Source organism: Hyperoodon ampullatus, assembly GCF_949752795.1.
Source record: "Hyperoodon ampullatus genome assembly, chromosome: 2".
NCBI lineage: Eukaryota > Metazoa > Chordata > Mammalia > Artiodactyla > Ziphiidae > Hyperoodon > Hyperoodon ampullatus.
Genome location: NC_136915.1, coordinates 49,246,890 through 49,823,605, shown reverse-complemented (window position 1 = coordinate 49,823,605; position 576,716 = coordinate 49,246,890). Strand labels below are relative to the sequence as shown.

Genomic DNA, 576,716 nt, shown 5'->3' with positions numbered 1-576,716 from the left:
ACCTAACATACAGTTTTACTTCTTTGTTTATGTCAGAATAGAAACCTCATGAGAGCAAGGATTCTGTCCTTTGTTTCCCCAATGTCTAGATTGATCAGAGTTGGGCCCATAAAAGAACTCAATAATGACTTGTTAGATTAAAGAATGACTCACAGTCTGCAGCCTGGGGCAGGAGTATAAACATAAGGCTTCTGGGGGTTGGACAATCTTGGACTCATAGCTCAGCCACAGCGCTCTATCCTTGTGCTAGTTTCTTAGCCTTTGCAGCTTTGCTTCTTCATTTCTATGACAGACATAGCAACACATCACAGCATTATCATTTTAATTGAACCATTCTTAGGCTATGACTGTATCTGGCTCCATATGCATTGTCTACATCATGTGACACCATTTCCCAACATCCAGTTTCATCTCTTTTCAACTTATTGTCTTTGAACACAGTGTATCTTCTCTGAGTCTCAATTTTCCAGGCTGTAGAATGGGGTTGAATAGCACCACTCAACCTAATCATAGCCAGGGCAATGTATGTGAAAGTATTTTGGAAACTAACTAGATGTAGGAATCTTACTTTCAATTTCAAGGTGCTATTAATACAATTCAACATTTATGTTGTCTCTTCATCAGGTTCAGAGAACTCCATTTTCATCATTTATGTCAGTGATTCCTTTTTACAGGGTGTTTGACTGAAGCCCAGAGAGGTTAAGAAATTTGCATAAAATCACAGAGCCACTTGAAAGGCTCCTTGTGCCCCCTTCACCCTGTCCCCTGTTCTCTTCCAGCCTTGTGATCGTATGGGGAGACCCAGTAATGAGGCCAGCAGCTTCCTTCATTTGTGTAAATATAGGAAGGGGATGTCTGACAGCCTCTCATTAGTCTGTTTACCTCTTCCTCCTCCTCTTTCTTCCCTGTAAGCTATCTTTTTATGGGTGAGGAGGTAGAGAGTGAACCAAAAGCAGCCAGAAAACAAGAATGGCAGGCCCTGCCTACCAGTCCTCCGTCTAGGGCTGCACGATTAGGTTTCCAGGTGCTGTACGTTCGGCCCTGATCCCTGTCACCTGTGGGTTCATCCGAGCCCAGTCCCTGAGCCAGGCCGACCCAGGGAACAGGACCCAATAGGAAGACCCCACCAGCAGCCGGGATCTAGCATCTGTTTCGTTACCCTGAGCCTGGGGCTCTAGTCTAGATATCTGCCTGGACTATCTACCCCTGCCTATCTTGATTACCCAGGACACAAGCCTGGAGAGGAACAAAGGATCCTGAAAAATCTCATGGCCTTTGAAATCAAATGAACCTGCATTTGAATCTTCCTCAGTTTGAAGCTGTGTGATCCAAGAATGATGCTTAACCTCTTTGAAGTGACTTTCCTCATTTATAACATGGAGATTCAACAAGTATAAGGATTAAATGATAATGTATGCAAAGATAATGTATGAATAGCACTTAGTTTGTGGCACCAAGTAGGAATTCACCAAACGCCTGCTACCTAGCTTTCCAGCCTCCACCTGAAACAGGGCCTGCCCTAAATCACATCCCGTGGAGCAGCAGCCCTGACAGGTGCCCAGTCATGATCCCCTCCTCTGTGCCTCCTACAAATCCTCCAACCACGCCCTCTCCATCCCCTGCCCCAGGCACTGGCTGGGGTCCTGGGGAAAGGAAAGGGTTGTTCCTACCTGATTGCAAGCATGGCTCTTTCCCTGAGGACCTCTGCTTCTGGGTCCACCTCACCCTGCGTATCAGAATCCACCAGAGTCAGACCCAAGTTTGGAAAAATCCTTATGACATTGCAGTAGGGACTTCTGACATCTCCAGTCCCTGTCTTTCCAGAATCACTCCTCTCTTTCTTTCTGGCCATCATTGAACAGCCGGGGTGCCTCACATCCCAGCCAAGTATTGTGAGATCTCCTCCTCCCCATCCAAATAGTCAAGGAGAACTGTTAATCCTCATTCAGTCATTGCACTAAGGCTTCCTCATTTATTCAACAAACCTTTGTAGAGCAAACTGTGCCAGGATCTGTGCTAGGTGCTGGGGAGGCCAAATGACTTGAGGCCATGGCTGAGCTCCCTGTGGCAGGAGAGGAGTGATTGTGAGGGGCCAGGCAGGTGCGGGGTGGTGGGTGGCGGTGGAAGGATGCACTGAGCCCATCCAGGTGAGGCCCTGGCTCCTTCCTGCAGCATCCCGCCCTCGCCCTCTCACCTTGGCTGCTCTGACACAGGGAAACTCGGCAGCCCAAGGAATTGTCGTTGGGCTCCTTCATCGTGACAAGGGTTTAAACCACAATGAATATTTATAGGACATGGTTAAGAGATTATCCTAATGTGTGTTTCAAGTCCATTGATGTCCAAACTCAGAGACAGATTCTGTTTGTTCAGGAGCAATTATATGCCCTCGGAGTATTAGAGAGTAAACTGTGGGCCCTGGTGGTGGGGTGGGGGGAGGGTGTGGGCCGTTTTAGGTTTTATTCAGGTCTGAAAATATTTGAGGATTCAAATATATATTCACTCAAATGCTCAGTGTGCATTCACTAATAGAAATTAATTATAATAAATCTGATTATGTACAAGCTCCCATTTATTGAGGGATTCCTGTATGCCAGGCACAAAGCATTTACACAGACTGACTCCTTTGGTCCTCACAGTAATCTTTTCAGGGAGGTGACACTCTTACCCCTGGTATAGGTGGGGAAAATGAGACCAGAGAACCTCAGAGGGTATGGCTAGGTAAGTAGCAGAGCGAGGATTTGAACCCTGGCATTCTGGCTCTGGAGCCCACACTCTTAAACTGAGTACATGGTTGCACTGGGCACCTCACAAAGATTGATTTATTCAATCCTTAGTGCAACTATATGAGGGAAGTATGATTGTTCCCATTTTGCAGATGGAAAGACAAAGGCCTAGTGGTTAATGACTCACTCAAAACCCCAAAGCAAGTAAGTGATGGGCAGTTGGTGTGGGGATCTAAATGCAGGAGGCCTTTCTAGAGTCACGTGCTTGGTTGCCATGTGATAGACCTTCATAGATGTGGCTTTGGCCCCAACCTCACCCATAGCTGAAGGCTTTTGATTTCCACCTTGGCTTTCTACAGCCAATTCCAGGGCCTCACAGGACCTCTGAGTCCTAAAAATAAGTCCATTTATTTCCTCACTTCTTACTGCTAATGTCACCCCCAGCTGACACTCTTCTCACCTCTAGGATTTCCCACGGGCTTTACATTCTTGAAACATAAGAACATTCCTTTAGCACTTAAAACTATATTTTCCAAAGCACTTTCCATTTGATAATTCACTTGATTCTCCAAATGATCCTATGAGGATACAAAGCGCAGCAATTGGCAGCTTCCAGAAGAGGAAGCCGAGAGTTTGAGGGGTGAGGTTCTTCCCCAAGGTCACATTGCTTACTAAGCAGAGCTGGAGCTAGAACCCAAGTCACTGATTTCCTTTAGCCATGGTGAGTTTCCTGTTTGCTTCCCCTTTGTATGTTGGAAAAATGATCTAACCTCAGTGTTGTCCTCCAATTTTGATTAGTACTTAGAATCAGAATATTTCCCATCACTTAATGCCTTTATCACCTTGAAAATTAGGAACAGACATTTGTTTGTCATCTTCTAGCCCAAACATACTTCTCCAGCTGGAAGGAGGACCGTAAACTCAACTGCTGAAATTTCTTGGAAAGACTTTAATGTACCTCCCTCAAATTCCCAGCATAAACACAGTTAAGACAACTGGTCTATGCCATTTCTGTGTATTCTTAACTCATTTCTCAGATGCTGGGCTGCAAGACTGTGCTGTGTGCAGCTTAGGTACAATGAGTAGAAGAATGTGTACACAGACCTCGGTTTTGCCACCTGTAAAATGGTTGGTGATCATGACACCAAGGCAGGGCTAGCAGTCAGGGTCTGGATTACATCATTAAGATACTTCTCCTCCTGCCGTTCAGTTACTGTAAAACATCATGCTTCTTACTTAGAGCATGTCTTGTTCTACACGTCATCCCTTCTCAATTTGTCCTGGACTCCTCACCCCCCAACCCCCAATAAACGTGTGGGACCTGTAACCAGGATGTCATAGCTCAAAATACATAGTTAAGTAGCCAGTAGACAAACCAAATGGCTTAACTGGGAGTGGAAATGAGGACAAGGCTCATTTCTAAGTAGAATGTAAAAGAATGAAAGAGAATATTCTTAGCTGAGAAAATGGATTTCATACTCTACTTGCCAACATTTGCAAATCCTTTTGAAAAGACCTTGTTTCTCATAAAGAATCAGCATGGGTGTACAGGAAACAGCACTGCATTTGGACCCAGAAACCCTACATTCAAGTTGCAAATCCCACCTTTACTAGCACTGTGACCCTGGAAAAACCATGCCCTAAATTCCAATGCTCTTGTCAGTGAGAATCTCTTAAGAGAAAGAAACATGTCTCTTCCTGTCTCTGAGCCCGGAGTGCATACAGCACCTGACCCCGCCTCAGAGAGAAATGCCCATTGCTGACCAGTGATCAGCAACTTATGAAACAAATGACCTCTGTCAATTCTGAAGACTTATTCAGAGGTGATTACTGACCGGTTTATTTAATTTCCATAAGCACAATGCTGTATTTGTTCTTGAAAGAAAAGAAAGAAAGGAAAGAAAGAAAGGAAGAAAAAAGAAAAGAAAGAAAAGAAAGAGTAAGGGAGAAAGAAAAAGAGAGGAAGGAAGGAAGGAGGGAGGGAGGGAGGAGATAGAGAGAAAGAAGCAAAAGGAAAAAGAAGAAAGATGCCCACGATTGAAGGCTCCAACTGGAGCGTTTTATGTAAATGTAATCTGGATCTAGCCCAACCCACCCATAATGTTGTGACTCCATTAAATGAGGTGAAACCAGCCCAGCAAAATGCTCCGCTCTGATTAATAACCTCATTGGTGAGTTTCCACATTCTAATATGTTCCATTTTGAAAAACCTTTCTAGAAGCTTTTCAGAATCAGTTTTAAAATAAGTGCAAGAGGAACACTGTCAAAATTCTTGTAGGGTAGTGCTTCATGAAAAAAACCTAAACTTTTAAGACTGAAAGAGCTAGAAAGTCTACAGAAAAAAAAAAAAAATGACAAGGAACTACCTCAGGACTATTTTATATATATTTTAATGTATAATATAATATATGTATATTATATGTATGTAATAATGTACATCACATACATATAATACATGAATATAATATATGCCTATGTATTAACATATAATATTTTACATGTCAGATTATATAAATATATATTATATAATCTATTCTATAGGATACAGTCCTTATTTAATAAAACAATTTTGTTCCAAAAGAGTTTAAGACAGTTCTTTGGATTTCAAAACATTTTTATGTTAGCAAATGCAATGATGGTTAGGTGTGCTGTTAGGAAACCACAAAAGCATATTACATCCATAATCGAACTGTATAATGATAAAATCAATGATAAAAACAATACAAACACGTCAATTTATTGAGTACTTACTATGCTCCGGGACTGTGCTAAATGCTTTCCATACCTGATCTGACGCACTGATAACCTGCCAGGGAGGTACCATGAGCCTAGTCACAGGTAAGGAAAACAAAGCTGGGGAAGCTGTAACTTTCCTAGCTCACACGCCTACTCAGGGACTGAGGGAGGAGGGGGCATGTTTGTCTGACATACGTTTTAAACACTTCTCTGAGATTATTGGATTCTGCAGGATTCTCCCCTCCTTTCCTCCAGCTCAGAAGAAGAGGTATTTTCCCTGTTGGGGGCCTTCCTTCCCCTGACTCTCAATCCCGTCTCCTCTCGCCTACTTAGGAGTTCACTCCCTCAAATATCTCCTCTCTCAGTTTTTCTTTAACTCTTTCCTTCTCTACTTGCTACTTCCTCTCAGCCTGTACATCCGCTTAGGTCTCTTTCATCCTAAACAAACAACAAATGAAACTTCCCTTGGGACATTTGCCTCTGTTAGTGGCTGCTCAGCCGAGATTCTTCTTTTTTTTTTTTTTTGCGGTACGCGGGCCTCTCACTGCTGTGGCCTCTCCCGTTGCGGAGCACAGGCTCCGGACACGCAGGCTCAGCGGCCATGGCTCACGGGCCCAGCCGCTCCGCGGCATGTGGGATCTTCCTGGACCGGGGCACAAACCCGTGTCCCCTGCATCAGCAGGCGGACTCTCAGCCACTGCGCCACCAGGGAAGCCCTCCGCCGAGATTCTTGACACCTCCCCTCCTAGGACCCTCCCATCAGCGCCTCCCAGCCTTGTCATCCTCCTTCCATTGTGTGGATCCCCTAGCCAGCTCTGGTCCCTAATGACAGCGCTGCTGCCAGCCCCAGTGAGCACCGCCCCCCGTCCTCACCTTGCCCCTGCTGCATTTGACCCCAAGTCCTCCCTACTTCTCGAACCCCCTAACCCCATAGCTTCTGTGGACAGCACTGTCTTGTCCGTGGTCTTCCTAGCAGGCCTACTTCTTTGTGGCTGCCTCTTCCTTTATTTTTACTGAATGGGCTCCTGCTCTGACTGCTCTTATCACTGTTTGCATTCCCTCAGATTAACCCCATTCACACATTCTTTCAACTCCCTTTTTTCCCCCCTCCCACTAAAAACTCCAGAGTCTGTGTTCCTAGTCCTAACAATCTGCTGGACATCTCCAGATTAATGACCCGCAGAGGTTTCAGAGAACCAGAACTCAACTCCTTACTCCCCACCCTCATGACTGTCCTGTGTCCTCCCCAGCCCTTCCCCCTTCATCTCTGTTTCAACGGACACCAGCATCAGCCACCTACGTATCCAAGCTGGAATCAGAACTACTGGAGTTTATAGTCTCTTGGGAGAGGTCAACATTAATCAATTATATCAGAAATTAAAATGGAACACTTTATGTCTCAGGTTTGGCTCAGGTCTCAAAAAGCTAAAACAAGCAATAGATGGCAAGTGCCCCATTTTCCAAACTGCAAGGAGATACCTAATAATAGTCTGGTGACCTCCCTCTATCCTAACACCCACCTTAAAACTATAGGTAAATGTAGTGAGGTGGATGGGCCTAGAGTCTGTCATAAAAAAAAAAAAAAAGAAAGAAAAATCATCCCAGACTCCTCCCTCTCCCTTTCCCTACTGGCCTCATACAATCAGCCCCACTAATCATCCTGAATTTGTCACCTTCTCTCCATCTCTAATGTAATGACTTCATCATCTATTTCCTAGATTATCGTCCCAGAGCAATCTTCCTACCTCCTTTTCACCAGGTCCAATTCTTCCTCTAAGAACGAAACATAAATCTGAATGCTTAACTTCCCTATGTAAAATCCTTTAGAGCTCTAAATTGCCCGCTCCTTAGCCAAGAAGGACCAGCTGTGACTTGTCACCTCTCTAAGTCTGCAGTCTCATCAGTCCTGACCATGATCCTTCAGAGTGACTCTCTCCTAACACTGACCTGATGGAAATGTTCTGCACCCCAAACTCTGGTTCCCAAGGCCATGCCTTTACTCACAGTTTCCTCTATCTGGAATGTTATCCCCTGCCATCTGAAACTCACTCATTCTCCAGTACATTTCTCAGCAAGCCTATCTTCCAGGAACTATAACCAAACTTCCCCAAAGGGGGCTAGAAGCCCTTCCTTCATACTCTATAGCGTCAGCATTCCCACTACCTCCACACCCAGTGTGCTGTTTTGTCATTATTTCTCTTCCTGCCTGTCCTCCTGGACAGCGGGTTCATTGAAAGCAGCAATCCCACCTTGTTCATTTCTGTATCTCCAGTGTTGAGCAAGGTGCATACCACTGAGTGAATTTTTGTGGAGCTCAATTGGATTTGTTAAGTTAACCCTAAACTGGGGTTTTTAGAATGAACACTGATCCATGGCAGGTACTTCAGTAGGGTCAGAAGAAGCTAAGCTAATTTGGAGATATTCCAATGGTGAGAAAGACCTCTCTTGACCCCACTGGCTATGGCCATGTCCACTGTGAAGCCAGAATACAGCAGCACTGCCTTGGTGACTCAGATCCACGGGGCGGGGCGGGGCGGGGGGCGCAGGGATGGGAGGGGAGTGCCCAGGAGAAGCTCTCCTCCTTGGAGAGGGAAGTGAGTCTTCTCAACTGCTCTGTGTCTCTCCTGTGTACTCTTTGTTTGAAGGTGTTAGCATACTTTCTCTGCTAGAGGAAGTCATTCATTGCTAGTCCAAACTCTGCCTTGGAACATGACCTCAGCCTTTGGCCCCCTGGTTAATAATCAGAAGTGCCTGTTTCAAATCTTGGGGAAAGAAGTTCCTGCAATCACTTCTCTGCCACATTTTGCCTATAAATTAATCCATCAAGAAGGTGGTGTTTCCTCCTGGCTCTTAGGGGATTCACACCACTTATGCAAATTCCTGGCGGCTTGAGTCTGAGTTTGGATGCCCTAATGAGTTCAGGAGCAGAACTCTTTAAATGACAGGCTCGTATTTGCATATAGAATGATAGCGCAGGCAGCAGTGGGATCTTAGGTCTGCCTTCCCCTCAAGTGGCCCCCGTGTCCTCACGCTAAGGGAGGGAAGCTCAAGTGGTCTGTCAAGTTGCCTGAACTCTGTTTGCTAATTCTCCATTTTCATTTCTTAGAAGACTCCAGTGAATCTGAGTACGTTAGACCCCATTCAGCCTCCTTGTAATGCATTTAATCATTCATTCATTTATTCATCCATCATCATTACCATCATGCACCTGCTCTGTGCCACAGAACCAGCAGTCACCAAAGGGCAGGACTACCAAGGGAGGGGCTGGCATTCTGGCTGTGCTTCTTTCCAGGCTGTGCTTATGGACACCTTCATGAGGTGAGGATGAGATGGTAGGGAAAGCAATTCGTATCTACTGAGCGGTGGAGATCAGGGATGACAAATGGATGGCACACCTTCTGGACTCATTCCCACAGTGCTCATGGAAAGTAATGAATGTGAGTGGCATGCAAGTTAAGACACATTTGCTATTCCTAGTGCAGATGGAAGGAGTGTGAGTTGGTGGAAATGCTTGGTCTTAGGGTAATCACATGTAACCCTACCACTGTATGTGACTTTGGAAAAGACATTTAAACCCTCTGAGCTTCAGATTCCTCAACTGTAAAGTGAGAATAATGGAATCTTTCAGGGTTGTTCCCAATGATTCTGTGAACTAATGTATGTAAAGAACCTTGTACATTGCTTGGTACCAAGTAAGTGCTTTATAAATGTTACTCACTTTCTCCTCTACACCACAGTTTTAACCCCTTTGAGGCATACAAAGATGACTAAGACAAGACACTAAGTTTTGTTCTTTCAAACAGATTACTAGGTACTTAACTTAAAAATAAAGGACAATCTATGTTAAACACCAAGAAAGTAGTGCCCTCAGGGAGTTCAGAAGGCGAGATGTGAGCAGAAGTAAAGATAAAGCTGTGGAGAGGACCTAGAATAAATAAAAGATAGATGAGATAGATGGTTGGACCGATGGATGGATGGATGGTTGGGCAGACAGATAAATTGATAGATGATAGATTGATGTAGGCAGATAGACAGATGGACAGACGTGTTAGAAGGACTCCTGTTATTATTAGGTAGATGAGAGGGATGGGTGGTTAAATGGTTTGTCAAAAGGCCTAAAGGCATGGATACTCAATGGAGAGTAGTAAGTCTGTATAGAAGGTTTGCAGATATGGTAAGAGAGATATAGTTGGAATAGTAATTTAGCAGCAAATGGTATAGAGTCAAAGCATCCTGTGCCTGAGCTATCAAATAACCAAATTCCTGGTCCATGTAGGAGTCCTGTTAACAGCATCCCAGCATGAGTGTTCTGGCCTCTGTGGGAGCTAGGAGTTTACCACTTCCTATCCACCACTCTGTGGATGGCCTGCAATACCATTTATTGACAGTCTGCTCAGTACCATGCTTTTTCTGTACATTAACTCAAATCCTCTCAAGTGCCCTTGAGGAAGATATTATTATCCTTATTTTATAGAAGAACAAACTGAGGTGCACAAATCTTGCAGCTATTTGAAGAACCCAGAATCTGCACCAGGTCTTTAGGGCTCCAAACCCTGCTGAATCTGCTTAGCATCTAGCATATACCTGTTCATAGAGGGGACAGCTCCTTAGATGTCAGCCTTGGTCAGCCTGAGAACACTCCCCTCCAAAGCCTTTCCTAGCAAGAAAGAACGGTCCTGCCCCCTTCCTAATGCCTGCAGAACTCACATTACTTTTTTTTTTTTTTTTTTTTTTGGCGTCTGGTACTTAGAACTACCCACTGTAAATCTCATTTCTGTTTAAATTCTGTTTCATAAATTCTTTCTTTGTTCTGTCTTTAAATTAGGAAGAATTATCAAAAGTTAATAGAAATTTTAAAGCCTTGCTCTTGCTCTCATTCATGCTGACCTGAAAAAAGGTCTATTATCTGTTTCATTGCACAATCCAATGTCTCCCCTCCAAAAGATATATTAGTGTCTTTAGCTATTCAAGGGATTCAACTGACTGAGCATGGTTGACTCATTATAACTTGATTTATCCGACTCTTAAAGATTGTCCTTGATGGACTCAGGGCCTGCCTGAAGACCAGCTAGGGAACCTCTCCAGGAGTCATGCCACCTAACCTTCAGGACTGGGAAGGCAGTAGATGATGTCATCACATTTGCCAAGCAAAGCCCCAGAGAGCAAAATGCCTTTGACTTAGAGAGATCCGAGAATACAACACATTCTTTATAACTTCCTTTGCAGACCTCTGTGCTCAAGCCCTTAGTTAGCCAACAAATCCAGCAAATTTTTATTGCAAACCTACTACATCTCAGACATTATGGAAGATGCAAAGCTAAGACCCATTTCTTGCACTGAAGAAATTCACAGTTGCAGCAAAAAAATACTTGTCAGGCTGTTTAACAGCTATATCTTATAGGCGGTGACCACTGCTATTGTAATGATCTGAACAAAGTGACGTAGGAACACAGCCAATGCAAGGATATTCTCTACAATATCCGCAATATTAAGAATTTTAACCTCTATTTAAATACCTTCAGTCACAGGGTTCTCAGTACTTCACAAAAGAGTCTGTATCTTTGAATGTCAATATAAGATACTGGTTAAGGATGTAGGCTCTGGAACCACATCACTTGGGCATGTTATTTAAGCTCTTTGTGTCTCAGTTTCCTCACTAGTAAGATGGGAAAGTAAAAGTACCTATCTCATTGGGCCATTATGAGGATAAATAAATTAATGCCCATAAGGTACTTAAGATAGAGGCTAGCACATAGTAAATATGCATGTTAATATTAGCTACTATTGCTGAGAAGATGAAATGCTAGAAAACCTTCATATATTAAGTCTAAAGCTGCCTCAGTCTAATATACATCCAATAGACCCAGTGACATACGCCCTTGGGCAAAGCCTGAACCAGGCTCAAGCACTGCATGGAAACATTCCAAGCTGGTTGGCTAAGTTGCAAAGGAAGGAAGGTTCTTTACTAGTCTTTTGAGAAGAAAATTCTACTGAGTCCTCATCACACAGTGTAGTGATTTGTGTGGACTGTCCTCGCGAAAGACTAGAAAACCCAAACATGGGGTTTGCTTATAACTTTACTTGGATGGTGTTAGATTTCACAGCTGAAAAACTAGGTCGTTGTTGCACAAATTCCATATGTAAAAAGCTCTGCTCTTGGTACAAAAGAAGTTGGAAAGATCAGTAAAAATAATGGCTCCTTAGTGCGCGGTTTAGAACTTGAACTCTGCTATGTGATTTAAATTTAAATCTCAGCTCTGCCACCTTCTAGATGTGTGACCTTGAGAAAATAACTTCAATTCACTGAGTTTAAAATTTCTCATCTATAAAATGAGATGATAATAATAATACCTGTCACAGAGTGTGGTTATGGGAAATAAGTGAGATGATATTTTTTAAGTTATTTGCCACAGAACCTAGAATATAATAAATACCAAGCTAACACTGAGTACTTATTAATATCCTATAACCTTACAGTCTGATGGGGGAAGAGAGAGGGAGACAGATGGATGTGTAAGTAACAATGATTATAACTATGTAGTACACATATAGTGTGCAACAGATAAACTCAGATAGAAGACAATGGGAGAAGAAAAACACAGAAGGAAATTATGCCTGAGGAGATAACGTTGCATTACACGGCTGCAGACAGATGGACCAAAAGTTTTTTCTATCATTTATTTATTCATTCATTTAACAGAGTTTTTTGTGTGCTGGCCACTATATTAAAGGATTGGGATTGATCTGCTTACTGGGGAGATGGAATTCCCAAAGAGACAAAAACAAAGACACAAGGGTGCAAACAAAATGTCCAAAAAGGGTAAGGTCGCTATCATGGGAGGGAAGTAAGGTGAATGGAGAAAGCCGAAGACTGGAATAGCAGGAAGGCTTGGAACGCCAGACTAAGGGATTAGACCTCATTCTCTAGGCCAGTGGTTCTCAGCCAGGGTGACTTTGCTCCAACAAGGGGACATACGGTAATGTCTCAAGACTTTTTTAGAGGCTACTGGCATCAAGTGGGCAGAGGCCAGGGATGCTGCTAAACATCCTGCCATGCACAGGATGGCCCCCACAGCAAAGAATGACCTGATCCAAAATTTTAATTGTGCTGAGTTTGAGAAACCCTGCTCTGTGCATCGGGGAGATGAAGCAGGTTGTAGAGCTGGGAGTGAGAAGATCAGCTGTGAATCTGATTCCTCTGGAGGATGCATGGCTGTGGGAGATGCTAGAGTCAGGGAGACCAGATGAGAGGGATTTGACATGGTTTGGGAAGAGGTACTGATGAGGCATTAGAGGAGATGGCCCATGTGAGAGACATTGCAGGGACTAGCTACCAGACAACGTCACAGGATCAGCTGAAACAATGTAAGGAAACACTGAGCACGTAATAGGAACTCAACCATTATTACTACACTTAGTCATTAGCCACTTCCAGACGTGTCTAAAGAAACTTTCAATTTTAGATAATTTCAGATTTAGAGAAACGTAAAGATAGTACAGAGAATTCCCATATACTCTTCACCAGGTTCCCCCTGATGTTAATATCTTACACAACCATGTACATTTGTTCAAAACTCAACTGTAGACTTTATTTTAGATTTCACAGGTTTTTCCACTCATGTCCTTTTTCTGTTCCAGGATCCATTCCGGGACACCACCTTGCATTTAGCTTCCATATATTTTTATGTGCCTATTTGTTTGTTGAAAAACAAATGCATTCCCAGTGGTGAAAGTCACCTCCTCTCCAGAGTTCTTCTGAGCAGACCCAGGTGAAGTGAGACCGTTGTGCTTTGGTAACATCAGCTGTGGGCTTTACTCAGAGTTCTCGGTAGCTACTATCTCAGTAGCTACTAAATCAACTCTGCAACTGACACTTTATTCTGTAAATGGAATTACTGCATTAAGCCACGCTCTTTCCTTAAGAGGTTTTCTTTTAGAAGAATTAAGTATCTCAATTTAGTAGTATGAGATTCAAATTAAAAGAAGCTTCAAATTTCGGGTGCTCTTTTAAAAAATTAATTCATTAAAAATTAACCCAGATTATAAAAACAGATTGTTGAGCAGTTCAAACAATCCTCAGTACCCAATATATGTGCCTAAAACTTCTGAAATGATGCAGCAGTTCGACAACTTTTGCCTATTCTGTCCTTGCTTTTGTCGTCTGCCCTCCCAGAGCAAGCGCAGAGAAGCCAGGTGTGGGTAACTGGCCACCTCCAGTCTTGACCTTGACTGCTTTCCCTCCCCCTTGCCTTCTCGTGTCCTTTATCTCTTGGTCTCTGTTCGGGTTCCTCAGTTTCCTGGCTTCGTACTCCAAATCCTGATACCCACCTCAGTTCATTTTACTTGTTCTGTTTATTTTCATTTTTATCCAAAACTATACTATTCATTTCCATTTATTGGAGAAAATTAGAACCTACAGATAAGCATAAAGGAAAAAATTGAAATTAGCCATAATCCTATCAATACTGATATCCTTATATTCTGTTTTCTAAAATACACATATTATTCTCTCTAAATAGGCTCCTTATAGTAATAACAGCATAGCAATATGTAGCATCTGTGCCCCTATCAAGTCAGTTAATCCTCAAAGTGTCCCATGAAGGGATACTATTTTTTAAAATTAATTAATTAATTTTTTTGGCTGCGTTGGATCTTTGTTGCTGCGCATGGGCTTTCTCTAGTTGCTGTGAGGGGGGGGCTACTCTTCATTGCAGTACGCGGGCTTCTCATTGTGGTGGCTTCTTTTGTTGCGGAGCACAGGCTCTAGGGTGCGCGGGCTTCAGTAGGTGTGGCATGCGGACTCAGTAGTTGTGGCTCGCGGGCTCTAAAGCGCAGGCTGAATAGTTGTGGCACACAGGTTTAGTTGCTCCGTGGCTTGTGGGATATTCCCGGACCAGGGCTCGAACCCATGTCCCCTGCATTGGCAGGCAGATTCTTAACCACTGCACCACCAGGGAAGTCCCAGGGATACTATTATTATCTGCATTTTACAGATGATGAACCAAAGGCTCAGATAAGTACCTTGCCTAAGATCACAGGGCTGGGAAGTGGAGGAGCTGGGATTGGAACAGCCAGATTCCAGAACTGTGATGCTAACCACGGTGATAGATACCACACCACATATCATTTTATTGTCTAAAATACATAATGCATATCTTTCCATGTCAACACATATATTCTCCTCTTAGATATTTTTCATGTGTCCAATCTTACAAATGCTTCAGTAAGCATCCTTCACCATAGTCATAGGACCCATCTTAAATTGTTTACTCAATCTTTTCTTGTTTCCATGACTCCTTTGGTCATCTCTGCTCTGCTTCTGTTCCTCAGGCTTATCATCTTCTTCCCCTCTCCCCATATCTGCCACCTACTTCTCCAAATGCACACAACACAGGCACACACACAGACGTGCACATGCACACACACACACACACACACACACACTCTCCTCCACTCAGCTCCCAGCCTGGTCCACTCCTTTGCTGTGGAAGCAACCCTTGCTGCGCTCTGAGCTACACATCTCCTCTGATGGTTCCATTCATGGAGAATGATGACTTTGACATAGAAGCTTCTCTGTGGAGTCTTCATCTAGGTTTATACAAATATTCATTTTGACAAATATTTCTTGGACATACACTGTTTATACAGTATTCTAGGGACACAAAAGTATAGCTCCTCTCCCCCAGAAGTGTACAGTCCTAGTAAATGTCTGAGAGGCAAGTAGAACCAACTAGAATGTAAACTATGAGTAAAATGAAGGTATTTATAACATGAGGTGGGAATCAAGAGGAAGCAGCTATGGGTTTTGACTGGAAGGCGTGAAGAAGTTTCCAAAGGAGGAGACCAAGTGACTAATTAGTATGTACTTATTCTGTCTTTGGCAGGTACCATAGATGATGGTCAGAGAGGCTGGGTCACCCAGAGCCTTTTTCTTTGGCTGCATGGGTCTTCGTTGCTGCACACAGGCTTTCTCTAGTTGCGGCGAGCAGGGGCTACTCTTCACAGCGGTGCGTGGGCTGCTTATTGCCATGGCTTCTCTTGTGGAGAACGGGCTCTAGGCGCGCGTGCTTCAGTAGTTGCGGCACGTGGGCTCAGTTGTTGTGGCACGCAGGCTCAGTAGTTGTGGTGCACGGGCTCAGTAGTTGCGGCGCACGGTCTTAGTTGCTCTGCGGCATGTGGGATCCTCCCGGACCAGGGCTCGAACCCGTGTCCCCTGCACTGGCAGGTGGATTCTTAGCCACTGCGCCACCAGGGAAGCCCTCACCCAGGGCTTTGAGCCCAACAGTTGAAGGGGAACATCAGTAGAGTGACCAACCATTCTGGTTTGCCCAGGACTGAAGGGAGTTCTCAGGACGTGAGACTTTCAGTGCTAAAACCAGCAAAGCCCCAGGAAAACTGGGACAAGTCAGTCACCCTCCGTAGCCGTGAACAATACAGATAAAACTTATTGCACTTAGGGAGCTCACATCCTAGTGAAGAGAGACAGATTGTAAACTAGTAAAGGAATAAAAGGATGCGATGTCAAGTGGATATGTGCAATGGAGAAAATAAGGCAGAGTAAGAGGATAGAAGGGACTGGAAGGCTAAGGCTTGGGGAGTGGTCTACATTAGACTGAGTCACTGGGGAAAGCCAGTCAGAGACAGGAGCGTAAGGAGAGAGTCAACTGCCTAGAAACATTCCAGGCAAATGCAGCTCAAGCATAATGTGTGAGGGAGACAAAGAGCCAGGGGTGGGATCAGAGAGTGGCCAGGAACCAGATCCCCCAGGGCCACGTCCCCTGGATGTCATTCCAAGAGAGACAGAATGTTGGAAGATTTGAGGAGAGAAGTGGCATTGCTGGATATATATTTTACAAGGACCACTCTGGCTGTTATGTGGGAAGAGAGTGGGGGGAGGGATGAGTGGAAGCAGGAAGGCTAATAGGGAGGCTCTTGCAATCATCTGAGAAAAGGACAAAATATGAATCAGAAAGTACAGGGGCCTCTGACAAACCTGGGCTTAGCATCCACCCGTCGTCACTAGTGCAAATTACTTAACTTCATTAGCCTTTAATCATCTTATCTGAGGCGTGGGGATTAACAAATTATGCAAGTTAAATGAAATGATGTGTAGGACAATGATGAGCAAAGTACCCACTGCTCTATTGTGAAAATGCTAGAATGCCATAGGCATTAAAATGTTAAATTGCTAATCTGATTCCTTTTTTAATTTAATTTTTAAATTTTATATTGGAGTATAGTTGATTTACAATGTTGTGTTAATTTCAGGGGTCCAGCAAAGTAATTCAGTTATACATATACATATATCCATTCTTTTTCAGATTCTTTTCCCATATAGGTTATTACAGAGTATTGAGTAGAGTTCCCTGTGCTATACAGTAGGTTCTTGTTGATCATTTTATATACAGTAATGTGTATATGTTTACCCCAAACTCCTAATTTATCCCTCCTCCACCCCACGTTTCCCCTTTGGTAACCATAAGTTTGTTTTCGAAGTCTGTGAGTCTGTTTCTGTTTTGTAAATAAGTTCATTTGTATCATTTTCCTTTTTAGATTCCACATATAAGTGATATCGTATGATATTTGTCTTTCTCTGTCTGACCTTCTTCACTCAGTATGATAATCTCTAGGTCCATCCATGTTGCTGCAAATGGCTGATTCTTAAAGCCAATGACTAGCCATATAAAAATCTGAGTGATTAGTCACACAGAAATGCATGTTCCCTTGCATTGGTTGTATTCTTCTACTTTTGTCAGTGTAGGTTTAGTCTCTTTTGATTGTAGTCGAAAGTGTTAACAATTTCCAAAATATACTTAGTGGTTTTGCACTCCTACATCTTTCCTCCTGTGGTTCCCTCTACTCAGGGATGCCATTCCTTCCACCCCGATCCTGTTCCACTTGGCCCAGATACAAAGTCATCTTCTCCGGGGAACCTTCTCTACATCTTTTACCCCAAATGAGTCAATTGCTGCTTTCTCATGACTGTAATACAATTTTGTGTTTTGTTCTATTATACATGACAGTCTTTTATCATAGTTTCTTATAAGAGAAATAGAGGGCAGGGGCAGGGGCAGGGTTTAATTCATCTTGGACCTTACAAGGATGTGCTGTCCACTATACAGCTCAGTCCCTGACACACAGCAGGAGCTTAAGAAATTCTTTACTACTAAGCCATAAAAAAGAATGAAATAATGTCATTTGCAGCAACATGGATGGACCTAGAGATTATCACACTAAGTGAAGTAAGTCAGAAAGAGAAAGACAAATACCATATGATATCACTTATAGTGTGGAATCTAAAATATTACACAAATAGCTTATCTACAAAACAGAAACAGACTCACAGACTTGTGGTTGCCAAGGAAGGGGGGTGATGAGGGAGGGATGGATTGGGAGTTTAGGATTAGCAAATGCAAACTCTCACTGAGTCACTTTGCTATACACCAGAAACTAACACAACATTGTAAGTCAACTATATTTCAAGATAATAATTTTATTTATTTTTTTTTTTTTTTGCGGTACGCGGGCCTCTCACTGTTGTGGCCTCTCCCATTGTGGAGCACAGGCTCCGGATGTGCAAGCCCAGTGGCCATGGCTCACGGGCCCAGCCGCTCCGTGGCATGTGGGATCTTCCCGGACCGGGGCACGAACCCGTGTCCCCTGCATCGGCAGGCAGACTCTCAACCACTGCACCACCAGGGAAGCCCAAGATAATAAATTTTAAAAGAAAGAAATTCCTAATGAAGTGGTATTGAAATAATTGTGTTTAGAACTTGATCCTGATATACCACTAAGGAAAATAGAAATAGCATGCTGTAGCAGAAAGAGTGGATTTGAAGTCAGACACCTGAGAACGGCAATTACTAAGCTGTGTGGTGTCGCCTACATCAGTTCATCGGTCTGAATCTGTTTCCTCATCTTTAAGGAGTGGATCCGTTATCTGTTGCTGCATAGCAAATTACCCTGCAACTTAGCATTCAACAACAGTTATGTATTGTTTCACACAGTTCCTGAGAGTCAGGAATCCGGGAACAGCTTAGCTGGATGACTCTGACTTCAGGTCTCTCTGGTTGCGGGAAAGGTGTCAGTCGGGCCCATCTTCACTTGAAAGCTTGGTAGGCTGGGGGATCTGCCTCCAGGCTCATGCCCAGGGTTGTTGGCAGGAGGTTTTAGTTCCTTTCCATGTGGGGTCCCCATAGGGCTTCTCTGGACGTGGTAGGTGGCTTCCTTCAAAGCAAGTAATCTGAAAGACAGAGGCAGTGACAGAAGCTGTAGGGTTTATTATAACCTAATCTCGAAGTGACATACCATCCCTTATGCTATACCCTATTGTCACACAGGCCAACCCTGATAGCTGTGGGAGAGGATTACACGGGGGTGTGAATACAAGAGGCAGACATCACCGGGACTGGGGACCATCTTGGAGGCTGGCTACCACAAACAGGAATAAAATTCACCCCAGGACTATTTAGAATGAAAATCTAGGTGTTCTTAGCTTATCCTGCTTAAGGGACTCTGATGGTTTCAGGTCAACCCTAGATAGACCCAGGGTCTCTGCAGGGGACACAAAACTCTCCAGACCTGACTCCTGTCTACTTTCCTAGCCACATCCCTCTCCTCCCTTCTTAGTACTTTAAGCTCCAACCCTGTTGAACTCTTTGGTCTCCTGGCTTTTGTCCGTGCTGTTCCCCCTGCTTGGAAAGCTCTTCTTTTCACTGTATGGCCTGCTTAGTAAGCTGTTCATGCTTCCAACCATCCTTACATCTTTTCTTCTGCTGAAGGTTTCTTTCCTCATCTTCAGGTAGTATCCAGGGGGCGTGCCCTCTGCACACAGACTCAGAATACACCACCCCCTTCCACACCATGCAGCACAAGAAGGATTTCCTTTGGGGTCTGACTTGGGTTTAAGACCTGGCTCCAGTCTCTACTGAGTGACTTCAAGAGAAAGGAAAAGGACTAACATTTATTAAACTCCCAGAGAGCCAGCTGCTGCCTCAGGCACTTTCTCAGGCATTGTCCTATTTCGTCACGTACATTTTTCCATTTGGGCAACTTATTGGGCCTCCTTGGATCTTACTTAACTCATTAGTAATATGAGACTATTTTCCAAATATGCCCTGGACACTTCCACTCATCTGTGCCTTGCATACAACCTCTCCTGCCTGGGATGCTCTCTGCCCCATTTCCATGTGTTTATTCTTACACAGCCCCTTGGGTTCTAATCCCAGCTTTATGCCTTCAGAGTTCAGCAGCCTTTGGAAAGTTACTTAAGTTCTCTAAGGCCAGAAAATAGCAGTGCCTAACAACCACTGCTGGTGCTGTGGAAATACTTAATGAGATTATGGTTGTCAGGGGTCCCTGGAATAATGTCTGACATCTGTAGGGCTCCCTAAATGGCGATTTCCTTTCTTTCCTTCTATCAGGCTCAAAGCAAACATCAACCCATAAACTACGCCCTCCCCCCTCCATCTAGAACCCATTCTATTATATCTTCCTGTCCCGCGTCAAGGTGCCCATTTTCAAAAATGTAACCACATGTCTGAGAAATGAAAGTATTGCTGAGGGGAAGAAGGTGTGCATCAGGCCCTCCAAACCTGGAGGCAGGTCTCAGGAAGTCACCCTTGTGACAATGGTGCTACAAAGATGGGCTTGTCCAAATGTCTCCAAGCCTAGGTTTCTCTATCCACAAAATAGGAAAAAGAAAGTCTGCCTGACAGGATTAGATGATAATACCAGGATTTAAAAAAACAGTCCCTGGGGGCTTCCCTGGTGGCGCAGTGGTTGAGAGTCCTCCTGCCGATGCAGGGGACATGGGTTCATGCCCCGGTCCAGGAAGATCCCACATGCCGCGGAGCAGCTGGGCCGGTGAGCCATGGCCACTGAGCCTGCGCGTCCGGAGCCTGTGCTCCGCAACGGGAGAGGCCACAACAGTGAGAGGCCTGCGTACCGAAAAAAAAAAAAAAAAAAAAAAAAAACAGTCCCTGGGCCAGGACTTGGCATACAGTAGATGTTCAACATATGTTTTAAGCCATTTAGAAGACACACATGTTGCACTTGTATTTGTCAATAGTTCGGGCCTCCCAGTTTTGTGCGGCCACACCACAACCACCTAAATGTGTCACCCGCTTATTAGGGTACAGCCTCACTAATTAGGCTCCACGCTGGAAAACTAATTAGGCCTGGGTCTCATCTGTATGAATTTATGTCACCTGTCCCTGGAAGTGCCTGGCTTCCCCATCAATGTGCCCAAGTTCACACTGAAGAGACTTTCTTCTCATGACTCACCTCACGTAGCTTCATTATTTATGTACAAGTCGGAGATGATCTTTGGCCTTTTTAAATTACATTTATTTTTATTGTCTTCTGTAATCCTATCATATTTTCAATTACCCACTCATTCATCTGGAAGCAGATTTCCCCCCTTTGGCAGAAAAAAAACAGGTAATTTTACGAAGTAGCTCAAAGGTTTCTGTTCCAATCAGAATCATTTGGTTCAGCATCTGTCCTCTGGTTTCTCAGAGAATTTAGAGAAGAAAGGTAATTTCTTAGTTAACAAAAGATACCCACTTTCCCCCCTTCTTTGTCAGTTACACACACAGTGACTCAAAATAATTTGAAACCATATATTATTATTTTTGCCACAGCTTTGAATAGTAGCAGGAAATAGTCTTTATAACATAAATGCTTGAATCAGCTACTTTATTCTTTCAGGATTACAATTAAATCCCCTACTTCAAATCTAGAAAACCAGCCCCCTCCTCTTTTAGACTCTGTTATTTTAAAGCTTTTCAGTGATTTTTATTCATTTGTTTGTTTTTCCAATTCATCTACTCATCCAAGGCAACAATGGGGTGGTGAAATGTTCATTCTAAAATATTTTTCAAAGAGAATCAGCATTCTGGTCATTAATTAGACAGTCTCTATAAGCTGAGCTGGTGTTGAGTTTCCAATGACTGCTTCCCAAGAAAACAGATACAGTCCTTGAATGTTTGAGAACAGCTTGGCTGAGGTCTGAGAAACCAACATGGGAGGAGGGACGTTTGGGAAGTTCTCAAAGAAAGGAAGGTACTGGGCTTCCCTAGTGGTGCAGTGGTTGAGAGTCCGCCTGCCGATGCAGGGGACACGGGTTCGTGCCCCGGTCCGGGAGGATCCCACATGCCATGGAGCAGCTGGGCCCGTGAGCCATAGCTGTTGAGCCTGCGCGTCCGGAGCCTGTGCTCCGCAACAGGAGAGGCCACAACGGGGAGAGGCCCACGTACCGCAAAAAAAAAAAAAAAAAAAAAAAAGGAAAGTATCACAATTGAAAGAGCAAAAGGCATTTCCCCCTTGTTCTTTTCTATATCCTGAGCTTGTTGCCTGAGCATGATAGATGTTTCTTGGGTTTTTGTTAAAGATGGAGAGTTGGAGGGACAGTGGTTCCAAACGAATCCCATTGCCATAGTGAACATAGAACTTTCCTTTGCCGATCTGCCGTACTCAATTATAGACGAATAACATAGGACAAAGAGGGGATGCTACACTCCCAAGGCAGTCAGTGGCAGCGCTAGACCTAACACACAGATCTTCTGCCCATGGCCCAGTGCTCTGGGTGCTGGACAGGCTGCTGTCTGTCCTAGTGTGCTGAGTCATGGGACTTGGGCTCAAGTCAGAGGAGGTGACTGAAGATAACATCTTCCTCCGCTCTTTCTTTTTCTTCCACCGTTAGAATAAAAGGGGGTGGTGAGGATAGCAGAGTCATGGGGGAACAGAGTCAGCGAGGCCCACTCCTCACCGCTGAACAAACCTACAGGGAGGCAGGAAGCTGGGGATGCCAGCTGCTCAGAAAAGGGACATGGGGCCAAAGAATAAGCAGTATCAAAGCCAGAAGTAGAAACCGGAGCAGCCAGGACAGAAGAGCCATCCCCAAAGTGTCAAATCATAAAGGATTCATTCAGCCACTCCGGAGGCCTCTACTATAGGCAAAAGAGATATGGTGACAAACAAGATGCCTTCGGGGAGCTCACAGTCTACTGAAGGAATCAGAGAAGTGCATGGAAAACTACGGTGTATGTAGTAAGCGCTGGGGTAGAGCAGTGGTTTCCATCCTTGGCTACACTTGAGAATCACCTGAGAGCTTTTTTAAAAAAACAAAATACTTGGGTTCTCCCCAGGCCAGTTGAACCTAAATCTTGATGTTGGGGAGTTAACTTTTTATTTTTCAAATCTACCTGTGTGATTCTGATATGTATTGAGGGTTGACCATCTTTGCAATAGAGGGAAGCCCAGGGTAATATGGGGACCATTGTCTCAAACTGGGATGATCATAGCCATTGAATAACCTGGAGAGCATCAGGAAAATAGATTTTAGGACCCCATGAAGACCTACTAAATCAGGATTGCCAGAGACTGGAGACCTGGAATCTCTCTTTTGGAAAAGCTTCTAAGATGGTTCAGATGACCAGGTGGGTCTAGGAATCACTCCGTTGAATTCGCTCCATCCAATAGAAATAGAATGCGAGCCATATGTGTAATTCTACATTCTCTAGTAGCCACATTAAAAAAGGTAAAAAGAAGTAAGTCAAATCGATTTTAATGTTTTATTTAACACAGTGTATTTAAAATGTTATTAGTTCATCGTGTGTATGGTCAGGCCACCCAAGATGGCAGTTCTCTTGCTCTCTGAACATCCCCTGCTTGACCAGTTCCTGCCTCGCCTACACCCTACTCCCATGACTGACCTTCCCTCTTCATCATAGAGCCTAATCAGTAAATGCCTACATACTTGCCCCTGGCCCCAGCTAGTGATTGTTCTGATCTTCAGATCAGAACATCTCCACTATGATGGCTTATCAAAGGGATGATGAGGGGTTTCCCTGGTAACCGACAAGCCAACCTGATGTCAGTTCCCCTATAACTGGTAATCTCCCTCAGTAGCAAAGACTGCTGCCACATCCTGCCTGCCATCTGCCATCCACAGTGACGTGTCGCTCCAGGACCCTTTTGCTTCAGATGTGTAAGATCCCCTATCTATTAAATCGTTGATGTTTCTGTCACTGACTCTGCGCTCTTTCCTAGGTCTTGAGGCTAGGCAATTAATTACAGGGTTTTCAGGCCTGCGGGGTGCAGCCCAACACCATGGGGTTAAGCAAAAAAAAAGCAAAAAATTGCTTATTCCTTTACCTTTTTTTTCATACTCGGTTTTTGAAGTCTGGTGTGTTTTTGACACTTAGAGCTCCAGATTACACTGCCCACTTGCCAAAGGCAGGACTGTATGTGGTTCATCTCTGCATCTCTAATACCTAGTGCCAGGCCTGATCTGGCAGAGGCATTGCTTTGGGACCTGGTCCGGGGTCTCTGTATTCCAAACAACGGAACCTATGTGAACAGAGGTATAGAGGCATAGAACAATATGATGGGGGGCAGGGGGGAGATGGTGTAGAAAAGGAGAAGCAAGTTGCACAGGAAATGAGGCTGGGGAGGGAGGCAGGGCCCAGCCCCAGAAAGGGAAGGCCTTGAGGACATCTTTAGGAACTTTGGGTCTCCTCAGCTGTGGTCGATGCCTCTTCTCTTGCCCTGGGTAGTTTTTCTGTCTCATGAGCCTACCACCAGGCTTTTTTTGTTTTCTCCAATATCATTACAATTTATTTTTTTATTTTTTTTTTTTTTTTTGCGGTATGTGGGCCTCTCACTGTTGTGGCCTCTCCCGTTGCGGAGCACAGGCTCCGGACGCGCAGGCTCAGCGGCCATGGCTCACGGGCCCAGCCGCTCCGCGGCATGTGGGATCTTCCCGGACCACGGCATGAACCCGTGTCCCCTGCATTGGCAGGCGGACTCTCAACCACTGCGCCACCAGGGAAGCCCACAATTTATTATTTTTAAAGTCATGAGATAGTCAATGGACTTTCAACGTGATAAATGCAAACTTCCAGTCTTTGGGGTTATTTTGAAATTTTAGGTCTTGATACATTGTCAATTCAAAACCATGGTTTGAATAGAAACAGATGACTAGACAAAGCTTATTTTTTCCGACGTTGTTCATTCAGTTGATCAATGTGTGCAAACCTACACCCCTCCATTTCCTTAAAGGTGTCTGTGCCCTAATCCCCAGGATCTGTGAACATGTTATGTGACGTGGCAAAGGGGAAATAAGGTTGCAGATGGAATTAAGGTTGCTAGTGAGCTGACTCTGAGATGGGGAGATGATCCTGGATTAGCAGGTGGGCCTACTATAATCACAAGGGTCCTCAAAAGTTTAAGAGGGCGGCAGAAGAGGGAGAACAAGAAAGATGGCAGCATGCATAGGACTTGGCCTGATATAGCTGGCTGCGAAATGGACCACCAGGCATTAAAAGTCAATGTAAAGGACTTCCAATTCACTCAATTATCTTTTTTTTTTTCCTGGGAGATCAGAGCTCAGGGCCTCCAGGACATAGTATGAGATTTACTGGTTTATTGAGACATGCCTCTGGGCAGGGTGACTAAGTAGGCTTCTTTTTGTTTGGAATCAGAGCAGTAATTAGGGGAGACTTTGCTGACTCTGAGAATCTGGTGAGCATATGCTTTTGCAGTTTAATTTCAATTTCAGATTGTGTCAGGGTCCTTAGAAGCCTCACTGTGGGCGCATTAGATACATTTTAAGACAATAATAAAACTGATTTGAATTATCCCATCTGTTAGAATCCTCTTACAGAAATCTGTCCTGCTTTCTTGGCACTAGCAGACTGATCAAGTTTGTTATGGGATTTGTCACTGGCTCCCATCAAGTTCCGAGACCAACTGTTCACATCCAGGGTCTTGGTGATGTAGTTTGTGGTGTAGTGGCACGTGGAACAATTAATTTCAGGGGTGAAGCACAGTAGGAGAGACTGATGTAAAAATCACAGTCTAGAGTGGTACTGATGCTTGGTGATCAAAGGTGGATTGGCCCAGCCATTTGCCAAGGGAAGTCTGGTCTAGAAGGCAAAGCACAGAGCTGATGAAGCAACTACTGAACTGCAGGTTGCCAAGCCATGCTGCAAAGGACCCCAGATTTTTCAGCAGTATCTGAGGGGAGTCAGGGGAAGCTTGAGTCTTCTCACTCCTAAGTCAAGTAGATGCGTTTTTATCAGTTTTATCTTTCAGATTTCATCACAAGATTGCATTTAAAATTAATAAAAGGGCTCTATTACATCCCCAAAAAGCTTTAAAAAACACTATGTAGGGCTTCCCTGGTGGCACAGTGGTTGACAGTCCACCTGCTGATTCAGGGCACACGGGTTTGTGCCCTGGTCCAGGAAGATCCCACGTGCCGCGGAGCGGCTGGGCCTGTGAGCCATGGCCGCTGAGCCTGCGCATCCGGAGCCTGTGCTCCGTAACGGGAGAGGCCACAACAGTGAGAAGCCCGCATACCGCAAAACAACAACAACAAAAAAAACCACTATGTACACAACAGATAGCATGATGGCAAAACGTTTTCGTCAAGAATATCCAACATTGTATAATAGTAGAATCCCCTTAAGACAATAGATTCTGCAATGGTAACTTCAGGCAACTAAGTAGGTAGCACCAGGGACCTAGAACATTCATTAGCTCATGATTCATTCATTCATTCATTCATTCCACAAATACTTATTTTTTACCTCTTATGACCTGGATACAATGCAGTGGGAGTACAGCTGTGACTAAAGTAGTTGTGTTCCCTGCCCTTGTGTTATTTATATTATTGCAGGGGAGACAGACAATAAACATGAAGATAAATAAAGAAACACAATGATTATGGCTTGAGGTTGGAAAATTAATGTGGTGACAGAAATTATGAGGGAGGAATGCTACTTTAGAAAGAATTGTTGGAAAGTCTTCACTTAGGAAGTGCCCTTCAGCTGAACCCTAAAGGATGTAAGAAGCCAGCTCTGCCAAGAGCCTGGGGAACAGCATTCCAGGCAGAGAGCACCATGGGTGTGAGCACCTGTTGGAGAAGTGGAGAGGACTGGGTAAGATCTGAACAGACTATTTGTATAAGATGAGATGGAGCACAGAGAGAAGCCAGGTCATACAAGACCTCACTGGCCAAGGCTTTCTGTAAACACAATGAGAAGCCATTGAGAAGTTTGGAGAAGGGAGTTGTGTTATCTCATTTACATTTTTTTTTTTTTTTTTTTTTTTTTTTTTTTTTTTTTGCGGTACACAGGCCTCTCACTGTTGTGGCCTCTCCCGTTGTGGAGCACAGGCTCCAGACGCGCAGGCTCAGTGGCCATGGCTCACGGACCCAGCCGCTGCGTGGCATGTGGGATCTTCCGGACCGGGGCATGAACCCGTGTCCCCTGCATCGGCAAGCGGACTCTCAACCACTGCGCCACCAGGGAAACCCTCTCATTTACATTTTTTAAAAGCTGTTTCCTTCAGCCCATGGCATTGGGTGAGAACAAGAGCAAGCAGAGATTTTCCTAGAGACTAGTGTAGGCAGGTTACCAAGCCAGAGACTCTGGAAATGAGGAACACAACAGGATTCCCATTCAAAGAACCAGGACCCCAGGCGAAGCACAAGGAAAAGTCTGCACTAGGGTGAGCTCTCCATCACAAGGCAGAGGGGCTTGATGCCCAGGGTCAGATATGGCTGGACCCCCATCAGGCCCCTACCTCAGGGCAGAATTGCTCCCATAGCCTGGAGCAGGGTTGAGCTGAGGTCAACTTGTTTGAAGCCCTGAGGTCAACTTGTCTGAAGCCCTGCAGAGCGAGCTGGCAGCCAGCCCAGCATTTGGAGCCAAGTGATGCAACATGCTTTAGTCCACCCGGAGAGTGACTCCATGCTGGCAGCCAACAGACTCACATCAAATCCACTTTCCCCAGAAATTGCATCCACATTTTTGCAATTTGCTGTGTATTGATTTTCTCTGAGGGTCCTCTTGTTGAGTTATTTAACTGCCACCATTGCAAAGGGCAAGAAGTAATTTTCAGAGCAGACCCATTTCTTCTGAGAAACTCCAAACCAGGCCAGTCCTATAATTTCATTTCAGAGCACTCCTGGGTGATTATATTATCCAAATCTGCAGAATGAATGGTTCAACCATGAGGACAGAGAGAAGATTCCATCTTCTTCTCCATCTCAAAATAATATATCGAGTGGCAGTAAAGTAACCATGGAGAGGCCCCAGGAGAAAAGGAAATAAAGACTGAGGATTTCTTTATGTTTCCACTTTGAGGCAAAGATGGGCTGTCTGGTCTCCTCAGTATTTACAATAGAGTTGGCTCTTCTGATTTTATGTTGGAATTCCTCAAATCCCTTGACATTGCTCAAAGGGGTCATGTGAAGCCTTAGAATCATTTCTTGAAGCTACATTTGATCTGGTGCTCTTTTGAAGAAAATGACCACTTCTTAACTCCTTGTTTCATACCATATATAAAATCCCACCCACCAGAGGATCTACTGAAATTCCTATTCTCTCCCCTTTTAAACTGGTAATGAGTTTTTGTTGTCGTTGCTGTTATTGTACATGCATTCTTTTTCACTTTGGCTGCCAGGAAGCTGAAAGATAGATAGATAGATAGATAGACAGATAGACAGACAGATAGATGATAGATATTATTTGAAGCTCAGTCATAACAATCATATGACCCTTATGGTTTGTGTATATATAAGTATATATAATTTTAAAATATATTCTGAATATTCTATTTCTGTTTTCTATTTTTACTCACATATTCCTGGCCCCAATTACTTACCCTCATTCTGTTTAATTTATTTAACTGTAAATGTTTTAAGTCATCCAAAAAAAATTTTTTTGGAAAACAATAGGATGAAAAAAATAATTAAACCTTCCTGCCTTCATTTAGGAAATATTATGCCAGGTGTCATAGGGGCATATATTCTATATAAGAAGCTACAGATCCTGAATGAGAAGCATAATGAATGCTGAGTTTCAACACAAGGAGGGAAATCTGACTTCTGAACTATGATTTAGAGAATAGGACTATAATGTAGATTGGGCAGAGAATGGGAGTACCACGTTGACAAGATATAAACATGTTAGGAGGGGGAGAGAGTGTGGTGATATGTGTCATTATATTCTAGACCTTTGGAAATTTCACTAAGCTCTGGGGCAAAAGCGTTTTGATATCATGAAAGAGATCTCTGGAGCCAGGCAGCCTGAGTTAGAACGTCGTCTTCCTCCCTTATAAACTGTGTATAAATGTTTGGGAAGTTATTGGACATCTTAGGGTCTCAGTTTCCTTATCTGTCAAATGGGGATAATGGTAGATACTGCCCAATGCTGTTATTATGAGGATGAAATGAGTTAATACACATAAAGTGATAATGACAGTGAGTGGTACCTAGTAAACACTCAGTAAATGTTTACAGCTCTTACTGTTGTTATTATTCTCTTGATTGGCAGTATACACGTTGTCTTATTTTCCCCCCCAACTATATGAAGAGGACATTTTTATTCCCTCATTAAAAATGAGGCTCAGAGAAGTTAAGCAAGTTGCCCAAATGCCAGAGTCAGGTCCTTGGCATCCAGCACTGGACTGTTTGACTCGAAAGGCCATACTGCTCCCCTTCTGATATACCTAACAAAATCCAATAAGATGGAGTCAACAGAATACCTCTTACAGAGGTAGGTTGAAAACTGGATAGAAGCCAATTACAGTAGTGATTCTTTCATTCAAAAATTACCTATGAGTACTTTACTTTGGACCAGTTATACTGCAAGCAAAGATAAGGCTCCTTGTAGGCTCTGCCCTCAGATGACTTCTAGACTAACAGAAAAAAAGAATAAACCAAAATAGAGTACAATATGGAAAATGCCAGATCAAGGTACATACAATGACACAGAGAAGAAAGTGATGGGGCATCTAATCCAACCTACTGGGGTCGGAATCTGGAAGGATGACTGTTAGTCTAGAATACTTTCCACTACCCTACCCTACCAGCCCTTCTTTCTTTCTTTATTTTTAAATTTTTATTTATTTTATTTATTTATTTTTGGCTGCATTGGGTCCTTGTTGCTATGCGCGGGCTTTCTCTAGTTGTGGTTAGCGGGCGCTACTCTTCATTGTGGTGTGTAGGCTTATCATTGTGGTGACTTCTCTTGTTGCAGAGCACGGGCTCTAGGAGCACGGGCTTCAGTAGTTGTGGTACGCGGGTTCAGTAGTTGTGACTTGTGGGCTCTAGAGCGCAGGCTCAGTAGTTGTGGTGCACGGGCTTAGTTGCTCTGCGGCATGTGGGATCTTCCCGGACCAGGGCTCGAACCCTTGTCCCCTGCATTGGCAGGCGGATTCTTAACCACTGCGCCACCAGGGAAGCCCCCCAGCCCTTCTTCAGAGAAGCTGTGTTTTGCAAAAAGACCACAGAACAATAATTCTTCCCTAAGAATCTCCACCCCCAACCCACTAGCCCTCCTCCCCCCCTACCCCATCCGTAGCCCAGAGAAGCAAACCTACCTGCTGAAGGGCAATGTTACCTGGACCCCCACTGATATTCAGGTTAAACCTAGATGGCTCAACACATAAATTACTAGGAATTTGCAAGCCTGTTGTTAAACAGCCATTATTAAAAACTAAATTAGGGGGCTTCCCTGGTGGCGCAGTGGTTGAGAGTCTGCCTGCCGATGCAGGGGACACGGGTTCGTGCCCCGGTCCGGGAGGATCCCACATGCCGCGGAGCGCTGGGCCCCGTGAGCCGTGGCCGCTGAGCCTGTGTGTCCGGAGCCTGTGCTCCGCAACGGGAGAGGCCACAACAGTGAGAGGCCCACGCACCCCCCAGAAAAAAAAAACACTAAATGAGATGAAACTACACTTAAATAAATTATATTGGAAACAAAGGTAATTAACACTCAAAACACATCACTTCTTTGTTATTTTACTACATTTTATGACCATCTATGTACTTGAGGTTATTTACGTCAATTGTATGCATCTGGTGGGAAAGTTGTAACATGGGCGCTTCTGCAGACCCCTTCCCAGCTCCACATTTAGTGACATCATGTAGGTAGCATGGAACCAGTCATGGTGGGATTATGTGCACCGCAGGAATAAGCAAATGCTATAGATCAGGGCTTTATTTTTCCACCTAGAGCTGGTTAAGCATTTACCCCTGCCTCGCTGGCTGTCAGCCCACCTTTTCCTCCCTACCCCCCACTCCCTTTAACAGCCACTTCATTTCTTTCCCCTTTAATTTGTTCACTCCAGCTCCCTGTTTGATCTATACTTCCATATTTCAACCTTCTTGTTTCCCTGATCACATCACTCCTCCTTCCCTCCTTCCACACATAGAACTTCTTTGGGCCGAGAACATTCTCTGCCTTGTCCTGGAAGTTGATTTGCCAATGTATGAACTTCCTTTGATGTAAGGGAGTCTCCCATCACCTAGCTTACTAGGTTTGGAGGGAGGGATTGCTTGGCAGTATTGCTGACTGCTGTTGTGGTGTGGGCATCTAGTGATAGAAGTCAATGAAAGATCACCTGGTCATCAAGAAACAGTGGGAGCCTAGGCTTGAGCCTGGACCCCAGGTCCCTGCCTTTGCTGTTTCCTGTTACCAAGACACTTTCTATGGCACTCTTTAGTGCTTTTTAATGCCTTCCTTGAATTATTTAATTGGATTGCAGCACACTAAACATTTGAAAAGAATTCAAGCACAAGCTGCCAGGCTCTCTCTTAATGAACATTCTGTATGTCATTGTTTGCCAAGGAAGTCATTCAATGGATAGAAATCAGGAGGTTGAATGAAGAAATCAGAATACCTATTTTTCTCATGCTCTTCACAATACAACTGCTTTTTTTCCACAAGTAATATTTCTGTCTCTCTCCATCAAGTCATGGTGAACTCTTTTCCCAAGCATAGAAGAAGTTAGCTGAATGGCTCTCCACGTATACTATATTTAATTTCTTGCCATTGCATTCTGTCATGTATTAAAGAGTGCAAGATCCCACTGAGTTCCATTATAAGCTAAATATCCACAAATCCTTTCCCCTAAATGTGCTGATGGCATATGTTCTGTCCATAAAATCCATGTTGGTTCATGTGCCTAACATGACGATAGGCAGCATGGATCCTGGAGGGAACTGGTCCCCTATATGTCACAATTTACATATGGCAACATAGAGAGGGTAGAAAAAATAGGAACAAAGACCCCAAATCTCTTCCTTTAGCACAAAAGAAAGCTGATACCCAGAGAGGCTGGTATACCAAATGTTTCACAGTGAGTTTTTTTGAAAGTAAATTTTAGTAGTCATACCTTTAGCCTTGTAGCATTCAATATTGTGTTGCTTTCCTAGCAATCTGTGCCAAAATATTTGTACATACCCCACTATTGTATACGTCTCAGATTTATTTTAGATTTTCTACCAGTATATGAATGCTTTAATGATATGAGGGGCTGTGTTAATTACTCATCGCTTCCCTAGCAACTGACAAAGTTCATGGCATAAAATAGATGCTCTATACAGTCATACGTCTAATAAGCACTTAATAAGTGTGTATTGTATGAGTAGATAGTTGTGTATGTTTCCCAGAAAAAGACATGGGAAATGGAACTAGAGATGCCCAAACATTGATTTATAGAAATGTTTTTCTTTCTCTGTGAATGAACAACAAGGAAGAGTGAGAGTACAATCACAAATGCAGCTTATAATTCTTTATTTGGTGGTTGGATTTTACAGGGGAGCAGGATAAACTCCAGAGTCAGTCTGTCTGGGTTTGCTATTAAGCACATGCATTTTTAAGATTGTTTTATCTTTCTGATAAATTGAACTTTTCAATTATTTCTATGAGATGCCTCTCTGTCTCTGGTAATATTGTTTGTCTTGAAGTCTACTGTATCAGATGTTAGTACAGTCACACCAAGTTCCTTATGCATTGTATATCTTTTTTCCATTCTTCCACTTTCCACTTTCCACTTGTCTGAATCATTATATATAAAGTGCATTTTTTTTTTAGTGACAAATAGTTGGGTCTTGCCTCATTATCTAGTCAGACAATCTTTGTTTTTTACATGGTATTTAATCTAGTTGTATTTAATGTAAATAAGGTAGAGTTGGATTTAAATTTATCATCTTGGTATTTGTTTTCTATTGTTCTATCTATTCTTTGTTCTGTTTCTCCTAGGCTGACTTCCTTTTGGTTAACCAAGTACTCTTTTTTTTAAATTTATTTATGGCTGTGTTGGGTCTTCATTTCTGTGTGAGGGCTTTCTCTAGTTGCAGCACGTGGGGGCCACCCTTCATCGTGGTGCGCGGGCCTCTCACTATCGCAGCCTCTCTTGTTGCGGAGCACAGGCTCCAGACGCGCAGGCTCAGTAATTGTGGCTCACGGACCTAGTTGCTCCGCGGCATGTGGGATCTTCCCAGACTAGGGCTCGAGCCCGTGTCCCCTGCATTGGCAGGCAGATTCTCAACCACTGCGCCACCAGGGAAGCCCCCAAGTACTCGTTTAATGTTTCATTTTATCTCTTCTATTAACTTTGTCTGTACTTTTTGTGTTAATTTTTAGAGCTTGCTGTAGAAATTACCTATGCACCTTGACTTATCTCATGCTACTTTCAAATATTATACTACTTATATGATACTGTTTTGTCAATAATGTAACAACTTACAACTGAATAATTCTATTCACCTACCTTGTCCTTTGTGCTCTTCATCATATATTTTACTTCTGCATACGTTATAGAACCTACAATATGCTCTCATTATTTTTCATTTATGATGTCAGTAGTTCTTTAAAGAAGTATGTGTGTGTATATTTTTAATATGTCACCTATCTAACCTGCAGAACTTTCTTTAGCACTACTTGTAGTGTGATTCTACTGGCTACAAGTTGTCTCTGTTTATATTTATCTTAAAATGTATTTATTTTGATTCATTTTTGAAAAATATTTTTACTGGATATAGAATTTTAGGTTGACAGTATTTTTTTGTCTTTAAGCACTTTAAAGTTTTCCATTGCCTTCTGATCTCTCCTGGTTCCCTCGTGAGGTCTGCTGTTAATCTTATTATGCTCCCCTTGCATATAATGTGGTGTTTTGTTTTTGTTCCCACCTGTTGCTTTTAAGATTTTTCTCTTTATCTGGTCTTCAAGACTAGAAAGACTTGAAGTCTTTTTAGAAAAAAGACTACACCTAAGACTGCCTAGATGTAGTTTTCTTTGTATTTATTTTACTTGTGATTCACCGAGCTTCTTGGACCAATGGTTTCTCTTTTTAAAAAACCAAATTTAGAAAATGTTTCAGCTAATAATTCTTCATTTTTTTTTCCTGTCTCATTCTCTCCCACAGAAATTATAAATTGAGCTTTGTGAGGCAGGAACTTTATCTTTGTTATTTACCACCGTTTCTACAATAGTAGATGATTAGCAAATATTTTCTGATTAGTCAACAAATCACTTGAGTTATAGATTTCTGGCCCATTTGGTTTTCCCTCAGAGTTAAGATGCTTTAGAAGTTTTCCCAGGTTCTCCTGGTACAAGCCTGATGATTAATTTGGCACAAAAGTTAAATAAAAATAAATTTGAAGAACCATAGACTTTATTGGATAAATTCTGAAGAGCTCAAAACCTAATTTTCTGCTGGAAAGTCCAATCTGACAGCATCCTTTAGTGCAGCCCTCTCAAATACTCCAGGCTTTGATTTTGTACATTTTCCAAAATCTTACAAAATCAACAAATTTCCTAGGAGGATTTCCAAGATTTTCAGATATAAATAGTCCCTAACACACTAGGTAAGATCAAAGTGATTGTTTTTCTCTTTCTAAAAATGTTATTGGAAACATTTTAATCAGTATATTTCCATGTTTATGGTTTAAAACAATTAGCTGTATGAAATAGCTTTCAATGAAATACAGTAGTCCCTTCTCCCATCTGCCCCCCATCCCCATGTTTTACTCCTCCAATGCAACAAATTACTTTTTTTTTCTAGTATATATTTTCATGTGCCTTAGTATTACGCTCATACTATTTATTTTTGGTTGGACATTTTTTTAATTGTCTACTTACATTTGTTTTTGTTGTTGAAGATTTAGTTTTCGTCCATCACCATTTCCACTCCATCTCTTCTATCCTCTCAATAAATGTATTTCACGATTTTGAGTTATACCAATAGTTAGCTTTACATTATTATAACTGTGTTGCAACTATCATCTACCTCAGAGCCGATTTGTGTATCATGACTGTATTCCCTTTCTCTTACAAATTCTCCTTTTTTCTACAGTTAATATTTGCCTCCTTTTTCCGTTTGTTTACCTTTCTGTGTCTATCTCTTTTTTTTCCCAAATATTTCAACAGATCTCTCAAGTACTTAATAATTTTTCCAAATAATTGCATGCAGTTCCAAATTATCCTTCAGCTCTTCTGGTCTCCTGTTGACCTCACTCCTGCAACCCTCCATTCTCCTGCTCCAGTATGGACCAGTTGATTACTAGTCGGTGCATGGCTGTTGTTCTGGAATTTCCCATTACCACTCTTCTCTGCAGAATTTTCTGTTTCCTTGATTCTATATATTCCTGTTTCTTGGTATACTGCTCTCATTTGGCAGATGCACATATTTCTGTATCTTTTTAGGTTCGTGTGCACAGCAAGTGAAGTTTTTGAGTCCTTGAATGTTTGGACATTTCTTAATTTAAAAAAAAATTTTTTGGCTGCGTTGGGTCTTTGTTGCTGCATGTGGGCTTTCTGTAGTTGGGGCGAGCAGGGACCACTCTTCGTTGCAGGCTTCTCCTTGTGGTGGCTTTTCTTGTTGCAGAGCATGGGCTGTAGGTGCGTGGGCTCAGTAGTTGTGGCTCATGGGCTCTAGAGTGAAGGCTCAGTAGTTGTGGTACATGGGCTTAGTTGCTCTGTGGCATGTGAGATCTTCCCAGACCAGGGATCAAACCCGTGTCCCCTGCATTGGCATGCGGATCCTCAACCACTGCACCACCAGGGAAGTATTTAGACATTTCTTTATTCTACCTTTATTGATGATTTGGCTGGGTATAGACTTTGGGTTGAAAATCATTTCCTCTAAGTATTGCTTCATCGACTCCTAGTATTTAGTGTTGCTTTCCACGTCCAAGGCCATTTTCATTCCATCTGCTTTACAGTGAGCAACTTTTATCTGATTAGTTGGTTAGTTTTTGTTTGTTTTGTTTTGTTGTTTATCTCTGTTAAGATTTTAAGTTCTACCCTTATTACTATTATTCTGAAATTTAACAGTAATATGCTTTGGTGTAAGTCTTTTTTTTCCCCTCAAGTCATTGTATTGGATACTCACTGGGTACTTTTAATTTAGAAACTCATGTCTTTAATTCTGGGAAATTTCCTACATAATTGTGTGGATCACTCTCCCTCTATGTTTTCTCTCTCTCCTCTCATGTCCCTCCACCAAGAAATCCTTTTAGTCAGATCTTTTTTTACCTCCTGAATTTGTCATCTGATTTTTCATCTTCTCTCTCCTATTGCCATTCCTTTCCTCTTTGGTTTTTCTTCCTGTGATGGTTCCTAAACTTCACCTTTAAACTTTTTTAGCGATACTTTTTTTAAATTTCAGAGATCATACTTTTTCATGTCATTCCTGTTCTATAGTTCTGCCTTTTCTATAGATATTGTATCTTCTCATCCAAGTATATAATGAGTCCTTTTAAAATTATTATTTTCTTATGTTCCCTGCAATATCTTTGCTTTTTATGAGTGTATTTTCTGTTTATAGTGAACTCAGAATTTCCCATTGGAGGTGTTCTTCAATGTCTGGTGCTCATTGGATGTTTGTTCATATATAATTGCTAGGCAATAAAAAGCTGATTGGAAGCCATGTGAGTTGGATTGCGATGGGAGAGAAAAGAAGCTTGTCAAATAGACTTTACTATCTCAAGCCAGCTTTTTCAATGGAAGTTATACACTTCTCTCTGTCTTCCCAAGTACTGATATCTATTGGTGTTTTCTCTGGAACCAATCTGTTTTTCCCTAGAAAATTCTCGAATCTCTTGCCTGAAAAGAGCCAGGGATCCAGTTAGTGGTATTCTCAAAACAGGCAGGGAATGGGAATTAGGAGTGGAGTCTAGCACTTTAGGACCCAAATTTTACTTAGTCCCCTGTTTCCAGTAGGGCTTCTCCCTCTGCTTTTCACTATTTCTGCATCCCTGAGTTTAGAGCTCCTAGGGTGCAACTGCTTTGCCAGACAGACCTTTAAGTCCTACAAGTGTGAGAGCATAATAGTCACACAGGGCAGGGAAGGAGCTCCGGTTGTCTAGCTGTTCTGTATACAGTCTTAGCCATGCCCCTTTTCAGCATGGAGCTTCATTCTTGCCTCTCTCAGGACCCAGGGCCTCCAAATCCCAGCCCTTTCTAGAATGCTCTGGGGTTAATGGGTCATCTTCACTTTGATATCCCTTCTGCAGACTCTCAGGATTCAGCTTCTGTCCTGTTAGCTCATTTCTAATCCATCTTCCAAAAATATGATGATATTACCTGTACCTGCTATTTCCTCCTCTGCCTTTCTCTTTCTCTGCATGTGTTTGTTTCTCTATGTACACTATGGTTGTCATTTTGGGCTAGTGTTTTGGGAGGGAATGGAGATAAATGCACCCATATTTGGTCCATTAGGTTTACCTGAAAACGTCTACCAGAGTACTTTTCTAAAATGAAGGTTTGACTCTCGTGTCATTCATGTGCTCCAAATCCTTCAGAGCCTGCTCATGAAGTTCAGTATGAGATGAACATGGTTTAGCTTACCAAACAAAAAACTTCATGATAAGATGCCTTGCCTGCTTCTCAAGATTTATCACCAATTTCCTTCATAGACGACGCCAGTGGGGATTATCTGTCTGCCGCCTTCTTTTGTGAATTTGCTCTTCTGTGCAATACTCCCATCAGCATAGTTGCAAGCAGGTCTGTATTTTTCCTAAAATTGACCTTGTTTACTCCTTCACTGCTGACTGACACAGCCTGGGCCAAGTTAATCCATTCCCTGTACATTTTGAAAACATGCAAAACTCAGGGACCATTGTAGCTATACTGTATATTTTCTGGATCTGTGAAGCAGAGAAAACTTGTCTGGAGAGACAGAGGGAAAGACGTTCCCAATGAGAGTCTTGATTCTCTGGTCTAGTTCACTTCTGCTTCCTATCTCTGCTTCTGCCCTTAGGTTCTTGGGTCTCTGACTGTCCCTGTGGTAAACTCCATGCGAATGGGGAGCCCATAGTTAGTATTCAATATGTGTTAGCTGCTATTATTCATTCTAGCCTCACTGAATGATTGTGATTTCTTCCAATTTCTGGAAAACAGCAATACATTTCATGCCCATATGTATTCCCAATGTCTTTTCTGCCTGGATGGCCACTCCCCTTTTTTTTCCACTAGATGATTCTTATGCATATGTCAAGCTCAGCTCAAGGGCTTATTCTAGAAAGCTTCCCTTGAATTTCCAGCCTGCTTAGACATTTTTTTTCTGAGTATCTTTCTATTGTAACATTCGTTACCAAAATTTGCCAAAATTATGAATTTACTCTTCTCTCTTGATTGGGAGCTCCTTAATAAGAGGAGCTACAGTTACTTTGACCCTGTTTCCTCAGTATATGCAGAAAGAGAAAAACTAAGTTCATCCAGGGAAGCTCCTGTCTGCTTTTAATTGATAGCAGCATAACAATGTCTAATACTCTTTGCAAATAATATCCTTATTCTGATTATTCTTTCCCATGTGAGAGTTAACTCTAAAAACTGAATTTGGTGTAATTTTCACTTACTTTTCCTAATATGGTAATAAAACTTAAGAATAATAAATTTCTAAAAACACCCTCAGATTTTTCTAGAATAAAGTACTGTTATGAACTTATAGAAGGAGCATCTTAACTCTCAGGTCAAGGAAATTTATTCTTTACCAGTTCAGGAACCACATCAGAATAGAAGCTGGTTGATTAGTGGTGAACATGTACAGAAGAAGAAAGAGGAAGTAGCCACTGTCTTTACTCTTTTAAAAAAAAGTGTGGGACTCAGAGTTAGGAAGGAAGGAAATAAAAAATAAAATAAACCCTTATTGGGACCCTACTATGCTCTAGTCAGCATGCAAAGTGTTTCCATATATAGTTGTTTTTGAACTCACAAATCATCTTAACAGGTGGTTTAATTTAGGTGTTTCCTGCAAAGAAACTGAGACTCAAGATATAAAATAACTTCTTAAAATCACACAAGTAGTTAGAAGCAACATCAGAATTTAACATGAAGTCATGGCACACTTTTAAGAATTTATCTTTCCAAGCATTGCATCTTTCAAAAAAACCCTTCTCTCTAATAGTTACAACCGGATGATAGGAATATGAGTTATTTAAAGTCTTCTCATGGTTTTCTACAGTGAACATATACAGGTTTTACAATTAAAAATTACATATTTTTTTTTAAAAAGCAATTCCCTTAGATCAATAGAAGTGCCAGGGGATTATATTCCTTTGAACAGCTAAGTGTTAATTAGAAGAATCTTTATTTTTGATTAATGTGCAGTAGGATATAGAACTCAGGCAATTTCCCCAAATCTTTACTATTAGCTATCAAACAAGCCTCCGATATAACCAGCACAGATGTCTGTTCTCCTGTGCTTCTAATTTCATTCCCTCAAAGCCCTCTGCGGGCTTTGATGTGGAGTGGCAGGGTGATCTACAACCAACCTGCCATGTCTAGGGAAGTCTTCCGACCCTCTGAGCCACAGTTTCCTCATCTGCAAATGGAGATTAGGATACTCACCTTGAAGCCTGTGGGAGAATTGGAGGAGATGATTATGGGTCCAGCACATGATAGAGGAGCTATAGCAGAGCAGCAGTGGCAGCAGTGGGAGATGGTCCAGCAAGATGCTTGGGAGAATGTCTGTGGCCCCATCATCTGCATGATAATTCCAGCTCTGCTATTCGTCATGTGACCTTGAGCAAATTACTTAACTTCCCTGTACCTCAGCTTCCTCACCTCTAAAATGGAGATAAATATTTATAGAGTTGATATAAGGAATAAAGGAAGTAATTCACATAAAGCACTAAGAACAGTGTCTGGCACCTAGTTTGCTAGTAGTAACTAGTAGAAGTAAGAGTATAGGAGCCATTACTTGGGACCGTTATAATGAAAACTAGTGTAAGAATTTCAGAATCATTTCTTCTGCAGGTTATGGGTCGCCTACCAGGGGATATATGATTTGATTATATCATGAGTGCACCACACCTACCATCTCGTGTGGTTTCTTCTTTGTCTTTGGATGTAGAATATCTTTTTTGGTAGGTTCAAGTCTTCTGTATCATTGGCTGTTCAGAAGTAAGTTGTGATTTTCATGTTCTCATGAGAGGAGGTGAGCTACAGGTCCTTCTACTCTGCCATCTTGTCCTGTGGTCAAGAAATAATTTTCTAATAATCACATCTTTCAAATTTTCCACTCAGTCTGGGATGAACCGGAGTTGCTCCAGAGAGATGTCTCCAGAATCATTTCTTCATTCATTTTGTATTTACTGAGCCTTGACTTCAGGCAGGCATCTCTCTGTGCCCCACAGAGATGGTAGAAAATCAGAGCTTCCATTTCAGTGAGAGAGAAAGAAGGAATGTGAGATGAACAAATCAATAAAACAAACATTGTAGCCCCTCTTCGGAAACAGTTGGTTCCGATGTTGAAACTGATGATGCCACACATACACCAACAAGGTATGAAATGATTTATTAATATTACTCATGTACTAACACTCTCTGGGGAGATTAGGGCAGGCCTCCCAAGCTGGTCTGAAATGGTTTGAGAAAGTCAGGAAATGAGATTGGTTTGGAGTTTTCACAGTGGGTAGGGAGTAGGCATGGGGTGAGGGTCTCTGTGCACAGGTAGAGGTTTGTATGGTTTGAACCTCTCACCAACGCCAAAGGAGGGCATACCCAGGCTTTCTCGCCAGCTTGCCTAGAAGTGGGGCAGAAGAGGGAGGAATGAAGCTTAAAAGTTGTCAGCCAACATGAAAAAATGGAGTCAAACTCATTATTACACCAGACAATTTCAGAGGGTTGTGAGTTCTAGTTTTAAAATATAGGTTAACACAGTGAAAATGGCCTGGAGTATGTAGGGAAAGGCGGCATGAGGATAGTTCGATTTCAGCTAAGAAGGTCAGACACAGCTTCTCTGAAGAGGGGACATTTGAGTTGAGTCCTGAGTGATAAGATCAAAAGCTAGTCATTCAGAAGGGAGTGGCATGCAAAAGTCACAGAGGGGGACATGGGCTTACCAGAGTCACGTGAAGAGAGATGAAAATGTAAGAGAATGGAGTGCGATAGTTGAGACTCAGTATGGGTGATGATGATGGTGATGATCAGGATGACTACCATTATGTTTATGGTATATCCGATTGCTGTGTTCAAATGTCTGAAGCGCTGTTTTATGGAAGAGAGGAATCTGTATGGCTCTGGCAGGACTGATGCTACAAAGAAGTGAATTTCTTGTGTTCAATATAAGAACGTCTTTGTGGACTGTGAGAGCACATTTTTAAGAGGTAACGAGCTCCCTGTTGCTGGTGGTGCATCAAGAGAGCCTGGATGCCACTGGCAGAGAAGATGCTATCTGAGAGCTGGGAGAGCTGGACCAAGTGGCCTGAAAGGCCATTACATTGGTATCAGCTCTCAGAGTCTGATTTTCAAGGAAAGAGGCCCTGGAAGAGGTGGATAGAACACCTCAGAGAAGAATGTGGAGAAAGTGTGCCTTTCTATCATTGTTACCTACGCTGGCTAATGCTGGTTTCTTTCTAAGCACAGATATCTCAATAGCTATGGGGATTTCTGTTTAAACACTGCTGATTGAAGCCCTGCTCTAGTTAGTGGCTTATTTGCATGTCAAATTAAGGTTCAAAGAAATGCAAATATGAAAGCTTATTTGCTCAGATAAATTTGCTTTAGTAACCTGGAGGAAGTCCTAGGGTTTCAAATACTCAAACTGAAATTAATGGATGACTTTGGCCTCTCAGCTCTCCTTTACCTCACCTTTGGCCTTTTCTTTCCCTGTTTCAATTCACTTATATTCCACAAACATTTAGGATACCTTTTGTGTGGAAGGCACGGTGAGCAGAAGTATCCAGAAGCAGTTAAGTCAAGACCTTTGCCCCTGCTAGAGGAACCGGGCACAAAGAAAAGAATGGTGTAATAATACAGATACAAATAAAAAATGAATAATTAAACAAACAAGAAAATAAGTAAATAAATAAATGTTTAGTGTGATAATAGAGATATAAATGTACAACAAAATAATTAAGCGAACAAGCAAATAAGTAAATGTAAAAAGTAAACAAGCAAATAAGTAAATGACACTTACTTATGTCTGCCCCTTGTGCCAGGGACTTTGGAAGCAAAGAAGATTTATTTTGATGACCTGGAGAAATCAGAGAAATAATTAATCAAACTTGTATTTGCTTCCTCCCCTCCTCCATCTTTGACTAAGGCCACAAACTCCTTGAGCAAGAAATCATTTCTCATTCATCTTGCTATTACCAAGGACTGACACTTAGTAGGGTTCTCAATAAATAATTCTCGGATAGATGGATGAATACATAAGTTAGTAGCATTTGAGATGGACTCCAACTCTGGGTAGCATTTCCATAGGGCAAGGTGTTGGGAAAAGCGTTCTGATAAAAACTACTCATTAAGCAAAGGATTAGATGTGTGGAAAAAGAAGTTGGCGTTTACAGCAGTCCAAACGGTCCAACGTGGTGCTTTATTAGCTGAATGAAAGGATCAGTGGGAGAAAGAGCTAAAAGAAAGCTGGAGCCTTCTTGAGGGACTTAGAGAATTATGGCGAAGAGTTTGAACTCCATTCTGTAGGAGATTGGCAGCCGTTAGAAGTTTTTGAGCAATCAGATGACAAGATCAGAGGAGTATGGCTTTATTCTTCTCTACTTGTCATTGTAGAAGCCGTAGCTGTCATTAGTGATTAAAGGACTATCTAGTGAGAGATCAAGTTTTAGAGAAAGTTGAAACAGCAGTTACCTTGCAGGGGTGTGAATATGCCTTTATGTATTTATGAATTAGCAGGTTCAAGAAAGTCTTATGTCTCATGAATATCGCTGATACAACCTCTTTTCCTCTCCCTTCCTGACTGTCATGCCCTATGTAGTTTTTCTTTAGACTCTTTGGTATTAACATGTACATCATAAATTGTCGTCTGGGGGAAGTCTAGCCTCACACCATGTCTGATGAGAAGTCTTCCTCATTGGTCCCAATATCCAGTCTCCAGTGTTTGCCTGAAGCCCCCTTTCTCTTAAAACATAGTCCTCTTCCATGTGCCCCACCTCAAAGCCCCACACCTGTGGGAACCGTAACACTTTAAAGCATTGATCTACTTGTGTGAATTCTCCCCATCTTACATTGTTTGTGGAGCAAGACAGACTCCATATCCATGAAATAACTTACACAGTCAACTGTAATCCCTTGCACCTTGCAGCAGGACCTGGCATGTTGTGTTCAGCAAGTCTTCAATGGATAGAGGGATGATTAGATGAAAGGTAGATACAGAAGGAGAGAGAGAGAGAGAATTATACTTCCCTCTAGAAAACTGAGTACAGAAAACTCCAGCCCATCATTTCAGTCAGCATGAGAGCCTGTTAGACTGTAAATCCTCTTGAAGACAGGGACCATGTCCTTCTTATCATCTCAGTGACCCCAGTAGCTAGCTCAGGGCCAGGCAACATAAAGGTGATCCATGAATGTTTGTCGAAGGAAAGAGCAAAGGAGTGAATAGGTGGTAACAGATGATCCTATTCAGGTGCCTGAATTCGGGCACAGTAGCCCATAGGCTGGACGCTTCCCAAGAGCAATCTAGTTAATTATCCAGCTCTCTCTGCCTTCAAGAAGGAGAGGACTATTGACCTTCAGGGTCCAGCGGGTACCAGTACTTTGCTTCATATATTATATGTTGCTTTGAGCTTTGAACACCAGCCATGTCCTTGGTTCTGAGGAAATGAAGAGGATAGTCATGATGGTCATAAGCTAACAAAGCTCACTCTCCCTAAATAAGTCAAATTACTCCAGTATCATTGCCTTGTAATTTCTTACCCTTTTACTATTTCAGGGAAAGTCTAAGTTACCTCTTGAAATCAATGCCTAAGTGTCTGAACATACTGCTACAGGGCTTGATTTATAACCGAGGGCTGATAGGAAATCGAGTTTTTGGTTGTTTTCTGCATTATTTTGTTTTGTGTTTTTCTTTTCCTTCTCACAATAATCTCAGCATGGTTGGGTGATTTTCTTGGTGCCTGAAGAGAGATGAACCTAGGTTTACATCCTTTCATGAGAAAAATTTACAGCATGATGGTTCAAAGGAACTGATAGTTAAATAGATAATGATAATAAAAGCAAGTTACAATGTGCCAGGCACTATCTTAGATACCTTATACATAATAATTCGATCAATCTTTATTTTTTTTTACATCTTTATTGGAGTATAATTGCTCTACAATGGTGTGTTAATTTCTGCTTTATAACAAAGTGAATCAGCCATACATATACATATATCCCCATATCCCCTCCTTCTGTGTCTCCCTCCCACCCTCCCTATTCCACCCCTCTAGGTGGTCACAAAACACTGAGCTGATCTCCTGTGCTACTATGCAGCTGCTTCCTACTAGCTATCTATTTTACATTTTGGTAGTTTATATATGTCCATGCCACTCTCTCACTTCATCCCAGCTTACCCTTCCCCCTCCCCGTGTCCTCAAGTCCATTCTCTACATCACATCTTTATTCCTGTCCTGCCCCTAGGTTCTGCAGAACCTTTTTTTTTTTTTTAGATTCCATATATATGTGTTAGCATATGGTATTTGTTTTTCCCTTTCTGACTTACTTCACTCTGTATGACACACTCTAGGTCCATCCACCTCACTACAAATAACTCAATTTCATTTCTTTGTATGGCTGAGTAATATTCCATTGTATATACATGCCACATCTTCTTTATCCATTCATCTGTCAATGGACACTTAGGTTGCTTCCATGTCCTGGCTTTTGTAAATAGAGCTGCAATGAACATTGTGGTACATGACTCTTTAAATTATGGTTTTCTCAGGATATATGTCCAGTAGTGGGATCTCTGGGTCGTATGGTAGTTCTATTTTTAGTTTTTTAAGGAACCTCCATACTGTTCTCCATAGTGGCTGTTATCCATACACATTCCCACCGACAGTGCAAGAGGGTTCCCTTTTCTCCACACCCTGTCCAGCATTTATTGTTTGTAGATTTTTTGATGATGGCCATTCTGACTGATGTGAGGTGATACCTCATTGTAGTTTTGATTTGCATTTCTCAAATGATTAGTGATGTTGAGCATCCTTTCATATGTTTGTTGACGATCTCTATATTTTCTTTGGAAAAATATCTATTTAGGTCTTCTGTCCATTTTTGGATTGGGTTGTTTGTTTTTCTGAGACTGAGCTGCATGAGCTGCTTGTAAATCTTGGAGATTAATCCTTTGTCAGTTGCTTCATTTGCAAATATTTTCTCCCATTCTGAGGGTCGTCTTTTCGTCTTGTTTATGGTTTCCTTTGCTATGCAAAGGCTTTTAAGTTTCATTAGGTGCCATTTATTTATTTTTGTTTTTATTTCCATTTCTGTAGGAGGTGGGTCAAAAAGAATCTTACAGTGATTCATGTAATAGAGCACTCTGTCTATGTTTTCCTCTAAGAGTTTTATAGTATCTGGGCTTACATTTAGGTCTTTAATCCATTTTTAGTTTATTTTTGTGTATGGTGTTAGGGAGTGTTCTAATTTTATTCTTTTACATGTAGCTGTCCAGTTTTTCCAGCACCACTTATTGAAGAGGCTGTCTTTTCTCCACTGTATATTCTTGCCTCTTTTATCAAAAATAAGGTGACCATATGTACGGGGGTTTATCTCTGGGCTTTCTATCCTGTTCCATTGATCTATATTTCTGTTTTTGTGCCAGTACCATACTATCTTGATTACTGTAGCTTTGTAGTATAGTCAGAAGTCCAGGAGCCTGATTACTCCAGCTCCGTTTTTCTTTCTCAAGATTGCTTTGGCTGTTTGGGGTCTTTTGTGTTTCCATACAAATTGTGAATTTTTTTGTTCTAGTTCTGTGAAAAATGCCATTGGTAATTTGATAGGGATTGCATTGAATCTGTAGATTGCTTTGGGTAATAGTGTCATTTTTCCAATGTTGATTCTTCCAATCCAAGAACATGGTATATCTGTCCATCTGTTTGTATCATCTTTAATTTCTTTCATCAGTGTCTTATAGTTTTCTGCATACAGGTCTTTTGTCTCCTAAGGTAGGTTTATTCCTAGGTATTTTATTCTTTTTGTTGCAGTGGTATATGGGAGTGCTTCCTTAATTTCTCTTTCAGATTTTTCAACATTAGTGTAAAGGAATGCAAGAGTTTTCTGTGCATTAATTTTGTATTCTGCTACTTTACCAAATTCATTGATTAGCTCTAGTAGTTTTCTGGTAGCATCTTTAGGATTCTCTATGTATAGTATCATGTCATCTGCAAACAGTGACATCTTTACTTCTTCTTTTCTGATATGGATTCCTTTTATTTCTTTTTCTTCTCTGATTGCTCTGGCTAAAATTTCCAAATCTAAGTTGAATAATAGCAGTGAAAGTGGGCAACCTTGTCTTGTTCCTGATCTTAGAGGAAATGGTTTCAGTTTTTCACCATTGAGAACGATGTTGGCTGTGGGTTTGTCATATGTAGCCTTTATTATGTTGAGGTAAGTTCCCTCTATGCCTACTTTCTGGAGGGTTTTTTTCATAAATGGGTGTTGAATTTTGTTGAAAGCTTTTCCTGCATCTATTGAAATGATCATATGGTTTTTCTCCTTCAATTTGTTAATATGGTTTATCACATTGATTTGTATGTATTGAAGAATCCTTGCATTCCTGGGATAAACCCCACTTGGTCATGGTGTATGATCCTTTTAATCTGCTGTTGGATTCTGTTTGCTAGTATTTTGTTGAGGATTTTTGCATCTATGTTCATCAGTGATATTGGCCTATAGTTTTCTTTCTTTGTGACATCTTTGTCTGGTTTTGGTATCAGGCTGATGGTGGCCTTATAGAATGAGTTTTGGAATGTTCCTCCCTCTGCTATATTCTGGAAGAGTTTGAGAAGGATAGGTGTTAGCTCTTCTCTAAATGTTTGATAGAATTTGCCTGTGAATCCATCCGGTTCTGGGCTTTTGTTTGTTGGAAGATTTTTAATCACAGTTTCAATTTCAGTGCTTGTGATTGGCCAGTTGATATTTTCTATTTCTTCCTGGTTCAGTCTCAGAAAGCTGTACTTTTCTAAGAATTTGTCCGTTTCTTCCAGGTTGTCCATTTTATTGGCATATAGTTGCTTGTAGTAATCTCTCATGATCCTTTGTATTTCTGCAGTGTCAGTTGCTACTTCTCCTGTTTCATTTCTAACTCTATAGATTTGAGTCTTCTCCCTTTTTTTCTTGATGTATCTGGCTAATGGTTTATCAATTTTGTTTATCTTCTCAAAGAACCCGCTTTTAGTTTTATTCATCTTTGCTCTCATTTCCTTCATTTCTTTTTCATTTATTTCTGATCTGATCTTTATGATTTCTTTCTTTCTGCTAACTTTGGGGTTTTTTTGGTTCTTCTTTCTCTAATTGCTTTAGGTGTAAGGTTAGGTTGTTTATTTGAGATGTTTCTTGTTTCTTGAGGTGGATTGTATTGCTATAAACTTCCCTCTTAGAACTGCTTTTGCTGTGTCCCATAGATTTTGGGTTGTCGTGTTTTCATTGTCATTTGTTTCTAGGTATTTTTTGATTTCCTCTTTGATTTCTTCAGTGATCTCTTGGTTATTAAGTAGTGTACTGTTTAGCCTCCATGTGTTTGTATTTTTTACAGAATTTTTCCTGTACTTGATATCTAGTCTCATAGCATTGTGGTCAGAAAAGTTAATTGATACAATTTCAGTTTTCTTAAATTTACCAAGGCTTGATTTGTGACCCAAGATATGATCTATCCTGGAGAATGTTCCATGAGCACTTGAGAAGAAAGTGTATTCTGCTGTTTTTGGATGGAATGTCCTATAAATATCAATTAAGTCCATCTTGTTTAATGTATCATTTAAAGCTTGTGTTTCCTTATTTATTTTCATTTTGGATGATCTGTCCATTGGTGAAAGTGGGGTGTTAAAGTCCCCTACTATGATTGTGTTACTGTCGATTTCCCCTTTTATGGCTGTTAGTATTTGCCTTATGTATTGAGGTGCTCCTATGTTGGGTGCATAAATATTTACAATTGTTATATCTGCTTGCTGGATTGCTTCCTTGATCATTAGGTAGTGTCCTTCTTTGTCTCTTGTAATAGTCTTTATTTTAAAGTCTATTTTGTCTGATATAAGAATTTCTACTCCAGCTTTCTTTTGATTTCCATTTGCATGCAATATCTTTTTCCATCCCCTCTCTTTCAATCTGTATGTGTCCCTAGGTCTGAAGTGCATCTCTTGCAGACAGCATATATACGGGTTTTATTTTTGTATCCATTCAGCCAATCTATGGCTTTTGGTTGGAGCATTTATTCCATTTACATTTAAGGTAGTTATAGATATGTATGTTCCTATTACCATTTTCTTAATTGTTTTGGGTTTGTTATTGTAGGTGTTTTCCTTCTCTTGTGTTTCCTGCCTAGAGAAGTTCCTTTAGCATTTGTTGTAGATCTGGTTTGGCGGTGCTGAATTCTCTTAGCTTTTGCTTATTTGTAAAGGTTTAAATTTCCCTGTTGAATCTGAATGAGATCCTTGCTGGGAAGAGTAATCTTAGTTGTAGGTTTTTCCCTTTCATCACTTTAAATATGCCCTTCCACTCCCTTCTGGCTTGCAGAGTTTCTGCTGAAAGATCAGCTGTTAACCTTATGGGGAATCCCTTGTATGTTATTTGTTGTTTTTCCCTTTTTGCTTTTAATATTTTTTCTTTGTATTTAATTTCTGATAGTTTGATTAATATGTGTCTTGGCATGTTTCTCCTTGGTTTAATCCTGTATGGGACTCTCTGTGCTTACTGGACTTGATTGACATTTCCTTTCCTATATTAGAGAAGTTTTCAACTATAATCTCTTCAAATATTTTCTCAGTCCCTTTCTTTTTCTCTTCTTCTTCTGGGACCCCTATAATTCGAATGTTGGTGCGTTTAATGTTGTCCCAGACGTCTCTGAGACTGTCCTCAATTCTTTTCATTCTTTTTTCTTTATTCTGCTCTGAAGTAGTTATTTCCACGATTTTATCTTCAGGTCACTTATCTGTTCTTCTGCCTCGGTTATTCTGCTATTTATTCCTTCTAAAGAATTTTTAATTTTATTTATTGTGTTGTTCATCATTGTTTGTTTGCTCTTTAGTTATTCTAGGTCCTTGTTAAACATTTCTTATATTTTCTCCATTCTATTTCCAAGATTTTGGATCATCCTTACTATCATTACTCTAAATTCTTTTTCAGGTAGACAGCCTATTTCCTCTTCATTTGTTTGGTCGTGGGTTTTTGCCTTGCTCCTTCATCTGCTGTGTGTTTCTCTGTCTTCTCATTTTGCATAACTTACTGTGTTTGGGGTCTCCTTTTCCCAGACTGCAGGTTCGTAGTTCCCATTGATTTTCGTGTCTGTCCCCAGTGGCTAAGGTTGGTTCAGTGGGTTGTGTAGGCTTCCTGGTGGAAGGGACTTGTGCCTGTGTTCTGGTGGATAAGGCTGGATCTTGTCTTTCTGGTGGGCAGGACCGCATCTGGTGGTGTGTTTTCAGCTGTCTGTGACCTTTTTGTGGTTTTAGGCAGCCTCTCTGCTAATGGGTGGGGTTGTGTTCCTGTCTTGCTAGTTGTTTGGCATGGGGCGTCCAGCACTGTAACTTGCTGGTCATCGAGTGGAGCTGGGTCTTAACGTTGAGAAGGAGATCTCTGGGAAAGCTTTGGCTGTTTGATATTACGTGGAGCTGGGAGGTCTCTGGTGGACCAATGTCCTGAACTCGGCTCTCCCACCTCAGAGGCATAGACCTGACACCTGGCCAGAGCACCAAGACCCTGTCAGCCACACAGCTCAGAAGAAAAGGGAAAAAGAAAGGAAGGAAGGAAGGAAGGAAGGAAGGAAGGAAGGAAGGAAGAAAGCAAGAAAAAGAAAGAAAGAAAGAAGAAATAAAATAAATTTATTAAAATTAAAAATTAAAAAGTAATAAAAAAAGAAAGAAGAGAGCAACCAAACCAAAAAACAAATCCACCAATGGTAACAAGTGCTAAGAACTATACTAAAAAACCAACCAAACAAACAAAAAAACGGACAGACAGAACCCTAGGACAGATGGTAAAAGCAATGCTATACAAACAAAATCACCCAAAGAAGCATACACATACACACTCACAGAAAGAGAAAAAGGAAATATATATATATATATATATATATATATATATATATATATATATATATATATATATATATATATATATATATATATATATATATATAAAATAAGGAAGAGAGCAACAAAATCAATAAACAAATCCACCAATGATAATAAACTCTAAATACTGAACTAAGATAAACATCAAGCCAGAAAAAAACTAGATGCAGAAAGCAAACCCCAAGTCTACAGTTGCTCCCCACTTCCACTGCCTCAATTTTGGGATGATTGGTTGTCTATTCAGCTATTCCACAGATGCAGGGCACATCAAGATGATTGTGGAGATTTAACCCGCTGCTCCTGAGGCTGCTGGGAGAAATTTCCCTTTCTCTTCTTTGTTCGCACAGCTCCTGGGGTTCAGCTTTGGATTTGGCCCTGCCTTTGTGTGTAGGTCACCTGAGGGCGTCTGTTCTTCACTCAGAGAGGATGGGGCTAAAGGAGCAGCTGATTCGCGGGCTCTGGCTCACTCAGGCTGCGGGGAGGGAGGGGTACGGATGCGGGGCGAGCCTGCGGCGGCAGAGGCCGGCGTGAAGTTGCACTAGCCTGAGGCACGCTGTGCATTCTCCCGGGGAAGTTGTCCCTGGATCCCAGGACCCTGGCAGTGGCGGGCTGCACAGGCTCCCGGGAGGGGAGGTGTGGAGAGTGACCTGTGCTTGCCCACAGGCTTCTTGGTGGCCGCAGCAGCAGCCTTAGCGTCTCATGCCCATCTCTGGGGTCCGCACTGATAATCGCAGCTCGCACCCGTCTCTGGAGCTCCTTTAAGCGGCGCTCTTAATCCCCTCTCCTCGCACACCCCGTAACAATGGTCTCTTGCTTCTTAGGTAGTTCCAGACTTTTTCCCGGCTTCCCTCCCAGCTAGCCGTGGCGCACTAGCCCCTTCAGGCTGTGTTCACGCAGCCAACCCCAGTCCTCTCCCTGCGATCCGACCTCCGAAGCCAGAGCCTCAGCTCCCAGCCCCCGCCCGCTCCGGCGGGTGAGCAGAAAAGCCTCTCGGGCTGGTGAGTGCTGGTAGGCACCGATCCTCTGTGCAGGAATCTCTCCACTTTGCCCTCCGCACCCCTGTTGCTGCGCTCTCCTCCGTGGCTCCGAAGTTTCCCCCCCGCCACCCCGCCGTCTCCACCCACGAAGGGGCTTCCTAGTGTGTGGAAACCTTTCCTCCTTCACAGCTCCCTCCCATGGTGCAGGTCCCGTCCCTGTTCTTTTGTCTCTGTTTTTTCTTTTTTCTTTTGCCCTACCCAGGTGCTCGGGGAGTTTCTTGCCTTTTGGAAAGTCTGAGGTCTTCTGCCAGCGTTCAGTAGGTGTTCTGTAGGAGGTGGTCCACATGTAGATGTATTTCTGATGTATTTGTGGGGAGGAAGGTGATCTCCATGTCTTACTCCTCCGCCATCTTGAACATCTCCTAGCTCGATCTTTAAAACTGCCCTATGTAAGAAATACTTTTATCATACATAATTTACAAATGAGGAAACTGAGGCACAGAGAGGTCTGGTTCCTCATCCAAGATGACAAATTAATAGGAATGGGGCTAGCATTCAAGCCCAGACAATCTGGATCGAGCATACCATTCTCTGTACTATTCAGTATTGCCAGCTCTTTGATCCAACTTTTATTGTCTCAGTAACTTCCCCCCAGAAGCATGAACTTCATACTGATGTACTTGGTCTGCTGATGTCCAAATTGTTTGGAAGTTCAAATTATTCTTTTAGTCAGTGCACGTTTATTGAACACCAGCTATGTGCCAGACACTATTTTAGGCTCTAGACATACATCAGTTTTACTGATTCCATGGAGTTTACATTCTAGTTTTGGGGAAATGACAGTAAGCAGAAACAACAAGGAAAATAAATGTAGATCTTTATTAGGTCAGAAGGTAATACGTTTGATGGAGAAAAGCCAAGAAAGGAAGAAGATAGGGAGTGACCGTCGTGGCTGTTGGGAAAGGCGTCACTGAGAGAGTGACGTTGTATTAGGACTTGAAGGTGGGAATGGAGTGGGACGTGCATAATCTGAGGGGAGAGACAGTCAGGCATAAATAAGAACAAGTATGAAAGTTCCAGGGCAGGACTGTGGGAGGGCTGAGGAACAGCAAGTATGCCAATATGGCAGGAGTGAAGTGAGAGCCTCACTGTTAACGAGATGGAACAATAAGCATAGAGTTTATAGTCAGACAAACCAGTGCTTACACCTGAGCTCAGCCACTGGTTGTGTCACCTTTGCAAGTCATGAATGCTTTGAGCTTTAGTTTTCTCATCTGCAAAATGGGAATACCATGTTGCTGTCAGGAACAAATGAGAAAGTATAGCAAACCTGGCACAGAAATGGGAGACGCAGCCCTGGTCTGTCTTGTCTTTGTGGGTGTTCCCACGTAGTTCCCACAGACAGCCCCCGTTTTGCCATCTACAAAGATGGGTCAGACCCCAGGAGGCAGAAGCCCACAGGCTCCATTGTCTCATGACACCATCCAATCACCATGCCCCAGGCACAAACCGGGCCTCTCATTTACCTCCTCATTTCCTTCCAACAGTCCACAGCGAAAGCTGGGGTCCAGGCGGTGCTTGCAGCAAGATTGTGCCACTGGCTGCCAAGCAAAGAATGCCTTGAGCTGTTACAAACAAACAAAGAAAAGCAGTTTCCAAGATGTAGGCCTTTTGTTTGTGTGAACAGGGACATGAGCAAACACCGGCATGTTTCAATTTGAAATAGCTTCTGGAGTAATTGCTGGCAGTGTGTTGCCTAATTACATAATGTCTGTCTTCTTTGGCAGTGACCTTGGTATTGTCTTTGGTGTGAAAAGCATCCAGTCTGGGACTCCACACACTTAGCCCACTTAGCTATTTTGTGTACCTCCTTCTTGGAGCCATCCAGCTGAATTTCTTTCTTTTGCTCTTTTCCTTCCTGGCTGTTAATATGTATTATTAGGTTCAGAAAGTGTTCGATAAACTTGTGGACAACAGATTTATTTGTTCTACAAATATTTCTTAAACACCAGTTCTGTTCCTAGTGGGGTTCTAGATCCTGCGGATATTCAGAGCTGCTCTCAGAAAGGTTGGGAGAGACAGCTATAGCTGTAGCTCAGTGCTGAAGAAAATGACCTTTGGAATTAGACAGACTTGGGTTTGAATCTCTGGTTCTGCCTTAGTTTGTGACCTTGGACAAGTTGCTTAAATTCTCTGGGGCTCAGTTTTATCATCTGTATAATGGAGGGCATATTTCCTATCTCCTAGTGAGGTTGTATATTTTGAGTTAGACAATATTTTTAAAACACTTGGCACTGCATGTGGAGTGATGCTCAATAAACAGGAGTGATTGTTATTATTACTAATGCTGTGATAGAGGTGGGGACAAAAAGCATGATGGCACAGAAGGAGGAGTGGCCACCTCCCAGAGGAATAGAAACACAGAGGAGGTGCTTTTTAGGGAATCTGGATGACAAAAGTAGCTTTGCCAAGCAGACAAAGAAAGGAGAGGTATCCCAAATGGCTGGGTGGAGGTCTGGAGATGAGAACGTGTCATCAGTTCATTTAACAAATATTTATTGAGCTGCGACCACATGCTAGGCATTGTACTAAGTGTTAGGACTCTACAATGATTATGGCAAAGTCTTGCCCTCATGGAACTTACACTTGTCAATGAAAGACAGGCCACAAACTAGAAAAAAAATGAGGTAATTAATAAACAATGAATAACTTGTTGTGATAATGTCTATGAAGGAAATAAACAGAGGAATATCAAATAGGACACTTGCACGTTATGGTATTACTTTAGTGAAGGTGGTAATGGGAGGGGTCTCTGAGAAAGGGATGATTAAGCTGAGCCCTAAAGGATAGAATGAGGCAGCCATGGAAAGAGTTGATGAAGGGCATTTCAGGCAGAGGAAACAGCAAATACAACGACCCAGAGGTAGGAAGGGGCTTGCTGGGTTTAATCAACTGCAAGAAGATCCTTGTGGATGAAACATCATGGGCTGGAAGAATGGCATTTGTTGGGGCCTGGGAGGTAGGCAGAAGCTTGTTTTTATTTTGTTTTTGCTTTTGTTTTTGTTTTTACCAATGGTAAGCAATGGGAAGGGTTTCCAGCATGGAAGGGACACAGTCAGATTTATATTTATTTGGTGGGCTTTCTGGTTGCCATGTGGAACATAGGTTTTGGGGGAGCAGAGTTACGTAGAAAACCAGTTAGGGAGGATTGCAGTCATCCATGGTTTTTGTCTTGCTTTTAAGAGGGGAGACAGGAGAGCCTGTTTGCTAGGCAATGGTGATGAACTAGTAGAATGGGAGGTTAATGATGCCAGAGGAAAACTTTAGGTCTGAAGTTTGTTACAAACACTTGAACTAGGTTGGCTCGTGGAGTTGAAGTGGAGATAGATTTGGGAAGTTCAACCAATAGCGTTTGATTAGATTTGGGCAGAGAGAGTGTGAAAAAAGGGAGAAATCAAGGTGTGACTCCAAGGGGTTTTGCTTAAGCAAAAAGGTGCCATTTACTGAGATGAGGAAGACTGGAGAAGGACTGGCTTGGGTGGCTATGAGGAGCTTCACTGAAGACATATTATATTTGAGACATCTAGTAGAAAACTCAGTGATATCTAGAGCTCAGGATATTATTCTGTGCTGGAAATAGAAACTTGGGGATCACTAGCATTTAGATGGTACTTACAGCCATGGTGAGCTCACTCAGGGAGAATGTGTGGATAGAGAAGACACAAGAGCCCCAGGACTCGGGAGAGGAAGAGGAGGAACCAGCCAAGTAGATGAAGAAGGAGAGGCCAGTGAAGTTAGATGGAAACCACCAGGGGTGCTGAAACTGTGTAAGCCAAGAGAGGAGAGCAATTCAAGGAGGAAGTGGTCAGGTCTGGAATCCCACCCACAGGTAAAATGAGTATAGAGAGGTGTCCATTGGACTTGGCAACATGGAGGGTACTGCTGGCCTTGGCAGTGGTGAAGGAGGCCAACTTGGAATGGGCTAGAAATATGAATGGGAAAGGGAACTTCACTTGCATCTTTAGGGCTTTTGTTGTTTTTGCTTTTAAATGGGAGATATGAGAGCATGTTTGGTGGATGACTAATGATGCAAAGGAGAGAGATTATGTGTAATAGACAAAAGTCCTTGGCAAGGGAGAAGGGAGGGGCCTCAGAGGTGGGTGGTGGGGTCTGGCTCTGATACGTGTAGGGTCACTGCACCCATGGGAGCAGGAGGAAAGGCACAGAGCACAGGGGCAGAGAGTTGAGGGGGGGGGTTGTAGCACTGAGGTTGGAATGTGACAGAATGCTATGGCAGCATCTATTTGCAGTGAAGTATGAGGTGAGGTCATCAGCTAAGAGGGTGAGGGTGTGAGCAGGGACCCTGGGAGGCGTGAGGAGAATGAAAAGGTATGGAATGGCTGTCTCCAAGAATGGGAAAGTCAATGTGCTGGGGAAGGAGTGAGTAGAGTTGGGACTAGGTCACACATCTCTGACTCCTGATCTAGAATGGGTGCTACTCTCCCAGCACTCTTCTCGTTCACCTCAGAATTTCACTGAGTTCCACGTGTGGTCCTTTGACATCGTAGGCCCACAATAAATGTTTGCTGACTGCACTGTAGAGGGGATGGCAATGATGTTTTAAGGAAAAAGAGGAAGGAAAGTAAGACTCATTGAGCATGCGTTATAGGTTAAGCACTATGACAGGCACTTCATCTCTACTATCCTAGAATATGAGGTCTTAGCAATGAGAAAACTGAGGATCAAAGAAGTTAAATAATACATTCACAAGCACTCGATATGTGTGTGTGTTTTGTATGTGTATCTACATATGTAAATGTATATATATGTATGTGAACATACAAGCACACAGACACACATGCACAATGCACATGTACACACACACACACACACACACACACATTTATTTCCTAATAAGATTCTGTCTCTGCCTCAAGGAATTTATAATCTAGGAATCTAACCAAAGAGAGAAATTTTATACATAAATTAATAGAGCAGGGGTCAGCAAAGTACAGTCTATGGGTCAAATCCAGCCCACCATCTGCCTGGTTTTTATAAATAAAGTTTTATTGCAACACAACCATGATCATTTGTTTCCATATTGTTTTGGGCTGCTTCTGCACTACACCTGCAGAACTGAATGGTTTCAAGAGTGTCTGTATGTCCCCCAAAGCCTAAAATGTTTATCTGGCCCTTTATAGAAAAGAGTTTGCCAACCCATAAGATCAAGTACAAGGAAAAAGGTGCTAAGATTGAGAACATGCAACCATTTCTTTTGGAAATGATCAAGAACTGCTTCAAGAAAGCAATGGCACTTGATTTCCCTCTTAACAGATTCGCTCCTTCCTTCCACAAAGATTTTTTTTTTTTTTCGGTATGTGGGCCTCTCACTGTTGTGGCCTCTCCCGTTGCGGAGCACAGGCTCCGGACGCACAGGCTCAACGGCCATGGCTCACGGGACCAGCCGCTCCACGGCATGTGGGATCTTCCCAGACCGGGGCACAAACCCATGTCCCCTGCATCAGCAGGCGGACTCTCAACCACTGTGCCACCAGGGAAGCCCCACAAAGATTTTTTAGCATCTCCTATGTGCCAGGCACTATTCTAGGTGCTGAGGATACAACACTGAACAACACGAATAAATGTCCCTGCCCTCATGAGCCATGCATTCCTGTGGGTGGGTAGGATTTTGAGGGATAGGGTTAGAAGGAAAGTCACTGCTGTTGAAGCAGAACTGGAGCAAAGGGCACAATGGTTGGAATGTTCAGAGAAATTTTCAGAAATAAAAAGTGATCCAGATTGAAAGTGTCAGTGGGCAGGAATGAAGGGCCAGAATGTAAAACAGTGATTTTCAAAGTGTGGTTCTCAGACCATCAGTAGAATCAGCCAGAGAGCTTGTTAAAAATACGTGTTCTTGTGTCACAGTCCGGACCTAGTGAATCCTAACCTCTAGGGGTAAGACACAGGGATCTACATATTTAACAAGTTCTTCAGAGGATTCTTAGGTTCACTATATTTTTGAATCATTGTGGTAGAAGTTCATTGAAATCAGGCTCAGGAGTGTGTGTGTGTGTGTGTGTGTGTGTGTGTGTGTGTGTGTGTTTTGGAGTGGGTTATCAACAGAGGGAAGGAGGTAGGAAAGGGATGAAGGCCCCTCCCATTTAAGACAACTTAGAATCTTCCACTGGAATTCAGATATCTCTGTGCACATCTTGGAAACCAGTGGATAAGGTCACTTGTAGATGCGGAAGCCTGTTACAAAAGAGACTATGAAGCTTCCTGGAGGAGAGCTGAACCTCAAGGACAGAAGGAAAGAGAAGGACTTAGTTGCTGCAGACCCCCACTTGCCAGAGGGAAAGAACGATGCTGAGTACCTTGTGAGGACAGCTGCCAGATTTATCTCATAACTCAGGCCCTCATGCCTTTCTTTTCAAGACAGGCTGATAGAGCCAGCTCACTGAAAGTGTCCACCGCATCCGCCATTACTGTCCTTGAGAGGTTCTTAGTTGAGGTGGAAACATGGAGCATGCACTAAAATGGTAAACATAAAAGGCAGAATTAGCAGGACAGGTAATTAGGTGGGACTGGGTGGCCAGAAGTAACCTTGTGGGTTAGGTGGGCTTACCTTTAACAGCAAACAGAGAGGAATGAATAAGCCTATCCAAAAAAGCAAAATTCACTTGAGCAGAGAGGCTCATAAAAAGAGACAACACAGGCATGCAGTAATAAGTGGATCAATTTGGCTGGAATACAAAATTCATATAGGGCAGTAATAGGAGATAAGTCTGGAAAGGTTGTTTAGGGCCAAATGGGGAAGGGCCTTGAATGCCAAGATAAGGATTTTGGCATTTATCCTGGAAGCAGTGGGGAGCCATTTAACTGTTTTAGCAGTGGGGATACAGGCTTAGAGCTGTGCTTTAGGGAAATTAAACCAGTGGGAGGATGGAAGATAGGTTATGGATGGGAAATCCTGGAGGTGAGGAGACTAATTAGGAGATCATTGAAAAGATCCAGGTGAGAAATAATGAGGACCTTGGATTAACTAGAGAGGAGGAGAAGGAGGAGTTTGCGATTGAACAGAGAAAGGGAGTGTGCCCAGGGGAAGAGGCCCCTCTAAACTTCCCACCTGGATAACGGTGGTGACATGGGTGTGATGTATAGAAACTGGGAGAACAGGAATAGACAAGTGGGAAAATTGTGGAGCCTGTAGGTTTGAAATGAAAGAGGGCCAGCAGAGCAGGTAGTTAAAAAGGTAGGAATTCCAGGGGGAGGCCAATGGGGGTGGGATGGGCATGGGCGGGTGTTCCCTGCCCTAGTGGTTGAATATAAGACCATTGATTGGACTCAACTTGGTAAATCAGTTGGATGTTGTTATTCTTTCTCTCCACACACACACACACACAGGGAGAGAAAGAGTCATACACCAACTCAATAAATATATACTGGGAAGAAAATCTTTGGATGCCTGTATGTATAGAGACTAGTTTTGTTCACTTCATTCCATGAGGTAAAACTCATGCCGGAAGCCCAGAAAACATAAAAGGGGGGAAAAAACACTGATGATAAAACAGTGTGAGTCCACCAGGGAACAATATAATCAAAACTTATTAGAAACTAATTTCTTTTTCCAAGTTTCATTTTTAAAGACTTAAAAGAGACTGATCAATGCTCCAATAGAAAGAGTATAAATGAAGTAGGATAATGATGCAAAATTTTCCCACTTTCTTGCTTTTTTTTTTTTCTTATTTTATTTCTTAACAATGCAATGAAAACAATTTCAGCAGCTCTGCTGTGCTCGGGAGAATTCTGGCACATCAAGAAAGCCTTCCCCTAAGCCAAAGTTACCAAGCCAAAAATGCAGTGAAAGTCTTCTCTAAAGAAAAGTAGAGTGGAAAATGAAATGTTCTTCCAAAACTTATTTCTTAGAGTGGATAAGGAAGTTGCTTAAGAGATTAAGTAGTCATTCCTAAAGTAAAAGCATCGAAATAAGAATGTTAGTTAGTCAAGAAACCTAGACGTACAAGAATTATGGAAAGAAATCAAAAGTATTGAACATCTATGCTATGCTAATCACTAACACTCTCATCCTCATCTTGCATGATGACACCCACTGCCTTCTCTGTCCACTTGCACTCCTCAGGAAGAATCCTTCTTGTCCTAGAGTCTCCATACCATGTCATCAAATGATCTTGAAGTTTGGAGGCAGATACTCCCAGGCTTGAATCCTGGTTCTGAGATTTATTAGCTGTGTGACCTTAGGCAAATCTCTTAGTTTCTTTGAGACTCAATATTCTCATCTGTTGCTGTAAGAATTAAATTAGCTAATGAGTGAAATATATCTTGCAGAGTGTCTGGCATGTAATAGACACTTTAAAAAAATTATTTTAGGGGCCTCCCTGGTGGCGCAGTGGTTGAGAGTCCGCCTGCCGATGCAGGGGATACGGGTTCGTGCCCCGGTCTGGGAGGATCCCATATGCCGCGGAGCGGCTGGGCCCGTGAGCCATGGCTGCTGAGCCTGTGCATCCGGAGCCTGTGCTCCGCAACGGGAGAGGCCACAACAGTGAGAGGCCCGCGTACCACAAAAAAAAAAAAAAAAAAAAAAAAAAAAAAATTATTTTAGGATAGTTTTATATGTATAGAAAGATTGTACAGAGAGTTCCCATATAACCCACACCCAGTTTGTTCTACCATTATCGTCCTATAGTAGTATGGTATATTTGTCACAATCAATGAACCAATTAATACATTATCATTAACAAAGTCCATACTTTACTCAGATATCCCTAGTTTTTACCTCATGTCCTTTTTCTGTTCCAGAATCCTGTCCAGGATACTATGTAACATTTATTCCTCAGGTTTCCTTAGGATCCTCTTGGCTGTGACAGTTTCCTCAGACTTTCCATGGTTTTGATGACTTTATCAGTTTTGAGGAATACTCATCAGGTATTTTGTAGAATGTTTCTCAGTCCCTCAATTAGGTTTTGTCTGATGTTTTTCTCACGGTTAGACTCAAGTTATAGGTTTTGGGGAGGAACCCCACAAAGATGACATACCATTTTCATTACATCCCATCAAAGGTACATATTATCAAGACTTATCCAGATTGATGTCGGCCATGATCACCTAGCCGAGATGGTGTTTGCCTGGCTTCTCCACTTTGAAGTCATTCCTGTTTGCTCCTTTTCCATACTCTACTCTATGGAAGGAAATCACCAGGCCCCTCCCAGACTCAAGGAGTATGGAGTTTTGCTCCACTTCTTTGAGGGCAAAGTATTTACAGAAATAATTTGAAATTCTTCTGCACAAGAGATTTCTCTATTCTCTCTCATTTATTTATATATTGTCATTTATTTATAGCAGTATGGACTCATGGATATTTATTTTATATTTTGTGTTAAAAATCTAATACTCTTTTATTTATTTTGTTGTTCAGATTTTTTTTTTTTTTTTGGACCAGTAGAAGGTCTTTCAGTTGGCTTTCATGTCCTTTCGATACCCCATCATTGCATGTGTTTCGCTTTGTTTTGTTTTGGCACTTCCTTACGTTCTGGTGCTATAAGATGCTTTGGGATCATCTTGTATATTGCTTGCCCCAGACCAAAATCAGCTATTCCTCCAAGGAATCCTGGTTCCTTGTGTTGAAATGGACAATTTTTAAATTGTTTTCTTATTTTAAGGACACGCAGTGGAGACACTAAGAATTCATTATGAAATTGTTAAACAACGTTGACAGTACAGACAATTTGGTGCCTCAAAATCAGCAAATATTTACTTTAGTGCCTCCTATGTGCCAGATGTGGTACAGGTTTTGTATACACTATTCTAAGCACTTTACACATGCTAAGTCGTTTAACCCTTATAATAATCCTACAAAGTGTAGGTCCCAATATCATTCTCACTTCATGGACATCAATGACAGGATTCCTTTGCTATCCTGGGACTCACCTTCTGGTAGATGAAATAGATAAGCAGAGGGTATTAAGAGCAAGAAAGAGGGGTACCCAATTCAGCTGTGGGATTGGGGAGAACCTCCTGGATGAGGTGACCCCTGAGCTGAGTCCTGGTGGCTGGAAGGGAATCATGAGTAGAATTTGTGGTAACCCTGAGTAAACACACCAGGAAGAGAAGTAGGCCCATGTGAGAGGGATGGTAAGCAGTCAGCCAGACATTGCTAGGCAGGGAATGAGTATTGTGGGACTAACAACCAAGACAAAGGACTCAGTCTTAGAGTGTCTTGTATATTCTTCTAGGTTGATTGGACTTCCTTGTAAATGATAGGAAAGAGGAAGTGACATGGTAAGGTCAGAGTTACAGATGGGTCATTTTGACATAGTGCAGATGACAGGTGGGAAGGGCGAGATAAGAAGCAAAATGAGTCATTAGGAGGGAACACCAAATGTCCAGGGGAGAGATTTTAGGGGCCACACCAGGGCAGTGTCAGTTCAGATAAGAGATATGAGTACATATTAAATTGGCAGGACCTGGAGATTGAGAAACAATATGGCTCTTGCATTTCTTTTCTTTCTAGAATGTACAGTCTGAATCCCGGGGCAATAAAAGAGAAGGGATCCAAGGAGAGTGCCCTAAGGAGAAGTTCAGGAATTTGACTAGAGCATCCTATGTTGTCAATCTTGAGAATCTGAGTTTGTCAGAAAAGGAGGAAAGAGAGAAGAATCTTAGCATTCTTGTATCACGGTAGTAGCATTTATCTGCAAGAGTTATCAAATGCAATTATTATTATATTAGAATGAGTATGTGATTTGGAACCAACCAAGAAACTCTACGGAGGTTGCATTCTACCTCTTCTTCCTAGCTGGTCTATCTTGTCTAAGTCTCTATAAGGCTTAGTTCCCTCATCTGTAAAGTGGGAAACATAATAATACCTACATCCTATAGCAACAAGGACAAGAGTTAATGCATGTAAGGCTCTTGACACATAGACAAATGCCACCTATTATTACTAGTTTAAAATTGTCCAGGATTTACTGTTTACTTCCTCATAAATTTCACTTAATCTTTCATCTACCTTTTCAGGGTAAATTTTTGCATTCCCTCTTCTAAATTCCTTCATAGCAAGGAATTTAGACACAAAGAAGTGAGAGGATTTGTCCATAATTAAAGAACTTCTAGAGTAGGTTTTCGGACTCTAAGACCAGTATTTTCTCCACTACATTTTCATCTGACAGAGACTTGCTGAATACGAAGCCAGTTTTTGGTCTATTACATTGTTTATTCATTCAATGAATATTTATTTAAAGTGCTATTCTATGGCTCACATTGTTCTATGATCAGGATATAGCAGGAACCAGATAGATAAAATCCCAGACTTAGCATGCTAGATGGAGAGATGTACAAATAAACAGACAGATAGAAAACCTGACATCAAAGAAAGGCTAAGTGCTATGAAAGAAACCAAACTACAATATGCCTCCTAACCTGAAACATATTCTTTATTGATCCCTCTTTAACTATTTTGCCCAGATTAAATTTTCCACAAGTGACTGCCCTACCCAGCGGGCTTCTTTCACTTCCATGTTTCCCACTGACACTGCAGAGAGAGAAGAGCTGTGAGAGAAGAGCTGTGAGAGAAGGAGGTTCTGCAGGACAGTATAAATGTTGGCAATGATCTTTCCTAAAAACACTAGCAAAGGCTCTGCCTCAATTTGGGACACACTGTTTTAACAAGCATTTATGATTTTTGGCTTGAATAAAGGGAGGAAACTGAAATACAACTAAAAAGAACAGACTAGGAGAAAACACAAGTTCAAAGATATAACTGATTTAATCATTAGTAGCTCTTGAAATGTTTGGTATTTTTTCTCCAGCCATTTTCTCTGTTACTTAATGAGAGCCCATGATATACAAAATTTTTCATACTGCTTTTTACTAAACATTGTAACACAAGCGCATTCCCAGACCATCAAAAACTCTCTGCCAAAATAACTTGTAATATCTGCCTGATATTCCATCCTGTGAGTATAGCATAATTTATTTAACCATTTCAATATTGTTTATTATTTCCATTTTTTTGGTGTATCAAGTATGCCTCACTTTGAGTGTCTCATCCTAAAACTTAAATGCCCTAAAACAACATTTCTTTATTATTTCTCATGTTTCTGTTGGGTGGCTGGGTAGATTCTACTGGTTTGCCTTGGACTCACTCAAGCAGTTGCTATCAGCTAGAGGGTCAGCTGAGTTTGAAGGTCCAAGATGACCATATTCCTATGCCTGGCAGTTGATGCTGGCTGAGCACTGGGGTGCCTCTCTTCTCCTCAATGCCTTTTATCCTCTTGTAAGCTAGACTGGCTTCCCTACATGAAGATGTCAGGGTGGCATGACAAGAGGGCCAACGAATCTCCAAGACCTCTTGAGGTCTAAAAACCAGTGAAACTCTGCTTGCATCACATTCTTTTGGTCAAGACAAGTCAAAAAACCGGTCCAAAATCAAGGGATAGAGAAATAGATTCTACCTCTGGATAGCAGGAGTGTTGAAGTCACCTTGTAAGGGAACACGTATGCCAGGATGTAGGGGATTTATGGCTGTTAGTCTTACAGGAGATCACTACACAGCAAGCGGCAGTGAACAATTATATAAGTTAAGCTTTACATTTTAGAGTCTAAAATATTATTTCCCTTGACTTAACCCCTAGATTTTGATTTATTAAGAGAAAAGATAAGATGAATTTTTAAGGCTCTTCATACAAAGGCTCCTGCTTTCCAGAATGTACTTAGACAACCCTTCACCATCTCTACTTTGTAAGAGAAAAGAAATCCAATTGGTCAACCCCAAATTGAAAAGAAAAATGTTAATTATAATGTTCCATCAGAATTAAAAGCAGGATTCTTTTCTAAAGGAATAAAGCAGCTCAGTGGCAACGAGTTAGATTCTTCTGTGTTTGATTACGGATAACATTCTCCTTGGCAGAAATGAAATCTTGGGTGAGGAGCTAGAGGCAGACCAGATTTCCGATCCATCTACCAAACAAATCCCTTGTGATCTGAATGTATGAATTTGTTGAGATTTCCTGATGGCTAACAATATGCCTTCATGTTAACAATGACAAAAAACTAACAGCTGGGCATGGTATTAAAAAGAGGCCTCTTTTTCATGTAATTGAATTCTTCAATCTTGCACTGCATTCATTGAGAAGAACTCTCGGGATAAATTTCTTTGAAATCTCTGCCACTGATTTATTTTCTGATATGTTGACCTTCTTCATCACGAGACATGTTGCAAGACTGGCAGGCTTCGTCTTCCGTGCATCAGATACAGTGAGAGCTGTGTTAAGGCTCCTGCCATTGAAATTTATTCAGTGTGGATGCTAATGAAGAATTTTAAAGTGATCTAGTCTGGTTGGTTCCCCTTTATCTTCTTTCTCTGGAAGGAGGAGCAATAACATCTCCTTAGCGAAGAGAACTGAAAAAATAATGACCACATCTCTCCTTCAGAACTTAGTCTGGTTTTCAGCTCACTCTGTGTGTTTTATTTTGAGAAGCAAACCATAAATCTGTATCAAGAATAGTGGTGGGGCTTCCCTGGTGGCGCAGTGGTTGAGAGTCCGCCTGCCGATGCAGGGGACACGGGTTCGTGCCCCGGTCCGGGAAGATCCCACATGCCGCGGAGCGGCTGGGCCCGTGAGCCATGGCCGCTGAGCCTGCGCGTCCGGAGCCTGTGCTCCGCAACGGGAGAGGCCACAACAGTGAGAGACCCGCGTACCGCAAAAAAAAAAAAAAAAAAAAAAAAAAAAAAAAAAAGAATAGTGGTGATTATTATTTTATTATTAAAGAATGGATAAATGTTTTATTGGTAATTGCCCTGCCTAAATGTTCTCCACATGCATCAGTTTATACAATGTACTTAGTTATCATTTATCAGGCATCCGAAATGTGAAAAATACCTAGCCAGCCATTGACAATGCAGATATGAATTAGTTACGGCCCCTTCCTTCAAAGCAGTTCACAGTCAAGTATAAAGGGTGGACGTGAACCAAATTGACCCAGGTAAGCCTAAAACCTCACCTAAAAAAAGTGCTCAAAGTAAGAATGCATGAAAGAGAAAATGTCTTCCATCCAACCAGGAAAAAAAATGATAAGTGTGTTCTTTATTCAACATAATGTCTGTAACACGTTTGTCACAATGTTTAACTTCCTTGCCTCTCTGGTTTTGTTGTTGTTGTTTTAACATTTATTGGAGCACAGTTGACTTACAATGTTGTGTTAGCTTCAGGTGTACAGCAAAGTGAATCAGTTATTCATATACATATATCCACTATTTTAGATTCTTTTCCCACATAGGCCATTACAGAGTATTGAGTAGAGTTCCCTGTGCTATACAGTAGATTCTTACTAGTTATCTATTTTATATATAGTAGTGTGTATATGTCAATCCCAGTCTCCCAGTTTATCCCTCCCCCCCCATAAACCTTGGTAACCATAAGCTTGTTTTCTACATCTGTAACTCTACTTCTGTTTTGTAAATAAGTTCATTTGTACCTTTTTATTTTTTAGATTCCACATATAAGCGATATCGTATGGTATTTGTCTTTCTCTGACTTACTTCACTCAGTGTCTCTCTGGCTTTTTATCACCTACATCTAGAACAACCCCAGTCTAGAATAAGCTGAATCAGTCTTTACTTGGCGTTCATGGCTGCCCAGGTGACTGGAGGGTCACTTCAATGGGCAGACTGGCATGACCACCAACTTCAAAAGGATTGCCTCTCTGTTCAACTTATTTTCTCACTCTCTGCAATAAATATTTCCTTCCTGCTCTTTTGCCCTCCTAATTACAACAGAGGAGAGTGGTCTTAATTCCTTTGCCAAGGCCAGCTCATTTACATAGGCTTTGAAACATGTCCTTTGAGATGATGTTCCTTCCCATCATCATTTAAACATGCTCGAGTCTTCAGTTTTGAATCAATAGATAAATCACCTACCAGGGATCCCACCCGTTCTCCCACCAACTATAACCTTTTCTCTTTCTCTCTCTTAACTTCACACCTATTCTTCTTAAAAGTTCTGTCTTTTATTGCCATCTCCATTACAAATCTTGTTACTCTCCCTTTGGCCTCTTCTAATCTGGTTTCTTTTTGCACTGTTCCACTGGCCCTCACTAATCCACAGATGGCCTCGATGTCATCAACCGCAAAGGCCCACCCCAGCACCCTTTCCTCCACCTCCCTGCCATGTGTGCCATTGCTGATCATGCCTTTCTCCACGGATACCTTCCACCCTTAGCCTCAGTGGGACACATTCCTCCTGGTTTCTCGTTCATTTCTGGCCACTTCTCTGTGCCCTTTCATATCCATCTTTTCCCACCTGGCCATTAAATGATGGTGTTTCATAAAGCACCACTGTAGGCCTCTTCTCAGACTGTCCTCTACACTTTACACACCTATAGCCTTGAGGGCCAGATGTATCTCCAGTGCAGAGATATATCTTTCCTGGGCCCCAGACCTATGTTCCTTGCTATTTCATGTCTGCGTTTAGATGTCTCAAAAGCATCTCAAATTCGGCACATCCTAAATAACATTTATGAACTTGTCCTCTTCCAAGATTCTCCATCTCTCCATCACTACCTTTCATCCAATTTCACAAGTAAAAAAAAAAAAAATCTGAGAGTTACCCTTGACACACCTTCTTCCTCAATCTTGGTCCTTGACCAAATCCCATTAAGTGTAACTCTAAGATCTTGATCCATCCATTTCTTTCCACTTTCACAGTCTCCACCCTAGTATGAGCCACTGTCACTTCCCCTCTGGATCTATTGCAGTGACCTCTAACTAGTCATTCTGATTCCTCCCTTACCCTCTTGCCCATCATTCTTCAAACAATCACCAAATGGATCATTGAAAAATGCAGAACTGAACTTACCACCTCTGTGATTAAAATCCTCCAATGGCTTTTCATGGCCCACAGGATAAAGGCCAAAACCTTTATCATGTCCTGAGGAGTCTCCCACAGGCTGAGTTCTACCCACTTCCCCATCCTTCTGATACCTGCCCTCCATCATTACCCCTTCTTGCCAGTAGAACGTATTACTAGTGTTTTCTCTGTTGGAACACCGGTCTTCCACTCTCTTCACCTAGTTTACACCCATTTATCCATCAGATGTGTATGCAGAAATTTACCTCCTTGGGGAAATAATCCCAGAATCTCAAGACTAGTCTGCTTCTCCTGATTACACACTCTTACCATATACTTCTGTAATTATTTAATCAATGTATGTGTCCCTTACTAGACTAGAAACTGCATGAAGGCAGAGGGAATATCTTTTTTGACTCACAATTTCCCCCCACCACCACCCAGGGCCTATCTCAGTGCTTGGAACATAGTAGACAATCCATGAATATTTTCATGGAGCATATACTGTGTACCAGTCGTAGTTTTGGTGGTGACCCAATGATGAACAAAACAAACTCAGTGGCTGCCCTCATGAACCCTACATCATAGTGAAAGAGACATAACATTAAATAAGCAAATAAATACATAACATTAGGAAATAATAAGTGCTATAAAGAAAATAGCAGAGCAAGTGCATTGAGAATGTTAGGTGGTAGTGGATTGGGGCTCTTTTATTTAGGGTCTACAGGCCAATTGGGATAGAGAATTCCTCTATGAAGAGGTGGCATTTGAGCAGAGACTTGAATTAAGTGATAAAGCAGACATGGAAAGGAGCAGGAGAAGAGCTTTCTGGACAGAAAGTAAGTACACAGGGGAATGAGTATGTTTGAGGGATAACTGAAAAGTCAGTGTGGAAGGAGAGAGGAGAGTCATGTCAGTAGAAAATGAGGTAGGAGAGGAGGACAAGGGTAGACCACAGAGCACCAGAGAGTGTTCCCGCTGGAGGATGCAATCCTCAGAGTTGTAAACCATCTTGGCTAAAAAATACTGAAGTAAGCATTTTTTTCAGAGTCCAGATCTGTGAGCTCCAATCCCAGTTCTTCCACCAGCAGGTGAGTAGTGCTGAAAGCAAATCATGGTCTCTCTCTGCTCCTCATTCCCTTATGTGATAAATGAGAGTTTGGGACTAGATCATCTCCAATGTTCTCTCTAGATTGAAAATCCTTTTTTTAAAAAATGAACATCATTTGATAAGAACTGGGTTAGATAAGAATCTGCCACTGTGATTTTTTTCTGAGTCTTAATTTTACTATTTGAAACATAAAAATAGAAGGGCTTCCTCTCAGGATTGGCATGCCAACCAGAAGACATGGTAAGAGCAAATGCTCTTTGTAAATCATGACATGCTTTCTAAACCCGTAGCTAAAACTTCCTGAGAATTTATAATATAGTAGGCACTGTCGTAGGTGTTGTCCATGTGGCATTTCATCCTCATGGCAATCTCGGGGGCAGGTCTCTTTAACTGAGACCAAGTGAGGGTAAAAACCTCAAGTTCCCTCAAGCAGTTAAGTGTCAGAGTGAGTTTTGCGCCCAGAGCTGGTTGGCATCGTCTTGAGGGCTCCTCATGAGAACACAGGTTCTACACACGTGAGTGCGGAGGTGAGGTAGGGAGGTGAGAGGCTGTTTGAAATTCAGACCCAGGGGCATTGTTGATTTAAAAGAAATTTCATTAACAATGACACCACATTTGTATTCCAGTAACTAAAACTGCTTGAGCATCATTTCATCACAATCATGTTTTCCAAATTCTTACGAGAGAAATCTACTGTGTGACCCAGAGTTCATTACGGAATAATAGTCATTCCTTCTTTTATTTGTTCTTTTATCCCTTGAGCACCTACTGTGTGTTATATCACACCCTAATTGCTAATGGGACAGAAATAAAGAAGGCTCCCTTGACCCTCCTAGAGTTTCTAAAGGACCATACAGTTTCTAAAGTGAACATGGGAATAAAAATGACATCACACTGCGGCAGCTGATGTAAGCAGAGCCCTGTGCAAGGTTGAGTGAGAACCGAGGGGAAGCCATATGGAAATCAGGAAGAGCCTCATACAGAAAATGTTGCTCAGAGCTCAGGTTCTTCCCTAAGATACAGAATTCACCAGCATTAAGAAGAGCAGGGTTATCATCTCTCTTGCTTTAGACCCTATCCCATACTGCATAAACCCTAACATACATATTTATTCCACATTTTAATATCTGGGAAATGAGGCCGCATCCTCGAATACCTGACATCTTATCATCACTGCCGGCCAGCAGGAAGTCATCACTACCTCTGTTCAGGCACTTGGTCAGAGCTCATCCCGCCATCACTTCCGCTGAGTTATGCACATTGATGTTACTACATGTGCTGAGTTGGATTGACAGTTAAAGGATATTCAAAAGGTTATACTGGGCTTCCCTGGTGGTGCAGTGGTTGAGAGTCCGCCTGCCGATGCAGGGGACACGGGTTCGTGCCCCGGTCTGAGAAGATCCCACATGCCGCGGAGCGGCTGGGCCCGTGAGCCATGGCCACTGAGCTTGCGTGTCCAGAGCCTGTGCTCCGCAACGGGAGAAGCCACAACAGTGAGAGGCCCACGTACCCCAAAAAAAAAGAAAAAAAGAAAAAGTTATACTATGATTCAGCTTTGAAATGAAACGTTATTTCTACTCCGGAAAGCACGGAAACAGAGCTGCATGATAGAGGATACACTTGCGTCCAAGAGATTTCTCACTCAGTATAAAATTCAAATTCTAAATGACATGAAAGCATCATCATAACTTTTTTTTTTTTTTCAGTACGCGGACCTCTCACTGTTGTGGCCTCTCCCGTTGCAGAGCACAGGCTCCGGACGCGCAGGCTCAGCGGCCATGGCTCACGGGCCCAGCCGCTCCGCGGCATGTGGGATCCTCCCAGACCGGGGCACAAACCCGCATCCCCTGCACCGGCAGGCGGACTCCCAACCACTGCACCACCAGGGAAGCCCGTATCATCATAACTTTTAATTGGCAGCATCATTTTTTCCTAGTGGTACATAAAATAATAGTACACCTTATCACCGATACCTCTTAGATTAGGTGAGATGTTGAATTTCGGTTAAGGCAGGCATATCTTGGTTTTGTTTTGTTTTGTTTTTTGGCCACATGGATGTGGGATCTTAATTCCCAGACCAAGAGATTGAACCCACACTCCCTGCAGTGGAAGACCAGAGTCTTAACCACTGGACCACCAGGGAAGTCCCCATATCTTGTATTTTTAAAAGCCATACTGATTCACATTGAACTTGAGGCCCACTTTATATAATTCAGTCTCTTTTGGGAACTCCTGCCATCCTATCCCTGTGCAGTTAATCCTTTGAACCCACATTCAGGACTTCACATTTTTTCCCTAGTGTGATAGCACTGTGTTAAAACCAGCTTGGTGTTCCAGGCTGTTAAGAAGGCCTCTAATTGTGATTCAGCTATCCCGTATATTAGCCACAGCCTGTGCCATCCTTGTTGACGGTTCCTGGTCACCCAAGGATGATCTTATTATCTAAGCATGTTATGTATAAGGAATTTCACAGCCGAGGCGAGGTACAGAATGACCTACTCTAAAACAAGAGCGATTAACAAGTTTGGAACAGAGCCAAACGTGAGAACAAGGTTGTTATTGGCATGATTTTAATCATGATAGACAATTAGCCAAGTTTAATTATATTGAGACGGAAAACTAGAATGAGTGGCAGTAATGAATTTCTCTGGGAACTCTCCTGTGTCTCCAACTTAAACTGGCTGACCTATAAAGGGTGGAAAATGATAAAAGATGTTTGCCCACATGTACAAGCTGTGTTTACCTCGGGGAGCAGCCTGTGTGGGAAAGAGGTCTGGAGGATCCCCCTTTCTGCGCGGGACTCAACACAGGACACAAATGGAATTCTCGAGTTCCACTGGCATTTTTGCTTCAGGAAGGAGATGCAGAAGAGAGGAAACATATTTTAGCTGAACTTGGGCACATTAAATGTTAATGTGATTATATAGCTGGGGATTCTTTAAATGTCGCCCGTGGCTGGAGTATTACTGTAGTGGTGTGTTAGCACTTTTTGGTGTTATAAAAGCTTAATATCTTCACTGACTGTGTCAAGCCCAAATAGAACACTTGAAACTTCGAGTCAGAAAGTGATTAGAATGTAAAAATTTCTTTAACAATTTGACACGCCTCGCCTCTATGCTTAGAAATGGAATTTAAAATGAAACTCTCCCTAAGTCTCCAGTCTCTTTTTCCATTATGGATTTTAATTGACTTCTTATAATTAAAACACAGAAGAAGAAAAGTTGTGGAGAAGAATTGAAATCTCTATAGTTCATATAGTTCTTTAGAGTTCACAGTGCATACTGATATTTCATCCTCGCACCAAACACACACACATGCACAGATCTGGGAAGATGAGCTTGTCTCATTGCAAAGATGAGGAAGCTGAGCTTCAAGGGTTGTGACTTATCTCAGTCAAATGGCAGAAATATACGCAAGCCTTCTGATTCTGAGACCAAGTTTTAAAAAATAATAAAGAAGGAAAAGAAAGGAAGAAAGGGAAGGGAAAGGAAAGGAAAGGGAAAGGAAAGGAAAGGAAGGAAGCAAGGAAAGAAGGAAGGAAGAGAAAGAAAAAGATAGAAAAAGAAAGAGAAGGAACACCTTTCAGGCGAAGTTTGAGATGGGCTTTTCCAGTGTGATGGACATTCTCAATGGGAAAGCCAAGTCAATCCATGTGTAGGTCTGAGCTGTGAATAAATCAGCCTGTCTCTTTCCCTCCTTCTATTTTTCTTTCTTTCACCCTTCCCTCCTTCTCTTTTTCCTTTCTTTCATCTTTCCCTTTCTTACTTCCTTGTACTCAGTACTTTTACTGGATATCTCCTGTATTTCCAGGAATAGTACTTGGCACAGAAATTCTATTTGCATCCTGTGATGAATAAAACATCTTTTATCATTTTATACCCTTTGTAGGTCAGCCAGTTTGAATTAAGAGACACAGAAAAATATGATACAAAATTTGATCCCATACACCTATGTTCATAGCTGCATTATTCACAATCATAATTTCACCAAAAGGTGGAAGCAACCCAAGTGTCCATTAATGGATGAATGTAGAAACAATATGTGGTAGATACATACAATGGACTACCATCCAGCCTTAAAAAGGAAGGAAATTCTAACATGTGCTACAACATGGATGAACCTTTAGGACATTATGCTAGGTGAGGTGGGGTAGTCCCAAAGAGACAAATACTATGTGTTTCTGCATATATGAAGTACCTAGAATAGTCAAATCCATAGAGACAGAAAGTAAAATGGTGGTTGTCAGGGGCTGGGGGGACTAGGGAATAGGGAGTCATTGTTTAATGGGTACAGAGTTTGAGTTTGGGAAGATGAAAAAGTTGTGGAGATGGATGGTGGTGATAGTTGTAGATAATGTGAATGTACTTAATGCCACTGAACTGGATACTTAAAAACAGTTAAAATAGCAAATTTTATGCTTTGTATAGTTTGCCATAGAAAACATTTGATCCCTAACATTCAGTGGGGCCCACTCTGTACTAACAGCCTCTGGGGGGAGACAGGCTGCAGTGTGACATGTGACATGTGCTGTGGTAGTGGGAATCACAGGGGAGCCTGAGGACATAACCCAGCCTAAGAATCTACACAGAGGCTGGGAACCACTCTGTGAATGATGTGTGGCAGATGCCTGAATTAAGTCTGAAAGAAACTCTAATGTCTCCAAGCAAAGTCAAGGGACCAAGGTGGATGGTCATTCCATGCAGACAGAGCTACACAGAGGCTCACAAGAGCCTGGTGTGGTGTAGAAGATGCAAGAAGTCCTTGGTGGCTAGAGCTCAGAGTTCAATGACATCTAGCTACTTTGACAATATATCTGTTCCTCCTTCCTCCTGGAGAGTTAAAGTGACTGCCCTATTGGGTCAAAACTTATTTGAAACTTGGGTCTTTCTCTTTTAAAAGTTGTTTCTGTTAACACCTTCCTAGACTCTAGAGTTGTGCTGTCCAACATGGTGGCTACTTAATTTAAATCTAATTCATTGAAATTAATGATTAAATTACTGAGTCACACTAGCCACATTTCAAGGATGGCTAGCGACATTTCAAGGCTGTGACATTTCAAGTGTGGCTGTGACATTTCAAGTGTGGCTAGTGACAACCAATATGGCCAGCATAAACATAAAGAATTTCCATCATCACAGAAATTTCTATTGACCAGCCCTGCTGCAGAGTTTACAAAGTAATTCTCTACCTATTAATTTATTTGTGGGTGTGAACATCACAAAAAATCTTGGTTTTCTTATTCCCATTTTGTAGAAAAGGAAACTGCAGCTTAGGGATGCTGAACACGTTACCGATGGTTTCACAGCTATCAAGTAGTGATGCTGGAACATAAAATCACCAGCCCTCTGAGCCCAGCCCCAGAGCACCCTGCATTAATCCATAACCTCCTACTGCCTTCAGCCTCTTCAGTGCTCCTGCTCGAACTTGAGATTATTCTTCCTAAAAGACCACTTTTCATGAGATCATGCATGTGACTTTTCTTTGTCAACTGGAGAAAACACAAATCCCTTAGTTTGACAACCAAGGCCTTCCACAAATTAGAATAAATACACTTTGCAGTTTCTTCTTCTATCCTTTCCTCTTTTTCAATACTTATCTCTGCTCCAGGTACAGAATATATCAGTCACATTCCAGCCTTTAAGGCTTTGCTGTGCAGGTAGTCTTCCTGGACTACTACCCTCTTCCTTTCTGTCTATTGGAATCTCACTTAACTTTCAAGCTCTAGTTCATGACTCACCTATTCTAGAAAACCTTACTTGACCAATCTCAATCTGGGCTGCAAAGAACTCCTGTTCCTCTCTTAACAGGAAGCATCTCATATGTTACTTCATGGGAAACTATTTCTCTGCTTTAACAAGAGGCCATTCTTTCTTCTCCTTCGATGTGGCATTGCCCATGTAGGACCTCACGTATGTGAGGTAGACCACATTCCTCATCGTGATGAACCGTTGGTGCAAGTATGGACCCTTCTTGGTAGTTGTTCTCAACTCTGCTGTCATTACTTACTGGATTCATTTTATCCATGATTTTTGTGACTCTGGCTCCACCTGCTATGTGCCAGCCATTGTACTGAGCACAGTCACATTTTTTCTGTGTTGTCTTCCAACAACCCTATGAGGAATATATCATTATCCCTATTTTACCCAAGAGGTAATTGAGACTCAGTGAGGACAGATGAGTTTCTAATTCACAAAGATGTGAAGTGACAGGGTCAGAATTTAAACCTGGCTCAAAGCCTATGCTTTCTTCTTTGTTGTAGGACAAGCCTTCCCTGCATTTGTTTAGACACTTCCAGTTATTACAGTGAGTATGTAGAAGTTGTGTCCTTCTCAGCTTTGAAAAACTCCTACCTGTAAATTATATTCAGCACACACCAAAAAAGAATCTGTTACAGTTGTTACTCCAAAACTCTGCAAGTTCCTATTATATCAACTTTCCACCTTGGACATGGCATCAGATTTCAGACATTATGGGGGGGCAGGAGGAACATACAATCCACAGCCCTTGCTTTGGTTTGAAGAAACTCCATAACTCATTGTTTAGACACCATCCAAATAGCAATGGCTATGGATTTTGACTTTTTGTTAAATGAATTACATTTTCTATCAGAAACATGGTAGCTTCTCCAGACATTATTAATGGATTCTCTAGTTTGTAGGCCTAAACCAAAACAAATGTTCTGCTATATAACATGATGATTTAAGAGAAGACAATCACAAGGGAAATTTATGGGTTATGATTTTTTTCATAAAAATCCCAGAGAACTAAAATTTCAAGAAACTCAATGATGTGTATATATTAAAAATATCATGGAAAGCTATGGTGCGTGGAATTATAGTCACTAAATTGCTGATTATTGCTGCAATGTGGCAAACAAAGTGAGCACTAAATCAGGAATCAGAAAGTCCAAGTCTTGGTCTCAGCTCTTCTACCAGCTAACTGTGCACCCTTAAAATTGTCACTTAACTTGGACCTTTTCTAGAAGTTTCCTCTTCTAGAACACAGTAACCTTAGTTGAGTGAATGAGTAAATTAATAAATGAAGGTATTGGGAGAGAGACTCTCTAAAATTTCTCCCACATTAATGGTTTATGAGTCATACTTTCAATTTAGCTACATTTCCAAAAGATGTATTCTGAGTATCTTCAATTATAGTATTTAATCAGTGTAACTATATAAGGAAAATAATTGCACAGTTTCATTCCACTCAGTGATAGTTTCTTGGTCCTCTTTCAGGCCAAAGAAAGGCCCTGGGCCAGACATTTCGGGACAACAACAGTCAGTTAAATGTAAGGGCTGATTGTTGAGTTTAGACACACATGTAATTAGACTGCAGAACAGACTGAGGGGTCATGGTCAATGGAGGCTTTTGGGAGCTTGGTGGGGACAGATGGAGCCTGACTGGAGGACTGAGGAATTGTGACTGGCTTTTTTAAAAAGCACCTTAGAGACCAGCCTATTTCCTAATTCCAAGTCTCCCCAGAGATGGTTTAATGCCCCTCTTTGTAAAGAAAGTTTGATAACCTAGTAGATATGGGTACCACAGCTTTGATCTGCCAACAGCTCAGATCAGAGAGAAGAATATGCTTTCTTTAGGGGCTGATTGTGTTTCTCCACCATGTATTTAAGGCACCGGCCTGGGATGTTTGTTTGTTTTATTTTATAATCTTGCCTCTGTCTCAGTGCAAATAATCTGTATAGATCTAAAAGATTGATAGCTTCTTCCTAGTAATCCCTGGAAATAAAATAACCAATTACAGAAGTCGTGGAACTACAGAAGAACCTAGAGGCAGCTTATTCTGACCCCCACTTTCAATAATTGTGGATTTGAAGGCCCTGAAGATTCAAACGATTTGCCCAGGCTGACACCAAGTAATGGGAGAGCTAGGATTAGCATGAGTCTTCCAGCCATATGCCTTTGGTTTTGCTTTTCTGCTAATTGTATATTTAGGATTTGCCCTTTAGTAGCAAGCAAAATAATAAAAGAGTTGAATTTATTAAGTGTCTAGATTGTCCCAGGTGGCATATATTTATTACCTTTATGCTTCAAAAAATGTATTATTTCCATTTTGTGGATGAGGAAATTGAAGTTCAGAAATCTGAATAATTTGTCCCAAATCAACCACTAGTGAGTGGAAAGGGAGTCTAGCTATAAATTATACTCTCTTATAATATCTGGCAGTGCAGCACCTATAAAATTTTATTTACTTATTTATTTAAATTTTTATTGGAGTATAGTTGCTTTACAATATTGTGTTAGTTTCTATTGTACAGCAAAGTGAATCAGCAATACGTACACATATATCCCTTCTTTTTTGGATTTCCTTCCCATTTAGGTCACCACAGAGCACTGAGTAGAGTTCCCTGTGCTATACAATAGGTTCTCATTAGTTATCTATTTTATACATAGTATCAATAGTGTATATATGTCAATCCCAATCTCCCAATTCATCCTACCCCCCTTTTCCCCCTTGGTATCCATATGTTTGTTCTCTACGTCTGTGTCTCTATTTCTGCTTTGTAAATAAGATCGTCTGTACCAACTTTTTCAGATTCCATATACGTGTGTTAATATATGATATTTGTTTTTCTCTTTCTGACTTACTTCACTCTGTATGACACCTATAAAATTTTAAATGTGCGTACCAGCTGAGCCACGATACGTTCTAAGTCAGCTTAATTATACCCATGCACCTATGGACCCATTGGAATAATTAGATATCTTCAATAGAAATAAAAGTTGTAGCTTGTGAGTGCAACTGTATAAGGATGCTTCTTACAGTATTATTTATAACGGTAAAAGAAAGGACATAACCTCAATGTTCTTCAGTATAGTAATGGTTAAATACATTGTGACAGTTTATATTATGGAATATTATTCAGCTGTTAAAAGGATGTGTCGATTCTATATATATATATTGATCTAAAGAAATGTTCAGATGGAGGGTGTAAGGGGGAGTGATTTTTAGTATTATAATAAAGGTATAAGGAGCTAAATGTCAATGACCAGACTATTCATGATGCCACCTTGGCTTCAGCCAGTTCCAGCCTATTTTTATCTCATCCTAACAGCTGCGCCCCTTCTTCAGTTTTCTAGCAGTTGTGTCCTGCCTCTTTCCCTCCTGTCTCAGAAGGAGACTGTTAATAGCAGACCATTACCATTGTTTACACTGGATGGATGGGAGAGAATGTGACCAAGCCTGAGTCCTTGACTGGATAACCAGGGGTTAAGAGCCAGAGACACCAAATACAAAAGCCAGGTACCAGAACTACAGCAGATCTTTATCCTGAGACAGATCAGGAGAGTAACAAAGGAACAAATTACGAAAAAACAATTCTAAAACTATTGTCTTGGTCTTTAGTTTTACAATCCCTTGCTTCTATGAGCGATATTCCCCTCAGGCCCCCTCTTTTGGTCTGCAATTTGCTGCCAGTCCAGGAAGTCCACACTTTCCATAACAGAGAGGCAATTAAGACAGTACAATAGGTATGAACAAACTACTTTGCTTGTCAAAAATCAGCTTGGCAGTCTATCTACCTCTGAGTCCCACCTATGACACCCCTTTGGAGTATTTCCTCCCTGAAAGTAATAAAAATTAAAGTCAGGGTCCCCTGCATTTCGGAATTTAATATTAAATGCTGGAAGAGGCAAAGCCAACTTTGAAGACTAGCAAAGCAACATTTAACATACGTGCACTAAGTAGCCCAAACTAAATCTGGACCTCGGCAATAGTGACGTCCCAGAGCCCCTGAGTGTTAATCAAATGTTTGTAAATTGCATGTGGTTGAACTGTGCTTTGGGAGTGCATGATTTAAAACAATCCTGAGGAATCCTCTAGTGCTATAACTAATTAACCCTAATTCATCTGTTTTGTAAATCTGAATTACTTCCAAGAATAGAGTGTTTGGAGAATAAAAGACTAGACAAAGTACAATTAATTAGGGAAGGCTTCCTGGAGGGGGTGAGCCAGGGCCAAATCTTAGAGGAGTCAGTGATCGCAGATCCCTGTAAAAGACAGAAAGGAGAAATGCAGCCTTTCAGTGAAGGCCAGCCTTATAGCTGGCAGCAATGGACCTTCCTGTGAATAACAATTAAAACATCTCTTGCATTTGTATGATCGTTTACAGTTTACAAGGGCTTTCTTACACATCACAGAGCTAATGACAACAGTGAGGATACCAGTGCTAAGGACTTAATCACATTTTCACAGTTATCCTACCAACAGTCCATTGGGCTTGGTGTTACTCTCTCTTCTTTCCAGAAGAGGAAACTAAGGCTCAGGGTGCTAAAAGTCACACGTGGGTGTCAAAGTCAGCTGGTAAACAGAAGAGCATAGATCTAAATTCAGATCTACCTGACGCTGTGATTTTAATCATATTATCCTCTGGGGCTCACAGCAGGATGGAGAAGGGCAGATAGTGGATCAGAGAGGTGTGGCAACATAAATACAGCCAGACCTTAGAGATATAGCAGGTTCAGTTCCAGACCACCGTGATAAAGTGAATATTACAGTAAAATGAGTTGCACAGATATTTTCGTTTCCCAGTGCATATAAAAATTATGTTTATACCATAGTCTATTAAGTATGTGATAGGATTATGTCTAGAAAAGCAAAAGTACATACCTTAATTTTAACCATTTAACCATAATGTTAACCATCATCTGCGTCTTCAATGAGTCGTAACCTTTTTGCTGGGAGAGGATCTTGCCTTGATGTCTATAGCATTTGACTGGTCAGGGTGGTGGTTGCTGAAGGTTGGATAGTTGTGGCAATTTCTTAAAATAAGACAACAATGAAGTTTGTCACATCAATTGATCCTTCCTTTCATGAACAATGTCTCTGTAGCATGCAATGCTGGTTGGTAGCATTTTACCCACAGTAGAAATTCTTTCAAAATTGGAGTCAATCCTCTCAAACCCTGCCACTGCTTCATCTACTAAGTTTATGTAATATTTTAAATCCTATGACGTCATTTCAGCAATCTTCATAGCATCTTCGCCAGGAGTAGATTTCATCTCAAGAAACCACTTTTAGGGTAATTAACTGGCCTGATTTCAATACTGTTGTGTTTCCAGAAATAGAGAGGCCTAAGGAGAGGGAGAAAGATGGGGAGACGGCCAGTTGGTGGAGCAGTAAGAATGCACACGACATCTATCAGTTAAGTTTGCTGTCTTATATGGTCGCAGTTTGTGATGCCCCAAATCAATTACAATAATAACATCAAAGATCACTGACCACAGCTCACCATACAAGTATAATAATAATGAAAAAGCTTGAAATATTGTAAGAATTAGCAAAATGTGACACAGAGACACAAAGTGAACAAATGCTCTTGGAAAAATGGTGCTGATAGACTTGCTCGATGCAGGGTTGCCACAAACCTTCAATTTGTAAAAAAAAAAAAAAAAAAAATGCAATATCTGTGAAGTGCAACAAAGCAAAGTACAATAAAACGAGATGTACTTGTGCTAATAATGTATTCCCTCCTAGCCAACTACAAGCGCTATGCTAAGCACTTTACATACATTATCTCCTTCTGACGTAGGTGTCAATTCCCATTTTACCATCAGGAAGTTGAGGAGCAGAGAGGGTAAGTAAAGCGTCCAGTGTTACACTGCTAGTAAAGATGGTAGAAATTTCATCCAAAGAGCCAGATCCTCCTCTATTCCATGCACCAGGCCTTGCTTGGGAGCCAGCGTATATAAAATGGTGTCATTGGCCTCGGGGAGCTCACTGCCTGGAAGCTGGAGTCAGATCTGGAAGCAGCACGTTTCAGTCCAACGCACTGTTGGGGGAAGAGTCGCAGGAAGAGGGTAGCACAGAGGAGGGGTGCTCTGCTAAGCCTGTAGGGTTTTTTTTAAATAAATGTATTTTATTTAATTTATTTATTTATTTATTTTTGCTGCATTGGGTTTTTGTTGCTATGTGCAGGCTGTCTCTATTTGCGGCGCGGGGGTCGTGGGGGCTACTCTTTGTTGCGGTGCGCAGGCTTCTCACAGCAGTGGCTTCTCTTGTTGTGGAGCACGGGCTCTAGGCCCGCAGGCTTCAATAGTTGTGGCACACGGGCTCAGTAGTTGTGGCTCGTGGGCTCTAGAGCACAGGCTCACTAGTTGTGGTGCACGGGCTTATCTGCTCCGCAGCATGTGGGATCTTCCCGGACCAGGGCTCGAACCCATGTCCCCTGCATGGGCAGGTGGATTCTTAACCACTGCACCACCAGGGGAGTCCCACCTGTAGGTTTTGCAGTTGGCTTCTGTCATCCTGGTTTTCCAGAAGAGACGGCCAAGCTGCCTACAGTTTTGATGTGTTCAAGTTGAGAGAAATGCTAAGAGGCAGTGTCAGGACTTTATCTCAAGTTCTAGCTCTCTGTCTCAGAGGTCAGTACCCCTTTCTTACCCTCTTCTTGTGATTTTCCAGGAAATGTTAAAACATTTTTGAGATAATTTATTTACCAGCGGCATGGAGGCATTTTGTGTATGTAACACCAACCCCAAGAACCCATTCTTTCTCTTTCTTTCTCTCTTATTCCCCGAGAAAACGTAAACTCCCAGTTTTCTTCTACCTTCTATCATCTCATGGCTATTCATTTGCAGTCTTCACTCTTGGCTGCTGGCTCCTCCTCTTCCAGACCTTTAAATGCTGGAGGACTCCCAGGCTCTGTCCTGAACCCTCTTCTCTGACTACTTACTCCCTGGGTGAGCTTAGCTAGCCACGTGGCTTTAAATGCCATTCATATACTCATGACTCCCAAATATATGTCTGCAGCCCTGACCACTACCCTAAGCTCCAGACTGCCTACACCGTGTCCCCACTGGGAAATCTAGGGTGTCCTAAAGAGAACTTTTCAGTGTTCTCCCAAACCTGCTCCTTCCCTGGGCTTCCCTACCTAGTAAATGGAAGCATCATTTGAACTCAGACCAAAAACAAAAAAAAGCAAAAAAACTTGAGTCAAATTATTTCTCACCACCTCTAGTCCTACTTCACTAATAACCATCATCTTTTCTTACTTGGACTAGACAGTTTGAACAATTCTCACTCTCTGGTCTCCTTCATTTGCTTCCTCCTTACAAGCTCTTTTCTACGTGCAACCAGACAGGTATTTGCAACATGTAAATCAGATCATTCGTGATTCCCCTACCCAAAACACATGCAATAGTACCCCCTTATCCACAGGTTTCACTTTCTGCGGTTTTAGTTACCCATGGTCAACCATGGTCCAAAAATATTAAATGGAAAATTCCACAAGTAAACAATTCATAAATTTTAAACTGCACGCTATGCTGAGTAGCATGATGAAATATGGCGCCACCCCAGTTCATCCCGAGCAGGACCTGAACCATCCCTTTTTCCATGAGTCACTTAGTAGCCATCCTGGTTATCAGGTCGACAGTCCTGGTATCTCAGTACTTATGTTCAAGTAACCCTCGCTTTACTTAATAAGGGTCCCAAAGCACAAGACTAGTGATGCTGGCAATTCAGATATGCCAAAGTGAAACTGTAAAATGCTTCCTTTAATTGAAAAGGTGGAAGTTCTCAACACAGAAAGAAAAAAAAAATTGTATGCCGAGGTCGCTAAGATCAAATCTTCTATTCATGAAATTGTAAAGGAGGAAGAAGAAATTCATGCTAGTTACACCTCAAGCTGCAAAAGATACAGCCACAGTGCATGGTAAGTGATTATTAGTTAAGATGGAAAAGGCCTTAAATATGTACAATATTTTGAGAGAAAGACCACATTCATGTAACTTTTATTACAGTATATTGTTATAACTGTTCTATTTTTTATTAGTTCTTGTTGATCTCTTACTGTGCCTAATGTATAAATTAAACTTTATCATAGGTATATAGGTATAGGAAATAACATAGTATATATAGGGTTTGGTACTATGGTACTACCTGCACTTTCAAGCATCCATCGGGGTCTTCAAGTGTATCCCACCCCCACCCCGGTAAGGGAGGACTCTTGTATTCAAGAAACTCCGAATTTACTCATCACATTTAAATAAAGTCCAGACAATTTACATGGCTCCCAAGGCCCAACGTGATCTGGCCCCTGACTACCTATTTTCTCTGCCCCCTCATCTCTGGCTCTGCTTGGTGACACTGACCTGTAGGCTGTTCTTCCACCACTTGAATCTCATTCCTTCCTCAGGCTTTTGTTCTTGATGTTTCCTGCCCTGACATGCTTCTTTCTGAGACCTTGTATAGTATGTTCTTTAACATCCTTCAGGTTTATGTTCAGTTTTGCCCATCTTGCCCTGACTCCCATCTTGCGCATTTGTTGTCATCTTATTCCTACAGTCACCGTAGCACTATCACCATAGGAAATATTTTTGATTGATGGATGGACTGATTTTCCTCTTTATTGTTCATTTCACCTCCAGCGCGTATGCTGCATAAGGGCAGGGATTGCATCTGTCTTCTCCGCTGCCAAGTTCCAGTGTCTAGAACAATGCCTGGTATATACTCCATAGACAAGTTGACTTAATAAATTATTCTTTTCAATGGTCAACATAATACATGTTTATGGCAGAAAATTGAGAAATGATGGTAATCAAAATTGAACCTTTTGGTATATTTTCTTCCTGTCTTTTTCCTCTGCATATTTTCAAGTTGGGATTATTAGGTACATCCAGTTTATAGCCTACTTGTTATATTTAACACACCAGAAGCAATTCTCCACATTGTGTCCAATAATTCACATAATAAGTGCTCCATAGGCATTAATTTCCTTCTTCCTATCTTGACTTCCTTCCTGAAAAACACTTATACAGGTACCCACGCTGTTCTGTGGTTTCTGTTTAGCTGAGACAGAGCAGTACATTTGAAAGACTTTGAAAGATGTAAGCAAGTTATTAACCTCTCCAGACCTCAATGTCTTTATCTACAAAATGGGAACAATAAAATCTGCCTTGCCTAATTTATAGCATTGTGCAAGGACCTAATAAGATATTGCAGCAAACATCTCATTAGATATTGGGGAGACTGTCTTTTTTTTTTAAGTCATAGCACTGTACAAGGGGAATAAAATTTACAGGAGAAAAGATGACCTCAAGTCATTTGTAAAGCAATTTGAAGTTCGTGAATAGAAAGCTATTGGCAATGGTTCTGTACTGAGCCAGACATGTCCTAATGTTTGTATTTAATATGCCAGACAGTTGCCAATGCCTAATTCTAGGTTCGTACCCTGCAATAGCTTTTTTGTTTTTTTATTTTTTTTTTACAACTTTCAGCTGTAAAACTGGGGTCAACTATTTTTAGCCATTTCTTCAGCCTATCTCATTAGCAAAGTACTTTGAGGTAATGACTTGGGCATATTTGACGATTGTTCGGTTGGAAAGATGTCATTTTCAGACTTTTCTGGAAGTTTCAAATCTGCTTGTGGGAGATCTGTTTTATGCCATAATGTAATTTCAGATTCAAGCCTACATACCGCCTTACACTTGGCCCTTATAAATGTTTCACAGCACCTGCATTTTTTATCATGACCCTTTCATGTGAACTTGGTTTTCTTGGGCCTCACCTCCACTCTCTGTCTGAAGGGGAGAAAGTAATATTTTTAAATGGCCTTTCCCCCCCTTGTCAGAGGAGATAAAATTCCCCAATTATTTACCCTTGTGTATAGATATTTATATTAAAATTTTAAGGAAAGTATTCTTTATAGTGTTATTCATGAACCCGTGTGTTAAATTTAAAACAAATGTGTCCTAAAATGAATACTTAATCTGTGTTTAATACCTGAAACCAGATTCATGTTGACTTTATTTCTTTGGTCATAAAGTAAATTTATGAAATGATTCAATTTTTTTCATCCATTCAACAAATATTTTAAGAAGCTTATTGAATATGTCCTACATTATCTCTTTTAATCCTCATAATAACATGGCAATGTAGGTATTATTATTATCATCATCATTTCCCTATAATATGTATGAGAAAACCAAGCCACAGAACAGTAAAGACACTGATTAGCTAGCTCTCTGCTATAGTTAAGGGTCTGAAGTTTGGGCAGAAGATACTATCTGAGTAAAATCCCTGGGGTAAGCACTTTGGGGGAGAACTAGAGATACCAAGTACAATAGCAAAAATGAGAGAGAAAGAGACAGTGACAGAGACAGGGATAGAGAGGCAAGACTTCCTAGAAACTTGAAATGAAGAGACATTAGATTGGGGAGAATCTAGGTCATAGCTCCCTAACTTTGCTTCACTTTGGGATCATCCGGGAATCTTTAAATATGACTGATGTCTGGCTTCTACCCCCAGATGTTGTGATTTAATTGGTATAGGATGCAACCTGGGAATCAGAATTTTTTAAAGTTTTCCCAGATGATTCTAATGTATAGCAAAGATTTAGAGACACTTATATAGGTGGTGTCTGATGTGCAGTGGAACTGAAATCATCCAAACTCCATTTTGTCCATCACAGTTTCTTGATGTCCCAATGGGTTGTGCTGGTTTATAGGGCTTGGGATGGTCATAATGCTTACATATAAAACACAAGCCTCAAATCCTATCAGAAGAAGAAAGGCAGCAGGTTTTAATGGGAAGAGGGCAAGCTTTAGTCACTCTGCTTCTCTGAGCCTCAGCTTCCAGGTTCGCAGCATGGTGATTATGGTGCCCATCTAGGAGGTTTGCTGTAAGAATTAAATTAATTCCAATGAAATTCCTTTATCTGATATCAGGATCTTTAGCAAGTTATTTGAGAAGAATAATAAGTTAAAGCAGGTGTAGCAAATAGTATTTTCCAAAGGTGGCCAAACTGTCTCTCATACCATGTGGTCTTCTTGTTATGTAACACTGACACTCCTCCATCTGAGGCAGGGTCCATGCTGCTTCCTTTTGAACCTGGGTGCATATTTGTAAATGCTCTGAAGGGTAGCTTACAGTGGAAAGGACACTTATAAGGTTAGATTGTAAAAGGCAATATAGCTTTCACCTGGCTTACTCTTTTTTGTGATTTGTGCTTTGGGAGCCCAAAACTGACTTGTAAGAACTCTGGCTCCCCTGAAGCCACCATGCTGGAGAGCCCCTGTGGAGAAGCCACACAGACAGAGAAAAAGATGCCCAAGGAGCCCCTGTTGTGCCAGCCCAAAGCTGTTAGAGTCTTCCCAGCATCACTTGCCAGATGTGAATGCACTATCCTACACATGACCCCAGCCCCCGACCTTCCAGCTGCCCCAATACAGCAGAGGTGAGCTGTCCCACCCAGCACTGCCCAAAATGCAGATTCATTAACAAAATGACTATTATTGTTACTTTAAGCCACTAACTTTCATATGTTTCACTATGCTGCATTAGGTAATCAGAATATCAGTGAGTAATAAAAACTAATACATATAGACATTAAATAGCTTATTTCAAAATAAATATAAAAATTCTTTTATTTAGCAATCTTCTCATCTAAAGCCAAGGGCTTTTCTTGGAGAATACAGCCCACTGACCAGACCCTTGGCATGAACCATATGTATAAAGCATTTTAAAATAATTTCCAGTGTCAGTTTTTTAAAAATAGAATGAGTGCTTAACAACACTTAAAAATTTTACCACTCCCCTTTATCCTTTATAGTTGTGCTATTCCAACTTAATTCAACATTTTATTAGGCAGTTCATTTATTTTATCAAGTCTTTCCAAAGCATTCAACTTAGATTTCATGAAATGAAGTATTTCTTTTTGTGAATATATTACATCAATGTGCATGTTACTTGGTAGACTACAGGATAAAAATAACAAGTATAATTTGAATAAACAAATATATGGTGAGCATATAGTTCATCCAATGTGAATGGAAGTACAAGGGGATTCTAAAGAAAAATCTACAAGCTACTCATGTTCTTTAAAGTTATAATAGATACTAGTTAATAGATTTATCAAAAGAATGGGAACCCTGTTAATCTAGCAGTTTGTTTAAGTGAAAGTTGTTTACGAGAACTTCTACCATAATATGTATAAAAGCACTTGCATTCAGTAGGCACTCATTAAATGCTAGTTTCTCTAACCATTAAATCCTAATGTGCCAAAAACTTTGCTTGCAAATAGTCTGACATGAAATACCAGCAGATAATTTTAACAAAGTAACCTTTGATAACCACCTAAATTTCATACTATTTCAGAAAATGCATTACATTTCTATTTATGAAAAATCATTTCCCATGGGTTAGAGTTCAGATCAGGTGCATAGTATTTTCAAATCACTTGCTAAAAATAAAATTCATAATGACAAACCTCTCTAATACTTTAACTACCAAATGCTCTTACCCTTGGAAAGCAGATCTACTCATGCAGCCCTGAGGCCCTGGGCTTTCTCTAGCCCCAGCCAAATCTTTGTACAAGCATAAACAGGATAGAGGGTTCAATGTCCTGGGAAAGACACTGAATTTTAGGAGGAGGTGTGTAATTTACTGCCAAGTTTATCATAATAGAATCTAGCAGTCATTCAGAGCTTTCATCAAAGCATAACTCCATGACATCCCTCTAATCCAGGCCCCTGCTGAGCCATCCTGCACACCACTGCCAGAGTGATCACCCAGACCCTTAAAACCGATTGTGTCAGAACTCCACAGTGGTTCCTCAGCATCTGCACATCAAGCACCTGGGTAACCTGGTAAATTATACATACACACACATATATATATATATAGTCTTTATCATATTCCTTTCCATTGTGGTTTATCACAGGGTACTGAATATATCAATAGTTCCCTGTGCTAGACAGTAGGACCTTGTTGTTTATCCATTATGTATATGATAGTTTGCGTGTGCTAATCCTGAACTCCCAATTCTTCCCTCCCCCACCGCTCTTCCCCCTTGGCAAGCACAAGTCTGTTCTCTATGTCTGTGAGTTTCTTTCTGTTTTGTAGATAGGTTCCTTTGTGTCGTATTTTAGATTCCACATGTAAGTGATATCATATGGTATTTGTCTTTCTGACTTACTTCGCTTAGTATGAAAAATCTCTAGGTCCATCCATGTTGCTGTAAATGGCATTATTTCATTCTTTTTTATGGCTAGTAATATTCCATTGTGTGTGTGTGTGTGTGTGTGTTTGTGTGTGTATATATATATATATATATATATATATATATATATATATATATATACATCACATCTTCTTCATCCACTCATCTGTCGATGGACATTTAGGTTGTTTCCATGTCTTGGCTATTGTAAATAGTGCTGCTATGAACCTAGGGGTGCATGTATCTTTTTAAATTATAGTTTTGTCTGGGTATATGCCCAGGAATGGGGTTGCTGGATCATATGGCAACTATACTTTTAGTTTTTTGAGGAACCTACATACTGTTTTCCATGTGTCTGCACCAATTTACATTCCCACCAGCAGTGTAGGAGGGTTCCCTTGTCTATGAGGGTCTTTAGGATAAGGACGCTGACTTGCTTTTCCACTTCATCTCTAATCACTCTTATTCATATCAGGGCCTAGGACCAGGAACAATGTGTAGCATAATCAGGTTTTGTTCCTTTTATTCCCAACACTTCAGCTATGGAAAACCACAGCATTTACTGTGTTCTAAAATAAGTGTTTTCCAAACTGTATGTCTTGATCCACTAAGAGGTCACAAAATTAACTCAATGAACATTAACATTTAAAAAAAATTAGAATAGAATGGAATGGAATGGAATAAATCAGAGTACATTACACACAGTGAGAGTTAAGTATTGTTTTACTAAACTATGGTTTTAGTTATGTGTGTGTACCAAATTGTGATGTCAAGTGTATTTTTTACTGTGGGTTTTAAAATTGATGGACTGAAAACCTCACACATCGCAACCATTTTGCATTCTGTTTGTTCCACCTAGAAGGCCTTCTGCACGTAATACCTTTGTTTCTCCAACAAATTCCAACTCACTGTTCAAGACACAGCTTCTTCTGTGAAGCCTTTGTCAGGCTTTTACTATGTGTCAGGCACGCAGCTAAATTTTAGACGTTATTTCCCATTTTCATCTTCAGAACAAACATCTGAGGTTGGAGCTAATATTATTCCCATTTTACAGTCAGGGAAATGGGAAGTGACCTCGGCATTGAGTAAATTGCCTGAGGTCACACAAGTGCTAAGTGGTCAGGCTGGGATTGGAATCCAGAGCCTGAGCTCTTAGCCATTACATTGAAGAGATTCTCCCTAAAATCCCAGGGCTGAGCCCAGCAGTTTTCTTCTGGGCCCCCCTGGCATATAGTCTTCAAGATGGCACTTTCTACACTATGTTGTAATTATCTGTTTCCATGTCTGTCTCCAACACTAAGTTATAAAATCCGTGAGAAGATGAACTGTGTCCTACTCCATTCTTTTGCTTTAGGACCATGCACATATATGCATGCCACCCAGAAATCACTCAATACATATTAAATGAGTAAGTGCCAATGGGAGGAAGGATCACCATTTCATAGATGAAGAAACTGATATTTATCCAAGAGGAAGCCTGGCCCATTGTTCTCTTTGACCTCTTTCTATTGTAATAAATGTATTAACAAAGTTTAGTAGAAGGAGTAATTGCTTTGGATGAAGGTCAAGGAGATCTTCACAAAGGAATGAGAAATTTTATAGGTAGATAAAGGCACTGTGGGAAATGTCACACATAATATAAAATGTGCATTTTTAAAATTTTCCATTCATGATCACACTGTTTATAGGCATGCCTGAGAACCAGGTTTATCCTAGGTACCATTTAATCTAGTCCATTCACTCATTCATTCATTCAACAAATATTTTTGAGCCAAGCCCTGTGGCTTGTCCTGGGAATATAGGGATAACAAGACATAGTTCCTCCCCTCAAGGACCTCACAGTCTATAATGGAGCTGAGTGAATACATAGGTGACTATAATATGATGTTGGCCAGTATTACCTAGCAGTTAAGGGACAGAACTTAGCAGGGAGTCATGGCTCTGTAGGAAAGTGTTTAGCCAGAAAGAAATATCCTATTTATAAGAGATAAAGGTGTTTGTGTTCATGAAGAAATTCAACAGTTGGGCAGAAGTCCTGGGCTCATAGCTGGGCTCTACCACTGAGGACTGGTAACATCTTGAGTACTTCAATTAGCTTCTCAGAGCCTCAATTTTCTCATCTCATAGGGCTGCTGTCAGATCATGTGCATAAAGCACATAGCACTCTGTACATAGAAATTTCAGTTTGAGGGCCAAAAATAACGCTTTTTAATATGTGTGACCTCCAGCAAGTTATTTGACATTCCTCTCTCTGCCATGATTTTCTTAGCCAAAGATTAAGCCTATGAATCTGAATGCTAATTACTATTCTTTGGCCATTCTCCACAGAAAAAGAGGTAGGTTGTACCTTCTTGTGATGCCAGTTTGCTTCCTAGGTTGGGGGCCCAGGCCAATGTACTCCTTACTTATCTTTCATTTCCCTACTGAGTACAGACCACACAACCTCTGTTCTCCTAGACCCAATACCTCCCCTTTTAGTGCCCCAACATTTCCAGGTTTCAGGCATCTAGCATCATTATAATACATATTTAAGGGTATTTTCATGTCCTGACATTCTCAAATATACCCTAGAGTCTCTGTGTTTTTATCTACCTCAGACACTAGAGTTTCTGAAGAGAATTATTTTGTTGGAATGTGCCCCTCTTTTGATGAAGAGCGCCCTTTTTTTTGCCCAACTGTTGAATTTCATCATGAATACAAACACTTTTATCTCTTATAACAGGATGTGTCTTTCTGGCTAAATACTTTCCTACAGAGCCATGAAACCAGACCTCTTCTCCCTAATACTACTGACCTGCGCTTATAATGCTCTCTGGAACAATGGGAAATGTAAGTTCATACTTCCTAATGCAAGCAAAAAAGTGAACCCATATTCATAAAACTTGTTCATTGTGTTTTGTCTCTTTTTGTATTAAATAAGGTTTGGTCTGTTTAGCAGACATAGATGGTGGGGGCAGTTGAATGAGGGGAGATGGACTTGTTTTCATGGCTGTGAAAACGGAAGCAACTCAGAAGCACCACTAATTTTCATAGCAAAAGTATCCCATGGGTCATGACATCTGAATCATCAAGTGTCAGAATCTTGTTTAATTTTGTTACATATTTACAATAGCCTGCTCTCTGCTTCACAGGGCAATTATAAATTTTATTTTATTTTTATTTTTTTTATTTTTTATTTTTTATTTTTTTTGCGGTACGCGGGCCTCTGACTGTTGTGGCCTCTCCCGTTGCGGAGCACAGGCTCCGGATGCGCAGGCTCAGCGGCCCAGCTGCTCCACGGCATGTGGGATCTTCCTGGACCAGGGCACGAACCCGTGTCCCCTGCATCAGCAGGCGGACTCTCAGCCACTGTGCCACCAAGGAAGCCCTGTAAATTTTAAAAATACAAGTTCAGCTATTTGAATTCCTCAGATCGTACACTCAGTATTATCATTACTCCAGCATTTTAAAGAGGAGAAAAAGCAAGTAAGTACTTTAAATAGATCAATATCCCATTAATGTGGTTACTTATAAAGCTATAATGGTTTAATGGTTTATCCCTAAATACTTCCTGAAATCTAATGATATGCATTGTTCCTTTATTTTATGTTGATAGTAAATCTGAGCACACATTTATACTTCTTAAGAATAGAAACTGTATTTTTTCTCTCTCCACGATAAGCATCTTATCTTTAGGAAAACAATAGACATTTTTATGGCTGTTGTGGTTAAAGGAAAATATATAGAAATGGATAGAGATGGAGGTGTTACTTGGAGATGATAGAGATAGAGGTCAGTACAGACACCTCCATGGATATTCAGTGTACTCAGATTGGAAGCATAGATAGCAAGATGTGATTTCACATAGCTTCACTTTGTATAATTTACTGAGCACCTCAAAGTGCCAGGAATTGTGTTAAAGTTTCCAGATATGCGGCTAATAATATGATAATAGCTACTATTTGGGAATACTTTAGCCATGCTGGGCAATGTCCAAACTGATTTATCATTTAATCTTCACAACTCTGTCTTTAGTTGATTCCCTAGAATCAGAAGCTTAAGAAGAGGATTCTTATGCAAATAATCAATTCAGGATGTGCCCAGCCAACATTCAGGGCAGCTGGGGGTTGGTGCCCAGCTCAGGCACCAAGAGAATCTATCACATACTCTTTGAGGGGGCTATTGCCCCATTGTTTTAAATGAGGAAACTATGGCACAAAGAGTTTAACTTGTCCAGTCACTTTTAGTAAATTGGGATCTGATCCCAGATCTGTCTGAATGCAAGTTCTTGACCACTTTGCCTCCACTATAAGTGCAATCTGGGCGATAACTTCTAACCTAAGTCCTGTACAGAGTCCAGAAATAACACAGAGGAGAGCATGATGAACTTCCCAGAGAGGTCAAGGACTTCAGTGCTATATAGAGAAATAAAGCAAACCCTCCCTGCTCTGTGCATTAGATAGGAGAAGACTGTTCTTAAACCCAAAGTCATAAGGGAAAGGAAGAAGGATCTTCCTGTATTTTTTGCTACAGAATCCAGTTCTTTTGTGCACCATAAATATAAGGGTATGAACATGCTAAGCAAAATATTAAGAGGAGAGTAGTGTTTCTAAGTAAAAATATGTCCCTAATTAAATCAAGCTGGTAACAGTTTTACCTCTCTTCCCAGAATGACCCTCCATGGGTCTTAAAAGTTAAGAGGCAGGGCTTCCCTGGTGGCGCAGTGGTTGAGAGTCCGCCTGCCGATGCAGGGGACGCGAGTTCGTGCCCCGGTTCGGGAGGATCCCGCGTGCCGCGGGGCGGCTGGGCCCGTGAGCCATGGCCGCGGAGCCTGCGCGTCCGGAGCCTGTGCTCCGCAACGGGAGAAGCCACAACAGTGAGAGGCCCGCGTACCGCAAAAAAAAAAAAAAAAAGTTAAGAGGCAAATACCATTTTCCCTATAGCTGAACTGTCCTAAAGCTACATGGGCCAGAACCTGGCTGGGGGCCAACAAAATGTGCAGGGAAGAGAACCGGCCTAGGAGTCCATTTTTAGTTGTCATCCTGGCTCTGCTACTTACCAGGGGACTTCGATGGCTTGCCTCTCTCAGCTTCATTGTCTCACTTGTAGAAAGGAAACAATATGTGCCCTAATCTCCTGCTTCCTCTGGTTTTAACTGCTAGCATCCTTTCTTTCTCTCGGCAATTCCAGATTTTTTCTTTTGCATAACTCTATTTCCCCAGCCTACACTCTAGGCCCTTTCCAGCCATAGTTACATTTCACATGCATCAACCTTGACAAACATCTACATTTACGTTGAGCTCATCTCAAATGGCTTTTAGCTCTGTCCCAAGTGGTGTGTAATACAGATATGTGACGATTTGAGAGACAACCAAATATGTGCATCACAATTCTAATTCCAAACATTAGTCAGTAATTATGAAGTGCATTCTATATTTTGATTTGTGCATTAAGGAAATTTTAACTTCATCTTTGGAGAGAACACTTTTATTTTTTAACTACACAGAAAATAGTCATTTCACAGAATGCCTTCCTCTCCTTGTCCCCATTTGGAAAGGATGGCTTTGCTTTACACATAATTTTCGTCATCACCGTCTCAGGTAGCTTTGAAGTTGGGTGATAGATCATATCACCTGTTAATATGAGACTATCTTGCTGACCTTTCTTTGGAATTTGATGCGTCACCTTCTCCTCAAATATCTAGGGGGGAAAAAAGTAAAAGTATGAGAAAGTCGGAAACTCTCTGCTCCTTTGATTCAGCTCTAGTATGGTGATTAGATGAGTGTTTGCCTTGTCTCAGATCAATTATTTTGAGGACTCAGAATGTCTTGCTGTGTCTTGAATTCTGCTGATGGGTTTTAAGTAGGCCATAAAAATTCCTGTGAATGATTTGTTTAATTATTGTCTTGCTCCTCATTTACATTTTTATCTAAAACTCTGAGAACTGAAATCTGTATTCCATTCCATTTCCTGTGAGCTACAATTTGCCTTGTGGAGAGAAATATCTGGACTGTGCTTTATGGATGGAATAATATCAGCCAAGCAGAGTGAAATGTCTGTGGGGTTGCTCTGGTGGCTATAGACAGAGCTCTTTCTTGCTGGTTTTTCTAGGGTTTAAGATGCTATTTGATGCCTTGACTCTTGTGCATCACTAGAGTCATCATCAAGAGTTTAAATGTGTTCAGGCTTTGCTTTTCTGCATTAGACCCTCTGAGAATGAGGGAATCTGACCCACTACATTACAAGACTCTTTTGGGGGCCCTGCCCTCCATGATACATAAATAACTAAATGAAAAGTAGCACATTCAGCTCATCATAAGACCTTAGGTCTGGAGATACCGTCAGTACCATCACTTTACTACTGCCGAAATTGTAGTGTGCTAGAGTGGAAAGAACATTAAAAATGGTGGAATGCTGCTTTATAAACATTTCTGTGTAGTTCGATACAAGTGCGTTTGAAATTATGGAGTCTTGACTGATAGGAAAACTGTGAAGAAGTAAAACTCTGGGGGTGAAAAGCTGCAGTTGCAAAAGAAACAAAGCAAAACATGCCTGAGATACATCTACCCCAACTGCCAAGATTGCTCATGTTGATGAAAATATTGAATGTGCATTGGAGTCAGATTTGTAGGAGGGAAAAAACAGATCATTTCTCTAGCCTCTCTATGGAGACTGAGTTCTGGTGGGGTGAGATGTCTGCCCAGGGTCTTCCATGAGTTAGTTGCAGATTCAGGACAAGAAGTAGCAAATCTTGATTCCAAATGCAATGTTCTTTTGCCCTCAAACCGCTATAAATGTGACAAATTATCTTATTAGTTTAGCCTGGTTCAGCATTTCCTCAAGTGTGGGATGTTAATAGGTGTTACATGAAATAATAGTTTCATGGTCAAATGAGTATAGAAAATGCTGTTAAATAAAATTAAACACATTTCTTCATTTCAGACTTCTCTGAACCTTTAATATGTTATTATATATTGTGACTCTCAAAGAGGGACATCATATATACAGCATTTCCCAAACTTATTTGACCATAGAAACCTCTTTTCTGCAGAATAACTCATGGAAGACACTTGGAGAAGTTGTGGCCTTGCTGGTAAAATTTAATAACTTTGTAACAGTCAAGATACTGATAGGAATTATAATTCAACCTAGATGGTTCAAATGATGAGACCAAGAAAGGGACTTACAGAGATATGGGCAGTGTTAAAGAAGCTATTAATGGATGGTGAAGCACCCCTGCAGGGGTAAGCAATGCAGGAAGCATTACCACTGCTTTGAAGGAGCAAGGAGAGGAGCCTAGTGCAAGCTCCAGAGTAGAGCTGGGGCTGTTGGTGGGACCTAGCATCTCAGAGGGATGTGTCTTCTGCCAGGGGCACAGAGATGAAGGAGAAGGGAGTAGGAGAGAAATGGGGAAAACATACCCAACTTCTTTCTCCTTTTCCCCTCTGATTCTGTTGGTGCCCCCCTGGCTAAATGTGACTAGAAGCCAGACAGTAATGTAGCCTGTATTCGCAGTTTCTAGGTTCAGCCTGTCAATGTGCCATGCACCCAGAAATGTGCCATGCACTTACCTAGGCACTTCACATATGTTGGTCATTTCCTTAAATTTCCCAACAATCCTATAATGTAGGAATCATGCCCATTTACAAATGAAGAAACCGACATAAACTCAGGTAACTAGTAAGAGATGGATTCAGCACCAGGTTTATCTGTCTGACTTCCACTTAACCCCATTGCTGAGCCAGAAAAGATCAGACTTTGAATGAAAGCTTAAAGAACTTGCAGAAGACGTTTTTCATCTTCAATTTTGAGCAATTTTATCTTATCGCTAACATGATTAATCCTCTAACTGAGCAAATAGCTTTAATTTGGAGGGTTTCTTATTTTATTCATCTCTCTAATCCCAGACCTTAGCACAGTGCCCAGCACTGAGTTAATATTTGTTGAATGAATGCAAGACTGAATACATGAGTGAGTGAACTGTATATCAGCATTCCAAGGATGTTTTCTCAGAGCTGTGTTGGGACAGAGTTGGCCTATCAGTCTATTTTTACATGTTCTGGCTTGTTTGAAATGGGAATGTTTCCATATTGAGCATCTGCTCATGCTTTTTTGCTTGGATGGCTATGATACCTCTCTCCTTACAACCCCCAAATACACACATTAAACACACACATGTATGTGCACACACCTGTACGTTGCCTTTCTGCCTCCATCTCTGCCATATTAATCTTTTTTATTTAGGACCACTTGATCAATGCAATTCCAAACCATATGCCAACCTCCTTAGTTTCCCCCAAGGTCCTATAGTAGCTCCCTGTTGTTCATCAGCTTAACACATATCTGTTGAATTTAATTGGAAAGTACAGTTTTCATCCTAAAATTCCATTTTTTTAATACTCTAGCTCCAATGAACCTTACTCCATCAACTGTTCCAGGATGAACGCTCATATCAGATCAGGTTGGAATTCTCTCTGGAAGATGCTGTGGTCATTCTTCCCTCCACACCTTTATCCATGCATATTCCCCACAGAAATGCCCTTTCTCTTTCTTGTCATCATTCATCTATTCATTCATTCACTCACTCCTTGAGCTCTTACCATATGTCAAGCACTGTTGTGCTGAAACAGATACCAAAAAAAAATGTAGCTTGGTCTCTGTTCAACAGTGCAAGATCTTTCGCAGGAACCTGACATACTCAACAAGGACATACAGTGCAATGTGCTGAATGATACAATAAATGCATGAGACCAAAATATAGAACCAGGGAGCCCCTGGAGTGCAGGAACAGTGTCAACTCCGAGTGTCCAGTACCTTGTGGGAGCTCAACAAATACTTGTTGAATGAATGAATGATGAAGTAACATTTGAACTAGTTTTTTTTTTTTTGTATTCTATTTATTTTTTTTTACATCTTTATTGGAGTATAATTGCTTTACAATGGTGTGTTAGTGTCTGCTTTATAACAAAGTGAATCCGTTATACATATACATATGTTCCCATATCTCTTCCCTCTTGCGTCTCCCTCCCTCCCACCCTCCCTATCCTCCCACCCTAGGTCGTCACAAAGCACCGAGCTATCTCCCTGTGCTATGCAGCTGCTTCCCGCTAGCTATCTATCTTATGTTTGGTAGTGTATATATGTCCATGCCACTCTCTCACTTTGTCACAGCTTACCCTTCCCCCTCCCTATATCCTCAAGTCCACTCTCTAGTAGGTCTGTGTCTTTATTCCCGTCTTACCCCTAAGTTCTTCATGACATTTTTTGTTTTTTTCTTAGATTCCATATATATGTGTTAGCATACGGTATTTGTTTTTCTCTTTCTGACTTACTTCACTCTGTATGACAGACTCTAGGTCCATCCACCTCACTACAAATAACTCAATTTCATTTCATTTTATGGCTGAGTAATATCCTATTGTATATATGTGCCACATCTTCTTTATCCATTCATCCAATGATGGACACTTAGGTTGCTTCCATCTCCTGGCTATTGTAAATAGAGCTGCAATGAACATTTTGGTACATAACTCTTTTTGAATTATGGTTTTCTCAGGGTATATGCCCAGTAGTGGGATTGCTGGGTCATATGGTATGAACTAGTTTTTAAAGAATGTCTAACTCTATCCTTCAAGAACCAGCTCAAGGTCTTCTCCCTGTCTACTCTGAAATAAAATGCTCTTACAGTTCTTGAAACATTCTATCAAACTTGCTGCCTCAAATTGTTCTGTATCTCATGCATCCAATAACAGTGTGAGCATTAGTAAACCATGATTATAACTTACAATTCTTTTTTTTTTCATACACCATCTATCATTTTGCTGGGTATACAATAAAATGTGGGAAAATGGTCTGGGATTTAGTTGAATTGATTCTAATCAAATTGAAATATTTGTATATACACATCCACTTGGAAATAAGCAGTAAGTTCAAATAGCATTTTAGGGTTTATAATATGAGTCCATTTTAGGAGAGCTTCCTAAGGCAGTGTTACAAATGACCTGGAGATCTTTTTACAGTACAGATTCTGAGTCTATGAGGTGATACCTGTGCTTCTTTATTTCTATGATGCTTCTAAGTGATGATGATACTGGCCCATGGACCACACTTTTAGTGGCAAGATAGTAGAGGTAAGAGGAACAGAAAATAACACGTGTTCAGTTCATGTTATATCGCAGGCACTGTACAAGGCTCTTTGAATACATTAACTCAATGGTTTTCACATTACATTTATAGACTGGTTATGTTCAGATTATATGAAGAAATTTTTAAATATACAAATTCCCAGCACCCACTTTTAGACATTCTGATTGAGAGGGCCTATGGTAAAGAAAAATCAGTATTTTTTTTTAAAAAGCTCCAAGGTGATTCTGATACACTGTGGTAGTCAGAATTCTAAGAATGGATTTCAGTGGCCTTGCCCTTGTGTAATTTCCTCCTTTTTGAGTGTGGTTGGAACTTGTGAATACTATGATATGTAATTCTCATGATTATGTCACATTATATGGCAAAAGGGAGATTACCTAGTGAGTCTAATCTAATCACACATGCTATTTAAAAACATCATTTTCTCTGGTTTGTGGCAAAAGAAGAAGTTGGAGAGGTTTCAAAAATCAGAAGTCAATGCACCACATTGCTGACTAGAAGGCGGGGAGGGTTGTGTGAGAAGGAATGCAGGTAGCCTTAGGGGCTGAGAGCAGTGCCCACCAACAGCCAACAAAGAGACAGGGACCTCAGTCCTACAGCCACAGGGAACTGAAGTCCGCCAACAACCTGAATAGGCCTGGAAGCTGATTCCTCCCCAGAGCCTCCAGATAAGAGCCCAGTCTAGCCAACACCCTGGCTTTGGCCTTGTGAGACCCTAAGCAGAGAACTCAGCCAAGCCTGCCCAGACTTCTCACCTACAGAACTCTGAGAGAATAAATGGGTGTTGTTTTAAGCTGGTAAATGTGCGGTAATTTGTTATGCAGAAATTGAAAACTAATGCATAAACATTCAGGCTCAGCAGTGACTACATTACGTATTATGATCCTCCCTGGAGCTCTGATACCTAAGTATTATTATCCCCATGTTATGGATGACCGGGTGGACTCAGAGGGCTTATCTTCTTTTTCCACAGTCTCACGCCTAATGGCAGAACCATAATTTGAATGTGTGTGTGTGTGTGTGTACATATATGTGTGTGTGTGTGTGTGTGTGTGTGTGTATTTTTTTTCTCTCTCCAAAATTCCCTAACTCTCACAAAAAAAGGGGGCAGGGAATCAAGCATATAGGAAATTGAGAGACTGGAAGAAGCTGAAGAAGAAAGACCCCAGTCATTAGACATGGAAAAAATGAATCCTATTTCTTTGATGTACCCACAGAAATGGCAAACTCCATTCGGCTCTCTCTGTAAGATAGTTGAATGGTTTGAACAGATAAGGGAGGATTGGGATATCCTTTCAGGCTTAATGTAGCCACAATTCATGGATTGGAGGTGACTGGACCATCAGATTCTCCTGACACTTGCTCTGAAGGTTGGGAATGCAATCAGTGTGTCAGGGGGCCAGGAACAAATGGCTGGGCTTGGTCCTTGACCAGGGTCTTACATCCTCGTGGCTCACTAGAGATAAAGAGAACATTTAAGTAAGGCCTTGACAGTGTTTCTTCCAAGAACAGAACTTAGAGTGTGGTGATGACAGCTGGGATATAAAACATTGAGACTCAATGAAGCTCTGTCCTCTGGCAATCGAGTCAGGAGAAGACACTTCTGCCAAAGGTATGATGTGTGCTGCCTGCTTGCTTCAACCTGGTCTTTTCATTCAGTTTTTTCTGTGCTCTCTCAGACACTGACTAAGGGAAGCCAAGACAACAGGAAGATCCATCCATTCACTCATTCATCTGTCCTGCCTACACACGTATTAGGCTCCTGCTGGTGTGTCCAGTGGGATGCAGCGGGAACTGGACTTCATCAGGCCACAGTTAAAGCCCAAAATGAAAAGTATCTTCTCTTCAGAAAGAATAAAAAGGAAAATCTATCCCCAATTTTGATCCTATCTTTTGAAAAGAGTTTTTAGCTCTATTAATCTGTTTGCATAGGCAAATTCCAAAAGTACTTAATAGAAATTCTACAGAAATCCATCCAATAATGAATTATGTAGCTCTTCCAAGTAAGGGCTGCACTGGCTTCACTCACTGAATGTTCATTCATGTCATTCATTCAGTTACTCAGAGAATATACACCAGGGGCCTTCGATGTGCTACCCAGGTAGGCAAAGGTAAAAAGGTAAAAGAAAGTTTTGCCCTCAAAATCTAGCACCGGTGGGCTTCCCGGGTGGCGCAGTGGTTGAGAGTCCGCCTGCCGATGCAGGGGACACGGGTTCGTGCCCCGGTCCGGGAGGATCCCGTGTGACGCGGAGCGGCTGGGCCCGTGGGCCATGGCTGCTGGGCCTGCGCATCCGGAGCCTGTGTTCCGCGGTGGGGGAGGCCGCAGCAGTGAGAGGCCCGCGTACCACAAAAAAAAAAAAAAAAAAGAGAGAAAAAAATATCTAGCACAGGTGACCAAAAAATATTAATAATAACAATAACACGTTCAATGTGCAAAATACTCTAATAGAGGGAAACATATGTCCCTACCCACGAACTCTTTTTTGTGAAAATATAACTTGAAAACCAGAGGACTATGCAAGGAGATTTTTCTGCTGGACTGAGTTTTTTTTCTTATTTAATCTGCTTGTAAAACCCTCACTTTCCATTTCTACAGCCACTCCATCAGGAATTTTGATGAACTAGGGGACAGAAAGCCTATCTGTATGTAAAAAAGCTGAGGTATTACAGAGTGCCTTTTGGATTTTTCCTCTGACAAGTGGATGGCATCTGCTAACAACACTTCTTTTCTTGAGCTTTGTAACGTTGCCAGCCTGAGAACTGAGCTCTGAAAAAGGAGAAGGAGCTGTTAACAAATGCCTTTGTTATCTCTGGAATTGATTATTGTACAGTGGTTCACAGAAAAAAAAAAAACTTGACGTGTGTCTTGTCTCAATATTTACCTGCTCCTCCCAGGAAATATTGTGCTAAGAGAAATTCCCTGCAGTATAATAAATGTCAACGTGCCTAAGATAACTGGTGCAATTCACCAATCTACTGTCCTTTTCCCATCTGTGGAAACAGTATGATAAGACCCCAGGAAGAATTTCGTATTAAGTACTTGGAGATCTTTTGAATTTGATGGCTACTTGAAATGTTTCGTATACCTTTTCCCCCCTTCTCTCATTTGAGAAATATTTTTTGAAACCTTCTGTGTGCCAAGCCCTTTGCTGGACTCTTGGAAAATACTAATGAAAGAAACAAACCCAAGGCAGAATGGCCTTCATGGAGATTATGTCTGGTGGAGGAGAGGAAGATTCTACAAGCAATTCTGGTACATAATGGTAAGCCAAGATTGCAGAGTACACGTGCTATGAGAAATAATGGTGTAAGAGATCAAAGACAGCTATTTTGAGAAAGTGATATTCAAAACAAAATTGGAAGCATATGTGGGAGTTAGGAGTTATCTAGCCTTTTGGGGGGTGTGAGTGAGGGAGGATCAGTGAAAAAAAGGGAGATGGCATTTTCCAAACAGAGGGTACAGCACATAAAAAAGGGTTCATAGGTGAAAGAGAGCACGGCAAGTTGCTTAACTTCTCTAAGCCTCAGTTTCCTCATCTTTAAAATGGGGATAATGATAAAACCCATATTTATAGTGTTGTAAGGGTTCATTGGATAGTCCATTAAAATATTTAGTTTTGTGTTTATTAGTAAGTACTCATGAAATGTTAGCTAGTATTTATTCACTTATTGAGGAACCAAGAAAAATTCAAGATCAGGATAACTGGGCTTCTTGGGTTTTCTTTCAAACCTGTATGCCAGGCTTTCTTTACAGCTAGCATGTAGCCTGTGTTCTACATAAAGAGCTCTCCAATGTAGAGATGTAGCAAATATTTGTTGTTTATATGTCTGTATCTGACTCAAAATTATCAGTTCTTTGCAGACAAGTGCTATGTCTTATTTATGTTATATCAACACACCTAATAGAGTGCCTGGCACAAAATAGTTTCTCACTAGATATTTCATGAATGAATGAATAAATAGAAGAGATTAGAAACAATAGAATAGAATAGAATCCAACAGAATCCAATAAAATCCCACTGAATCTTGGTGCTGAGCTAAGTGTTGTGGGAAATTCAAAGAAGGGTAGCTCTTTAATTGTCACTGAGATATTTACTTTGCAGTGCTGTTAGAAAACTCTGCTACTCCAGGCCACCAAAAGTTTGGAACAGCAGGAAAGTAAAAAGCACACTCATCCTAGAGATCTTCCCTCTTGCCTCTTAGAATAAATTTGGAGCATTATATTTCTTTTCTATACCTCCCTTGAGGCAAAAATGTGCAGCTAGAATGTATTATATGATAATAAAAATCTAAAACCTCCAAAATAGAAATCCATATTATATTGCTATTTCAAGAATTATATGTACATAATTTTTATAATAAGGATATTGAAAATAGTTAAAATATGCCCAAGCATAGTAATAACCTTGGTGCCTTTGCACTTTATTATAAACTACACATCCTGTCACATATAATCCACTATCATTAACCCTGTTCTAAAGATGGGAAGACTGAGGCGCATCATAACCAAGGGACCTGTCCAGGGTAGCTCAGTTGGTAAGTGGTACAGCTGGTACTCGGACCCTGACTAGGGCCTGCATATGCAGTGACAAGAGGGAATGGATGCCTTTTAAAGATAGACTATGAAGCCCTTGCTACCTTTGGGTTTGGTAAACATATTCATTTGATATTTTATATTAGATTATATTCCCTTTCTCCTAGATCTAATGTTTCTCCTGCATTTGTCCACTTATCTGGATCCTGCTCTCGTTTGGGGGTTCTGCAAAGTTTTACCACCACCAAGCGCCCTTGTTGAATATGCCAAGCCAGACTGATTACTGCCTTCTCTGGACTCTGCTGTTCAGCCATCAGGTTTGCATCGCTGGCTTAGTGCTCTGCAAGTACCACATTATGTACATGGGTATATTTTTTATTTACATCCTCAGCTCAATATTAAAACCACCAAGTATTAGTCCTGAAAGGCCCCTTACTCTGAGTTCAAATCTTAGCTTCATCACTGTTGAGCTCTGTGTCCATTTGCATTTTATTTGACTTCTCTGTGCTTCAGTTCCTCATTTAAAAAACGGGAACAGTATTTCCCTCTTATAGGGTTATTGTAAGGAGGAAATGACTTCGTGTATGTCAAGCATTTGGGAGTTTTCGGTAGTTGTTAACTGCTTTCTCAGGCCAGCAGTTAAAGACATAGAGCTCATTCTTCAAATTAAGCTGAATCTGAGGAAAGAAAATACTAGAGTTCCATCTGTTTTACCCACCTGCTTTGCGGGCAACCCTCACCCCACCAGAATCCCTTGAGCTCCAAAGATCACCCGACATTCTTTATGGAATAAAAAACAAAAGCCTAGAGAGGTGAACTGACTTGTCTAAGCTCACACAGCCAGTGATAGGCAGGGAGGTCTGGCCTCGGGCCAGTGTTCTCACCTACACCACTCAGTTCCATGTCTCACCATCTTTATGTATTTCTTTCTTCTCTACCCTCATCTCCCCTGAGCAAAAAGCTGTGCATGGTTTTATTCATCCAGTGAGGATGTACATATAGTAAGAGCAACCCCTACATTTCTGGAGCTCACACTCCTGGGGGAGGGGAGAGGGGAGAGATAGAAACATAACAGGTAGTTACAATAGGAGAGAATTGATGTAATGATAGAGGTGTACGCAGGGAGCACAGATGAGGGATAATTAATCCAGCCTTGAGCAAAATGTGAAGGATGAGTAAGAGGTAGCAAGGCACACTGAGCAGTGGGGGGCATTTGTGGCAGAGGACACAGCTTGGGCAAACACCCAGGGGCAGGGAACAGTGTGACATCTGCGAGGAACTGCCAACAGTTTCCTTTTCCTACTAGAGCATGAAGCACGCGACACGAAGTGGGGAGAGACAGGGCTGGAGAGGAAGTCAGGGGTCACATACTGGGGGAGGATGGGGGAGGGGCGTGATATACACCATGTTGAAACATCTGTAGATTGATTTTGGTTTCCAGAACCTACATGTTTTAGTTTGAAGTTGAGTGGGTTATGTTTGTGGGGGAAAAAAAGAAAAACAACCCATGTTTTGGAAGAAGCAGTAAACTAGAGCATTACAAAACGTAGGTGGGTATCTCCTCAAGGGATGGAAAAGGGAAAATTCTCTCCAGCATTAGGCCAGCACAGAAGTGCTGAGAGTCACCAAAAGAAAGACATTGACCAATCGCTCTGTGTGCCGCTGTGGTACAGATCCGCTGAGATAAATGGGGATTCAGCCATGAAGAGAGTGTCCAGATCCTGAACAAAGCGACCTGAGTTAGCAACACTTGTGCTCCATTTCTACCTGAGGACAAATTTTTCAAATCGGATAAGGTGGAAATTCTACAGATCTTGAGAAGAGACAGTTCATTGATGTGCTTAACTCTGGCCAGCCGTGGGAACTGACACATCCTGTGTGGTCTGCAGGACCTTCCCAGTGCCGCCGGGGGCCGGAGAGTGTAAGCAAAGGGCCTTCACGGCTGCAACAAGGAGTCCTGGCAGCTAAAGTCTATTTATTAGTGTCTCTGCGCCTCCCCTGCTGTTATATTAATATAATGAATTGTTCACAGGTGCATCAAATGAGGTTTAGATGATCACTGGGAGCTTTGTTACCCAAACAGGCCAAATTAGGAAGAGCAGATGCATCAGGCAAACTGCAGCCCCTTAGCAGAAGTACAAAGCTTGAATGAATGAAGGTCAGCGCTCGCATTTGGCCTTGATGGCCTTCAGAGCAGTGGGATTTAGCCCCCTGTTAACTCTTGCTGGCCAGGAAGTATTCTCTGCCTTCACTGTTGTGGGGTTAGGATGGATGGGGTGAGTGTCCTAAAGAAATTGTCCTCTCTCCCAAATAATAATGAGAATGAGAATACAAATGATGCCCCACGGATTGGGCCTCACTGTGTGGTTCAACATGAAGGCTCCAGAATAAAGGGATGAATGAGAGCTGACATCATCCTGTGTTATGCTCCCCACACTGTTAGGCTCCGCTTCCCCTGGGGAAGAAACACCTTTTCTAACTGGCACAAAGTTTCTATCTGCTCAAGAAATGGTGCGTTCTAGCTTTTGCACACCTTTTAGGGGACTGATTTTTTCTAACCCTCACGAAGTGCCATATGAGCTAGTACTGGCTCCACAGCATTACCTCTAACCCTTACAACAACCTGTAAAATGGGCATAGTATTAGGATCTCTGTATTACAGATGAGAAAACTGAGGGCCAGAAAAATTAAGCAGCATGGTGAGAGTTACAAGTGGCAAAGCAAGGATTTGATCTGAAGCAAATTCTTGCTTCCTCTGCTGCCTTAAACTAAAATCAACACAGTTTTCTTCCTTCATCTCCAGGAAAAGGATTGAGAAAGGAGAGAGAGGATACAGTGGCACAGTGATGTGAGAGGAGCTCTGTAGTCAAGAGGTCTAAGTTTGATCTTTGCTCTGTCTGAAACTTGCTTTGGGTCCTGGAGCCAGTGACTACTCTCAGTTCCTATTTCTTCCTGTAAAATTAGAATTGCACCATTCTAATTTTGGCAATTGCCAACGCCTCTTCTAGTTTCATGTTCAAGAAGCCCAGTAGGCTTTTCCTTTGGTTCACCTTTTGGAGGATGATCTGGCAACACATACCAAAAACCATAACAATGTTCATGCATTCCCTTATGCACAAAAATTACAGTTCTGGAGCATGTCCCAAAAAATTATAAAAGGAAGAAAAGAGCTCTGAGTACAAAGTCGTGGCATTTGTCATCATGACAAACTGCCAACACCTAAATGCCCCACAATAGGAGACTGTTTTTATAAATCATAGTGTACACATGTGATGGAAAGTTTTACCATCATAGCATACCAAGTGTGATATCTCTCCAAGTAGAAATATGCATGTGTTTATGAAATAAAACTGAGTAGAAAATAGGAAATTTAAAATTGTATATAGCTATATTACAGGTATAAAAACCATTTATAGACAGATTGATTGAAAGAGAACACAACATAAAATAGCATATTTTGGTGATAGGTTTACAAGTAGTTTACAAAAATTAAAAAATTTTAAATCTCACTTCACTTTGCTCAGTTAAAGTTATTTCATCAAAACATTTTGAATTATATATTCCTCCTGTGATTATAAAAAGTGATGCTTCGTATATAAATTCTGGAAGTTCAAAAAAAGTATAAGGAAAGGGAAAAATATTCAAATTCTACTGATCACAGGCAACCTATTTTAAGATTTTGGTCTTCTAGTCTTTTAAACATTGATTTTGGTTTTTCTTTACATAGGCAGATCATCCTCTATACAAATCTAAATTGTTTTCTTTTTTTCTTTTTATCATTTGACTTTGTGTCATATTTTTCCATGTCATTAAAAGGTTTATAAACACATAATATATTATTTAATCTCACTTAATTTTTTTAAAGGTAGAGCAAAAAGTCATGTCTTCACATGACACATGAAGACAACTAACTTTTGTAGAATCTATTATAAGAAAATTATTAGTTGCACATATAAAAGCTAAGATTACATGACTGCATTTGTAATCATTCTTTTTTTAATTTAAAAATTTTTTAATCAAACTATACATTTTTAAACATTATAAATTATTACAAGATATTGAATATAGTTCCCTATGCTATACAATAGGTCCTTATTATTTATCTATTTTATATATAGTAGTGTGTACCTATTAATCCCAAACTCCTAATTTATCTCTTCCCACTCCTTTTCCCTTTGGTAACCATAAGTTTGTTTTCTATGTCTGTGAGTCTATTTCTGTTTTGTAAGTAAATTCATTTGTATCATATTTTAGATTCCCCATATAAGTGATATCATATGGTATTTGTCTTTCTCTGTCCTACTTACTTCACTTAGTAAGATCATCTCTAGGTCCATCCATGTTGCTGCAGATGGCATGATTTCATTCTTTTTTATGGCTGAGTAATATTCTGTTGTATATATATACCACATCTTCTTTATCAAGGATTTTTTAAAATACGGGTACACAAGTGGCATATTATATGAGCCTTTGCACATCTTCCTTTTGCCTTTACTCATTAAGACAGCTTAGCTCAGCATAAATATCTTGAGTTGCAACTTTTTATTCTGAGAAGACTTCGGGCTTTTCCTTGCTGTGTTCTGGTTGAAGTATTGAAGAGAAGTCTTAGGCTAACTTGCAGGTGATCATCTCAAAGGAAACTGAAGTCTTCTGTTTGGTCAGGGAATACCTAGGATTTTTAAATTTATAACTTAAAATTATTATCTATATTGTTTAATCTAACAGTTTAAGTTTGACAAATTTACCTCATAGGATAAAGAGAAATGTGGTTGTTTATGGTAAAGTTTATAATACAATTATATTTATAATCAAGAAAAATTAGAATGACTTAAAAGCATTAAATAGCTCATGATGTGATGGACTACTATAAAAATATTTTAGAATCCTTAAGGGCACTAGAAAATGTTTGTGACACATTGTTAATTGAAAAAAGAAAGCTACAAAAGAATATGCATATTATGTGTACATATGTGCTATATATAAATGTATGTATATTTCATACTTATATCTATATTTCATATATATATTCTTATGTGTTAAATATCTTACTGGAAGGGAATCATACACAGACACACACACATCACACACACATACACACACAAACACCAAAGTATTTACCAAAATTTATTAGTAAAACAGTATAAACTAACATTCTTTCCAGGTTCTACATAGATTTGTCTGTTAACTGATTTTACCTAAAATGCAGCAAGCTTTTGCCATCTGCATGCTCAAATTCGTTGTCATTTTGCTCTTTGTTTTTCTCTCAGGAAAGTTTTCCTCAATTATATCTTAAATTATTACTTCTGTTTCAGTTCTCATTTGCTCCTCAGACAATCCTATAATTCTTACAGTGGATTTTCTTTACTGTCCTCCATTTTTATCATCTTCTAATTATTTTGATGGGTCTTTGCCCTTTTTCTCCCTCTGGAAATTTTTCAAATTTGTCCTCTTCATCACAAATCCCATTGTTCTCAGGGTTCATTTTGTTCTTTACCACTTCCAAAGTAGGCTTTAATTTTAACATTTCTAGTTTACTTCTGCCCTTCTTTCTTATGGCTTTTGGTTCTGGTTTCATGAAGATCATACCTTCCTGCGTACACTGAGGATGCCAAATAGATTTCCAAAATTATTTCTTCTAGAGTTCTTGCAATAGATAATTTTCAGAAGTCTTCTGAATGTGTAATTCCCTTTCTCTTTCTCTGTAGTACTTTTTTTACAGTCCCCATGTTGATATTGTTGTTTTCCATTTACTCAGCCTTTAACAGAAGAGATCTCTATTCAGATCTAGTGTTTGCCAACAAATGTGATATGTGGATTGCCCTTGACCCCAATTTCTGTCCACTGACATGCTGGTCAATTCCTTTAACAGATCTGCAGTGGATGGCAGGTTGATGCACAGAGTCCTTAGTACAATTCTTGTGTTTACCGTGCATCAGTTTAGGGCTACTGAGACAGGTTCTTTCCTCTTTGCCTGCCTCTCCACGATCCCAGGTGAAGTGTATATGAACCACAGTCCCCAGGATTCACTGCTACAGGACTGCATGTTTCCTCCTCCCTCGTCTCTGGCAATTTTACAATTTTACTTTTGAAAATCATACCTCCTTGGATTCATTGCACTACCGTTAACATTTTGTCTTTCTTCCTGATTCCAATTTTGTTTGTCTTTTTAATTCTTGGAATTATGATTTGGAGTGGTTATAAAAAGAATTCTAATATGGAAAGTTAGGAAGGACACTCTGGGCTCTACTTTTCTCTTTCAAAAGTGGAACCCATTAGAAGAAGAATGTTTGCCCAGTTTTCAAGTTGAAACAGATTTTATTTTTTGGAATCAGAGTGGAGATAACTGGGAAGGGCTGAAGAAGCATCCTTTTAAAGATCAGATGGGAATGATATGGTTGGAACATTGATTACATTTTAAACAGTTCAATGCTTGTAGTTAATGAGCAATTCTTGAATAATTTGTCACTATCTTGACACTGGTTATCGGTGTGTTTTTATGAGTTTTTGGATTTTCTGTCTTTATTGGAAGATTGACAGAGGTTTTCTCCAATTACTTTTCTAATACTATTTTAAAACAGAAGCCTCTGATTATTAAGATTCATTTAATAACTTCATTTTGATCTTGAGTATAGGTGCAAATATATTAAGGCATTTTTCTTTTAAATTTACTCTAATTTGAATTCTAATACAGCACCCTACATGATCCTAGTGATCAGATACCTCAAAGCCACCAACATCTGCAATCTTTCTAATTATAACTGATTTGATTTCTGTGTCAATCTTGGACTCTGACTGCCTTACATGAAAACTGTTGAAGAAACTGAGTGTTTAGCTTGGAAAAGAGAAAAAGAAACACACGAGAGCTCTCAAATCTTTCAGTATTTGAAATGCTACCATGCATAAGAGAATAAGCTTACTATGTATAATTCTAGGGAATAAAATTAGTGACAATAAGTAGATATTAGAGGAAAACAACTTTTAGTATTGCATTGTAAGCTCCTGAAGGAGCCTGTTGGGTTTCGTTCATTGTATCTACAGCCTTAACCACAATAGATGCTCAATAAATGTTTACTGAGTAAGTGTTAATCATTCAAAAGACATTTTGTGGAAATGAATTCAGGCACACAATGGATCATCATCTGACAGTGATGTTCTATAAGGATTTCCTGATTGGAGAAGACAGATGTACTGAATCAACCTAAGTTTCTCTCAGCTCTAGGTTCTGTGACTCAGGACCCCACCTGCAGATTAGAATAGAGGGTCTTTTCTCTTAATTCCATATTTAGCAAGATCATGAATGATGCAGGATGGTGACCTGAGTCCAGACCCTGCTTTCTTGTCCAGACTTAGCTGGTTATGTTGCTTTGGGTAAATCACTTTACTGTGCTGCAGTAGTTTAGGTCTTCGTTATACTGCTTTGATGGTTAACATTGGTATCCTAAGTGTTTTTCTGCCTGTGGTCCATTATCCACACTGTGGTTTGGGGATCTACGTAAAACCTACTCTTACCATAACACTCCTCTCTTTGAAACTCTTCCCCATGTCCTAAGGGTAAAGTCCAAACTCTCATGTAATGATGAAGAGACATGCCTCTAGGATTAGACTCCATACATTTGTACTTAGTTGCTGTTAATTCCCAGCTATGTGGCCTTGGATAGCCAGATGTGTCTCAGCTTTCTTATCTGTGTATTTCATATAGTGAAAATTATTACCTCAGGTTTATGAGCATTAAATTATATCATACACACACTAGATAGATAGACAGATAGATAGAGCTGATACACACACACGCACATACACACTCACACACAGTTAAGGTTGTCTGCTCCATGAACTGACGCATCCCTTCCTATTCCATCTTGTCATCGCCGCCCCTTAGAAACTACTTACAGTCCCCTTTACATACGATGGTCCTCTACCTGAAACATGCTTTTCCCTCTACCTGAAATCTCCTTTGTTCTTCTGGATTGTCATCCCTTTTCTTCTTTCAAGACCAAGCTCTTCGTCTCCTCCTCCTCTTTCCCTAATTGTCCCCTTCCTGCTAGATGAAATTGTTCTCTCTTTCCTTTGTATCAATTACTGTTCTTTTCACATATCTTTATTAAAGCACTTGCAGCACAATATTGATATAATTTGATCATATTCGGCCTTCTCTACCAGACTGCTGTCTTTGAAGATGGAGAATTTCTCATTTGTTCATTTTAGAATTCCCAGTGCTCAACTTAATTCTTAGTGCATGACAGGCATACAGTAGAGGTCTATGAAATGAGTGGAAGAACAGAGTATTATATTCTGGCATCTCTAGCCATAAAAGGGACTTTTCCTCCCATCTAAACAGCTCCTCAATTAATTATCATCTTGGTTTATGGAGAGTTACCTCATTCTCCCTTATAACTGTACTTCCAAGACAGTTGGGAATTAGCCCCATGACCATAAAATAGGAGAATAGGAACCACATTCACTATTAGTCACCTGAGGGTCTGAAGAATAGTAGTAAAGACTGGACACAGTAGACCTAACCCAGAATCACCTTATCAGAGGTTTGTAATCATTCAGGTAACTGGTTCTTAGGCACCTCTCTTCTAGGCTTCAAAGGAGATTAGCTATAGAGGGAGACTCTTGCAAGAGTCTCGGAGATGCTGCTTTAGCAGCGATTCAAGAACCAGCAGAGTTAAAAAGATTATCTTCTTCCTAAAGACACCATTTCCTAAACCAACCAGTAGGATTTTGTTTTTCTTCTTTTATGCGTTTGGAGAATAAAGAAGTCATGTCTACCATAAGCAGCTATAACCATTTTTATGAGATAAACTAAAAATACATACAATGCCACATAATGCACTTACATCTTAGCTTGTAATTAATGCAAATTTTGTGAGATTCATATACAATGTGATTAGACTCCTCTAGCACATAATTTATGGTTGAATTCACATAGAAGCTGATTAAGTGAGAAAATTGATTTCTGTCTATACTATTTTTTTGGAGGGTTATGTTTTCAGTAAGAACATGTCTGAGGACTTAGAAATTAGATTACAGAGTTGGAGTTGTGGTTCACGGTATTCATGCCACTCTTTGACCTCCTTCTTACAGATCAGCTAACCTGCAGAACTACATGATACTTACTGATAATATCCTGTGGGATAAGTTTCAGTAAAACAACATGAGGCTCTTGTAGCTCCAAAATACCAACACATGGATAATTCACTGACTCACCAGAGGAGTATTTTTTTCCTGGCTTATTGATTGGCTAGGGGCATTTTCTTGAATCCTATTAAAAAAACATTTCAGCAGATTTTCTCAGATGTGAATACAGAAAGTACAAATGTGGTTAAATCTTTTCCTTGCTTGTAGTTCATGTGGTGGAACTGAATATAAACTTCAGAATAAAAAAATAATTGGAACACTTTCTAATTTATTAAAAGAACACACTCTGTAAACTGATGATAAATATTCACAGACATAACCCTCATGTACTAGACAATAAGATTCTTGATGGCCCATGTCTTCATCTTCTTGGTTTCCCTCCCTTCTCTCTAACTTCTTCCCATGTAATAAACTCCCAAATTCTACCAGTTTACTTTTACTTCTATAATATTTCCTCCCTCCCTCCCTCCCTCCCTCCCTTCCTTCTTCTGTCCCACCCTCCATCCCTCCCTCTCTTCCACATTTATTGAGTACCTACTCTGGGCCAGGCATTGGATACGATGATGCATAGATCAGACAAGGTATGCTCTCTAGTCACAAGATGCTTATTATAGGGTCCCTTACATTTTGTATTTTCTTCGGAAGTGCAATGAAATGTTCACATTGTACCAGGTAGAGCCTGGGGCATAGGCTAGTAAGAGCTTAAGAGCAGAAAGAGGACTGGCTAAAAATGGTGGCTATATCATTTAACCTTTCTGACCTTTTTTTTTTTTTTGTGGTACGCGGGCCTCTCACTGTTGTGGCCTCTCCCATTGCAGAGCACAGGCTCCGGATGCGCAGACTTCAGTGGCCATGGCTCACGGGCCCAGCCGCTCCACGGCATGTGGGATCTTCCCGGACCAGGGCACGAACCCGTGTCCCCTGCATTGGCAGGCGGACTCTCAACCACTGTGCCACCAGGGAAGCTCCTTTCTGACCTTTATAGGAGCTTTACATGTCTGAAAATGGATGTGCTCAAGCTAAGCCAAGAGAGGATGTGCCTGCTGGGAATATGGGGGAGGGTAGTGTTGTCCTGAAAACTTGACTCCGACGTTTACAAGCTATGTGACTCCATGCTTGTTGCTTAACTGTCTTTGGTTTCCTCATCTGTAGAAAAAGGCAGTAGTACCTAGTTTACAGGGTTGTTGAGAGGACTCTGGGGAATTATGAATGTGCTTGGCCCATTCTAGAGGCCCAGGAAATGTTTAGTCCTGACCCTCTTTTCCCCTCCTCTTCCTGCACGTTCACAGCATCTTTGCAAAGCAGGGAAATATGTATTTGGGTCTTTTCTGTTAACAGTAACTGCCTACACTGGTTCTTGAGCTGTCAGCTCAATATTGTGGCTGGGAGTAATTGAATTAAGGGCTTCACGGGAATGGCATTTCAAAAACAAACACTCAGAAAACTCTTTCTTGAAATTTTCCCCCACATTCTGTTTGCTAAACATGGATTATCCTGGCATTTGATAGTCTGGTTCAATTATGGCTTTTAAGTCTTTACATCTAGGAAAGTGACACCTTTGGGAGGTGGGAAGTGGGAGTCAGAAGTTGAGATTGTGGCTACAATGAAGTGATTATGTCCTGGGAGCAATCATGCTATGGAGAAAAAACAGTGGTTTTGGAGTCAGACAGACCAGAGTTTGAATTCTTATTTCTCCTCTCAAGCTGTGTAGTGTTGCAAACATTGTGAAATGACACGTTATTGTCTCGTTATCAATAACGAGTGGGCTGGATGGATGTGAGAGTCCCAGCGAGTAGATACTAGTTTTCTCCTTCTTGTTTGGGACCCTTGGATTCAGAGGCTGAGCTTCCTTGCTTTCCTCCGCAGGGTCTCCGTGTGGTGTAATTTCCATTCACAAAGTCTTTGTCTCATCAAATGTTCCACTACACTGTTATGTGAGTAATTAATGAGTCACTGTTTGCATTTTTAGAAGCTAGACAACCCTCCTAGAAGCCAGAATGAGGCCCCAGTGTCAGAGTTCAGCACTGGTCAATAGATGAGCAAAGGATATTCGGCCAAGCCAAGACCCTGAAACCCCACACCAGAGCAGTCTTCTTTCTCCCACTTGTGAGGATGTGGTTAAGAGCGCAGACTCTGGGGCCAGACTGAGTTTAAATCCTGGCTCTGTTACTTACTCACCGTGCGCCCTTGCACTAGTTAGTTGGTTTCTCTGCGCCATCATTTTATCATTGATAAAATAGGAATAATAACAGTGAGAGCTGCTGTGATGATCAAATATATTAGTGCAGTTAAGATATTTAGAACAGTGGTCAATGAATATTATGATTATTGCTGTCCTTAGGCATTGTGATATAGTAGAAAGAGCACACGACCTGAAGCCCGAAGTGTGGACTAAGTCTGGAACCTCCGCTTACAAGCTGTAGGATCTTTGAGAAATTCTCTGAGTTTCCAGTTCCTCAAATGAAAAATGGGGGTGATAATTCCCACCCCATCTACTAGAAAGAGTTATGTATGTGCTGGCAAACACAGCTGGTTGTAGAGTGCCATCTTAACCTAGAAAGTAAGGTGACTGTCTGAGGGTCCAATTCTAAACCAGCACATATCAGATCAAAGCAGAAATATACAAAGTTGCCTTAAAGGAACAGAATCCCTCTCCCAAACCAGAACAAAGCTGAAGTTATACTTTACTAATTCAGGGTTGGGGATCACTCAAAGACATTAAGGAGAGAGACATGAGGATAAGCATCCATGGTGCCCATCTAAGCACTAACAAGGAGGAAGACAGTGGCCTAGCTCAAGGACCACCACCAGCCCCGCTATTCTTCAGTCCTTGTGCTGGTTCTATCCCTGGGGTGAGATGGAGGGTTCAAGTTGTTTTCTCCGCTTACCAGCTAGATTATTTACAGCAAGTTATTTCATCTCTCTGAGCTTTTTTTTTTTTTTTTAATTTATGGCCGCACTGGGTCTTCATTGCTGCACACGGGCTTTCTCTAGTTGTGGTGCACGGGCTTCTCATTGTGGTGGCTTCTCTTGTTGTGGAGCACGGGCTCTAGGTGCGTGGGCTTCAGTAGTTGTGGCATGCATGCTCAGTAGTTGTGGTTTGCAGGCTCTAGAGCGCAGGCTCTAGGGCACAGGCTCAGTAGTTGTGGAGCACGGGCATAGTTGTTCCACAGCATGTGGGACCTTCCCAGACCAGGGAGTGAACCTGTGTCCCCTGCATTGGCAGGCGGATTCTTAACCACTGCGCCACCAGGGGAGTCCTCTCTGATCTTTAGCTTTCTCATCTTGAAAATCAAACGACCTTCTGATAACTTGGCTGTCCTGGAACAAAGTGCCCTGATTATGCCGATGTAATGATTACCACCCACTGGCAGTTCTATTTCTCATCCTAAAATCTTAAGCTAGAATTTAAGTGTATTCATCAGCCTCTTGTAAGGTTTGTTATTGTGAGTTACTCTTCCCCAGCCTGCTTACTTCTAGGATACAACAAGATTTAGCTTGTGGCTTTAAGTCTCAGGGTCAAATGTTAGTTTAGGATGGAAAGTGTTATCCAAGGTAAATGCTACCTGATAAGGCCTATTGGCAGCCTGCCACTTTCTCTGGATGGTAATGTGGAAGTATGTGCCATCTTTCAGGGTTCTGCAGGTGGATCTGAGGGTCGCATGCAATAATGAATGGAAAGGGCTTTGTAGACTATGAAGCGCTTTTTATACATAAAATGGGGTGTGGTTGTAAAGGAAGGGGTGCTGCTGATAGGAGCCTCAGTTTCAGGTGACAAACAGCCTGGATCTTCCAGTATATGGTAGATGCCAAAGTAAGGTGATATCTTAGGAAGAGTTCCAGTGGACACTTCCACCATTCCCCCAACCCTGAGGGCTTGGCAAAAAAAAAAAAAAAGAGAGAGAGAGAGGGAACCCTCATTTTTAATATCAAATCCTCCCTGCTGATTCTGTGAAGGCCTGGAAACAGCAGGTAACAATGTGTAAGTGACTTTGAATTAAGACTGAACTCTCTGTGTCCTTCTCTTCTCCCTCAAATGTGGAATGATTTTCTAAGAATTTAATTATCTAAGAACACAGCATCAAAGCTGTTAGACCCTTGTTAGTGTTAATTCAAACTTAATGTGCATGAGATTTAGAGATCTTGGATACTAGGGAAATGATTTCAATTTAAATAGCCCTCTTTGTCCTACACATCACAAAACATCTTTTAACATAGGTTTTTTTTTTTTTTTTTAATAGAATACTACAACCCAGGTCTCTCCCACTAAAAAAGATTCTCACTATGGAGCAGTCAGATGTTCTACAAATTAGCACGATGTGGTAGGGAGAACAAATATGGGCTTTGGTGCCTTAGAAACCTAAGTTCAAGTCTTAGAGGTTCACGTTTTTCCACGTGTCTGTGGACAGAAGCTTAACTTCTTTGAACCTTAGTAAATTAACCTCTCAGCAAGCATTGGGAGGTAATAAAAGTGGGGAGAGTTACCCAAGTGGGACTAATGCAGAGGCGTGTCTGCAAGCTGGTGGTCTTGGAGTCTGGGTCGAGAATTAGCTGATCCATCCCAAGGCAAGGAGGAGATGTGTAATGAATGCTGACCTGAAAGACTTTTGTCTATTGGGTTTCATGACCCGCAATTAAATCATGGCTAATATAAAGCAAGAAACATGCCTTCTTAGGAAAACAAAACTCTTTCAAAAGCGTTATGGTATTTTCATTGAAATATATATAACATGTGTTAACTGTAGAATGATTGGATAACAGAAACCAGACAATCCTACTGGAACACATTTATTTCAAAAATGTGAGCTAAGCCCTGTGGCACAATAATTCCTTTGAAAGGCATAAAGGAATCATCTGTTATTGTAATCTGAAATCATGGCTTTAGGTAAATTGAAGTTCATTGTTTTAAAGTTTGAAAGTAGAACTTTGTAATTTTGGACCAACAAAGATTTGTGTGTGTATAATTAATTTTAAATCAGTGTCCCCAGCTTACACTGGTCTCATTCTTGTTTTGAAAATAATTTGAGGTATCCATGTGACAGAACAGTGCTCCTGCCTTATTGACACCTTACATTTCTATGGCCTATGATCAATATTACCTTCCTAATAAATCTGTGATATCACTGGGCAGAATATCTTATCCGTTTTTATAAACAAGTAACTTCAGTCCCAGAGAGAATAAGGGCCTTTTTCAGAGCCACAAAACAAAGTTGTAGAGCCCAAACAGGAACCCAGAACTTCTGATTTCAAACTTGGTATTCTTTTCAGCAAAAAAATATTACAAAGGACCCACCACAAGCTGGATTATTTGCTAGACAGTTTCTCCCCTCATAGCATCAAGTTTCTCTCTGCCATGATTTCCCCAAATTCAGAACCTAATGTACCCTCCTCTTTGGCTCTACCCTATCAAGAGCTTTATACATAAAATAATATCCAATGTTAGTCATTTACACTTCAGTATGAATTTAAGTCAACGTGGTCTCTCTCCCTTAGTCTTTTACATTTCAGTCATTGTCTTCCAGTTAAATAATAACAAGGCTGTTTAGCCTATTAAAATAATTCCAGGAGCATAAGATGCTCCAGCAGTTTTTGTTTAAGGATTTTTATTAGGAGCCCCTAGTAAAAAACAACCTGCAGTATATCCATGACCCTAATATGTAAAGTGTCTTTTAACACAGGATTGTGAGCTCCCTAAAGGAAGGGGTCATTGCTGTCTTGTTGGCTATTCAGTGGTTGGATACAGAGACTGTCATATATTTAACACTCTAAATAATTATAGAATAAATAAAATCAACCTTACAGATATAGCAAGTCATGTCAAATATGTCACATTTTCACAACCTGAGGAAAAACACACTAAATGATATAGTTGAAAAATGTTTCACAGCCATTGGTAAGATTGGAAAAGAGTCTCTAAGGCACCTAAATAATCCACCTTCTGCCTAGGAACCACTTATGGAATCAGGTCCAAAAGAGACTAAAATGGAAAATGGGGGAGTGGGGACTCTAGCCGATATAGTGGCAAAAAGGGATCTCCACAAGATGGCACACCTAGAGTTTCTTGGTTTTTAGTCACTATTTTAGTGCAATGTTTGTTTGTTTTTATACTGCCATAGAGCAAGAAGAATCCTGACTTACGGTTCATGGTCTATCATATTTCTTACATTTACACATTTCTCCTTTCAAATGTGGGGTTGTTATGTTGGGCTGTGGGATGGGGACTTGTTATAACATGGTGAGCGGGTCGGGCAGTTGTCCCTCCCCTACTGAACTTGACAGTGGCCTCTGGCCCGCAGATCAGAGGGCAAAATGTTTATGCAAGACAAGTTGAGCCATTGTTTCTCCGGGAGGAATCAAAATCCTAGTTATGGGCTTCCCTGATGGCGCAGTGGTTGAGAGTCCGCCTGCTGATGCAGGGGACACGGGTTCGTGCCCCGGTCTGGGAAGATCCCACATGCCGCTGGAGCGGCTGGGCCCGTGAGCCATGGCCGCTGAGCCTGCGCGTCCGGAGCCTGTGCTCTGCAGTGGGAGAGGCCACAATGGTGAGAGGCCCGTGTACCGCAAAAAAAAAAAAAAAAAAAAAAAAAAAATCCTAGTTGGAAGTTCAGTGAAAAAAAAAATGGGGAATAAAAGTTCCTATTAAAAAATGAGCCTTAAGGTCAGAAGTGGGAAGGTAAGGACCTACCAACATTTGGAGCATAAAGTAGATGAGGTTTAGTGATTTAGAACTGGGCTCAATAACAGTGTAAGGCCAATTCTTAATCACTGTTTTCAGTGTTGTATGTCTGTGTGTGTGTGTGTGTGTGTCTACCTGTGTGTATGTGTCTGTGTAGGGGTGAGCTTGATAGCATGAAGGATGTATCAAATTGTGTCCTGTATTTGTTCTGATTTCTTGCTACTGAGACCTCAAAATAAATGGAAATACTCTGCTCCTTGAAGGCAAGGGTAATATCTTGGACAACAATTTGGTTTTTTGTGTGTCTAATACATACCCAGCAAATATTTATTGAATGAATTAATCCATCAAAGGAGACAAATTCAGTGATTGTTTGTTCAATATAATAATACAACACTCAAATGTTATTAGTTACAGATTGGGTTATTTTGATTCTAAGTTGCTGGAGGGTTTTTTTCCCTGTAACTAGTTTATTGCCCAGTAGAGAAGAGCAGTTGTATATTTCTTAACTGGTTTGAGTTTTTGTGTTTCACATTTTATTTTTTCAAAAAGGAAAAAAGGAAAATCAACATCTGAATTCAAGGCACACTTCAAAAATGGGTGCAGGACAGTATGACAATAACTAAACACAATAATTCATATATACACCCCCATGCACCTGTGCAAAACTGTTGTGACATACAGAGTGCTATTTACATACTATTGGGTGATTCAGGATTTGTCAAGATTCCCAGTTGTCTGAGAATACTTAATGATTTGTCACTGGCATAACTCAGGGAGGCTGTCTGCAAACCTTCAGACTGACATCTTTACAGAAGCAATAGTAAATATCATGGAGATGCTTTTTTTTGTTTAATGTGGACCATTTTTAATGTTTTTATTGAATTTGTTACAATATTGCTTCTGTTTTATGTTTTGTTTTTTTGACTGCGAGGCATGTGGGATCTTAGCTCCCCAACCAGGGATTGAACCCTCACCCCCTGCATTAAAAGGCAAAGTCTTAACCACTGGACCACCAGGGAAGTCCCTGTGGAGATCCTTTATAGTTCTATTTTCTGTAAAGGGTTATATGAACATTTTTATTATTTATTTTCTTTCTTTGTGTTTTGCTTCCTAGTTTATGGTCTGCCTCATTCTAAAAGGGTATTGAGGAAGCAAATTGAGTTATGTATGGATTTTCAGTTGCTTCATTCAGGGAATGTAGAACAAGCTTCTGTAAATGTAGTCCGGCTCTTATCACTTCTCCACTAAGACCTTCAGTGACTCCTACAACCTAAAGGTTCTGCCTGGTGCTTTCCAACATATTAGGGAATCTTGATAAAATATGCGGCTGCAGAGTGGGCAGGTGCTCACCATGGAGGTCCCGTACGCCAGATTAAAGACACTGGATTTTATCCTGCAGCCACTGGGGAGCCGTTAAATTATTTTAAATAAGGGCTTGGTATAATCACATTTGGGTTTCACATTATGTACCATCATACAGTATTTTTCTCTAGGAATCTGATTCTTTATTGACCTTTCTGAAAATAAAGCCCACAGAAGGGATAAATCTTCCTCTAAAAACTATGAAATATATTGAGGCAATAACAAACCGCGTGCAAATATAAGCACAAATAAAGGTACAACAGTTATGTCTCATCTGGGCAGTGGCCCCGTGGTTGCCCAGAGAGAGATAAATCTTCACAAGGATTTCTCTCTTTGGAACTTCTGTGAGAATTTTAACAGGGTGACCAGTGTCACTGGAAAGGAATTAGTTGGAGAGACCCTTTGAGTAGTAAAGAATCTGGTGGGTGAGTGGCTAAGGGAGTGATGACCTTTGTCCTAACAGATTCACAAAGTCCCCTGATTTTGAAGCCTTGCTGGTCACTCTCCCACCCTGAATACTTCTCTTTGGGGACATGGGGCTGTGTTTCAAGCGTTTAGTAATTATCTGTGTTTTAGTACCTAGGACACTATTTTACAAAACTACCTGTTTACTTACCTTCCTCTCCCATTATTCTGTGAGTTACTTTGGAACAGAACTAGTCTTTCATTTCCTTAGCATCAGTGCCTAGGCCAGTGCATCATTCACGAGGAGTACACTCAGGAAGTTTTTGAATAAATGAACATATGAATGATCATAATATGGGCTTTCTGAATGGAACCAGACATAGTTGTTCAGAGGAACAGATTTCAGGTGAGATTTTGAAGGCTCCAGCCCCAAGGATACTTAGGGATATAATGTATAAACTTACATAGATATGCGTAATTAAGAACTGATCTGCAGCTGGGAACGTAACTAAATGACTTTCTGGATTCCTCCAACTATAACTAGATTCTGCAGATTTAGTTACACATAATAAACCCAAAGGACATAATATGCCAGATTCTAGAAATATCATCATATAGTTCATTTTATAGACAGGTATAGACGGGTATTAATGGTGCATTTACACAAGGATGCATTGACTGGGGACACAACGATGAAAAAGAACTTGAGTTTTGGAATCAGATGATGTAGGTTGGCATCAGTACTTTCTGAATTAATGCCTGAGTGGCTGGATAGGTGGATGGGTGAGTGACACAGAAATAGGTCATGTTAGTTGCCTCAGATCTTAAAATTAGACTGGTGAAATAATTACAGAAATTCTGATTTCCAGAGTTATATCGTGTTCCCATGCAGAGGAAGAAGAAGGAAAGAAGGGTTGATTCAAGATATTCCTTTTGTATTGATAGAAACAGTTGCAGTCTTTTCTGCCATGCACCAGGTAATCTGAGGGAAAGCATTAAATTTATACCATAATCATTAGAGGCCCCTCAAATGGAGTTATCCCTAAGTCAGAAATTAAGTGGGAAAGACCTTGATCTGAAGTGAGTTGGTTTATTCTATACATTTTAATATATTTTGGGGTAAATTCTTAAATGAATAGATAATCCCTGATAAGCTCTTAAATATTTGAATACAAGTAATGAAATCATAATTAAATCAAGTGAAATATAATAGTAAATGTCTATCTAGTGTTGCTATTCCCTCTTGGATTCCTTGGAATTTGAATGGATAAATTTTTTATCTTACAATTCTTGGGATTTAGTTCAATATTTATTTTATTATCAGTATAGACCTACACACACTGACTAGTTTAATAACAATGAATGCTGGCGTCTTTACCTAACAACATAGCAAATGATTTTAATGAGAATGATGTAATTGTACTCAGGGAAGATACTCTGGCAGATGTTGGTATAGGGATTATAATGCAATCTCCTGCAGCCTGAGCCTGCTGTGTGGCCATGGGTAAATCAGATAACCTTTCTCAACTCTACTATTCTCATTTATAAAAGAAGAAATTTGGTTAAGCTTTATCTTTAAGTTTCTTTTGCATATTTAAGCTCTAAGAATGTTATAGACCTATATTTCTACAAAATGAGATCCAACTCGATAAAATTTAATAAATAATTTGAACATCTACTGTGTTCTGTTCACTGTGGTAAGTTCTGGTGTATAGTGATGAATGTGTATGACGTTTGTTCAATGAACCCATTCATTCATCCAACACATAGTTACTGTTCAGGACTAGGAATGTAAACTTACTGTATTAGATTCCCAAGTCTGCTGTAAAAAATTACCACAAGCTTGGTGACTTAAAACAACAGATAGGGCTTCCCTGGTGGCGCAGTGGTTGAGAGTCTGCCTGCCGATGCAGGGGACACGGGTTCATGTCCCGGTCCGGGAAGATCCCACATGCCGCGGAGCGGCTGGGCGTGTGAGCCATGGCCACTGAGCTTGCGCGTCCAGAGCCTGTGCTCTGCAACGGGAGAGGCCACAACAGTGAGAGGCCCGTGTATCGCAAAACAACAAAAAAAAAACAGATATTTATTTTCTTATAGCTCTAGAGGCCAGAAGTCCAAAATCAGCTGTGTGCTCAGGGAAGTATCTGTTCCTTGCCTCTTCCAGTTTCTTGTGGCTGCAGGTGTACCTTGGCTTGTGGCCACATCCCTCCAATCTCTGCCTCTGTGGTCACATTGCCTCCTTCTCTTCTCTGTCTTTCCTCAATGTGTGTCTTATAAGGACACTCGTAATTGGATTTAGGACCCACTTGTATAATCCAGGATTGTCTTCTCATCTCAAGATCCTGACTTGTGTGCCAAGACTGCAAAAATTCTTTCCAAATAAGCTCACATTCACAGATTCCTGGGATTAGGAGGTGACGTATATTTTCGGGAGACACCATTCAACCCACTACAGTGACCAAACAAACACAAAAACAACAAGCAAAAACAAAAGCACTTCTTTGCCCTTATGGAGTTTATAGTCTACTAGGAGAGATAGAGATGAAGTCAAGATATAATTATAAAATACAATTATATATTATAGATAGTTATAAATAATAGTTATAGACTGTGATTAGGTCTATGAAGGGAAATTACAGGGTGCCTTCAAAGATTTTAACAAGGGGACCTCATTAAGGATGGAGGTTGGGTCAGACCTCTGGACAAGTGGCATTTAAGCTGACCATCAGTGACTGTGTGGGAGTGGGGCCTGGGGAGAGGGAGGCTGTTAGAGAGGTCGGGAGAGACTGTTCCAACAAACAGGACATTATGTGCCAAGACTTTGAGATGGGGCTTTGTAGAAGTGAATGAAGGCCATTGTGGTTGGAGTATACTGAGCAGGGGAAGAGTGGAGTGAGTTGAGACTGGGTCAGATCATCGAGGGACTTGAAAGCCTTTGTAAAGACTTCTGGAAACCTAAATACAGTGAGGAACCACTGATGTATTCTAAACAGGAAGATTTGAATTGCGGGTTTTTTTGTTTTGTTTTTTTTCCTTTTATGCGGTGCACGGGCCTCTCACTGTTGTGGCTTCTCCCGTTGCGGGGAGCACAGGCTCTGGACGCACAGGCTCAGCGGCCATGGCTCACGGGGCCAGCCGCTCCGCAGCACGTGGGATCTTCCCGGACCGGGGCACGAACCCATGTCCCCTGCATCGGCAGGCGGACTCTCAACCACTGCACCAGCAGGGAAGCCCTGAATTGCGTTTTTAAAATGTTACTGCAGCTACTATTTGGACCTTGTGTTGTAGGGAAGCAAGAGTAAAAGCAGAAGAAAAGGAAGTTCTAGGCAAGAGGTGGCTATGGCTGGGTCCAGGGTGATAGCAGGAGAGACGATGGAAGTGAATGTACTCTAGTTACATGTTGGAGGTAGAATTGACATGGTTTGGGAAAGGACTGGCTATAGAGAAATGAAGCTTCAAGGATGCTTTCAGTCTGTTGGAGGGACAGGCATTAAAAAAATGACTATAATACAGTGATTCATAAGGTGATTAAAAAATACAGATGAGAGAACAAGTGATAGTACTAGAACAGGGTTGGGATGGGGTGGGTAGAATGCCAAAGTTTGAATTAGGCTTTGAAGAATGTTAGTTAGGCAAAGTGGTAGAGAAGAGTGTTTCATATAGAGGGAGGAGCATGAGGAAAAATATCCAGAGACATGAAGGTGCACAGTGTGTGTGTGTTCAGGGAGCTAGGAGGGTCCCTGGGAGGGAAGCGTGCAAGAGAATGTTTGTGTTCCCCACAGCATCTCTTTTTAATGTTTATCATGGTCCTTTGCACACAGTAGTATGTTGATTCTTCCTATGACCTGGCCTCCCTACTATAAACCCATTCCAACTGAGTGTGTCCATCTCAGGTCATCCCACTCAACCAGCAACTACAGACTCACATGTCCCTAAACTGCATAAACATTATGATTTAGTTAATCCAGATACAGAAGATGCCCAATGACTAAGTGTCCTTTTTTAGAATTTGGCAGGAAATATTAACTTTCTTCTGGAAGTAACATTATGTGCCCATGATAGATACTTGTTGAGTTTTTATTTTTAAGTGAATATGCAAGATTTCAGGCTCTTTCATTCTCAGTGTACGTGAGTAGTGGTGTTTGGGTAGGGGTGTGATGCAGCAAAAAGTAGGAAGGAAATGCCTGATGTCAGGGTGGGTTGGATATATTACTTGACCTTCTTTCTACTATGAGAGTGATGCGTCTACCTCACAAATTGGACCCTTTCCCTCAAATGTTCAAAGCCTTTTGATAGTTTCCATTCACCTGTATCAGTAGTTTCCAAAATAGCTTCCACTGATACACATGTGGCAAATGACATTCACAGGAGTGGCACTCTTCTACTGGGTAAGACCCAGGGTCATTGACACTTCTGGGCATGTCAGCTGTATGTCTTACTCTTTATCTCCTAGGCAGGAAAACATATGGGGATGCAAGAGCCTGAGAGTAACATTTTTATAGGGATAATGATGTGCTATAGTATACCACCCAAGTAAATGTTTGCAAATATGGGGAATTTTATGATCAATGATTATTGATTTTTGGGAAAAGAAGCTCACTCAAAAAAAGAAAAAATCTACCAGTGTCTTAATACTTGTCATGCTTAGCATGATTAAGGGCATTTTTTTTTTTTTTTTTTTTTTTTTTTTGCGTTACACGGGCCTCTCACTGTTGTGGCCTCTCCCGTTGCGGAGCACAGGCTCTGGATGCGCAGGCTCAGCGGCCATGGCTAATGGGCCTAGCCGCTCCGCGGCATGTGGGATCTTCCCGGACCGGGGCATGAACCCGGACTAAGGGCATTTTTTAAGGCAGTTTGAGTACCAGGATTGGCAGTAGTGTTACCAAAGCTTTTCATGGCTATACTCTGGAATATCTGTGCTTATTATCCCAAGGGTAACTTTTCTAGAGACAGTTGAGTGACCAGAAAAGAGATAGCCATGTGCCAATTAGTGATTACTACTGCAACCTCTACTACTGATAGCCACTGGTTTATTAAGTTTCTTAGCATATACCAAGTAGTATGGCAAACGTTTACAAACACTATTTTATTGAATAATTAAAATAGACACTAGAATCATTTATCATTATCCCCATTTTACAGGAGAGGTAAGTGCAGCTGAGAGTTGAAGAACTCACCCAAATTCACACCCTTGTAGTGTCAGAACTAATATTAGAAATGAAGCTGTAGTTTAAAATTATATGATCTTAATCACTATTTATGTTTTATTCTATATTTATAAATGTACAATAAAACTGCTACCTGGGATACATATAGAAGAGACTCTATATTTCTAATCATTCTGGAGATATCCCTTGGAGAATAGGCATGGCTAACAAGAGCTTCATGTTTTTTCTCCCCAAGGCACAGGAAGACAGACAAAAGCCATGGAGAACTTTGCCTTGGCATCCTTTGACAACATTCCACAAACCTACTCCTCCCTCCCTCCCTCCCTCCCTCCCTCCCTTCCTTCTTTCCTTCCTTCCTCTGTCATCCATTCTCCTGTCTTTCTTCAAAACTTCCAGTTAGATTGTGATCTAAACATTCTTAATTACAAGGTGTTTTCATCTCTTCATAAGGTGCTCCTTATATATTTTTGGCTGATGACTGCTCACTGGTGGAATTACAACCACATCAGCTCAGTCACCCTTGACAGTGCAGGGACAGATGTTGCATACATCTCTTTCTCTCTGCTGTTTATAAGGAGCTTAGCATCTTCTTGAAGAGATTACAGTCTCTATGGGGGATCCAGACATGTGAAAATGGCTCCATGGCAGGGATCAGGATTATAAGGAGACCCAACATATAAAAAAAAATGAAAAGAGAGAATGATTGGAGAAGGGAAGGAGATTCATTTAAACTAGATCCTGCAGATTGGGAAGGATTTCAATAAATGGGAAAGGAAAGAGCAATCCTGGAGGAGGAAACAGCACGAGCAGAGTAATGGAGACACAGTCGAAGGTGTGGTCAGGAAAAGACCCATCATCTGTGGTGCTTTGATCAGGGATATATGAGCATGCTACTAGAATATTATAAGATGAATTGTGGGAACATAGAGGAATGAACTGTTTTTTTTTTAATCACGGAGGGAAGCTTTTGCTCTGCATGAAATTTCGGTGCCATATTTGTTGAAAGACTCTCATTTCCTTCTTCACTTCCATCATCATTTTCATTGTTGTCATAATCACCATTATTAAACTTTATGATTGCATAGCTTTTAAAAAATTTATTTATTTATTTATTTATTTTTGGCTACATTGGGTCTTTGCTGATGCACATGGGCTTTCTCTAGTTGCGGTGAGTGGGGGCTACTCTTTGTTGCGGTGCATGGGCTTCTCATTACGCGGTGGCATCTCTAGTTGCGAGCACGGGCTCTAGGCGCACGGGCTTCAGTAGTTGTGGCACACGGGCTCAGTAGTTGTTGCGCACGGGCTTAGTTGCTCCGTGGCATGTGGGATCTTCTCGGACCAGGGCTCAAACCCGTGTACCCTCCATCAACAGGCAGATTCTTAACCACTGTGCCACCAGGGAAGCCCTATGATTGCACAGCTTTTTACAATTTCTCATTCATGACTTCATTACATCTTTAATACCTCTTCATTGTGTTGATGGCTTGGTTTTCGTGGAAAGTAATGAAAACTGCAAATAATGCTGGCTAATACAGTAAAAAGGATATATTGCCTCATGTTATTTTTAAGGTAATGCTGGCTTTAGGCAGTGACTCAGTGATGTAACAGGATGTGATTTCTTTTGCTGTCTCTGCTTTGACCTCATTGGGTCCAACTTTATCATAAGGGCTGTTCCCTTTAGGAGCCCACACTGTTGCCTCCTGGGCTACAGGCTATTTTTGTCTTAGTATTTCCCGCAGAAGTTTGGATGGACAAAGTTAAGTTTTCTGCCAGCCCCTGAATCAACCAGTCTGGTCAAGGGGATGGAGTGTGATGGAGTGTGTTGACTGGCTTAGCTTAGGTCCTGTGCTCCAGTCCAGAGCTGTGGATGAAGTCAGCTTCTGAGAAATCACATACTTTCCCAAATGTGAATTGAGGTTTTTAGGAAGGGAGAAAGGGACTGGGTATGGTTAGGATAAATGCTAAAGAGGGAATTAAAGGGAATCCTTTAGAGAAATATAAGTACTTTTATTGCCATTTTGTAGCTGAGTAGTGGACATTTATAGTCCTGTTACTTACGCAAAGATGAAATAGCTCCCTTTTTTAAAAAAAAGGCTGTATACGTTGAGAGAAAAAGAAATCTGTACTGTATATGTCATTATGGGACTCCTGAAGGTGAAGGAATGTTACTATCCCCTCTGCAGAGACAGGGCAGACAAGTGTCATGGGCTGTGACTCTGAGTAAATTATTAAACTTCTCTTACCTTCAGTTTTTTTGGGGGGAGGGCTGGAAAATAGAGATAATAGTAGCTCCTACTTCACAGGGTTGTTAACAGGATGAAATGAGACATTTACCAATCCAGGTGACCAAATGCTTTTCCATTCATTATGGGTTTAATTTTTACAACTTTCAGGGAAGTAACCGAAAGCATCCTGTCTTAAGAGATGAAATTCCTGAGGCTGATGAATTTCCTCTGGTTATTAGCCGCAGGAAGTACCAAACCCAAGTCTTGGATTCCAAGCCTTACTCACTCTCTTTCCACTACACCGTGCCGCTGCTTAATGAGATCCCCAGCTCTCTGCATCTTTGCCTTGCAGTTAACAGGATCCACACTGAGGGAACTACACATGCAAATTATTATTAGCATGAAAACGGGTAATTATTATTTTTTACATTCGCGTCATCGCAGATAATCTTTGTGTTAGACATTCTTTAGCAATGAATGACTGAACTAGAGGGCTTGCGGTTCATTCAGAGGGTCATTAATTCTAAATAAGAAATTCATTTACTGTCACTCATGTTGCTTAAACAATGCAGAGCAAAGAGTGAGTGCAGAGCGATTTCAGACTGTAAAGGCTGAGACGGAAGCTGGAAATCACCTAGCCCAACCTTATAATTTACATATGAGTGAAATGAGGGCCTGAATAGGGAAGGTCACACAGTTAATTAGTGGCAGAGCTGGGACTAGCATGCATTTTCTTCACTTCTATGCCAAAGTCTTGCCATTAAAGCATGAATGCTGATCATTGGACTCCTGTTTGGTCAGGAATTCCCTGATTACTTAAAACACATTGAGTGCTTAGGATAGAGACACTTAATGTGCTAAAGGTTCCAAAATGAAAATATATAAAGAAATTTTCACAAATTCCCTTGTGCTGTATTAATTTTAATCTTCATTGTTTCTACAAGGCACTGGTGGGAGGGAAAAACAAGTATCTGTATCTATTGAATGGTCTTATTTGAGTCCTGCCAATGTAAAGGTATGAACTAAAAACATTTTACATTAAAGCAGAGCAAATTGCTTATGGTAACCATTGCATAATGAAGGAACACAATGAAGAATTAAATTCAAATTACTTATCAGGTCTCTTCCATTTTCTAAGTTTTTAAAGTAGAAAATTGCACAGTATAATTACTGTAAGTTAATTTGCATTCATATTACAATTCAATGAGCAATTACATTCTTTTTTATTTAAAAAAACATTTTATAAAGTGTGATTTGCATCAGTATGTTTCCAGGCAAAGTGGCGACTTTTCCCTTGTGAGGTTTTCATACAAATTCAACCATGCAGCCTATATCTTCCGGTATAGAGTTATAGCCTCTTATTGGCTTCTTGGGACAGGAGAGGAGAGAACCATGTGAAGTGTGACTATGGTTTCAGAGCTTTTTAATAAGAACTCTTCAAGGCATCATAGAATATCAGGGTTTAGAAGGAGAATGTGAAGGTCTTATTGCTCAAGACTTCTTTCCCCCATTTACTTCCTCCATTTGAAGCTTGAATTTCTCCATTGAATTCCTGCCAAGCCATCATCCAAACTATATTTGATTAACTCCTGTGCCAGGAAATTCTTTGCCTTCTGATGACACCCACATCATCACTGGTCAGTGCTTTCATTTTGTGGAAGATGCTCCATTTTGGCCTAACTATCCTTGCATTAATGTACTTTAATAGAATTTTTTTTTTTTTTTGCGGTACGTGGGCCTCTCACTGTTGTGGCCTCTCCCATTGCGGAGCACAAGCTCCGGACGCGCAGGCTCAGCGGCCATGGCTCACGGGCCCAGCCGCTCCGCGGCATGTGGGATCTTCCCGGACCCAGGCACGAACCCGTGTCCCCTGCATCGGCAGGCGGACTCTCAACCACTGTGCCGCCAGGGAAGCCCGCATTAACGTACTTTAAAAGGATACTTTCTTTTTTTTTTTTTTAACACATTCATTGCTTTGGCAGTGCTATGCACAACATACAGCACTCTTTTTATATTGAGAGTAGAATATTTTATTCAGGACTTGCAATATTAGCACAGATATATGTTGGGCCATCATAGTGAGACAGGAGATAGATGGGCCCCAGTCTGGACAGCTGGAGTTTGTCCCCTGTGGACAGATACTCCAAAATGGCAGGAGGGAGGAGAAGCTAGCCCCATCCAGATAAGAGATAAAAGACCACATATTCTTCATTCTCGAAGTCAAGAAGACCTTCCCGATACACACATGCAGAAGGGCTCCCTGGAGGTCAAAAAGGGAGGGGGCATCACCTCATAGTAGGTGATGTCAACCTACCCATAGGCCTCTTTGCTGGAATCCATCTTGGCTAAGAGATGTGCCACACGCATGGGAGGATCCCGAGATAAACTAAATATGGACTCAGAACCAGGCAAAGCAAGATGATTGGCCAAAGGAAACCCGGAAGAAATGCCCCATAAAAGTGATTCAAACTACCACAGGGGAGTGACTCTCTCTGAGCCCACCTGTGTGTCTATCCACACATACCCTTTTCCCTCCCAATAAACACTTTACATGTTTCACTACTTTCTGTCTCTCTGTGGAAATTCTTTTCTATACAGCTGACAGGCCAGGGTCTTGTCACTGACCACTGGTCCCTGGTGGTCTAGTGGCTAGGATTCAGTGCTCTCACTCCCGCGGCCTGACTTTAATCTCTGGCTGGGAACCAAAACCCTGTTTCAAGCCGCTGCAGGCCAAGGCCACCCGAGATCAGTAGTGTGGTTCCCATAAACATGTGGGGTCTCACTGGCTGCTCCACTTTCTCTGTGCATGTTCTTTTTAAAATTGTTTAAATTAAGATAAAATAGATATATATTGAAATGCATAGATCTTAAGATTAGTTTGATCAGTTTGGATGAACATATTTGCCTATTTAAACCAACCCTACATTAAAGATATCATATATTCCATTATCCCAGAAAGTACCTTGTGCTCCTTTCCAGGCAATCCCCTTCCACAGAGGTAACTATTGTTCTAATATTTCTTATCATAGATTTATTTTTCCTGTTTTTGATCCTCATATAGGTGGAATCATAATACCTTTCCCTGCTTCACCTGGTTACTCAGTTATCTTTCAAGATGGTACCACTTCCTTCACAAAGTCTTAACATCCTACTCTGGGTTAAATGCCCAGATTTGATGCCCCCCTAGCATCCCATACTTAGCACTACCACTATCATAGCATTTACTGCAATGCAATGCAATGCAATGATGAGTTTCCTTCATGGGCCTGTAAGTTGTTTAAGAGCAAATTTTTTTTTTCTTTTTGTTTTCTTCTTCTACCAGTGCCCAACATTGTGCCTAGTATAGAGTAAGCAATCAGTAAATATTTTTTTTTTGAAGATGTTGGGGGTAGGAGTATATTAATTAATTAATTAATTTTTGCTGTGTTGGGTCTTCGTTTCTGTGCGAGGGCTTTCTCTAGTTGCGGCAAGCGGGGGCCACTCTTCATCGCGGTGTGCGGGCCTCTCGCTATCGCGGCCTCTCTTGTTGTGGAGCACAGGCTCCAGACGCGCAGGCTCAGTAGTTGTGGCTCACGGGCCTAGTTGCTCCGTGGCATGTGGGATCCTCCCAGACCAGGGCTCGAACCCGTGTCCCCTGCATTAGCAGGCAGATTCTCAAACACTGCGCCACCAGGGAAGCCCAGTAAATATTTTTTGAATAAACAAATAGAATCTGAGTGTGATCTTGAATGAAAGGGACCATGAGAGGCTTATATACCTTTGGTATTAACCTTTGAAATTTTGTGCATTCTGTATTTTAGTATACTTGGAACACATGATGTTTCTCATAAGCTGGGTAGAAATGTTCCTCCTGAATGTTATTCAAAATTTTATTAATTTGAGAGCTTTATGTGTAGAGAAAAATTAGCATATTCCTGGCATAAGCGAGCACTACAAACTATTTAATAAACAGTGGCTATGTAATAATTTGTTTGAAATCCCCAGAGCTTACAGCGCAAATTCATTTTATTATACTCCATCCAATAAGAGGTATATTTGAAATGATTGTAGGAATAAACGGAATTTTAAGTAATGTACATAAGTAATAATACACAAAATGAGCTACTTTTCATCCGTTCCTTTGGAGGAGTGATTATTGCTAGTTGAATTTATGATTTCTGACATTTGGTTTTGCTTTCAATTGCAGGTCAGTCTCAAACAGTACTTATAGAGGCTGCCCCTCTGGGTGTCTTAAGAATCATGTGCATAGGGATGAATTACGTGAAGTTCAATAAAACTCCTTTCTACCCATCTGCATGCTACTACTCATGCCCATGTTTTTTATTCAGTTGACTCAAAGATCCTTAAAGGCAGGAGCTGTTTCTGATTTACCATCATTATTTCCAATGCTTTGCACAATGCCTGATATATAAAATGGACTCCATATACGCTCGTTGATTTAAAGTGAACTATTTTTGGAATTGTTCTGGAATGAGAACCAATGTTTACTGGGTGACTTATTCAGTGCTAGACATGTTCAATATATTTTTCCATTTAAAGCTTGCACAATCTCATGAAGCAGGTATCACTATTGTAGAACTGAGATTTTGAAGCTCAGAGAGGTAAGTAACTTGTCAAAGATGACTCAGGATCCAGTACACACCAAGAGGAGTACTTCTCTATCTGGGCTGTCATGAAGGTTAAATGAGTTAATGAATGGAAAGCACCCAGAATGGTGCCTGGAATGTAATAAACAATGTAAACATTTTTGTTGTTTCTCAGGGTAGATGATAAAGGAATGTTTATTGATTTTTTCTTTATGCCACACATAATACAAACTATATTATTATTTAAGAGAAGAAAAAAACACCCTAATATTTAAGTAAGTTGTTTCTTGACATGTTTGGCATAAAAACTTAAAATGGTACTTTAAGATTTGATTTGGTTTAACCCTGAAGACTATTAGGTCCTTGGTGGGCAGCTTGTTTGCAGTTAGGATCTGTATAACTTTCTTCCAGCCTGGAGTTGCGAACAGCTGTAGCTTGTTGCCCCTATCAGATTTAATGGGAATTTGCTGAGTTTCCCTGGTGCACCTTCTCCAACACTAAACAGAGAGTTTTACATGAGCATCTTCCATTTTTATCACGGAGCCACTTGGTGTCAGGTATTCCCTTCAAAGTCTGTAATGATAACCTCATCTGAAAACAGAACAAGGTGGAAGGGGGTGAAGTCCACAATTCTCAAAGGCAGGACCTTAACATGTGTATAAATTGTTTCGATGTTTCACAGCTGTCTCAAGCATTGAGAAACTTTTTGGGAGAGTCAATGAAAAGTTAGACCTATGTTCAGTCACATAAGGTTTGACATTTGTCCCAGTTGTTTGAAGTGCATAACAGTTTTCTACACCCCCTTTCTCTATTTCAGTGAGGTCTTCTGTGGTTTGTCCATGTTCCCTGGTTTTCTTTGTATTGAGTTCAGACTCCGGAGGTCTGTCTTTATAGACGAGGAAACTAATAGAGTTGCCTGGAGAGCCTGAACTTTCTACTAATGTATCTTAAGTGTTCTGTAGCAACTCTTGCCACTTTCTAGAACTTTAAAAAAGTTGGAGAGACTTGAGCCACTTTCTCTGGTCCCCACCATTAGGTTCGCTGGTCACACCCCTGAGTAAATAGAAACAGTAGTATCCACCGGTGGTACCTCCCTCTCACCTTGCTGGGAGTTCCCGCCCATCAACTTTTCTCCCAAGATTGCATCCTGCCAATGACCTCACGCATTTTTCCTGTCTCTATGTAAGTTGCTATCTTTTCAGGAGGTGCACAACAGCCTCTGTTTGCTGGGGCCTCCATTTGTACAGAAGCTGTTATTATGGAATAAGTTTAATGGGTCGTGAATTTTGTGGAGACAGGGAGGGTCTCTCGATCACTTTGTATGTACCAGCCATGGGCCTACTGGCTCTACAAGGAGTGCATTAGGCTAAATATTTTTAGCCCATTGACTCTGGAGGTAATAACCCTAAGTGCTTCATTAAATTTTCATGGCTGAGTGATGGAAACTACGAGGAAAAACAAACAAACAAAAAACAAGACCCAAATCAGCCACATTAGCTTCATTTATTACCCAGCTGGAGGACAGGAGTGTGGCCCTTAAAGAGAATAAAAATAAACTTTTTAAGGAACTGTAGCCAGTCTCTTCTTTTCCTTCCCCGTGCCCTGCTTCAACAGCACAGGACTTCACTCGATTTTTTTCCCTCCCACACCTGGCATTCGGGACTCTGGAGATGGGTGTGCCACGACAGTCTGTTGAATCCAGTCTCAGGGCTGAAGAATTTTCAGACTCACACACTCTTTTCTGAGATTTGGCGGATCTTTGTAAGCTAGGACCAGAAGTAGGGAGCAACTGATTGCATCCTGGCTGGAGCCTTCTCCTGCGCGTGTCCTAATCTGGGATTGTTTACTCCCGGCCATTCTGAGAACCAGAGTTGGGAGGGTGGACGGCAGGGGGAAACGTTGGGGGTTAACTGGGGCCTGAACACCCTCAGGGGCCTGAGTCCCTCCCTAGGACTATCACCCTAGGAAAGAGTGATAGATGCACGCCTCCTCCGTCTCCCAACTTTGCCTGGGAAGCCTCGGTGACGACAGGGGCGCACGAGCCAGGGTTGGCCGCTGGGACCTAGCGCCCCCTTCTGCGAAGGGGAGCGGGGGCCACACGTCGGCGCGGGACCTGCCCTCGAGTTTTCCCGCACTAGCGCTTTTTCCATTTGGGCATGCGCATGTTTAGAGGCCTGGAGGATAAGAGAGCAGACCGTAGAGAAAAATGAGGGAGGCCGGGCGGGGGCGGCTGGTGGCGATGGTGAGTGGCAAAAACAGGGAATACTTTGTGAAAAACCCGAGTCTGGTGGCTTTTACCCCATCTCGCCCTCACTCCCTCCCCGCCCACGCAGCCGGGGCGGAGACCCGGCGCTCTGGTCTCGGCTCTCCTCCACCACGCCGGGATGGGGAGTGAGCGGCAAGGCTCCAGAGGCGCGACTGCGAACCGCGGCGCCCCCGCTCGCTTGCTCGCTCGCTAGCTCTTCCTCCTCCTCGTCGCCACCGCGACTCCGCTAAGCTCTCGGAACGCGCTCGGGCGGCGCACACAGCACCCGGGCGGGAGCGAGAGCCGCGAGGCCGGGGCGAGGGGAGCGCGTCGGGCGGCCAGGCGGCGGCGGGCAGGTGAGCGGCGCCGCGGGGCGTCGGACTGGCGAGGGGCTGGCGGGGCGGGGGCGGGGGCGCGGGAGGAGGCGGGTCTGCGCGCGGGGCGGTCTCCTCCCCCTGCTCTGACGCGGGCCCGTGGCGCCCGGGCAGAATGGACCCAGCTCAGCTCTCGCCCGGGCTTCCCCGGGCTGGAGAGCGCGCCTGAGTGCCGCCGCCCGCCGGGCATGGATAACCGCTTCCTGGGCGGCTGCGGCAGCGGAGGAGGATGCTCTCGGCGAGCCTAGGTGAGGCACGGCGGTGGGCTCGCGGCCGCCCCGGAGTTAAGCGCGGGCAGCTGTCGGCGGGTACGCGGCGCCCGGATGCCCCGGTGGCTCCGTCGGGGTTCCCGGGCGCGGAGGAGGGCTCCTGGGGCGTTCCTCTCGGGAGTTTGGCCAGGAGTGCGGCGGGGACGGAGACTGCAGTTTTCCTCCCTGTTCCTCCACTTGCTGGAGGGGGGAAGGCGCCTCTGCTCCTTCCTTATGAGTCTCTCCCTACCACCCCTTATCTCCCTACTTCTGACCACACGCGGTTCTTTTTCCAGACCTGCTCACCTAATACATTCGTCTCTCTCCGGGACCCCCTGCACCTTCCTCCTTCCTGCGGCCCCGTCTCTATCCACCCACGAGCCTTCCTTCTCCCACTCCAAAACCTACCTGGTACTCCCGAGCCCTTCCTCAGACGCGCTGCCGGCGTCCCCAGGTCGGACCCTCTTTCCTGCTCAGCCAAACCCGTTTTTCACTTCCCTACTCCTCGGTAGCGCGGCGGTTCTGCTCCGACCTGCCGAAAAGCGAGATCTATCCCACTGGCCCCTACCCTTTCGCAAACACCGTCAGAGCCGGACCCCGCGTCTCCTCGGAACCCATCTCTTCCCGTGTCCTCCATCGACTCGGTTCTCTGCCGCCGCCCCTTGCATTCCACTCCCCAGCACCACCCCGCGCCGCCCTCCACTCCGAGAGCTCTCCTCCCCACCCGCCCCCTCTTGCTTCTCTCTGATCCAGACTTGACGCTCTGCCTCGGCTGCAGAGCCAGGTTTCCCCACCCCCCTACTGGGGAAACTTTAAAATCCATGTGGTTCGGTTCATAAAGGAGCCCTAAAAGCAGGACTCAACCGCCGAGAGAGCCTGGAGCCAGGGAGTCAAGGATGGCGGAGGTTGTGTCGTGGCGTCGGAAAGGAGCTGTAGGCTGAGTATACCAAGTACATTTCAAAACCCTGGTTGCTGCAGCCGGGACTCTCCTCCCGACGCTGGCTTGTCCCGCGGAGTATTATTGTGACCCCTGGTGGGAGGGCGCGTGTATTCTGTGCACTTTTTAAAAGCACTTTTTTTTTTTTTTTTTTTTTTTGTGGTAGTGCTGGTGGACGGGATGAAGGGGGCACGAGGGGAAGGTTGCTTTAAGAGGTTGACGCCACTTGACTCCTGCGTTGCTCCCTCCCGGACCCGCCAGACTGTGTACGTTTCACTCCCTGTAAACTAACCCCCCACCCCCCCGCCCCCGCCAATTCCAGCCTGCAGCACACAAGTCCTCATTGTTGGGGGTCTGCTGGGCACTTCCGCCTGGGCTGGGAGAATCTGGAGGAATGGGGTGGGGGTGGGGAGGCCGGGGGCGCCGGGCGACCGCGGTGTGGCTCTCGCCCTGTGCTCAGCGGCGGCGGACGGAGTGCAGAGCGCCGCGGCGCGGGCATCGGTGCACTCCGGCGCTTGTCTCCCAGGGTGGGGTGCGCGCCCGCGTGGGTCGGCGTCGGCGTCTGCGTGTGCGTTTGGATGCCGGCGCACGCCTGGGTTTTAGTTCGTTCAGAAAGAGGGGCTAGTTGAGAGGTTGCCGCAGGGAGTGCGTGTTTTGCTGCCCGGAGCTGGGAGGGCGAGTCCTCCGAGAAGGATGCTACACTGCAGCTCCTAACATCCCGGCGGGGACCGGAGCAAGCATCCGCTGCTGTCGCTTCTTACTCCCTCCTGCTCCCTTCCTGCTGGCCCGTTCAACGCACTTTCAAAATGTTGATGGTGGTTTTGAATAAAGGCCTTGTGGGGGGTTCCGCTGACATTACATCGCACTTCACATGTTTTCTAGTAATCATATAAATTAAAGGTGGCTTGCGTTTAGAACCCCCTAATTATCCGGTTCACGTTTGTACATTTATGTGCCAATTATAGGTCTTCGGGAAATCCATAAAATTGTTAACCATCCTCACCCCCTGAATCAGCACCCATTGTTTTTTATTATCTCAATGAGTGATTCTGGATGGAACCCTGAGCTGCACAGGCAAGATAGAGGAGGAGGGGGAAGTGGAGAGGTTGGGCGGAATAGGGACACACCACAGCTTCTCCTCAGCCCACCCCCATTTCTTTCACTCTCCATCCTGACAAGGCTTGGTGACAATTCTGGAATCTGAAAGGGATCACAGATTTTCTTGGTTTCCTATTGAGAAGGGCGACCTAATGAAAACTGTATAAAAGTCAACTTCTAAGCAATCAGAAATTGTCTGCTGATGTCCTTGATTGAAATCCCAGCATTCAAATGGAGTACTGAAAACTCGAAGAAATGGTTTTGAAGCGCTATTGTTCTTTTCCATACAGAGAGGCCTTCTTAAAGGTTTAGGAAGTTCAAAATGCGGCGATTTTAAAGACTGACATTGTAACTATTAGGCAACGGTGAGAGGATCGGATCCGCAGGGATGAGAGAAGAGGGCGAAGTGGGGAGTGCAAACGTGTTGTTACTATCTCGCCCTACCAAGTGGGAATTCAGTTCTCCACATCAAGTTAGCAATTAAATCTCTGACTAAAGCAGATTTAGAAGATGATTTTTAGTTTTTTCTTTTTCTCTCTCCTTTTGGGTGGTGGTTTGCTTAAGGTCTGACTAGGCATATCTGAAACATTTAATCATGTTCATTGTATTCAACAATAAAATCTGAATAAAACTTGCTTACTGTTGATGAAGCTCATCTCACAAGCTGTTTCACAGTATGTTTCATTTGCAAGACAGACCATTGTGTGAGGCTGCAGGGAAGACATGGTATCACTTCTTGTTCATTTTCTCCCAAAGCCAGAGAGGAATCCACTGCTCCCACTCCCCTCTGCCCTCCAAGGAATTTTTTCTTAAATGGGTGGGTGTTTGGCTTGGTCCCTGATAGTACCCATCTTAAAAATGTTCTTTGGTGGATTTCGGGTGCCTGAAGCCACCCTGCAGGCAGAGGAAGAATCTAATTGAGGCAGCATTTGCATTTCGATAATTCACTCAAGTCAAACATTTGGTTTTGCTGGGGTTTAATCCTTCTCTCAAGCTAATAAAGCTAACAAAGCAAGAAAATCACAGTATATGTCTGTTAGATGGCACTTTACAAAGTTGCATAAATTGAAGGCGGTTGTCAGGAACTTTAAGTGTTACTTAGGGCTAACTAACAAAAAATGTTCACTGGTTGAGTTAAGTGATTGAGGATGAATCACTTGACCTCTCAGAACCTCAGTTTCATCATTTGCACAACAGGGACAATATTATCTACTTTGTGGAGCTGTGAGCAATTTTATGGGGGAAAATGTCTCGTTGGGCGCTTTGGCACTTAGCAGGATTTCAGGGGAATGGTAACTTTTAGTAATAGAGAGCATGGAATTCTGCTAAGGAGAGAGGATGGTATTTGGAATTGGAAGGGCAGGATGGAATCCAGGTACTGGATTGGCAAATCACCTCTCTTAGTATAATAAAAATAGGAATAATTAACCTTTGTGGGGCACTTACTAAGACTCAGACTTAAACACTTCACGTGCATTAACTTATTTAATCCTTCAGTAACCCTAGGAAGTGCATACTTGTATTCTTATTCTCATTTGATTGATAAGGAAAGTGGGACACAGAGAGAGATGGTAACTGGCCCAAGGTCATACAGCAACTAATACAATTTAAATCCAAGCTTTCAATCCTAATGACTGTGTTACGTTACCTCTGAGTGGGGAGGTGAGCTCTATCTCCCAGGGTGGTTGTCACATTTAATGGGGAATAATGGAATAGTTAGACTTCCTGTAGGAGAAAACTACAGGTTGTTGCCAATTTCAGTTGCCAAAGATGCCAATTTCAGATGCCATAAGATGGGTACTCCTCTATTACTAACAGGGCATTAGGCTGATGGTGGACATTTTGAACACTTCTGACATCGTGGCAGGTATTGGTTCACATATGTCTACTGTGTTAGTATATTCAGTAACTGGGTAGGCAGAGATTGCATTACTACTCTTACTGGTTACCAGTGGAGGTACGCAGAGATTCTCAAAATTAAGAGGTGGTATAACAGGTCTTTAGAATTCTGGACTTGGATGCTAGGCTGCCTGGGTTCAGACCTCAGTTCCCCCAGTGCTGCCTGCTGTGTGGCTTTGACCAGCTTATCTAACTTCTCTGTGCTTCAATTTTCTTTATAATAAAAAACTACCTGCCACATAAGATTGTTGTGAGAATTATAGGAATTAACACCAAGTGCTTAGAATAGTACCCAGCATGTGATGTTATTTAACTGTTAATGTTATCCTTCAAAGAAGAGAAAAATCCTTTTCCTTGAAAATAAAAAGTTTTGTGGGGCTTCCCTGGTGGCGCAGTGGTTGAGAGTCCACCTGTGGATGCAGGGGACACGGGTTCGTGCCCCGGTCCGGGAAAATCCCCCATGCCGCGGAGCGGCTAGGCCTGTGAGCCATGGCCGCTGAGCCTGCGCGTCCGGAGCCTGTGCTCCACAACGGGAGAGGCCACAACAGTGAGAGGCCCACATACCGCAAAAAAAAAAAAAAAAAAAAAAAAAAAGTTTTCTGTTTGTCACTGATATCCTAAGACTTAAATATCCTAAGACTTAAATATCCTAAGACTTAAATATCCTAAGAGTATCTGGCCTGTTGTTTTTTGTTTTGCTTTTTTGTTAACCAGGAGGTAGAGAGGAGGAGAGATATTTAAGGAGTTCAGGCAAAGATTTTGTTTTGTTTTTTTTTGTTTTTGTGGTATGCGGGCCTCTCACTGTTGTGGCCTCTCCCGTTGCGGAGCACAGGCTCCGGACGCGCAGGCTCAGCGGCCATGGCTCACGGGCCCAGCCGCTCCGCGGCATGTGGGATCTTCCTGGACCGGGGCCCGAACCCATGTTCCCTGCATCGGCAGGTGGACTCTCAACCACTGCGCCACCAGGGAAGCCCAAAGGTTTTGTTTTGTGTTTGGCTTATTGGAAATATTTCCTTGAACATTTCTCCTCTTTGTGAAGGGAATGGTGAAATCTTCATGATGCTAAGATCTCTATGTCATTGCACTTTTCAGCAGTTATTTTCAGGGAAATAAAATGACTATTGGATGGATTACATTCTAGCAGTAGTTAGTCAACTCTTCCCAGTTTATAGATTGGAAAGCAGATCAGTCTTGGTGTGATGCATAACTAACTGTACAACTGAGAGGCACCGTCAGACCCAGAATTCTTTGACCAGTGCTCCTTCTTCTAGACCAGACTGTCTGCTCTACCAGGATAGAGTAGTGGCCTGAAATATAAATAAAATTGGAGCAGGAAGGGATGGTGAGCGGTGGGGTGGGTATTACCAGCTAAGAGCGGAAGCCAGCCAGATGTTCTGTACTGAAAAAAGAGTGTCCAGTAGGAAAAGAAAACCCCTCCTCTGGGGTTATATCCATGAAAAACTAGCACAGAACTCAGTCTATGAAATGTGTATCAGGATATGAACCTGTGTACGAAAAAGAAAAAAGACATTAAATCAGTTAATCACTTTAACACTTCCCTTAGGTTGGAGAGCAAATGATCAGGTTTCTTTTTCTGTGAGATGCTCTTTGTATTTTTCTTCCATTGAGTTCTTAGAAACGGGAAGGTTTTGGTTTGGGAATCATAAAACTTCTCTGGCTTCTATTTCATGAAATATGCTACCATATTCTATTGGAAAGAAATTGCCCGCTTGCTTTTATTATTATTATTTTATTTTAACCTGACATGTAACCAGTCTACGGTGCCAGTGGGGGATTCTCATAAAGAGAAAACAAATAAAATTCTACTGAACAGGAGAACTCACAGCTAAAATGGTAAAAGTTTGTGGTATCAAAGATGTGTTGTTTGGCTTAGGGGATAAAATTAGAGGAGGTAAGGTAACAGACAGATGTGAAGTTCAGAGTGAACCCAAGTCAGCTGTGTTGACCACCTACAGTGAGTCTTGGAAAATTACCAGCCCTGTGTTGATAATTTGAGCATCATACCAACTTCTGACTCTCTTTTGGTCTGTCACTCTGTTTCTCAACTGGATCTGTCCATTCACTCTTTATCAGTTAAGCATCTCTTTCTCTTCCTTTGTCTCTTCTTGACTTTATCCCAGTCTTTGTCTCTTTTTCATTCTTTATGACTGTTTGTTCCTATTCTTGTTAGTGTCATAATCAACAGTAACAGCTGAAACTTATGAATATGCATAAAGAGTATCTGGAAATTGAGGCCACACATGTCCTGATACAGACATCACTCCTGTGTCCATTCAGCGTGTCTTACTAGCACCCCCTTTACCTGGCTCTGGTTCAGTGCTAGGCACTGCAGACAGTTCCAAGATGCAAAGGTACAGTCTCTCCCATCTGGGCACCTGGCCTTATACATAAATAGCTGCTACAGCATGACATGTGGTACAGAGAATATCTGTATAGCAGCACTGGAAGCTTCCAGATGAGGAATTATTTCTACCTGGAGAAAGGAAAGGATGGCTAAGGCTTCACAGAAGAGATTTCGTTTCAGCTGGAAGCTGGAGGTTGACCAGGAGTTTCTGAGGGGTTGAAGGCATTCCAGGTTGAAAGAACTATATGGGCAAAGACAGGCGGGCAAGAAGCTTCATCATTGGTTTGGGGATGGGCATCCTGTTAAGAGTGGCTCTAAGGTAGCATATGTGGCTGAAATGGATTATTTTGTAGAGCCTTTTCCAAACTTTGTTCTGGGGAACACTGGTGTCCCCCAGGATGGTTATGAGTATTTCAAAAGAAAGGGCATTCACAAGGAAAAAAAGTTGCATGCTCAAAACTACTTAGGAAGCCCCGAATTATGTATCCTACTCTTAGTAAGACACAGTATTTACCGACATGTGAAAGCTGCAGAGATTTCCTGCAGTTGAGAGACTCAGATACCTCATTAAGAGTTTTCGAAACTTATTTTCTGCAGAATCTTTGATTTCAAGAAGTCCCTCTCAGTGTCTCATGAGATAGACTGGAGAAAAGGTTTGTAGGTAAGCACTTATGATTTTTAAGCAGAACAGTTAATTTGATTGAGAAGGTAATACATTTGATTTGAAATGTAATATGGTATATTTCTAAGACATATGAAAATGTGTACATAACAATGAGTAGAAAACTCTGTCCCTACCACTCAGCCTAGGAAGGCAAGCCATGTAAATGTAGTCAAAGCCACTTAGTAACCTCTCCCCATCAGATCTCCTTCCCTCCTGCCAGAGAGAACCACTATTCCACATTTGGTATTTATCATTCCATATAATTATTTTGAATATGCTTTTCAGAAGAACAGACTTAAAAAGAATTCCATTGAATTCTCATCCAGTTTCTAGCTAGTCACTACAGAGATGATAAGAAATAGTAGTTTGTCCAATAACTGTCCAGGAGAGGACATTTATAAGCTCTTTAGGGAGAAGGAATGTGGCTTCTACTTTTACCAACAGTGCCTAGAATATAGTAGATGCTCAATAAGTGTCTGCTGGATTGAATTGAATTAAATGTGTGTACTTTTATGTGGTTCATTAAGCTCATGTGGATAGAAAGTTTGGGGTAAATTGTTTTTCATTGACAATATTGAAATTCTTTGTGATCAACGATCTTGTAAACACATTCTTCTTTTTTGGTGGCAGTTCTTTATTTTGTAATCTGGATTTGGAAATGAATAGTAATCAGCTATTGAAAGTCATCTCTGTTTTCTTGACGTCTTTTGGAATCATTAGCAGTAACAACTTATTCAAATCTGTCCTATAACTAATCCACTAGAACTATCCACTTTCATTACAGGAGATGATAACCAGAAATGTTTTTAATCAAAAAGGAAATTTATCAATTAATGCTGATTAATTACTCAGTCCCTGGACACTAGATACTTTGAAGGTTTATGAGGTTCCCTGGGGAGTAACTTATTTTCAGTAACAAAGTTTTATAATTACGCACCGTCATGCCACAAGCATCTCTCTTCATAGAAGTGAAGGACATCCTCTTGAAAAAGCTCACATCATCTAAAACATATGTCATATTTGGGTGACATTTTCCTTTTTTATTCTAGCCTATATTCATATATTACTGTATACATGTATGTCAACATGTAGAGTGAATGTTAGAATGTTGCTGAGGAATGCATAGCAGAAAGAATGGGAGCAGAAAGAAAGTGGGAGAGTTACAGGCTCCCTGGGAGAGGCTTTTCGTGCTAAATCATAGTTATATGGAAGATGGTGGCTTAGCTTTTCTCATAGGATTCAATGTTGATTATAGCTAAGATACACCCCTAGGATTTTCTATCTTTGACTTGGCTGGTGCAGATTTTTCCCAGTAGATTTGGAAGTAGTAGTAAAAATCCCAACAGGTGGCAGGACGAGAGTCAACTTTGGATGTGAATGATCGTAAATGATCCAGACACTGCCCAGAGAGTAAGGCAGAGAAGCCACGCATTGCTGTTCCCTAGTGATTGCCCAGTGATGCCCACCCACTCTGACCATGGCACGTCGTGGTGCTTGTTTTCAATCCCAGGACACGTTATTTTGAGCAGTATTACATGCATGCTCACAAAAGTTCTGAATATAAAACACAACCATTCAAACATACTCAAGTTAGACTAAAAGTGCTGGTAATCCAGTTGAAGTCAAAGATGGGCCAGCCATATGCTGAATCTGAGCTATGGCATGTATTGTTAGAACATACTTCCAATGAATGCAAAAAGGTTAATTTATTCCTTTGGGAAGCTGAATAGATTTATAGGCCACATAGAAGTTGGATTCTTGCCAATCTTCTGCTATCTAACTTCTTAATTTTAATGTAGTTGAATTTATCAATCTTTTCTTATGGTTAGTACTTTTATGCCTTGTTTAAGAAAGCCTTTTTAAAAACCCTGATGTCATAAAGACATTCTCCTTTATTATCCTCTAAAAGCTTTATTGTTTTTTCTTTCACATTTAGGTTCTATAATCCTTTCTTATAGTATATTTTCTGGAATTAATGTTTGGTGGAATATTAACAGCTATTACATGAATAATAGCATTGTTATTTCTAATTGTGGGATCAATATATACGTGTGTGAGTTAGGAATTTATTCTGTTTTTTCTACTTTTCTTCCATATGGGGAAAAGTCATCCTGGCATTTAGGGTTAGCTTATAGGCATATATTTTGTCCACTCTTTTGCGCAAGCCGCACTTCTTTATTATTATAGCTTTATAAAAAGCCTTGGTAATTGCTGGACAAACCCCCTATGATGTCCTTATTCAGAAGTAACTTGGCCTTTCTTGGCCTTTTGTCTTCCATGTACATTTTTTCCATATACATTTTATAATTGTCTTTTTTTTTTTTTTTTTGCGGTACGCGGGCCTCTCACTGCTGTGGCCTCTCCCGTTGCGGAGCACAGGCTCTGGACGAGCAGGCTCAGTGGCCATGGCTCACTGGCCCAGCCGCTCCGTGGCATGTGGGATCTTCCCGGACCGGGGCATGAACCCGCACCCCCTGCACCGGCAGGCGGACTCTCGACCACTGCGCCACCAGGGAAGCCCTATAATTGTCTTTTAAACTTACACTCAAATACTTATTGAGATTTGATTGGAATTATTGTTTGAATTTATAGATTAACTCAGGGAAATGACATTATTATAATGTTGAGCCTTTCTACCCATAAACATAATACCTTCATCCATTTATTTAGTTCTTATTTAATGTCTTTCCATACAGATTATAAATTTCTTCGTAAAGGTATGCGCTCTTTCGTTAGATTTATTTCCAGGTGCTTTATATTTTTGTTGTTGCTATTGTAAATGCCATCTTTAAAATACTATATTTTCTAGGTATGCATTAGTTTTCATCATACTTCACCTGTATTTCTTATTCTGGATGGTGAGGGCTAGAAGGGGAGGAGAAAAACTGGTGGTTATGAGTGCTTACTAAACATTAGGTTCTTTACATACTCTGATTTGAATGCAGAACAGCCTCAAGGGAAGAGCTCTGGGTGGCTTAGCACCTCCCTTGGCTGGGTCACTGTTGTCCTTTGCAGACCAGCAGTGCTGGGCTTTCCTTTGTCCCAGTGGGTCAGGGGGTTGTGGAAGTGAGGATTGCGGCCGATGAGGGGTGATCACCCCGAGTAGCAGCCACTCACCTGGTTCAGGTGGCAGAGGCCTTTAAAAGACGTCTCTGGTTTTCCCCTGGAGTGAGGGGTTGTGCAGGGTCATCTGGCTGCCTGAGGGATGCAGTTTGGCTGGTAGCTACAGTCTGGTTTGACTTTTCAGGTAGATCTCTCAGGTCAGCGAATATCGTTCCCACTTTCAATCAAGGAGCCAGAGGTCTAGGGAACTGAAAAGACGTGTGCAAGCCATCTAGCTGAGCTGGAATGAAGACCCAGGTCTCGCTACACCCATATCAGTGCTCTTTCATTGCACCTTATTGTCTTAAGATCCTCAAATATTTGACGATGATGACATAGTGAAATACTGAAGCGTTTTTCATTTGAGGAAACACCATTATGCATGGAAATTGTAACTTATATCTGCCCAAAGAGGGCTAATTGTAGAGCTTTCTGACTATAGCTCCTGTGGTGATTATTACCTGTCATTTGTTATCCTCTCTCTGTTGCTCTGTCTGTCTGTCTCTCTGGATTTCCTCATGCTATTAATTCTTCCATAAACCTACTCCCACTCATTTCTCCCATTCAAATAATATTTGTATATTAGGACCTAGGGCAGTATATCCATTTCTCTCTGAAAGCTACCCCTAGGACATCAGTGTCCATAAAATTTCAAATTTCTCTCCTCCCCTTGCCAGATGCTGTACCTCTTTCCTCCTTCTCTCACATTCTGTCATCAGCACGTTTCATTATATTTTCTGGAATGAAGATAATGCACACCGCACTAGGTTAGGGTGATGTAAAAGAGGATGTCTCAAAGAAAGCAAGATTAAGGGACCAGAAATCTAACCACTTGGTTCTCCTGATAACACTATAAATTTTCTCTCTGCTATGTATGTGGGGTCACAGGAGTGAGGTGAGATATCATACTGTATACATTTGACTGCTCCAGATGTGTCAGGGGAGGGGGAAGTCTTGACTTGTTTCAATAGCCGTAAGTCAGCGTGGCTGGGAGGAAGGGGGCTGGGTACTGGACTAACATCGCCCTCTAAAAATATAAAGGTCATTGACTCTACACACACAAGGACCGACTGTATAGCATGGGGAATGCTGCTCAATATTCTGTAATAACCTAAATAGGAAAAGAATTTGAAAAATAATAGATACATGTATATGTATAACTGAATCACTTTGCTGTACACCTGAAACTAACACAACATTGTTAATCAACTGTACTCCAATATAAAATAAAAATTTAAAAAAATATAAGGGTTCTACACCATAGGCTCAATCTAAGTTTGATGCTTCCTTCTGTCTGCCTCTCCCAGGAAAGCATATCTCTCTCAGGCTTCCCGAGCCCCAGCTCTGCTAAGCACCACACTTCATCACGTCAGTTGTTCTGCTCCATGTGTGTTGATCTGGAGTCCTTTAAAGTTGAGAGTTTCTCAAGGGCACTGTCTACTGGATTTCATGACGCATATGCTTGGCCTATTGAGGAAGTTCACCGTAAACACTTGCTACCTTTAATTTTTAAAGGCTACCATAGTGCCTTTGCAGTGGAGGGGAAAGTATCCCTTTAGTGAACTATTTTGAGTCTGTGAAAACAAAATAGGGCTTTCTGTTGTAATTTTGAACAGTTTCTTTTGGGACATGTTTTTAGCTCCTTTTATTCCAAAACGTTGCCTTTCCTGTCCTGTTCTTTGCTCTCCTCCCTCCTCTGCTTCCTTTCCCTCCTTCCTTTTTTTTTTTTTTTTTTAAATCAAAGGAGTTGCATGAAATCAACAACAAAAACCTCAACTTATGGGTCTGTAGTGTGATTTTACAGTTACTGCAATGGGCAGTATTCCCTGTCTTTATCACATGCATCATTTCAGTGGAGGAGGAAGAATTTGGGGAGTAGTTGGGAGGTGGACTTTGCAGTTCCTTGTCAAATCCCACAGTAGCATAAGTATTTTATGTGGGTGACTGGTCACCTTGCGGATCATCTGTAGCTGGTTTAAAATTTCAGCCTAAAGATCGAAACTTTGCCAACCAGTATATGTCAGGGCTGAAGAGTGCCTTTCTGTGCTATCCCCAAACACATCCAAAACAATATCAGCTGCACCACCACGACTTTCAAGCAGAATTTAATTATTTTAACAATAGGCACTGTATCAGTGAGAATCTAGTCAGGAGACACATACCAGGTACCTTAATTGGAAGAATTCAATACAGGGAACTAGTAGCAAAGATGTTGGAAGAGCTGAAAGTGTGACAGAGAGACAAGGGATGGACACTAGCGAGAGCAGGAAGCCAGTTTGCTTCTAGATCTTAATCTGCAGGCATCAAGGGAGCGGGTGGTGTTATCAGAGCCCAGGTGTTGAGGCTGTTGGAAATGTAACGGAGGCTGCGTAAGAGTGGTACCACACAGGGAGGGGCTGGAACTGTGGAGGAGACTCTGCCACAGCAGGGGATGCCACCTTGAAGCAGAAAGGGAGGGAGACCCTTGATCCTCTTCCTTCCTTCCTGTCTCCTGCCATCTTTCTCATTCAGTGAGCCTCACTGGAAGTTAGTTGGCCAGAAAACCTGGGGGAATGTAGTTGGGACCAGCTTTCTGCCATACTCAACAGAGTGGAGGGGAAGGGTCAGGAGTGGATCTGAGAGAAACAGGCAAAGGACTAGTTCACACGCCAGGGAAATAAATCTCTTACAGAAGTGTTTATTAATATTGCAGACCTAAAGGAACACAACGGAGTTCCTCCTCTTCTCTCTCCTCCCACCCCAGCCCATCCAGCCTCCCTCACAGAATATTGAGAGTGACTCTGCTGGCAGCTGAATCTCTATCTTGTTAGTGTGAGCTGCGTTAATGTTGGGTGCCATGCTGAGTAGGACAGCAGAGTAGGACTGCAAGTCTCTGAGAACTCGAAGTTTTTTTTTTTTTAATAACTCATTTAGTGGCAAAATGTGACCTGACCTGAAGTGACTTGAAGTTCCTTATAATCTTTAGTGATCCCTTCGTGAATAGGCATACAGCAGTTCTAGAAGCATTAATGAATTTGATTACAGGGCATCACCCCAAACCCAGCTAGGGGTATTACAGATAAAAGGTAAGTGTATGGCATAGTAAAGGCTGCCTTTCTAAAATGCAAAATAAAATCCACATTATGAACACAAAAGACCCAGGGTATTTGGATAAGGTATTGTGACCCTGTATTTCAACGTGGCAGAGGAAGAATGGATGGAAATGTGGCCCAGTAACATGCAGTTCTAGGGCAATGCTGATGGTAAACAGCCCAGCCCCTCCGGAATCATGGAATACCAGGGCTGGATATGCCCCTGTAGCCCAGCAGAACCACCACTTCATTCTGTAGATGAGATGTCTTTTGCTTAGGCTGGAGACCTGGAAAACATGTCACAGGGTCACCAAGGGGTGAATCATGGAGCTGGAATCGTTTATTACCCCTTTACAATGAATGAATTTTAGGCAAATGAATTTAGTGAGTGAATTTTAGGTCTGATTCTTTGGTTACTTCAAACATTTGAACAGTTGACATTCAGATGGAATGAAGGAAGCCAGCAAGTGAAATATATAGGTAAATCTACACACACACACACACACACACACACACACACACACACAATTCAGATGTCTTCTCCTTTGATCTTCAGAACAATCCCATCAAATAGATAGGGAGGGCATTACTGTCCCCATTTTACAGATGGTCAAACCAAGGGGACTTGGCCAATAATTAGCTCTGTGGCCACAGGCAAGACCCTCAACTCTGAGCCTCAGTGGAAAAATGGGTTCCTACAGGGCTGTTTTGTGAATCAAAAGAAGTGATGCCTACAACACAATTAGAATTGTGCCTGGTACCCGTGGTCATGCCATAAGCAGTAGTTCCTTTCTCCTTCCCCCTCCCCCTTCAGACAAATGAAATAGATGGCACAGCCCCACAGCCATTCCCTTTGAAAAGGACATGCTTCATTATAATGAAGAGAGTTCAGTAGTTGAATGGTAACAGGCTTCCTGTCTCTGTGCCTTCTTTTTTTTTCTTTCAGCTTTCAGAGTAGGGGCTTGAAGTCATGCCACCCTCAAATCAGTCACGATTTGCTGTGACCTTGGTGGCCCCTATTGTCTTCAAAGGTCAGGAGACAGTTTGATATTTTGTTTCCTCCAAGTCCAACTGGAGGGGAAACCACCATGGCCACAAACACAATTTTCTGCAGAAAGCAACCTTCTTGTCAGCACACATGGGACTTTGTTTATCATAATTCATGTTAGGTGGGCATAATAAAATATTTTCTTTTTTTGAGTATTTTGCAAGATTAATAAAGCAGCATTCTTGGGGAGAGTTTATTAATCCATAACTTATAGAAAACTCCAGAGGAAGAAGATACGAGATATGTTCTGTAGGTAAAGACGTCAGGCTTGCCACCACTAGAATTGAATTATGCATACATTATTTAGCTAGCTATCGTCTGGGTACATTCTAGGTTGCTGATGTGATGGTGACCTTGTCTTGGACATGATCTAAACAAGCATTTGTTCCCTTTTATTTTTAAATTGGGAGGGTGTGAAAGAGGAGGTGGCAATGTGTAGAATAATCACAGTCCTCGGGATGTGATCCTTTCTGTCCCCTTGGCTGCACTTCAGCTGCATTAGACACAAAGACATGCTTTTGAACCCTGGCTCTCTTGCTGCATGCACTGGGTTTCTGCTGTCTGTCAAATGGAGATTGTGGTGCTGGCAGCAATGATGATGGTGATGATGAGGATGATGATGATAGGGATGAGGAGAATAACGGCTACCTCTGTGTCCATGACAAGGAGTGATGATTTATGGGAAAGGACGTGGGACTCTATCACTTCATCCATTTACTCAGTATTTTTGAGCTCCTGCAGCATACTGGCACAATGGCAAGCTCCTTTTTTTTTTTAAAGCCATAAAAAAGACACAGATTTCTTTCTCAAGATCCAGGATTAGCCCAGGAAGCACAAATAAACAGATAATAATATGGCTAAGTATGGCCCCCAAAAGTATTAGTTACGGTGAAAAATAAGACAGAAGGATGGATTTTGCCAGGGTAGGGAAGGGTCAGCATCTAAGCTAAGAATTCTGAAGGTGGCTTGGAATTTGCCTGTGAGTCTTGGTGCAATAAATGTGTTTTGAGTCCTGTGTTGGGCCTTTAGAGTGAGTGTGACAGGAACTCTAGTTGCCCGTATTCCATATACAGTCCACTGGGGAAAATGCAAAACCAGTAAAGGCAGGAGGAGTCATGTAGACTGGGGGACCATGACAGAGGTAGAGATGGGCACTTCCATGTATGAGGAACCCTACATAAGTTGGTACAAATGGATCACAAAGTGATGGGGTGTCAAGAGCTGGGGAAAGTCAGTCTGGGCCGGTAAACAGGGACAGTTCATGGAACACCTTTTTACCAAATGTTGGCCAGGAGGTTGTGGTTGGGTAGATGGTGGCAAATAGACTTCACTTTATGTCGCCTTCTCTGCAATTCTCTCGCTTCTCCTATTGCCTGGGTTCAAAGAGCAGTCTATGGAGAAATATGGTTGTATTTTTTTAGGTGAAATGAGCACTGTCAGGTGTGGTGTAGTTTAATGGTCTTTTAGGTGTCTCCTGTTATAAGAACTGCAAGCTCAAATGCTTACAAGGGCCATGCAGCTGACATTAGCTTGTGGAATAGTCTGGAGTGGGGGTAGAGGGGGCACTGGGTAAGCCACTGTTCAGCTCCAAATGAGGATTGCAATAAGAGAGTGCTGCACCAATGTAGCCAGGTCTTCAGCTTTTCCAAGAAAAGCTAGAAACTTTTTTTTTTTAATGAGAAATCCCTCTGTTTAAAAATTCGGCGCTAAATCAGTTAAAACAAACACCAAACAAAAAATATGTGTAGGCAGAAGATAACTGGCCTGTGGGCTTTTAGCTCATGAACTACCCATTGGTGAATTTTGGCCTATTCGTTATAATTAGTATGTTATGACTACATAAATCTCCCTCAAGTGGAAGTTCAGTCGATATCACCAGGGGGTAAATTGGGCCATTTTTTGGTAAAGGAAAGTTTCTGCAAGACAGTTGAATGGTGGAAATTGGTTATTTATTTGTGTGTTCCCTCAATCACCTTGTTTGTTGTTCTTGATCAGATGATTCTGATAACCTGGTGAAGCTTTGTAAAACCAGTGTCCATGGCATTTCTGGTGTGTTCTTAGCTGTTTGTTGGGCAGCACTGAGCTTTGTATCTGTCTGAGTCTACAGCTGCCTTAATTAAGCTTGTTATGTGCTGCTACCAAGGCAAATCCCTGTAGTGAGTCAAATGAGTCGTTTTAGGGTTTGAAAATGATAGTGTTCTGTGGCTTTCTCATTTAGGGTTGAGACTTCCAGCCACTAAAATATGCACATTTCAAACCGGAGTGAGAACATGAGCAACTTAGTAGTTACTGTGGAATTGAGCGAATGTCATAAATATTTATTTATCTTTTTCATAGCTGGCATAAAAATGTTAGGATATAAAAAAGTTGTTCACTATAAAAACAACAGAAAATTCATTGGCTACACATCTCCTGAATGCGTGTGTCTCTTTGGGTTTCCATTAGTGTCTAGCAATATACTTTGAGGAATTAGCTTTGAACAGAAGCTTCAGCTGAATATGAAAGCTCTTAGTGTTCGTAATTAACCCGTTTCCAGCGAGGATCCATTGCATACAGCAGTCTTCTTTTAACCGTATAGTGCTATGGTCAAGTTTAATGAATGTTTCTTTCAGAATTTTTTTTTAAAGAAACAGTCTCTGTTTTTTGAATTTGGAAAACACAAAAAAGTATAAAAGAGAAAAAAGTCACTTATAATATTTCTATCCAGAAGCAATCACTGTTAATGTTTTTGAGTTGCAGAGATAAATAGGCTGTGGTTTGAGGTCAGACCAACATGGATTTTAGTCCAGGTTCTTCTGTTTATTTAATCTTGACACTGCTTATTTTTCTCATCTGTGAAATAGAAATAATAACATCTATTTTATTTAACATGTTGATTATTAAACCAGAGAATGCATATTAAGCATTTAGCACATTACTCGGCACATAGAAATCACTTAAAAACTGAGCTATTGTATTTTCTATTCTTTTTGCTATAAACATTGTTTGGTTTTTTTTTTGATAGGTAAGAAGTGGATTTATTTAGAGACAGACACACTCCACAGAGAGAGTGTGGGCCATCTCAGAAGATAAGAAAGGCCCTTTTTGCTATAAACATTTTACCTAGTGGAGTTCATCAAAAATAGTTGTCAAAACACTATTTATTTTGTAAAACTAAAACAACTGATGTTCCCATATCTCTTTAAAAAATACTCTTTAAATGTCCTCCCCCTCTCCAGTGGTACACAGTAGGTTCTATGTTTCTATTTTTTAAATTGAAGTATAGTTAATTTGCAATGCTGTATTAGCTTCAAGTATAAGCAGAGTGATTCAGTTATATATATATATATATATATATATATATATATATATATATATATATTCTTTTTCAGATTCTTTTGCATTATAGGTTATTTCAAGATACTGAATATAGTTCCTTGTGCTATTCAGTAGGTCCTTGTTGTTTATATATTTTATACATAGTAGTGTGTATATGTTAATCTCCTAATTTACCTCCTCCCTGATATCCCCTCTGGTAACCATAAGTTTGTTTTCTAGTCTATTTCTATTTTGTAAATAAGTTCACTTACATCATTTTTTTCTTTTTTGCGGTACACGGGCCTCTCACTGTTGTGGCCTCTCCCGTTGTGGAGCACAGGCTCCGGATGCGCAAGCTCAGTGGCCATGGCTCACGGGCCCAGCCGCTCCGCGGCATGTGGGATCTTCCCGGACCGAGATACGAACCTGTGTCCCCTGCATTGGCAGGCGGACTCTCAACCACTGCGCCACCAGGGAAGCCCCACCTATATCATTTTTTATACTCCTCATGTAAGTGACATCATACGATATTTGTCTTTCTTTGTCTGACTTATTTAACTTAATATGAAAATCACTAAGTCCATCCATGTTGCTGCAAATGGCATTATTTCACTCATTTTTATGGCTGAGTAATATTCCATTATATATATGTACCGCATCTTCTTTATCCATTCATCTGTCAGTGGATACTTAGGTTGCTTCCGTGTCCTGCCTGTTGTAAATAGTGCTGCTGTGAACGTTAGGGTGCATGTATCTTTTCAAATTAGAGTTTTTCTCCAGCTATATGCCCAGAAATGGGATTGCTGGGTCATATGGTAATTCTATTTTTAGTTTTTAAGGAACCTGCATATTGTTCTCCATAGTGGCTGCATCAGTTTATATTCCCACCAACAGTGTAAGAGGGTTCCCTTTTTTCCACACCCTCTCCAGCATTTATCATTTGTAGACTTTTTGATGATGGCCATTCTGACCAGTGTGAGGTGATACCTCATTGTAGTTTTAATTTGCATTTCTCTGAGAGTTACTGATATTGAGCATCTTTTTTTTTATTATTTTATTTTTTTGAGCATCTTTTCATGTGCCTGTTGGCCATCTGTATGTCTTCTTTGTAGAAATGTCTATCTAAATGTTCTTTTTAAGTTATGTAATATTTCATTAACATGCCTGTATCCACATTTAGCTTTTCCCTTTGTATATTTAAGTTGTTGCTCATTCTTTTTTACTATAAATAATTCTGTGATAAATATCTTCATTCATCAGTCTTTTGCGGCAGCTTGATTTTCTTGTTAGTACAGTGACTGCCTCCCGCATCTCTGGAAATGGGCAGAATTACTGCCAGCATTCTCCACTGGAACTTTTGGTGATGATGGAGATGCTCTTTGCACTGTCCAGTATAGTAGCCACAAGGCACATGTAGCTTTGAGCATTTGAAATGTTATCTCGTGTGACTGGGAAACTAAATTAAAATTTTTTTTAACATTATTTAATTTTAGTTTAAATAGTCTTACAGGGCTGGTGGCTGCCATATTGAAACTAAATTAAAAAATTTTTTTTTTTTATTTTTTTTTTGCTTTATAACAAATTTAATCAGTTATACATATACATATGTTCCCATATCCCCTCCCTTTTGCGTCTCCCTCCCACCCTCCCTATCCCACCCCTCCAGGCGGTCACAGAGCACCGAGCTGATCTCCCTGTGCTATGCGGCTGCTTCCCACTAGCTATCTACCTTACGTTTGGTAGTGTATATATGTCCATGCCGCTCTTTCGCTTTGTCACAGCTTACCCTTCCCCCTCCCCATATCCTCAAGTCCATTCTCTAGTAGGTTTGTGTCTTTATTCCTGTCTTACCCCTATGTTCTTCATGACATTTTTTTTCTTAAATTCCATATATATGTGTCAACATACAGTATTTGTCTTTCTCTTTCTGACTTACTTCACTCTGTATGACAGACTCTAGGTCCATCCACCTCATTACAAATAGCTCAATTTCGTTTTTTCTATGGCTGAGTAATATTCCATTGTATATATGTGCCACATCTTCTTTATCCATTCATCTGATGATGGACACTTAGGTTGTTTCCATCTCCGGGCTATTGTAAATAGGGCTGCTATGAACATTTTGGTACATGACTCTTTTTGAATTATGGTTTCCTCAGGGTATATGCCCAGTAGTGGGATTGCTGGGTCATATGGTAGTTCTATTTGTAGTTTTTTAAGGAACCTCCATACCGTTCTCCATAGTGGCTGTACCAATTCACATTCCCACCAGCAGTGCAAGAGTGTTCCCTTTTTTCCACACCCTCTCCAGCATTTATTGTTTCTAGATTTTTTGATGATGGCTATTCTGACTGGTGTGAGATGATATCTCATTGTAGTTTTGATTTGCATTTCTCTAATGAGTAAAGATGTTGAGCATCCTTTCATGTGTTTGTTGGCAGTCTGTATATCTTCTGTGGAGAAATGTCTATTTAGGTCTTCTGCCCATTTTTGGATTGGGTTGTTTTTTTTTTTGTTATTGAGCTGCATGAGCTGCTTATAAATTTTGGAGATTAATCCTTTGTCAGTTGCTTCATTTGCAAATATTTTCTCCCATTCGGAGGGTTGTCTTTTGGTCTTGTTTATGGTTTCCTTTGCTGTGCAAAAGCTTTTAAGTTTCATTAGGTCCCATGTGTTTATTTTTGTCTTTATTTCCATTTCTCTAGGAGGTGGGTCAAAAAGGATCTTGCTGTGATTTATGTCATAGAGTGTTCTGCCTATGTTTTCCTCTAAGAGTTTGATAGTTTCTGGCCTTATATTTAGGTCTTTAATCCATTTTGAGCTTATTTTTGTGTATGGTGTTAGGGAGTGGCCTAATCTCATACTTTTAAATGTCCCTGTCCAGTTTTCCCAGCACCACTTATTGAAGAGACTGTCCTTTCTCCACTGTACATTCCTGCCTCCTTTATCAAAGATAAGGTGACCATATGTCCGTGGGTTTATCTCTGGGCTTTCTATCCTGTTCCATTGATCTATCTTTCTGTTTTTGTGCCAGTACCACACTGTCTTGATTACTGTAGCTTTGTAGTATAGTCTGAAGTCAGGGAGCCTGATTTCTCCAGCTCCATTTTTTGTTCTCAAGATTGCTTTGGCTATTCGGGGTCTTTTGTGTTTCCATACAAATTGTGACATTTTTTGTTCTAGTTCTGTGAAAAATGCCAGTGGTAATTTGATAGGGATTGCATTGAATCTGTAGATTGCTTTGGGTAGTAGAGTCATTTTCACTTTCACTTTCATGTTCTTGATTCTTCCAATCCAAGAACATGGTACATCTCTCCATCTATTTGTATCATCTTTAATTTCTTTCATCAGTGTCTTATAATTTTCTGCATACAGGTCTTTTGTCTCCTTAGGTAGGTTTATTCCTAGATATTTTATTCTTTTTGTTGCAATGGTAAATGGGAGTGTTTCCTTGATTTCACTTTCAGATTTTTCATCATTAGTATATAGGAATGCCAGAGATTTCTGTGCATTAATTCTGTATCCTGCTACTTTACCAAATTCATTGATTAGCTCTAGTAGTTTTCTGGTAGCATCTTTAGTATTCTCTATGTATAGTATCATGTCATCTGCAAACAGTGACAGCTTTACTTCTTTTCCAATTTGGATTCCTTTTACTTCCTTTTTGTCTCTGATTGCTGTGGCTAAAACTTCCAAAACTATGTTGAATAAGAGTGGTGAGAGTGGGCAACCTTGTCTTGTTCCTGATCTTAGTGGAAATGGTTTCAGTTTTTCACCATTGAAACATTATTTAATTTTAGTTTAAATAGTCTTACAGGGCTGGTGGCTGCCATATTGGACAGCGTGGACTTACACTCTTCTGGTTCAAAGAGTAGAGTGGGCTTAGGCTGGGATTTTGTTTTTCATACAGACATCCATAGACTATTTAGCTTTTTCTTCTGGGCTTTTAAGCTCCAGTACAGTCTTAAGATATTGCATTTTCTCTTTCTATATGTTTCTACTTTATTTTGACAGGAGGTTGGTGTAGGGTGCCTCACATACCTGCTGCCATGTTAAGTTAGAAGTCTGAGTTGATACTTAAGTACGGGTTGCTCATAGTGACCTCCTTCCAGACAATACAGTATGAAAAGGGGATAAAAAAGGTAACTTTGTGGTGGCAAAACCTGACAAACAGCGTATCAGCGAGATGATGGAGGTGAACACCAGCAGGGATGGATCATGTTGATAGTACGTGCCTTTGATATGATGTGACAAAGATGGCACTTTACCTCTTCAGTCTTCCTCCCCAAAACACATAACCCCAATCTAATGATGACAGATCCCAATTGAGGGACATTCTGCAAAATACTCAACCAGTACTTCCTAAAGCTGTCAAGGTCATCAAAAATAAGCAAAGTCTGAGAGCTGTCAGAGTCTCGAGTTATAATGGCTAAATGTTATGTGGTACCATGGTTGAGATCCTAAAACAATGAACTAAAAAAAGGACACTGCATAACAACCAAGGAAATATTAATAAAATGCGGACTTTAGTTAATAATAATGTACTGGTTCATCAGTTGGTTCATTAATTATAGTAAAGGTACTACTATACTAGTGTAAGATTAAAAAAAAAAAAAGTCTGAGTTGAAAATGTTGACTCTGTGAGGACTCTTCAGGTTGCCAGTGACAGGAATCTAGCTTAGCGTGACTTCAGTCTAAAAGGGAATTAATCTGCTCACATAACCAGCAGTAGGTGTGGCCTGGCTGCAGGTGTGGTTAGAGCTGAGTGCTTTGTCAGCTCTGGTTCCACACGCTAGCTTGACTTTCTCTGCCTTGGCTTTGTTAGAAGGCTCTTCCTAAGCAGTGGCAAAGACGGCCCCCAGCCATCCAGGTTTACATCCTACTAGCTTAGCAACCCTGGCAGAGGGGAAGAAGGCTTTTTCCCAGTAGCACAGAACAGCCTGGGGCTGGCACTCAGTGGACTTGTTCTGATTCCTAAATTCATCTCTGTGGGTCGGGGCTGGGGAGGTGGAATTCCTGTCCATTGGCCAGTACTGGACCCAAGGCCCACCTACAGAGCCAGAGAGGGTGGGGTCAGCCCCACCAAACTATATGGAATGAAACTGAGATGAGAGGATGATTCCTCAAAGGAAAATCAGGGTGAGAAATGCATGCTTGGCAGGCAGGCACAGGCTACACAGTCACTGCTCGCTGCACTGTGTCTTTGAAGCATTCTTAGCTCCCCTGATTCTCTTCTTAGGAAAAGCCAGTTTGTTGGGGGAGAGGGAGGATTTTCTGTCCTGTGAATTGCTGTCAATTCACATAGCAGGCTTCTATCACTTAATGGGACAATTCCCCTATCCAGAGGAGGGTTCTTAGATGTTTTCCAATTATGAAAGCACTGGGATGTTTGGATTCTGTCTGGTCTTGCTCTGCCTGTGTTTATGACAGTATGCTCACAAGTTAATTCTCCCTCTCTAGGAAGTAGATAACTATGCCCCAGAGAGTTAACAAGGTAATAAGTAAATCGATGTGTCTACTGTGATTATTTTTCTTTATAAATAAGGCAAAAGATACATTGCCTAAGCCCCTTCCGGGAAGTATCTGAATCAAAGCTGATGGGATTTGCATGTCAGACTCCAGATAATCTAGGAATCTGGTAGAGAATGGGCACTTCAGTCCCCAGCTGGTGTATCGCAGCAGTATCTTGGGACTTAGAGGTGTAATTAAACCATGCCTATTAGTAATTACAAAAAGGGGGACTCACTGCCCTTAAATGCGAGTAACAGATCAGGTCTTCATAAAAGCATGAAACTATTTATTTCATCAGCAAAGTCCGTGTAGAAAATATTTTATTAATACTCCAATTTTCTGATTCAGCCCTTTGTGTAATAAAATATGGTGACTCAAACAGTTTCCTTTTTACTGCTTGTGCTCAGCCTCGTATGAGAGGTTGAAATTTTGTAGCACCATTCATGCCAATTTTCCTTTAAACTCTCCAGCATAAAGCATATCAGCAAGTTAATATTCCCCGCCTGTAAGATGAGATTGACCTCATAGGTATACGTTCATTTCTTGTCCTAACATCTACTGTACTGTGAAATTAGCGGTCTTTTCTTTATCTATCTGTATATTTTTGCTTCATTTTCATTGTGGCAGGTGTGGCGGTAGGGACCTCAATCCAGATATTGTGTCACCCTATCATATTATCAATTTTTAACTGGTTAGTCATTATTGTATAAAGATGCAGACAGTGTCAGGAGCACAGCTTGCTTTTTCTTTAGTATTGTTTTATTCCGGGTGGAATCATAGACAAGCTACTCTATACGTAAAAGGGGCTGAAAGTATGGAGCCCAGTCTTAGGGAAACTCTGTGGGCACTTGTGCTGAGTCACCTGTGCTGAGTTGAGTTACCTGTGAAGGTAAAAGAAATGAAGCGCTAACAGGCTGTGTAGCAGGGGAATCCTAGGACACGATAGGACATATGGGTTATGTTATCAGGTGAGTTAGATGATCTGGTGTCCTTGAACTACTTACTTGACTTCTCTGCACCTACATATTCTCAGCTGAGAAAGAAGGCTTTGGATGATCCATCTCTAAGATCCCTGCCCACGGTAACACTCTGATTTTATACACCCTGAATCTTTGTTCATGTGTAATAATACCAATGACTGTGTATTTCAGGGTTACACACACACACACACACTCTTGCTCTCTGCCTCGAAAGCCTTTCCACGTTCCCTTGGCCGAGGCTCTGTCCTTCCCTGTTCTTACTATACTTTTCACACATGAGATTGTACATCAGAATGGGTAGTTTTGGGTATCTTGGCTTCCCCATAAGGCTGTGAGTTCTTTGAGGGAAGATGCCTTTGTTTATATATCCTCCCCTATATGAAAAGTATTTTGCAGTGAGACACTCAATAAATATTTTGCATCCATATCTTAGAGATCTTACAGGGAAAGACAAAAACAAATACATCTGAAAAGGCAAGGGACTCCTGTATAGTTGTGAAATTGCTTAGACGCTTAGGCCATGTAAAGTAGATTCAGTAGTTTCTCAGGGAGATTTCATTTTAATGTATGTGAAATGCCAAATGTTTGCAGCCGAGTGGAGAGGTAAATCATTTCATGCCGGTAATGGAATCCTTTTATACATTTCTGATTACTCAGCGCCTTACGGTGGGGCCGTGCTATGTTCCTTCCCATCACGTCAAAATGCGGCCTTCTGGGTGGTAAGGTCATTCATGTGCTTTTAAGAAAGAAAAGAGAGCTCCCACTATCCTCACCGGGGTTTTGATGTTTCAAGATTGTTCTTGCATGGAGAGCCAGTCTGCAGAGCAAGACAGTGTGAATACATCTCCCCAAATCAATGAGAATTGTGCTGTCCTTTAGAAAATTAGGTTTGAGCCACATCAACGTCAGTGCCTGAGACTGAATAAATCCCATTTCGTGATTGCCCCATGTATGAATTGTGTAATGCACTTAGATGGGCGCGCGCTATGATTGCCTCTCTCTTCTCAGCGTTACTAAATGGTAATGTGGTGGATTCACGTGAGGAGCAGTGTCTCAAATAAACAGTCCAGGCTACATGAGATAATTTAGGGCCCGCACTCAGGGAGTCTCCATGGATCAGTGTAAGAGGTGACTGTTAACCAGAGACAATGGGAAACACACTTGGTGGCTTGTTAAAAGAAACAAAACAACACTGATTGGCATGAAGTACTTCAGTAATCTTGCTTAATACAGAGTCATGGGTAGGTCGACCATGTTTGTGGACAGAACCTCCAGTTTGCTGCTTCCACCTGGAGAGTCCATGGGCAGGTCAGGTGAACCTTCATAACTTTTGTTCATTCAGCCGCTTGAAATAAATGCCTACCGTGTGCCAAGCACCATTTTAGGTACAGGGCATTGGGGGGTTGGAGTGTTTAGAAAGGAACAGCTCCATAGACTGAAAGCCTGCTGTTGTTTTTCATTCTCTCCACCGCAGGTGTTAAAAATTTACCTGAAAAATAAATGCTCTAATACCGATGCCCTGTTCATTTGTTGCACTGACTTGCAGACAGTCAGAGGTGGTGGTTCCGAACTCCAGCCGGTCATACCAGGAGGGGAGCTCTTGCAGGGATGGACCCTTGGAGCTGTCAAACACTAGCTCTATTTTAAGTTTGAAAGAAATTTAGATGGTAATTCCAAAGGCCCGCTTCGCTTCTAATCCAATGGAAGCTACCCATACAGTGAGTGCTGGGCAAAGGCAGCCACGTGGTCAGTGAGCGAGTATCCGAAGCATTGGGGAGGTTGGACAGGCAATTATACTTCGGCACTATCCACTTTAGAGCAATTATCTTTTTCAATTCAGCTCTGGCTCCTGGTGTCTTAGACTTGCTGCTGGGTCTTCATAGCGAGGCAGAAACCTTGGAGTTATTTGAGTCCATTAGGTCTATTATGGCTTGAGCTGATGCATATTATTTTTCTACCTTAAATATGAATGATCAGCTTTCCTGGGGAAGCAACAATAAATTCAGTCCAAGTTATGCAGCTTACTAGCTATGTGACCTTGGGCAAGTCCCTTTACTTTACCAGCCTCACTTTTCTTATCTGTGAAATGAGGGTTTTTTTACCTTTCATATTCTGTGATATATAGATAGGATTCTGGTAGTTCTGTGCTTGCTAGACCAGTGAGCTGATGAGAGGCATTTGGGTCATGGGTACTTTATAGGCTACTGGGATTCTCAGACTTGGCCTACCTTCTAAAGCATATGCATGTTATCCAAGTAAATATGCCTGTCAGTGTCCTGATTTATTTCACAAAATGACATAAGCCTGGAATCTCAGGCTTGAATTAATATGAAAATGTTACTTAATTAGGACAGTCCCATTTGGAGAGCAGGAAACTATGCCGTCCGTCCATTTATCGTGTTATTCTCTTACTTAGTATTTGTTAATCTTAAGCACCTGCTCTATGCTTGGTGCTGTGCACAGTGCTAAGAAAACAAAGAAAGATACAGTCTTTGTCCACAAATCTCTCCTCATCCTCCATGAAGGAAGAAGAACTTGTATTACAAGCCAGTCGCTCTTCATTGCATTGCCTTTTGGGTTCTGTGTGGCTGGAAGGATGTTTATGGTGAGTTAGCAATCCCAATTGAAAAGAAGGGGGGAAAAGGTTTCTCAATTCTGGCTCCTGCAAACATCTTTAATCACCTCAAGCTTAAACTAAGATTGGAATTGGAGGGAAGAACTGTGAAAAAGCCTCTTTATAAACAAAAGCCCCACCAGGAGCTGGACAGCATTTCCCGGGAAGAAGGCCTTCAGTATTGGATGACCATGCTCAAAACTATAACCCACCGTTCAAGTCAGTGTTCAAAGGAAGTAAAAGGCCACACAGAAAATGAGATGTAATTGGGCACCCCGTGGGGAGTGGGACAAAACCCAGGAGGCCTTGAAAAGCCTCAGTGTGGCCGGTCCCCAAGCCTGGAGCCAACATCTCCAACCTTCCCAACAGAAGCCAGAGGCGTACATGCTGTTAAGACATTCAGAGCCGTGAAACAAAGGCTGGAGCATTTGCCTCTGACTTGTAAACATTGGGTGTTTTGGGTTTGCATTTTAAGACAGAAAAAAAATAAATTTTATTATAAACTCCCAAATCAAAAGCTGGAAGTAGAAAGGGCCATTTGTGGTTGAGGAGAAGTTTGTGAGATGCCAGTTAACATACTGACTGGTTTTCAGGAAGACTTCCAGAAAAGAGAAAAGTATTCCAAAACAAACAAACAAAAAATAGATATGTCACTTGCATCATTAAAAACCCATCTCGGGGCTTCCCTGGTGGCGCAGTGGTTGAGAATCTGCCTGCCAATGCAGGGGACACGGGTTCGAGCCCTGGTCTGGGAAGATCCCACATGCCGCGGAGCAACTAGGCCCGTGAGCCACAACTACTGAGCCTGCGCGTCTGGAGCCTGTGCTCCGCAACAGGAGAGGCCGCGATAGTGAGAGGCCCACGCACCGTGATGAAGAGTGGCCCCCGCTTGCCACAAGTAGAGAAAGCCCTCGCACAGAAACAAAGACCCAACACAGCAAAAATAAAAAATAAAAATAAATTAATAAACTCCTACCCCCAACATATTCTTTAAAAAAAACAAACCCATATCCTACCAGTTTCTGTTATCTCCCTTTTCCCCACCACTGCCTACTGAGCTCCTCCTTATGTGTCAAAGCCCCATTTCATTGCCCTCCCCCACCTCAGGCCGTCCTAGGTCCTCTGTGTCAGAATGGATGGCTCTCCTGATCACGCTCCATGGCACCAGCATTAGGCCCCGTGTTCTAGGTATTCATATACATGATGGTCACCTCTGTAAGACTCCAAGTGTCCCGAGTGCAGTGACTGTGTCTCCTTCTCTTTATAATCTCCCCTGCCTTTGGGCCTTGCTCAAAGAGGGCACTCGCTAATGTTGACTGAATGAATGCATGGGAAACCTTCAATATCCATTGTCTCTGATAAACCTGGTAAATGTGGGCATACACCACGTGGAAGTCGTTTTTGGTGTGAGCAGTTTCATCAGGGAGTGGGAGAAAGCGGGCCAAGTGCACCAGCCTGATTGGCAGATAACACAGAGACCAAAGAGCCAACATACCAGGCTTAATACAGGTCTTCAGACCTGAGAAGGGTTGACTGAGTCAAACAAGGTAAGATTTGAAAGAGCTAAATGCAAAGTCTTGGACTTAGGTGTCAGCCGTTAATATTAATAGCAAAAGAGAATGTAGTGACTATCTAGCTGTTCTTAAGGAGATGGAGAGGAGGAATTGATTTAAGTTAATACGTGTCACCGATAGGCTACGCGAGATGCCTGTTGGGGTAGATTAATAGAAGTATTTAGTACCTAAAGGAGAAATTGATTGTGGATTTCTGTCCCTCTTCTCTGGAGGGCCAGTCGGAAGTTCAAGTAAGTGTAAACACATCTGCCTCAAACACCAGGCAGTGACTGTGAATGTGGCATGGTGTTTTCTGTCTCAGCTCTTTTCCCTGGAGCCCCGCACTGGGCATGGAATGTAGCAGGTTAGATAAATGTTAGTGGAACAGGAATTGATCAAACCAGAGTGTGTCTGGAGGTAGAATGTTGAATGAGGAAAAAAAAAAAAAAAAGATTGTCCCTCAAAAATTAGAAAAGTAATAGAAGCAACCAGAGATAGTTGTACTTTGAAACAGGTGTTTGTTGGCGGGGATGGCTATATGGTGGAAGTGTGAAATATAATCACTATCTTCAAATATTTTAAAAACTGCTATGGGGAATGGGTATTTTATCATCAAAGAAGTGAAGGTCAGAAAAAGCAAGTTTGGGCTCAAGGAATTGTCTAAGTGTGAAATGGTTTATACATGATCATGTCCTTGCTCCCTTTCCCAAATTTTGTAGGATGAAAAAATTGATGGAAAAGGGTATGGTAGAAGACTGCCACATTGGATATGGGGATTTAATAAAATGATTTCTGGATCCTTCTAACTAACATTTTATGATTTCTATTGAATAACAGTCCTTTTTGACCCTAGAAAAATGTAGTGTTAATAAAAGATAAACTATGATTATTATAATTTTTTATCCTTCCTAAAGCATGTTTGTTTATATGATCTCAAGTGAACCCTATAATGAAGATATATGAATATAGGGGAAAATTGTTTTTGTCATTCTATAGATTAAAAAACCCACTGACTTGGTATGGACAGATGACTTGTTCAGGGTTATTAGAGGAGCTAGGTCCTTGACTTACTAACACGTGTTTGCAGCCTGGCTCTATATGAGCAGTTAGAACATCCCTAAGAGGCAGATTCCATTTTTGTCCCCATGTTGTAGATGCAGAGACAGAGGCTTAGGTTAAGTACTAGTACACAGTCAATGTCGCATAGCCATTGAGGGGCAGAACCCCTGTTGGATCCAGACAGTGTGATTTCAAAGCTCCTGTTCTTAACCTCTGTGCTGGCTTGCATTTCTAGAGTCAGCATGATATCTCTGATGATGAATTGCTAAAATCGTTAAGTCAAAGAGCAACCAACAATTTACTTTGCTATCAGCCATTCACATGATCCAAATGTGAAATTAACAGCTAAAACTGTTTTTTCCCCAAACATGGAGTCCTAGGATTTGTGTCAAAAGTTAGCAAGAAGGGACTTCCCTGGTGGTCCAGTGGGTAAGGCTTCCTTTAGCTCCCAATGCAGGGGGCCCAGGTTCGATCCCTGGTCGAGGAACTAGATCCCGCATACATGCCACAACTAAGAAGGCTGGATGCCGCAACTAAGAAGTCCGCATGCTGCAACTAAGACCCGGTGCAGCCAAAATAAATAAATAAATAAATATTTAAAAAAAATTAGCAAGAAGAGTTGAAAAAAGATACAACTTCCCAAAGGGTCCCAGAGAATCTGGCACCTTACCCCTGAAAGTGCTTCATGACACAACTGTGCATCACTCACCTGGCTTGTTTGGCAGAGATGCGAGGTTAAATGGATTTCTCTAAAATCTGTGTCTAACGTTTTAAGTGTCCAAACTTTTCTTATGCTTCAGTGACAGCAAATGGAATGAGGGAAGTGTAAGATGGTGTCTCAGAGCCCACTGAAGTGCCCTGGACATATTTTGAGTTACCCCAGACCTTTGGGTGCTTTGATCTTGCTGTGTCTTTGCCTAGCCACCTTATGGCTTATTAAAATGCTTCGGTTGGTTTGGCCCAACAAGGAATATCCCTAACCTGCTTTCTTCCTTTAGCTTGTGTTATATCTTACCCACATTTTCTGCTTTCACTTCTCTACTCTATTTGCCAGTCAGCTTCCCCACACCCATTTGCTCTCTGACCCCTGTCCTTGGGATCTGTTGGCTCCTTGCTTAATGATGAAAAGTAAAACCAGAGGTTGATAGCAGAAAACTCTCTTTCAGAAACTTGGTGTTTCTGAAAATTGAGTCAAAGAGCCTCTGTACTTAAGAAAAGAATGCTACAGATCTATACTCTCCAGTATGGTAGTCAGGGGAACACCTGTGGATATTTAAATGTAAATTAATTAATATAAAATACTCAGTTTCTGAGTCACACTAGCCACATTTCAAGGGCTCAGTCGTGTCACGTGGCTGGTGGCTACCTTAGTAGAGCTAGTGGACAGCACAGATACAGTATCAGTGGACAGCACAGATACAGTATCATTTCCATCATCACAGAGAATTCTCTTGTACAGATACACACTACTACATATAAGCTAGATAACCAACAAGGACCTACTGTACAGCACAGAGAACTATACTCAGTATTTTGTAATAACCTATAAGGGAAAAGAATCTGATAAAGTGTGTGTGTATATATGTATATATATATGTATATATACATATATACACACACATATATATGTGTGTGTGTATAGATATATCTGAATCACTTTGCTGTACATCTGAAACTAACACAACATTGTAAATCAACTATACTTCATAAAAAATAAATAAATTTAAAAAGTGCTTGGGATAATTGGTATGTAGACCTGAGAACAGATTGAACCAGACAGACATGGGTTTAATGCTAGTTATTTTATAGTTGGGAAGGTTACTCTCTGGCCTCCAATTTCCTCATCTGCAAAATGGAAATATTTACGTTGCAGGGTTGTTCTGGAGATTAAATGCAATGTCATATGTCAAACAGTTCTTGGCTTGCAGTAGTGGCTCAAGGGACATTTATTCCTTTTTTAAGTTACCCATGGTCTGTGACATCCAGGTTGATAGCTGAGAGCCAGTTTGCAAGACTGAGGTTTGTGAATCCCACCTCCTTAGAAGTTGTCTCCCATGACTGAGCGGTAATATAGAATTTAACATGTATGTTAGTAATTCTTTGCTCCTTTAACAGGCAGAATGGCAAAAAACAACTAATTTTTAATGAGTAGCTGCTTTCTAAGAGAGTATCTAAAGTAGGTCGCATCTCTCAGGAAACTTTTTCATAATCTAAAGACCATGTTTCCTAACCTACGATCCAAGAAAAATCAGACCCATAAAGGCTTTCTTTGATCAAATAAGTTTGAGAAACTCCTCATGCTCTCTCCCTCTTGGAGATTCATAATGCACAAGTTAAAGAGAACTCAGAGAACTCCTGCTGTATACAGCAGGTCCTTATTAGAAATATGTTTTAAAACTCAATGTTTTGAGCTTTTCTAGACATGGGATCCCTCCCTGTTCTTACAGAACACCTATTAAAATAGTGTCCACAGAAACCATTTCGAACATACTGCTCTGAGGGCATGGTCAACCTCTGTATTCCAGAGGCATCTGCAGAGAAGGTTCATTGCAAAGTATTTGAGGAGTTTTCTGGTGGTGCAGTGGTTAAGAATCCGCCTGCCAGTGCAGGGACATGGGTTCGATCCCTGGTCTGGGAAGATCCCACATGCCGCGGAGCACCTAAGCCCGTGCGCCACATCTGCTGAGCTTGCGCTCTAGATCCCACGAGCCACAACTACTGAGCCCGTGTGCTGCAACTACTGAAGCCTATGTGCCCTAGAGACTGCACGCTGCAACTAGTGAGCCCACGCGCTGCAACTACTGAAGCCCGCGTGCTCTAGGGCCCATGTGCCACAGCTACTGAGCCCGTGTGCTGCAACTACTGGAGCCTGTGCTCTGCAACAAGAGAAGCCACCGCAATGAGAAGCCCGTGCACCACAACGAAGAGTAGTCCCTGCTCACTGCAGCTAGAGAAAACCCGTGCACAGCAACGAAGACCCAGTGCAGCACCCCCCCCCCCCCAAAAAAAGCATTTGCTTCTGCTCTAATCCCTAATTCTAACATAACAAAAGGGATGTGGTGTATCCAGCTCAATCTCTTTTGTAGTTCCTTAAAGAAAGGATAAATTCAAAGTTAGTTCAGGACCTAAAAGTAACCTATTTTGTCGAGGTTTAAGGTTCAGTAAACAGCGATTGAGATCTCTTGTATTTCAGACAACCACAAAGGCTGTTTTTGTACTTCAGGACTAGAGGCTAATGTAGCCATGTGTTTCTATTGGTTTGCAAGGCTCTCTGCCTTCAGCAGTTTGACTTGGCAACGCAAGGCCCACTGGGTCTGACGTTGGTCTGATAGAAAAAGGGGAAAGTAATTCAACCTGTGTTAGTGAAATGATTACTTGAATAAAGCTCTACTTGGGTTGGCTCGAATAATCTGCTAAGATCTGAGGCAGTGTTCTCAATTTTGTTCTCTCTCTGTACCACCTTTGATAAAGGCTGACAGATAAACCCACTCATATAAGCAAATCACAAGAGGGTGGGACATTGAGAACTACTTGTCTAAGAGAGCAGCCAAAGCAGGAAAGGCTCAGTAACAAGTTCTTGAATCAAGATTCTGGATTTTGGATACAGATAATTCTCTCTCATGTACCGTATATATGGATGTCATCTCTCTCTATATATCATTCAGTCATCTGTCTCAGGGGCCAGCAAACTTTTTTGAAAGGAACCAGATAGTAAATATTTTTGGTCCGGCAGGCCATAGGGTCTTTGTTGCAACTACTCAACTCTGCCACTGTAGCTCACAAGTAGCCATAGACAATACATGAATGAATGTGTTCCAATAAAACTTACAAAAACAGGCAGCGAGCCAGGTTTGGCCCCACAGGCGGGAGTTTGCAGAGGAACTATCTCCTTGATAATCAGTGTAAGCACCAGTTAACAGGCAGTTTCTGAAATGCTTGCCTGAATCAGATCCTTACGCTGATGTGGAACTTTGGGAAAACCAAAAGTCCTTTTAGTGAATCTTGGGCAGTAATGGCTTTGCTATAGATGGATCATTACTGCTAGTATTTAGTCATCGGGCATGACTCCAAGTGCTCATTTAGCTGTCAAAACAACCCGATGAGTTAGATACTATTATTTTCATCTGAATTTTGTATCAGAAACTAAGGCTGAGGAGTTAGCCTGTCAGAGGTCACACAGGGAGCCGTGGCTGATCCTGACTGTGCAGCCCCGGGTTGCCGCCCCAGGGCCTTTGCTCTTCCCCCAGCACCAGACTGTCGCCCGGAAAAACAGGCCTCCCTGGTTTACAGGCTAGCACAGTGCTCCTTGGACTTCACAGACATCCCCTTTTCTTCACCTCCGCCTCCCCAGGCCCACATGCAGTTTTCCTTGAACCACATGGGTCTTCTGGCTGCTTCTAGAACATGCCTCTCACACGTCAGGGTTTGGAAGTGCTGTTCCATATAAAGGGAGTACGTTCCCGGCCTTCTTTCCCTTCTTCACCACTTGGACTCGACTTCCAAGACCCAACAAAAATATCTTTTCTGTTTTCTGAAACACCACTGGGCAGAATGAATTCCTCCCTTCTTTTTGTTCCAAGAGCCTGATGCAAACTAAATTCTTCGAAGAGAAGCAATCGTAAGAATTGTGATCAGAGTTACTTTGGGCATGAACACTATATTACTTAAAAAATGCAGTTTTCCAGGAACATAAAGTGACATCCTCTGTGTGTATGTGTATGTATATATTCATCTGCCTGTGTAGAATGCACGGGTCGAGAAATGCTTCAGATGTCTTACAGGAAGTTATTTTTACCTGCTAGCATCAAGATATCTCAGGGGACATTATAGTAACATTGCCCAACATAGTAATGTTCAGTAAAAGATGGTTGTTAAATAAAGAACCACGAAACATTCAGGACCCATGCTCTTAGAGATTCAAGCTTAGCTAAGTACATGAAAGCATTAATTAATTGATATTTTTAGTATGCCTCGCATATGCCAAGCAGGGAGCTAGATCTTGAGGATACAGCAGTGAGCACCATGACTTGATTGTTCCTTTTGATTATCTTACATATGATACATTCTATAATCAACACCTGTGAGTTACTGTATTCATTAGTGCTACATCCTTGCCACAAAGTACATGATGAAGAACCGTCAGATGGCTCTGTTGCATCCTCTTCTTTGTTCATACCTCTCTGACTGTATTTTGTATCCCTCTTGCCTCTGAGAGCATCCCCAGTACCAAGCATAGTACTGGGCTATTAAATACTTGTGAATTACTGGACATTCTTGGAACTAAGAGTGTAGAGTAGTGTGTTATTCTGGAATGAGCTTCGGTTGTGGGCAGGGAGCCTGGGTTCAAATCCCAGCTCTGTCACTGGCTGGCTATGGTAAGGATCAGTGAGTTTCTCCTGCACAGCTGGAGGAAAAGCATGGTTACCAGCAACATGGCTGAAGGACTTAAATCATTTACAGGAAATGATCATATGGATCCTTAGAGGTTAGGAGGATGCCATTGAGATGGTTATGTGAGCCATGGGGCATGAGGATGTAGAAGGAAAAATAGCCACAGCTGGAGAAAGCAAGCTGGGAATTGGGATACCCTGAAAGCAGACTTCCTTAATGGCATTAGCTAGGACTATAGTAAGCATGGTAAAAGTTTGTGAACAGGGAGTTGGGAGAAGAGGGAAAATACAGCAAAAAACTAAAAATTATGCAGGTCATGATAGGTTGAAAAATGAAGTGAAAACGACCAAAGCTGGCTTTTCTTTCTCTTTCTCTTTGATTTTTCCTTATCTCATTCTTGGTGGGGGGGGGGCTGAAATCATCTCTACAGGCCCCTTTGGAGGGAAGATTTGAAAGGAGAAGTAACTTCATACAGGATAAGACTTTGTGGTCCAGAAAAAGTTACATGCCAGGGCTCTGATTATTCGCACCATGGGGATAAAATTCAGGGCAGATGCTTGCAGGACTTCAGTGTCCAGGAATTAAGGAGCTCCAGGTGATGTTATATCAGGAAAATAATCATGGATATTTTGGTGTCCGACGAGAACTGCTAGAATTGAAATGAGTGCCTTTGCAACATTTTTTTTTTTTTTTTTTTTTTTTTTTTTGCGGTATGCAGGCCTCTCACTGCTGTGGCCTCTCCCGTTGCGGAGCGCAGGCTCAGCGGCCATGGCTAATGGGCCCAGTCACTCCACGGCATGTGGGATCTTCCCAGACCGGGGCACAAACCCGTGTCCCCTGCATTGGCAGGCGGACATTCAACCATTGCGCCACCAGGGAAGCCCTGCAACATATTTTTATAGACTTTATCTCATTTATACTTTGGAGCATCCCTGTGAGGGTAGGTGTTAGTATCTCCATTACAGGCGGAAATTGAGGACCAAATTAAATGATTTGCCTTAAGGCCACACAACCACTGAGTAACGTAGATAGAACTTGAATCCCATCAGGCCTTCTGATTCAACCTCTGTATTCTTTTCACTCTGATGAGCTTCTGGAAGAATGTTATGGTCTATTTAAGAGGACTGTGCGGGGGCCCAAACCTTCATTGTCTATAATGAGACTGTTGAAGAAAGTTTGGTATGTGTTAATAGTACTGCTTAAAATAGCAGATCACAGAGGCAGTATTGGTGTACTGCCCGTTAAGAGCATTGGCTTTGGGGTTTGCCCTCTGGTCCTCCACTAAAAGCTGTATGGCTTTGAGCAAACAAGATGTTTGTGCCTCCTCACCATTTATGACCATTTATGAGTTAAATTTATGAGTTAAATCATCTTTTATGAGTAGGTAAAGAACTCAGACGTTTTCTGGAGTATGGTATATCAGCTATTATTTTTATTGTTCTTATGGTCATGCTGGTTTATATGGGGACAGCTGGGTATCCAAATGACTGTGTCAAGGGAAGTATAGGGCTAGTTACCCGCCTTACATTTCATTTGAAGAACAATTTAGTTATAATTGATACAGGGTTAGACATTATCTATTGGTGAATAAATTATCTGAGTATACTGTGCAGTTGCTTGTTCTCTCTCTCCTTGTGTCACTTCTCCCTCCCTCCATCTATCCTTTGTTACTTTTGTTGGCTTGAGGCTAGAAGGATAATGGGATCCAAGAGAAAAGATAATCGGAGTTTATCTATCTATCTACCTAAAATGGGCATTCCCAACACAAGAACATCATATTAGAGGCATGGCAGCATGAACTACTGTAACGTGTTTCCTCTGGTTGTACCCACAGAGTGGTCCCCTATTGCTGTCTCCGGTGAGCTTAGATGGTGGTGAGTAGAGGATGTGAGCTTGCAGTCGGAGGCAGGGACCAGATCCCAAAGTGCCTTGCGTTACATCCTGGAGTGTTTAGACGCTGTGCTGAAAGTCACAGGAAGCTATTGGAGCCTTGTAAATCTGGGGGAGTTAATTGATCACATTTGCTTTCTGGGACCAGTCTCAAGTAGAGGGTGTGAAGGGCAGATGGGAAGTGACAAGAAATCAGTCAGAGATGTGGGTGAAGGGCGTAGGAGAGAAATAATTAGGACCAGAGCCAAGATAGTGACAACGGGAGTGGCGGGGAGAGGGTGTGTGTGTTCGGGGTGCACAAAACGAGGTTCCAACTATGCCTCCTATTTAAAATAAAATGAAGAGTTGAAGCACGAATTGATTATTACCCTTGGGGCGTACAAGAGAACATCTTTGGAAGTCTTTCTAAAAGAATGACATAAAAATGAGGCAAGCACAGCTGGAACAGCTTCAAGGGCCCCGGTGGAAAGAGGGAGCAAAGCAGAGCCAGTGACACATTTTGAAATCATGTTGTTGAGGCTTCAGAGTGGGTAGGAGAAGGAGAACTTCATGAGGGGGCGCGGGATTCGGTGGAGATGCAGGGTTGAGGGTCACAGAGAAGGAAAGTGATACAGTAATGAGGGGTGAACAAGAGTCGTAAGAAGAAGAGCAGAAGGGGAAATGAGCTGTGCGGATGGGGAGCTAGACTCGCTTGCTCACTTCAGAGAGGGCTGTCTCTGAGATGCACAGAAGAGGAAAGAAAGGGGAAGGGGGAGGAGGCTTCAGAGAAGGATGGAGGTGGAGACTAAAGCAGATGGAGATGATAGGCCAACTGTAGGTAGGACCCGAGTTGCAGAAGGTGGAGAGATACTGGAGATACAGAAGAGGGGAGGGGGCCTGGAGCTTGGGCTGGAGCTGGTGGGCAGTCAGAGGCAACCTGAGAAAGAAGAGGGGGGTACAAAGGAGCCTCGAGGAGTTCAAGGAGATCATGTCACTATGGGAACAAAAACCTGCACACGGACCCGGGAGCGCAGATAGCATGAACTACAAAAGGCCCGTGGAGCTCCGGCAGAGGAGAAGCCTGTTATAATGTTAGCACAAGGAACAAGGCTGTCTAGGGTGATGGAAGTGTTCTGGGTGAATCGGGACTGCACAGTTGGTCAGTAGGAGAAGAATCGTCTAAGGACAGGATTGTTGTTTAACAGACGTCAGGTGGATGGGTGGAGGGACATCTTTGTTGAAAGACGTCTGAGCTCAAGGTTTATTTGCTCAGAAGGGGAAATAATCACATTTATGAATGCATGTACCCCACAAGGAGAAACACGTAAGGGAAGATGTATGCACAGATATGAGGTCTTCACTGCGTCAGGGGAAGGGTCCTGGTTGGGAGGGGGCTCCAGCGGGTCATCGATGTACCTGGAAATGGACAGCAAGTAAACCTTTGAAGCTTTTGTTTAGAATCTGTTGTATGACACGAGAAAGAGGATGCGGTGAATATAGCTGATGGATTATGGGTTTAGTTGCAGACACCTCATTTCAAATCTGTTTCTTGCTTTTCTAGTGAGATGACCTGGTGCCAGGCATTTGACCTCTGATCCATAGTTTCCTCATGGGTTTACAGGGTTACTGTCATATTTAGAAGAAGGATGGTGTGTGCATGTGTGTGTGTGTGTGTAGACAAACATACACACCAAGTGTGATTTGGTGATAGTACATTTTATCACTAAATACAAAGGTATGAAGTTCAATAGTCAAAGATGGCCCAGTGAGGATCTCCTCTCTATGTTTTAGATAAGGTATAATTCTGATACTACTGCTGATGCTGATGCTATAACCGCCTCGTCCTCCTTCTGGGTACCATTATTGAGGCGTTGCCCTTTGCCCAGCCCTGTGCTGCTCCTTTAGCATAGCATCCTAGTCAGCCCTCATAATGACTTAGAGAGGTGGGTGGTATTATACCCATTTTCCAGACGAGGTAACTGAGGCTTGGGGAGGTTTAGTGACTTGCCTGAGATCTCACCTAGTAAGTGGAGGAGCCAGCCACAAACCCTCGTCTGACTAAATTCAGAGCTTTACTCTCCACCTGAAAGTGGGGGGAAAGTGGAGAGCTAGATAATGTCTTTAAAAAACAGGGTTAGGCTGATCGTGCTGATGCCACTGCCAAGATCCCTGTGACTTAGCCCCCCTGTGCCTCCCCACCACCTGGCCAGGCCAGTGGGAAATTTTCTATGGCCTTTGGGAAAGATAGAGCCCACGTGATCTGAAGGCAGCCCACAAACGTGCTCCTGAAGGAAGAGAAAGCAGGACTGTTCTGCAGCTTAATGCTGCTGCTGCGTGGGCTTCAGGTTTTAGAAGGTAGAAAGGGATAGAACCAGTGGACAGTTGTTGGTGTCCCTTCTGCATCTGAAGACTGGTATGAAAATCACGTTCCGTCATGATAAAAAATAGAAAAATACATACTTAAAAAGAGAAGATGATGAGGAATGAGGCTGCATCTGTGAAGAAGGGAAAGTGCCCCGTCTCAGGAACAAGCACTGAACTGAATGGAGAGACTGTAGGTGACTTGCATGGTCTCTGGAGCCTCAGTTTGTCCATCTGCACAGTGAAAGAGTTGATCCATTAGGTCTCTAGGGTCCTTTCTAGTTCTAACAGGCTCTATTCTAGAATATAGAACCTCTAGCAGGTTCTGTTCACTCTCTGGTTCTTTTGTCACCAGTTCTCCAGGTCTGGCCTTAAGTTTCCTTAGACTCCATTAAAGCTGATAGGATTTCTGTCCCATCCTTCTTATGGAGATAAACTAGACAGGACCCTTCTTCCAAGGGGCCTAAGTGGTGGAGAGAGAAAACACGTTGACATTCTATCATCCTGTATATTTATGTCTATCTGACCCACTAGCTTGAGGGCTTTTGAGGACTGAGGACTGTGCTTTATTTATCTTTAACCCCTGGTGTCTGGAACAGTGCCTATTAAATGTCTGATGAAAGAATGAATAGATGGATGAATACCATCCATACCATTTATGAAGTGCTTACTGTGTACTAAGCACTTGACACCAGTTGCCTCTTGTAAACCACACAACAATCCGATGAGTTAGGAGCCATCCTTTTTTCCCTTGTTATACTGTATATATAGACACTGGGCAGTTCAGTCACTCACCCAAGGCCTCATAGCCAACGGGTAACAGAGTTCGGATCAAAACCTTGACTGTTGCTGCCTGTAACCCGTGCTCTTAACTCTCTGGAATGTACATCGTTCAAGAGGAGGCTGAGGACACCGATAAATACCTCCCAAAGGGAGCGATCAACGAACCATCCATTTCTTTGGAAGCAAAATAGAATCAGTGATGAATGAAGCACCAGTGGGTCGTCTCCATGGCACCTTGCCGTTTTGAGGACCTCTTTAATGGGAAACACTGCCATGTGGCTAGAGCTCAATTGCACTGTGTTCTAATCCAGTAACTTTTTAGCCCCTTCTCTTTCTCCTTCCCTGCCTTGAAGCCTGAATTCCACCCTTACTGAGCTACTTACTCTTTCCCAGAGTATGTCATGTTGTCTCTGCCTCTGGATTTTGCACACCTTGAAATGTAATCACAGGTTTTTATCTCTGACCCCTCAACTCCACTGAGTCTCCTGGAAGGCAGAGGCTATATCTTATTTACCTGGCTAAGAGCTGTCATATGGTAGTTGCTAAGTGAATGTTTGTTGAATGCATGTGTTACAGATAATCCAAGAAGTGATGTTTCTCACACCCAGAACCTGCACAGAGAAATGAGCTTGTGAAGCTAAATTCAGCCACACATCTTGTTTTACACAGGCTTAGCCAGGTCCCTGCCTGTGAAATCTGAAAGAACTGAAAGGAGCTAACACAAATCCAAGGAAGAATTTTACGTGAAACATTTAAACTCAAGGTTGCCCTAAGTCTCCTGTTTCAAAACATAGTACCATATTTTATTTGTGTTGATTTGCAGTGTTTGAGTAATAGCCACTCCATTTGTACTTCATCTGGCCGGGGGAGTACACAGTCTGCCACAGAAACCTTGAGAAATGGTGTCCTGCGGCTGCTGTGGACCATGGGCAGGCACCCCATTTTGTGTGCTGTTCATCATGGAAGGTCTGGGAGGGGGTGTGTGCTTCCTAATAAAACCTGTCACTTCTCATCAAAGAGCACATCATAGCATGGGGGCAGTGCTTACATTTCTAACGCGCTCTACAAACATCCTACAGGTACCTCCTTACTGATCTTACATTACTGCTTTTTAAATTTAAAAAAATTTATGCTGGTGAAACACACATGCCATAAAATTTGCCACCCCAGCCATTTTTTAAGTGCTGAGGATATTCACAGTGTTGTGCAGCCAATCTCTAGAAGTTCTTCTCTTGCAACATTGAAACTCTGTACTCATTCTAACAACTCCTGATTTCTCCCCTCCCCCACCCCTAGCCACCACCATTCTACTTTCTGTTTCCATAAATTTGAGGACTCTAGGTACCTCACGTAAGTGGAATCATATAGTATTTGTGTTTTTGGGGGGTGGGGACTGGCTTATTTCACTTATTGTAATCTCCTCAGGTTTCTTCCACGTTGTAGAATGTCAGAATTTCCTTCTATTTTATGGCTGAACGATATTCCATTGTATGTGTGTACTACGTGTTGTTTATCCATTCATCCACTGTTGGACACTTGGGTTGCTTCCACCACTTGGCTATTTGTGAATAATGCTGAGATGAACATGAGTGTACAAATAGCTCCCCAAGACTCTGGTTTCAGTTCTTTTGGATATATACCCAGGATCGAAATTACTGGGTAATATGGTGGTTTTATTTCTCATTTTTTGCGGAATACCATACTGTTTTCCATAGGAACTGAACCATTTTATGTACCCATCAGTAATGCACAGGGGTTGCAATTTCTCCACATCCATGCCTGTACTTGTGATGTGTTTTTATGACAGTAGCCATTCTGGTGGATGTGAGGTGATATCCCACTGCAGTTTTTTTTTTTTTTTTTTTTTTTTTTTTTGTGGTATGTGGGCCTCTCACTGTTGCGGCCTTTCCCGTTGCGGAGCACAGGCTCCGGACGCGCAGGCTCAGCGGCCACAGCTCACGGGCCCAGCCGCTCCGCGGCACGTGGGATCCTCCCAGACCGGGGCACGAACCCGCGTCCCCTGCATCGGCAGGCGGACTCTCAACCTCTGCGCCACCAGGGAAGCCCCCCACTGCAGTTTTGATTTGCATCTTTTTAATGATTAGTAATGTTGAACATCTTTTTATATGCTTTGTGACCATTCATATGTATTCTTTGGAAAAAATCTTCAAAGTCCTCTGCCCATTTTAAATTCAGTTATTTGTGGATTTTCTGTTGTTGAGTTATATGAGTTCTTAATATATTCTGGATATTAACCCCTTGTCAGATATATGATTTGCAAATATTTCCTCCCATGCAGTTTTACCCTGTCATTGGTATCCTCTGATATGCAGAAGTTTTACATTTTTATGCGGTCTAATTTATCTGGTTTTTTTTTCTTTTGTTGCCTGTGCTTTTGGTGTCATATCCAAGAAACCATTGCCAAATCCAATGTCATGAAAAATTTCCCCTGTGTTTTCCCCTAAAATTTTTACAGTTTTGCCTTTCGGTCTTTGATCCATTTTGAGATAATTTTTGGATATGGTGTAAGGTAAGGGTCCAAGTTCATTCTTTTGCATGTGGATATCTAATTTTCCCAACACTATTTGTTGAAGAGACTGTCTTTTCCCCCATTGAATGGTCTTGGAACTCTTGTCCAAAATCATTTGACCATGTATGCGAGGGTTTATTTATGGCCTCTCCATTTTTTTGGTCTTTCGGTCTATCTTTATGCTACTACCACACTGTTTTGATTACACTTACTGCTCTTTATTCTCCAAATAGTGTGAGGTTCCAGGGATAAGTGCCAATCAATCTATGAAAACTTTGAGGTCCAGACAGGGAAAATGATATCTCCAGGTCTCCCAGCCAGTAATTTGCAGAGCTGGACCTCTGCACTCTTCACTGTGCTACAAAGCTTGTTGCCTTCTGGGCCAAGATATACCCCACCCTAAGAATCAGAGGGACAAACCTTAACCAGGGTTCTTCATAGGAGAATCATCACCGTTGGAAGGGAAAAAGAAACTAGTATCTGCTAGGCCCTCTAACTACAGTTTTTAAAATTAATGATCTTATAATTTCCCAATAATTGCAGCCCTTTCGTGATCTCAATGTCATGCATTCCACCCTCTAATATATATTCCCACCATCTTTAATCCTACATCTGTCCCCCGACCCTGACACGCCTATTCCTCTTTACCTTCTTTTGCTTATGTCTTTTCCACAGGGCTCAGACCTTCGAACATACTGAATACTTTGCTTCTTTTTTAACGTTTATTGTCTGTCGCCACCCACTAGAATGTTCACCGTCTCAAGCAGGGATTTTCCTTTTGGTCACTGATATATGTGTAGAGTGTGTGTTTGTGGTGCGCAGAATAACGGCCCCCAGAGATTTCCATGCCTCCTTTCTCAGGGCCTGGGAGTAAGTTACCTTATATGGCAAAAGAACTCTGCAGATAGGATTAAGATTAGGACCCTGAGATGGGAAATTATCCTGGCTTATCTAGGTGGGCTCAGTCTAATCACACAAGTCCTTAAAAGCTGAGAATGTTCCTGGCTGCAGAGAACCAGTGAGATGGCAGCATGAGGACTCAGCCTGCCACTGCTGGCTTTGTAGATGTAAGAAGGGGCCACAAGCCAAGGAATCAGCGGCCTCTAGAAGCTAGAAAAAAGCAAGGAAATGAATTCTCCACTAGAGGCTCCAGAAGGGAACGTAGCCCTCCTTACAACTGCTTTTCGCTCAGTGAGACCTTTGTTGGACTTCTACAGCACTGGACATAATTACAGTTGTGTTGTTTGAAGCCATTAAATTTGTGGTAATTTGTTAGGGTAGCAGCAGAAAACTAATACAGCACTCAGTAAATATTTGTTGAAAGAATGAACGAGTGAACCTCCTATCAGCATAGAGAGGTAAGGATTCATCCTCATTAAGAGGGAACAGACTCAGCAAGGTGAAGCCACTTGGCCAGTGGCTCAGAGTAGGTGATTAGCAGAGCCGGATCTCTAATCTGACTCTCAGCCACCCCTCCCCATGTTTCCTTCTTGCTGATGTGTGAGAATGTTGGTTTGTCATTGATCTTCCCAGCCACGCACAGCAAGTCTCCTATTGGTTCATCCTCGGATAAAGTGGGTTGCAGTGTGGGTGTGTCTCTTGGCTGAGACGGGCAAAGGAGAATGAAAGCATTATGACGCCCTGTATACTTTAGAGACATAATTAAAAACCTCAGCCTCAGTGCACGTGCTCCGTTCCTCTGTACAAACAAACAAAAGTGCCATCCACGCAGTGGTTGAGAGTCCGCCTGCCGATGCAGGGGATACGGGTTCGTGCCCCGGCCCGGGAAGATCCCACATGCCGCGGAGCGGCTGGGCCCGCGAGCCGTGGCCGCTGAGCATGCGCGTCCGGAGCCTGTGCTCCGCAACGGGAGAGGCCCGCGTACCGCAAAAAAAAAAAAAAAAAAAAAAAGGCGCCATCCAGCAGCTTCTTTGCTGGGACCTACAAGAAGCAGCCATATCTGCCTTTAGCATCTCGTCTTGGGAAACTCTCTGGGTCAGGGAATCCCAGGGCCAGGGGCTAGTGTTAGATCTGCGTAAGCAGTGAGCTAAAAATTTAATTTCACACTGTCAGGTTTGAGAGAAATCTTGAAAGCAATGCCCAATTGTTAATATAAAGGGGTTGGTAGGGGCCGAGGAGCTGTAAGGTCATATTTTTTGAGACTTGCTTATACAGACACCACAGATTTATTTCAGTGGATTTTGAAGCCTCTGTGCATGGCAGGCAAGCCAAGGCAGATGGTGTGTGTGGGTGAAAATAGTGGGGAGACTGGTTTCCTCATAAAAATTTTCCATTAAAAGCTTTGCTAGGCTGAGGTGGGGATGCTTCTTGGACCTGAAAAAAACAGACACCAAGCGAGAACACAGTGAGCAATCTGCATGAGTGACGTGTACAGCTCCGCGGTACAGGCAGTACTTAATCTACAGACGTTGACACATCATCAGTATTTTAAGAGTAGCATCTTCTATATAAAAATACTCAAGAACCTTATGCTTTATGCTCTGGCCTCCAAAATGATTATACCATCTCCATGCCTAGATGTGAGAAGCCTGGATTGATTACCCAAGGCTTGTTTCCTATTTTCTGTTTCCCTCTCATGTGACAGGTACCAGTACCCATTTGTTCCATTATCTTCCGAGTTTGAATTGGAAAAATAAGCTAAATCAGAGCAGTCTTTCTTGAGTTACAAAACCAACCATGTGAAGATGCTCTGAATACTATTCTGCTTGTGCATAACTAAGAATCAACTCCTCGCGGGAATTTTGCAGGTGATTAGCCTGTTGCATTAGAAGCATCCCTTCGGGAATGACAAAGGAACACAAGTCGTATTTCTTTGCAATAAGCAGATTACTCAAGAGATTTTCTTTCTCTTCACCCTTCTCTCTTTGGAAGTCTCTGGAATGAAAATATTTTAGGAGAGGGGTGAACCAGAAGCTTGGAGGAGGTATAGGAGATTCATAGTCATCAACTCTTTACATTTCAGATGTAATCTGCAGGCTGTTATGCCTGTACTAGGGGTGGGGTTTGGAGGAGGACCTAGACAGCCTCTCTGCTGGGAGTGCCCTTTAATTGTGTATCTGACAAAGTCCTCTTCATCCTGCATGCCGTAAATCAAGGCTACCTCCTCTGTGAAGCTTTACAATGGTGTGTTAGTTTCTGCTGTACAAGAAAGTGAATCAGCTATAGTATACATATATCCCCATATCCCTTCCCTCTTGCGTCTCCCTCCCACCCTCCCTATCCCACCCCTCTAGGTGGTCACAAAGCACCGAGCTGATCTCCCTGTGCTATGCAGCTGCTTCCTACTAGCTATCTGTTTTACATTTGGTAGCGTATATATGGCCCTGCCGCTTCTCATTTCGTCCCAGCTTACCCTTCCCCCTCCCCGTGTCCTCAAGTCCCTTCTCTCCGTCTGCATCTTTATTCCTGTCCTGCCACTAGGTTCTTCAGAACCATATTTTTTTTTAGGTTCCATATATATGTGTTAACATATGGTATTTGTTTTTCTCTTTCTGACTTACTTCACTCTGTATGACAGACTCTAGGTCCATCCACCTCACTACAAATAACTCAGTTTCATTTATTTTTATGGCTGAGTAATATTCCATTGTATATACGTGCCACATCTTCTTTATCCATTCATCTGTCCATGGACACGTAGGTTGTGTGAAGCCTTTCTTGATTATTCTCGCCAGACACACATCTTAGCTCCTGCTGTAAAATGTTCCTTCACGTGCTTGGCACTGGTTTATGTGTCTCCCCACTAGACTTAGCCCTGTATGAGCAGAGAGACCTATGCTATTTCACCTTTGTATCCCTAGTGCTGACATGCAATAATAATAATAATAATAATAGTAAACGCATTGTTATTATTATCACTATTACTGTGTTTCAGGCTTTGTGCCACGAAGTTTATCTGAATTATCTCAAATGCTGATCACTTATTAAAAAATATTCAGTATGTAGGATCACTTTGCTATACAGCAGAAATTAACACAACATTGTAAATCAACTATACTTCAAGTAAAAAAAACTAGACAAATCACTTTATCAGAAGTTAATGTGTCGATTATCATCCTGTGGTAACAACTATTAAAGACTTTTTTTTACATATATAAAGCATGGCAAAAGTCATTTTTAAAAGCTGTAAGAAATTAATTTCCTCACATTTCAGAAACATAACCTGACTGGCCTAAAAATTTTAAGATCAAGAGCTAATTTTTTTAAAGTCCCACAAGGATTTTATGAGGTGCCAAGACCTATAAATAACATAGGTATAGTTTTTGAGTGCTGTAAAAATTGTTCCCCCATTTTACAGTAGCATAAATCTATACCAAATAAAAAAAATCGATATGTAAAGACACAGGTGTTAAAAGTATAGAAGTAGGTATATGATTGACTGATATTTGGGAAACAGCGTACTAAATAGTGTGGTAACATAAATGATTCTGTTAATGATGGTAGCCACTGTTTATTAGGACCTATTCTGGGCTAGGTAACTTATATACATAATACCAGATCAGCTTTACAGCAGCCTCAAGAAAAGATAAAGCTTTGGGTCAGACGATTTTACTCTTTAGTTTGTTGTTACTAATTTCTCTAAGGCTCAATTTTCATATCTGTACAATGGAGATAATAATACCTACTTCACAGCATTGTAGTGGCGTTACATGAAATAGGAATGGTGTCTCGCACCTTGTAGGTGCTGAGTAAATGTTTGTTGAATGGTCTGTTCAAACTTTGCAAAGTGCTTGGCACGTATTAACTTACTGACAACTAAAATAATAAAAGCAATAGCCAGCATTAACGGAGTGCCTCCTACGCGCCAAGCACTTTTCTAAGAACTTCACGTGGCTTCGAACGTGAAGTAATGTCACCGTTTCCGTTTGGCAGTTGGAAAAACTGGGAACAGAATGGTGAGATAACTGACCCCAAATCAGGCGTTCGTGAGTGATGGAGTTCTAAAGCAAGTCCTTGAATTTCAACACGAAGGTTTGATTTCTTGCTTCCATGTCTGTTTCCCTGTCTGCAAAATGGAGAGAGTGGTAAATCATATTTGATGTGTAACTTGGAGATTAAACTTTATCCAGTGAGTGATGCTGAGTCTGTCCTCATTTGTATAATGTGGGAGGTGGTTGTTGCAGCTGGTGAGCATGCAGACAGCATCGTTTGTGTTTCCCTGGGGGCGCCGCTTGGTTGAATGATGGAGGTTGGCTCCCCTGTTTCCAGCCATAGGCGGTTGCTAACAGGCAGTGATCAAACTCTCACTAAAGCAACTAAGACGTTCCTGGGGCAGGAGACGCAGTCTACCTTTGTTCTAAAAAATATTTATTACAAACCCGCCTGTGAGCCATAGTATTAATTTCACTCTGAGTAGAGTAGATTATGAAGAGTATGTAGAGTAGAAGATGATTCTTACTTTGTAGCTTCATTAGGTACGTTGGTCCATGCTTTAGACTGGAAGGGAGATTTGGGCAAATACTGCTGGCTTCACAGCTCCAAATGCAATGAGATGTGATGGAGTTCATAAATCTATCTCATATTACATTTTAAGGGATCTTAAAGATCATCTGCTTTAAAGTGTTTTCTTTTTGCTCATTTGTTTTGTATGTTAGGCAGTGAGAACGTGTTTAAAAGTGAGATTCCACGCATAACTCCACTGTATGAAACTGGTAGACCTGGGAAGGGGTTCTCAGCTAGCAGCCCCTTCGCACCACCTCCTCGTCCTCAACTTCAGGGACCCTCCGGTTAGGCCCTGAGACAACTGCAAAAAATCACCCTAGGGCCACCCACGTCCGTCACAGTTTGGAAACTCCAGATTAGCTTCAACCCTCAAGATGTAGAGCTAAGCTGGTGACAAAGGCAGCATCGCAAAGCAGGGTCTTTTGACATTTTTTTCCAGTGATCATTTCACTCCCCCACCATTCATTTACTTTAAAAGGGAAGCTAATCAAAGGTAGAAAATGCTTCAAGTAGCAGGAATTTTAGTAAGCAGTGACATCCTCTCTCTTCCCCTTTTGGGTTCATGAAAAAGGCTGTTAAACATATGTTCGTAGCCCACCTCCAAGTTGCTGAGGCATGCTGTGCCGCGGTGCCAGATTCAGTACGTCCCAGGGACCCCATCTCCCTAACGCAGTGCTAAAAATACAGACACTCACGCGAAAGCATATGTTGTGGTTCGCCTTTGATTTGGGCGCAGATCATCCAAGTGTGAAAACAGAATCGGTTGCTCCCTCCTCCTCGTGCTTGGATTTTGCACATCTGTACTGTACTTAGGGGGGCAATTATAACTTACATTTTATAGGGCTTGGCAATTTTAGGAAGGCACTCAAGACCCAGTATCTCATGTGATGATTAGGGCAGACATTCCGAGGTAGGCAGAGTTAGGGGGCTTGATTTATACCCATTTCAGAATCAAGAAAGACATTCAGATTTGAGGCTCCAGGGCCCCAGGATTCTCAACAAGGTCTGCAACTCTAAAACTCCTCTCATTTCTTTGCTGCCTGCTTCCCTCTCAATTTTAGGCAGAGGTGGAGTGTTTGCAGTTTTTTGTCGTTGTCACTAAACTAACCTTAGGACTGTGAGTGATAATAGAATGGCTCTTCTTCCAGTTGTTAATTATTTGTAGGCACTTGCCCTCCGGCAGAGGAGTCACCGATACAGAGCGTCAGGATCGAATTCTCTGCAGAGATTTGGGGGTTTGCGCTGGACATCTTCCGTTTGTCCCTCTGGGTCCTGGGAGGCGGACCTCTGTGATTCCATTAACATGCTTGTCCTCTGGTTTCTGCTTTGTTTGCCTGGTGGGAACGCTGGCAGTGGGCTGGCAGAGGGCCCCAAGTAAAGGTGGGAACTTTATTCTCCCATCTCTGTCACTCCAGGATCACTGCAGGCTGGCTGCTTTTCTCCGTCAGAGGTCACAGACCCATAGAATGGCCCTCTCCACCCAGCCTCTCAGTATTACGTTCTAGTAACCTCTCCTCCCCACTGTCCCTTCAGGCAGCTCCCCAGTAATGACTTCCCATGGCTCCCAGCCCTGCAATGCCTCCCCATCCCGTGTGGCTTCCTTGTAACCCTACCTGCACCTCTGTACCTAGTTTCTGTATCAACCTCTGCACAGGTCACCCAGTTTGAGGAGGTCGTCTTAGATCTTGCTGGGCCTGGACCAGTAGAAGTTTCTTAGGTAACATAGCATCAACTATAGTGCCCTACATTTTGAGTCTTTGAGTCACTAAGAGGGAGTTCTCACTGGAAAAAGTCCTTTGCATTACCTTCTGGCTAGTTCCCTTTTCCTAACTTTCAGATACATCCTTGGCAGTAGCTAAAGTTGAAGACTATATATATAGATGCCTATGAGTCTCAAATTTTATGTGGATACAAATCACCTGGGGAGCTTGTCAAAATTGCCAGTTACTGGGCGCCTTTCCCCAAAGACTCTAATTCTATAGACAGGAGTAGGGCTTAGAAATCTTGCTTTTTAACAAGATCTACAGATGAATTTGAGGTAGGTAGACCCTAGACCACCTTTGATAAACACTTCTTTATGCCATAGTCTGCTTATCAGTTTTCGGCCTTTTAACTCTGTCACATTCCATAATCAAGTTCACGTGTTCCAGGTGGACTTAACATAATTCATTAACGTTCTGTGTACCAGGCGTGTGCATGTGGGCATGCATGCATGTGTGTGCTTAAGGGAAGGGAAATTTTGTTGAAAAGAACCATTAAGCGAGGTAGTGCCCTGTCTTTTCCCTTAATAAAACTAGTTGTTGATGGTAATTTCTCAGTAGGCTCTGTGTTTTTGTTTTGTTTTGTTTTGTTTTTTGGCTGTGTTGGGTCTTCGTTGCTGCGTGCGGGCTTTCTCTAGTTGCAGCGGTGCACGGGCTTCTCATTGCGGTGGCTTCCCTTGTTGCAGAGCACGGGCTTTAGGTGCATGGGCTCAGTATTTGTGGCTTGCGGGCTCCAGAGAGCAGGCTCAGGAGCTGTGGCACACTGGCTTAGGTGCTCCACGGCTTGTGGGATCTTCCCAGACCAGGGCTCGAACCTGTGTCCTCTGCATTGGCAGGCGAACTCTCAACCACTGCGCCACCAGGGAAGCCCAGGCTCTGTGTTTTGATGAGTCTCTTTGTCTTGGAACAGTTTTCCATTTCTCCGTCCACCTGTCCATTCATCTACTCATTCATGACACATTTATTAAGCATCTACTATGCGCCTGGCACTTTGCTAGGTACTAGAGATAAAAAGCCATTCCTGTCCCCAAGAAAACAAACGTGCAGACAAATAGGTATTTGTTTATTCATTCAACAGATATTTATTGAACACCCAGTATTTACCAGGGACTGTTCTGGGCTCTGGGGATACAGTGGTGAGTAAAGCAGTCCAATATCCCTACGTTCATGGAGCTTAAATTATTGCAGTTCATAGTAGTCCTCTAGTAGTAGACAATATGGTGAGAAACAAAGGATGGAATTTTTCCTTCTACCTCCGGGGCAGGCTAAGGGACCTTTCCAAGCTAGAGCAGTGCAGGCATTATTCCACCAGGCAGCACCAGCTTCACTGTGACAGATCCCAGCAGTGAGCGAGACCAGACTGCACTGAAGGAGCACGATTCCCTGCCCATTGAGCCCATCACTGTAAATATACAATGACAGATTCGAGAAACCCAGGGCTGGCAGTAGAAGGGGCTCAACCATGGGCTGCATACTTCAAAACTGCAATGCTTTGCCATCAGCTCTGGCATAGCTGTTTGTCTTGGGAAATTTTTAAGAAAAGTAGCAGACTTTCTGGGTTGGGTGCATGTGGAAGACAAGGCAGTGGAGCCATGCAGGGGACGCTGGGCTTTCTGTTACTACCGAATCACTGGTAGCACATCCCAGTGCCTCTTCATACCTCTGTTGGCACACTCATCATGGCCTGTGACAGTTAGCTGTGTCCCTGCCTCCACACTTATAAACTCCCTAAAGACAGAGACCATGATCATTTCATCCTTCTATCCCTGAAAGCTACAGCAGGTGGTACACAAAGTGTCAGTTGAATGAAGGAATAGATACGTGGATTGAACAGCTCCTTATTAAATACCTCCTATATGCTAGGTACTGTTAGAGTCAAAGGAGATGGAAGTTAGTACATTCAGGTGGCTTCAGCCTGTGGTAGAAGCAGCCACATGCACACGTTACTGCTGTGCAGGGTCCTGAGAATGATGACAGCTGCTGTCACCTCAGTGACAACCTAGTGTGGTGGTTGAGAAGGGAATGGGGCTGAGTGGCCAGAGTGTGGACTCTAGAGCCAGACGGCTTGGATTCAATTCTTGCCTCAGACATTTACTAGCTCTGTGACCTTGGCCACATGGCATATCTTGCCCATGCCTCAGTCTCCTTGTCTGACCAACCTTTTGGGGTCTGGTAGGATTAAATGTGTAAATCTGTGTACAGAGCTTAGTGCAGTACCTGGGACAGAGCAAGCACAAAGGGTTTGGAAGCATGGCTGCTATAGATGGGATATTTGTGTCCCCTCAAAATTCATATGTTCACCTAACCCCAATGTGATATTTTGAGGTGGGACTTTGGAGGTGCTTAGGTCATGCGGGTGGAGACCTCACAAGCGAGATTAGTGCCCTTAACAAAGAGGCCCCAGAGAGATGCTTTCCCCCTTCTGCAGGTGAAGACACCATGGAAAGATGGCTGCCTACGAACTAGAAAGTGGACCCCACCAGACACCAAATTTGCTGGCACCTTGAGCTTGCAGCTTCTAGCACTGTGGGAAGTAAATTTCTGTTGTTTAAGCCACCCAGTCTGTGGTGGTGTGCTATAGGAGCTTGAGCAGACCAAGACAATGGCCCCTGTCTGATACCAGAGTTGGATTCATGTCTCACCTTTGCAACTTCCTGGCCCTGTGGCCTGAGGCGAGGACATCACCTCAGTGTCTGTCATTACTTAAGTGGTGCTCACAGTGTTGCCTGACTTCAAGGGCAGTTCTGAGGGGTCAGTGAGGTCCTGTAGGTCAAGCACTTAGCGTGGTACTAAGGACTCCTTAGCTGTGATGGAGGCAATGAGTGGGAGAAGAGAAGGCCACCTGTTTGCAGGGAGGGCTTCTTTTAGGGTAAGCTCGAGACTAAGCCCATGGGAACCCCTTTGCCCCCATCAGCAGCCCCATGTGCCATCCTGTGACACTGCCAGGGTTAGACAGAAGGGTCTATAAGGGTGGTGGAACAAGCCCTAAATGAAGGTACCATCATTTAGGATTAGTGTCTCTGAAACCAGGCAGAACCCTGAGACCTGGGACAGGGTGGCAGGTCATAGCAGGACCAGCCACTAAGAGATGGGATGCTGAGCCCTGTGAGAATTTAGGGAGGGACTTTCAGCCTTCCCACCCTACAGGGTGGGCTGCAGCTACTCTCCTGGGTTGAGACAGAGCCCTCCAAGCACTGGTTGCACATTAAATCTTCTGTAATAAATACCTATGCATGGGCCAGTTCCAAAGCAATTACATCATCATCTTGGGGAGTGCAAGATAGGTATTTTATGAAAGATCCTTCAGTGATTGTAATGTGCCACCAGGGTTGAGAGCTACCGAGGCAGAACCTTCAGGTGGGGCTAAGTTGTCCTATTTGAGAGGAGAGGCCAAAGAGATGATGGGGGCAGGGGCTGAGGAGGGAATCGGCCAGGTCTCTCTGAAAGGTTAAAGCTCTCTGCAACTTAAACACTTCATTTTTTATTTCCAAATAATGCAGCTCTGAATTTATTTAGCATGATTGGAAAGGTGATTTACTCTGGGATAAATTTCTTTTTATGTCAATTATTAGTAGAATGATAATAAATTTGTATGATCATTTACTTCCACCAAAAGTTTTCTTTCCAGGCAAGAAATAATACTTTTCTTAATATAGACATTTAAAAGAAATTAATAAAGGTGTACATGTTCTTGATTTATTAGTGAATCACGCATTGAAATGACAAAACTTTGTTCTGTTAGGTGATCCATATTATAATGGCTTTGATGAAATTCAACAAATGTTTACTGTTAAAACAAAGGTTTTTTTGTTGTTGTTGGTTGGTGTATTTTAATTTGTCGCACTTAGCATGCCTGTATCAACAAATTCACATTCCGGCAAAGGGACGGGTCTCCCTGGGCATGCCATATGAAGGCTTTGCAAGCCAGAATTTTACTTTAGAAAAAAGCGTGTACTGCTTTTTCCCTTTTGGGATATGCTTCCTGGAGGGGCCTGAAATAGGCTGGAAGAGTTATATCCAGTTCTTCTTTAATAATCCTTTAAGTATCTTCTGATGTGCGTCTCAGAATGGTGCCGCAGATATAAAATTTGCAGTGGGAAAAAATGAACTGGAATTTTATAAGAACCTAGCGATTATGTTCTTGAAATATGTTCATGCCTCTGCCAGTGGCAAGGGGAGACACCCTCCCTGATTTATTCCGCTTGGACCAGAGTTTGTGACTACTGATTTCCTTCCACCCACTTTTTTTTTTTTTTGGCGGTACGCCGGCCTCTTACTGTTGTGGCCTCTCCCGTTGCGGAACACAGGCTCCGGATGCGCAGGCTCAGCGGCCATGGCTCACGGGCCCAGCCGCTCTGTGGCATGTGGGATCTTCCCGGACCGGGGCACGAACCTGTGTCCCCTGCATCGGCAGGTGGACTCTCAACTACTGCGCCACCAGGGAAGCCCCCTTCCATCCACTTTTGCTAATAGATTCAGGAAATAATTTTTGGGTGTGGGAACAGTAGCTCATAGATGATAAAAGTAGAGTCTGAGCAATTTGGGAGGTAAGTAAACTTATATAGTTGAGATCTCTTCATACCACTCCACTCTGCTTTGCATTTGTACTCTTCTCTTTTATTTTCCATTAAATCCAGATGCTTTCAGCTGGGCCTGGAGGGGTTGTACCAGGACTGTTTCTGTTAAAACACACACACACATACACGCATACACTCTCTGTCCTTTCTCTCTTTCAGGGAACCTTATATGCTCTTAACTGCTCACTTGGCTAATCAGCCCAGCTATGTGTTGTTAAAATTTTATCTCTGTTGAGCATCATTAAGGGGTCATGGAAGCTGGTCAGAGGAGGCAGAGGGATGGGGCAAACATACCAGCAGCTCACTCTGTCAGTCAGTGGGCATCTTGATTTATTTGTGAGGTAGCCATGGAAGGGGAGAGAGATTGAATTTTGCTTGTAAAGGGGATGAACCAAGAAGTATATTATACGTTCGTCTTAAAGGTCACATGTATGAGTAGAGAGAGTTCTTGAGGACAATATCATATTATTACAAGGTAATCTGCCATACATACTGTGCTTGTCAGCGCTCTGAAAGCAAAATGATATATATATTTTTTGTCTGGGCTCTTCAGCCTTGATAGAAAAAACAGGAACTTAGATGTATTTTCTTGAAGGCAAGGGCTGTAAAAATCCTTTCAGGGAGCTTGTGTGCCAAAGCATGCTGTGTTAAGTCAGCCGGAGGTCATTACCGTTTTTATTAGGTGATTATATTATAAATATGAGTTGGGCCTCAATCATAAGCAGATCCTTTATGTGTGTTTCTGAACATTCTGGCTCCAAAGCGCTAAATTCCAAGTTGGAATATTGATTGTCTGATGCCTGAATTACAGCCTTCTTCAAATCTTGAAGGAGGCCTCAGGGCCCATGTGTCTTTTTGGAGATAAGTTCTTGTAACTGAGAGATGTAAGGTCTTAAACAGTGAGCCCCACAAGGTGGAAAACCAAAGGAAGACTGGAATACTGTTCTCCCTCTGGTGAATCACGAGGTTTTAAACACACCATTTTATGGCATGTATAAGAGAAATTGTCATAATTTGTAAATGTCCCTGCATTTCCTCTCGGGTAAGGCAAGCATTAATGCATCCTGCAAATGTTTATTATTTCCATGGAAATCCAACTGAATAGTTTTTTCGATTCTTTAGGGTTTTTTTAAAACTTAACCACAGGCATCTTTCCTCGATTCTCCAATTCTATAAATGTCCCTGAGTTTTAAAGTTTAACCCTAACATTTTTTTTTTTTTTTTTTTGCGGTACGTGGGCCTCTCACTGTTGTGGCCTCTCCCGTTGCAGAGCACAGGCTCCGGACGCGCAGGCTCAGTGGCCATGGCTCACAGGCCCAGCCGCTCCGCGGCATGTGGGATCTTCCCGGGCTGGGGCACGAACCCGCGTCCCCTGGATTGGCAGGCGGACTCTCAACCACTGCGCCACCAGGGAAGCCCCTAACCCTAATATTTTTAGAATGGCCAAACATAACTTAGTCAGAATTTCTCAATCTCAGTACCATTGACATTTTGTGCCAGGTGATTTTTTTGCTGTACATTATAGGATGGTGTGCAGCATCCCTGGCCTGTACCCAGTAGATGTCAGTAATATCTTGTCCCACCAGTTGTGACAACCAAGAATGTCTTCAGATGTTGCCCTCTGGGGGGTAAAAGAGCCCCCAGTTGAGAATCACTGCCTTAATATGGTGTTCAGTGAAGGCCCTTCGACATTCTAAACACGGAATGCAGTGACATCTCTGAGAGTTTAAAAGGAAAGGCAAACGCAAACCCCAGGGTTACAGACCCTTGTCATATATTGACTTCTCCTCTAGCAAGTGAGTCCCGAGAGCAGGGCTGTGAGTTTTCTGTATCCCCATGGCCTGGGACTGCCCATCAAGTAATGGGCCGCCAGGAAATATTTGTTGGATGAATAAGAAAAACCAATTACCTGTCACTAAATATGTGTTTAGCTTCCATAAACGTATGCTTTTATGCATTTATGTATGTATGTATATGCATATGTATGTATGTATGTATTTCCATAAAAAAGTTAACTGAGAGTTTGTAATATTCTTTTCTATCCCACCATCTGAACAACCCACACATAGCAGATATTCGGTAGATATTGGTTGAATGGCAACCTGGCATGTAAAAAATACATTAAAATGATGAATTAACAGAACATCCATGGTCACATGGCATCAGAGATGCATTTTTGTGGCAATTATGTGACAGTCTGCTGTTGGATATGGGATACTCCCCTAATGGGCACCCAAGAGGCCAGATACTTTGCCTCCTTTGAACTTTACACTCAGTGGCTCTGGGGCCCAGGTCCAGGGAGGCCAGTTGAGTCTTTTTGAATCCATGCAGGCAAGAGGGAGAATTTTTTGGTTCAGTGAGGGATGAATTATTTTATTTTACATTCCCAGATCATCACAGCTGTGTATACAGCTGCTTCTAAGTCCCGGAACTCCCCTGACTGCCCTGCCTGAGCGGCCCATCTCATCTCACCACGATGACTCTATTTCGAAGGTCTGCGTTTAAAGTTATAAAAAAGTCAGAACATCGCAACCCTTCCCAAGATTGATGCTGAAATGGCGCAAAAGTTTAGTGTTATTGGAAGGTGTCTGAAATCACTTTTTAAACTTTAGATTTAAATTCGTTCTGTAGGCTTGACCACTACAATGGTGTGATTTTTAAAAGGACTGTAAAAAACATTGACAAGGTACAGTGGATTTCTAGGTCAGGACTCAAGGCTTGAGGAGGAAAGTGGAATCAAAAGGCACTTTGGTTCGACTTCCCTGGTGGCACAGTGGTTAAGAATCCATCTGCCAATACAGGGGATTCCTGGTCAGGGAAGATCCCACATGCCTCGGAGCAACTAAGCCCGTGCACCAGACCTACTGAGCCTGAGCTTTAGAGCCCGTGAGCCACAACTACTGAAGCCCGCGAGCCACAACTACTGAAGCCCGCACACCTAGAGCCTGTGCTCCGCCATGAGAAGCCACCGCAATAGGAAGCCCACGCACCACAATGAAGAGTAGCCCCTGCTCGCCACAACTAGAGAGAGGCCATGTGTAGCAACGAAGACCCAACGCGGCACCCCCCCCCAAAAAAAAGGCACTTTGATTAAAATCAGAAAAGATGGTAGAAATGACCTGGTCCAAGCTTCGCGATTTACAGATGAGGACACTGGAAATCACTGGGGGATGAGATGACTTGTACAAGGTCACAGATTTTTTTTTTTTTTTGGCTTGTCTTTAAATCTATCTCACTCTTTCTCCACCCCCTCCACTAAAATTAGACCCAGATTCACTTGCACAGATAAACAGTGATTTTCCTAGACTGCTAAAACTTTGGACTTAGATATGATAACTTATAAATAGTCAAGTGCAACTACTTTCTTTTACTTTATGAGTAAACAGAGGTCCAGAGAAGGGGAATTATGCTGTTAAAAATGTTTTTAAAAGCCAGTTATTAGCAAAGCTTCAGCTTGAATCCAGGGGTCCTCTCTGTTGAGTTATCCTTTCACAAAGCAGGCAGCTTTCTTATTATCGTATTTTGTACTCTCCTATGGCAGCCATTTGTTAGCTAATATTTCCTGGGCAACTGCTTTATACTCTGGTCAGCAAGACACAGTGGTCAGCAGGACACGGTCTCTGCCTTTAAGAGCTCACTATTTGCTGGGAAAACTGAGAAACGAGTGGACAATGCCCACTGAACATAATATGCAAGATAAGAAGACTGTTTTGGGGCTGTGGATGGAGGCTGCCAGTGAAGATTCCTGTCAGAGGTGACACCAGGGAATGTGATGGTCACTTCAGGAGGAATGTTCATCACAGGGGCTGAGAGGAGTGCGGAGCCAAAAAGAAAGCCCTGGAAAGAGAGTTAATTAGCGTAGTGCCATGTAAGAACACAGACCTTGATTCAAGACCCAGCTTCGTAACGTCTCAGCTGGATGATCTTGGTTCAGTCATTCATTGATGTCATCCTCATTTGGTATAGTGAGGATGTTCATTAATAATAACCCTTGGGCTTCCCTGGTGGCGCAGTGGTTGAGAGTCTGCCTGCCGATGCAGGGGACACGGGTTCCTGCCCTGGTCCGGGAAGATCCCACATGCCGGGGAGCGGCTGGGCCCGTGAGCCATGGCCGCTGAGCCTGTGCGTCCGGAGCCTGTGCTCCGCAACGGCAGAGGCCACAACAGTGAGAGGCCTGCGTACCAAAAAAAAAAAAAAAAAAAAGAAAAAAAAAAAATAACCCTTACTTTCATTATACTCACATCTATACTTTTGTGACCGCTAGGTCCCTGGCCTTGTAATGTGCTTGGATATTCATCATGACCACGTGAGGTTACCCCCATGTTCCAGAGAAGGAAGTTTCCTAGGTTCAGAGCAGAGCCATGATTTCATCTCAAGCCTAAACCCAGAACCCAAGCTTAGAACTGGCTTGTACTGGCTCTGGGAGTATAAGGCTCTTCTGAGGAGTCAATGGGCTGATACTATCACAGGGAAGTATACACTATACGAATGTTCATTGTTCTATATAATAAGATTTCCTCTGTGTCCACTTGGTAGGCCCTTGTTTGGGGACATGTGTATGCATCACTCGTATTTCTTATCCACAAATTTTCTATTCATGATGGATGAGTAAAATATGGAAAAGGAAAACGTTTATTAAGAGTATCAAGTTCTTGGGCTTCCCTGGAGGCGCAGTGGTTGAGAGTCCATCTGCCGATGCAGGGGACATGGGTTCGTGCCCCGGTCTGGGAGGATCCCACATGCCGCGGAGCGGCTGGGCCCGTGAGCCATGGCCGCTCAGCCTGCGTGTCCGGAGCCTGTGCTCCGCGATGGAAGAGGCCACAACAGTGAGAGGTCTGTGTACCGCAAAAAAAAAAAAAAAGAAAAGTATCAAGTTCTTGGTCCTGGAGAGGAAAAATATTTTTCCTGACTTTTTAATTCCTTCTTATATAATTCCTTGACTTTATCTTGATACTGCCTGGGCACCAACCCCAGAGGGAGGGTTTGATCTCCTTCCTGCCAATCTCTCATCCCATGGTTTTTTGAGTTTTTACTCCCACTGATTAAGCTCTTGTTCCATGCCCGCCATTATGATAAAGCCTCACAGCATTTGTAGCAGGAACAAGGAAATCGAGGCCTGGAGAGGCTGCCTAATTTGTTGCTAGCAAGTGAAGGAGGCAGCATGCCACCCGGGATCTGTCTAGGTCCATCATCTCAGCTTCAGCCATTAAGCAATATTGTCTGTCCTCTTGATGTAATTCACTTGGGCAATTTTTCTGGCCTCACGATGGAGCAAATGTAATGTTCACTTTTCTAGACTCCTAAGCTACTTCCTTTCAATCCCTACTCAGCTGTCCCCCACCTTAATGTGTGACTTTTTTCTTAGTGTGTTTCTAATATCAACCTTTGGCTAGTTTTGGGAGTTGAGAGGTAAAAAAATACCTCTTGGGGAAGTTTGCCCATATGCGATAGGAGGATGAGTGCATGGCATGATACTTACAGTTGAACTTACACAGTTTCTTTGGATAGCTGCAGTTTGGGGAGCGTTTGCTGTCTTGCTGACTTGATTCTCACTGCAGTCTGCTGAGGTAGGTGTGACTGCCTTCATTGTCCGGAGGAGGAGATGGAAACATGCAAATACAAGCTGACACCAGTCCTATAATCTACGAACCACTGGTGCACAACCCCAGGAGGTCTCTGGACACATGTGTTGCTCAGGTCCCCAAACAAGTAAAGCACCTAGCACCGATTGGAAACTGTCTTTCACACTCCAGGGCTCTTGCTTTTTTCCAAGGTACCATTTTATGTGAGCTTTGTATAGTCATTTTACATTCCAGCACTTCATTCTTCCCACCTCTTCTAAGAGATGCTCAGAATAACCCTGGGGGTTAAGAACACGGGCGCCGGAGTCAACGCCCTGGATCCTGGCTCTGCTGCCCCCTGGCTGTGTCGTGTTGGACGAGTTCCATAATCATTTGGAGCCTTAGTTTTTGAGGTGAGGATAATAACAATATCAACCTTTTGCTATCATCATCAAGATGAAATAATTTATGTAGGTATAATGCTTATAACAGTATCTGACATATGATAAACTTTTTCTATATGTATTAGCTACTATAATTAAAAGCTATCATTATTTACCTTTCAAACATTTAATAAGCTACTGCCATGTGCCAAACACTGTGCTAGAGATTGGGGTGGATTCCTGGTGTCCCTTTCAACTCTGATGCTCAGTGATAGGTGTAAACAGCCAGACCCTCCATCGCTGGTGGAAGCACTGTGTGGTTCGCTTCAGGGCCCGTTCTCTCTGCTTACAAATCGTGATGTGTGAAATGAAAAATGCATCTAGCTATTACTTTCTTTTACCCATCTTGTTCACGTAGGTGGATTGTATTTTCCTACCTAATTAGAGTAACGGAAAAAAAAGGAAGGGAGCACATTTGTAGCTGATGTGTGGGTTGAAATTTCCTGAGCTGGGAAACAAACTCATAAACAAGAAAGACAAGAGCACTATTTAAATGAGAAAATCCACAGATAGCAGCAAATGGAGTAATGCCATTTTGCTATTTTGGGGCCGGGAGAAGGAAGGCAGGAGCATATTTGCACATAGGGTCCTTGGGGAAGAGTGGTCCTGCAAACAGCAGGACGCATTTGGTAATGAAAATTATTTTCAGCCCATAATATTAGCATAGTCCTATCTTTCCACACACCTTTCCACTGCTGCACGGATCGGAGATAAAGTCCCGGACCTCACGCAAACCAAATCAAAAGGGGATAAACTGGAGAGGCTTAGTCGTATTTCCTCTCTTTGGGAACTAGTACATAAATACCAGTTTCCCCTTGCTTCTAGTTTACAGGATTTAGCCACACATGGTGGAAAGAGCCTCGACTTTAGGGTCAGATGATGACTCCTGCTCTTTTAATTATAAATTCCTGGGCAACCTTGAACAAGATATGACATCTTTCTGAGGCTCCTTCTTTCTCAGGAGCATGGGGGACAGAATTACATTTGGCCTGCCTACCCAACGCCTGGTGCAGCAGCAGGTGCATGGGCTTTGCAGACAAAAAGACCCCACGTGACTCCTGGTCCCTCCTCTTTACCACACCGCTCAGAACCCCAGTTTCCTCATTTGCTAAATGAACACAGTATTAGCTGTGTCGCCAGGCTGTTGCAGGGTCTAACGGTGTATCATGTGTTTGGTTGGAATGTAGTGGTCTATTTAAATTAAAATGTGGCCCTTTAGACCTGTTTTTTTAATTGCGAAATGCAGAATATGTGCAGGAGTCTACTGACCACATATGTGGACAATTAATGAACAAAAAGCAATTAAAACTAAAATAAAACCCCAGGTACCCACTCCCCAGGCCACGAAAGAGAATGCCATGAGTCTCTGGAAGCTTCCTAAGGTCTCCTCCTTGATAGCATCCCCCTGCCTGCTCTCCAGGTAACTTCTAGCCTGAAATGTCAATCATTTCTTTGATGTCTTTTCATAGGTCTCCCTAAACAATTTATTATTTGATTTCATTTTGCCTGCTTTTGAACTTTACATAAATGTAAACATATTGTAAAATACGCTTGTGACTTTGGTTCTCATATTTTCAAGATTTCTTGATATTCATGCATGTAGATATAGTTCATTAATTTTCACTGCTGTATAGTATTCTGTTCCTAGGGTATCCCTTTATTTATCTCATCTAGTGATGGAGGCATTTGGCTAGTTTCTACATTTTTTTTTACTGTTATGAAATATGTTGCTATAAATATTCTTCTGTCTCTTTGATTCTGAACCTGAAAAAGTCTTTATAGACAGTTTATTCTTGTATCTTGCCTCTGCCTAGTTGTTTTATATATAAGACGGCTGAGAGCAGGGCGATTTGCAGGGTTTCCAGCTAGTTAATGACAGTGTGGGGCCTGTCGTCCAAGTCTCTTGTCCTGGTTTGGCTCACTGCTGTGACAAGGCTCCATGTCTGATGGTTTGCCTTTTTATTTTAAGCAATTTCCCATCCTCTCGATATTACAATTTTGGAATTTTTATTTGGGCTAGCCCTTTAATACTCTCCTAGAAATATGCTGGCATTTGCTGTTGAGATGATTATCTCCCCGTCTCCGAAGTTGGGTCAGTGCTCGCTTCTCATGGGCTCTGTCCCATTAATGCTGGCCCTGGGCACACCCCGTGGCTATGGACCTGTCATAAGCTTCTACCCCTGCAGCGCTGAGAGCCTGTGAGACATGTTTCAATCAGGGAAGGAATCAAAATAGACCCAAGATGGCCAGGGGGAAAAACTGCTGAGGAGAGAGGGATCTGAATCCTTATAAAGCTCTTTCTTAGGAAATGTCCCTTTACTATTAATAGGAATGGATATTCAATTTTAGGCCCCCTTTTAAAAAAACTCTCTAGGACCGCAATTAGACCGGAGGCTGATGGAATGAATATAGGATGGGGTGATTCTGTGGTAAGACACATCTGAAAGTTTGAGCATCTGGTGCGGTGGAACAGCTGAGGCACAAACAAACAGCAGCTGATTTTAGCACTTCTTATTTCGAGATGCTCTGGTTTGTTAAACTCCAGCGTTTGGCTTACCCATAAGCTCTCTTCCCGGAGCCCTCTCAGTGTTTCATCTCACTCTGCTACCCAGGAGCTGTGCAACGTTGGGCAAGTGATCCCTCTTTCTGGGCCTCAGCGTCCTGCATCTTGTTGTGGGAATAGTAGCTCATACTTGTTAAGAGCTTGTAATGTGCCAGGCACTTTGCGTGGATCACCTCATTTAGTTTTTGCAACAACACCATGAGACAAGCACTCTTATCATGTTTATTATATAAGGAGGAAATTGAGCACAGAAAATGGAGGTGCATTTGGCCCACCAATCCCCAGGAAACAGGGGATTTGGCAATTGTTCTGGGAGAGATCTGTTTGGGCCTCTGTCTGTCATACTTGGTGGTGGTTGCTTTTTTTTTCTTTCCTTTTTTTTTTTTTTGGGCTGTGCCACACAGCTTGTGGGATCTTTCCTTGACCAGGGATTGAACCCGGGTCCTCAACAGTTAGAGTGTGGAGTCCTAACCACTGGACTGCCAGGGAATTCCCTGTCCCTCATGCTTTGAATGGGAACTATTGTATGTTCTAGGTGTCCCCCTTCCCACAGACCCCTTTCACACTGGACATCTAGCCATCACACCATCGCTCAGCTATGGAACCACAAAAAAAGAACATGGCTAGGATTCTGAATTCTTGATTTGCACTTTTCTGGAGAGAGGATCGAGGTTTCTGTCCCCCTCACAGGGGTCTGTCACCCCCAAAGTGTAAGAATCACTGACTTCATGTTATAGTCACTAAGACAACAAACCACTGCAACCAACCATTTGAAGACAAGGAAATAGATCCATTCTTCATGTGAATGATTAAACTTTCAAAGGCTTATATTGATTGCTTTTTAATGGTATGCCCAAATATTTTGGAGTTGTGTAGTTACAATGGAAATCTGTTGCAAGGAATTTGCCTAGGAACCCAAAGTAGTAACCTGTTTTGTGAGTTAAACTATACTTAGTCCAAATATTTCACCAGTATGTCTTTTCACTAAACATTTTCAAAGAAGTTGAAAACAACTTTTTATCACCAGAAGTGGTGACACAGGTTCTAACAGTAAAGGATAAAGGATTGTGTGTGTATATATGTATGTGTTTGTGTACATATATATGCCTATATTTTAGGTGGATCATCAGTTTATAGTTAAAAATAAAGCCTAAAATGTGGTGTTTTATAGTTGAGAAGATGTAGGAGCAGTCCCTTCTTGGTAAATTGCAGTAGATATTAGTAATTGAATAGTAATAGTAATTAATACTAACAGTGGTTTGCATCTATTGAGCACATATTGTATTAGGCTCTCTTTTTAGGACTCCACCTGAATTAACAAATATAATTATCAGAACTGCTGTTTGAAGTAGGTGCATAGCTACTTTGTTCATTTTACAGATGAGAAAATTGAGGTGCAAAGAGCTGAAGGACTTGCCCAAGGTAAGTCTGAGAGCCAGGCTAGGATGCGTCCAGTTAACTCTGACTGCAGGTATCAGAGTTACAAGGATATGGAGCAAGGTGATATATTCACTTTGGCATGACCTTCATTATAATTCCTTAACTCTGAGACTTTTGCCTCTTTCTGGGAGGCCTAAGGTGAAGGAATCAAACATGATTAAATGCCTAACATAGGATAAGTGTCTTCACATATGCTATTGGTTCTTCAATACTTTCCCATGCATATATTTATCACGGCATTTTTCTGGTTGTTGTAGCTTTACCTTACTCTTAGGTTATGAGTTATTCACTTATCTCTGTACTGATCTTTTGCTTTAGTAACAAGCCACCCCCAAAATGTCAGTGGTTATTCAGGTCAGCTGCAGCTCAGCTCAGCTCGGTTCTAAGAGTCCTGTCATTCCAGGAACCCAGGCTCTGTGGTTCTCATGGCAAAGGGTGGAAATGCAAGTCTGCACTGAACAACATAAGTGCTTTTAAAGTTTCTGCTCAGGTGGGATGCGCATTATGTCCACTTATATCCCATTGGACAAGCTAGTCATATGGCCAAACCTGCCAATGGGGAAGGGAGTATCCTCCATCTACCTTGAAGTGCTGGCAGTCACACGGCAAAGGGCATAGATGAATAAACCTCTCACCGGGAAGGACACAGATAGTTGGATATCATAATGCAGTATAGTACCATCTGAGTGATCCTAGAACTCTACTTTTATTCAAGAGAAAACTGAAGCCTGGAAGTGTTATGTACATACAGGATTACAGAATTTGAACTAGTTTTTCTGATTCCATGCACATGCTCGTTCCCCATCTGGTTTCCAACTTCATCTCTTTCTGCTGTGAAACGTATACTGTATTCTTGGGACACACTGAGTTTTATGTAATTTACCAAAGCAATGTGTACATTCATAATCTGTGACTTGGTGTATAGTGTTACATCTGTAATTGCATTTTCCTCTTTCAATCCTGGTAAATGCTCATTTTTTTCTGAATACTCAGGGCCTCTGAAAGCATCACTTGTTTCTCCTAGGCCGTGTTGGGGGCCCTCCTTCACTGCTCCATGGTGTCCTCTGTTGCCTCAGTGCTTATGTCTCTGCATTTTAGTTGTGCGTGGACTTCTCTGTTCCCCTAACTAAACTGAGAGTTTCTGGAAGGCAGAGGGAGAGGGGCTGCTTTTCAGCTATGGGTCCCTACGGTGGTACAGAGAAGGGGCTGTAAATGTGCATTGAGATAATGAATAGTTGAAGATTTCCTACATGAGAACGACACGTCATTGTGGGTCAGTAATCTTACATTTCATGTCCATGTCACGTCAGTTGGATTTATATCATCCCAGAACAAAGGGCCTAGGAAATCTGTCCAATCATGACTTACATGTGTTCCAGCTGCAGATTGTTCTTTCTTTTAAAACTCAGCAATTTTTAGACAATGTGTTTCCAGAGTGAATTTTATCCCTCCATTTTCTGGTCTAAAATAAGCTCCAATTATTCTCTTTAATTAAGTGGTTTTATTTTATTAATTGTTTCTGACTTACAGAAGGTCCCTCGAGACCCTGTATATGTTTCCAAATGAAGCCAGAAAGAAAAGCGCATTAATTACACACACAAACTCCTTTTGGCGAATTGAACATGATGCACAGTGAACATGAAATGGCTTGCTCTCCTGAGCTATCAATCTTGTCATTAGTGATGGCTTGTATTAGTAGTATTGACATGGGCTTATCCAAATTGGATTCTGCAAAGAGTCCTTTTAATTTTGCACAAATGTAAGAAGACAAAGTAGTTTGAAATGCCTTTTTTTTTTTTTTTAACCCTCTCTGTTGCCGAGTGACTGGAGCTTCTCTGGTTGTGATACCAACATCATATCTTACACTGTTCTAGGGTTTGTAAAACATCAGATGTTACCTTATCAAGCCACAGAGCAACCCTGGGCTTGCTCTGTGAGTCTCCCAGGTGAAGAAATTGAGGTTCTGCAGTTAAATTAGGTTACACCTCAAAGCCTGCAACCCGAAAGGGGCAGAGCCTTCTGAGTTATTCATATTTTTAAACACTTCTCTGAGCAGAGATAGGAATAGAGTTGTGCCTAAGCCCCTTTCCATTCATTTTCAGTGGGTAGCAAAATGGAATTATTAGCATTGCTTGGTCACCTTTTCTGTTCTAGGATGTACTGATGAGAAAATATAATGTTTTTTGAACATGTACTGTGTGCCAGGTACTGTTCTAAGCGCTTCACAGGATGACTCAGTTAATCCACGCAGTAACCCTGTGAGGTAGGATCACTATCGTTCCCCATGTGTAGTTGAGGCACAGAGAGATTAAGTCACTCTCTTAAGGTCACACAGCTAGAAAGTGGCAGAGTTGGGATACAAACCCAGAAGTTGGGCACTAGATCCCAGGCTCTTAACTCTACATCTTACTGCGCCCCAGCAGTGATATCCTTCTATTAAGGGGCATATATGGTCCCCTGCAGGAGGCAGTCAGAGTTTCAAAGCAATATTATACATGGCTGTGGTGGCTTTATGATGGTGTCATGGAAGGTGATCATCAGTCTCTCCCTCCAGGAAGCATGGATACATGGTTCTAGGACTGTCATTGGCCACTCCTGAGCTTTGGTCCTGAAACTGCATTGTTTGAAAAGCACATTGCATTTCCAAGGCTTCTTTCTTTCCAAAAAGAGCTTGTTGTGATGTTTACAATACTCTAGGTAAATTACTCACCTTTTGACCTGAAGAGAGGACCCCTTGGGTTGATGGTCTCAGAAGTCATTCACTGAGCCCCCACTGTGTGCTGGATGATTAAGACCCCCCCACTGTGTGCTGGATGATTAAGACCCCCCCACTGTGTGCTGGATGATTAAGACCCTCAAGAGCTCAAGAGCTTCCCAGGGAATCACATGATAACAACAAAAACAGAAGACAGTTGTTGAAGTGTATTGAGGACTTACTATAGGCCAGTTACCATTCTGAGTCCTTTACACAACTTTTTATTATAACTACTTTAAAAATAGGTGTTTCACTTGCATTCTGCAGGGCATTGAGTCTGAGCGAGTTTAAGTGATGTGTGCGCTTTAAAGGCAAAGTCTTTTCTCCACATAAAATGTTGAGATGATTGAGTTTTACTATCTCTGAAAAGATCTTTTTTTTTTTTTACATCTTTATTGGAGTATAATTGCTTTACAGTGGTGTGTTAGTTTCTGCTTTATAACAAAGTGAATCAGTTATACATATGTTCCCATATCTCTTCCCTCTTGCATCTCCCTCCCTCCCACCCTCCCTATCCCACCCCTCTAGGTGGTCACAAAGCACCAAGCTGATCTCCCTGTGCTATGCGGCTGCTTCCCACTAGCTATCTACTTTACGTTTGGTAGTGTATATATGTCCATGCCACTCTCTCGCTTTGTCACAGCTTACCCTTCCCCTTCCCCATATCCTCAAGTCCATTCTCTAGTAGGTCTGTGTCTTTATTCCTGTCTTACCCCTAGGTCCTTCATGACATTTTTTTTCTTAGATTCCATATATATGTGTTAGCATACGGTATTTGTCTTTCTCTTTCTGACTTACTTCACTCTGTATGACAGACTCTGGGTCCATCCACCTCATTACAAATAGCTCAATTTCGTTTCTTTTTATGGCTGAGTAATATTCCATTGTATATATGTGCCACATCTTCTTTATCCATTCATCTGATGATGGACACTTAGGTTGCTTCCATGTCCTGGCTATTGTAAATAGAGCTGCAGTGAACATTTTGGTACATGACTCTTTTTGAATTATGGTTTTCTCAGGGTATATGCCCAGTAGTGGGATTGCTGGGTCGTATGGCAGTTCTATTTTTAGTTTTGAAAAGATCATGTTATGCAGCAATATCCATGGAATATCTACTACATGCTAAATAGTATCCTAGGTCCAAAGGATACAGCAGTGGACAAAACCAAAATCCTGCTCTCAAAATGGAGCTTACATTTTAGTGGAGGCAGATAGGCAATAAATAAGTAGATCTGGTACCAGATGGTGATAAGAGTGATGGAGAGAAATAAAGAAGGGAAGGGGGATAAGTAGTGAGTTAGGTTGCAGTTTTAAAGAGCGTGCTCAGAGAGTACCTGTGTGTGTGTGTGTGTGTGTGTGTGTGTGTGTGTGTGTGTGTGTTTACTGAGGTTTAATTAAAAATCTAGTCGCCACCACCACTTCTGCTTAGGGCCTATGATTTCTCTCCATTGCTTTCATAAAATCCTTATGTACAAAGCTTTTACTAACAGGGTCTTGTCTACTTCTCATTTCATAGCACTTCCCCATAAACTGTGCTCCAGCTTCACTGATACAGCTCTGTTTCCTTGAAAACACCACACCCTTCTGTCCTTGTGCCTTTGCGTGTGTCATTTCCTCTGCGGGCAACTCATTCTTGCTTCGTCTAGGAAGCTTTCCTGGACATTGCTTACCCTCTCCCCGCAGTTCCACTGCATTCCAGTTCCACAGATTTCACACTCTATCAGCCTTGTGTTTGTGTGGGTGTCCCTCTCCCAGCAGACAGTGAATTCTTCCATTAGGAAATGATTTTCCTTTGTAAGTGCTTAATACATGTAGAAGGAGGGAACATACCTAGACAAGGAGGCAGGGAAGAAAGTAGGAGGGAAAGACAGGAAGATTAGCCTGAAAGGAAAGGGAGTTAAGAAAGGAGGATGGACGTTAGGAAGAAAGGAAGGAAGGGAGGAAGGGAGGACAGAAGAGGAGGAGGAGGGAAGGAAGAAATCAGAGTTTAAAAAAAAATTTTAGTGAAGTATAGTTGATTTACAATGTTGTATTTAATTTCTGCTATACAGCAAAGTGATTCAGTTACACATATGTATTCTTATTTATTTATTTTATTTGTATTTTAATTTCTGCTATACAGCAAAGTGATTCAGTTACACATATGTATTCTTATTTATTTATTTTATTTTTATTTTTTGCGGTACGCGGGCCTCTCACTGTTGTGGCCTCTCCCGTTGCGGAGCACAGGCTCCGGATGCGCAGGCTCAGCGGCCGTGGCTCACGGGCCCAGCCGCTCTGCGGCATGTGGGATCTTCCCAGACCGGGGCACGAACCCGTGTCCCCTGCATCGGCAGGCAGACTCTCAACCACTGCGCCACCAGGGAAGCCCCACATATGTATTCTTTTTCATATTCTTTTCCATTATGGTTTATCACAAGATACTGAATAGAGTTCCCTGTGCTGTACAGTAGGACCTTGTTGTTTATCTATCCTGTATATAATAGTTTGCTTCTGCTAATCCCAAACTCCCCATCCTTCCCTCCCTCTCCAAAATCAGGGTTTTTTGATCAGACATGACAAGATCAGAATTGTATTTTCAGGACATTAATCTGGAGATTAATTGTGGAGAGGAAGTCATTTAATCCTGACACACATCTGCCGCCACTTTGGCAGCTCTTTTAAAGTTTCATCCTTTGGGTCAATAAGACACTGAATTTTCTGTGGCCACTAGGACTTAACTCTGCTGATAGAAGGAGGGGAGATGGAGCTGATGGGGGAATATACCTTTGCAAACTTTTCTCGTCTCTCCCAAAGCATGATGAATCGTGGAAGTCCTGATTGAAAATTCTAATCACAGCTCTGCCGTCCTCCAGACCCGACCTGTTGGCAGTTGATTCACTCCTTTTCATGCCCGCTGCCTCTCTCTAGTATGGTGGCTCTTATGCAGGAGTCTATCATTAGCAGACAAAGCATGATGGATTGGCCGGGGTTCCCTTCATCTTTAGAACCTGGGACATGCTTCTTTTTTCAGACTCTCAGGGCCTGTGTGGGACATCGTTATGAATGAAAGGAGGAAGTAATACCATATTGGATGTGCCTATTGGCTGCTGCTGTTTAGAAAGAGAACGATGCACTATGGGGAAAGTAAGTAGATAGCGAGCCTCCCAACCCCTCACCCTCAACCCAGTAGCAACTGATGCGGAAAATCATCGATCACCATCAGTGCCCCCGGCAGAGTCTGGTGATTTCATTGGAGATGTCATGCCCTTTTCAAAATCAGAATAGTAAACAATTTCTAAAACTGAATCTCACAAAGAAAAATCAGCCCACATAAAGTCTTGGGACTTCTGAAGTGATCTAAGATCCAAAAGGATTAGGATTGATTGATTTTGATCTTGGAAGTGGGTTCACAGCAGTTCTGAAACCTGTGGTCTCCCTGGATATGATGCTATGAATGTCAGCCAGACACTAGTTTATTTATTTTTTAATTTGATTCTAGGACCCTGAGTCTGTAATGTTTCAGTGAGCAAAACAGTTATGTTTGGCTCCAGCGAAAGATTGATAGAAGCGATTTTCAGCTGTGGAATCAAAACAGAGTGAAAAAATGTCACGTTTAAATAAAATGCAGTACTTGGAGGCGTCACGTGGTCTCATAATAAATGAATTCATGGCACAAAGTTGACATATTTTGAAGGAGAATTTCTTTCAAAAATTTGAGGTGATTCATTTTTATGATTAATTGCAGTAAAAACAATTACTAAAGAATTTTTAAGTTAAAGGAAAAGAAGCTTTGAGGTGCTTATAGATAACATCCCATTGCCTTCATTTTTATACTCCACCTTGTGTAGGCGATGAAGTTGTACATCTGTGAAGTTTGGCTGAAGGCCCTGGAGCTCTGGGGGTGCTTATTCATCCCAGGCCTCATCTGTTATTTGTAGTTTGGAAGGGGGAGGGGCAGGAAGCCTTAGCAGAAGCGGTGAGGAGAAGTCCGCTGGCTTTGGTTTCAGACAGACCTGAGTGTGAATAACTCTGTGTGGTCCCAGTCAGGTAAGCTAACTCTTGGCATCTCCCTTTCTGTTCCTTAAAATTGGGGCAAAACGAGCTAGAAATGAATGCTGGGCATCTAGCATAGGGCCTTGCACATACTCACTAAAGGGTGAAAAACACAATGGCAAGCATCAGTAGTACTTATTTTACCAGCATGGATGGGCATTTACTCTGTGGTCTATCTGAAGCTCTGTACTTGATGTTCTACAGAGACTGGTCCCAGATCTCAAGGATCTTGTAATCCAGAGAGGAGATGGGTGGACTAACAAGGGGTGGGAAACCAGGGGTAGAAGAGGACTGAACAGAGAGTATCTTCTCAACCTTGTAATCAAGCATAGTGTAGGGCCAGTTCATGTGGAGCTCTCAGAAAATATCTGCTGAATAAATTGAGTTGAAAAGGTAAGAAATGGGATTAGAAGGTTAAAAAAAAGAAACTCTATGTATTAGTCAGCATTCTCCAGAGAAGCAGGACCAAGAGGATATGTGTATATATAGAAAGATTTATTTTAAGGAATTGGCTTCATGCAGTTATGGAATCTGGCAGTTCCAGCTGATGAACTCCTATGTATATTTCAAAACCTGATTCCATGTGTATTACCTCCTTAATGCTACAAAGAGATACACTATTATCTGCAGTCTACAAATGAGAAAGCCATGGTTCAGAAAGGTTGAGTCACCTGTTCAAGTTTCAAAAACTACTTAGTAAAGAGCAGATCTGGGCCTCAAACCTATGTTTTCAAGACTCCAAAGTCTTAACTACTAAGTTGCTCTGGTTCCATGCTCAGAATTAATTATATTGCAGCATTGTAAGGACAACAGCAGAGATATATACAAGTCCAAGAGGAGCCAACAAAGAGAGAAGAATTCATTTAGGGGCACAAAGGAAAAGCAAGGTATCCTTCAGAGGGTTGATGTCTAATAGTGCAGATGAAGTCTGAAGGCCATTTGCTGGAGAATTCTCTCTTGTTTGGAGAGGATGGTCTTTTTGTTCTAGCTAGGCCTTCAACTGATAGGATGAGGCCCACCCACCTTATGAAGGACAATCTGCTTATTCAAAATTCACCAATTTAAATGTTATTCTCATCCAAAAACACCCTCCCAGTTGACACATAAAATTAACTATCTCACCCTAGGAGTAATTTCTAAAGAGATGCATCAGGAAAGGCTCTAAGTTACTAGAATGTCTGAGTTTAAATCTTATTCCATTAGTTTCTATCCATGTTATCTTTGAGCAAATAATTTAATTTCTGTGCCTTGATTTCTTCACCTGTAAAACGGAGGTAATGATAGTGCCTACTCAACAGAGTGGTTGTGAAGTTTAAGCAAGTCAGTACAAGGCATTATAGTGAATACTCCATAAACTGGAGCTGCTAATATTGGTAGTATTAGAAATTTACAAGCATTTAAGCATAGACACACCCTATGCAAGCTTAAACTCTCCTTATGTTTTAAAAACATGTTTTAGGAAAAAGTAATTTTTAGATTAACAAATTTTCACATTGCCACATAAGTATTATTTGTCATCCACTGTGCTTAAGTACTTTATGTGCATTTTCTGATGTAATCTTTATCAGAAACATGGAGTAAGGTATATAATTGTGCCTATTTCCAGATGATAAACTGAGGCTTAAGAGGGTTAAATGATGCACTCCAGGTGATACAGTGACTCAGTGGCTGAGTGGGGTCTCCGTTGGAATTCTCTTGACTGTTCACCTGGTTCATTTTCCATCTTTTCATACATATCTGCATGATGTTGGATGGGACAAAGTCACCCAGGCCTGAGTTTTCTGCCTCTTTGCATTTGGAAATTCAGTTATTTTGGGTGTTCAAATTTGAAAGTTTCCTTTTCATGTAAAGGGATTATTTACATGAAATAATGCTCATTTTACATTTAGTTTGATTCTTTTTTTTTTTTAATGTTCCCATATCTCTTCCCTCTTGCGTCTCCCTCCCTCCCACCCTCCCTATCCCATCCCTCTAGGTGGTCACAAAGCACCAAGCTTTGATTCTTTCTCTACATTGCTTCATTCCCTTTTTTGACTGTAACTAGGTCTCCTAGAAAAGGACAGGTGCAAAATACCCCATTTACATGCTAGGTAGGCTAGTAGTTATTTCTGAACAGGGAGAAATGACAAACACGTGTGGGTGCTTTATATAAGCTCAGTGTCACGAGACTGGGCTCTTTGCAGGTGAGTGGCCCCATGAAAGTCAATGATGGCCTTAGCTGAATTCCACTTATTTGCACTCACATTAAGGGACCAGTAAAACTCAAGTTCGTCCCTGCTTGGGGAAATCACATACAAAGACGTGTGTATGTGTAATGTTTGTGCACACGTGTATGTCTGACCCTTTAGCCTGTTCCCTGCCTGTATTTGCAGCCAACTTGTTACCCTTATTATCCCTCTCCCTAGTATCACTTGATACAATTGCTGCACAGGATTCCTTGCAACTCCTTAGTGGGTTGTGATCTTCTCTGCCTCTGGACTCCTGAGTTCTTCCTGCCTTGAATGTTCAGCTCCCTCTTTTATCTGCCTGACGAACTCCTATGTATCCTTCAAAACCTGATTCAGACATCAGTCCTCTGAAGGATATCCCCCCCTTTCCTTTGTGTCCCCAAATAAATTCCGTTCTCCTTGGTGGCTCCTCTTGGACTTATGTATACCTCTGTTTTTGTCCTTACAATGGCACAGTACAATTATTTCTGAGCATGGAGCCGGTGCAACTTAGTAGTTAACAGTCCTTAGAGTCTGAAAAACCTAGGTTTGAGTCCCAGATCTGCTCTTTACTAGTTTTTGAAACTTGAACATGTGACTCAACGCTCTGGATCACAACTTTCTCATTTCCAGACTGCATATAATAGCATAACTCTTTGTAGCGTTAAGGAGGTAATAAACATGAAGCAACTGGCACAGTGCCTGTCCCATGGTGAGCCTTCAAGAAGTGGGGTGCTGGCGTGACTACCTCAATATGTCTTTTCTCTTTGGTTTCATTTGAGCCTCTCTGAGGTCAGGGACCTTGTCCTCTTTATTTCTGTATCTCTAGCCCCTAGCACAGCATGCTCAGTAAATCTCTAGTAAATTCTGTATGAGCCGAATCCATAGAGTCATTTCACAAACCCACAGACTATGGTTTGCAAACTTCACCATGATCTTTCACTAAGGAGATCTTCATTTTATCATAGTGTCTGGGCATATGACTGGAACAGCTATTTTTCTTTGAAGGCAACTGATACCAGATGTTTTGATTTTGTGTGGAGTCACCTGGACTTTGGGATTTACTTCTCTTTCATTCACAAAGTCATTGTCCCTTTTTAGTGCTGTTCGGAAGTATAAGCATGCCTTTGATTGGCTCAGCCAGACAAGGAACTTATAATTATTGCTGTTCTCCCTGAGAAGCATCCTACCAAGTTGATCTGAGTACAGAGAAAGCTCATTCCTTTCAGGCCTTGGGGCCACGTGGGAGCTGCCTTGTCCTTTTCTTGTGTACCTTTCATGAAACATTTAACACCATCAAACAGACATTAGCATGTGGTTTGTTATTACACAGCTTTGAACCTACAGGGGTGGTCAGATCTATTGGTGGATGATAATGGCAAGTAAGGAAGTAGTAGAGAGTGATGAAATCAAACAGATCTGTGTTCAAATTCTGTCTGTGCCACTTATAGGCTGTTGGGACCAAAGACTAGTTCCTTAAGCTCTCTGTGCCTCAGTATCCTCATTAAAAAATAAATTGGTGCAGCCACTATGGAGAACAGTATGGAGGTTTCCTTAAAAAACTAAAAATAGAGTTACCATATGATCCAGCAATCCCGCTCCTGGGCATATATCCAGCAAAGATGAAAACTGTAATTCAAAAAGATATATGCACCCCAACGTTCATAGCAGCACTATTTACCATAGCCAAGACATGGAAAAAACCTAAAAGTCCACCGACAGATGAATGAATGAAGAAGATGTGGTACATATATACAATGGAATATTACTCAGCCATAAAAAAGAATGAAATAATGCCATTTACAGCAACGTGGATGCAACTAGAGATTATCATACTAAATGAAGTAAGTCAGAAGGAGAAAGACAAATATCATATGATATCATTTATGTGTGGACTCTAAAAATATGATACAAATGAACTTATTTACAAAACAGAAATAGACTCACAAACATAGAAAACAGAGTTATGGTTTCCAAAGGGGAAAGCTGAGGAGGGATAAATTTGGGATTAACAGATACACAGTACTATATATAAAACAGATGCACAACAAAGACCTGTTGTATGGCACAGCGAACTATTTTCAGTATCTTGTAATAGCCTGTAATGGAAAAGAATCTGAAAAAACAAAACAACAACAACAAAAAATATATAGTGCTGTACACCAGAAACTAACACAACATTGTAAATCTTGTACCTCAATAAAAAGTTAAAATAACAACAACAAAGAATTAACAAAACAAGAGTAAGGATAAAAATAGTGTCTGCCTCATAAACATGAAAGCCAACTGACTTGATGGATATGTAGCTTATCACAGGGCTCACCACGTGGTAAACTGAATAAAGGGTAGCTGATCAGGATGGCGATTCGGGATGATGCGCCCTTGTGGGCTAGGAGAAAGGGTGCTGGGCTCTTGCCGGTGTGGCCGTTGAAGGAATCAGGTCCATTTCAAAATGTCAGTGCCATTTGCAGCGGTTTTCTTCTGTTGAGATGAAGTATTCTGTGCCTGTCATTTCTTGCCCATGAATGAGTGTGTCTGTCTCAGGATTGCCACATGATGGTGAGATTGTGCAGACATAATTGGTAAGGAAAAGAGGCTACAATCACTGTTTTATTCATATAAAAATATATTCTTTTGTCGTGACTCTTGGACAAACTGCAGATGAATGTGATTCATTTTTTGTCCATAGCTTTCTTTTATGTGTTCTTTTCCCCTTAGGAGGGAAAATTCTCCCCATCACGTGAACGTACCTCACGCGGAATTCCTCTGCAGCCACTGAATTAACGCATGTCACTTTTTCCTTGAAGGTGCCTAAGTGGTAGGACTATATGTTAATCATCAGTCCTGAAAGGTGTCATTTAACAGCAGGGGAAATATGTTACTCTGTGCATTAATGGAAAAAAGATTATTTTCAAACATTTCAAAACCCTGAGGACTCTCTTCAGAGAACTTCCTTTTTTTTTCACTACCCATTTAGAGAAAAGGTACCACAGCTTCCCATGATTTAGAAATAGGGCTTTAAGTCTAGTGAAGGAAGCTTAATGTCAGAAAATTAAAGGCAAAATGTGTGATGCTCAGGCAGTCTGGGTGCTACACAGAGCCCTAACACACACACCAAAAAAACCAAAAAAACCAAAAACAACCTTTTACCCAAAGTGCAGTGGTGATTTCACAAAAGCAAGGTTAGGATTAGAGAAGTACTAAGAAATTCTACCAATGCCTGATGGTTTGGGATGGGAAATATCCCACTTAGAACGTGAAGAAGAGATAAAAGCAAAGAAATATGGAACAAAAAGGAAGGCTGTGTTGAAGGACCCAGTGTCACAGAGGAAGAAGGTTTGACCCTCTTTAGAATGGTGGGGGAGGGTCAGGATCACTTGCCTAGAACTTGAGATACTAAAGATTTTCTGTTCCCAGGTTGGGAAGGAAATGGGTCTGAACTGTATGTTGGCTGTCATGGCCTCCCCTACAGGTGGCTGAACCTACCTCTTAGCTCTGTAGGCGGAACGCTGTTTTGGGGAAGAATGAAGGAGCTAGACCAAGGGCAAGAATGGCTTCTCCCCTGGAGAACTTTGGGGTCTCCTTGGAGTGGGAAAAGAACCTAAGCTACAGATTGAGGGATAAACAGGAGAGGTGTTTCCAGAAGGGGAAAAGCCAGGTGACATGGCTCAGGCTTTTGTGTAGTCAGGCAGGAGACAGTGGGCTGCCGATCAGATACTGAGATAGCATGGTGGAGGTACTTGTCGGGCGGCGGGGGGAGAAAAGCATCCTGGTTGGTTCCTGGAGGGTAGATTGGGTTTCATTCCTGACTCTGGCAAGGGGAATGATGTGGGGGGAGCTATTTCACCTTTCTGTGCCTCAGTTGCTGCACCTGTATAATGGGGTGGTAAGACCTGTGTCACCAGTACTTGAGACCTTAAATGAGGCAACAGTTACAAGCTCTGTATATGTATATATATATACACATATACACACACACATATATATATACACACATATATGTATACATACGTGTGTGTGCGTACACACACATATATGTATGTCGTGCTGAGCCTGACTCATAAATATTGGTTCCGGCTTCTCAGCCACTCCTCAAGTATTTTGCAACCATTTACTTATATTGCAAGACATAGAGCAAGGGTCACCTCCTGTGTGAAGGCACAGCTGCCCCCTCTCCTTGGCTTTTCCTCTGTCCTCTTCTGTTGTAGTCCCTGTGACAGTTTAGCAGACTTGTGTATTTCTCAGTGGTCTGTTTCCTGCAGTGGACGTTGCAGGAAAATTTTCTCTGGGGGCCAGAGAAAATCTACTCATCTTTGTGCAGGCATACCTTGTTTCACGGTGCTTCGCTTTATTGCCTTCGTAGATACTGTGTTTTTTATGAATTGAAGGTGTGTGGCAACCCTGCATCGAGCAAGTCTGTTGGCACATTTTTCCAACAGCATCTCCTCACTTCATGTCTCTCTCACATTTTGGTAATTCTCGCAATATTTCAGACTTTTTCCTGATTGTTATATTTGTCATGGTGACCTGTGATCAGTGATCTTGGATGTTACTGCTACTACAACTCGCTCAAGGCTCAGACAATGGTTAGCATATTTTAACAATCAAATATTTTTAAATTGAGGTATGTATGTTTTTAGACATAATGCTGTTGTACACTTAGTGACTATAGTATAGTGTAAACATAACTTTTATATGCACTGGGAAACCAGAAAAATTCGTGTGACTCAGTTTATTTTGGTGGTCTGGAACCAAACCCCCAGTATCTATCTCTGAGGTATGTCTGTGCTCCCATCTCTCAGCAGCTTGCCTGGCGCAGAGGAAACAGTAAGTTTTGAGTGCTACATCAGTTGGTCTTTTTCAGGCTTGTGTTGATACGTCATTTGAGGTGAATTTATAGTCCTGTGCTTCCCCAGATACCCTCGCTGATTGCACCAGGTCATGTTGATCAAAGGGCCAAATGGTCCATCTAGAAGAGAACCTGGAATGTTGTTGAGATGAGTTCATTTTCCTGAGGTTAGAATGCAGACAAAGAAGTTTTGCTGCAGTGTCAGAGGAGTGATGGAGCCCGGAAGCTCATCCACAGACAGCAGTGTGGTAACACCCTTGTTTTTCCCTGCATCTCTTGCTTACCTGGAATTTGCTCTTTTTAGTGGTAACTTAGCCACAATAGGACTGGGAAGACAGATCTAACACTTAAAAACAAAATCCTAAACTACAGCCTAAAACCAAATTAGAATAGGCCTTTTGGATTAGCTATGCCATTTTTGTCTCTCATTAGTGCTGATAATTAGGAGAATTAAAGATGGACATTTAAATTATGGCTTAGACAACAAAACATCTTTAGGAATGAAATTACTATTCAAGTTCCATTTTCAATGAGATCTTGAAATCACTTAAATAAAATGAGTCTAAACAACGCCTTGATGCTGGGGGCTCTGAACTCCAGAACCAAAGTAGATCATTGGAGTAATGATAAAAAGCATTGTGATGGTCATTATCTCACACATTTGTGCAGCAAATTAGAGTTTATAAGCCTCTTTCATATCAACAGAATCTTAGCAAATTAGAACAAGAAGGGATCGTAGAAATCATGTTGTAATGCAACCCCTTCATCTCATAGATGGGGGAAATGGGATTTTTTTTTTTCCCATTGCTTTAAAATCACTTCAGAATGCCTGGAAAATTAGAACCACTATTACTTCAAAACAGCTTTACTTGGATATTCTTGTTTTTTTTTTTTTTGCAGTACGCGGGGCTCTCACTGCTGTGGCCTCTCCCTTTGCGGAGCACAGGCTCCGGATGCGCAGGCTCAGCGGCCATGGCTCACGGGCCCAGCCGCTGTGCGGCATGTGGGATCTTCCCGGACCGGGGCACGAACCCGTGTCCCCTGCATCGGCAGGTGGACTCTCAACCACTGTGCCACCAGGGAAGCCCTGGTGAGAACTTTTAAGATCAACTCTTTTAGCAACTTTCAAATTTATAATACAGTCTTGTGAACGGTGGTCACATGCTATACCTTACATGCCAGGACTTACTTATCTTATAACTGGAAGTTTGTACCATTTGACCACCTTTACCCATTTTGCCCTCCCTCCCCCCTTCCCTGGAACTGGGATATTTCATTTGATGGTCACGGCAGGCCTATTTTGCAAGGCAGGCAGCACGAGTATTATTGTTGCCACTGTACCAGGTGAGGAAGCCAAGGGTCGAAGATGAGTGTCAGGGCCCTGTTGATACAGTGGGGTGAGACTCTGCTGCTGCTGTCCTGCTGACCCCAGGTCCTCTCCTAGTTTGAATAACCCGCCTTTGTTGACACTTCGCCTGCTCAAAGGGGCCTTCCCTGCCCTGGAACTGAATTAGCCTCTCTCGTTCACTCCGTCACTGTCTCTCCTTTTGCCCTGTTTGATGTCATTGCTCTCATTACCGCCTTACGTTATAGAAGGTATATTTTCTTTTATCTGTTGGTTTTCTCCACCAGAATATAAGCTTCATGGGCTTTATCTCTTTTGTTTACAACTAGAATTCAGGCACCTGAAACAGTTCCTATCCCACTACAGGTACTCAATAAATACTTGTTAAATGATTGAATGGATAATTAAAGATGTAGAAGGCAAATTTGGATAGTCTGAGGTAAAGAGACTTAGAAAAAACCTCACTGTATTTTGAGAACTTGCTATATGGGTCAGAAAAGTAGCCTCTCCATTTGCTCTGCTGTGGCCTCAGCTTTTAAGTAATTCATTCATCAAACAGATATTTCACAGTAAATGCTCTTCCTGTGTTCTGGACATTCTTCCAGGTGTTTGGAAGCCACAGTGACAAAACAGATTAGAAATTTCTATCAAAGGAGAGCTTCCATTTTTTATTTTTGGTCATTGAGATGACAAATTTAAGAAATAGAATTTATAAATAAATGTGTAACTTTGCATCTGTATGTGTAGGATAAGAATTAAAATATGAGGAGACGGGGCTTCCCTGGTGGCGCAGTGGTTGAGGGTCCGCCTGCCGATGCAGGGGACACGGGTTCGTGCCCCGGTCCAGGAGGATCCCACGTGCCGCGGAGTGGCTGGGCCCGTGAGCCATGGCTGCTGAGCCTGCGCGTCTGGAGCCTGTGCTCTGCAACGGGAGAGGCCACAGCAGTGAGAGGCCCGCATACTGCCAAAAATATATATATATATGAGGAGACAAGCAAAGCAGAGATAAGAAGGATTGGGGTTCCATTCTACATGGGATGGCCAAGAAAGGCTCTCTGAGAATTGACTTTTCACTGTTTGATGAATGAACGTGCAGTCGGTAATTGTGTGTTGAAAGAATGAATGTTTTAAAATCCTAATTGTTTGTGCACTAAAATATCTGTGAGGTAGCATTCTTCAAGTAAAATGCATAGTAGGCTTTCAGGATCGTACCTATGAAATCAAGTTGAAGCTCAAATATTACCTGGCACGTGGATTCCTCCTCCACCTTCTCCCTCCTCCTCTGAAGTGGGTGAGAACTGCCACATGGGAACTGACCACAGTGAAGCCATGATGTAGACATTGCTCGGCCCAGTTCAGCCCTTTGGGAGTGAAAGCACGCATTCTTGGCAACCAAACAGCGTCTGGTGCACCTCTTCCACTTTCCACCTGTGTGGCCTTCCCAGTTCCAGGGTTTTCATTCTTCCAGTGACAATGTTAATTTCTACATTAGCCGTATTTCTAACGTGCCTCCCAGTTGCTGCCCTACAACAGTAGCTCAGCAAACATTCATTACTCATCCTCTTTTGTATCTATTATGCATTAAAATTCCCCTGTTATTGAGGGATTAGAGTACCATGCAAGTGTGAAAAAGAAGCAATCCAGAGCTTTTTCTGTGCACAGGCGCTAGCAGTAATTGCAGGGCCCTGATACATGATAACCATCTAATCTCAGCTCATATACGATGGTACATTTTAATCAGATTTTAGATGTTATGAGGCTCTAAGTAATTACAGTTATTTTTGCCTTAAAATTGAACTGCTCTTATTAAAATTCTTTTATTAAGTCTTTTTTTCCCCCTTCTGGTAGTTATGAAAGATTGTAGAATTTCCGAGTCAGATAACCAGGCATGAGACATCACTCAGATAGAAGCTCGATTATTTAGGTACAGGAATAGGTCCAAAAAGATGGTGTTACTGACCATGGACTTGCTGGTAACACTGGAGCCTGGAGAGGGAGCAGGTTTTTCTGTCATCTCTGCTGGTTCCTGCTCACTCCTCCTCACCTTTATCCCGATGTAGTGCTTTTCTTTTCCCCCTTTACAGCCTGCCCTCTGGTCCGTTTTCTCTGAGGCAGTTGTTAATTATTTTTTTATTTTTCAGATGAGAAAATAGAGGGTCAAGTATATTATTATTTGTTCATCCAAAACGATTTACCAGTAATGGGCTGTATTAAGTTAGGTGCTGTGCTGGGGGATCAAACGGTTTTTGCAGGTGCCCCTGGCCAGGAGGGAAGGCAGATCCAGGGTGGGAACTCGGGTCCTCAGGTCCAGCGTCAGTGCTCCTTCCATTGCATTCTGCCAAAGACTTGGGACCCACTCCAGGTCCAAACTGTATTGTTACTAATGGTAATGATAATAATCATCCTGAAGAAGATTGGGCTGTAAGATAGTACAGGTGTGCCTGGACCACAGGTAAACAAGACTGTGTCTCTGCCCTCAAGGTATGCACATCCTATTGGGGTAGCACATGACAGGCATGACAACAGCATCAAGTAACACCAGGCTTCTGACCTGGGAGGCACCATGCTGGGGGTGTTCCATGCATCCTGTAACATCCTAGCAAAGCTTTATGATGACTGTAGTGTTATCCCTGTTTTACAGATGACAAAACAAAGGTTTCCGTGTCTTACATAACTCACCCCGGGATGTGTAGCTCGTGGCCGTCACAGCTGGGAATCTAACCCAGGCGTGTGTGCCCCAGAGTCTGTGATCTCACTGAAGCACTAGCGCTCCTGGGGCATTGGGGGGAACTCCATCATAATGGGATTACAAACTGGGACAGATGTATCAGTACCCAAGTCCCTCACAAGCCACTGACACTTTTTTTTTTTTTTTGCGGTACGCGTACCTCTCACTGTTGTGGCCTCTCCCGTTGCGGAGCACAGGCTCCAGACGCGCAGGCTCAGCGGCCATGGCTCACGGGCCCAGCCGCTCCATGGCATGTGGGGTCTTCCCGGACCGGGGCACAAACCCGTGTCCCCTGCATCGGCAGGCGGACTCTCAACCACTGCGCCACCAGGGAAGCCCCACTGACACTTCTTGATACTTCTTTTTGCTAGAACCTTCTCTAACTTTCCCCTTGTTTCATCAGGGTGACCATGGGGGCCTTTTCATTTGAGAGGCTGCCGGGTATGCCTGAACTCACACTGTCTGAGCTAATTGTGTACAATTTAGCATTCGCAAAGTGCCGACAGTCCTCATTCAAACCAAGTGTGAAAGTTTTTAAATGAGCTTTCACAGTTTGATTCACAAGCAGCAAATGCAAAACGGCACAGTATTCATTTCTCCAACCATCGCCACGATGGTATAGCTGAAGGCTATCTCAGCTCATTTCCTTCAGCAGTTAGAGAAGAGCCTGGGCAGAGGCTGTGTTCCTTAAGAGAAGAATGTTCTAGAAGAGATCTCAGTTACTAAAAGAATCATATCTGCAGATTGCACATTGGCAGCATAGAACCGCACGTGTGAAGAGCAGGAACTTTGAAACTGGATGGTCTTGGGTTTTGCATCTTAGTTCAATTGCATACTGGTTTTCTTGAGCAGCACCTTGCTCTTGCATACTGGTTGCATGAATTGGGGCAGGTCAATTACCATTCTTTAGCCTCAATTTGCCTCATTTTAAAATGGGGATAATATTTGCCAATATCCGAAAGGCTCTGGTGAGGGTAAAATGACACGCTGTATGTCACAGCTTGGCACAGTGGCTGAACTCAGAGCTATTGTTCTTCGTGTCATCTGGAACTTTGTTTTCCTGCGAACAGTGCTCACTGTCTTAGAGAAGGAATTGTTTCCCTTAGGAAACATTTATTGAGCATCTGCTCTGGGCCAAGTGCTGTGCCCAGCACCGGAGGTAAGTTGATAACAAAACACAGTCCTGCCATGCAGGACATGTCTGTGCAAAGACAGGCACATAAAACCAGCCTTATGATAGAGCATGGTGAGTGCAGGGGTGGGTGCAGAGCAGCCTCTGATCACCTTGGAGGGAGTGGCAATAAGAAACCTTAGGGAAACTACAATGAGGTTTCACCTCACTCCGGTCAGAATGGCCATCATCGAAAAGTCTACAAATAATAAATACTGGAGAGGGTGTGAAGAAAAAGGAACTTTCCTACACAGTTGGTGGGAAGGTACATTGGTACAGCCATTATGGAGGACAGTGTGGAGGTCACTTAAAAACTAAAAGTGGAATTACCATATGATCCAGCAATCCCACTCCTGGGCATATATCCAGAGAAAAACATAATTCAAAAAGATACGGGTGCCCCAATGTTTATTGCAGCTCTGTTCACAAAAGCCAAGACATGGAAGCAACCTAAGTGTCCGTTGACAGAGGAATTGATAAAGAAGATGTGGTACATATATACAGTGGAATATTACTCAGCCATAAAAAGAATGAAATTTTAAAAAAAGAATGAAATAATGCCGTTTGTAGCAACATGGATGGACCTAGAGATTATCATACTAAGTGAAGTAAGCCAGACAAAGACAAATATCACATGATATCGCTTATATCTGAAAAAAAGATGCAAATGGACTTATTTATGAAACAGAATTAGACCCACAGACATAGAAAACACACTTACGGTTACCAAAAGGGAAGGCGGGGTGGGGGGAAGGAATAAATCAAGAGTTTGGGATTAACATATACACACTACTATATATAAAATAGATAACCAACAAGGACCTGCTGTATAGCACAGGGAATTTTACTCAATATTTTGTAATAACCTATATGGGAAAAGAATCTGAAAAAGAATTATGTATATATACTGAATCACTGTGCTGTACACCTGAAACTAACACACCATTGTGAATCAACTATACTTCAATAAAAATGAAAAGAAAAGAAAACCTTGGGGAGAAACAAAGTTTCACAAGATATGTAGGAATCAGTGAGGTAAGGGGGCATTGAAAGGGAGTTCCATGCAGAGAAAATAACCCATGACAAAGGCAAGGAAGCGAGAAGGAAGGTTCTTTTGGGGAATTTTTGGGTGCTTCCAAATGGTTAGGGCAAACTGTATATGAGCAAGTAACTTAACCTACCTCCATTTCCTCACCTGTAAAATGGGCATAATGATAGGACCTGCCTCATAGAGCTGTTGTCAGGATAAAATGAAGCAAGTCAAAGGATATTCCTGGAATACTACTTGGCACAAAGTAGTAGAGAATGTTCTCAATTAACGTTAAGTAATGTTGAACAGTGTTTAATAGATGTCATTACCTAAGAGCTTCTGAGGACTTTGATAATGTCAGGGTGCATTCTGTGTCATCAAAAGGGGGTTCTTACATGTGGTATTCCCTAAACCTATTTGACCAATAGCTGGATGGAGAACATTTCTTTTTAGTGAATTCTTGGCAGTAATCTTTTCTCAGGACCTTTGTGCTCTAAGGTTTGGGAAAAGCTATGGTTAGATGCAGCAGACGAGATCTGTGTTCTTGTTCTAAGATGAATGAACCTAGTTGAGAGTCTAATAGCTCAAAAAAAGAGAGAGAAAAAAATTACAAGAATTTTTTCTTTCTTTTTGTTTAGGGACCCCTTGTTTGGTACACATACATACACAGACACACCAATACTTGGCATTTGAATAAAAACCCACATTCAGAGGAGTTAGAACCTGAAGGTTTAGAAGGAATCTCCCTTTGTTTATTTAAATGTGTTCCTGATATTCATGTCAAGCTAATAGTTTTATTGTACAGGTGTCTATGGCATGGTGTGGACAAGTGAAAAATCCACAGGCATAGAAATAAGTCTTATGGCCTATTTGTTTGCTTAGCACTAGAACCAAGGTTTGGTGCCAGGTGAGCTCCCAGCTTCTTCCCAGCCATGTGCCAGAGAATGAACCAGCCAGACTGTATGGATCTGAATATAGGGAGGAACTGGGGTGGAGGGAAAGGGTGGGGGGTTTGGATGTAGGGAGCTTCTCTGATCAGAGATGCAGCGATCAGAGATGCAGCGTGGGAGTTACGAGCACACACTCTGAGATCAGACTAGCTACCTCAGAATCTCTGTCGCTTACCAGCTGTGTAACCTCAGGCAAGTACTGATTTCCACAGGCCTCGATTTCTTCGTCTGTAAAATGGGGGTGAAGAACAGTAGCCACTTTGTGGAGCCGCTGAGTGCTACCATGTGAAGTTCTTAGAATAGCACCTGGGTGTTGGGAGAGCCATGCATGTGCTGCCAGGGGGAAGCCAGTTCTCCTCTTCCCGAGCAAATTAATCCACTTCTCTGAGCTTTTGTTTCCTGTGATTATCATGCCCATCATCTAGGACTGTTGGGAGGATGAAAAGAGGTAAAGCGAGTGGGTGCTCAGGATATGGCTCTTCTTCTAGTGCAGAGTTCAGAGGCTGATATCAGACAGACCTGGTTACTAGCCGCAAAGCCTCTGTGCTTCTGCTTCCTCAGTGCACACACAGAGCAGCCTTGTGAGGAATAAAATGTGCAGTGCATGCGCTTAGCGCAAGGCCAGGCCAGAGGCTGATGCTCAGTAAGTGTTACCTATGGTTATGTACTGAGCCGGGCTGGCCAGACAGAGCCTGCATACTGCAGCCTCCAAAGGGATTGAAGCAGATGTAGATTGTGTCTCCACGTAGCCAGTGAATGGTTACAGTGGCTGCCTTTCCATAGTGGCCGCAGGAATCAATACAGATGGCTGCTCGATCACTTCCAGTACAGTGTATCTATCTGATAGACAGACCTCACGGGCCATGACACACAGATGCAGAGAGTGGATCTGAGGTTTTCCTGAGCCACAGCAGCAGGATGGATTTTCACTGTTTGCTTCTCATTAGACCCAGGGTGCTTATTTTCCAACACAGAACACATGCAAATTGACAACAGGCGCATGCTTTTAGATATAGTCAAGAAGAATGAGCTTGTGTACAAGCATTAATTTGTCGTAGTTCAGTGTCAGGATTTCCAGAGTTTTGTGCTCTGTGTTTTGGTTTGGGGTTTTTTTCTTTCTGGAGAAGGGCTTAAGGCATATAAATATTGTCTTACCTCTTCTTCCCCTTTTCAAATGAATCAACGAGGGTAGGGTTGCAGTAATGTCTACTATGCAAATTCCCTTCTACTTGGGGTAGCTGGAAGGGCACTGGAAGGGATTTTTCTCTGCTCTTTGGCATCTTCCAAATAAGCCTGAGTGACCAGCCTCAGAAATGTCCATCACAGGACAAGTTCGTTGAATGAATCCAAAGTATCCTAGACCTTGCTCCATCTCTACCATCCCCATAAAGCCCCAGAGTGTTGCCTCCCTGGCATTCACTGGGAAGCTAATAAGTGCTACTTCAGAATAACATCTATTGCTTAAACATGAAAACCTTTTGTTGACACTTTCTGGCACTAAATGTCATAACTAGATTATAAGGGATCATATCTTAATTTTTAAATTCAACACATATTTCTAATTATAATCCTTGAAAACTCTTTATCGCATCTAATATGGTAGTGTGCACCTAGGGTAGGTTCAGCAAATACAGGTTGGATTTTGATTAAAAGGTGGCTTTTAAAAAATGAGACCATGAGTACCTTAAACGTATCAGCTCAGTTGATGTGTCAGCCTGAAATCGTGGGTCTGTAATCAGTTCTCATTCTCACTTTCCTTTCTTAAGTGTGCCTTTAGAAATGGCAATTTAGTAATAAGAATATAACAGAGGGCTTTGTTAAAGGCTTTGAAAAACGTTGATTAAAAAAGAAGGGCTATGTTTTCTTAAGTCAGGAAGAAGGAGACAGGCAGAAACATGGTGGTGATGGACAGGTGCTGAGGAGGGATGGTGTGTCAGGCTTTCCTCTGTGCTTCCTCTCATCTCCTCGTCACTCAGCAGTCAACTGTTCATTCACCCTGTTTCACAGATGAGGAACTGAGCCTTAAAAAAGGTAATTAACTTGGCCAAAGTAATATAGCTTTTATGAAAAAATTATCTCTGATATTGGAAATGAGACAAGAAAGTATTTTATACTTCCAGTCACTACTGTGCTGAAGGTTCTAGCTAACGCAGTAAGACAAGGAAAAGAAAAAAAAATTAACAATGGAGAAAAAAATTGAGCTGTGATTATAATCAGAAAAAAAAGATAATATAGCTTCTAAACACTGAGAGTTTATAAACTACATCTCATTCATTCCTTTTAGTAGACTTATGAAGTAGGGATTCTTAGTAGTTTTATGGTTGAGATAACAGAGCCGGAATGACTTGTCCAAGGCCCCTTGAACCTGTCAGGGTTGGGGCTGTGACATGGGACCTTAGACCTAAAGGACTGCACTTGAATAATATCACACTGTGGCACGCTGAGCCATCATTATGTGAAGAGTTACGGGCTTAGGTGGGGTTCCAGATTACTATATAACGGTAAGCAGAAATAGATACCATATATGTGTTTAACCAGGTCCCTTTGCCTTTATGAGGTGATATTAGACGTCAACTTATTTCTAATTTTGGAAAAGAAACTTTGAAAAACTGAGCCTTGTTATCTAGATGCTTGCGTTTAGGCTACCAGCTTGATATTGAGAATGGCCAGTGCAAGGAGAGGGTTGAAATGGCAAAGAAGGACACATACCACGGCCATCATCTAAAATGAGCAAAACGACACATCTAAATATGTCCCTGATTATATTATAGGATTTAGGTTTTTCAGGGAAAACTCTGCTCTTCCGAATTGGGACACAAGGAATGCAAGTAGACGAGGGGGACGGAGAGGGAGGGAAAAGAGAAGAAACAAGAGTGAACAGAAAGACCTTGGTCACTGCAATGTATAAAATAGGTAACCAACCAGGACCTACAGTAGCACAGGGAACTATATTCAATAGCTTGTAATAACCTATAAAGGAAAAGAATCTAAGAAAGATATATATATATATATATATATATATATATATATATATATATATATATATATATATATATATATGTATACACACATATATGAATAACTGAATCACTGTGTTGTACCCCTGAAATATGACATTGTAAATCAATTATACTTCAATTAAAAAAAAAGAAAGGGGGCTTTCCTGGTGGCGCAGTGGTTGAGAGTCCGCCTGCTGATGCAGGGGACACGGGTTCATGCCCCAGTCCGGGAAGATCCCACTTGCCGCGGAGCGGCTGGGCCCGTGAGCCACGGCCGCTGAGCCTGAGCGTCTGGAGCCTGTGCTCCGCAATGGGAGAGGCCACAACAGTGAGAGGCCCACGTACCGCCAAAAAAAAAAAAAAAAAAAAAAAAAGACCTTGGAGTTCTGGAAGTTCTGGGGAGAACTAGTCTGTCGTGGACACTCCTGGAAGTGTGAGGATGCTCTTCCTTCTTTCTTTACTCCCTTCCTCCCCTCCTCCCTCCCTCCCATGGTCATTAGCACCTGCTCCTGAGACAGGCCCTATCTAGGTGCTAAAGATGCAGCAGTCAGTGAAACAGTCTCTGCCATGGAGAGGTTTACATTACAGTTGGGAGATTTGCACAAGAAACGCAACTAATGTGCGAGTTTCTAATATAGAAAGTGTTTGGAGGAAAACATAGCAGAGGAGACATTGTGCACATAGGGGGTAGGGTTTGTAATTTTAAACAGGGACATTGGGGCAGGCTTCCCTAAGAAAGTAACATTTGAGTTGAGACTTGAAGGAGGTTGCGTGGGCCTGCTGCCACAGGTGCCAAGGTGGGAGCGTGCCATGTGTGTGGAAAGGATGGCAAGGCGGCCTGTGTGCCTGGGACAGAGGGGAGGATGGTGGCCAGGGATGTCAGAGGAATAAAGGGGGTCAGGCAGGAAGGTCAGGGAGCGCGTTGTCCTAGTATCAAAGAATCCGATGCTGTTCTGAAAACCCACTGTAGGGGAGTCTGAGCAGAGGCAGAGTACACTGTTAGGAGGATATAGCGATAATCCACAAAGAAGATGATGGCGGTTTGCAGCAGAGTATTAGCTGAGGCCTTGGTGAGAAGTTTGGATTCCAGATGGAGCATTTCCAGTGCTTATTGAGTTTGTGCTTAGGTGCCAGGCGCTGAGGTGCAGGACACTGAAGAGTTGGAGCATCAGCATCCTTCAAGAGTGAGTAAATAACACATGCTCTAAGAATCAATCTCACACCAGAGAGACTGAGACTGGGGAGAGAGGCTGTGCTGTGTGGGAGAGGAGATTGACCTTAAGGGTTCCTGTCCTGCCCTACCACGTGCTGGGAGGGGGTCCAGAGCAGCAACCATTTAACCTCTATTTTCTTATCTGCAAAACGGGAAAGTCCTATTTGTATACTTCCTATGCATATAAATAACAAATACAAATTGCTTAGGGAAATCATCTTAATAAATAGGGTAGGCACAGAGAGGTAACACCCAGAGACTTTTAAGTGGCCGAATAATGTTATATTGATATTTAAGAGCCACTCAGAAGCCAGACCTCCTCCAACCTTTATAACGATGTAATCGCTGGCAAATCACTTCATCCCTCCATGCCTCATTTGTACAATGGAAAAGGTGATACCTGCCTACCAGATTAATATGTAAGCATGTAGAACATGCCTGACATACAGTAATCAAAACTAGTCCCTAGTGTCGCTGTGAGTTCCAGGGAAGTTGTTCAGAATATCCTCAGATCATTAGCATATTTGAGCTGCATTGTACCTGTTTCCAGGGCTTTTTTTTTTTTCATTTCCATGTTTTCTGAATCCAAATTTTACCTAATGGTCAAAGAATTGCAAAGAAATCAAACCCTTCTATTTGGTTCTCTGTTTGCTCATCCCGTGCAATCTGAGTGTCTCTTTAATTTCTTCTTGGATTAGTCATGTTTACCAACAGCTCTAAAAATATATTCCAGCTTTCAGAAAGAAAACGACAATAGCCGTAACAAGATATTAGAGGCTGTATAAACTTGTCTTGCTTGAAGTTAATGTGAAACATGTAGAGAAAAAAATAAAAAGGGGAAATTTGGGAAATTGGGCAGTGATGTTTAACCAAAATGACATGTGCATCTCTGAATGTAAAATGTACAGCTGTGTTAATGCCTTGCCGACTGCCTGCCGTCCCGAGGTTTTATCACATCATAATGCGGTGATGAGGTATTTCTTTGCTTTTTTAGTTTTTCTGCTCACAGATGCCAACAATGATTATTTGTAATTTCAGAAATAAAGATGCTCAAAAGCAACATCTGTGATTCCATATTTTTCTGTGGGATCCAGAATGCATGTCTTATTCCTGTCTGTTACCGGGGAATATTTGCAGTCAAACATAATTCCTGTGTACTTGATTTAGCTCTGGGCCAGATTATTGACTAAAAGGTTTTAAAATGGGGCCTGTGCTCTCAGTATCTACACTGTATGGATTCCCGACCTTTTAATCCCCATTTTCTTTAATACAAATAAAAGAGAGTTTATCAGTTGATTCAGATGAGTGGGAGTGTGCCATGTAAATTTCAAGGAATTATGCTCTAAATTACGGGACCCATTTGGGGGCTTAAATATTATTCTCCACTACACAAAACTGGCGTGGATTTTAACTGAAATGGCACACAGTGGCAGGCAATTATTTTTGTTATTTTATTTCCTATCCTGGCCTCCAGAACCTAAGGACAATGGAAGGGGATGTTCATTTATAATTTGACCTCCTGGATTGTTCTTGAAATGCAATTTAATCCTCATATCAAGCAAAGTCTAATGCTGTATTTGCCAGTAAAATAGTCATTTGCATTTTTTATTGACAATACAAATTGTGTTTAATCAGGCAGTTGGCCTGTTAGCATTTCCAAATGATTGAAGACCTCGTTTGGTTCACACTACATCCCATTTTGGGTCAAATGCATTTTGTTCTTGTTAATTATCAGAGTACATAAAATTGCTTTTTAACATTGTGCTTTTTTCCCCAACTGTCCAGGTCCCACCTAGCTTTGATTGCTTATCTCTGGAAGAAAGCCAGAAAGCTCCTAAATTCTTGTTTCTGCATTTACAGATTTCAGCCCAGCTTCGAAGAATAGGTAGAACATATTTCTACCAACTTACTTGATTGTTGAAAGGACTGTGGTGAAATGGATGTAGCTCTGGACCACAGATTGAAAGGCTATGGTTTGATTATCATTACCAGAAAGAAAGACAGTTTTCCAGTCTGCAGCTATGTGCCACCTCACCTCTCTGAACCTTTGTTTCCTTATTTATAAACAGGAAGGACAACAATGTCCTCTTACTTTCTTTAGGATTTTCCTGAACTTTTATCCTTTGAGAGGGACCATAGCTAAGCTGGGTGAGAAGACCAACTCCACCTTTACTAGCCAGATGACCTCAGGCAGGTTCACCAGTCTCTGCCTCAGTTTCCTCATCTGTATAGTGGGCACATTAATAGTATTTACTCCACAGGGTGTTTGTAAGAGTTAATATGTGGAAAGCTGTAAACAATGCCTGGCCTGTGGGAAGTGCTAATTATGCTGCTATTATATTATCATCATCATTCTTATTGTTAATAACATTTTCGCACAGGGTTATTGTGTGGATTAAATCAGTTCCTATTTGCAAAGTACTTCCAGAAAACCCTAGTGTGTAGTGAGTCCTCTAAGTGTTTGCTACGATTTTTATTTTCAGTTAGCTACCATTTAATAAGTTCTCGCTGGATGTAAGGCATTAGGTTAGGAATCCCTGTAGCAACTTGTGAGGAGGAGGAGGAGTTACTAACTTCCCTTTACAGATGAGGAAAAAGGCTCTGAGAAGTTCAGCCACCCCTGTCCCCCCAGGGGGAGGGGAGCAGGCTGAGTGAACAGCAGTCAGGGCTAGAGGGCAGGGCAGTCTGCCTCCAAGCAAATGCCCTTTCACATCTATGTCTCTTCAGTCCTGTGCTCAGGCCCCAAAGCCCTGAGCTGGGAGTCGACCCCAGACGGATACTGTTTGAGCAGTGTTCCAGGCCCTTCCCTCACACACAGGGCTGTGCATCTTACTTTTGTTTTTGTTTGTTTGTTTGTTTTTTTACGTTTTTATTGGCGTATAATTGCTTTACAATGGTGTGTTAGTTTCTGCTTTATAACAAGGTGAATCAGTTATACATATACATATGTTCCCATATCTCCTCCCTCTTGCGTCTCCCTCCCTCCCCCCCTCCTTATCCCACCCCTCTAGGTGGTCACAAAGCACCGAGCTGATCTCCCTGTGCTATGTGCATCTTACTTTGGCCTCACTATTCACCATGGTGACCTGGGCTGGACCATACTGTCCCACCCATGCTCCCCATGGAAGCTTCCACTTGGCCTGGTTGTCCCTACTGTGAGGGAACAGGAGTCCGAGGCCCGGGGACCTATTTAGATTTTCTTTTCCCCCCCAAATACCTGTGCCAGCTGTATCTCCCCCTCAATACCTCCTCCAACCCCCTCTCTATCTGTTATTCCCAATACAATACATGTTGGCAATAAAAGGTATTAGGACAATGATGATGACCGTGATGGATTTTAGTTTGTTTGGGAGTTAGGCATTCAGTGATAATTGAAAATATCAAATGTGTTTGGATTGGTTCACAAAGACACAGATGATAATAATAACAGACATTTATTGAGAGTTTACTATGTGCCAGACCTGTTCTAAGCACTTAACTGTTCGAAGCAGCAGTTACCTAGTAATTTATCTAATAGTCATGGCAACATAGGTGATAGGTACTGATACCGTCTGCAATCTCCACGGTCTGCAGGGAGTGGGGTAACCTTGTAAGGAGCAGTACTGGCAGATCCTTCAACATTTGATTCTACTCATCTTTTTTCTCGGTGTTAATTGGCTGGTTGAGCACATTGACCTGGCACCGTGTTCTGCAGGTGATGCATGTGAGTGGAGGAAAAGAAGAGGGCAGAGCAAGGGTGTATTGAACATGCAGGTGGCTAGGCACGGGGCTCCATCCTTTACCCATGTTATTGTATGTCGTGTTGACAACAATCCTCTGAGATAGGTATGCTTGTTCTGCTGTTAGAGATGAGGTCGCTGAGAACTGGACCTGTTAAACGAGGGATTTCTTTCCCTCACACTGTTACATGGCAAAACCGGGATTTGAGCCCAGGTCTGTCCACACAAAAGCTCACACTGGGCTTCCCTGGTGGCACAGTAGTTAGGAATCCACCTGCCAATGCAGGGGATACAGGTTCGAGCCCTGGTCCAGGAGGATCCCACATGCTGCGGAGCAACTGAGCCCGTGCGCCACAACTACTGAGCCTGTGTTCTGGAGCCTGTGAGCCACAGCTGCTGAGCCCGTGCTCTAGAGCTCATGCTCTGCAACAAGAGAAGCCACTGCAATGAGAAGCCTGCACACCACAGCAAAGAGTAGCCCCCGCTCTCCTCAACTAGAGAAAGCCCGCACACAGCAACGAAGACCCAATGCAGCCAAAAATAAATAAATTAAGAAAAAAGAAAGGCTCACCCTTTTGTAGGAATTTAAGTTCTTCCCTTTCTCCTCCCTCTAGTTTTAAGACTACAGTGGTAAACAAAACAGACAAGGTGCCTGTCTTAAAGAGTCTTACATTCTAGTGTAAAGAAGATGTGGTATATATATGCAATGGAATATTACTCAGCTGTAAAAAAGAATGAAATAATGCCATTTGCTGCAACGTGGTTGGACCTAGAGATGATCATACTAAGTGAAGTAAGTCAGAAAGAGAAAGACAAATACCGTATTATATCACTTACATGTGGAATCTAAAATATGACACAAATGGATTTATCTGTGAAACAGAAACAGACTCACAGACAGAGAGAACAGACTTGTGGTTGCCAAGGGGGAAGGAAGGTAGGGGAAGGATGGATCAGGAATTCCGCATTAGCAGATACAAACTACTATATATGGAATGGATAAACAACAAGTCCTACTGTACACCACAGGGAGCTATTAATCAATATATTCAATATCCTGGGATAAACCATAATGGAAAAGAACATGAAAAAGAATGTATATGTATGTATAACTGAATCACTTTGCTGTGTAGCAGACATTAAGGCAACACTGTAAATCAGTTATACTTCAAAAAAAAAAAAAAGACATTCTAGACAGGGAATCAAGCAAGACACAAACAGATAAATAAGCAGGTCATTACAGATGTGTAGGAGGTTGAGAGGGTAGAGGTGAGAGAGCCCCTGATCTAAGAAGCAGGCACTTTGCTAGGGTCCTCAGGGAGGTCTTCTCTGAGGTCCAGAGGATGGAAAGAAGACAGCCATGCAAAGAGCAAGGCAAAGAGAGTACCAGGCAGATGGGACAGCAAGGACAGCAGCCCTGAAGCAGAAGAAAGTATGGGATATTTGAGGAAGAGAAGGAAGGACAGCATGCCTGGTTGAAGGCAGACAGAGGTCAGATCAAGGAGGGCCCCGTGCAACAGGGTAAGAAGTTGGGAATTTACGCCAACTTCCATGAAACTTAGAATAAAATTAGCCATGTGGCCTTGAGAAATCCCTTTATAGGTCTGAGTCTGCAGATTTTTTTTTTTTTTTTTTTTTTATGGCTGTGTTGGGTCTTCGTTTCTGTGCGAGGGCTTTCTCTAGTTGTGGCAAGTGGGGGCCACTCCTCATCGCGGTGTGCGGGCCTCTCACTATCGTGGCCTCTCCCGTTGCGGAGCACAGGTTCCAGACGTGCAGGCTCAGTAATTGTGGCTCACGGGGCCAGCTGCTCCGTGGCATGTGGGATCTTCCCAGACTGGGGCTCGAACCCGTGTGTCCTGCATTGGCAGGCGGACTCTCAACCACTGTGCCACCAGGGAAGCCCCTGCAGATTTTTAATATGTTAGATATGGATAGTAATCCCTGCCCTGCCTCCATCTCAGGGATTGTTTGAACATCAAATGACACAAGGAAATTTAGAGGCATTCTTCAAAAGCCACAGAGAATGATGGCTAATTTACCTGATGTGTTTATCTGAGTAAAAGAGAGGAGTCTTTGGAAGACGGATTTATAAAAAAAAGGAAGCTGAGCAGTGGAGTTCCTGGGTGCTCAGTCTCTCATTGACTTGTAGTAGTCACAGTAGTAGAAGTAATAATAATGATGATGATTAAAAGAATAAATATTCAATAGACTCTTACTATATGCGGGAAACTGAGCCCTGATATTTAAATGCATTGTTTTTTTTTTTTTTTTTTTTGCGGTACGCGGGCCTCTCACAGTTGTGGCCTCTCCCGTTGCGGAGCACAGGCTCCGAACGCGCAGGCTCAGTGGCCATGGCTCACGGGCCCAGCCACTCCACGGCATGTGGGATCTTCCCGGACCGGGGCACGAACCCGTGTCCCCTGCATTGGCAGGTGGACTCTCAACCACTGCGCCACCAGGGAAGCCCCTAAATGCATTGTTATTTAATCCTCACATCACTGTATAAGACATAGATACTGTTATTACCTTCATTTGACAGTTGAGGCACTGAGGCACAGTGAGACTAAGCCTCTGTTTCCATGTGTTTGGTTGTGAATAACAGAAAACTCAACAAGTGGCCTGAAGAAGTAAGATGTTTATTTTTATATTATATTATTATATTAAATGAAGAGTGAGAGTAAACTAGTGCTGGGAAATCTGGTCAAGAAAGTCATCAAGAATCCAAGACCCCTTGCCTTTCTGATCCATCATCCTTACCGTGCTGGTTTTGTTCCTCATGAGAGCAAAGCAGCTGCTGTAGCTCCAGTTTTCTTGTCTCGTTGTCAAGTCAGGAGGAAGGAGAAGGGCCAGAGGAGAAGAGCAATTGTGGGAAGGGTCAAAGCCTTCCACTTGTGAGGCTTTGCCCTTCGGGAGAAGGGATACATTTATCTACATCTCATTTTGCCTCCAACTGGGCTACATGACCAACCCCAGCTGAAAGGGAAGCAGGATTCTGGAATTCCACTTCATAGTTGAGCAGGCCAAGGTGACAGAGAAGGGTGTTAGAAAGTGTGTTAGTGAGCCACGCCCCAGTCACACTGCTCGTGAATGGTGAAATGTATTTCAGCCGAGTCATTTAGACTTCAAGAGTCATACCCTTGACCACGGTGCCATGGTGTCCCCCTTTTGGAGAGAGGCTTGGGAATCTTGGACCAGTTATTTAACCTCTCTATGCCAATATTTTTATTTGTAAAAGGGGAGTAATAAGAGTATTTAAACAATTGGGTTATTGGGAGAATAAAACAAAACAATCATAAAACAATGACCACAGTGGCTGGCATATAATAAGCACACACCAAATAAAGGCGTACCTCACTTGATTGCACTTTGCAGATGTCGTGTTTTTTTACAAATTGAAGGTTTGTGGCAACCCTCGTTGAGCAAGTCTGTTGGCACCATTTTTCCAACAGCATTTGCTCACTTGATGTCTCCATGTCACATTTCGGTAATCCTTGCAGTATTTGAAACCTTTTCGTTGTTATTATATTTATTATGGTGATTTGTGATCAGTGATCTTTGATGTTACTATTTTGACTCGCTACAGGCTCACATGATGGTTAACATTTTTTAGCAATAAAGTGTTTTTTAATTAAGGTATGTACATCGTTTTTTAGACATAATGCTATTGCACACTTAATAGATTACAGTATAGTGTAAAACATAACTTTTAAATTAAAGTATAATTGATTTATAATGTATTAGTTCAGGTGTACAACATTGTGATTCAATACTTTTATAGATTATACTCCATTTAAAGTTATTATAAAACATTGGCTGTATTCCCTGTGCTGTACAATATATCCTTGGATCTTATTTATTTTACACGCAGTAGTTTGTACCTCTTAATCCCCTACCCCTATCTTGCCCCTTCTCCTTTCCATTTCTCCACCGGTAACCACTAGTTTGTTCTTTAGATCTGTGAGTCTGTTTCTGTTTTGTTATATTCATTAATTTGTCTTATTTTTTAGATTCCATATATAAGTGATAATGTACAGTATTGGTCTTTCTCTGTCTGACTTATTTCACTAAGCATAATACCCTCCATGTCCATCCATGTTGTTGCAAATGGCAAAATTTCATTCTTTTTATGGCTGAGTAATATTCCATTGTATGTCTGTACACCATATCTTCTTTACCTGTTCAGCTATTGATGGACACTTAGGTTGCTTCCATATTTTATCTGTTGTAAATAATGCTGCTATGAACATTGGGGTATATATATATATCTTTTCGAATTAGTGTTTTTGTTTTCTTCAGCTGTATACCCAAGGAGTGGAATTGCTAGATCATATGGTAGTCTGTTTTTAGTTTTTTGAGGAAAGTTCAAACTGCTTTCCATAATGGCTGCACCAGTTTACATTTCTATCAACAGTGTACAAGTGTTTCCTTTTGTCCACATCTTCCCCTACATTTGTTATTTGTGTGTGTGTGTGTGTGTGTGTGTGTATGTGATTTGTTTTTGCCAGATCTTAGTTCCCTGATCAGGGATTGAACCCGTGCCCCCTGCAGTGGAAGCGTGGAGTCTTAACCATTGGACTGCCAGGGAAGTCCCTGTTATTTGTGGTCTTTTTGATGATAGCCATTCAGACAGGTGTGAGGTGATATCTCATTGTGGTTTAAATTAAATATCCCTGGTGATTAGTGATGTCAAGCATCTTATGTGCCTTTTTGGCCATCTGTATGTCTTCTTTCAAAAAATGTCTATTCAGGTCTTCTGCCCATTTTTTAATCGGGTCGTTTGTTTTTTGATATTGAGTTGCATGAGCTGTTTATATTTTGGATATTAATCCCTTATCATACACATCATTTCCAGATATTTTCTCCCATTCAGTAGGTTGTCTTTTTGTTTTTTTTGTCTGTGGCTTCCTTTGCTGTGCAAAAGCTTTTAAGTTTTATTAGGTCCCATTTGTTTACTTTTGCTTTTGCTTCCTTTGCCTGAGGAGACAGATCCTTAAACACAACTTTTATATGCACTGAGAAACCAAAAAATTCGTGTGACTCTCTTTATTGTGATATTTGCTTTATTGTGGTGGTCTAGAACCAAATCCATATCTCTGAGGTATGTCTGTATATGTTAGCCATTTTTACTGTTACATTGTAAACCGCTTCTGTGCCAGCATTTATGGATACAGAGAGTCAAACAAAATATACAACAAGGTTAAGTTAGTGATGGCGTGAGGGGCAGCATTAGCAGGGATGAGGGAGGGGTTGAGGTTCCTTGGAGGTGAATGGGACTAGATGGGCAAGGGTGAGGAAGTCAGGGATGAAAGGATGGGTGTTTATAGAGATGATGCTCTTTAGGTGGCAAAAAAAGATGAGGCTGGGCTCACCAGGAAGGAAAGAGGGAAGATTATTCCTGACAGAGGAAACAGCGTATGCTGAGCAGGTGCATAGCCACAGAAGGGTCAGACTGCTACGGGCTAAAAAGTAGCGTAGGGGCGAGCAAGATTCCTGAGCGCATCCTTGATGCCAGGCACTGCCCCGAGCCCTAGGGACACAATGAGCAGTGAGCGGCAGTCCCCACTCTCAAGAAGCACATCCCATTGGCAACTCTGTCTTCTCATTTGCTAAAAGGGGAAGAAAAATAGAAGAAACCTACATTTTGTTAACTGTCGGCTCTGTGCCGGATTCAAGGCTGTTTTGTGGACACCGTCTCACTGAACTTCAAGGTTGTTAGTATTCTCTCCCTTTTACAGGTGAGGAAACTGAGACTTGGTAAGATTAAATGAGTTGTCCAGACTCCCCAGCTAGTCAGGGGTACAGCAAGGACTCCAATCCAAGTTTCTCTGACTCCAGAACCTGTGCACTATGCTGTCTGCTCTGCTTCCAGAAACCTGGGGAGTAACCTGCCCCCCTCCCCACCCACCCAGACCTGTGCTAAAATGCAACAATATCCAGGGGCACTTCAGAGCCAAATGCAGTATAAACACCAAGTGCTGGTTTTTTTTTTTTTTTTTTTTTTTGCTGTACGCGGGCCTCTCACTGTTGTGGCCTCTCCCATCGTGGAGCACAGGCTCCGGACGCGCAGGCTCAGTGGCCATAGCTCACGGACCCAGCCGCTCCGCTGCATGTGGGATCTTCCCGGACCGGGGCACGAACCTGCGTCCCCTGCATCGGCAGGTGGACCCTCAGCCACTGAGCCACCAGGGAAGCCCAAGTGCTGGGCTTTTTAAATTTTATTTTATTTTATTTAAGAAGAAGGAAAGCCCTTTACTCCTACAGTAAATTTCCACCAGCTTGTCAGCTATTCCTCAGCCAGGCTGATTAGCCAGAGTGGAGCTGTCCAGGTTGCTTACGTAAAGACGGATGACTTGATTGTAGTTCAATGCCTTAGCTGTCACGCAGCCGCCTGCCTGAATATGATCCTTATTGCCCTGTTAACCCCTCTATAAACAGCACCACAATGAAAGCATAAAACATTAAAACCATCCCCTGGGTGACTGCTATTGCCTTTTGAATTAACACCAGAAATGCTTATTTGAGATATGTGGTTTAACTCAAGCGATATTTCTTGACGGGTTAATGAAGATCATATGTTATACGTTAACCTAATATAACACTATCAATTATTTAGTTATTTTTATTGATTGACCTCTTCCAGATTATTTAATAGCAGATTTTTCACTCTTCGGAAGATTTAATGCCTAGCACTCAGGCACCTGCTTTCTCCATTATGAGTGTCCTCTGAATATAGAGGGGTGTGTGTATATATATATTTTTTTTCTTTTCAAAAGAGACAAATTGCAGACCATCCTGGAATTAATGAATGTGATGCATAAATAAGCTTGCTGAATCTAAATATAACAAAGAATCTAACTGCAGATGACACTGGAGAAAGGTTTCAACGAGGCAGATCATCAAACCCCGACAATTAGAATTGCTATTTAAATATGCAAAAAGCAGAAAGGCAACCCTGGAGAGGGAGAGTGGGTGGCAAAACTAGTGTCAGTATCAACTGGGAGAAGTAGCCCATTAAAGCATCTCTATCACTGACTTTGTAACCGAGAACTAGAAAACGATAGGGAATCATGTCCATTTCGCTTGTGTTGTGGGATGTGTGAGTGTTCCCATGGCTGCTCATGGGCTGCGCAGGGAGGAAGGAGGAGGAGGCTGGAAGTAGGCTGCCTGGCATCCACTTCTCTCGTGACACTGATTAGATTTTTAAAAATGTATCTTATGGAAATATAGTTGATTTGCAATGTTGTGTTAATTTCTGCTGTACAGCAAAGTGATTCAGTTACACATATACATACACATATGTACGTATATATACATATATACATATATATACATATATGTTCTTTTAAAAATACATATTCTTTTCTGTTGTTGTTTTTTAATTACTTAATTTATTTTATTCATTTTTGGCTACATTGGGTCTTCTTTGCTGCACGCAGGCTTTCTCTCGTTGCAGTGAGCAGGGGCTACTCTTTGTTGCAGTGCCCGGGCTTCTCACTGTGGTGGCTTCTCTTGTTGTGAGCACGGGCTCTAGGTGCGTGGGCTTCAGTAGTTGTGGCACACGGGCTTCAGTAGTCGTGGCGCATGGCTTAGCTGCTCCGTGGCATGTGGGATCTTCCCGGACCGGGGCTCAAACCCATGTCTCCTGCATTGGCAGGCGGATTCTTAACCACTGTGCCACCAGGGAAGCCCTCCATTATGTTTTATCACAGGATATTGAATATAGTTTTCTGTGCTCTACAGTAGGACCTTGTTGTTTATCCATCCTATATATAATAGTTTGCATCTGCTAATCTCAAACTCTTAATTCATCCCTCCCCTACCCCCACCCGCCTTGGTAACTACATCTGTTTTCTATGTCTGTGAGTCTGTTTCTGTTTCATAGATAAGTTCATTTGTGTCATATTTTAGATTCCATATATAAGTGATACTGTATGGTATTTGTCTTTCTCTGACTTCACTTAGTAAGACAATCTCTAGGTCCATCCATGTTGCTGCAAATGGCATTATTTCATTCTTTTCATGGCTGAGTAATATTCCATTGTATATATGTGCCACATCTTCTTTATCCATTTATCTGTTGATGGATACTTAGGTTGTTTCCATGTCTTGGCTATTGGAATAGGGCTGCTATGAACACACTGATTAGTTTGGTGACCGTGGGATGCATTGGTCCACTAGCCAAATCTCTTGACCAGAGCCTAGATCTCCTTACACTGGACCCCAGCTGCTTTGTGGGATGTTGTTCTAGGCTGTGGGAGGGTTTTGATACCAGTACAGCATATGAATGATAGATTTATAGAAAGGTGGGGTACTGGGATGACAGAAATTTTCTCATGCAGGCAGATCTGGTTGAAATTTGTTGCTTGAAATGTTGTCAACATGAACATTTTTTCCTAAGGCCCTCGTTCTATGTCAACCTGTTAGCCCTCTCCATATATGAATACTCATACTGATAATTTTATTCTTAATAGCCAGAATTTATCCAGTGATTTATGATTGTCAAAGGAATATTTAGATATATTATTTCATCTCATACCCCGTATGGGCAGACGTTATTTTGAGCAGGTGTCCAACCTCCAAGTACTTTCCCCAATAATTTTAAGTCAGTGAGGGAAACGAGAATCCTACCTTGGCCTTCAGATGTGGAACCCGGTGGGCTGGAGAGAGAACTGGGGGTCAGAAGACCTAGCATTGAATCCTGGCACTTCTGGTTATTAGTTTTGTGACCTTAGTCAAAGTTATAAAAGTCTTGTGGTCTGTATTTTTTAAAAAAATCTTTGAAGTAAACCTGACCAAGAAAATGACACATCCATGTAGTTCAATAAGGTGTATGAAAGTACTCACTACTGAGAAAGATAGTGCAAATGTGTAGGGTTCTTCTAACCTGGGGATGCCATGTACCTGGCATCTAGGAGACCACCGCTCACCTCCCTAGTGGGTATTTCTAATCCTTTGTGGCACTCTATAAGTCCATGTACAGCCTTAAAATTCTTTTCAGTACAGCACTCCAGGCTGCCACTCCCCAGTTGATCAGACCTGGCAAGTGAGACGAAAACTCACCTGCCCTTCTAGCCCTGGCCCAGATGTTAGACCCAAGACCTGCCCCAGCCTCCCTCCTTCTCCTCAGGGATGGTCATGTCTCTTGCCTCTAATTCAAGAGATCTGGCCCCTCAAACTCACAAACCCATCCATCTCAGTAGCTAGGTAGGTGTGCTCTGTGCTCCTAGCTAGGTGGCAGCTGTGAGAAACGTTACCCTGCAGGACACACCGGCGTCATGGTTAGCAAACTACCTGGTACAAGGCCAAGAGATATGCATTTTTAGACCCAAGAGACTCAATAATTCATACTCTGCCATGATTAGATTCCTTCCCCAATGTGACCTGTGAGGCACTTAGAGACACTAATTTTAAAAATTGGGGTTTTCTTTTTTTTTTTTAATATCCTAGAGGTACTCAAGACCTGAATTTCAGATCAGTCAGGTCCCACGTTCATTTTTTAAAACCTTATAATCTCTTTGGCTTTGGGGAAGAATAACTTTGGCAAAGTCAGTGATTCAGCCACTCACATCTCAAGGGGCCACTGTGGAGCCACGCAGCCCATGGGACGATGGAAGTCCTTTTCTTCCTGTTCTAGTTCAGTTCCCTGGCAAGCTCAAAATTATTTGTCTTAGCATTTACATTTCCCCTCTCCTGCCAAGGCCCAGGAGGTGTGTTCTGCCACAGGCTATCATTTTGGTGATCTCTTAACCTTCTTTTTTTCTCTGACATCTTGCATGGCAGAGTGAACCATTTGGGGCATTTGATTGCCAGATTTAGCAGCAGATCTCAAGAGGCCCCATCTGCAACCCTGGAAGACTAGAAGATGGTTCCCTTGTGGGTCATGTAGAGATGCATTCACACACTCAGAAAAACTACTAACAGACTCCTCTGCGCAAGGAACCTGGTGCTGCAGAATGGTGATGTGTGGGTTAACCCTAAAGAAGACTGATGTTTCATTCTCTCTCTTCTCTGACAGCTCATACTCTAAATTATCCAAGCAGGTCTCCAAGTGTGATCCTGGGCATGTAGCCCCACCTAATGTTCTTATAAAGAGGGCTCTGTGTGGAAAAGGGTTGGGGAACGCTGCCAGTTATGGACTGAATAATTGTGTTTCGCAGTAGTTGTATGTTGAAACCCTAACCCCCAAATGTGATGATATTAGCGGGTGGGGCTTTGGGGAGGCAGTTAGGTTAGATGAGGTCATGAGAGTGGTACCCCCATGTTGGGGTTAGTGCTTGTAAGAAGAGACACCAGAGAGCTTGCTCTCTCTCCCCACTATGTGAAGACACAGCAAGAAGGCACTGTCTGCAAACTAGGAAGAGTGCTCTCTCACCAGAAACTAAATCTGCTGGCACCTTGATCTTGACCTTCCCAGCCCACAGAACTGTGAGAAATAGAAATGTATCACTTAAGTCTTCTCAGTCTATGGTCTTCTCTTATGGCAGCCCCAGCTGACTAAGAAGCTGCCTGCTCTGTCCTCTTCTTAGTGAGTGTCAAGCAGAACATCATGCATCAATGCCAGGGAGGACCCCAACTCCATGAAGGGGAGCAAAGATCATCACAATGCCAGCCACCAGGGATAGAAGTCCAAGCACTTCTGTACACTGCATCTTGGCATCAGAGTTGCCAAAGAAACAATGCAGTTAGGCAGTGGATGGAACAACACAACTTATATGGAGAACAGACAGAGCAAGATCAGCCCCATTAGTGGACATTGGTCCCTCAAGGCTGGTAGCCAGAGCAAGGCAGTTGGCCTACACACCCCCACCATGGAGTCTGAAATACTGAAATCTGGTGGTGTACCTGAGGGCCACTGATGCACAGCCTTAAACAGAACAGAGGAGAACACACTGAATCTGAAACAGGGAAAGCTATTTCCATACAAGGTGATAAGCCTGGCATGACTGTTAGCTCTTGGTAAGAGAGGATTCTAGGCTCAGGTCCCATTCTTATGTGGCCGAGCAGAGGTTGAAGGACTCCATGCATGAGACTGCCTTTCCCAGCAGAGAGTCCCAGTGTGCATGGTAACATGAAAGGCTCTGAGAAGGACTGCAGTGGAGAGGGGGATGCTTCCCACATGCACCTGTTCATAGAACACATTTTCAAAACACTTGTGTTTTCTAGTTTTCACCAGAGGTCACTTTCGGAAAAGATAGATTAGGTCATAACTTGCCCTCCTTTGCTTCCAGCTACCTTTAGAGTTTATGTCTGGATCAGGCAGAACATGAGCATTGCCTTTTTGTTTGATCGTGAGAATAGATGTCCCAAAGTTCATGTCTATGTATGATTTGGCCAGTTTGGGAGCTGAGAAGAATAAGGGGGACTGGGTATGACATGACACTTTGAATATAAAGGGAAATTATGGAAAGTACTAGAATGGTCGGTCAGTTTACTGTGCAGTGTTAATTATCTTCAAGCATTTCACTGCTGGACTGTGAGCTCCTTGAGGTCAGGGAGTGTCTCCTCTTCATTAAGCCCATGCCTAGCAAACATGCAGAGCCCAAAGAAATCTCTGGTAAATGCTTGTTGAATAAATGAAATCATTTGTTGGGGATAATAGATTCATAAACCTTTTTTTTTTGTTTTTTGTTTTTCAAAACAATTTATTGCATCATATTTGGTACCTTATGTTTGACAACAAAAAGGAAATTACATCTGTAACTGCAGGAAAAAGAAGCTGGTCTGTTATTGAAAAAAAAAAATCTTGGGCCCTTTAAAAATTACAAAGTCTTGGGCTTGCCTGAAACAACTGAGCAAGAAATATATTCATAAACCTTTAATGCTGGAAAGAAACCAAGCAATTATCTAGTCCAAATTTGTTTCAGAAACAAGGAAGCTAAGAGTCAGAGGGAAAATGTGTTTGGTTATCAGTAGTGGGCTGGTAAAATGGCCCTGATGTTGTAGATTTGAAAAAGAATGATGAGGTCCAGTTCTTGATTTCTTGAAATCATGAATTTCATGTTTTCTAGAGGTAGATTCTAGAGAAGGAATATGTTCTCTGGGTTAGGGTGTTGTGGGGATGGAAAGGTAAGGGAGGCCGGAGATATTTCAACCTTTGAGTTTGCCCTTTATCCCATTTTACCTTTAGTCATTCACTTCAATAACTGTTGTTACCTACTTCTAGCGATTGGCTTGTGTCTTAGTTTGGGCTGCTGTAATAAAGTACCATAGACTAGGTGGCTTATAAACAATAGATATTTATATCTCACAGTTCTAGAGGCTGGAAATCTAAATCAGGGTGCCAGCATGACCAGGTCCTGGTGAAGGCCCTCCTCAGGATTGCAGACTGCTGACTTCTCTCTGTTTTCATATGGCAGAATGGGTGATGGCGTTCTCTGGGGCCTCTTTATAAGGGCACTAATCCCATTTGTGAGGGCTTCACCCTCATGACCTAATCATCTCCCAAAGGTCCCACCTCCTGATACCATCACATTGTGGGGGTTAGGATTTCAACATATGAATTTTAGAGGGACACAAACAGCAGCTTGGCTGCAGAGCTTGAGGGGGAAGAGAGACAAATAAGCTATGATCTCTATCCTTCTGAAGCTCACAGTCTAGTAAAGTATGTAAACATCTGCTTATAATAATAGCATCTCCTCAGGACCAGGTATCATGTTAGGCACTATATATATAGTGTTTCATTTAGTCTTCACACCAAATCTACATGCAGGTGAGGTTTAATCACCTTTTTGCAGGTGGGGAGAACAAAGTTCAGAAAGGTTAAGTGATTCGCTGAAAGCAGCAGGGCTGGGTTCTGACCCTTGCCCTGCTTCCCCCTCGGGTCCGTTGTGTAATGCACGCTTACAGAACAGACCGACCCCCTTTAACTGCAGCAACAACATGGGGGTCTGAGAGCCCGCAGGAGGGGCAGGTGATTTGTTCATGGGGATTCAGCAGGGTGTACATTGAGTGCCAACGGAGGGTGAGCTGTTCTGTCTCCTGCCTCTTGTCTGCCTGCCTTCTGCCCGAGGCTGGCCTGAAAGGAACTTGGAATGGAATCCCAAGGAAGTCTAGTGGCTTTGCTAGCAAGGAGAAGTAAAAGGTGAGGAAGGAGATGACAGAGTGCAGGCTCTAGGATCTATGTGATGTGCCAGCAAGGCTTATGTGGGGACGGGGCAAACATTCCTTGAGCACTGCTCTGCGCAGGGCACCAAAGATACAAAAAGGAGAGAGCCTCAGCCCTGGCTCTTGAGTGGTTCTGAAGGAATCGGTTGAAACCCAAACAGAGCTACACACAGAGTGACTGAAGCGTGGAGGAGGGGAGCCTTTTTGTGCCATGCAGGCGTGGAGGGTGTCGGGAGACGGGAGAGGACCCCGACAGTTTTTCCTGGGTTGCAGAGCGGGGAACAGTGCCTTAAAGAATAATTGGGAGGTTACTGGGAGCAGAGAGGAGATGGCTAAACCAGGGCAGGCCTCGGGCAAAGGCTTAGAAGCTGAGAAGGAGGATGGATGTTGAGGGCGCGGGAGGCAGCGGTGGCTAACTCGTGATGCAGCTTGAAGATACAGGCGGGAGGAAAGGCAGGTGGGGGCCACCCTGGAGGACCTTTAGAGCCCTGACACACGGAGGCATTTAGACCATGAGCAATTCCCATCCTAGAGTCTCGTCTCCAATACACACTGCTAATTGAATGTTCTTTTATAGACTTGAAGACCCACATTAATGCTGTCTACTTTTAATTCCATACAATGGGGGGGGAAATCTCTTGGTTTTATTGACTCCTTCTTTATCTGACTTCACCTAATTGGAAAATAAACAGATAAAATGATACCTTTTCTACTAATGAATAATTCATGTTCTCTTTTGTCATAAACGAGAGCCTAGCAGATCTGTCTTTAAATTAGGATATCTGGTAGGTGAGAGAAAAATGTGAGCGATTAATTCCGAATTGAGTCCGTGTGAATATCTGAGAGTCAGAGTCCTCCTCTGTAATGAAGTTTAGATTGGTTCACGTAACAGTTCACCCGGCTCTGGTGGAGCCCAAGTTCAGAACATATGAGTGCGATTGACCTGTTAATTTGAGATGTTTTAATCTGCATAAAAATGGCTTGTATTAATTGTTTCCCATTAACCAGGGTTGACGATAATGTCCACTTGAATTAGGCTGAGTCTCTCTCTGTCTCAGCCCTTTGCGGTTTCATTTTCCCCAAACACGGGTAATTTTTCTCCCCTCCATGCCAGTCATCTGAATGGGTTGGGCTGTGTTGCTCTCAGATTAGAGAGAAACCCACCCACCGTCTGCAAATATAAATACGCATCATCCTCACACCGACTCCACCCCCTGACACCTCTCTCCGAAGCCTTCCTCTTTTCTAATTAGCCTTGGTAACATTTCTCTACCCCAATCTCACTGGTATACATCATTTTCCTAATCTTGGTAAATACCTTTAACTCTTTACACCAGTCTGTGCTTCAGGAAAAAAAGATTGGAACTGAAAAATCTGATTTAAAAAAATGTAATTCTTAATTATTTTACAGACATACTCTGAGATCCCTAGGGGCTGGACACTCTGCTAGATACTGAGGGTGTGCAACGTAGTTGAACCTGGTTCTGCCCTTGAGGAGGTCATGGTCTGGTTTTGGTGAAACGGCTTCAATGTATGAAAAGTTAAGCAGTGGTTCAAATTGACACTAAGGAAAATCCCAGGCCACATCTGTGGTTAAATGAGTGATGGAATCCGTGGGAACTAAGAAATACTGAAGTTTACTGAATATGCTCTGTGTTTTGTTTTTGTTTTTTTCCTCCCATGATTCTAAGTCTATGCCCGCTCCTTTGCTGGGTCTGGAATACTGTTCTCTGTATAGTTCAGTGAAATCATACCCTTTTCTGGGAAGCCTTCCTTGGCCACCGCCCCCTGCTCGTCTCATTAGGTTCACTCTTCTGGGCTCTCACAGCTCCTGTCATAAACAAACCATCATTGTATTTATCTTACCATTTGTTTGTCTCTTTCAGTCAGCTGAAATGAAGGGTTCGACTTGCAATAAATAGAGAGGCAAGACTGAAGAGGGAATTTGGGAGAATTAGATGGTATATCCCAGGCCCCTGCTCCTCAATGTGTGGTCCATGGACCAGCAGCATTAGCATCTCCTGGCAGTGAAATAAAAATGCAAAATCTCACTCTCCACCTCAGACCTGCAGACTCAGCATCTGAATTTTTTTTGTATTATTGAGTTATAGTTAATATACAATGTTGTATTAGTTTCAAGTATACAGCAAAATGATTCCATTATACATATATATATATACACATATATATTCTTTTTCAGATTCTTCTCCATTATAGGTTATTACAAGGTGTTGAGTATAGTTCCCTGTGCTATACGGTAGGTCCATGTTGTCTACCTATTTTATATATGTTAATCCCAAACTCCTAATTTACCCCCCTGCGGGCACCTCCCCCCACTGCTGTCCTCTTTGGTAATCATAAGTTTGTTTTCTATTTCTCTGAGTCTGTTTCTGTTTTGTAAATAAGTTCATTTGTATCATTTTTTTTGATTCCACATGTAAGTGATCATATGATAATTGTCCTTCTCTGTGTGACTTATCACTTAGTATGATCATGACTAGGTCCATCCATCTTGCTGCAAATGGCATTATTTCATTCTTTTTTATGGCTGAGTAATATTCCATTGTGTATATATACCACATCTTTTTTATTCATCATCAGTCGATGGACATTTAGGTTTCAGCATCTGAATTTTAACAGATCCCAGTGATTCTTATGTACATTAAAGCCTGAGAAGAACTTGGGCTGGTCTAGTTGCTTCTCAAACTTGTCTGTGCCTTGGAATCACCTGAGGGTCTTTGTAAACTACTGATGCTTAGGTCCCATGGGCAGAGCTTCTGATATACTTGGTTGGGGTATGGCCAATTAAAAGCTCTGTAGGTGATGCCAATATGCGGCCACATATGTGAGCCACCCCTGGGCTCATCTTTCCCAACTGCTATCTCTTATCATAGCACTTACTGCGCTTTGTAGTCATTTTCATTTATGGGTCTGTCTTCCCTGCCTCTCAAGGGAGAGGACTCTCTTACACATCCTGAGACTCTAACATGGTATTTCTCACTGAATAATTGTTTCTTAAAGTGGATGGAAATGAACCAGAGTGGAGGCCTTGAGTACCGAATTTGAGGACAACATTGGAGCAAACTTATTTCAAAAAGTACTATCAATAGCTTGGATGAAGAATCGAGGCATAGTTATTAGTATAGATGGCACAAAAATCATTCAGAGTGTTCTCAGTTGGCCAAAGTCAAAGGCTACAGAATATATCAAGTTGTGGTGCCCAGATTTCATGGGAAGAGGATTTGGCGGGGAAGACCCAGCATGTTCTCTTTTAATAGGAGGGGAGTCGACTTCCAGGTTTAGTTCACCTCAAGCCCTGGATGATGCAACAGTGATTATTTATCTGGCTACTAAGAAAATCACAATACAGTTTTCAAATGCATTCTTGGAAGTACAGTATTCACTCATACGAGGTACTGAATGGCTGTATCTCCTCTGGGTACCACGCTTTGAGGAACTAGTGAGCATAGTGGGTAATGTAGAAATTATGTCATGGAAGGAGGGGTGTGTGTGGGAATGAATGCCTGCAGAAGAGAGGGTGTGGTGAGGACCCGATGGCTTTTTTCAGAAGGACTGACTGTTGTGAGAGAACAGAATTGTGCTGTGCTGCTCCACGGGGCGGAGCTAGGGCCAATGGAATTCACAGAGGCAGATTTTGGCTCAACGTAGGAAAGACTCGCTGCCAATGAGAGCCGTCCAATAATAGAACCGGCTGCCTGGGAAGATGGTGCGATGAGCGAGCTCTCTATCTTTGGAAATGTTCTGGCGGAGCCTGGATGGCCATCTGTTGTGGGTATTGTGGAAAGATGCATGCATGCGGTAGATGAAAAAAATTTTGTGGTTGATGATAGTAGTAGTAAATGTGACTGCTATGTACGGAGTGCCCATGACATGTGCCAGGTACTGTGCTTGGCAAGTTTGTATCCATTATCTTCTTTCATCCTTCTGCAGCCCTATTAAAAGGGACAGTTATTACTTCCGTTTTACAGAAGAAATGGGCTCAGAGCTAGGATTTGAACCCTGGGCTTTCTGACCTCCAAACCATAATCTTTTAGTTCTACCAGATGCCTTGTGTGGTCCCTTTGTTCTCTAAGATTCTGTGATTTCAGGTGCAGTTCGACACTGGATTTGAAGTGACCTTTAGGCATCTGTGTAGAAAAGGTCATACGGAGAGCTGGCCATGAATGCTTGGGAATTGAGAGAGTGGTCAGGATGGCAGAAGTGGACCTGAGCGTGCTCTACCAACAGGTGAGGGTTGATGCCATTGCATTGAGAAGATTCCCAAGGTGGTGACTGCAGAGACCAGAGAGGTCAGGGCCGGCTGACTCCCCTTTGCTGGAAATCAAAGCCATGGGAGAAGCCGTGAGTCCTAAGTAGGAAGGAATGGACTGTTACTTCATGTTGGAAACTTGATTTTTAACCTCAGTAACATTGCGAATGCAGCTATAAATGTTCAGATTCTAGACTGAGACTGTGCAAGTCAAGGGCTGAAATTGGAGTCAGTATAACATACTAACTCAAGGTAAAGCTTCCACCTGGTTTGATATCTGAACCCAGCTACTCTCAGCTATGTGTCCTTCCACACATTACCTTCCTGGACCTCGATTTCATCATCTTTAAAATGGGGATGATAACACTCCCTACCCCATGGGTTTATCACAAAGCTTAAGTAGAATAATGCACGTAAAGTGCTTGAACAGTGGCTGACACATGGAAAGCACTTGGTGTTTATATTCAGATTAGTTATTAAATCTAAGTAAACCCTGAAGGTACCACAAACGGAATAGTTTACTTAAGATACCCTGTCTCCTTTATTCAGATCGAGGCACACTATAAAAATTCAACTTACAGTTTAAAAAATTTGGACACACAGCTGATACCCTTAGTTAATCAAACATTTTAGGTTAATATTTCCATCCATTTTGTTGCAGTTTCTAAACTGTGTTAATCTACTTCCTCATTATAGTACAGAGTCTACTATACAGAATTGAGGCAGCACAAAGTAGACGTTAAAAGAAGGACTGTGCAGTCAGACTGCCTGGGTTTAGATTTTAACTTTACTAGTCCTGTGACCTGGGGCAGTTTACTTTGTCTAAGCCTCAGTTCCTTTGAATAAAGTGGAGCTAATGGTAATACCTACCTCATAGGGCTTAGAGATCAAATGGGATTACATATATAGAGCCCTTAGGAAGATGCCTAGTGATCTTGAACATAGTAGGCGTTCAACAAATGATGATGATGATGATGATGATACACAGGATCTTGTAAGACAAAGGAATTTAAAATCCCAGACCACATCTGTGGTTAAATGAGTGATGGAATCCGTGGGAACTAAGAAATACTGAAGTACATCGAGTGCCAACGGAGGGTGAGCTGTTCTGTCTCCTGCCTCTTGTCTGCCTGCCTTCTGCCCGAGGCTGGCCTGAAAGGAACTTGGAATGGAATCCCAAGGAAGTCTAGTGGCTTCGCTAGCAAGGAGAAGTAAAAGGTGAGGAAGGAGATGACAGAGTGCAGGCTCTAGGATCTATGTGATGTGCCAGCAAGGCTTATGTGGGGACGGGGCAAACATTCCTTGAGCACTGCTCTGGGCAGGGCACCAAAGATACAAAAAGGAGAGAGCCTCAGCCCTGGCTCTCGAGTGGTTCTGAAGGAATCGGTTGAAACCCAAACAGAAGCCTTGGGCTTCTTATTGTACGTATCAGTGTTGATTATCATACAAGTGTTGATTATATAATCCTATAGTGTGTGTACATAATCTATAGAAAGGTTTCTCTACGAGCAAGAGATTAGGGGTTGGGGGATGTGCATGGGTGGGCTTGTAGGGGGTCTGTGATGCTCCTGAAATTGTAGGCAAGACTTGGGGGTTTGCATGTTTATATGGGGAAGATCTATGCCTTCATCCATTGCTCTCTGACCTTATAAAGTTTAAGAAGTGTTAGTGTAAGACATTTGAGGTGGAACATGAAACTGTTAGTAAGAGCAAAATGAAACCCTGGCTGACAGTGACCAGGAATAAAGTCATTTTGTTATCTTGTATAACAAAGAGTCAGAGGTGGGTGGTCCGAAGATCAGTGCAGTAGTTCAGAGATGTGATTAGGGGCTCAAGTTCTTTCTGCTCTGTGTCATCCTTAGATTAATTGCTTTATGGTCCCAGGATAGCTGCCATAGAAACAAGTACTGCATCCTCATATAACCTCGCTGAAGACAGAAAGAAGCCAGGACAGCCAGGGTGGTATGATAGAGCTTTCATTATTTGTCTCCTTTCTTTTATCAGAGGTTAAAAAAACCCAAAACAAACAAACAAAACAAAAAATTCCCCAGAAGGAGTGCTCACAAAACAAGATACCTCCATCCCTGCTTATTCTTTATGTGCCAGAATGCATTCATAGTACCACTTCCAGCCAGAAGGGAGGCCAAGAAAGCAAGTATCTGGCTTTTTCAGCATCTCTAAGGGAGGTGGGCAAGGGAAAGAGGCAGTGTTGGTTAAAGAACTTCCTAACAGGAGTGTACCAAAGAAAATGTGAGAGCTGATGTGCCACAGAGAGGTCACACAAAGTACTTGAATGTTGAGGGGAGGGACAGTTGTTTGGTAAGAGATGGGCAACATCTAGAGAAAGGAGCAGGGGAAACAAGGAGAGCTCTCAGTGCCTTCAAGATGCTTTACCCTAAGCAGACGTCATTCATCAGTGAGTAATATAGAGGAAGTGCCTGGATTCCAAATACATGAGTAGAAAAACTACTGAGGAGTCAGCCAGTTGCTCTTGTTTGCAGCTACTCCTACTGACCCAAATTTGCCCTCCGCCAGTCCTCAGCTGCTGATACTAGCTCTTGGGAGCCGGTCTGTGAGCTCTGCCAGGATGCAGATGCCCATCTCCATAGCTCTCCCCCAACTCTCCAAATAAGGTGTTCCTGGGGAAGGAGAACAGCACCTACAGTAGTAACAGGTCTAGTAATTAGCAGTAGCCCCAGGGCCTTGGAACATTTCTAAAAGGACAAGGTGATTCATTAAGATCTGTCACTACCTCTGAGAGTTTCCCAGATGGAGAGACATGTTGGGATCTCCGATGCTAATGACGGGGAGGCCTTTAACCTGCAGTTGTTAGAGGGCAAGGGATGGGAGATGTGGGACAAAAGCAAAACAGGTGGACATGGAGTCTGCATGTCTGTTGTTGATGGAAGAACCTATTTTTATACATGACCTTGACAAATTGTGCTACTCTAAAGGGCAGGCAGAGAATCCATTGAACTGTGATGGTGCAATCATGTCAAAATAAACATGCAAAATGTGAAAACAGTATGCACAGCCCAGGCCTTGCTCCATCTCCTCAATACTTAATCCAGAGGCTCAGGAGTTGGATGAACATTCTTTTTTCTTTGCATATTTATTGGTAGATAAAAGGTTGTGTTTAATAATGCATGTATCATGCTGAATCAAAATGCACTAAATTACTATAATAATTATTTTCTCCAATAGAGTGGATGGATACAGTAAGATCAGTGAAGAGTTTCTACATCCCCCCTGGGAGTGAGGGAGAGCCTCAAAGAGGACATAACTCTTGAACTGATTCAGGGAGGCTGAGTAGCAACCTGCTAGTCTTATGGAGGTAAATGGAGGTAGTGGAGGTATCAGGGCTTTTATGTAGGTATTCCAGGTGGAGAAACAGCACCTAAAGGGCATAAAGTTGTAAAATGCAATGAGCATCTGATATTTTGTTTACTAAGCACTTTTCTCCCCTTCTTCAGAAAAAAAAATCCCCTTTTCTCCTTCTGGAGATGTTTCTTTACCACCTCAATTGTGTGGTTGGATTGGAGCTAGTATTCAGCTCTTGCTCTGTAGATACAATGGACTGGATGCAAATGACGTGTCAGGACCAATCAAAATCTGCCCTGGGATCTTTTTTAAAAAAATCATTTTATTGAAATATAGTTGATTTACAATCCCTGGAATCTTTTAAGCTGCATCTGGGAGAGAGATTTCAGTCAGCTCATCACTAGGGACAAACTGAGAGTAAGGTGTGGGATTTGTTGAGGGCTCTGACCCCAGCCATTTGGAAATACTCCTGACCACAAGAGACAGAAACTCAGTTCAAATGAGCTTAGATCAAAGTGGCATTGATTGTAAAATTTCATAAGCATAGTCCCTCTATGTCTCTCATTTCTGTGTTTACCTTTACAGAAGCAGGCTGGTTTCTTCCAAATGGTGGAAACCAAGATCAAAAATTTTTTCCAGGGCTTCCCTGGTGGCTCAGTGGTTGAGAGTCCACCTGCCAATGCAGGGGACACGGGTTCGTGCCCCAGGCCGGGAGGATCCCACATGCCGCGGAGCGGCTGGGCCTGTGAGCCATGGCCGCTGAGCCTGCGCGTCCGGAGCCTATGCTCCGCAACGGGAGAGGCCACAACAGTGAGAGGCCTGCGTACCGCAAAAAAAAAAAAAAAAAAAAAAAAAGTGATTTCTGTATCTCACTTCTCATTGGGGTTGGGGGAAAGGTGGGAGACAGAAAAAAAAAACAGTAAAATTTCATAAATAAGGCAGTCTTATAGAATGTTAGAACAGTGTTTCTCAAACATTGATGTACCTGTAAATCAACTGGAGATTTTCCTATCATGCAGATTTTGACTTGGTAGGTCTGGAATGGTCCTTAAGATTTGCATTTCTAACATGCTCCCATGTGATATGATGCTGCTGGTTCAAAGACCACATTTTGAGTAGCAAAGTGTCAAAGATAATGTTTAAGAATTGAGGAAGTATGAAAAGCCGATGCATCAAATGGTGGCATGGAAATGCGGGTAGAAGTGAGTTGTAATTTTCAGCAGGGGGATTGGGAGAGGCCCGTGGAGGTGACATTTGAACAGACTTGAAAAAGGTGATTATATTGACATGATTAAAAAAATATATATATATATATTATTTTATGTTTTAAAAACACCTATTAGTTAACTATTGCTGCATAACAAACTGCCCCCAAACTTTGCATCTTAGAGCAACAGGCATTTATGATTCCCCAGTTTTGGTAGGTGGCCTTAGCTGGGTATTCTTGCTCAGGATCTCTTACAAGGCTGCAGTCAAGGTGTTACCAGAGCTGCTGCATCCATCTCAAGGCTGGCCTGGGATGGATCTGTTTCCAAGCTCACTCTAGTGGCTGTTGGCAGGCCTCCGTTCCTCACAGGCTGGTGGCCAGAGGCCTCCTTCAGTTTCTTGCCACGTGGGTCTCCCCATAGGGCCGATGACAAATATGGCAGCTGACTTCCATCAGAGCAAGCAGACGGGAGGGCAAGGGGTGGCCAGCAAGAAGGAAGCCAGAGCCTTTCTGTAACCTGATTTATCAAGTGACATCTCATTACTTTTGCTATATTCTAATTACTAGAAATGGGCTACTAGGTCCAGCTCATACTCAGAGGGGAGGGGGTTACCAAAGGCATGAGTACCATGAGTCAGGGCTTGCTGGGGGCCCTTTTAGAGGCTGCCTAACCCAGTGTGTATTTGCCGATCATCACAAAAACCTGGGTGTCTTTATGCCCTTAAACAGGTCGTTATTGCCAGTTTGTTTAGCAAAGAGGATCATGGGAATTTCTTGGCTCCCAGCAGAAACCAGGATTGGTCCAACTGGTCCTAATCGAGCTAGAGCTGGCTTTGGCCGACCTTTGACTTTGGAGGTGGGTCCAAGCCTGCTTCTTTTTGGAGACATTCGGGCAGAGGCTGGTAGGCTGCCTGTGGGCTTGTGGGCAGCTGAGCTCTGTCTGACCCCCTGGCCATTTTAACATTGCCAGTAAAATTGCCTGAGGAGCCTGCCAAGGAGACAGATGCTGCTGCTGGAGAAATACCTTCTGTAGCCTGGCATTTGTCCGGTAATTGCTCTCCAAGAGAAAATAAACTCTCCACGTGAGGGGGAAGGTGGATGGCGCCTGACTGTCAAGTAGAGAGATGATTTAGAACAACTGCTGCAAATAAAATGCCAAAGATTTTATTAAAAAGTAGAAGACGTTTGTATAGATCTAAAGCTAGGCTTTTTAAAAATCTACTGACTCAGGAAATGCTTCTTGTTTTCCAGGCATAGGCTAATACACAGTGAATTGAATTATGTGCAAAATGCCTCACCTGTTCCCTCACTCCTGTTCCTTTTGCAGTCATATTTCTTTTGCAATAGAGAGCACCACTATTTCCTTCTGGCTTACAGATTCATAATGTGGTAGAAACAGCACTGGCTTAGGACAGGGCGGTAGGCTTGGGTGATGGATTCAACCTGTCGGAGATAACAGGTTTCATCCTCAGTTTCATCATCTTTAAATTGGGATAGTAAACACTTCTCAAAGTTGTTTTAAAGACTAAGTTAAACAAAATAACACCAGGAGAAGTTCCTTGCCACATAATAAATACTTAATAGATGGTGTTTTTATCGATGCTGTATTTTAAATAACAATACTAGGAGGAATTTTAAATGTTAAGTCCTTTATCATAGATGGGGAAGACCCAGAAGGCTAAGGCATTTTCTACAGATCATGTAATAGTTGTGTTCTCCCCACTCACCCATCCACCCATCCAGCCAGGATTTATTGAGGTGTGCTCTCTGACACTGCTGTTCTCATTGAAGTGGCTATAAAGACACGAAGAAGTCAGGAAAACTGCCTGCCCTCAAGGGGTTAGATGGACAATGAGCAAGAACATTACTGATACATTTTAGATGAAATATCAATAACTACTGTAAAACAGAGGTTGAAATAATAGAGAGTAACTGGTCGGAGGGACATTGGGAGGCTGCTGCAGGTTGGGTGACCTGGGAAAGGCCCCTTTAAAGAGTGGCATCTGAGGGGAGACCTGTAAGGTAAGAAGGAACCTAGGAAGGAACAGCAACTGAAAAGAGACCCTGATGTAGAAAGAACAGGAAGACAGCTAGGGTGGTGGGCACTTCCCAGATCAGATGGGATATTTATAGTCATGCCAGGGAAAACACTTCTTAAACACATTGTGAAATTTTTGGTCATAAAGGTAAAGCGGGTTTCCTTAAAAACGATCTTTCAGCAATTTTTAATATACTCATATTCATTATGATTTTTCAAGGGATTGGGGACCATTATATAATGAAGTCTCTTCACAACTGTTTAACCATGGGTTCATTCCTTTCTTCCATTTATCTCTCCTTCCTTCCGTCTGTCCGTTCCTTTTTTTATTTTTATTTTTTGTTGTTAAGGTATAGTTGGTTTACAATGTTGTGTTAGTTTCTGGTGTACAGCAAAGTGATTCATATATGTAGATAGATAGATACAGATATATTCTTTTCGGATCTGCCCATTTCTTATTTTTAAAGAGGAATAGAGAGATCTATGGGAAACCCTGGGGGTCTTCCAGACCCCAGCTTCAGTTTCAGCCCACAGAGCCTGGGACATTGATTTTGTTAAGTGCTCTGATATTTATATATATATACATATATATATACATATAAAATTATTTATACATGTGTTTATGTATATAATATATTAATTAATTCATAGCCAATGAAGATAGTTTGGTAAAGTTTCACTTTGGAGGGAAAATGTTTCCTTTCAAGTTCATTGTCATTTTTCAGGATGTGCCTCTATTGAGTACTGGCCACGGTCCCATAGCTATGGGGATATTCGGAGGAGCTGATAAACGAGTAAATCACACAGGGAGCAAACTCATGCCTCTCTACTTCCAAAAGGCTCATAGTCTTTGAAGAATGGCTGAGTTACATTTTCTCAGTAATAACAATAATGTAATATTAAGAGCCGTTGAGCATCTGCTGGATCCCAGGCATCGTGCTGGATGAATTATAGATTAAACCACTAATGCTCGCAACGTGTTGAGAGGAAGGTGCCATCAGTTCCGTTTTTCAGTTTAGAAAACCATGGTCAATTTAGCCATTAGAGCAATAGCATGGTGCCTCAGGTCCCACCGTATTTTACTTTTTTTCCTTTTTTTTATTATTACTTAATATAATAGTGTTTATTTTTTTTTTACTTATTGACAGTTTGCTTTATTTATTTATTTATGGCTGTGTTGGGTCTTCGTTTCTGTGCGAGGGCTTTCTCTAGTTGTGGCAAGCGGGGGCCACTCTTCATCGCGGTGTGCGGGCCTCTCACTATTGCAGCCTCTCTTGTTGCGGAGCACAGGCTCCAGATGCCCAGACTCAGTAATTGTGGCTCACAGACCCAGTTGCTCTGCGGCATGTGGGATCTTCCCAGACCAGGGCTCGAACCCGTGTCCCCTGCATTGGCAGGCAGATTCTCAACCACTGCGCCACCAGGGAAGCCCCCCACCGTATTTTTAGTAGCCCACGGTAAATGTTTCAATTTCTTTTAAAATCAGAAGAAGGAGATGAACTTTTAGGATTGAAGATTACATTTGTCGTTAGACCAACAGTCAGAGAATGGAATTTTTAACTTTTTTTTTTTTTTTATGGAGAAAGGCCATGGAGGAAGAAGTCCATGGGGCCTCAGAAAGTCACAATGTGGGGACCACGTGAGGTTGCAGGAAAGTTGACACTTGCTCAAAGCCATGCAGGGAGAAGGACACAGATGAACAGTCCCAGCCCTGCATTCTTTCCCTCACATCCTGAGGCCCCATTCTCAGTTGCTTTTACCCCACTCTCTCTAACTTTTAGCCTAAGCGTCCTTTCCACAGAAACAGTAAGTGCTTGAAAACTGGGGCTCTGCATCCTTAATTTTATTTTAATTTATTTTTAAAATAAATTTATTATTTTTGGCTGCGTTGGGTCTTTGTTGCTGTGCGCGGGCTTTCTGTAGTTGCGGCGAGCGGGGGCTACCTTTTCGTTGCAGTGCGCGGGCTTCTCATTGCGGTGGCTTCTCTTGTTGCAGAACGGGCTGTAGGTGTGTGGACTTCAGTAGCTGTGTCTTGAGGGCTCTAGAGCGCAGGCTCAGTAGTTGTGGCATGTGGGCTTAGTTGCTCTGTGGCATGTGGGATCTTCCCAGACCAGGGCTCGAACCTGTGTCCCCTGCATTGGCAGGAGGATTCTTAACCACTGTGCCACCAGGGAAGTCCCTCTGCATCCTTAATTTTAGCACCCTATCTGCTCTGGGAGAATGAGACAGGGAGGCAGAGAACCTTTTTACAGAGGGCTTCATCCCAGGATTCCTGGGCAAAGACACCAGCCCAGCCAGGGTCCTGATGAGAGGGAGGAGGGTTGAGAGTCGGAAACTACCGGCCCTGCCTTGTTCAAGCAGACAATTCAGTCTTGCAGAAGCGCCCCTGTTCAATTAGACCGAGTGTGGAACTGGCTTCCTGGAGCCCTTGGATAAAAAGCAAGTGGAGAAACAGGTGGAAAGCAACAGTGTTGAGGTTTGCACACAGCCCTGCTGCCCACCAGCCACTTTTCTGCCAATTAGAACCTTTGAAAAGTTTGGCCTTCATTTCCCTGAGCAAGAGTCCAGTGTAAAACGGGGGCCAATTTGCATTCGAGGCACAAGGCACTTTCCTCCACTCTCCTATGTAAAATGGAGTTTAAATAAAGCCTTTGGATCATTCTGGATATCACAACAACTACATTTGATTCTGAGTGCATTTGTCCATGCCCTGGTGATGTTCCCTATGGCATTTAGCTTCTGAGGCCATGCTGTCTTCGGCTAAATTTATCATCAAGAAGAGGTCTCTGAATTATTGTAGAAGGTGAGATTGCTTAGGTAAAAGTATATGTCCCCTCTTTGAGCCTCAGTTTTCTAATTGTGAAATGAGAGGCTGAGATGATTTCAGAACTCTTCTTCTAGCTCTGAATTCTATTTTTTGAGCAACTACTAAGTGAAAGACCCCAAATTAAGGGCTAGGGATTTGTTTGGGGGATCAACTGAGATTATGGATGGAAAAAGTGCCATGAAAATCATATTCACCTTTATTTTAATGGAGAATAGCAGCCCTCAGTTACTAGGAAGTACTGTGGACCAGGAATTTTACATACTTTTTGTTCCCCATAATAGTAAAGTTGTGAGATAAATATTAGTATTCATATTTCAGAGATGAGGAATTTAGGCTCCGAGAGGTTAAGAAACAGTAAAGTTCAGAACCAGGAATTAAGTCTAAGATTGACTTCACCTCATGGCTGCTGTTATTTTTATCATCATTATCCTCATGCTATGTGTTGCCTTTGTTTCACAGTCCATTGAGAAGAAAGATGTGTACATATCGACAACACACTGACATAGTCATATCGGGTTAAATTGGCTTGAGTTGGGGTGTCCACTGGTGACCTTTGCCTGGATATAGATTTCTGTTGGGAAAAAAAAGGTGTGGGACATTCCAGGGAGAAAAGCAACCAGAACATGTTCATTTCTCCTGTGAGTTAAACTGGATCTTGGTATATTGGGAGCAAGGTCCAGTGCCATAAACATGTGCTGATCTGCATAACTGATTTTGTTTCCTCTTCTTCAGGTGGGTTGGAGGCAGGAAGTCTTCCCTTCAGAGAGGAATAAACCCCATCATTCTAAGACAGCTACAGAGAATTTGATGTCTGTCTGTCTGTCTCTTTTAAAGCTTAGCTTCCTAAGCCTGGGGGACCTAGTTAGCTGCCTCAGTTTCCCAGTGTGATCAGGCTCTGGAAGCCAGACTTACCAATAGAAGCCAGACAGGTTTAGTCTTCCACCCATGGAATGGGGACATCCCCATGTGGGACTGCCCAGCTCTCAGTGTGGGAGAGAATACTTTGTTCCACCGTCCTGCGTGACACACTGAGTCACTGGGACAGCCACAGCCAACATGAGGCCATATGGCCCTTCCCATGTTGCATGTTGCTTCCAGCCATCATTTTCCTTATGCTACCATAACAAGGGCCTCATAGCTGTGGCCTTCAGCATCACAAAGACCTGTGTTCAGATCCTGGTTCTGACACTACCTGTATTTTCTTGAGCAAGAACTGAACTCTCTGTGTCTTAAGTTTCTTACCTGTGACATGGAGATGAAAATATTAAACCCACGTGGCTGCTCTGCAGAGGAAGAGAGATGACACCTGGGAGGCTAGTGTTTTGAAATCATCTCACTCTAGTGACAGGAGCAGGATTAGTGGGATAGATGAGATGAAGTTATGACTGTTCTCAATTCACGAGGGTTTTCCTTTCTAGTACTGTATGACTAGTGAATGCAGGGGACACAGGTTCAAGCCCTGGTCCAGGAAGATCCCACATGCTGCGGAGCAACTAAGCCCATGTGCTTCCACTACCGAGCCTGCGCTCTAGAGCCGGGGAGCCACAACTACTGAGCCCGTGCTCCACAACTACTGAAGCCCCCGCACCTAGAGCCCATGCTCCGCAACAAGAGAAGCCACCACAGTGAGAAGCACGCACAGCTCAAGGAAGAGTAGCCCCCGCTCGCCACAACTAGAGAAAGCCCGCGAGCAGCAACGAAGACCCAACGCAGCCAAAAATAAATAAATAAAATAAATAACTTAAAAAAAAAAAAAGAATGGTGAAGCCAGAAATACCCAGCCTGGTGGGCTGCGTTGCTTTTTACTAGACTGTCAGCTGCTTAAGGGCAAGGACCCCATCCTCTCTGCCCCGGTGCCTGGCTCTGGCCTCATTGAGGCCTCACTTTTTGCTTCTTTCTCCCTCTCCACTCTGGTCCACACCAGCTGTTGCTGAAATTCGGCCTCTGTATACTGGTGCTGGATTAGATCTCAGAAACAGAATTTGGGGTGAAGCAGACAGAAAGAGCTTTATTGCTTTGCCAGGCAAAGGGGGCCACAGCAGGCTAATGCCCTCAAGACTGTGTGTTCCCCCCCAGCTCCCCTGGAGGGGGTAGTGGGGAGTCTTACAATGTTCAAGGAGCAGGGCGTGGTCAGCTCACGGACATTCTTCTGATTGGTTAGTGGTGAGGTAATGGGGAGTGAGCGTCATTAACCTTCTGGTTCCAGCTGGTCTGGGGTCTACGTGCTTGTGGGCAGCATACAGTTAACTTCTTCCACCTGCTGGGGGTTCAGTGTCTGCGTAACAGTTCAAAGGACATGGCTCAGAATATTATCTATAGTCCTTGAGGAGGAACTAAAGGTCCTCGACTTTGTTTAATGTCTAAAGCATTACTATTTTGTCTTGCTTATCTGTTTTTATGTTTTTCTGCATTTTTTCACTTCTCTGGTTACATTTATTCTTTGACTAAAGTTTTTCCACAGACAAAGGGTAGGCAGAGCACACGGGTGGAGGTTTATTCTGAGAAGGCCTCACAGGGTCCTGCTCGGTTACACAGCCTCTTCACTGCTCTTTCAAGATGCTGGGCATATTTCTGCTGAGGGGTTTGGCGCTTGCCGTCCCCTCTGTCTGAAATGCTCTTCCCCCAAGTCTGCGTGGTTATCACCTTTACCTTCTTAAAAGTTGTGCTCAGTGACATCTCAGTGAGGCCTTCCCCGACTACTCACTGGAAAATGTTCCCCTTTCCAGCACTTCTTATTCCCTCTCCAGCCTTATTTTCCTTCCCAGAACTTGCCAACATCTGACATATTGCATACAGGCATACCTTGTTTAATTGTGCTTCGCTTTATTGTGCTTCTCAGATACTGCTTTTTTTTTTTTTTTTTTTTTAACGGTACGCGGGCCTCTCACTGTTGTGGCCTCTCCCGTTGCGGAGCACAGGCTCCGGACGCGCAGGCTCAGCGGCCATGGCTCACAGGCCCAGCCGCTCCGTGGCATGTGGGATCCTCCCGGGTCGGGGCACGAACCCATGTCCCCTGCATCGGCAGGCGGACTCAACCACTGCGCCACCAGGGAAGCCCTCAGATACTGCTTTTTAACAAACTGAAGGTATGTGACAACCCTGCATTGAGCAAGTCTATCAGTGCCATTTTCCCGGCAATATTTGCTCACTTCATGTCTCTGTGTCACATTTTGGTAATTCTCGGAGTTATTTCAAACCCTCCACCAGCAAAAAGATTATGACTCACTGAAGGCTCAGATGTTGGTTATCATTTTTTAGTAATAAAGGGTTTTTTAATTAAGATATGTATGTTGTTTTTTTAGACCTAACGGTATTGCACACTAAACAGACTGCATTTTAGTGTAAACATAACTTTTATATGCACTGGGAAACCAAAAAATTTATGTGACTTGCTTTATTGCCATATTTGCTTTATTGAGGTGGTCTGGAACCAAACCTACAACATCTCCGAGGTCTGCCTGCACTTGACTTACACATTTTTGTCTGTCTTCCTTCTCTAGGACGTAAGCCACGTTACCACAACTGAACAATGCATGGCAAACAGCCTGCAGTCAGTACATTAAACTCTGTTGACTGAATGAGTACAGAAATATGTTTGGAGTTGGAGGTGGGAGTCGAGCTGTGTTCGAATGCCCCTTGCCCTGATTGGTGTTCATGGCAGAACACTTAGTTTCTTCCCATGTGATCACACCTTGCCAAACCCCTTCTCTGGCAATCCCTGAAACTCCTGATTATGATTCCCAGCTGTGAACTTTGCCCTTCCTTCTTTGCGGGGTGGCTCTGGGCTCCCACAAGGTCCAAGACAGCTGTCTCTTCAGGAGCTGCGCTTCGCAATCTGATCACATGGGTAATGTAACATTTAATATAATTTTTAAAATCTCTGAGTAGAGCTCTTTATTAGAAATTAATTTGCTCAGGTTGTTGGGTGTTATTTGCTTCTAGCATGCTGAGGTTATTTCGCCTGGGTAGGAGATAGTTCCCTGAGCGCTCTCTCTCCTCTGCCTGAAAGGTTCTAGGGAAACAGTTTCTAGAATGTCATCCTGTGAAGCTTGAGTTTTGGTAAATTCTGAGCAGAGGACACCTTCTATAGTGCGGGCAAAAGTCTTACTCTCCTTGAATTCTTTTAAAGGTCTGTTTTATGCTTTTTGAAATGTTTCAAAAACAACTTGTTCCTGGAACAGGAATTTTGTAAAAGTGAATGATGTTAGAAATTGTCTAATAATATGAAATCATGTGGAAGTTCTCTCTGTAGCTGATGTTACGAATGGTATACACATTGGACCCTAGTGGTGTCAGAAATGGACTAGGAGTCAGGTGACCTGGCTAATTGTTCTGTGTAACTTACTAATTGAGTGACTTGGGGCAAACCATTCAACCTCTCTAAGATACAGTTCTTCATTTGAAAAATGAAGACTCTAGGCCATGGTCTTGATGATATCCAAGATCCTTTCTAGCTTTAAAACTCAAGGCTGGAAGCCTAAGGCCTTCACTTTTAACTTGGATACAGCCACTTCTAGTAAGTGGTAAGTCACCTTCCTCCTCAGAGCCCCAGTTTCTCAGTCTTTCAAATGAGGATCAAGATTTCTAGTTTGTGTTTTTCCAAGGGCATTAAGAGAATTTTATTTGGACACACAAAGGTGAACATACTTTTTAGCTGTAGGATCCTGGTTTTATTAGAAGCAACTTCTTATTTTATTGTGATTTCATGGCACTGTGCCAACAAAATGGATCAAAGGAGGTGAAAAGTCATTGTACATCATACTGACAGTTTTTAAGTGGTACTTTTAAAATATATGGGTGTTATGTTTCACTTTTGAATTTTTTTTTTTTTTTTTTAATTCCCATCTTAAGTTCTTGACTTGAGCTTGGGGCAAGGGATTCAGACATAGCTTTCATGAAATTTTTCAAAGGAGTATTTAATGTCTCCATTTTTAACCACTGATATTTTGTGCGTGTTTCCCCCTGAAATTCCTGAGGGAAGAGATCTTTTCATGCTCCCTCTGATCATATATCCCTTCCTCCGTGGACGGATATTAGCTGGTAATACCTAGAGAATCACAAATGTCGAGTGAGTGGCTCTTTGCAGGACTAGCTGGCTGCTTTCTGGAAACTTCCAGTTAATGGGCACCTAATGGAGACTGGCTCACTTTTTAGAGATAAACCTAATTAAAAATCTGGAGTCCTTCATTTACCAATGTGGGTCTTGGAAGCCATTTAATATTCATGTTGTTATCTCTATCTTGATCTTTTTATCCCTAATGAATACTCCTAATTTAGACTGTAAATTTAAATGACTAGAGGCTGAAGTTCCCTCCAGAGAGGGAAAAGGTATCATTTTATTGGGGTCAGTGACCCCACCGGCTTTGGCCCAGATGGCTGTGCAAAGGTACAGAGATTCATCAGACGGGGGAAGAGGTGTGGCCTAGAGTCAGCAAACAAAGAAGGTGTGTCTTACCAGCTGGGGCTGAGAGAGGAGGGATGGGACCAGCTAACCTACTAGCCATACTAGCAAAAGGGTCCTGCCCTCTTACTCTCATCCCACCCTCATCCCCACCCCCATAGTATTAATTTCAACTCTAGATAATCTACAGGAAAGCATAATGTAGATCTAGGAGTCAAGGTATGAAAAAAGATCTTGGAATCCAGAAGACATGGATTCCAGTCCTATTGTCAACACTTCCCGGCTGAGAAACTGCTGGCCCATCTCTTCTTATCCAAACATGGCAAAATAGGGACAGCGAAACTCACCTTACTGAGTTGTCATGAAGATGAAATGAGTGTGCGGACAGGAAAGTGCTTGGCAACTCGTGACAGTCGTTAGAAAGGAAGTGTCAAATGCGCTCAGAGAGAAAGGGGAGACCTGAGGGCACCCTCCTAAGAGAAGCTGGAGATCTTTTCCTCTCCCTGTTGCTGTGTTCTGACAAGGCTTGTTGTCTTCCCATCAAATTAAAATGGGAGCCAAGTGCGGAACAGAGGAAGCGAGCTGTTTGGGCCTCAGGCCCTCAACCTCCACGTGGAGCTCAGGCCAGCTCACCTTTGCTACCCCGCAGAGAAGGCAGAAGGAATTAATGATGAAGTGTCAGAAAGGCACTTGGAGGGTCTTCCCTGGTGGCGCAGTGGTTGAGAATCCGCCTGCCGATGCAGGGGACACGGGTTCGTGCCCCGGTCCGGGAGGATCCCACATGCCGCGGAACGGCTGGGCCCGTGAGCCGTGGCCGCTGAGCCTGCGCGTACGGAGCCTGTGCTCCACAACAGGAGAGACCACAACAGTGAGAGGCCTGAGTACCGCAAAAAAAAAAAAAAAAAAAAAAAGAAGAAAGGGCTTCCCTGGTGGCGCAGTGGTTGAGAGTCCGCTTGCCGATGCAGGGGACACGGGTTCGTGCCCCGGTCCGGGAGGATCCCACATGCCGCGGAGAGGCTGGGCCCCGTGAGCCATGGCCGCTGAGCCTGCGCGTCCGGAGCCTGTGCTCTGCAATGGGAGAGGCCAAAACAGTGAGAGGCCCACGTACCGCAAAAAAAAAGAAAGGCACTTGGAGGTTTTAGAAACACTCATCCAAGTAACATTACACACACATAACGTCAGCTACACAGAACTGCACGGCTGTATTATTAATCATTTTGTGGGGTATTTTATTAGTAATAAAGACTTTAACCAGAGTCCATTTAAAAAACTATTGTTGGATGTACTTGAGGAAACGAGCATAATATTTCTTTTCAAACTTTGTATAAGAGAAGTCTACCCAGAATCCTTGTACTTGGCAGGCAGAAATTCATCTAAACTGCTTTCCAAATTTACCAAGTGCTTGCCTGAATAGACAAGGAGCCTGGGGGTATTTCTTGCAGGAGTGATGAGTTGTGAATCCCAATATGAGATGTGTGTAAAAAAAAAAAAAAGAAAAAGAATCTGTTTAAAGAGGGAAAAGAAGTTTCTGACTGTTTGGCAAAACAGGTTATTTTTAAACTGAAGAAAAATAGGATTGTGGGGATTTCAAAGATTTTTGTGATTTTATTTATTCAGCTCTATGTGGGACTTGCTTGCATCTCATTAGCACAGGGGCAAATGGAGATGCAAGAGGAATAGAAGATCGTCCGTGCCTTCAGGTGGCCTTCATGCTCATCAAGGGACAAGATGTAGGTAGATCAGAAAATGGCAATGTATGCACAGCAGGCTGGATTTATGGAAGCTTTGTGATACTGGGAGACAGATGCACTTGGGTTCTAGATTTGGATCTACCTGGGGCTTGATGTTTCATCAGTTCGGTGCCTCAGTTTCCACTACTACAAATAGAGATAATAATACCTCCCCAGGTTGTAAAGATGAATGAGATGAGGCATGTAGAATGCTTATCACAGAATGTGGCATATAGTAGTGTAATCACAAATGCAATTATATTTTCCTTTCTTTGTTTCTCCCTTCTGTTTCATGCTCTGTCACAAGGCGACATGTAGTCTTTGAAGTTCCTTAGGAATGTTGAGGAGTATGGTCTGTGACAGAATATTTTTCATGGAGGAGGAGCTGCCTGTGGACCTTGAGCTGGCTGTCCTCTGCCTGCCCTTCCTGGGTGCACCGTCCTCCCCTCCATCCTCCTTGCCTCCCTCCGGGAGGAAGGCTAAGCTGGGTGGACTGCCTCCACGGGCTTCCTGGCCCCTTGGCCTCTTCTTGGAATTAGCCATTGCTGAGTTCTAGCAGGAGGCTGAAGGGTGGGCGGGAAGCAGAGTGAAGTCTGTGTGTTTGGATCGGCTTTTAGACTTTCTCCTGGCTGGGTTGCCCTGGGCTTGCTGTATCCTAGACTGAAGGTCACCGCTCCTTTTAAGGCAACTTTTTCTACCGGGTCCCCTCTCAGTTGCAGTCGCCCATCCCTTCTCTCACCCCTTCAAGCCTAGGAGAGGTAACAGTTCTGCTATTGTAGCCCTGGGACCCTGGCCTGTCCTTCAGGGTTTCCGTTCAACACAGCCCACCCTTGGGTACATAATCTCTGTATGAATCTTGGCAATAATACTATTTTGAGTTTGTCATCTGTTTCCAGATGGGACCTCAAAGAGTGGGCTGAGTTTGATTAGGTGAGGAGGTGTGGCATTGGGTCACCAAGGTGTGCTCTGGAGTCTACGACCAGCCTAGTGTGGCCATAGTGTGTATTTCCTGTGAGGAGGGTGGACTGAGCTGTGAGTCTGGGGAGATGTGCTGGACTAGAGCCTGAAAGTCAGGTTAACATATCAGACTTCATATCACAGCAGAAATCGTTCTTAGTAATTGTTTCCTGCTTCATTTTGATGCCTATGTATCAAAAAACTAATATGTATATGGTATAGGAAATAAATATCGGAAATTTCTCCCTTTTCCTTCCTAAGAATGATATGCAGATGAAATAGAGGGAAGGGAAGGCAAACAATATGGAATGAATCTCTCCTGTAGCACCAGGCAATTTGCATATATCATCGTATTTATGCTACTCAGCAACCATTAGGGGCAAGGTACCAACTTCCCAGCTTCACAGAGGTGGGCATGGAGACCCAAAGACTTCAAGGGACTTGCCAAAGCTTACATAACTGGTACTTAGTGGAGCCATGATTTGAAAACCCAAGGCCAGTCTGTGAGACGGTGCTATTCATGATCTTGTGACTTTGCCAGCTGCAAGATGTGAAGAGTGATGTAGTTAAGGGTTCAGATGCGAGGTACATATAAGTACACCAGAGTGAGCCTCAGGCTATTTTTTACAGTCCCCCCCTTCCAAACCCCACCCCAGGAAGAAGGGGTGTGGCATTGTAAGGCCATGCACAGCAGGAATTTCTGCAGGAGGAATTTCTGCAGGAGGACTGTCTCTAGAATCTCAGAATAGCCGTACAGCCTGGTGTCCCAGAGACTGGGGTATGATTTCATAACAGGAAGGATCCTGGATGTCTCTCAGGGACCAGGGCATCTTCTTGTTCACATTGCACAGGACATTGTTCACTCCCTAATTGTATATGCATTTCTCTGCCTGGTGGCTTCTGCCAGCCTTCACTTCACTGAGTCATAACTTCTGCTCAGTCAACCCCTTGCTGCCTCAGAGCTTGTGCATCTTTTCACTTCTGGCCCCGTTACTCCTGGACAGAATCTGTATTAATGAGTTCAGATTCTTGAGAGAGAGAATATGCCTGTCTTCTCATATATCCAGTCTGGATCTAACCCTTCCTACCAGGCCAAGTTGTGGCTCTGGTCAGCCAGTGAATTGTCCTTGGGTAAGGAGTGGACTTCTGGTGCAGTCAGCTGGGACAGATTAGGGAGTGGACATTTTGGGGGCGGGGCATTATTCTGTCTATTCCAGTACACCTCTGGCCCCCAAAGATTCACATCCAGCCCAAATGCAGAATACAGGCAAGGTCTCTCTGTGATGTCATCAGTTCAAAAGTCCAGATTCTCATGATCTAAATTGTCTAAATCATATTCCAATGATTAGGGCATAGGCATCTTGGTGGGGAGGGGGGCATTTTCCTGACTGTCCCCAGCACTTAACACTATGTGATAAGTACCTTAAATAGATTATGTCATTTAATAAACTCGCCACATCTGGTGCCTATTCTCAGAGCCGCGGTATTTTGCAGTGGACGTGTTCAGGCTCGGGAATTCAATAACAGGCCCAGTCGTGGGGGACCAGGGAGTGGGGTCATGCCGGCCCTGAAATCACATGTGAATTCCCTTTACCTTTATACCTGTTTCCTATATATGTTACTGCATATTCGGATCACCTGGGGAGATTTTAAGCATCCCAGTGCCCAGGTGGCAGCTCAGATCAGTTAAATGAGAATCCCAGGGTGAGAGCCAAGAGTCAGTAGTCGTTCCAGATCCTCAGGTGATTCCAATGTGCAGAAAGGCTTGGGAGCCTCTGCCCTGCGTTACTCATCACTAAAGGACGGTGCTCCAGGCGAAGCGTGCACATGGTCAGGGAAGTCTTCCCCATGAAGGGGAGCTTGAACTTAGAGTCGAAGACATTTGCAGGGTGTAACAGTGAGGAGGGCATTTCATGGAGAGGCGACAGCTTTCCATGTTGGCGATTTGCTCAGTATTTGCCGAGTGTGATGGAATTTTTAGGTTTCCGTGAGAAGGTTCAAATCAATACATTCACAAATCAGGAAACGACGGGGAAAGAGGAGCTCCTTTGTCCAAGCATCTATCCCCATTTACAGCTTGAGCAAAACACAGCCCCATGGCTATCACTGTTAGGGATGGATTTTGTGAGGGAGATAATTGTGGAAATTAGGTTGCTTCCCGTCAAGTGCAGATCCTTTTGTGGAGGAAATTTGAGCTATCTGTGTATCCCATTTTACAGTAATTGAGATTGGACTAGCAAATCATTAGCGAAGCAAAGGAAGTTGATGGGCTTTTTATTTTTTTCCAAAGGAAGGTGGAAAAAAATTTGATGTTTGAGAAGAGAGAGAAGAATTAAAATGGGATGTCAGTGATGGGAGAGAGCATGCCTGTCTCCTGGCTCTCTGGGCAGGGAGAGGGTGGCATCTGGGTCAAGACCTCCCTCGAGTGGGACCAACAGGAAGGGCTGTTGCAGGTGCCCACTGTGATCAGGACAGGCACTGGGATGTGGACCTCCTTGGGATGAGGCGCCACCCAGGGCCACCCTGGGAACCAGGCAGCTTGGGGACATCTGTTGCTTACTCGCCCAGCTTGCCACTGACAGATATTGGCCTGTGTGGTTCTCTTTCCCACTGTCACCTTTGAAGATAATGAAATGCAGCGTGTGGAAAGGAGAGTCAATAATGGCGGTATATATTTTAGGTAAATCAGGTGAAGCTGCCAAATGTGATGCTTGTTTATTTAAAGTCCCCTTCACTGGGAGGGCCTCATTAAATACTTGTCTTTTCTTCCTGCGAGACCCCAGGGAATAGCAACAGTTCCAGGTTACTCAGCCACATCATGGAGGGAACTGGGATGATAGCAGAGGGTGTTCAGTCTCCAAGAGCAAACAGACAGCGTGCCCCGCCTTGTCGTGTGGCTAGTGGGGTTAAAACGAGGACAGGCAACGGCTAAAAAGCCAGGTGATGAGGGAGGTGTCATTTTAGGACTAGTGCTGGAGAACAGGTAAGGCCACCTGAGGCCAGCCCCCATCCTTGGGAAAGTGTAGCAGCCACCAGGCCTTGATTCATCTCTCTCTGTACCTCCCCCATGTAGCCCAGTGTCTGCTGTGTACAGAGTAGGTTCTTAGAAATGTATGTAGAATTGATTTTGTTTACAGAATCTGTAATTTAACAGCTGTGTGCTGAAGGAGTTGGGGATATTTGCTTTTTTACTATTTCTTCCTGCAAATTCATTTATCTAGGACATCTTTGGAAAGAAAACTTGAAGAGCATTAGCTTTTAAACTCAGTAGCTCTGCTGTTGCAAGCAGTCTCCCAGTTGGACCCCCAATATCACTGGTTTCCAGCCTGGGGTGACTGCTGGGTTACCATCATCTTTAAAGAACCCGAAATATGTCACCCGCTGCCCTGTTCAATCACTGCGGTGGTCGCCTGTCACCTGCTAGTAGTCACCACCCACTGATGAATCATATTTGAAGTTTTCACCTAGCAGCAACATACGAATTTTTAGATATAAATTTATATACATATTTGTATGGAAACACAAAAGACCTGGAATAGACAAAGCAATCTTGAGAACGAAAAATGGAGCTGGAGGAATCAGGCTTCCTGACTTCAGATTATACTACAAAGCTACAGTGATCAAGACAGTATGGTACTGGCACAAAAACAGAAATATTGATCAATGGAACAGGATAGAAAGCCCAGAGATAAACCCATGCACATATGGTCACCTTATCTTTGATAAAGGAGGCAAGAATTTACAGTGGAGAAAAGACGGCCTCTTCAATAAGTGGTGCTGGGAAAACTGGACAGGTACATGTAAAAGTATGAAATTAGAACAGTCCCTAACACCAAACACAGAAATAAACTCAAAGTGGATTAAAGACCTAAATGTAAGGCCAGAAACTATCAAACCTTAGAGGAAAACATAGGCAGAACACTCTATGACATAAATCACAGCAAGAACCTTTTTGACCCACTTCCTAGAGAAATGGAAATAAAGGCAAAAATAAACAAATGGGACCTAATGAAACTTAAAAGCTTTTGCACAGCAAAGGAAACCATAAACAAGACGAAAAGACAACCCTCAGAATGGGAGAAAATATTTGCAAATGAAGCAACTGACAAAGCATTAATGTCCAAAATTTACAAGCAGCTCATGCAGCTCAATATCAAAAAAACAAACAACCCAATCCAAAAATGGGCAGAAGACCTAAATAGACATTTCTCCAAAGAAGATATACAGATTGCCAACAAACACATGAAAGAATGTTCAACATCATTGATCATTAGAGAAATGCAAATCAAAACTACAATGAAATATCATCTCACACTGGTCAGAATGGCCATCATCAAAAAATCTAGAAACGATAAATGCTGGAGAGGGTGTGGAGAAAAGGGAACCCTCTTGCACTGTTGGTGGGAATGTAAATTGATACAGCCACTGTGGAGAACAATGTGGAGGTGCCTTAAAAAACTACAAATAGAACTACCATACGAACCAGCAATCCCACTACTGGGTATATACCCTGAGAAAACCATAATTCAAAAAGAGTCATGTACCAGAATGTTCATTGCAGCTCTATTTACAATAGCCAGGACATGGAAGCAACCTAAGTGTCCATCATCAGATGAATGGATAAAGAAGATGTGGCACATATATACAATGGGATATTACCCAGCCATAAAAAGAAACGAAATTGAGATATTTGTAGTGAGGTGGATGGACCTAGAGTCTGTCATACAGAGTGAAGTAAGTCTGAAAGAGAAAAACAAATACCATATGCTAACACATATATATGGAACCTAAGAAAGAAAATGTCATGAAGAACCTAGGGGTAAGACAGGAATAAAGACACAGACCTACTAGAGAATGGACTTGAGGATATGGGGAGGGGGAAGGGTAAGCTGTGACAAAGTGAGAGAGTGGCATGGTCATATATACACTACCAAACGTAAAATAGATAGCTAGTGGGAAGTAGCCGCATAGCACAAGGAGATCAGCTTGGTGGTTTGTGACCACCTAGAGGGGTGGGATAGGGAGGGTAGGAGGAAGAGAGATGCAAGAGGGAAGAGATACGGGAACAGATGTATATGTATAACTGATTCACTTTGTTATAAAGCAGAAACTAACACACCATTGTAAAGCAATTATACTCCAATAAAGATGTTAAAAAAAATTTATATACATGTGCTACTGTGCATCTGTATGTTAAAGTAATAAACTATCTCCGATTTTTTTAGTTTTTAAGTAGATATTACAGAGGTTGATGTTTTCACTCCAGTGGATTTTCTTCAGTAGGGACTACAGGATGCCCATTTTATAGATGAAGTTGAGGCTCAGACTGGTTTAGTAGCTCGAGTGCCTAAAGTTACTTAAGCGGTCAGTGGGAGAGTGAGGCATGATTCCAACCCAGCCCCTCAGCTTATTGCTTTAGGTTCTGCCATTTACTGACACATTTTTGTAAAATCAGAGGTGAAGATTTTAGAACGTTGGGTAGAAGTGGAGCCCCAAGTACTGAAAACGTTAATGGAATTATTTTAAGCTTATACACATTTTTTTCTGATACTCTATTAGTTTATGTAATGAATTTTCATGGTGCAATAAATACTCAGTGAAACTGTGATCCATTAGTTAAATGAAATGTTCCTAAGTATGCCATGCTGCTGTCACATAAATTCCTTTAATATTGCTGAAATCTGGTTCTGACTTTTGTGAGCTTTGAGTTTGATTAAAGAAACACATTCTGTTCCTCCTATTATCACCTTGCTGAAGGCTGACAGATACCTGAGTAATAACAGTGCCTGCCTTCTGGAGCGTAGCATTTTATTTTCCCCAGAGTACTTTCACATAACTTTCATTTATTCCTGTTCATTTAATCCCATGAATTATAGCCAGCGTTATCCCATTTTATAGATGAGTAAACTGACGGACCATGTAGGTTGTTTTTTTTTAACATCTTTATTGGAGTATAATTGCTTTACAATGGTGTGTTAGTTTCTGCTTTATAACAAAGTGAATCAGTTATACATATACATGTGTTCCCATATGTCTTCCCTCTTGCATCTCCCTCCCTCACATCCTCCCTATCCCACCTCTAGGTGGTCACAAACCACCTAGCTGATCTCCCTGTGCTATGCGGCTACTTCCCACTAGCTATCTATTTTACATTTGGTAGTGCATATATGTCCACGCCACTCTCTCACTTTGTCACAGCTTACCCTTCCCCCTCCCCATATCCTGAAGTCCATGCTCTAGTAGGTCCCTGTCTTACCCCTAGGTTCTTCATGACCTTTTTTTTTTTTCTCTTAGATTCCATATATATGTGTTAGCATACGGTATTTGTTTTTCTCTTTCAGACTTACTTCACTCTGTATGACAGACTCTAGGTCCATCCACCGCACTACAAATAACTCAATTTTGCTTCTTTTTATGGCTGGGCAATATTCCATTGTATATATGTGCCACATCTTCTTTATCCATTCATCTGATGATGGACACATAGGTTGCTTCCATGTCCTGGCTATTGTAAATAGAGCTGCAATGAACATTTTGGTACATGACTCTTTTTGAATTATGGTTTTCTCAGGGTATATACCCAGTAGTGGGATTGCTGGGTCATATGGTTGTTCTATTTTTAGTTTTTTAAGGAACCGCCATACTGTTCTCCATAGTGGCTGTATCAATTTACATTCCCACCAACAGTGCAAGAGGGTTCCCTTTTCTCCACACCCTCTCCAGCATTTATCGTTTCTAGATTTTTTGATGATGGCCATTCTCACCAATGTGGGATGATATCGCATTGCAGTTTTGATTTGCATTTCTCTAATGATTAATGATGTTGAGCATTCTTTCATGTGTTTGTTGGCAATCTGTATATCTTCTTTGGAGAAATGTCTATTTAGGTCTTCTGCCCATTTTTGGATTGGGTTGTTTGTTTTTTTGATATTGAGCTGCATGAGCTGCTTGTATATTTTGGAGATTAATCATTTGTCAGTTGCTTCATTTGTAAATATTTTCTCCCATTCTGAGGGTTGTCTTTTGGTCTTGTTTATGGTTTCCTTTGCTGTGCAAAAGCTTTTAAGTTTCATTAGGTCCCATTTGTTTATTTTTGTTTTTATTTCCATTTCTCTAGGAGATGGGTCAAAAAGAATCTTGCTGTGATTTATGTCGTAGAGTGTTCTGCCTATGTTTTCCTGTAAGAGTTTGATAGTGTTTGGCCTTACATTTAGGTCTTTAATCCACTTTGAGTTTATTTCTGTGTATGGTGTTAGGGAGTTCTAATTTCATACTTTTACATGTACCTGTCCAGTTTTCCAGCACCACTTATTGAAGAGGCTGTCTTTTCTCCACTGTATATTCTTGCCTCCTTTATCAAAGATAAGGTGACCATATGTGCGTGGGTTTATTTCTGGCCTTTCTATCCTGTTCCATTGATCTCTATTTCTGTTTTTGTGCCAGTACCATACTGTCTTGATTACTGTAGCTTTGTAGTATAGTCTAAAGTCCCATGTAGGTCTTTTAATTCTAGATTTGCCCTAGAGATGCCAGACCACCTGATAGCTGAATAGTAAGATCCCAATTATTTATTTTTAAATTTAGTTAAAAGAAAGCATGCTTTTTTCAAAGAGCATTTAAAATGACTTGAGTCTCATTGTTTTGACCCTATTCAAAAGTATTACTGCTATTATACTTTAGAATTGTATTCTCAGCATAAGTTAAGGGACATTGAAAATTCCCTGTTGGATTTTCTATAGAGACAGTGCTGATGTTAATGTCCATGGGACCACACAGCGTTGGCTTTATGAAAGCCTATAGGCCCTTTTCATTCTCTGTTTCTGGTTTAAGGTTATTCGAGCATGGAATTTGTGGAACCTGTAACTGATCATATTTCCTTCTATGCTTTGGCCTCTAGGAATCTCATATATTTAACTCCTATCTTCTGTAACCGTACAGATTTAATTTGGTGGCCTATCGTTGCTTCTGCCTCTACCTCCATTTCCAATCCTTTGTTCCCCATTCACTTCAGTTTTCCTCATTCATTAATTTTATCCTGTTCTAGAGAATGACTTTCTATAAAATTTTCTGTAAGCTGCTTGAGTTGTTTTTATTTTTTTCATAATGTCAAGTGGACATAACCGACGAGCAACACAATGAATGTGAGCTGTCAGGCCAAGAGATGTCTCCTTCTTCTGTGATTTTTCTTTCCTTTCTTGAAACACACAATTGTGGCAAAACAGTTTTGATTGGGTCTGTAGTGAGGTTGTTAATCTGTCAACTTTGTGGCCTTTAGAGTTTTAAAGCCAGGGATATGTTCTATCAATATAGTATTATTCTGGAAGGGTTTGGCCAGAGCAAGTGATGGCTCTACATTTGCTGTGAGGATGTTGGTATTTTAACAGTAGAGAGAGAGATGTAGTGTCTTCAGATATCATTCTGGTAAAGTTTCTGTAGCGCTTGCACTTCTGATACCCTTGGCAGAATTAAGTAAGTGTTGCCATTGGGCTCTAGCGAAACCTTTCTGTTTCCTTTTTTCTTGTTCCTGAAAAGAACAAATGTACAGAATGAGCAAATTTTAGGCAGTTCTCAAATGGGCTAGATCAGATCAGTTAGCCCATGACATATTAAAAAAAAAAACGGAAAAAAAGGTTGACAGGTCAAAGTCATAGTCCCAGGGATGCAGAGGGAGATGGTCCAACGAAGGCCGACTTTGGCTATGTAATTAAAGGAGTTTGCAGTGATCTTCGGGGCCAGTAGGTGAAAAGTCTTGGGACAGCGTTGGGGGGCAATTCCTGGCATGGAGGCAGAATCTGGAGGGGAAGTCAAGAGTTCAGTAAGAAACAGACCTGCTCGAAAGAAACAACGTTGGTCCAGAGACTTGTGTCAAGTCAAGCATTCTGGGGAGGTACAGGGTAAAGTTGGAATCTATAATAAGAACTGACAGCCATAAACTGATTTTAAACTCAGGTAGCCTTGGGAATTAGAAAGCATGCCATCTAGGGAGCTGCAATGGGTCTGAATTTTTTAAAAGAAAAGTGAGACCAGAATTGGCTTTGTTGCATCCCTGTGTGTGTTAGGGTCTGAGCTAGGCTTTAAAAATTTTTTTTTTGTTAAATTTGGAAATAATTTTATAATTACAGAAAAAAGTAAAAGAATAAGAATATACAAAAAATACTCTATGCCTTTTACTTAGATTCACCTATTGTTACTGTTTTATCACATTTGCTTTATCATTTGTGTGTTCTCTCTCTCTGTGTATATGCATGGATACACACATATATATGCTGCATGTACATATATATGTGTATATGATTTGTTTTTCCTGAATCATTTGAATGTTGCATGTAGCTTAGCCCTTTATACGTAAGTATTTGGTGTGTAGTCCCTAAGAATAGTTATTTTGTCTTACATAGCCATAGGAAAGTTATCAAATAAATTTAACTTTGAAATAATATTTTTACCTAATTTGCCATCCATATTCAAATTTGTCAATTGGTTCACTAATTTCTTTTGTAGCATTTCTTTTCTCGCTAGTAAAGCAGGATCTGGTACAAGCATTGCATTTAGTTGTTGGACCTGTTTTTTTTTTTTTTTTTTTTTTTTTTGCGGTACGCGGGCCTCTCACTGTTGTGACCTCTCCCGTTGTGGAGCACAGGCTCTGGACGCGCAGGCTCAGTGGCCATGGCTCACGGGCCCAGCCGCTCCGCGGCATGTGGGATCTTCCTGGACCAGGGAGCGAACCCGCGTCCCCCGCATCGGCAGGTGGACTCTCAACCACTGCGCCACCGGGGAAGCCCGGCAGGCGGACTCTCAACCACTGCACCACCAGGGAAGCCCTGTTTTGTTTCTTTTAATCTAAAGTATTTCCACAGCCTGTCTTTGTCTTTGATCATGCCATTTTTGAAGAATAGACTTTCTCCGCATTTTTATATGCATGTTCTGATTAGATTCCTGGCCAGGATGCTGCATGATAATGATGTGGTCTTCTTGGGGTATCACTGGATATCCATTTGCTTGTCTTTGTTAATGTTAATTTTGATAACCTAATTGAGGCGTTGTTCAATGTCTCCATCGTATGATCACAGATTTTCCCCTTGTAACTACAAATAGCAAGCGAGAAGACACTTTAAGACCTACAAACGGCTCGCTTCTCATCGAGAAATTTCCCTGAATTTAGCATTTATTGATGATTCTTGTCTGGCTAAGCTTTACTCTGATGGCTGCAAAATGTGATTTTATACTCTAGCACTTCCTCTGTATTTACCAGATAGTATCTGTTGTACTGTCAACAAGACAGCCTTCCCTTCTTCCCCCACTTGTTTATCTGTCTGTTTTCAGTATGGGTTCCCATTTTTTCAGTGGTTTATTCTTTATTTACCTTCCTTAAATTATATTGGTGTTTAAGCTGTTTCAGAATTGGCCAGTGAGAGCTCCTCCAAGATGGCGTCTGTATCCTTGTGACATGCCCCTATCAGTGGTGCTGGTTTTGAGTACTTCATTACTTTCTGGAACAACAAGATACGTCGGGCTCATCTTATACCTGCCATGCCCCAGCTCTGGAATCACCCACTTCTCCAAGAAACCCTGCGTCCTTTTACTGAGGTGTGGTAGTAGAAACCAAAATCTAGGTATTTACGTGTCAGGTTGTCATTGGGTTATCTTTGCTCCTTGACCTGTTCAGTGGACAGGGCTGGGAAGTCATATGCATATAAACACATGTATATACATACTCATATACAGATGTATGTATATTTTATAAACCACGAATTTACCCTGAAATCTCCAGTTTCCAGTCTGTCCCACAATTCTCTTTCCTGTCCTCCCCCTTTGCATATTTTAATGTCTCTTCTTAAATACTGTGAGAATCTTGGCTCCCAAGAACATTAAAGAATTTACTTCCTTGTCTAATCTTATAATACATCTAAAATAGTTTTATAATTGCTTTGCCCATAGCACTACCCAAAAAAGTCTACTAAAAGGAGTTTGAGGTTTGTTTTTAGCTCTCCCTGCCCCAATCCTGTTCAAGACCGAGTGTAAACAGTCAAATTGTGTTCGTAAGCTATTCATATTAGTTCTTTTTCTCCCACCCTTTCAGTGATTGTGCTTATGATGCTCCTCTGAAATACAATTGGATTCATTTGTTTCCATCCACTTGCAGGTTTAACATTTCCCCCACTTCCTATCCCTGTTAACTTAATTTTTCTTTCTTCAGATATGTAGAGCATTAATAGGCTTCCAAATTTGGGAATTAAACAAAAAGCTATACTCTGAGAAGTATCACCCTCTGCCTTGTCCTTTTACCTGGTCCATCCATCATTCTACGACCCAGTATCTCCCCATGTAGAAAAACAGCTTCATTGTTTTCTGGTGTGTTTGTCCTGTTTCTTTTTGTAAAGATAAGCAGTTAAGTCTCCTCCTTTCTTACATGAAACTAGTAAGCTGTAGCTTGAGCAAGGCTTCCTAAGTGCCCAAATTTCATTGATCTTCCAAATCTTACACACTTGGTGGTGGTCTTCCTATTTTACTGACGTGGAAACTAAGACCCCTGGTCTGTACTATTGCAAACTTTTTTGCCTTGTTGATAAATGGCCTGTTTTCAGTGCTTTGTAGTTTGAATGAAGCTGAATAAGATGCCCTAAAGTACGAAACATCAGGTAGTAGCACATACAATTTTTAATCCATAAAATTGCTGCCCCTGAAACCCAAAGTCCTGTTTCTGGGAAGTCTGCCTCTTCATCTGGTTGTTAAGGCTGGATTGTCCCTTTAGCCTGGAATTTCAGTGTCCTTAGCATATCACACAAGGCTTAAATCAGGGTGTGGCACCTGGCTGGGAGAGTTGTTTTTGACTTTTTGTTTTTTCTTTTTAAAATTGAGGTGAAATTCACATAACATAAAATTAACCATTTTAATATGTATAATTCAGTGGCATTTATTATATTCATGATGTTGTTCAACCATCACCACCATCTAGTTGCAAAACATTTTCATCTCCTCCAGAGGAGACCCTGTAACCATTAAAGAGTTGTTCCCCCCTCCCTGGCTTCCCCCAGCACCTGACAACCACTGATCTGCTTTCTATCTCTCTGGATTTATTTATTTTGGGTATTTTGGAGGTAAATGGAATCACACACTAAGTGACCTTTTGTGTTTAATTTCTTTCACTTGGCATGTTGTTTGCCAGGTTCATCCACCTTGTAGCATGTATCAATCCTTCATTCCATTTTATGGTTGAATAATATTCCATTGTATGGTTACACCACATTTTGTTTATCCATTCCCCAGCTAATGGACCTCCAGGGGGATTGTGAGTGAAGCTGGGGAGAAGAGAGGCGTGTACCCTGCCTTGTGCTGTGCTGCCTACTAGCCACGTGACCATGAACGAGCTACAAAACTGGCTTGTGCCTCCCTTTCCTCATTTGTCAAATGAACATAATAATAATATCTAACTCTTCAAGTGACTGAAGGATTGGCTAAGATAATATGTGAAAAATTCATAGTATAGTACCTGGCAAATAATGGGCCTTCATAAACATTAGCTATTTTACCATAGGATCGTCTGAGCGTGGGTGGGGAGGAGAGAGAACACAAATGTGCGTTATAGTAGGTGTTTTACCGTGCATTTGTTCTGTTGTAGCTGCTCAAACCTTTGTGCTTTGTTTCAAAACGAAAAGGCCTATCTGTTTTCTCTGCTTTGTGGTTTGGTGTTTTTGCCCCTCCCCCACTCCCTACCCCCCCCATCACTGAACATGGGATTTTACATTTAGAAGCAGTTCAGTAGACAGAATGTCTGTAGTGGAATGTTACATAATTCACTTTTAGATTTGAAGAGCTCATTATAAAAAACCTGACACACTTCAGGAATATTAAATTACTGCAGATTGTGTGGAGCAAAGAAACATTATTGAAGCATTTCAGAATTCTAGGCGAGCCTGAATTTAACTGATAGGGTTTCACAGCTTTTACTGGGGAAAAATGATTTGAGTTGTCACATGGTTTCTGGCCCTAGAGGACTTTAATCTCCTTAATTACAAAGAAACGAATTTCCTAAATAATTTGGAGCTACTTCACAGCATTTGCTCAACCTCTGGCTTTTGGAAAATTAAAGGAGATGCCAGGGTCCTGGCTGTGGAATGTTCTCTCCGTACTGTAGCTTCCTTATGGAAGTTTTTATTAGAGATGATGCTGGTTTCCTTTCTTTATTGATATGGGGATGTACTTCAGGAATTCACAAGTAATGCTTATAACACTTGAACACAATCACATTTTGTCAAACAAGTGACACTGAAGATGCCCACAGAATAGGGAGAGGTTCTGTATTGTGGCTTACAAAGTCGAAGGAAAGAAAATGGCCCAAATCCAATCCAGTTTTATACATCGACTTTAAGAGTGCTTGAAATGGTGTAAAACCCATATTTCAGTTCATTCCGGTGTTTATGGATTAGGTACCTACTGTGTGCAAGACCAGCATCATGGAAATATCTTAGCTCCTACCATTTCCTACAATTTGTCCTTAGAAAGCAGACTTAACCTGCCTTAGTTGTCCTTCTCTGTGAAAGGAGGATAATAATATGAGGCTGTGTTGTGACCTTGTATTCCTGTGTTTGTAACACAGGAAACTATTAGGGCCTAATATTTATTAAGTGCTTGCCAGGAGATGTGCCCAGACACCCTTCCAAGCATGTTACATGTGTGATCACAATTTCCACAGCCACTCCATGAAGTTGATACTGTTATCCCCATTGTAAAAGTATAGAAACTGAGGCAAAGAGGGGTTGCATAGCTTCCTCAATATCACATTGCTTGTAAATGGCTCAAACCACGAAGTCGGCCAAGAATCAGATCATAACACAAATAAGGAGAGATTCTCTTACCCAGTCCAAACTCATACTGCTCACTGAATGACAGGCCAGTAAATTGAGAGATGAGGTGTTGGGGCAAGGGATAGTGACTTTATTTGGAAAGCCAGCAGAGCAAGAAGATGGTGGACTAATGTCCCAAAGAACCATCTTCCCTGAGTTAGAATTCAGGCTTCTTTTATTCTAAAAGGGGAGGGGGTGTGGCTGGTTGTTACAAACTTCTGGGTGTTTTAATCCTTTGTTCTTGCAGCTGTCCCTGTAACTCAGGTCACCATGTTCCTGTAAACCTCCAATAAAGCAAATGTTATTCTCTGTTGTGCAACTTTTTATCTCTGTATGAATGGAAAAGTGTTATACCTTTAAAGGTCAGAACCTTGAGAATGGCCTATCCTGTGTATTTCAGGCTAAGACAACATTCTTAGCTTGTAGCAAAAGCAATAGAGTACAAAGGTTAAAGTAAGAGAAACAGATCCAATATGGAGTCAGATTTGTTCTTCCCTATTACAGTTCCATTTAGTGGAGGGATCAGAAAATCTTTCTGGCTAAAATACCTCTTTGAACTGAACCTTGAGAATGTCAGCAGAATTGAAAAGAAAAATTCCATAGAAAGGTAACAGCACAAGGGAGAATTGGGAAGATGGGAAAGTGTATCACCTCCCTACTAAATGCATCCTTTTTTTATTTTGGTTGTTAATTTCAAGCCTCCTTGGACATGCTGGTCCTTCTGCCTGAGACAACCATTTATTCATTTATGACACATGCATTTATTGAGTACCCATTGGTCCTTTCCCTTATCATCCATGTGACAGAGGCATCATTCTTCAAAATCAGACAGTGGAGAACTTCTTCTCTGTGAAGCTTTATTGACTCTTTCAAGCAAAGGTAAAAGCTTGCTCCTTTGTAACCCAGTATGCCCATTTTTGGTCTGTTTTCATTCTGGTCATGTGTATTGCAATCCCCTACATGACTGACACCTCTGCTAGACTGAATTTCTTTGAGGATAGGAATCAGGCTTTGACTCTGTACTCTTGGCCTGCATGGTTGTGCAGTACACGTCTATGGACATGAATGAGCCAGCGCTTGCACCTGGCCTATTGTAGGTTCTTAGTAGATATTTGTTGCAATGAAATGACTAGTATTATTAATAAAATTAATTATCTCTTTATATGACCAAGTTTTGTGACTCTGTCATCTCTCATGGAATGTTGTCTTTTGAGGGCAAGAGGTTAGGAAGGGGGTGAGGGCTTAGTGGCATGGTGCAGATAGATGGCACAAAAGTGGCCGGAAAAGTTCTCATTTTCAACATATGGTTTCGTGGACCCCATTCTAAGAAGATAATTTTCCATTTTCTTTAGTTGTAGCCTTAAATCCTCTACTTTAAGTACCTTCGTTCAGGGCCAATGTCCTCCTAAAAAATAGTTAGTTTGTAAAACAGTTTGTTAAAAGCAAACAAAGAAAGCAGGTATCTTTGGATAAGGTGTGAATTTCCCCGTATTTAAGCCTTACTACAATTTATATGGCTTTTATATTAGCTTTTCTAGTTAAGCCATCTTTAATTGGCATGATCAAGAGATTTTGGTCATTATTCTTTTTGAGCTGAAACTGGCGTTCAAGGTCAGCCTTTTCAGATGAAAAGTTCTAGATCTGTGGTATGAGCTAAGAATTGGCGGATCTTCACAGTTTGAAGATCCATTTCCAGTAGCTTTATCTTAATATTCTTTAAAAAATGGATAACTCCTGAAATGTTTATTTTCAACTGAACTCTCACATATAACTATCAGAGATGATCCCTGGGAAAGATTGTTGACTCTACACTGGGAATACATTCATTCAATTTAAATGAAATCAAATGAGATAACGTATGTGAAGCAGGAGCCGAGGGCACAGTATATAGTAAATGTATAGTAAATACTGGCTGTAGTTGAAGTGGTATTATTATCATTATTATCTCTTCCCAGCACAGTGTCTGAACTTAATAGTACCTAGTAGTGTGCAAGGCATATTTATTAAAGAAAGAAGGAATGAAATGTGTGTCTGCCTGCCTCTTTCCTTTTCTTTTCCTCCCCACGTTAAATGCTTGTCTGCTCTTATAGCTGCGGGAAAAGCTGACATAAAAATGGGCTTGCTGGAAAGTTTCTCAGCCCCATTTGTCACCTTACCCTTGGAGCCCAGTTTTATGTCAACTCCACGTTCCCTCTGATGCCTGCCAGTGAGGGACAGACCACAGGTCACTTCCCTATGATCTGCTTTAGCTGCCAAAGCTCTAGTCAAGCTTGGCTGACGTATGGGTGCCTCGTTGTTGGAAATGTCTCCATGGGGCTGCTCAGGAAATATGCCTGTGCTGTATTTTCTGGGTGGCATCTAGTGCTTGACAATAAGAAACATGGAAAATAAAGAACTGAGTTTTGCTTCTCTTGAAAATCCAGAGTTTTAAAGATCTGTTTTGCATTGCCTATTTTGAGTTTTGCGGATAAGGCCTCTAATTCTCTTTGTTGTATGAACCCTGTTGATGGCTTAGTGAAACCATGTGAACAGTTTATACATGGAGACCAAGGTTTTCCTGTTTTTGTATGTTCGACAGTTCCTTTTTGCCCTCCTAATTTGTTTTTTCTTTTTTTTCTTTTTTTTTTTTTTTTGCGGTACGCAGGCCTCTCACTGCTGTGGCCTCTCCCGTTGCAGAGCACAGGCTCCGGATGCGCAGGCTCAGCGGCCATGGCTCACGGGCCCAGCCGCTCTGAGGCATGTGGGATCCTCCCGGACCGGGGCACAAACCCGTGTCCCCTGCATCGGTGGGCGGACTCTCAACCACTGCGCCACCAGGGAAGCCCAGCCCTCCTAATTTCTAACTTCACCAGGGTGGTTATTCTGAATGTTCTCTTCCCTTGATTTGCAGCGCTCAAAAGGAGTGAATGAAATGTGCAGCTCGGGGTGTCATTTCTGAAGGGAGGAGTCGTTTTCTTGGAGAGGAGTCCTCAATGAGCCTGGCCGAGGCCCGGGATCTGTGTGAAGTGGACTAAGGATTTAGTAGGATGTCAACTGAGACAGAACTTCAAGTAGCTGTGAAAACCAGCGCCAAGAAAGACTCCAGAAAGAAAGGTAGGGCTCAATCTGTTCCTTTCCTAATGGCTACCTGTTGTACAGGAATGAGCTTTTTTGGTCTCTGGAACGGTATTTGGTACTATCTTTGTGATTGCATATATTTTTAAATAATCACCAACATTATTTGGTGTTTTTTGTATTCACAGTATCATATTTTAATGGCTCGTCCTTATTCTCTGGGTAAAATCCAAAATTCTTTTCATAATATGCAAACAAAGCCCTTCTTGACCTGATTTCTACCCATCCCTCCGGCAACATCTCTGCCCAAATCTGCGCTGCATCCCCACCCAACCCTGTTTGCCCTCCAGGCATTCTGTGTCTTGTAGTTCACCTTTGCATATACCGGTGATTCTCAAACTCCAGCCACACAAAAATCACCTAGAAGGCTTGTTACAACACAGATTGCTGAGCCTCATCCCCAGAGTTTTTGGTTCACTAGCTCTGGGGTGGGGCCCAAGATGCGTTTATGACAAGTTCTCAGATGATGCTGATGCTGTTGGTCCAGAGACCAGACTTTGAGAACCCCTGGACTGTCACTTCAGCCTGAAATACTTTTGTTGCTCTCCACTTTTTCTTAACACAGACTCCTACTTATTCTTCAGATTTGAGCTTAGTGGGGCCTCCTGGAGGGCCTTTCCTTACTCCCCAAATTGGGTTATTTGCTTTTGTTTGTTTTGTTTCATTAGCACTTTGTTAGTAGCTCACTTTCTTAGAAACACCCTGTTTTTTTTTCCCCTTTGTCAGCTATACTATACAGTCCTTCAGAGCTGGATCCCTTGTTCACCCTTTTAACTCCCAACAATTGGAAAGTGTTTGACACAGAGGAGGCACATAGGTATTTGGTAGAGAAGACTGGCACGCATAGTGTGATAATAAAATAATTCTATCACTGTTCACGATTTTTGGAGAATTTGTTCCTATGGCTTTATGACCACGTCTTTCATTAAGTTTGTCTCCTTGTTGGAATTAGATGTAAGCAACTTGTTGCTGTGTGTGTGTGTGTGTGTGTGTGTGTGTGTGTGTATGTGTATGTATGTGTGGTGTGTGTTTTCTCCCTGTGGTTTCAGTTCTTTCCCTCCCCTGTCTTTATAACTGCGTGGAAGAGGATTAATACAACTCTCTTTCAGGTCTTGAAATCTGTCAATATGGTCCTTCAAACAGGATGCCATTGGTTGCTTTGTATAGGCAGTGATTTGTTTGAGACGTTGCTGTGCCTGCCCAGTCATGTCTTCTGATGGCATTTGTCTGATACTCCATAGGAAGCAAGGGACATAAATGTAATACATATAAAGCTCTTGGACAGCCAGAACCCCAGAAAGGACTATAAATTTTGCTTTAGATGTTGATTTGAAGCACAAGTATTTTGGAAGCAGTCTATTTTATCCCCTGAAACCTAATGTAAACCTTGTTTTTTATACATCATGGACTAAGAATAATAGAAGGAAGGCATGTGTGTGAGAGAACAGGTCTTGGGAGAACTGCTACATGGGAAAAAAAAAAAAAAAAGATTGCAGAGCCCAGTATGTACTAGAATTCAAATGCTTTTTCACTGGAAACTGACAAGTTATATTTTTGCTTCAAATTTAACCTTTCGACTAAACTTGTGCTCTTGAATGCTTAATGCATTAAAAATTGTACTTAGTGCATATCTTTTCATTCTTAATTTTAACATGCAAAACCAGAAGCATTCTAAAGAGAGGATTCAGATTTTTCAGAGCATTGGCTTAGTTGAGAACTTGGAATGGGACTGTGAAGGTGACCTTTTTAGCTCCTCCTCACCTTCATGTCCTTAGTAGCTCTAAAATCAGCACAGCACCTATGCAAGGAGTGTCCTCTAGTGAGTGGCTAATACCATGAAGTCTGGGCAGGCAGACCTGGGTTCAGCTTCTGGCTATATCACTTCCTAACTGAGTGACCTTAGAATGTCACTTCGCCTCTCTGAGCCTTGTTTCCTTTCCCATAAAATGAAGATGTAATATTACAGAGCTCAGAGGCTCACTAGGAAGATTAATTGAAATAAGGCAAATATAACAACAGTATAGAACTGGGCATATGTTTAAAACTCAACAAAGTTTACATGTGTTCCTCTTCCTCTTCCCCCTTCCCCCTCCTTCTCTTCTCCTTACTTCTTCTCATCCCCTTCACTCCCTGTCATCTTTCTCCATCTTTCCCACCTCTCCCTTCTTTGTCCTATTTCTCTTCTCCATTTTTCACTCCATCCTCCTCTTCCTCATCTTCATCAGAATCCTCACATTGTTTTCTCTTACCTAAGGGGATCTTAAAAAGTATACAGCTGATTTGTCCCAGAGCAAGACTTTACAATTGTTTGTAATTATGCAACAGTGACAAATAGTTTTTTTTTTTCCTGATACCCTTGTGTGGACCAAGGCAGCAGGAAATCACACACGTACATTAAGAAGAGAGAATGAGAATGTGCTGGTAACAGGATTAATTCATTTCCTCTTCTTTAGTTTTGGCTATGAGATAGTAAGTATTCCATTAAACAAATGTTGCTAACTGGGTGAAAATAAGTAGAACTTTGAAAGGAAATAAGCAGTTTATATATTGATCTTGAATCTTGAATTTAATAGTCTTACTAAACTCTTTTGCTAATACTTTCTCTAACCCCTCTTTGATTTTCTATTGAGGCAATATATAACCTCATAAGTAAGTTTCTGGCTTCCTCTTCAATCCTTAAGTACTTGTTCTTTTTTTTTAATCTTATTCCATTGGTTGGGTCTGTCAATATAATATCTAGTAGAGAGTAGGTATCCTTAACTTTTACCTAAATTAATGGAAATGCCTTAAGTTACCTGTAAGTGTGATATTTAAGTATTTACTAAATATTCTTTATTAGTTTGTCTTCATTTATCATTTATAGGAATTATTTTTTTTAAATCCTGAATTTTCATGTTGAATTTTATCATATGCTTTTTCTATATTTATTTCAATGATTATACATATATTTTCTCTTTAAGTTTAAAATCAATAATAAGCCATGGATTTCACTGATAGATTGTCTGATCTTCATTTCTGTTTGTGATGTCTTATTTTCTATACCCTGTGGATTTAATTTGATATTTTACTTAGTATTTTTCTATCTATATTCATCAGCTCGATTGGTATATATTTTTCTTTTCTTGAACAATCTTTGTGCCTGATATAGGTCAAAGTTGATAACCTCATATAATGATTTTGGTGGTAAGGAAATAATAATTTTAGACTTCTTTATGAAAAAATATGAATTTTTTAGTAATTTTATTAGACTTTTAAGAAGTTATATATGCTTATTACTGAAAATTAGAAAAGACAAAGTAAGAATGCATAATCCTAAAAATTAAAAATAACTCTTATTGGGCTTCCCTGGTGGCGCAGTGGTTGAGAGTCCGCCTGCCGATGCAGGGGACACGGGTTCATGCCCCGGTCGCGGCTGGGCCTGTGAGCCATGGCCGCTGAGCCTGCACGTCCGGAGCCTGTGCTCCGCAACGGGAGAGGCCACAACAGTGAGAGGCCCGCGTACCGCAAAAAACAAACAAACAAACAAACAAACAAAAAAAAACCAAAAAAAACTTTTATTAGCATTCTAGGTTACTTCCTTCTGGACTGACTTTCCAGGATAATATGAGATTATACTGTTCATACAATTTTACATCCTGCTTTGTCATTTGACATTCTGTCATAAATACATTTCTCATATTACTACCTGATATTACAGTATAGTAAAGTTTTTTCTTCTCTTGGCAAGATTTAGGTGGTTCCTGGGGCAGATATTTTATTTCCTAAAAAAAATACCTGACAGTGTAAAGCATCTATCATGAAAAAGAGTGGCAAAAAGAAAGTTAAGGAGCCCTTTATAATTCCTCAAAAACCTGTCACTCCAGTTCTTTAACCCAGGCTGTTGAAAGCAAGTCAGACAGATTCAAAAACAAGTCACACAGGAGCATATTTCACCACAAAATGAGTTTCTAGACAGGCCAAGTATGAGATGTAACTAGAGTATTCACAATTCAAATAAGGAGGGGATGAACGTAGTGAGAAATAAAGTTGTTTTCTTCATTTCATTTTTATTGGATTGTGTCACTACACATACAGCTTGTCAGACGGTACCTCTTCTAGGAGTAGAATTTGATGGAGGACTGGAGGAAGAGAATGTGTATTTTCAGGTTCGGTACCTGCCATCGAAGGGAGAAGATCAGTTGACACAATCTGTGGTAATCCTGGCATTAGGGCACCCAGTAGAAGACTGTGGTAGAGGAACGGGTCCCACGATGAGCAGACACAGACATTTCTGGGGATAGGAACGGGTCCCACGATGAGCAGACACAGACATTTCTGGGGATAGTGCCTGGAGTTTTTCAGGCAGTGCCATCTGGCAGCTTGGTGTCATGGAAAGAGCACTAACTTTGGAGTCAGACAGACCTGTTTTTTTTTTTTTTTTTTTTTTTTCGGTACGCGGGCTTCTCACTGTTGTGGCCTCTCCCGTTGTGGAGCACAGGCTCCGGACGCGCAGGCTCAGTGACCATGGCTCACGGGCCCAGCCGCTCCGCGGCACATGGGATCCTCCTGGACCGGGGCACGAACGCGTGTCCCCTGCATCGAAAGGCAGACTCTCAACCACTGCACCACCAGGGAAGGCCCAGACCTGGTTTTTAATTTCTAACTCTTGTTCTTATCTGCTGTGTAACCAGAGATGGGTTATTTAGCCTCTTTGACCCTTGTCTTTTAAGGGTGTGTGACTGTGTGTGTGTGTGTGTGTGTGGTGTATTACTACTCTGCTTGTTATCAGAAAGGTGAGCTTATCTTGGGTAAAGGACCAGCTTGGGATCTGCAACATGGCAGTGGTGAGGTTAACGTTAGCTTTTCTGTCCTCTTCCTTCTGAGATCGTGGTTCAGTATTTTCTCCTTATTTTCTAGAAATACCTGGAAATAAACTTATTCACTTTCCTTATATTTATATTAGAACTCAGTGAACAAAAACAAGACACTAACAATCATTCCTCCCAGAAAGACTGGGCTCCAAGAATCAAGGCCCTGATGGAATCCAGGAGAAGTTGGTGGTCACATGGCAGACACCTTAGCTCTGGAGCCACATTGAACTGAGTTTGAACCCTGGCTGTGTGCCTCAGTAGCTGTGCAAACTTTGGGGAGGTTTCTTAGGAAATTCTCGTCAATTGTGATAAGGAATTGTTTCAGGAATCCCATGTTCAGGGTCCTGATCCCTCAACTGGTCAGTGAGCCCTGGGAAGGAACTGTGTTAATAATCACTGGCTTACCACTTAGGAGCTGATAAACTGCTATCGTATTTATTATCCCATTGGGTCCTTAGGACCCTGAGAGATTAATTTTTCAAAAAATCGTTTTACCAGGCCTTCAGTGCAGAGAGAGCTGCCTTTTCATTGCTTCTATCTGCTGCTTTTATCCTGCAGGGGAAGCAGACTTGGGGTCATCAAGACCTTGAATTTGGGTTCATAAGCCAGGTCCCCACCCTCTAGTTGTTCACCTTCAGGCAAGTCACTTCCACACCTTGAGCTTTAGTTTCTTCAGGCACCCAGTGGATGTACAACTTATATTTGCTCGGCCAAATTTGGAATGTAGGATAGGCATTAATAAGTAATTATTTTGTCTACAAATATTTATCCAGCCCCAGCCCGGAGCCCTGCAGGAGCTCCATGTTCTGCTGGGGAGGGAAACACCAGGGAAGGAGATTCTGACTTCAGCCAGTCCATAGAGTCCAAGAATTTCCACCTGAGGGGAGGCCCTTCTGATTTGTGTAGGTCTCATCCTTCCTGAAAAAATTTTTTTTTCCACTTGGCTACTTTTATTCATTTTAGTGAATAAAATTCATGTTAATTTATTCTGGGACTACTCATAAATTTTATGTTTTGTTTTTACTCCAAATTTATATTTATTAATTAAAATCTTGCTTTTTTATCGTAAGAAAAAAAACTCTTATGGAAACTCTTTTCACTGCTTTCCTGACCCAAAGCAAGTGGATTTTCAACTTAATAAATACAAGTAACACGATACTCTGAATGTCTGCATACATTGAAACACGAATAGCTTCTCTAGAAGTACTAAAAGGTTAGAAGGAATTAGTGTTTGGGGGGCTAGAAGAGCCTCTTTTTCAAGCTGAGTTCTTAAGAGAAGAATGACTTGCCCACGGTCGTTCAGTTGGTTAGTGGCAGAGCCAGAGCTGGAACCCAGGAATGACTCCCCGGACGGTGTTGCTTGAGCTTATAGGTTCTCGACAACTTACCTTTTTCGGATTAAGCTCGTGGTGTGTTTGCTCCATCTTCTTTACATTGAAGACTCCTGGAAGAGCTCATGCTTTAGAATCGATAGACTGAAGTTTGTGTCAAGGCTCAGCACATTTTCTACAGGTGTATCTCAGGCTAGCTACTTAATCTTTCCAAGCCTCAGTTCCTTCATCTGTAAAATGGAGGTAATAGGACCTATCTCAAAGTGTTGTAATGAACACTACGTGAGTCAAAAATATAAAACAGCTAACACAGTTCTCTGTACACAGACTCAAGATAAGGAAATTTTCCCTTTCCCCTCTGGCCCCCCAGCCGCCTACCTGAAAGGCAGCACTTTTCTTAGTGTCAGAGGATATAAAGAAGGGTAGAAGGTACCCTTTTCTCCAGAGGTGCATGGGGTAGTCAGGCAGTGACAAAAAAGTACTGGTCCATCTTCAAAAGGATGCTTGTTCCAAGAATAACTGGGAAGATGGACAGGAAATACAAAGGAAAGTGGACCACGTTGTCAAGCTACATTCATTAATAACCATCATTTATTGCATGCTTCCTGCATGCTAGCCATTTTAGATAAATTGTCCCTAATGAGCCCAAATCTTACATCGCCCATGAAACACATAAGAAAATAATGTCCAGAGAGATCAAGAGACTTGCCCCAGGTCACATGGCTTGTCTGCGTGGGCTGGAAAGCACTAAGTTTGTCCGATGTGAAAGCTGGTGCCCTCTTCCCTGAATGCATGCTGTGGGTTTGCCCTGTACCTCGATGGGTGTGTTGGGAAATGCGAAAAGGGGCTATACTCTTTTTAGGGGGGGTGGGCATGGAAACAGATCAGCCGCCTCATGTAAATTTACGGCACTGTTCTGTCTTGTCAAGGTTTTGGATCTTGGTAAGCTAATGGCTCTCTACTGACTCTGTGATTTGCAGGCTTTGGAAATTCAAGATCAAGTACTTAATAGCAAGACAACATAACAAATTTCTCTGGAGTTGGTCCATGAAACACTTGGGCTGAAGGGTTTGAGAGTGAGGGAATACCGTTTTGGTCTAGAAGTCTAGTTTTTATGGAAAGACTGACTGCCGGATCACGTTACACGTGGTGGGGAGAGACTTCTGTATTCTCCATGAGCACGTGGCCTTGAACTTATTACAGAACACCTCACTCCTTGTGGTCGTTCCCTGAAGACAAACTCACTTCTGGTTTCATTGGTGACTTCGTTCTAACTAGTTCCCTTACAAGAAGTCAGGCTCTTTCAAACCCTCCTGCACACCTCCTCTCTTCCTTGAACATATTTCGTAATGCCAGCAGCATGCCGCAGAGGGCAACCCAGCAAGCCAGCCTTCCGAGATCTGGTCCCTGCCGCTCTTTCTGTCCCTTTGCCTCTCTACACCCTGACCCACCCTGAGCTCGGGTCCCAGGACGCATCTCTGCGACTTTGGTGCATGCTGCTCCCTCACTTGGGTCATGTTTCTCACCCTGTTCACTGGGCTGCCTCCTGATCACCCCTCAGAACCCAGCAGCCATTTGACGGAGACTTCATCCTTGATCATCTGAGCTTCCAAGTGCCCTCGATGAATTCATTAATCATATTAGCCCCTGCAACCTCCTAAATAGCTCTCAAAGCACTCATTCTCTCTCTCCCTGCTGCCCCTCTCCTCAAGATAGTTCAGGCTACCTTCATCTGTCATCCAGATCATCCTAGCATCCTCTTTTTTTTTTTTTTTTTGCAGTACGTGGGCCTCTCACTGTTGTGGCCTCTCCCATTGGGGAGCACAGGCTCCGGACGCGCAGGCTCAGCGGCCGTGGCTCACGGACCCAGCCGCTCTGCGGCATGTGGGATCTTCCCGGACCGGGGCACGAACCCGTGTCCCCTGCATCGGCAGGTGGACTCTCAACCACTGCGCTACCAGGGGAGCCCCCTAGCACCCTCTTGAGCAGTCCTCAGGTTTTAAGAATCACCAGTCTCCAAACTGTCCCTGACACTGCTCACGTAAGGGAAGATCTGATCAGGTCCAACCTTTGCTTCAGATTCTTCTGTGAATGGGCCCTACTGCCCTCAGGATAAAGTCCACATGGCTTATGGGGCTTCAAGGAGGCCCTGCCTGGTCTGACCCCTCCTTATCTTTCCAGTTACAACCCTCACCACTCTTCCAGGATGATACTCCACTCCCTGACTCAACTGAATTAATTTCATTCCCCTGATCCTGCCATGTTGTTTTTCACATTTGGAATTTTGCAAATGTTTCTTCTTCTTCCAGGAATAGTACTTAAAAAAAAAAAAGAAATCTTTTCAAAGCCAACTCCAATTTTGCTTTAGTTTCAAGTTAGATATTACTTTCCCCAGAAATGCTCTGGGGACCTATTGCAACCCAACCAACGTGATCCCCAGCTGTGGTCATGACCAGTCTGTGTGCTCTCAAAGCACCTCACTTTGCCCATCTTAATACATTATTTTATTGATAATTATCTTCTTGTTCCTCTTTATCCCTCTAGGCTGGGAGCTCTGTGAGTGCAGGGACTGTGTCTGGCTTTACTTTTACCACTAAGCACAATGTTGGAAGATGTAGGTGTGCAGCCATATTTGTTGAATGAATAAGTGAATGAATGAACTTATGACTGAGAAAGCCTCACGTGACTGGGTTTGTGAGGGCTCCTATAGCACCCTGCACTTATTCAAACATCACACCTGCCACATTTTTCCTATACTTTTTGCTTATTTCTCTGTCTCTGCCAATAACTATGAGTTCCCAGCCCAGCACTCGGAACATGGTAGGTATTCACTAAATGCTTGTTGAATGAATTATCATAAAGTGTGAGGGAGAATGACTTGCACAAGCAGAAAGGAAATTTAAAACCACAAACGTCTCCCCTAAGAGCTGGCTGTAGAGATTCTTATTACATGGCATTGAAAATTCCTCCCATTCAGTGAACTACCTCTCCTTTTGCGATGTGTGTCCAGTCACATCTGGCGCTATAATTCAGCGTGATGTGGGCCATATTGGTAGTAAGAGCTATAAGATTTGCCATATTAGCTCATCCCACTGCTTCATTAAGCTCAGTGTGCTGCCTCTGGCCATGGCTGGGCTTGAATTTTGATGTTTGGAAGAACAAAGCCCTTCATATTAGCCCTCCGAGTCCTGTGAGTCAGGTAAGGGTACACTCCTTCCCAGCGTCCTAGAGTCATCTTTGCAGATAATCAGTAAGTGGCCCAGAGCATGGGGTTTTTATTATCCAAGTGGGTTTGCTGAGCAAAGGTCCCAGGTATTTTGGGATGTCAGCAACCCCCTCCTATTGCAACACAGCTTCTGGGATGGTCAGAATACATGTCACAAGATTGCACATTTCTGCCCCGTCCATCAAGAGAGCACCCATAGGTCAAAGGCAGAGGAGAGGGTGGAGTGGAGATGTCTCATTTAAGCTTGAAAACAACCGCTAGGCGAGCATTCCCATTTTTCGTGAGCAGCAGCTGAGGCTCAGATTGGTGAACAGCTTACCTGAGGCCACACAGCATGTGACAAGTTAGGGACCCATTTGCACCTAGATCTCTCTGACCCCAGAGCCTGTCCCCGTGCTTAACACTGGACTAAGCTGCTCCCTATTGAATGAGTGTCCTCTCATTAATTACCAAGTGATACTTGCACTGAAAGACATCTCTCTACAGATTCCAATAGCTGCACCATTAGGTTGAGGTGGCCTCGGCAGCAGAAAGGAATGATGGCAGACCATGTGGTGGAGGCAGAAAGGGAGTTAGAAAAGCACAGAAGCCCTAACTCTTCACCCCTCCTGACTGTGGTGTGTGGGAGGTTGCCACACACAAGGGCTCCAGAGGCTGAGAAGGAAACAATTCCCTTTCTTAAGGAGGATGCCAGTTAGTCCAGACTTTCCAGATGTTTTCCAGTCTTTACAGAGGTCAAGCTGAGGGGAATTTGAAGGATTTTGACTGTGTATAAATAGAAATGCACGTTTAGATCTGAATTTGGAGCAGGCACTCTGATTTTGCAAATGCCCCAAATCTATGAATAGAATCATCAGCTCAGCTTACCTCCAAGTGGGCATCTCCACATCAGAAATAATGGCGAGGATGCTGGTGATGAAGGTAGCTACTCTCTGTCTGCAGTTACAAAATACCAGGCAATGTATTCAACCCTTTATATGTATTTTCTCACGCAGACCAACCCTTTGAGGTAGATCCTTATTTGAAATCTCATGTTTACAGGTGAAAAAACAGAAATCGGAGAGGCCAGATGGAGTGAATGCTGTAACCTCAGCCTCGATGCTCTGAAGAGCCCTGTGGTTCCGTCTTCCCCATCCAGTCAGCAGATGTTACTGGGTTGGCCAAAAAGTTCATTTGGGTTTTCCATAAGATGTTATGGAAAAACCCGAACGAACATTTTGGCCAGCCAAATACACGTGTCTTATATGCACCTGGCACATTCTGCACACAGTGACCTGCTTGGCCCTCCCTGAGCATGCATGAGTTTGTTTCAGCTCTCCTTTCAACCTGGAAGAAGTCCCCTTCTCTCTTGTCTGCCTGTCAAAGTTCATCTGATCCTCTGAGACCCAGCTAGATGGCACTTCCCTGAAGCTTTTCCTTAGCGTCTCCGTCCTCCCATGGAATTAAACCTTCCTTTCCCTGTGATTCTCAGCATACTATTTAAAAAAATGTTTTTTAATTCAGATGAAGCTCTCCTTTCTTTCTTCCATCTGTTAGGATTGCACTTATAGGCTTCTCTTCCTTCCTGGATTGATGGCGGGGACTGTGTCTTGGGCATCATTTTATCCTCTCAAAGCTGGGAGGAGGAGAATTTATTAAAGAGTTCCCAGTGGGGAAAATGGAAAATGACCTTAATTTCATGACTACTCAATGCAGGCAGAGAATACAATGAGAATACAAGAGATTTATGAGGTCGGTAATACTCCCATTTTGCAGATGAAGAAACATACTAAGGTAAGTTCGCAGTTTCTTCATGGTTACCCATCATGTAAATGGGAGCAGGAATTTTATTTATTTATTTATTTAGGCTGCGTTGGGTCTTTGTTGCGGTGTGTGGGCTTCTCATTGTGGTGGCTTCTCTTGTTGCAGAGCATGGGCTCTAGGTGCGTGGGTTTCAGTAGTTGTAGCATGCGAGTTTCAGTAGTTGTGGCACGCAGCCTCAGTAGTTGTGGCGCACAGGCTTAGTTGCTCTGCAGCATGTGGGATCTTCCTGGACCAGGGCTCGAGCCCGTGTCTCCTGCATTGGCAGGCAGATTCCCAACCACTGTGCTACCAGGGAAGTCCCTGGAAGAGCAGGAATTTCAAACTCAGATCTAAATGATCCAAAGTGCAGGATCTTTTTGCTATATTCTACGTTTTTCCAGTAGTGGCCGTTGAATGAAACCTCAGTGAAAGCTCATTTCCCACAGGTCTGGCTCTTCTTGCATATTAGTGGCAATATATGCCACTTTTACTTTTATAAAGAGTTTCTGTATCAGCATTAGAGATTCACTTCCTTCCAGTTGGGGACTGTGGTCGCTTGAGTCTTGCAACCGTCCCTGGCTGGCGCTACTGCTCTAGGGAAAACGTGCATTCTGATTGTTAAACTAGAGGCAAGAAAAGCCACGCAGGCACTCGCATTGGAAGAAGCCCAGCGAATGATGAATAGCAGACCTAAATCTTATCATGTATTTCAGGATGATGTACGGGACTGTTGGAAACTGCCTTTGACAAATGTGCCCGGGAAGGGGAATTATCTCCAACAATAAAAAATGTTCTTATTATGTGATCCTAAAAAGGATCAGGACCCCTATCATTGGGCAGATGAGCATCCCCACGTCCTTCATTAACAGCTATATGGAAGTGTGTGCTAAAGACGACGGACATGGCACTGATGCTGTGATGGATAGCCATGAGTGCTGGAGTCAGGCTGGACTTAGGAAAGGTAGCTCGATGCTTGATAGCAGATGGGAAATGTGTAACTCTCTCAGGTCGCTTTTAGCCCTTGCTTCCCGAGGCTCTGCACGACGTGTTCCTGCTATCTTAGCCAAGTACCCAGTGGCTTTTGGTCAGGCTGAGGCTGTGATTAAACAGTAGAAGCGATATAAGTTTGTAGGAAATGAAACCGTTTCTGTAGGGAGAAGAAAATGGTGCACCAGGCATGTCACATATTTAACCTCATTTTCTTTTCACATTTCACATGGATGTGTAGAAACCTGGAGTCATAGAGATTCAGTGGCCTGCCCAAGGCTAGAAGCCAGCAGAGTGAGGGCTTGAACCTGAGCAGTCTGATCTCCAATTCCGTGTGCTTTGTAGACCATAGTAGCTTTTAATAAATAACCTACTGGCTGGAGTTCAAAATAGTAGAAGTAGAAACAGCTGAATGCAGTGCGTATGTGAAGGTGCCTACTGCAGCCTTTAGCACAGCGTAGATGTTCAAGAAACGCTAGTCACATCAAGAATTGCCAACACTAATTTGGTCAGGGGGCTGTGCGATGATTGTGGAGTTCTTTGAGTGCCTTCCTTTCTTCCCTCCTTCCCTTCTCTTTCCTACCTTCTTTCCTTCATTCCATTTGTGAACTTTTTCTAAAGCCACGCAGAGTGCTGGCCACAGAAGAAGATTGTAAACAAGTCCTGGGCTTAAAGAACTTAAAATCTAATATGAAAGACAGACAACTGAGAAGCAGTTATAGTTCATTGCAGTAAGTTAAAATCCCGGAGCAGAGATAACCAAGTTTCCAGGGACTTTCCAGGGGTTGTGAGATTTAAAAGACTCTTGGAGTTCAGATTTCTTTTTGTCGTTCAGCGGATGCTTTGCGAAATATCTATTATTATAGACATTGTCTACCTATTAGATTTAAATCCCAGTTGTGAAAAGTAAATCCTACCCTGTCTTCCAGTGAATGGAAGGCCAGCAGATCAGACGTTCTCACTGGGCAGCAACTTGCTGCCCCCTCTTCTTGAGTAAAAGCTCCTTCAAGATATATACACATTTTATTCATTTCCTATTATGCCTAGGACCAGGCACATAGTATGTGCTCATTAAGCATGTGTTGAACAATAGAGCAGGCTGTATTAGAGAGGTAATTCTTTGGCCTTTGGCCTACATTATCCTAGAATCAGTAATTTATATCCCATTAGTTTTCCTTTGATGTTTTAAAATAATGATTACTGTAGCTTCTCCTCCTGCTCTCAAAGTTATAGATTGCAAATAGATTTTGTGTAATTTGCCAATGCCAGTCGATTTTAATGGCTGCCTCGGGCACTGTGTAGAGGATTCTGAAGTCATATCCTGGCTTTGAGTGAGAACAGTTAAAACTCTGGTATATTTCCTTTCAATCTTTTTTTTTTTTCTGCACAAGAGTGTACGCACATAAGCCTGCAAACACATACATTCTAGTTTGGTCCTCCTGCGTATTTAATTCTCACTAAACCTTACAATTTAAGCTGTTCCATGTCATTATAAACTTTTTACAATCATCATTTACAAAAATGCCAAGTGATCTCATTTTCTTTAGCTTTTAGTCACGAAACACCTCCTCCAACTCTTCTGTCATTGTTGCCATTTTTCAATGGTCCATTCCCAGCTTTGCCGAATCTTCCTGAAGCTGGAGCATACAGAATTGCTTTCAGTAGCTGATGACTCATTTCTGTTTTCCTCCTTGAACCGATGCAGTGTTTGTCTTTTGTAGTTTGTGGCGGGGGGAAGATGCTAACTCGTTTCCTGCAGCGAGAGGAAAGCGAGACTTTGGGATGGGCTTCCCTTTGTGGGAGGGCCACCAGGGGGGGCCACCATTCTGGTACAGCCTTGGAATTGAGCTTTGCCAATGGATGCCTCTGAGCTCCGGTGCTTTTTGCCGTTCAAATCTTTTAACCTCAGCTTATCAACTTTAATACGTTGTCCTGGTGCCTTGATTTTTTGGTTCATCTATTTTAATGTGATGAAATGTAAAAACCAAGCTCAGCCTTGTCCCCTCACAATGACTTTAGGGTTTTCCAGCTGATAACCTAGCCTTCGTCTGTTAAGGATTTGAATTTTAAACAGTCAAAAATACATTTTCCTGGTATCTGTCATCAAGTGATATGGGCAACTATTTAGTTCTGGTCGTCTTTCCTATTCTTGGTAGATTTATTTTCTCTTTTTAGAATTCTCCATTGCCCTCTCTGTCTGGGAGACTGGAGATGTCATTTAAACCTTGCTTATTAGGATTCCATTATTTGTCTCTCATATACAGTCAGCTAAATCAAAAAGTCAGACAGTGTTTTTAAATTGCAAATTTAAATGACAATTTATAGACCAGGTCTACTGGAAATTTTCTGTCCTTGGCATGCATCATTGTTTGTGTGTATATAGTTTTATGCTCTCTCTTTTTATCTTCTTGAGAGCACAGCACACATATCCATCAGGAGGATCAGAACTGCTTGCAATCAAACAAAAAATGCAACAAAGACCTTGAAAGGAAATGAAGACAAACACCCTATACCAGACCTTAGTTAAACATTAGTCCTCTTCTTCCTCCTTCCCCTCCCCTGCCTCTAAAAGAGGAAACTTGCATTAGTTACTTTTTTTTTTTTTTTAAGTATTGGAGCTCATGGTTTAGATTCAGAGAAAGTAAACATTTGTCCAGGGCCTGAAATATGCCAGATACTGTTTTCTTAGTTAATCTGCATGATAAACCAATGATCCTGGCACTGTTATTAATAATACTGTGATAGCTAATGTTTATTGAGCACTTACTACATACCGGGCACTATTCTATGTTTTACTTGTCACAGCTCATTCGAGATAATAATAGGTTGCTTTCTTTTTTTTTAAATTTATTTATTTATTTTATTTATTTTTGGCTGTGTCGGGTCTTCGTTGCTGCACACGGGCTTTCTCTATTTGTGGCGAGCGGAGGCTACTCTTCATTCTGGTGCATGGGCTTCTCATTGTGGTGGCTTCTCTTTGTTGTGGAGCACAGGCTCCAGGCACACAGGCTTCAGTAGTTGTGGTGTGTGGGCTCAATAGTTGTGGCTCGTGGGCTTACAGCGCAGGCTCAGTAGTTGTGGCGCACGGGCTTAGTTGCTCCGCGGCGTGTGGGATCTTCCCGGACCAGGGCTCAAACCCGTGTCCCCGGCATTGGCAGGCGGATTCTTAACCACTGTGCCACGAGAGAAGCCCATAGGCTGCTTTCTAAAAGGGGAAAGTGACATTCATGGGAGGCAACTTGCTCAGAGCCCAAAGCTGAGTGAGGGATGTAGCCCCCACTTCCAAATTAGAACTCTGCCCACCACACTAGCTTCTATTTTTATTTTTAGTAAAGAAAATTTATTTCAGTAAGAAAATTGGGGGCCTATTTAGTATCTCTGTTTTATAAGAATGACAGGCTGAAAAGTCGTCTCACTATGCCTTGCTGAGTTTTAATTTTGAGCAGATTGCGTTAGAAGGGGTGGCTTTAAACCTTGATATCATCTTCTTTTATCAGTCCATTTTCTCTGGGATGAGAGTTGATTGGCAAAGCATTATGATCTTCCATTTCAAAGCTGAAGGATTTTCCATCTTGACGGGGGAAATCATCCTAAAATCCTTCTGAAGCCAGCTGCAGAGGTTGGTACACTTCAGAAAATGCCCAGGGTACCCAGTAACTTCAGTGATGAAAATCAATGGAGTAAGAGTTGCATCAGGAGGATACACCTTTAACACATGGTCCCAGCTTATCTGTGTGTCAGGCGTTTCCATTTACAACAGGAGCCTCAAGTTCTTCCTTTCTGCCTCTGCTCACCAGGCTCCAGTTTCAACAGCAGCTGGCGGAGTCAAGAGCTTGTAGGATTCCAATCAGATATAGGAGGTGAGGACATGGGGTGATGAAGAGATTTCTTTGTGCCTGGGAGAAGAAATGGGGAGGGAGCCAGAAAAACCTAGGGGAGCCATCAGACCATAATGCAGGTTTGACCCTGAGTGAAAGCAAGAGGGAAGAAAGGAAGAAAGGAAGGAAGAAAGGATGGGTGGAAGCATCTTAGGCATCCACAAGGTCTTTGTAGAGTCCTTGAAACAGAGTCACTCATCAGAGGAGTCCTGTGTCTCCTGGGAATGGGCCTGCCAGTGTATCCCTGCCCTGCTCTGTCTTGGCTGGGAACAGCTTGTGGGAAGCATAGTCTTGGTGTAAGCTAGATTTCTTTTTTTTTTTTCAATTTTTATTTTATATTGGAGTATAGTTGATTTACAATGTCGTGTTAGTTTCAGGTGTACAGCAAAGTGATTCAATTATGCATATACATATATCCATTCTTTTTCAGGTTCTTTTCAGGTTATTACAGACTATTGAATAGAGTTCCCCATGCTATACAGTAGCTCCTTGTTGATTATTATATATATAGTGGTGTGTATATGTTAATCCCAATCTCCTAATTTATCTTTCCCCCTCCCACTTTTCTCCTTTGGTAACCATAAGTTTGTTTTCAAGTCTGTGAGTCTGTTTCTGTTTGTAAATAAGTTCATTTGTATCATTTTTTAGATTCCGCATATAAGTGATATCATATGATATTTGTCTGACTTCAGTTAGTATGATAATCTCTAGGGCCATGTATGTTGCTGCAAATGGCATTATTTCATTCTTTTTTATGGCTGAGTAATATTCCATTGTATATATGTACCACATCTTCTTTATCCATTCATCTGTCGATGGACATTTAGGTCACTTCCGCGTCTTGGCTATTGTAAATAGTGCTGCTATGAACATTGGAGTGCGTGCATCTTTTCAAATTAGAGTTTTTGTCTTTTCTGGATATATACCTAAGAGTGGGATTGCTGGATCATATGGTAGTTCTATTTTTAGTTTTTTAAGGAACCTCCATACTGCTCGCCTTAGTGGATTTCTGAGTGCAGCTGCTGGGGCACTGGGTCTGTTTCTTTCCCTGCAGTTGGTGGTCTGCGAGATGCATTCCCATGGCCCCCACATTGTACCAAACTGATACAAAAGTTGCTATGAGACGTTCCCTCTAACTTCTTCAACTAGCTGCTGTTTCGTGCAAATTGGCTGTTGAGATTCCTCTCCATGGGTCACCCTGTACCCTCAGACAAAGGTGGGTAAATGTGGGGTAAAAGGTGAAGCTCAATGAGATCAGGGTCCTAGATTCTCTGGCCAGTTAGTCCAACAAGTTCCAGAACATTCTGCCCTTTCACAGCCTGCAAGGACCAAAAAAAGAGGAGATCGACAGCCTGAGAAGGAAGCGCTCTTAGTACCCAGTGTTCTTCCCACACACACAAAAGGAGAATGGCCATCCCGTTAATCCCTGTCCCTGCCATTCCCCGTTGCCAGGAAGGCCGGGAAGTCACATTTCTTTAACATCTTTCCAATGGCCAGCGTGCACAGGGTCTTATTTAAGTCAACTCCATCAACCTTCACAACCAGTGAGGCAAGTGTTCTTTAGAGTATAGGCTAGTGGTTCTGTTAATGTCTTCAGAATTACAAATTGAACTTTCACGGCTCTGCCATTATTAAGTTATGTGACCTTGGGCACCTTCTACAATTCTCTAAGCCCCCATGTCCATATGTGTAAAATGGAAGTGTTAGGACCCATCTCTCAGGGAGATAATTCAGACCAAATGAAATCATATGTATAAATGTCCAAGCGTATATATAGATAGATAGATAGATATGCATGCTTGGACATATATAAATAAAACACACTAGTTTGCTGCTCTTGTGACCATGAGAAAACCAAAACCCATGTATCATACTGAGTCTTGGGACCCTAAGGTTTGTGAGGGGTAGACTGTGCAAGGCCATGTGCACTCATCCATCACTGCCTGGCTCTGTGCTGGAGGTGCTCTTGGTGGTGGAAAGACACCACCTGCCCCTTGCATGCCTTCAAGGAGGTCACAGCTGAGCGCTCCAGTGTCACCTGTCGGTGCCCAAGCACACCATGCTACTTTACGGCTCCCTGCTCAGCCTTCACATTGGCCTCCCTCCAGAATCATTTGTTGCTTGGAATAGAACCTACTCATAAAAGAAGCAATCTGGAAGGCTGGGCATCCTGAGGGCACGTGTGAGCCCCGCCCTGGGAAGCCAGACACTGATGTGTCCCCCTCCTGTCTCTCCAGAGCTATTTTCCTTTGCTTTTCTTCAGCCCTACTTCCTGCTCCCCAACCCCCTGCTGCACCCCCCAATGCAGCAGGCTTGCCTTGGTCACTGTGCTCATGGCCAGCTTTACTGATTGGTTCATTCAAGATCCCAACTAAGACTGAGTCACGGGATCCCAATTCCAGATATTCTGGGGAATGAAAATCTGTAAAGCTTGCCCAGTTCTAATGGTGGTCACCCCTGATCTCTTCAAGAGTTAGAGACATATAATGTGACAGTAGGTGTTATAGCCCTCCCTGTGGGTGATGGGAAGGGATCACTATGCAAAGTAAAGAGGCATGGGCTGAATACATACGGTTACTAAAAAGATTCAGTTTAGATGTCACTTCCTCCAAGAAGCCTTCCTGGACCAGCGGAACAAGGATGGCTAGGCCCTTCCCTGCGCCACTTGGATTTTGGGCTCTGGCCTTTGTTGCATTAGCTCTCAGGTTGTGTTGCACTTTCCTCAACCTGTGTCTGTCTTCCCATCAGATCCTGCCTCTAGCGAGCAGGGATGGGATTTAGCTCCTCTTTGCAAACCCCTCTGGTTGCCCAGTGCCTGCCATGCAGTAGGTACTCTGTAAATGTTTACAGAATTGAGTATCACTGGGGAAACAGACACATAATTGCAACGTGCAATGAGAAATACTTCCTAGTGACAACACGAAATGGTCCCTTGGGCAGAGAAACATCTGTCCCCAGCCCTCTCCTGCCAAGATGCCCTAAACATCCGTGAGGACGGGAGCGGGGCATGGACGGGACTGCCACTTTTCATGGATAGTCTTGTTCTGCGTCTTTGATCCCAAACGCTTTAGGTTTTGAATGTTAAAGGGCCTGCTGCAGCTCACCACTTGATAGCCGTCCAGTGCCCCACCCATTAATGCCAATTAGCCTGGGAAAGATGAAAACTTGGGGGACTTAATGAGCTGAGTTGGCAACTGTTCACTCAGCATCTCTTGAGCTGCTTCAACCAGCTGGAAGGTGTCAGGTTTAACCTTTCTGAGGAAGGGCTTACAAAGGTGTTTTTGCTTTAGCTTTTTCCAAGTTTCATTTTACTTTGGGTGACTGACCTAAAGGTCTTGGAGTGAAAAGTCTTCAAAACCCAGGGCTCACGCCATACCCGCACCCGAATACCCACCCCAGAACCTGCCTGTGAGAGCTGAGGGGCTGAGACTGAGGCAGGGTGTTAGTCGGGGCACAGCACAGGTGTGACCTTCCCACTGGCCTTGCCACTTAGGAGCAGTGTGATAGGGCCAAGCGTGGTGCCTGGCGCTAAGGCGCTCCATGCCTGTTGGTGGAGGACCTGGCCCCCAGCGCACTGCGGTGTCACAGGTGAGAGCGCCCACTTCCTGAGGACTCTGCTGTGTCCGTTGTAGTGCAGCCAGCATCTCCACCAGTGCCTGGCACATAGCAGGTGCCCAGTAAGTATTTGTTGAGTGAACGAACGAACGAAGCAATGATGAAGAGTCATTAAGAGCTCTCGTGGGAGAGAGACGTGGATTTGAATCTTGCTTCTGACACTTCTCAACATGGTAAACACAAGCCCCTTACTCAGCCTCTCTCACATCGCGGTCCTTCATTGTTGATTGAGAAGACCACCATCTCTCATGGTTTGGGGCTTAACTGTGAAGCACTTAGCATGGTGCCTGGTGTGTAGTAAGTACTCAACAACTATAGCTGTTCTTAGTAACTTCTGTTGTTACTGGAGTAACTTTAAATGAAGTGCTTGTTACCATGTCTCAGTCTGTTCATTTATTGGATGAGAATACTTCTGTCTGCTGTACAGGGTGAGGACTAGTATGAGACGGTATGCAGAGCAGTGTGCCTGGGATCAGTGCTTGAGAAACGGTGGGTGTTGCCATCACCTTTAGCAGAAGACCTCGAAGGCTCAGACAGTAACCCCTCACCTCCCGGGGCAGCAGGCAGGTTCACAAACAGGCTTGTCTGGGATGTGATGACAGCTTTCCTGGGCAGACACCCAGCGCTCTGCCCTTTCCTTGGCCTTTCTCCCTGAAAGAACTCAGGCTTTTCACAGGCATCCTAGGCTATATTATCAGACTTTCACCTAGCAAGCTGTTCTTTTCAGCAGCCTGACTGTTATAATTCTCATGACAGGAGCGCCAACCCTTCTTTACCGAAAACCCCTTAATCCTTTGATCTTGTTTCAGTCACAAGAAATGATTGTCTGCTACCTCTTGCCATTCAGGAGTTAGAGAGGATTACCAGGCAGCAGCCTCAGCCCATCCTTAACCTCCTCTCCCCTACCAGCCAGTCACTTCCTCATGTGAAATCTTCCTCCTTTCTCCAGCCCCTAGAAAATATCCTTGGAAAGAGCAGAGCTGAGCAAGGTAGCTGGGGCAGAGCAAAGGGCATCTCAGGGTAAGTGGCTGATGGGAGTATCCCGGAGGAAGGGAGGAGGGGCTGAGTCTGGATATATGGTATTGTTAAGTGAAAGAAAGCCTGCTGTGTGATTCAGAAGCACACGTGGGCCTCACAATCTACAAAGCACCACTGTCTAGGCCATCCTGCCTGGCCCTCAAATAGCTCTGTGAGTGGGCGGGGCCAGGCATAACAAGTCCAGGATGCTCTTCCAAAAGAGGCACAGGGCTTGTGTGGCTTGCTTGTGGTCACGCGGTGAACAATGGCATCATCAAGACTGGATCCCAGCTTATTCTTTTTTGTTTTGTGGTACGTGGGCGTCTCACTGTTGTGGCCTCTCCCTTTGCGGAGCACAGGCTCCGGACGCACAGGCTCAGCGGCCATGGCTTACGGGCCCAGCCGCTCCGTGGCATGTGGGATCTTCCCAGACCGGGGCACGAACCTGTGTCCCCTGCATTGGCAGGCGGACTCTCAACCACTGCGCCACCAGGGAAGCCCCCAGCTTATTTGGATGGCGTAGTGTTCTTCTGTCAGCAGGATCAAGGGCTGAGAAGTAAGACAGGTCTTGGTATCCTGATCACTTGCCGGTTTGCTCTCACATTCATTCTCTACCTGTGCATGGCAGGGTGTTCTGTGTACCCCGGGGAGCTGACCTTGCAAAGTCCATTTCCCTAAACTCTGCAGACATTGGGGCTTTGGCTGGGCTCAGCCAGTAGGAGGCCCTGGGGGGAGATTGGAGGGCAGGGCAAGGGGAGAGGTTGGGGCGCTTCTCCCCTTCCCTCTGCTTCCGCTTTTGGCTGTGGCAGTCCCTGCATCTTCTCTGTGGATCCACGTCCTGCTGGACAGTGGCTCCTCTCCTGATGGCTGCAGCCTTCTAGGGCAACACAGCCATAGTTCCAGCCACCCCTCGCTGATTCCATCTCCTGCGTTCTGGTCACAGCACCTCCTCTTTTTGTTGGTGTAATCCCTGGGCTGGTCGCAGCTTCCTGCTCTCGCTAATCCCCGGATCACTTCCTTTTTCCCTGGCTTTTCAGCTTTTCCAACAGCATTGTAAGGGTTCCCCGCATTAAATTCCCTCTTTGAAAAGCTGGCAAGGGCTCTGCTCATCTGACTGGCCCCTAACTGATCTTTTGTTTGAAACCTGGCTCCACACTATATGAGAAATAGAACTCTGGACAAGCTACGTAACCCACAGAGCCTCTTTACTCACACAGAAAATGGGGATTTTAGAATTAGAGATTCTGTATATGAATAGAACCTAACAGAGGGCTTGGCACATAGTAGGTATTTAAGAAGTGACAATTCTTTAAAAAAAAATTTTTTTTTTTATTGCAAGGCATTTAGGAAGAGAGTAAGAACCTCTCAAGGAAGGAACCTGGTCTTTTTATTTTTCAGTTCCTAGCAGGATGCCTCACATTTAATAAAGTAAGTAAACGTAATAAAGTTTTATGTATACATACAGATATCTCAAGTGAATGGGTTGGATGGATTGACTCTGCTAACATCATTCCAGTTATTCCAGGTTTCTTAAAGGAAGATTCAAAGCGAATTTCTTGGTGAATTTTCTAGTGCAATTATATCACTATTTTCACTTTGGAAGCCCATTTTAAATGTTAATTACCATGAAGTTAATAAATGGAAAATACCACAGGACCCTTTGGAAGATACTTACTCTAGCAACATGGCCAGTTTCCTCTTTTCTTTTTGGCGGGGTAGGGGGCGGTGTTGCGGGGAGGTCACTGTTTCTTCTCCTTCCCTAAACTAGCTGTTCAAAGCTCAATCCCTTAGCAGTTCTCAGCCATCATGGCTGTACCCCGGGCACACACAGACTGTTCCCTGCGTCAGGACTCTTACAAGAGTGGCCAGATGTTCCCTACTTTGGCGTGGGAGATTGTAAGGTTTCATTAGTCACACTCGCTCAAGCTGTACAACCTCGGGTGGGCTTGTCAAACATGGGGAAATCCCTACGTGCAAATACTTATGGATTAGGAATCAAATGTTAAATATTTACTTCAGCTTCTTGGAATTAGAAATGATTTAACAAACCCTTCGGGGAGTTAGAATGGCTTTGGGTTTAGAACCAGCCCATATATTTGTTTCCCCGACCCGCATCTACTTCTTATGATGTAGCAGCATGGCGTGCGGTGGCGGGGATGCCTATGGAAAAAATGGAGAGCTCAGCTTTTTTTTTTTTTAAATAAATATATTTATTTATTTACTTTGGTGGGCTTCTCATTGCAGTGGCTTCTCTTGTTGCGGAGCGCAGGCTCTAGGCGCGAGGGCTTCAGTAGTTATGGCTCGCGGGCTCTAGAGCACAGGCCCAGTAGTTGTGGTGCACGGGCTTAGCCGCTCCACGCATGTGGGATCTTCCTGGACCAGGGATTGAACCCGTGTCCCCTGCATTGGCAGGTGGATTCCTAACCACTGTGCCACCAAGGAAGTCCCAGGGCTCAGCTTTTAAGTTGGGGGTTTGGTTCATTCTTCTGAGTTTGCCTTCTGTGTTACACTATGTGTGTTTTGGAGTGGGCACTCATGCAGGACTGTGAGAGTGAAAACCCCACCTTTCTCAGCCGTACCGTGTACCACAACCATCTGGAGTGTTTATCAAAAAACACAGGTGCTGTGGCCCTGTGGCCTGGGTGTCTGTATGCATCAGAGCTTGCACAGAGAACCTCAGGAGGTGTCTTTCTAGGAAGGCTGCCCCTGAGAGAATCATGACATCACAGAGGGCACAAAGGCTTCAGAGTAAGACAGGCCCGGATCTGAATCTCATCTCTGCTGATGGATGATGGATAGCTGTGTACCTTGGGGAAAACCCTTCCTCTCTCAACTTCAGTTTCCTTGTCTTGATAACAGAGATAAAAGTAACTCTCTGTATTAGTTTCCCAAGGCTGCTGTAAAAAGTTGCCATAAACTTAGTGCCTTAAAAAGATAACAGAAATTTATTCTCTCACAGTTCTGGAGGCTAGAAGTCCAAAATCAAGGTGTCTCTGTGGAAGTTCTAGAGGAGAATCTGTCCCTTGCCTCTTCTGGCTTCTGGCAGCTGCTGGCATCCCTTGGTTTATGGCCGCATTTCTTTCTGCTCTGTCTTCACTTCCCTTCTGTGTGTCTCTTACAAGGACACTTGTCACTGGATTTAGGACTCACCCAAATAATCCAGAACGATCTCTTTATCTCAGAATGCTTCACTTAAATGCATCTGCAAAGACCTTTGTTCCAAGTACAGTTACATACACAGGATCCATGGATTAGGACATGAAAAAGATCATTTGGGGGACTGCCATTTAGCCCATTACAGTTTCTAAAGGGTTGATGTTGTCTGTCACTGGCAGCAGTTCAGATTGGCCAGTACCAATACCATGAATTACTTAAAAACAAGTCTACTTTGTGGAGTTGTTGTGGTTAATTGAAATTGTATGCAGGCACCTATGTGTCTGGGGCATAGTAAACATTTATTAAACAGTAGCTTCTTTTTTTTTTTTTTTCGGTACGTGGGCCTTTCACTATTGTGGCCTCTCCCGTTGCGGAGCACAGGCTCTGGACACGCAGGCTCAGCGGCCGTGGCTCACGGGCCCAGCCGCTCCGCGGCATGTGGGATCTTCCGGGACCGGGGCACGAACCCGTGTCCCCTGCATCGGCAGGCAGACTCTCAACCACTGGGCCACCAGGGAAGCCAACAGTAGCTTCTTTTGTTACAGTTTACAAGGTATTTGCACGTATTACTCATCATTCATTTGATCATTTATCCATTAATTCTTTATGCATTCATTTAAACAGCAGTTGATGGAATACCTGTCTACCACAGGCCAGTCACTAGCCAAGCCCTGAAGAAATAAAATGTGAAACATAATTTCTCTCTTGAGACACAAGCTGGTTGTGAGAATAGACAATGACTATAACTCAGTGTAATACACACCTTCATGAAGGTATTTACCAGGGATTAGAGGAATGATAAATGCACGTGGGGGATTGGGGAAGGCTTCCCAGAAGAGGTGGCATTCAAGCTTGATCCTGAAAGTTGATCAGGAGTTTATTAAACAAAAGGAAGACGTGCATGAGCCACTTGCAATGCTGCATGTATTGAGGCATAAGGAATCACGGCGTTTTGGAGGGATGGTGAGAAGTTCGGGATGCAGGGGCACAGGGTTTATGCAAGGGAGATGAGACAGCCATAGGAAACAAAAGCCAGATTTCGTGTGATGCTCACAAAGGGAAAATAGTACTGATGCCATTTTACTGGGAAAGAAAGAGAAAAGGACTCACCCAGCATCACATACCTGGTTAGCAGGAGGGCTTGTGCCCAGTTGGCTGCCTCTCCTTCTTTCTGATGGCAGTAGACAAGCATCCCTCAGTGCCCTTCCTCCACTGTCTGCTGAGGATTCTAAGCTTGTTTTTTTTATCCCCTCTCTATTGTGGTCCCTTTGATTCTAGAGGCCCTGCCTTGTGGCTAGCAGGTGCCCCTGGCCGGCATTATGCCTGGCACCCAACAGGCACAGAGGAAATCTTTGTTAAATGAGTTTTATTTCAGGAGAAGTTCTGGCACCAAGCAGGAGAGCTGGGTGCAATTCTTGGTGAAGTCCTCCCCGACCTCGAGCTTCTAGATTGAGTTTGCTTACATGGGAAGGTGAGATTTTCTTTTGGGGTTAAAAGACATGGATACCACCTGGGGCCTATTGTTACTTATTTCTCTGGGGGGCAGGGGAGTATTTCCCCACAGAGCTTGCTCCCAGTCTGTCACATGCCTTTTTATTGGTTTACACGTATAGATCTATTTACGTTTGCTGTCCACGAGTGCTCCTTTCTCAGTAATTCATAGAAACGTTGCACAAAATTAATCTACAACAAGAACTTGAACTTGACTGAAGCTGAAACCCTTGCTTGCGACTGTCTTTGTCACTGACAGCATATCCATTGGAGCTCTCTTCAGCATTTCCTAAGTTCCTAATTCTCCTTTAAGAAGAAGCAGATTGAGGAAATCATTAATCTCTGACAGTTGTGTAGATATAATTAAAGATATATGAATTTAAAAATATCTGCTCTCTCAAATTACTTCCTAAAAGAACAGAGAGGAGAAGAGAGAGTTCTATTTAAAATGTCAGATACAGACACATTAGGCTGGGTAGTCAAAGCACTGTGTGCCTGTCACTCATGAAAACTGACAATTAGGTCCATAAATAGATTTTACAGGCTTCCACACAAGAACGCACATCCTGCGCGTCTCATCTGCATAAAGATGTGCGTGGATGGCAGCCGCTGACTCACTGGAAGGGAGCACGGCTTGGGAGGTGCTGAATGAGTTGTTCAGAACAGATCCACTGTGCCTGGGGGCTGGGTGTGGGGCTGGTAGGGGGAGGGGAACCAACAGAGACAGGAGAAGGGCATGGCATCCCATCTCAGCTCTGCCACGCAGCACCCACACAAACCCTGGCCAGTCTCGTCTTCCCTGGTATAGGTTTGTTTTCCCACGTGGAAGATGAAATCAGCAACAACGGTCTCTGCTGTTCCTACTTCTTACTTCTGAGGGTTATCCGAGGCATCAAATGAGGTTAGAGAACTCCCTGCAAACTGAAAAAGACTGTACGTACATAAGCTGACAAGAGTTTGTTACAAAATCGAGTTTGTTACTACCTTGACTATTGTTGATAACAACTAGGAAGAGATAGAGTGGGTGATCAGAAAGATGTTCACATACGGTATTTGTTTTTCTCTTTCTGACTTACTTCTCTCTGTATATATATGGAAATATGGAATCTAAAAAAAAGGTACTGATGAACCTAGCTGCAGGGCAGGAATAAAGAGGAGGTAGACATAGAGAATGGACTTGAGGACATGGGGTGGGAGGGCGAAGATGGGGCAAAGTGAGAGTGGCATGGACATATATACGCTACCGAACGTAAAATAGTTGGCTGGTGGGAAGCAGCAACATAGCACAGGGAGATCAGCTCGGTGCTTTGCAGTGACCTAGAGGGGTGGGATAGGGAGGGTGGGAGGGAGATGCGAGAGGGAGGGGATATGGGGACATGTGTATGCATATGGCTGATTCGCTTTGTTGTGCAACAGAAAATAACACAGTATTGTGAAGCAATTATACTCCAATAGAGATCTATTAAAAAAGAAAGAAAGAAAGAAAGAAAGAAAGATACTAAGGCCAAGACATCTGGGGATCAAAGAGAAATGCCAGAGAGTAAATCTGAACCTTGCCTCACCTTTGAGAACAGGACATTCAGCCACACTCCCATGGTTGAGAGCCTGGGAGGTTAGGGGTCAGGGTCAGGGGAGATCAGGAGACCTGCCCTCAGTGTTTAAGCTGTGTGCTCAGGGGTCCTCACTCTCTAGGGGTTTTACTTGTTCAAGGCACAGGACGGCTCTTACCCTCGGTCTCCCTCTCCACTAAATCGGGCACATGATTCTATGATTACCTTCTCCACTGATGGAACTGATGTGAAATCAGGTAAAATCCCAGATATGCCTTGGAAATTATAATGCCAGTGTAAAGTTTCTGATTGAAAATAGGATCATAATCAAACTGGAAAGGGGTCAGAGGCAGGTCAGGCACCCAGCCTTTATCATTCATTCATTTATTGACCTCATTAAATAATCATATATTTACTTATTTATAATGTTTCTTGTGTATTGATCGAATGTTAAGTTCCACAAAGGCAGGAATGTTTTTGTGTGTATTGTTCATCGAAGTTTCCCAAGTGCCTAGAAGAGTCCCCAGCCCCTAGTAGGTGAACAGTAGATATTTCATGAGTTAAGTCTGTTACATGTTAGACATTATGATGGGGGCAGGTACTGGGGTACAGAAAAGACTGCTATCCTTCAAAGAGTTCATAGTTTGGTTGGCCGGGGGATAGAGAGGAAACATGTGAACAGATGGGTCTAAAGCAAAATGCTAAGAGGAATATGATATATACAGAAGATATATATATACGTAAAATATTGCATATTGTATGTATATGCATATATATGAAGATATAGATAGATACAGAGATACAGAGATATACAGAGAGAAAAAGTAAGAAGTGAATATGGAAGATATATAAATATTTATAGTGAATATATATAAAACAGTTGTGGAGCATAAAAGAAGGAATTCTCTCAGGCCAGAATAGGAGCCTATATTCCTGATGTCTCCAATTTGCCTGTTGTGGTATAGGGCAAAGAGCCTGGGCCCTATACCCAGGGCCTGCCCTGGTGCTCTTGGAGCATGGGACCCATATTTCCAGTATCGGAGAGCACTTCCAAGGGACCTTCTCTCTTAGACTTGGTCTGGGGGCAGAGATGTAAGGATGGTGAGCCCCTGACCCCTGCGCCTGGAGGAAGAGGCCCTGGGATGCTCACTTCACATTATGAGCTCAGTACCTTACAAAGAGGAAAAGCAAGTCCCAGAGGTCTGACTGGATGCAAATGAGTCTCTTAGAGATGCAAATGACTTTCCTACAAAGAGCTCTGGGTATGAGCTGAAAGGCTGAGTGACTAAAACCACTGACTAATGAAGAAAAGGAGGAAAGCTTCCCTGAGAGACTTGCCAGCTCCTTAGCAGTGCCAGCCCTGCTTGGTGGCTGGCCTGTAGACCTGGGCTAACCTGTGGGTCTGGGGTCTGGTGCTCCGTCTTCATCCTTGTTGGCAGCTCTGGGAAGAAGCATCCGACCCTGGGCCCTGAGGTGCCACATCACATGGCACCAGTGTTGTTCACAGTTCTCAGGAGAAACCAAACTTCTCTTGGACTGTTTTACCTAATGATTGTTATCTGATGTGATTGCAGTCCAGCAGGCCTGGTGCAAATGTGGCTTCTGCCACATAAAAGCTGTGTGACCTTGGGTAAGTCACTGAACCTCTCTGAGAGTCGGTTTCCTCATTGGTGCCATGGGAATAGCAATGCTCAGTGACAGGAGTGGTTCTGGGTATTAACAGGTACAAGCTGCCCGGCACATTGAATAGCTTCTCACCTCGCTGGGTGCATCCTTTCCTCCCTTCTCTGCCGTGCACTCCTAGATTCCATCTGGTTTGTTTTTGTTTTTGTTTTTGTTTTTTTTTTTGCGGTACACGGGCCTCTCACTGTTGTGGCTTCTTCTCCCGTTGCGGAGCACAGGCTCTGGAAGCGCAGGCTCAGCGGCCATGGCTCACGGGCCCAGCCCCTCCATGGCATGTGGGATCTTCCCGGACCGGGGCACGAGCCCGTGTCCCCTGCATCGGTAGGCGGACTCTCAACTACTGCGCCACCAGGGAAGCCCGATTCCATCTGTTTTGATGGTCACTTCCTCTGTTGACTGGCTGGAAACCACCCCCTCCCCCAAAGCCTCCTTTCTTTCACCCCAAGCCAGTAAACTCCGTGAGGACAGTGGCTATGCTCAATGCACGTCCTGGATGGATGAATGATGAATGACTATCCACATCCCCGTCATTCCATACATAAGAGCAACAGTGACGTTTCTGTATCGCACTTCATTTTGGAAAAGTAATTTTAGTGTTCGCTTGTTATTTAGTCTGCTCAGTGATCTGTGAGGTGGGGCGTATTATTATCGTTTTACAGGTAAGGTTGTTGAAGCTTACTGAGGTGGCAGTGACTTGCCCAAGGTCACCCTACTGGTACAAGGCATGTCTGACGCTTCATTCACTAGTCAGCAAGTGTGTGTGGAGCACTTCCTGTGTGTCTGTGGAGGTAGGGCTGCCTTTGGAGCTTCCCATGAGAAGCAGGCTTGATTCTTGCTGAGACCACACTTAAATGAACATTTCTAGCTGCTTGGGATACACCAAGATAAACAGGGATCACTGCCTTAGTAGAGCTTGCTTTCAGTTAGTGGGAGCAGGGTGCAGGGATAAACAACACATTTGTTAAATAAGTAAATTATCGAGAACATTAGAAGGTGATACCGAATATAGGAAAAAAATGAGTTAAGGGCTCAGAGACCTCTGAAAGGACTCTTTAGCCTCTAGCATCTCTTGCTATAAAACAAATATTGATTGATATTGATTGTGTCCCTGTCTGCACTTTGAGAAAATATATGCCAGATCCCAAGGAGATTCATTTCAAGGTGTAAAGAATTAAATCCAGGCAGTCCGTGTTTCTTGCTGGTGGTGGGGAGGGGCTTGCAGCAGGCGACCAGAGGACCAGAGTGTGCCAGTGTATACGACCAGATTAGGAGGGTTGGACTAGTAGTCATAAATGTAACTAATAGTTATTGCATGCTTGCCGTAATCCAGGCACTGATCTGAGTCCCTTACACATCGTAACTCATTTAATCCTCACAGCAAGCCTAGTTGATAGCTATTAGCTTGAGCCCCATTTCATGGAAGGGAATCCTGTAGCACAGAGAGGTTAATAACTTGCCCAGGGTCACACAGCAGGGCCTGGTCTGTTTTTAATCATCCAGATCCCACAGCAGGGTCGCAGAAACCCCCAAATCATTGGCAGCAATTGGCCAGGGGAAGAATTTCTCTTAGAACGGGTTCATAATCCTTTTATTACTTCTTGCACACTAGTTGCATTGTGACCCAAGTAAATTACAAGTGACAGTGCCTGCACATGTGTGTCATTTCCTCTGTGTGTTCTGCAGTTTCTCACTGTCGCTCTGCCTTGCCTCTCCTCACCAGGAAAAAGTAGGGCCCCAAACCTCCTGGAACCTTCCCTGCCCTCTCCTCCTTTAGGTCTTTGCATGTGCTGTCTGCTCAGCCTGGAGTGCTTGTCTTTCTCTCTCAAGGCCAACTCCTGCCTGCTGGTTAAGACTTATATCAGCTACTCCTCATTCCGAAATCCGATGCCCTGATGGGCTGGCCCCAGTTTGAATTAGGTAACTTTCTTCTCTACTCTTCTAAAATCTCCTGCCTCCTTCCTACAGGCCTCACTTCACTGTGTTTCAATCACCTCTTTACTGCTCTGCCTGAGTCTCCTGAGGGCAAGGGCTGGGTCTGTGGTCATTAGGTCCCCAGCTGGTGCTTAATATATTTTTGTCGGCTGAATGGTTCATGAACTGGAAGAGGTCAAACGGGGGTGCCTGGATGCAAAGGGCGCCCTGCACAGGGAAGGCAGAGACCAAAGGATACTATGTTGACACAGGGACTTTACAGTTTTCACAACAGCTACTGTGTGACGTCATCCAGATGTCAGTTACCTGCTTCCTGTTGCTCTTCAAGGTGCTTAATCAAAATCATCGTATTAATCCTCACAAAAATCTTTCAAGGAGGCAAGAAAGTAGAATTCATTTTTCTGTAGCATGAGGAAATGAGACGTCAAAGGTGCTGAACCTGTGCATTTGGAGGTTCATACAATTAACTCCCCGGCTCCTGGGGGAGTGGGTCCAGAATTCACTCCCCTCACAGAGCCTGCACCATTTGTCCCTGACATAATCCTGACATGTCTCCCCCACCCCACTTCCCACCTTCCCACGTCCATCTATTTATGACTCGCTGTGTCACATCCAGGTTCGCAGATGATTTTAGAAGGGGAAAGCGAGCAGTTTAACCAGATTCAAAAGGATTTGGATCATTTGCGTAATTGAGCTAGCAGATGGTAAATGTAGTTCAAAGTACAAAAATGTAGAATAATTACAAGGGGAGAAAGTAACGCAGTTTATGGATGAGGAAAGCAATTTGGGAGAAGAGCTCATTGAAATCGTTATCTTGATGTGTTAAAAACGAAGGACAAACAGCACTGCTCTGGGTAACGGAGACAGAGCACGCAGAGTGCCCTGGTGACGCCCTGGCTGCTTGGAATGCAGGAGGGAGGACCTTTCCTGAAGCAAGAAAGGGAATGGGTGGGCTGGAGAAGGGCCTGGGAGATGGGATGATGAGTGGTCAGGCAGAAGAGCATTCATGCTCACTTTATCGGGTGCACACCTCACCTGCTTCCTTCTTACCTGTGACCCTCAGTGAAAATCTGTGTCCCCCTGATTTTCGATTTCCCATACTGTAGCGTGAACAGACTAATGCCTGCTTTCCTGCTGCTTTGAAGAATATATGAGATCACAGATGTGAGAAGTACGTGCAAGTTGTTCTGGAAACTGAGGAGGTTCACTCTTATGAATATTAATATTATATTCACAGTGCCAAAAAAGGAATCCAGTGCTTTTAATGAATGGAAGTTGGAAATGGGTTGTTTACTAATATGACAGGCTGAATAATGACCCCCTAAAAGATCCATGCTCTAATCCTAAGAGCCTGTGAATGTTACCTTATGTGGGACGTTGTAGACATTAAATTAAGGATTTGGTGGTAGGGAGATTGTCCTGGATTATCCAGGTGTGGCTTAAATGCAATCACAAATGTCTGTTCAAGGAGGGAGACTGAGGGAGATTGACATAGAAGAAGGTAATGTGACCACAGAGGCAGAGATAGGAGTGATGCAGCCATAAGCCAAGGAATGCCAGCAACCACCAGAAGCTGGCAGGGACAAAAATAGGATCCTCTCCTAGGGCCTTTGGAGGGTGCACAGCTGTTCCAGTACTTTGATTTCAGCCCAGTGAAACTAATTTTAGACTTCTACCTTCTATAACTCTGAGAGAATCAATATCTGTTTTATTAAGGCACCAAGTTTGGGGTAATTTGTCACAGAGGCCACAGGAAATTAAACTGAATAGAAAGAATCCAGCCAGTACAGAAAAGATCTGGGTCAAGTCCAGACTCTGATTTTCACTTCAGTGGAACCCTGGGTCATCTGTCTTTTTTTTTTTTTTTTTGCGTTACGCGGGTCTCTCACTGTTGTGGCCTCTCCCGTTGCGGAGCACAGGCTCCAGACGCGCAGGCTCAGCGGCCATGGCTCATGGGCCTAGCCGCTCCGCGGCATGTGGGATCTTCCCGGACCGGGACACGAACTCGTGTCTCCTGCATCGGCAGGCGGACTCTCAACCACTGCGCCACCAGAAGCCCCAGGGTCATCTGTCTTGATCTCAGTTTCTTCACCTTTAAAATGGAATAATAGTAAATTCCTTATATGGATTGTTGGGAATATGTAAAAGAGTTAATGCATGCACCTTATCCACCATAGACACATTTAAAAAATGCTAGGCATAGTTTTGAGCTTTAACTCAGGCAGTATTTAGTCAGCACTCAGAATTCCAGACAGGCTGTCAGGGCACAGATTTGGAGGATGGAGGTAAGAGTCAGTAGCATGGAGGTAGCTGGGAGTGTGGATGACACCTGGACAGTTTGTCTGTAAGAGGCAGGACCATGGCACCAAGAAGGGGCTCAAGTCTGGCTCGTGTCCTAGAGAAGGTTGGGGTGGTAGGAAGGGCAATCCAGCAGAACCCAGGAGCTGGCACCATGATCGAGGTGGGGGATATCTCAGGTTAGGAGCAGGGTTTGAGGCAGGGAAGTCGTTCTGGGGACTCTTGATCCCAGGTCTGATTGCCAGTGAAAGAAACTCAGGTAAGACTGCTAGGCCCAAGCTCTGTTTAAAATAGCCAGGACATGGAAGCAACCTAAGTGTTCATTGACAGATGAATGGATAAAGAAGATGTGGCACATATATACAATGGAATATTACTCAGCCATACAAAGAAATGAAATTGAGTTATTGGTAGTGAGGTGGATGGACCTAGTCTGTCTAACAGAGTGAAGTAAGTCAGAAAGAGAAAAACAAATACCGTATGCTAACACATATATATAGAATCTACAAAAAAATGGTTCTGAAGAACCTAGGGGCAGAACAGGAATAAAGACACAGACGTAGAGAATGGGACACAGGGAGGGGGAAGGGTAAGCTGGGATGAAGTGAGAGAGTGACATGGACTTATATATACTACCAAATGTAAAATAGCTAGCTAGTGGGAAGCAGGTGCATAGCACAGGGAGATCAGCTCGGTGCCCTGTGACCACCTAGAGGGGTGGGATAGGGCGGGTGGGAGGGAGACGCAAGAGGGAGGAGATATGGGGATGTATGTATATGTATGGCTGATTCACTTTGTTATAAAGCAGAAACTAACACACCATTGTAAAGCAATTATACTCCAGTAAAGATGTTAAAAAAAAAAAAAAAGACTGCTGGGCCCAGAGCCTAGGTTTCTAAGGACAACTTAATGCCAAGTCCTAAGTTTTTGAAGTCAGGTCAAAGCAAGGTGACAGGAAGTGAGGCATGAGGTCGGGATCTGAAAAGATCAGTGATGTCTAGAAAGTTGAATGCCAGATGGGTACAAGCAAGCAGTTCTAGCTAAGACTGTGGCCCAAGGCAGGGCCGGATGGACCCGTTGCATGCATGGGTGCAGAGTTGGCTGTGACACAGTGAGACTCTGATGGATGAATATGGAACATGAAGACCAGAGGGATTTAGCAACTTGCTTAAGGACATGGCATGTTAGACATGGTGCTGAACCTAGACATTTTGTCCTTGGCCAGATTTTTTTAACTGATCAAATATGACCTATTTTGTAGGCTTCAGAGACTCTTTGCTCTTGAATTTAGAGAGATTAAGTTCCAGTTCCTGACTCTTTTCTAATCAGCACTCACAGTTTAACAACTTTTGTGCTCTCTGATTACACCTCAAGTTTTTGACTATGATTTAAGGAAAGAATGAGCAGGGAGAAAGGGAGGATTCAGGAATAAAAAGTAATTAAACATAATAAGTCTCTTGAGATTAGCCATTAATTTGGATGTGAAATGTAAAATTGCCTTTAAACTAATAAGGATTAATATTGAGCAATTGTACTATCCAGCCTGGGAAGTAACACGCTGATAACATTGCACTGGGGCGGGATAATACATGTGGCGGTTCCCTGAGTTTTGTAGAATTAATGATGTTGGTTTCATTTCACTGCTGATTTTGAGATATACATTTCACAAATGGCACATTAAAGCAAATGTATCAAAATTACACCTAAAGAACTGAATAGTCAGGAAATGGCAGCCCCTTGAACTCAGCAATTTTATGAGATCTTAGGTTTAATGCTTAATCAGTAGATATTTACAACTGTTTATTTTAATGCCTTGAAATCCCAGTTCAGCAGAATTATAGGAACTATTACGAGAGGGGCTTGTGAGTATGCTGGGGTAACATTCTGATTTAGTCAGTAGACTGGAAAAGAGACCAGAATATTCTTAAAGAAAAGACTTGGTTTTTTGTTTTTTGTTTTTTTTTTTTCTTTAACAGCACAGAGGAGCTGGATATTTCTTATCATGCTAGAAGAGATGTGTTGTGTGGGTTTCAGAGAATATATATAAAGTATATAATAAAATGAGTTAGGGCAATTTCATAACCAGGTTCGACACACTTTATGAACTCCAGACATTATTGTGATGGGGGCCTGCTTCTGACATAATGGTTTCTTGGAGAAGCAGTGTGATTGTCCAGCTGAATATTTCACTGTTTTCCAGGGAAGAGCTGTTCATTCAGTCGTTTGTTCATTCATGCTATTTCATTTATACATTCATCAGACATTTGTTTGAGTGCCCACTATTTGCCAGGCACTGTTTTGAGTGTTGAAGAGTCAGTAGTTAAAAAAGAATCAGTAGTCTCTTACATTCTATGTTATGGTCATAAGATAGAGTATCATATGCCATACTTTTCTTTTTTTTTTTTTAATGGTTAAGGACTTGACAAGGTACTTAAAATCTCAGTGCAAAAGCAGAATAAATGTCTACATCTTCCATTTTATCTATGAGTGTGTGTATGTATTTGGGTAGGAGGAGAAGAATCAATCATTAGAGTGAAATGGTCCAAATATTAAATGTGTATACTCTGGTTTTGTAGATTAAGCATGTATTTTGTTTTCATTTTTGTATTTATATTGTTTTCCACAATAAATATTCATGGCTTAGGAAGATGAGAAAAGGAAATAAGTGTCCAAAATGGCTACTGGTTACATAATTGACCAGCATGGGTGAGTGGAGGGTTTTTAGGAGGTTAGCTGTGGTACCTAGAAAACTTTGTGTAAAACAATCATTGATTTGGATCCTTTATTTATTGTGTTTTAAAGCCAAGAAGTCCTCTCTGTTCTTTGGCACATTCTTACCTCTGGCAAGAGCAGTGATTTCCGAGATGATTAAGGGATTTCACACTAGTGAAGGATTATTAAAAACTAGCTGCTTTTGGTAATTGATTGCTTTGTGTGTGTTACCTTAATGATTCTGTCTGAAGGATGAAATATCTTTTCTCCATTTTCCAAAGCAGCCTTCACTAAACCCTGGTGACACTGGGTTTTCCTCACTGGCTCTAATTACTCCATGCAGAAGCTCCTGTTTCAAGTCTGGGTGTGCTTCACCCACAGCGAGGGGACGCAGCTGATGAAATAGCCCATGAGAGCATCCGGAGCTAGTCATGGAATTTGGAAACCATTAGAAAGCCGGGCAATTTCATTATTCATTCACTTGAAATAATCCCGAGACTGCTTTCAGTGACATGGTTCCTTCAGCAAATAAAGATAAGCCAAATCCCTGGGCAGCCAAAGAAGGAGAAGATTCTCTAAATTAATTCCAGGCTCAAATAATTCAGCAGTATTTGTAATATTCTGTGCATAAATTGGCAATTTGCTAGAGAGATCAGGAAATGATAAAGGCTTTCTTTCCCTTCCCCCTCCTCATCTTAACAACTGCTGAGGCAGCTATTGGGATAAAAGAAATGTTTTATCCTTAATAAACGTCCTATCAGGTAACGTGCTGATGAAGGGTGTCCAAACATGGCGCCCCTCCCCCTTCAAAGCAATTATTTTTCATCAGACTGAAATTATGGGGCGTAGAAGATCTTAATATGTTTTTCGACACAAGAAAGTTTTATATGAAAAGTACATTAACAAAATCGAGAGATAGAGAAATAAGAGTGCTGAATCCCAGGGTTTCCTCTTTTCAGTTGAAAGGCGTTTTAGGTGTTTGCTTTGTGGTGATTTGGAAAGATCATTTACTGTTAGTCACTGGTGATCCGGATCCTACATCCAACCTTCAGTACCTCTGGAATCTCTTCTTGTCCTTCTCACCCCCACTGCCATTTGTTTGGTTTGGGTTCTTCTTGGGGAACCTCTGGGAGGGTTGCTTAATCGTGCCCCTCTCCCTCTGCATTGTGAGCCAACTGCAAATGCGACATGGGAACCAGATAGAGAGAAAAATACCCGCATGTTGCTGGCAGAGCTGGGCTGGAGCATGTGGCTTGGATCTAAGGTTGGAATCAGTCCTCCTCCTCCTTGCCCTCCCAAGTCTATATCTGGAGACCTCCTGAGTCAAAATGAGGTCTGCAGAGCTCTCAGCCAGCCAGCTGGTCAGGGGGGTGAAGACAGTGTTCCACTCACATTCTCCCCTTGCTTCCTCTCCCACACATACAGGGACAGGGACAGGGGCAGGACTTGCCCTGGTTGGCCCGACACCAGTGTGCTTACTCTCATTATGCAGATGCCGAAGCAGAACCCTAGATGGGCTGCACTCCACTCCTCACACCTTTCCCAGTCCCAAGGATCAGATCACTCACTCCTCTTATGGGAAGTGTCAGTAGGGAGGGATGAAAGGGCTGATGCTCCCTTCTCAGCATTTGAAAGAGGGCAACGGGCTCCACTGCGTGGGCTCCCTTCAGCCTTGATCCATCCACCCATCCTCCTGGCCTGGCCCTTGGCTGTCTGAACTCATCTGCCCGAAACACAAAACTGGTCCTGCCACTCTCCTGCTTTCTGGTCTTTCAGGTTAGCATGGTTTTAAGCCCCTTCATGATGTGCCTGCCATTTGCTCCCCCAGATTCATAACTACGCACCAGCCATGCCTACCTGTTTGTTGATAGGATCTTAAACAGAGCCCCTGCTCTCTCAGCCCTGAAACTTCGCCTGTAATAAACGCCCCTATTCTCCTGGGTTGGGTGCCGCCCTTCTCAGTGACCCAGGCATCTATATTTATTTTACACCCATTGTATTTCTTATCACAGCATATTTTCATTGTTAGTATATTTCTCCATCTCTCCAACTAGACATGTGAGACGTATTTGGTACAGAGTAGATGTTCATTAACTTTTTGTTGGGTACGTAAATGAATGAACATTTGGGAAAAAAAATAGAACAATTAACCTTACATCGACTCCATCCAAAAGGAGGTTGTCAAACTGCTTTCTTGTTGTGTTTTGCTTTTTTGTTTTCATGGAGATAAATATTTCTTAATGGGAGTCTTCACTGTTTTAGAGATATCCTTAAAATAACCATGAGGTTTGTTATTATTATCAATGGAATCAGATAGAATAAGAGCCCTCACCTCATCTCGGCTCCTGCATGGTAAGCTGAATGAGTTCTTCACCCAGTACTTAAGTTACAGGGACTGGTTTTACTTGGATGACATTTTATCTACCTTGCTGCAGAATTAAATAGGAGAACATGGGCTGTGGGCCAGGTTTGTACTGAAAATTAGTGATGGATGAAAGTTTTTTTTTTCTTTTTTCAAATAAGGGAAGGACAGATGAACATATCTTTATATTGGCTATAATTGGAATTTTCCCCTATTGTTAAATCTACTCTTTTCAGTTATAGAGAGCCCTTCTTTGAAGTCTTTGACTCACTAATATTGGGGTAACGATGGCTGTGATTTACTCTTAAGGACTTAAAGGAAAAAGAAGACAGCCGCAGGTGTGTTTCACTTTCATCCTGTCCCGCGATTCTGTTCTCAGTTTTCATGCCTGCTGTCCAGGTTTCTGTGGAGCATGGCTGCTGGAGGGCTCAAGGTGACACAGGTCATTCCCTATTTATTAGTGCCTCTGCATCAGTGCATGCGGGCCCCTCCCAAACCCTCTGATCGCATAGAAAGGCCAGCATTTTCTGTTTCCAAAATCACTGTCTCCAAAGAAAGAAAGAAAACTTCTCTCAGCAGGTTTTGTTTGGAAGAAAAGGGTTTCAGGGACCAGCAAGAAAAAAATCTTCCTTTCTCTTTCAATAAACAAGTTAAAAGGGGAGTTTTCTGTTTTTTTGTTTTTTGCTTTGCTTTGCTTTCTGTGTTGAAGCTGAGCTGATAAAAGTCCCAAAATGAGAAATCAAGGGGGCAGCAGTTATAAGCACTTGTCTAATGATGTCTTTTTCTGTCTCCTCAAGAGCATGTTTAAGCTTCTTCCTGGCCATTTCAGTGTTCTCGGGGTTATTGGTTGTATCACATGATAAACCTTTAAATACTTTGTTTACAAAACTATTCAGCTCCAGCAGGCTAGACAGTTTTAAAAGGCTGGTCTCTAAAGGAGCCGTCTGGGTAGAAGATGAAGCTGTGTACATGCTCACAAAATATTTCATAAATCTCAGCATTTCAATAGGTTCTAAGGACACTGGTGATTAACAGTGATGTCAAGGCAATTCAATGACTGGGTTTTCAGAAGTGGCCCTGTGAGCTGGCAGCCCCAAAGCCCTGCTTTGCAGCAAGACCTTTCACTTCAAAAAAAATTTCACGTGTATACACACAGTTGACTTTTTAAACTAGAATATTCATGGGACAGTCATTCACATTGGTAAGATGTGGTGGATTTTTTTGGTGACCCAGAGTGACATGTAGACAACTAGACATCTCAAGGCCTTCATTTAAAATAATGTATGATTTTTCTGTAAATTCAGTGATACCACATTTTGTTTTTCCAACCAATTAATGCTACCCCTCATCCATCCCCTACCCCCCAAGGCACCACCACACACACACACAACTTCTGAACTCTGATATGGTAAAAAGAACATAAGCTTTAAATCCAGAAAGACCCAAGTTTAAATCTTGGGTCTGAAAAATGCTGTCTGGATGATCTTTAGTCAAGTTACTTTACCTCTATAGGTATCAGATTTCTCATCTGTAAAATGAGGAATAGAAGCATTTCCCTTAAAGGAATTACATAGAATTATGCATATAAAGTATTTAGTAATTTATTGAGGTTAAAAAAAACCCAACTAAATAAGTGTATTTACTGAAATGAATTAGTGAAAAACTGTTGGCTGGTGAATGAATCTTAGCTGTGGGCCCATTATTCTGCAATGATAAGCAAGTTCAAATTATGAAAGGCTACAGATTTTTGCTCTAATGTAAGGAAATGGAAAATCTTGAAAAGATTTTTGGAGTGAGTCTGTTTTAAATAGACTTTATTGGAACCTAGCTTTCTGTGCTAGGCAATAGGAAAGTCCCCAGAAGAACTTTCTATGTTTGCACTTAGAGGATTTTATAATGAGGTAAAAGGAGGAAGATAAATATTATAGTTTTTAATATGTTTGCTGTTTTCTCCTAGGTTCTTTGTATAGGTGCTACCTTAGTTTTATGTATTTTTATTCCTTAGTAATTGTAACCTTGAATATAAAAGATTGAAAGATTAGTGACGTACATAATGACAGGACCAAACCTAGACAGATGGGTGTACTGTATTCTGCCAATTGAGGTGAGGAACTAACATTTGTCTCCAGGCAAAACTCCTGCAAACCACATGGTCCATGGCAATGAATTTGATTCATCTGGGCAAGGGCATGAATCTAGTTTCAGCTTTGCTACCAACCAGTTCTGTGGTCTTGGGCAGGCACTTCTATTTCAGTGGGGTTTGACTTCCTCCTTTGCAGTTGAGTTGAGGACAGCAAACGTTGGCTGAATTATTGTGGGCCAGCCGATTCCAGGCCCAGGAGACTCAGGCCTTGCTTTCCAGTGCCACCTTTGGAGAAAAGGTAGACTGGTACATCCCTAATTATAATGACAAATGCAAAAAGAAAATTATTGGAAGACTCACTGAGTAGGGCATGTTTTAATCTAAAAAAAAAAAAAGGTTATCAGAGACACATACTAGAGGAGGAAATGTCTGGGCAGAATTTTGAATGGAGATACTAGTTGACAGATGCAGGAAGTTGAATAGATGGAGTACCAATAGATGGAAAGAGCACTAAGCATTCTGGGTAGAGAGAGAACACGTACAAAGTTAGAAAAGGCAGGGCGTGTTCAGATCAAATTATAAATAGAACTATTTTGTTGAGAGCTTCATGGGACATGGGAGTGGGGACATTGTTTTATACACAGCTATAGCTCCAGCTCCTAGGACTCAATAAACTAATAAATGATAGAGCAGATAAACTGGCGTAATGCAAAAGATGGATGTTTTTCTCTATATGTCCAAGGACCACATCAAAATTCAGTCCCTGTGCTTTTTTGATTGTCGCATTTCACGAGTAAATCATACATTCCTCACCAGCAGAAAGCACTTGGAAGGCCTTCAGTAGACCCTTGACCATTGAATAATTGGTTCAGGCCTGAAGCATTGAATGAAACCTTTAGAGAAGGTCTGACTTGGCACTGCCCGTGTCTGGGGACCATGAGCTTAACATACCTCCCTTGTTGAGGGGCAGCAGAAATCAGGTGGGTTAATTGCGAGGATTGTCCTGGGAAGCCTGTTAGTGAAGGCAACACCGCATCTGCAAGAGACTTGACTGGCTTTCGTAAGAAGGAGAAAAAGTGTTAGGGAAATTCATTGGAGATTAAATAACATTCCATACACTATAATGAGGGCCTGAGCAAAGGCAGATACCTGTGGTTAAAGAAAATCCTAGTTCCTACACTCCCAGCAAAATTGTGGGTGTTAGGGACCTTCCTGCTTCATTATTCTGAGGAATAGCATTATCAGGGAATTGCAAAGACTTGAGCTTCAAAATCAATATGTGCTGAGAATTACACGGCAGGAAAGCCAGGAACTATAATACTTTGAACACTGTTTTTATAGTCAATTTTGGGAAAGTCCATGAATTCAAACTCAAGGACACATTTTTAGCACTGACACTCGTTAGCTGATATAGGTGTGGGTTTGTTCTTTTTTTTTTTCCTTTTCTTTTAGAAGCGTAGGATGAGTATATACCATTGGCCAAGCACTGTTCTAGTTCTGTGGTGTGTTCAGTGCTGTGGATCTGGCTCTCAAGGAGGGTGCAGTTGTATTAGTTAGGGGAATTCCAGCCACTCAGCCAAAATGTGTAATCACTCAAGAAAAAGCAGCGTCAACTTCTTGCTCGTGTAGCAGTACTGGGCAGATGAACTGGTTGGCGGGCATCTCTTTTCCATGCAGTCATTCAGGAATATAGACTAAAGGAGGTCCTGCCATTTTCTCCAAATGGGTCCAAGGCCTTCCTGGGGCTGGTCTCCATTCCAGACAAACAAAAGGGACCAAGGGAAGAGAAGAGCATCCAGAGGTGGTCTTTACAAACCAGGCCTGAAAATGTCAGTCATCACTTCTACTTATATTCCACAGGCTAGATCCAGTCAGAAGCCCACACCTACCTGCAAAGGAGGCTGGGAATGTGGCCCAGTTGTGTACCCAGGGGTGGGGCGCACCTTGCAGTCTCTACCATAGCAAAGTACTACAGAAGATAAGTTCGATTCAGAACCCATGGTAATACAAGAGAAAGGAGGACCGTGTACATTTATTGGCTACTGGGTGATAAACCCCTTGCTTTACACTGTCACATGAATTATAGCATGTTGTCCTCCAAGTAACTTCAAGTTATATATTAAAATTATTTTACAAAAGAAGAAGTGAAGACTTGGGGCATTTTAAGTAACTTTTGATGGTGTTTATTTGAAGCCACGGGTAGAAAATGAAAGGAAGGTTTGATGCAGTCCCGGTGTCTGATTTGCAGAGCAATTAATATTATTTTCACTGGTCAAGAGTAACAATGCAACAAATACCTCTGTACCTCTCAGGACAGAGTTTTCAGCTGGAGAGGATCAGCCCTTATTTTGGTCTGCTCTTTATCACTTGATTGGTGATGTGTGACTTCCAGTAGCAGTTTAGCTGGTGATACTACTATAAGGCATGGAACACAGTCTCGATTACTTGTCTGCCTGTCTATCCAACTTTCCTTCATTGGTCCATTTGTTTGTTCATTTGTTTATTCATTTGTTCATTCTTTTCTTTTATCAAACATGTCTAATATTTACTGTGCCCACTGAATGTGCTTAGCACTGTTAGGTATTTGGAATACCAAGAAAAAATGTGGTGCCTTGCCTTTGACAAGTTCACTGTGAAATCAGACAGTCAGACATGGAAAGAGATAATTAAAATGTAAGATTTTGAAAGGGCATGAGGCAGAAAATGAAATTGGGCCGAGAGATGGGAAAGCTGATTCTGCCAAAGAGCAGTCCAAGAGAGGATGCACAAAAAAGGAATAAATAGATTTGGGGAACTGAAGAGCTTTCCCAAGTTAAGAAAACAACGGGCAGAACATCCCAGGTAGAGGAAACAGCACAGATAAAGAAAAGAGGAGGGCATCCCTGGTGGCGCAGTGGTTGAGAGTCCGCCTGCCGATGCAGGGGACACGGGTTCATACCCCAGTCTGGGAGGATCCCACATGCCGCGGAGTGGCTGGGCCGGTGAGCCATGGCTGCTGAGCCTGTGCGTCCGGAGCCTGTGCTCCGCAACGGGAGAGGCCACAACAGTGAGAGGCCCGTGTACCGCAAAAAAAAAAAAAAAGAAAAAGAAAAGAAAAGAGGAATGTGAAGATAGAGTATGGTCAAGATTGGTTTAAAAAACAAAAGCCATGATGTAAGTGGCTGTGGGGAGTAGCAGGAGATGTGCATGGATTTTGTCTGAATGTTTAAGAAGGGTGCACGCTCAGGGCTGATGTCATTTTCATCTGCCTCCATGATGAGCTGAGCTCCTGTGTGGTTGTCAGGGTTGGTCTGTACCCTTGGTGTGGAGGATGCCACCACCACTGCTTATGTGACGTAGTAGGCAGTGCCAGGATCCAGCTGCCCCCAGTGGACCTCTCCAGCGGCCCAAGGGAAGACAGGACCTGACCAAGGAGTAAATTTCCAGTGCATCAAAAACTGCCTGGTCCAGCAGGCAAGCCTGACATACAAAATGGGAGTCCTAGAGGTCAGATGCTGGACAGATGCCAGATCAGAGGAGACAGCAGCGGGGCAGGGACAAAGGGGGGTGGGGAGCCAGGCCATTGGCTTTGAGCATGGTTGACCCTCCCCTCCCCATTCCCCTCATTCTTCCTCCTTCCGCAAAAAGGTGCCTGCACACGTGCACATGCACACACACACATGCACATGGCTTCAGAGTCTACTTATTGGGAGCTTACTGGGTGTTTAGAATTTGGTTAGCTTAGTCATAAGGAAAAAACACGGACTTGGGGGGCAAAAAAGTGTTGGAAAAAGCTACTGTGCATGTGAGGGTGCATGGGAGAGGTGCACCATTAACCACGAACCCTCTATGGATTTTTTCCAAGTACTCTCAGCTGTTATATTCATTCACAGTGATTTCAGGGACCGCCATAATTACACCACGTAAGGTAGCCCTTAAGAATGATTAAAATAAAAATAATAGCAATAAATATGTAAGTATTGATCCATCATGGCTGATCAATCTTGCCACTTTTTTTTTTTTTTTTTTTTGCGGTACGCAGGCCTCTCACTGTTGGGGCCTCTCCCGTTGCGTAGCACAGGCTCCAGACGCGCAGGCTCAGCGGCCATTGCTCACGGGCCCAGCCGTTCCGCGGCATGTGGGATCCTCCCAGACTGGGGCACGAACCCGTGCCCCTGCATCGGCAGGGGGACTCTCAACCACTGCGCCACCAGGGAAGCCCCATGGCTGATCAATCTTATCTTTTCCATTTAGCGGGTGGATAATTAGTACTATTAACAGGTGTGATGGCTCAAACATAAACTAGAGTAATTCTGTCAAAAGAACCTCCTAGCACCCAGTTTAGGACTCTAGCAGCTGGTGACAACCCATTTCAAGTCAATTTAATGAGTATTTATTGAGTGTCTATTAAGCACATGAATTGTGCTGCCAGAATAACAGTGATCAAAGGATACTGATCTGAATGAAATTCTCCTTGAAGTTCTTTCCAGTTGGTTTATGATGTTTAGAATTGTGGCTCTAGGGAATGACAAATGGAGATAGTCTAAAAACACAGTTCTGTGTAAATGTGTTTGGAAATGCTTAGTGAGACTTTTGGCTCTTTTATAAGTGAGAAGCAGGTTAAATTTTGCTTGAATGGCCAGAAGGTCCTGATCTTTAGTATTTGCTGGCAGAAATTAGGAATCTTAATAATATGTGACTCCAAAAGAAAATGTTGAATAGGTTGGGAAAAAACTAAATTACATAGAGGAATATTTAAAAATGATAAAGCAACCAGCAAAAGGGTGTACGTAGACCCAAGGAATTACATGTGTGTTGCTATTGCCATTGTGTATGTCCTTGTATTTTTCTTCCTCCTGTTTTGGCTTTTTCTTTGAGAAGTAAGAATAAGGAAATTGTAAGGGCCAAAAGGTTCTGAGATAGTTTGTGTTGTGAGCACCTCCTTTAGAAATACACTAGGGATGAAAAATCTGAAAGTGAAATTAAGAAAACACTCCCATTTACCACTGCAACAAAAAGAATAAAATATCTAGGAATAAACCTACCTAAGGAGACAAAAGACCTATATGCAGAAAATTATAAGACACTGATGAAAGAAATTAAAGATGATACAAGTAGATGGAGAGATATACCACGTTCTTGGATTGGAAGAATAAACATTGTGAAAATGATTCTACTACCCAAAGCAATCGACAGATTCAATGCAATCCCTATCAAACTACCACTGGCATTTTTCACAGAACTAGAACAAAAAATTTCACAATTTGTATGGAAACAGAAAAGACCCCAAATAGCCAAAGCAATCTTGAGAACGAAAAATGGAGCTGGTGTAATCAGGCTCCCTGACTTCAGACTATACTACAAAGCTACAGTAATCAAGACAGTATGGTACTGGCACAAAAACAGAAATATAGATCAATGGAACAGGATAGAAAGCCCAGAGATAAACCCATGCACATATGGTCACCGTATCTTTGATAAAGGAGGCAAGAATATACAGTGGAGAAAAGACAGCCTCTTCAATAAGTGGTGCTGGGAAAACTGGACAGCTACATGTAAAAGTACGAAATTAGAACACTCCCTAACACCATACACAAAAATATACTCAAAATTGATTAAAGACCTAAATGTAAGGCCAGACACTATCAAACTCTTAGAGGAAAACATAGGCAGAACACTCTATGACATAAATCACAGCAAGATCCTTTTTGACCCACCTCCTAGAGAAATGGAAATAAAAGCAAAAATAAACAAATGGGACCTAATGAAACTTCAGAGCTTTTGCACAGCAAAGGAAACCATAAACAAGACCAAAAGACAACCCTCAGAATGGGAGAAAATATTTGCAAATGAAGCAACTGACAGAGCATTAATGTCCAAAATTTACAAGCAGCTCATGCAGCTCAATAACAGAAAAACAAAGCAACCCAATCCAAAAATGGGCAGAAGACCTAAATAGACATTTCTCCAAAGAAGATATACAGATTGCCAACAAACACATGAAAGAATGTTCAACATCATTAATCATTAGAGAAATGCAAATCAAAACTACAGTGAGACATCATCTCACAACAGTCAGAATGGCCATCATCAAAAAATCTACAAACAATAAATGCTGGAGAAGGTGTGGGGAAAATGGAACACTCTTGCACTGTTGGTGGGAATGTAAATTGATACAGCCACTATGGAGAACAGTATGGAGGTTCCTTAAAATACTACAAATAGAACTACCATATGAACCAGCAATCCCACTACTGGGCATATACCCTGAGAAAACCATAATTCAAAAAGAGTCATGTACCAAAATATTCATTGCAGCTCTATTTACAATAGCCAGGACATGGAAGCAACCTAAGTGTCTATCAACAGATGAATGGATAAAGAAGATATGTCACATATATACAATGGAATATTACTCAGCCATAAAAAGAAACAAAATTGAGTTATTTGTAGTGAGGTGGATGGACCTAGAGTCTATCATACAGAGTGAAGTAAGTCTGAAAGAGAAAAACAAATACCATATGCTAACACATATATATGGAATCTAAGGGAAAAAAAAGTTCATGAAGAACCTAGGGGTAAGACTGGAATAAAGACACAGACCTACTAGAGAATGGACTTGAGGATATGGGGAGGGGGAAGGGTAAGCTGGGACAAAGTGAGAGAGTGCCATGGACATATATACACTACCGAACGTAAGGTAGATAGCTAGTGGGAAGCAGCCACATAGCACAGGGAGATCAACTCGGTGCTTTGTGACCACCTAGAGGGGTGGGATAGGGAGCGTGGGAGGGAGTGAGATGCAAGAGGGAAGAGATACGGGAACATATGTATATGTATAACTGATTCACTTTGTTATAAAGCAGAAACTAACACACCATTGTAAAGCAATTATACTCTAATAAAGATATTTTTTAAAAAATGCAACCACCTCCTGTAGTCCCTGATGTATATCTACCCCACCACCGCACCCCCAGGAAAGGGCCTTGGCCCTTTTTCCACTCCAGAGGAATCCCTTTCTTTCTCTCTGCCTTTGCCCAAGCAAAGTCCTTTATGACACCTTTGCCCATAGTTAGAAGATTAAAGGCAGAAGGGAAGCACCTGAAAATGCTTTTGTCACCAAGATGTTCTGAATCCCCGAAGGGAAAAAACTGTGAAGATGCTTTTAACTCTTAGAAAAAGTTCAGGGTAAGGTGAAGTTTGCTTTTTTTCTAGGGTCTTGGAGTTGGGCTTTAATAATTTCAACCATAAATCTATAACCATTTACTTGTGATATCTTTTTTGTATATAGTACCTAGAAAAGGTATATGAAAAGATATATATATATATATAAAGATCATAAAAGTAAAACTAGCTCCCTCACTCAAACCTCTGGTTGACATAATAGAAGCAGGCTCTTCTATGAGATTTTGTAACTTTAATGTAAGATCGAGAAATAGGAATTCAGGGAACTTACTTGACTGAGACTGAAGGCATTAACAGGCTATAGTCATAGTTCTTGGAAAGGTGGGCTTTCCTTCAGCTGGTATCAGAATGCAAGGGGATTAATATGGTAGCTGGGGCCTCACCGCAGAAGGGATAAGCAATGGGTGTTTGAAGCTCTGCAGGTTAAAGGAAAAACCCCATGGCATTCTTTCCATGGCAGAACCCAGCCAAGAGCTCAAAGTAAGGGGAGTACGGGCCTAATTCCCAGGACAGGATCTGGCAAGGGCTAGCTAGACTCAGAAGAAGCCTCTATATGAATGGTGGCATTCTCATTTTCAATGAAGAACAGTGCAGCTGCAGACCAAGTTGGCAGTACAGTCCTATACTCTAGCCAAGTTCACAGACAGACAGTAACTCAGTTATTACCTGGATGTCCAGACCCTACTCTAAGCCCAGCGGGTATTAGGTCTATGGCCACATGACCAATTCCAGGCCCTACTTGCTAGTGATGATGAGGTTAGTGAGTGATGAGGTTACTTGCTAGTGAGGCTGATGATCTCTTTTCTGCTCTGATTGATAGATGTTAGAATTTAATAATTTAAATGTAATAATTTACAGTTAAATTATTTGATAGGCTGGAACCTGGGTGTTTCATACAAAGGTCATGTGTCTCGGAGAAGGACTGGAGAAGGCAAGGGCAGGCTGACAGAGGTCATGACAGTATAGAACAGTATGTTTCTGAGGGTTTTATTCCTTCTCTTCCTCCTTCCCCCAGTTACATGGAGTATTTGTGTATCCCTTTTGGCTGTTGTGCAACAGAGATTGTGTTGATTGATAGTTGACAAGAAAAAAAAAAGCAGTTAAGTTCATTAATGCAGTGCACTTTTATGGAGCACCTAATCTGGATCAGGTACCTTGCTAAGTGCTGGAGATGCAGTGTTGAATAAGATAATCTCTGCCAGATTTCTGTATCCCACCCTCAGTTTCCTTTCTTAGCATATCCACCCTGCTAGTGGTTGCATATATAGTACAAATACATGTACATGTAACTGTTGTCCATTATTTAATATACCTGGATGTGCACAGCTAGGAAAATCCTACCAGGGGATGCAAGAAGACATGAGGTCTGTGTTTATCTTAAATAGGGCCTTTCCCAGAACAAGGGTCAATCCCAGAGGGAAGGTCGATGTAATTAACCAAACATTGATAGCAATTGGTTCTTGTGGTTTAATCACAGACATTGAATCCGCAATGGTAAGCTCAATGTAATGACTGAAATTTTAATTTCCATAGTAGTGTCGTATCCATCCTTCACTTTCCAAGCCTGTCCTCCTCAGCTCATTCTAGCCTATGTTCATCATTCTTACCTTTCATTAGTTAAACTGTAAAAATAGACAGTGTTGTCTAGTGGAACAGCAGTGGGCATTCAGAAGACCTGAGTTTGGGGCTTGATGCCTCCAATTATTTGTGACTTTGGTCCATTTAACATTTTCTGAGCCTCGGTTTTCCTCATCTATAATGACACTGACATTTTAGGGTTGGTGCGTCCAGTCAGATGATGTGTGAAGATTGCTTAAGAGTTCAGCTGTTTTTTTTGAAACACCTAGCATTGTGTATGGCACATTGTAGATGATGGATAAATACGTGCTGTCAGACCATTGTTCGTTGTATGTGTTGTATGAGGTTCAAATTTGCCTTTTTGAGTGTATTCTTCTTTGATTTTTTACATTTCAGCTTGTTTTTATAAATGTCTTGTTTCCCTAATCAGATTCTCTAGTCCTTGGGGAGGTGCCTTTTCCTTTTGTTTTGTCCCTCTTCCTCCCCCAACCCAGGTCTTATCAAGTGTAGGGATTTAAGAAATGCTCAGCAAATAGTAATATATTGTTTCTCATTTCTTTTCTATCACCAATTAATAAATGTTTGTCATAGGTATATATAAAGACATTACTGCCATGCCTAGTATGGTTGGGAGGTGGGGTTTGCTGTGTGCTGTAGACAAATGAAATTGAAAAATGAATAACAGTTCAATTCAAAATAATCAGGGTCAGGAGACAAGTAAGCTTCTAGAGGATAAAGGCTGTTTCCTTTCTCATCTATGAATTCCTGGTGGAGGGACTAGTTCACAACAGGGGCTCCTTAAAGGTTTGGTAGTTGGATGGATGGATACATTGATTAGTTAACTGACAAACGACCTGACAAACAGCAAAAGTCTTTGAGAATCAGAAGGCAGAGAATTTATTAGCGGGGTGGAATATTTTTTTTTCCTGAAGAGGAACCTAATTAGTTGATCCGGGTTCTTTCAGGATGAAATAATCTTTGGGGTAAATAAAAAGAAAAAAAGAAAAAAAAAAGAGGAGCTATTTCTCCAGGCAGGGAGAACAGAACAGGCAAAGCTTGTCTTTAATTTTCTTATGTTGAAATCTAATCCATTCTTCAAGATCTACATATAATTCATCTTTACATTGGCTCAAAGTGTTTTCCTTACACACGGTAGGTGGCCTTTTAGATCAACCTGGTTTTCAGGTCTAACTCCACCTCTTTGAAGCTTTGAATCTTTGAACAATTTGGAGAATCTCTCTGAGCCTTTACTTCTTCTGTAAAGTGGGAATGATGATTAGAAACTTACAAGGCTATTGTTGGGATCAAACCCACCAGTGCATGGACAAATGTTTCATAAACTGTGAAGTGCTCTTAAACACTAGTTATTCGGGCTATTATTTTTTCTTAGACTATTTCTTATATACTCAGGGCTATTAGAAAAATTATAATTAATGTCTTTGCTTAGCTCATTAGGGTTAGGGTTAGGCAGTAGAAAATGGGAGTGACCTTATGAGAAAGAAAGAAAATCTGCCTATTTCTTTGTGTAGAGACCTAGAGATGCTAAAAAGAAGGAAAGAAATTCTTTTTGATGGATGATAAAGGTAAGCAGGGATAATTTATTTTCCAATCTGACTTACCTCTGGGCTATTAAAAATAAAAGTCTCAGAGGTGGTTTGTGTTTAATTGTAAAGCTTTCCTAAGAGAAGATGAATTGTCTCCCCGTTGGGAAAGGTTGCCTTTCATCTGGACAGCACCTGCTTCAGCTCAACAGGCATTCCTTGCATCAGGGCCCACGCTGGGCAGTTTGGATATACTTCCATAGAAAAGAGACAGTTGCTGCCCTCAAAGAATTCCCTCAAAGAATTCAAGTCCAGTTGTGACAGTTGTGTCAGAAATGACCCCCCCTGCATGGGACAATCTTTCTCATCCCCAAATATTGGGAGGCTAGGGCACTTGAGAGAGTGGAGATGGAAACATCCAAGGAAATTCTAACTCTGTGCTCTCCAGTACAACCGCCACTTGCCACATGGGGCAAGTTTAAATTTTAATTAATTTAAATGTATTTATATGAAAAATTCAATTCTTCAGTTGCACTAGCCACATTTCAAGTGCTCAAAAGCTGCATATGGCCAGTGGCTACCCTATCAGACAGCACAGGATGTTTCCATCAGGGTAGAGAGTCTGGTGGGACAGCTCTGGGAATCCAGCTCCTGTACATTCTCTAGGGGACCAATGGCCTGGCGGGACCCATGACATCAGGCGTCATTGGCTTTCTGCCCCTTCATCTTGACCTACTCTGGGAGTAGAGTGGTATGTTCTCCTCTCAGATGGCAGGATTTCCCATTCTAGAAGAAAATCAGTTCTTAACGTTCTATGCAGTGAGAAGAAAAGATGAAGTCTTTGGCATGACATAAAAAGAGCATTCGTGGGTTACTCTTCCCTGTGCTGTCCCTGTCCCATGCCCTATGTGTGCTATTGCTATACTGAATTCACCATTTTTCAACCACACCTTGTAGTTTCATTCTTCTAGCCCTTTGCCTACTTCTTACCCTTTCCCTCTTTTTTTTTTTTTTTTTTTGTGGTACGCGGGCCTCTCACTGTTGCGGCCTCTCCCGTTGTGGAGCACAGGCTCCGGACACGCAGGCTCAGCGGCCATGGCTCACGGGCCCAGCCGCTCCGTGGCATGTGGGATCTTCCCAGACCGGGGCACGAACCCGTGTCCCCTGCATCGGCAGGTGGACTCTCAACCACTGCGCCACCAGGGAAGCCCCCCCTTCCCTCTTATCTACATTCTTCGTGCACATCCTTCAAGGAGCTGGTTAAATGTCTACTGACAGTTGGTCTCTTCCTTTGCTGTGCTTCTAGAGCTCTCCTGCGGCACTTCTCCTGTCCTGCTGTAATGATCCCTTTACACGTCTCTCTTCCTCCTCGATGGTGAGCTCCTTCCTTGAGAGCAAGACTTCACTTAGTCACCTTTGAACACCCTGCTTCTGATAAAAGACGAAGTTGAAAGTGACAGGTTGAATGAATGGGTTCCCACGTGAATGAATAAATTACTATGCAAATGGATAAACGGAAGAGTGAGAACACACTAGACTCCCCAGGCCAAATGAGCACTAAAGAGCTTTGTTAAAGCCTTTGGATCCCCAGTCCAATTCTGTTCTCTTCTTGGCTGTAGAATTCTGGGTGATCTCTCAGCATCCAGAGCCAAATACCTTTGTACTCAGGGTGTTAAGCCAGATACCAAGGCACAGCCCCCAAGTATGAGTTAATAATCTTAAGGAAAGTGTAGGTCAGGAGGTAATAAGGAGGCACGCTGGCTTCTATTTAGACAGATGTTGCTAACAGGCTCTGTGTATCCTCCTAATGAAGTGGGCTATCAGTTCTGCACTGTGCACACTGCAGCAGGGTGGGATGCTGGCATCGCAATGAGTCTACATTATTCCGTGAGTTTAGCATTAAGGGGATTAAAATGCAGGCCATTAAATTGTGCTTACTGTGGTGGGTGCGACAGACGTGATTCAGCATTGCACAGGGTGATTGTTTTTTTGAAAGTTTTAGATGGAAAGCACAGGGCTGGGGACCAAGACAGATCTAGGTCTGAGCTTTGGGCGACTCTGCTCTCATTTAATGAGGGACACTGAGTAAATAAATTGAAATTTTCTTACCTGGAGAACATAGGTAATAATGGTAATAATACCTCACTACCTGACATGGATTTGTGATACTTACATGAAATGACACACCACCATTTAAAACATAAAATCCAGGAAGAGAGGAACTATTGTATATCAGGTACTTTCTATGAGCCAGGCCCTGTACTAGGCCTGTTAGGTGCATGTTTAATTCCCATCACGATTCTCAATATGTAAATGTGATCATTACCACAAAATGACATCCCCTGTCTTGGACCCTTCTCTCCATTTCTGTTCCTGTGTCAAACATTTGTTTCCCAGGTGGGACTTCAGTAAATCCTCATACCATGTAAACTAGGTGATAACGTCCTCCACTTAACTGTGATGACAGAGAGGCCCAGAGAGGTTCAGTAACTTGTCTAAAGGCAAGCAGATACTAAATGGCAGAGTGGAAGTCTTAACCCAGTATGTACAACCGCAACTCTGAGACTTTTCCCACTTACTTGGTTGGCTGTAGCTCTGTGCTAAGCAAAATTTCTATAATGGCAGAGTGGGAGTCTTAACCCAGTATGTACAACTGCAACTCTGAGACTTTTCCCACTCACTTGGTTGGCTGTAGCTCTGTGCTAAGCAAAATTTCTATAATGGCACCGCACCCCCCACCCAAATATTATGTCCTAATCCCTGAAATCTATGACTATAATGAGATGCCATTCTAGCGATCACATTATGTTATGTGTGCAGTATACGTAAAGATGGGAGATTATTCAAGTGGGCATAATCGAATTGTCCAAGCCCTTAAAAGCAGAGAGATTTCTCAGATGGCAGAAGAGAAATCAGAGAGATTCGAAGCACAAGGGAGATTTGCAGTGCTGATGCTGTTTTAGAGGTGGAGGGGCCCCTTAGAAGGGATCTGGATGACCTCGACCTCAAGAAGATGTAAGTGACACCAGCTCACAGATGCAACTACAGAGAACCAAATTCTGCCAACAACGTGAATGTGCTCGGAAGTGGGTTCTTCCCTAGAGCCCCAGATGAGAACACCTCTGGCCAGCACCTTGATTTTGTCCTGATGAGACCCTGAGCCAGGAGGCCCGTTGAGCCCACCTGGACTTCAGACTACTGAACTGTGAGCTCGTGAACGGGGGTCGGGTTAAGCGTTAAGCTGCCAGATTTCCGGTAACTTTATTTCACGGCAATTGGAAACTAATTCAAATGCTTTATATTAGTGTCTATTAGTTAAAAGCATCTACCTCATGAGGTTATTTTATGGAAGAAATGGAAAAAAAAATCCTGTAAAGCACTTAGCACCATTCTTGACATTTAGAAAACACTTAAAAAATGTTACCTCTGTCTTATTTTTTTTGTCATGCTGATTTTTACAAATTGGGAAACTGAGGCCAAAAGGTTAAATAGCATGCCCAAGGTCATAGAACCGGTGGCAGTCATGGTGAGAATGTGCAGGAAGGGCTGCCTCTTATAAGAGTGTGCACTTCATCCATAGACCAGTGATTTGTAACCAGGAATGCACATTGGAATTACTAGCAGAACTTGCCATACGGATCCTTATATCCTGATCACAATCATTATGATTCAAGGTCTTGGGTGATCTTGGGTAACTCTCTTTTAAAAAGCTTCATGGATGCTTTTAAGGTACACACTTGTAGAGTTACTGCACTAGACTATGAGCTCCTTGAGTTAAAGGCCTTATTTATTTATTTAATTGGAGTATAGTTGAAATGTGTTAGTTTCAAGTGTACAGCAAAGTGATTCAGTTATACATATTTTTTTTCAGATTTTTTTCCATTATAGGTTATTACAAGATATTGAATATAGTTCCCTGTGCTATACAGCAGGTCCTTGTTGTTTATCTGTTTTATATATAGTCGTGTGTGTCTGTTCATCCCAAACTCCTGATTTATCCCTCCCCCTGCCCCTTTTCCCTTGGGTAACCATAAGTTTGTTCTCTATGTCTGTGAGTCTGTCTCTGTTTTGTAAATAAGTTCATCTGTATTATATTTTAGATTCCACATTTAATTGATATCATATAATATTTGTCTTTCTCTGTCTGACTTCATTTAGTATGATAATCTCTGGGTCCATCCATGTTGCTGCAAATGGCATTATTTCATTCTTTTTTATGACTAACATTCCATGGTATAAATATACCACATCTTCTTTATCCATTCATCTGTGGATGGACATTTAGGTTGCTTCCATGTCTTGGCTATTGTACATAGTGCTGCTATGAACATAGGGGTGCATGTATCTTTTCAGATTAGAGTTTTGTCTTTTCTAGATATATGCCTAGGAGTGGGATTGCAGGATCACATGGTAACTCTTTTTAGTTTTTTAAGGAGCCTCAGGCTGTTCTCCATAGTGGCTGTACCAATTTACATTCCCACCAACAGTGTAGGAGGGTTCCCTTTTCTCCACACCCAGTTAGGGGCCTTCTTAATCATCATAATCACAAGAAGCCCTGGACTTATAAAATATATGGTTATATATGTTACATATTATTCTTCCAATGGATTGCTGGGACTTTACTGTTTCAACGAAGGTCCCATGACCTTGGAGTGGATGTCAGTGGAAATGCTTCCCCACCTTTCTCCTAAATTGCTCCATTTTGGTGGCTGGCAGCGTGAGCCTCACGTTTATTATATCTAACAGCTCTCAACCCTTATGAATCAGCTCCCCAGGGCTCTACCTCCCCACTCACATCCATGTCTATAGTTTCTCTTTCTTTTCTTAGTCCGAGGAGGAGGCCTTGCCATTCACCTGACACCAGCAGGTTTAAAATAAGTTTGTTAAGAACAGGAGCAGAAACTTGCAGCTGCATTGCTGCGATGGGCGAATCCTTCCCCAGTGGGCAGAGCTGTTGGAGAGAGGCAGTTAAAAGGCAGTGCAGAACAGGAGCAGGTTGACTCAGAGAAGGATCCCAGCTTTGAGTGTCGGCACTTGGTTTTTCATTGTAGTCTCAGGAGTGGGTGCCAGTGTCTTTTGGTTTTTCCTATTCAGTTTTATTTTTAAAGCAGTTCCCCTTTCTCAAGACAGCCCACACAATTCTACTAGTAACAAATCATGCAATGAACACCTTCAAGGAGACAAAGGAAGGCGACTGAAACTCCTCAGAAGCGTCGGGCCACCTGCTGAATGTTTGGACATGGTCATGATAATGACAGTCCCATTCTAAAAAATTTATGTGGCTCCTGCTGTCTTTCCAAAGAGATCGCACCACACTGTCAGATTAGTTTCCACTGATTCTGGTGGAACTGCTGACAATGGAATTGAGGACTTAAAAAAAAAAAAAAAGAAAAGAAAAAGGAAAAAACCCTGCATTCCCTGAATGCCAAGCCTTTTGAAATGTCCCTGCTTTCATGGCGCCTAATAAATGTCAGCTCACATGTTGCTCATCAGATGGGCGCCATCTGGTGTATTGGAAAGAGATTTCGATTGGGAATGGCAGAGAAACAGGCGTTTACTAGCTGTTTGACTTCTGGGTCTCAGTTTCCTCTAAAACTGGGAGTGTGTGTTTAGATAATCTCTAAGGCACCTTTCATCTGTTAGCGCTCAAGCAATATATTAAGGATGTAAGTAAGCTTCATGAGGGTCGGCCATGTGTCTTGTTCATTTTGTATTCCCGTTGCCTGGCACAGTGACCAGCAGGTAGCAGTTGCAGAGTAAATATTTGTTGAATAAATGACTGAATGGATGTATAAACTAATGTCGATGAAACTAATGAAGAGATCCTCGACACGTGTTACTGTCTTTTATGCTCATTTTGATGGGGTTTGTGCAAAAAAAAAAAAAAAAAGAAAGAAAAAGAAAAAAAGGCAGCTGATACACTGCCTTTGACAAGTGTATCAGCTGTGATGGTGTGGGAGTGATAATGCATTTGTTGCTCTTGGCTCATCAGACCCCTAGACAATTAGTCTCATTATTGCTCTTGTGTTATGTAAAAACCTGAGGTATAGACCAGTCAATGAATTACATGTCCTGATGGGATATGGTTGGCAGTGGCCACCAAGGGTTGGTGAGAGAGCTCAGAATCCAAAGGCTTCCCTTAGACCTCAGGTTTAAGCTGTTAAGAGTTGAAATCTGGGGAGGTCAGCTTAGGCAAAATAGAGAAACTGTACAGGTCAAGGGACATGGTGTACAGACCCAGTGAGTGAGAAACTCAGGAGAAGCATCCAAGGGATAGGGAGCTTGATATCTGATATCAGAGAGGGGGCCTGTGAGTCAGAAACATACTTCACTTCTAGGGTCCCATAGATGAGGGTCTTCATCCTGAAAGTTCCAATTTACCTCCATTTTCCCCAAAGAGAGTTCGTTCTGTAAGGCGGGTGATCTAGATGAATAGAGAGAATAAGAGTTTTGCAATTCGACCAATGTGAATTTGAAAGCTGGTGCCATCATTTACTACTTTCATACCCTGGATTGACTTCTCTCTCTGAGTCTTGATTTCTCCATCTTTAATATGTGGTTAATAACAGTGTTACTATGAGGACTGGATCAGGTGATAGGTATGTAAAGCATATTCATTGAGCACCTTGAGTTTGGTAGGCACTGTGCTTGATATAGGTGGTACAGACCTGAAAGAGATGGTTTCCTCTCCCCTGGAGTTCCTGGCGGAGCAGCAGAGGGAGCAGTGAAGAAGATAAATGACAACACAGTATTTTTTTTTGTTTTTTGCTGTACGTGGGCCTCTCACTGCTGTGGCTTCTCCCGTTGTGGAGCACAGGCTCCGGACGCACAGGCTCAGCGGCCATGGCTCACGGGCCCAGCCGCTCCGCGGCACGTGGGATCTTCCCGGACCGGGGCACGAACCCATGTCCCCTGCATCGGCAGGCGGGCTCTCAACCACTGCGCCACCAGGGAGGCCCTAAGAAGGGTTTTAACGCGAGCAAATACAAAGCTCTAGGGGAGCACACAAGGCTTTTTTTTTTTTCTGCACGCGGGCCTCTCACTGCTGTGGCCTCTCCCGTTGCGGAGCACAGGCTCCGGACACGCAGGCTCAGCGACCATGGCTCACGGGCCCAGCCGCTCCGCGGCCATGTGGGATCTTCCCGGGCCGGGGCACAAACCCGTGTCCCCTGCATCGGCAGGCGGACTCTCAACCACTGCACCACCAGGGAAGCCCCACAGTATGTTTATATGTGAAATATACTAGAAATACAGAACTGGGGGTGTCCAGAAAAAGAAATGCTCAGTTCTGTCTTGGGGAGTCAGGGAAGGCATCCATTTCACTCCAGCTCAGGTATTTTGAAGATGCCTATGTTCACCCAATTTGGGGAAAGAAAATGTTCTCTGATATTTTGTACGTGGCTGTGTGGGCTTTTCTTTTTAAAAGTTTCAGTTCTACATTTGAGTTGTAGGAAACAGGAGCTCTTGATTGAATATCTATTGAAAATAGATAGCAACAAGGTCTCACATGTGTCAATTATGTATGTCAAGTGATGATAATAATAGCTAACATTTATGGCACCTAAAAATACGACTAATGATTATTGATTCATCTTTATAATGTGACAAGCATTTTTCTAAGCCTTTTCATTCATTGTATCAGTTAATTCTTCACAGATTCCCATAATATGCATTTTATTATCCCATAACAGTTTTATTTTCCCCACTTTACAAAGGAGGAGTGTGGAGTTTACAGAAGTTAAGTAATTTCTGCAAGGTCACTAGTTAATAATTTACAGAATTGTGACTTGAACCGGTTTTGTCTGTCTTCAAAGCTCATGCTCTCTAAGAGAACATTATGCCGTCACAAGAAATCTCTTTATTTAAAAAAAAAAGAAATAGCATGGTTGAGTTTGTTAACTGCAAATCCAAATTAGAATATTGGAAATGATGTTTGTTCATTTCTGTATAATCATTTAATTTTAATGATCCTATTTCCTTATCAGGATGACATTATTTTGAAGATCTGATGAGTACATTTGATATCTTTGTTGTCATTTAATTCACTTAACATCTGGAGCAGCTGTTTTGTTTTATTTTTTCTGAAGGGGTGGTAGTTGTAATCTTTAGGGAGAATTTTTGCTTTTTCTTAATCATCTTCAATATTGAAAACAAAACCAGTGGTTAAAGCAATCTCTGAGTCGTAGCTGACACATTTTCAGAGTAGCTGTTAGCTTGCATAAAAAAAAGATAATGTAGATACTGTCAGAATGAGAGTTAAAGAGCTCAATTTTGGGTTGCTAGAGAAATCATCTGTAATCACGAGAGAGATTACTTGGGTGTTCATGGAGTTCAGAACTGAAATATAGAAGGCTGTGGAATAGTCACATGTTTTTCATGTGTTAGGAAGGAGAAATGTATGCTTCAATAAACAAGTCTTGATGACAAAGACCAAATAAGGAAGGTGGGAACGGTGCGTAACTCAAATCTGAGACTCCTGCAAATTTCCCTTCTGATGACTGGGGAGATGGTTTGGGGCATCAAGTCAGGTGCTGTTATTTCCGACAGAGGCCAACTGAAAGACACTTACTCGTCTCAAAGTCACCCCACACAGAAAAAAGGCAAATTCAGCTCTTCTGACAATGAATGTAATACAGCGTGTTTACTTTTGCTTGGAAGCAGAAACAGAATTTTGGGAAGATGCATATGGCCATATAGTTCTACAGATGGCCACCAAAATGTTGAAAAAGTCTCACTTGCAACCCGAAAAAAACATTCTGATGTTTTATTGTTGCTTTTAAAATTATGGAGATTTTAAACATACAGATAAATATAAAGAATAATGTAACAGACCTCAGTATACCTACTACCTGGTTTTGGCAAGGCTTAAAATTTTGCATTATTTGATTTGGATTTTTTTCCTTTAAGAATTAAAATATTATAGATGCGAGTAAAGCCTCTGTGATACTTCTACTTGAAACTATTCCATCTTTCCTTGAGTGAAAATCAGTATTTTGAGTCTGGTGTTTGACGTTTCTTAAAGAGTTTAAAATTTTACTGCATATTATATATCTAAAACAAAATGTGCTTTAGATGCTATGTATTTTAAAACTTTACAGAAATGCATTCATACTGAATATGAACTTACCTCTTTACTTTTGGGGCTCAACATCATTTTTGAGATTTATCCATGTTGATATAAGTAGTTCTAATTCATTCATTTTAACTGCTACTTAGTATTTGGTTAAATGAATATAACAATATTTACCTACTTCATCTTCTGATGATGAGCACTTAGGTAGTTTACAATATATGGCTGTAGGAAAAAATAAAAAGCTTTAATAACTATCCTTTATCTGTCCCTTTGGCCTCGTATGAGATGATGTTGTAAGGTAGAATATCTAGGACCAGATTGTTGGATCTTGCTATATACGCATCTTCAGTTTTAGTGGGTATTGCCAAATTATGTTTTAAAGTGGATTTTCCAATTTATGTATCCACCAGCAGGATATGAGTACCCTGTGCTCCATATAAAAAACAATAATTAAATCATTTATTACTGTTATACTTTTAGTTTTTGCCAGTCTGATGGGCATAGAATGATGGTTCCGCATCTTTGTTTTAATTTGCATTTGCCTGAATACATTTGAGGTTAGGTTATTTTCAGCTGTTTATTGGCTATTCAGGTTTTCTCTTCTAGGTTTCATGTTCATATCCCTTGCCCTATTTTATCTTGAGTGAGTTTCCTTTTTCTTGTTGATATGTAGTTCTTGTGTATTCTATCTACAGATCTTTTCTTGCTACCTTTATAAATATTGTTGTGGTTGTTTTTGCAGATGATACAATAAATTCAGTGCAATCCAGCTCAAAATTCTAACATGTTTGGGTGTGTTTGTGTGTAATTTGACAGCTTCTGAAATGTACATATCAGAATGCAGATGTCTAATAATAGTGAAGACTATTTTGAAGAACAACAAAGTGACAGATATTATACTCCTGGATATTGTCTTATTAAGCATATATTGTGTGCCAGGTATTATTACACTTTAATCTGTTAATAGGATGGAAGGTTACAAGTATTCCCTTTAATGCTTCCGGGACCAGAAGAATTTCTGCAGCTTCTCTTTCAGGTTATGAGGCAGGGAATAACTAATGCTTCTCTCCTCACCCTTCACCATTAGATACAATGTTTCCTCCTACCAATCACCCCTCCATTACTCTGCTTCAGAATAGATGACCTCTTGCTGTTGCTTCAGTGCGTTAAGAGCATCCCTGTCTCTGCTTCTTTTTTTTTTTTTTTTTTTTTTTTTTTTTTTTTTTTTTTTTTTTTTGTGATACGCGGGCCTCTCACTGTTGTGGCCTCTCCCGTTGCGGAGCACAGGCTCCGGATGCGCAGGCTCAGCAGCCATGGCTCACGGGCCCAGCCGCTCCGCGGCATATGGGATCCTCCCAGACCGGGGCACGAACCCGTATCCCCTGCATCGGCAGGCGGACTCTCAACCACTGCGCCACCAGGGAGGCCCTGTCTCTGCTTCTTTGCACTAGTCGTTCTCTGTTTCTGTGTCTTCTTAACCCAGCTTTATCACTCTTTATTGTTTATTACCACTTGGCATTATCTATTTTGTTTTATTGTGCATCTCCCTCATTAGACTATAAGCTCTGTGAGGACAGTCTTCTGTGTTCATTGCTGAACAAACAGGTCTAGAATATTGCCAGACATGTAATAGAGTCCCAAACAGTACTTGTTGAATGAATGAAGGAAGGAAGGAAGGAAGGAATCTGTTCTGTACTTTAAAATCTTGTCTATGTAAAATGATAAATTTCAATTCCACTAAGGCTTAGGATATAAATGTAGTTTGCATTTTAAGGCACACAATGGTTTCTTGGCAGTAGGGGTTTATGAGTCAGAGTATGGACTTTGGATTCACAAGGAGTTGGGTTTAAATCATTCTTGTTCTACTAATTACTGGTGGTGTGACTGTTTACTTAACCTTTCTAAGACTGTTTCCTAAAAAAAAAACTGTTTCCTCCCTTGTAAACATTAGCATAATCTTAGCACTCTTGAGTAACAAGATCTGGCTTGCTTTTTCAAAGGCTTGCTGTGGTGGCTGCATTGAGAATCTCTTGAATTAAGGGAGTACATGTGGAAACAAGGAGACGATGGGGGAGATGGACATGCCCAGCTCAGAGAGGAAGTGGTGGTGGGGTTGAGAAACAATTAAATTCCACCTGGATTTTAAAGATAGAGCCTGCAGAGTTTATTAGGAGTTTGGCTTGGGTGTATGAGAAAAAGAGCAACCAAGAATGTCTCCAAGGCTTCGGGGCTGAGAAAGCTGGGAAGGTTGGAGTTGCCATTTACCGAGCTGGGAAGCACTGAAGGAAGAAAAGTTTGGGGGAATGTTAATATGGACGTTAAGTTTGAGATGTGGACTAGATGCCCATTCATGGTTGTGGAGTAGGCAGCTGGGTAAAGGAATCTAGAGTTCAGGAGATAAGTGTCTGCTGAAGATGGACATGTGAGAGGCTTCATCATATAGGTGCAGGTAGAAACCATTAGAATGGATGAAAGTACTTAAGCAATGAGTTTGGGGAGAGAAGAGAAGGGTTTTGAAGTCTGAGTCATGCTATATCTCAACATTTAGAAGGTGAGGAACTAAGAAGGAACCAGTGAAGGAGACTGAGTAAAAATGGCCAGTGAAGAAGGAAAACTAGGACAGTAAGAGCCAAGAGAAGAAGTGTTTCCAGGAGGCAGGAGGGACCAACTATGTTCAATAGTGCTGGCATGTCAAGTAAGATGTGGACTAAGAATTGATCAATATTAGCTTAAATGTAAACAGTTTTGGACCTTATGTTAAAAATAGATGGTATTGTGGAGCCTGACCCAGGAAACTTGTGAAAATCCCTCTTATAAAAAACAAAAACAGAAAAACATTTCTTCCATAATTGATTTCTTTAAAATGTTAATGAATTGTGCTTTTCAGAGATGGTTGATTTACAACTGGATGCCTAGAATTAGCTATCACTTAGTTGTGCTTTTTATTTTAAAGACTTTTTTTTAGAAGAGTTTTAGGTTTACAACACAATTGAAAAGAAAGTATAGAGATTTCCCATATCCCTACTTCCCCAGAGATTTCCCATATCCCTACTTCCCCCATATAAACATAGCCTCCCCTGTTATCAATATCAGCCACCAAGGTGTTACAGTTTTTATGAAGGGTGAACCTACATTGATACATCATAATCGCCCAAAGTCCATTGGTTTACCTTGGGGTTCACTCTTGGTGGTGTACATTCTATGGGTTTGGACAAAAGTATAATGGCACATATCCATCATTATAATATCATATGGAGTATTTTCACTGCCCTAAAAATCTTCTGTGCTCTGCCTGTTCTCGTCTCCCGTCTTCCCTCCGCACACACCACTGGCAACCGCTGATCTTTTTTTTTTTTTTTTTTAGCATCTGTATTGGAGTATAATTGCTTTACAATGTTGTGTTACTTTCTGCTGTACAACAAAGTGAATCAGCTATACATAAATATATATCCCCATATCCCCTCCCTCTTTTTCTTTTTTTTTAAACATCTTTTTTAGAGTATAATTGCTTTAAAATGGTGTGTTAGTTTCTGCTTTACAACAAAGTGAATCAACCATACATATACATATATCCCCATATCTCCTCCCTCTTACGTCTCCCTCCCACCCTCCCTATCCTACCCCTTTAGGTGCTCACAAAGCACCGAGCTGATCTCCCTGTGCCATGCAGCTGCTTCCCACTAGCTACCTATTTTACATTTGGTACTGTATATATGTCACTGCTACTCTCTCACTTCGTCCCGTCTTATCCTTCCCCCATCCCCATGTCTTCAAGTCCATTCTCTACATCTGTGTCTTCATTCCTGCCCTGCCCCTAGGTTCATCAGAACCTTTTTTTTTTTTTTAGATTCCATATATGTGCATTAGCATACGGTATTTGTTTTTCTTTCTGACTTACTTCACTCTGTATGACAGACTCTAGGTCCATCCACCTCACTACAAATAACTCAATTTTGTTTCTTTTTATGGCTGAGTAATATTCCATTGTATATATGTGCCACATCTTCTTTATCCATGCATCTGTTGATGGACACTTAGGTTGCTTCCATGTCCTGGCTATTGTAAATAGTGCTTCAATGAATAGTGAACCATTGATCTTTTTATTCTCTCTGTAGTCTTACCTTTTTTAGAATATCATATGGTTGGAATCATATAGTATGCGTCCTTTACAGATTGGTTTCTTTCACTTACTAATGTGCATTTAAGTTTCATTTCTTTTTAGTTGATTAATATTCTTCCATTGCTAAATGTACCACGGTTTATTTATCTGTTTACCTACTTAAGGACACCTTGTTTGCTTCCAAGTTGTGGCAGTTATGAATGAAATGATATAAATTATATAAATGATATAAATGATATGTGTGCAGGTTTTTGTCTGGGCATAAGTTTTCAACTCCTCTTGGTAAATACCAAGGAACACGATTGCTGGGATGGTACAATGGTACAAATATAAGAAACCTCCAAACTGTCTTCCGAAGTATCTGTACCATTTTGGATTTCCAGCAGCAATGAATGAGAGCTCCTGTTGCTCCACGTCCTCACCAGCACTTGGTATTATCAGTGTTCCAGATTTTGGCCATTCTAATAGGTATGTAGTGGTATCTCGTTGTTTTAATTTGTGTTTCCTGATGACATGATATAGAGCATCTTTTCATATGCTTATTTGTCATCTGTGTATCTTTTTTGGTAAGGTGTCTGTTAAGCTCCTTGTCCCATTTTTTAATTGATAGCTGTGCTTCTTAGAGATGTATCTCCATAGCCCCATACATTGCACTCTTCTACCCTAACCCTATGACTTTACTTATATTGAAATTACATGTTGTCTTCTCCCACGCTAGGCCATGAGCTCCTTAAGGGCAGGAACTGTGGCTGATTAATCTTTTTATTTTCAGCATGCCTCCCAGCTCCTGGTATGTCTGGGTGTTCAAGAAAGCTTTGTTGGGGCTTCCCTGGTGGCACAGTGGTTGAGAGTCCGCCTGCCGATGCAGGGGACACGGGTTCATGCCCCGGTCCGGGAAGATCCCACATGCTGTGGAGCGGCTGGGCCCGTGAGCCATGGCCGCTGAGCCTGCGCATCCCGGAGCCTGTGCTCCGCGACGAGAGAGGCCACAACAGTGAGAGGCCCGCGCACCGCAAAAAAAAAAAAAAAAAAAGCTTTGTTGGACAGAACTGAACTCAGGCCAGTTGTGAGGTGTACTGTATCCTTGGTGACATGGGTGGGTGGGGAAGGCTGGAATGTGTGATTACATTCCAGCACCAATTCTCTGACGCTGACTAGGTTGATTCAGTTCTAACACTAACCACCCAACTACCCAGAGTTAACACAGTCCCCACAAGTTAAGGACACAGTCCCACAGGATTACACCTTCCCACATCAGACCCCAGCCACAATTTTCAGGTATCTCCAAGAAACCCACACTTCTGCCTGGCTGTCTACAAATTGGGGGATTTGCATGACCTCCTCAGGTTCAGAAATTTGTTAGAATACCTCACAGAACTCAAGAAAAGCAGTACACTTTTGATTACCCTTTCATTATAGAGGATCCAAATGAATGGCCAGATGAAGAGGTACATAGGGCAACAGGATGGCGGAGAGGAGGGTGCAAGAGCATCCATCCCTGTGGAGTCAGGGTGCCCTCCAGTACATCAATATATTCATCAATGAGGAACCTCCCGAACTTCATTGTTCAGCGTTTTTAATTGAGGTTTCACTGCATAAGCATTATTAAGTGAATCACTGGTCACATGATTGAACTCAATCCCCCCAGAGGTCAGGGGACCCAGCTGAAGTTCCACCCCTCTAATCACATGGTTCACCTTTCTGGTGACCAGCCACACCCTGAATCTATCTCAGGGCCCTGCCAGGAGTCACTTTACAAGCATAACAGAGACACTCCTGTCACTTGGGGAATTTTAAGGGATTTTTGAATTCTGTGCCAGGAACTGGGGGTAAAAGACAAATATATATTTCCTGTTAGACCACAGTGATTATGTTAAAGAGGACTAGGGGAAATAATTGAGCTCCAGACCTGCCTCAAAGGGAGATGCTATCCAAAGAAGGGCAGAGGGAGGACTCCAGTGTGACTCAGGTTATCACTGATGATCAAGGCAGCCCTGGCTGTTGCGTGGTGTTGGGTAGGACGTGGCATTCAGCCCAGTTAGTTAGTTGGCAGCATCTTGGCTCAGGATGGTTCATCCTTTTGAAGCAAGCCTTCCACCAGTGCGAGAAGGGGGGTGGAAGCTAGGCTGATCCTGTTCTCCAGACAGAGGGGTTGATAAGACACATTTGGTGGCCTGCAACCAAGGATGGCCATAATCCCGGCAGAACTCAAGTAGTGATCAGGGAAGAGAAGGGGCAAGATTAAGAGAACCAGCATTTATGAAGGGCTCCAATGACGGCCCGCTATGCCAGGTTCTTTATACCTTCCACAGAGTCCCTTGAGGTAGAGATTCAGTATTCATCTACATCTGCTTGTTGAGTCATGCTATGTACCAGGCACTGTAGTAGGAACTGGGGATAAGACTGTGAATAAGCCTGATGTGGTATTTGTTCTTTGAGGAACTTTTAGTTGAGGATAGTTGCAAACTGGCAAGAACAGTAAAATGTGCTAAGCACAGTGTAGGGTACTTGGGAAGCGCATAGAAAGAAGGTAACGTTATAAGAATCAGAGAGTGGTTAACTTACCTAAAGTCATGTAGCTAATAAGGGGTGGAGCCAGGAATTGAACCCAGGTTTTTTTTTTGACTTCACAGCTAGTGTTTTCACAGTATCACACAGTCTAACCTGAAGAGGCACGGTGGTGGGAAGGGGAAGGGCTGTGCATCATGGCTCCCAGCCCCAGGGACTGTGGCACTGGGACTCACTCCAGCCCTGCCCACTGGTGCATACTGATTGGCATGTGGATTGAGCGAAGCTGGGAGTGCCCACTGAGGAGCATATATGCTGACTGCTAAGTAGGGCTGCCTTGGAGGATCCACTGGGGATGGTTCTCCTTGGTTATTGCAGTTCTGCTGCAGAGCCCTAGGTGTTCCTACAGCATCTGCCTGCCTCTGCCCAGAGCCTTTTGAGGCAGCACACCCTGGCGTGGGCTTGGCTTCCATCCACGCTGCTAACTAGGAGGCGGATGCTGTGATGGACCATTTCCTCTTTTCACTTAATGAATGGGTAGCTCTGCTGAGCATACGGACCGGAGACAGGGCTCCAGTCTGGTCATTGGTAGCTTGAAGGGGGGTTGACAGAAAGAGAACTACAGCAACCTGCTCAGTTTCTAAGCCAGCAAGGCAAATTTCCAATTTCTGGGGAAAGACTTCGGCCCCATGGTCCTAGCACATACTATACTTGTGGACAAAAGCCTTGCCGTTACCACACAAAGCATCCTCTCCTGTAACACCTACTGTTTTGAAGTCTTTTTTATCTGTTTTCTTCTCTCTTTTAAAAATGAAATTGATTCCCAATGTGGTCACTGAATATGCTTTTGGAAACCTCCACTGTCCGGGATGGTGTTTATTCTCCTTGGCCTCTTGGTCCCTTCTCCCTTTTGCTTCTCTAACAAAAAACTGCATCGATCGTGCTCTGAAGAGCGCTTGCCTTTGGTTTCTTGCAAGCTGAAATGGTAGAGATGTTTCTGTACAAAGGGGAATGATGTGAGGAGCCCTGCATATGTCAGCTGTGGGAGACCTTCTCCTGCAGGAGCATTCAGAGGAAAGATGGGGAGATTTTAGCCTGCAAGAAGTAACTCTTCAAGGCTCCGCCGGGAAGCCAGGCAGGTACCTTCATGCCCCAGGAGGCATCTGGTGTGGGACAGCTGTGCCCAGACTCAGGCGTGAAATGCATTACAAGTCATTAATAATAAAGTACAAACAGTTGCCAATTATGTACTTGTTAAAAGAACAGTTAGATTGGATATAGGGCTGTTCCTGTCATTAACTCGCATGATACTTAATTCCTTCATTTCTCAGCGAGAGAAAAAAGGGGATGGAGTTACAAGTAGCACGGACATAATTGAGCATCATTATATTTACACCTATGAGAATGGGTCGAATATGTGAATGTCTTGTGTCTCGTGGGTCTATTGAAAACCAAAATGTGTGAGCCTGGGCTGTGGTGGAGTAAGTCCAGATTCCTTAGTGTTGCATAAAAGGTTCTAGCCTGTGTCACCCTGTCCAGCTGTATCTCTGCCGGTTTTTATTCAGATTCTGGGTGCCAGGCATGCTGACCACCAAGCCAAGGAGGCTTGGCCCCATCTGGACTGTGTCACCTGAAGCTCATGCTGCTCCCATCACCGTCCCGCCCCACCCCGCTCTCATAGAGGGCTCGGCTCAGGGGTGCCTTCCCCACAGCTCAGTCCCGCCTTCCCCACAGCTCAGTCCCACTGACCTTATCTGGCTTCCACTGCCCCTGTATTTCCCTCCATCACAACACTTCAGACTTTGATGCTATTCACTACATTGACACTCCTTAGGATAAAACCAGAATTTTGTATCCCTAGTGGCAGAATTTATTTATGTATTTGGAAGGAGGTGAAAGGGAGGGAGGAAGGAAAGAAAGAAAGAAAGACGGAAAGATGATGGACATATAAGCTAAAGAGTCATGTGTACTTGGGTCCCATTCAGAGCTTTTCTGTGCCATCTCAAGCAAATCTCTTCAACTCTTGACCCTTTGTTTCTTCAGCTGGGGAAAAAAAGGTATAACAATAATAATAATACTTTCCTCACTGAATTATTACAAGGATTAATGAGAAAACATTTGTAAAGGGCCTAACCGTGTCTGGCCCTTGGAAAGCAAGAAATAAATGCTAGTTTCCTGCCCAAGTGGTCACTTTGGGCAAAGAAAAATAAAAAGAAATTCATGTGAAAGGAACTGGGAAAAATAATCTATAAAAGCAAAAAAAAAAAAATCAAAATTTAACTACTGCCCATTTTAGGGTAAGACATTTTTATCCTTTAAACATGAGGCAGAGGGTAATGTTGCAGATAGGAGACATTGTCTTGGGACATTGTGTGGCAGAAAAGGAAAAGATGTGTATTTTTTTGTTTATCTTTTTCTGAGAACATTCACCACAAATGATGTTTCAAGGCCAAAGTAGGCAGGGTGTGATTCTACTGAGAGCGCAGATTAAGTATCCTCATGTTTCATCCTCCAGGGTCTTACCTCACACTTACTATCTCAGAAGGGAAGGATGTGGAGATTAGGATTTCTGTAAATTGTGGATTCAAGCCCCATGTGGGCCAGACAGTCTGATTCCAGAGCATCATGGTTTTGTGAAAATATCAGTTGATTTGGGAAGAATAAACATCTCTATTATTACTGATCAGGTGACCTTGGACAGTCTGATTCCAGAGCATCATGGTTTTGTGAAAATATCACTAGATTTGGGAAGAAGAAACGTCTCTGTTATTACTAATCAGATGACCTTGGACATGTAACTTCTCTAAACTTGCATTTCCTTGGTTGTACAATGGATATACTACTAATAATTACCTGATATCAAGAGGTTGCTAAAAGGATCACATATGATGATGGATAAGCAGTCTTTTGTGAAATCTGTGTGTTGTACCAAAGTCAATCATGGTTATGGTTGCTACCATCCAGGTCCACAATTCAGGCCTCACCCCACCTAACCCTCTTAGGAATTTTTGTCTTAGATCTCAGGATGAAACAGTGCAGTTGAATGTCTGATTTACAGCTCAGAGCACACAACCTACCATTGCTATTCCACTAGTGTCCTTGAGAAGATCCTCCTGGTTTTCCGGAAGGATTATAGCAACATGACCACAGCATGACCTGTCAAAGGACTTTTGGACCTGAGGAGAGACCATGTCATAGCTACAACGGCACGCTTTCCGGTGCTTTGGCAACCTGGAAAACAGAGGCGACTATTACCGACAGCCTTAAGCCAGGGCTCGTCTAGATAAACCTGGAGCACTTGTTCCCTAGCATTTATGTGCAGCAACCATTCTAGGCCCTGTGAAATCTTTTCTCAAGAAGCTGGTAGTATGGTGAATTATTTAGCTATTTTTGCATAATGAATCACCACAAACTTAGCGGCTTGAAACAACATACATTTATTATCTCACAGTTTCTAAGAGTCAGAAGTTTGGGCTTAGTCTGGCAAGGTCTTGTTCTCAGGGTCTCACGAGGCTACATGGTGTTGTCTGGGCTGTGTTCCTTCCTGGAGCTTGGATTTCTCTTCCAGGCTCACATGGTTGTTAGCAGAATTTAGCCCCTGTGGTTGTAGGACTGAGGTGCCCGTTTCCTTGCTGACGGCCATCCAGGGGTTGCACTCAGCTCATCAAGTCCATGCAGTTTCCTCCCATGTGGACCCCTCACAACATGGCACTTCCATCTTTAGGGCCAGCAGGAGAATCTCTCTCTCTCTCTCTCCAGTCTGCCAAGATAGCGTCTTATAGAATTTATGTAATCACAGGAGTGTGAGACCACCCCGTCACTGTTGCCATATTTTATTGACAAGAAGCAAGTGACAGGATCTGCCAGCATTCAAAAGGGAGGAAACTATACAGAGGCATGGGTTATTGAGCAGTCACCTTATGGTGGATCGGTCACAGATGGTATTGGGTAGGGACTCTAAATAAAGAAATTTTAAAGCATTGATTTACCTAATCTGAACTGGTCTAATTTGAAGTGAGAAAAATAAGAACAGTTTTGTGCTTTTTTAAAAAAGCCATATTGATTGGATTTAAAGGCTATCTTTTATTTTGAGACAAACCTTCTACATTTTAGTGTTTAAATGCCTTTCTTTTATGAAACAACAGTCATAGTAGATATATTTTCACACATATTCTTGGAGGGTAAAATATAAAGATAGCAACCCTAAAATGGTTCTTGTGTGTTTGCTTATTCATTTATTAGAAATTTCACTAATCTATAAAAGTCCAAAACCCTGGAATTCCTAGTTTAACATATTAGCTCCCAGTTACTGCCACTCTCCGGGCCTAGACTGTCTTATATCAATGTAATAGAAAAAAGAAAGTTTAATATGATTCACTTAGGTTATTTACAGGCTAAGAATGGTTTTGTCAATGTCTTTCCCCAGCAAAGCTTTACCTTTACGCTGGATAATTCCAGGCCAGAGCAGGACACTGATCTAGCCCTGTAAAACCCTCACCCACACCCGTGCTGCCATCATCCTAAGGAAGAGGAATGGGGGCTAAAGCCCCAGCATATTTTGTCTCACCCAGAGCTGCTGTGTCAAAGCAGCTCTTCCTCTTCTGCCATCTACTTTCTTACCCAGCTCTCTTCACAACACTCACTTTGTTTTCCTGTCATTGTGAACACAGACCAGACTGTGCAAGGTGCTAAAATGTGGGTTATGGGAGCAAAAAAGAAGGAAAAGATAATTTCGCCCAGAATAGTAAACAAAGAAGATAACTTATAAGAAATACTGTTTGAGCTGTTTCCTACAAAATGGGTAAGATTTTAAGAGGCAGATGTAGTGAAGATATTGTAGGTAGATAAAGGCTTTTAAACCATAGCGCACAAAACCAGGGAATGCTTTTTCTCTCCTTAGTGCCTTTGCACATGCTGTGTCTTCTGCCTTCAGTGCCTTTCCCCAACCTTGTCCCATTGGTGAATACATAATTGACTTTCACAACACAGCTCAGACAGCTCTTTGAGAAATCCACCTCTGCTTTCCTATAGCATGGTATGGGGCTGTATTAGGGTACTTGTGACTCTTCTGTAATTATGTGTCTCCTCTAGACTGTGAGCTCCTAGAGGCCAAGTATTATTATTCCTGTTACATCCCAAGTGCCTCTCAGTGTGTGACACGTGTACCCATGTTTGGATGAATGAATAATGAATGAATGGTGATTTGGCCAAGGCAACGTTAATGTGAGCTATATAAGGAGGGATAGCTGGATATCAGGGGGGATTAGTAGATGGGATCAGATCTTGGAAGAGTTTGCATGCAAATGCAATCATTTATTCCTCCGATTGAGGGGTCGCTGTCCCTAAACAAGACAGTGACACCATCAGAACAATGACTTAGGATGAATCATCTTATCAGGAAGATAAAAAATGACTACCAGCCTGCTTCTTCCATGGCTGTGATTGCATGAACCTGGAAGTTTGCCACATATCTTCTGCGCTGTTTTTCTGTGATATTGCTCCATGTACCCGGCCTGTTTGTGTCTTCGTGCTCTGCTTCTGTGTTTTCAGATCGTTTTGTCATGTTTTCTTTTTGGATTCCTATAGCTAAGGAATATGGTGACATAAATTGGAGTTAACTCCATGTCGTTTCTGAACCAGTAGGGAAGTGTAACTCAGGGCCTGTGTATCCACTGCCGATGGAGAGCCCGGGTTTGCCTGGTCCATTGTAGCAGGCTGACCTTCCCATAGGCCTCAGGAGGTTGACCAAGCCGTACTAGTTAAAGTCAATTTCCTTAAAGCACTTCAGTGTAGAACGTAAAGCACATAGTTTTAAATTTAAATATTCTTATCTTAGAGGAGGTGTAAGAAGTCCATTAAGATACTAGGTCATTTAAGTATTGTGAAGGAAGTAAGAGGTATTTAGGGAGGAAGTTAAAAGTGATGCACTCCTTTATGAAGTCTAGTTTTTTTCTTAGGCAGTCTTCCAGTGTGAATTATCTGTGTCAGCCTGAGAGGTCCCATTTTATAGTCCATGAAGCAGAGGCAACTCTCCCACTACAAGACCTAAAGGCTCCGCTGGTGGTGGGGTGAGAATTTCACCATAATAGGAGGACATGAAAGCCCGAGAAGGCCCAGGTAATATCTATCTATTGAATGAATGAGTGGATGAAATATACACAGCCTGAATTTCTACTGGAGCCTCTTTAGTGAGGAAATCAGAAGAGAAACCAGCTTTAGAAGAAAGAAAATCTGAATAGAAACCCCAGTCCCTGCCATTTGTCAAGTACTCTGGGTCCAAACCCTTTCTGAATCCCCATTTTCTCATATGTAGAAATGAGGTAATAGAATATTTTGCAAGGTTATCTTGTAAGAAAATATATATAAAAATATCTTGTCAACGATGAAGTGGTATATAAATAAAAGGGATGAGTATAAATATAGTCACTGTATCTTATTATCTTGCACTTTATTATAGGTATTTCTGAGTATGCCTTTTTTTCCCAAGCTAGATTGAAAACTCCTTGAGGCCAGGGACCTTGGTTGCCTGAATACATGTTGACAATTTAATTCAGAGCCGAAATTGGCAATGTGTCATCTAATAAAAACATGTTTTACTTACAGGGAAACTAAAGAGAATATTTGAAAATGACATTATCCTAGGAAATCCAGGCCACATCTGTAACTCTTCATGTTCCGTATAGAGCCTGACACAGTGCCATAACCTTAATGAATGTTGGTGGAATTGGATTTATATATAATTATATAAAGGAGTCACTTTACTTGACTTCCTGGTGTTCTCTAGGCACCATGCTGGAGGCCATACATATATTTAATCCTTGTAGCAATCCCAGAGAGGGAACATTCACTCCACTTTATAGGTGAGGCATCTGAAGGGATCAGGAGGGTAAGTAACCTTCCCAAGGTCACAAAGCTAGTAACCTGAAGAATAAAACCTCAGCCCATGTATTAGATGTTTAAAGGTCATTGTTCATTCCTAGCTTCTCCTTTAAGTGGTCATATCTCCCCATGCAAAAAGCAGTGGGAATGTGTAAAATGCTAAGAGTAGGTCAAGGACATCTATTTCTGAAATTTATTCTGGTTGGTTCCTTTTCATCTACCAGCTGTGGTCTGACTTACGGCTCTCCAATTAGTTTGGCCTTGCACTGCAGATCCTAGAGGGGTCTCCCGTGGAGCCCTTTGTGGACATGCTGATCACAAACAGGTGTTTCCCTGCCACTCACCCTTTTCACACACAGTTACTAGTCTGGACTTGGCCTGGGCTGGTCCAAAAAGGGACTTTCTGAAACCCCTGGACATTCCCCAGCACCAGTCTGAATTTGTGCAGAAGGAAGAAAGTAGGTGTGGGTCTGCCTAGGTTTAGCTGGGGAGGAATAAGCTTGATGGAAGGAGGCAAGTTTTTTTGTTTTTCTAAAGAAGATGTTGGGGGTAGGAGTTTATTAATTAATTTATTTATTTTTGCTGTGTTGGGTCTTCGTTTCTGTGCGAGGGCTTTCTCTAGTTGCGGCAAGCGGGGGCCACTCTTCATTGTGGTACGCGGGCCTCTCACTATCGCGGCCTCTGTTGTTGCGGAGCACAGGCTCCAGACGCGCAGGCTCAGTAGCTGTGGCTCACGGGCCCAGTTGCTCCACGGTATGTGGGATCCTCCCAGACCAGGGCTCGAACCCGTGTCCCCTGCATTAGCAGGCAGATTCTCAACCACTGCGCCACCAGGGAAGCCCCCAGGAGGCAAGTTTTTACTTTCAGTAATCACTGTGTTTCCATTAGGAGCAGGATGACCTTCTCAGAAAGGTTATAGGATCATTATTAGAGATCGTCAGAGCTGAGTAGACACTGGATTAATGGGGATTTGGTAGGTTTCTATAAAAGGTGCTTGAACACAAAATTCATGGGCCAACACAAAGACATCTTTTCAAACCTCAAAGACTATGTGCTCAGAAAGTTTCTGGCTTCAGGAAGCTAATATCAGACCTAATTCATGGTGCAGAGTTTTCAGGTGCAGCTATCCAGGGCAGGGCTGGCATTCCAGGGTGGTGCATTTATTTCCTCTTCTTCCACAGTCCCAGTACAGTTGGTTTGTTCTAGCAAGTCCTCCTGGGAACAAATGTTTTCTGTTTTTATTACGTTTCCACTTGCAGATTCTTCCGGAATGCTTGTAGTCTCCATCTGATTTGGAAAACTGCTTTTTCCCTTATATGTTTCACATCAAGCTAATAGCATGCATCCATCATGGCATGGGAAGCTGTGAGATCACAGCTCAGGATCAAACCCCAACTATAATAGTCTCCGGGGGATAATTGGACCTTCACAGGCTCAACTGGAGTATGAGAGAGATTGTTACTGGGTCCTGAGAGGTCAGCACTACACAAGTGGTTGTTTAGTTTATTGTCCCCCAGTCTGGAATCCTGCATGGCCCTTGAGGCTCAGATCTCACAAATCCTCAAATAACTTTCACTCTGTGTTTTGTTTTTCTAATCTGAAACAGAAACTGTGCCCTCTTCCTCTAAAGCTGGGTAGGCCAACAGAAATGTCAAGTTTCTTTGCTTTGTATTGGAACTCATTGTGACCATACTGGAAGGCCTTTGGTTACACTGGAGAAGGAAACTGGCAAAAGAAATGATGACTTAATAACTGGGGGTTGACAGACAAAACCTGTCCTCTATGAGGCTGTGTATGATCCCCCTCAAGCCAAAGGATAATCGCATGCTCTCTCCTTGGTGACCCCGTTATACTTTGTATCCCTCTGCATTACCTTTTTGTGCATCCGTTTCTCCACTTTGCGGTAACTTCTGAGGGCAGGGACTGTCTTACTCATCTCTAAGCCCCCAGTGACTAGCACAGGGCTTGCCTATAGTACACACTCAATGGATGATGGAAGTTTATAGAGAAAGAGGACCAGAGAGAAGGTGGTGGGGGGATGGGGAGAAAGTGCTTGGAAGAGGAGGTGAATTAACAAGTGTAATAGTCTGGGTTCTGCAGAGAAACCAAACCAATAGGATATAGACATATGGAAATATATGTATATATGTGTGGGTGTGTATATATATATATATGTATATATATATCTCATACCTGTATATGTAAATCATTATAAATATATAATAAGGGATGTATAAAGAATTAGCTCACATGCCCACGGAGGCTGTGACATCCCATGATCTGCCATCTGCGAGCTGAAGGCCCAGGAAAGCTGGTGGTGTAGTTCCAGTCTAGTCCTAAGGCCTGAGAACCAGGAGCCCTGATGGTGTAAGTCTCAGTCCAGGCACAGAAGAAGACAGATCTTCCAGCTCAACCAGTCAGGCGAGAGCAAATTCTCTGTTCCTCTACCTTTTTGTTCTATTTGGGCTGTCAGTGGATGGAAGGATGCCTACTCATATTAGGGAGGGCAGTTGGCTTTACTTGTCTACTGACACAAATGCTAATCTCTTCCAGAAATATCCTTCCAGACACACCCAGAAATAATGTTTAACCAGACAGCTGGGCACCTCATGGCTCAGGCAAATTGACACATAAAATTAACTATCCCAACAACCAAAGAAAGAAAAAATGGTGCAATATTGGAAAGGTCCCTAGGTTAGTCGAATCACCTCATTTTATAGGTAAAGCAACAGGGTCTGAAAGAGGTCACCGGCCTGTAACATAATGCAACAAAAGCTTTGTTCTGCACTTTTAGTACTTGCTGCTTCCTCTCTAATTCTTTCCCCAGGGAGAGAAACGAGGAAGATGTGACCCATGTGACAAACTTCCTTTTGGGTTCTGGGTGGAGCCTGCGTGTTGTGTGATGGTAGACTTAGGTGAATTCTAGGAGAAGTGTTGTCTTGCTCCTCCTCCTTTTGGGTCTGCCCAGGGCCCAGAGGTCAGGACCCTGCCCCCCTGCCTGGCCTCTAGATCTGCACTGTCCAGGACGGGCCATGGAGCACCTGATATGTGTTTAGTCAAAAATGGGATGTACTGGAAGCACACCCCAGGCTTCACCACCTCGGTACATAACAAAGGGAGTGTGAAATATCTCATTAATGATTTTTACATTGATTATATGTTGAAATGATAATACTTTGGATATATTGGGTTAAATAAAATGTATTAGTAAAATTCCGCCTGTTTCTTTTTACTTTTTTCAACGTGGTTAGGAGAAAATTTTCTATTACATCTGTAGCGCACATTTGATTTCTTTTGGACCTCACCTGCTCTAGATCTTCTGTTTTGGGCCCTCGGCAGCACAGTTCGCCCAACACTTGGACTCATCTCCCACCTGCCGCCTCTGCTGCACCCTAGTTCTCCAGGTTGTGGCCTTCCCTCTTCCTGCCACTCTTCACTGGCCAGACCAGGTCCTCAGGACCTCAGTGGTACCTTTTCCGTAGCTCAGTGTAGGATGGTAGAAATTGAGGTCAGATCCAGCCTTGAGTCCACATTCTGCCACTGATTAGCCACTTAACCGTGGGAAGGTTGATGTACCTTTTTGAATGCTGGATTCCCCTTGTTTAAAATGGGAGTAACAGTATTACCCTGCCCATCTCATAGGGTGTTGTCAAGATAAGAATCAAAAATTTGTCCAGGGCTTCCCTGGTGGCGCAGTGGTTGAGAGTCTGTCTGCCGTTGCAGGGGACACGGGTTCGTGCCCCGGTCCGGGAGGATCCCACATGCCGCGGAACGGCTGGGCCCGTGAGCCATGGCCACTGAGCCTGCGCATCCGGAACCTGTGCTCCGCAATGGGAGAGGCCACAACAGTGAGAGGCCCGCGTACCGCAAAAAAAAAAAAAAAAAAAAAAAAAGTCCATATGAATATGCCTTTGTAAATAACAAAGTGGCATGCTCATGTGATATTACCAGTGATTATATTTTAGTTTTTATATTGTAATCATTGTTGCCATTATCCAACCCCTGCCCCTAACTTCCTGATCTCGGTTCCCCTCACCGAAGTGTGTGGCCATTTGAAAAATAAAAGGGTGGAGGCATTCCTCCAGCTCTGTGATTTTATGGCAGGATGCAGGATGCTGTGACACAGTGAAGGTGAGTTTGGGAACTCCCAGCTCACTGCTCTGGAACCGCAGCTGGATCTCTCTCTGCACCCCCTCCACAGAGTGGCTGGAGGGGGTGGTGGTCCTGCTGATGTGAACACCGTAGTCTCTCCAGATGGTGCTGGGGGCAGCTTCGGCCAAGTTGGTGTGTTGTATCATGGCCCTTGAGGTGTGGACCACATTGGGGCCTTCCCAGATCATGGCTGCCACGGGACCAGAGCTCAGGTAGCTGATGAGGGCTGGGTAGCAGGGCTATCTCTGCAGCTCAGGGTAGTGCTCAGTAAGGATGCCCTCTGGGGCCTGCAGCCGCTTCATCCCCACCAGCAGGAAGCCCAGCCTCTCCAAGTGCCGGATCCCATCCCCAGGGAGCTGCCACTGCCCCCATCTAGCTTCACCACCACCAGGGTCTGCTCCTGGATCCAAGAGGGCCCTCCCAAGCTGGGAACAGGCTTGACCTGGGGCCCCAGGCCAAGGGCTGAGTGTAGTGAGGGGTGTGCCCTGCCCAACAGCCATGGAGAGAGGGATGGAGGCCCACATACATTTTGTTTTTAATTTTTATTGGGGTCTAGTTGATTTACAGTGCTGTGTTAGTTTCAGGTGTACAGCAAAGTGAATCAGTTATACATATACATATATCCACTCTTGTTTAGATTCTTTTCCCATTTAGGTCATTACAGAATATTGAGTAGAGTTCCCTGTGCTATACAGTAGGTCCTTATTAATTATCTGTTTCATATAGTGGTGTGTATATGTTAATCCCAATCTCCTAATTTATCACTTCCCCCCACGTTTCCCCTTTGGTCCCGTAAGTTTGATTTTGAGATCTGTGAGTCTGTTTCTGTTTTGTAAATAAGTTCATTTGTATCATTTTTTAATTAGATTCCACATAAAAGTAATATCATATGATACTTGTCTTTCTCTGACTTCACTTAGTATGATAATCTCTAGGTCCATCCGTGTTGCTGCAAATGGCATTATTGCATTCTTTTTTATGGCTGAGTAGTATTCCATTCTATAGATGCACCCCCTCTTCTTTATCTGTTCCTCTGTCAATGGACATTTAGGTTTATTGGACGTTTCCACAACACTTTGAGATTCATGTTTCTGTAGCCCTGGTTTGCAGATGACTAAAGGGAGACACCCAACAGTTAAGTGATGTCTCCCAGGTCATCCGTCTGTAAAATGGCCAGGAGGATGTGAATGGGTACCTCTTACTCCTTCCTATGCACCATGTTATATCTGATAAAATGAGAAGAGAAAAATCTTCCTTTATTAAAGAGTTCAGCATAACTCCCACCACGGCCTCTGTACGGAGGTTCCCCTCCAGACTGCCAGTGGGGTCCCACAGCTTTGCAGCAGTGAATCACTTGCGAGGCTCCAGCTCTTTCCTCTAAAAGCTCCCTCACTGAAGAGCCTAAACGAACTCTGAGTGTTTTCGTTGACTTTTCTGATCTTCCAACTCAAGTTAAAAGCATCATTTTGCTTTGCTGTCAGTCATTTTCACTTTTGTAAGAATTTTAAAGATGTATAAGCCCCTAAGGTGACAGTCCCAGCCTGGTGCTGTCACTCTGAGCTGTGTCATATCGAATTCTGTCACTGAAGAGAAACAACATGAAATGCGCCCAGGTGTAAAATTCCAGGCCTGTTCCTTCTTATCGATACCAGATTGGAATGGCAGTGTCTAACGTTATGAAATTGATGTGATGAAGATGGATGTTTTCACTTCAATGGGTGGGTAGTAAAATGTACCGTTTGTGTATTTATGCACAGACAGTGAAACCCATTACATTTCGCCCCACTTGTACATTTTAAATATTTACTATTGGTAATTAGACTCGGTGCCTGTTAAAATGTAAATGCTCTCTCTTTTGCCCTCTTTCCAAAACCCAATGAAGTTGACTGCAGTCACATGGTGTTTCCATCAAATTTACTGATAAGCCTGTTGGTTTGAGATGAACTTTTATCTGCGTGTGTATATGGGTGTGTGTGTGTTTAGGTACAGTTTCTTGCAGTGTTTCTCGAAATGCAGATGATTTTTTGAGATGGCAAGTTGATGAATGAGGCCTTTGGTATACTGCTGATGAGACTCAGTGATCTACAGCACATGGGGCTCTTAGAACATTTACCAAGAAACTACTATCCCTCAATCCCCATGCCCCCCCACCAAGCTGGGTATGTGAGCTCCTGCTGACTTCACCTCCCAGGTTGCAAGCTGCACTGTTTTACTTATTATTTTTGAGTTTTATCTTTATTCAGTAGAACAGTTTATTTTCGAGAGTTGTATAGCAGGAAAATATTAAATGACTGTCCTTTTCAAGTATGGTTTTGGTTATGCTTTCGAATTATAGCAATAGACATTATTCCCTAAAATATTAATGGAAATTGAATGTCTTTAAATCACACAGTAATGATGACTAACAACATGATGCTTGTTAATATTAATACTAGTGCTGAGAGCATCTTCCATAGGTCAAGTTTTTAAGCACTGGTTCAGATATTTTTTTCTATCTTCCCATTTAATCTTCACTATAATCCTAGAAGTTCGACATTATCATCTCAGTTTTCTTAATGAGGAAACCAGGGCTTAAAGAGGTTAATTCATTTGGCTAAGGTCACAACATTTTTTTAATCTTTTTTTTTTTTTTGCGGTACGCGGGCCTCTCACTGTTGTGGCCTCTCCCGTTGCGGAGCACAGGCTCCGGACGCGCAGGCTCAGTGGCCATGGCTCCCGGGCCCAACCGCTCCGCGGCATGTGGGATCTTCCCGGACCGGGGCACGAACCCGTGTTCCCTGCATCGGCAGGTGGACTCTCAACCACTGCGCCACCAGGGAAGCCCAAGGTCACAACATTTGTAAGAAGCTAAGCCGAGATTTCAGTTTCGGGCTCTTTAGTCCAAGCTATGCAGCTTTTCTGTCATCATATAAAGACCTCTTCCTATAAAATTGTGTTGTGTTTATTTCACAGTAGACCAGGTAGGTTGAGGGAGTGCCTGGTGTATATGAGGGGAAAATGGAGGATGCAGGTGTTGGGACCAGAGGAGAGGAACAATTACAAGCCATTGAATTAAACAACAGTAAAAGGGCAGTGTGTTGCAAACTAGGCATTACGCTCCTTGGTTTCTCCCACTTGGCAGTTGCTGGCTATCCAGTAACAGTAATCAGAGTTCAGGAGCAGATTAAGGTCAAATAAAGCAGCCAAATGTTAGCTGCCAGATCTATTCAGCTCAGTGACGGGAGATGGGAGTTATATTGCAGGGTGATCCCCTTAGCTCGCAAAACAAAGGTGTGGCAAGGAATTGAAGCTGACTGCCAGGCATCCGTCTTTCCTTGTGATTAGGTAAAAGACGTTATTGACGGCAGCAAGCACACGCCACAGTCGAGGGACAGTTTTCAGTCCATGATTTCACTACAGCAAATACCCAGTTTGCAGTACAAAAGACGGACTTCCCCCGATTCATTTAACTGCCTTTGCGGCAGAAGGAGAATGTGCGTTTAAGCAGAAAAAAATAAAAAAACAGTGTGTTTAAGCATATGGTTTGGGCTTTCCAGATGTTGCTTAAGGACAGTGGTGTTCAGTAAATGCCAGTCAATCCAGAGGCACCGAGCATAATAATGCCACTCCCTCCCTGAATCAGCGTCCCTCATGGCCTCTCTCGACCTCTCCCATCCCTTCAGTTCATTATGCCCTTTACCTCCTAGTCACTTATCCAGCTTGCTCTGTCCAGTTAGCCCCCATGGGACACTCAGTCTGTGCCAGGCCCCGTACAATGTGATGTGGGGGGGAGGGGGATTCTGAAAGGGCAGTGCCATCTGGAGCTCACCTTCTCAAGGAGGAACTAGCAGTTGAACTGTGTTCCCCATGTGGCCCCAGCAACACCCTGTGACACCGTGCATTTGTCTCCAAAGCCTACAGTGGATTCAGTATTCCTTGTAGCCTTATCTGAACACTCCTCCCATAGTCGTCAAGGGTAAGGACATAGCTTTGGAATCAAAGAACCCTAGATTTGAATCTCAGTCTTGCCTCACTTGAGCTGTGAGTCTTAACTCCTCTAGACCTCAGTTTCCTCTTCTATAAAATGGGGAGGGAAATCAATAAATGGGGATATCATGAAAACTAGACAGACAACACGCCGTGAAATCACTTGCCAGAGTACATGGCCTTTAAAGAGCACTCAGGAAAGAGTGGACTCCTTATGTTAACAAACATGTGCTGTGCATTGGTCATGTTCTGGATTCTATTCTGGATGTGTCACCTACAGAGGTGATCAAGGTGCAGGTGGTTTTAGCGTGATGCTGAACATAAGTGGTATGAGAGAAGGTATGCGTAAGGAGGTGCGTGAAGATGAGATGCCTGAGGAGATGGCTCTTGGAGGAGAAGAAGGGGTGGTCCAGGTGAGGAGGTCAGATGGCATTGGTCTTGCCTAAGGAACCATTGTGATCCACGGCATCTAGACAAGAAACCTCATTAGTAAGGGGAGCCGATGCTCCAGGCACCTATCCCCCAATATCCATCGTCCTCTGCCATTCCAGTGCCGAATGCCCATAGCTGCGTTTCTCTGCCGACTTTTCTGGAACTGAGGAAGGCCATTCTGCTGATCAGGGTTGCTGACATCCCTTGCAGCCCTTAACCAATGACTCTGGCAGTCGGTGGGATCATTGAGGTTGTGTGTTTTATTCTGTTCTCTAGAGTTTTCTGGCATCTGGTCTAATCTGGTCCAACTTCTGTTGGCTGTCTTCTCTTCCCGTATCACCTTCCCTTCCCCTGCCAGTGTTTCTTGCCTCTTCTAAGTCAGTTACCCGCACTGGAATCCTTATTTCAGGTCCTGCTTTAGGGTACCTCAAAGTAAGACACGGAAGTATTTTCCCAGCTTGGTGTCTCAGAAGGTCATATTCTATTTCAACGTCTTTGACCTTCCTGTACACTTTGCACGTGACCTGACAAATAAGCCATCAGTTTGTCTTGAGCTGTGGCTTTATTCAACTTTTAAGAACTAAGCCCTTTAAGATATAAATACATAGTCCATCCCAAGACTTGCAGCCTAGTCAGAGGAAATAAATATCTAGCAAAGGCAACTTAAACTCCTTTTGGAAAGAGAGAGGCTAGAAATTTAATTCATGAAATTATTTTTGTAAAAGGACATAAAAGTTTTTTTCTGCTCTTCTTTTGAGGCAAGTCATGAACTAAAGAGCTCAGAGTTTCATCGTCTACATTCCTATGCTATCTGGAGCAAATGGTATTTGTTAACAATAAAAATAAGTGTGGCTTTCATTAGAGTGCTTTAGATGTATCAGACATAGTACACACAACATGACACTTGTGTGTTACGACGCCCTATCTGACACGGGAGCCTCAGAGGGGCTGAAGGAGCATGTAATTAAACCCAGGTCTTCCTGACTTCAAAACTCCGCTGAGTTTCCTTTCTTCTGCACACTACCTCTTGATAGAGCCCCATGCTTGGGACTCAGCTCTGATCTGTAGACACAGGCCAGCAGTAGAACCAAAAGGATCGTGGACTTCACATATGTCTTTAGAAGCAAGAGAAACCATGTGAAAGCCAGATCTGAGCTGCAGCACAGTTCTTTGAGGAAAAGGAAAAGCCATGAGCCACAGCCTGGCACATGATGGTGCTCATTTGTCTAGTCTAGTGAGAGGAACAGCAAATGGAAGAGACAGACCTGGTTCCTGAAACGTTAACTGAAATACAAAGGAGAGGTGAAAATAACACGTGTGGTGTTGAAGGCTCTGCCATTTTTCGTAGAAACTTACACTGTTCCCACATTACAGATCTTACCAATGAGGCAGGCGGAGTTAGGAATTTGTAGAGCTGTAATAGAGCCTAGATCCTTGGACTGCCCAGTGGGGCGCTGTCTGGTAGATGGAGACCCCATTCCATCCTCCAGGCTGGGGAGGAGGCTGGTGATGAAAGAGATCATCTCCTGCATCCTAATGTCTTTAGTTCTGTTTGCTAAGCATCCCTTCCTTCCTTTCCCTCTCCCTCCTCTTTCCCTGCCTCCCTGCCCTCTCCCTACCCCTACCTCATCCCCAAAGCCTTTCTAACAAGCTCTTACTTACCTAAAGTACAGAACAAAACCAGCTTCCTGGTAACCCCTTTGGACTTCAATTAAAGGTGTATTCAAATGTGCTCCGTGCTCTAGCGCCATCCGCACTAAAAAGAACATAAGCACTTTTGCAGTGCTTAATGTAAGCTTCTTGAAAAATGTACAGTAGTTTTCATTGACTTTAAATTGGATAAATGCTTATTGAAAAGGATACAGTGAATTGGTATTGGAGAGAGCGTTAAAAAAGAGAGCGAGAAAGAGGAGAGCGAATAAAGACGTGTGGTTTCTAAATGCAGACTCACTGATTTCTCTTTGCGGCCCTCCTCTGGTCACACTGTGTGAATGTACTTGGGGACATTGTCCATATTAATGAAATTAGGTGTGTTAAGCCTGTGCACTGGAGATCCAAGTTGTATTGAAATAGCCTTGACTTTGAAACCAGACAGCCTCAGGGTGGCCACTTAGTTAGGTGCGTGACCTTGAGCAAGGAAGCTGGCCTCTTTTGAGACTCAGTTTTGGTTATTAGAAAATTGGATGAGACGATGTATGGACACATCCTGCAGCCTCTGACACAGAGTAGGTGGTCAATCACTCTTAGTTCTATTTCCAGGTAAGTAAAGTCTCTGACTTAGGGGGCTCTAGTGGGGGGAACTTTTACACCCCATCCCATGCTTGCCTCTCTTGATTAAGCTCAGAGAGGGCTGGACCTATCTTTTTTGTTCACTACTCTACTTCATACCTAACACATTGAAGGTGAGCAATAAATATTTGTTGGAAAGAATAATGAGTGAGTGACATTAGCTGAACCAGTTCATTGCTATTGAGGTAGAACTGCCAGGAAATCCAAGTTTGTGGGAGATTTTGATTTCCAGGGCTCATGAGAGACCCTGCCTCTTTTTTTTTTTTTTTTTTTTTTTGCGGTACGCGGGCTTCTCACTGTTGTGGCCTCTCCCGTTGCGGAGCACAGGCTCCGGATGCGCAGGTTCAGCGGCCATGGCTCACGGGCCCAGCCGCTCCGCGGCATGTGGAATCTTCCCGGACTGGGGCACGAACCCGTGTCCCCTGCATCGGCAGGCGGACTCTCAACCACTGCGCCACCAGGGAAGCCCCCTGTCTCTTATTAGATGGTCTCACAAATTCTCCTTTGAATTGGGTGCAGAGGGATCTTCCCTCATGCTTTACGATAACTGAGGAACTCTGTAATAATAAGAGAATACACGAAGGGACCAGATGCCTTCAGAGAGGAGCCCCTTTCTCTGAAATTCAGTTAACACCCTCCAATGGGTGGGCTTTAATCTCCCACAAAGCAGCCTTGTTTTCCAAAGGTGAGAGATTCATCTGCAAAACTGTTGCAACAATCTTTTTTCTCTGCATTGAAAGCTCCTTAAAATCAGTGTTGCCATTTGTATTTTAATGGGAGTGTGGGTTGGAGAACGGTCGCCATTCTTCAGAGCCTCCTAGGCGAATATCTTATCACAGTGAATGAAAGACACCTTTGGTAAAAGTAAATGGCAGTAATAAACAGCACATCAGCCTTAGTCACAAATGCCAATTCAGCTTATATTTGTTGCTTGCCTATTCTCTGAAATACTTTGCATATATTTTCTCTAACCCTCGGGACAATCCCAGCAAAGCCTTTGTTAGGATCCCCACTGTACATAGAAGGAGCCTGAAATGACTTTCCTGAGATCATGTCATCAAATAAGTGCCCAGGTCTGGAATCAAACTCTGATGTCTTCAAATCCAGGTCTTTCCCCTTGATGTTTCAGGTGTGCATTAAGTACTAACCTGCTAGAACCACTGGTAGTGACACTTAGCGTTTCTTTAAACTGGTGTTTCCATTTCTTGCTCTGTGAATCCTGAGGTCTGTGTAGGTGCCTCAGGAGCCGGGAGGCCAAGGGCAGCTTGAATAAATGGCACCCAATGCCCCCCCACTCCCATTTCAAAAGAACTGTCTTATCTTTTTTAGATTTGGATGTTTCCGAGTACTATTTAATTTGGAAAAAAATTCTGTTGTTATTTTTTTTTTTAAAGCACTGCTCTAAGAAGGGTTTGATCCAAACCCAGCAAGGCATGCCTCCTTGTCCTCGCTGGTTTTCCAGAACTACAGTGCGTTGTGTTATGTCCTTCAAGGAAATAGGCATTGAGAGACATAGAGGATGAAAAAAGCATAGATACGGGTTTGGGTTGGAAGAGAGACAGTGTATCCGATGCAAAGGCCACAGAATGCAATAAGTTTTACCATTAATGAATCACTCATGAGGCCTTTCTCAGCTGTCAGGTGGGGATCGTTCAAGGATCCCCACTGGTCAATTTGTTCTTGGTCAGTTTAGTTTACAGGCTGGCCCAGTTGGTCTTCTAGCTGCCACTGCCACTGTCACGTGTGCTGTTGAGAGCAGCAGTGCGGGCAGCATGGTGACAGCCAGTCTCAGGGGTGACTGGTTCCTGTCTCACAAGGCCCCCTTACTCACTGTCCCAGGCAGTGGCTCACCGTTCAGCTCATCTACACACTTGTGTGTCAAGTCCCACGCTTCACTTTCCTTGCCCTCAGGGAGCTTACAGTCTAGCAGGAAGAGATAGATGTACAAGCAAAGCTTAATGGAGAAGCCAAGAAAGCAGAGGGGGACATGAGAAGAGGGGACTTGAAGGATTAGTAAGAGTTTGTCTACTGGAGAGAGAATGAAGGGATGGATCTTTCTGTCAGATTGGCCAAAACTTGGAGGTGTGGCCAGTTGGCTGGCATTTATCCTGTGTGGCTGTGTTTGGGTGTGTGGGGGTTGTGTTCTTTCTTGCACTGCTTTGTAGTCAGTTTCCTCCGCCGGAATCCATCTCTTGGTGACCACCCCAACCTGCCGTATATTTCATCCACCTAACGCAGATCTCAACTAACACACGTCAACTTAAACCCCCTTTCCTTCAGGAGTCCCTATTGTGGGACGTTCTGACACACATTTGCTTGAATTGATGGTCTGTCTGCCTGCCTTTGTTGTACTGGAAGATCTTGGTAAGCAAGGACTGTGCCTGCATGTTCATCACTGGGGAATGAAGAAATGATGGAACACATAACGGGGAACGTGGGTTAAATCCAGATATGGCAAGCCTTGACTTTGGACTTCAACTTGAAAGCAACAGGGTCCCTCTGAACCTACTAAAGTGGGGAACTATATGATCTGATCGGTACAGAAAAAAGGTAATTGGTACCAGTGTGATAACTTTTAACCACAGGTTTTCAGTGAGGATCAAATGAAATAATGAATGGATGTGTTTTTAAAATAATGCTCTTCTAAACTGTAAAGTGCTTATCCAAATGGAGGCTATAGATACTTTTTTTTTTTTGATACCTGCTGTTCAGAATTAGTATTTCAATGAATGAACCCTCCTCATAATCCTCCAGTTTCTAATCCTGATTCAACCGGTAATTCAGTAGTTAACTCCATGTTACATTTTCTCTTCTTGCAGAGTGAACGCAGGTAAAGGGATCCTAGTTAGAGACCTGGCCTCTCTTTGCATTTCAATGCGCTCCCACGTGGAACTGCCAAATTCCAAAGTGCTATTAAAATGGACAGCACACCAACAAAAATCTGTCCTCATCAAAAATTCAGGAAAATAAAATAAAAAGACGTAAGGCCACATTTTCAAAGGATTCAGCCTGACCCCCTTGTATTTTTTTTGTGTATGCAAAATGCATTTTTTCACACCTGCAAGCACAGTCTCTGTAAGCCAACTATAGGCTCCAAATTGCCAAGGCTTAAAAAAAAAAAATCTGCTTTTCAAATTCAACCCAGAAATCCAGCAATGAAACAAGAATGGGGTGGAGGGCTGCCTAAAACTATTTATAGGAATATTGGGGGAGATAATTACTACCTTGCAGCTTGTTCTGAAATACCTCTGCTTGGCAGAAATATGGGTACCACACATCAGAGATTGAAGGGAATCCTTAAAGATGGTGGAATACTTGAATTTGTGACAGTGGCAGCTTGAATGTCTTCCTTTTCCTTAACCTATTTTTTTAAAACAGTCTGTGTAAGATGCTTTGGGAATTTAAACTGCATTCATTCATTCATTCATTCACTCATTCATTCATTCGTGTATGTAATCATCTTTCATCCGAACTTCCGTAGAGCTAACCTATTGAGTACCTGCCAGGCTTCAGGCTCTGTGCTAGTCTCTGTGGATTTAATGGTGAACACAAAGCCAGGTCCCTTTCTTATACATCTTCCAACTGAGTATGAATTATAGCCAGCTAATGATCTTCCAAAGAATTCTTTACAATTATGGTAAGAGCTCTGGGAGAAAATGCTACATCTGCCTAGAAAGGAAATTTTTATGGGTGCAGGGAGTTTTGTCTGTTGTGTTCATGCTGAATTCTCAGGTCCTGCAACCGTCTTGACATGTGTTTTTGTATGAATTTTGAAACATAGAGTGTACTTTCAGAGCATAGATGAGAGAGCCTAACATCAGCAGTTAAGCCCAGGAAAGTGGAGTCTCCCGAGATGTGACATTAAAGCTAAGACTTGAAGAGTGACTGGGAATCAGCTGGTTAAGAACAGGCACAGGTAGGGAATAGAGAGTGTTCTGGGGGGAGGGAAGAATTTGTGAGAAGGCCTCCCAGGAAGGCAGCTGCATGCCCTTGACCAGCGAGTCTGGAGACATAGGCAGGAGCTGGGTCACGTGGGATGTTGAAGGTGACGACCAACATGAGGAAGAAGTGCTTAAAGGGTTCTGATCTGGGATAGTCCCTACAGGTGGAATCCAGACAACTCTCCAGGGTGGTGGCATCTTCTGCACTGGGTCTTACAGGACTGATTCCTGGGAAGGGTTTGGAAGTTGATGGATACCATCTTTCGGCCAAGACGTACACCTGTAGACACACACCTAAGGTCCAGGGTAGCATGGTAGGCACAGAGTGAATGTTTTTTGACTAACAATGAATGAATGCTCATTCATGCCCACCATGAACACCTGCCATGTGGCAAGCAAGAGGGGTTTCATTGAGAAAGGTACAGAAACTTGATGGCAAGGGGTTCTCTTTGCACTGTTTTCAACGGCTTTGCAGAAGAAGCAGTGGCTTCTGGTGTCAGATCCAGCCCTTGGTGTTGCTTAGCTGTGTGGCCTTGAGAGAATCACCTAAGCTCTCTGAATTTAATGTATGTAATGCATCAGGCACAGTGGCAGTCTCATCGTAAATGCTGCCTTAATTCTCTCATCGGCATTTGTTCATTCAAGAAACATCTGTTGCACGCCTAGTATTGTTCTGGCCCTGGGCTAAGTACTAAGGACCCTGTAATGAATTAGGACATTAAGAAAAATGTCTTGACTTGCCTACCTACTGCAGGTAGCTTTGCTTTGATTATCAAGTGAGCATATGTATGAAGATGTTTTGTAAATTGGAAAGTGATGTATAAACGTGAGTTGTTTTTTATTCTATAACCTTGCCTGCTTATTGATCATCACCTTCAAGCATTAACCTACAAAATTACACGTGAAATCACTTGTGGGGCTGGTCAAATGTAATTATTAAAATTTTAACTAGCATTTATTTTATTCAGTTCCAGGCACTGTCCTAAGGGCTTTACATATATTAACTCATTGAGTCCTTATCACACTTCCATGCAGAAACTGAGGCCCAGAAAGATGAAGGCACTTGCCCCAGAGTGTACCATGGGAAGCAGCAGACTCGGGTTTGAACCTAGGGTCACTCTGCCTCCAGATCATGTGCTGGTCACCAGGACATGACATAGAGCACCAAGACTAGATTTTTATTTCTTTGTCAGATTAATCATTGCTTACTGCCTTCCCTCCCTGTCACAGAGTAAATAGCATGTTACATGAGGGCAGAGACCATGTCGATGTTTACCCACTGTGCCTAGAACAGTGCCTGGTGCATAGTATGTGTTCAGTAAATATATGCTGGATGAATCCTTTCTATCAACTTAAACACACTGTTTGATGCAAACAAATTGACCTCAGGCTAGAGTGTAGCTGAACCACAGCTATGCAGGGGCTAAAGATAGCCAAGGTGAGAAAGGGGCATAGTCACCAGTAATTTTAGATCTGCTAGGAGGCAGTATTTAGAAAGTGTTCCTTGCCTAAAGTTATTCTGATGATCTCATTTGAAATAGAGACTTGATTAAATGAAATACTGGTTTGATTCACATAGTCCTGTTAGAACTACAGCACTGACAGGGCTGATTGCTTAGAGACCAAGATCTCTTGGTTCCAAGCCCATAGGCTGCAGGTGTGCTCATGGTTCCAGGAGTTTGGGGGACCTACCCGTGGCCACACAGCTTGTCGATGGATGGCAGAGGCAGGGCCAGAACCCAAGGTTTGGGCTCAGGAAATAAAGTGATGGTCTATTATACCCAGCAGTTTGGGAACTGCTGATTTAGTTCGTGTTCCATGTTTCCCCAGTTTTGAACCTTTGATTTGGAGGTCAGTTAGGTAATTAATATGGGGGCTGTTAGGAGAGCAGGGCACAACACCAGAGCTTCTCATTCTGGCCCCCATTTGTTATTCATCTCCTTGGTGAACTGAAGCGATCATATTATTCCCCTGCTTTAAACCCTTTCATTGGCTGCTCATGTCCTACGGGAAGATTCCCGTGTTCACTGTACAGAAAGATGCTTCAGGTTACTCCTGCCTCATTGCCGCCCTGCCCTGCTCGTGTCACCCCTCCTGAACTCAGGGCGCCCCACTACCATGCCTGCGCTCTGGCTTCCTTCCCTCCGCCTCTCCAGCCCTGCTCACCTCCCACTCAGATTATTAAACTCAGCAGAGACTTCACCTCCTCTAGGAAACCATCCTGAGTTCTCTTCCCCACGTTCTGAAGGCAGATCCCCTTTCCTCTTTCCACTCCCACCACCTGGTGCTTGCCTGGGGCTAATATCTGCTGTGAACTTTTTTTTTTTTTTTTTTTTTTTTTGCTGTACACGGGCCTCTCACTGTTGTGGCCTCTCCCGTTGCGGAGCACAGGTTCCAGACGCGCAAGCTCAGCGGCCATGGCTCACGGGCCCAGCCGCTCCACGGCATGTGGGATCTTCCTGGACCGGAGCACGAACCCGTGTCCCCTGCATCGGCAGGCGGACTCTCAACCACTGCGCCACCAGGGAAGCCCTGCTATGAACTTTTTGAGAGAAGGCTTAGTCTGGATTCCTCGGTGAAATCAGAGTTGACTTCAGTACGTGGCAGGCACTGAGTACATCATACATGTTTGTTCAAACAGATAAATAAATAACCAGTTAACTAATCTGCTAGATGGCACATCACACTAGGTGGGCCTCAGCTCTCTTTTGCCTCTCTTGGGGACTCTTCAATTAGTGGCTTTTCTCTGAATATCCTGTACCTTTTCCACTCACCTGAGCCCTGACGCTCAACCTGGCCAGACCCCACCCCCTCCACAGACTCTGGACTCCCCCTGAGAAGGCTTGTAAGACTCTATATGTTGCATCTTGGACTAATTTGGGCCCCGCAATATGCTGCTGAGTATTAGCACCACTTGGCATTAGGCTGGATCCATCCTGCAGTAGACTGGTCATTCTTCTCATTTAATGGGCAAGGAAACATGGGCTCAGACATGGGAGAACACTTGACCCATGGTCACAGTCACATGGAGTTGCGTGGGGCTGAGGACTTCTGATTTCAGATCCTATCATCTCTTCTTTCCATATGGTCCAGTCTTTGGTGGCCGAGGTTTTTGTTTGTTTGTTTGTTTGTTTGTTTGTTTTGCGGTACGCGGGCCTCTCACTGCTGTGGCCTCTCCCATTGCGGAGCACAGGCTCCGGACGCGCAGGCCCAGCAGCCACAGCCCACGGGCCCAACCGCTCCGCGTCACGCGGCATCCTCCCGGACCGGGGCACGAACCTGCGCCCCCTGCATTGGCAGGCAGACTCCCAACCACTGCACCACCAGGGAAGCCTGGTGGCCGAGATTTTATTCCCCAGACGTGCAGTTGCCCTGTCAATATCCCATGGTTTCACTATAGTCAGAGTTGTTCTTGCACCAGGAAGATGTGGAAGAAATGATCCAAGCAGAGCCCATAGCCCCCTTGCTTACTCACAGCTGTTACGGCTGTGGTCTCATTTCCCCCCAGTGTGACACAATTCCCCATAATGGTGGCCACTAAGCCACCAGGAGGCAAGCCAGCCGTTGCTTCCCTCCAAGTCGTTAAGTGAAGGTGACAAAGCACCCTGGTGTTGAGCGTGTCTCTCTGGAGCAGCCCCTGTGTGGCCCATGTGAGCTGCACAAGGCACTTTCTGATGCCCGGTTCCTGGCTGAAGTACCCTATATGTGGATATCTTAAAAGATAGCTACTAGTTCATCCTCCTTTTAAAAAATAGGTAGTTAGAACTTTTACTTTGCAGAAGAAGAAGTTACTCAGAGCTGTAGAAACCTTGTTTTTTTTTTAACATTTATTTTATCAAAGTATAGTTGATTTACAATGTTGTGTTAATTTCTGCGGTACAGCAAAGCGATTTAGTTACACATCTATAAACATTCTTTTGGCGCCCTGTTCTTTTGATTCCATTTCAGAGGGGACCTCTTAACAACTTCTTAGCAAGATAACAAGGAAGCGACCTAGAGGGTTCCCACGGTGGGTAGTTGGGACCTAGGTACCATGGCAGTTTTGAGTCCAGGCACCACTTCGCACTAATTGTAATCTTAGAAAGTGTTTTTCCCTTCCCCCAGCCTCCGTTTCCTCATCTGGTCAAGTCCAGTCTCTTCTCCACGCAGCTGCCACAGGCTTTTTCTTTCAAAACAAATTTCGCAACACCACTGCCCTCTTTCGTCCCCTTCTGGGGGCCTCCATGGTGCCCAAAGCCCACTGCAGGGCGCTGGCCTTGACAGGCAGCCCCTTGGGAGCTGGACTCAACTGACGCTCTTCTGTTATTTGCTCCCCACACATTTCAGCACCCCACACAGCCCTCCATTCACCCAGGCTGCCTGCTTTTTCACGGGTCAGCAACTCTACCTACCGGATCTCTGCCCTGCCTTTGCCTTTCCTCTCTCTCTCCTTTGAAATACCTTGTCTCGTCCTTCAGATTCCAGCTGACAGGCCACTTCCTCTGGAAATTCTTCATTCTCCCAGGAAAAGCTGATGCTTAACGTGTGTGTGTGTGTGTGTGTGTGTGTGTGTGTGTGTGTGTGTGTGTGTGTGTGTGTGTGTGTGTGTGTGTGTGTGTGTGTGTGTGTGTGTGTGTGTGTGTGTGTGTGTGTGTGTGTGTGTGTGTGTGTTGTGTGTTGGGCCAGGATGTGGATGGAGGGGACATTTCCAGGAAAGGGAACAGAGAATGCAAAGGAGAAAGAGTTTGGGGCCCTTGGGGGCTGAGAGGAGGCTTATGCTCCTGGAGTGTAGGGAGAGCGGTGGGAAGTGAGTCTCTAAACTGAGGGCTTTGGGGCCATGCTCAGGAGTCTGGATTTTATCCTGAATAGAGTAAGGAGGTTATGAGGGGTTTCATAATACTCTCTTTAATTATCTTGCTTTAGGACCGTGTCTGTCTTCCTGGCTAGACCGTGGATTTCTTGAGGGCAGCATCATGCCTTCAGCCTCCCCATCTCTTACTCTGTAGTGTGGTAGGTGTTGGTCAATGTTCAGTATTTAGTAGAATAGTTACAAAGAAGGGAAGGCTATGTTAATGAACCTAAGGCTGCTGGAAGTTACTAATATCCCTTCTCATTTCTTCCAGCTCGTATTTTAATATCCTTCTACCTTACTGGTGTAAGTTTGGCAGACAGAGTTTATGAGAAAAGCAGGTTTTCATTGATTGTCGTTGATGTTTATTGTGTGTACTCTAGCTTCATTGTTTTATATGCAGAGAATGTTTCTTAGGTGATATTCTTTGGGGAGATGATATGCAAAGAGATCTTCTCTTTCACTTTTACTAACACCTCTGCAGTTTGCTAAATCATCACCTTCCCATAGTGTTTAATCCACCATCTTGCTTTCCAGAGCATTTCCCTTAAGATTACATTCCCTGCGTTTTCAAAATAACTGACTCTAAAACATACAAGTGAAGCTAAACAGGTGTTTGTCCCTTCAGCCCTTTGGTGTCTGTGTGTCTGCCTCTCATAGCTGAGTGATGGAACTTGCGGCCTTGAGAAGAGGAAGTTATTCAAAGGGGATATGAAACTATGCTCTCTAATGAGTCCCTGGATATGGAATGAGCTGAATCTGGTTCTGAAATCGGGCTCTACTACTAATTAGCAGTGTGGGCTCTTGAATGAACCACTTAATATGTGAAAGCTCCAGTGTCCCTATTTGTAAGTTGAAGATAATTGTAACTAGTTCATGTTGTGGTTTTAACATCAGTTTTTAAAAAGAAAATGTACAAAGTGCTTGGAAAGGTTCTAACCCATAGTAAGTACTAAAGAAATGGTAGCTGTTATCATTAATGGTTAAAACTCTGCTTCTTGCTGGATGGCTTTAATTAAGTTAGTGAACTTTTGTGCTTCCATATCCTCATCTCTAAAATGGGGATAATGTTAGTAGTAATAGGTGTGTTGAGTGGATCCAATGAGCAAGTACCCATGAAGTGTTTAGGGAGTGCCTGGCATATGGTAAATCCTTGATGAATATTAGCTTCTCTTATTACTAATATCAGTTACCATCATGTATGGTTGCCCCCTACTTTCAAATGCCAAATAAAAGTGAATTTCCAGACTATATAAAGGCTAAGTTTTACACAAGCAAAAGGGACTGTATCAGACATTATTGATTCTTCACTTAATATGATGTGCCTACAAGTCAGGAATATTTTCATTTTCTAATTTATCTGAATGTTTGTCTTAGTTGTGGTAACTGTAGTATTTTGGAGTCTCGCCGGTTTGGTTGACCCCATCGTAAGATGCCCAATGGCTCAAGGCTCAAAAAAATTATCTTCATTAAGCACAATTGTCTAGACCAGCTTCGGGCTAAGACTGAGAATTATTAAAGCCCTTTCATTAACCAAAGCTTCTCCTCTTTATGTTGTCTAAGACTTCATCAAATGATCCAATAATGTTTGCTGAGCTCCCTGACTAGCCAAGCCTCCACGCACCTTCCACTGATGTTGCCTGGTCATCTCCTTCTGCCACATGACAAATTAAGAAAGAGAAGAGAGGTTGCTGAGACATGAGCCCGGCAACCTCAGCTCCAGCTCTGGCTGTGATACCATAGTGAGGACAGCCACACTGTAGATAGCATAGATAAAACTGGCCCCTCCCTAAATAGAGAATTCACAGTCATGTGTCAGAAATGCCTTTTTGAAAACAGCTTTATAGGGCTTCTCTGGTGGCGCAGTGGTTGAGAGTCTGCCTGCCGATGCAGGGGACACGGGTTCGTGCCCTGGTCCGGGAAGATCCCACATGCCGCAGAGCGGCTGGGCCCGTGAGCCATGGCCGCTGAGCCTGCGCGTCCGGAGCCTGTGCTCCACAACGGGAGAGGCCACAACAGTGAGAGGCCCGCGTACCGCAAAAAATAACCCCCAAAAACAAAAAACAGCTTTATAGACGTGTAATTGATATGCAATATATTGACATATTTCAAGTGTGCAATTTGATCCGTTTTGACATACGTATACCCCCGTGAAGCCATGACCAAGATCAAGGTAACTAAACATCCATCACTTCCGAAAGTTTTCCTGTCCCTTTGTCATCTTCCCTTCTGCCCGTTACTTCTACCCCTGTCCTCAGGTAACAACTGCTCTGCTTGCTGTCACTGTAGATTTGCTTTCATTTTCTAGAATTTTATATCTACGAATTCATACAATTAGTACTCTTTTTTGTCAGGCTTACTTGACTGGGCATAATGATCTTTCTAAGGGAAATGTGAAGCCACACTGCCCACCTACAGAGTTGGGTACTCGGACTCCTACTTGTAATAGCCACAGATTACTGAGTGTGCGCTTCCCTGGTGACGCAGTGGTTAAGAATCCACCTGCCAATGCAGGGGACGTGGGTTCGAGCCCTGGTCCAGGAAGATCCCACATGCTGCAGAGCAGCTAAGCCTGTGCGCCACAACTACTGAGCCTGCGCTCTAGAACCCGCGAGCCACAACTGCTGAGCCCATGCGCCACAACTACCGAAGCCCGGACGCCTATAGCCCATGCTCTGCAACAAAGAGAAGGCACCACAGTGAGGGGCCCTCACACCACAAGGAAGAGTAGCCCCCGCTCGCCGCCACTAGAGAAAGCCTGGGTGCAGCAACGAAGACCCAATGCAGCCAAAAATAAATAAATAAAATAAATAATTTTTTTAAAAAATTAAAAAAAAATATACTGAGTGTATGTGCTACTCCTAGGGATTCTACGACTACCTCTCTTTAAATCCTCCTAATAACCCTATATTCTCATTTCATGGCTGAGGAAACAGGCTGAGGCTGAGGCTCAAGGTCACACATGGGAGATGTATTCTGACTTAAAACTTACTTCAGGGGGCTTCCCTGGTGGCGCGGTGGTTGAGAATCTGCCTGCCAATGCAGGGGACACGGGCTCGGGCCCTGGTCCGGGAAGATCCCACATGCCGTGGAGCAACTGGGCCCGTGAGCCACAACTACTGAGCCTGCGCGTCCGGAGCCTGTGCTCTGCAACAAGAGAGGCTGTGACAGTGAGAGGCCCGTGTACCGTGATGAAGAGTGGCCCCCACTCGCCGCAACTAGAGAAAGCCCTCGCACAGAACCGAAGACCCAACACAGCCATAATAAATAAATAAATTTAAATTAAAAAATAAAAAACTTACTTCATTCCACCTTGCTAGTGGCTGGCGACAGTTCGGGCTCTGGTGAGAAGCCAGACGCTGTTTTGGAGAGAACTGAGTTCAGTCTTGGGCCTTGCCACAGTGAGACTTTGCCCAAGTTATTTAACTGCTTTCCACCTTAGTTTCCTCTCTGTAAAATGAGAATATCATGGTATAAGGCCAACATGTTCTTGAGAGAAATAAATAACACATTTAAATGTTCAGCCTGTACACAGGAAGTGCTTGATGAATGTTAGGTCTCTTTGCTACCATTAATGAATGAAGGCAGAAAAAGTCCCCTTTAGTATTAAACAGATAACCTGTCAGTATCAGTGGACACCCTGTGTTGAGGAGTGTTCTAAAGGTTGAGAGCAAGAAAAAGAGGATAGAAGATCATGTTGAAAGTTATGTTGCTCTTTTGACCCCGTAGATTATTGCCTGGCTTCTACTAGACTCAACAATGTTTGATGAATAAATGATAGTGGAAGAAGGAATGAACGTGCCATGTTGACGTAGCACCAGGGTGATTCAGAGAGACAGGGAAATCCAAATCAGGCAAAAGTATATTATATCTACCCATCCCTTTGAAGGTAGAACTTGGAAGGGTATTTTCTTTTTTTTTTTTTTTTTTTTTGCGGTACGCGGGCCTCTCACTGTTGTGGCCTCTCCCGTTGCGGAGCACAGGCTCTGGATGCTCAGGCTCAGCGGCCATGGCTCACGGGCCCAGCTGCTCCGCGGCATGTGGGATCCTCCCGGACCAGGGCACGAACCCGTGTCCCCTGCATCGACAGGTGGACTCAACCACTGCGCCACCAGGGAAGCCCTGGAACAGTATTTTCTATTCAGTCATTTTCTATTCATTATCCCAAGACCTAAGATCCAAAGGTTATTACCCTTCCACTGTTACAAATGACCATAAGTACCAATAGGGGTGTGGATGATAACAAGCCTCTTGTCCTGCCATCTGTCTGTAAGCAAAGCCTCAGGGGTGCAGTATGGGTTGCATCGTAAATGGTAATGACGGGGCCGGCAGTGGGTATGGCTATGTTCCCTGAGGACCGGCTGGAGATGTGCTACCACATCACCCATGGAATTGGGTTCTCTGCATGGCTCACAACTGCCACTGTCACACAGGCCAGTGGGTTTCAGATGGTATGAGAATTTGAAGTTGGCAACGAGACTTGAGCTGTGCTAAGGAAGATGGCTCAGCGAGAGGAAAGGATTGCATGCACCTAAAATGTTAATGGATTTATTTTTTCTGAACGAAGACCCAAAGGGGGAAAGGGATTTTCCCAAAGTGGCACAGCATGTTAGAGGAAGAGCCATCTCGGGCCCTCACAGAGCAGGCCTGCCCTTTGCTCTTGTATCAGCCATCAAAGCCCCTCCTTTTATCACTGTCTTGGAGGGGAGGCGTCAGGAAAAGCATCGAATAGTAAAATATCCAGCACTTTTTGAATGTGCCAGGGGATGCATATTCTAGGGACTTTGCGTGAAATAACCCATTTAATCCGCACAACAACCCCACGAACTAAGAATCACTATATACACATTTTGCGGATGAGAAAACGGAGGCACAGACAGGTTAAAGTTACCTGACCAAGGCCACATCGCTAATAACTGCTGGGTCCAGGATTTCAGCCACGGTTTGGCTCAAGTTACCATGCTTTTACTCCATACTGTGGTGTTTCTCATTTAAATGAATTTATTTGTGAAAACTGATTAAATAATTAATTAATAGAGGGAATTCAGAAGTCTTAACAGAGTTCATATATAAAAAGTTGGAAAAAAAAAAAAGTAAGGGGGCTTCCCTGGTGGTGCAGTGGTTGAGAGTCCGCCTGCCGATGCAGGGGACACGGGTTCGTGCCCCGGTCCGGGAAGATCCCACATGCCATGGAGCGGCTGGGCCCGTGAACCATGGCCGCTGAGCCTGCGCGTCCGGAGCCTGTGCTCCACAACGGGAGAGGCCACAACAGTGAGAGGCCCGCGTACCGCAAAAAAAAAAAAAAAAAAATAAGTTGGTTGGTGGTTTGAAAAATACGCATGATACCATGATATGGATGAATGTTGAAGACATTATGCTAAGTGAAATAATCTAGTCACAAAAGAACAAATAGTGGATGATTACAGTTACATGAGCTACCTGGAGTAGTCAAATTCGTGGAGTCGGAAAGTAGATTGGTAGTTGCCAGGGACTGGAGTAGGGAGGAGAAATGGAGAGTTGCTGTTTAATGGGTACAGGGTTTCAGTTTTGAAAGATGAAAAAAGTTCTGGAGATTGCTTAGACAACAATATGAATATATTTAACACTATTGAACTGTATACTTAACACGGTTAAGAAAGTAAATTTTATGTTATGTGTATTTTACCACAATTTAAAAAATACAGGATGCAAGAAAAACACAACTTAATGGCTTTTAAAAAATAGGCATGATAATGGAATTGTAAGGTTTTTGTTTTGTTTTTTGGGTTTTTTTTTTTTGAGGTACGCGGGCCTCTCACTGTTGTGGCCTCTCCCGTTGTGGAGCACAGGCTCCGGACACGCAGGCTCAGTGACCATGGCTCACAGGCCTAGCCGCTCCGCGGCATGTGGGATCTTCCCGGACCGGGGCACGAGCCCGTGTCCCCTGCATCGGCAGGCGGACCTCAACCACTGCGCCACCAGGGAAGGCCCAGAGCCCATATTTTAACCACTGCATTCAGCTGCTGTGTTATGCTGCTTATCTGACACTAACAGCAGTTCTTATGGTTTCAGCTCTTGCAGTGCAGCATTGTTATTACAGTACGGTCGTCTGTTCGATTTCACATCCATCCTATCTTTTGATTCTCACAGCAACCCTAGGAGATCAGCAGGGGTGGGCCACTTAGTACAGATCAGGCAATTGGGGCTCAGTGACCTAAGCAGGGTCACTACCCCATGAGAACCAGGTTTCCTGCCCCGACTCTGCACCAGTGGTCCAGGACTGGTGGTACACGCTAAGCCTTGACATTTTGATCAAGATGGAAAAATCTCCCATCACTGTTACGGAGCCATCAAGGAGGAAGCAAGTAGGAGCACGTAGCATCAGGAGCACATAGGAGGACACAGGGCGACCCTCAAGAAGTGAGTCAGTGGGAAAGGAAGGGCTAGTGGATAGCCAGACCCCAGTACACACAGCGATTGGGCCATAGATATTGCTCGTTTGTTGTTTTGAGTCTTTAAATCCATTCAAGCTCCCCTACACATTCTCAGATCTGAAAGTGTGCCATGAGTACAAAAAGATAGAACATCGCACCATCCTGTGAGGTCTTGCAGGTGTGGGCATCTCCATATCTCAGTTAAGGAAACCAAGGCTGGGAAGCTTAATGGCTTTTGATAAAATGCAAAATCCCCAAGTTGAGGAGCCGAAGTCAAGTCCTCCGTGAAGAGCTTCTATTTTCAAGTTCCTTTCTCATTAGCGTGCATTTCCCATCACTCGTGATCCCTATTGCTTTGCATTGTTATGGCAGCTGACAACTCACCAAATATATACACAGTGGCATTATTTCACTTCCTGCTCTTCTGCGTCCTGTGAAGTAGTATGGCTGATGTGAACAGCTCCGTTTTTCAGGTGAAGAAACTGAAACTCAGGGAGTTAAGGGACTTAACTCTGGCAAATAAGTAATTATCTCCAGATCTGAAGTCTCGTCTTTAGATCAGATGCACAGTCCTTTGTACCAAAACAACTCATAATTCTGAAGGATCCCCAATTCTGCACTTAGCCAGCTGAGTCGTGGAGCCCCTTGGATGGCACTATAGCACACCGCCCCTCTAGACCCCTAACAGAGTCCAGCTTTGAATTGTATGTGGTTCTGCTTCTCCGTCCCCCTTTTGCGATGGTCTCTGAGTGGTGGGTCTGCCTTCCTCTCTGCATTTCATCTTAGGTCTGTTGGATTTTGAGCGATAAAGACTCATAGAGGTGGGTTGAATTGTTCCCTATTGGGGGAAAGTTTTGAACAGGCATTTTACAGAAGACAGAGTAGTCTCAGTAGCTAATGGGTCTTCCTGAGATTCACCAGGAGCTGGAACTTTCTCTTGAGAACAAGTACAGCAGTTTTAAGGTCTTGAAGACCCTGATTCTGATCCTGGTTCTGCTCCTTTCTTAGCTGTGTGACCTTGCCCAGGTCACTTCACCTCTCTGTGTCTTAGCTTCCTCATCTACAGAATGTGGTTTAGAATGTCTGCTTTTGTGCTTAAGAAAATTGTGTGAGTGCATCCTTATGGAATGGGAAGCACTTTGCATATGTTGATTATAGTTGAAGCTGGCTTCTTCCCTCATTGTCTTTCCCTCTCTTCTCAGAAGCACTGGTTCTCAGAGTGTGGTCCCCCAACCAGCAGATCAGCCTCATCAGGATACTTGGCAGGAACTCACATATCAGGCACCTACTGACTCAGGAACTCTGGGGACAGAGTCGGTGATCTGTTTCTTAACAAGCCCCTCAGGTGATGTGATGCTCACTCAAGTTTGAGAACCATTTCTCTCAAGTGGACTTCTCTTTTGGGATCTGTTCCTGTTTCTAGCTTTTGAGCAGGGACGAACATTGATTTGAACATTATGCGTCAGGTTCTTAGCCCTCCCCCTAATACCACATTCTGTTCAGTCCTAGCATGAGCTGCTATACACTCCCGGGTATCCTGCAGGATCACTCAGGCCATAATGGGCCATTATGGTGGGTTTGTTTATTTTATTTTTTCCCTCTGCTATTCTCTGCCAACAAATGTTGAAATACTTCTGAGAACTGGCCAAATACCCCGGTTTTGGACAGGCCTCCTTGTCTTCTTAATTACTCTCCTTGGAATGCCCGTGCCCATCCATCCAGTCTCTTCTCCAATTGGTGGATGGATGGGCCTAATTCTCCTCATCAGTGACAATGTGGTGGCACCTTTATAGCTCCAGGCTTGATATCGTGACCTGCCTGCACTTTCACTGTCAGAGATGACAGGGGTCTCAGGAAAGCAGGTGGCAAGTGCTCGGGAGAATCTATTAGGGTTAGTGATTCCTGCAAAGCCATTTGCTCCAGACAAGAGATTGCTTACAAATAACTCTCTCTCAATGAGCCAGGGTCTGTTATCCACTAATTATTTTTGGATTAGGAAGGGCTAACAGGACTTGGCCTTGGAAGCTCAGAATAATTTGAGTAGATAACTAGCTTGCTGTGTTCCCCAGAGGAAAGAAGGATCTGTGAGATCAAGGTTTCAGCACTTTGATTGAAAGGAAACCATGCTCTTGTTTTTCTCTGATAAAGGTTGATACAAGACTACCTTTATATGATTTTCCAAATGTCAACTATTGTATCTTGTGGTCAGATCACTTGGAGGATGCTGCTGCTGTGACATCAGCTTCAATGTTCTTATGGTAGAAAAAAGTAGATTGCAAGGGACCAGCGAGGAGGGAAGGAGACTAATGATACAGAGGTGATTGGGATCATCCAGACAAGTGGTAGGTAGCAAGGGCCCTGATTAAAGCTGTGGAGTGGAGTAAGTCAAGTGAAGTCCAACAGCATTGGACTTGAATTTCTGTCCCCCAGCCCTCCCCACTCCTCTGAGCCCTGAGACCTTGGGCAAATTAAGTAAGAGTCTCCATTGGCTGATTTCTAAACTGAGGGAAAATAAATAACCCTGGAGCATCATCATGAAGATTAAGTGAGAAACTTTTTAAGATGAATTTGTTTGAGCAAAGGACCTGGTACATAGTAAAGACTCGACAAAGGCTAGCTCTAATTATTCTTATTGAAATAGCGGTCATGAGTTAACGTGGTGAGTGAGGCAAGGAGGAGAGTCTAGGACTGTGCCCCAGGAGTCTTTCTCGAGTCACCGGTAAATGGAACAATTTGGGATAATGAGAGAAACAAAATTGAAGTCAAGCCAAAGACCAAAAAGTAACAAGTAGAAGCAAGGTAGATGTGATATAAAAGCACTGGGGCTTTGAATAGATTACACACACACACACACACACACACCCTCTGCATTGATGATGACATCAGACAAATGAAGTGTGAGAATATCCAAATGACGGCTCTCCGTGCCTTTTCTCTGGGTCATTATGAAACAGTCTCCAATTAGCTATGAGCCAAATTCTGGTCTTGCTTTTTTTTTTTTTTTCATTAGTTCAGAACCCTTTTTTCTCCCTAAAGCCCCACTTATAATTTCTTTCTTTCTTCCTTCCTTCTCTTATGGATCACACACATTGAATCATTATCATATAGTGATGACTCATGATGAAAATTTCCATTTCAGAGCGTAGATGTTCAATGTGCTTAATTGGATGGGAAATCTAAACTAATTGTCAGGTGGATTATCAGTGAGACGGTCTGCCTGAGAGGTCTCAGCACCCTACTCATGCACAGCACAGGGCCGTGGGGAATGGCCTTTCTTTTTTGCTCCTTTTGCTAAAGAGCCAGATGGACTTTGGGTAGAATCCCAGCTCAGCCACTTATTGGGTAAGTAATTTTTAGTAATTTACTTAACCTCTTTTTCAGCCTTAGTTTTGCCTGCCATACACTGGGGATACGAATATAAATATAGGTCATATATTTGCCAAGTCTTCCCTGATCTCCCAAGCCTGGATTAGATGTGCCTCCGCTGTATCCCCACAGCACCCTGGGCATTCCTTGCCATGGGGTTTTGCATGTCCACTTAGAACTGTTCATATGATTGTCATCATTTAGATATCTGTGTTGTGTATCACTGTGTCCCCAGCTCTATCCTGAGTGCCCGGAATGTAGAAGGTGCTCAGTAAATACTGGCTGCGTTGAATTGAATAGAGTGTCCTTGAGAAATTGCTTTGCCCTTCCCCTTCCACATGCCTGTTAGTCGTCTCCAATCTCAGGAGGTGACCGTGAAAAGAGTCTTCCCTTACACAATTTTATTAATAACAGTCCTTGCAATTCGTTGACCACTTATATTGTTTCCAAAGCCCTTTCATGTCTGGGGCATCCCTGGTCGGGGCTTGTACAGCTGAAGGAGCAGAGTAGGGCTCAGCAGGCAGGCACCAGGTCTCCATCACCACAGGTATGGAGTCAGGTAGGTCGAGGAGCTGCGATCTGAACCTGAGCTGGCATGACTCCACGGCCCACGCTCCCCCTCCGGATTCCTCTCTCAGGGTTTGCTCTTAGGTTTATCTCCATTGCTCTCCCTGCCAATGCTCTTTACCACTTCTGTACTGGTTGCACGGACCAAGATGACGTGTTCAAACAAGGTGTAGGAAAGCTTACTCAACCTAAGGAGGCAAGATGCCCCCTCTGATTCAAAGATCAGAGACCCTCCTCTTTCTTTAGAGATAAATGTAATCATTTTGGTAACTTTGGTCAGTTTTTTTTTTTCTTAAGTTGACCACTGATGCACCTGGGTTAATGGAGGGAAACTTTTTCCTTTCCGCAATTGGTTTTGGACTTCTACCCCCAGCCCCCAAATTTTATTCAGAAATTAACTTAAGGGTTTTATTCTCTACTGGAATGTTCTTTGTGGGTGTGTCTAGGGTACTCTCCAGCCTTGGCCTGGCGACCTCAAAGGACAAGATAGCAACCCCCGGGGGGCATTGTCAGCCCCAAGGGAGGTGTGCTGTGTGGGCAGTGGCCACATGCCCAGATTTCCTAGAAAGTTCCCAGTTTTTAGTGTCCTGTTCCACAAGCCAATGAGCACATTGATGTCTTTGGTACATGCAGTTTCCAGAATCACATGCAACTTGCTACATAAAATGTGATGCCTTATAGTAAGATGCTGTGGATTTTTTACACCCTACCTTGTTACAAAGATGAAACGAGGGGGTTTATAGAGATATGTACATTATAGGGCATATTAGTTACATAACTAATATGAACCGAGGAAAGAGATGATGGATAAAAATCATGCAGTAAGATCCTGTTGTTTGGCCTGAGCTTCCTAGTGGTCAAAGGAAAAAGACAAATAGTTTTAAGATTTACAGTGTCTAGTCAAAACAAAGCTGCTTTGGAGAATCACAGAAGGTATGTGCTTCATTTAAAGTGGGTGCAGTTTTTTTTTTTGCGGTATGCGGGCCTCTCACTGTTGTGGCCTCTCCCATTGCGGAGCACAGGCTCCAGACGCGCAGGCTCAGTGGCCATGGCTCACGGGCCCAGCCGCTCCGCGGCATGTGGGATCTTCCCGGACCGGGGCACGAACCCGTGTCCCCTGCATCGGCAGGTGGACTCTCAACCACTGCGCCACCAGGGAAGCCCTGGGTGCACATTTTTAAATTCAGTGTGCAGTATGAAGTTTTTATACTACTCCAACTTCAAAAGTGGAAAATGTATATCTGGGATCTTTTTAGATCGTACCTTTTTGGGGGGTGACAATAGCCATCAAAATTTGGCACTCCAGTACAAAATGGAAATCAAGCAGCCTCGAACTAAGCTTCAAGGAATTTTCAAGACAATAGAATAGACAGTCTGTTACTTCAATAGACAGCCTGTTACTCAATTAAAGAGCATATATTATTCCTTACGTAACTGAAACAGAGTTAGTTAATTTCCCAGCAAAACATCCTAAGACTCCTGGCAGGCCTTCACTTGGAATCCAGAATGTCTTTACATCACTAACAGGTCTTTGCTAATTATAAAATTCTTGAAGTTGGGTACTGGCAGAAAGATGTTTTGCACACTTTACAAGTAATATGCCTCTGTGGAGGTGAATGCTGACTCGTGCATTTCAGGTTGTGGCTTATTTGGATATTCATAAGGCCCCTGTTTGCTGATTATGTCAGCACAACCTCTTTATTGAATTATGGATTGGGTATTTAATCAAGGCCTGTGCCTTATTATTAGCCGTGTAACATTCCATTGTTTCAGTGGAAAATGGAATGTGTAAAACCTGATTCACATGAAAATCTATTGGCCCACTAATAAATAATGTTTTACAGAGCGCTCTTTCATATCCCTGTAATCCCTATCTGCCAGGGAAGAGGGAATACATAAGCACACCTCACGCTGATGGACTGGGACAGCACTCCCGTCACAGTGGTGGCCAGCTAGACTCCCTGCATGCATTTTCGTGAGTTTGCTTCTCCTGTTGTAATCCTGGACTCGAGAGTTGGGGCTGTTTGTGGACAAACACTGATACATGTTAGAGAGAGTTTATATTCTAATGTAATCGCGCAGTGAGGAGGCTTGATTTAGTCTAGTGATTCTGACGACTTGGTTGCATCTTAACACTTACGTAGAACACTTAACAGACCATTGCCTGGGCTCCACCTCCGAAAACTTGGATTCACCTGGTCCAGGTGTCCCCAGGTGAATCCTGACATGCAGCCAAGATGGAGGATCACTGAGTTGTGCTCTCAGGAGGGCCAACAGTTACCCTGTTTAGTGGCTGTGAGTCCCAACTCCACACTCGACTCTCTGAGGGTGGAAATCCTCCATGCTTTCTTCTTCTGGAATCTCAGAGTCAGGAAGTCTGGTGGCTCAGGGGGGAAGGCTCAACTGGGAGACCTTGAAATCCAGGCTTGTGTCCTGGTGCTTCCTGGCTGGGAGCCCCTGGGAAATCTACCTCCATCTCTGGAGAAGAATCAGAAACCTTGTCAAATTGTGAATTTGGAGTTGCTTACATGGGAGACAACCTCATAAGTTCCATGCCCGAGTACCACCTCTAGCTGCATTACGTTAGTGAGTTTAAGGCGACTCATGGTGAAGAAGGGGATGGTAGTTTTTGTTGCTCTAGGCTGTTGTGAAGATTTAAGTAAGATTATGTCGTCAGGGCCCTTTAGGTGGGAGGTGGTACATAAAGGTTTCTTCCAGTCTCATTTCTTGCCTCCCTAGGACTCCTTCCTCTCCTCTTTCTTCCTCTGTCTTCTTTGCATGTAACTCTTGAAGATTTTCTTTAATGGTCTGTCCCCAGGATGGTTCTTTCTCTGTGCCCAGGTATCCAAGCCAGAGGCACGTGAATCTTGAGTCTCCAAACTCTGTCTTTGTCTGTCCATTGCTGCTATTGCCACCTTATAACTGATCTTTGTGCCTTCAGACTTTCTGTTCTCCAGATTCTCCTTTAGCAGCCAATGTTACCGTCCTAAGATGAAGTGACAGAGTAGCATGATGAGGGCCAGAAGAGAGAGTGTGCAGGATTCTCTGGGATCACAAAGGAAGTTCCTAACTCGGTTAAAGATGGGGAGGCGTGGAATCTCAGAAGACTTCCTGGAATAATTGCCATCTCAACCAAGTTCTAAAGGTTTATTTGGAGCTCACTTGGCACAGAGAGTGAGAAGAGTTACATTGTTATAAAACAACATTTTAAAGGTTTTCTTTAACTAAAAGCAATTAACTCGGGTTACTTTTAATGTAGGAGGAATGAATTTTTTATTTGGGGAGAAGAATGTCATCAGATTTCAACCCCATCTAGAAACCGTGCAATTCCATATTCAGACTCCACGCAGCCTAAGGGCACCTGGTGTTTGGAGCGGGTTAGAAGTGAGGCCTCGGCACCCTGTTTAATGATGTGAGGCTGCTCTTCCAGGCTGTGGTGCTCAGTAAAAGCCTGCCGCTTCTATTTAAAGGAGATTCTAGCACAGCAGCTGAGGTGGATGGTGGATTAAGGCCTAACACAGCAATCTGCTAAACAGCTCAGGGACCGGGGAAACCCCCCCAAGGGCTACATCCCAGCCATTTAATGGCTTCTAGAAGCAGAGCTCAGGGAGGGGCAACAACAGGTGAGAAGTCAATTGCACCTTCATTTCTTGCCTGCGCGCTCCTGACGTGACCCTAGGAGAATTTATGTCAGGTGCAAAGTGTGTATTTGTCCCTGATTCAAATGGCAGCTCTAGTTCTCCATTTCAGATTCATTCTTGTGCCTTTAGTTGCATTTAATGAAAAGTGGCTGTATTCACTATGAACCAGTTTTCCTCTTGAGTTTTATTACTGAAATCATCCAAATAAATCACCTTGAATCCTCCATCCTACCTGCTTTAAAAGCCAGGGGGAGAAACAGTGAAATCCTCTTAAAACATACTTACAACATTTTTGTGACTTGAGACGATGATTAGCTATTAAATTGAAATGTCTTCCTCCAGTGCTGTCCCACTGAACTTTCTGTGATGACAGAAATATTCTACATCTTTGCTCTCCAATATGGTAGCCATTAGCCACATAGGCCTGTTAAGTACTTGAAATGTGGTTAGTATGACAGAAGAACTGAAATTTTTATTTTATTTAATTTTAATTACTTTAAATGTGAATAGCCATGTACTAGTGTCTACCATATTGGACAGCACCGTTCTAGACTCTGAATATACTAAGCTATCCTATACCTCTGTACCTTGGATCAAGGTTTTCTCTCTTTCCAAAATGTTCATCTCTGCATTCTTGCCAAGAAAACTCCTACTGGTCTGTAAGAATCAGCTCAGCTACTCTTACTAAAAGCTTTCCTGAACCTGAGACTGAATTTGGTGCTGCTTTAGCTTTGGCCTCACTCCCACCATGGAACTCATCATGCATTTTATTTTACATTGTACCATCTCTTGCCTTTGTCTTTTTCCTTCCATCTTCTCCATTAAACTGTAACGTCCCCCAGAGTACGGGCTAAATCTCTCTTCCTGGTATCCCAAGGAAGCTAGCACAGTAGCTGCTGGCTCCCACACAGTGAGGGGCCTTATGATACAGGGTAAGTGGACAGGCAGTTCTGCATTCCAGCCCCTTTTCTGCTACTTACCAGTTCTGCAGCTTCAGCCAAGTCCACCTGGCTGAGCCTTCATTTTTTCACCTGCCAGTGGAACATTATGATTCCTTCATTGTTCAAGAGGTTATGAGGATTACTGATAATATACATCAAGTCCCTGGGACATGGCAGGCCCTCCGTAATGGATAGCTACTATGACTAGATGTTCTGCAAATGTTTGAGCCTTTACGCCTGTAATTTCCTCAGGTACTTGAGTGCTAATCAGTGGGTTAAACAGTTGATTAGGATTCACTTTTTAGGACAACCCTAATAAGGCAGTTACGACTATCATATTTGGTGGTTGAAGTTATACTCCACAGCTAGGAAGTGGCTTAGCTGGAATGCAAACCCAAGTTTGTCTGAATGCGAAGCCCATGCTAGACATCCTTAATACCACTCTCACGTGGATTTGTACTTAATTCCAGGTAGCCATGCACATATTCAATTAAAACAGATCACGGGGGAAATCACTTTAACACAGCCAACAGAATTCCCCTGAATGAGTAGATGGGGAGACTGCAACTGCATTCCTTGTACAGAGTTTCCATTCCCTGCTTGCAGTTTTTAGGTAGAGATAAGGAAACATCTAATCCGTTCTCTCAATTAGGTTGTGTAATAGATTGTCATGGGCATTTTCAAGATAAGTGTTCAATGATACTGTTGTGAAATGCATTGATCAGCTGCGTCCCAGAAGTCTCATTGATTATCAGGTCTGTGTAAAGCAGAAAGGCTGCTCCTGTCTGATCCTTGGAGGGCTCAAACTTCAGGGTTTGAAGGGTAGCTCATAGGAAATTCAAGTCAGGGCCCCGCTTTCCTCATCTATAAAATTAGCCTTGCTTTTTTTTTTTTTTGGCGGTATGCGGGCCTCCCACAGCTGTGGCCTCTCCCATCGCGGAGCGCAGGCTCAGCGGCCATGGCTCACAGGCCCAGACGCTCCGTGGCATGTGGGATCTTCCCGGACAGGGGCACGAACCCGTGTCCCCTGCATCGGCAGGCAGACTCTCAACCACTGCGCCACCAGGGAAGCCCTAGCCTTGCTTTTGAAGAGACTCATCCGGAGCCTGGATTCTGGGCCCTTTTATTGACACCACTGGGTTCCTTCTGCTAGAGTTGCTTCTTGTTTTCTGAATGTCACCTCCCTTCTCTGCCACTTTTATTGAGTGTCTACTACATAAAGGCACTGGGTTTTATGGGCACTGGCTTAACCTGCTCTGGAAAGATACCTGTCACCGAGACAGAGCTAGACATTGACATCTGAGTAGAGAGCACCAGTTTAAAAGGCCCACATGTGATGTTAGTGAACACCTATGGTAAGAAGCATCTGCCACACTGAGAACCTTACATAGAGTATTAATCTTCACCACAATCCTATGCATTAGATACTGTTTATCCCCATTTTATAATTGGGGAAACAGACACAGAGAGATTACATAACTTTCCCAAGCTCACACAGCCGGTAAGGGTTAGAGCTAAGATTTGAACCCAAGGAGCCCAGCTTCAGCCTTTGATCATGACCACCATGCTGTATTGCCTCCCCATTGTCGTACAGATAGTTCCAATATGAGGTCAGATGGGATAAGTGGTAAGATTGGTTCCCAAACTAGTCTACATCACAGGATCACCCAAATAGCTTTTTAGCAAAGACCACTGCAGTAGATCATCCTAGGCTTGCTAAATCTGAATCTCTAAGAGAGGGCCCAGAAAATGATATGCTTTTAAAAAAATGTCTCCAGATGATTTATATGGACAGCCAAGTTTGGGCATCACTACCATGAGAAAAAAAAGCACCAAGTGCTATGACAGTGCAGATGAAGGGGTGAAAGAAAGGTTACTTCTGTTACCAAACTCAGGTTTGGCTGCTAACGCTTGAAAGCCAATACTCCAAAGACAGGTGTTGGTTGGAAAAGGAAAGGTTGCTTTATTCAGGAGGCCAGCAAGCTGGGGAGAAGGCAGACTCGTGTCCCAGAACCAACTCTGAAGATTCTGCTTGGCCATGAAAGTTTTCTAAAGGGAAAAAGGGAAATAATCTTAGTTAATCATTGATGTAGGGGGTCAGATTCTTCCTCATTTTCCATTGCGTGCAGATATGCTGATGCCTTGTGATCTTCCTTTAGATGCTATCCTGTTCACACAGTTTGCTTGCGGGATTACTGAAAGGGACGCTGGGGAAGAGATCTAGTCATCTGTTAATTACTTATTCTTCATTCCTACTTCTTTAAGAATCAACAGGTTAGACAAGGCATTGTTTGATCAGGGACTTGCAAAGGCTGTCCAATTAGTGATGAATAGGGCATGTGCTATGCGGGTTAGGTTAAATATTGCCGAGTTGTCTCACATCTGTAATTAAGTTTTTAAAGTTTCAGGGGAGCAGAAATGGGCAAACAGGAAAGGGGCAGAAGAGCTGCTTACAATTCTTCTGCAGAATTGTGGGGTGAGGAGAGAGTGGGTGTTAAGAAGAGCTGGCATTTGAACTGGGTATTAAAGAAACGAACAGGGCTTCCCTGGTGGTGCAGTGGTTAAGAATCCGCCTGCCAATGCGGGGGACACAGGTTCGAGCCCTGGTCCGGCAAGATGTCACATGCCGCGGAGCAACTAAGCTTGTATGCCACAACTACTGAGCCCGCGTGCCACAACTACTGAAGCTCATGCGCCTAGAGCCCGTGCTCCACAACAAGAGAAGCCACTGCAATGAGAAGCCTGCGCACCACAACGAAGAGCAGCCCCCGCTCGCCACAACTAGAGAAAGTCCGCACACAGAAACGAAGACCCAACGCAGCCAAAAATAAATAAATACAATAAATAAATTTATATATATATATATATATATTAAAAAAAAACAAAGAGTGGTTAGCTTGGTATCTTCTGTGGGAATAAATCTGGATCATGCCTAGAAGCTGACAGGTTCTCAGGAGAGAGAGAAACGGGAACAGAGGCACACAGACACCCTTCTTACTTGCACTTCAGTAGAAGTGTATGTAGAGAGCTTGGTAACAGGATTGTCATTGTTACCCAGGACCAAAATTAGAGTAAAATATCTTATTCTATATGGCATGATTTCAGAGCCTTCACAAAATTGCTTCCAAAAATCCTTTCCCATCTGTCCGCAAACCTTGAAATCTCTCAAAGTTCTGCCTTTTAGTTTAAGCCTTTGCTTGCAGCTGGAAATTAAAAGGTCCTGGATGGCTGACACATTAAAACATTAAATATTAACAGCAGCACACCTGTTTTGACCTTTAGGTCATCTACCACTAGGGACAAAACAGAACTGAGGGTGGGGATGAAAATTGTTATTCTACAGAATAAGGTCTGGGTTAAAACTAGTTGTGAAAATAGTGTGAGAAGGTCTTGCTTGGGGGAGGGGAAGCCGGAGTCCAGGGCTCGGAGGACAAGACTGGGATCCCTTGGTCCCCTTTGCTGTGCTCTGTCACCTAAGGCTGGCCTGATCATTTCCAAAGTTTGCAAACCAAATTGTTCTCGGAGTCTACAGAAGAGCGAAATGAAGATTTATAGCTTGGCAGGAGGATTAACACATCAGCCAGGGTGCGGAGAGTGTGTTAGGAAAGGGTTCTTGCAAGGTCGCCATTTTTTTCTTTTTCTTACCTTTTCTCCCCCCTCAACTAGGACAAAAAGAAAACAAAAAAAGAAAGACTAATTCGAAAACACCAGAACTGGTTTGTGAAAATCGGCATGCCGCTGTCATCCTCTGGTTGACTGATTAATATCCTAGGGTCAGTGTTCACCATCTGTCCTTACGCTTTTCTTGTTTAAATAGTACTTTTCCTTAGTACGTGTAAAAACAAGACATTGGAAAGTACTACAAACCTAGAGGAAACCAAAACTTCATACTGCCCCTCCCCCCAACACACTCTCACACACACACACACACACACACAAGACAGGAAAAAGACATTTCAATTTAATAGCTAATCACTGTCTCAAGTGCACAAAAATGTTGCAAGTATGTATTCTTTTAAGAGGATTTCACCGTTTCCCTCCTCTCCAGCTTTTAAAGCAGGTAGGATGGAGGATTCAGGTGATTCATTTGGATGATTTCAACAGTAAAACGCAAGAGGAAAATTGATTCATAGTGAATACAGCCACTTTTCATTAAATGCAACTAAAGGCGCAAGAATGAATCTGAAATGGAGAATAGAGCTGCCATTTGAATCAGGGACAAATACACACTTTGCACCTGACATAAATTCTCCTAGGGTCACGTCAGGAGCGCGCAGGCAAGAAATGAAGGTGCAATTGACTTCTCACCTGTTGTTGTCCCCCCTAAGCTCTGCTTCTAGAAGCCATTAAATGGCTGGGATGTAGCCCTTGGGGGGTTTCCCCCGATCCCTGAGCTGTTTAGCAGATTGCTGTGTTAGGCCTTAATCCACCATCCACCTCAGCTGCTGTGCTAGAATCTCCTTTAAATAGAAGCGGCAGGCTTTTACTGAGCACCACAGCCTGGAAGAGCAGCCTCACATCATTAAACAGGGTGCCGAGGCCTCACTTCTAACCCGCTCCAAACACCAGGTGCCCTTAGGCTGCGTGGAGTCTGAATATGGAATTGCAGGGTTTCTAGATGAGGTTGAAATCTGATGACACTCTTCTCCCCAAATAAAAAATGCATTCCTCCTCCATTAAAAGTAACCCGAGTTAATTGCTTTTAGTTAAAGAAAACCTTTAAAATGTTGTGTTTCGTGTTTTGTTCTCAGCTAGCCTTTAATCTCTAGGCGGTGGGTGTGGGGGCTTCCCTTTTATTGTACCTAATGGGTGCCTCACACTTTGTTAGGTATCTTCCATATGTGATTGTATATGTTTGGGGTTTTTTTTTTTTTTCAGTTTTGTATTATGTAACATGATAAAGATAGAAAAAATACAGAAAAGTGAATGACATAAATGGACAACCTAAAGAATGATTATGAAATGAACACCTATAAAATGCATATTCAAATCAAGACATTACAACATAACTAGCACCCCAGAATTGTCCCATGTCCCTTCTTAATCTTAGTCACCTGCTTCCCTCTAACAAATGAGGAAGCCATATTCTCAGTTTTTGACAAAGATGCCATAAAATGCATAGAGCTGTAGGAAACATAAAGAGGATTGAGTCCATAACTGAATAGTCAAGGGTGGTCAAGTACCTAAAGTTTATTTATAGTACCTATATTGTGATTTTAGGGGAATATGTAATATGCAACACTCAAACATCTAATATATCTTGTATCTTACTGTTTGGGAGATGAACAGCTTTTGTAAAAAGAATTCATGGAATGACATGTACTTTGGTCTGGACAGGAAAATAAACAAGCGAAAACAAACAAGCAAAACCTAAAACAAAAAAAAAAACAATGATGACAATAATATCTCCTCCTACCTTTTGCAGAATGCTGATTCTCAACCAGATACTGGACTAAGCAGTTTCCTTAAGTTGTTCCCAGTGTATTTTTCCATGAGTGTGTGCTTTAGAGTTCTTTCCTCATCCTGCCCCATCTCCTTGTTACTTGTACATGTTTGCCCTGGAGGTACAGGAAGACAGCAATCTTTCTGAGAAATTCTCCAGGTTGGGCCACTGTCATGCTATGTTGGGGCCCTACTATTTCAGCGCAGACATGCCACGCATGTCTAGTGTTCACCAAAGAGCTAAATGCAAAGGCTTTAGTTGTAATTTGGATATAATTTTTTGTGGTGATATAAATACGACTCTATTTGAAGTGGGTTGAATTAGAAAACTCATGAATAAATGCTTTGACATAATCAGAATTATATAGCAAGGAACTGACCTACTTTGCAGGAAGGCTCCCCCAGGGTTCCTTGGGTAATAGTACATTAACCCAACAGAGAAATCTTCCTTCTAATAGAACTTAGCAGAGAAGATTGGAATCTGCAGTTGATCAGGCAATCCAAAGAAATCATTTAAAATCTGAAATCATTAAAAAAAAAATGAGTCATGTTTCCCTTTGCATTTTATTTCAACTGAAGCTAGATAATAAGTGTACATCAATTTATTGACCTTTTGATGTCAGTATAAGGACTTTTCTTGGAATACAGTTTTGCTAATTGGAATGCTGTCTACTCTTCTAATAAAATCCATGCCCATGACATGTCTTCTATGATTACCAGTTTTGTTTTTTTTTAAGTGGCATGAGGATTTTAAAACACTTGCAAAGTAACCAGAATGTAGAATCCATCTGGGTCTGTGTGCTTTTTTCACTTAATTTTTTTTTATAACACTTTCTTTTCACCACTTGCCCATTTTGGTTATTTCCAATTATTGAACTTCATTTTCATAGAAATAACACCTCCCTTTTTTTGTATTCATGTTTCACTGATATATGTAATATTTAATAATTATATACTTACTATAACAAGTATAACTCATAAGCAGGTATGGTAACAAATGTATGAGACTCTTGGTAAACATCTAACTTAACAGAATCAAACAGAAATCAAGTAGCCCACCTAACCTTAGTGTTCATAGTGAAGCCAGCATCAGATAGTGAGAGGGGTCAAATCCAGCACATTGGTTACTTAAGAGGTTTTCTCCTGTACCTCTCCTACAGAGTTGTTTTGAGGATTTGATATAAGTTAAAGTAAGGCATATAAATTACATGACTAGCATAAAAAAAAGTGATGAGTACATAGTAGGATCTCAGAAAACTGTAGCTTAAATTTTTCCTCTTTTCTCACTCCCATCAATTCAACCACTATATTTTCATTGGTTTAAATCTTTAGTTATTCTACTAGCCTATGAGCTTGCTGAGGATAAAGGGCATGTCAGCGTCATTTGCTTTCTCTCCACTATATTGCTTAGCATCTAGTGGGCCTTCTGAAAATGTGTTTTAATTTTTGTAGTTGAACAAGGTTGGGGATAACTCGTAGGGGAGGGCAGGAGAATTCTGGCCAAGAGACCTGTGTCTGGGGTGGGGATGCCAAGGGCAAATGCTAGGGGTTGACATGTGGACAGGTGAGGGAGTATGGAGATGCCATCATAGGTGCCAAGTCTTTAAGGCCAGTGACGTGATCCTGATGGGAATGGTGGGGACACAAGTTCCAAGTCAGTCTGATTTTCTCAAGCACCCTTCTGGGAAGCTCCTGCCTTTTGGTTTCAGCCTAGCCTACTGCCGGCTAAGATCAATTTATCAAACTTCTTATGCAGAGGTTTGCCACCAGACAAGAGAATGCTTGCAAAAGGAAACAAACATGACTCCAATCCTAGGAACTTCTTAAGGGCAGTGACCATACGCTACTCATTTTTAGATCTAAATCTATAAAAAGGCAAAAGAGGGGGGCTTCCCTGGTGGCGCAGTGGTTGAGAGTCCGCCTGCCGATGCAGGGGACACAGGTTCGTGCCCCGGTCTGGAAAGATCCCACATGCCGCGGAGCGGCTGGGCCCGTGAGCCATGGCCGCTGAGCCTGCGCGTCCGGAGCCTGTGCTCCGCAACGGGAGAGGCCACGACAGCGAGAGGCCCGCGTAACGCAAAAAAAAAAAAAAGGAAAAAAAAGGCAAAAGAGAAATTTCATGAAATTCCGGACTTTAAAATCAAGCAGTCAAGAGCCTCACAGCCGCCTGCATGGACTGAACTTGCCGCGATTCTTCCTTCCTGGTGAAAAAATACACTCTCCAATTGTTGGCAACTCTTAATAAGAATCAAATCCTCTTTATTGAAACCATGCCTAAACAGTAAAATGTTGCTTGGGCCCCTGTGCCAAGTTAGAAAGAAAGGAAATGAAATGGCCTTTATGAAGTGTCGAGAGGAAGACCCTTTCTGCTCTAGCTTGCTTGAATTTGAGAAAGCTCTCTAGCACGAGCCACAGAATGCACTCTCGTCTCTCACCTGCTTTTCTCTTTGGCGGTTAGCTCTCACTCCACCTGGGGGGTGTTTCTGGCTTTGATAACCCATGATCTGGTATCCGCACTGCTTCGGGGGTAAGTGACTGGTAGCGAGGGTCATGTCCTCTGATCACTATGCCTGTAACAAACAGCTCTATTTTCCTGATGTCAGGGCTCATTATGAAGGACCAACACTTGGAACTAGTCATCAGTGGCAGCAGGCAGATCAGGTAACCAAATATTTTATTACGGTCGGAGTTTATGTAGCAGAAAGAGCACGGACTGGGCCATCAGGTTCATGTTCACATGTCAGCTCCATTCTTCCTACCTATGCAGTTTGGCCAAATCACTCCACCTTTGCTGAGCTTCCACTTCCTCATCAGTAGACAGGGAAGCATAATGTCTTTTTTTCCCCCATGAAATTGTTTTGAAGATCAGATGAGCTAACATGGATAAAGTGTTTGCGTTATGAATTGTGTCCCCCCCAATTTTCATATGCTGAAGTCCTAACTCCCAACACTTCAGAATGTGACCTTACTTGACAGTAGGGTTATTGCAGATGTAATTAATTAACATGATACCATCAGGGCGGGTCCTAATCCAATATGACTGCTGTCCTCACAAAAAGGGGAAATTAGTACATAGAGACAGACACAGAGCGAGAATTCTATGTGAAGATGAATGGCAGAAATTGGAGTGATGCATCTATAAGCCAAGAAACACCAACGATTGCCATCAAAAGCTAGCCAGGAGGGCTTCCCTGGTGGCGCAGTGGTTGAGAGTCCGCCTGCCGATGCAGGGGACGCGGGTTCTTGCCCCGGTCCGGGAGGATCCCACATGTCGGGGAGCGGCTGGGCCCGTGAGCCATAGCCGCTGAGCCTGCGCGTCCGGAGCCTGTGCTCCACAACGGGAGAGGCCACAACAGTGAGAGGCCCGCGTACTGCAAAAAAAAAAAAAAAGCTAGCCAAGAGACATGGAACAGAGTCTCTCTCACAGCCCTCAGAGGGAAGCAACCCTGTCGACACCTTGACCTTGGACTTCTAGCTTCCAGAAGTGTAAGACTATAAATTTCTGTTGTTTAAAGCTGCTTATTTGTGGTACTTTGTTCCAACAGCCCTAGGACACTGATGAACATCTGTCAGTCAATTTTAGTTCTTGACCTTTCTTTACTCTATCCCTCTTCCTCCTGTGGCCTCCTTTAAATGTATCCACGTAAGCGTGCTGCAGGACTCTCTGCAGGAGCGTACACCTGGGTGTGCGGCACACACCATTTCTGATCTTCCCAAGAGCACAGAGAAGAGGCATCCTCTTTTCTCTCATATGTAATATGTATTTTTTAATCCTCTGGGTAGTGTGTGCAGTCATCTTTGGCACACACATCCTGCTGCGGGAGATTTGACAATGAGAACAGCCTCGTGACGCCGACCTGAAAAGGAACAGCAGATATAAACACATTGCTGTTTCTGTCATCCTGAAACAACATTTTTTTTTTTTTTTTTTTTGCGGTACGCGGGCCTCTCACTGTTGCAGCCTCTCCCTTTGCGGAGCACAGGCTCTGGACACGCAGGCTCAGCCGCCATGGCTCACGGGCCCAGCCGCTCCGCGGCATGTGGGATCTTCCCGGACCGGGGCACGAACCCGTGTCCCCTGCATCGGCAGGCGGACTCTCAACCACTACGCCACCAGGGAAGCCCTTGAAACACCATTTTTAAAGGCATCTTAGAGAGCTGGGAAAAGAGGGATTCTTTTCTTCTAGGTCTCCTGTTTGTCCACTAGCAGGAAAAGATATTAGCAGGTGTGTGGAGTCAGCAGGAGGTACCAAGGAGGGCTGCTTCCCTGAAACCATCCTGAGTGATTTGCATTGTACACAGTGAACACAGACCACCTCACTTTGCCATTCATATTAATTGAGCAATTTTTAAATGTAAAAGGGAGCTCCTTCTGGGTTCATGGCATGGTGCTTCACTGGGCATTTCCTTGAAATTGGCCCTATTTGGTACAGCTTTGCTTTAGTGTTGATGCTACATGGAAAAACCTCCACCTGACTGGACGATAGCATCCTGTCACCACTCTTAGCAGCTTTAATGTAAAGCAATTCAAACTCTGGGAACCAGCAGCCCTCATCCACTGACTCAGAGGACAGTTTTCCAGCCACAACGCAAAACAGTCCCCTCTTTTCTCCAGAGCCATATTGAACCCTTTGCCTTGATCTGAGAACCTAGGATCTCAGCTCCTTCAAGTGCTCCAGGCGGCAGTAAGGGAGCCAGGGCCCCCACAGAGCGAGCCACCTGCAGGCCGCAAAATTCCAGCAGAGAGAGGATTTTTGAAGTATCAAAAGCTCCACACCTGTGGGTGATTTCCATGCAGAGACAGAGAGCAAGAGTAGCTAACCCTTGACCTCTCCAAAACTCACATCTATCCGAGGCCTTCGAGGAACAGAGCCATCCCTTTTGTTTTCCCAGACATTGCAGGAATACAAAGAAGATGAGGTATGTATAGGTTTGGCAGAGAAAAGAGACAATGGGGCCATCTCGGAGGACACTGGAGCTGGACTCAGAAATGTGCCTTCCAATCCTACACCTGCCAAGTTACTAGGTGGGAAAGCTTTTCAAAGCCCCTGTACCTGCCAGCATCGCAGTATCTTTATTTGTAAAATAAGTTCATAATAAGTACCTGACAGGTCTGTTGCCAGGATTTTGTGCAATAGCGTAGGCGAATGTACCTTGCACTTGTGTGTGTATCTGTCAGCCTGTTTTCTCTCTCCCGCATCTATCATCTGTCACATTTATTGAATGATTCCTATATGTTAAGCACTTTGCTAGGTATATTATATTCATCAATTATATACCTAAAGGAGGCAGGGTGTTGTTAATGGTTAAAAATCACACTGCTTGAGTTCAAAGAAATTCCAGCTGTCTGTGTGACCTTGGCCAAGCCCCTTTACTTCTGTAAGCCTCGGTTTCCTCGTTTGTGTAGTAAGGAGGCTAACAGCGTCTACGGTAAGGGATTTTTGGGAGACATCAATGAGGTGCTGCTTGCAAAATATGTGCACCAAGCCTGGCACATAGTAAGTGCTCAATAAATATTAGCAAAAACAAAAAGAACTTGTTGAAGAGTGAGTTTCTCTGTAACTGCTAAGGGGATACACATACCTGTAAGGTTGTTGGCTGACTCCGTCTGCGACTAGATTTTAGCTGTGTTAGAAAATGTGTTTTGTAAATCAGTGGAGTTCTTTGGTTTAATGTGTGTGTGTGTGCCTGTTTCAGTTTATTTATGTGTATTTCTTTAGTTCATAAGAAACTTTTCAATGTGAACTAAAGGGAAGGGGACAGTTGGGAATGTCTGGGAGTGGAATTCATAGACTGAGGGAGAGAGATCAAGGGAAAAATAGCATTTTGGAAGGAACTCAATTCATCACATCAGAGAGATCCAGGAGGCAAGACTCTTAACATTTTGGACTGGTGGGGTAAGAGAGGCTCTTGCTCGTGACAAAGGAAATGTGCAGGAAAATGCACAGGTGTGCAAACATGGAGGATGTATTTGGGGACCTGGGTTCCAATGGGCTTTATTTGACTGAAGCCAGGATCTTATGTTGGGGAAAATGGGAGTGAGGAATTAAAAATGGATCTTCTTTCTAATTGAAAAGACTGTGGTCTTCACAAGGGCAGGGAATGTGTCCATAAAGCTCGCCTCTAGCTCCCCAATGCTTAGCAAGTAGGTGTACAGTAAATATTTGATGAAACATTGAATCAATGAATGAGAAATTTCTGTTTCATTTGGTTTGGAGGGAAGGGAAACCTTTGAAGACTTGTGAAAAATGGAATGACATTTATAAATGTATACTGTCTGAAGAGCATCTTATAGTTCTCTATCAGATGGACTGGAGTAGGGAAAAATCGTCAGGTAAACCAGTTTACCTGAAAAATGGTCAGGTCAACCAGGGGACCATGGAATTATCTAGGGGGAGGTATAAGGACCAGAATAAATGTGACAGTGAGGACATTTTAGAAATAGCACTTACAATTCTTAGAACCTGTGTGAAAGCCACAGTAAGGTGAAAGGGAGATGAAAGTCTCTCCAGAGTTTCTACCTGGGTGAAGGATAGACTGCCCGTGACATTCATGTATTTGACACATGTTATCTGCATTACACTGGGCACCATCTTAGACACTGAAGACTCAGTTATGAATAAGAATCACAAGTGATACATCAGACCTGCGAGTAATTGCACAGTGTGCTGGGTGTTGTCGCTGTTGTTGCCATAAACGAATAGTTAGGTTGTACAGTGACTGCACATAAACTTGGCCTGGTGAGGCTTCGTGGGGGGATGGTGGTGGGGAGGTGGCAGTGGTACTTGGCACTGAAACGGAAGAGCCAGTCTGAGTAAAGGAGAAATTGCTCATCTCAGTTCTGTACGTATTACATTCTGTTCATTGTAAGAAATTTAGAGGCCACAATTTAGAAGACAGATGAGAAGGTGGGCATGGATGGAACTCAGGAGAGGCGTTGAAGATAAATATGTTGACAAAGGTGTCACGTAGGAGAGGGTGAGATTGTCAAGTACGAAATAAAGACCCTGGACAGAATGTTAGAGAAAACGTCTGTTAAGGATCTGGAAAGAAAGGGTGCACTGGTTAGGGAAGGAGGAGAACCAAGATGGTCACAGAAGCATAAGAAGAGCGACTTCTTCAAGAAAGAGGAGGAAGTGAGATGTCCATTTGTATGGAGGGGCTAAGGAGAGAGAGCGTGGAGAGAGGACCATTGCAATAATAATTCCTTGATGAGTTGGCCTTCATGAGAGCACATCCCATGTCATCGACTCCTTAGTGGCCTGTTGCTGTGGCATTTTTAGTGGCTTTGGAACCAGATAAGTCAGTTTGTAGATTTTCCAGGTCCTGGTTGCCTTTGAGATGCTTCCCTTGTCACTGAGTCCTTTCCTAAAATGGGGGTAAAAGACTGAGTTCCAGCCCATAATGCAGCTCTGACCATGTCATAATCATGTCCCTGAACAAAGACATCCTGAACACCCACAGAAAAAATCTGACCTGGGCTTCACAACCCTCCAAGATCTGAGCCCAGCCTTCACAGGTGGTGGATTGTAGTGGAAAGAGCATGAACTTTGGAGTCAGACGGGCACCATTGAATGCAGCCCTCTTGCTGGCTGTCTGACTTAGACAACTCATGCCCCTCTCTGACTCCCAGTGTATTTTCTGTACGTAGGCATCATCTGTCATGCACCTAGTACCATTCCTGGCTCAGGAGGGATGCCCAATAATGTGGAGCAGTGACTACTGTGCCGAGTTCGATAAAGGCTCCCTTGCAACTTTTCTGATCTTGCTTTTTGCCTTTAACCGTGGTGGAGGCTCTTCCTCCATCCCTCACTTCATGTAAATCATGCGTATCATTTGAGACCTGGCTTTAGTCCCACCTCTCCCTGAAAACTTCCTCCAAGGACCTTGCTTCAAAGTCCTGTTCCCCTCCTCCAAATCCCTAGGACAATACTCAGTATAATATATATGCTGGTTATTCCTGGGCCAACCTGGGCCATGACTTCTAGTGTTCTCAACTTGTTTTCCTATCTTGATTTCTTGTTTCAGTTTTAAGCGGTTTATGTATTACTTCCCTGACTCGACTGTAAATTCCTTGAGGGTAGAGAAAGGCCTTATAATTTATTGCATCTATAATTTGTAGGTCTTTTTTTCTTCTTTTTTCTTTTGTGTCTTTCCATTCTTTGGAAGACATGGCCTAGCAGGGAAGATACATTATTTAGAGTCACAAAGGCCTGGGTTTGAAATAATTGGCAGCCAGATGAAGATTATGTGACATGGAAGAAATTACCTACCCACTGGGAACACTACTTTCTTCATCTCTAAAATTGAAAAAATAATAATACCCCCTCATAGTGTCATTGACGGCATAAACAGTGCATAATTGGTCCTCAGTTATGATGTTTGTCGCCACTTTCCTGGGCCTTACTAAGTGTGCAATAATGAATATATCTATTTTGTCAGGATACCTTAAAAGATTTGCTCTGGAAGGCTTTGCATCCCACAGTCCCACACGGAAATGCCCATGCAGCCAGCCCTGTCCCATCCATCAGAATGTAGGATTCTTCCCTGTTCCTCTCTTAGTACATTGGTGGCACCTTCATTTATGAAACACTGCCCTTTTATGAAACTGTGTTTCTTCCATTAGACTGGGGACTTCTTAAAGGGAGTAATTCTATTTACTCATCTCCTCAGGGAGACAGCTTAGGTAGAGTGGAGAACACAGACAGATGTGGAAACAAACATAGCTGGAGTGAATCCTGGTGAATCACGTCTTCTTATTGGCTATGTGAACTCTGGGCAGGTTTCTTGACCTCAGAAGTCTGTATCCTCATCTGCACAAAGGAAGGTCATAGTACCCCTTAGGGCTGTTGTATGAACTAAATGAAAAGTAATGTATGTGAAAATGTTTATCACTGTACCTGGAACATAGCAGATGTTTAATACATGGGCAGCTCCAGCCCAGGGATGTCAGTTACATAAAAGATGCTCACAAGGTGTTGGCTGAATTAAACTCAAAAAGATTTAATACTTATTTCTGTTTTCCACTGATTCATTATATCTTACTATTGCTGATGATCAACACTTGTCACATTTTCTCCCTGACACTTTACTACAGTAGTTTAAGAAGCATTAGGATTGTGCTTGCAACCATATTGAGCTCCTTGGAAGGGAGGTGTTTTGTTGAAATTAGCAAGGCTGTGTAGGCGTTCATGCTTTTGTTATCGGATCAAAAAGACTTGTCTGTTTTTCCTTGTTGGCAAAAAGGAGACAAAAAGAAGTTGCTTAGAAGATAATTGGCTCTTACATATTAAATTAACTGAAAGCTAAAGTTAATCTCCAGGGAGATAAACTACAAAATTAAGCAATTTGAGGTTTGAGATCTTGGTGATGACAGCAGGGGAAAGATCATCAAAATCCAAATTCTTTCTCTTCTCATGACTGACTGTATTAGCAGGTATGAAGCTAGGGAGAGAGAATCAGAGATAAAGCAGATTCCCTGGGGCAGTGACCTGGGTACCACCATCTACATCCCTTCCCTTTGGCAAGCATTTAGTGACTGTCTCCTGGCCACGCAGAGGTGGGCCAGGAGCCAGATGTACAGAAATTCACATCCATTATTAATGAAAGTTTTGTTGTTGCAAGTAATGAAAGTCAACTTGAATGGACTTAACTATAACAGAGGGACACATCATAAGGACTGAGAGTTGTCTCACAGACCTAAGGAAGGGCATGTGTGAGCTGAGCCTCTGGAAAGATGAACCAGGATTTTTCAATAAGTAATTTCTCTCTGTGGTCACTTCTTCCAGAACATCTTTTCCCTTGGCTTTCTATATGATTGCCTTTCTCTTACCTAGGCCAATGGCAGGAAAAGTTGGCCACCCAGAATTCTATAATCTAGTCACAAGGAAAGATTGACTCCCTTCTCTGCTTCAATTCTCAATTCCCAAGAATGGGGCTCTGATCAACACAGCTTGGCCCAGGTGTCACCATCTGGTTCAATCAAGAGGGGCCAGAGGGTCGGGTCATGTTGTATAAACACGGCCACTGTGATGATACCGCTCTATGGGAGAGGGCGGTCAGCTGGGGGTTCAATCACCGAGATTGGACAGATATCTTAAAAGTTGTCTAGTCTTTTTTTTTTTTTTTGGCGGTACGCGGGCCTCTCACCGCTGTGGCCTCTCCCATTGTGGAGCACAGGCTCCGGACGCGCAGGCTCAGCGGCCATGGCTCACGGGCCCAGCCGCTCCGCAGCATGTGGGATCTTCCCGTACTGGGGCACGAACCCGTGTCCCCTGCATCGGCAGGCGGACTCTCAACCACTGAGCCACCAGGGAAGCCCAAGTTGTCTAGTCTTGATGAATGAGGCCAGGTCCCAACTCTCACATAGTCAGTTAGATAAACGCAGTAAAAAGGAAGAAAATCGGTGGTTTTATATGATGATGTCATGCGCAGAAGAAGCCATGGTTTTTCAGCATTGACATGGTTCAGTCTGAACTCTCGGGCTACATTTAAACTGGAGTGAAAAGAACTCATATTTATGGAGCACCTCTATGTCAGATGGACCACTGTCACACACCCAGGTTACATTACTAAACATCCAGGTAGGTCTTGTCTATTCCATACTGTAAATAGGGAACTTACTGTGACGTAGTGGGGTCTGGGGCCCTTGTGGCAGAACAGGCAACAGGAGGTTGCATCTATCTGCTCCCGAATCCCACACAGCTGGAATTTGAAAGGCCTTGAAGGGAACATTAAGTCACCCAGTTCCTTTGGCTTTGTCTCCATCGCTGGTTGGAATGGCTTTGTCTCAGCAAGAGACACTGCCTTCCACTCAGGGGCCCTAAGCCAGATTCAAGAGTCATACTTGATTCCTCCCTTTTCCTGTCTCTCCCCCAGACAATCTATGAATGAGCCCTGTCTGCTTTTCCTGCAGTGTCTGTTTTGCTTCAGCCCATTTCTCTATGTCTTAATCCACCCTCCTTGTTTCCTGTCTCACCTGGGTTGCTATGATACCTCCTGCTTCGACTTCACCCCCTTTTGCCAAAGAGCAGTCAGAGAAATCTTTACAAAATGCAGCCATACAGGACAGGAATAAAGACGCAGATGTAGAGAATGGACTTGAGGACACGGGGAGGGGGAAGGGTAAGCTGTGACAAAGTGAGAGAGTGGCAGGGACATACATACACTACCAAATGTAAAATAGATAGGTAGTGGGAAGCAACCACATGGCACAGGGAGATCAGCTCGGTGCTTTGTGACCACCTAGAGGGGTGGGATAGGGAGGGTGGGAGGGAGACGCAAGAGGGAGGAGATATGGGGATATATGTATATGTATAGCTGATTCACTTTGTTATAAAGCAGAAACTAACACACCATTGCAAAGCAATTACACTCCAATAAAGATGTTTAAAAGAATAAATGCGGCCATATACCTGCATAACCCCCGCTTGCCCCCACCCTACTATGGTGTTTCGCTGGGTTTAGAACTGAATCCACACTCCTTACCTGACCTTCTAAAGCGACCCATGAAGGAGCCCTGCCTCCCTCTTTCCTGCCGCTCCCATCCCCTCCCCCTTGGTTCTGCTCCCATCACACTAGCTTCTTTCAGTTTTGTAAACAGGCCAAACGCACTCCCTCTTGGCATGACTGCCCTTTTCTCCTTGTTCACATCCCTTTTCAAATGGCATTTCTCCAGAAACGCCTTCCTGGACCAGCCTGTCGAAATTAATTGTTCCCCACCCTGCCTCCAGTCACTCTTCATCTCATCAGACTGTTTTATCATCTTCATAACACTTATCACTCTCTGGAAGGATCTCGTTCATTATTTGTTTACCGGCTAATTCTTTTCCTTTCCCCTTCAGATGAGAAGCTCTAGGAGAGCAGGGGCTTTCTCTCTCTTGTCTATGACTCTTCCCTGGGACCTGGGCCAATGATATGGAGTAGGCATTCAACACATGTTTGTGGCATGAATGAATATTAGGCTGCCTGTGTTAGAAATCCAGGGGCGTCAGGGTGGGGCCTGTACCCTTGCATTCATTACTGGCAATGTGGGGGGGGCACTTAGTCATTGTCTATTCCAGCACATTCCACTTAAACCCTCCATCACTGGGATTTATCTCTGAGTTTAATCAAATGTAACTTCTATCGCAGCCTCCTCAGTAAATAATTGATTTTCCCTCTCTGTTGTCTTCATCACAAATACTTCTTTGTACTCTAAAGAAATCATTTAATCAGTCGATAGCATACACAGCCCTCTTGTTTAGAAGGCAGATGGAAGATAAAGCGTGGGTCTCGATCCCACCAGAATCTTCCCGGGCCAAAGTAATCTCCCTTAAAAAATAGTCTGCAAGCAAGTTGGCAGCAGAGAGACCCAATTAAACCCTCTTGTTTCCTTTTCTTTTTTTTTTTTTCTAATGGAGATGACTGCCTGAAAGTTGTAGCTGCTGCAGAAGAAAGTTCTCAGCCAGTGGCAGGCTGCACACGAAAGTAGACACCCTCGTTCATTTGTGGTTTAAGTAACCTCTGTCTGGGTCCAAGAGCAGGCTTTCAAATGCCGAGCATTCACGCACGTGGGGTGAGAACTTCAAACGGGGGGTTTCAACTGTCCTGCGCTCCGCTGTGACCTCAGCTCACTGACTAAGTCCCACTCTCCCGCTTCTGTCTGTGCTCTCAGTCATCTGGCTTTCCGTGGGCAACATGTCCAGAGCTTACAGGGATTCATGTGTAATCCAAATCCTACAGACTTCCTTCCTTCGCCCTCATTGTTTCCCCCAATGAAGAACATTGGGAGAGGTAAATTTCGCATCTGTGTTCACGCATTTGTCTGTTTGGAGCCCACACACGTCTCCGGAGTGGAAGAAGGGCGGGGGGAATAATGAAGTGTCAACTCTGATACGTGTAGAAAGACTCCATGGAGGCGTTCTCACAGGGAAAATCCATCTTCCTGCTGTCTTCAGGAGGAGTTCTCAGCATTGTGTCTCTTTGAACGGTTTTAATTGGAAAGATCTTAACTGTCCAATGATAAGGGGTTGGTTAGATAAATTACGCTACATCTATAAAATGGGGATGTCAGGCAGCCACTGAGAATCATGTTCCAAGAAATATTAATATGGAAGAAAAGATACACTGCCCTGCCACATGGAAGAAGCAAGCTACAGATGTACAGTATGAAAACATTTCTGAGAAATGTGCATTTGTGTGTGTATACTTAGGACAAAGTTTGCAAGGGCATATCCTCAAATGCAACCACAGATATCCCTGGAAGTTATTGTGGATAACTTTCCCTCTTTTTCCTCTCCTGCGTTTTCCAAATTTTAAGATTTGAGCATGTTCCTCTTTGTAATTGGAAAGAAAAAAAAACAGTTGTTTTAAAGAATGGAAATAGAAAAAGTTTAAAAACGTATCTGTTATTTTTTCATCGGAAAACAAGATCATCTTCGCTTGTCATCAGCTCCCAGGGCTTTGTAGATGCCTAGTATCTGCTATCATGTGCATTTGCCAAAGGGAGACAAGTTGTGAACTTTAGAAAAGCAAACCCCACTGTACCTCCCAGCTCTGGTGGCGGTGAGGATTGCCCCGCTCACTCTGACAGACTCAGCTGCCCGTGACGGCTGGCGAACACTCCACAGTTTTGCCAGGGGCCTTTGAGTTGCATTTGGTGAGAGAGCGTTAGCTCTGGATTTGCCTTCCTGCTTAGGCTTAGCGTCATGGAACATCAAAGCAGGTTACATCATCGGGGCACTTGGCACTGCCCCCCCCACCCCCGCCCCGAGCCCTCTTCCCGTCACTCTTGGATTATTGCAGGCACTTGCTAGCTTGCATCTCCACATCAAGACCCCCTCTCTATCGTCCACCAGAGCTCTCTCCCTCAAATGCACTGACTTTGTACTGTCTTCCATCTAGTTCCCAGAAAACCAAGGGTGGAGATGGAGATTTGCTATAGGAAACTTATTAGGGAAGTGCCTTCAGAATCAACACCGATGGGGAGTACGGGTAGCAGGGCTGAGCGGAGGGGGGAGTTGAACCCTGATGCAGCTGCAACAAAGGCCCCAGCTGATCTCACTCTTGCACAGGGAGCTCTTGAGTGGCCTTCAGTGTCGTCCCCAACGGAGGCTCGGGGCTTGGGTTTTTATACTCAGCCTCATCCAATCCAGTTATTGATTGGATGCAAGCTTCAGGGGGCGGTGGGAAGCGAGGTGAGGGGAACGTGGCCTTGGGTGAGGTTATGCTTTGGGGGAGGAGAGTTCCCTGAGGGCAGCTCACCCAAGAGCCTTCCTGGGTCAGCATGTCAGCTGGGGGATGAGTCTTCAGACGTAAAGCTGGCTCTGGGAGACACACCACGTGTAGCCTGCAGTTCACAGAAAAGGAAGTGAAAAGATTGTCAACATATGATACCGTCCAGGAGCTGTACCGCTGTGTTGGGTGCTTCACACATATGCTTGCATAGAATTCTTACAGTAATCCTGCAGGAGGAACGTTATAATCGTCATTTGCAGAGAGATGAAGTGACTTGCTCTAGGCCAGGAGGCTCCGAGTGACAAAGAGCTGAGGACCCAGGTCTCTCCTGGACTGTGTTCTTTCCCCTGCATCATCCTGCTGCTCCCCCACCCTTATATGCATCATCCTGTCTTGCCTTCATCCCTGCAGCACTACAACCATAATAGGACCCTTTCTGTTGCAAATAACAGAGAGAAAAATAAATTCAATGATTGCGTATTCAGACCTGTCCTTCCCCTGCCTTCTGCAATCCTATTTCTTATCCAGCCTCAAGTTTCACATTCTCTTCCTTAAAACTTTTGTTCTGTTTTGTTTTCTTTTTTTTTGCATTTGTTTTTTTGTTATTATTATTATTATTATTATTATTAGTTTCTTATTGGGGTAACATTGGTTTATAACATTATATAAGTTTCATGTATCCAACCTTATAATTCTACTTCTATATATGCTACAGTGTGCTCACCACCAAAACTTTCCATCCATCATCCTATAGTTGATTCCCTTTACCCATTTTTCCCTCCCTCCAGCCCCTTCTCCTCTGGGAACCACTGCTCTGTTCTCTGCATCTGCCTGTTTGCCTTAAAACTTCTTTGGATTAACTGCATTGATTTTTCAGCACTCCTGGCTCTGCCTTTTCTGAGCTCTGTGGTCTTGGGCCAGTCCTTACCTCTTGGAGCCTTAATTTTCTCATCTGTAAGAAGGGACTAATAGTGCATGTCATGCTAGGTTGTGAGGAATAAGAGGACAATGAAGGGGAACATACATATTGTTTAAAGCCCATTCTGTGCCTTGCACTGTGGCATCGACATGAGATAAAATATTGCACACCTGGTGCATTCCCTTACACCCTTAGTGGCAGCACATACTGGCTTTACCTTCTCTGCCCCTTGGCCACTGGGAAAAAGACCCAAGCCCAGCTATACAAAGATCTGAGAAAGTGAATGGTGTGTGCCATCCTCAGGCTCCCGGTAAGCAAGTGTGAACAAGGAAAGCTGCAGATTAGAAGCCAGACTGGTTAGTCCTTGACAGGCCCAAGTTAGCAGGATATACCAAGCTCCTAGGCCTTCATGGAAGACTTCAGAAGGACTCGGCAATAGAGGGTTATAGACATCTTTATAATCTTAAAACTGGAAGGTTTCTGCCTTTTTCTGTCTCACGGCTTCTTCCTCTTACATGGAGGTATGATTGGCTATTTTTCTATTATACCTGACTTGTGTTCGAGAAATGTTGCTAGGGGTTGTAGTGCCACTAGCCTGTTTAATAGCACCTGAGACTTTGGGCACCACGATGAAAACTTAAACTTGACTTTCCAAAGTTAGAAAATGCTACGTCTATATGTTTGGGGGAGGGTGTTGGAAACCCTGGGTAAGGAAAGTGAGAGCACTTTCCCTTACTCAGTATACTTCCTTCTTCAGCAAATATTTCTTGAGTACCCACTCAGTGCCAGGCACTGTCCTAGTTGTTTGAGATGCACAGAGAGGACAGCAGAAGACAACGCCAGCCCTCCAGGAGCTTACAGTCCAGCTAGGGGGGTTCCCGGGCCTGGGTCCTTCCTGCCTCAACATGCCCTCCTGCACCAGGTGTCACCACATGGAGCACGATGCACACCCCGCACTTACTTAGCATGGTAGCCTCTTCAGTTTCCCTTCACAGAAACTTTAAAGTGGTGTTTGAAAGGACAGTGCTAGGAAATTGTCGGGCTAAGGATCTGTTGGAGGGGCATGACGTGGCCAATGATTGTTTTCTTCTGTTATTGAGTTTATTGATGATGTCATACAATTTTTATAATAGATTTTTAAAGTTAAATAACAGCCGGCAGAAAAGAAGAACCAGATAAATACTAATAGACCTTTGTCTACTAGGAAAATGAAAGAAGGCCCAACTGTCAGAGCATAAGGATTGGGTCACATATGGGGTCACCAAAGGATCCTGCCTTGTACTTCTGTGGTTCGTAATCTGACTCTGCCTCAGAATCATTGGCCAAGCTTTGAAAATGCAGATTGCCAGGCCCTCGCATTAGAAATCTCTGGAATCTTAGGACTTGGTTTTCTATAGAAAGGGGCCCATGGATGCCAGATACCCTTTATACAGAGTTCTTTCCAGAAGTACCAGAGAGGAGAACTTTTAAAGAAAATGTATGTATGAGTCATAGGTTGAATATTATTTTAGCTTTTGAATTAGTTTACCTTTTAGCAATGATGACAGAAACCATGTTCATAAAAGTGCCTTTTAGCAGCCCCCTAAGTGTGTCATTCCCCTTATTCTGCCCACTACCCAGCTAGTTAATTATACAAAAATCAGCATTCTCCCCTACACAGTCAGCATACATAATTTCTTGTCTATTGCAAATCAACACCTGGATAACGGCAAGATAGAATTCTAAGTAAAATAACTTATCTCTGCTCCTGGGCCCTGAAATTCCCCCCACAATCTGTTCTTACATTGGACAACCTAACAGACAATAGAGCTCTCTCAGCAATGGATAGACTGATGTTGGCTAGGCTGGGGGATGAGGGTGGGGGGAAACCTCTTTGAGATTTTCTTATCATCAAGATGGATGGCCTAGTAATTCAGAGAGATATGCAGAAGGAGGGAGGATGTCTCAGTTTGGGTACTGAGTTAATAATTCATAAGGTGATCTCCCTATAGCCTTCAGGAAGGAACATCCTGTTCCTAATTGCACCCTTATTCCCAGGCAACCAAAAAAAAAAAAAAAGGTTACCAAACAGCTGGGACCATCACTTCTAATGCAGTATGACTTTGTTATGGTTAGCTTTGGGCCACTGGTGCTTAATGTGAAATATATTATTTGGGGAGGAGGAATGCAGTAAATATTTATTGAAAGACTGCCACGTGCCGGGGAGTGTGCTAAGAGCAAAATGTGTATTGTCTCATGTATTCTTCTAACTGTCCTACAGACAGAGGAGTACAAATAAGTATAGTTTTGTACAGATGGAGAATCTAACACTCAAAAGTTAAACGCCTTTCCCGGAATCGCACACACAGGTGGTCACAGAGCTACTGCCGCGCCTTCTGACCACAGCGTTAGGCAACCGCGCCCCTCACTGGCAGCATGGCCTTGTACCACTGACCCTACTTCCTCTGAATGGGATGCAGTCTTTGCCTTCAAGGTTGTTCTGACTTTTCAATAAGACAGTATGTGGAAATGGGACAGACATCCTTGTTTTCAGATATCATCCAGCTTTTTCTTCCTCCTTCCTCATTCTAGCCTCCCTGTTACAGACTGAATGTTTGTGTCTCTTCCCCCCACACCCTCTAAAATTCATGTATTGAAGCTCTACCTGCCAATGTGATGGTATTGGAAGTGGAGCCTTTGGGAGGTAATTAGGGTTAGATGAGGTCATGAGGGTGGGGCCCCCTTGGTGGGATTAGTGCCCTTATAAGAAGAGGAAGAGAGATCAGAGCTCTCTCACATGCTTTCTCTCCACTAAGTGAGGATACAGCAAGAGGGCAGCCATCTGCAAGCCAGAAAGAGGGACCTTACCCAGAAGCAAATCTGCCAGCACCTTGATCTTGGACTTCACAGGCTCCAGAACTATGAAAAATCTGTGCCTGTCATTTAAGCCACCCAGTGTGTGGTATTTTGTTACAACAGCCTCAGCTAAGACACTTCCTTAGATGTTTAAGTATCTAAAAAACAGGAGCGAATACTCAGCTTGATACAAGAAATACCTTGATGTTGACCTCTACTAGACAGGAAAATACTGTAACTGTCAAAAGTTAAAAGAATTAAAAGGATCCACGGCCAGACTGCCCACATTAGAAAAAACAATCTTGGCTGTTGTGTGGGTTTCTGTGGCCATGCTCATTATCTGGGATGAGTGGGGGAGGTAAAGAGAGAACAGTCTTGGGTGTGAAATCTCTTTTGTTTGGCCATTAGCCATCTTTAGTGAACAGCCTGGAGTGGGAGACTGATTACAACTCCAGTCGATTCTGTGGGCTCTCTGCCTCAGTGTCATGAAAAATGCTAATTGCCTGCTTCTTTGGGCTCCTGACTTCTGACAGAGGGGCTTGTTTTTGTTGAAGTTTCTGCAAGGTCACTCCCAGTGTGGGACCTCCACGCTGGCAGTGCCTTCTGCTCCAAGACAAGGACGTGGTGTTCTTCCTGACAGCATCCTTGAGGCCTTTTCAAAATGGGGGGTTTACTCGGTGCCCTGGGGACTGTCTCCATTTAAATTCAGAGTCATTTCCCGGGTTATGAGATGAGCAGGTTGTGATGAGGCTGAGAAACGCTCTTCCCTAACGGCATGAAGTGCAGTCAACAGTGAACTAACTGCAGGTGTGACATTTACTTTATCCCATTAGGACTTTGATTCCTTGAAGACTTAGTGAATCACGCTCATGGAATGGATTTGAGATAAAGTCTGTACAGAAGGGGTTTGTAGTGACCCTGTATACTTTCCCAGTGTGGTCCAGACTCTGGGAGTCCACTAGCCTCTTTTGAATAAATAAATAAATGCATTCATGTATTGAATTGTTCAATACAGTTGGGAACTGTGGGTCCACTCTATGCCAAGCACCATGCTAGGTTCAGAGAACACAGATGAATCAATCCCTGCCCCCACCCTCAGGGAGCTAACATGTAGAGGAGACAGGCATGAAGACAAAGTCAGTGAGGTGCCCTGGTGCTGTGATAGATGCTATGAGTGAATTGAGTGAAATGTGTCTATTTGTTAGGCAAATGCCAGGCTCCGGGGATACCTTGGCTAACAAATCTAACACAGTCCAGGCCTTTCTGGAGCTTACAGAGGAATGAGAAGGAGGAATTTAAACGGATTATTACAAATGAGATTAATTTGTTGCAAGAAGGCAGGGGGATTATCAGGAGAATACTATGGACACATCTCAGAGGGGACGTCCCAGGTAGATCTCTGAGATAGAGAAACCTGGACACATGGCATTGTGCTGAGACCTCAGGTGTCGAAGGGGAGGGGTGACGGGGATGGGGGAGGATAGGGAAGGGTGGTGGCTTCAAGGCCCAATGAACAGCAGGTGTAAAACTGCAGAGCACAGTGTGCTCAGAGCATGGCTTGTTGGAGGATCTGGATGAAGACCACCGTGGCGGGAATGTGAAAAGTAAAAGGGAGGGTGGTCCAAAATGAGGTTGATGAGTTAAACAGGGCCCATATTTATGGGGGCCTTGCAGGATATTTAAGGAGGTTCATTTTAGTTATGCAGAAATATATCTATTTTAGAGCTGTATGCTCAAAAATCTTCTACTGATAGAGATGTGATTTAAAAAGAAAGAAAAATGCCCTGGAGACCTGCTTCTATGGACTCGGGCAGACCTGGGGTTAAATCCTGGCCCTAGTACTTACCGAGGTGAATCAATTTAAACAACATGACCTCTCTGAATTTCTGGCTCTGGATCTAAAATATGTGGATAGGACCCACATACGATTGCATTAACAGTAAACTGAGCTCTACAAAGCACAGCATACAGTCTGGCCATGGTTAGAGTCTCTGAATATTAGTTTTAAATGTCATCCTAGACGGTTAGCTCTCAGAGATCTCTGGAGAACATTTTCTCTCTATGAATGCTCATTGGTACATGGGGAGACTGAGCCTCCAAGAGGATAAACGACTTCCACATAATCACATAGGTGAAGGTATAGGAACAGAGACCACACTTGAATCCAGGCCTCCTTACTTCCCAGCCAGCTACTGCTTTTCTTCCATGGGGTGTGGTTTCCAGGCATAAACCCTGTATCTTCCTCCTTTGGAATTCCAATCAGTGGTATATTGAAAATTCAATTCTCAGATTACTTGGAGAGTTTTGGATTAAGATTCTTGACAAAGCATCCCTTATAGTGATTGTTCATCACTGTTGTTTATTTATGGAACCTAGTAAAGCCAGTGAACCAGGGCAGAAATCTTCAAACCATTCCGCTTAGGCTCCTTTCCTCTGATGTGAGTAGGAAAGCACTAATAAGGTGGTGCCCCTCAGGCCCTCCCTGTCTCCCAGACATGTACACCCAGCCAGCCACAAATGCACCTGAACAGTGTTTCTCCCACTTAAGGAGATCCCTTGGAAACATTTAAAAAGAAAGTCTTGGGCTTTTAAGAAAACTCTATGAAAATACCTTTGCTGCATAATGTCTTTTTTTTTGTTTTTTTTTGCCGTACGCGGGCCTCTCACTGTTGTGGCCTCTCCTGTTGAGGAGCACAGGCTCCGGACGCGCAGGCTCAGCGGCCATGGCTCACGGGCCCAGCCGCTCCGCGGCATGTGGGATCTTCCCGGACCGGGGCACGAACCCGTGTCCCCTGCATCAGCAGGCGGACTCTCAGCCACTGCGCCACCAAGGAAGCCCCCATAATGTCTTTTATTATTACTGATTTTTATCCTTTGTGAACTGGTAACATGTTTAAAATATTATTATCAATTTGAAAACCCCAAATCAAAACTTTGTTTTGAAATTCTCATTCTGAGGACCCAGTTTGAGAAATAGCACCTCCAAAGAAATTTTCTACATAAAAAGGTTGCTGTTCGACCACTTGCTGTTCCTGGTGAGCTTCCAGAATTACGAATGTCTGAATCAACTCAGTCCACTGTGTCCCTCCCACTAGGCTCAGAATCTCAATAGGTAGGATTTAGGAATGTGGTTTTTTGTGTCTGTATGGTGTGTGTGTGTGTGTGTGTGTGTGTGTGTGTGTGTGTGTGTGTGTTTTAAACAGGTGATTCTTCATTAAACTAGAATTAGAAAATGACTGCAATAATCTATTGACTTTTCCACTAGAATGTAAGCTCCATGAGTAGAGGGATATTTATATATTTTGTCACTGCTGTATCTTTAGCACCTTAGAACTTATAGTGAGCACTCACACTCTCTCTCTCTCTCTCTCTCTATATATATATATATATATAAGTGAATGATAAATCAACAAATAATCAATCAATGAGAGCTTTATACTTCCCCAAATGTTGCTACACTGTTGTTTTAATCTAATCCTCACAACAGACCATAACATAAATAGCTCCTGTGGCCTAAAGAACAAAGCCCAAAAGCTTTAGCTTGGCTTCCAAAGCCCTTCATGATTAGACCCCTCCAGCCTTTGTCAGCATCACTCAGGCCATGTGTTTGAACACAGTACTTTGCAAACACATTGATTGTCTCAGGCTTACCCCAAATCAATCTAATCAAAATCTGTGGAGTGATATTTATAAAAGCTGCCTAGATGATTCTAAAACATAGTTAGGGTTGAGAAACGCTCGATCTAACCTAATTACTCACTGTCTCTGAATATTACCGTAATCTTTGTTCCTCTAGAAAGCAGCTTCCTTACTTCTCTACCTGTTGAATCCCTGCTTTTTCACCAGCCTCCCTCAAACGGCATCTCAACTCTGCAGCTGTTGCTAATCCTCTCCTCACCAGACAAAAACAATTCCTCCTCCCCTCAGCTCTATATGACATTCACAGTCCTGGTCATATTTTGTAAAGCTATGTGTGTCTCCTTCTGAATTGTGGCTTCCAGACAGGAGAAGAGGCACTTTTCACTACCTAGGTACCACAGAAAGCTAGCACAGTGCCTTGCACAAAGATCACTCTGAGGCAGTGCAGTGTAAAGATGGTGATAATAGAATTAGGGTGACCACACAATTCACCATCCAAACTGGGACACGTTTGAGAGTAATGAGGGGTGCTAGTAATAATAGCGTCAGGACAAAAGGTATAAACAGGGACTGTCCCAGACAAACTGGAAGTATGAGCACCTAGATAACAATGGCCAACATTGACTAGCTCTTACTGTTTGCCTGTCACTCTCCTACGTGCTGTCTGTGTGTCATTTCTTTGACCTAAACAATGACCCAATGTGGGAGCAACTGTTCTTATCTGCACTGAACAGAGAAAGATGCCGTGGAAGACATGTAAAGGAACTTACCTAAGGCAACACAATTAGGGGAGGGGTGGGAGAGGTGGGACTTGAACTCAGGTCCTCTGAACCCAGAGCTCATGCCACCCAGTGGAGGAGCTCAGGCCTCAGAGTACGACAGGATGAAGCTCTGTTCACAGCTCAGCTTGAAATAACTTTAGTTACCTCTCTGGCTTTAGTGTCTTCATCCATAGAATGATGGCAGTGCCTCCTTCCAGTAACCCTGGAGGATTAAATGGGACATGGTATGAGAAGATCAGGCACGGTGTGTGTGCTTGTGATGTACTTGTCTTAAGAGAAAGCTATCTGCCAGTTTACCGTAGGCTCCATCAGACATCTATTCATATAGCTGTGACACAAAGCGAGAAGTAGTAAGTGCTGTGACAGGTCACAGGAGACCCCATAGCCTAATGGGTAAAAGCATGACATTTTGCTTGAGACCTGGGTTCAAATTCAGGCTGTCATATTTGAATAGACATTTCGCCAAAGAAGATAAGCACATGGGCACTGAGCACATGAAAAGATGCTCTGTATCATTAGTCCTGAGGGAAATGCAAAATGCAACCATGAGGAGATTTCACTAAACACCTACTAGGATGGCTAAAGTTAAAAAAAAAAAAAAAGACAATAAGAGATGTAGCAAGAACAGCTGGTGGAGAAACTGGAACCCTCATACTTTGCTTGTGGGATTCTAAACTGATAGAGCCACTTTAGAAAAACAGCTTGACAGTTCTTCAGAAAGTTAAACAGAGTTACCATTATGACCCAGATATTTCTCTCCTAGGTGTAATCCTAAGAGAATTGAAGAAATATGGCTATGTAAAAACTGGTACAGAAATGTTCATTGTAGCACTATTCTTAATAGCAAAGAAATAGAAACTGTTTAAATGTCCATCAGCTGTTGTGGTATATCCATACAATGGAATATTATCCAGAAAGAAAAAGACAAAGTACTGATACATGCTCTTAAATGGAATGATCTTGAAAATGTGATGCTAAGTGAAGGAAGCCAGTCACAAAGGACCACATATTGTATGATCCCATTTATATGAAATGTAGTTTGCCTCCAGAACAAGCAAGTCTATAGAGACAGAAAGTAGATTAGTGGTTGCCTAGGGCTGGTGGGCTTGGGGAAGATGGGGAATAACTGCTAATGTGTACAGGGTTTCTTTCTGGGTTGATGAAAATGTTATGAAATTAGCTAGCAGTGATGGTTGTATAACTCTATGAATGTACTAAAACCACTGAATTGTACCCTTTAAAAGAGTGAATTGAATGGTATGGGAATTAAATCTCACTAAAGCTGTTATCTAAAAAAATTCAGGCGATGCCCTTGGCTTTGGGCATTGGTGTCATCTTCTATAAAATAGGGCTCATGACAGAGACTAACTCAAAGAGCAGATGTGAGGATTAAATAAGAGATTGCATGTAAAACTCTTGGCACAATGACTGGTATCGTAAATGCTCGATAATAGATGATTTTCCTTAAATACATGACCTTTCTCCTGTCCATCCTGAAGCAGAGGGTCAGTGGTGCTTTCAGCAAAATAAGCTGGGGGATTCATGATAACTTAGGGTGCATGAAGATTGACACTCTCCCTCACACTCTCAAGTCGTATGTGCCTCTGAAGGAACAGTGTTATGGCTCTGATCTCTGTTATTTATTTCTTAACTTATATATTTGAGACCTTGCTCAAGATGTGCTCATGAAAAATTACCCTTTTAATGGTGGAGCATTTAATGAGAAACCGGATTATCTACTGCATAAGTGCCCTTCATACAAATTAGCTTGGCCCTGGGTCCTAATCTAAATTGGACTCTCTACTTTCCTCTAAATGACCTAATATTTTCTTATTAATCTCTGCCCTCGTTCACCTGATCTGGCTCTGCTTCCTCTTACGAAGCATGCTCCTCAACAGAGCTCTGTGCCCTGACAAATGTTTCTTAAGGCTGTCTTTGTATCTGACTTACGGACATTTTTCGGACATGACCTGGAGGCTGGAAGCTGTTTCTTCCATTTTCAAGCCATCTCTCCAATGGAGTTTTAATGCTGCCAGTGTATTAAATATCAACAGATTTGGGCCAGGTGAGTTTTGGTAGAAGTTTAGATGGGGCTTCACAGGGAAGTTAGATAGATGAGAAGCAGTTAATCATCGTGGTTAAGAGAACAGGCTTGAAGACACAGAACACAAGCAAACCATAAGCCTGGGCGTTGGCATCAGGGAGATCTGGGTTCAGGTCCCACTCTGTGAGTTTGGACAAATTACTTGGCCTCTCAAACCTTCAATATAGATCCTTGTCTATAAAACCTAAGTAATAGTACCTACCTCTAGGATTATTTCCAGGGCTAAACAAGTTGGTGCATATAATGAGCTTTGTACAGGACATGATAAATCCTATCTGACATTGTTATTATACTTTGGAGGAAGTTCCAAATAGTGAAAGGGATGCTATTAGTGACTGAAATAGTGTCAGGAATTGAAGAGGCAGAGATGATATTTGCGATAGAATAAGGTAGAGTAAGATAACCTTCCCAAGAAATAGATCAAACCATAGGCCACTCCTACCAAATATTGCATAATAATGCAGGGAGAGGTGACCTGTGGTGCCCACAGCTAGACGTCTGTATGTATAGGGTATATCAGGGCAAATGTTCTTCTCTTTGTTGTTAGCCTTAGTCTCTGACATCTGCCCTCACTGATCCCGGAGACTTAATTTTTACATTGATTACACATTCAGATGAATCATCCATGTGTTATATTTGCTTTATGGAAAGTAATTCAAGAAGTTTAATATGCTAAAAGTCAGCAAGGATGCGGTAGAAAAAATACCAAATGGGATTTGGGGATGACAGTTCCAGGCCTAACTATGCAGACGTCCTTCTTTTGTGTTTTCCTGCTCTCGGCATTGTATCTTCTATGTGCTTCTTTTACTGAGCTGATAACAGGGGCAACAACTACCATTTATAGAAAACTTACCATGTGAATCCATGCTTTGCACATACTATCTTATTTAAGTTACTATTCATAATAACTCCTAAAGTAGATATTTAATCTTCATTCAACAGTTAAGGAAACAGAGGCTTGGAAGATAGTTTAGTTGGCTTACAAGTGAGAGAGCCCTGATTTGAAATGAGGATGTCTGGCTCTAAAGCTTATACCTTCTTACACATCTAGCATAATGCATTACACATTTTTGTTTGCAGTCATCAAAAACTTGAGCCTCTAGGGGCATAGACTTTGTCTCATTCATCTGTTGCCAGTGAGTAATAGCATCTGGCACAGAAGCGATGTTCAGTAAGGGATGAATGAATAAATGAATGAAATGCAAGCCATGTTTCGTCAATAGAAAAGCATTATATGATGGTTAGCTATTGCTGTTTTTTTTTTTTTCTATTTTAAGTGTGTCCTCAAATAATTCTCAACCCCACATAATGGAAAGGCCTCAGTTTGTCCATCATGTGGAGAGAAGAAATGGGCTGAATTATCTCCAGTGTCCTCAGGTCTAAGTGTCAGAGTGAGGAAAGAAGGAATGATAGAGGAGGTATCAGAAGTTGAAGTTAATGATATTCCAGGAGGTGAATATCAGAAGCCTAGGGCATTCCAGGTTTTAAGAACCACATGAGCAATGCCCCAACCTGTGACTCCTTTGATGGGAGTTTGCCGAAGTTAGAGATTTGAATTCCTATGTATTCTTTTTTTTTTCGGACTATGTGAACGTGGACAAGCTACTTGAACTCTGTGACCTTCATCTTTGTCATCTGGGAAATGGATATGGTTGAGTCGTTGTGAAGAGGGGGTAAAGTTTATAAAACATCTCACAAGAAAGATGTGCTCAGTTCACAGTAACTTTATTGTCTTCATTTTATGTGGATGTGTTTGAACTTCTGGTTGATGTGTCTCAGCAAAATATTATGCTAATAATTATTGAGAAAGCTGTTACGAGGTGTGGGCGCACCGTACCAAGGAGTATGGAAGCCTCTTTCTGTACATGCATGAGTTAGCAGAAGAGACATTGTAAAATCATTTTTCAATAATTGCCCCTGAGTCACTGCTTGATACAAAGCAATTACTCTGGAGTCTCACTATAAAACAGCCCATGGAATTGGGTGTAAGGAGGGTCTTGGACCCGGGCCAAAGTCATATTAAATGCTGGAAATGCCGGAGAGGCTCAGGGCTAATACTATTCTAACAAGAATGTCAGACATAGACTCCTAGTGGGTGATGATCGTTTGTTGATGACCTAGTGTGTATCAAAATCCATATTGAGTACTTTATACGTGTCATCATGTTTATTTATCTTATTTTAACCCTTTGGGATTGGTTATTTTTAACTCTTTTTTTTTTTTTCTGCCTGAGAAAATAGAGTCTCAGAGAGAGTTGTATAATTTGCCTGAGGATTTAAAAGGATAGAGCCAGAATTTGCATACAGGAGTCTTACCATTCTTTTGTCTATGGTCTAATGATTTGACTTGCATAGGATGTAGGTGAACCAGAGAACCAATCTCGGAGCTGCGGATATTTAAAGCCAATGGGGCCTGAACATCTACATATCTGAATCCTGCATTTCTCTCTTTTTAGGTCAGGATCGCAGTGAAGCCACTTTGATAAAGAGGTTTAAAGGTGAAGGGGTCCGGTACAAGGCCAAACTGATCGGGATTGATGAGGTTTCCGCAGCTCGGGGAGACAAGTTATGCCAAGACTCCATGATGAAACTCAAGGTACTGCACAAGCATTTTAATTTAAATAGTGTGGGTTTGATATGACTGAGAGGAAGAAATGATTACAGTCATTCTGGTAAACATATTTTTTTATTCATATACTGGTATATTACTTGGTACACTGATGACTCACTGCATTTATTTATTGGGAGGACATGTCAATCATTTAACAAATGTTTGTTGAGCATCTCCTATGTGGAGGTATTTTGCTAGCCCCTGGTGTACAGTTTTTGAGCATACCACATTTTATTCAATTGTATCTTCACTGTTCAATGCCTGCAAAAATAAAAGTACAAAAAATCATCAAATTGTGCTGTCACTCAGATTTTATAAATTTTCTACTTTATTTTTAAATAAATTTTATATATTTTACCATATCATGAATATGGTAAAAGATGATATATTAATACAAAAGCTGATTTTATTCATTCTTGAAATTTCTATTAATGTCCCCCAAATACTTTAAAGGGAAAATGTTACAAAAAGTGATATGTAACTAGATATTGACATTTGGTGGTATCACAAAGAGATTGATGAGTTTAAATGCTTTAAAGAAGGTTTTTCATTGAGAAAACTAAGAAAGAAATTGAGAAAAATTTTAATATGCAAAATAAGAAAATTATGTTATTAAATAGCCTTTAAAAACATACAAAATTGAACATTGTTTGTTCCCAGATTCTGGTCTCCATGTAGTCTATGTCTCTTTTTTTAAAAAGTAATATAAAGTATTAGAAAAACAGATGATTTAGCAAGAAGTTTACAAGCTATCTTATGCGTTTAAGACCTATAATTTAATTATTTTCCTAATTATAGAATTCAAAAAATGCTCATTGTAAAAATTTTGAAAGTACAGAAAAGTATCAGGGATAATTAAACTTATCCACAATCCCACCACAAAAAGAAAAATCAGTATCAGCATTTTTGTGTGTAACTAACACTCTCTCTTTGTATTTTTATATACATTTGTGTATATATATGTGAATCGTACACATATATGTAGTGTAATTGGAATTACTATTTATAGTTTCATATCTTGTTTTCTTTCTCCCTAATAATATAACATGAGCATTTTTTCATATCTTCTAATAGTCCCTGAGGATACAACTTGGTCAATGTAATTTTTTTTAATGTAAGAAAAAGGGAAGAAAAGAAAAGGAAAGAAAAAAGAAAAGAAGGCTGGCCAAGTGCCTACTAATATTAAATGAGACAATATCTCTAAGATACCCTCTACATTGCCTTTTCTTTGATAGATGCTTAATAAAGCACAGGTATTAGTTTTTTTTATACTGTACACATTTTCTCAACAGTTTAACATGTATATCAGATGCTAAGACTCCCTGTAGTATAGCTGTAGGAATCATTCTTTTTAAAAACTCTTAATTTTCTAAACTGTGTATCATTACTTTCTTTTTTTTTTTTTTAGCTGTTACACAGCAAACTTTATTTTAATAGTTATGAATCTACTACAAGGCATACTAGAAAAAGGTATAAAAGACAGTAAAATCATGAGTTCACAGATTGTCTCCTTGGAAGAGGTTAATGTACCCTTTAATAAAAAATAATTAAGCGGGACTTCCCTGGTGGTGCAGTGGATAAGACTCCACGCTCCCAATGCAGGGGGCCCGGGTTTGATCCCTGGTCAGGGAACTAGATCCCACGTGCATGCCACAACTGAGAGTTCGCATGCCGCAACTAAGACTTGATGCAACCAAATAAATAAATATTTAAAAATAATAATAATAATAATTAAGCAATGTTATAAGATTTTAGGACAGTCCAGTAATGAGCCCCCTTCTTCTGCCAAGTTCAAGTCTGAGTGATAAATACACAAAGGAGTCCAACAGGAAGAATTCTAAATTCCAGCTTCATGACTGATAAATGCTGGTCTGGAGGATGTGACGTAGACACACAGCCACAGGGCATCCTTGAAAGAGACAGGCCACTCCACTTGGTTTGTGGGGTAGTTGGATAACTGCGGCGCTCCATGTTCACCCACCCTGACCCCTGCTCTGCCCCAGAGCAGGACTGTGATTCACGCATGAGATCAGACCAGAACGCATCCTCTCTACCAGAGGGTAGATTGCAGAGAGAGAACCCAGAAAGACTAAGCCAAGGAGACCCTAGTCAAGAATGGGGATAAAGGCCTGGATCTTGATTCTTGCTGAAGTTGCTCCTTACTGAGTATGAGGCCAGGCAAATGGAGATTTGCTTTTGACAAATATTAATTGAAAGACATCAAGAAACTCTCCAGTGGCCTGGTTCTCACCCAGAGCCACAAGTCTGCTGTGAGCAAGAAGGAGGCTGGTGCATCTTCCCCCAGCATCCTGGTAGATAGCGTTCACCAGGCATGGGTCACAGAGCACCTCACTGACAGCTGCCTTCATAGAAGCATGGAGGTCTCAGCGTATGTGAGACAGGAGTTGGCCTGTGTGCCCTGAAGTTCTCCCTCAGGATTAACACTGGGCCAGGCTAGCTGTACCAGGCCTGGCCAGGATTGCCGACCTTGCGTGTGGGGGTGGGGTGGGGGGAGGGGGGTGTTACCTGCAGTGAAGTACCCCATCTGTCACCCCTTATAACTGTGAGGTCCCCAAAGCCCTGGAGAGTTGGTCCAACCATAACACGCTCCTGTCAAATGCTCTGAACTTGTTGATGGTTCTTGGTTCCCAGACAATTGTCTTTCATTATTTGCAAGTTGCAGAGAAGAATGTTGACATTTCTGCTCCCTGTAGTGTTTCTTTAAGAAACACAGAAACATAAACGATAGATTCTCCATTTGGCCACTTGCCCAGGAAGGAAAGACAAAGAAGTACAAAATGCCTGTTAGCCTTGCAAAAGGCCCACTTGTTCATGTCAGGCCATAGGAGAAAAAAAATTTTTTTAATCTGTTTTTCTTTGCTAGGCTTTCTGAAGCTGGTGCCTCTTCCTGTTTTAGAGAGTTTTCTCTTGGATTATAGAGATTTAAGAGGGGATTCATAATGTGAGTATGAGTGAGCCATTGCCTGTCCACCAGCGAAGGCTCCTTGTCATTGTATCTTAATTTAGTCAACAACGCACTTTTACATATATTATCTCTTTCGCTCTTATGAGGTATCTATTAGCCTCCCTGTTTTGTAAATAAGAAATCTGAGGCTCACGGAAGTTGTAGGATTTGCCCCAGAACCTTCATTTAATCTGGGATAAGCCCAGAATTCAAGCCTGTATCTCCAGATGCCCAGTGTTTGATAAGACATAGTTTAGTGCTTCGTTCTATTCTGTTTTTTATCTGCGTTGAATCTATCCTGGTTCCCCAACTAGAGTTTAAGCTCCTACCAGTAAGCTACATAACCCCACATCCTTGACTTCCAAAGCAGTCAACTTTCAGAGGTATCGGGCAAAATGGTGGTGGTTGAAGCTATGGGAGAGATGGGCTGATGACAGAGCCCTAAGTAAATCTATTAGTCAGGGTCCTGTAAGAAACAGCCAGCCTGACTAGGTCAGATGAGGATACTTTAAGGTAGGAGTGACATACAAATGTTAGGCAAGGTTAAGGTAGCAAACAAGAGCTGGTGAGGCACTGGAAACTGAAAACAGTGGGAAGCTGTTACCATCCTAGGATGAGACCTATTTACTGGAACCCAGGGAGGGCGAGATTGAGGACAAAGTCCCTTCCCTCGCCAAGCAAAACTAAGCTACTCCTGGAGATTGTAGAACAAGGATGGGAAGGAGGCTGGATGAAATACCCTGACCTCTCTCCTTCCACCCTCTGATCTCCTCTCTGTGCCTTCCTGGGTGGAATCCAGAGGGCAGGAAGCTCAGAGGACCTGGCAATGCAGACCACAGGGGCCAGTCTCTGGGCACAAAGCAGGGCAGAGGAGGATATTTGTATTCTCCTTCTTACCTCGGAAAAGTGAAACTTAGGGTGAGTTTTTCCCCCAAAGATCTACAACTGATAACCAGTAGGGCTGAGATTGGAGACCAGGTTTAGTTCACGGAGCTTTCTGGAATAGCATTCTAGGTTTTCAGCTGTTCAGGTTGCACACCTGCTTGACGTGTTCCCTGGAGATCACAGTCATCTCATCATGTGCATACACCCTGCTGGGTGAGGTTTCTCAGAGTCCTTTCCTGTGCATCATCGTATTGGATTCTCATGGCAACCCCTGAGCTGGACAGGGCAGGCTATCAACCCTGCCTGGCGCCTGACCCCTTCCCTCTGTATAAAATCCTCCAGCAAGATGCTGCCTCTGTGTGACTCCCTTAGGGACACCTGCGTCAGTCATTCCATACAGTGCCCAGCACATGGCATTGCTTCATAGAATCAGTATTAGTATTAGAGGTGATGGTCACAGTCATTTGCTGAGCTCTCCTTGCACGCTGCACCCCATGCTAGGTGCGGTGTGTGCACGCTTCACTCTTAGGAAGTAAGAAGTATTCTCATTTTAGAGTTCTCCTTCACTACTGAGTTTGGAAGCTGGTGGTTCCACCCTTTTTCATCCATGCCTCCCCAAAGAGCCCTTCCAGAGGGTTATAATAGAAGGAACCCTAACCCTGGAATTCGAAAGGTCACTGTTTGAATGCCCTCTATATGTCTTCTTAGTTCCTTGAGTTTTGGGGTGTTCACTTGGCCCCCCGATCTTATGTTTGGTCATTTGTAAAATAAGGGAGATAATTTTTCCTTCCCAGGAATGTGGGATGGGCTGAATTGTATAAGAGAACTCCTACCATTTGGTAGGTACCCAAGAAAACATCTGACTCCTTCATTTCCAGGTTGCCAACAGTGACTTTGTAGGTCAGGTAGCTAATATTAGGCACAGAAACCCCAAAAGACACCTACATCCATATCTTCCGATTCCCCAGCCAGCCCTGTCCCTCGGCCCTTCGTCAGTTCTACATAACAGCACTGAATCATCTGTGGTGAGGTGAGCCCCTGCAGTGTGCTGTCTGGTGGCAGGCTTGCTTGGACTTCATGCAGTTTTTCAGGGCTTAACTCAGAGTCCTGTCTCTCAACATGCCTGATAAAATTGGAGTTTTATTTCCCCAAGGATCACACGATGTGGATCATCCTTCTCTCTTGCATTTGTCCTGGGAAGCTGTACCATTCGCAGCCCCAAGCAGAAGTGCTCCTGAAACATGCACGCTGGCTCTTTCCATCCCTCTTTATCTGCAGCCACCTTCTGCCAGGGAGGGAGTTCTTTGACAGCCACTTGGTCAGCATCCCTATGTGCTGGGAATTAGCACCATTTGATGTTGTGGTAATTCTAAGAGCTAGGGGTTGTTAGGACCATCTTGGAGATGGGGCCATTAAAGCTACTCTTCTTGACCAAAGGTGCGAGCCTCTCCCCACCACAAGCTGTGATGTCTTCATGTTGGGAGGACTTAAACAAGAAAGAGAGGCTCCCTGCCCTTTGACACAGTACTTCCAATGCTTCCATTTATAATGGGGCTTCCATTATGATGGCGCTACTTCTTGTTCTCTCTTTTGCGTAGGCCTGGATAGTGAAGTTGAAGGTTAGGCTGTGTAGGGATGGCAGCATCAGTTATTTTACTCCAAATCCAGCCAGGAACACAGATTTCAAATCAAGTTTTCGTAGGTTCGAAGCCTGGCTTGTTCATTACCCAAGTGAGGGGAAAGTCACTTCACTTTTTTGAATGCCTTTTTTATCCCAGGCTCCGTTCTCAACACTGGGAGTGTAGAATGAATAAAACAAAGTTCTGTGCCCAGTTGAGCTTTTGTTCTGTTGGGCAAAGGCAGACAGTCAACAGATGAATATACAATATGCCAGTGGGTACAGCGAGGAAAAAAGATGCAGGGGGAAAGAATGGGATGCAGTTTGGTGTGGAGAGTGGAGGGGTCAGAGGCCGTATCTCTGATCAGGTGACATGAAGAGAAATAAGAACTACCCCTGGGATTGCAAAGACATACGTTGACCCTTATCCCATGTCCTTAAAACTATCCCTCAGTGAATTTATGGGAAAGCAAGCAGCACGCTGAGGAATCTAGAAACCTTTGAACAAGAGGAAGGGTTAAAGAGACAGGAGACTTCGCTTTGGGGTGAGTCACTCTCTTTAACTATTTAGAGGGCAGTCATTGGAGGAGGAATCTTATGTCAGTGAGTACCATTCCTGAAGGGTCAAAAGAGGAACACTGGGTAGGGTTACAGGAACGAGATCTGGGCTCGCTAGAAAGAAGACACACATAAAGGAATAATAACTGCCCCCTGCACCAAGAGGCTTGAGAGTGGACCTGTGGTCTCAGCTTTCTCACCAGCTCTCTGTACCATCTTGGGACTGTCCACCCAGCTTTTCAGACATCAGTTTTCTCATCTGTTGGTAGAGAAATTTGGACTGATTAGTTTGAAGGTTTTCTCTGACTTCAACATTCTGTACATCCACATGTCAGAGGTGCTTGAGAATGAATGGGAGACTCTCGAGGGAGTGAATTTCCTACTGCTAGGTACCAAACAGGAACTGGACCTCGAACGCTAAGGGACAGTCATTCATTTACTAGAAGAAATTAATTTTTATGACATCCCTACAGTGTACCAGGTGTCGTGCTAGGTACTTTCCGTAAGTTTTCATTTAATTCTCTCAAACATGCAAGAGAACTATTTACACTTGAGAAAGTAGAGTGGAGAGTTAAGTCATTTGTCCAAGATCACAGCCAGGAGTATAATCCAGGTGTTTCCATTCCGCAGACTATTTCCAGTACCCAAAGGGAGGATAATCACACGACCTCAGGAGAATGCCCTTTCCTTGTGCCTTCTGATCATACCTCTCACTCTATTTGCTGAGACTGAGGTTTGAGAACATGCTGTTCTGAGAACAGCACAAAGGACTTTAGGAAGTATGAAATCATGATTATTTTAGACTTCTCTACTCCTAAAGAAGTCCAGAATGATAACTGTTGAGAATTGGGCTTACTCACCCTCTGTGGAGGCTAATAGGGATGAAGGGGCTGGAAGCCTCAAAACATCTAATGCAGAGTCTGCAACAGCCCTGGAGCGTAAATCCCTTGACTGTCCTCATTCTCTTGAGTTGTACCCTAATATGATGCCCATGCTTGCCTGTAATTGGCCACCACAGAGGCTGATTTAAAAAGCAAGTGTTGGGGCTTCCCTGGTGGCGCCTGGGAGTCCGCCTGCCGATGCAGGGGACACGGGTTCGTGCCCTGATCCAGGAAGATCCCACATGCCGTGCAGCGGGTGGGCCCGTGAGCCGTGGCCACTGAGCCTGTGCATCCGGAGCCTGTGCTCTACAACGGGGGACGCCACAACAGTGAGAGGCCCGCGTACAGCAAAAAAAAAAAAAAAAAAAAAAGCAAGTGTCTTTACTCTTAACTTGCATAATATCAACTTTGGTGAGGACTCTTGATAGCACATTCATGTAACAATAATTTCCTGAATGTCCCCTGACCTTCAGGGACTGTCCTGGGTACGAGGAAGAGAGCAGTGAGCAGAGTAACATACCTACCTTTTGTGACATCTACCTTCTAATTGACTCATACACATATCTTCAGTTTACAAAAAATTTGGAAAAGTGGGGAAACAGATTTTTGAGAAATGGAATGCACTTGGTAGGTACTTTCCTTGAAAGCACAGGAATGATTGGAAAAATCGTAGAAGAACATACAAAATGTGTGGGTAAAAACTGCAAACCTTAGACATAAGACCATCACATTTTTCCAAACAAAATTGAGACATGCCGTCTGGCAATATTTTTTCTTTTCTTTCTGATCTCTAAAATTAATTCATATGAAAGCTTTTCCCAGAAGTATAAAATTAAAATCACATTTAGGAATGTATTCCATGACTCATCTTTATTTAAAAGGTTAAAACCATATCTAATACGAAACCCAGCAAAGATTTTAACAAGAGGACCATATTCTGTTTATCCTAGGGTCTCGAATTCTGAACTAAGCATCTAGGCACAAAGTAGGCACTCTATCAATCTTGGTTCATCCAATGAATACATGTTCAAATATCTATTTCTACAGTTTCCGAGCAGTGAGGACAAGTATTACCCTAAAACATCAAGAAAATGCAAGCCCGTCGGGGAAGGCAGCATGGAAGTGGGGAGGGAATGGAGTGTGCATAATTGGTGGCTTCAGTTCATGATATCTGACATGCCTTTGCTTTGGGACCGGAGGGAATTTTCAAATGAAAACACTAAAGTAAAAACCACATCCTTCCTTTCAACAGGGCGTTGTTGCTGGCGCTCGTTCCAAAGGAGAACACAAACAGAAAATCTTTTTAACCATCTCCTTTGGAGGAATCAAAATCTTTGATGAGAAGACAGGGGTAAGTAAAAGAATAACATGGCATGGTGAAATTGAATCCACTGACAGATGTGCCCTTAAAAGCCTCTGCTCTCTGGGCAGGGATATCAAACAAGCATAAAAACAGATAAAGCAACTGACAAACTTGATCAACTGTGATTGTCCATCAAAGGGAGGCTCTTTCCTGACTTGGCCACAGTGTGACTGCACCAACACAGTGTGACTGTGTTTCTTACAGTGTAATTGGGATAAAAGTGTCACACAGTCCTGGTAATGCAATAGGGAGATTGATGTGCTTTGACGAGCGGTGGGTAATGTGACAGTTTAAGTTAAATTTCTTTGTGTGCTGGCAACTTTAATGACATGCATCCTAGAGGGAGACGTACGGGGGTCATTTGACTTGGTCAAAGCATCCAGACTCTCTTGAGTTGAACCTGTGGCACCTTGCAATTGCTGTCATCAAAAAGAATAAATGGAGTTTTCAGTCTTGAAAAAAATCTATCACTGCATGATCAGGAAATGTAAGGGCTGATCTGTTTGTTAAACCCACTGAAGTAGTGGTTTGTATTTTCATCAACCTCCCGGCAGCAGTTAGCTCCCAGCTTCATCCCCAGGACTTGCCTTGCATTGTTGGCCTTGTTCATTGATGGTAAGGGAAAAACAGAAAAGCGTTCTGTTCTTTGATCTGTTTTGTCCAGCGAGCAAGAGTCAAATGGACATGTTTTCCTTTTATTCATTCAATGCTTTATATAGCTTCTAACACACCTCCACCTGTATCACCTCCTTTGAACTTCACAGGTAATTTGTCAAGCACTGTATAAACAATACTCAACTAGCCAAGTTACCTAACCTTGTCATTTTGCATTATAATTTTCTCGCCTTTGTTCTGACTCACATTAGGATACCAGTGGGTAGTATGATGATAATTTAACAGTAAAAAATGGATTTTTCTTGAAGAAAAGTTATTCCTGAATAATAATAGCACAGACAATGGCCAAAAGGTAGAAGCAACCCAACTGTCCATCTGTGAATGAATGGATAGGCAAAATATGTGTGTGTGTGTGTGTGTGTGTGTGTGTGTGTAAGTGTAATGGAATATTATTAAGCAGTAAAAAGGAAGTTCTGACCTATGCTACAACATGGAAGACATTATGCAGAGTAAAAAAAGCCAGTCACACATAGACAAATTCAGTAGGATTCCACTTAAATGAGGTATCTAGAGTCACATTCACAGAGACAGAAAGTAGAATGGTGGTTGACTGGGCCTGGGGGGAGGGGTGATAAAGAGTTAGTGTTTAATGAGTACAGAGTTAAAAGTCTGGGGAGAGGGAAACAGTGCTGGTGATGGATGGCTGTGATGGCTGCTCAACGATATGAATGTACTTTATGCCACTGAACTGTATATATTACCACAATAAAAAAATCTAGTAGTAAAAATTACCATTTGTTGAGTACATACTAGGTACATACTAGTCACTTTGCATACATTATTCAGTTTTGTCCTCACAAGGGTCCTATGAGAGAGTAATAATAACAGGTACTGCATCAAGCACATAGTATGTTCCAGTCATTGTTGTATGCCCTTTAGAAGTACCAATCCATTTAATCCTTACAACAACCCTATGAGTAGATAGTGTTGTTATCTCCATTTTATAGTTGAAGATATTAAGGAGAGAAAAGGATATGTAACTTGCTGGAAGTAGGTGGTGGTGGAGACAGGATTACAACCTAGGCGGTCTGGCTTATGAGTCCAACCACAATGTCTGTTATCTCTCAGGGTAAGTGACTTTCTCATGTTCATCCAGCATGTAGGAGGCAGAGCTGGGATTTAGCCTCCAGTTGACCTGAGTCAACAATCAGAGCAACTGACCTCTATGTTATAGGAAAGGTGGACCTACCTGGGGATGCCTTGGTAAAGGGAGTTTAGAATGAGGGCACAAGCATCAGTAGTCAAGGAGCTTGAAGGCAGCAAGATTAAGAGCCTAATGTAAGCCTCTTCTGCTTTAATAAAAGTATGGTTTCTAAAAGTAGGGAAGATTTTCCTTTTCCTGGGCAGACTATAGTTTGGAGACCTGTGCTCAGTTCTGAACCTCACATTTTAGAAAAGATATAATCGAATCAAAGTATATCCTGATGAGGGGACCAGGGCAGTTGGGGGACTGAAAACTATGCTGGGCCAACACTTCTGAACACAGATGTGGCCACGTGGGATCCTGGGTAACACACAGGAGGCAGAGAGCTTTGGGCTTGTAGAAACTTGGAGGATATCATTGACCCCTTAGCATCCTTCATCCTTCACCCCTTAGCAAGGGAGTTCACCAGCCCTAGGAGGATTCAAGCAACAGTCCTATTATGGGGAGACGCTTTCACAAGGATTTATATGCCCAATATACATCATCATCTCTAGTCTTTTCCCAAGTCCATGCCTGCCCATCACATGACACTGGCATCACCAAAGGGACTGGAGTAAGCAGAGTATCAGATATTTTATTTTGTCTAGGGCCATGTTTTTTGGCTTTGCTATTCCATCATGTACCCTACCATCAAATAGTTCTCATCACCAAACTTTAACTAATGAGAAGAGGTAGTTTATATTCTTTACCTTTCTCTAAATCCTCACTCAAGGATGGCTAACCTGGCCCCAAAGAAAGATACCACCAAACCTTATAATGTGATTTTTTTGATTCTTTATCTGGACACAAAGAGAACAGCAGTAAAGTCATTATTTCAGCTCAAAGCCATTTGGCTTTGTTGGAAAAAAATGTCATCTCCTAGTGGAGAATCGGGATGAAGGCAAAGTTAAATGTTTTCTGTCTGGCTTAGTCTGCTCCAGTTCTGTTTGATTAACCTTAGGCCCTGTATCATTGGGCTTCTGCTACCCTAGCTTGTTAATTTGTCTCAACACAAGCCTGGGGAGTGGAGAGAATCGAACGTTTAAGCCTGAAGTAGAGAGGATGGTGGGAGCAAGGCACTCCATATTAATAGCGTTCATCTCTCCAAAGAGTTGTCTAGTAGAAAAAGAAGCTGACTTGTTCTGTGTGACTCAAGGGACAGAACCGAGACCAGGTGATAGGAGTTTCTAGGAAGCAGTTTCAGTTTATGAGGAAGAAGAATTTCCTGCAAGTCAGAGCTGTTCAGCATGTAGATGGACCACCTTCTGTGCAAGGGAGTTCACCAGCCCTAGGAGGATTCAAGCAACAGTCATATTATGGGGATATTTTGGAAGGAAGTCAAGTAGAAGGTGAGATGTTGACCAAAGTCACATCTTTCGGGAATCACCAAAGTTGATTCCCCAGACTAATTTAATAGTCTGTTTCTCCCTTAAAGTCAACCCTATCGATGTGATTTATGTTCAGATAAATGGAGGTTTTTCAAAACCTCCATTGGAGATTATGAGCAGGAACAGTTTACTAAACCTTTGTCATTGCACATCAGGGGACCGGCTGAATTACGCAGGATAAGAGTCTAAGTGAAGTGTTTTGTCCTACATATCAAAGAAATGGAAAACTAGGTCTTTGTCATTTGGAATGACAAATTTTAGTTGTTTATCATGTCTAAAGTATTCCTGCTCAAGCTTGGCTGCACTAGTTTTTTCAAAACCAAGAAAAGAAACATTAGCAGAACGTGACAATAGCTACAATTTTAAAAATCCAAAAGCTGTCAGAAGCGTTTTGATCCCAATTAAAGAGACCCTTTGCAGCAATTTACACCTTGTCTTGAATTTCAAAGGGTTCTTGATCCCAAACCTTATGTGAGTAAATTTTATAAGTAGTATGTTGCAGGAAATAAATCAGTAACAAAAGCTGTTCATATGTTCATATATCTAGGTATTGCTAATATGTCAAAAGGATCAGTGAGAATGCAGAATATGTCATAAATGAACTCATTGTTACTAGTAGTAGTTGTTACTAGTTGCTAGTAATAGTAGGAGTGGTAGCAGTAGCAGTAGGAGTAGAAATAGTAATAGTAATAGTGGTAGTAATAGTAGGAGTGGTAGCAGTAGCAGTAGGAGTAGAAATGGTTTCATGTCAGTATGTTACTAGGTCCTCAAATCAGACCAGTGGACACCAAGGCAGGATTGATGTCCTCTTCATTTCACAAATAAGGAAACTGAGATTCTGGGAGTCTTCCTAACTTGGCTAGAGACTCAGATCAGACCTTCCAACCCCAAATCCTATGTCTTTCCAGGGAAGCTCACTAGCTTTCTTCTCTCCCCACTTATAATTTTATTCCATAGAATTATTATAATTTGTGCCATTAAAAAAATCAGAAATATTGGGACTTCCCTGGTGGCTCAGTGGTTAAGAATCTGCCTGCCAATGCAGGGGACACAGGTTTGAGCCTTGGTCTGGGAAGATCACGCATGCCGCGGAGCAACTAAGACTGTGCACCACAACTACTGAGCCTGTGCTCTAGAGCCCATGAGCCACAACTACTGAGCCCGCATGCCGCAACTACTGAAGACATGCGCCTAGAGCCCATGCTCCGCAACAAAGAGAAGCCACTGCAATGAGAAGCCCACGCACCGCAACAAACAGTAGCCCCTGTTCACCGCAACTAGAGAAAGCCCACGCGCAGCAACGAAGACCCAACACAGCCAAAAATAAATAAATAAAATTTAAAAAATCATAAATACTGCAGGAGCCTAAAGATGAATCTGTTTCTCAGGATAGAGGGCAGTGGTCTGTATCAACTTTTCTAGATAATACAACATCTTGTTGCCACAATCACAGATGGATTTTGCTTGTTAATTTAGTTTAGCCAAAACTGATTTGGCACTATTATTTGCAGCATTCTAAGTACATTATAGCAACTCTATGAAGTAAATGCTATTATCATCACCATTTTACAGATGAGAAAACTGAGGTCCAAATAATTAATTACACAGCTCTCAAGTGGCAGAACTGAGATTCAAACCCAGGTAGTCTCGTCCAGAGTACTTAATGCTAGTATATCACACCTTTCTTAGTGTGTTTGGGCTGCTATAACAAAAATATTATAAACTAGGTGGCTTATAAACAGCAAATGTTTATTTCACAGTCCTAGAGGCTGGAAAGTCCAGGATCATAGCCCCAGGATTTGGTGTCTGGTGAGAGCCCACTTCCTCATAGATGGTGCCTTTTTCTGTGTCCTCTTATGATGCAAGGAGGGGAGGGGGAGGATGCTTACTAGGACCTTTTTTATAAGGGCACTAATCCCATGTATAAGGGCTCCACCCTCATGACCTAATAAGCTCTCAAAGGCCCCACCTCCTAATACCATCACCTTGAGGGTTAGAATTTCAGCACATGAAATTTGAGGGGATATAAACATTTCAGACCATAGCAATATCAAAGTTTATAAACGATTTCCTTTTATATGTATTAGAGCAGATTGAATATTATCCCTGTCTTACTGTCACCATTATTCACTTTCATTTTAATGAGCTTTCCTGAATGAAGATAAAAGGGGTGGAGTTACAACTGGGACTGTCTTGTGGATAGAATGTTGGCAGTGTAACCAGTACATGGTCAGGCAAGAGCATGTCGGATGCCTGTTTTACGCCACATGATTATCTGTTTCCTGAGGATTCAAAGATGAAGAAGATGTGTCCTTGCCCCTGAGGTGTTCACAGTCTGGTGGTGAAACCAGACTCACAAAATGAACTGACAGCTGCTGAGACACAGGTGTGAATGGAGTTGTCGGTACTCAGGGGATGGAGACCGAGCTTTGCCTGGAATAGTGAGGGGTTTTCACAGAAAAGGGCACACTGACTTGGCAGTGGAGGAGTGAGTTGGAGAGGACCAGGTAAACGAGTCGGGGAAGAGAAAAATGTATTTCTAAATGCACAGATGTCTAAAGGAGAAAGATATGTGTGTGTGTTCATTTTTCCCTTCAGGAAATATTTATTGAACACGTCTATCAACATACATATGAACAAGGCTGTATCTTTTTGTTCGTCACTGTTATCTATCTGGTTAGCACATAATGTCCACATAGTAGATGCTCAGTAGTACTTATTGCACAGAAAATAAAATGAGTTGGTGATTACGACTCAGCAAATGTACACAGAAAAACTAGGGCATAGCAGGGGAGAGGTGGAGAGTGGCCCAGGATTGAATATTGTCCCTCATAATAGAGGGGTAATGATGTTTTAACTGTAATGGCTGCACTTACATTTCACGGCTGATTTAATAATTTATTCTTCAGTGAAAACCAGATATCACCTTATTCGTGTCTCTTCAAAAACAGGACTGTTCTTCCTTTATTTCTAACTAGATATTTTGAGTGGACTTGGGGAGAGCAGCTGAGGTGGAGCAAAGGAAACTGGTTCTAGGGAGGGAGACAGGTAGGAAGATGAAGGCGTTGCAGGGCAGGATGCTGGGACCTGGGACACCCCCATCATCCTGAGAGCCATTGAAACAGTACATAGGACTCTCACAAGATGACTAGCCTATAAGCAGGACCGTCTGTAGCAGGCTTTTGTGGATTCTGTCTCATTCAACACCCAACAATTCTTGGAGGTTTTATTACCCCCTTTTTACAGATGAGTCATCCAAGGTACAAGTAGAGTGAGTGGCTTGCCCGAGGCTACTATGAGTAGCAAGAATTGAATTCAAATTCACATGTATAACTCCTAAGCTTGTTTTGTTTCTTTTACTCCAGAGAGTCTCCACTTGACTGGTTCTATCCCCAGAAGGGGCTGCTTTGGAACTTAATGTATGCATTTTGGGTGGTCACGACTTTTGGGGAAGGGGGTGGTGATGCAGGAATTTACTAGGGGCAAGGATGCTAGCCACTCTGCAAAGTACAGGACATTCACACACAACACAAATGGTTCCTGTGCCATATGACTTTAAATGTCTTATCACACATTCATGTAGATGAAAAACCTGTTTATAATTAGCTGAATCTAAAACCTAACTCTACTTTATCTATAAAAAAGTGATTTTGTACAATATTCGTAGTAGTGAGTTTTCCAGAAATGCAGCTAAACAGAGAGAAAGATGTGCTTTGTTCTGTTGACACCTCATCAAGAGTTGGTCATCACTTTGGAAAACCACTCCCCTGTGATGCTTTTCATATTTGAGTCTCCAACAGGGCACTACTCCATCAGTTTCATGTATAGCTATCATGTTCACCATAACTGGACTTCTATGGCGCATCTTTAAAAATGTCAAATATAAAGGGAAGAGTTGAATGATCTCTTAAAACTGAATTTATTCATTATAAGAAAGCACAAACATAAGACAGTGTCATTATGTTCTTCTATTGTAGTTGTAACTAAGCCTTTATATGTAGAAATTCATATTATTTTTATTAGAAATCCTCTTCTTTTATTTCTCCTTTATAAGTAGGATATTTTTACTTGCTTCAACTTCATGTTTACAGGTAGATTATATAATCATTTCCAGATAATAAAAGAAGAATTACAAAATATTGGTTTATAAGCAGGAGGTGTTGGGTCAGATAGGTTAAGAATCCCTGTCTAGACCATGCTGCCATTTTCATTGGTTCATTCGTTCATTCATTCCACAAATGCTTATTGAGTGAAAGGGATATTCTACGTGATGGATAGGGATGAACTAGCCTGAAACCTTTTCTTCAAGGAACCTACAACCTAGGAGGCAAGACATATGTATATAACTAAAAACTCAAAGCAAGAATAACAATATGATAAGAGAAAAATATAAAATTATCATGAGAGTTCAAAAGAAGAGATGATTTCTTCCATCTGAAAAGAAATATGGAATGATTTAGGAACAATTGGCTGAACTTTGAAGGATGGGCAGGGTTTCAAGTGGGAGATATAAGAGGACCAGTATCCAGGCAAAGGGAATTATGGGGAGTATTTACTAAGGCCCTAAAGTGAGAAGCTCATGGAGAAGGGCAGGTGTGGAGAAGAGTTGAGATGTCTGGATATTCTGATTGGAGGATGTGTGATTGCTATCAGTGAGAGAAAACTGAGAGGGTTGGCAGGGCCGTATTGCGAGGCCTGGAATGTACAACTAAAGAGTTTTGGTTGAATCATGTCCATTACAGCCTGAGTTATTATTCATTGTATTCTGTGGCCCTGAAGCTGCACTAGCTATACAGAGAGGTAGGTACAGGGACTCTAAGGCCACCCTCGACCCATCAGATGTCTTTGTGCAAACCAGGGAAAAGTCCGTTTCTTTTAAGGCTCATTGCCTGGGGTGACTTTTGCTGGGAAACGGTTGCGATAAGTATACACGTTTTTGATGACTGTACGATGACTACCTCCCCGTAGATCTATGCAGTGTACCCCCTGCCCAGCTGAACGTAGCAGACCTGGGAGTATCATTCGTGCATGAGCAGAATGCCGGGGGTACCATCTTGCCAGTTCCTGTACCGACCATTCACTGCCCAGCTTGCAGGACTAGCAAAAGGAGACCCCTCCGCTCTGTATATCCCTTTGCTCTTCTTCACTCAGGGAACACCTCAAGGTCCAGTAATGTCAACACCAGTAGCAACAGCAACACAGCACGACAATGACCACTTATCAAGCCCTTTCTCAAACCAGGTGCTTTAGTAAACTAAGTGCTTTATGCATTTCATCCTCTGAGCAGTATTCATGTTGGGTCTGTCTGAATCCACAGCCCACACTCCTCACTGGTATGGTACTGGCACCAGAGAGTGGGCATGGTGGAAGGAGCTGCCTTGGATCCGTTCCTGCCCAGCTATGTGGGCAGCTATCCGTTCCTGCCCAGCTATAAAGCAATTTTTATGAATGACTTTGTATCTCTTTCACTCATCTGTAAGATGGGGATAATCAAAGTACCTATGTCTTAGGATTGGTACAAGATTAAATGAGGATTTAATTTAATCCCCTAAGACTTAGAATAGTGCCTAGTATAATAAAAAGCTCTAGGTGTTAATATTATATTATTAGCTCTATTATCCCCTCTCTGATATGGACCTTCTTATGTCCTCCCTTCAGAATTAAGAAATCCTTTCATATTCCTCCTACAGCATCCTCTGTTCACCTTTATCACAGCACACGGTTGTCTGTATCGGAATGAGTTGACCCATGTTTCCATCAGACTACAGGCTCCACGAGGCCCCTGGTCTCATCCATTGCTGTATCTGCAGGGTTTCACACGGGTCCTGGTATGTGACAAAGATGCTAATGGCACATTGAAGGAAGAGAGGAAAGTTAGTCAGGGAGAGATGGAACAAAAGCGAGGGAAGGATGGAGCAGGAAGTAACGAATAAGTAAACTTATAATGAAATGCTCATTGTCTGGGCTAGATATTGGAGCCCAAGATGCTACGTATCAAAGATGCAAGTTTTGCCATGCAGGCAGTGAGCATGGAAAGAATAATAGATGTGACTCAGAGTACCCTGATTCTAGGATGTCAGGGGCTGAAGGTCCCTTAGGCATTGACTAACCCACTCATTTACAAGTGAAGAAACTCAGAAGCCAAAGAGAAGAGGCGGCTCCTGAAGGACTTCCCTAGCGGCACAGCGGTTAAGACTCCGCACTCCCAATTCAGGGGGCTTGGGTTCAATCCTTGGTTAGGGAACTAGATCCCACATGCATGGTGCGACTAAGACCTGACACAGCCAAATAAATAAATAAATAAATGTTAAGGGAAAAAGAAGTAAGTGGCTCCTGAGACCTCCCAGCAAAGTGTATGCAAAACACCTAGGCTTGAACATCGAACCTGAGTCACTCTCTAATGCCCACAAAACAGGAAGTGGACAGCATCCTCTTCCCTTCCTCCTCTTCCTTACTTTGCCTTCCTTCCTCATTACCTTTTTCTCTTTCTCTCTCTACCATCTCCATATTCTTTGCTCATTTGCTTCAACATTCAGGCTCCCAAAGCCCGACAGCTGCCCCAGGTCCATTTTAATATCAAAGAGACTGAACATCTGAGGGAAAAAATTGGGCCTCTGTATGTTTAGTGTCTTGTTGGGTGATATTGGATTTTAATTTATCACAATGAAAAATCAATTTATAGCTCAAATCCAACATATTTTTAGAAATTGGCCCTGTCCGGAAGCTGCCTCTGTTAGATAATTTAGATGGGGGATAATTCATGACAGGGGGAAAAAATGGATATTCATATTACCCTGGAAGGTGAGACCACGAATGTTTTCAAGCAGATTTGATAAACTCAGAAATGTACTATCTTTCCCTTAATGAATCATTTTATCAATTTTGGTCTTTCAGGAGGTAAAGAGGTACTGTTTTCTGGGCTAGCTGCTTTTACATGCTTGGTCTCATTTAACTAAATCTCCTAAGAACTCAGCTAAGAAAGTATTATTTTTCCTGTTAAACAGATGAGGAAACTGAGGCACAGAGAGGTTAAGGGAATTGCACAAGGCTGAATATCCAGCCAATTGCAGAGCCGGGCACTGACTCCGGCATGTCAGGGTAATAAGGCCTGTGTTCTTTTCAGTTCCCAGTGTGGTCTCTCTCCTTTTCGAGCGCATACTTAGGGCCTCTGGAAAGCAAGTGACCGTGCGTTTATTCTCCAGAGCAGAAATCTAACTGCTCTGAGGGTTTTTGTCGTGCAGACCAGCCCTGTGACTAAAGGTTTATCAGCTACTCCTTGGGCCTCTGAGGGGTGTGTGAGCTGCTGCTCAAGGTGGCAGCGCCCGGATGTGCCGTGTGACCTCGGGGATGCATCCTCTGCCTATTCTCTGGGACACTGTCCTCATCTGAACCCTGGGGTCATTCCTCAGCCTTTTTCTTAAAGGTCCAGAGAGTGAGCATAGTGGGCTTTACCGTCTCCTGTAACCATTTACTTTGGCCACTGTCATGTGATGGCCCCCGCGGACAATATGTAGACAAAGGAGCTTGGTGTCTGCTGGCTCTGGTCTGGATGATTACCGAGGCGTCTTCTAATCTGCTCATTCTGACCCCGTGACGAGCTCTGTAGGAGAGCAGGATGAGCACCCGCTGAAGATCTCTGGTCTTCATCTCTGGGCCCTTTGTTCCCGGCTCTTTGGTGGCCGACTTTGGGGATGAATGCTTTTTATAAACTTTGATGATAAATATTCAGCTCTGGGAATTGTGTTAGTTATTTCTACCATTTGTGGAGCGCTAATTGCCAGACACTGTGCTCGGTGCTTCACATATATGTTTCTCATTGAATTCTTGCAATCCATTGTTTAGTGACATATTATCATTCCCATTTTACAGATGAGGTGACTCACCCTCAGGGAGGTTCAGTCACTTGACCAGGACTACTCTTAAATTTTGATCTATTTATTTATTCAGCAGATGTTCATTGAGTACCTACTGTGTGCCAAGGAGTATTCTCAGGGGTGTGCAGACATTGGTAAATAAAAGGAAGGCCTCTACCTTGTAGAGTTTACATCCTAATGCGGGGAGACAGACAAGAAACAATAGACATACATAAATAATATACTCTGTTAGAAAGTAATCAGTGCTATGAGAAAAGATAAAAGTATAGCGAGGTCACAGCATTTCCCCACTGTACTTCCTTTCTCCTTGCAAAAGGGCCTGTGACATACATGCCTTGTAAATCACAGAGATGAACATGCTCTGGGAGCTTCCTATAGTTTTGAGGGTCAACTGAGTAATGGAAAAAGACACTTCTGAAAATTCTCATCCAAATTCCAGGGGCCGTTACACGTGATAAATCAGAGCTGTCAGTTTGGGTGTCTCTGCTTTTATTTAGAAGGCTGATTGCTTTATAGGGGGGTCTACTGTTTATTGTTTTTCTATCTTGCACATTTATTTTAAATTTTCATTTAAAACGCATTTTCCATGACTGTGCTTCAGTTATTTAATAGGTGCTTCTATTTTTATGAAGACACCCCTTACAGGAGCTGTTTGTGTAGAAATGGTGATGCTATAATTAGGCCCAGCACTGATAAGATGGTTCTCTGTGCTTCTCCGTGGCGGCCCGAGGTGGAGCAGCATTAATAATTCTGGGGACAATAAAGGAATGTGTTTCCTAGAAGGTGAGCCCAGGTCAAGGTGAGAGCCTGGTAAAATCCACCAGAGGAGAGACTCTGTCTGGGGAAGTGTACATGGTGGAACCTGGGGCCTGGATGACCAGTGTTATGCAAAGAAGTCTGGGTTTGTTGTCAGAGGGCCTGAATTTGTATCGTCACTCGGTTGAAAAGGTGCAGATCGAGCTGCAATGATAAAAACAACAACGACAGTAATAGTGATGATAGCAGTAGCACTTACCGTTGTCCCAGATCCTGTCGTAAGTGCTTTACGCACATCTCATTTCATACTTTTATGAATCACTGAACCTCTTAGTGGCTCTGTGTTCTCCTCTGGAGTATATGAGCAGTAATTAACTAGCCAAGCTTTATAGCAGTCTTGCCAAATAGAGGAATTATCTCTGGTTTACACAGGATGGCACTGAGTTTCAGAGAGGTGCAGTGAACTGCTAAGATGTCTCAGTTAATGAGGGCTGCCCTGCCCACCACATTTATTTCATTTCACACTGGTTTGCTGGCCACAACAAGGAAGCTGGTGTGTGAGTCTGTCTTACATGGATGGTTAGATGTTACCTGGAATAAAACACTTCGGTGATATCCTGGCTGACTTTTTCATCATGTGTTCTTTTGTGCTGTAGTTACTGACCTTATTCATTCATTCATTTAAATAAAAATATTTATTTGTATATATGTTTCTAGAATTAAAAATACATATATATTTTTAAAAATTTTAGCATGAACAGTGAGATAAATCTAATGCCCTCCCATTTTTTTGTCTTATGCTCATGGTCACTACTTCTTTCTTGCACCTTTCCCTGCTTTTCTACAGATTAGGAATAACCATGCTAAGCTGGTAAAGCATTTGCATTCCCTGATTAGTTACAAACATGAAAAGTAGAGAGAATTTTAAACAAAGAAACAAACAAAAATCCTAGACTATGAGTAATTGGAAGCCAGGGTCCATTATTTGGTTACTCTTATATCTACCACCTTCTGGTACGTGGTAAGCTCCCAGGAGATATTTGTGGAATTGTGCTGAATTCCTTCATTGTACAAGTCAAGCAGCCCTCTGATCCACCTTCTTGTCTAGCTGTGTCCACCTAAAACCTTTGGGCATTGTGGGTAGCATCTAAATTCTAAGAATAATCATCTCCCTGAGAACAGTAAATAGCAACTTCATCCCCTCTGCCATGGGCTTCAGTGATACAACCCATTTTACTCAAGCCATATCTGCCCTTCCCAGGGTTCCTTTAACTTCTAGATGAATAGAAGATTATATAAAATATATTAAAGGTTACATGTAATATATTCAATCTCAATTTCTGGTGTTATTAATGATCTTAATGCATAGGTAATTCATTTCCCCCCATTTTCCTTTCTCTTTCCCCATCCATCTAATTTGCCTTTATCTTCTTTCTCACCCCTTTTCTATGCTCTCATGTGCATATAGATATAGTCACGTTTTTTCTATTGCCGTATATATTTTCCAAAGGCATTATTAAATACCCACTATGTATAAGGTAGAAAGTACAGCCAGCTATAAAAGAAGTATAATATATTATGTGAATGAGGGAAAGGTAATATCTAATTGAAGGGGAGGAAAGAAACTAACATTTATTGAGCAACTACTATGTGTTGAAGTCTATACTAAATATTACAAGTAAGTTCCTGGAGGATAAAAACTCTTGCCTTCTTCCAGCCATTCTGTGCCCCGCCAGCAGCGGGAGCTTTCCCTAGGGGTGGGAGTCCTTTCAGGGTCCTGGGGTCTGTTCCTCAGAATTTTGATGCCTGGGCACCCTGCAGCCTGGAACATGTACAAGTATGCTTTGATGCAAAGGATGAGAGAGAGGAGGTTAGCCTAGGAGAGCTGATGAGGTGGTGAGGGCTGACCTAGGAGTGTTATATCCACTGTGCTGAGTGAGTTACATGCATGGTCTCCTTCAGTCCTTATGATCACACTGTGAACTACATATAGGCATTACCAACTCCATTCTGGATGGAGCCCTGGACGTGGAGGGTGGAGGAGAATAGAAGTGCTCCAGGCACTGAGGACAAAGGCCAGTGACCTCACAGTTCTGACTCGAGCCCAGGGTTTCAGTCCGTCTGATGAGCCCACATCAGATGCAGTGTGCAGCCATCTCAGCTGCAAGCAGCTCCTATACTTGAAGCTTCAGCCAAATATTTCTTTTGGGATCACCCCAGTACACACCCTTCCTTCAAGCTGCCTCACTCACATAGCTCAGGGATTTGCTTGGCAGGACGGATTTGACTTCTTAAATGATTTAGAAAATCAGGAGATTTCAAATCTGCAAGAAATTACACAGAAGCATGGCCTCAATATCTAAATACAAAATGCCTGCACCTCCAGAGATGGAGGTTTGAATTTTTCATGGTATCTAAGAAATGTGTAGACTGTTTTGAAATTATATGTTTAAAATTTTGAAAATAAAGATTGTACTGGCAAGTGTCTAAACTCAAGACGGTCATAACCTCACTTTTGAGTAACAGATGCTTCATCTTCAATATAAGTGGGTCCGAGGAGAGTTTCTGAGACTCGTATACAGAGATGCATCATCTCACGACTCTGTGCAGGATGATCTATTCGGGTGAATAGACGTGCACCTATCCGTGTGAATGGACGTGCATACTCTTTCATGTTTATTTCTGTGCTGTCAAAGTCTGTGCCTGTATTTTTTTCTGGCTATCTCTAGCCTGTGATACAACCACCCTAGCACTTAACAAAAACTTCTTTATCACATACAATGATTAAAAAAAAAAAAGGATCTCTTATGTTTGAGAATCTCTTTGTAGTTTGGAAACTACTTTCACTTTTTTTCTTACAACTGATCTTCACGTTAATCTTACAATATATGTATTACACATGCAATTTTATTGGTGACGGACCTGGACCTCAGAGAGTCTGATTGCCAGCCCAGAGTCACACAGTGATAATGGACAGAGACTAATCCTTATTTATATTTTATGCTATTTCTATTTATAAAAGTAGTATATATTTACTATAGAAAATTTACAAAATATAAAATAGTCATAAGGAAGAAAATAGAAGTTACTTGAAATCCCACCACTTAAACATAAACCCAGTCAATATTTTGGTGTATATACCAAAAGTCTTCTTTACATCTATATCTATATATATATATATATATATATATATATTTTTTTTTAAGATGTTGGGGGTAGGAGTTTATTAATTAATTTATTTATTTTTTGCTGTGTTGGGTCTTCGTTTCTGTGCAAGGGCTTTCTCTAGTTGCGGCAAGTGGGGGCCACTCTTCATCACGCTGTGCGGGCCCCTCACTATCGCGGCCTCTCTTGTTGCGGAGCACTGGCTCCAGACGCGCAGGCTCAGTAGTTGTGGCGCACGGACATAGTTGCTCCGTGGCATGTGGGATCCTCCCAGACTAGGGCTCGAACCCGTGTCCCCTGCATTAGCAGGCAGATTCTCAACCACTGCGCCACCAGGGAAGCCCTATATATATTTTTTTAATTGAAATTATACTATACATGCTGCTTTGTGACCTACTTTATTACTTATCCATTACTTATTTATTAAATATTTTTCTATAGCATCATTTTCAATTACTGTAAAGAATTCTAGCCTATGAGTGTTACGTAATTTAATAAACACCTTATTGTTAGTATCTGCATCTATGGGCACATCTTTTTATATACACCTGTGATTATTTCCTTTAGTTAAGTACCAGAATTCCTGGGTCAACAAGTATGTATACTTTTAATGCTTTGGTCTTTTTTTTGCGGGGGGGGGGGTTCATATTATGTTCTAGAAAGTTGTACCACCAGAGGTACAAATACTGTTTCCCTACATATTTGTCAGCATGGAGTATTACCAATTATTGTAAAATATAAATTTTTAAACTTTTTGATATTAAACTTTAGTTTTAATGCCTCTGTCTTAATTTCCTTATCTGCTCATGATAGGCATAGGGAAGCAACATGATGGTGGAGTCTGTCTTTTACACTAATGAGACTAATGGTCCATTGGTTTTACCTACAGATCTGAATGATGTCAAAGGGCATTGAGAATTGGCTGAAAATGGATTTCTTATAAGACTTGGCTTATAAATTGTCAAGGTGTTCACTGTCTGGACCACCATTTTGCCCTTGGTCATACACTTTCTCTGAGCAATGTTTAGAGCAATATTGTTGATTTCCCATGTATGAATAAATGTCACCAAGAAGAGAAAACTTGACAGTCTTTACTATTGTCATGTAAGATTTATGATCCTTGACTTTCAAGCAAAGTAAAATTTATTTGTATATTCATTCCTACACATAAAGCTGTACAATCTTGGCCAAGTCATTCCATCCCTCTGAGCCTACGTTTTCTCAGTTATGAGATGGAGATGGGGATGACTTTGGCCATCTGCAGAGGTCTGTGGCAGTAATTCTGGAGGAAAGAATGCATATTGAAGTTCTTTGCAAATAAGTACTCCTTGATTATGTACATTAGTTTTGTCAGAAGAGAAGAATGAAGTTGGCACATACCAAATGTTTAGCAATTAATAAACTCCTCCCTTGACGTTCTAAGAGCTGTATCTAACTTATGGACAGCAGTTTTACTGAGCAACGGATGCAGCCCAGGTTCTCTCCACATTCAGAATTTAGTGGGATCTGAAATCATGAGATTTGACTGTGGCCTCCTTCAGGACAGCTCCAGTACACCCAGGGCGCTCATCACTTTGGTTTTCCGCCCGCAGTGTCTATATTCTGCCACCTGGTTAAAGTCTTTGAGAAAACTGAATGCACCTTAAACCTCTTGAGGCCATTTCTCTAGCCTCAGAGTACTTTCTGCACAACTCTACCTTTGCTTGTATTTCTCTTTATGAAACTAGTATATGAATATCATTGGGAGAGTTAAGGTTAACTATTTTATAGAGTGTAAAATTGCATCCTTCAAAAACCAGGGCTCCCATGAGCACCTTGGTGAAGTCATTTATTTTTCTTTCCCTAATACTCTGATCTGTAAAAATTAAATTCTTCTACCAAACATTTACCTAGTGTGACCTATGTCCCAGGCACAGAGATATGAAGATGTATTAGAGAAACCCCTTTCCTCCCCAGGGCTCATGAACTAGCAGCTGAGTAAATAACCAATTATATGACAGTGTGATAAGCAAGATCACAGCATGGTTGCCTCCCTTCAGGTTCATACGTGTGTGCTTCTATATTAATGACCTGAAAAGAAAAGCAAACAGAGTCATTCTGATTAAACCAGCAGATGATATTTAATTGATGCATACAGGGAATGTTGGTGAAATAGACATATAATACAGAGATACTGTGTGGAGAACAGAATAACAGAAATGATCATCTCAGAAGAGCGAAAATCGTCTCAGCATCATCCCCAGCTGACCCGCACAATCAAAGAGAACCACTTTCAGTGGTTTCTTTCTTGGCCTTTGCACATGGTTTGTTTTGGTTTGGTTTTTCTGCCTAGAACTTTCTTCCGCTGCCTTCCCTCCACCCACCCTCTCTTGGCTCTTTTCTTTATTTGGCTGACTCCAGTTTCTCCTCCAGGCCTCTCAGCACAGGTACCATTTCCTTAGAAATTCTTCCCTAACCTACCAACCTAGGTTGGATATCCCTTGTCTATACTTTCATATACCAGCCACTTCTATTACAATATTTATAAAAATGTGTTGTACCAAAGGTAGAAGCAACCCAAGTGTCTATCAGTGGATGAGTAGATAAGCAAAATGTGGTATACACAGACAATGGAATATTATTCAGCCTTAAAAAAGAAGGGAATTCTGATACATGCAACAACATGAATGAACCTTGACGACATCATGCTAGGTGAAATAAGCCAGTCACAAAAAAGCAAATATTGTATGATTCCACTTACATAAGGTTCCTAGAGTAGTCAAGTTCATAGACACAGAGAGCAGAAGGGTGTTTGCCAGGCATGGAGGTGGGGGAGAATGGGGAGTATGTGTTTAATAGGTACAGAGTTTTAGTTGGGGATGATAAAAAAGGTGGTGGTGATGTTTGCACAATAGTGTAAATGTTCTTAACTCCACTGAACTGTATACTTAAAAATGATTAAAATGGTAGTTTTTATGTTATGTATATTTTATCACAATTTTTTAAATGCATTATAATTGGATATGTAGAGACAGCATACCTTGTAATACCTTGTGTGCCATTGAGAGCAGGAACCATGGGATTTATCGGTGTGCCCTCAGTGCTAGCACACACCTTTCAGATAGTAGGTACTCACTTTAAAAAAGTTGAGTGGGGCTTCCCTGGTGGCGCAGTGGTTGAGAGTCCGCCTGCCGATGCAGGGGACACAGGTTCATGCCCCGGTCTGGGAAGATCCCACATGCCGCGGAGCGGCTGGGCCCGTGAGCCACGGCCGCTGAGCCTGTGCATCCGGAGCCTGTGCTCTGCAACGGGAGAGGCCACACGTGAGAGGCCCGCGTACCGCAAAAAAAAAAAAAAAAAAAGTTGAGTGAATGAATAAATGAAGTTATCTATTATGACAGTATCAAGCTAATATATCCTAATTTTATAGAGAAAACTCAAACTAGGAGAGGAGTGGTGACCTGCCTAAATCCCACAGGTAGTCAATGTCCAAGTCAGGATTGAAACTCACATGGTGTCAGCCTCAATCCAAAAGTACTCTTTTCATCATGCCAGCCTTTATTTGCCTTCACTTTCTACACACAGTTAGATAGAATAAGAGGAGGTAGATGCAGATAAATGAACCTGCAATGCCATGTCTTTTTTTTTTTTTTAATGCCATGTCTTAAATTAAAAATGATTTCAGAAGACTGAAAAGAGGGTAGAAAGGGAAGGGGAAAAAAAGAGGCTGATATAAGACTTTCCCTGGGATACAGTCACTTTTCATTTGCTTTTCATTTCTTTCCAATCTCTTGCCATGTAACCAAAAGAACTGGAATGGGGAGATTGATTGGGCAGTCAGTTGTTTCCCAAGGACTGTAACGGAATCCCAGTCTCTCAGGTAATTTAACCTGGAAGGGGGTTTTGCTCTAGGGAACAGCCCACATGGTTGGGGATGGACAAGATGATTTAATAGGCCTCTTCCTGCCCTAATTGCTAATCTTCCTTGTGGGAACCCCCTTCTTGTGCTTCATTAAAGCCTCCATTAATTTGTTTGTATATAAATTCAAGCTACTTCGGTTCTGTCACACTTCTAAGTGGCTCCCATTCAGGAGTCTGTGGCTTGTATCACCCATTAGGATTTACCGATAAGGAAGATGCATTATAGGTTTTATTACTTTGTCTATGGAGCACATGTGGCAACTCTAAAGTACATTCATGTATAGTATGAATAATTGTCATGGTAATTGATAAAGTAGTCTGTAATAAAGGTAGCTAGAATAGCATTCCTAAATGCTGAGGTCTCTAAGTGCTCAAGAGGAGGGGGGAGAGGCACTAAATAAATCCAGTCTTTCAGAAATTGCTGGCATTTAAAAAAAATAGCCAACCAGAATCCTTAGGCCTGCATTTCACTTTCAAGTGTAATTATTTTATGTTACAATTCATATCTGCTGACACATTGGAATCAACTCAAATAAAGGAATGCCATAAATCTTGCATTGTTTGGATTAAGCACGTGTTGGTGCTGGGAAAAGTCTGGGAGGAGGCTGCCCCTGTGTGTAAATAGTTTAAGAGAATCAACTGGCTGGAAAAGATGTAGATGCCGGTAAGACAAATGGTCCACCAGCAGCCAGCCTGTTTAAATATCCGAAGATGTGAGAGGCTCAGTACTTTATTTATCCTTGTAGTGAATTGTAGCAGGCCATTATAATAGTATAAATAATAATACTAGCTGACCCTATCACTTACTGGGCTTCTGCTAATGCCATCTACCTACATATATTAACATTTTGTCTTCAAGACAATCCTGCATGGGAAGTATTACCAGCTGTGTTACCTGGAGCATGATATTTAATTTATCTGTAACTTAGATTATTCACTTGGAAATGGAAATAATTATAACAACCCTCACAAACGTCACAGGGTTGTTGAAAGGCTTAAATGAGGCCATATACATATAGTGCCTAGAACAGTGCCTGGCATACAGTAAGTGCTCAAAAATTAGGAGCTGACGGTATCATTTCCACTTTAAAGATGAAGAATCCAGTCACAGAGAGGTTCCAAAACTTGTCCAAGGTGACTGATGGAAGATATGAACCTGGGTCTTTTTCATTCCAAAGTCTAAATTCATGCCACACTTGCTGTCTGCTACATGTTTTCCGTATTAATATCATGCTTTGGTCTTTGTTCTGACTTTTGAACCTGGGATGCAGGAGCTTTGTCTTCCCTCCATCCCTGTTAGTCTCCCAGCCTGTCCAAAGCTGAGAGAGGTGATGGAGCTAGCTTCCTTGGTAGAATCTTTCACTTTCAACTGGGACCTGCTAGTACCTTACTATAGCTTGTGTCTTGTCCAAATGTGAATTAATGTGGCCCCTTTAGACTTCCAGTCTTTTTTGCAGGATGATCTATACTTCCTTTTCCCCCCAGGAAAATCCATTGGATGTTGTGATAGCAGCTCTACACTCTTACTAGGAAGTCTGTTTGAATGAGGACTAATCATTGTTGACCTTGGCCATGGTCATATATTTTTCTTCTCCAACTGTTGTGTAATTAGACGGGTCTTGTGAGCTGGAAAAAGTACTAGAGAAGGGGTCAAATCCAGGATTTAGCCACCCCTGTAGGCATTTACCTGTATACCTTGTATGAAAAGATAAATGCCAGCTCTTCCTCTGACTGGCTATGTATCCTTGAAGGTCACTGGCCTACAGTTTCCCGAGATGTGCCAGGCTGTATCCTCAGCTCTGACTGCAGATGCACCAAACCAGCAGAGCTGCGGGTCACAGTGATAGGCTAAGGTCATGTCAGGACTGGCCCTTCATCCCCCTTTCCCCACACTGTGTTGAAAATCCCACTATCTTCATGAGACTTTTGTAACCAGGGCTGGAAGGGAAATGGACTTAAACATTTTAGGAAGGTTTTTAGTGTGAGAGCGCAAATAAAACAGCTTAGAAGCAGAACCGGTGCTTGGTACCAATAAAGGATCAGAGGGGAAAATACAGGGTCAATCCTAGTTCTACTTGTGACCTGCATTATCTTGGCAGGTTACACAAATGCTCTGGAAGCTCAGTTTCTTCATTTGTAAGTAATGATATATACTGCACTGCACTGAGGATTTGAACTGTACTATGCATGTCAGAAATGCCTTGAAAACTGCAAAATACCCCACAAAATGTTAATTGCTGCAAAAGTGGAAAGAGCAGCATTTAAGAACTGAGCTAGAAGCTCATGGTGCGGCTGTACAAGTGGCCAGTTGTGTGATCTTGGACATTTAACCTCCACGAGCCTCATTTTCTTTATCTGTAAAATGGGCAGAATAATCTTCATACCCCACACCTATTTCCCAGCATGATTGTCAGGCTCCAATACAATGTAAGTGATACTGTGTGTTTAAAACTTGAACTCTAGGGCTTCCCTGGTGGCGCAGTGGTTAAGAATCCGCCTGCCAATGCAGGGAACATGGGTTCAAGCCCTGGTCCTGGAAGATTCCACATGCCGCGGAGCAACTAAGCCCATGTGCCACAGCTCCCAAGCCTGTGCTCTGGAGCCCGCAAGCCACAACTACTGAGCCCACATACCACAACTACTGAAGCCCGTGCGCCTAGAGCCTGTGCTCTGCAACAAGAGAAGCCACTGCAGTGAGAAGCCCCCGCACCACAACAAAGGGTAGCCCCCACTTGCCGCTGCTAGAGAAAGCCCACGTGCAGCAACGAAGACCCAACGCAGCCAAAAATAAATAAATATTAAAAAACAAAACAAAACAAACTTGAACTCTAAAGCACTCTGCAGATGTTAGTCAGCATGTTTATTATAGGGACGGCCAGCCTGTGGAGTGGCTCTGTCCTTGTAAGTCCAAAGGGCACCTCTGTAACTGCAGTTAATTTTCCCATGGAGAAACCCTTACTTTTTACTGCAAGAGAATTTCCAGCTTTCTCAGCCAAATGACTCTTCTCACCTGTTTCATAACCTTCACTGGAAAAAGAATAGAGAGGAAACAAGAGGCAAAGCCGGGAATCATTGGGCTTTTTCCACATAGGTGTGAATTAGAAGAGCTCTGACTGTCTTGGCCTCTCATTTTGCTGCCTGCTGGATGATGTGTGTACAGGGCAGGGATGAAGTCACTGAAATCTCTACTCAGGATAAATGCTAGTTCTGCTTTGTAGCCAAGGGTATATGCCAGGACATAAAAAGAATTCTCTCCATGGCACTCCTGTTAATTCCTTGCAGTTATAGAGAGCTGTAAAAAGCCACCTAATTACTTCTTCCTGCTATATATTTCAAAGATGGTAGGTATCTTAGGAGATTCAAGGTAATTCTAGTATTAAAGCCATTGGACTATGATCTCCTTTTTTCCCCTTCTCGTAACCATCAGCACAGTTAGTGAGAAAGCCTATCAGCCCCAAGAACCATTTTTTATCCTTGGTCCCCCTTTATCCTTGTATGAGCAGGTGAGACCCTGAGTTGTCCCCTTTGCTTCTGCTGGCATCCGTTTGGCTACTTGTCAAATGAGGGCAATCATTGGAATAGCTTCTAAAGAAGTGTGGTTCATATATGCAGTATGGCTGAGGGACCCTGTGAGGGCCTCTGCCTGCCTTCTGAGCTCATCTGTGTATAAAGGCAAAGCACTCCGAGATGAGAACCATGTCCCTAAATAATCCCTGAACACGGTCTGCTGGGCTGCGGAAACAGTAGCTACACGTGTCATTGATATGTTCGTGATACATTAGGTCACGACAGGTGAGGAGAGATGGGCTAGCATCCCCATGTAACAGCTGGCTTTGGGGGGAGGAACTACTGTCCCATGTCACCTGTTCTCCGTGCAACAGCGTTCCCTGTGGCCTATTGAGAGTCCCTCATTAGCTTGGTAATCAGGCCCTTTGAAGAGAGGCTCTAACTCAGCCTAGCTTCACATCCCTTCCTTTTGAGAAATGGCCCGTTCCCCATCACGCAAAGTAGGACAAGCCTTCTGCAAGTCAGAATCTGTTCTTTAAGAGGCCAGCTCAGAGAAGACCCCTAGCCCATGTGGCCTTTCCTCATCAGCCCATTTGACGGCCCTCCTTTTGCTTCCTAAAAACCCAGGAAACATCAGGTTGTCCTTCTAGAACTGGTGCCATCCAGTGTAGTAGCCTCTAGACGCATGTGGCTATTTAGATTTAAATTGAAATTAGTTAAATTTTAACAAAATTTAAGAACTCGGTGTCTCAGTCACCTCAGGCACATTTCAAGTGCTCAAAAGCCACATGTGGCTAGTGGCCACCTGTGAAATAATAGGAAATATATATGTATTGGTCTCTGCCCCCAGTTCCTGGCACAGAGCTCCTAAAACCCTTATCATTTCCTAGGGAAGAAGAACACTAAGAACATCTTTTGTTCTAATACTTGAGAGTCTTTGACTCTGGTTCTTGACACAGAGCTCTTAAATTCCTCAGAATTTCCTGGGTGCTGGGGTGACATCTGTTCTAATGAGTCCACTTCAGGGGGGCTCCTGGATGGCTCCTGGGTGCGGGCTGGTCACCAGGAAGACCAAGCCATGATTAGAAGCTTGCAACTTTGAGCATCACCCCCCTCTCCTGAGAATGGGAGGATGGGCTGAAGATTGAGTTACTGATCAATCACGCCTACATGATGAAGCCTCCACAAAATGACCAGAAGTGTGAGGTCAGAGAGCTCCCGGGTTGGCGCCCGTGTGGAGGTGCTGGGAAAATGGCTTCCTCAGAGGGGGCATCAGAGCTTTACGCCCCTTCCCGCAGACCTCACCCTATGCAGCTCGTCCATCTGGCTATTGCTGTCTTATCCTTTTATAATCAACCAGGAATCTAGTAAGGAAATGGCTTTCCTAAGTTCTGGGAGCTGCTCTACCAAGTTAATCGAACCTGAGAAGGGGGTTGTGGACACCTCCAATCTGTAACCAAGTGGTGAGAACAACCTGGACCTGCACGTGGCGTCTGAAGAGGGGGCAGTCTAATGGGAATGAGCCCTTTACCTGTAGGGTCTGACCCTATCGCCAGGTAGACAGTGTCAGAATTGCGTTACACTGTAGGACACCCAGCTGGTGTCTCAGAGCATTGCTTGTTGGGGGGCCGGGGGAACCACATATATTTGGTGTCAGAAATGTAATAAGTGTGGTTGTCCTGTGAGAGTAAAGGAGAAACACACAGGAGGAGGTTTTCGGTTTTGTTTTGTTTTGTTTTTTCCTAAAAACTGCTATGTCGGACAGTGCACATTTAGAACATTTCCTTCATTACAGAAAGTTCTGTCAGACGGGACTGTTCTAGATTTGGTTTCACGCTGCCCTGTGGTGGAAATGCCCACTTCTTACTGTGCAGCCCCATGCCAAGCACTTTATAATCACCTGGACATTTTTAGAAATAGGCATGATTTAACACATGAGCAGCCTGAGGCTTAGCGGTATCAACCTGCCCAAGGATACATGGCTAGGAAGCAGCTGAGCTGCGACCGGATGCTGGGTCTGTCTGCTCTGAAAGTCACTTTCTGAACCACTGTTCTACACTGACTGTTGGTGTCTGTGTCCTGCAGGAGATGCAGTCATCGCCTGTGTTAGCTCCTGCGTAGCATCTTCTGTGAGCTGGTCAGATGAGGGTGGACTGAGACTGGGGCGAGGCTGACGCTAGCTCTAGGGGCGTCGAGGATGATGTTGGCTATTCATTCTGCACATGTTCCTTTGTTAGGCCCTCTGCTAAGCACTTTCCACGTGTGTGTCATGTTTAATTCTCCTAGTAACCCCATCCTGTAGATACGACTATTATCTTCCCTCCATCGATGAAAAACATAAAGTTAAGTAAGCAGCATGGTAAGTGACAGGGGCTGAAACGGGACCCAGGTGTTCTGAACTCAGAGGCCCCTCTCACGTTCGCCAGGTCTTGTTACTTTGACCCACTTCAGTCTGATTTCAGTCTTACTACCAACAGAAGGGCTCTCTGCCTCTTCTGAAATGTGGAGCAACTCGGTGAATCTTCTGCTTGCTTTGGGAGAGTAAACAGAGCAGGATGTCTGAGTGGAATAGATGCTTCTGAGCATGGGAGCTTATCTGGTCCCTGGAGAGCGGGCCCTGCGTCAAGGCTCCCCCTCTCCCTCCGCCACTGAAGTGCTAATCGATGTAGCAAATACACCTGATCGACTTCTTGTCGGAGCCCCATTTCACAACAATGGACAACATCTTCTGTCATTTGAAAACTGATTACAGACCTGCAACACTGGTTCGCTTCTTTTTTTTTTTTTTGCGAACATAAATGGAATTTCTCTTTAAGGAGAGAGCAAAAGCTTTTCCAGTTGATCCCCATACATTTCCAAGGAGGTTTCTTTGCCAGCCCCCTTTTAAGTTACTCTGTTCAGTTACAGTAAATGAACTTGAAGATACAGCAAAGGAGAAAATAGCACCATCTGCATTCCATTTTCATTCATTAAGAAATCTGAGCCTAATAAAAAAGATGAACCTTCATGAACGATGTTCATTCCATTTTCTCATATATCTGGAGTGGTCTGTTAGCTAATAAATTCTATCTATAAAGTTGGTGTATCTGAAATCCTAAATACAAGATGGCTGGGGAGGATAGATGCGAACATAGTGGGTGGTCCACAGCTCTGCATTCATTTTTTGGTCAGGGAAGGGAATTTAAACAAGGATCACCAAGGCAGGGGGACCAGGTCAGTTTCCATAGAAACAACTTCTTAGAGTGACTCTAAGGCATCACCAAAAGCAGCAGGGAAGTGTTCCACCCTTGAGTTGAATTCCACTCTGTGAGTGTGTACATTATGAATTCCTTGGCCATTCTTGTCAAATACTCCTCAGGAGTAGGGGCATTTATGAGAATGAGCATTTGCTTTGGAATGAGAGAGGTTTGGATCTGAGGGTGTGCTGTGTACCTGCTAGTGAAGAGAACAGGCTTTAACATCAAACTTGAATGGGTTCCTATCCTGGGTCTGGAGTCAGAGTCAGCAAACTGCAATGGCCTGTGGGCTACATGGAGCCCACCACCTGTGTTTGTACAATCGCAGGTTAAGAGTGGCTTTTATGTCATTTCATGGTTGAAAGACATTGAATGAAGGATAACATTTCACGATGTGTAAAAAGTATATGAAATTTAAATTTCATTGTCCATAAATAGAAGTTCATTGCAAGACACTCCCACTCATTGGTTTACATCTGATGCATGGCTGTTTCCCCCCAACCTCTGCTTGGTAGTTACATCCATCCTTGCTCCTTGGAAGTCCAGCAGGATTTCTCAGGTAGAAGGTGGCATAAGGTCCTGCTAGGCCAGGAACTGGACCATCCCATCTTGATTCACCCACTGGGCTGATGAGACTTTGCTAAGCAGCTGCGTTGATGTGCAATGACTCAGGATGGTCGGGCCTGAAGATTCACGGCAGGGTGACTGCAGCCCTTACTCTGAAGTCTGTCTTTGGCTTTCTGTCAGAACACAGGTTCCTGAGGCTATTCTGTACTCTCAGACTCCTAGACTGGAAGCAAACTTCTAGATAGGTGGAAAGGAATGCTGAAATTAAGCAGACAGTTTGACTTTCCACCTTAGACCCTAGACTAAAGAAAGTGTGACAGCAAGAATGTCATAATGACATCACAGACTTTTAAGTGTCGGAAACTTAATTTATCCATAAGTGCTTCATGGGAGTAGTAATACCTTATTTGGCAGATGTGGAAACTGAGGTTCCACCTGTAGAATATTTCAGAGCCTGGAGCAGAATTTAAGTGCTTTGACTCCTGATCACCTAACCAAACCTTACCGCAACTCCATCCTAAATTCGGGGCAGAGATTATTTAGTCATTTGTCTGTGCAACAACTGTTTATCGATCACCTATAATAAGCCCCGAGGATTCAGCACTGAGGGAACAAGACAGATGAGTCCATGACCCTTTTTACCTTTTATTTTATTGGAAGAGTCTGACAGTACCATGTAAGTAAATAAATAATTTCAGATAGTGATAAGTACTGTGTTGTTTTTTTTTTTAATTCAGGGTAAGGTGATAGGGAGTGACTGGCGGAATTAGATAGGAGGAGCAAGGGAAGGCATCTCTGGTAGGCGGACACTTAAGCCGCAACTTGAATTGTAGAAGAGGGAATGAATGAAAGCCTGGGGTGGGGGAAGAATGCTGTGGGGGACCGGTACCAGCAGGCACTTGTGCTCGAAAGTGAAAACTGATACATCCCAGCCTTGATGGCGAAACAAGGACATGTCATCAGCTGGAGAGGGGCTCAAGGTTCAGATCGGTCAACCTTTCCTTCCTCTTGTTGACAAGTCCATCTCTCCCCATCTCCTGCATCCAACGCCCACCCATCCTTCATGCCTGGGTCAGATAGCTCCTCTCTCAGAAACCTTCCCTGGATTCAGCCCCAATAAGTATCCTCCTTTGCCTAAACCCTTTATCGGTACTCCTCTTTTTCTATTCTAGCATATTCTCTTCTGTGTTGTATATATTTCTGTTCATTTATCAAGACCATGGCAGTGGAGTTAGGGCAGGCTCTGGGTTTGAGTTCCAGCTTTCTAATGCATGATTTGAAGCAATTACTTGATCTCCCTAGACCTTAGTTTCATCATCCATAAATGGGCATAATTATAGTGCCTATAGCATAGGGTTACTCACAGCTGAAAATGAAATAATACCCATAAAGCACTTAGTTTATAGTAAGCACTCAATAGAGGCAAACAATTGTTGTGATTATTGTTACCATATGCTTCATGGCCAGTTGTTCACACTCCTGTGTTTGGCTCCGGTTTGAGAGCAGAGACTGTGTATCATAAACATTTATATCTGCATTACCTAGCCCAGTTCCTGGAACACAAATAGTGCCCAGTAAATATTTTGAGTAAACAAATGAAACCTTCCTTTTCTCTACAGATGTAAATACTCCAACATTGTAGAATTTCAGAACTGGAAGGAACCTTAGCTGTCACTGAAGGAATTCAACTCCTTAATTTAAACAAAAGGAAATGGAGGCCAACAGAGGTTAAAGAGTTAAGCCCAGCGTTACACAACCCATTGTGGTAGATCTGAAAGCAGTGTCTGGTCCCTCTCAGAACAGCAGTGTACACAGAAGTAGGTTATTGATAGCTCTGAGGGTAACAGAGCTCCAGTTCTCCAAGATAAGCCCCAATTTAGAATATTTTGTCCCATTAGAACACTTGCTTCTCTTGAACATGTGGCCTAGTTTTTATTTGGAAATGGTGGCAGAGGCTGGTCTCGTTCATCTTTTGATCCTTAGCAGAGCGCAGACCCTTGGACAGAGCAGATGCTCTGTCAACATGTAATAAATGAATGGACACGTATTTATAGCTCATTAATGTAAAAGTGCTTATGTGCAAACTCATCTCCAGGTTTGGCCTAAACAAAGTTTGTTGAGTTATGCTTCCCGTGTCTCAGAGTAACTTTTATAAGCTCAGGCCTTGCCCTGTCCCCATGGTCCGTCTGGAGAAATGTCTCCCTGGAAATTCCCGCCTCCCTGGGAAGTAATATGCATTGATCCATCCATGATTTGAAGGCTTGTGAGCCTTTAAATGACAGCTGGGGTAATTGATTTCTGAAGCGCAGCAGATTGTCTTTAGAAATCATTTAAGGGGCTAGGATTCATGTAATCAATCAACAAATACTGAGGAACACCTACTGTGTGCTAGGTCCTTTTTCTCGTCCTCATCAGAAATATGGGAAAAATAACCATGCCTCCCTCACAGGGCTGCTGCAAGGGGGGATGAGGGAGACAAAGCATATGGAGGACCAAACACAATGCCCAGCTCATAATAATTCCTCAAAATATTATCTGGCATTTCTAAAATACATATGTTCACAAAATTGTGACAATGACGGCAGTGGTGAGAAAAAGCAAAGTGACCACAGAATACTTGGAATTTTCACATTGCAAAGCTGCTTCTTTGGGCTTCCCTGGTGGCGCGGTGGTTGAGGGTCCGCCTACCGATGCAGGGGACACAGGTTCGTGCCCCGGTCCGGGAAGATCCCACATGCCGCAGAGCGGCTGGGCCTGTGAGCCGTGGCCGCTAAGCCTGTGCGTCCAGAGCCTGTGCTCCGCAGCGGGAGAGGCCACAACAGTGAGAGACCCGCGTACTGCAAAAAAAAAAAAAAAAAAAAGCTGCTTCTTCTTCTTATTTTTTTTTTACTTACCTTCTCATTAAATCACCTTATCTATGAATCAGGTATATCAGGCAAGATGATGCCTGAAGGGAGTTCCCTGGTGGCCTAGTGGTTGGGATTCTGTGCTTCCACTGCCGTGGTCCGGGTTCAATCGCTGGTCAGGAAAGTTCCTGCAAGCCACATGGCGTGGCCAAAAAAAAAAAAAATGATGCCTGAAATTCTCTCCAGCCCCATGATACCCTGACCCCCTCTGTATCAACACAGCCCTGCTTCCCTGAGACCCTGATAGACTTGGTCATTCTTCCTCTATTCCATCTCCTCCTTAGTGTCTGCTTTCATTTATTTTTTATAATGCACTTATTTATCTGGTTCTGCTCCTCTGTCAATCAGTGAGTCTTGAGGGCAAGAGCAGGTTCTTATCCATCTTGGTTTCTACCAAGTTTACACATAGAAGGTGCTAAGGAAGTGAAAGATGAGTTGATTCCACTCCTTTAGTCCTTTATCATCTTTATGCCTTTAAAGGGACCTCATTTTTTCTATCATTCAGTCAAAAGGAAGCTGCTCTATATGTCTCAAACACTTTTCTGTCTTTGAAGGCCTCGTGCTGTATAAGTGAAAATTCAAATGTTTATGATCTCTAATCCTTCATGGCCCTCCTTAGACAAGAAACAGAGAGGAAGCTCCACCCTACCAACTGGATCTCTTTGGGACTGATCCAGACCCACATACATCAAAGATGGGTTATGCTCGTTGTTTATAAAAGAGCTGTACACCCCGCGGAATACGGAAAATGACCTAAAATTTGTGATGAAGCATTTAAATTGGGCAAACAGAATACTCGCTCCTCCCACCCCCTGTGTGGAGATGGTCTTAATGAGCCTGTGTCTTGTTGAGATTAAAGGAACTAAAAATTCCCCCCAAAGGTTCCGTGCAAAGAGATAATACTGGGGGAAAAGAACAGAAAGAGAGATTTCAAAACATCAAATAAAATAGCAGAGGTTCAGTGTGTCATTTCAGATCTTGTTTCTGTTTTAGAAAGGGTTAAAGCAATGTGATTATTTTTGCCTAAGAGAAGGGGAAAGAAACTAACAGGAACTGAGCACCTAAGAGGGGCCGTAGAAGACCGACAAGGCAGCAAAGCAGGTTTTAGTCTTTGTGCTTGACAGATCAGGATACTGAGTCTACAGAGCGTAAGAGATCTGCCTGACGTTACCCCACATAGGAAGCATCTGAGCTGGGATTCAGACTCTGGGCTCCCAGCCCCACACTCACGTTCTTCTCCCCTAAACCCATCAAACAGGAGCATTCGTAATAGGCCTCCAAATCGCATGTATGCCCTACAAGGAAATCATGTCACTTATCAAATTAGAATATGAAGATAGGAAAGGAAAAGGATAGGAAGAAAACTTTAAGGAAAATCAAAGTGGCACAGTGCAATCACGCTGGGCTGTGGAGTCTGTCTTTGCACAGACTGCTTAATTGGCGATGTATTTTGAGGGTTAGATTAGAGGAAGAAGAAGAAGAAAGACAGCGTTCAACCTGATTTACATGAAAATGAGAAGAAGGGAAAAAAGTGGGGTATTAAAATGTGTGAGTTGAATCCTTAGATCTCTGCTTCGTGAGTGGCACATGGAAGAACTTTTAAATTGGCTACATTGCTTTAATTGAAATATAGAATTGTAATAACACAATGTGACAGGCACCTACTGAGGGGGACCGCGGCTGCTCCCACCTCTCCCTGGAGCGGCAGACAACAGGGGAATGGGAAAAAAAATACACACCGAGAAGCACTTGAAAGAGCTTTGTTCTTTTCCAGGCTCTTTTGAGGTTGGCTTTTTGAAAAATGCATTTTTTTTTCTCATTCACTTCAGGGACCAATTAATCCATACCACCCCACCCCCTTTCCCAGCGTGTGCTTCCCATAAAGGTATTTTGCATCAGTCAGGGTGTTTGTTGTATACTGGGTGGAAGGAAAAGAATTTGTAAAATAGCCAGATTTGTCTACAAAGATCCCAAATCTGTGGATAACCTGAACCAAACAGATGAGTGGGATGGGGATCTCACTTCCCTCTGAGGTTTCCCTTCTGTCTCTGCATGGCTGTGATCATTTTCAAGTGTACACAGACGTTGAAGTTTATCGCAAGGGTAGTTGACCTAGAGGCAGCCCTGGGAGATGGGCTCAGGCCTCGGGGATAGATGTTCGTGAGGACAGGCAGTGAAGTGACCTAGGACTGTAGGTGGATTTCCAGTTTTTTCTCTGACACGGCCTCTCAAAGTCCCAGCCCACCTCTCTTGACAGAATTTGTGCTGTGATAGGATCTGGCTATGACCATCCCAGATGGCCCGCTCCCCTGACCCTCTTCTACTTTTTCTATAACACGTGTACATGATCTCATGATCTCAAGCCTCTCCTCCCGTTTCTTTTTTTTTTTTTTTTTTTTTTTTTGCGGTACTCGGACCTCTCACTGTTGTGGCCTCTCCCGTTGCGGAGCACAGGCTCCGGACGCGCAGGCTCAGTGGCCATGGCTCACGGGACCAGCCGCTCCGCGGCATGTGGGATCCTCCCGGACCGGGGCACGAACCTGTGTCCCCGGCATCGGCAGGCGGACTCCCAGCCACTGCGCCACCAGGGAAGCCCTCCTCCTCCCATTTCTTAACATGTGTCTCAACCAAACACCATGGAGTCCACGTTGTCTTGGTGTCAATGTCTCCTGTAGGTACACTGGCTGCTGGCAACCCCTCAGCCCTGTTCTACTCACTTCATCTCTCCCCATAGTTTATGCCTGAAACTTACAGTTCCCCTGAAATATACAGCTTTACTCAACCGTAGCGCATAGATTCAAATAAGAGGCTATGATTGAAACCAATTTAAGCCCTCCCTGCCTTCATTCCCAGCACACCTTCTCTTAATGTCAACCCACTTCAGTGTTAAAATCAGCAAATGTTAATTGCAAAAATGTAAATTGTCAGATATAGATTACAGTGGTGTTCCTCTGTAAGCTATTTGTGGTGAAGGACAGGTTACTTAATTTTCCAATCCATCAAGGACCAAGATGCTGTCCTGCAATGAATGCCTTTTGCCACCCGTGACTTACCACGTGAGTTCCACCACGGTAACTAAACTCACCCCTTCCCTGCTCAGTGAGCACACACCTGGATGCTGTAGCAGCGTTTCTGTAGAGGTTTCTAGACTACTATCTTCATACTTACCTTCCCACACATCAGTAATAATTTACAGACCAATTCCGGTCTGCAGACCACAAAATGTGTGTTCTGGATGTTATTAACTTCTTACTCCCCATGGCACGTTGTGTCGTGAGGTAGAAGGGACCCGGTACCTTCCAGGGCCCCCTGTCTCTGGCACCACCGTTCATCCATTTGCACAAGCCAGACACTTGATCCTCATGACTAATTGTGATAAGTCTTGTCCCATTTGCCTCTTACCTATCTTAGCCCCACCCACCTGCCTCATCTCACCTGCCATCACTGTAATCCCAGCGCCCACCATCTCACCTGGGCACTGGGCTCCCTACCTGGTCCCTCTGTAGCCTTTCTGGACCCATTCGATCCATTCTGCAAAATCAAGCCGCGGCAACCTCTTTAATATATACGTAGAGAATGTTTCTCTTCTGCTTAAAGCCCTTTGGTTGCTTCTTTTGCTCTTCTGCTAAAGATCACAGCACTGGCTTCCCTGGTGGCACAGTGGTTGGGAGTCCGCCTGCCGATGCAGGGGACGCGGGTTCATGCCCCGGTTCGGGAGGATCCCACATGCCGTGGAGCGGCTAGGCCCGTGAGCCATGGCCGCTGAGCCTGTGCGTCCGGAGCCTGTGCTCCGCAACGGGAGAGGCCACAGCAGTGAGAGGCCCGCATACTGCAAAAAAAAAAAAAAAAAAAAAAAATCACAGCACTTACCGTGATCTGTAAGGTACTGGGGCCCCCAGCCCCTATCTGCTTCCCTGAGGCATCCTTGTCCCCACTCCCTCCTCCCCTGCATGCCTGGCCTTCTCTCAGTTCTTTGAAAATCCTCTGCCTCCACACCCAAAGCCCCCTCAGGGCCTTTGCCCTCCTGCTGTTCCTCTTGAGTAGAATGTTCTCCCTACAACCCCAGTACGTGTAGCTACTCCACTCCAGGGCTCCGTACTAGGTACTTTGCAAAGGGTGATCGCATCTAATCCTCACATCCACACAATACGATTAATCCTATTTTTAAAATTTATTTATTTTATTTTTGGCTGCATTGGGTCTTCGTTTCTGCGCGCGGGCTTTCCCTAGTTGCGGCGAGCAGGGGCTACTCTTCGTTGTGGTGCACAGGCTTCTCATTACAGTGGCTTCTCTTGTTGCAGAGCATGGGCTCTAGGCGTGCAGGCTTCATTCAGTAGGTGTGGCACACGGGCTCAGTAGCTGTGGCTCGCAGGCTCTAGAGCGCAGTCTCAGTAGTTGTGGTGCACGGGCTTAGTTGCTCCGCGGCATGTGGGATCTTCCCGGACCAGGGCTCGAACCCATGTGCCCTGCATTGGCAGGCAGATTCTTAACCACTGCGCCACCAGGGAAGCCTGATTCATCCTACTTTTAAAATGAGAAACCCGAAGCTCAGAGAGGTTAAGTAGCTTGCCAGGGATGGGATGAACAGCTTATTAGTTAGAGCCACACCCAGCCTGGGAGATCCTGGGGGCCTGGGTTGGCCTCTCCCGAGCCCTCCCTGGGCCTGAGGAGGCCTCAGTGTGCTGAGATTAGGAAATCACACCATCTTCGTGTCCGCCCACTTCCTCTCCACAGTGAGGTATGCCCTTCCACGCATCTCTGCAGTTTTGCTTTTTGCCACCATCCCCCCATTCCAGCTGACCCTTCTTTCCTGGTAGCCTCTCATCTCACTAGCTAATGCTAGCACCCAGCTGTTGGCACCCAGGGATTCGGTATTCGGCAGAGCCTGAAGGACAACTAAAAAAAGTCCCATTTTGTCCATTTTCTCTGAAAGGCCTGGGTTTGTGGGTTTCTGAGACCCAGTCTTAATTGCAGGGACCTTCTTCTCCCCTATTCAGGCTCTGCCATTTTGAGGAGGGAGCTGTCTGACTCATACCTAGGGCTTGGCCATTTTCAGCTTCTTGTCTGGAGCTTCCTTGGGCACCAGACAGAGAGCTTCTGAGCTGACAATTTCCCGGAGGCCCCCAGCATATTCCGGCCTCTTCACACATGTGAATATACAGTTAGAAATCCATTTACATGAATAAATGAACTATTCAGGAGATGAAAAACTTTTTTTTTCCATTTAAAATAGGAGAAAGAGAATCCCCTGAACTTTGCAACTTCATGATATGCTATACTTTGTGTCATCGGCCTCCACTGGAAACGAGGAAAGCTCTGAAAAGAGAGGAGAATAAAAGCCTTCTCAATGAAAATAGTTGAACAGGCACTGGCAATGAGAAAAATTCATATGCTGTAATTATAGGTATTTGTTTGTTTTAAATCCTGGCACTCAATCTGTGAGCCCGGTTTAATAATAAAATACTAGAATTATGCATGCAAGTGCAAATTTGGTATCATGTCAGTCAATTCCAAACACTATTTACAGACTGGAATCACTATAGTGCATTAATATAATGAAGATGGCAGTGTAACCTATTTCAGTATAATATCATTAAAACATCACCGTAGGATGGCGGCTGTAGCTCTTCTCAAGTGTTTAAGCTTATCTCAAGCCATCCTAACGTCCTTTGAGCTTTGTTTCTGAAATAATGTAGCTTGGGTTTTGCTATTAGCAATGTGTATGGTAATTCCAGAGAGAAGGAGAGAGGGAATCAATCCCTGAAAGGAAGATCCTCTGGCCACGGTTTTCTATAAACATGCTTCTGTCACTGCAAAGATCACATGGCTTTGACCTTTGATTGATTACACATCTGTTGCCTCACTAGGTGGGGAGTTCATTGAGAGCAGGGGCCCTTGTTTATTTATCCCAGAAATAGCAGGCAATGTGGTATAGTGATTAAAAGCAGTGGCTCTGGAGCCAGGCAGCCTAGTTTCAAATCTCATTCCACCAACATGTGAGCTTGGTGGCTTTGCATAGGTAATTCACTTCTTTATGTCTCAGTGGCCTGACTCATAGAGTGGTTATGAGGATTAAATACGTAGAACCCTAGAAAGATGCCTGGCACATCGAAAATGCTCATTGAATGTCAGCTGCTATCCTCATCTCTATACCCCTAGTCCCCTGAACGGTGACTGTTGTAGAGTCGAAGACGAATCAGAGTATGAAGAGTGGAAGGACGGATGGGTGAATAAACAGCACAACTATAATCCGCAGCACGCATTGCTTATTTGCATCTATAGCATTCTTTGTATTTCACTGGCTCTGCCAGAATCCAGGCCTCTTCTCTGTTGGAACTTGAGGCCGCCCGGAGATGACTGGACTTGGTTCAGATAGCTATCGGGAGAGACAAAGAGGTTTGCGAATCAGGGACTGAAGTTGAGCCTTTGAGAATGTGCAAAACTGAGAATTGTTGCAGAAGTCATTATTAACTCACACATTTAACAGGATGTTTGCCTTTCAACAAAGGGTGACTAATTAACGTAACAGTTGATTATGTAGCTCCCTTAATTTGTTACTGGTTTTCAAATACCAAAGTAATTACATCAATACGGAAGAACAGTTGTTAGGAAGTCAATGTACAAAAGAGACTGAAAGAGGGTTGACCGTTGATTCTGTTTGGACACAGCCTTGTGTTGGGTCTGACTTGGTAGCAATTTATCAGGTCCTGAGCAGAAGTCAAACCCTGTGCCCTGGCAAGGGTGAGACTAATAGAGTCTGGCATGGTGAGTAGATATGGAAGGGCTGTGGAGTCAGGCTGCCTGGGTTCAAATCCTGCCTCTGCTGTAGACCAACAGTGTCTCCAGCGCCCACCTCTGGAAATGGTGCTACTAATAGTATCTCCCTCATGGGGAAGTCAGAAGGATTAAGGTGCTTAAACAGTATCTGGCTTATAAGAGCGAAAAATTATTTGATGTTATTATTTATGATCTACCTTCTGCTTTTCTCTCCAGCCTTCTCCCCCATGGATCTTATTTCTCACTCCCACCCCCAATGAGCCATACCTACTCAGACTGCTCCCTGGGACTCCCTGCTTCAGTATTCTGTCCTCACCACACTCATCCTCACTGCTCCTCCGGTTTGGAAAGCTCCTATTTAACCTGCAATTCTTCTTTTAAAAATTTTTCAATTTTTTATTGAAGTATAGTTGATTTGCAATATTGTTTAGCTTCAGGTATATAGCAAAGCGACTTGGAGATGTAGATGTATAGATATATGTATTCTTTTTTTATTCTTTTCCATTATAGGTTATTACAAGATATTGAATATAGTTCCCTGCTCTATGCAATAAATCCTTGTTGTTTATCTGTTTTATATATGATAGTGTGTATCTTCTAATCCCATAATCCTAATTTATCCCTCCCCTCCCTTACCCTTTGGTAACCATAAGTTTGTTTTCTATGTCTATTTGTCTGTTTCTACTTTGTAAATAAGTTCATGTGTACTATTTTTTTAGATTCCACATATAAGTGGTATCATAGAATATTTATCTTTATCTGACTTCACTTAGTATGATAATTTCTAGGTCTATCTATGTTGCTGCAAATGGCATCATTCTTTTTTATGGCTGAGTAATATTCCATTGTCTGTGTGTGTGTGTGTGTGTGTGTGTGTGTGTGTGTGTGTGTGTGTGTGTGTGTGTGTATCACATCTTCTTTATCCATTCATCTGAACAATTAGGTTGCTTCCGTGTCTTGGCTATTGTAAATAGTGCTGCTATGAACATTGGGGTGCATGTACCTTTTTGAATTAGTGTTTTCTCTGAATATATACCCAGGAGTGGGATTGCTGGATCATATGCTACCTATTTTTAGTTTTTTAAGGAATTTCCATCCTGTTCTCCATAGTGGCTGCACCAATTTACATTCCCACCAATAGTGTAGGAGGGTTCCCTTTTCTCCACACCCTCTCCAGCATTTATTATTTGTGGACTTTCTGATGATGGCCATTCTGACTGGTGTGAGGTGATACCTCATTGTAGTTTTGATTTGCATTTCTCTGATAATTAATGATGTTGAGCATCTTTTCATGTTGGTCATCTGTGTGTCTTCTTTGGAGAAATGTCTATTTAGGTATTCTGCCAAGTTTTTGATTGGGTTGTTTGGTTTTATTTTGATATTGATCTGTATGAGCTGTTTGTATATTTTGAAAATTAAGCCCCTGTTGGTCGCATCGTTTGCAAGTATTTTCTGCCATTCAGTAGGTGGTCTTTTCATTTTGTCAGTGGTTTCTTTTGCTTTGAAAAAGCTTTTAAGTTTAATTAGAACCCACATGTTTATTTTTGCTTTTCTTTCCTTTGTATTAGGAAACATATCCCAAAAAATATTGCTATGATTTATGTCAAAGAGTGTTCCACCTATGTTTTCTTTTAGGGGTTTTATGGTTTCAGGTCTTACATTTACATCTTTAATCCATTTTAAGTTTCTTTTGCTTTGGGAGACTGACCTAAGAAAATATTGCTACAATTTATGTCGGAGAATATTTTGCCTGTGTTCTCTTCTAAGCATTTTATTGTGTCATGTCTTATACTTAAGTCTTTAAGCCATTTTGAGTTTACTTTTGTGTATGGTATGAGGGTGTGTTCTAACTTCATTGATTTACATGCAGCTGTCTAGCTTTCCAACACCACTTGCTGAAGAGACTGTCTTTTCTCCATTGTATATTCTTGCCCCCTTTGTCAAAGATTAGTTGACTGTAAGTGTGTGAATTTATTCCTGAGCTCTCTCTTCTGTTCTACTGAGCCATATATCTGTTTTTGTGCCAATACCGCACTGTTTTGATTACTGTAGCTTTGTAGTAATGTCTGAAATCTGGAAGGGTTATGCCTCCAGCTTTGTTCTTTTTCCTCAGGATTGACTGCTTTGGCAATTCTGGGTCTGTTATGGTTCCACATAAATTTTAGGATTATTCGTTCTAGTTCTGTGAAAAATGTCATGGGTAATTTGATAGGGATCACATTAAATCTGTAGATTGCTTTGGGTTGTGTGACCATTTTAACTATAATAATTGTTCCAATCCAGAATCATGGGATATCTTTCAATTTCTTTGAATCATTTTCAATTTCCTTTATCAATGTTTTGTAGTTCTCAGTGTATAAGTCTTTCACCTCCTTGGTTAGGTTTATTCCTAGTTACTTTTTAAATTTTTTTGATGTGATTTTTTTTTTTTTTTTTTTTTTTTTTGTGGTACACGGGCCTCTCACTGCTGTGGCCTCTCCCGTTGCGGAGCACAGGCTCCGGACGTGAAGGCTCAGCGGCCATGGCTCACGGGCCCAGCTGCTCCATGGCATGTGGGATCTTCCTGGACCGGGGCACGAACCCGCATCCCCTGCATCGGCAGGCAGACTTTCAACCACTGTGCCACCAGGGAAGCCTGACTTTTTAAATTTTTTTGATGTGATTTTAAACGGGATTGTTTTTAACTTTCTCTTCTGTCATTTCATTGTTAGTATAAATAAATGCAACAGATTTCTGTATATTACTCTTGTATCCTGATACCTTGCTGAATATATTTATTAGTTCTAATGTTTTTTGTGTGGAGTCTTTAGGGTCTTCTATATAGAGTATCATGTCATCTACATATAAAGACAATGTTACCTCTTCCCTTTCCAATTTGGATACTTTTATTTCTTTTTCTTGTCTGATTGCTGTGTCTAGGACTTCCAATACTATGTTGAATAAAAGTGGTGAGATTGGTCATGCTGTCTTGTTCCAGAATTTAGCAGGAAGGCTTTCATCTTTTCACTGGTTAGCATTATGTTTGCTGTGGGTTTGTCATAAATGGCTTTTATTATATTCAGATATGTTCCCTCTATACCCACTTTGGCAAGAGTTTTTATCATGAATGGATGTTGAATTATATCAAATGCTTTTTCTGCATCTATTGAGATTATCATGTGGTTTTTGTCTTTTCTGTTGATATGGTGTATCACATTTATTGATTTGCATATGTTGAACCATCCTTGTGACCCGGGGATGAATCCAACTTGATCATGGTGTATGATCCTTTTTATGTGTTGGTGGATTTGCTTTGCTAATATTTTGTTGAGGATTTTTGCATCTATATTCATCAAAGACATTGGCCTGTGATTTGCTTTCTTTCTTTCTTTTTTTCTTTGTAATGTCTTTGGTTTTAATATCAGGGTGATGGTGGCTTCATAGAATGACTTTAGCAGTGTTCCCTCATCTTTAATCTTTTAGAAGAGTGTGAGAAGGATCAGTATATGTTCTTCATTGTACGTTTAGTAGAATTCCCCAGTGACGCCATCCAGTCCTGGACTTTTGTTTGCATAACCTGCAATTCTTAATCTAACTAATTCTTCTTCCTTGAAGCACCCCTGCTTCTGCCAGGCAGAATTGGGCACTCTTTTCCCTGTGCCACTTTATATCTTGAATATATTATATTTCAGTGATTTTAAGGTATTTTTTCTCTCCCATTTTAACATTTCTGCAATAAGGATTTGGCTTACCGTCTGTAGCAGCTTGGAGTCAGTGCAATATAGTGTTTGCATTATAGTTTGTTCTGTGTCTAGTATCATTATTTGTGTGTCTGAGCTACCTGAGGATAGAGACTGTGATGTCTTATCTTTGTATTCCCTAGTGCCTAGACAAAGCACTCAGCCAGTGCTGTTAAACAAATAGGAGACTAAATGGACAAACAATATAGCTAGGTGTCTGATTCTGTTGGGTAGCACAATCTTTTTGGATATATGCTGACATCTGAAAAATAACAATAATAACAGCTGTGTAGCACTTGCTGTATGCCAGGCACTATTTGAAGCACTTAACATATATAAACTATTTTCTCACTTCATCTTCACGGTAACCTGATGAGGTAGATTTTACTTTTATCTTCATTGCACAGATGAGGAAACAGGTTCAGAGAGGTTACACAATGTAGTGGAGCAAAAATTGCTACCCAAGATGTCTCTTTGGCATGTGAATTATTTCGAGCTAAAAACAATCAGTGTTCAAGAGAGTCCGGAAGAAACTTTGACCTTCCCCCTAACTGCCTAAAAACATTTAGATGGAGGATCTATTCCCAGAACAGGGCTATCACCAGAGACACCTGCAAAGAATATGAGCGAGAAGGGGCCTAAAGAGCAGAGTCCACTCTGTTTCCCATTGTCTCTGCATGGCCCAGAAAACGTTTTTTTATCAAACATTTGCCTTTCCACCAACTCCATGTGAATCGCCTTCCTCTCATTTGAAGTCTCAAGACAGTACCCTCAACATCCACTTTTTAGCTGAAGATGGTATTTAAGGTGACAGCCTCAGCTATTTTGGCAAGTTACTCAGCTTTCCTGGCTCTTTCCCATGTAAACATGCTATTAGACTTTTGTTTGATTTTTTTCTCCTGTTAATCTGTCTCGTAGCAATTTAATTCTCAGACCAGCCAGAAGAACCTAGAAGGGTAGAGGAAATTTCTTCCTCCCCATCAGTAGCATGCCCAAGATCCTATAGCTTAGTGATGATGGAGCTGGGATTTGAACCCAAGTGCTTTGGCTCCAGAGCCTGCAGATCTCAAATAATATGATCCCCAGGGCTGTCAACAGTAGATATATTTAGTATTTATATAGTCCTAATAATTTCCCCAGTTGTTGTTGATGATTAGTTTGGTTTCCCTAAGTGGGGCCCCATGATTGCTCATAGTCTGCTAGAACATCAATCCTTAAGTTGTAATCCTCCATTTTTCTTCTCACATCTTTAAACAAGGAACAAGCCATAATTTATTCATGATAAATCAGAGACATTCATACAATGCTGTTTGGATTTATTTTTCCACTGTGGCTTATAAAATGTTTTCATAGGATGTTAGAGGTCAAAGGGATACTAGAAAGAATCAGTTCAGCAGTTTACTTCCTCCGTCCTCCAGATACACTGGGCTCTAGTTAAATGATTATGGGTTCCGAGAGTGTTTTCAAATCAGCTTGAGTTCAAATTCCAGTTGAATACTTATGCTTTGTGTGACCTTAGTCAAGAATCTTAATCTCTCTGAGCCTCAGTTCCCTCATTTTTATTTTTATTTTTTTTATTTTTTATTTTATTTTTCCCCCTCATTTTTAAAACTGGAGTTATAATATTATTTTGCATGGGTGTTGTGAGGATTAGATATTATATAAATAAAGGACCAACCACAGTGGCACCAAGTAGACAGTAAATAAATGTGAGCTATTATTTCAAAAAGAGAGAAGCTATATTTATGTTTAATAAAGTTGTAAAGTATAATCAGAATGGAATTTTTACCTGGCTTTGATTGGAGTTATATTAACTCCATGAAGTCACATTCTACAACGGATTCAAGGAAAATAAAGCTCCAATTGGTAGTTAACCATGTTTTTGATAAATAAATAAAAATTAGACAATGATGTACTAATACTTAAAGCAGTTTGGGTGACACGTCCCAAAACCTGGAGCGCACGGACGCCTTAGTGCTTAGCATGACTTTTAGGAGTTATGTGATCCTCAGGTGTGGAAGAGATTTGCTCCCCAACTCATAGCCGTGGCTCCTCCACATTTCCAGCCCCTGCAGTTAGGATCCACATGACTAAATCTGGCTATGAACTGAAGTGACATACATCACTTCTAGGCCCAGCTCGTAAGCATCAGATGCTCCTTCTTCTCCTACCTTGACAACCATAAGGCCATAGGGTATGATTTGGAAGCATCCATCAACCTGGACTCAGTGTGACTGTGTAATCAGAGTCCCTGCCACCCCAGGTTGGACATGTAGCTTGAATCAAAGATGAACCTTAGTTGTAACAAGCCATTGAGATTTCATGGTTAACCTAGCATATATTTAATATATTAAACCATAGGCCTTCGAGGGTACAGTATTTCAGGCAGTGCTTATAAATTTTAATTTTTACAACTGAGAAAAAAATCATTCTTTTTTTTATTTCCTTTATTAATGTATCCATCCATTCATCCATCAGGCTATTTATTCAACAGACATTTTCCTACCACCTATTCATTGCTAAATTCTAGTCTGGATACTGAGGATATAATAATTAAAAGGCTCTATCATCCCTGCCTTCTTGGGGCCAGGTTCTAGCTGGAGAAACAGACAAGAAAAATCTAGAATTATAATACAATATGGTAAGGGCTGATAGATAAAGGGGGTGTTATGGGAGCCCAGAAAGAGGGACACCAGTCCTAGCTTCGGGGGAAGTTGAACAGGGCCTTGGTGGATGAGTAGGAGTTTTATTTGTTCTATGAATGTTTATCGATCAGTTACTCTATGCCAGGTTCTAGGCACTGTGGATATAGTGGTAAGCAAGACAGGCAAGACAATATATAAAGACATAAATTAGGGAACAAGTTAATTTCAGAGTACTATTATGAAACCCACAAAAAAGGGTGGCATGGTAGGGTTGAACTGAAAGGGGCAACTTTAACTGGGGTGGTCAGGGAGGCTCCTGTGAGGAGGTGACCTATGAACTGAGTTAACCAGGGCCCGTGGACTTCAAGGCCCTGGGGAGACATGAAAAATGAAGCTCTCAGGGTAGACAGGGGTGTGGAGCAGAAACGTACAGGCTTAATGCTATGTTCCATATTGCTGGGACACTTCAATTTTCTTTTGCTGGATGTTTTCTTTAATTTCCTTTGCTTGAAATAGGGAGTTTAAGTCTGTCTTCTGCAGTGGAGGTACCCATTATTGGACTTGTGTGCGTTTATTTTAGGCATTTCAGAAAGCAGTACTCTGAGAAGAGCCAGGAGAGAATGAACAGTAAGCTTTTAAGCAAAGAAGTTGAAGTAGGCTATTGGTGTGCTTTGTGGATTTGGAAAACCCACAGGCTCTGCAGTTAGAAAGGCCTGGGTGTGAAGCCCAGCTCCACTGCCTTTCCAGCTGGCTGATCTTGGGCAAAGGACGACCTCTCTTTGCTTCAGTTTCCTCATCAATTAACTGGAGACAATAATAACATCTCTCCCATAGGCTGGTTATGAGGCTGAAATAAGACAGTGCCTAAAAGTTCTTAGCATGGCAAGTGGCAGGAAGAAAACACTCAGTCAGTAGTATCAGCTGTGATTGGTATGATTACTATCATTCTCATCTTCATCTTTATTGTCATCATCACCACCATATTTATTGTGTTAGGAGGCATTATTCCTCCCTGTCTCTGCAGTGATTTTTTTTTTTTTTTTTTTTTTTTTTGTGGTACGCGGGCCTTTCATTGCCGTGGCCTCTCCCGTTGCGGAGCACAGGCTCCGGACGCACAGGCTCAGCGGCCATGGCTCACGGGCCCAGCCGCTCCGCGGCATGTGGGATCCTCCCGGACCAGGGAACGAACCCACGTCCCCTGCATCGGCAGGTGGACTCTCAACCACTGCGCCACCAGGGAAGCCCCTCTGCAGTGATTTTTTATGAGGGCTTTGCTTTCATTTATTTCACAGATTACATTAGACTCCTATCCCTGCTATATCAAGTCCCAAATTCTCCTCCTGGCAACTGAGGCCCTCTTTTATTTGTTTTTGACCAGAGTAGTTCCACCTCGCCTCCCACTGTTATTAACCCTACTCTCATTACTCACATCCCAGGGTTTTCTCCTCCTAATCAACCTCCATACTTTTATTCAAGCAGGTTTCCACCCAGCTTTGAATGTCCTCTTTCTTGACTGTAATAAAATATGCTGAGACTCTGCTCTGTGCCAGCCATCAGGGTGGATACTTGACATATATGATCTCATTTATCCTCACCTCTAAAATGCAACTGAGACTAGGAGAGAGAAATTTCCTGCCAAATCCAGGCTGCTAGGAAGTAGTGGACAAACACGTGATAACTCTGCACTTGCAAGACAGGACTGGGGACCTACTTCCTCCATCTCTCTGGTCCAGGGTAAGGTATCCCCAGCCTCAGGGGCCTCAGTCCATGTTGTTCCAAGTAGGAAGACAGAACCAAGGGCAGGCAAACCAAGGCCAGACGGACAAACCAGCTCTCTAAAGAGACCAAGACTCTTGCGTCAGTGAGTCCCACTCACTCTGAAGAGCCACTGGAGGTTAATGCTGAATTTTCTCAGCTCTAGATGGAATCCTGTCCTGTGTCCTTGCCTTGCTGAAACATTCAGGGTAAACTCAGTGCATGGGTACAGGAGTTTCCTCAGAGCCAACCTAGTCAGCTCAGCCTGAGGGAGAGTGAATTTTAGTATATGGAGAAATTATAGGTCAGTCTTGGAAAGCTGTAGCCAAAGAAGGGCTTTTAACAGAAAGCCACTGATCGGTGAAAATCAAGGAAAATCAGGTAGGTAGGATGAAGAGCACGAATAATGCAAGGCACGCGATGAAGGCAATTAAGGCTGTCAACAATGTCAGCCAGGGTGGTTGGAAGGTACTTTTCTGTGGTATAGAAGGAGGGCAGGGCTACTTTCCCAGAAACTAAATCCACCATGCTCTGTCTCCTGACTTACACCCAGCCTGGCTTTGTGGGAATTTGCATCCAGTGATCCTGGTGTGATATGGGCACAAGAGACAGGATTGCGCACAGGCAGCGATGAGGTCCTTCAGGGACCTGATCAAGGAGAGCGACCCACAGGAGACACTCTGTGATACCAGTTTCCTAATAATTTTAGGAGACATATCAAATTGATCAAAATGAAATCCTGCCCATCCTAAAGAAGTGAATATGTAGTGGAAATCTAGGATGGGACTGGCCGATTCCAGCAGGACTGCATCCAAAATCCTCCCTTCTCCTCCTACGTATAACCCCTCTGACCTCAGGCCCTCTGACCTTTGTAGACAGGCAGCTGAGAAGGTACATCTAAAAAACAAATCTCCATGTATGTAGGTGAAAGGAACAAGGAGATTTGGATTTTGCTGCTAGAATTGCTCAGGCTCAGGAGGAAGGAAGGATGCTGTAAAGGTTTGCAAGCTGAGGTTGGGCTCTGTTCCTCCTTTGAAAGTAGCTGCTGAAAGTAGAAGAGACACAGACAGCCAAAGCTGCCCTGCTGTGTGCCTGCCTGAGAGCAGGGACTCCATAAATATTACTGAAGGGGTGAAAAAGTAATGAACAAGTGAAAGAAACTATACTCAAATGGAAAAAAAAGGAAAACTAAAAGTTTTGAAGATGTCATCTAGATTCTTAGCAGTTTGAAGATGTCATCTAGATTCTTAGCAGTTGAGTCCACCTGACATTCTGAGCCCTCTCCTAGGTTCTTACAGAAATCATCTCATTTAACTCACAAGTTTATGATGTGAAGTTTATTAGTCCCCATTTTACAGATCAAGAAACTGAGGCACCCAGAAGCGAAATTATTGCCTAAGGTCATACTGGTTATTGGAAGACTGGGATTCACTCACCAGGGTCCATTGATTGCATGCTTGTTATGAGCCTGATAACGTGTTTTATATGCAATATCCATTTTATTTCTCATAGTCACCCTGCAAGGAAGGTGTTTTACTATCCCCATTTTGTTGATGAGGAAACTAAGTCCAGGTCTCCCACTGTAAGTTAGATAAGGAGAGATTGCTCCAGTGCTGGCACAAAATGATTTCAAGGCCTGGATCCCAGGCGTGAGACTAGAACTGGGTCCACTGAGCATGAGATGTATGTTGTTTCTGTGCTAAGAAGCCTCAGAGCCAACAAGGGACAACACCTTTTGAGCAGTGTGAGGTGCTCAGACTCTGAATCTTGGGCATGCCGCCATGCTGCAAAGAGGGAGGCGATGGGGATCCACCTACCTCTCCCTGAACCTCTGTCTCGCTTATGTCATCTGTGCTACTTACCAGCTCTGGAATCAGCCAGAGAAAGAACAGCCTGGACACAGCCATGCACTGGCAGAGTGGCTATGAGCACCTAGTTCTGTCTGTCTGGCATGATCTCCTCACACCTTGTACCTGTTTTTCCTCTCCTTCTGGGAATGACATGAGTGAAGCCCCCTCCACTCCCTCTCAGTCATCCGTCACTCCTTTCCTGAACCAGAAACGGACTACTTCATTTTATGTTTGGGAAAGGGAAGCCTCAGAGGGATTTTTTTTTTTTTTAAGGTCAGGAAACTAAATCGTATGGTTTCTAAATGCTTGTCTTTAGTCTCAGAATGCAGGTACTTAGGGCTTAACCCCTATACGGGTCAAAGGCATCTCCCATGGGATCCCCGTCAGTCACCCTGTACTTCCCCCTCAAGGCACCTGGCACAGCACATTGCTGTTGCTCATGCACGGCTTCCCACTAGACCTTGAACTCAGGAGGAGCAGGGGCAATGTCTGTTTTCACGTTGTGTCCCTACCTTCCAGGGCAGTGCTTGAAACATAGCAATTACAAAATGAATAATTCTGTTGAATGAACAAAGTCATATATACAGTGGTGATGACTCATGTGGCCCTGAGAGTGTGTCCTTACAATGGTGTGGTACCCTCCAGGAGGTACACTTCCTTATTCTAGGCCAGGATAGAGAGACTCAGCCCAGTTCCTTTTCTGCATCTAATCCCATGTTTCAGAAAGAGAAGAATGCCAGTGAGAGTCTTCATGATACATCCGAAAGAGTCAGATAGGCCTCGGTTCAAACCCTAACTCTTCCACTTCCTAACTGGGGAGTGTTGGGCCAGTTACAGGATGCTCTCAACTGGGGGAGGGCTTCCCACAATAAGAGCAGGTACATATTCAAAAAGAAACAAGAAGACAAGAATCAAAGCAAATAAAAACCTAATACTTCTATAATGTTCACTAGATGCAAGACACTCTTTTGAGTGTTAAATATTACACCCTACTTAATCATCACAACTCCTTGAGGTGGAGGAACTATCCTGAGGCTCATTTTATAGATGAGCAAACTCAGACACAGAGGGCATACATGTTTACCCAAGGTCACACAGCTAGTAAGTGGCAGAGCCAAGATTTGAACCCGGCAGCCTTGTCCCAGTGCCCATGTTCCTAACCTCTGCACTTACTGTTTCTATCAAGATGATACAGAAGGAGCTTGGATGTAGGATTCAGAAGGTCTTCAAGGGTGCTGACTTCAGATCTGCTGCTTACTAAATGTGACTTGGGGCAGATTACTTAACCTCTCTGGGCTATGTAATGTCCTCATTATATCATGAAGGTAATAAAACAAGATAATGAATGAGATAATATATTAGGTGGAGCTTTAAAAGTTATAAAGCTCTTAGCCCTTCTAAGTATGAAGTAATATTAACTATTAGATGTCAGAGAGCTTTGAATGAGGGCTTCCCTGGTGGCGCAGTGGTTGAGAGTCCGCCTGCCGATGCAGGGGACACGGGTTCGTGCCCCGGTCCGGGAGGATCCCACATGCCACAGAGCGGCTGGGCCCGTGAGCCATGGTCGCTGAGCCTGTGCGTCCGGAGCCTGTGCTCCGCAACGGGAGAGGCCACAACAGTGAGAGGCCCGCATACCGCAAAAAAAAAAAAAAAAAAAGAGCTTTGAATGATGAAATGAGGTGCTTGCCTTATATGCTTTGGATCTGCAAAAACAATGGGGACTTTTTTTTTTCAAAACAGGGCAGAATGGAGGTGGGGAGGGAGGGAGGGTGGGTGAACCGATGGATGGATGGATGGATGGATGGATGGATGGACGGACGGAGAGAGAGTTTATCAGTATGTTAGAAGACATACTTCAAGTAGAGGACACTTAACAAAGGAAATGTGTAAGAAGCAGCATATTATCATGGTCTTGGATTTGGGGATTAGACAGTTGGAGTGGGCTGGGTGTCCAATCCCAGGACTTCCACCTTCTAGCTGTTTGAACCTAAGCCTGCAACTTCACCTCTCTGAGCCTCAGTGTCCTTCTCTGTCAAATAAGTGCTAATAAAACCTTCCTCATTGGCTTGTCATGAAAATTAAATTTGATCCTATAAGAAAAGCGTCAGGCTGGTAGGAGGTGCTCCAAAACATACCCCCGTTTCCCACTGGCTGAGCCCCTTGCTGTTTCCTCTCACATCCACATGATGCGAAATTTCTAGATGGCTACTTTGTGGAATTAATTTCCTAAAGTGGGGAGAGGGCATTCAGGAAAAACACTCTGTATTTTCATTCCTTTGCTTACCTGCTGCAGGTCCAACTGGTGGGGGAAACATTCCCTTCAGCAGGGGTCTTTGTTCTGTGGCAATTAAAGGCGTCTCGCTAATCCTTCTGCTTCCCAGATGTTTTTGGAGCTATATTTTTAGCTCATCTCTTTTATATGCCTCACTCGAAAGACATCTTATTATTCATTTCAAAACTTGACAACTCCTATCCCTTTGTCCCCTCATTGTATTCTGATACACAAAGGAAGAACGAAATGTAGCAGTCTCAAGCCAAGTTTTGCTTCTGCTCAGTTGAGACCAGAGGTGTTAAGGGTTTCTTCTGGCCGACTCTGCTCTGGACCCACTCAGCTGGGTGTCAGCTGGGTGTCACAGGTGCTCATTCCCATCCTCATCTGCCTCGTGTTATAAGATATGCAATTATATGCTGTGTGTAGGTGCACTCAAGGGTCCCGCCCGTGCTCCTGTGCAGACACAAGCCAGGGGTGGCCTCACAGTTCTGGGACCAGTCTGAAAAGCATGTAGGAGTGAATAACAGAGACAGGATGAGCATTTCAACCTTGAGTCATTTAGTCAACAAATACTTATTAAGCATTGACTGTGCACCAGGATTTGTGCTAGGCGAGGGCGTATATTTTGCATAAACAGAGAAGATATTCCCTCACGAGATACACTTTGAATGACTTTGAAGTAACAGTGGCAGATTTATTAAGCCCTTATGGTGCTCTGGGCTCAACATGCCTGCGTGTGTGCATGTGTGTGTGTGATTCATACAGTTCTCATAACAAGCCTCAGAGGTAGAGATGGTTATACCCAGGATCCAGGTGAAAAAGCCAGGTCACAGAAAGGGTTAGTGCCTAGCTCGGGGGTTACAGCTCGTGAATAGAAAGGCCCTGTCTTGATCTCTGGCTCCAGAGCCTGGGCTCTTCACTACTTAGTTATACCCTCCCTGTTCTCCACCCAGAATGCCTCCCGCTCCAGGGCCATAATAAACTGAGATCGTGGATAACTGCACTTAGCCCAGGGTCTGGGCTTTGTACTGCAGGTGGAGATTGTCATCGCCTGTATGGTGTCAAAGAGAAACCCAGCGGGATGTGACAGTAGTGAAAACAGATTTTATTCAGGAACTCCTGACAGTAGGGGAAAGAATTGAGCTTCTTTCCAATTTGTGCCGCTGTGCCTAGGGTTTGAAGGGGAGAATGAGGGAACGGGAGGGATGATGAGTGGGGACTGTATAGAGTCAGGGAGCAAAACGTTACAAAAAACAGGAAATGGGGGTTAGCCCATGTGAAATTCATGTGGGTTTGATAACTGGCGCTTATCCAGGCTTGGGCTCCAGCCTCCCACAGAGACTGGGAGACCAGTCCTATCTCCAGATGTTGGCTGGGACAAACAATAAATTCTTTTGGAAGCCTTGAGTTATCTTAGGCAGGGACTTGGAAGGGTGCTAGGGCCGTTCGGGATGTGGCCTTGAGCTGTCAGAAACGATGTTAGTGTTTTGCTCAGTCTTTATTGGCCAAGGTTGAGGTCTAGTGGAGCAGAGGGCTCAGAGGAGCCTGGCTAGAGCTTGGGCAAGGAGTCTCTGTCCCTAGTTCATTCTGCTTTCCATTGCTGGTCTACTGGATCCTTGCACCAGTTCTGCTCTGGGCAAGTCACTGCTGTTCTTATTCTCATGCAGATTCACGAATGGACAGTCAGACAGGTTACAGATAGGTGCACAGATAACAGGTCATTGCAAGTCAGAAGAGCAAGTGTTTTGAGCACAGGGACAGCAGCCAAGAGGTACAGGGAGCACAGAGGCGGGTAGCTAACCAGCTTGGGACGGGAACCTGTCAGGAGTCCCGGCACCAGTTCTTCAGTGGCTCATACCAGTAGAATCCTCAAAGCGACATGACAGGCCTCCACATTTTGGCCCCGCTGGCCTCTGTCTCCTTCGGAACACACTGGGAGGTTGCTCTGGGAAGAGTGCACAGAAGGGCCAGGCAGATGACCTCATACCCCACAGCCCCTGACCCCTCAACCCCAGAGCCCCTTAGAATTCCCTGAAGCCACCTATTTGGCTCTGGCATGTGCATATGATGCTCCCCTCTCCTGCCTTATCTTTTTTTTTTTTTCCCCGGACGCGCAGGCTCCGGACGCACAGGCTCAGCGGCCATGGCTCACAGGCCCAGCTGCTCCGCGGCATGTAGGATCTTCCCGGACCGGGGCACGAACCCATGTCCCCTGCATCGGCAGGCGGACTCTCAACCACTGCGCCACCAGGGAAGCCCCTGCCTTATCTTTTGCTAGCCAGCTCTTTTGCCTCCTTTTCCTGGCAGCCTGCCCAGTGGGACTAACTGCCCCTACTGGTAGGTCTCGGCATCTGCAGATCTCGGCGTCGCTAAGAAGGTGCCACACCTGCTTGCGATTGTCTGGGCCCCGGCTGTGCCCTCCAGACCGCGTGCTTGGGGAGGGCAGGGGCGCCACGTGCCTTTCATGTGCCCTGTGCCGGCACAGCAGCTACCTCGCAGCAGGCCTTCAGCTGCTGTCTGTGATGTGAGAATCCAGGCTGTTGAGCTCTTGCCCGGTGTGCTTCCTGGCCCTCCCAGATCCCCCATCGCTTACATCCGCCAGCATCTCCCGAATGGGCACCCCAATGCCTGGTACAGTCTGCAACTTCCCCAAGGTCAAAGGAAATGATGGAGCCGAGGAATGTTCCAGACCCATCTGACCCTGGCACACAGACCATGCTTATGCATGGACTTCACCAGGAAGCAACACAGAGCCTCATGCTGTGAGGTTGGGAGCATATCCAGTTGTCTCCAAAAACTACCAGTGCAGCCAGTGAAACAAAGTGGTACCCTGCCATCATCACTGCCTCTACCAGCACTGCCATCCAGGGTTTTTTTTTTTTATAAGACAGAACCCCTGTCATCTGTGGATTGTGGATTGTGGGCGGGGAGCAGGGGTGGATGAAGGTAGGATCCATCTTTGGCTCACAGACATTTTTGCCAGACTGTCCCCAAATCAGAGAGTCTTATGCTTTTACAGCCCAGGGCAGAAGCCCAGTCTGCAGTCTGGCCAGGGCCCTCGGGGCCTCCTCTCCAGCAGGACAGGCCGGTTCACCTGTGAGCCTCCTTCCCGGATACTTCGGCTGTGCATCCCCTTGGCTCCCATCCTGATGGCTCCCAGCAGGGAGGGGCTGCTCAGCTTCCTGTCCTTCCCCAGCCAGAGGATGGACTCCCTTTGCAGCCTGCTGAAAGGGTCAACTGCACTCAGATTAACAGCAGAGTCAAGTAGAAAGCTGCTGACAATTTCAACCACCCCAGTTTTTTACCCTGGCCTTCAAAAGCCTGCATCCCCTGGCCCTGGCCTATCTTCTCACACTGCCACTCTCTGCGAGCATTGTATGAGCTAATCATCCCAAACGGATTGCAGTTCCCTATCTATAACATGCTATTTGATAGCATCACATCTCTTTGGTATCCCTCTAGATGGAACATCTTTTTTTTTTTGAGGTACGCAGGCCTCTCACTGTTGTGGCCTCTCCCGTTGTGGAGCACAGGCTCCAGACGCGCAGGCTCAGCAGCCATGGCTCACGGGCCCAGCCGCTCCGTGGCATGTGGAATCTTCCCGGACCAGGGCACAAACCCGTGTCCCTTGCATTGGCAGGCGGACTCCCAACCACTGCGCCACCAGGGAAGCCCATGGAACATCTTTTTTTTAATTTTTAATTTAATTTTTATTTTATATTGGAGTATAGTTGATTTACAATGTTGTGTTCCTTTCAGGTATACAGCAAAGTGATTCAGTTATACATATACATATATCCATTCTTTTTCAGATTCTTTCCCCACATGGGTTATTACAGAATATTGAGTAGAGTTCCCTGTGCTATACGGTAGGCCCTTGTTGATTATTTTATATATAGTAGTGTGTATATGTTAATCGCAAACTCTAAAGACAAATATCATGTGATATCACTTATATGTGGACTCTGAAAAAATGAACTTATTTACAAAACAGAAACAGACTCACAGACCTCAAAAACAAACTTATGGTACCGAAGGGGAAAGGTGGCAGGGGGAGGATAAATTAGGATCCTGGATGGAACATCTTCATCCCTACCAACCATAGGAGCACTAATTTTTACCTAGTCAACTCCTACTAATCTAGTCCATTCAGGCCTTCATTCCTACCCTGTTCTTCCCTTTATTATGGCATGAACGCAATATTCTTTTATTCAGTCAGCAGATTGTGACTGAGCCCCTACAAAGTGTCAGCCACTGCCTGCGTTAGGTGCTGGGGATGCAGTGGTGACCAGGGCCTGCCACGGGGGCTGCTTCCCTGGTCTTCACAGACCAATAGAAGATACAGATATTAACCAGGTGGTCATGCCCATGAAGGGATAATTACAGACTGTGGTATGTGTTAGAAAGAAAGGGAATGGGTTTATTATTTTTTTTATTTTTTTTGCAGTATGCGGGCCTCACTGTTGTGGCCTCTCCCGTTGCGGAGCACAGGCTCCGGACGCGCAGGCTCAACGGCCATGGCTCACGGGCCCAGCCACACCGCGGCATGTGGGACCTTCCCAGACCGGGGCACGAACCCGTGTCCCCTGCATAGACAGGTGGACTCTCAACCACTGCACCACCAGGGAAGCCCAGGGAATGGGTTTCTTTGAAAACATTAAAGAAAGGCACCGAACGCCCTGTCTCCCCAGGGACCTGAGCTCCCCGAGGGCAAGGATCCTGCCCTCGTATTTCCAGCACAGTGCCTGCCATGGAGTTTCTGGGTCCAGGGAGATGCTCCGTTACTGGAACTGAGTCATGGAAATAAGTTGGAGCTGGGCCAGCAGGTATTTGGGGCAGGAAGCACAAAGTGACTGAGCCAGGCCTCCATACAGCTGTCCTCAGTTGAGTGCTGCTCTCTCTGGGCCTGGCACAGAGATAGATGGCAGGAGGAGGGGATGAAGGGATAAGAGAGCAAAGGGCTGGGCGGAACCTGAAGATCACTGCCCTTCAGGAGGCACCCCGATGCGATAAAATGGGCGTGACGTTTGCTGCCATCACGCCGGCTTTTGGCACCAGCTCTGATCTTCACCGCTGACTGAACATTGATTGGGCAAGTTGCTTAAGCCCTCTGAGCCTCAGTTTCTCATCTCTAACTGGAAAATGATAGGGCCGAGGGTTAGAATTTCTTAGTTCGTGTCAATTTTGCCCTCTGAAACCCAAAGGTGAGTTATAGGAGATGACTGCAGGATCGCGTTTGGTGTATTTTCAACGAAAAAGGCAATTTTGTGCTGATTTCTTTTCCTGACAGTTCATTTTCCAAGGCAACAGCCTAACAAATCATGGGGCCAATTAGTGTAAGAGAAACAATTGATCCTGGTACTCAGAGAGCTCAGCCCACTACCTCAGTGGTTTGGTGGTGTTTATTTGGGGAAACGCTGTGCAGCACTAAATGGGAAATAATTGGATAGACGCTGTTATAAATTGCACGGCACTGAACCACGCTCGGCTTCTGATTCAAGTAGCAAGGTCTGGCAGTAATAGGAAAACTAAAGGCTTTGCTATCCTGCCTTGAAAAGCGGAGCAAAGCTGGCAGGGGCCCATCTTGCCCCTCATTTTACAGATAGGAAAATTGAGTCTCAATGAGGGAACGGAGATGGGGCTAGATACCTAAGATTTTGTTGTTTCACTATTGCATTCTCTCGGCAAACTCCTCAAACAAAGGGATCTGGAGATAAAATAAGGAAGTTGCTGTATTTCTTTCCTGGGGCTGCCATAACAAATTACCACAACGGAGAGGTTTAAATGGAAATTTATTGTCTCGTAAAGGCTAGAAATCTGAGATCCAAGTTTTGCCAGGATTGACCTCTTCTGACCACTGTGAGAAGGGATCTGCACCAGGCCTCTCTCCTGGTTTCTGGTGGTTTGTTGGCAGTCTTGGGTGTTCCTTGGCTTTTAGACACATCATCTGGATCTCTGCCTTCGTGTTCACAAGGCATTCAGTCCATGTGTCTGTGTCCACATTTCCCCTTTTCATAAGGACACTAGTCATACTGGATTAGAGGCACACCCTATTCTAGCATGCCATAATTTTAACTAATTACCTCAGTAATGACACTATTTCCAGATAAGGTTGCATTCTGAAGTCCTTAAGTTTTAGGACTATAGTTGACCCTTGAACAACATGGGTCTGAACTGCGTGGGTCCACTTATATGCAGATTTTTTCAATAAATACATACTACAGTACAGTTTATGGTTGGTGAATCCACAGATGCGGAACTGCAGATACAGAGGGCTGACTGTTAAGTTATACATGGATTTTTCTACCACACAGGGGCGGGGGGGGATGTCGGGGGTTGGTGCCCCTATTCCACACTTTGTTTAAGGGTCAACTGTATTTCCAAATAAGGTCACATCCTAAAGTCCTGAGGTTTGGGACTTCAACCTATGAATTTTGGGAGGCTACAATTCAACATGTAATGATCACAAACAATTTAGAGAACAGAATCTTTGAACTGGAGAGGAAGAATCATTTATTAAGCATCACTAGGTACCAGGCAGGGTACCAGGGTCTTACTTAGTTCCCCTCCAAAAGAATGAAGTTACAGATGAGGACCTTAAGGTTCAGAGAAGCTGGGTAATTTGCCCAAGTTGACACAAGTAGTATGAATAGATTTGGATTTCAAGTGCTGACCTGTGTCTATCCAAAGTCATGTGTTTCTTCAGCATCCAAGTGTCTTGTTAAAACAGATCTTAGAAGCCATATTCACCACTACCGCCACCTACTATCCACCTCAATTTATAAATGAAGACACCAACCTCCTCACTCCTAATCCAGCATTCTTCCCATTGGCTGCATTTTAGTCACATCACTTTCTTGTAAGTTTCTGTCTGGCATGCAAGACTTCTTTGTGACCAAGGCAGAGGTTAATTTCAAACTGGTTACAACACAAAAAGTAATTTTCCATTAAATATAATGACCTCGTTTCTGCAGTGACTTGTGGCAAAACATGCTGTTTCATTTCCATTCATTCACACTCATTTACCTACTTGCTATAATAATTTTACACCATAAGCTGAAATGTTGAAATCATTGGTTACATTACCGAACACCTACAATGGTTATTAGGATTCTTCATGCAGAAAGAGACAGAAATAAAAACAAGAATTTTAGGAGAATGAGAGTAGAGGCAGTTGAAGTACATTCAAAGCTGTATTCAAGTGCACAGAGGCTGCCTGGGGTCTGGAGCCAGCCATACCTGGCAGCAATCTAGGGTCTACCTTATCAGCAATGTGATCTGAGTTGAGTTCTTCAACCTCTCTGTGTCTCACTTACATCAGTAGTAAAAGGAGGGGAAGTAATATGTAAGGTTGTCAGGTGAGTGAAATAAATGAGGATTACATATGTAGAGTATCCGGCACGATGGCTAGCACATAGTGGTCATTCTCTGGATAGTACCCTTTTAAAAAATATAATGAAAATTAAATCTGAATCCTTATGCATATTTGGAGAATATTCCAAGTTTGGGATATTTTTTTCCCCAGAGTTTCAGAAGTATAAAATTGTTTCCATATTTATTCAACCTGAACTTTTAAAAATGTTGTTGAAAATAGAACCACAACTAGCTGATGTTTATTTATGCTGGCCTTGGGGAAGCAAGAAGGAACAAAGAAAACTGGCCGCACTATACTGAGCTCTTCTAAACGTGCTGAACAACCCATTGTGTTTTGGACCAGTGGTTGCCTGAGGTGGACTTGATAAAGGCCTTTTGTCTGCAGCCTACTTTCAGTTAAGTCATTGAAGTGTTCGGTGCCTTGGTCTCTCCTGTTCTCAGAGAGAGGAAAAGGGAATGGGAGATAGAGAAAGGAGCGTGCTAAGATTTAATTTTTTTCTTTAATGTATTACCATGAAAATGTTCAAAAAAACAAAATTTCACCTTTTGCCATATTTGCTTTCTCTGACTCTCTTTCTCTTTATATAGATTAAGAGATCAATAGATCAATAGATATCTAGATAATAAATAGCTGCATTAGGTGTGCTCATTGCCCCTGGGGTTTCATTGCTTCTAGTCCCTTTCTGCAAACAGTGCTAATAATATAGTTTTTAAATGATGAGTTCATGTTGATAATTCCAATTCAAATTTACAATTATTGGCTTATTTCTTAACTTTTACACGTAGATCTCATTTTTCTTTGGCTGAAAAGCTTGCTTTCTAATAAGAATGTATTTATATATTCTTTTATCCTAACATATACCCAAAGCAATTTCAAAATTGCAATTCCAATACAAATGACTGCTAACAATAAACCAGGCATAGACTTGAGTGTCAGTGAGATTTGCTGAAATCTCATGTTAGCCTGATATTCCCTGGGTAAGTCACTTCTTAGCCTTTTTCCTCCTGTCTAAGATAGGGATAATGGTGATCACTGTATTGTTCAGAAATCCTTTGGTTGCAAGTAATAAAAAATTCAGTTCAGTCTTAAGCAATGGAAGGAATTCACTGATTATATAACTGAAAACTACAAGGTTAAATTTCTCAGGATAGTGGGATCCAGATTGTTAGATGATGTCATAAAGTTTAAAGCTCTCTCTTTCAACTCTTTTCTCTTTCCTGGTGACCCGATTTCCCAGAAGACTTTCTTACCACCCTCTGGTTATTCCAAGACTGTTATCCTGTGAGTTCTAAGGAAGTCCTGACCTGAGGGAACCATGCTTGGTAATTGAACACTATGTTACATAGTCATTAGATCTTTGTTTTTCTCCAAGATTAAATCAAAGCCTTTATTAAACATCCCTCCTTCAAACCACCTGCATTTAAACCTATATCCCTCTCCCGACTTTCGAACTGGTAGGGCTGTGCATGTGTCTTTGTCACCTGACGGGTCAGATCCAGTTGGGTCGCACAATGCTGAAAAGCCACACCCAGACACACCACACGGGGCAGACCTCCACGGTTCTGTGCCCCCTCAGGATCTAGGCAGAGGTTGGCAGCACTGTCCCTGGAATCAGAGCTCGAGCACAGGAGACCAGGAAGCAGAAGTCTGAGCCTCCTTGTTCCAGACCTAGCCATGCAGAGCAGATAAGCTGCACTTGGCTACCACTGGATGAGGGTCACGCATGTGTTTTTTCTTCTCGTCTCTGAAGAAAAGGGTGAGAGATGGAGCAGGCAATTTTCAGTTGTGTGTGGGTTTGATATAAGGCTTTGGCTGTGGTCTGTTGATAAATTAAAATACTTTCTGGGAACGCCGTCTCAGTTGTCTGGGAAAAGATTCAAAGTATTCAGAGCCTACTGTCTACCAGATACCCTGCTAGACACATTAAGTGATCTTCTTCACATTCCCATTGTACAGATGAAGAAACTGAGGCTCAGTGAGGTAAGGTGACTTGCACATGGCGACAAAGCTGAGATCTAAATCCTTCCATCACACGACATGCCTTTTGGAAATTGGGACAGGACAACACAATATACAAACTACTCTGAGTGTAAAACAAAAGAGGAACCCCCTGACTTACACATATACACGTATTGCTGGCTTTTGAGAGCTCAGACCGCATCTTCTTTATTTCAGTATTTCCAGGGCCTGGTGTATCCGAGCACCGAAGGGCTTTTAGGCATGAATGTGAATTGAATGAGAGAGAGGACAGCTAGTCCAGCTCGCCACCAACTGTGATTATGCTGTAGCACATCCTCGGTCATGGGATGTAGAATTTTGATTGAACCCCAGTGTTAGGAAATTGGTGCTTCACACAGAAGCTCGTTTCCTATTGAAGGTGGTTTTTATTTCTCCTGAGCAGAAATCTGCTTCCTTGTCACTTGGTGATTGCTAATTGATTCAGCACACCTGGCTCCACTTTGCCTGTTAGACAAATTTAAGCCTAAATCATAGGTCTGGAATGCTCTCAGCTAGTACAACTAGTTCATCTCCCTATTTTTAGGCAAGAACTTTACTCACATGGTTCCAGAGCTGTGTGTTTATAACATATGTTTAGAGAGTTACTAAGAAGAAGCTGCCTTTTATAGCTGTTGTCTTGTTATAAAGTTTCAAAAGAAGTGTTAAGAGCAAAAAAGGACATGAGTATTTACTGAAGCCAACCTCCTTATTTTAACAGCTGAGGAAAGGAAGTGTTACAGAAACAGAAGTAGAGCCAGTAGGGTTGGGGGGAGGGGGTTCGAGGACAGACTTGGACTCAAGATTTTACTGACAGATTCATTCATTCAAGTTATTCATTTAAAAATAGGTACTGACAAAGTCATTAGAGACAGAACATAGGATGTGGTTTCCAGGGACCGGAAGAAGGGGAATGAGGAGTTAGTGTTTAATGGTACAGATGGTCACTTGGGGAAGGTGAAGGAGTTCTGGAAATGGATGGTGGTGATGGTTGCAGAGCAGTGTAAATGTACTTAATGCCACAGAACCATACACTTAATAATGGTTAAAATTGTAATTCAAGTTGTGTATATTTTCCCACAATAAAAATATATATGTACTAAATCCTTACTATATGTCAGGCACTGTACTTGATATTCAGGATAAGATGAGAAAAAAAAGATATTGTTGCGAACACACTGGAGCCGATGTGTTTTTTTTTTTTTTTTTTTTTTTTTGCGGTACGCAGGCCCCTCACTGTTGTGGCCTCTCCCATTGCAGAACACAGGCTCCGGATGCGCAGGCTCAGTGGCCATGGCTCACGGGCCCAGCCGCTCCGAGGCATGTGGGATCCTCCCGGACCGGGGCACGAGCCCACGTCCCCTGCATCGGCAGGCGGACTCTCAACCACTGCGCCACCAGGGAAGCCCGGAGCTGATGTTTTATATATATAATATATATATATATATAAAATATATACATATATATATAATATATATTTTTTATGTGAGCAAAAAGTCCAGTTTTTAAAATCACTAATAAGTTCACCATTCAAGGGAGAACTCTTGTTAAGATTTTATTGGATGTTTTTCCAGACTTTTTATACACATACATATATGGATAATCATACTTTTTTCAAAAACAGGATCATATTGAACACACTGTTTTGTAATATGCTTTTATTTTTTCATTCAGTACCATGTTGTGAATATATTTCCACAGCAAAAAATACATACGTTCCCAAGATGATTTTCAGTTAGCTGCATATTATTTCATCTTATAGCAAAATGCAGTTACTTCAGCCAATCAGTTAATGCTCAACATTTCAGACATTTCTAATTTTTCACTATTCTAATAGCACTGCAGGGACTATCTTGTATCCAAGTCTTTGCCCACATCTTACATTATTTGCAGATAATTGAATCCCTACAAGAAGAATCATAATTCAAAGTTTGTGCATATCATTAAGGCCTTGAAACATACAACCAGTCTGCCCTCCAGAAAAGTTGCAACAAATCACACTCCAACAAATAACAAAAATAACCATGATGGCCAACATTTACATAGCCCTTACAATATGTGCCTTGCACTGCTCCAAGCCCTTTATATATACCAGACTAAGTCATCCATCTTCCTAACAGGACCATGAGAGAGGCACTGTTGGTCCCATTGTACAAATAGAAAACCAATAGCCCAAGAAAGTATGTTTCCCCATACTTTTGCAAACACTGGGTATTATCTCATTTTTTTCATTCTGGTGGCGAAAAGTGGCATCTCAATTGTATCTGATATATTTTATATGAATCAATTTAATATTTCCAGCAACTTTTTGGATTCTGTATCATTCTTCATATTATACAGAAAGAGAAGCCTCAGAAAGTTCACGGGACATGCCCAAAGCTACACATCCAGTCAGTGATACAGATTTGAATCGTGTTCTCTCTGGCTCCAGAGTTCATATTCTTTCCTCTGTTATCAGGCTGCCTCTTCAGCTAGAGACTGGGATCTTTGGAAATTTGGTCTTGGCCTTGAGTAAAACATTCTAGAAGAGTTCAGGATGGGAACTTAGGGCAGAATTCACTCTGACCTACTCCGTTGAACACTTGATGATGGGGTGCCTGGGGGCTGGTACAGAGGTTGCCTCCCAGCCTTGTTGGCACTGCCATGCAGCAAATGCATCCAAAAATATGTTAGAAAAGAGAAAGGCCTTTATAATGAGCCTGGGTCTCTCTTTGTCTTGTGAGATTTTAACTACTGTAATTGCCTGTAGTGTGAAGTAGTGTATTTTTCATGTATCTATTTTTGTTCTGTGCCTATCTGCATGTCTGCTTTTTATGTTTTGTTTTTTTATTAACTCACTTGAATCCTGGTGGGTGTTTTTCCCGTGAGGAGTATAGCCTCAGGAAAACACACCCTCTCATACACACACATACACACACACAATAATAACATGAAGGCTAAGGAGGGTAGAATGTATTCTTTAAAAAAAGCTAATGGTAAAGTCTGAGCAGATGACTTTCTAATCCATACTGTATTTAATTGGCTGTATTGAACCATAGTACAAATAAAGTCTTCTCTGTAATTTATTCTGTCAGACGATAACCCTGCAAACAATTGGGTACTTCATTTAAACATTGGTAAATGGCTCATGGAAATGCTAAGAAAAAAATGGTGATCAGATAAGAAACCCTCTGTTTACGGAATGAATCCTATGTGAAATGTCGTGAATTAACCTGATTAAATCAATCATTGAGCATTTATTGAGTGACTGCCTTGTGCAGTGTACATCTTTGGATAGCTTGGTTCTTCCTTCCTTCCTTCTTTAATTCACGAAACCTTATTTAGCACTTATTGTTCAAAAGGAACAGTATTAGTAACTAGGATGAGACTGAAGAGAACCAGACACGGATCTTTCTTTCAAGGAGCTAACATCCCCAAGGTGGAGAGAAAACAAATGCACACATGTTCTCCAAATGTCCTGTTCTCAGGACCTAGAGGCCTTTGCATGCTCCATTCTTTCTGCCTAGAATGCCCTTTCCCCCTGACTTTCTGGGGACTTCCCCTTTATCCTTCGAGACTGAGTCCAAGGTCAGCTCCTTTGTCAAGTCTTCCCTGATGCCCCTTCCCATTCCTGCTCTGACCCTACACAACCCTTTAATCTAAAGCTTGTTTTCTTATATTGTGGTTGTTAGTCTCTTTGCCTGCCTGTTCTATGAGATTGCAAGGGCCTTGAGGAAGGGACTATGTTTTAATCTTTTGGGTAGATGTAGCAGTTAACATGAGATCCAAAAAAGAACAGGTACTCAATAAGCATTAATACATACCATGTGAATAACTATATGCATGGAGAAATGTGTAGCAAAATTAAGAAGTATGAAGCATCCCAAATAGAAGAAAAAATACAACCCAATGAAATCTAGGGCTGGGAATTATTACTAAGGGAAACAGGGGAGTCAGGGAAGGTTCCCTGGATGAGCAGGATGTTGGAGCTAGGCCTTGAGCATCGTTATGATACAGTTAGGTGGAGTTGATGAAACACGGGTCAGGGGAAGAAGAGGGCAATCAGTAGAGAAAACAACATGCATAATGGCACAGAGGTGGGCAAGTCCAGAACCCAAAGGGGGATGATGAGCCCTTCAGATTATTTTCACCCCTGGGAGGAAAGTCAGACTGGGTTGGGGAGCTTATTCTCTGAATTGGCCTTGGAATTCTGCAGCAATAACTTTCATCCTCAATGAGAGGGTTCGGAATAGGAGGAGTAAATGAAGTGGTAGAAAGATCGGGTGTTCTGGAAGACTCTCTCTTTAAAAGCAAATATCTGCTTTGATTTGGGGGCAGTGCTTTAATATCTAGACTAAGTTTCTTTTGGTTGTTTTTTTTTTTTTTTTTTTTCGGTACGCAGGCCTCTCACTGTTGTGGCCTCTCCCGTTGCGGAGCACAGGCTCCGGACGTGCAGGCTCAGCGGCCATGGCTCAAGGGCATAGCCACTCCGCGGCATGTGGGATCTTCCCGGACCGGGGCACGAACCCGTGTCCCCTGCATCGGCAGGCAGACTCTCAACCACTGCACCACCAGGGAAGCCCTAGACTAAGTTTTTCCAAGACAAAAACTCTTTTCCAAAGGAAGGGTGGAAGACGAGCACCCAGAATCTGCCTTTCCTCCACCCTCTCCCTCCCCCTCTGGCCCAGGATTCTCTGCACCCCCAGAACAACCCATGACGCCCCAGAAACTCCACACAGAAACACTCCTGGGATGAAACGGTCCTTTTCTCCTGTGACCAAGGGCCTCATCTCCCCTTTGTGGCCTTGGCTGCTCGGCAAATACCACAGGTAGCCAAGCCCGAGAGTCCCCTTCCAGACCATGTGGTCTTGACCTTTTTCTTTGAGATCCTGATAGCTGGCCTTGACCCCAAACCTTCTGACTGATGACCCTTTCTGACCTCAGAATCCTGCTGGAATCCAGAACAGCCTCAACTCTACCTCCTTCTGCAGTTCCCTTTCTTCATCCCAGGTTATCAGAGATCATGGTTTTGTTGTTGGTCTAGGGACCCAGGAGTCTAAAGAAAGGAACCTTGATTCTAAATAATCTTGTTTCCTCTTTTCAATGCTTTGTCATCCTGAGTAGGGAGAGTGGGGCCTGGGTTAAGTACTGGTCCAGCCAGAACACAGTCTGACCCTCAGTCCTTTGATGAATAAACTCGGAGGTGAACTATACAATATTTAAGTTTCCCCTGGCTCCAACTGTCTTTGATTTGTGCTGATAAAACTTGTTTAAAGACATGGAGCAATTTTGAGGCTCAGTGAACAAGTATTTACAAGGTCCTCTGTGTTGCCAAGATGAATGTGATAATGTGGGATTAGCAGGATTCTAATATATTTGTATTTCCAAGGATCTGTATGACACGTGCATGATTAAGGTTGGAGAAAGTGGAGACGTATCCCCTTACTGGCTCTTCGTTTCCAAATGAATGAGCCTCTTCCAGAACAATTCTTTTTAACATGTCCTAAAATTAACTATAGGAAAAGGTAATGTTACAAATATTTTTAAGCGAGGCAACATTAGATATCATAAGGCGTTAAAAATGTTTTGATTTTAAAACACTTAATGAGCATTCCCAGATAAATTAAAACATCTCCGTCTGCTATCTTGCCTAGTAGGTGATATTTTACCATTGCACAATCATCTCCAAATCTAATTCGACCAGGAAGACTTCTAATTGTGGTTTAATTTTAGAGCAATATTCCACTTGGCAATCAATAAGTACTGTCGTCAAACTTTGATTCGATAGAAGATGTGGTTAACATTCACCGTATTATGCAGAGAAAGACATACTTGCAGGGAAGGGAGAGAAGGAGGATGCCTTTGTCTCCCACTTTCCCTACTGTATACCACTCGAGCTCACAAAAGCCTCTAAATCAATACCCCCATGTTTCATGAATATAAATCTCATTGATTTTGCATCATTACCACCATGAAAAAGCTACTGCTCTCTGAGCAGTTTTTCTCTGCTAGCTAAATATGTTCTCTTAATAAAACAGGAGCAAATAGATCTTGATCATTTTACTGACAAATACTTCCTTCTTCACCAACTTTGTGTGAAAATCCACTAGAATTATACAGTTGTCTTATGGCCACTTGAGGGGCTAGGGTGACCAGGCAGTGATACCACCCTCCAAGCGTGATGTCCAGTAGACACTGGGCAACCTGGACAGGCTTGAAGCCACCTGGAGAGTCCCAAGAGTAGTAAAGAGATGAGTGAATGGCCAGACTCTGGAAGGTAAAGGTGCAGCAACCAATTCTACTGCAGAAATGATTCCTAAGGTCAGAAGCCTGGAAAGATGGCAACAGGCTGGGGAATGGACATTTTGGAAGGTCAGGGCCAATAATCCAGAACCAAGGCAATAGCCTTCATGAGAGGCAGGTGCCCACTGTCCTGAGAGGCTGGCTGTGTGATGTGAGATCCAAATGGCTAAAGGATCCAGGGAGATGGAAAGAGACCTGGGAGAAAATGTACTCCAGTGGTTCCCAACATTTTCGTAACCAAATTCTCCTTGTGTTACATTTCTCCTTCCCTCTACAAACTTAGTAATGTGGGAAACTTTGTTCACCAAAAAAAAATGCATTTATAATCATTCACTTTCCTATTTGCATTATTTGAATCCATCACTAATTGCCAAAGAGAATCTGCTCCAAGATGAGCTAAGGAGTACGACAGTAACCGGATACGGTTCTAAATAAACTTGGCGTTTGCATTGGCATGCACGATAAAAGGTGTCATCTTATTAGGGATAATTATACATTTCTGTTTAGCTTTTTGAAATGTTGAAAATTGCCTGGTACCTCTTTTTATTACTTTTAATCACCCCAGTAGATCCAGAGCTTTGGGTTAGGAGCCATTGATCTGGTTCAGAGTTCTTCTTTAATAGAGGAATACACGGAGATCCAGAGAGGTACAGTGAGTGCCTTGTGTTCACATATAGTGGCTAGAATTCAAGCTTCTTAACACCCTGGATAATGAAAAGGTCCTTTGTAAGGACTTGAAACACATCGTATAATGCACAGATACATACAGAGGACTGTTTAATGAGGATTGCTTTAGGAACATTTAATATAGAAAAATGGCCATAAAGTTCACCATCACTTAACAGGATGGTGAGTATTATTTGTTGAAGTTTAGATAATAAAGGCAGGAAGGTCCATATCAAAAGATTTTTGAATTACTGATCAGCAATCCCAATTTACTTTAGTTAACAACTGTGGGTCAGGCACAGAGCAAGGTATTAGGATGGCAAAGGTGAACAAGACAGAGGCTGGTGGGGAAGACTGGGATTTAGGCAAATATATCAGAGAAGGAAGATCTATGAAAGCAGGAGCCAAGGTAGCTGTGTGTGAGGAATCCATCAGGAGTTTCAATATCGCTAGAGACTAAAGCTCTAGGGAAACACAGAAGCGGGAGGAAGCACATCTGCAGGGAAAGGGAAGGCAAGCCTTGATCAGGGGGTTTCACAGAGGAGGTGCTATTTCAGATAGGCTTTGCAAGAGGAATAGGATTCAGGCAGGTGGATAAAAGAACAGGCATTGCGGACATGGGGACCAACCCATGAGAAGCCTCAGAGGTGTGGTGACCTTGGGCAAAACAAAGAAGGGTGTTTGATCCTCAAGTCACTCTATCGCCACCTCTTGGAAAATTGTTATAACCATGCACATCTATGGTTCTCTGAATGCGAAGGGCACCCCCTGTCATTGTGCAATGTCCATCTTCCAGCAGGGCAAGCCAGAGGCCCTGGATATGTAAATGTACTAAATATCAATCCAGAACTTAGACTGGGCTGCATCGTGAAGAAAGATGTAGCAGGAGCCTATACCACTGAGTGAGGCTGACTGGTCCTGGCAAGCAGAAAAAAGAGCCAGATGCACTTTCAGCATCTGAGCAATCCTGTTTATCTCTCTGGTCACAGCACCAGGACCATGGAAGGAAGCCTCCATTTCTCAAGGGCAGGCACAGCTCTTCTTCCTTCCATCTGGACCAAACAGCTTTTCCAGAGCCCTCCAGGCTTGTTCACATGTAGCGGAAACACATCTCTTATTGATCAGCAGCTCGGAGGGAAAGTCCCCTGAAATAGGCTCTTCTTTTTGTTTCTCATAGGCCCTTCAGCAGCATCACGCTGTTCACGAAATTTCCTACATCGCCAAGGACATCACAGATCACCGGGCCTTCGGATACGTTTGTGGGAAGGAAGGGAATCACAGATTTGTGGCCATAAAAACAGCCCAGGCGGTGAGTATCCCAATCCGAAGAGGATACCTTTCCTTGTACCTTTTCTGGGGCAGCACAGCCACACTGTTGGTCTTCGGAGGCCCACTGTGCCATATGACTCAGCGATGCTGACACTCAGCTTCCCATCTAGAAGAGATGAACAGCCTTGGAGCAAAGAAGCATGCTCACGCCCATCCAGTTGTGTGGTTGTTGTTTTTTCTAATGGGTATTTCGTACTGACTAACTGTTTTCCTTTGATTAAGCTGGATGGAAGCACACTATACAAATAAGTTTCCTTGTGTTCATAGCCTCATTTAAAAAGAAAATAAGAAGAAACAAATAGCTATTTTGCATAAGGCCTACCCTAACTTTACTGAATTTGAAATTACTAATAAATAGAAGCAGTGCCTTTTATGCTTAGGATTGTTATGAATTTGCAGATATAATTAGTTGAAGAAATGAACTTTAGCTTAGATGCAATTTTGCTAAACCAATGAAACAAGGTAGAATTAATTAAAGATGGAATGCTTGCAGTTTAATAGAAAAAGGAAGGGCTGCGGGTTGTAGCCAGCAAAAACAAAAATTGGTCGCTGCAGCTTAGTAACCAGCTTAGTAACTTTTATTAACGTGCTTTACTACCTTTTACTCCAGGCTGAACCCGTTATTCTGGACTTGAGAGATCTCTTTCAACTTATTTATGAATTGAAGCAAAGAGAAGAATTGGAAAAAAAGGCACAAAAGGATAAGCAATGCGAACAAGCTGTGTATCAGGTATACCTGTGAATTTATCCTGAGACAACAGGGGCTTAAAATAAACAGACGTGAAAACTGACAGTCAAGGCTTCTCCTCCTGCTGCCAAGTAGAAATAAACAAAGATGAAAGGGTCCCGTGTAAATGACTGAAAGCAAAGCCACTAGACACGAGCCCTTATTCACTGAGGTTCTAGACGTGTTGGAGAAAGAGAAGTCTTGAAACCAGGGGAAGCTTTCAGGGGAGGAGACCTAGGGAAACCCAACTGCGTTTGCTATTGTTAGCAGTGGGTGGAATCAGATTTGGAGATGATTGTGCAATGGTAAAATATCACCAGGGTTTTCATTTTTTTCTGCCTGTTTTCTGCCTTAATGACCCGCCAGCCTCTCCTACCCAGAGCTGGTTTCTTCACTGTCCTGTAATTTCTGAATACCGTCTCACATCTCTCGCTTTATATCCTCTGCTTTGCATCCTCCCTTCCCTCACTCTGCGGTAGACAATTCTGGAAGAGGATGTTGAAGATCCTGTATACCAGGTAATTTCTGAAACTAGTTGGGGTCGAGGGTCAGGAATGGCCAGGCCTGTGGTATAGACATTTTGACAGAGACCTGAAGGATCCGATGGCTGCAGAGCCTGGAGAGGGACCAAGATTATTTCTGAGGGTGAGGGCTGCCAACCCCTCCAGGAATGAATTTCCATAAAAACTCACAGAAGTTTGGCCGGCATCAATAGCGTGGGATTTGGAAATAGACTTCTCCCTTCTTGCCCTGCCTCAGCCCTCTCCACAATCTGTAAAAGTTTGATCCCAGAGCTGAATGTTTGCAAGAGTCTCTTGAATATTCTGAGTTCATTAGAGAGACTATAAATAATGAGGTGGCTTCAGTGAGTTAAGAACCAGAGATGGGGACTGACATTTGGCGACATTTGAACACAAACCCAAAGGACGGTTTGTGAGCTTGAGAAAGGCTGTGAGGAGAAGTCCCTCGGGCCCCCGATTGGCTAGGCTGCCCCCTGACTCCCTGGCTCATGGCACAGGGGCTGTTGTGAGTGGGGGAAGGGAGATCCCAGAGACATGCCTGCCCGTAGCTTTCTCTGTGCTCTGTTCAAGGTTGCAGCCTAAGTGTAGGTAGAGATGGCCTCTCTTGAGTTCAAGGATATTCTCTGCTTAAACAGATGCAGAAGAGGGAAGAGGAGGCCTCTCCCACTCTGTGCTTATTCCCAAGGAGAGAACAAAGCCAAACATTTGACTTGTGGGACATAAAATACAATCTGAAACTTACATTTCTAACTGGGACACACATATGTTATGTATGTGTGTGTCACACATGCATTCTATATAAATGCAGAGTTTCACCCAGAGAGCTGCTACTGCTATAACAAAAGGAAAATAATATGGATAAAAAAGTAATAGAGTCTGAATAACTTGAAGGAGAAGAAGTATCTGACATAGTTGGCAAACAAAAGTCAGAGGTGCACTGGACGGCAAGCCTTGCTTTAGAATGCCAGAGGCATGGATTTGTCTATAATATGAGCTCAGCCCCTGGTTCGTGGGCTGGGAGATTGACGAGCATTGCCCTTTTTGAAATGGCCCAGTCCTTTAGAGTCTGAAACATGTACATGGAAAAGTTAATTTCGGTATTTAAAACTGAGAATGTAAAGTAAAGTGATATTTATGAGATGAGGGAGTTTGGGGCTTCTGAGCAAAGTCAGAATTGGCATATGACCCTGGGCCTTAGGGAGCAAAGGGGCGAGACCACTGTAGCCCAGGGTTTGCAAAGTTGGGATCCCAGGAGATATCATTCCTACTCAGCAGTGCCAGCACATGCAGACACTGCCGAGATAAATGCCACTGAATAAAGAGGTTATATCCCCAGAGAGGTCTGCAGAGGGCTTATGCAGATGTGGCTAAAGGGCTGACCATTGGACACAGTTTTCCTTAGAAGAGGCAGGAATGTGTCAGGCCATTTGGAATGTCAGTAATTCAGTTGTCTCTTGAAGGTGTTTTCTCCTGTGCCTGTGTCTTTAATGCTCACTGCGATTTGTATCCTGAATTCCAAATGCTTTTTTTTTTCCCCCTCTTTCATTTTCCCCTCTGACTTTTCCTCTCTGGCCGTTCCTCATAGTACATTGTGTTTGAGGCTGGACACGAGCCAATCCGTGATCCCGAAATGGAAGAAAACATTTATCAGGTATAAAACCGCTTTCCTCTCCTACCTTTGCACCACCACCAGTAAGTGCACAGAAGGGGCTGAGCAGCCACGGGCTCTCTCCTCACTCACATGTTCCACATCGCTCTTCTGGTCATCCTGGGCTTGTTAAAATACCTTCACATGGGGCTTCCCTGGTGGCGCAGTGGTTGAGAGTCCACCTGCCAATGCAGGGGACACAGGTTCGTGCCCCGGTCTGGGAAGATCCCACATGCCATGGAGCGGCTGGGCCCGTGAGCCATGGCCACTGAGCCTGCGCGTCCGGAGCCTGTGCTCCGCAACGGGAGAGGCCCCAACAGTGAGAGGCCCGCGTACCACAAAAAAAAAAAAAAAAAAAAAAAAAAAACCTTCACATGAGTTGGTTCCCACTTCCCTGCCATTTACCAGTAGTTTTCATGCCTGATTGTAGACATGGTTAATGGCCAACTGGGCACAGTGTTTTAATTTTTAATGGAGCTTAACTATTTTCAGTTGACTCAGAAATCAAACATTCCATTTTACTAAAGTAATCCATGGGAGGGTTGTTGTCTGGAATATAATAGGGTCCTTCATTTCTCAAAAGAATGTGCTGTTGAATTTCTTTAAAAAGTCAAATGCACTACTGAAAATGAAGGCCAAATTCAAAAATGCTATTTGGAGACAACACTGGGAATACTAACTGAATAAAAGAAAGTCTAGCTAAAGTTTTACCCCTTCTGAAGGGAAGGTAAAGTAATATTCTTAAATGGCTGCTTATGTGAAGAACCCTGAACACACGTTTTTTAAATTTTATTGGAGTATAATTGATCCACAGTGTTGTGTTAATTTCTACTGTACAGCAAGATGATTCAATTATACATATATATATACTTTCTTTTTCATATTCTTTTCCATTATGGTTTATCACAGGATATTGAATATAGTTCCCTGTGCTATACAGTAGGACCTTGTTTATCCATTCTCTATATAATAGTTTGCATCTGCTAACCCCAAACTCCCAATCCTTCCCTCCCCCAACTCCCTTCCTTTGGCAACCACAAGTCTGCTGAACACACTTTTTACCTAATTAATTCTCCTAAATATACTATAAAATAGGTATTTTAATCCCACTCTCTCAGGGGGAAACTGAGGCTCAGAGATGTTGAGTAGCTTCCTCAGGGCTGTACAGCTGTTTAGAGCCGGGATCAAACCCAGGCAGGTGTGTGAAGGTGGGACTCATGGTGCTTCCCCTCTGCTTTTCCATCAAAGAGTCTGAGTAATTACAACACAGCTCACATCAAACAAATAAGACGACTTCCACTTTTTCACTAATTAGAATTTTAGTCCTAATTTGAAATAAAAACATTACAGAAGCAGGAAAAATGTTAATGTGTTTAAATAAGTGATTTTAATTTCCTTAATTTACTTAGTTGTGTGGTCTGTTGTTCTGCCTTGGGCGTGCATTACTTATGTAACAAAAGTAAAACAGATTTTCAATTTCCATCAAATGCACAGAATTCTAAATGACCAAAATATAATGTTAGCTCTACCAACAACTCGGTTTAACCAGCCCTATGGAGTAATAATCTATTTCTATCCACTGGATCCGTCTGGGTTGGATTCAAGTGTGAGGTTGCGCTTTGAGTCTTTGTTTAAAATCATTGCTTATGAAGTTTCTATCTTTAAACAGAAAAGTTGCATATCTGTCCTCAATGTCAGATTTTAAGGTACAACCTTGCAGTGTCTCAGTATTGTTACTGAACCAAACTTGGATCCGCTCACCCACGCAGTAAAGACAATCTACTGACACCAGGTCGTGGTGAAGGAAAGTGCCAAGTTTATTGCAGGGCACCACGCAAGGAGTCCAGGGCAGCTGGTGCTCAAAACACCTGAACTTCCCAATGGGTTTCAGGAAAGCATTTTTAAAGGCCAGGTGAGGGAGGGGAGTGGCAGGGATGTGATCAGCTCGTGCACAATTCTCTGATCGATTAATCATGTGGTAACAAGGTGGTGTCACAGTATCAATCCTTAGGCATCAGTGGGTCTGGGGGCTACATGGTCATGGTCATCAAGTAGTTAATTTCTTCAATTTGGTGGAGGTTTTAGCATCTGCAAAACAGCGCGGGAGATGTATATCAGATCCTATTATCTAGGTACTTTCAGAGGATATGGGGGAGGAGTCTGTCCAGGGAAAACCCCACAGGGTCCTGCTCAGTTACAGTATGAGGCCAGAGGAAACCACTAACCAGTCATCCTATGAAGAGGAAGCACCTTTGAAAATAAAATTAGGCTTTTCAGTATAAGAGGATCCTGATTTCAGAGTTAGCTACAGTTGGCAGGGCTCCCATTGTGCCCTGCAGGGGACTCTGCGGGGGCAGCCTAGTGTACTGGGAAGAACTGGTTTCAGCCAGCAGGGAACTGGGGTATAGTTCTGGCTCTGTCACCAATTACATTTGGCTGAGGGGTAATGGGCAAGACCCTTGCCCTCTCTGAGACTCAGTTTCCCCAACGATATATAGGGGAATAAGTTCTCCCTAAATCACATGTTTTCATGAGAATGAAACAAGATCACGTGGAGACTGTAAAGAAGAGGCTTCATCCCAGTCACACACTGAATCCACAGCAATTAAGCCACCTTGTCAGTTCCTTTCTTTCTCTGGGCCTCAGTTTACTCATCTGTAAAATGAGCAAATAAGACTGAAGAGGCTCGGGCATGGCCCTTTTCTGTTCTTTGCAACTAGTGCTTCATCATAGGACTGTTAGAGGAGCATGCTGGCTTGCTTTACAGAGCAACAAGACTCTTGGAAATGGGGTGTGTGGCGGGGGGAGGGGGTTGGTAACAGTTATAGAGCCAGGTCCCTGTGAACGGGTGCTTACATGCAGTATCTTATTATGTCTCACAGCAGCCCCAAGTACCTTATATCATTATTTCCACTTTACAGATGAGGAAAGTGAGCCTCGCAAAGATAAGGTATCTTGCCCAGGGTCACAGAGCTAGCAAGAGGTAGAACCCCCCACTCATAGCCAGGTCTCTCTGACCTCTGTACACAAAATAAATCCAAGGCTCTTTCCCGCTTAGAATGTCCTTGATGCTGAGTTTTACAAGTAGATTCTATGTAGGTTTCAAGTCACTATCTAAAAAAAAATCACACTTGTTTTAACAGTTCTCATGCCCAGGATCTTCTCATCTGTCCATCATTAATACGAAGGTACCATCTAAAGGAATGAATATTTTATCGCCCTCTTTTGGAAAGGCCTCTGGTCATCCTCCTCTCTTGCTTCGCCAGCCCGCTGGGCCTCAGTTTGCTTTACAAGAGATAAGCTCTTGGGCCTAAAGATAAGGCTGGGCCCTTAGGGAGCTGCTATTGGGAGCCTCAGGGTTTTTTTAGGGCCTACAAGTGTTCCATATCTATGCCTCCTGAGTCGATTGCAATGTTTCTTATACTTCAGCTTGATCAGGGTAGTCTCAGATTTGATTTTATTTATCCTCTGTTTTCGGGAATGAGGGCCTAAGTTTTTAACTGTTCTGTGGCCTCAGGTGAGGTACCTCACTTTTGTATCTCAATTTCCGGGGCTACAAAATAGGGGTACTGTGTTCTCTGCTTCTAGAAGTGGTGTGAAGATGTAAAGCAACCAGGACAGCACTTGGTACCTAGTAGGTTCTGTGTAAATGTCACTTCCTTTTACTTCCTAATGCCATCAATATCAGATGCTGCTCCAGCCGTCTTATGATGGTGTATTAAGTGAAGTAGAACATGACTTGCTTGCCTCATCTTGTCAGAGAGTGCAGCGGAAAGCTGCAGCCTCCCTTGACTTTGCTATTTGTAACTCGAACACAAGGGAGGGAAAGACCCTTGAGTAAATGTCACCTCTCTTTGAGGCTCAGTAGTCTCATTCTCCAAACCGGATTAATAATAATAATTGTCTTTCTATTTGCATGCCTCAGAAAAAAGGATCAGTTGTCTTTTTAAAACAACACAGAGCTTCACAGTACAGAGCGTTTTTACCCATCACTTAATTTTCACCCTTCCAGTAACTCCGTGAGATGAGAACAGTTGCGATGACTACCATTTTAAATGTAAGAAATTCAAGTCCTTCATACTTAAGTGATGGGCCCAAGGCCAGAGCCTCTGATTCTAAACCCAGTGTTCTTTCATACATTAACAAGCTTCCAGCATAAGCGAGATCGCAGCTCACCAAGGGCACATTCTCCAAGTTTGTTCATTCAAAAATCATTTTTAATCACCCAAGATGTCACATATTGTTATTTTAAAAGGATATGTCTCTAATCCTATGTCACCCAGCTCTTAACCTGTCTCTCCATCCTGTTAATATGTTGCTGCACTAAAAGTGTCTTCTGTATGGATGGTCCTTAATGTATAGCTTTTAGACTAATTTCATTCGTTCATTCAAAAAGTAATTATGTATGGAGCACCTAGCCTGTTCCAGGCACATGAGGATGTAATAGTAACCACAGCCTGGTACCCACCTTCAAGGTGTTTTTAGGTAACTCCTTGGGTACTCAGGCCAACCAGATGAGGAAACTGAGGTTCAGAGAACAAAGTGACCTCTCCAGGATCACACAACCTGTGGCAGAGCCAGGATTAGGAACCAGACCTCTGGCCTCCTTTTGGTCCAGGACTGTTATCACTCTACACACCATCATGTTACTGAAATGGTCTACAGACGGGATGGACCAGCTAGGGGGAGATGAGAATCAGGACCCAGGCACTTGCAGGCCTTCATCCTTTTAGCGCTTCTGCTAGTGTTCTGTCCTCAGCACACATGTGGTAAATGTTTGATGCTTAGAAATTTCTTGTTTAACCACGATTTACAGATGGGGAAACAAGGATAATAATATAACCGCCCTGCCCTCAGCAAGCTTCTAGATCAGTCAGAATTCAGAGTGACCAGGAAGCTGCAATGTGGTTTGACAACTCCTTTATAAGATAAAGCACATTTTTACACCCTCCTTCAATAGCCTGATGACTTTCCCATCTCCCCCCAGCAAGTCAAGGAGCGCCGATAAATCAGGGGCCACATTCATCTTGTTCGCCACCATTGTCCTGGGTAAAGCACAGTGCATGACGCTTAATAGGTTCTTGGTAACTTACTTCTTAATGAAAGGATGCACCAGAGGTTACAGGAGTACAGAGGAAGGCTCAAATCAGTCCTAGAGAGTCAGACAAGTCTCCCAAGAAGATGTCCCGGCAGAAAAAAATCTTAAAGGGAAAAACAGGCAGATTTGGTATCTCACCCATGGGACAACCAAGCAGAAAAGCTTTTTTCAATTATGCACGGTTGGGGTTTCGCCATCCCACTGCTTCTCCTCCATTTGCAGGCATAATTGAGAGTCAGCTGTGGTTCAACTTGCTAAGTGCCCATAGTGAGCAGTGAATTACGGGGAACAGAAAAACACTGTTCGTTTTGCCCAGGCAAGGGTGAGCTAGTAAAAATAAAAGTGAGGGCTGGTAATTTATTGGCCCTCGTTAACAAGGACTCTGTAGGCATTCTTAGAGTATTCCTTTTAGACAGAGCTCACTTATCAGGAGCAAAGAAATTACATTCTTCATGGACTACCAGCAAACTAAGGTTTGCAGAAGTGGCTCCGAAAGCACATCTTTTGTGCAGCCATGCTCACTCAGAGTCACATTTTTCACAAGAATGTGCACGAGCTTCTGGGAGTGTAGAATGTGATGTCAGAGGAAAAGAGGCACCTGAAACTGCTGTGGGAATGGTGGGGACAGGGGTGGGCTGCAGCTGTATATGCTGTAGCGGTTCAAAGGCAGACCGCCCAGGCTTAAGCTCCTGGCTCTCCATTCACGGACGGAGGGACCCCCTCCAGGGCTCCTTTTCCTCTTCTGCAGCATGGGGACAATTGTCATCCTCACCTGATAAGACTTGTCCCAAGGATTACATGAGAATGTATGTAAACACAAATGTCTAGCGTGATGCCTCGCACATAAAAAGTGCCCTGGCAGTGTTAGCTTATACTGTTAGTGATAAATGTCTTGTTCCATAGCCAGAATGAGCTACATTTGAATCTGATCACTTACCAGCTTTGAAGCTCTGGGCAAATTTCCGTAACAACTCTGAGCCTCACTCTCTACTACGTAAAGTGGAGATTATAATAACAACTTCTTAGGGTTATTGGAAGGATTTTAAGGTAAATGAGAGTGAAAATGACAAAGGGACTCAAGGAATAAGCTCAAATTCTTACTTATCTAAGAAGAATGGTGTGGTTAGCTGGTCCCAGCCTAAAAGATACTTTGTCTTTTTCTTCACTATTCTCTACAATTCTCAGTGGTACACTTACCCAGCAGACACCTACCGAATGCCTACTGGCTGTTAGGCACTGTGCTTGCTTTTAAGGGGCTCCCTGTCTGATGGAAAGCAGGACAGGTTATCAGACATTTAGAAAACCACTGCTGGCTGATACCTCCCATGGTGGTTTGTGGTAAGCTTTGCTAGTTGCTAAGGATGAACTAGTGATTGCTTTCCAACTGGAATGTTTCAGAACAAGGCCCCTGATTGACTGATTGGAAAAGTATCTCACACATCCACAGTTATTCATATGTATTTAGATACATATTTACATAATGTATCAATGGTAAAAGAAATTATCATTCTAACACTTTACAGTATGATGGTACCTAATAGTTTTTGATTATTTACTCTCTTTTCTCTGATCCTCTCAATAACCTGAGCGAGTAGCAGAGTCAGTAGCTCCAGTTTATAACAGTGAAGCTCAGAGGAGCTAAGTGACCTGCTTAGGGCTTGATAGTAACCACGTGGCCCAACAAGACCAGATGGATGAGGAAGAGAAGAGAGGGAGGGAAAAAGTTACAGATAAGTGTTAAAAACCATCAGAGGACTTCCCTGGTGGCGCAGTGGTTGAGAGTCTACCTGCCGATACAGGGGACACGGGTTCGTGCCCCGGTCCGGGAAGATCCCACATGCCACAGAGCGGCTGGGCCCGTGAGCCATGGCCACAGAGCTTGTGCTCCGCAACGGGAGAGACCACAACAGTGAGAGGCCCGCGCATCACCAAAAAAAAAAACCAAAAAAACCCAAAAAAACAGATTTTCTGGATTTTCTCTCATGCTTTTCCTGCCACTGATGGGCCCTTTTCTTGAGTAGAAACCTTTGGTGATTTTCAGATGGTTTGTACATGATCCCAACAGAAGCTGTACTTTGTCCTAGGACCTTGATATTTACTGTATTTTAAATAGCCTGCATCTCAAATCAGCATGGACTAGTTCAAGCTCCACTGCAAACTGTTTTTAATCACTTTAGGCAACTCTTAGCACCTCCCTGGGCCTCATTATTGTCTTCGGTGAGATGAGGATTATTTTTTCCACCCCGTGATCTCTGAGGTCTCTGCGTTTTGCCTCCTATTCTGTGGTTCTATGAGGAGCCCCATGGCAGACCCTTGTGGAATGGTTCACACCCTCCCTCTCCTCCTCCAGTTTTCCTGAGAGAAGGAGCCTCGCCCACAGCTTTCATGATCCCAGCAGCCCCTTCTTCTGGAAGTTGGGCCCCTCAGGGGCTGCGCTCACACATACTTAGCCATTGGAGGGGAAGCCTGGTTGCTTGGTTCTTTGAAAGCGTAGCACCAGAGTGTTTTGACTGTGTCACATTTGGTTTTTCCATAGGTTCCCACCAGCCAAAAGAAGGAAGGTGTTTATGATGTGCCAAAAAGTCAACCTGTAAGTGTAAGTATACCTCCTCCCTTCTGCTGGGTTCCCATGACCGGCTTTATGTTGACGCTACATCTGCAGTCCGAGGAAGAGAGCCGCTCTTCTGGATACGTGTCCCAACCTGTATGGCTTTGCTGGGGAACTCCTCAGTGGGTCAGGGGGAAGGGGGCATGAGGCGGAAATGATGGGACCAAGGAGGGGGTGCCAGTCTGCATGAATGTCTGGCCCCATGAGTGAAAATGAGTTGAATCATGCAAACTACTGTGTCCAAGGGATTCAGAGTCTCAGGTGTTTTATGGAAAAAGTCTCCAGCCAAAGACTTCATTATACCTGGTCAAGCAGGGGGCAGTTCTTGGTTCTAGGAAGAGAGTTGTCCACCCAATTTGAAAGTGGTCGAGAAGCTTCAGAGGGTCAGAAGGAGGGCTGGCCAAAGCCTTTGGAGTGTATAAGGGTCCAGCCAATGGGCAGCACACTGTAGCAGGTATCGTGGGCTCTCAGAGAACCCAGAGGGCCCACTATATACCTGGACCCCATCTGCTAGTGGGACTCCTGGAAATCTGAGACACAAAGGAAAATCCTCAGCTCTGTGCCACTGCTGGGCTCAGAACCATATTTTAAGGCCTTCAGCTGGCACTCAGAAGGCACCCTCCACATAATCCAGGCAGCCCTGGGGAGCCAGTGCAGACCCTTGAGCAGGGGGACCTGTGACTTTGCCACAGCTTATGTAAAAAGAACTGGGGCGTTCAGTCACTGTTGATCTCATTCAACAATGGGTGGAAAGAGCATGGGCTTTGAAGTCATGCTGACCCTCAAGAATCCCAGCTCTGGTCCTAACAGAGCTGTTATGAGGCTAAATGACCTTATCTGGACCATTGTTATCAGCTGTGGACCCCATACTGTGAGAGACATAAAGACGATCCCACAAGTTTCAAGATGAGATTAATAATAACGTTTGAAACCCCATCCCATGAGGGGCAGCTAAAGGGCCTGGAGAAAGGAAACCATAAATATGGAGATGGGCATCCACAGGGCCATTTAATGGGAGAGGGATTATACTGCTCTGTATCAGCCAACTCTTGGAACCAAGACCAGTGGGTGGCCCTCCAAGAAAGCCAGCTCTAACTCCGAGTGAGGGTGACCTACTGACAGTCAGAGCTGCTCAAGGGTGGAACTCTGGCATCTAAGAGAGTGAGCTCCCTGTCACTGGAGCTATACTAGCAGAGCCTTGGAGACCACCTGTCAGAAAGATTACGGGGCGGAGGCAGGGAGCAGGGATTCAAACATTGAATGGCTAGAGGGGCAAGACGAGCCTTTGTTGCTCCTTCCTAATTTGAGCTTCTGGATTCCCCAGTCGGGAGTCTTTCTGGTCCCTTCTTACCCTCCCCTGCCCCTGCTCCCCTTTTTCCAAGTGACCTTTCTTTCGGATCCACGTCCATTTCTCTACCCCACTCTGCCAATACCTTGAAACCACCATATCCCACCTAAATACTGCTTCCAAAACCCAATGCACATTAGTTTAGTGAAAAGACATGTCTGAATACCAGCCCCTTAAAAAACCCCGAGCCTAGAAACAGAGTAGAAGGCATGCAGTGTGGTGCCACTCAGGGAAAGAGCAGTTTTTCTCCCCGAGCCCTTTGCTTTTAATCAAGCCTCTGTGTCACCGAGACACCGGTCTGCTCTTCGAGTTTCAGTTAGGTCCAGCCCCTATCACACAGCTCCGTCCAATTCAATGTGTGCCTAAATTGCCTCACTTGCCCCTAACAGGCTTAGATACATGAGGAAACACGATCCATTTGCCGCCTTGGTTTTGTGAAGTTATTAACCTGTCTGGCCACACCACCTCCATGCTTAATAGCTCTGAAAAAAAAAAATAAAAACCTTCAGACTCCTCAGCCTGACGTACCCAGCACTCGGGTCCCAGCCTCTCTGTATCTCTGACCTGCCCCCTCCTGGTCCTGCTCGATGGAACTCTACAGTTTCCTGGGGGAGTCACGCCTTCCCCCAACATCCTGGCTTAGTGTCAAGCATTGTGTTTTGGGGAGACTTTGTTTACTTCTCCCAGTAATGTGAGCACGTCACCCCTGCTTTGTGCCTCCATACCTATCATTCTTCCAGGAATACCTCTGACCACACAGTGTTGGAATTCTTCTTCCTCATTACTTCCAGGAGCTTCCTGAGGTCCTTGTGTTACCAGGAGCAAGCCCGGGTCTGGTTCACAGCTGCTCTAGGAATAGTATATATTTATTATAATATATATTATATATTCATAAATAATAAATATATGAATGACTCTACCCCATAGAAGGAATTTATGATAATCCCTGCTACTTTTTTTAATGGGAATTCCCTGTTATTCTGATTCCAAAATAGTCATTAACTATACATACTGAGGTTTTGCTTGGAAAATATCGGAGCTGCCTGAATGGCCCGCAGTGGCTCCCAACCCACTCTTCCATAAAGTCCTAGAAGCATCTGATGGTAATGATGGCTTTTCCATGAACTATCTGAGTATTAATAAAAGCCTACGAGAGGTAGGAGGTGAAAAGCACAATTTCAAGTTAGAGGCAGATGGATGCACCTAGGATCTTAGTTCCTGTTCTTACTGCCTGTGGGACATCTGATAGGTCTCCTTGCCCCTCTGAGTCTCAGTGTTCTCATCTTCCAAAAGGGGTTTTGGAACCTAACTTGCAAGATGATTTGAGGAGATAATAGTCGATGTATTGGAAAGTTGGTCCCACTTGCCTAAACCTCCCAGAGGTGCTTTACATACCCCATGTCCCCGCTGCTCTGACATCTTCCTGTGTTCCAGGTTTCCCCCGGAAGCCCTGCCTCTCTGCTGAGCGTACCTTCCCTAGGATACCTCTGTGCCCCGAAAATCCCTGCCATGTTGTCACTATTTGCTCCCTCACCACCTGCTCCTTACCCAGAAAGACAAACCAAAGACAACCAAAGTAGGCCATGTTAGGCAGCTTCCAGGGAGTTTGGGGCTCCCACATGTTTCCCACAAGAAGAGAGACTGCCCAATGGCCTATTGGTCTGGGGACCACCTGGTTTCTTCCTCCTTGGGACGGGTCTGCATGGAGTCCTAATAAGGGACTCAGCTTGGGGCTGTGGCTGGGGAAAGCCACCAACCAGCCCCAAAAGAAATGGCCACCGGGTCTTCAGAGTCAGATCTGGGTATGGCTCTCATCCTGGCCACCTGCTAAGGGTCCTTGAGTAGCTTTTTGCATCTCTAAGCCTCAATGTCCTCATCTGTAAAAAGAAAGTAACGCCTACCTTGTAGTTTTGTTTAAAAGATTAAAGGAAACATTTATGTAAAACCCTTACAGGGGTATGGAGTAGATTAAATGCAAACATTTCCATTTGTTGCTCTAACAAGCAGGGTACCAGCCAACATTTCTCACGGAGCTGGGGATTGCCAAGTATTCTAGGTGATGACACACCTCCTCTGGGAAGCCTTTCTTACCCCAGAGTAATCAGCCCCTCTGGGATACCTTTGTCCTTCTCTTTGCAATGATCATAAAGGGTTATTTTCTCTTAATGTATCCATGTGAGCCATTGGACTTCGGGGTTAATGATAGCCCTGTGTAGTTTTTGCCTAAAGACTAAATGAGCTTAAGTATGTGAATCAGCACAGTGCTGGGTGCACAGTAAGGATTCAGTGGCTGTGAGCTATTATTCTATTTGTTTTCCTTACTTTTCTGTGAGCTCCTTGAGGACATGAATCACTTTTAATCATCACTATCCCTAAGGTAACTCTTCTTGGGATTTCTGATCTCTTTGAGATTTTGCTGGTAGACACTTTCCCCAGAAAGAAACATGTGTGCACATGTAAATTTTTGTAGTCCTTGAAGCCAGCGAGATCCCTTGATCTCAGCTCTAGAACCTCTGTCTAGAGCTCTGTCTAGACCTCTGTCTAGTGGCTCGTCATCACTGTTCCATGGTCAGAGATATCCTCAATAAGGTGGCAAATTTGACGTATTGGGGATTTCAGAGTTTTAGGGCAGCGGAAGTTAGAATTCACTGTTTGTTATATTGTTCTTACCCACCTCAGTGCATCAACTTATGGGAGCAAAGCTTTGTTTCGATTAGCTGGGCCCCAGGTCTAGGCAGAAAGCCAATTCCATGTCTTCACTCCCTCACATTTACTCATCCCTGTGGTAGTTTTACATCCCCCTTGTCCCATGACCGTAAGTTGCTCAGATGTACTGACCCTTTTCTTGTTCTGTTTTCTCAAATAACACATTAGGATGCTTTTGTTTGCTTATTTTACTTTGCACCTGTAATAGCCCCTTCTTCCAGCAGATTTGTCCTTAAGGTCATGCTTTACTCCTCTCCACCATTTCCTGGGAACTGTAAGTCCAGATAAGGATAAATCCCACTCACTCCTAGAAATATACATTTCATCCCTTCCTGGTCCAGGCAGTCAAAAGCTTTGCATGGGGGCTAATCTTTCCTGCATCTTAAATATGTGAGTCTATTTCTATGTCAGGGTCTCTGAAATCCAGTGGCATAAATGCTTGCTGACAGGAGATGTTGGATGGCTAGAGTTAGGAAGGTTTCAGGAAACAGGGTACAACTTGGGCAAAGCCTTGAAGGATGAGCAGGATTTGAACAGGCAGATGAGGCATGGAAGCACTTCTGGGCAGATCACTGGGGTCCTGGCTCCTGAGTCCATACTGCCTTTACTTAGTAGCACTCAGACCTGGTTAATTTCTCATCCATTTCTCATCAATTTCCCTCTCAAAGACGTTGGGGGAACAGGTAGTCTCCCTTTCTGCCAGCTGACTGACCATGCTGTCATGTTCTTTAGACAAATACCCTGGCCTCTTTGGGAATGTCAAAAATGCACATTCCTAAGTGGGGAAGAAAGGGTCTGCATTCATTATTTAGTGCTTTTTGCACTCTGTTAGCCTTTGGACATGATCTAGTTCCACAGCGGGGCATTCACAGGCTGCTGAAGGGCCCATTTCAGACCCTTTTATGCCCCACGGCACAGAACTTGGTTGAGACTTACCGTGAAGGTCACACTGTTTCAATGACACAGGCCTAAATCTTAGTATGACTTATGCCATTTTTGCATGAGAAATACTCTGCGCTTTTCTTCTCCCCTCCGCTTACGCCCTCATGTAATATTCTTTCAGCTAAAAAAGATCTTTTATCCTTCACCTTTTAAATTGCCCAGTTTAAAAGCCTTTAATGTAGTTGTATTAGGCATAAAAGACTTTCTAATTATTGGTGATAATGAGCCAGTGAATTCTAGCTGAACTTTTTCTGGCCTTCAAAAGAGAGATTCTGAAAAGTTTGGCATCGTGGTAATAGGAAGGACACAGATTGTCAAATGGATACGTTGACCTCGACATTAATTTCTTTTTGGTGAAACACGGCTTCAGAAATTGAAAGGAATGATCAGACCTCCCTGAGGTTCTTTCCTCCCTTTGTCAATCACTTCGACTTCCTGAGACTTTTTTCGCTGGGCTGCAAAGCGGAAAGGATGACCATCCGCTACCAGCATCTCAGGCCTTTCGTGAGACTCACGCGGCAACGTGAAAGCATTTCCTGTGATAGTGAGGGGTCGCTTTTATGAGACGCTGTGGAGGTAAAGATTGAGGGATGGTATGTATTAGTTGCTTCTGTTTATTTTATGTGCTGTCCTATGATTAAGAGAAAGGCTCAAGTTTAATGACAAGAGAGGGCAAAACTGGGCTCAAGATGAGAAAGAAATTTCAGGCCATCTGAGCTGATTTTCAGAAGAAGGGGACAGCCTCTCAGAGTAGCGAGCTCTATGCACCTAGGAGTATTCAAGCAGCAGATAAATGGTTCTATAAGGGAATCCTTCTATTGTAAAGGTGACTACAGTGGTGGACCTCAGAATCATTCATCTCCTCCGGCACTTCATTTGCCCCTATGTACTTAACTCATCGTCTTGCTGCCAGTAGCTCAGCTGCCAGCCGTGTACCCCACAGGCCCCATTCGTATCTTCATTATTATCACCTGGCTGTAAAGGAGCACACCCTGAAGTACCTAGCAGTAAGTTATGGGCTGGCCCTGTGAAGTTAGTGCTCTGGATGAGAAGAAGTTTACCAAGTATTATAATCAAGTCATATCACTCAGCAAGCATTGGGCACAGAGTAGGTGCTTAAAAAACTGTTCCTCCTTAGTTTCCTTCTAGAGAGCTTGAAATCAGGGCTCTAGATCTGTCTGTATCCTGAAAAGGAGCCAGGCTGGGAGAAACTGCTAAACATCCTGATGATCGGATATGAAGTCCAGGCCTCCATTCAGTTTCTTCCTTTGTTTTATGATGCCAGGACAGTAGCCATATGTACCGTATCTAAAGCTAACGTAACTGTGGCAAAAAGCAGGCAGATCCCACTGAGCATCTGCTCTGTGCCACGGACAGCCTAGGCTCTGGTCTCGGCTTATCTCCTTCAGTAATCACAGCCCTGCGAGGAGGTAGCCGTCATTTACACATAAGGAGTCTGAGGCTTCGAGAGGTCACATAACGTACCCACGATCACAGAGTCAGAATTTGAACCCTACATTGTTTTGACTCAGGCACCCACACAATTTCTGCTAAAATATACTGCCTTTAGAATTAAAGAAAATGCAAAGTCCTCCATCTCCTGGTCAGAATCACCTGACCCTCACCCGCTCAGAATTAGTACTCAGGCTTCAGTTCCCATCTCCCATTACTCATTGTTTTTGAGCACTTAGAGCTCCGGAGGCCCAACACTCCCTGCCTGGCTGTGAACATCTCTCTCGACCTCTAGACTGAATTCTATGAGGGCGTGGCCATGTCTAAACCATTCCTGCACCCTCACTCTGCGTGGCACACTTTCTTCATCCCAATGTTGAAAAGATATTTTTGAATGTTAAGGAGCACATCTCAATGAAAGCCACCCACCTCCAAAGCTCAGAAAGTTGTCCGTTTTGCCACCTTCCCCCAACCCTCCAAACTCCTTGGTGTTTTTCTACGAGACCCCTGTCCCCCAACAATCAGCATCTGCTTGGTTTCCCTTGCCCTAGATTTATTTCCATTTCTCTGCTGCAAATGTAGGAAGAGGCAATCCATTCATGTGAAGAATTTCAAGAATTCTCTGGACAACTCTTCCCTACACCCCCGTCCCCCATCGTTCATGGCAAATAAAATTTCATTCACAATTTAGCGGTTAGTGTGAAATCTGGATCAAAACACAGTTAACATAGGTGTCACAAGGGAAGATATCATCCCAAAGTGAGGGAAAGGAATCTGAATCTGTGTATTCCCACAAATGAAAGAGAAGCTTGCCTCTTCTGATGTTTCTTGGGTGGACTTTCTTTTAGCTGTACTTAAAAATTGTCCTGGGATAGAATCCTAAATTTCTAGAATCTTAGAGTTAATAGGAACATTAAGAGATGCTATCTAGTTTAGCCTTCCCACCAAAGCAAGAATCCCCCAAGGTTGGTGATAAGTGCAGATGAACATCTCTGACTCTTGGGTTTCAATTCACATACCGGCAGTGACAGACCTTCCTTACTTTTATAATCCCAGCCATCTGATTGCTACAAAGCCCTTTTTTTTTTTTTTTTTTTTTTTTTTTTGTGGTACGCGGGCCTCTCACTGTTGTGGCCTCTCCCGTTGCGGAGCACAGGCTCCGGACGCACAGGCTCAGCGGCCATGGCTCATGGGCCCAGCCACTCCACGGCATACGGGATCCTCCCGGACCGGGGCACGAACCCATGTCCCCTGCATTGGCAGGCGGACTCTCAACCACTGTGCCACCAGGGAAGCCCAACAAAGCCCTTTTTTATTTATTTATTTTTTGGAGTTCCTTACCACTTCTATTCACTTATTTATTCATTCACTCATCCATTTAGCAAATATTTACTAAGAGCGTCCTACCTGCCAGACAGTGTTCTATTCCCTAGAGATATAAAGATGAACAAGACCAGCTGCTTAAGAATCTTAATGGTCTAGGGCTTCCCTGGTGGCGCAGTGGTTGAGAGTCTGCCTGCCGATGCAGGGGACACGGGTTCGTTGGGAGGCCACTGTTGCTTTCAGGTGGTGGAGTGACACTGTTGGAGTTGTATTTTTCAACATCACTCTGGTGGCCTGCAGCAGGTGGCTTGGCAGGTGGGGAGGAGACCGTTATGTAGCTAGTGGAGTTACCTATGTGTCTCTGTCAGGAAAACAGAACCCACACCAGGCAGTTTAATAAAGGGAAAGAACATGTGGAACTAGTTACTAAGGTGTTAGAAAAGCTGAAAAGCCAAATGGGAAACAGTGGGCCAACCCAGATGAGTCACAGTTGGAAGTTACTACTAGAGTGATGCCTAGCAGTAAAAGGACAAAGGAAGGCAGTGGTGTTGGCAGAGCCCAGGAGCTGGGGCTGCCATCAGGCACTGAGACCACAGAGGGAGCTGCCCGGTGGGAGCCGAGACCATAGTGAAAGGGGCTGTCTGGTAGAAACCATGGAGAGACTCAGCCATTGCAATAGTACTGCCCAAAGAGAGCAGGGAAGAAATTCAGTTACTCCCTCCCTCCCACCATCCAATTTCTGACCCCTGCCTCATGTTGGTCAACTTTAAGTGGAGACGGATTGGCAAGGGAGCCTGGGCAATGTAGTTTACAGGGATCAGCCACTGTCATTCAGCACAGAGCAGGGAAAGGCAGGAATGGTTCTGAGGGCAAAGCATTGAGGGGTAGGCAACTGAGGACCACTGGGGGTGGGTCTGGACTGAGGGTGAGACCCGGCAGACAAGAGAAAGGGGGTAGGTAGGGGAGACGTGTACATTTGAGTGGATGACAAGGGTAAATCCGGAAAGTCTCATGGATGTGGAGGGTTAGACAAACACAAGCTACGTCCAAGGTGGCAAACTGGGCAGTCAGGTAACCAGGTGATCTGAACCAAACTCCCTGTCTCCTCTCCCATAGCTCTGTCATTTACAAACATGCTGTTTTATCGCTCTGACTTCTAAGAGTGTTTGTACATCAGCCCTTCCATTCGCTGTCTTCAGGTTCTTGCCAAAGAACCTTCTTCTCTGTTCTCAGTCCCTGACTCATGTTGGGGCCGGGTCACATTATCACCTTGAATGATATCTGGCTTTCTCTCCCAGGGTTGCAAATCAGGGCTGTCATGAATGGAATCAGACAGAGTTGTAGACAGCTCACTGTTAGTCATTCCCGAAAGTCGTTTCCCATAGATGCAAATATGGAGGGGAAAGTGTCAGCAGTTGTCTGATGCTCTGCGTGCTCAGTTGTGTGTTGGCAAAAATCACATCTGGATAAAACAATGATCACTCCACTCCTCTGCTAAAATACCTACCACTGGAGGGATGGTCTTCAAGCTTTTGATAAAACCCAGAAATCTTTATTTGAATGAAGTGTGCCCGGTAGCCGTCTATACAAACAGATGAAAGAGGAGATGTGGTTGGAACCAGGTTGGAACCCCAAGGCCCATCTGCCTGGAAGCCCCCTCCCCTCCTCTCTCTGAAGGACAGACGGTTCTAGAAGGGAAGAGATGCAGAGAGGGTAGTGTGAGAACCACTGTCAAAGGAACTCACAGTTAGTTCCGTGGGTGGGAGAAGTTGTGCGGGCAGACGGGAGCTCCTTCACATGGCTTCCCAGCAAGGCTTTGTTATTCGATGATCAAATTCTGAATGCGGATCGGGAGTCTGGTCTTTGGGAGGCAGTAACAGCAGAAAGAGCACAAAATGTGAAGTGATTCAGAGCTTTACACTTTTTTTTTTTGTTTTGTGGTGAAGGAAAGTGCAGTGTTTATTGCACAGAGCCCAGCAAGGAATCCAGGCAGCTAGTGCTTAAAAGACCTGAACTCCCTGATGGCTTTCAGGGAAAGGTTTTAAAAGACAGGGTGAGGGAGGGAGATCGTGGGGTATGTGATCAGCTGGTGGACATACTTCTGATTGGTTGGTGGTGAGGTAATAGGGAGTCGGCATCGTCAACCTTTTGGTTTCAACTGGTCTGTGGTCTGAGGGCAGCATACGGTTAACTTCTTCCACCTGGTGGGGGTCTCAGTATCTGCGAAACACAGAGCTTTACACTTGTTAACTGTGTGACTCTAGGCAAGGTGCTTTATCTTTTGGATTCTTCTTAGTGACCAGTTAACAGTGTGGGGAGAGCTATTTCGCTGGGTTCCTGTGAGGATTAAATATGAGAACAGATGTGATCGCTGTCATGTTTGCCCAGAGTAGGTACTCAGTACTTGGTAGGCAACATGGGATGGCACTTAAAAGTGTGAGCCTTGAAGACTGACTACTTAGGCTTGAAAAATTTCTCCCTCCATTACCAGCTACGTAACCTTGGGTGGGTTATTTAAACTTCTCTGAGTCTCGGTGTGTTTGCTTATAACATGAGGATAATGACTATTGTACCTACCTCATAGAGTTCTTTTGAGGACTTGAATAAGGTAACACATGGAAAACATTTAGAACAGCACCTGACATATAGTAAGTACCCAATAAGTGTTAGCCATAGTCGTTATTATGAGCTATTCTATGAATGAAGGACTGTACCAAGTATCTCAAGAAATATGACGATGAGTAAGACCTGGCTCAACCTCTAGGGTGCTTTTCGTGTCCCTGGGGGCAGTCAGGGGCTGGAGTGCCTTCAGTTCTCCCTGCCCGAGCAGTAATGCCAACAAGATCAAGTTTAACAGGGGAGGGGGCTGAACCTGCAGGGGAGTGCCAGGGCTGCGGGGTGAAGATAACGAACAACTGTGACTACCAAATGTGGAGCACCACCAAGCAAGGGCCTGTGGAAGGCACTTAACGCCCTGCGTCAAGACATTTCCAAATAACCCTAAGATGTAGGTCTCTTCTCTACTATAAAGGCTGTTGAAGATAAGAGAAGTTAAATCAGCACAGCCAGAAGAGGCATCACTAAGAATCTAATCCAGCTCTCTCTGACCCTGAAGCTAGGGTGACCTAGTTTATCATCCAAACTGGGTCACTTTTGAAATGGAAAGGGGGTTGCTATTAATAATTACATGAGGACAGGCAGGAATGGGAGTGATCTCAGGCAGACCAGAGTGCAGGTCCATGCCACCCAAGCACAGTGAACGCTCTTCCCACTGGGTCCAGCTGTCTCTAAGACCAGAACGCAGTGAGAGTTCAAACAGAAGAGAGGAGCTCTCTATGCATTTTGTTCCTGAAACTCTTTGCCAATCACGCTACCTGTGCTAAAGCAAAGACAGTACTGTCCCCAAGATACAGGTGCCCCAATGCACGCCTGCTCCTTCAGTGGACATAAACCAAATTCCTTGGAGCTCTGTGACATGGTAAGAAAATGGGATTCAGGGCTATCTGTTAACTGCTGCTGCTATGAGTCTATCCTTATTCCTCTAATACAGATCATTAACATTTACAGAACTTTAACTACAGCAACTCTAACGAGCAGAGCTGTAATATACAGTTTCCCCATAAACATCCATTGAGGCTGACACTCATTCTCTCCTGGTACAGTAATTCAGCATTTCTGGATAAGTCATCGTGTTGAGGCTCTTTCTTTCTCCCTTAACTGCTGTTATTAGTGGTCGCAGAAGAATAATGAACTCCAGTTGTAAAAAAGGAGAAAGTGATAAATTAATGATCATGGAGAATAAACATATATAGAGATCAGTGACAGTCCCAACCTAAAGCGTAAAAACCTCGTTACAAGAAACAAGTATTTGCAGAGCAGTTACTGGGGGCCAGGGAGTGTGTGCACTGCTTGGCAGGCTGTACCTAGTTCAGTGATTCCCCAAAACCATATTGCCTAACAGTCATCGGTGACACTTTTAAAAACACAACTTCCTCGGCCCCCACCCCTATAGATCTGCTTTTGTTAGGCTTGCCTATATTTATATATAAAGGGAGATTTACAAAGTTCCCCCAGTGGATTCCAACACTTCACTACGTTTATCTAGTTTAGTTAACAGGACAACTATTATTTTCTCCATTTTGTGAATGAGAAGATTGAGGTTGGGTTGCTAAGGGGAGACGGAAGTAACGTCTTATGACACAGGATGAGGCCCTTGCTTCTCCACTTGTGCATAAAGAATGGCTCCATGTTAAGGTGACATTCGCTCTCGCTTGTTACACCACTTTTCCCCTCTCCACCTCCCATTTTTCTACCTATCACAGCGTCCTGTCAGCGTGTCATCATGTTTCTTTCCAGCAGCTTAGCAGCTGCCTTATCTCCAGTATTACGCCTCTTTTCCACCATTGCGTGCCGTCAACACGTACTCTGGTTTTTTTCCCCCTTTCCTGTATTTGTAATCTCGTAGCCTTGTCTCTTTGTCTGTCTCTAGGCTGTTGTTTCCACTGTCACCTCAGAAGTCCTAGCCCCCTTACCCCTGTCATCATTGTAGGGTTAACACTTGCAGTGTGATTGGGCCGTGGTCCTCCAGAGAGGGTGGCCATGGACTTGGCAGGGACTTGAACTACCCACTGTGGCTGCTCCTACCAGAACCCTTACTTCTCACCCTCATTGTAAAACACACATTGTCTCACACCTTTTGTTCTCCTCACCCTAGCATAATTCTTAAGAGTACGTACTTCAAAGCTCACCCACTTAGGTGAAAATCTTAGCTCTGCCATTTACTAGCTGTGTGACCTTGGGCAAGTTCATTGACCCTTCTGTGCCTCAGTTCCCTCCCCTGAAAACGAGGATAGCAATAACACCTACATTTGTCATGGTAATTAAATGAGTTATTATACGAAAGCACCTTAAAATAGTGGCTGGTTCATACAGAGGAACTTCCGTCTAAGCATCAGCTATTATGATTACCATCCTGCTTGACCCCTGCTTGGCCAAGAAGGGATGAAGTCTTAATATTACTATTTAGCTCATTCCTTTCTCTTTAGACCAGAATGGACTGTTTGGGGTATGTTCTAGAGATAGAATCAGCATTTCTTAGAATGATTGGATGTCAGGGTGTGGGAGACAGAGGGATCAAGAGTAACTTGTACATTTGGGGACTTGATGGACCTAGCAAAACCGGAAATAATGATCTCAACCACTTGTGACATAAGCAGAGATACTGATTAATTGAAAAGGTCTTTCATAGGACATAGCAAGGATGCAGGTAAAGAGGGTCTCTGCTTGTGGGATCTGTATGAGATCTCATTGAATATGCCATCCTCTAGCCCTAGCTCCATTGTCTTCAGTGTTGGGGTGTCCAGCACCAGAGAACAAAAAGGAAAAGAAAGCAGAGACCGGAGCACGGGTGTCAAAGTGACAAACGTGGTGTTCCCTTGACCCTATAGTAGTATGCACAAAGTGCCCCTTTTGTTTTAATTTTATAGTTTCTGCAATACTGGAAGGTACCTCCTAGAACTAGCCTCTGGTCACTTATGCATTTTTCTGTTCAAGCATTCTTTCCTTCCTCCTTCCACAAATATGGTCTAGTGGCCATCGTATGTCACGCACAGACACAGGTGCTATACAAGTCAGACCAGGTCCTGTCCCTTGCACAGCTCACAGTTCATGGGAGAAGGCTGCCAACAAGCAAGTAAACGGACACGCAGAGCACAAAACCAAACAGGAAAATGTGACAAGAGCTGGGAACTGTGACTGTATGTAGGTAAATAGAGGAGGTCTCTAGGGACATGACACCTGAGCCAAGATCTGAATTATGAGAAGAAACCAACCAGGTGGAGAGTAGGATCAGGACAGGGAAAGACAAGGGCAAAGGCCTTGGGGCAGGAGTGTTCTAGGGGTCCACCAGGAACACGGAGAAGACTGGTGTTGGCCAGAGTGTGGTGGGAAAGGGGAGAGTGGTGGCGGATGAGCTCAGACGCAGAGGCAGCAGCCGAGCCTGGACAGTAGTATAGATAATGGTAAGGAGTTTGGATTTTATCCCAAGTGTAACAGAAGACGGTGGGGGGTTTTCATCAGGGCAGTGAACCTGATCTGATAATTTTAAAATATCACTCTGGCTGCTGTGTGGGAGATGAACTTAAGGGGGAAAGTGTTAGAAGCTGCAGTCCAGGCAAAAGAGAATGCTGCCGAGGAGGAGAGGGGCAGGCAGAGTTGGGGTACGTCCTAGAGGTAGAATCAGAATTTCTTAAAGAATGATTGGCTCTCAGGGTGTGGAAGAGAGAAAGATGGAGAATAACTTTTACACTTGGAGATTTGAGCATCTAGGCCTGAGTTGGTAGCCTTTACAGAAATCAGAAGACAAGGGAAGAACAGGTACGGGGAGATCAAAAATTCTTTGGACCTGTTAAGTTTGAGTCTGGACAGTATGGGATACAATCGTTTTATCATGTGCTGGGGAGGATGGTAAGGCCAGGTATTGGCTGGACTTCGAGTAGTAAGGAATGTCAGAGATTGACTGCCACCCTCGAGCCGCTCGCTGATGGGTCTCGCTAATGGGAAGGACTTGAATTCAGAAGAAAATGCCATCCAGATATTAGAAGAGCTAGAAGAATAGCATATTCCTGTTCTTATAACTTTTTTTTTTTTTTTTTTTTTTTTGCGGTACGCGGGCCTCTCACTCTTGTGGCCTCTCCCGTTGCGGAATACAGGCTCCGGATGCGCAGGCTCAGCGGCCATGGCTCACGGGCCCAGCAGCTCCGCGGCATGTGGGATCTTCCCAGACCGGGGCACGAACCCGCATCCCCTGCATCGGCAGGCGGACTCTCAACCACTGCGCCACCAGGGAAGCCCCTGTTCTTATAACTTTTTCTGGAACATCCCCCTAGTATTTCTTTGAAATTAGAGCCAGAGCCATTTACTCTGATTGCAAAGTCTCATTAGGTCAAATGACAGTGGATACGACATTCTTTTTGGAGTCTACGATAGCAAATGCCATCTTTGTGAGTGAGTGTGTGTGTGTGTGCATGCACACATGTGTGCATACACACACGTGCACACACATACATGCTGAGCATTTGAAAACACCATAAGGACTACCATGCCCTCTGCCTTGTAAATCATGCTATCACCAAGTTTCTTTCTGTTCAGTTTTCTATTCTCTTGTATATGCAAGTTCATCCATTTACTCTTTATGTTTTTTAAAATCAGTCAGTTCAGTGTATTTTGTTTTTGTGTGCTAGCCCCTGGGCTACTTAGACATTAGGAATACAAAGATGAATAAGATACAGTTTCCCATACAAGGAACTTAGTGTCACAAGGTCATAGTCTGTAGTAGAGAAGAGAGAAAGCAATCAACCATTATCATTGGACATGTGTGATGCCCAGAGAAGGATCATCTAGTCCATCCTGAGGGCCTTAGAGGAAGGCTTTGGAACAGGTGACTACACCCAAGTCTCCAGGGTCTCCTGATGAACAAGGATGGGAAGGGCAGCCCATCACAAGGAGTAGCTTGTACCAAGGCCTGAGAGGGTAAGGAATATACTGAGAGACCTGTTAAGAGGGCAGGTGAAATCATGACACAAAGTTACAAACTATTTATAGGTTGGATAATCAATCTGAGACAAGTATAGATAATGCTCTTGCAGCTTTCCTCTGACTTCAAACTTATAGGCTGCCTTCCAAGTCTAGACTATTGGTGAACATCACCTCTCTCGATCCTCGGAATTCTGTGAAGGAGACATTTCCCTTGCTGTCTTACATATGAGCAAGCTGAGCTTTCCTTGGGGCCTTAGTTTCCTTGTTGTAAATTGTGAGCTGGGTTTCTCTGCTCTTACTTCTTCTTGCCTCCTCTAAGTCTGTTCACCCATGAGGGGAATTGTGATGGAAATAAAGGAACTAGACTAGGAGTTGGGAACTTGGGGTTTCATCCCAGCTCGGCCACTAACATCATGATTTTGAAAAACTTGAAAGCCTCAGTTTCTTCATCTGAAAAAAATTATAAGGTTGAGTTGTGTTAGAGATCTCTATAGCCTCTTCTAATTTTACTCCTCTGCAATTCTGCAATTCATCAAACTTTCAAAAATGCCATCAAATAGGCCTATAAAATCATCATAGTATTCTGAAAGGATACTCCACTGAATCGTTGACCCACTAATGGAGGTCTTTCTTACTATACATCAGACACTGTACTAATTAAGCTATTACCTCAAATCTTATACAGGGAAATCTTCAGTCTTTGAGGTGGATAGTTCCCTAATTTTACAATAAAGAAAACTTCAAGAGATGGGTAAACTAGTCAAATTCCAGTCGCATGAAAACAGAATTCTTGTTTTGGTCATTTGCAGTGGAGTTGGCTTCCGTCCTGTGAATGGCATTGCAGCAGTGAAAGTGGTCCATGTGCTGTGAAAATCCTCAGTGCGGTACCCCTGTCATAACTCTCCTCTTGCTCTGACCTAAATGGGCATTCTCCCATTTCCCGCACTTGACTGTTACAGCTCAGAGGAGGGACAGCATCCCGGTGCTCACAATATTGGCCCAGTGTGGGCGTTCAAGGAGAGTTTATTAATTATGAAATGAATGCCTTGAGAGCTGAATCCAGGAATGAAGCAGTAAGGAAATGAATGCCTAAGATTTAAAATCTGCATTCTTCCAGCGAAGAAAAGGAAAAGCATCTTACAGGGAACGGCTGTCAGAGCAGCAGGCAGAGCCCTCCATGACTATTTTTTCCTCTGCTGTGACATCTCTCCATTTGTGATTTGCTCTGATTTGCTCTGCCTTCAGCCTGAGCCTCTGCTGCTGTCGCTTGATTTCAACTCCATCCAATATTTCTTGTTACCGTTTGGGTGCCATCTGGACCGCAGGAGTAGCCTCTCCAAGAGCGACACAGCAGCGGAGAAAGAGCTGACGGCCTGTCTGAGAGCCCCCCTGCCCGCCCCCCCAGGAGTGTGCTGAGAGCCTGTCATCCTGCTGACAGGAGCCAATTTCACTTTCCTGTGATTCTAATTCACCCCCTTTCAGAGTACTGAACGGGCGCCAAATCTTGTTAGGAGTTTTTGAAAAATCCTTGAGTTTTGCTAATGTGGAACTAGAATAATGGCTTTTTTTAAAAAAAAGAGATGGGGTAAAGGAAGAGAGAATGAAAAACAAATAATTATAAGCTTCGGGAAATCATTCCCCTTTGGTTTCTTGTTGTCGCTGTATGTTTAGACCTGGGCAGGTGTGTTTATTCTGTTGACAGCCAGTAAAGTAGCCAAGCTATCTTGCAACCTGCACCTTCCCCCACAAAGGATCCACAGCAAGGAAGGTCCCCCCGCTTTCTAAAATCCTCCTTGTCACACGTCAGAGCTCTGGGATGAGGTCACGGGTTGGAGCTGGGATCGAGAGCCCAGGAAGCTTCCACGAGTATCAGAGCATGAAGTCATCCCCCAGGGCTTCTAGAGAAGCTCCATGGTAGACTGGTGTTTTCAGCATTTCTTCTTCGCCCCTATCACTGGCCTCATGTGGGCTCTCACCAGGTTATCATCTCTCTCTTTATAATCACTGCCTTGTGACAACAGTATTGATACCATCAAAATCCCCAGCACCGTTCTTGCCACTGTCTCAAAATGTCTGACCCCTCAGGATGGGATCAGATACTAGCAGTAGTAACCACAGGCGTGAATCATGGCATCACTGTGAGCTACGCCCTATATACTACAGGCTTCGTGTGAATCATCTCATTTATGACACCAATCACGTGATAATTCCCTGTTTTCTCCTCTGTCTCCCTCACGCCATGTAAGGACAAGGACTGTGTCTTATCGAAGATGCTCAATTAATTGATGGTTGGTGGGTTATCACGGCTTACGACCGCCATGGGTGTCCCCACCGCTGCCCCCCACCCCCAACACGGACACCATCATTTCCTGGGCATCACCGCCAGCATCTCCTTCCCTTTATCACTGTTGCTGAGATCAGACTGACTTAGATCTTAGTATCTTATCGCATACTCAGTAGCAGCCTACACATTGCACCTCCAACCCCATCCTTAGGTGTTATTTTCAAGAAAATAAGGGATGTGTTTTAGAAAACCCAGGTGGGAAAACACAGAGTTGCCCACTGAGTTCTGAAACAGGTGTAAGGAAGACAGTGGAGAAGAGAAGGGTGTGGGGTAGACGGAATGAACAGTGGGGCTGATGGACTTCACAACGGTCCAGCCTTGCCAGGGTTCAAGCTTGGGGAAAAGGTGCAGGAGCGGGAACCTGCTGGGACCAATGTCTGCCCTATGAAAATCATGCCACACGTTTAGCTTCTCTTCCAGGTGACTTTGTTCCTTCCCTGGACCAGTGTTTCCCAAACTTTTGCCATCGCTTGGAACCTGCCTGCCCTCACTTACCAAGCATATAATCCCATGGCTTTCCTTTCCTTTCTTCTTCCTTTCTTTCCTCCGTATCTGTCTCTTCGTTTCCTCTCTCACTCCTCTCTCTATCTCTTTCCCAGCCATCTCTCCCTCGTCCCTTCTCCCCCTCCCTGTTCCTCCCCCTCCCTCCCTCCCTCCCTCCCATCCTTCCTTCCCTTTCTGTACTTTTGGAAAGGGAACTGACGCCCTTCGAGAGATTTTACTGTCTCACTTGCTGTGCTAAGTCTTTTCATGTACATCCACCTTCTCAGCGAGCCCATGTTGTAAGCATTATTCTTCCTATTTTTGAGGAGAAAACTGAGGCTCAGAGTGAGGAAGGAATTCATCCGAGGAAACACCAATGAAAGTAGATATTTGAACTGAAAGCCGCTCTTGGGATATAGTTGATTTACAATGTTGTGTTAGTTTCAGGTGTACATCAAAGTGATTCAGTTATGCATATACATACATCCATTCTTTTTCAGATTCTTTTCCCATATAGGTTATTACAGAATATTGTGTTCCCTGTGCTATACAGTAGGTCCTTGTCGGTTATCTGTTTTATATATAGTAGTGTGTTATGTTAATCCCAAGCCCCTAATTTATCCCCCTCCCCACGTTTCCCCTTTGGTAACCATAAGTTTGTTTTCAAGGTCTGTGAGTCTGCTTCTGTTTTGTAAATAAGTTCATTTGTATTACTTTTTTTTAGATTCCACATACAACTGTTATCATATATGTCTCGCTCTGTCTTGCTTACTTCACTTAGTATGATAATCTCTAGGTCCATCCATGTTGCTGCAGATGGCATTATTTCATTCTTTTTATGGCTGAGTAATATTCCATTGTATATATGTACATTCCTCTGTCAATGGTCATTTAGTTTGCTTCCATGTCTTGTGAAAGCTGCTGTTTCTAATACCTCTCTTCCCACTTCCCCACCCTGCCTCTCCTAAAAACATCAAATTTCTCACTTTAAAAGCAACCATTGTTTTCAAGTGCAAGCACATTGGTTTTCTTGACCTGATTAAAGTTGGGAAGCTCAAGACTCCAGAGTCAGAGTCCTCAGCCACAGCTGCCCTTGTTCATTCACGTTAGCACAGTCCAGTCAACCTAGCCCCCTCACCTTCGTGCGAGGAGTCTACCTTTCTCATGCCCCTGAATAAAGCACCAGCAAATTCCTTTTACCACCAGTCTGCATCCTGACTCTCTTCTTGCATGTTAACAAAGGCCATTTCAACCTAAATATCCATTGATGGCTGAATGGATAAAGAAAATGTGGTATATACATACAGTGGCATATTATTTAGCTGAAAAAGAAGTCTATCCTTGCTTATGTGACAACTTGTATGAACCTTGAGGACATTATGCTGTGTGCAATAAGCCAATCACAGAAAGGCAAATACTGCAGGATACTGCTTATATGAGGTCCATAAAGTAGTCAAACACATAGAAGCAGAGAGTAGAATGGTGATTGCCAGCAGCTGGGGGAGAGGGAGGTGGGGAGATGCTATTTAATTGGTATAAAGTTTGTTATGCAAGAAGATTAAGTCCTAGAGATTGTGCCTACAGTTAACAATACTGTGTTGTACACTGTAAAAAGTGTTAAGAAGATAGATCTCATGTCGTGTTATTACCACAATTAAAAAAATGGGGAAAATGGAGGCTGTTTTAAGGACCAACTTCATTTTTAGGAAGCTGGGTGTAAATATTTCATTGTCCCAGGGATTAGCAGATATATTACACTTGTGTGCACTTCAAGGGAAGATGTAACTTTCATTATAAGGTCTAACCATTTCCCTCCACCCTCTAGCCTTCCAGACAACCTTTAGGACCCTCCTAAAATGGTAGCTGTCAGAAGGAAGGCAATTAACTGCTAAAATGCAGCCCAACTTTGAGTAGTTAGGGGCAACTTCTCAGTCATTACAGGGACAAATCCACAAAGCAGCACAAATCCCTCTGTTAGGTCAAGGCCTTGAGTCCAGCAAGACCACTGAGCCCCAAATCCCAGTAGACTGGGACATTTTGGCCTTAAAGCAGATTCCATTCTGTTGTAATGATGATGAGGTTCCATGGATTCCCACTTGAAATCCATTAAAGGAATCTTAACTTCCTTTAAAAAAAAAAAAACCACCAACATCTGGGTCTGGCTTAGCCCAGGCAATGACAAAACTTACATCCAGAAGAAGGCTGCTGTTTTTGCAAACTGAATTTGATTTCGTGGTACTGTCTAGACATAGCAAAGAATTCAGTTGTCCCATACAACCCTTCTGGTCAATGCAAAGGTAGGATATTCTTTAAAAGAAAAGAGACTATATAAGGAAGGAATATGTCTAGTGTTTAGAAAGCACCCAGTCAGCTGAAGTTTTCTGTTTTGTTTTGTTTTTTAGTATCTATTATCTAGAGCTTAGCTCTCCAGTACAGTAGCCGCTGGTCACATGTGGCTATTTAAAATGAAATCAATTAAAACTAAATCAAATTTAAAATGCAATTCATTATTCACACAAGCCATATTTGAAGTGCTCAATAGCCACGTGTAGCCACTGGCTACCATGTTGGAAGGGCAGGTGTACAAGTTGTCATCATCACAGAAAGTTCTGTTGGACAGTGCGGCTCTTGGGAGAAATCATTTATTAACATCACATTTTCTACTCTGCATCTCAACTCCCTGCCCCCCCACCCCCCGCTTGTTCTTCAATTGCCAAACAGAGCTCTTCCTGTTTTCCTCTGCCGAGAATTAGGAAAGTGGCTATTTACTTCTGGCTAACAGTGAGAGAGCATAAACTCCTAGATACCTCAGAGGGCATTAGTCTTCATTAGCACATGTCTTCACTGTTAAATCACTCACCAGGCAACAGCACCTGCATCCAAATGCCTGGAATTACTAGGTGCCTTAATAGTACCCACCTTGGTGCAGTTACAAATCACTTAAGTTAATCCATTCCTCCTGAGCTTTCTAAATGGATAATTGAACTCATTCTTCTGCAGCATCAGCTTGGGTTCTGAGTTGAGATCTCCATGCCTTGTGCCCTCCCTGCCCCACTCCTGTCCCACCCCAATGCTAGAATGATTATATATCCTGGCTCTGCTCTGAGCTTCAAGAGAGCAAGGACCATGTATTATTCATCTTTGTTATCTCCAGTGCCTAGTCAGGACACAGCAAGTGGAAAGCACCCAGTGAATGTTTGTTGAAGAAATTATGTAATCAATTATGTAATCAATCAAGATGCCTTCAGTTTTCCCAGTAGGACTTTCACTAATTATTCCTACAGAGAGTTCATTCCCCAACACAGTGATTTCACAGGTCTGGCTGCCTGTTAGAATCACCTGGGGAGCTTTTAGAACCTACTGATGCCAGGACCCCACCCCAGACCAGTAGAATCCAAGTCTTAGATGCAGGGCTCAGGCATGCGAAGTTTTGTAAAAGCTGCCCCAGAGGATTACACTGTGCAGCCAGGGGTGAGAACCACTGCAGGTTTCTTATTTGGCAGCCATAAATAAGTTTTCATCCTTTTTAACGTGTTCACACCAAGTCCCATCTCATCCACTAACTTTTGCTGCAAGAGTAACATAAGTCTGGTCTTAAGAGTTACCTTAGGGCTTCCCTGGTGGTGCAGTGGTTGAGAGTCCGCTTGCCGATGCAGGAGACGCGGGTTCGTGCCCCGGTCCGGGAGGATCCCACATGCCGCAGAGCGGCTGGACCCGTGAGCCACGGCCGCTGAGCCTGCGCTCCGCAACGGGAGAGGCCGCGGCGGTGAGAGGCCTGTGTACCGAAAAAAAAAAAAAAAAGAGTTACCTTATTCAGTTATGGGACAAAAGTAGTGTCCCCAAATGCTCCAAAGAGATTATGGGAAAGTAAACTCCCTGTGGAAGCTTTATTTCAATGTCTTAATGACCGTTCAGACTAGAACTGTATTAAAACAACCCAAGAGAATAGCTTCCTTTAAATCCTCACTGGAAGTTCAAATTGTGAGTAAATTGGATTGTCATATTGAGTTTTGTTTATTTTTTTTATACAGCAGGTTCTTATTAGTTATCTATTTTATACATGTTAGTGTATATATGTCATTCCCAATCTCCCACTTCATCCCACCATCACTACTCCCCACCCCACTTTACCCCTTTGGTGTCCACATGTGTATTCTCTATGTTTGTGTCTCTATTTCTGCCTTGCAAACTGGTTCATCTGTACCATTTTTCTAGATTCCACATATGTGTGTTAATATACGATATATATTTTTCTCTTTCTGACTTACTTCACTCTGTATGACAGTCTCTAGGTCCATCCATCCAAAGAACGAAAAGACCCAATTTCATTCTTTTTTATGGCTAATATTACATTGTATATATGTACCACATCTTCTTTATCCATTCGTCTGTAGATGGGCATTTAGGTTGCTTCCATGACCTGGCTATTGTAAATAGTGCTGCAATGAACATTGGGGTGCATGTGTCTTTTTGAATTATGGTTTTCTCTGGGTATATGCCTAGCAGTAGGATTGCTGGGTCATATGGTAATTCTATTTTCAGTTTTTGAAGGACCCTCCATACCATTCTCCATAGCGGCTGTATCAATTTACATTCCCACCAAAAGTGCAAGAGTGTTCCCTTTTCTACACATCCTCTCCAGCATTTGTTGTTTGTAGATTTTCTGATGATGCCCATTCTGACTGGTGTGAGGTGATACCTCATTGTAGTTTTGATTTACATTTCTCTAATAATTAGTGATGTTGAGCAGCTTTTCATGTGCCTCTTGGCCAGCTGTATGTCTTCTTTGGAGAAATGTCTGTTTAGGTCTTATGGCCATTTTTGAAGTGGGTTGTTTGTTTTTTTAATATTGAGCCACATGAGCTGTTTATATATTTTGGAGATTAATCCTTTGTCTGTTGATTCGTTTGCAAATATTTTCTCCCATTCTGAGGGTTGTCTTTTCATCTTGTTTATAGTTTCCTTTGGTGTGCAAAAGCTTTTAAGTTTCATTAGGTCCCATTTGTTTATTTTTGGTTTTATTTCCATTACTCTAGGAGGTGGGTCAAAAAAAATCTTGCTGTGATTTATGTCAAAGAGTATTCTTCCTATGTTTTCCTCTAAGAGTTTTATAGTGTCCTGTCTTACATTTAGGTTTTTAATCCATTTTGAGTTTATTTTTGTGTATGGTGTTAGGGAGTGTTCTAATTTCATTCTTTTACATGTAGCTGTTCAGTTTTCCCAGCACCACTTATTGAAGAGACTGGCTTTTCTCCATTGTATATCCTTGCCTTCTTTGGCATAGATTAGTTGACTATAGGTGCGTGGGTTTATCTCTGGGCTTTCTATCCTGTTCCATTGATCTATATTTCTGTTTTTGTGCCAGTATCACATTGTCTTGATTACTGTAGCTTTGTAGTATAGTCTGAAGTCAGGGAGTCTGATTCCTCATATTGAATTTTTAAAAGCAGAATACAAAGCTTCATGCATGCCATGATAGTAACTGTAAGAAATATATCTAATAAGGGGGAAAAAAAGACTTGAAGGTAAATGAACAAAAACTCTAGTAGTTTTTGTGGGTAAAGCAGGAGATGGGGATGCAGGGAGACTAGGGAATGGGTTCCAAGTTCTGCCCATGAGAATCAATTGAGAGAAAGTGCACTGGCTGGAGGGGTCTCCCACTGGGTGGCTGAAGTGCCCTGAGTGTTACTGAAGGTTACCCCAGGTGGAAGGAAGCAACTCCAAGAAATGACTGAGCCAAGATCAAAACAGGAGGGTAACCACAAGCTCCAGGGACAAAGGGTATAGATGGGAAGATGCTCAGGTAAGACTGTAGACAGAAGAGAGGAGAGGGAGAAGGTGGGGTCAATAGTGGACTGAAGGGTTCAGGACTAAGGCCAGGAAGTGTTGGGCATCCTTTTTCACAGGGTCTGGTCCGTGCTCTCAAGTGGGGGTGATTTCTAAAGAGGGGCTTCCTGCAAGATTTTTTTTATTATTCTTCTATCTTTTTCCAAATATCATATAGTAATAGTTTCTTAACATTAAAAAATGTGTTCTGTGCATTGCAAAACAGAGCCAAAAGAAATAGGATGAGAAGATCCTAATAATAGCTCTGATTTATTAAACATCTCTATGTGCAAAACACCAACCAAAACATTGCACACACATCTCAGTTAACCCTCTCCATAAACCTGAGATTATGTTATCATTATCATCCCCACTTTGAAGATGAGAAAACTGGGGCCCACGGACTTGTCCAGGGTCACACAGCCAGCACGGGGCACAGCCATGTTTCAGTCTGTATTTGTGTGACTCCGAAGAGATGCATTTGTTCTCACGTCCAGACCAATCTCCGTCTGAATTTATGGAAATCGCCTCCTCACAGCCCAGCCCCACCCCTCACCAAAGGCCCCCTCTTCTGTCACCAGCAAACTGACAGACTCACACCAGTGCTGGCTGTCCTCACACATTTTCATTATATGGTGGGGCTTTTATGAGACTCTCCTACCGGCTGTTTTTCAAATTTATTTAATTCATCCATCATGCTCTGAAGCCATTTGCTTTTTTATATTGGACAGATGTAATGAGATTTTGGACACTAAAAAATGTTTTTATTAAAAGTTATGACCCACAGCTAGTTGGTAGGGGCTGTGCCATAAATCCTTAGAAGTGTGAGATTTATAAAGGATGTAGCAACATAACCTTAACCTTTCAGGCCACACCGTACGTTACAGGATCACTTAGACTAATATTGTCTCCCTATCTCTGGCCAAATAATAATAATAATATAATAATAATAATAATAATTATTATTATTAAAGTGGTTATCTGATGTGGTCCTTCCTCCTCTTCTCTTGGCCACTGTTGACTCCTGGCGAGCCAGGGCCTGGTGGGAGGGTGGTTGATGACGGAATTTGCTGGTGTCTGGCCCGAAGGCTCTGCCGTGGTAGGTACGGGCATGTGGGTTTTCCTGCTCTGCGACCCTGTCATTGGGGCTGAGTGATGTACAGTCACGTTTGCTACAGTCAGAGTGAAAGTGATCATGGCTGGTGGTTTCTCCACTCCTCCATGGCCAACGGGAAGCTCTCCTCAAAATTTGGAAACAGTGCATTTCTGTTCAAGTATAATAAATCCAATTTAATGTCAATATTTCAGATTTATATTAATGTTACACTGCTTGGAAGTCACCCAAAGTGTAATTAGCTTGGAAATGTAGACCAAAACATGGGCATTAAAAATATATGTTTACAGGGACTTCCCTGGCGGTCCAGTGGTAAAGAATCCGCCTTCCAGTGCTGGGGGTGTGGGTTCGATCCCTGGTCAGGGAACTAAGATCCCACATGCTGCAACTAAGCCCACGCGCCACAACTACTGAGTTCGCTCGCCGCAACGAGCGAGCCTGAGTGCCGCAAACTACGGAGCCCACGCGCTCTGGACCCCATGCCACAACTAGAGAAAGGAAAACCTATGCGCCACAACTAGAGAGAAGCCCGCGCTGCAATGAAGATCCCACCTGCCACAACTAAGACTGGACACAGCCAAGAAAGAGAGAAAGAGAGAAAGAGAGAGAGAGAGAGAGAGAGAGAGAGAGGGAGGGAGGGAGGGAGGGAGGGAGGAAGGAAGGGAAAAAGAAAAAATACGTGTGTGTATATATAGAGATGTTATACATGCTAATATGTATTAATGTTGTGACTTTGTTAAATTAACATTTGTTAAGTAAAGCCCTGGGGTGTTGTTGGATGGTGAGCCAGGGTTCAACAAAAGACCACCAGGGAATTGAAATCGAGAAGTTTATTACTCCCAGTTCCTAGAGGAAGGGACATGAGGGGAGGTCAGGGCAGGATGCAGGCAGAGAGCAAGGCAGGACCTGGGGCACTTGCCTTTATTAGGGTTCCTAGCCTGTGGCCGGATTGGTCAATTCAAACAAAAAAGAGCAGGGTTTTGTTAAGTGTCAAAGGAATCTTATCTAAGGGGTACATAAAGGAAAGCCCTGGGAGGCTGGGGAGAGTGTGATCATAAGGGCTGTTAGGATGGTCATTTCAGGAACTGACATTTATTTGTGACTCTGCAGGTTGTTATCTAGGGCCTGCCTCACTGGAGAGGCTAGTGTCAGTTCAAGGCCCGTGCAGGCTGCTTGGCCACACAAAGTGGATACTTAGGCAGCAATATTATGGAGCGGTTTAGCAAAGCTCTCAACAGTTATAAACAACAAAATAAAAAATTATCAAAACAATTAGGTTTGGTCAACTGCCAGCTATTCTTAGTAGCGTGCATTTGTTCATACTTTTTCAAGCCCGATCCCCTGTGATCTGCTAGGGATTCAAGAACAAATGCATCGTGGTCCCTGCTTCAGGAAGTTCACCATGTAGTGGGCACAAGCGATGCGCTATTGCTCTCAGAGGATGGTTTTCAGCCTAGGGGACCAAGGAAAGCTTTGTGGAAGAGGTGGCCTTTCAGCTGGGTTTGAGGAATTGGGTGAGCTTTGGGCTTGCAAGGCTGAGAAGAGCATTTCAAGCAGAAAAGGCCGCATGCACAAAGGCACTTATAAAACCTTCTGTTCACAGACTGCTCCAAGGGTTACGTTTGGCTGAAACACACGATAACACTTCTTCTTTTTAAAGCAAAAATCTCAAGGGTAAACATCATGCTCTTATCTGCTTCCACTGTTGAGACTGGCCGAGTCAGGTCTGTAATTTCGGGAAGATGGACTTTAAACTTACAGACTCCCCATTGCTTATATTTCCTCTTCAGTCCCGTGTTTTATCATATGCTGGGAGCATATTCTAGAGTTTTCACAGTACGTTGGCAACAGCTCCCACCTCCTGAGACCACGGGAGTGTAAACCATAGATACCGTCATCATTAAACTCATAAATCCATGTCATTTGTATGTCATTCACTTCATCCTCATTCATCATCCCTTACACTTTCAGAACGGCCGTGCGATTGAAGATTTTGAAGAACGGTTTGCAGCGGCGATCCCTGTAAGTGTGAGAGTGCCCAGCCTGATTAACTGTTTCATGTCATTGTCCCATCGCTCACTTCATGCTCATAAGTCATGCCTTGTGGTTACAGAACAGAAAGCTGCCGATGGAGTTTGATGAGATTTTTGAGGCAACCAAGGTAAGGCCTCCAGGCTCTTGTGAAATGAGGGTTGTTCTGGTCATTCTCATCCATTCTGTGCATCCTCAGCCTCCTGCAGGAATGGCAGGTGCTTTGTTCTGCTCCAGTGCCTGTCTATCCTAATGTTCACAGGAGACTCCTGGTGGGCCCCGCGATGAAGGAAAAGAGTAGGAGCGTGGATATGTGTGTGTGCGTGCTTGCACGCATGAGAGAGAAAGAGAAAGAGTGTGTGTTGGAGAGGACGTGACACCCCTTCATTTCATTCTACAAATATTTTTCAATCTCCTGACATGTCCTAGGTGTTCTGATAGATGCTAGAGACGCAATAGAGAGGAAGACACAACCCCTATTCTCAGGGAGCTCTAAGTATAACACAGTGCGGCCTTGCATAGCATAGGAGAGGAGAGGGTGGGGTCAGTAGAGAAGGGTAGGGTAGGGGAGCATAGTGTAGTGTCGTATAATGTAGTAGAGTGGAGATTCAGACATGTGAACAGGATGTGCTCAGTCCACCTGTGGAGATAAAAACCAGGCAAGGCTGCTATTTGGTCGGTCTAGCCTGGAATAAGTGTACTGGTTTGCAGCCAGTGTTTATTCAGATTGGTTCATACATAGGCCCGTGAATGTTGTCACCCCTGAGTACAGGGCATTTGGGAAGCCTCTAGGACAGGGGTTCTTAATCTGGGCTGCCACTTAGAATCACCTTGAGAGATTTTAAAGTTTCAGTTACTAGACTGTACCTCAAACTAACTAATTCAGAACCTCAAGGGGTGGGAACCAGGCATCCATATTTTCCCCTTATGTACACCCAAGGCTGACAACCACTGTTCTAAGAGTCTCACATAAGCTGTTTGGGGCAGTGGGATTTGGGGTACAAATTGAGTTAGGAAACACTTCCCAGGAAGAAATAAAGTTCTATAATCTGTGTCCTGGAGGATGGGTGGGAAAGGCAAGGGGGGAGGGAATGAGTGTTCTAGGTCAGAGGAGGAACGTGTGCAAAGGCCCTGAGGCAGCCCCTCCTTTCGTGAGCCCCGGGTGCTTCTCTCCTCCGTAACACTGCCCTGATTGTGTCTATAGGTCTGTCTTCCCATAGAACAGGCAGCTCATGAGACTCAGAACAGGAACACGCCTTACTCATCCCTGTATCCCCTGCTCTTGGCACAGTAGCTGATGTACACGGTAGGGGCTACGTACTTGTCCTGAATGAAGGAGTACCTGATGTCAAAACAGGAGTGGGTCTGTGTGAATATGTCTTGGGGGTCAGTCAAGGATACCTCTGCCTTCATCAATGCCACTTTCGGAACTTCTCTACAGGAGGGACCTAGGAGTCTAGTTGCAACGGGCTAGCTGAAAGAAGGACCAGGGGTCTAATCCTGAAAGAGGTTGTACAGCACTCCAGATGTTATTGGAAAACCATCATTTGTTCATATCAAAGGATGGCTTGTGGGGGAAGGGGACAGGCCTGATGGAGACACTGAGGGGCTCCCCCCTCAACAGCCAAGCTCCTCTTCAACCCCTTCACTGGCCTTGGCAGCTTCCAGGGTCACTCTGCTTACCCTGGAGGACGTCCAGGGCCTAAAGAAGGGGCAGGATCTGCCATCAACAGCCATGTCTCTACCTGAAGACATCCGAAGGGCCAGGAATGGGAAGGCGAGGAGGAATCTGGAGCTGACCTTGGAGGTGACTTCTTCAGATGGATGTGGGTCATGGCAGGACTCGTGGGAACCCTGGCTTCTGGTTAGAGAATATTGTGGGGCTGGACTTCTACCCTGAAGGAAGGCTAACTAGGGCTTGGTAAAGGGACCAATGGATCAACAAGATGCTGCTGGCTGGGGGGCTTCCCTGGTGGCGCAGTGGTCGAGAGTCAGCCTGCCGATGCAGGGGACATGGGTTCGTGCCCCGGTCTGGGAGGATCCCGCATGCTGCGGAGCGGCTGGGCCCGTGAGCCGTGGCCGCTGAGCCTGCGCGTCCGGAGCCTGTGCTCCGCAACGGGAGAGGCCACGGCAGTGAAGGCCCGTGTACCGCAAAAAAAAAAGATGCTGGCTGGTCTGTGGGTCAAGCCCAGCTTCTTTTAGCTGACCAATCAGAGGCAAGTCACTTAACCTCCAGGCCTCTGTTACAGCTTATCTGCAAACTAGAGAGAGTGAGAGAGATTCCTGGGCTACGGGGCTCAGGGAGCGTCCAATATGATCATACTGTATCGGAAAATGCATTGTAAACTATAAAGTGTTTTACAAATGTGAATGGTTAGTTTTATTCTCATGAGGCCGTTAAAGTGATTAATTACAACAATATTATCAGATGGAACGTGGCTTATTAAGTTACAAATAAAATGACTAGGGTTAAGTTGGGGAGAGGGCCTGTGAAAATAGATATTATTCCAGATTCTCAATCACATATGGTTATTAGCATTATTTTTAATTTTATGGCCTAAGAATCCCCTTTTTCTATAAAATTTAATTAACTCAAGGTTCTATTTAAGCAGCAAATCCAATGGAATGAAATACCAATCTATGTTTAATGCCTCTGCGTGTTTTTTTCTCGTTTAATCCTTGAGTGGAAGTCATCTGGCAGGAGGAAAGTCTGTAGCTCAAGAATGAAGGTTATTTTAAAAGTTGTGCTTGGGGCTTCCCTGGTGGCGCAGTGGTTGGGAGTCCGCCTGCCGATGCAGGGGACACGGGTTCGTGCCCTGGTGCGGGAAGATCCCACATGCCGCGGAGCGGCTGGGCCCGTGAGCCATGGCCGCTGAGCCTGTTCGTCGTCTGGAGCCTGTGCTCCGCAACGGGAGAGGCCACAACAGTGAGAGGCCCGCGTACCAAAAAAAAAAAAAAAAAAAAAAAAAAAAAAAAGTTGTGCTTAAGGAGAAAATTAGCCCATAAATTATATTTATGATGTTAGTGAAAGTGTGCCACGAGTTCAACACATTTGAAATGTAAATTGTGCGACTTAATTATTAACTTCATTTTAATATTTTCCTACCACTGAAAATAGTCGTGGGCCATTTGCAAAGCATTGAGTTCCAAGGACCAGGAAGCCCAGAAGCTTCCCTTGAATGGATTAAATAGAATTACGCCTTTTGTGGGTTTGGGAGAGAGCCTAAGGATTGGCATCATTTCACCAAATAATATAAATGATTGTTCACATGCTAAAGAAGCCTTCCCAAAGACAAGCAAGTTTTACAATCTATATCTATGGATCGTCCCCACCAGACTGTAAGCTCCCTGCAGGCTGGGACTTGTCATTTCTCATTATTATGTTCTGAGCACCCAGCACAGTGCCTAGTCCGACATGTTGCACAGTCCATCGTGTACGAAAAAAAAACATTATGTAGCTGGGAGAGAAGTGAATATGTATAGGGCCCTACTGTGTGCCACGCACCGTTCATTCAATCTGAAAGCTTAAGGGGAAGAGTTGAAAGTGAGTTAACCAGGCTAAGCTGCTTGACTTTCAGCGAAAAGAATCTTTTGTGCCTTTTTCACCAGGCTTGCCCAAACTTCAAAATCCTTCTAGTAATATTGTCAATAAATCTGCAGGGCTTCCCTGGTGGCGCAGTGGTTGGGAGTCCGCCTGCCGATGCAGGGGACGTGGGTTCGTGCCCCAGTCCGGGAGGATCCCACATGCCATGGAGCGGCTGGGCCCGTGAGCCATGGCCGCTGGACCTGTGCGTCCGGAGCCAGTGCTTCGCGGCCGGAGAGGCCACAGCAGTGAGAGGCCCGCGTACTGCAAAATAAATAAATAAATGAATGAATGAATGAACGAATGAATGATCAATCAATCAATCAACCTATCAATCTGCAAAGGAGGTATTATCTGGACATTATCTCCAATGTCCAGATGAGGGCAAAGTGGCAATGAGGAATTGCAGAGGTTGGCAGTGGGAGAGCTCAAATACATCCCTGGGGATGGGACTCTTCCTGGGCCCAGAGCTCATGCATTTGTCAGTAACAGAGTATGTTCCTTTCTTTGTGTGAATCGTGGAGCTCCTGCCTTGCCTGGTTAGAACAGATTTCGAGGGCAGGGGTCCTGCCTGGCAGACAGGCAGACTCTCCCTGTCCTTTCAGTTGGGTGGTGTTTTTAGGTTCCCCCAATTAGAAACTATCACTTAAAATCCAAAGACGAGCAGAAAATATTTTTTTTTTTTGCAGTGGGCAGATGTGCACAAAACACATGATTATATACTTTAAGTCAGGCCATTTGATTGCCGACCACAGACTCCCTGAAGACTCTGAAGCTGGAAGTGTATGCAGATTAATTTCTAAGTGTGTCTTAAAGGGCTTCTCCCACTGCTCTGGCTGGCCTTGCTCAGACACTGTCATATGATGGATGGGAATATAGTTGATACAGTGGCTACAGTGATGGAGCTCCTCGGAATGATTAATAGTGTATATATACTGGGCTGTTTTTGATGCCCTTCCTGGTATTAAATGATATGTTTTCTTCTTCTCCGACTACATTTTTTATCTTAAAGATGGATTCTTTTGGGGACTGTCATTTGACTGCCTGCTCTATATGCAGAAAATTCCAAGTCATGGCCCCGGTGACCTTGAGGTGACCTCTGTGAGACTCAGTTTATTCATTTGTAAAAATGGGGATGAGGATTCATATCTCTCAGGGTCAGTATTATTGGGAGTATTTACTGAGAAGTGGCCATGAAGTGGTGACTTGCTATTCTTGATTCATGAAAGGCATTTTGTACATGTGGATACACTCATGAAAAAAAAGCAAATGGTGAGATTATGTCTTGCCTTTGTCTCCTGGAGAAGAGAAACAGTGTTGGCACTGGATGGTAAATATGTAAAAGTGGTATTATTATTGCCTATGCAAGGTGGCTAAACCCAGATCTGCTTGACTAAGCCCAGATAAACAGCCGGACACACTGAAGCAATAATTGATTCTGGCTACATCCTAGATGTTGTCTTTGGGATCAAGAGGTATCATAATGACCAACGGGGTTTATTGTTTATATAGTCATGATGAAAAAGAAACGTGTGTCCTCAAATCATATTTTTTTAAAACAATGCCCACAGCATCCGTTCCCCTTGTGATTACACCATTATCTTTTTTTCTTTTCAGGCTGTGACCCAGTTAGAACTTTTTGGGGACATGTCCACCCCTCCTGATATAACCTCTCCCCCCGTAAGTATGCACTTCCCTCAGAGTCCTGCATCTCTTTCTTTTCCTTCTTCAGTCGCATGGTGACAAAAATATGGGCTTTGGGTAAAAGAGGCTACTGGTGGATTTCAACTTGGACTCTTTTCAAGCTGTGTGATTTGGGCAAATTTACTAGCAATTCTAAACCTCAATTTCCTCTGCTATTTTTTTAAAGGAATTATGATACATGCTCTGTTTTGAGAAATAAATGAGACCATGCATCAGCAATTACAGGCTATCACTGGGGTTCTTGCTGTTATGCTGGGCAGTGGAGAGAGACAGGAACGGGATGTGGTCCCTGCCTGCAAGGAACACATGGTCTAGCTGGGAATATGGGCAAGAAACTCCACAGGACAGCAGACCCGATGAGGCATTTGTCATCTCCTACCCAGAACCCACACAGTAAAGGAAGCCAGGTGGTCAGCCCAGTAAAGGAAGCATCTTCTCCCCCCGGCCCTTGCTGCCCTCTCCTCGCTCGTTTCCTTCTTTTCTTCCCCTCTCCATCTTCTTTTCATTTCCTCCTCCCTTCCCACCTGCCTGCTGGCTTCGCTGAGCTCATGAAGCTTTGGATTCCCAGCTCTAGTTTCAGCCACAGTATCTCAGTCATTGCTTGCACTGGGGTAGAGATTGCAGGGAGCCCTCACTTGAAAATGAAAATGAAAAAAGAAAACCGAAGCAGAATAGAATCCCAGTGCTTTGAGAACTGGAGGCATTCCGAGGCAACCCTGCAGCCACTGCAGAGAAAAATGCCAAGCGGGCCCTTCCAACTCCTCCCCTGCCCACTCCCTGGAGGTGGGCGGAGAGCAGGCAGGCACAGCTGCACCAGCTGAAGCTGCTGGGAGGGGGCGGATCCTCCGGGCACCGCGCAGTTGCACAAACCCAGGGATGGTGCTATGGGTCATTGGCTAGCTGCACCTCACGGAGAAAAGGCTGTAACATCACCACTGAGGACAGATGGCATGAGAGCCTGCTGCCCACAGCTGCCGCCAGGGAATCTAGGCACAGCTGCTCTGCTCCAAACGCCTGGTGCCCAGAGCAGCTGTGAAGGAGGGGACAGCAGCTCCTGTCTCCAGGGAAGCTGGACAGTCGAGAGAGTCTCTCCTCCATCCCAGGGGGAACAGCTGCGTGTCTGAACCATGGGGCCATGGAGCTAGAAAGGTCTGGAGAGATTGTCTAACCATAGCCTCTTCGTTTTACAGATGAACAAACTGAGTTCCAGAGAGGGCATGTGACTCACCCAAGGTCACACCAGAAAAAAGAGAATGACATTGATTGTGTTTTAAAGGGCTCAACGCAGCAGCTCATGGCTGTGTTTCTGGCCTTGAACCCAAGTGCTGTCCAAATGGGTATTTAATAATCCTCAGAACAATGCCATGCCTCCTGCAAGCTGCTAGTCTAAAAATGGCCTTGTCTAATTGCCATGGTTTCAGGATTAATTGCTTGCTCCAATCTATTCCAAGGGGAAAAAAATAAGCATATTATGGCATCGAATAGGCATACTCTATAGGCAAAAGGCTTCTATAACTGGGTGTGGACCTTTGAGAAAACTAGTACCCATGTTTTTATCTCAGTAGCCTCACCTTACCCAGCAGTTCATGCAGCAGGCCTTTCTGGAATTGCAGCATGGGCCAGGCTTTAGAGTTTGTAGCTGCTCAAGCATCATTTTTTTTTTTTTATCATCTTCTTGAGAACATTTGCTTCTTTTTGCAAGTGAAGGTTCAGGCAGGATTCTGGGAGTCACCAGGACCCAAGGGTCTCTATTCTACTTGCTAATCTTTATTTGTTTATTTAGTCAACATCTGTTTATTGGCCATGTATTAAACGACAGCCTTGAGCTGGGCACGCAGTAGGTCCTGAGTGAGTGTATGTCACTTTGAATTGACCATTTCTGAAGGGTGAAAGATATTCTGGGCTAATTTGAGGGCCCAGAAACACCTTCAAAGGGTAGGGGCTCAAACTAAATAGTCGTGATACTGGCCAGCGTTTGCTGAGCACCTACTATGTGCCTCTGTGTGGCAGGTACTAAGTGATTGAAATGCATTATTTCATTTAAGCTTCTCTGCAGCTCTAGAGATGGGTATTGTTTTTTCCCATTTTATAGTCTTTATAACCAGCTCATGGTCTGCCTGGCACAGTAAGTGGCCCGGACCGGGGCTGGCTTCTGTAGCACTGCCCCACTTAATTCCTGTGCCTGCTGCTTCCCGTCCTGATTAGCACTGAGCCAGGTCTCCCAGGAGCCTCACGCGCCCCTGCCCTTCTCTGTCTGACAGACTCCTGCAACTCCAGGTGATGCCTTTATCCCGTCTTCATCTCAGACACTTCCGGCGAGTGCAGACATGTTTGGTTCTGTACCTTTCGGCACTGCTGCTGTACCCTCAGGTAAGTCCTCTTCCACCTTCCTCTGCCTCCACCCACCAAGAAAGAGAAAGGGTTGACTGAACCACTGCCAGATTATGCCAGACACCTGTGGGACCACCATTCTCTCCTTGTGACTCTTCAGGTGACATTGAGAAGCTGCCATGGGCAGGGGGGTGGTATGTTCACAAAGCTCTGGGATGCTGCAGGCTGGAAATCACTCATGTCTTGCACCTGAAAGGTCAAGATTCCAGCTGTATAGCTTTGGGGAGCTTGGTGCACACACAACCATGCAAATCAGTGCAAATCCTGATTTGTACGGTCCAGCTCAGCCAGATGGAGGGAAGGTGGGGGAGGGGTGAGTCCGTGCTCTGCAGACCTCTAGAGATCTGATAGAAGAGATCTGCCTTATTGGTGGAGGCTTAAAGAAGGGGAGGTTCCCCATGCAAAGGGAAACAAACACCTAGGAGACAGAACAAACTGCTAACAGTGAATTGTAATGGGGCTCTTAGTGATTTAAAGAGCGTTTGTTCTATGTTCCAAATATTCTTTAAAAATATATATATATATAATATATACTTTTACAACAGGGTAAAAATACATATAGTAATAGTGTTGCAGGTGCAGATTGGTGGGGTCTGAGGCATCTTGTTTCCATGGCATCGGGCACTCCGTGTAGCTGGCCCACTCTGCCTGGACATGGCCAAAGGTGGTATTAGTTCTGCTTTTTGCATACATGGCAAAAAACAAAGTCTTTAAGGCAAAAACATCCTTAAGGACTTTTTTTCTTTAACTACATATTTGAAATCTGTGGCTTTATCTTTCTTTTTCTACTTTGTTTATATAAATGACAGCCTTTGAATATCTCAGAATACAAATTTCTTGCATTCTTCTATAAATAATTACTTTTAATTACACAGCATTAGAAACAAATTCTTGCCACCAAATATAAACCTTGCTGTTATTCAAAGTGAAATTAAAAATTCATACTCTGTTCCAAAGTCGTATGAGCTGAGGGATCATTATGAACTTCTAGAAGCAACAGAGGTTGATAGCCACTGGGTCTGACTTACAGTTGAGAATCTATAGGTAGCCTAGAAGTGTCTTTCATTGCTAAGCTTTCCAGTCAAATCTGTTTTACTCACCCCTAAAATGGAACAGTGGCAATGACTAGTTTTCTCTACCTAAAATGGATATGAAAATGTCCTTGGGAATAGTGTTATTGAATCTGTCATTTTAAATAAGAATAATAACAGTTTTTCAGAAATCTACCACCTTCCTGTGCCATCAGCCTCGTATCCAGAATAACCATGCTTTGTCCCCACTATTTGGTGGCACCAAACTTACTCATTTTTAGGCTTGTTCATTCCACAGATATTCACTCAGTACTCACTGTGGGCCAGGTCCTATTCTAGGTGTCTGGGGTGTGTCAGTGAATACCAAAGACACAGACCCCTGGCTACAGAGAGCTTACTTTCTATAGGGGAGATGGACAACAACATAAAAATAAGTAGCTTAACATAATCCTAGAAAATGCTCAGTGGTATGGACAGAAGGAAATGTGGAGCAGGGCAGGTGTGAATGGAGGTTGTGGTCAGGAGGAGAGGCTTATGCAAATGTGTGATGTGAGCCAGGAAGGCATCTGGATCAAGAGTACCCCAGGTGGGGCTTCCCTGGTGGCGCAGTGGTTGAGAGTCCGCCTGCCAGTGCAGGGGACGCGGGTTCGTGCCCTGGTCCGGGAAGATCCCACATGCCGCGGAGTGGCTGGGCCCGTGAGCCATGGCTGCTGAGCCTGCGTGTCCGGAGCCTGCGCTCCGCAACGGGAGAGGCCACAACAGTGAGAGGCCCGCGTAACGCAAAAAAAAAAAAGAAAGAAAGAAAGAGTACTCCAGGTAGAGAAATGGCCCGGCCCCTCCCCAATCCCCTCTCTTTGAGTCTGAGGGGCTGGATGCAGTTCCGGCCCTAACATTTGACTAAAATGCCTGAGAACCTGCCTGCACTGCTCTGGGCCCTCCCCCCAGCCAGAGCTTTAAAGGCCTGGATTTTGCGGTCTTGTACTTGACCAGCTGTATTGCAAACTGTGGATAAACCACTTCTGCACATTCAGATTCTGCTGCTTCAGCTGCTAAAAAAAAAAAAAAAAAAGATAGATTACCTCCAAGATTTTAATTTTTAGAAAATAAATCTAAAATTAATTTCAGTTAGCGTATTTTTGCTGCTCTTACTCTACTTCGGCTATGCTGAGAAACAAAACTGGGCTTCAGTTGGTGTTAAACTGTCTGCCTTCTACCTCCCTTAACTGGCCTTAAAAATCACTGCAGCTGTTGAATCTCCGTCTCCTGTCCCTAATTGCCCAACCAGTGACCGGGAGATGGGAAATGACCTGGGGTGTGCAGCACAATTAATAGGCTGGGTTTGAACCCTGGCTCAGCCATTTATTTATAAGCTTTAGGCTCCTGGGCAAATTACTTAACCTGTCAGAGTCAGAGTTTCTTCATTTTTATAACTGAATTTAAAATAATACTTACCTTGCAACAATATCATGAGAATTAAATGAGAAAATAAAGTCAAGTGCCTCTGAAAAATGCTGGCACGTTGTAAATGCTCGATGTGGAAAATGCTGTTATTATTATTACTCTGACGTCTAAGGTAGAAGAAAATATGTCTTCTTCTTACCTATGTTTTTTTCCTTTGCCTTCTTGGGATGTTTTCTTTAAAAAAATGCATGAAATATCGGGCTTCCCTGGTGGCGCAGTGGTTGAGAGTCTGCCTGCCGATGCAGGGGACACGGGTTCGTGCCCCGGTCTGGGAAGATCCCACGTGCCGCGGAGCGGCTGGGCCCGTGAGCCATGGCCGCTGAGCCTGCGCATCCGGAGCCTGTGCTCCGCAATGGGAGAGGCCACAACAGTGAGAGGCCCGCGTACGGCAAAAAAAAAAAAAAATGCATGAAATAAAGTTTAGGTCTTTGACTTCCTGACTGCACATGGCAGAGCTGGCCTGAAGGGCTTGGAGAATGTGCTCGGTATGAGTACAGACCCTGCCAGTAACCAGCTGTGTGACACAGCTATATCGCTTTGGAGCCTCAGGGAACTTATCTGTAAAATGGGGATGATAATTCCACCTCATAGAGCTGTTCCTGAGTTAATACGTGTAGTATAAAACATTTAAAACAATGCCTGGCAGTGTTTATATAAGTAAGCACTCCGGAAAAAGTTCCCCGCCCTACTCACTGGGGACCCTGGCTCTGCTACCTACCCTTGCTGTGTAGCCACATCAAACCTTCCCCTCCTGAAGCTGTAGGTTCCTTGTATGCAGATTAAAGAGATACTGATAACAGCTACCCCAGAGGCTTGTTTGCAAGGATCAACTTCACAAAAAATGTGAGCTCCACTAGAGCAAGGATTTTTATTTTTTTTACTGTCTTGTTCTTCACTGCATCTCCAAAGACAAACAGTGCTTGGCACCCAGGAGGGCCATTTTTGAACAAATGAATCAAATGACATAATGTAGATAAGAGGTACCATATAAGTTATATATATGTTGGAGGAAGTAAGTCTAAAAAATGTTTTCACTATTTTTCGCTTTAGTTTTTTCACTTTAGTTTTCACTTTAGTTTTCACTATTTTCTTCCATTTTAGTCTGCTTTTTTTTTTTTTTTAAATAATGAGGATATCCCTAGGTGCCAGCATCTGGTTATAAATTGCAATTTCAACACTTTTAAAAATCTAACTGCAAGGCAGTAATGCAGGTGTTTCCTTTCACTGCACAGCGAGGAGATTTATGATTGATCTGAACTTCATGGCATAAACAGATGCTCCTTGGCACCTCCCCCCTCCACTGTTGAATGTTAACCAGTAAACAGTTACTAAGTTGTCAAGTGGCTGCAGTGGCAGCCACGCAGTGGTTTCCCATGTCCAGCGCTACTGCAGCCCTGCCACTGAGAGGTCCCTTCAGGGAGGCACAATGCCATGTGACCCGAGAGCCTTGGCTCACAGGTCTGGGGAAAAAGCCCCCACTGCAGGGATCCCTCCCACCCAGGAAGAGCAAGTGAAACCTGCAAGTTCCCAAACATGATACCCAATTACCCTTGTTGCCTTTTTTTTTCTTTTGAATATTGTACTTTGTTCTGAAGCAGATGGCATGAAGCCAGGGAGACATGCTAATAGCTCTCTCCAGAAAAGTGTGCACGGCCCATCTGTTGGCTCCTTGTGGAAAAAAGGAAAAAAAAAAAAAAAGATGGTGGGGGAAAAAGCCTGCCACCAGCAGTAGACTGACTCATCAGAGATCATAGCACTTACGGATGCTGGAGTTGAATTGGATACTTAGAAAAATGCAGTGAAGGCATTTATTCCACTGTGACTCATTCACCTCCACCTAGAGCCTTTCTCCAGCCTCCAGCATTTATGGAGCAGTGGATGTGTGCCCAAAACTGTGCTAGATGCAGATGGGGGAGGGAGAAAGAAATAAAAGGTTCCTCGTAGCAGGAGCTTTCCAGTCTCATGAGGGAAGACAGAATCACTGGGCAATTCCGACGCAGTGTGACAAGTGCCACAGTGGAGATGAACTTGGGGGCCTGTGCACACCCAGAGGAGAACCAGCTGAGTCTAGAGGGCAGAGGTGATGCTGAACCACGTCTCAAAGAGCAAAGGAGGGGCAGCCATGTGAAAAAGAATTAGGGATGGCTTTCCAGGCGCAGATGGACCAACAGAGACGAGAGAACAGGTTGGGTTGTTTGCATCTGCTGCAGGGAAGAGTGCCAGTGGGAGAGCAAACGGAAAATGGGGGTGAGGAAGTGGAAGGGAACTGACCCCAAAAGCTCCAAAGTCAAGCTAAGGCCTCTGGGCCTCATACTCAAGGTAATGAAGCACTGTACAGCTGACCTTTGAACAACACGGGCCTGAACTGCACCGGTCCACTTATATGTGGATGCTTTCCAAGAAATACTGCAGTAGTACTATATATGGTCTGTGTTTGGTTGATTCTGTGGATGCAGAACCAAGTATATGGAGGGCCAACTATGAGTTATATGCAGAATTTCCACTGTGTGCAGGTGAGCGCCCCTAACCCACGTGTCGTTCAAGGGTCAACTGTATTTGCATTTTAGAACAGTCATCTGGTGGCAGTAAGGAGGGTGGGATGGAAGCCAAGCAAAACAATAGTCTGGCTGGAGGCTGAAGCCTTCCATCCATTTACCAAAATGGGCATCAGGGTTGGTGTGATGAAAAGATCCATGGGCAGGTCTTCACCCTGTCAGATCCAGTGCTCCTTTTTTATAACAAGGATTTGTGATGTCTCCTTTAATATTTTGAAATGAAACTCATAGAGAATATAACCTACCTACTTGGTTTTTCAAAAATCAATATAATGTCCTAACTGTAATATAAAGAAGAAATAAAGGAAACTAATTTATAATAACAAGATAATGTATTGCAGTAAGGAAATGCCCAGGTAAAACTACACTAAAAAACATACTAAGTGGTCAGGTGTGTGTACCTATAACTAGAATCACCACAGGTTCAGACCAACCAGTACAGGAGTGTCATGCTTCCTCCAGCGCCATGATCAGGGACCATGATTTTCCAAGTTGGTGAACAACTCCTGACAATGTTCCAAACAAAACGAAATATAGTCTTCCCTCAAATATACACAGTTCTTACATTCCTGGAAAATGTAGTGCATTAAAACTGTGCAAAGAAACTTTGATTTTCCATGTGATTCAAAGTCCAATCTAGTCCCTGGCGGTCCAGTGGTTAGGACTCGGCACTTTTGGTGCCATAGCCTGGGTTCAGTCCCCGGTCGGGGAACTAAAATCCTGCAAGCCACAGGGTTGTGCCACCCCCCCCAAAAAAAATAAATAATAAAATAAAATATTCATTAAAAAAGTCTAGTCTATACTCAAATAATCACAAACAGAATGCTGACATTTCTTTGTCACGCACGTTATCTCCCACATTATAGAAGGTCTAGTGTCAATGCTCTTGGCCCCTTAAATGCTAGTACTGTCTGGCCGCGAAATTGTCATGACAACCAAAACACACCCCAGAAATTTCCTAATCATGCCTTAGGAGGCAGTAGCACTCCCACCGAGAACCATTGAACCCTGTCAAAGTCAATCAGAAAATAAGAAAACCAATGTTGCAAAATTCTTAGTCTGTTGGTAGGTTCAAGTCACTGCATTATTATGATAGACAATGTAAGCACGTTGCAAGTTTAAATGTCAGCACCAATGCCTCTTCACCCCCCTCATTTCCAAGCACTAGGACCAAGGTGATCTGAAAAGGATATTGTCTGTTTTGTTGCCACTCCTGCCTCATTCCATAAAAGTATTTAACACTGTTAGATTGATCAGCAGGAAGCCCGTGTGGAAAGCCCATGTGTCTGTCTCTACCCCACTACTGGAGCCTCCTCTGACCTTGGAAGGAAATGGACTGGCTTTGAAAGTTGGCTCCATCCCTTAAGAATCAGTTGAAGGGCAGGTGGATCTGAGGCTAGAGCATGAGTGAGGCAGCCCACACGTGATTTCTCTGGGCTCACCGGAGTCACTGACACAACCCAGGACATGCCCAGTGCCCCTGCGCTTGCCAGTCTTCCATTTGGAAGTTGCTAGATACCGTGCAACCACCCTCTTCTTTTCCTGGTCTCACTGCTCTGTGCCTGCAGATTCCTTCCGATAGCCATAAAAATGCATATTTTGAGAGGCCCTCTACTCTGCCTGGACTGGTCATCCGTCTCCTGGGCTTGATTGCACCCTGAAAAGGGTGGGGACCTCTGGAAGGACATGGGAGTCTCCTCCAGGCCCACAGTGAGCTAAAACATTACATGGCTAGACCAGCTTTACGGACTGTGCTAAGATCAGAAGTCAGTCTTGGCCATCTGGGTGAGGCAGTGGAAAGAATGCTGGCTTTGGGGACAGATGACCTCAGTTCAGATCCTGATCCCAGCATGTCTCAGCTGTGTAAGCCTGAATGAGGTACTTTTCTTCTCTGAGCACCAATCTCCTTATCCCTCAAATGGAGATAATGATACCGACCCTGCAGCGATTTTGTAAAGATGTAAAGCACCTAATACTGCACCTAGCACATTGTAAGCATTTAGTAAGTGGAAATTATTATTGTTTCTATTATTATGGTACAGAGTATCACTTGTGCTCCTTTTAAAATGATTAGATCTCACCTGAAAGGAATAATATAGCAAAAAATTATGGTGACGTATGTGAGTACACCCCCTGGAGTTTTGCAGTGCCTAACCTGTGCCACTGTATGAGGTGGTCCTGAGTAGATGCTAACTTACATTTTTTTAAATCTCTAAATTAAATCTTTAAATTAACCCAATGAGGCGCAGAAGGTATTTTCTACCCATTTTACAGATAAGGAGAGGCTTAGAGGGCTTCTGAAGCTCTCCCCAAATTCCATAGATAAGAAGTGGCAGTCTGAATTTTAACCTTGGCCTCTAAAACTCCAACATTTTGATTCTTTTTTTTTTTTTTTTTGCGGTACGCGGACCTCTCACTGTTGTGGCCTCTCCCGTTGTGGAGCAACAGGCTCCGGACACACAGGCTCAGCGTCCATGGCTCACAGGCCCAGCCGCTCCATGGCATATGGGATCTTCCTGGACCGGGGCACGAACCCGTGTCCCCTGCATCGGCAGATGGACTCTCAACCCCTGCGCCACCAGGGAAGCCCAACATTTTGATTCTTAATCATTTTGCATACCGCTCTGATGCTGAGAAGGAAGATGTTATAACCTGGCTTTACAACAAAGAGCTTGACTCTATGCTGAAGCATTTGGGAATGCCCTAAGTCTAGCAAGAAGGGGAGGCAAGATTCAAACCCAGCTGTGCCTGGTTTCCAGCGCTCTGCCTTTTCCACTGAGACACACTGGTTCCTGAGGTTGTGTGCTGTCAGAAACCTCTAAGAATTATAAGACTCTAAGAACTATAGCAATATTATCATTACTCCCCAGATCTCTGCCCGGTGTCCCCCTCACTGTATTCTAGTCTCTGCTTATAAGTCATCTTCTCAGAGCGGTTTTCCCTGACCAGGGCTCTAGAAGACAGACTCCAGGAGAGCAGGGACTTCTGTCTTACTCACCTTTGCATCCTAGCACACAGCCTGACACTCAGCAGTTGCTTGGTCCCTTTCTTGCCCATCACTTGACTCCCTGAATGATTCTTTCCCAAGGCGCCTGACTCTTCTTTTTAACCCTTGCAGGTTATGTTGCAATGGGCGCCGTCCTCCCATCCTTCTGGGGCCAGCAGCCCCTTGTCCAACAGCAGATCGCCATGGGTGCTCAGCCACCAGTCGCTCAGGTGATGCCAGGGGCTCAGCCCATCGCATGGGGCCAGCCGGGTCTCTTCCCTGCCACTCAGCAGCCCTGGCCCACCGTGGCCGGGCAGTTTCCGCCAGCCGCCTTCATGCCCACACAAACTGTTATGCCTTTGCCAGCTGCCATGTTCCAAGGTCCCCTCACCCCCCTTGCAACCGTCCCAGCCACGGGTGACTCCGCCAGGTCAAGTCCACAGACCGACAAGCCCAGGCAGAAAATGGGGAAAGAAATGTTTAAGGATTTCCAGATGGCCCAGCCTCCACCCGTGCCCTCCCGCAAACCCGACCAGCCCTCTCTCACCTGCACCTCAGAGGCCTTCTCCAGTTACTTCAACAAAGTCGGGGTGGCACAGGATACAGATGACTGTGATGACTTTGACATCTCCCAGTTGAATTTGACGCCTGTGACTTCTACTACACCATCGACCAACTCACGTGAGTGCCCTTCTTTGAAGGCATAAACCCCCAGAGAGCAACTGATGCCTTGTTTCTGGCGTCAGAGAAATCACCTCAGTTGCATTCAACAGGCCTCTTTGTTTATATGACTACTACTAATCATAGCCTCCCGTTATTAGGTGCCAATTATACGCACCTTCTCCATGTGCTTTATATTTATTATTTCTATACTCCTAACAATGCTAATGGCAAGTTTTGTGAGACCTGTCTGACAGATAATGAAAGTGAGATTCAAAGACAAAGAAAATAGACAAAAGGGTGGAATTGAATACAGGCCTGTTATTTATCTAGCATGTTACTCTGGCTCTTAAGTTTTTATTCCCTTGCACATTCATTTATTCATTTATGTATATCCCAGCTCTGACACATAGATTTGGGTATGGCTTATTGAACTAAAAATGAATGGTGTATGTGCATTTAAAAAATGTTAGGGACAAGTATAAAAAATTAGAAGATTAAGATCAGGAGAAAACACAGGCCAGAGATAGAGCAGCCATAAGGCCTCCTACACTGGTAGAGTGACAGCCAGAATTTGCTCAAAGCTTCAGGTAGTCAGAAAGCTCTGCACTGGGAATCCAGAGAGTGGCTTGATTTCTTACCAGTTTTGTGTCAATGGGCAAGTCATTTTACTTCTTTGAGCCTCAATTTCCTCATCTGTCTTAGGCTAAGGGTCATAAAAAGGATTCAGTGGTACATGTACTAAAACATTATGTCCCTCACAGAGTTGGAAGTATTTTTATCGTCATTGTTATGGCATACTGAGTGGGTTTGCAGTCTTGGACTGAGGTTCTAATCCTGCCTTCTCCACCCCAAACTGTGTCTTTGGGCAAGTGTGTGACTTCTCTTAACCTCAGCTGTGTCTTGGGTAAAATAAGTGAGCTAGCTTCAATAGCTCTGTGCCTTTTCCTAGTTCTGGCATTCAGTGATTCTATCCCAGCTCACTTTTCTATTGCCAGCATCTGGAAAACCAGCACTGTGCAGCCAATCAGAATCCAGATGTACTTGGGCACACCGATGCCTGGTTGACACCATCTGGGAAAGGTGTCTGGTGATCCAGCCTGTGCCTTGACAGTTGATAAGGGGAAGGAAAAGGCTCATGGAACAGTGAGGTTGGCGTTTTCATTACTGTCACAGATGGTATGGATTACTCCTTAGCCAGTACCGTGAATTGTCCAAAAAAATCTAATGTTAACACAATTAGATAATGTCACTTCAGCAAGGTTTGGGATGCTGTTCTGAAAATGAACCTCTTCTATGGGTATAAACAGCCTACTTCCTCTCAGGCCATAGGATCTACATGGTGGGGGCATCTCTATTCACTCCAGCTCATGGGGTTTCAATGAAGAATCATGAATAAAAAATGAAGTGCTAAAGAAATAACAGCCATGCATAAAAAGCAAGCATCTTTTGAAGACAGATGTCTCTCTTTCAAGGGGCTTCTGTGCCAGCTATATATATATAAAAGAGGGAAGTTTAAGCTCTTTGAGGACAGGGAATATGTCTTAATCATCCTCGTGCTGCTACACTTCTCATGATGGTCGTGTGGTGTCTGGCACATGGGATGTGCTTTGGAAAGATTGTAGACGATGAAGGTACAAAACAAAGGCTACTCAGTTACTGTCGTGTGTCAGAGCGGGAGATTTTGGTCCAGAAAATTTTTTGTTGTGGGCGGCTGTCCTGTGGACTGTAGGATGTTTAGCAGCATCCCTGGCCTCTAGCCGCTAGAGACCCGGTAGCACACATCCTCTTCCCCTAGCCATGATGACCAAAAATGATCCTAGATAGTGCTAAAGGTCCCTTGGGAGTAAAATTGTCCTAGATTGAGAACCACAGTTTTAGGGTGTAGAGGTATTCTACAAAACCTTCTAAAGGTTAAGATACTTGCATAAATAAACTTCGAGTTTTGCATCCCACTGATTCCATCCAATATGTACGAGCAGGATATCTCTCAGAATCGGCAGCTCTGTCAGGGTCCTCAGCCTTTAGTAAGCAAGAAACCATGTCAAACACAGTTCAGAATCCAATTACATTCATAATTATTAAGCATCTACCGCATATCAAGGCGTTTTCATAAAGCTTATCTCATTTAAACTCTCTGTAACTGGTTTGTTCTATAGGCATCTCATGAAACAAAACAGACTTCCTTTTAAATTAAAAAAAAAGAAACAATGTTTTATTGTAAAGAAAACGAGTGCAACCTATCTTTATATCTCTTATCCATCAACATCACGTTTTGAATGTTTTGAGTGGAGAGGACCCAAAAGTACACCTCAAATAGAAATAGAAAAGCACAGTGGACTGAGCACCGTCAGATTTGTGTTAAATAGTTGTGTTAACTCTAAGAAAGGCACTTCACCTCTCTGAGCTGCAGTTTCTTCATCAGAAAAAGGCAATAGGTACAATAGCACCTTGCAGGGTTTATATTACAGAGCATGATGAATGCAAAGTGCCTAGCACCGTGTCTAGCTTGCTGGCACGCAATAAATAGCATCATCATTCTAAAGAGAGATCCATCAAGGCAAAAGCAACTCACCAAGTTTTATAATCACTCACTGTCTGATAAGCAGCCAGATTTTGTAAATTCTGGGATGTAATGGCAGGGAGGCCTTGTCAATGGCTTTTGAAATTCAGCTACTAAATCAAGCCATGCCTCCCCACCCCTCCTTTGGGGCTGAGCCAGTGCTGGGTATTTTCAATGCCAATTTAGACATTATTGAAAAGAAAAAAAAAATGGAAATGATTGAAAGGAAAGTAGTTTCTAATGGCGTATTTATTACAAACCTCTGGGATAAAGGAGACAAGGAACATGTGGGAAGGTTAGGACAGAAAATGGAGATCCTTATGGAACAAGGGAAAAAGTGCCAGCTGTGAAGTTGCCATCAGCTACATTCATTTTCCCAGATCACCGAGACACTCTATTCAGCACGTGTTTATCAAATACCTACTATGTGCCAGGATACAAAGCCTTCTTCTACCACTTGCCAAGTCTGTGGCCTTGAGCAATTTAGCCATCTTCACCTTTCTTATCTGTAAAGTTGGAAGAACCCCTACCTCGAAGAGGCTTTACGCGGATTAGAGATATTGCCTGTAAAATTTCTGATGGCTTCCGACACATAGAAGGCACTCAATAAATGCATATCACTGTCCTCTCCTCTATTTATTCTTATTGAAATAATTATATGAAGTTAAGACAGAAGACTGTAGTCCAGCAGGTCTCAATTTGAGTCTGCAGAAACACAGAACTTCTGATTCAGTAGGTGTAGCTAGGGTGGGGTCCAAGAATTTGTATTACTATCAAGTTCCCAGTTGTGACTGATGCTGCTGGTCCAGGGACTATCCCTTGAGGACCGCTGCCTCACCCATCCCTGTGGACCACCAGCTCCTTCCTGACCATCAAGTTTGTGAGAGGACAAGATTAATAGGGACAGAGGAGGTATTAAACTGTTCAACCGATTTGACTTGTGATAGGAAGGGAGGAGTCCTGGGATTTGACTCGAATATAATCAGATCCCCGAGGTTTCTGTGGGGTATAAACAGTTGCTGCCAGACACTTAGGATGTTTTCTTTTTTTGCATGGTCTCTATGTAGCTCCAACCCCAGCCCCTAGACAGAGCTCTCCATCCAAATCTTCTGCATCCCACGCCAGTGATCCGACCACCGATGACATCTTTGAAGAGGGCTTTGAAAGTCCCAGCAAAAGTGAAGAGCAAGAAGCTGTAAGTGACCGGTTTCTTCTTTCGGTTTTTTTTTTTTTTCTTCAATTTTAAAACCTCTGTATCTGAAATGGACAATGCATGAGGAAACCTATGTAGAAAAGAATGCTGGCTCAGACTCTTAAGTTCTAAAGGGGTGACTAAAGGCGTTTTCTTTTATGTTCAAATGAGCAGCTGAAAACCGTTGTCCTTTCGTTAAGTTGTTACTACAAGTTCTCACGTTTGCGGAAGTGGCATCCTCTAAACGAAGTGCTGCCTCCTTTAAAATAACAGAGTATATGTGTGCATGAAAATATGCCCAGCTGTCTTATATTTTCAATTACTGAAAAGAAAAAAAAAAGTGTTATCTTCTTGTGTTCTAGCCTGATGGGTCACAGGCCTCATCCAACAGTGATCCCTTTGGTGAGCCCAGTGGTGATAATATAAGTCCACAGGCCGGTAGCTAGATAGCACAGGTCTGGGTAGGTATCTGTCCTTTTGATCTCCCACCCTTAAGCCATCCGCTTTCCCTTTTGCTTGTTTGTTACCTCTGAAGTCACATCCCTGGTGTTTGCATCATCTTGCCTTGCCTGGTGTCTGTTTTCCACCTTGTTTATCCTCATGGATGCATGACCTTTGACATATATTGGGAGGTGGGGTAGAGGTGAGGAGTGGGGAATGGTCGTATTTTATTAGTGATATGTTCTGAGTGGGGGCGCTGTTGATAGAAGGAGGCATGGTCAATGCTACTTAACGTGGACTCGGTGTCTAAAAGCATCAACATTCTGAGATGGACACATTCTGCCCACCCTGATTCTTTCTCAGTGAAATAGGGTCCAGATGCTTCAATCTTTTAAGCAGTGTGTCAACTGCATTTGCCTACACTCTGCAGATCTAAAATAAGGTCACCCACCAAACACACTGAGAAGCCAGACTAAGGAACAAAAACAAGCAGTGCTTGAAATAAGATTGATAGAGATGTGAGAGCATGGTAGTCCATTTTGTCTGGCCAGAAGGGGCCCCCGCACCCTCTCTGACGTGAAAGTGGAATTCAAAGCTCAGAGACGTGTCACGTTCGCTTCTGAGGCTCTGCTGTTTGCACCTGTGCTACAGCCTGTGGTTTGCCACCAAACCACTTCAGACTCCATCAGCAGCGGCTTCAAGAGAGGGGTCCTTACATTTACTAGAAGTGGGTTTTGGCACTTGAATTTTAATACATCTGATTTTATGGAAAGAAAGAGGGGCTGATGAAGTGAACTTTCCCAGGAGACAGAAGTACCCCTTGTTAACCAGGCATGGTTTCTAAGGTCACTCCTTGACAAATGTGTTCAATTTTCATATACTTTTCTAGTTTTCCATAAACGTGTAGGACTGCAAGGCCCTACCAACAGAGCCCTGTTTTTAGGCCTGAACATTACGGTCAGAACCATTAAAATGGTAAATAGTTTTCACTGTTCATAAATGGATTCAATACCTCGGAATCAGTCACAGTTCATGTGTAAGTTATTTTGATGATTATTGAAAGCTCATACAGTGTTTTGACAGTGCATTTTGCTAATAGATTTTATGATTAAAGTATCTCACATACCGTACTTTTTGCCATGTTTCACCTCGGTACGATAGCACATGAGAACACATCATGCCATGCAAATGCCCATCTAAAAATCCAGTCTTGCAAAGCTATTTGGGGAACTTGTGATACAGGCAGGGTCCATGTTCCAGGAGAGACAAAAGTTGGAGATGATGGGTGGACACTTTGGGAAGATTCCCCCAGAGGTTTTTCTACCCCTTACATATGTTTTATTTCACATGCTCACCGTTGCCTTGAAAAATTTGATGAATGAACTGGAGGTGACAAGAGCCATTCATTAGCATAACAGCCAACATCATCCTAAAATTGAGTTCTTCTAGAGAATAAAGATGACGTGCAGCATTTGCAGATCGATGTTTCACACCCTCATCTTTACGAGCCTGTTCTGCTTGAGACAGTCGTACAGGCTCTTTTGTGAGGCTTCAGCCTGTTCCGTGTTTGATGTTCTGTCTAGAACCCCAGGCCAGGGTTGAGTTGTGAATGGACGTGGCATGGTCTAGTGGGAAGAGCTCAGAATTTGGAACTTGAGTTCAAATTCTAGCTCAGCTACTTAAGAGCAGGAAATCTTGGGCAAGAACCATACTTGCTGTTGAGTCTTGGTTTGCTTATTTGCTGAAAGGGCCTTATGTATACATTACATTAACTAAGCATATGGAGACAGGTACTCGGTACTCGGCTTAAAAAAATCTGGTTCTGGAGCAAGAGTGAGTTCAGAATCTGGCGCTAGCACTTATAAGCTATGTGACCCTCATGAGATGTCATAATAATTCTAATCTTATTTTGAAAAATGAGGGTAAAAATAGTGTTCTCCTCATAAGCTTATTGTTTGGACAGTAATCATAGGAGGTGATGTGTGTGGAGCTCTTAGCACAGCATCTGACACAGGGAAAGCATCCAAGAGCTGTTAGTTGCCATCACCAACACCAACACCATCACCACCACCCCCATCATCATCCCGTGTGCTCAATAAATGTGGTTCGCCACTCCCTTGGATTTTATACGTTTAGCCCTTATGTCCTCGTGTTGAATAAATTCTACCATAAGGACACAGGCCACTGGCTGGGAGGTTTTGCTTTTTACTTTCTATTTGCAGGTAATTAATTTTCAATATGCCTCAAAATAGCTTTGGGACAAAGGAAAAAGAAAAACCCTACTTCTTAGTTTTCTGGCTCGCCCTGTCCCATAATCAGAAGGACCCCTGTTAGGGCCTCACAGGCCGCCTCTCACTTCTCACAAAATGAGCAGCCTTATCTTAGATTCACATGTAAATCATAATAAGTAGCTCCCAGCTCCAAAGGAGGGCTGGACTGTAATCTTCCATGAAACAGTTTTCTCCCTTTGAAAGCTTAGTCTGGCAATTACACAATTGCCTATCAAGAATTGCATTCCAAGAGGCTGATGCCAGCCTTGCCGACACATCCCTCAAGACACCCATAAGGGAAGTCCAAATGAGCCTTTTGGGCCCCTCCTTCAATAGCAGTATAAGCCACGTTTGATTTTTCTGTCTCCATCCCCTTCACCCATCCACCCAACTGGAAATTTACTGACTGCAATTTCTTAGGGCCTTTCCAGGCATTTGGAAAAAGGATACCATGCAAGGGGAGTTAGGTCCATGGCTCTATTTTCCCCGCTGCCTCCATACAGTTGGAAAGCAAGTCTCAGCCTTCTTATCACCCTTGCAACCATTATCTCCAGCTGCTTTTAATTAGAAATGCCCGCACAATTCTGAGTAGGTAGGGGTGACATCTGTTGATAAGTTAAAACCATATTGCACCCTAGTAAGAGGAAACGGATGGCCTCAATCCTCTCAGGAGGAAGCTTCGGGGCCAATCTCAAAACAGCATTTCTGTTTTAGCAATAAAGGGAATATCTTCAATTATTTCATGTTTTTCCCCTACCCTCCCATCTGGGAGAATCACATGTCTTTGAAAGACTGGGTCAACAGGGGTAAAAAAAAAGAACCCAAATAATATTATAATGGCTGGCGTGGGAGTGGCAGGTAATTTATACTCCACTGATATGTTGCTGGAGCAATTTTAAGGGCGAAATGTTAGCTTTTGAGGAGATGAAAGAAAAATGAAAACATTTATTTGGTTAAATAGCTAAGTAAATAAACTGCCTATCAGACTTTCCCAGCTGTCAAGTCAAAGTAGCGTCTGTAACAATGGGGAATTGTTTGGTCTGTCTCTCCGTTAGTAACAATAGATATTGCCATAAATAATAAGTCACTGTCATTTTTTAAGACCAATCTTCATAGTGGGAACCCAAGACATGTAAAATGTTACCTGATGGATTTATAGTGTTCAAGGGAAAAGAAAGCAGAACTTCAGATGCTTTTGGTAAGAGATTTTAAAAAAAAAAAAAGGAAAGAAAGAAAAGAAATGCCCAGAGTCAGGGGACTTGGGTCTGAATTATGGTTCCAAAACAGGTGACCTTAGGCAGGACTTTAGCTAGCCCCTGGAAGCCCGGGTCACCACATATGGATGAAGACGAATCATAGCAAGAGCGCCCTCCTCAGGCTCTCCCAGAATCAGAAGATACCATGAGTATGAAAGTGCCTTATAAGCTCTGAAAGTAGAATGCACGTATTTGGCATTATTATCACTACTCTGTTTTTAAATAGAATCACATAACAAAGAGCCTCAAAACAGAGAACCACAGAAATGGAAAAATAATCTCTCCTTTTCACGGGCATAGCACTCCGAGGCAAGTCCGAGCCAAGCTAGTCCAGGCGGGAGATGGGAAGGCCTGGTTGAGAGCAGTGGCGGCCAGGTTGGAGAGATGGGCATGATGCCCAGGGATATGAAAAGATGGAATCAGAAGGAGGTTAAGGCTGCAGGGAAGTGGGAGGTGAGTAAGAAGAGGGCATGTGCTAGGATGACCCCCAGGTTCCTGCCTGACTCGGGGATCTAAATGGTGCCAGGCACTGTGCTAAAGAATGCAGAGCTGCAGGCTTGAGCAGAAAAAAGGCCAGTTTACTTTGGGACCATTTGTACCCGAGGTGCCCTTGAACTTCCAAGCAGAGATGCCGGTGGACTGCTGGATGTGAGACTCTGGAGAACAAAAGACTAGAAATGGAGATTTCAACATGGTGTTCAGACCCTAGAGTAGTGAGCACACCTAGACTCCACTGATCATTTAGACCTGAGGCCAGCACACTCTCTTTTGTGGGCTATCTGGCCTTTGTCACAATGAATCTACTCTACTGTTGCAGCAGGAAAGCAGCAAAAGACAGTGCATAAAGGACTGGGTGTGATGAGTGCCAATAATACTTTATTTACACAAAAACTGGCAGCCACTAAAATGGGCCAGTGGGCTGTCTGTCATGTGATGACCTCTGAGTTAGATCACGCTTACTGTTTCTAGAATCACCCTGCAGAAGCTAATGCAAGTAGCCTTGCATTTGCTACTACTAATAAAATAAATGTAAAAATTACTAGGATGTTAATAGCACTTTTATAGACATCACCTAATTCAATCCTCAGGGGAATGCTCTTAAGTTTTTTTATCATTCCTATTTCACAGATATGACAGGTAAGGTAGAGAGGTTCATGACATGTTGAAATCACACGATTCACATGTAATAGGGCTAGGATTTGAACCTAGACCCAGATTAAATAACTTAAGAGCACTCAACCAAGACTGGGACACCTGGGTTTTAGCAGCCTCCCTGACTTAATTGCTTGTGACCTGAGGCAGACGACTTCATTTCTGACCTTTGGTGTCTTCTCTTCGGTAAAGCAATTCCCACAGGCCCTTCTGGCGCTTACATTCTAGGACCCTCTAACTTGCCCACGGTCACCCAGCTAGAGCATGAAATACCCAGTCCTCAAACTAGATCTTCCAACAGCACCCTTCTCCCAAGCTATTGAAGGAAAAAGTCCCTGAAATATGTTGACTTCATTAGGGGTCCTGGTGACTATCTGTGTGAGATCCAGGACCCACTCCTGACCACCAGGAACCTACTCAGGACAGGCCATCCTGCTTATGGCAGAGAACGGGTGCCAGCAACCTCAGTGCCCTCCTCTGCTACGTGACAAGGTCAAGAAAGGTGACATAAATCTGCAAAACAAATAACTTGTACCCATCATTATAATTATTACTGGGGAAGTGCAGAATTGATCAGGACATGTGCAGACCCCCCGGGAACTCAGAGTGTGCACCTCTGTGTTCACCAAGTGGGTTTCAGCACCCAAGACCCCTGGAAGTGAGTGCGTTTAGCAGCAACTTCAGTCTCTAAGGCATCATCATTAAATCCATCCTGTATTTTGAAGACTTTCCTACTCTGCAGGCCAGATTTTCAGGCTGAAAGTGGTCAGAAAGCTTTATTGTTTCCCTTTCCTCTGAATAAAAGGGAAAGGAAGGCTCCTGCCCCTTGTTAAAATTCCTTATCTCGGGGGCTTCCCTGGTGGTGCAATGGTTGAGAGTCCGCCTGCCGATGCAGGGGACGCGGGTTTGTGCCCCGGTCCAGGAGGATCCCACATGCCGCGGAGCGGCTGGGCCCGTGAGCCATGGCCACTGGGCCTGCGCGTCCGGAGCCTGTGCTCCGCAGCAGGAGGGGCCACAGTGGTGAGAGGCCCCCGTACTGCAAAAAAAAAAAAAAAAAAAAAAAAAAAATTCCTTATGTCATACGAGCTCGCTTATTACGTGTTACAGTCCCATGATGTTGATGGTACAAACCCCATCGTACAGATGAAGAAACTGAGGCCCAGGTGAAATACCTTCCTCAGTTCATACAGGTAGTTAGGAAGTTGCTGGGGTCTTTGTGGCTCTAAACCCCGTGCCTTTTTCATGGATTCAGGTGAAACTTTGAGTTCTTTCAGCCTTATTTCCACTCCCTGGTTACCATCACCTTTTTCATTTTATCAGGCCAGGAAACGTTAGACCCTGCTGAGCTAGGCCCAAGTGTTCGGGCTTAAAGACCCTGAGGCTGAAGTTGCTGCCTAGGCAGGGCAATGCTGAGGACCTCAGGCTTTGGCTCACCTCCTAGCTGCAGTCTGACCCCCAGCATGGCTCGGCATGGCTCTTACCCCCAGGCTCCCAGGAGGGGCAGAGATGGGCTTGCTCAGCAGCTAGATTGCATGGCGCGTGACCTCACGTCCAAGACCACCTTTCTCAGCATTGCTACGTCTTCTCCCCACTCATCGTTTGTTTTGGACATACCTTTGCTCCATGTGGCCAAGCTTTCCAGAAACAAACACAATAAAAATGAAAGGGATGCAAAGTCATAAGCACAACTTAGGTGGCTTTTCCAAAGGGGCTCATTATAATGTGGGATTGGAAACTATATGCCTTTATACTTCAAGCCAGACAGGTGGAGATAGGTAGGGAAAGTGAGGGAATAAGCACAGAAAGGGGAGTCCAGACCCTGTGCTGCCCTCCTGGCTCTCTACTGATTCCTGCGGACTTTGAGGGAAAAAAAACCAAAAACCCTCACATCTGGGGGCCTCCATTTCTTCCTGTAGGAAAGGAGCCGTCAGATCGATGGCCCTTCTTGCTTTGACATTTTACAAAAGGGGTCATGGGGCAGTGGAGAGGACAGTGGGCTCAGGAAAGAGCTGGGTGTGTTTACAAGAAACGCTCAGGAAAACAAATCTAATCTACAGTGGTCGAAAGCACATCAGTGGTTGCCGCCCTGGAGTGAAGGGTTGACTGAGCAGGACCCTGAGGAAGATTTTAGGGTGAGGAAATGCTCTATAGCTTGATTGCTCTGTGGAGGGCCAGATGGGTGTATATATTTCTCACAACTCATCAAACTGTACACTTAAAATGGGAATATTTCATTGTATGTAAATCACACCTCAATGAAGTTGATTTAAAAATAAGAATAGGTAAATTCATAGAGATGGAAAGTAGATTAGAGGTTAGTTACCAGGGGTTGGGGGTCAGGGGGACTAGCAAGTCACTGCTTAATGGGTACAGAGTCTATTTGGCGTGAAGAAAGAGATTTAGAAATAATAGTGATGGTTGCACAACATGATGAGTGTCATGAATGTCCCTGAATTGTATGCTTAAAAATGATTAAAATGGCAAATGCTTTGCTCTATTTTACTGCAATACAAAAGCTAAAAAAATAACAAAGCTGGTTATATCCCAGCTCTGCCCTATGCTGCTGAGTGACCTTGGGCCAGTCACCAAACTCTGGCGAGCCCTGCTTCTTCCCTGTGAATGGAGATAGGAATACCCAGGGTACAGACTCCGTGATGCCCAAACGAGACCATGTGTGTGATCGAGGAATCCCCTTTAGAGACTGTAAAGGTTTCTGTAAATATAAGCTATTATTACTCTAAATCTGTGATTCCACTTGACTTCTGTACGTGAGCTCATACTTCATACTTAAAGTCATCTGCAAACACGTGGAAGTCTGTGCCATCCACAGAGCCGTCCAACCAGATCCTTTAGATTAACCCCGCATTCTTTCTACACAGTTTCCCAAGGCAGATCCTGCGCCGTTATTAGGTTTCCTAGCAGCCCAGTTACGCTATGAAGTAGTGTCTATGAAGGAGATGGACTTCGGAAAGCCACCTACAGGTGATTTTTAGGCCTAAAACCATCTTCTATAAAGGAAGGATAGAGCCACATGCCCAGACATAAGAAACCTAACCGTTTTTGGAGTACCTCCTCCATGCCAGGCTCTGTGCCAGACAGTCAATGTGTATTTACTCCTTCGATCCTCAATGAGGATTTCTAGACTCATTTTACAGATGAGAAAACCGGAACCCAGAAGGGTTAAGTAACCTACACGGAGTTTTAAGGTTACTAAGTAGGTGACAGTGAGAAAGAGAACAGCAGCCTGACAGCCAAGAGCTGGGCCCTTGGTGTTCTGTTGAACGTAAACAATTTCACAGAACGTCAGCATCCCACAAAGCGTTCTGTGACTGTGATGGGTCAAGACACATCCAGACCACTCGGTAGCCATGGCTGACAGGAACATTGTCCAAATTCCAAAAATGACCAAATATTCTTCTCTCCTGGCTTTAGCCTTGTTCCATGCTACCTGCCTTCCAGATAAGAATTATTAAGATAATCATACTCCAGCTTCCTGAAAGCATCCAACCCAGAGAGATGCCTTACTTTCTTGACCCTCCCCCTAAGCATCTAATATAAGCCTAAACCTATAAGAAGCCCTTTCTAATCACCTCTTCCAGACTTGCCCGTGGTTCCCCTCGTTGTAATGAGTAATAAACCGAACTTGTTCAAGTGCACGTGTGTTTGCGGTGGTCTGTGGCTGCAGGCAGTAGTTGGCAGTCGGAATACCAGCCTGGATCTGCCCGATTTCCCATCTGTGTGCTCGCACTCTTTCATTGCACCTCCCGGAAAACAGGGTATTCGACTTAAGTCAAAGGGTGGAGAGTTGATTTGTTTTCATTTTTACTGCATGGTTTCTATCTACTTTGTTGTCCTCTAGAAATGAAGATTATTAATATGTCAGATTCACAAATGAGCTTAAAGTTCAGAAGTGTTTGCCAACTCCCAGTAAGAGAAACACTTTTCATTCACTCATTCACATCCTCACGTTCTGTGTTGTTAGTGGGTGCGCCTGCCAGGTTCCAAGCTTGGGCTCAGAATTTGGGATGCTCACATGAAAGGTGCAGCGGAGCTCACTGTCTAGAAGGCATTAGGAGATAACATGATGGCAGTGTAGACTCCACAGGGCACTGCTGGAGTCCAGGGGCAGAGTGGTCCACGTCACCTGCATAGTCCAGGAAGCCCTTCTATTTGGGCTGGTTCTGAAAGTACGAACCCCCAGGTGCGGGAGGAGGAGGGGTCCTGAAGGTAGAAGGAATTGTCTAAGCAGAGTCTCAGGGGTGGGAAATCCCATCATATCGGGGGGACCAGAAGTACAGGGAAGAAGGTGCAGCCTAGGAGAGAGAGGAAGTAGATGAGGCCGGATGGGAAGGGGGAGCCATGTTGGAAGGGCCCTGTGGACCATCCGGAGGAGTCTGTGTTATCCTTGGGGGCTTAAGGAGCTGGGAGGGTCTTTCTAAGCAGGAAACTGGCATGACAAAATCCATTTCAGAAAGATCATTCTGACAGAAGCATAAGAAATTTTTTTAAGCATGATGTACGTGACAGGAGGGTAACTTTTTTTAAAAAATAAGTTTATTTATTTATTTTTATTTTTGGCTGCATTGGGTCTTCATTGTTGCACATGGGCTTTCTCTAGTTGCGGCGAGCAGGGGCTGCTCTTTGTTGCAGTGCGTGGGCTTCTCATTGCGGTGGCTTCTCTTGTTGCGGAGCACGGGCTCTAGGCGCGCGGGCTTCAGTAGTTGTGTCACACAGGCTCAGTAGTTGTGGCTCGCGGGCTCTAGAGCACAGGTTCAGTAGTTGTGGTGCACGGGCTTAGTTGTTCCGTGGCATGTGGGATCTTCCCAGACCAGGGCTCGAACCTGTGTCCCCTGCATTGGCAGGCAGATTCTTAACCACTGTGCTACCAGGAAAGTCCCAGGAAGGGTAACTTTTGATTCATGGTCTGGAAGGGACATTTATTAGCTCTAATGGACTACAGGACTAATGGGTCTTATGTGCCCAGTGAAGGAGCTTTGACCTTACCCTGTGGGTAATGAGGAGCCGTTGAAAGATTTGAAGCAGGGCCGAGATGTGGTCAGATCTGACCAAAGAAAACAAAAAATATCAACAGCGTGTTATGTTAATGTGTGATTCCATTTAGGCTTTTTGGAATGTCGAAAATAGCTTAAAGAGCCCATGGTGACCTTGCCAGAAGTCAGGTCAGAAATTTCTGGATCAAATGATTTCTTAGCTCCCCTCCAGCTCTGACAGCCTAAGATTCTGTAACAAGGAAGGTAAAGCTATTGCCAAAACGTATAATGCATCAGAGTGTCAGACTTTGGGATTATCTGCTGCTTGGGGTTTTACACACCACTGCTCCCCTTCATTAGTGGGGATAATTGAGAGTTGACTGCAGTCGTTACCACTGTTGTGATGGGTATTGGAAGCTAAATTCCGGCAAGCAGGAGATGTGTGCATATTTATCTCAGCCGCAGAAAGTTAATGCGGTGTGGCATTAATTACCCTGTCTGAGCCTGCTGTCTTCTTCTGTTTTTAGGTGTCATTCTCAGTTGAATAAATTAGTTTCCAAAATTGGAATAAAGCAAATGTAGGGTGAGATCAAGGCAGCCAGACTTCTTAGGGCATCCAAAAAGCAGAGTGAGCTGAGAAAGTCTACCCAGGAAAGATGAAGATGCATCCTTGTAGCCCAGCGTAGGCAAAAGGAAATGTTGTTTCCCAGTAGTGGTACTTCACTACTTTACCACTCTAGCTTTGCTCCACCCACCTCACACCCAGAACACAAACACACAGTAAAGTTCCATGTTTAGCCTTACCACAGGTATCTGAAACATTTCAAGACGTTGGCAGAGAATAGATTAGGTGCTTAATAAATCATCTTGCTATATATTTTGATTTTTGATTCAATTATGGGAGAATGAAGCCAAGGGAGAGTGTGTTTAGGCCAAGGGAGAGTGTGTTTAGGACAAAGGGATCAGAACAGTGAAAAAAGTAGAAAGTGTATCCTAGACATTCATTCATTCAGCAGACCTTCATTGTGCACCTACAGTGCTGGGTCCACATGTAAAATGGCAAATGGAATGGGAAAGTGGTAACTCAGAAGTAGGGCATGGAAGAATGGACTTTCCTACTTTGTATCATCAGATATTTGGAAGAAGTATTACACTTATTCTTTATGTTTCCAAGGCCGGTATGAAGTCCCATGGGTGGAAAGCATCGAGGGACAAATTGGCAGTCTGTTCTTTTACAGAATTGGGTGCCTCAAAGGGTAGGAAGCTCCTTCTTCCTGAAAGAATACAGAGATGATGAGTTCTAGAAGAAGACATCCTGGACCTACCTGATCTCAGGCGTCCTGGATTCTATTCACGGCATGGTTACTAAGTAACCTTGTGACTCTGGGGAAACAAAAGCTCTCTTCATTGGGCTTTACATTCCTCAACTGTAAAATGATGGGTCTGGACAAAATTATCTTCTAACCCATCCCCACTTTACAATAAAAGCAAATAGTACAATATATTAAATCCGTGACAGGCAGCACAATGACTTTGAGATCACACAGCCTCTTTGATTTTCAGTTTTTATCTGCAAAATGAAGATGGAAAGAATATAAACCACTCCCAGGACTGTTAGGCAGATAACATAAGACATAAGGGTGCTTTATAAACTCCAAAACACTCTACAACACCATAGATTGAAGGGTTTTTGTTTTTGTGTTTTTTTAATGGCAGCTGTTATAATAGATGAGAAAAAGCACTGGACCTTACTTTAAGGTCCCATGTCCCAAACTTACTAGCTGTGTGACCATAGACAGACTACTTAACTTCTCTGTGCTTGGTTTCTCATTTGCAAAAGAGATAAATCACCTACCTTACAAGGCTGTTGTGATGTTTTCAAAAGACAATGTACTTGAAAATATCTAGCATGGTGCCAGACACACAGGAGAAGCTATAGAATGCCAGTTCAATCTGTTTCTTCAGGAAAATAAGCAGTTAAAATGGATCTTTACTCACATGGCAAGAGGCAGGCTAATATATAAAATGTGACAGAATTAAGATGTCACTGTGTCCATTTAGTTCTGGTACAAATATCCAAGAGTGATAGCATGAAGGCCAACTTTAATAGAAGGGCTTCTGCATGCCTAAGACCAGAATATTGACCTGATCTGCTTGGCCAGTGCACCCTGGGCCATTTCAACATGAACTGAAGTCTGAAGTGATTTCAACAAGGCCAAACACCATTTCCCATCTACATTTGGATTGGAGGTTTGCTGTGTCATATGTTGGTGAAAACCCTTATGTATGTCTTAGGACAGCCCCATGGGTGCAGGCAAGCGACCCGCCAAACCTCACACAGCTGAGTGGATCGAAACAAGTTCGAGAAGCTTTTAACTAAGAGCTAACGGCATGATTGCCATTTCTCTTATTCCAAAGTGCACCCAGTCATCACTGCTTGTAGAAACCAAAGAGCGGTTGGAGATGGAATTTCAGCAGCCTCAAGTGGATTTCATAAAACCGTGTTGGAAAAATGTCCACTTAACTCATGATCATTGTTACCATGTTCTGAAGACCTGTTCCTGCTGAGCACTGTGCTAGAGGCTTTATATATATTCTCTCTAATTCTCTCAAGAACCATGTAGGATAAACAGTATTATTCCCATTTCGTGGTTGGGGAAACTGAGGCTCAGAAAGTGTAAGTATCTTGTCCATATCACACAGCTGGTCCAGCTCTGTCTACTAGACCCTGCGATTTCCCTAACAGGCAGTCAGGCTCAGCTTGAAAACCAGGGGCAAAACTGGGTGAGTTGTTCTTCTTAAGGATAAAAAAGATACCAAAATGATACGCACCATGATTGAATAATCCCAAAATAACCTAAGGTCATTCATCATAAACTGTCACCATTCTGTTCTAATCCCAAACCCTCCTTCCCATGCTGTCTCAGAAAATCCTATCCGGAAAAGAGCAGATCTCACTTTGTCCCTCTGTCCATAGGAGCTGGAGCCTCTTTATGCGCAGATCAACAAATCTAAGAAATAGCATCAATGCGGGCTTGTGGCGGGTGCTTCAAGACTGACATGGAAATCAGCATCGCGACAGGCTCTCTTGTATTCTTTCACCTCACCTCATCCCACGAAGAAATTCATGATTGCCCAATGGAACTCGTTTGGAAGAGGGAACTAAGAGTTTTTGGCAACCACTGGCAGATATCTATGGCAGCACAAAAAAAACACACAAAAGCATAAAAAGTCATACCCAACATTAAATCACAAATCAAGCAAATGCTTACTTGACAAAGAGTCTAAGCTCTCTTAACACGTGGGTTTAAGATGACCCAGTATGCGAAACCATAGTTCTCTTTTTATTTCTCTACCGGTTGGCCACTGTAAAGACATCAAATTTGGAGTGACAGGCCTCAGAGAGTTACATCAGGGTTGGCACTGACGTCATTTAGGCAAAAGTAAGAGGTCTCTGTCACCGCAATATCATCATCCATATGCCTTTCCAAATAGGATGATGTATTTACATCACTCCACAAGGCCTGGTCTGCCATTTTTTCCCCTTTCCTTTCTTTGTCATGTTTGAAAATTAATGGGTGTACAAATTTTTGTATTGCTTTTGACTTTTTTTAGATATTGGTGAAGAAATCGAACTGGGAAAAAAAAAACCTCATATGAAATGAATTAACTTGAAATCACAAGACAGATGAGTGGTTGATGATTCTTTTTGATCAAGAATGTTGCCAAAACAACCCTTTAGCTCTTCTGCATCCTGGTGAAGAAAGACAGCTTTTGGTTTAACCTTCACTCTGTGAGTAGGAAAGGACATCGAATCCCATTGATGAGAAAGATGAAAAATGCATCTGATTTCATCAGAAGCTCTAAACTCTAAGTCCAATAAAATGAGATTTTTTATTTTTCCGATATCTTGCTGCTGTGATGCTATGCAGACAGTGTCTTCTCCACGTGCCATTTTCAAAGAAAAGTCATTTGCCAAATAATTATGGTACAATCCTGGTAATGTGGTTTGAGATCTTAGAAACCGACTTTCTAATGGAACAATAGTGACATGAATATTCAGAGTAACAAACTGATTCCGTGGTCACAATGGTTCATCTGTATCTCTTTTTCTACATCAGAAAATTCAAATGGGATTTTTATTTTATAACTTGAAAAAAAAAAGCTTACCATTAAACTCTTTAAATATTTAAGGGAAATGGCTTTAAGGAGTTCTAATGAAAAAAAATTGCCAGTTTTTTTTTGTAAATATAGATGTTAATGAAAATGCTTTTTAATAATGCCATTACACTGTAGAGAAGGTAGCAGATTGAGTGAAAGATGTGACAAACTTGATGGATGGGGCTCACTTTCCAGATGTTACTCTGGAGTGTATGGTAGGAAGCTGGAGTTCAGGGGCAGCGGGCAGGAGCAGTCGGCCAATCAGCAGCTAGTGATCAGGAAGGGAGCACATGACTCCATCAGCTAATAATCTAAGCCTTTCAGCGAGAGTACCGGCCCTCTGCATAAAACAAGAAAGAGACAGTTCACGCTCTGAAGGCCTGTGAACTGAAACTCCAGTTTCAGATTCTGAAACTCCCTCCCACTTCTCCACTCCCAGCGACCCCCGTAGACATCATTGGACTGTTTGTACGTGAAACAGAAGAGTTTAAGCTTCCTTTTTTTACATTTATGAGACAAAAAGTGCAGTGTTCAGTTCGTATGTTTAGCACATGATTTTCATAAAGAATCTATATATTTTTTGCCCTACAGAGAATTGTTCTACAGGTCAGATGTGTTTTCCTGATGTTCCTATGCAGTTACAGTATGTTGAATTTAGTGGTTTAACACTAAGAAGAAAACTTTAAAAATCATGTGATGAATTGGATTGGGGGTGGGGGTGATTATTCTTACTTGGTTTTAAAATTTGAAAAGTAGGATTTACCTTGATATGAATGACTTCAGTTGGCCTGTGTACTTTGATTCTTCATATCAATAGAAACTAAAATGGTTTGGAAGAAGGTATACTTGGTGACGAAGAAAATAATTGATAAGTCAAGGTGATTGTTACTGTTTGAAGCCCAAGTTTTACACTATCAGGTCACTGGAATCTGAATGTTTTCCAGTTAACTGGAAAAATGTCCATTACAGAATAGATGTAAGCGTCACCCTAATGTGCAAAGTCTAAAGAACCCGAAAGGTGAAAAGGGCCATTTACCTTCCTCTGTAGCTGTCACATGTTGGTTGACATGATTTCTTCAGGAATGTGCATACCTTTGATGAGTTGATCCTTCCACATGAAGGGGAAAATGGGAGAGGTGTGATAACCATGAGAGCTGTCCTGAGACCAGTTCAACTGTGTTTTCTGAGGATTTGATGAGATAGGCAGTTCCCATGGGGAAATGACTTAAATTGCTCTGTTGTCCATGATTCTGATTCTAAACCAGTGGTGCTATCTTCTCCCTCAATATGGCTGTCTTGAGTTTGTCTTGCAGTATCACACCCTTCCACTGATTCTGTGGGTTGCTTCTGACACATTCAAGGTGAACTCTGGCTGATGTTGCTATTTCAGGTACACCGTATGGAGCTCATTTCATAGAAGAAAGTGACAGCCCAGTGGACTTGTCATCATTCACTGAATGTGGTTGAAAATGTAACTGGCTCTGAACTTAAAGAAGATGGCCCCTGTGATGCATTAAAGTGAGCGGAATAAAGTCAAGATTTTAAACTGCCATCCATGTTATCATTGGCAGAATTCTGCTGTTTAATAAGCACTGTTTGGGGAACTCAGAACCACCGTATCCTATCCCAGGAATACAGTGAAATTTCCAAAAAAGAGCTGAGGTGCCAATACCAAAAGGCCATGGGGGAGTCTGCACAGTTCCAGTCAGATTGGTAGAAAATCCACATGTACAACTGTTAATTCCTCATTCTTCACTAGCACGAAATTTGTCACTTTAAATTTTGAAACCAGGGAAACACCACCTGTCATTCTGTCCCCATTCCCCATAGCTCTCCGATCTTTACACACCGCAAGACTTTTTTGATAATTCGTACTCATCCCAGTGTCTACTGAAACCCCATCATGTAATGTACCGGGCACCTTCTTTAAAAAAAAAAAATGTTTACTCTGTGGGTTTGGTTCATTTCAATTTCTGCGTTCTGACACATATTTTTTTAATAAAGATGAGAAAGAGAAAATGACTGTTGCAGTACATTTCTAGACCTACTTTAACTTTACCTCAGATGACAGTTTGTTAACATATATGGACACATTATTTTTAACTTTATGTACAATGCATTCAACAGAACAGCAAAATTTTTAGAAATTTTCCATTAATTTCTGTAACACTCCATGTAAAACTCTTACAAATAAACATGTTTGAGAACAACAGTTTAGCCTGGTTTTATTCCACAAGCTTCTACCGGATATTCAGGTGAGGGACTGGAAGAGGAAATTGCTTCTCTCAAAGCTGCCATCAGACCAGGTGAAGGCCTCTGTTTTCCTGGCACTGGGCCAGAAAAAGCGAGCTTCATTGAGGAGTTAGATCAGTTTGTCTTCAGTTCAATTCAGGTACTGGCTCCGCTTGGAAAATCAGCCACAGTATGGAATGAGGAGAATGTTGTCAGAAAAAGCACACCATGTATAGATGCACTGTTTGGACCACATTTAGCATGGGACTTTCAAAGTTGGGAAAGACCCCAGGATTCACCCTATGGATTTGTGTCTTCTACTAAAAAAAATAAAAATAAAAAATAAACAGAAAACCTGCTAAACCGTTGGTTGGGAGACCAAACTTAACCTAGACTCTCAAAGAGTTGCCCCATAGTTCATTTCAAGAGCATCTGCTTTAAAAAAAAAAAAAAAGGGCTTCCCTGGTGGCGCAGTGGTTGAGAGTCCGCCTGCCGATGCAGGGGACGCGGGTTCGTGCCCCGGTCTGGGAAGATCCCACGTGCCGTGGAGCGGCTGGGCCCATGAGCCATGGCCGCTGGGCCTGCGCGTCCGGGGCCTGTGCTCCGCAATGGGAGAGGCCACAACAGTGAGAGGCCCGCGTACCGCAAAAAAAAAAAAAAAAAAAAAAAGAGGATCTGCTTTAAGGGAGTCAAAGAAGGAAGCATTGATCTTCCTTCACATTCCCCGCACACTCCACACAAAAAACATAAAAGGAAAAGAAGTCTGAAGCTGGACCTTGACTTTTATATATGTTGAAGAACAGAAAAAGAAAAGCACGTGTGTGTATTTATGTGTGTATGTATGTGTTGTGTGTCATTTTTATTTCCTCTTGTTATTAAATCAGTTGGTTGATCCAGTAATCAGCCAGAATACAGATTATGATTAGGTCATTGGGATGCCAAAAAGCACCTCTGTTAAGGAATGGTTATGTTAATGGTTGTATAAACACATGCCCTCAATCTGGCCTCCTTAAACAAAGTATTAAACAGATGTTACCAACAACTTTGAGAAAATGAGAGAATGGATTCCAGCAAAATAAATTTAGGCCAAATAGAAGAAACAACTTTCATACAGTAAGAAATGCTCACTCTTGGACGGAATTGTTAGAAAATGTTACAGAGCCCTTTCTGAATAATAGCGCCTCATACTTGTTGAGCAGCCAATATGTGCCCGATAGATGCTCCATGCTGTATGGCCATTGCCTCATTTAATCTTCTAAACAGTAGACGTTATCCCCAATTTATATATAAAGAAACTGAGACTTGGAGAGATCGGATAACTTCTTCAGCTAGCAGATGGTAGAGTTAAAATTTAAATTTCGAGTCTCTTTACTCATAGTTGATTTTAATTTTTTTAAAAGCTGGATATTCACCCTTTTAAATAATTCTACATGGTCTTGTTGAAAAGCCTGACCTATGCCTCTTCGCAGACCTCTAGTTGATCTTTGATAAATAAGTTCAATTTCTAACTTCCTCCAGTTTAAGTAAAAGTTTAAAACATTAAATCTTAGTATCTTAAGTATGTTGCCAACTTTGTAGTTTCTTCTGTAACTGGCGCTTTTGAAATGGTATGTGTCTGAGGGATAAAAAAATATACCTTTTTGCCCAAGTAGTTCAAGTTTAGCTGAAACCAAGCACTGGTGATTTACTTTTCCAACCTAACTGAATCTTAAAGAAGTGACAAATTAAAAGGTGTCCTATTTAACTGCTAGGCGGATGCCAAAATAAATCAGGCAGACATACCTGCTTTCATTTTGTGCTTCAGAGCAAACCCTTGTTGTTTTGACAGCAAATGGTTTTTGTTTTACTCAGAATGACAGTAGGAAAAACGCCTAGAATAAAAACAGGTTTCATTGAAATCAACCTTCAAAGCTTTGAAACCTTTTAAAAGATGTTTAAATTCAAGGAAATTGTTAGCAACGGTGCCCGAACGATAAAAAGAAAAAAAAAGTAAACAGACGTAAATGGCTTTCAAGCCATTTAGTGACAGATTCTCAGTATTTATGTTAAAATAGGGATAATAGCTGCCACTCTTGTGCTGCTCTGTATCTATATGTGTCACTCATTTTCTAGCTATCATTTCCAAAGTTTTACACAAGCCCTGAGAAGAAACGAAATATGCTCCCCATTTTGTAGCTTAGGAAACTGACACTCAGATGTTATAAAACAGCTATCAATGAACAGAATTGATGAGCTTACCCAGAGGCTGTCGTAGTTCCCAGGGTCTGACCTCCAAGTCTCTTTCCTCTCTTCCATGGTTGCTTCTGTCTGCAGGGTTTCTGTGATGTCAAATTGCTCATGCACCCTCTATAAAATACTTTGAGTGTTTCTGTATTCCATTGCAAGTAGTGTCTTATTAGTAAAATCATACCCGGCATTACCCAACTGATATAGTACAGAAATGGATTCTTCAGTAAAATGACTAGATTTTTGAAAAAACAAAAGAAAAATCCAGTTTTAGTCTCAAAAACAGTGATAACTCTAACCCGATCCAATAAATATTTAATTTCAAAACAAAAACCCTGGCCTTCATTTTATCATCCAAGATACAGAGATCTGAAGAGGGAACCTTTTTGAACAGGTTTTTCTGTTCATCGTTTGCTGAAGAATACTAATGACTGCCAAGTGGAAAATGTCTAAATATTCTCGCGAAGCAGCAGCCTCTGGTGACTTGGGTCTTTAATCTTCGGAACAACCTCTTGCCATTTCTGTCACTCACGCTGGGGTCACAGCCTGGAGTGGGGCACGAGCAAGGATGTGGGGAGAGGGAATAAGCAGCGATCAGGGCTGGCACCTTGTCAACGATGAAATGCTAAGCTGTCCTTCTTCCTACTGTACTTTTAGCAACCGTACCATGCCTCCTGGGAAGGCACCTTGAAATCTGTCTCACTTCAGATTATAGAAGTCAGTTACCCATAGCTCAGGGCCATGAGCTCAAGTATCTAGGACTTAGTTGTTAAAGGGAAGTTGTTTCTTCTTACCTGTCTTGTACCCTTTCAGACTTTCAAAGGAGATAAAAGAAAGGTGGTCAGTGATCGCACAGTCCATGTTTATTCTTTTAGAATGAAGCAACATCCTATCATAAACTAAAAGTAAAGGAAACCTTAGTCGATGGTTAAGTCTGCTTTCATCAGAAAAGAAACAAGTGATGCAAAAGTTGAGCAGATTGATACTCGATAGTTTTCTTTCTTCCTACTGTGCACTAACCTTAGGCAGAACCTGGGAAGTCGAGTATTTGACCAGATCTTCACCCTTTGCTCATCATTTGTCTCTTTTCTTCCAAAAGTGGAGCACACTGTCTTTACTGGCAAGTCAGTATAGAAGTAGCTTCCAGATGTTGTCTCTGAATTCAGAAAAGTCTTGATGGTCTACAGCCATACCACCCTGGACGCACCCGATTTTATCAGGAAGTCTCCGTAGGTTCTGGCTCTATGACTTTCCAGTTGTTTGACCTCAGACACGTCACTTAAGCTCACTAACACTCAATTCACTCACATGTAAAACTGACACACTAATATCTTCCTCATAAGGCTGCTATGAGGCATAAATTTGAAAATTTCATACCTGGAACATAGTAAGTGCTCAATCCACATTACCTATTATTAATACTAAAGAAAGAGTGATAACTATTGTGTATTTTTGTGTTTAATTCTTTTACTTTATCCTTTCACATCTATTATCCCAGTAACTCTACCAAGTGTGCAGAATGGCAATAAGTGATTATTATCTCTATTTTATTGTCAAAGAAAGGCAAAGAAGCATACACATATCTCTGACATTTTTTCACTGGCAAACTTTAAAGCAAAAATGTATCATGGATTTATTCATGTAACAAAGAGTTGTTAAGCACATGCTATGTACCAGGTCCTGTGATAAGCACTGGAGATTCAGAAATATTTTTAAGCTGTGTACATGACTATTCCCACTTCAAGAAGTTCAGATTCTAGTAGGGAGAAGCAGTTAATAGATGAATGAATTATAGTAGGATTAGTGCTGGAAGAAGGGCACAAGCTGATACTGTGGGAATGGTGGGAGCGCTGATGGTTGAGTTGGGTCTTAAGAAATGAGTAGGAGTCCATCATGAAGCAGTGGCAGCAGCGGCAAAAGCTGTAGCAGAACAGGCACAGCCAATGAGCATGGTGTGCCTGGAGTAGCTGTAAATGAAGGGAGAAAATGATGTACTATTTAAGCTATTGAATAACACAGAAAAAACAGTTTCTCAGTTAATATTTCAGAGCTAGGATAATAAAACATCAAAAAAGTTGTACCAATTATAGCCTAATCTTTCTAATGATTAATCAGAAATTCCTGAATTAAATAGTAGCATATTAAACACAGCTGTAAACCATGACCAAATAAAGTTGATTCTTGGAATGAGATTAATAGGTCAAGAGAGACTGTCTCATCTTAGTGGATGCCGGAAAGACACCTGATAAAATTCATTATCTTCTTCAAGAAAAACACTGGAAACTAGAATTAGAGAATTTCCTTCACATGATGAAGAACATTGATCTCCAACCAATAGGAAACATAGCAGTGAAACTTGAGGGCATCCCCATTAAAATCAGATGGAGGCTGTCAGCCATTACCTCTATCATATAACATTCTGAAATTTAAGACAGTGCAATGCACTGATATAAGAAAAATCAGGTATTTAATGTAAAATGAGAAAATTATCAATGTTTGCAGATAATATTTTCTAATAGGCAATATCTACCAGAAGCTGTAAAAACTAATAAAAGAAGGTGATTCATTTTAAAATAAATATATAAAAATCAATATTTTCTATATTACTATAGATAACTTTTTAGAACACTTAATGGGAAAATAGATTTCATTAATAATAACAACAAGAATAAAATACCCAAGAATAAATTTAATACTGAATATGTAAGATCTAGATTTTTTTTTTTTAATTACAAAACCTTGTCAAAAGGCACAACGTAACTGAACAAATTCAGGGAGGAAGTTTCAAGATTATAAAAATGTCAATTCTCCCTAATCAACTTACAATAGTGCAATTTCAATCATAATCTCAATTCTGCATCTTCAACAACATATTCATATTCAATAATATTCTAAAGCATATCTGAAGAGAACAGCATGTGAGAATATTCAAGAAAATGTAATGAGGATAAATGTACTATCAGATCTCAAAACATAAAGCTAAAATAATTTAAAGTTATTGGTATAGGACAAAGAATAACATGATCAGGTAAACTATAAGCTACAGAAGTTAGCTCAAGAAATTAGTGTATGATTGATTAATGGATAATTGAAAGTATTCAGATCAGTGGGGATAAAGACTATTCAATAAATGGAAATAGGATAATAAACGCTGTTAGTAAAAGTTAGACTCTTCACACCATATAGTTAATTTAATCCATATAAATTAAATATCAAATGTATCATATGTAGACATCAAAGTATATGAGAAAAAATTAATGAATATTCATGTAGAGGTAGAAAAGGCCCTCATAAGTCTTCTAACACCAAATGCAAAAAATATATACTTAAAAAATATGGAGAGATTTAACTTCATAAAAATTTATGTTTATGTAAAAAGTGCCATAAACAACATTAAAAGGCCATGGAAAAATTAGAAAACTATTTACAGCATACGTTATAAACAAAGCTTTATTATCCTGAATACACAGAAAGCTCCTAAAAGCTTACAGAAAAAGTTTATAGAAAAATAACTAAATATGAACAAACAATTCCCAAAGAAGAAATGCAAAGGGCCCGTAAGTAAGAACTAGAAGTAGAAAACAGCAAAATGTTTTATCAATAGGGAGACATTAACTAAATTACAGTATGATGCAGTGTTTTTAAAAAATGAAATGATTCTAAATAATCTTATATGAAACAGTGTCAAAGACATATAAGAAGAATGGGTTTGGTAAGTTCCCATTTCTATTAATAGTATAAAAAATATGTATGTAGATGTTTATATATCCATAGAAAATTATTATGATGATATTCATGAAACTGCTCATTCATTTAATAAGTATCTATTGAGTGCCTGCTATGTGCCAGGCATTGTTCTATATGCTGGGGAAGTAAAGTCCTTGTTTTCATGGAGCAATATGAGGCGCATACTATCCCTGCAGTGAGTAACCCTAGAGAGGGGGGCCTCAAGAGGGAGAAAACAAACTTCTCACCTAAACTTTATTGTACTTTTTGAAATTTTATGTTGCTACCTACCTTATGTTTCCAATATTGTTAAGGGCCAAAAAGTATTTCTTTAACTGCATAAATTTTTGTAATCAAAGAAATTCATCAAGATTGTGTTTTCCTATCAGATTAGCAATGATTAAAAAGATAATTACCCCTGTGTTGGTGAGGGTATGAGGAAACAGACACCCTCAAACACTTTGAGTGTTTGATTCAAAGATATTTTTAAATCAAAATCTTTTAAAAGTTGCATTATCTTCAACATGGTAATTCCATGTCTAAGATTGAAATTTAAAAGATGGAAATTCCCATGATAGTGAACAAATAGATATTGACATGTTCTTCACTTATTATGTGTAATAGAGAAATATTGGAAATCTAAATTTCCATATTATGAGACTGTCTACATGTTATAGCTGTAGAATGGGAGGCTATGCCTTCATGGTCAATGATAAACTCCTTGAAGACAGGGCCATGTCTCTCCCATTTATCTTCAGTATCAGTAAGTATATATTTATGAATGTGGACTATGCAGTCACTAAAATAATGTTGTAGAACCTATATTTTGTCCCAGGGCTCCCCATGCCATTTTTTCATTAATAATTCAATATAGCAGAGTGTAAAATCATATGCACATTATGATCTAATTTGGTTGTATAAATATATGCATTCACATACATTCATAGAAAAAAGCCTGCAAAAATCCAGGTAATAGGATTCATATGACTTCCATTTTATCCTTTGTCATGAAATTTTTGGTTTTGTTTTCCAGTTTCTCTATAATGAATATCTATTACCTTTTAAGCAGAAAAAAATGTCATTTTAAGAAAGAAAGAACCATTAGACAAAAGTGCTAATGCTCTTCAGGTGTCATAATAATAGGTAATATTTGTTGAGTTTTTAATTTGTGCCAGTTACTGTGTGAAATGCTTTACCTATATTATTTCAGCTCATCATCCTCACTGCACTCTTTGAGGTTTAAACTACTATGGTTCGGATGAATGGATAAAGAAGATGTGGCACATATATACAATGGAATATTACTCAGCCATAAAAAGAAACGAAACTGAGCTATTTGTAATGAGGTGGATAGACCTAGAGTCTGTCATACAGAGTGAAGTAAGTCAGAAAGAGAAAGACAAATACCGTATGCTAACACATATATATGGAATTAAAAAAAAAAATGTCATGAAGAACCTAGGGGTAAAACGGGAATAAAGACACAGACCTACTTGAGAATGGACTTGAGGATATGGGGAGGGGGAAGGGTAAGCTGTGACAAAGTGAAAGAGAGGCATGGACATATATACACTACCAAACGTAAGGTAGATAGATAGTGGGAAGCAGCCGCAGAGCACAGGGAGATCAGCTCGGTGCTTTGTGACCGCCTGGAGGGGTGGGATGGGGAGGGTGGGAGGGAGGGAGATGCATGAGGGAAGGGATGTGGGAACAGATATATATGTATGACTGATTCACTTTGTTATAAAGCAGAAACTAATAAAAAAATAAATTTAAAAAAAAAAAAAAAAAAAAAAACTTCCCCAGTTTCGCTGTTCAGGGACACACAGCTTTGGGAAAGATCCAAAGGTGTTCTTCTTACTTGCTGCAAGTAATAAGTCCTTCCTTCTCCCTAAAAAAAAAAAAACTACTATGGTTCCCATTTTACAAATAATAACACAGGCTTAAAGACAAAGTAGCCAGGTCACAGAAGTAGCTGTTGGAAGGGCTGTGATTCATACCCAGTCTAACTCCAGAACTTGGGTTCTTAAAACACCAATACAGCAAGTTGACTCTTCAATTAGCATCAGGACTAAAAGTACCCATTGAACTGTTATTAGAGGTAATTTGGTGATGTTGAGCAGTATTGGTTGGAGAAAAGAGATTAGAATCAACAAAACGGACTCGGACACAGAAGCAATTTCTCACTTAGCTTCAGACCCTGCTAATGAAGCAGTTGATAGAGATCCGTGAATCCCCTTCTCGAAGGAAGCTGATCTTTGGACAAGGTTTAAATGATGCACTATCATCCTCTAAACAGGTTCAAGGGGACCATGAGAAGGGCCAGGTGTCCTGCCCTGCCTGCATTCTTCAAAAGAGGTGAGCATGGTTTGGGGAGGGCTGGACCGTTGTGTTTTTGCGCAGAGAATGAGTCTGCTAACACAGCAGGCACAAAATTCCACTCCGAAAACCAAAGATATGTTAGGGATCACGGCAATTGGTAAGATGGGCTAAGAAGAGCACCCAGGGATTCTTATTTCCAAGCCCCTGCAGTCTGCATCCCTTCTCATTGCTGGCACAGCGCCAACATACCCCACTTTCCCCACCCCAAAAGATCACGACATGATCAAAGGGAAGCAATCTAAGTCCATCTATGAAACCCCTTGTTCATCACTTACAACTTGATAATAGTGTTGCTTTATTTAGAAGGCGTGTTTTATCTGTTTTCCCAAATATAAAAATTAAAAGTAGAGTAAAGATAAAATATATAAGTATAAAGCTCTTGTAAGTTTGCTCCTAACCCTGCTCTCTCTGCCAACTTATTTTGCCATTGGTTTTGTAAATTTGTATTTAATAGTAAATTTAAATTCTATGTATTTTTGAATTACATAGAAATCATAAATATATTCTTCATATAATAATTTTAACATTACATAGGAAACTAACTCTTGACCCTCCTTGTTCCCTTCCCAGAGAAAACCAGTTATCCATTGTCTCTTCTTCTAGATTCTTCTAAGTATTTACACTCACAAATGTTCACTACAGAAATATACAGTTTTACCTAATAGGACAGCAGTCCCCAACCGTTTTGGCACCAGGGACAGTTTTATGGGAGACAGTTTTTCCACGGACCGGGGTAGGGGGGATTGTTTCAGGATGATTCAAGAGCATTACCTTTATTGTGCACTTTATTTCTATTATTATTACATTGTAATATATAATGAAATAATTATACAATTCACTGTAATGCAGAATCAGTGGGAGTCCTGAGCTTGTTTTCCTGCAATTAGATGGTCCCATCTGGGGGTGACGGGAGACAGTGACACCAGGAGTGTGTTGCTTATGTCCAGTCCACTCCGTAATCTCATTTTGGGTGCTGTCACTGCAGAAAACCCTGCTTCACAAAGATAGGATGTTGGAAATGGAAGCAGCCTTTTCAGTGCTCTTGTGGCAATCTCGGTATACTCCACCTTAACTTTCATCCAGAACGTATGGAGATTGGAAGTTGTCTCAAACACACTTTTAAGGCCACCGTCATTTGCGATCGCAAGCAGTTGATCCTCTTCTAGCACGGACAAAGTTGATTCACCTGGCTTATTCACAAATGGGTCAGGGATCCATTCCTTCCCAGTCCGGGGGTCTTTTGTGGTTGGGAAGTAATGCTCAAACTCTTTTGAAAGCTGAGATAGGTGATCATGCACCAGCTGGGAGAAAGAAGGCCCTGGCTCAGTCTCTTTCAAAATCTCTGCTAATGATTGGAACATGTCAAAAATCCCAGTGTTCACTTGTCACCTCCATAATTCCAGTTTGGCTTTGAATGCAGCCACTTTATCTGCCGACTTGAACACAGTTGTCGTTCTCCCCTGAAGTGACAGATTGAGTTCGTTGAGCAGGTTGAATATGTCACACAAGTAAGCAAGTTTTGTGACCCATTC

The 576,716-nt window shown here is 43.0% G+C and overlaps 1 protein-coding gene across 5 annotated transcripts; it reads left to right on the top strand.

The window, feature by feature from the left end:
• Positions 1 to 278,434: 278,434 nt before the first annotated feature.
• DAB1 (DAB adaptor protein 1) lies at positions 278,435 to 563,479 on the top strand (the record flags this gene model as incomplete). Of its 5 annotated transcripts, none has more annotated exons than XM_079698048.1 (15): positions 278,435 to 278,501; positions 418,268 to 418,407; positions 426,582 to 426,680; positions 492,363 to 492,494; positions 493,125 to 493,244; positions 493,721 to 493,759; positions 495,348 to 495,413; positions 503,045 to 503,104; positions 530,162 to 530,212; positions 530,304 to 530,351; positions 535,422 to 535,484; positions 537,770 to 537,878; positions 546,065 to 546,613; positions 550,223 to 550,350; positions 563,435 to 563,479. In XM_079698048.1, the coding sequence occupies 15 exons, from the start codon at positions 278,435 to 278,437 to the stop codon at positions 563,477 to 563,479; spliced, it is 1,716 nt and encodes a 571-aa protein (XP_079554174.1). The 5 variants fall into 5 exon arrangements, with proteins under 5 accessions (XP_079554174.1, XP_079554173.1, XP_079554172.1 ...); XM_079698047.1 differs by lacking the exon at positions 563,435 to 563,479 and adding an exon at positions 550,710 to 550,793 and having other exon boundaries at positions 503,045 to 503,098; XM_079698046.1 differs by lacking the exon at positions 563,435 to 563,479 and adding an exon at positions 550,710 to 550,793.
• Between the last annotated feature and the right edge of the window lie 13,237 nt (positions 563,480 to 576,716).